The sequence below is a fragment of the Schistocerca nitens genome, chromosome 2, assembly GCF_023898315.1.
Source record: "Schistocerca nitens isolate TAMUIC-IGC-003100 chromosome 2, iqSchNite1.1, whole genome shotgun sequence".
Lineage (NCBI taxonomy): Eukaryota > Metazoa > Arthropoda > Insecta > Orthoptera > Acrididae > Schistocerca > Schistocerca nitens.
The window spans coordinates 129,263,146-129,839,861 of NC_064615.1; the positions used below are offsets into that span (position 1 = coordinate 129,263,146).

At 44.1% G+C, this 576,716-nt stretch overlaps 2 protein-coding genes across 3 annotated transcripts; both read left to right on the forward strand.

The window, feature by feature from the left end:
• The first annotated feature begins 10,691 nt into the window (after positions 1-10,691).
• Positions 10,692-410,555, forward strand: LOC126235823 (mannose-P-dolichol utilization defect 1 protein homolog). Of its 2 annotated transcripts, none has more exons than XM_049944674.1 (6): positions 10,692-10,824; positions 10,918-11,017; positions 11,258-11,323; positions 112,367-112,499; positions 243,937-244,141; positions 405,959-410,555. In XM_049944674.1, exons 2-6 carry the CDS (start codon positions 10,930-10,932, stop codon positions 406,247-406,249), a joined length of 783 nt encoding a protein of 260 aa, XP_049800631.1. In that variant the 5' UTR covers positions 10,692-10,824; positions 10,918-10,929; the 3' UTR covers positions 406,250-410,555. The 2 variants fall into 2 exon arrangements, with proteins under 2 accessions (XP_049800631.1, XP_049800630.1); XM_049944673.1 differs by having other exon boundaries at positions 10,698-10,811.
• A 64,256-nt stretch (positions 410,556-474,811) lies between these two features.
• On the forward strand, positions 474,812-559,430 carry LOC126234872 (uncharacterized). Its single transcript, XM_049943613.1, has 3 exons — positions 474,812-475,063; positions 492,302-492,655; positions 559,254-559,430. Exons 1-3 carry the CDS (start codon positions 474,812-474,814, stop codon positions 559,428-559,430), a joined length of 783 nt encoding a protein of 260 aa, XP_049799570.1.
• Positions 559,431-576,716: the final 17,286 nt, after the last annotated feature.

Consider the following 576,716-nt stretch of genomic DNA (forward strand, 5'->3'; position numbering starts at 1 on the left):
TTTAGAGAAGCCTTTGTTTTTCAATTCTGAAACTGAATATTTGGGGCATCTCATTGATGTCCACAGCGCTATTCCCTTGACTAAGGGTCATTTGGTGATGGTGATTGCCTTCTCCTAAAAACATACAAAAACTATAGGCAGTTCTAGGCAAACTAACCTACTATATCACATCTATTCTGAACGTAGCACAAATCACTGTTCGTTTGCATTACCTCCAGTGTAAAAATGTTCCTTTCCAAAGGACTGGAGAATGCTAACAATCATTTCAAAAGTTGAAAAATGCATTGCTTAGCTGCCCATGCCTAATTCATTTTTATCCACAAAAACCAATAGTGCTTGCAGATGATGCCTCAACACACAGAATGTGGGAAGTCTTATCTCACAAGGTCAGAGATACTGAATATCCCACAGCTTTGGCATCTGAGATGCTGAACAAGGCTCATGTCAACTACAGTCAACTGGGAAAGGAAGCCGTAGCCATCATGAAATTTCATCAATGTCTGGATGTTAGAAATTTTTTATATGATGAATCGTAAGCCACTGACTGCTTGTTTTCATCTAATGGAAAGATGTTCTTGATTGTACATCAAAGAAGCTCCAACATTGGTCACTACTACATTCGCTAGGTCCCTATGGTACAGCATGCAAATGCAGGCACACTTTCTCCCTTACCTATGCGAAAAGATCTGGAATTCAATGCATCAGAAGCTTCTTGTTTTCGAACTGATCAATCTGATACACAAATACTGAAAGCTTTTCCCATTGATTGTTGGCAGACTGTGTGGGCTATTGAGCAGGACAACCACTGTGATTGCATTAACATTACTTTCAGACCTCATAATCTGAAATCAATTTCACACAATAGCCTCTCTCTTCAGAGTGCTGTAATTTTATGGCACACTCCTAATGAAAAAACACAGGTCATGATTCCCACATCACTGCAGCAATAGGATTGAAAGTATTACATAGATGATATTAGGAAATCATTAGAATTAACCAGACAGTGCACCAGCATTATACTTGGCTCAGTCTCGACAAGCACACAGGCAGAAAACAGCCCACCGTCATGCATGTGTGGATAACCAGGCAGCACCATGGCAGGAATTTTTACATTGGCCTCAACCTGACTGTCCTAGACAATACATCCACATTGATTTAGCTGGTCCTTTCTGAACACAGTGTGGCTGATTATTGTTGATGCATACAGTAGATAACCATTTGTCATTCCAATGAATTCAACACCTAGCATTACCACTATAAAAAACATTTGCTTTTGTCTTTTGTTTTGCTGGTCTGCTACAAATAATTGTTTGAGACAATGATCTGCAGTTTTCTTTGTTGAAATTTCAGCAATTCTGCCAACAAAAAGGGATTCGTCATATACAAACAGCACTGTTCTTTCCTCAATCGAACAATGGAGCTGAACATTACATTAGCGGTATTGAGGCTCAGCTGTCTAGGGATTGTGCTTTGCACTTGAGGAAAAATGCTTTGTTACTTTTTCTCACCACCTGTCACATTCTGTATTTCACCAACACAATTATTATGTGGTCATTATCACAGCATTCTGCTTTATCTAGAGTACCTTCAATAGCCTGCTTCAGACGCCAACTTTGCAATGATGAACAAAGTTTTCTATCATGCCTTTAACAAGCCTCATAACTGGGAATCAGCCAATGCCACCCAAATGACTGGCTGAGCTCATTTTGTCATTTGCGGCAAAACAGGCACACACCAATAGCACCAAAACCAAGTAGTTTTTGAGATTACTGTGATCCTGCCACAGATTTACATCTTTCGGAAACATTGGCTGTATCCCAGACTGCTGCCCCCGAGCAGCCCTTGCAGGTATCTGATACACGGGCACTTGGGTTATCAGACGAATCTGCCATAGATGTCAACCTCTGGTCACCTATGCCACCATCTCCACAGCATCCGTCACAGTTCACAGCAACATCACCCATGGTCATCAAGCCTGCACGAGACCATACAGCCTTCGGTGTTCATGCTACACCAACCTTTACCATTGGATGGACCTTCTACCCTCAAGTTTTTGGCAAATGTTGCCAGTGGTTTGCAAGACAAATGTCAGGACCCAGTCTGGTTGACACCATCTGCCATCGCGCCACAGCCAACTCCATAATCAAAGCCACAGCACAGAACTCCTCCACACTGTCGCACGCACTCACATAAGCGATGACTGTACCCTATTTCTGGGGGGAGGAATGTGGTACCAATGGTGTCTTCAACAACAATAGGTGGCACATCGCGTGTTACTCTCATATTCACAGAAGAAACTGTGAAAATGGCTGTTGTGAGCTGCTAAATATAGAGGGCGTCACCATACACCTCCAGGTGGCATTACACACACCACCACAGAATACTGAATTCACATCACCTCACTGCCTGCAATTGTGTTTGGTACATCCTTGTCAGACTACTAACAGATCACAATGAGTGTGCAGACAAAAGTGCAGTGATATCTTATGAACCCACTATGACACCAGTGAGGCTTCACAAACCTAGCTTGAAATTACTGATACTCCAACTGCTTGTGAAAATTGATAACCAGTACTAATGGAACAGAGAGAGACACAAGGATACAAAGTTATGTGTGCTTAATTACGTATTATTGTTAATAACTACATAAAAATCATTCTAAAGTGTTAATTGTGTTCTAGAGTGTTCATTTACCTCGTTACACCAACAGACACAACAGCTGTTTTATTAATTCATGGATTATTTTTAGATTGATATTGGGGATGTCATTGTATGGTTAAAAAGAAGAAAAAGTAAATTCAAATATACGTGCATTTACAGACTTACTTTTCTAGTCAGATAAGAAAGAGCACGCTGTGGCTTTACTGTAGAAACCATCATCGGCATTTACCTGAAGTAATTTAGGGAAAGTATGGAAAACCTAAACCAAGCTGACCACACAGGGATTTCACTGAGGTGACAAAAATCATGAGATAGCAATATGCACACATACACAGATGGCAGTAGTTATCGCATACACACAGTATAAAAGGTCAGTGCAATGACAGAGCTGTCATTCGTGACTTGGTGATTCCTGTGAACAGGTTACCAATGTCATTACCCCTGCAAGAAGGGAACTGACAGACTTTGAACATCAAATGGTTGTTGGAACTAGATGCAGTACATTTTATTTCAGAAATAAATAGAGAATGAAATAGTTTGAAATCCACAGAGTCAAGAGTGTGCCGAGAATACCAAATTTCGCACATCACATCTCACCATGGATAATGCAGTGACCGATGGCCTTCACTTAACAAATGAGAGCAGTGGCGTTTGTGTCTAGTTGTCAGCTGTAACAGATAAGCAATACTGCTTGAAATAACTGTACAAATCAATATGGGACATATGACGAATATACAGGGTGTTTCAAAAATGACCGGTATATTTGAAACGGCAATAAAAACTAAACGAGCAGCGATAGAAATACACCGTTTGTTGCAATATGCTTGGGACAACAGTACATTTTCAGGCGGACAAACTTTCGAAATTACAGTAGTTACAATTTTCAACAACAGATGGCGCTGCAAGTGATGTGAAAGATATAGAAGACAACGCAGTCTGTGGGTGCGCCATTCTGTACGTCGTCTTTCTGCTGTAAGCGTGTGCTGTTCACAACGTGCAAGTGTGCTGTAGACAACATGGTTTATTCCTTAGAACAGAGGATTTTTCTGGTGTTGGAATTCCACCGCCTAGAACACAGTGTTGTTGCAACAAGACGAAGTTTTCAACGGAGGTTTAATGTAACCAAAGGACCGAAAAGCGATACAATAAAGGATCTGTTTGAAAAATTTCAACGGACTGGGAACGTGACGGATGAACGTGCTGGAAAGGTAGGGCGACCACGTACGGCAACCACAGAGGGCAACACGCAGCTAGTGCAGCAGGTGATCCAACAGCGGCCTCGGGTTTCCGTTCGCCGTGTTGCAGCTGCGGTCCAAATGACGCCAACGTCCACGTATCGTCTCATGCGCCAGAGTTTACACCTCTATCCATACAAAATTCAAACGCGGTAACCCCTCAGCGCCGCTACCATTGCTGCAAGAGAGACATTCGCTAACGATATAGTGCACGGGATTGATGACGGCGATATGCATGTGGGCAGCATTTGGTTTACTGACTAAGCTTATTTTTACCTGGACAGCTTCGTCAATAAACAGAACTGGCGCATATGGGGAACCGAAAAGCCCCATGTTGCAGTCCCATCGTCCCTGCATCCTCAAAAAGTACTGGTCTGGGCCGCCATTTCTTCCAAAGGAATCATTGGCCCATTTTTCAGATCCGAAACGATTACTGCATCACGCTATCTGGACATTCTTCATGAATTTGTGGCGGTACAAACTGCCTTAGACGACACTGCGAACACCTCGTGGTTTATGCAAGATGGTGCCCGGCCACATCGCATGGCCGACGTCTTTAATTTCCTGAATGAATATTTCGATGATCGTGTGATTGCTTTGGGCTATCCGAAACACACAGGAGGCGGCGTGGATTGGCCTCCCTATTCGCCAGACATGAACCCCTGTGACTTCTTTCTGTGGGGACACTTGAAAGACCAGGTGTACCGCCAGAATCCAGAAACAATTGAACAGCTGAAGCAGTACATCTCATCTGCATGTGAAGCCATTCCGCCAGACACGTTGTCAAAGGTTTCGGGTAATTTCATTCAGAGACTACGCCATATTATCGCTACGCATGGTGGATATGTGGAAAATATTGTACTATAGAGTTTCCCAGACCGCAGCGCCATCTGTTGTTGAAAATTGCAACTACTGTAATTTCGAAAGTTTGTCTGCCTGAAAATGTACTGTTGTCCCAAGCATATTGCAACAAACGGTGTATTTCTATCGCTGCTCATTTAGTTTTTATTGCCGTTTCAAATATACTAGTCATTTTTGAAACACCCTGTATCTGTTAGAACAGTGTGATGAAATATGGTGTTAATGGGCTATGGCAACAAAAGACCGATGCAAGGGCCCTTGCTAACAGCATATCACTAGCAGAGCCTCTCCTGTGCTCATGATCATATTGGTCAGACCACAGACTGGAAAACTATGGCCTGATCAGACAAATCCCGATTTCAGTTGGTAAAAGCTGATAGTAGGTTTCAAGTGTGGCAGAGAGCCCATGAAGCCATGGACCCAACTTGTCAACAAGGCACTATGCAAGCTGGTGGTGGCTTCATAACAGTGTGGGCTGTTTTTACATGGAATGGACTGCATCCTTTGGTCCATCTGAACTGATCACTGACTAGAAATAATTACGTTTGGTTACTTGGAGACCGTTTACAGCCCTCCATGTTCCCAAACAATGATGGAATTTTTTGGGTGACAATGCACCATCTCAGCAGGCCACAATTGTTCACGATTGGTTTGAAGAACATTGTGGACAATTCAAGTGAATGATTTGGCCAACCAGATTGCCCAAAATGAAACCCATCACATATTTTTGGGACATAATCGAGAGATCAGTTCATGCACAAAATTCGGCAAAACACTTCTGCAATTGCAGATAGCTATAGAGGCAGCCTGGCTTAATATTTCTGTAGGGCATTTCCAGTGACTTTTCATGTCCATGCCATGTTGAGCTGCTGCACTACTTCGGGTATAAGGTGTTCCAACATGGTGATTAGGAGGTATCCCATGATTTTTCTCACTTCAGTGTATGTTGCATTACATTAAAAATGTGGAGTACTATTTATGTAAAGATGACAAGTTCGACAAACCTGGAGGTTCCATTGTCTGATTTTACATTATGTTAAGTCATGTTTCATGGATCCCTGGAGAGGGGTCTCCACGATGTAGAAATAAGTCACAGGTGGACATTTAATCCCAAGTGCAGAACAGTGAAAAGACTTTAAAATACAAAAGGCTACTATAAAGGCTATTGATTATAAAATAAGGCTAAACATTACACTTAAGAGTTTCTGAGAACATATTCTTCAATTGAATAGTAGTAGTTTCCCAATATAACGTTGTTTAATCCAGTCTAAAATTCTGCCATTGTATCGACAAGACATTAATATAGACTGCCAGGTTGTTGAGTATTTATATATCCACATTTCTGATATATTTCTGTACTAATGTTAACCCCATTAATCCCTGTAGAGATTACTTCTGCTCCTACAGTTGTATACTTGCCTTCCATGATTTTTTGAGAAAACAGAAATATACCAGGTGATAATACTAAAATATGTGTGTGTATTGTGAAAATACTGTCACTGGTTATGTTGAATTTACCCCAAAAATGATCCCATACCTCATTATCGGATGGAAACATTTAACGTTAACTAGTTTATTCAGTTTTAAACTGTTCATAACAGTAACCACCCATATGGCAAATGTAGCTGATCTAAGGTGCTCCATCAATTCTAGGCAGTGGATTTTCCAATCAAGGTTGTGTTCTATCTGTACTCCTGATAACTCAACTCTTCCTATTTCTTGTATTTCACGTTTTGAGAAAACTATTTTTATAGCTTGTGGAGTTCTATATGAAGTACTAAGTTGTATGTTGCAAGTCCTGTCAAAATTCGGTGATGATCTAATCAATTTGTTTTGAACAATCTCTCGATGTTTTTGAACATGTCATTAGCTGCCTTTTCACTAAGAGAACTGGTACTCCTTTTTACTCCTATACTTGCAGTCTCTGAAAAACAAGCATGGTTGCCATGCTACTACTAAACAGACAAACCATTTTAATATTGATAATACAATCAGTAGTGGAAGCTCACTTTACAGTTCTTACTGGACTAATGTTTAGTGTGTAACTGTGCATTCTTCTCCCCCCAGTAACTGAATCAGCTATTTCTAAGAGGGATGCCACTGAAGAACAACCTCAGCTGGAGAGCGATATGTTATGTCCAACGTACAGTCATGGACGAGACACCTGATCGGCCACATTCTTATTGGACTACTGTGTACTGTACAACTGAGAAAAACCAAATAGTGTTAGAACACCTGATCCAGAAGAGAGAATACATCGCATTGAGAACTATACTGGCAGCAGTGCCAGAGAAACAGCAAAAAGTAAGAATATGAGTTTACCATCTTCAGAGAGTGTAAGGTCCTAAAGAAATAAATTTTCAATCCAGAAAAGCTTTTTGCACTTGGCTACTGGTTATGAGGGCTCAGGACTGATACTTTCTGTCTACCATACTATTCACCGATGAAGAAAGGTTTACAAGGATTGGCGTGCAGAATTGTCATGACACTTATATGAATGGATGAAAATTCTGTTGCAGTTTTGGAAACAGAACACCAACAACAGTTTAGCATTAATGTAAAAGCTAGCATGACTGGAGACAAATTAATCAGACTTTCTGGGCATAAACTGGAGCGCTATACAATGAATTTTTAATGCAACATTTAAACGTTCTGCTGGTGGATGTTCCCCTACACTTATGTCAGAACATGTGGTTCACGCACGATGGAGACCACTTAATTTTGCTTTGCAACCAATACCAATTTTAAGGCAGCGTTTCTCAATTATTGTATAGGTTTTGGAGCAAGAACATCTTGGCCTGCTTGATCTCCTGATCTCAATCCACCGGATTTTTATTTTTGGGGCCATTTAAAGTACACAGTGTATATAAGACCTATGGCAAACATTGACTTTCTTCAGCAACATGTTCAAAAATGGTTTCAGCAGACAAAGCAGACACCTAGAATATGTAAGCGAGTACAACAATCCATTAGATAGCATTTAGAATCTCATATTGGAGCTAATGGTAGACATTTTGACGATTTAATTTAGCCACCAGAAGACCAACATTTGAAGAGAAAAAGTAATTGTAGAACCAAGCTCAAAGAGAGAGAGAGAGAGAGAGAGAGAGAGAGAGAGAGAGAGAGACGAAGTGGGCATATAACAAAAATACGTCTGCAGCTAAGAAAATAATAATAATAATAAAATCAACCATATGTATATATGAATTTTTTTTACTTCTTTTTGAATCCTCTATCCATTCCCCTCAGGTTGCCCACATATTAGTTAACATATGTAAGGAAAAACAGTTGACCTACAATACAACCTTACGACACACCATCTATAATGCTTCAAATTCTGAGTATCTGTTGTTATGTGATTATAGTTTCCATCCTTGTGACACATGCTCTCGAGGTGTGTCATGATGATTGGTTTTATCAGTTAAATCCTAACTGGGAACATTGTAATTCATTTAGACATTAGACCATATCCATATGCATCTAGAAGAAAAACAACATCCAAAAAGAGAACTTGCAATTATATGAGATGAAGAGAATATCTACTTATGTTTTGAACTCAGTGATGCTTTCATCCAGCAAAAGAAAGAGGATTTAAGATGTGACTTATTCAGGAATTGATCAAGATGGTATTCAGACATACTACCTGGGCTGCCCAAACACTAGTAGACTCTGAAACAATAAATGATAAGCAATCTGAGATCTCTGATAATCTTGACCACTGAGCTTTGATAACACAAACGGAATGAGAGCATTGCTGAAGTACTTAATATTGCAACTCGTCAACAATGACTACCCAAAAAAACTGCACACAATACAAATTCTAAATAACAAATGTTGCAACGTTGACAGAAAAACTACAAGAATTTTTTCTTCAGGTCTTATTTACTTATAGCTTTTTTCCCTCAAAAAAATAGGTTTCCATATCATCAGTATTTGCCATTTCTACAGCTGTGTAACAAGTAACACACAACAAGTGTATTTCTATTACAACTTGTCCTCCATATTGGTTTTGTTGTTTCAATAACAAGTGACAAAAAGATAATGTACACATCAATAATGGTTCTTTACAGTAATACGAATAAGCACTTCATCCAGTATCTAGTACTTTGGAAAAATATCACAGAATATTACTACAGTCTATGTAATTCTATGCTTAGGATCTGATAGGTTCATAACTCTCACCTATAACAATCTTTTAGTTTTCAAACTTTAAGTTACTTATCAGACTTTTTTATCATTGTGTAGCATTTACTGCTGGGTAATTTTTTTTCAGCGCCCTATAATTCCTATTATTGTCATTTTAGCCTTAGTACTGGAGTTTACTAAGGCAATGAAGGTTACTGTCCCCATTAACATTTGGCAAAAAGAGAAATGGGCCAACGTAATCACATATCAAACCTCAAAACAAATAGCAAAATTCCGAACAGATTAATTCATGTCCGATTTCAGTATGTGATCCAAGTTCTGATTCTACGCCACCGTGAAATAAAATCAGGTGTTAGTTATATATTCTGAGGCAACAGTACATAAGCTGTACGCAAACTTAATTAATTGTAACAAATGTGCATATTTTTTACTTTATACTTTGTCTGTGTGTATATTTAAAACATAAAATTCTTAGTTACAGATCAGTTATTCTCGAAACTGTCATTCAAAAGAATGTAACAGATGAACACACCCTTGCTACTCTTATGTCAACTTTTATTACTGCTGTACAGAAGGGATGCAGTCCACAACGTAAATATACTATACACTGGCATAGAAGTGAAAACAAGAAAGCTACCATGCCCTAACTGTGAATTGCAGAGTAGTCACGTAGATGTCCCTATTGCTTGTGTTCCTTGCATGTGGAACAAGAAGCAGTTGTGCATGTCACTGTTGCTTTTCATATGTGGCTGTAACTGTGGTATGATGAACTGTAGTTACAGGCGTTTTGCAATTATCTCTAGTTCTTTTACATTAAAATCATCGAAACTGTAACATAACTTTATTGTGGCTGTAGGGTAACTTATATGGTCCCACTTTGGAACCCTTTTGTAAACTGCTTATCCCTACGTGTGTGTGTAAAGTTCCATTTTAGGCATAGAAATTCACTTTTGTGTCTGGTTTAGTTTTCAAATAAACCTCACATTGGAAAATCTGCTTTGAACTATTTTTACACACACACACACACACACACACACACACACACCTACCTTTCACTGACATTTCAAAATCAGCAATGAGTTTCTTTATTTTTTTTAGTAGTACGTTATTGTTATCGTAGCTGTCTTTCGTCTGCTGGACAGTTGATATTTTGTTATGGTTGTTATTTGTATTTAATATGTTATAGAATGGAGCAGTCGAGTGTTTCGAAAGCCTTTTACGTGATGTCAGCGTAGAAACCACAGAATTTGCAATGCTAAATTGTACCAAATTATCAGCTTTGCTGCAGGCGACGGACATACACATATGTGCTATTAACAAAATTAAAGGACCCCACTGACGATGGCGAAACTTCACTTAAAAGGCAGAATGCTTTTACAATAACATATCCACATGAAATGTGACCACTATGAGCAACCAAATTGAGGTTCTTAAGCGTTTCTGAAACACTGCGGAGCACATAACTACATGCACGTTTTTATGTTATTACAATCTGTATGCAAAATAGGGTCGTTGGCTTTTCATCTTTTCTTCATCACATTCTGTAACTACTTCCAGTGTGCCGCTGTCACAGAATAAGCAAAGAATCCTGCAGCTCAAAATATTAGAATGAAATGACAGGATATATTTCCAGTATCTGGGCTCACAAACTGTGGTTCATGAATGATGACGAACTAATGTTTACGACACAAGTGATGGTTTGTCAACAGCATATCCCCCGCTACATGACACACGTGTTCTATTCTTAGACAAAAGTCATATAAAGGTTGCTATCTCTGACAGGTTTCTCAAGAGATAACGACCAATTGCATGATAATAATTGTACTCGCACTTTTGTGTTACACGTGCGCTACTCCTCCGTTAACGACCACGTCATTCTCAATACGCAAAGTTAACAACTGCGTGTCAGTACATAGTTCAGGTTTGTGACAAGTCAGCGCTGGAGATCTAATCAAAGTATATATGAACTGCTTGCCGCGCAGATAGTCCAGTTGAATTTTGTTTCTGCTTGCAGCTGAGCGTCAGCATGGAAGGCTTAATTAAGAAAATTATTTTCCTTTTCCTGACGCCAGAATGTTTCGACGAGTATTTTGTAAATTTCAATTTTTTTCATGGTAGGTATCATTTTGTTAACATGAAAAGTCCTACAAGACATTTGCATTAATTGTGACTGGACATTGTTTAAACTTAAAGGTTTCTGTACGATTGTATGAAGTGTACGTTGAGATGTAAACCTTAAGTTGTCGTTGCTTACAGATGGTCATATTAGAATCACTTTTTTCGGTATTATGGTTTTGTCAATTTTGTTGTTGTTTCATGATGTGTTATACTGAGTGCATTATTATTGTTTTCAGTACCATGCTTGAAGGCAACAATAAGCAAAGCCCTCGGGTTGGTCATAATCGCCGGATCAGTTATGGGTATGATTATTTTTCTTCATACTTATCGTGTTGTGCTGTTGTTGAATAGTCAGCCGCTTGCCTGGATGAAGTTGTGATACCGGTATCAGGAAACCTTACACTTTACCGTTTGAATACTGTGGGATTAGGCCTACATATTCTTACCGTGTTTTATGTATTACACTGTAATTAACGTGTTTTATTGGAGCTCCTTACGGCTTTGCCACGTATGTGGGACGTGCGAAATGTCATGAAAGTGCCCGTGAAGACCCTCAGTATTACTTGACTGAGAAGTTCATTTTAATATCTACAATTCCATGTATTCTGTGTTTTCTCACATTACAGATGCTTTGTGCATGCAAAGCTGTCCTTATGTTGTTACACTCTGTTGTCATGGTCTGACACTGTTCATACAGTGATGACACCCCACCAGTTCTTTACTGCCAAGCACATAAAATTTTGAAGAAAAGATTTAAACTAGATGTAATCCTGTCAGTGACTGCTTTGAAAGTTTCACAAGATTCACTGCCTTATACAGTTGCTAGTCGATTGCTGAGTTCAAATTAAATATGAAACTTTGTACAGTGGTCATGTTCACTGCAAGTGGTATCATTTTCATAACATGTGTGCTGTGTTGATTTTGGGTGAGGTATGTGCAAAGACCTTGACTGTATTCGCTTACAAACGGAAAGTTTTATTTTCCAGCAGTGGAGATCAGATTGATAGCCTACATGAAATTATTGAGAGTTTTGGAGTCGAAAATACTCTAAACAGTTCATGGCGAAACAGGATATGCGACCAGGGCAATGTATCGTGCACTAAATGTATAGAATTTAGTCGACAGATTTTTCTCATCAGGTTACCTTCCATTACGAATGTAGGTGCACTCAGTGACTGTAATCTAATTTATAAATGATAGAGCACAGCAATCAGTGTAGTGTTTTTTTTTTTTTTTTTTTTTTTTTTTTTTTTTTTTCCAGATTTTATTTGGCAAATCCAGATTTCAGCTAGTGCCTAGCTATTAACAGTGCACTATTTTCTAGTCTCAATGCATATCAGTTCCCTGTGTTGTTCGGGTGTCGTCACAGTTCTTTGAATACTAATGTGACTGTCTGACAGTAGTATTCGAAGAATTGTGACTGACACCCAAACAACAGGGAACTGACATGCATTGAGAATAGACAATAGTGCATTGATAATAGCTAGGCACTAGCTGAAATCTGGATTTGCCAAATGAAACCTGCAAAAAAGGACACTGGTTGCTGTGCTCTTATCATTTATGGAAGAATTTTTCTCTTTTATTATTTAATTAGGGCCTACTTGAAGCAGCAAGGTTCTACAATATGGTCTGTACTTTTACCACAAATCTCTTCTCTGATGGTCACTTACATTCTGTATGAAAGGTAATTTGCTCTTCAGATAATCCTCATACAGAAAATGTATTTTTTTGGTCGTAAAATTGTTTATGCATTAGACCCCCTCAAAATCTTGGTTGTGGTTAGGCTTGAGCTATAATGCAGCCTGAGGTCTAGTTTAGATTGGAAGGTGACAATTTGGTTGTGAGCTGGCAAAGCCAGCAAATGTAAAAGCAGAAAATCTGGGTTGTGGTAACCTACTGACTGCTAGCGAAACCTAATGTTCACATCTGTGCCAAATTGAAAAATGCAAGGGGGATCCAATATGTAACTTTTACCGTCCTTATAGTGAGGTATCAGGTGGCGATGTGTAAATGTATGAATGGCAGAGAACCTTGGTCATTCACTTTTTTTTCTGGTTTAAACTGACTTGCATATTGCATAGAACACACATCCACTGCAATGAGTGCTTTTCTATTGTAATAACTTAGTAAGTGTTCCCATTCCAACCGTGGCTAGTTCTGAGGATAACAGCTTACATATACATCAGTATATATAGGCTACTCTGCAAGCAGCTATAAAGTGTGTAGTAGAGGATAGGCCTGTTTTACTTTGTACCAATATTAGCTATTTCCTTTCATCTTCCAATGACATGTGGAGAATGACAGTAGTAAAGTAATCCAAGAATGACTACAAATGTGCTCCTCTCAATGCCATTATTTCCCTGCCTCATTATGTGCGTTGCCTTTCTCTTCTGAACCCCACCGTCACATATTGAGTGAGGTCCATGTGATATATTTCCAGAATGCTGAAGTAGTGATTTACAATTGGTTCCAGTGTATTAGTAGATGGTATTTAGTTCCCTTAACTAGTGTCATGCATCTTCTCCGAATCCCTGCAACTAATCTAACTGTTCCCTTTACCTTACCGTCTTGTTACACATTTGTTTCATTTTATATCACTCTGGAATATTATTAGTAGGTATTTAGGAAATACGGAAGCATACGATCCCGCCCGTATGCTTTGACCCATGACGTCACAAATATGGCGGAAACCACCATAAGCCACGATTCCAATATGGCCCATATAAAGTCGTTACATACACATTATGAGGACGAAAATACATCGAAAAACACACACACACACGTTCCACAAAAAGCCTAATGACACTAACGGGACAAGTGCAGGAAATAGGGGGTTTTTGGGTGGGGACAAACTAAATATAAACAAATTTAGACACCCACCCCCATACAAAACCACGCAAAATGACGAAAGAAACCGACATCACAAAACTCCCCAAATACCACTAAACACATCATCTGGAATCGGACACTTCCCTTGACCTATATAGCTCAAAAACATCTCCCAATACCGACATTCACAGCCACACATTGAGATCGAACACTTCCCTTGACCTGTTATCCTTACGACATCTCCACATACACTCGTCCCTGGTCCGAGATGCCGGAACTTTAAGTAAGCCTCATTTCTTCATGACATACTGAACACTACACGACTTCATCCAAAAATCCTAATAGTTTAAGAAATTTTATTAGAGACAATGTACTGTCCCCCATCATAGCCGACAACCGAAAACTGTTGACCCTGTCAGTCATATCCATACCTACCAAAGACATAAAAAAAGCAATTTACCAAAATTCACACACGACGCCACACTTGCAAACTAAACCAAAAACATCACCTAACACACCACCAGAGAGCACCACCGATCGCATCAAAACGACACCTACAAGCACGCCACTCTCACAAACTAAATTCCGCACCGTCGTGACGTCACACACCACAACAGCCTTACGTCACGAGTCAAAGCCGACGGGTGGGATCGGACGCTTCGGTCGACCCAGTATTTAAAATGATACTTTGGTCTCTATATATGAGCAGGCTTTATATATTTTTATCAAGCAGAAAATTCAGTTGATGACAATGTTAAAGTTGCGAAGAGGCAAATGTGTTTGAATAAGCCTATTTCTCACAGAAAATGAGGTCTTAAAATGTTGTGGATACATTTTTGTGAAACATCAGGAATTTCTTATAGAGGATTTGCGTAGTCAAATTGTTGAGCACCCCTGTAAAACTCTGCTCTACATTGAACAAACCTGTAGCCTCTCCTCACCGTACTGTTTCACTGAGGAGCTCTGGTTCTATGTAATTCAACAAATGAAGTTATTGTATCACAGGTTTTAAAAATGGTTGAAATTACTTGATAATTATTTTCGCATATCTGTAAGAGATTCCTCCAAGATGTATGTAGTGATTGAATGATTAAAGGTGTCTTACTAAACAAAAAAAGCTCTATTTTTATGTTTAATGTAGTGTAGAACATCACCTTACCCTGCCTCATAGAGAGGACAGTCTGTCAGATCAGATACTCCTGCAATTTTCTTCTGGTCCTTCCAGATGGGTCATGCTTCATGTGCTCTTTTTTTAAAAGGGGGGGGGGGGGGGGGGATCACATTGTAGTTTAGCAATAAATATATGACTTGCCATATCACAAACTTCAGTGGATGGTACCAATTAAGGACATCTCCCTGCATAATACTGACATACATAGACTGTGTCTTGTAAAAATGTCAAGTATAAACATCTGTTTATTCTGTGTACTTTGTGATCCAATGATTGGGGTCAGTGCCATGTATGGGCTCTTTAAAAATGACTGAATGGCACAGAAACCCAAAAAACTCTAACTTACATACCACAGTATGTTTGCATATAGGGCCTAGTTACTGTTCAAAGTAAATTACTTCACATAATATTTTACCAGGTTTTGCAATCTTTTGCCAGACCACTCACTAGTTTATTGGTACTAGAGTGTTAGGTATTAAACCAGTCATTTATATTTGCAAGGGAAACATATCCACTGGTGTCAAGTGAAGTAGGCTAATTTAGTTTGTTGAAAAGTGGTGACTGTGTTGCTCTTTAGAATTCATTACACCACATTAAGATTATCTTGAGCACAATGCTGTAACCACAATTTTTGAACACTTAGACTGTGGTATAAAATGTGTGCCAGAAAGCAAAGTGAAATCTGAGAACACTTGCAAATCATCAAGAATTATTTACAAAATAATTTGTGATGTAAATATAAAATGACTAATTGCACATCATTAAGATTTATTGTGTAAATGATCCATGGAACATGAAACTAACGAAGGAAGAAAAAACACATGCCATATACTTGTCAAGATAAATGTTGGCACTGTGTTTTTTTTCATTCAGACACTGCTAGTACTCAATCTCTTTGAACTCAGTTTAAAAAATATGTAATGAGTTTGTTGCCGAACAGTCTATTTAGATTGTAGTTCTTAATGAAGTGAAGTGGTAAAAGTACAGTTACTGTATGTACTGCTGCCTATCACATCATCCAGGATCTGAAATATCTTCCCTTCCACACACTCCACCAGGCTATTTTTTTATAAACCCTTCCTTCTTTCTTAATATATGTTCACTCCAGTTTCTTTTCCTTCTTTTTATTACATTAATTATGTATCTTTACCCCATCACTTTTCTCAGTACTCCCCATTTTGCATTTTATTCATCCAACCTGTTTTTTCCTTCCTCAATGTCCATGTTTCAGCACCACACAGGAAGACATACTATAAAACATTTTATTAGTCTTTTCTTCAAATCCTTGACTGTATTGCTGCAGATAATTCTTCTGTTCTTAAAATTTGCCATTTTTTGCTGTTGCCTTCCTGAATTTAATTTCTGTGCTGCTCTTCCAGTCAGTTTCTGTCCTCTTTCCAAAGTACCTAAAGCTTTGCACATGTTCTAATATTTTTCCATTCAGCATCATTTCTACCACTTTGCCTTTCTCCTAGAGCCATTACGGTACTTTTGTTTTCATTGTACTGATTTTCATTTCATATATCTTTCCTTTAGCATCAGTCGTATCCCCTACACTGTGTAACTGTGTTTTTCATCTGTTGCTAGAAGGAGCCTCTCGTCTGCTAACATCAACCACCATATTCTTCATCCTCCCCTCTTATCACCTAGTGGCAGTAGTCAATCATGTTTTCTAAGTGTAGCAGCCTTCTGCAACCACATGACTAGTTTGTAGCTTACAATTGAGTTCCTGCCAGAGAGTTCATCGAACCACCTTCAAGCTCGTTCTGTAACACTCCGCTCACGAACAATATGTGGGAAAAACTAACATTTAAATCTTTCTGTGTGGTCTCTGATTTCTCTTATTTTATTACAATGATCATTTCTCTCAATGTAGGTGGCCACCAGCAAAATATTTTCGAATTTGAAGGAGAAAGTTGGTGATTGAAATTTCATGAAAAGATCCTGCCGCAATAAAAAATGCCTTTGTTTTAATGATTGCTACCCCAGTTTGTATATCATATGTCTGACACTCTCTCCCCTATTTCGTGCTAATACAAAACGAGGTGCTCCTCTTGAACGTTTTTCAGTGTCATTCATTAATCCTATCTGATGCGGATCCCATACTGCACAGCTGTACTCTAGATGAGAACAGAGAAGTGTAGTGTAAGCAATCTGTTTAGTAGACCGTTTACATCTTGTAAGTGTTTTGCCAATTAAACACTTTGCTTTCCTCACAACATTATCCATGTGATTGTTCCAGTCCTCCCCTTATTGATTGTTCCAGTCCTCCCCTTATTTCTTTTCCAAGTTCTGTCCAGTTTGTATTTTTCTCCTTGCACTTTCATGCACACTTTTTGATTTAAATTTAATGAGTTTAGAAGTTGTCAGATTTTTCAGCCACTCTTCCATTTCCTAAGGTATGATTGCAAGCTTATTCCAATCCACATGTTTTCTGGGCCTGTAAAACACATATATAGGTATCTTACCTTTTCAGTGCACTTCAGAAATTTTGCAGAAGTCTTACTGCATCTCTTGTGCCTGTGTTCCATCTAAAACCAAATTGGTTTTCAGCCAGATTCTCCTCCATTGCCTTTGCCAGTCTTTTGTTAATGATTCTTTACATAACTTGGGCTGCATGTGAAGTGAAGCCGATTGTCCTGAGCCCACTGCATTTCTTGGTTCCTTGTGTCTTTGGTATTGGATTAATTATTGTTGTCAGGAAGTCCTCCGACCATTGACTATTGTCGTATATTTTGTTACATAACCTGAATATTTCTCATGCTCTGTCTTTGTTCAAACATTCAAATAACTCATCTTGTATTTTATCTGTACATACTGCTTTCCTATTTTTCATTGCAGCTATTGCACTCTTTACTTCTTTAATTATGATTATCAGTTCTTTCTCATCATCATCCACTTTGTTCAAGAATACAAATTCCAGGGTTGTTAACTTTGGTCTGTGTCATACAGATCTTGTAAATAATGTTACCATTCAAGGGGAGCACCCTCATGATATTTGTACACTGAATTTTCATCTTCAATGAAAGTTTCCACAATAGCATTTTCTGCTCAGTTTTGAGCCCATGTTGTAATCTTTACTCTTTTGTACAGTAAATCAAATCTTCCCTTCCCCTCCAGTTCATTAGTTATGTGACACTCCTCTTTTTGTCTTTTTTTCCTAGCCTACTCTGTTTCTCTCCCGAGTTTGTTATTCAGCCTTCAGTAAATCTTTCTTGTCTTGCGTCTTCATTGTTCTTGTTGATGAATTTCATTCTTTTCTCCATCTTTGAAATCATTTTCTTTGTAGCCTGTGATATTTTTTTTTTTTTACCATATACATATTGTTCTACCTTTGTACCCCGTTTTTATGATTCCTTCTTTCAGAATATTCCAATACTGATTGCATTGTCAGCTGGAAGTGACTTGCATTAAATATTATACCAGAGAGGTACAAGTAATCAAATAGTGGGCAAGTAATGTTATAAATTAAATGCTTAGTTGCCACCACATTACGCCAACGGCCTTACTTCCGTGGTAACACCAGTTCCCGTCAATTCACCAGAGTTAAGCGCCATCAAGCTTGGCTAGCACTAGGATGCGTGACCGCCCGGTGTGTCAAATGCTGTTGGCAGATGGGGTGCACTCAGCCTTTGTGAGGCAAATTGAGGAGCTACTTGATTGAGAATTAGCAGCTCTGGTCATGGAAACTGATAACGGCCAGCAGAGTGGTGTGCTGACCTCTTGCCCCTCCAAATCCACTTCCAGTGATACCTTATAGGCTGAGAATGACACGGTGGTCGGTCAGTATCATTGGGTCTTTCGAGACCTGTTCAGACGAAGTTTAGTTCAAGTAGGCACCACATTACAAGAACTTCGGGGGAAAAAAGTGCTCTTTTTAGCGAGTGTTACTTAAACACTATTACAGGTGGCCCTTTTGAGAAGTGAGAGTTCAGAATTGCCAGAATATTGAGGAATAATTTTTTAGTGAAAATTCATCAATGGTTATGCCAAGAACCATATACTCATGAAAGCTAAATTTGCAGATCCCCCAAAGAAATTAATAGTTTTCCAAAAGCAAAAATGTCTGTGACAGTTACTTAGGCAATAATTAGACTTGAATTTTGAACATTTCTTCTTATAATTAAATTTCTTTATGACGTAAGTGTCCCTGTGGTATTACCTGTATCAACTTTCTTAAAACTGGAATACTTTACACAGTTAGATTTATTGAGGTAGTGCACCAACTCTTGGGTATATAGCTTAACAATGCAACGAAAGACATCACCACAACAATACATCCTCATTGCAGATTTGATAACCTTGACTGAAGGGGATCCTGAACGATTGCATATTGAGTGCAAAGAGTTTGTGGAATTATCTGTAACTTGTGTAGGCACATACATACGGAGTCTGAAGTGACAAGGTGACGACCACCAGACCACTTGGTGTGGAGTAACCCACTAAGTGACTTGGGCTACTATGCAAAACTTAAAATCAGTGTGGCAGCACTGGGTATGGAATACAGTTCTAGTGTGTGTATTCATGGGAACATTATTTCTGTTTTGTGATGATTGCGTAGCTGCTACATCATTACCATAGGAAAGAAGATTGTAGTACGTATTACTGTAAAAGGAGGTTGTAGCAATTGATCTCGTGCAAGAGAACTCATTGTGCCACCATATATTATCAGAATTGTGTAAACATTTCGCATAAAATGTGTGTGCAAATTATTTTAGATTAATCCAACAGATTTTAATGAAAATGGCCAGTTATGAAATATGAAGTATTTTTGTCCAGAGACTTAAAGAATGCTTGAGATTCCTCCAAGAATATGTTATAAGAGTACTGTCACTGTTATAGTTATTACTGTATTTTCAGTTGTGTTGAATTACAAACCGGCAAATTGCATCAGACAGATGCTAGAGGGATTAATTACTTGTCATTAGGTGATAAAATTACTAAATCAGTTACAAGTCTACCTCCTGTTCTGCAAAAGCTGTCTGTGTCCAATAGAAGAGATTTGTGTAATTTTCCCATCTCTATGACTACAATCATATAATGCATTTTCTTTGATCGAACCTAAGCTTCAATTTTTCATTGTTTCCTTGTAATACCTTTTGGTAAAGCAGAGAATTACTAATGGTATTCTATCAATGAAAAGTAGATGTATGATGGGATACATTTACATAACCACTCCACAAACAGATGTACAGTGTGTGGTGGAGAGTACATTGTACCATTGTTATTGATCTTCTTTCCTGTTCCATTCATATATTGAGCGAGAGGAAAATGACTGTGTGTCATAATTTCTCTTATATTATATGATGGCGTTGGTGTAATGCTAGCACAGTTTTGTTCAAATAAAGTTTTTTTTGCTCATACCTCTGACTAGTTGGATGTGGCCCACCATGAATTCCTATCCTGTGCCAGTCCCAGCTCATAGCAGCACCTGCACCCATTGTGTTCAATTATGTGTTGTATATGTTCAGCTGTCCATCTCCCTACAGTTTTTACCCTCTACAGCTCCCCTAGCATCACAGGCATAGTTCCCAGATGTCTTATACGTCCTAGCATCCTCACTCTTCTTCGTGTCAATACGTTGTGTTCTTTCCTTCCTTTTTCAGTTCTGTGGAGAACCTTCTCATTCCTTATCTTATAAGTGCACATAATTTTCAACATCTTTGTATAGCACCAAATCTCAGATGCTTGGATTCTCTTATTTTCTTGTTTTTCCACAGCCCATGATTGTGGTTGAAATGGACATTCTTAGTAATTACTTCCTCAAATTGAGGCTGGTGTTTGATGCCAGTAGGCTTCTTTTGGCCTGGAATGTCCTCTTTACCCGTGCTGGCCTGCTTATGATGTCCTCCTTGCTTCGTCTATCATGTTCCCCCCCCCCCCCCCCCTTCTTCCAAGGTAGCAGAATTCCTTCACTTTGTCTACTTTCTGGTCCCTAATTTTGATATTAAGTGTACTGCAAGTAACTTTTTTGCTGCTTCTGCTTGTCTTTTTCTTTCTTTGGTGTACACTCAATTCATGTTCTGTATGCAGCAAACTATTCATTTCGTTCAACGGGTCCTGTAATTCTTCTTCACTTTGATTAAGGATTGCAGTGTCATGGGCAGATCTTATCATTGACATCCTTTCAACCCAGATTTTAACTCCACTTCTAAGATTTTCTTTTATTTCTGTCATTGCTTCATCGTTGTATACATTGAACAACAGTGGTGAAAGACTTCACCCCATCTTATACCTATGTTAATCCGATCACTTTGTTCTTGGTGTTACAATCTTGTTTGCTACATTCTACATTTGCTCAACAGGATTTCGCAAGAACTACATAGTCTTTCTTCCAAGGATTCCCATAAAAGTTCCCCAAGCATTTCTGGTGCTCTTCTTTATAAGTGCTAAACCAACCTTTCATGAGCCTAGTGGTGCCCTCTGAATTCGTTTAGTGTCAGTTGTCATGTCTACTTGTAACTAAAATGATCATTGTATTAATAAGGTACATGACAATAGAAAGATGATTAGAATTGCTGTACTGCAAGTACTTTTTTGTCTTTGAGAAATTATTGTGTTGTGATAATCCTGCATGCTGCAATCAGTACCTCTAAATGTTGTGACAGGGAACCAAAAACCTCCCTGATGTATTGGTTGATCTTCAGATTGCTATGAGTAGAGCTTACCCACGTATTCCAGTGTGGCACTGCAGACTGTCACACTTCGTACATTTTTGCTGTAATGGTCAACAAAACTAATTGCCAGATAGTAATTTTCAACCTGCTTCCTCATATGTATGCAAAAACCACTGTAGGTAATTTTTTTAATGGGACTCACCCAGAAAAGTTGAACGTACAACTTGGCTGGTCAGTAATGGTGTACCTGCCCATTGTGGTGTTTGTGAGCAAAGGAAATACAGTGCCAGGTGCGCTGGTAGACCAATTTGCAGTAAATGGCACTGAACAATTGACACATGTCAATTGACTATGTCCCTTGCACTTCCCCAGCATTGAGCCAACATTATAGATACAGCTGTGTGGTATGATACAGCCATGTGGAAAACATTGCTGTCATCCATTGCTGTGATTGAAATGCGTGGTCCAGTACCCTCTAATTGTTGAATACGGCCCTCTTCTATCCATTGGTTCTGCACACACATCACTCATATCAGATTGCACTCTGTGAGCTGAAATAATATTGTATGATAAATCTACTTACCAGAAAGTGATCATTTTGTCTGAAAAGGAAAGTTTATAATCAGTGTGTTATGCAAAAACCATTTAAAAAATTGAGATTGATAAGTGAGCAACAGATATATGCATTTTAAGAATTACTAGGAGCGGCAGGAAAATAAACAAATGGGCCGGGAAACACATTAGAGTGGAAGACTTTACATATCTGTAATAGAAATGAAATGGAAGGTCATTGAGTGGAGGGGGTGGGGCATGCATCTAGACAAGTGAATGGTTGCTGGACCAGAATAGTTCTTCATCGGTGTTGTGACAATGTGCAGGTTCCACAAGCGAAGCTCCCAAGTAGACATAAAACAAGAGCCATTTACTTGTAACAAACATAAAAGCTTTGATTCACATAAAATCCACTGAACCAGTTAATTGCCTGATAACTTAGCAAAAAGAATCTGAATTCTGAGGAATTCTCTTGCACTTATGATTAAATGACAAGTTTGAAAGTAATGTGTCTGGTGCAAACCACAACTATTGTTGAGTGTGAATAGAACAGTTCTAAGTCCAGATGGACCATAAGAGGCTGGATGTCCGTAATCAAAATCACCAAAGTCAGTAATCTAGTGGGTACCAGATTCTTGCACCATAGTCCACAGAGGCCACTGTTGTTGATACTGAGGTTTGTTGCTGACGGTTGGCTGCCCATTTTGGCTGTGAAGGCATTTGATGTCCACACTGGTGAGGCTGCTGGAACTGGCTTTGTGAGGTAGTGTGGTGGCATTAAATATTGCTTGGGTGGATGGATAGGGCGTGGCCTACTTGCTGACATGTGGCACAGCAGAAGCAAGTAGTACCATGTTTATCACAATTCCTAGTGGTGATATGGGCACCACGTGTAGATGAATAGAGCGCCACTTGTGGTGGCGGCTGCCGGAGTTGCCCTTAGAATTTAAAAAACCTGATGTTGTCATTCAAAAATGTTTGTATGTGGTTCCTGAAGATGCACTGTCTGCTGGTCAGTGTTTCTACATCTCACTGGACTTGCATGTTGTGCCTCAATACAACTTTACCCCTCCCCTCTCCCACCCAGTCCTCTAGAGGAAGAGATGGATGACTGTCTCGACGTGTTGAAGTCTGGAAGAGTTGACAGCATCTGTCGGAGGTGATATTCTGAGTCCTCACTGTTTATATATATTGGGATGTGGACATCTGTTGTTTCAACCACACTGTTGTGGGTGTCAGTGTCGGTTTGACCGGTGGATTTCCACTGCAGAAGGTGCTGCTGCTGTGGCTGTGGATGGTATAGCTTGGAACCAAATGTGGGCTCTCTGGAAGAGAAAGACTGCTGGACTGCAGAAGCAGCTGGGTCCCTGTGAGGGTAAAGCTGATTAATAATGCTAGGAAAGCTTATCCTGCCTAGAGACTCTCAACCACACTGCACCTTGAAGGTGCTAGTGATGTCGATGCAACTGTGGTAGATAGTCTTCATTGCCCACAATTTTTGCAGGGGTTGCCATGTAATCATTGTTCCAGACTTTCCCCTTTTTGTGTAGTTGAACAGTACAATGTCAGAAACAAAGTGTGTGCATTGTCGACAATGTAGTCTTACCGCAGTTTTGCCACTTGAGAGTTGAAGGTTCTAATAGTTCCCTGCCATCCCATTGGAAGCTGGGTGAAATGGGACTGTTTTGTTGAATATTTTGTTTGCACATACTGAATATCACTATGCTAACAAGTATTGGAATTGTATAGATGTAAACCATGGGCCGTTATTGGTGACAATTGTTTTCTGAAGGCCTTCAGTGGCAAAAATTCTGGTCAGTTTTTGGCGTTGTCATAGGGCGCATGCAAGAAATTTAAGGGATTTCTCAGTGTATCCACTAATATGAGCCAATATGACCCCATGAATGGACCCACAGTTGTGATATGGAGCCTGAACCACAGGTGCATTGCTTAATGCCATGGGAAGTATTTCCCTGCGAGAGCTGCTTGGTTTTGCTGGGACTGGCACAACTGGCGAGTGTACGTTTTATGTCTTTATCTGTACCTCTCCAGAAAACGTGTTTGTGGGCCATACTTTGTGTCAGTATTGCACCCCAAAGGACCTGATGAAGCATGTCCAAAACATAGTACTGAAGAACTTTTGGAATGATTGCTCTGGCCTTCCCATTGTTGTGTTTGAGGAGGTGGATCTCTTTAAACATTGAAAGTTCACAGAAACGGTGCCAGTAAGCAACCACATTATTGGCCACACTTGGTGAACATATTGCATCACATTTTGTAGGAGGATATCCTCTTGTAGCATCTTGGCATGGATTGGGAACTGTGTGACAACTGCTGCAGATTCACTGTCCATGTGGAAGCGAACTTCAGTCTCATTGTCAAAGCCCATGTCTTGTCCAACTGGTGTTCAGGAGAATGCATTTGAATTGGCATGCTGTGATTTGGAGTGATACTGAATGTCATAAATATAAAGATAAAATCATAGACCAACGTTGGAGGTACATTGGTATTTTTAGATGTATGCCTGTGTTAGTGTTGAACAGGAACAACAGTGGCTTGTGATCATTTAGTAGGACAAATCACTGACCATAATGAAACATTTTAAGGTGAAAAATAATGGCTATGACCTCTTTTTCAATATACTATAATTTCGCTGTGTTGGTGACAGGACTTGATGCAACAATGATTGAGCATTTCATTCCATGTACTTTATGAAAGGTAGCCAAGCGTTGCGTCCCTTGCCACAATAAGCAGTTTGTTAGGGTCATCAGCTATCAGGTACGTCGGTTGGGGAAGAGCCCGCATAAGATATTAGAATGTTTTTTGTTTTTTTTTTTTTTTTTTTTTTTTTCAAATGTTGGACCAATTCCATTTGATGTTCTTCTGCAATAAGTTGTGCGGAGATCCACATGGGGACGAACTTTGGTAGTAATTAAGTTCCCCAAGAACTGGTGTTAACTGTTCAGCAGCCTATGGCGCCAGCAACTTTTGGATAGTTTTCACATGTGGTATGGGATAGATCCCGGAAGTGCAAAAAAATATGGCCGAAGTATTCGACTTAGTGAATAAGTCCTTGTTGCATGTTAGACTGGTTGTCTTCAAGTCTCGTAAAAGGGCTTCCAGATATTAGGAAAGATCCCTGGCGTTTTTTCTCTTGACGTTGTCATCCAAGCAATTTCGGAACCTGGGGAACTCCCGAGTCAGTCAAATACTATTAAAATACAGTAGGATGTCCTGAACGGCGGATAATTTTACTGAAACCGTTCAAATGGCATCTAGACTCCTCGTCCAACGGGAGTTGTAGTTATGCCTCCTGGAGGTCAATCTTTACAAAGATTGTAATGCCCAACAGTATGGACATAATCTCCTCCACCTTTGCAGGAAGGTATGTGTCATCTACGGTCTATGCTCTCACGGTAGACTTGAAATCCTGCCTGATTTTTCCGCCAAACAGTTGTGGTAGCCCACAAACTGTTAGCAACTGGTGTGAGAACTCCCTTATTCTGTGACCATTGCAGCTACATTCTCGGCCTAGCTCGTAAAGCAAATGTACATTCCGTGCTTGGCAGAATTTGAAAACTGCCAAAGGCCTCACGGGTTACCTAAAGGCCTCACGGGTTACCTAAAAACTTATAGCCTCCTTTATAAATATCAATTTGGCTTCTGAAGATGAATGCGACTGACGACATCAAACATGCCAAGGACAGATGTGAAGCGACCATTGTAACTCTGCGTGATTTCAAGGAGGTATTTGACGGGTTGATTTTGACATGTATTGAAATGAAGCAGCTGAATTTCTCAAGCAGTGCAGTACTGTAATTCTGACAGCTACCTCAAAAATAGATGTCAGCGAGTCATCTATGGATCGGAGAAGTGATCATGGTAAAATGAGCTCTCTGACGTCCCTCAGGCGCCGCGCGGGATTAGCCGAGCGGTCAGAGGCGCTGCAGTCATGGACTGTGCGGCGGAGGTTCGGGTCCTCCCTCGGGCATGGGTGTGTGTGTTTGTCCTTAGGATAATTTAGGTTAAGTAGTGTGTAATCTTAGGGACTGATGACCTTAGCAGTTAAGTCTCATAAAAATAAAAAATAAAATGTCCCTCAGGGCTCTACCTGAGGTCCAATGCTTTCTCATATATCAGTGATGTTTCATCTGCACTGCACTCATGCAACTGTCACTTACATACTGACGGCATCTAGACATATAAGTGCCAACCCTAAGAGCATTGCTGCTGCCATATCAGGTATGAATGATGATCTTCGTTCAGTATCACAATTGGCACAAAACCTGAGTCTTAAACTAAACCCTAAGAAGTTACAAGTCATCCTTATATTTCACCAAAAGTCGATCAGTGGACACTTTTGTGAAGCAATCTTTCAAGTGCTTCTCAGTGGCATCCAATTTTCATAAAAAAAAATTAAAAGACCAACACGGCACAAGTAGTGAAAAACTCCAGACCACTAGAGCTGGCGATGAATGCTTGGATAAGATTTGGCTGTTTGATCTTATCAGTTGTTCCTGTGCTCAGTTATGTTGGATTCAGCCGGATAGGGTGCATGGTTTTCACACGCTCTGCGTACTTGGTCGGTTATTTAGTCACTGGTGTCCTCAGTACTTTTCCCCACATACGAACTACTTATAATCATTCCACAGCCATGTCCAACTCCGTAGCTGAGTGGCCAGTGCGGCTGACTGCCATGCAGGAGGCTTGGGTCTGATAACTGGTATTGCCAAGAATTTACACTGGTACGAGAGCACTCAGCCACGTCAAGCTAACTGAAGAGCTATTCGACCGATTAGTAGCGGTTCCAAGGTCAAGAAACACGACAACGAGCTGGAGAGCGGTGTGCTGACCACGTATCCCTCCATACTGCATCCGATGGTGCCATTAAGAGGGATGACACCAATGTTGCCAACTCATTTTCGACCATGTCCGTACACGAAATGTGAAAAGTCCCTACGTTCTCCCTGAGAGTCCCTACAAACGCAAGAAAATGTAGACTGATCACAAAAAGCTAGTGACTTATTGGGTAGTAACATTAACCCTTTATTAACAGTTTTGTACCCTGAACGGTCACTGTTTTCAAACAAAATATTCACAACGTTATTTGGGAAGCTTGCTGCTGTTAGTGTTCAGGGCAGTTCTAGAACCGACGAAAATTCTGTCGCCAATTGGGTGTCCTCTTCGCACTTGTGGTGCTTGTAGTATGTTGATGCACCCACGATGAAAGCGCAGATGGTTAATTAAATTGCGACACTCGACTTTTGTGCGAATCGCGTTTTGTGTGTTTCAGAAATTCGCTTCTTCCAGCATACAAACTAATATCACACGTCCTCCAACGAGCACGATAACTGCCCTCGGGACCTACAGTTAACCACCCGTTAAACTGTTTCCCTCTTGGCACACTTCATAATTATCTGGTTTCGCTTTTGACTGTCATTGTTCTGTAATTCTCTTTTTCTTTTTCTGTGCTGAAGCTATAATATAAAAAAAAAGATATTAATACTACAGTCTTACGCCCTAAGAACGAAATTTTAGAAGCTTATGTGAAGGCTAAACTAGTGAACTGATGTAAGCGAGCTGTTTATCATTTATTTTCAGCATGTGAACACACAACAAAAACAAAAACAAAATCGCCGCCACGGGAGCTATGGATGGCTGTAAGTGCGGAAATAAAATGATACAGAGATAACAGTAGGTGCGCTGAAAGTTGCCTGATGGGGCCTCTGGTTGTCGGTCGTCGCATGTCGGCCCCAGTCGGAGCACTTCGTTGTTTTCTTCTATTAACGTTTGTTGCTAGCGTCAGGATTTCCGTTTTCTTCTGATCACTGCGTTGTATTCAACAGCTTTAGTGTAATTTGCGTTCTTTACTACAAATAAGTGCCACATTTGAAAGTGGTTGTATCGTAATGCCCATTACATAATCTACGTTATTTCCTTGCGCAGTTTGTACCTTAGGAGGCCGCAGCTTATCAGCGCGATGAGCGCTTAGCAACAAACACGTCAGTATTTCCCCCTCTCACTTACCCTCTTCAGGCAGTGACTAAAATACTTTCCTTCTGTACCTCGTTTCGCCCCTGAGGTAGGACTTTATTGGCCAACTTACAGTACGCAGTGGCGACAGACGTGTACAATCTTTAAAATTCCTGCAGTTTGGCAACTTTCTCTTTTTTAAATTCTTATTTTGTAATTTTTCTAAAATCTCTAGTTTTACAGAGGAATCATAAACCCGCCCCTACGTCCCTAGATCTTGGAAAAACAGCCAGAAGTCCCTATTCATTGGGCCATATCCCTGTGGTTGCCAACTATGGATGATGCGGCACTCTGTTGTCGGGCTCCATTGGCCTGTCTAGGACCACAATGTAGAACTTTACTTCATTCCGCAGCCGGCCGATGTGGCCGAGCGATTCTAGGCGCCTCAGTCTGAAACCGCGCGACCGCTACGGTCGCAGGTTCGAATCCTGCCTCGGGCATGGACGTGTGTGATGTCCTTAGGTTAGTTAGGTTTAAGTAGTTCTAAGTTATAGGGGACTGATGACCTCAGATGTTAAGTTCCATAGTACTCAGACCCATTTGAGCCATTTTTCATTCCGCAGATACCTTTGCGCAACACTAAATCTCTCTCCTCTCCTCTCCTTCTCCATTTGAATCATACGACCATGGAAGCAGTGACCCTGAAACCACTCCGCATTGAAGAGTGGAGTAAACCTTTATCTTTTTTCATAGGCGTAGCTTCTCTCTTTGATTTTTCTCATCCCTTTCTATTTCTGTTTTCTTCTTCGCACCTCATCTGCTAATCACACAACATTATTTCTCACTCTTTCTCTGACCAGTCAACTTAAAAATGGTTCAAATGGCTCTGAGCACTATGGGACTCAACATCTTAGGTCATAAGTCCCCTAGAACTTAGAACTACTTAAACCTAACTAACCTAAGGACATCACACACACCCATGCCCGAGGCAGGATTCGAACCTGCGACCGTAGCAGTCCCGCGGTTCCGGACTGCAGCGCCAGAACCGCACGACCACCGCGGCCGGCTGACCAGTCAACTTCTTCACAGTGATTCCTTCTGCACACTTGTCGTACATTTCTCTTGATGTGACTACTCACATTCGACAAGGACATAGTGAGGAAATTCGTTAAATTTTTAATGAGATGACATTTCTTAAATTACACTTTATTATTATTATTATTATTATTATTGTTGTTGTTGTTGTTGTTGTTTGCGAGTGAACTACTTAGCGTTACACAAAGTACTTACAGATGGTTATTTGTTTCCTTTGTGACTATTTTTTTTTTATGCTCTTCCTGTGGACTCGATTTCTCTCTTCAGACTATGCTGTTCCGCTCTTCTTTTTTGGTTTTGCCTCTTGCTCCACTCGCCGTTTGTGTATTGTGGGCCTGAAGATTTTGCGGTTTTGGACATCGTCTGGTGTAATTCCTGCCAACTTCAGATCAGTTTTGATGTCGCCAGTCCATTTCATCGTGTACGTTTTGGTTTTACTCCAGTTGTCAAAGTATTCGACTCTTTGTTTTATTATTATTATTGTTGTTGTTGTTATTGTTATTATATTGTCATATACCCCGCAAATTGTAATGTTTACTCACTGAGAATGTCTAGATGTAAAAGAGGGCTTGGGGTGATCAGAAGAAAAAGAAAATTCTGACGCTAGCAACAATTGTTGATCTTCGTGGGTAAATTAACACGTAAATAAATGAATACATTTAATTACTCCAGTGTGTGAGACCCATAGGACTAATGAGGGATGCTGGATATATACAAAGAAAGGCAGCAAGAATGGTCATAAGTTTGTTTGACTCACAAAAATGTTGAAAAAAACCAGAATTCGTCGACTCTTGATGATAGACGCAAATTCTCCCGCGAAAGCTTGCTAAAACAGTTTAAAGTACGAGAAGTGAAGACTAGAGATTGCCGGCCGAAGTGGCCGCGCGGTTAAAGGCGCTGCAGTCTGGAACCGCGAGACCGCTACGGTCGCAGGTTCGAATCCTGCCTCGGGCATGGATGTTTGTGATGACCTTAGGTTAGTTAGGTTTAACTAGTTCTAAGTTCTAGGGGACTAATGACCTCAGCAGTTGAGTCCCATAGTGCTCAGAGCCATTTGAACCATTTGACTAGAGATTTTGCATCTATTGCTCCCACAGGGAGGGTGAAAAGAAAATTAGGCTAATTACAGCACGCACAGAGGCATTTAAACATACTCCATAGAATTTTCGGAGCAGCCCAGGGAAGTATGATAGGACCGTTACTGTTTACATTGTAAGTCCCTTAAGACTGTTCGCAGATTATGTGCAAGCCTATAAGAACGTAGGAAAGCCAGAAGACAGAATTTATTTGCTGAATGACCAACAGAGGATTGATGAATGGTGCAGGTTCTGGCAGTTGACCGAGAATGTAAACAAATGTAACATATTGCTCACACAAAGGAAAAGAAATCCACTGCTGTACAAGGACACTATTGATGACAAATTGCTACAGACATTAGCTACTGTAACATATCTAGGAGTAATTATCCAGTGCGACCTTTAGTGGAACGACTATATACAACAAGTATTAGGAAAAGCAGATGCCAGACTGGCATTCGTTGGGTGGAAGGAAGTCGCGTGCAAGGCGCTTGTTCGACCAACTTTGAGTATTGTTCATCTATCTGGGAGCCTTACAAGGTACGACTGATAGAAGTGTTAGAGAAGACCCAACGAAAAACGGATCGTTTCGTCACTAGATCGTTTAGTCTGCACGGGAGCGTTACTGAGATGTTCAACAAACTCCAGTGGCAGACGCTACAAGAGAAGCACTGTGTATCACGGAGACTGAAATTTCGAGAGACCACTTTCCGGGAAGAGTCGAACAACACATTACTTTCTCTGACATACATCTCGCGAAATGACCACGCAAGAAAATTCGAGAAATTAGAGCTAATACAGAGGCTTACCGACAATCATTTTCCCTCGCTCCATTCACGAGTGGAACAAGGCAGGGGGGATCAGTTAGTGGTACCAGAAGTACACTACGCCACACACCGTTAGGTGGCTTGAGTACGATGTAGATGTAGATACCTGACTGGAACGGGAAGAAACCTAATGCGCGGTACAACTTTAAATACCCTCTCACATGCACTTCACAGTGGTTTGTAGGTATGTAGTTGCAGAACTTCGTACATATTGCATCTTCGCAGTGATATTTCAGTTACGATGTTACGACTGTTGAAATTGGGTAGAGTGCTCGGCGTTCAGTATTGACCTCGATACGCTGCAGCGACTGTCACGGTGCTATAGTTGCGCATGACCTTGGTCCCAGAAATCGGTCTTCTACCCACTGGTGCCCGCCGTTCAGGAACGGTGCCACGAATCAGCTGTGTGTGGGGGTGGGGAAGGAAGGGGGGGGGGGGGTAGGAGCACATGTGAAATTTCGAATAAGTAAATTGGCAAGACAATTGACACAATATAAGTTACAGTGGTTCAAAAGAAAACTCCTTTTGCATGCTGCACAGTGAGTTTTTTCATTTATCTTATGCACCTAGAAGCGTTTCCCCTTTAATAACAATATATCTTCAGCGGGTGTCATATCAGCGTCTAATTCATTATTTCTAAGCCAAACGTCTTTCTTTCTGGTGGCAGACTGGTTGGAAGTTAGCACTTTTCCTTTTTGTCACTGTTTCCAACGTATAACAATTTAACTGCGATTTTCGTGTGGCAGAATGCTGCAAATACCCTGGTGTAAGCATCTCATTTCCGGAGCTTCCAGTCTTATTTTTGACGCACTAACGTAGCTTTTTCCCACTGAACTGTAACATATTTATTCTAACTACCAATTTGTGTGTGATAATTACAGGATTCAGTCGCTCAGTTATCATATTAGAACTATCAGACTTACAATTGCAGCAAATTGTTGGTTGCCGCTTATTTGATGTACCCATGACAGCCCCAAACCTACGGGCGCTATATAGCGCTAAAATTACTATTCGTAGAATCATGACAGAACAGAGTGCACTTCGCACCTTCGTCTATCAACTAATTAGCAAAATTGCAACTAAACTGGCTGCTACAGTGGATAATGTTAAAAAAAAAACATTTTTGTGCTGTACAAATGTATTTACCTGTTTTGGTACTAGATGTCACCTTCACAGCAGATAATAATGCATATAAGTTAGTCAAAAATACATCCCTTATAGTTACGGCAACATCAAATACAACGTGTGACGAATTGTCAGTGTAATTGTTTAATTGAATCTCCAGTTGAGTTGGTTTATATAATCGAAATGTGGTAACATGTACACACTTGATCTTAACATCAAATAACCATCATAAGTCGAGTCGTATGATCTATAAGAGAACACTTTTTCGTTAACATACAGTACACGGGCCATAATACAGTCCAAAAATAAAATTACGATATTAACGTAACTTCGATGTGGCCGTATTTGACAGAGATGTATTTTTGACCAGTTGAGGTACATTATCATCTGCTGTGCAGATGGTAACCAATACCTAAACTGGTAGAGAATATACAAAATTGTACAGCTGTTGGCACAAAAAATTATTTTTTTCAGACAGAGGGTTATTACATGCAAAAGAAGGCCACAGTCACAGGATTAGTAGATGAGCTTTGCATGCGTCTAAAGAACACAATGCCGAAGAAAACAATTCGACGGGAAGTGCGCGACAGAACATTCGTCATATTGGTAAACTTCTTGTAGACCAAAGAAGAGGCTTCAGTGGTTTTTGGTCCGGCAGCATCGCTTTTATAGTGTTCTCCACCACAAGGCGCCCTTCAGCGTCCAGAACGCATGGTAAATTCTTAGTACAGCTGTGACCGACGTGGCTGGCTGTTATGATGGGTGATGGAGCTGGGTGGAGCGAGGTCAAAATGTCGGCAGTCCACCTTTCCTGGGCAGTGTAGCAGTAGAGCACCCGGTAGATATCCGACGCGACGTTATAGAAGCAGTATTCCAAAACTATTGATTTATTACCCAATATTACAATAGTCGTGTCTTCACTCTGTGGGCGTCTGCAATAAACTCCCAACGACGAAGGCGTCGCGGTCAGCAGTCGTGCCGACACAAACGATACTGCTAGGCCGCTGATCCAACTAGAAGAGCACACAGCGTGAAACGAGCTGGCTGCAAGCAGTGAAACAGCCCCAGGTCGACTCATACTCTGGCGTGAAGGATTCCGTCATGGACTCCGTGTAGAAAGACAGCTTACAACAGCATATCTGCCCAGAGCGGAGGCGTGTAGCAAGGAATTTTTCTGGCGGTTGAACGGCTGCATCTCCCCGGGCGAGAGCCACAGACCTCTAGGGTGGAAAGCCGGAAGCAGCTGAAGTAGGCTCCCCAAGTGGCCCGCTAGTTAAGAGGGCGGTTAGTACACACCATCAGACTTGACACCAGTGGCAGGGCTGCAGCTAGCAGCGTGATTCTATAGAGGATGGGATGACTGCAGACTCGTGGACCGAAGTAGGTCCCTCCTCGGGACTAGTCGCCTACAGATTTCCGTACATATGATTTAAATGATGAGTATTTATACGGTCTTGGACGTCCTTGTTTTGGTGCAGCATAGGTTTTATCGCGTAAGCCACAAGACATCCGTGGCTCGGATGTGAAGTAACCAGGCCATCTAGACCATGGTGTCTTTATCCTTCTAATGCGTTGATGGTATTTACGCTTCTGGCCCATCAGTTTGCGGACAACATGAGGTAACCAGCTCGAAGCGTCGGCCGCAGTACTCTCTGCATCAGCAGGCAGCCCTGGCGTAACTCTGCCCATCCGTCTGACGTGACATGCTTCCCTTGTTTCTTATGTTAACCGAGGAAGGCGTGTTGAGATACTTAGCTGTGCCAAATAATTTATTTGCTGCGCCACAGTTCTGTCCGTCCTTCCAACTATGGAACATCTTAACTTCTCCAAACTGTAATGCTGTCGGATATCATATCGTTATTTTCTATCCTGTGATCACGCAGAAAGAAAAAGTTACTCTTAACGGTTTATGACAAGTGGCCATATTCATTGACAGGTCGTCTCCAGCAGGGCATTTCTTCTTTCAAGATGCTAATGACCGAGATAGGGGGCGCAGTGGGTACCACACTGGACTCGCATTCGGGAGGACGCCGGTTCAAATCCGCGTCCGACCATCCTGATTTAGGTTTTCCGTGATTTCCCTAAATCGCTTCGGGCAAATGCCGGGATGGTTCCTTTGACAGGGCACGGCCGACTTCCTTCCCCATCCTTCACTAATCCGATGGGACCGATGACCTTGCTGCTTGGTGCCCTCCCCCGAATTAACAAACCAACCAAGATGCTAATGACCTCACCTAAAAAGTTGGAAACGTCAGATATTGGTTTGAAAATTATGTATTAGCGCCTCCCATGGTCTCAACAATAGCTCGATTCTTGCTATGAAGCCGCTGTGGTCTGTATTTGATGAACTGTCAAAATACTGGTAACCAACTCCAGCATATCTCAAGCAATTAAAACAGGAATTATATACTTTGATCTCGAGGAAGGTTCAAACTGTTTTAGATGACGTCGGTAGCTCTACACAATATTAAGTGGATGTTCAGATTATTTTGTGAGGCCGTAAGTTAAATAAGATCATTAGCAACAACTGATTACAGCGGTATTCGGCGCTCATTACCAGCACAACACTTCTAACTTATTTTGCACAAAATTCTGCGCTACAAAGAGCCGGTGGCCATCTCTTTACACCCATCTCTGTTATAGTCGTGCCAATAGACGTTTCGCTCTTATATCTTGGTTGTAGATACACTATAACAGGTAACTGGTCTCAACTGGCTGTTTCTCATTCGCACACGTTCGAATGCTTTTTGTGTCGCGTATTATGGCACCTTACATTTACGCAACATATCACAGGTCATTAAATTACTTGGGTTTTATATTTGTGAAATTACCTTGTATCACATTAACAGATTATGCGTACGAACATTTTCCGAGAAACTTTTTGTAATCGCGAGTATTTGAACTAGGGAGTGAAAGCTTTGTCAACCTGTTAAATAGTATCATAGGGTTTATAAGAAAATAGTGGTAAATGTCATAGACTGCTAGAAAACTTTCCAGTCGCTAAATGATTTCTTTCTTTTACTTACACGCTTCTGTTCGGGTACTTTGGTAAAGTGATATTTTTGGGTAAGCTATGCGTGTTATTACGAATCCTGCAATATTCCACAGTGCAAGCATTAGCAGTTTGTACACGTACACAGTCATTTCTTTCGTCTTCCTGTGATGTAGCCGAATGTCCATGCTACAGTTATATTAAAGAACAGGTCTCTGAAGTTATAAACGAAGTCTCGTTTGGTACAGTATAGTTACACCCGTTTGTATTCATAAGATGTTCTGCAGAGGCTTCCAGTTCGGATTATACTATATTGTAATTTGCGTTTTAATCTGTGTTGCGTATTCTTAGTCAGATCATTAATCTTATCTCCCTACTTAACAATTTTCCAAATAGTGATGCAATATCGAGAAAATAGCGTTCTGTCTGTTTGAGATAACGAAATGAAATCTCACTGCAAAGCTGGGTAATCCCTAGTAATTATGTTGTAGATCAAATTGTAGCTAAAGGAGGATCGTGACAAACACATATCAGCTTCTGTGTGAGTGGCTCGCCGGCCGCGGTGGTCTAGCGGTTCTAGGCGCTCAGTCCGGAACCGCGCGACCGCTTCGGTCGCAGGTTCGAATCCTGCCTCGGGCATGGATGTGTGTGATGTCCTTAGGTTAGTTAGGTTTAAGTAGTTCTAAGTTCTAGGGGACTGATGACCACAGATGTTGAGTCCCATAGTGCTCAGAGCCAGTTGAACCATTTTTTTGTGAGTGGCTCAATCAGCTTCGCGATGAAATGAAATAAACCATTCATATGGAAATACCGTGCTGTGGCACTCTGAGATAAGGGAATAAAATATCACTGTTGAACTGGATGAAATGCTTTAGTCACGAAATGATAATTTTTTTTACGTTGATGACAAGCAGCGTGTGACACGCGTTCCATATCAGCTTTAATATGACTGATTTTTCATGTAGTGACTTGACATGGGTAATTGTACGGAAGAAACATAGCTCAGGTTCCCAGCAAGAGGTGACGCATCATTGTGGAACGATATTTTTAGTAATTAAATAAATATGCTCTCTGAATTCCGTATTATTCCAAACAGTAGTCGCAAATTTTAATTGCTGGCTTTCTCTCAATAAAATTGTTCCGGTGTGTGACCATGACATGATGTGATGAAGTGCCGACGTTTCGGCTACCATTGCAGGAAACCATCAGAATGACAGTCACCGTGATGAAGACTGCATGCAGTAGCAATCTAAACGCGGTAGCTTATCAAATCATGACACAATCACATACCAGTAGAATTCCACTGAATCAGCTTGGTCCGCGAAAACATCATTCTTATACACATACGGGAGTGTAAGCAAAAAAATGCGCAAATGTGTGTGAAATCTTATGGGACTTCACTGCTAAGGTCATCAGTCCCTAAGCTTACACATTACTTAACCTAAATTATCATAACTACAAACACACACACCCATGCCCGAGGGGCCCGCATCTCGTGGTCGTGCGGTAGCGTTCTCGCTTCCCACGCCCGGGTTCCCGGGTTCGATTCCCGGCGGGGTCAAAGATTTTCTCTGCCTCGTGATGGCTGGGTGTTGTGTGTTGTCCTTAGGTTAGTTAGGTTTCAGTAGTTCTAAGTTCTAGGGGACTGATGACCATAGATGTTAAGTCCCATAGTGCTCAGAGCCATTTGAACCATTTTGAACCATGCCCGAGGGAGGACTCGAACATCAGTCCGATATTTATGAAACTTCGTAGAGATGTTCTTCACATAACGTTTGATTATGATATCATACCATTCTGAGCTGGTGTCCATTATCGACATCAATATAACCGCCCTTGTATGCGATGTGACATGAAAGCAGTCTCCGAATGTCGTTTTTATAAATTTCTTGCCATATCTGAAACACAAGATGTGTCACTTCATAAAGATTACCGGCTGTAGGCTGGTATGAAAGTCTTCCCATCGCATCCCAGACATGTTCCATGCGTGACTAATCAGGTAACTAGGTAGGCCAGTCAAGGATCCGTACATCCCTCAAGGAGTCTGTGGGGATTTTCCATTATCCTGCTGGAATATGTCAGCTGCTATCCTTGTCATAAGGGTATGACAAATGGTTTCTACTCTTGCCTCATAATAGCGAGCATTAGCAATCCTACGGCCAAATCCAATAGTAACCCCACATCGTAATTCCAGAGGCTCCACAACGTGCAAGTGGCGTGTTATGAAGTAAACGACGATGGGAACTCGATATCTGAATCCAACTTTCAGTAATCCGTCCACAGCGGATTGTCGTTTCTGCCTGTAACCTCTGTCCACATTTCAGCTGTTGTCATCCGTCTGTTCGTCACAGCCAGTCGAACTGTCCTACGATATCCTCGTGGTACAACCGTTCTGGAAAAGTCCCTACCTACTCTTCTCACCACACTGTTCTTGTGAGTCCACATCGTCATCCCTCGTTCTTCAGACATTGAACTTCAGCCAACTGTGTGTGCGATGTGTGGGTATGATGCTTCCATGTCCTTCATGCCAATGATTCGATCTTTCTCAAAGTCCTAAAGATGGCGATAAGCTGCAAGTACACGTCCTTTGAACCCGCTGTGTTGCGATCACCGTCAGAAAGTTTGAGGGGGTTATGGGTTGCTACATAGTAAAATAAGACGTGAACCATACCTAGTTACATATCGATCGACAGTTACACTTTTTTGTAGTTGCAGTAACTTGCAACCGTTTTAAACAGCTATGTTGATTTACTACATTAACGTGTACAATATGTTGTCAGTGTGTTGATATGAATAACACTAAAACAAACCACCAACTTCTCATTTGATCTATACATTTTTGAATACACGTTCATCCTAGGTGATTCTCGACGTTACTTACTCCGAGGAACACTTTCCGCGGTCCGTCCGTTGGAAGCTCCATAGTTAAGTGACGTAAAGAAGTTTAATGCCGAACTCCAACCGCCGCACCCCGCCCGTGGAGTACCTCAAACAAATAGAAGTTCAACATAAATATTCGTACTAACAAGTATAATACCATATGCTACGCCGGCCGTGGTGGTCTAGCGGTTCTACGCGCGCAGTCCGGAACCGCGCGACTGCTACGGTCGCAGGTTCGAATCCTGCCTCGGGCGTGGATGTTTGTGATGTCCTTAGGTTAGTTAAGTTTAAGTAGTTCTAAGTTCTAGGGGACTGATGACCACACATGTTAAGTCCCATAGTGCTCAGAGCCATTTTGAACGATATGCTAAAGTGCGAATCTTTGACCATTTGAAACATAACATTAATAAACAACACGATTACCCATTTATATATGACGACGAAGGTACAAGAACCTTCGCACCTCTTACTCTTAAGGGGAAAATCCAGAAATTAATTACGCAAAAATTGTTTACCGTCAGAATTTCCAGTAACGTTAAGGCACGCTCAGTAGCCATCGTGTAATTAAATGGCTCTGAGCACTATGGGACTCAACTGCTGAGGTCATTAGTCCCCTAGAACTTAGAACTAGTTAAACCTAACTAACCTAAGGACATCACAAACATCCATGCCCGCGGCAGGATTCGAACCTGCGACCGTTGCGGTCTTGCGGTTCCAGACTGCAGCGCCTTTAACCGCACGGCCACTTCGGCCGGCTTCGTGTAATTATTCGCACTAATAATCAGTAGAAATAGCTCTTTTCTGCACTGAAAATAAGCTCACTTACGGATGAAATTTCAGTCAACATATCCCAAGGATGGAAATCCTGGAGTAGCAATTTTCTAGTGTTGGGTCAAGGTGTTCATGATGTAGAACTTTCCATTTCCGTCAGTGTTTCGTTTTGATTTTCTGGGGCGGCAAAAAAAAAAGTTACCCATAAATCACATTTTACACAGTACCGTTGCCTATGAAATAAGAGAAAGAAATATATAGTACAGAAGTGGATTCTGAGAGTGACTTTAGTTCCTCGTCTGCGTCTCCACTCGGGCTGAATTATCGTTGCGCTCTGTAAGGAAAAACTGCCGTCTCCTGCACGGAGTTCTCACTCGCTTGCAGCTTGACAGCACTACCAGAGATCTCAGAAAATGCAGTACGTTGCTGTATAGACAGCGTCCAAAACAAAAAAAAAAAAAACAAAAAAAAATTACAAACTGGCATGGCACATCGGGCGTACAACAAGGATCAGTAATCACATAGGAACAAGTGAGGGCCATATCTGCAGGCAACCTTTACCGGCCGGTAGTTTGGTCGCGGTGGGCCAGTCGCACGGCCACGATTACCCGATCTTTCCCCAAACGATTTCGGCGGCCGGATGTCTTCGAGATACACGAGCTTTCTCTGAGAGGGCGTACCTTTCAATACAGCGTCGATGTAGACGTTTCTCGATGCATCTAGATAAAACTTTGAGCATCTCGTGTAGTTTGTCCATTTGTAGCATGTGACTAAACAACTGTAAAGCCATTTAGTTCCCCAGGAAGGCCTTTGCGACCACCGATTCCAGTGTGATTGCTGATCCTTGTTGTATGTCCATGTCAGTTTGTAAACGGTTTTTTGAATCATCCTGTAGATGTACGTTTCCCGTGGACTATATAAATCGCTACAGGAGAATATTCCTTTGTATGGTCCACGACTGATTTTCCTACTTATCTCTTTAGACTCGACTGGTGTACGTAATGAAATGCATAGAAAGATACGTGCCAAGAATGATGATGTTTTTTGCGATGACTACACGACAGTAATTCCAGCACTGCTACCACAGTAGTAACAATTTAGCGTCATGTATCTCTCTCTGTCTGCATTATAAATAATCAGTATTACAGAATCATCTGAAGAATACATCGTGGCTCGTAACCGGATATCAGTTTAGGTTATCCAGTAGGTCTCAAAAATGTCCCAAGGTTATCTAGTAGGTCTCAGAAATGTCCCGCGTGTAATGGTGTACAAAAGCAACAGTCTTTGAGCAGCAGGGCGAGCCACTGTCCAGTAACACTAATATACACCGAAAAATGATTCGGTACAGCATAGTTGCGCCTGAAGTGTAGAATGAGGTTTGCGTTCTTTTAAGGCAGTCCTTATGCCATTGGATCAATCCTAGTGATTCTTCTGTTGCTGCAGATGCCCCCCGGAGCACCACATGCGGCTTCTGTTCATGTTGGGTCATATTAATTCCTATCTTCTTCCCCCCTGCGTATGTTATGACAACGTGCCGATTTCCTTCCCAATCCTTCATTGATCCGATCTTGTGCTACATATCTAATCTGTACACGTGCAGAAGCATACGCGACACTGTGTTCCAAAACGCCACGTATAAAATTGAGTTTCTTCTGAGGCTCATACATAAGGTCCTGTCGGTGATAGAAAGGTAAGGTCAATTTCCTTTGGATAACCTTTGACCTAGGGAACATTGGTATATCCAACAGAAGGATCGTCTTAGTGGAGCTGTCCAATAGTACAGGGTCATAGTGTGAATCTTACACAACTCCTCTTGCGTAGGCAAATAGACAATAGGTTGATTTCTTTTGCATTTCGTGTGGTGTGCGCTGGGCCTTAAGGAGCGTATGGAGGCACCATTAGTTCATGGGCGGTTCATTGGAACCCCTCCCCCTCCCCCCTCCAAAAAAAGAAAGGTTTCTCGTACCAAAACCGAGCCGCGGGTTCCAAGGCGACTGTACACAGCAAACTGCTGAAATTTTTACGCTATATTCCTAAGACCCGATCTCGAACAACCTTGAAAGTTTTCGTGATATCTTCGTCCGTTTCCGAGGTACAGAGGTTCAGAGGTTTTGGCGTTATTTTAGTTTCACTTAAGTAAAATATCAAAATTTAACTAACCGATAGAGTTCTTTTCGAATGAGTGACATGTCATGTTGTACCAAGGAAAAGAAGAACCGGCGGAAAAAATGCTACTATCAGACCTCAAAAAGGACGAATATGCTCCTGTTGAAGTGACTGACCGAAAATTCGCCTCATCCTACATTCCTCAGCACTTATAAAAATTTTTGGCATGCGAATATATTCGTACTTTTTTGCTGAAATGCCCGCATCTCGTGGTCGTGCGGTAGCGTTCTCGCTTCCCACGCCCGGGTTCCCGGGTTCGATTCCCGGCGGGGTCAGGGATTTTCTCTGCCTCGTGATGGCTGGGTGTTGTGTGCTGTCCTTAGGTTAGTTAGGTTTAAGTAGTTCTAAGTTCTAGGGGACTTATGACCCCAGCAGTTGAGTCCCATAGTGCTCAGAGCCATTTGAACCATTTTTTTTTTTTTTGCTGAAAAACAAGTAGACAGTGGCAGTGGGAAAGAGACGAGAAAGTAATGAATACCGGAAGATGGTAGACAGTGGTTGTGGCATAGAAAGAGCGAAGGGGACAATGGAAGTGCGAGAGAAAGAGAGGGACGCAGTGGCAGTGGAACACAGTAGGCAGTGAGAGAACTGTGCTTGGAAGTGGTAGAGGAATAAAGAGAAGGAGAAAATGGAGATGGTTGAGGGCCAGTGATGATGATCGACAGAGTCGATGACAATGACAACAGGTAAACAGATGGAGAGATGATGAGAAGAGACTGCAGCAGTTGGAAGGAATGAATGAGATGATAACAGAGAGAGCAAGAGGGAGACAACGACAGTGAAAGGAGACAGTAGTAGTAGTAGTAGTAGTAGTAGTAGTAGGGCAGAACGAGGGAGGCTGTGGGTGGCTGAGAGACCGGAGACAGTGACAGAGTGACACAAAAAGTTATTGACGATGAGTTGGGCTGAATGAGTGAGTGAGAATGGGCAAGTGGGATTGGATGGGTGTGAGCGCAAGGGGTTAGTGAGTGTGAGCGAGTTACAGTTAGAGGAGCTTGTGGGAGCGAGAAGTGAGTCGCATGTTAAAAAGAGCGCCAATATGTTGGCATGCCAAAATTTTTGGAAAAATTTTAAAGGTGCTGAGGAAGGTAGAACGAGGTAGCTGGCACCCCTCTTTTAAACAGTAGCTAATCGCCATTTGTTTTCTAGTAGGAGCATTTTTCCCGCTAGTGGCCTCTTAGTCGACAGAAAGTTAAATTCTAATTTGTTTCCTTTATCCCTCACCGCCATGCCAGCGCCCGTCAAGTGCTATCTCGAAACTTAAACAGCCGTTATCTCTTTTAAGTCTTGTATCCACATTCGTTCTGACAGCCGAAAGCATTTTTCTAAAATGAAATTTCATATTCAAGATGTATAGGCTCCTCACTAGGCAGTGTCATTCAAAAACTGACACTGAAATCTGGATTCGAACTCGATACCAAATCTTTCGCTGGAGGTATTGCGAATACATAGAAAGAAGGATCCTTTATTGTATGATTATATGATAGCTGAACAAACACTGGTAGCAGTTACTTCTGTAAAATATCTGGGAGTATGCGTGCGGAACGATTTGAAGTGGAATGATCATATACAATTAATTGTTGGTAAGGCGGGTACCAGGTTGAGATTCATTGGGAGAGTGCTTAGAAAATGTAGTCCAGCAACAAAGGAGGTGGCTTACAAAACACTCGTTCGACCTATACTTTAGTATTGCTCATCAGTGTGGGATCCGTACCAGATCGGGTTGACGGAGGAGATAGAGAAGATCCAAAGAAGAGCGGCGCGTTTCGTCACAGGGTTATTTGGTAACCGTGATAGCGTTACGGAGATGTTTAATAAACTCAAGTGGCAGACTCTGCAAGAGAGGCGCTCTGCATCGCGGTGTAGCTTGCTCGCCAGGTTTCGAGAGGGTGCGTTTCTGGATGAGGTATCGAGTATATTGCTTCCCCCTACTTATACCTCCCGAGGAGATCACGAATGTAAAATTAGAGAGATTAGAGCGCGCACGGAGGCTTTCAGACAGTCGTTCTTCCCGCGAACCATACGCGACTGGAACAGGAAAGGGAGGTAATGACAGTGGCACGTAAGGTGCCCTCCGCCACACACCGTTGGGTGGCTTGCGGAGTATGAATGTAGATGTAGATGTAGGTGGATTTTTTTTTCGTTTTCGTTCGTTCGTCCACGCGTCATGGAATGACTTGAAAGTACACAAGCTTCGGTCGTTCTCAAGTGGCAGAAATTGAAGAGCAGTCACCACTCACGAAAGGCAAACAAAAAGGCTCCGAATCTTCGGCAAGACATGCATCTGCTACCTGTCTTGAACGTTCAGTCCGGATAATACACCGCTGTTGTGTAAGATATCTTCTTCCGCGTCCGCACATATCAGTCGTTTACTTTCAGGGTCGTATCATAGAAGCCCAGTCGTGAATGATGTCTATCAAGATAAAACTGTCTGGCGCTCTGTGTATGTATAGGTTCCACGTGTACAAGAATTTTATAGATGCATCTGATAGAAACGTGACAGCTCTCTCCAATAACTTCGTTGCTATTGAGGATCTGCTACTGATCCTCCAGAAAATTTGCCAGTTTGTGTATTTCTGAAGATTGAGAGAGGTTAATGTATAGGAAGAACCAGGTCAGACCCCCTAGCCCCAGCTTCGTCGCGAACGTTAGTCATCAGTGATTTCTGTTAAACATCTCTGCATAGATGCCAAGACGATTCCTTCTGAGATTTTAGGTTTCCTTGTCTAGGTGAGCTAGTAGTCCATTTGTTGCGGAGCCCTGCTGGCAAGGATGAAGTTTTTAAGAAAATAAATTGCCAACGTGATACGTATCTGACGAGAGCCGACTGTTTTCGACCTGTCCTTAGTCAGTGCACCACTGAGATAACTGTAGAATTGCTGACCGAACTCAGAACATTGTTAGTTATCTATTAAATTTTTATCAGATTGCACAGTGTCTCAATGACACATTGTAGTACTATATATTAAACACACTACTTACTGAAATAAAAAAAATACAAGATGATAGTAAATGGGACAAAGAAACAAGAGGAAAACAACATTGGCCGGCCGAAGTGGCCGTGCGGTTAAAGGCGCTGCAGTCTGGAACCGCAAGGCCGCTACGGTCGCAGGTTCGAATCCTGCCTCGGGCATGGATATTTGTGATGTCCTTAGGTTAGTTAGGTTTAACTAGTTCTAAGTTCTAGGGGACTAATGACCTCAGCAGTTGAGTCCCATAGTGCTCAGAGCCATTTGAACCATTTGAAAACAACATTGAGAACACCGATGGTGATTATAATAAAACCACAAAATAAGGATTTTGTTAGGAATCTTAATAGCAGGCGAGAAAAGTAGAGGCTGTCGGACGTGTCCTGTTAACGGAAGTCATCCCAAAATTCGCCGGAATTTATTTTGGAAAACCATAGGAAACAGATCAGTATGGATACATCAGCTAAAGTACTTCGTATTTTTACAAGAGCGGCATTTGTATTTCCCTATATATTTCAACGATTGTAATTATAAAAACACAGTCAGGTAGACATAAGTATATATATATATATATATATATATATATATATATATATATATATATAAACTAATTATCTATTCCGTTCATTTTAGTGACCTACAACCCCGTAAAAAGCTGAGTGTTCCTGCAAGAAGTGAAAGGAGTTTGTCAAGAGAAGGTCTTCAGTTTGGCTTGGAAATCCCGTCGTTTGTAAAAACTGCCATGGGGGCTGGAAGGTTGTTCAGATAACTAATGAAGAGGTACTGCATCGATTTCAGGAGATAAATTCAGAGCACAGCTTGACTAAAATAAGAGCTTTGTTGACAAGTCACATCCTGAGGCATCAAGAAGTCTTCAGTGTGATAATGGGGAGAAGTGAGGGGAATAAAAATTGTGGAGGGAGACCAAGGCTTGAATACAGTAAGCAGATTCAAATGGATGGAGTTGTGTGAGACATGAAGAGGCGTGGACAAGATAAACGAGCGTGGAGAGCTGCATCAAATCAGTCTTCAAGCTGAAAACAACAACAACAACAACAAACTCCTGTGATAACTTATTAAAATGTTTAGTGCCAGGTGTTGCCCACATTCTTGAACAGTATTCAAGGTTATCCACTTGTGTTCATCAATTAGATACTACTGTTCCCTTATACAAGTTTCAGTTTACAAGTCTCTCAAGCCGGGACAGTTTTGTATCATGACAGTGTTACGAGTAGAAGGTGTATCAGAAAACCAGCTATGGGCAGCGGGTGGCTCTTTGTTTTTGTGCAGTTTTCCTCTGCCAGTGGCATACATATTACGTTAGTAGTGTGTAATAATCTCGTATGCTAATTCAGGATGCACAAAGGCTTCCCACTCTTCCATTGCTTAACAGAAGCTCTCTTGAAGACGATGATGATCCACCCTAGATTTGTGTCTGTATGTACCCTTCCACCAGTGTGTATTGTCCAGCATCATCATTTGTTAGATGGAACCTAGGTCTAGACGTATCGCGGAAACATGCGCACTTACCATTACAGAATTTCACTATAGATTACAGGTGAGATGGCCCTGGGAAACATACGTAGTTGCCTTTGTGCTTCTAATGTGATGCAGTCCCTGACGAGATGGCTGGTTCGTTACCTCGCTGTTGACGGAACGTTACACTCAAATCTTTCTTTCTTTTGCATGTGTGCTTCTGATTTGGACTTTGACATGCTCTCAAAATTCGATCGTAAATTCCTTGCTTAGAATTTGTGAGCAGTGTTTATTTATAATATGCGTATGGTTCTACATTTCGGCAAAGTTACTTCACATGCGACACACAGTCTAGTGAATTGTTGGCATCTGTGCAGTTTTTCCTTGCTTTATAAGAACTATTGTAGTTTTCCAAAAGCCCAAATAGGCCTGTCAAAAAAAGGCTAAACTCGAAAAATGAATTAAGTGTAAAGTTATAACCCTGGGTTCGGTGTGGGGCGGCGGAGGGGTGAAGTGGACTGCGGTAGTCTTCGTGGGGTTGTGGACCACTGAGGCTCCAACGGGGACGGAGCCTCTCCGTCGTTTCTATGTCCCCGGTTAACATACAATACAAGTGTAAAGTTTCTTTCACAATTTGTCTTACGAAAATGAAATATATTGGAAGTGCCGTGTCTATGTTGTACCTACCGATCTTTCCTCTTTTTGTAAACATTCTGAATTCTTACGAATTTTGTGGCGCTCTAGTTTTCCATGCGTGCTGTACGTACAGCTGTTGCCGCTACTGATGCAGACACACATCGTCAGCGAGCCTGGGTAACACGTACGCCGTAACCAGTGCACGTCTGGTGAGTCACTGCCCTGTGTAAGCAATTATAAAAGGAGCGTGCTTAACCATTGTGTGCAGGCTTCCGTGCTTCCTGAATGCCGCTGCCTCTTCGCAGCTTATGTTGTCTGTGATGTTGTCATGGCATGGATTAAAGTACTGTTAGTCTCATTACCTCTCCATCAAAAACCAATATTGTTCCCTGATCACGTTGAATGCCATTGGCGAGGATTTGAGGATTGTTACCCTATTACTGTCTTCAGGATACTGAAAACTTAGCTATTTTGTACGTTGCTCTAAATACAAATCTTAAGGCAGTTAATTTGTTGTCTTCGTCGGTAAGGTGGCCCTTGAATTGACTACATGAATTGAATCTCTGAACGTAATGATGTTTTTGTCGGTGGAAACGTAATCTTTAGTGGGAACGCTTGTGCGTTTTTTAGTGTGGTGGCGAGCGATTACTGTATAACTAAAGTGATTTCAATCACTCAGTTTTATTATTCACGAGGTCAGGCAAAATTGGAGATCATTATATACTAGAAAAAATATCTTACCTCATATCTCATTTATAATTCTTCACAAAGCTTTTGAAGGATAACATCATCATCTTCAGATGATCCCGTGTACTACCGATGACAAGATCATGTAGAAATTGGTAGCATGTTACTAAAAGGTTATTGTTGTCATATTCTTTCTGAAAAAATGGTTCAAATGGCTCTGAGCACTATGGGACTCAACTGCTGAGGTCATTAGTCCCCTAGAACTTAGAACTAGTTAAACCTAACTAACCTAAGGACATCACAAACATCCATGCCCGAGGCAGGATTCGAACCTGCGACCGTAGCGGTCCTGCGGTTCCAGACTGCAGCGCCTTTAACCGCACGGCCACTTCGGCCGGCTTCTTTCTGAACTTACGAGAACAAAACAATGCTTTTCTGTGCGTCGGGTGGAGAAATTGAAAACTGTATTAGCTGCCAGCTTACATTTGGTATCCAAAACACGCCTTTTCATTTAGTGCAGCGCTAAATGCTCAGAAAGCTTGGGTCATTCACACTACGCTAACATGAAACGGTACCGAAAACTTGAGCACCTATTGGGTGAACTCAAATTGCACCGACAAAATTTCAGAGGTTGTTATGTGATATTTCCTGAGTATTTCGGTGGTCTCCAGTGATTCGTTACTGAGTAACTGCATTTCGTTTGATTTCCTACCTTCTCCCCTCCCCTCCTAACCCCTCCCATTTATTTTTATTCCTGTGTTACACTGAAAATGTAGTATCCTCGTCGCCACTGTAGAGTCTTGTAACGAAGCAAGAAAGGGAGGGAGAGGATGTTGTTATGGGTGGCCGGTATATTTTTATTTTTTCTACAACACCAATGCACACGTGGATTATACGGTTCTTTATTTACATGAAGCTGCTACTTAACTTGAATAGAGTCCATATTCATGGTACAAGCTCGTCAGTAATAGTCCTCTTGCAGACACTCTCGGTAATCAGGCTATTACGAACTTTAGTCCCACTGCTGATCCTGCTATGGGCACTAATCTGGTCGCTATGTACTGTCATAACCTGTTTGAGTCAGTGAGGCCCTCCGGTCGGTGGCAGCGGTCTAAACGCTTGCTGTGGAGAGGGCGTTGGCTGCGTGTTGCTTGTCGGTGTGTCTCTGACCTCTCTCGTGATATGCGCGCTTGATCCAGTGCCTACTTGTCTGCCTTCGCACAACATCTTTGCCGACAGGTGTGCTGGCGACGGCTTATGCCAGCACAGAAAATATGTTCACTACAGTTCATGTGTCGAAGGTACTCTGTGTATCTTGTTTGGAAACAAATCTGGTCGTTGCTGTTTTCAACACCTTACTATTCGCCCATGATTCATTCAGCATTGCTCGTCTCTGCCAGAGATTTGTTTCTCTAACAGTGTTAGTTGTACATTAACAGTGATAAACAGCTGTGTCGACAGGTTAACTGGTGAAGATTTGACCAGCATTCCCCTGATGTATTAGTTCACTGAACGCAGTGGTGGAGCGATACGATGACGCTTTGCTGAGCTGTTTCACGCAACGGCGTGAACACATCAAAGTACTTCTGCACCCTTGCGCCTACGAGAAACCGAAACATTATGTTTACAATCGTTGCATGTTACAAGCTATTTCACTGCTGTGAAGTTACTTCCGGAGGAGCAAAGGTGGTTGTGGATAACAAAACTAATAAATCACCATTACATAGTTAGTCTGTAACGAACTACCGGGGACCACGTGTATCTTACACCAAAATACTCAGAAAGTGTTACTAAACAACGTTAGAAGTTTTTTCAGTATTGTTAAAAGTCCACCCTATAGATTGCCACAACTCAAGGTTAGTCGTATACTGAAAAGGTATTGTCATTGTAGGATATGTGAGAGGCAGCATTGCCGCACTGGACAACTCTACACTGGAGATAGTTCGCTGTCGCCCTCCTCCGTGAATCACTTGGAAATACAAGGGACTTAACAGCGAAGTACGGTGACATGGTCTTCAGCATTCGAAGTAAGCTGCGTTTTTATCACGACCGCAACACTTCAACTATGCAAAAGACGTCGCCAGATAAGCCGTGGAGTGCTGTCGTAAGACTGGAGCTAGATAAACCTGAAGTGGTGACGCAAGGTCTTCAAATGAGAGAGGATTATCTTGAGTGATGATTCACGTGCTTATCACAGACAAATCGGTTGAAACCAGATGCAATATCTGTCTGCAGTCTGCCGGCCGGTGTGGCCGTGCGGTTCTAGGCATTTCAGTCTGGAACCACGTGACCGCTACGGTTGCAGGTTCGGATCCTGCCTCGGGCATGGATGTGTGTGATGTCCTTAGGTTAGTTAGGTTTAAGTAGTTATAGATTCTAGGGGACTGATGACCACAGATGTTAAGTCCCGTAGTGCTCAGAGCCATTTGAACCTTTTTTTGTCTGCAGTCTGCTGTATATCGGCAGATAAAAGATAAGGAATACAGGCTGAAGTGATGTAGAGAACGCCTCCTGCACCAAACCACTGAAACGATCCTCCTCGAACGTCGTCTCGGAGCTTCCGTAGCATCTGGTGAAATCCTGTCGCAAGACATGGTTAAAACAGTCCCTTCCTTTATAACACTATACACTGCCATGAAACCATTGGGCTACCTTTAGAAGTTCCCAAGTCCGATTACTAACGCAATCAATCACTACCCATCGTCACCAACAGGTTTCTCCCATCTCTTCTTCCTTCAGGAAAGGCAGTAGGAGTAATCCACTAAATTACAGGCCCATATCATTAACGTCGATATACAGCAGGGGTTTGGAGCATATGTTGTGTTCGAACATCATGAACTACTTCGAAGAAAACAGCCTATTGACACACAGTCGACATGGATTTAGAAAACAGCGATCTTGTGAAACACAAGTAGCTCTGCTCACATGAAGTGTTGAGTGCTATGGACTGGGATTTCAAGTTGATTCCGTGCTTCTAGGTTTCCAGAAGGCTTTTGACACCGTACCTCACAAACGGCATGTAGTCAAATTGCCTGTTTATGGAACATTGTCTCAGTTATGTGTCTTGATTCGTGAATTTCTGTCAGAGGTCACAGTTTTTAGTAATTTACGGTAAGTTACCGAGTAAAACAGTAGTGATTTCTGGCGTTCTCCAAGGTAGTTTTATAGGTCCTCCGTTGTTCCGTATCTATATAAACGATTCTGGAGACAATCTGATTAGCCGTCTTACGATGTTTGCAGATGATGCTATCGATTATCGTCCAGTAAAGTCATTATAAGATCAAAATAAATTGCAAAACGATTTAGAAAAGATATCTCTATGGTGCGAAAATCGGCAATTGAACCTAAATAATGAAACGTGTGAGGTCATCCTCGTGAGTGCTAGAAGGAATCCGTTAAACTTCGGTTACACGATAAATCAGTCAAACCTGAGGGACGTAAATTCAGCTATAGTCCGATCCACGAACGATAGCGGTTCGCGCATAACGAGGCACGGACGAGGATAGCATTGTTGCTGATTCCAAGCCACAGTTGCGGTACGCGCATGCGCCTGCTTTCTGCTTGAGGAAAGCATATACACTGCAGAATATGTGTCGCTTGCTTATGCAGAATTTATCATTTACCACTACAATCAGTGATGACAACTCTCAACAAATGGAGTCGAAATTCACTAAACAACTCGCTACAATCACATTTAATGCTCGTAGTAGCTACGGCATTCACGGCAGAGCGGGCAGAACACTACTGAACGCTCATTGGCTGTCGGAGAATATGTGACGTAGATGCGCAGAACAATCTTAAACTCGACCGCCATCGTTCGTGACTCCAACTAAAATACCTAAGAATTACAATTACGAGTAACTTAAATGGAAAAGAACACATGGAAAATGTTGTGGGGAAGCCGAACCAAGGACTGCGTTTTATTGGCAGAACACTTACAAGATGCAACAAATCTACTAAAGAGAATACTACCCTAGACTACGCTTGCCCGTTCTCTTTTGGAGTACTGCTGCGCGGTGTGGAATCCTTACAGTACATCGAGAAAGTTTAAAGAAAGGCAGCAAATTTTGTATCATCAAGAAAAAGGGGAGAGAGTGTAACTGACGTGATACAGGATTTGAGGTGGGCATCATTAAAACAAAGGCGTTTTTCGTTGCGGCAGAATCTTGTCAGGAAATTTCAATCATCAACTTTCTCTTCTGAATGCGAAACTATTTTGTTGACGCCGACCAACATAAGAGGAAGCGATCATCATAACAAAATAAGGGAAATCAGAGCTCACACTGAAGGATTCGTTTTTTTCCGCTCGCTGTTACGAGATTGGAATTATAGGGTATTATTGTGAAGGTGGTTCGATGAACCCTTTGCCAGACACATAAGTCTGATTTGCTTAGTATCGACGGTGATGTAAAAAAATTAATTGAAAATTTAAAAAAAACGCGGGAACACAGTCTAAAATCAAAGAGAGTAAGTACACACACGAGAACTCTCCACTTCAAATTTCTATCGCAGCAAAACTCAATTTATACATCATCTAATAACCCTCGCGAAGTCGGCTTCGTTTGGTACACAACGCCTCCAATTAGCTAGTTGCTCAAAAATCTTTTAGGCAGCCTGTTCCTTAACACTCCGTGTATGCTTAACACCTAGAAAACAGGCAATATACGAAGACATTTGACACGCGCACACAAGGGAACACACTTACTAATACTTTCTGAACCTTCCATGCACGAAAACAACCTTGCTGGCCCCCGATTACCAACTTCCAAAATACTCGTCCATATCACCTCCTCCTCAGAGGGCTCAGCTCTCCGCTTGTACCCTATCACTGCCGCCGACCGACTCCTAGAATTCGCAGGCTGCCCTCAGCTCCAGGGTATTATTTTCACATGTCGACATTTCGGTCAATCTGCCTCCAGATCAAAGAGCAGGCAATGTCCTGCTAACGTTCATCGCACTATCGTTAAGTGCTGCTGCCTTCCGGCTCTTTCAGAAGTTTATTCTCCAGAGGGTACTAGAAACGCCAGCCATTCTGTGGAAAACATACTCTCCTTCGGAGACTACCCACTCGGGCGAGGCCACCACACACTAGTTGGATTAGTATAACCCAACCCTTTTATGGAGAATATCCACAGTTCCGCAGTCACTCGGAAACCGGCGCTGTCTCTCACAATAGCGCCGAGCACTCGCCGACGGTCACAGCCCGTAAATGATACGTTACACGGAGAAAGAGTTATGATTTAATGTCAAGTCGACAAGAAGGCCATTACTGAAAGCGTATTGTTGACATCTACTTGTCACCTCGGTTGTATTCTAAAATCACAATGTGTTGCTAGTTCCGTTCGTTGTGCAGTTGTTAATTGTCTGCAGTGCGTGTCTCGCCTGACCTTACAGAAAAAATTTTCATCATAACGTGCAGACTTGAAAAATACTATTGCTGTCCAACGACAAAATAACAAAACACGTGTACGAAGGACTAACTGCACTCAGTATGACATTTAATAAGGAACTGACAAGTAGAGGACTCTTTGAGGAGTGTATAATCGCAGAGTTAGCAGTGCCGACCCTTTATATTTTTCATAGCATCCACGGTATGATCCATCCACGAACTTGACTGCCATACTTTGTAATGTTCAGCAGTTATCTCATCTGAAGACAGTCCTTTCACGATTGTTTGACGAATATTTACAGGTTTTATCCTCTCACCAAATCGAAATACCGGGTGATCAAAAAGTCAGTATAAATTTGAAAACCGAATCATTCACAGAATAATGTAGATACAGAGGTACAAATTGACACACATGCTTGGAATGACATGGGGTTTTATTAGAAAAAGAAATACAAAAGTTCAAAAAATGTCCGCAGATGGCTCTTCATCTGATAAGAATGGCAATAATTAGCATAACAAAGTAAGACAAAGCAAAGATGATGTTCTTTACAGGAAATGCTCAATATGTCCACCATCATTCCTCAACAATAGCTGTAGTCGAGGAATAATGTTGTGAACAGCACTGTAAAGCATGTCCGGAGTTATGGTGAGGCATTAGTGTCGGATGTTGTCTTTCAGCATCCCTAGAGATGTCGGTCGATCACGATACACTTGCGACTTCAGGTAACCCCAAAGCCAATAATCGCACGGACTGAGGTCTGGGGACCTGGGAGGCCAAGCATGACGAAAGTGGCGGCTGAGCACACGATCATCACCAAACGACGCGCGCAAGAGATCTTTCACGCGTCTAGCAATATGGGGTGGAGCGCCATCCTGCATAAACATCGTACGTTCCAGCAGGTATTTATCAGCCAGACTAGGGATGATGCGATTCTGTAACATATCGGCGTACCTCTTACCCGTCACGGTAGCAGTTTTGCTGTCCAGCGCCATCTGTCGGACATTTTGTGAACTTTGTTTTTTTTTGGTTCTAATAAAACCCCATGTCATTCCAAGCATGTGTGCCAAATTTTACCTCTCTCTCTCTCTCTCTCTCTCTCTCTCTACATTATTCCGTGGTTTATTAAGTTTTGAAATTTATACTGACTTTTTGATCACCCGGTAAATCTGGTGCCACTTTCCCAGCCAAACCTGCTCTTGTCCATAGTACGAATGGCCCTCTGTTGCTACACAGTCGCCGGCCGGTGTGGCCGAGCGGTTCTAGACGCTACAGTCTGGAACCGCGCGGCCGCTCCGGTCGCAGGTTCGAATCCTGCCTCGGGCATGGGTGTGTGTGATGTCCTTAGGTTAGTTAGGTTTAAGTAGTTCTAAGTTCTAGGGGACTGATGACCTCAGCAGTAAAGTCCCATAGTGCTCAGAGCCATTTTAACCATTTTTGCTATACAGTCCAGCGTACAAGTTGGAGTGACCACTGCAAGCTCGGATTCCCTGACAATCGGGGTGACGCTCGTCGCCTCGCGTTGTACCATATTTAATAGAGCTGTGTGTGAACTTAGGACACCATGACTGATGCTGATGTAACCCTTCCGGCGACCACTATTGGCTATATGTTAGATGATGATTAGTTTGGATTTAGGAAAGGTAAAGACACCAGAGAGGAAGTTCTTGTGTAGTGATTAGTAATGGATGCAAGATCTAAGCAGAATCAAGACACATAGGATTTGTCGACTTATAGAAAGAGTTCGACAACATGTTCGAAATTCTCAGCAAAATCATTGTCAGCTATGGAACAACAGGAATGGAAGACCAAGGGGTACACGGGTGGGCAAAAATATGTAAACACCAAATCACAACACATTATTATGCCTAGAACGGTGTAGGAAAACTGTTGACATTCAAAACATTTTCCAGTCGTTTCGAAATGGATAAATGCAGATCCTGTATGGTTGTCAAGGTCAATAATATTGAGATGATGTAACTGGTGGCCAGGAGAGTTGCGACAATTCATCCTCTTGTTCGCAGAACTAGTCCTGTCGTGTCGGAAAACACATCACCATTGTTCCATGGGATGGAAAATGGTCACATAATCCTCGGCAGTAATGTTACCTTGCAGAGTAAAAAAATGGCTCTGAGCACTATGGGACTTAACATCTGAGGTCATCAGTCCCCTAGAACTTATAACTACTTAAACCTAACTAACCTAAGGACATCACACACATCCATGCCCGAGGCAGGATTCGAACCTGCGACCGTAGCAGCCGCGCGGTTCCGGACTGAAGCGCCTAGAATCGCTTGTCCACCGCGGCCGGCCACCTTGCAGAGTAACCGTGGGACCCATTGAATACTACGATGTGACTGCCCAAATCAGTTGGAAACGGTGTGAAAGTAGGCTCATCCGACCAAATGATTTTCTTACAATGCTCCATACTCCAGGTTTTGTGGCTTCGGCATCATGTTTTCCGGTAACGGGCATTTGAATCAGTGTTGTGTGATTTTTGAATTCCAGCTCTCCCGACAAATTCCAGGTTATGGGGCTCTTTCGTGTTGTTTTTGAGCTGACACGGTTCGTGCGACATCCAGTTTTCATTACAAAACTGGATTTTGCAGCTGTCGCCTCTTGTTTTTCGTAAGAATCCACGATCACTCAACACGCAATTTTGCCGGCGTTGTGACTTTGCGGATGATGTTTTTCCACTCTCCCTGTGTGCCACAAAATACTTCTGTGCCTTGGTCACAGAAGCGCCCACTATAAACACCAGCAATTTGCCTACGTTCAGATCCGCTTAGCTCCAACATAATGCGCTCACAACTAAACTGAACACAGCCCCGTCCATGACTGACATTGCAACATATTGGGGTCACTGCAGAGGTGCCGTTCTGGTCAAATACGAGGCAACAAGGATGTAAGAAGCAGACACACAGGCAAAAAGATCTTTCCTCGCTAAAGGAAGTCTACTACGCTGAAACACAGGCCACAATTAGAGGGAGATATTTCTGATAATGTACATCTGGAGCATAGAATTGTATGGGAGTGAATCATGGACTATTGGAGAAACGGGAAGGAGCAAGGCTGAAGCTTCAAGTATGCTGTTGCGGAGGTCTGCTGAAAATTAAGTGGACTGATAAAATACGAAGTGAGGTGGTCCTCTGCAGAATCGGCGAGGGAAGAAATAAATGAAAACATGGGCACCGGAAAACAATATTGCGTGTGTTCTACGGGGTTAATTTATTGAGTTAACCAGTGTTCGGTTTACAGGGCATCATCAGGCAAACAATCTTCGTCAAAGAAGTTACAATGTCTGTAGACAATGTTGGAAAAGATGTTCCTCATCCAGAGTGATGCACGAACGCAAAGCAAATGTAATCATCGACAGTGGCGGGGTAATGCTGTTAAAAAGTTGAAAGTTGAACGGTACATAAATACAGAGAGACCAAACCAGGAAAAAATATTAACACTGAACACGGAATTGTTAATTTAACTCATATTATTATAAAGAGTCTACTACAATGAATGGCATAAATGCAAACAGTTGAAAGTACATGACACTAGAAGCAAAACAGCCCTCTGAACATGGGATCTGAATAGCTATGGGTACTTCATCTTCGCTACTGTGAAACACATCTCTTCTACTGAACAAGTGCGTATAGCTCTTAACGTATGCATTTTAGGTCTCATGTTTACTAGACAATTTTTCTTGTTTTGATCCTTACTGCCTAAAATACGGAAAACAAAGAGCTTGCAGTAGAAGAGATTTGTTTCAAAGAGGAAGAAGTGACCATATATCTTCGGGTATGCATTTTGGAGCTCAAGTTTATCAAACTTCCTTGTTTGTAGTATCTTGTAATTACAACTTATGTACAGGGTGATCAAAAAGTCACTATAAATTTGAAAACTTAATAAACCACGGAAAAATGTTGATAGAGAGGTAAAAATTGACACACATGCGTGAAATGACAGGGGGTATTATTAGAACGAAAAAACAAAACAAAGTATTGCTAGACGCGTGAAAGATCTCTTGCGCGCGTCGTTTGGTGATGATCGTGTGCTCAGCCGCCACTTTCGTCATGCTTGGCCTCCCAGGTCCCCAGACCTCAGTCCGTGCGATTATTGGCTTTGGGGTTACCTGAAGTCGCAAGTGTATCGTGATCGACCGACATCTCTAGGGATGCTGAAAGACAACATGCGACGCCAATGCCTCATCATAACCCCGGACATGCTTTACAGTGCTGTTCACAACATGATTCCTCGACTACAGCTATTGTTGAGGAATGATGGTGGACATATTGAGCATTTCCTGTAAAGAACATCTTTGCTTTGTCTTACTTTGTTATGCTAATTATTGCTATTCTGATCAGATGAAGCGCCATCTGTCGAACTTTTTTGAACTTTTGTATTTTTTTTCTAATAAAACCCCATGTCATTCCAAGCATGTGTGTCAATTTGTACCTCTCTATCTACATTATTCCGTAATTTATTCAGTTTTCAAATTTATACTGACATTTTGATCATCCGGTATGTGCGCCATTAATTGTGATACACGTGAAAAGGCACCATTTTTCGTGTTTGGCGTTAATTTTTTCCCTGGTTTGCTCCCTTTATATTTATTCACTGTTCAATTATTAACTTTACAATTGCATTACTACTCCATTGTCAAAGATGAAATTTGCTCTGTGTTTGTGCTCACTCTAGATGAGTAACGTATTTTCCAATATTATTTACAAATACTGTAATTTCTTTGATGACGATAGTCAGTTAAAATCTGATGATGGCCTTGTAAGCCGAAAACTGCTTAACTCAATAAATTAATCCTTTGGAAGATACGCAATACTGTATTCGTCATTTATAACTTGCAAAACCTTGACTGAACCTTCCGTATGCCGAAATAGCGGTTAAAACTTGTTGAAGAAGATAGTCAATATGTAAGTTAATGTACACGGTTGTGTAAGGTTGACTTAAACTTAGTGTGCCGATGACCCTCCTTCGCAGTGGATTCCTGACCTCCGAAAGTATTTCGGCCGAGCTGGCTGACCCAATCAAGTATCTTTCTGATAGCACTAACTCTTGTCCTATCCTCTAAACCATGCAGTTGTTTTCTACATCGGATGCAAGTGAGTTGCAGTCTCGTCGAATGGCATGTGATAATTTATTCCAGCAGTTATGCGCTGTCAACATAACTTTCGCATTTTCTGCAACTTTTTAGTGCGTTTTTCCCCCTTGCTGTAGTCTCGTTTCTTGACGGACAAGCTCTGCCTTGAAATTGCTGACAGCTGACTCCAGAGGGAAGTAACCCAGCAGACAGGCCGCCAGTCTTGGCGGCCAGGGCGAGCAGTCAGCAAGTGGAACGGTGAGCGGCGGCTGTCCCATGTGCCGGAACTTGAGCGGTGGCCTTGTCCGCAAACTGCCTGGGCACATGCGGCAGCTACACAGACACTGGGAAGGCCGTCTTTCTCACTGGACTCGATGAACCAAGCATCATTGGTGTGATACCCTAGTTTTCTCACAGCCACCCCCATCCCCACTCCAGTTTCTCACGTCACACAAACAAGGCATACGCGCTGTATAGGAATGTCCACTGCAGGGTTGTCCGAAAAGAACTGGGATTTCCGAGATGCGTGGTAGCAGCCATACGTAGTTTTTTATGGCTGTGTAACAGGGCTGTCGGTTACAAACAAGCAGGAACAGCGGAATAGGCGACACAGGTCTTCTCCCTTAAAATACATACAAAAACAGTGATTGGTGGGAAGTCGCTCAGAGCGCGCGGCATTTTCCTTGTTGAGGCGTCGTGATCGCGTTCCCCCTAGAACCACCAGATTAAAACTGTGGCTAATGAACTGTAGCGAGCCTGTTTTCTTCGAAAAGTAAACTTACAGGACGACCGGGAAGTACGAGTACTCCAGTTTCATTCTTATGAAGCGCATAACCAGACAGCTATTGCCAGATTTTCCGGGAGAGATTGTTCGTTACTGTATTCTACATACTACAGACATGTAAAATTTGAAGAACAATCACCAGAGCAGTTAGCATTCAGATAACAAATGAAGACAGACAAAACGAGGATAGTGAATTCTTGGAAGACCCGCCCATTGACGAGCTGTATTTTAATCTCACGGGCAACATAAATAAGCAGAACTATTGTTTCTACTTGAACAGAGCCGCAATGCTGTCCACGAAAGACCTCTGCATAGCTGCCAGGTGACGGTTTGGTGTACGGTTTCGCCTTAGAATGTCCTTTTTCTAAAACGAAGTTCCGCCAACGATAACTGTGACCTCGGATCGATATAATGCAAAGCAGCAGTCTTTTCTTTCATGTGCAGTTTTCTATAACTCGAGGACACCTGGTTTCTACAGGTAATGTGCCGTTGTAGACTGCGAAGTTAATGTTAGGGCCATCTCCAGATCTGATGTCGTTCCTAGGCCTTCAAAAAAATGGCTCTGAGCACTATGGGACTTAACATCTATGGTCATCAGTCCCCTAGAACCTAGAACTACTTAAACCTAACTAACCTAAGGACATCACACAACACCCAGTCATCACGAGGCAGAGAAAATCCCTGACCCCGCCGGGAATCGAACCCGGGAACCCGGGCGTGGGAAGCGAGAGGCCTTCAAGATCACCAGATTTAGCCGGTCGGTGCGGCAGAGTCGCAGGTTCGAATCCTGCCTCGGGCATGAATGTGTGTGATGTCCTTAGGTTAGTTAGGTTTAAGTAGTTGTAAGGTCTAGGGGACTGATGACCTCCGATGTTAAGTCCCATAGTGCTCAGAGTCATTTCAACCATTTGAACCATCACCAGATTTGTTCACTTCTCTCTATTTTTAACACGGAGCTATCTTAGGAGTCGGATCCACACGCGCACACTCCCCCCCCCCCCTCCCCCAATTCGAAGAATTTTGACCGTAACTTTACGAAGATATTCTTGTTATATCAACTGAGATGTGGGAGCGAATAATAGTTAACATCAACGGCAGGGTGGTGACATTCGTCGCGGAGCTTCGGTGACAGCTTTCTGTAAATGCACAAAAATGTAAGTTGATACAGATGAGTAGGGAAAAAAATCGTGTAATGCTCCATTACAGCAGTATTGGTGTGCTGCTTGATACAGTCACGCCGGTTCACACTCTAAGCGTAACGTTGCAAATCGATATGAAATGGAACGAGCATGTAAGGACGGTAGTAGGGAAGGCGAATGGTTGACTCAAATTTATCGGGAAAGTGTGATTCATCTGTGAAGGAGTTCGCGTAAAGAACAGTAGTACTACCCATTCTTGAATACTGAAGTAGTGTTTGCGGTCTCCTCCTGGTCGGATTGAAGGAAGGCACCGAAGCAATTCAAAGGCTGTACTGCTAGATTTGTTAGCAGTAAGTTCGACCATCACGTGAGTGGTACAGTGGTACAGAGAGGCTTTGTCAATTCAAGTGGGAATACCGGGATGGAAGACGACGTTCTTTTGCAGAACGAGTCGACTGCCGCTGTCGTAAATTTCACTGAAGGACCACGAAGGTCTTCCTTACATAATTTTAACATCTCAGTTTTATTTTAAGAGTAGGTCCTTCTTGTTCACCTTCAGAAGCATAGGGTAAACAACGAGGGCACAGAGTTGTTACTTCAGTTGTAGTCAGTTATCTAGTCGTAAACGAGTCCGCCTCAGTAGGATAAAGAAGTGGCGGCCGCTTGTGTATATTTTGCATGTCACACTTCAACAAATACCAACTCTGCAGGTTTGTTGATCATAGATGCCATGCTCATTTAAATACGAGTAAATGTCTTTTCACATTACGAAAAAAAAATACATAACCTGCATTATTAACGAAGTAGCTAAAGATATATCGAGAAGCAATAAACATTTAAGCGGATATAGCCAAATCACTTAAGCCTCTTTATTCCTGGATAAAAATTAACAAAAGTCACCATCGTTCTTTGCAACTACTAAATTATTTATTCCATTATGTCTCGTTGTATTCACTTAAAACACCATCAGCAATCTAGAATCAAACATGTTTACAATTTCAGTTTTCGTTCTAGTTCTAAAAACAGTTCGCTTTTTAAACTGTTGATTTCTTCACTTACCGCATTTTCTTCTAATTTACCTATAACCGTTTGCAGCGCATTTAAACAAAGCAGAGGAAAAGGGAGTGACTAAACACTTAAATAGCGTAAAAAAAAGTTGTACATTTAGAACCAAAACCAAAGTTGTAAATATGTTTGATTCCAATCCGCTGGTGATGTTTTAAATGAGTATAAACGAAATGCGTGTAATAGAATAAATACGTATTTTTAGTAGTGGCAGAGGCGCATTTTTAAATAACTTAGAGTAACTGTACAGCCACTAGGGACCATGACCACACAAATGAGGAACCAGTTAACTGCTTTAGCTAAATCCTAACATTTAATTTAGATAGAGGAAAGTGCCCAAAACCAGACTCCGATTTTTTATTAAAAAAATAGAAAATATTAATAGATTAGGTATAAAATCATTCAATATTTACTTTGTGATGTGATGCGCCATTTACATTATACTCTTAGAAAATATAATTAAAAGTGACAATGAAAAAATATGTTCATAAACATTGCACTCAGAAGTTTCAAAAATAGTTGTCAAAATGGGATTCCTTCTAAACAAAATTGGAAAAAGATATTTCGTCGGAGGAAACATGACCTAGTTTCAGAGTAGTTATAATATCCCCCAGGAGGAATATAATTTGTGTTTTAATGTGTGTTTTCTTTCTTGAACGAAAGAGCCCTGCTACAGGCTCTTTCTGACAATTTGCTTTTGCGACGTTCAAGAAAAATTCTAGACCACTTCTGCCCAGCAGTTTCGTCTTTGAAACATTGGTCAGCATTGTCTGTCTCTTCCAACTGTGCGACCATTCTTCACAAGTCATTACGAGTAAGACCAAAGAAACAAGCTTTCATAGCAGGACAGCACTAAACCAGCTCTTCTTCAAGATCTTTAACCAAAATTGTAGGTATGCATTTTGTTTTTGCTGCTTCGTCGTAAGTACCGTACTTAATGTAGTGTAACCTCATAAGTGTTGTTTTAGGAACATTAAACTGTTCACAGGCCTCCTTCCCGTTCATCTTCTTTTCCTGAACTGTGTTAGTCATTTTGCACAGACTGCAAGCTTTCCTGTTACCCTACTTGAATCTGACTTAGAATTCCAAACGATAAGAGTGTGTACTAGAACAGGCAGACGTTAAACATCAAAAAGTAAGGGATACTTTTTAATCAACTGAAGGGGGCCCAGTTTACGAAACTATAACCTATATTTTGTTAGTCAAAACATTTTTAACCAAACATCTAAATGAAACGGTTTGATCACAAACATAACCTTCAACTCTGCTATTCAAGAACAGATTGAAAGGATTACCTGCCAATATCTAGGAGAGATGACGACAAATGTAGCAAATTGTAACACATTTTTCATTGTCAAAACACGTAGCGGCGAACTGATAAGTAACAAGTGAAGCGAGCGAGTTGTTCGACCCGCTAAATAGTAGTGGAAGCCTAAACTACTGTTTGCTCGAGTTCATGAGAATGCAGAGCCAAGAGACCAAAAGTCCGCTTTAGAGTGGCTGGTGGTGGGGGAGAGTCCAGTTTAGAGCACTTTCTTCTAATATATCTGCAGAAAGAGGAGATATTTAGAAAGCCAAGTGGGGATCGGAGAGTAGTATTGGAGGGTATATGATCGGACAGTACGTAGCCTCGAGAAGGTGGTATGCAATCTTAGACACGATGTATTACAGAGCCCTGGATGAACCTGTCGGTTCGAAACCGTTAACGGCGCCATTTAAATAAATAAGTAGCGTTGTAAAAAATGGGTGGTTGCTGTTACCTTAGATGTAAGATTCAACATATATAAACACGCAGGATTCTAGTGTGACTGTGATGTACTACTGCCGTTTTGTTTGCGATCTTCGCCACGTCAAGATAGTTGTCGTGCACGGAATTGAGAAGTGTGCTGTTGAATTATATGGAACTACTATTGGTATCGCCGGGGAACTTGCGGACAGACGGAAAAAGACGATATTGTTGTCACTGGAGGCTTTTGATTAAGTTTAGAGAATGTGCATTTGGGACAGACTGTAAAACTGTTCTATTATACACATTTTAATTTTCGTTAAGGGGCGATACAGACAAGAGAGGATTGAGAAGGTCGCCATTCAAGTCACACAGATAGCCTTTTCCCTCGCTATTTTCGCGAGTGGAATGGAAGAAGCGTGCTTAATGGCAAATTAGTTTTAGCCATGTATTACCTCGGTCCTCGTGGAATATGCTACGGGGATATAGATCTTGACGTTGTTTTCAATATGGCTATAACTTATTGTCGTTGCTAGATTTGATAAGGTATTTACTCCGTCCCTTATCTGTTAAAGAGCGGCTTGTATTTGATAACGATGCAGTTGAATAGGGAAGGAAGAGGTTGTTAATATCTTAAGTTCCCAGAAGTCTGAATACTGCACACAAGTGGCCATTGCATTAGAGAACAGTAGTGGGAAAGATGATACCGTTCTAGTCAACGTTTTCTTGTTAGGTGTTGGGAGATTCAAGATTTCAGAGAGAAGATTGATACACATGCAAACCTTCAGACTCAAAATCACAGTGACGGTACAGGATTCCAAACCAATTATTTTGAGATGATGAACCAGGAACCAGTGGACACAAATGGAATATTTCAGGCGGGTCGATGTCTTGACTGAGCGATGCATGAGAGACTAGTGTCAGTTAACAGTGTCAGTTAACTGTTTATATTTCTGCTTCGAGCGCGGTTGTTACCTTAATAAACGATGTTCAATCATCTATGGTGTGTTCAGGGTGGATGTTTGTCTTAGGTTGCTTCACTATGTCGTTGGCGTATGAAGCCCCAGTAGAAATTGAAGTGGAACTGGTTATTAGGATTGTAGGTGAATGTCTCATTGCACGGCTGGGTGTTTTGGGAGTGTACCCACACACCCCTTTGTAAGTGATCAGGAAAAGCTCGATACATTAGTATGTATCTGTAAAAATTAAAGTGTGTGTGTGTGGGGGGGGGGGGGGGGAGGGGCGTGCGTTCGTTCGTTCGTTCGTTCGTTCGTCACCACCAATGACTGGTTGTAATATCTGATGCTAACCTTGGTTCCCCCGTTTGACATCTTTTGTCCTTTTCGCGTCAATGTATTTTTCAAGGGAAAAAATTCAAGATTGTCCTTTAATATTCTCTAGCTTTATGAATATTCTCGAATGTTGAAGACTATTTTCGAATGTTCTAGAACACAATTTGAAAATGGCACATTCTACATTGATCCGCAATCGTCCTAACAAATGAGTTGTGCAACATAGTAAAGACGCTGAAACAACTCATTGAAAAAGTGTATGGGGAGAAACCACGTAAACAAAGAATAGTTTTGTGAGCGCACAATTTTAGCAACAAAGGTGACGTAGTTCAACAAACAAATCAGCGAATACAGTGTTTGATGCCAGGTAAAGAAAAAATATTTAATTCCATTGTAAATATGGTGAACGAAGACGGAAGTCGGAAACTTCCCAACAGTACCTAAATTCACTGGATTTCCCAGTATGCCCTCTCAAAAAATCTTATAAACATCATTTTGCAGTCTCCACTACCCTCTAAGGTCGTGAATGCTTCGCTGAGAGAACGATTATTGATTCACATTTGCATAAGCACAAATTCCTCATAATTTTAGTCATGGTCATCAAGTGATATGTATTTGGAGGAGGAATAAAATGTTTTACTCGTACTGGTAATTAGCAGCTTGGAAATTTGAAAATAAGACTGTGCATTACCCACAACTGCCCATTGGGTGTCACTTAATTGAGCTTGTTGAGCATTTTTTTTGTGCAGCTCTTCTTTAAAAATACCATACGAAGGTTTTACAATCAGTGATCTTTGTGAGTAAATTACACTTACTAGGAAGGAAGACAAGGTCACGATATACTAACACACTTTTTTGGGATTCTTCAGTTAGCCTCACAGGCACGTCTATTTTCGTCTTAGTTGCTGGACAAGTGAATGAAACCAAGCAGATGTTTCGACCTTGTAAGGAGGAAGAAATCACTGTGGTGATTTCACCGCTTAAGCTAGAGCGACTTGCATGCTTGGCGGCCCTATCAGGCAGCTTGTATCGTGTGATTTGCGCCCACTGTGAAGTCCTCTCTGCCTGACCTTGCTTTCATTGTTATCCTTGTGCAGGTCTGAGACATTTACTGTGCTGCCGTTCAAGGACTTGGTGACGTAAGTGTTTACGTCTTGAGGGAATGAATGAAGAAAAATGTCTTATTGTACAGCAGGGAGCGCTCTCTTACTTAACAGCAAAGAATTGTATGGTGAAAGTAGCGTGTGATTGAAACTCAGTTGTAGCCTTTTAATTTCTATACGCTATGTTGATAACATAAGAACATTGTTTCCATCAAGGTGTGCAGGAGAATATCTATTTGTAAAGTAAGAAGGAAGGAGAGAGCGGAAGCGAAAATGTAAGGGCGGTCGTGAGTCGTGCCTGGACAGCGGTATTACTTGTTCACTTTCATGGAGTACACAAGAAATTCTAGTTTTAGGATAACATATATCCTGCGACAGTTGTTGCAGTTCTGCTGTTTAATTCCTCTAACTTAAATTTGAAACCATTTCAAACAAGATAAGAACGTAGCGTAACGAAAATGTTCCGAAAGAAGTAATTTGTTTTGTGTTGTTTTTTAAAAAAATGTATTCTTGCGGATACGGACTGGTATTACAACCTTTCTTTAACATTCGTCACTTAATATAAATAATTTGAAGAATGAGTTGATAATGGTTAAGCTTTGCAATATCGTTGTATTGTTTTTAAAAAAAATGGCGGAGAGGCCTTCTTTGATAGATATTTATATACACGCACACACCCTCAGTCCGTAAGAGAATAGACCGAAACAGGCAAAGTTCCAGGTTAGAATCCATGTTACACAGTTTTAATCTGCAAGGAAATTTCGTAAGAACGTTTTGTTGACAATACTTATTACCATAGAGTTTTATAACCCATCCTACATGTATTTCGTTGACTTGTCGAAAGCCTTTCGTAGAATAGAAAAAGGGATGTAATTCAGACCTGAATCGGCAAAAGAGTGCCACTGGGTTAAGTAAAAACATCATAGAAGATCTACAGGTTTACAGATAATAAAACGAAAGTTAAAACACAAGTAGAACAACAGATAAAGGAATAAGACAAGGAGACTCATTAAGCCCACTCGTTTCCAACTTTGTAACGGACCATATCACTGATGTAAGGAAAAAATCAGGATATAAAATGGAAAGTATTAAAAATTATGCTGAGGATAGAGTAGTGACAGCAGATAAAGAGGGTAATTTACAAAGCTTACTTCTCAGATTCAGCAAAACAGCTAAGCAGTATAACATGGAAATCACATCAAAAAAATTTAAGAGTTTGGTAAGATCAAAACCATCTGTAAGATGTAATTTAAAAATAGATGGTGCGTGCATTGAACAAGTGATAAGCTTTAATTTTGTATGGACTTAACCATGGAAGTGAAAAAACCAAGTGGCAAAGGCAGTAAGGATAGCCGGATACCTGCGAAATACTGTATGGAGAAACAAATTTATGACAACTAAGAGGAAAGTAAAAATGCGTCATGTTCCGACATGCAGCAGAAACTAGAGCGGAAACGAAAAAGATAAACAAATGTTACAGCCAGTGGAAATTAAAAGCACTAACAAGGGGACCTTCCGTTCTCGGAAATTTAGTTCGGGATGAGACTTCGAAGGTTGGTAGTATACCTCAGTGGTGTCCACTCATGGAAGTCTTAAACCGCACTATCTAGAAAATTCAGAGAGAAAAAAAAGGGTTCTTGAAGTTTTAAGCGTAGCTCATATGTGGCTCATATACGGTCAGAAATACCAATCCAATTTACCGGTCAGTCAGTAGCGTGTTAAAATGTCATACAGCTGATCTGGGTTCGATCCTACCTCCAGGCTTGATTTTATTTTGTTTTCTTAATTGTTTTAAAAATTATAACAACTTTATTTAAAAGTTAATGACCTTAGGTATTAACAGTTAAATCGTAAATAATTTATTTTTTTATAAAATGGCTGTTACAGGCTACTTAAAATGTGAAATACACTCGTCAGTTCTCTCTTTTTTTAAAAAAATTGAGTTACTTCAAATGAATCTTTAATGGAGGTAAATTAAAGCATCGATTACTGTCATTACAGTGTTAATACAAAATTGGGCGATATTATAAGCTGTGGAAAGGTTATAAATATTCGATGAACCGGTGTCTTCGTGGAAAAGCAGAGTATAGCTGTTGCCTTGTTGTATATACAGACAGGCGGACGGTCAGGAAGTGTCAAGGCCCGCACGGAAGTAATCGAGCAATGGGCCTTACCCGCTGCAGTGCCAGGTCATTCCTGACTTTCACAGAGATAGGAGCGTTCTGTACTGTGAAATATTATTGGAATTTTTACAATATTGTGAATTAAAATTCTCTGCCGGTGAAGACATTGCGAAAGTATCAGAAGCTGCAGATTCATCATACAGTGAAGCGTCGAAGGTCATGTTAAAAGATGCGGTTGTTTATTACGAAAGCTTGCATCAGAATCTTCAGCGACAATTTCCCATGAAGCAGTGCTGATGGGTGAAGAAATTTACAGACGTACTAATAGACATGTTGACTGAAAAAATACTTGTGACTGATGATGAACTTCTTCACGAAAATGAAACTGTGAAGGTGAACGTTTGGAAAAGTACGAAGACCACAGCTCATTGGATGAATATGAACAAGAAGAAACGAAGGCAAGAGAAGCAGACCGTCTTTCTTTGGATTACAAAATTAACATTGTTAATACCTCAAAGGCTCACCCCATGCGGAACCCACAAACATTAAAAAAAAAAAAAAAAAAAAAAAAGATGCAGCCGGTTAAGAAAGAAAGAGTATTTATCCCAATTGGAAGAAGAAATAAAAAAAGGATGCAATCAATTTGGTATGTACGCAGCAATCGTTCCGTGATATATAATCGTTTTGTTGAAGTCCAAGAGAATTATCAGTAAGTGACTACACGGAGTTTACAACAGTGGGTTTTAGCAACAACAGTTTACAGATTTTGAATTTAAAGATTTGTTTCAAGAAAAGAAACAGCGACAGTCGAAGAAATCTTGGCTGCTACAGTCACTTTTCGAATCCAGACGTTAAAACTAATAACGAATTTCAACTAAGATTTTCTTATCAGCACTGATCAGACGGGTATTTATTGCAGAGTATTTAAAATTTCATTTTGCTCTCTATTTTTACGATTCTTTGACAAAATACTTCAAATTTTGGTTGTTTATTCTTTCTAGGATGTTAGTATCTGTCCGTACACAAAAGGACTCTGGCCGTCAAAAGAAGCAAAACTAATTTCGTCAAAAGACACATCAGTAAAGCTATGCATACATAATACCGCTCAGTATGCTCTCTGTCTGAAAACATCCTACCTCAAGTGTTTGTTTACGAGAGGCAACCGGTAATTTTCGTCCCAGAGTTCAAAAAACAGTAAAAGAATGAGCAAAATTATAAAAAAAGCTTTGTAATAACGTTTTTCATATTTGGGAAAATTAAAGAGACCTTTGGAGAAAAGAGAACCACTTGTATGAATATCAAGAGCTCAGATGGAAACCCAGTTCTAAGCAAAGAAGGGAAAACAGAAAGGTGGCAGGAGTATATAGAGGGTCTATACAGTGGCATTGTTCTTGAGGACAATATTATGGAAATGGAAGAGGAGGTAGATGAAGATGAAATGGGAGATACGATACTGCATGAAGAGTTTGACAGAGCACTGAAAGACTTAAGTCGAAACAAGGCCCCGGGAGTAGACAACATTCCATTAGAACTACTGACAGCCTTGGGAGAGCCAGGCCTAACAAAACTCTACCATCTGGTGAGTAAGATGTATGAGACAGGCGAAATTCCCTCAGACTTCAAGAAGAATGCAGTAATTCCAATCCCAAAGAAAGCAGGTGTTGACAGATGTGAAAATTACCGAACTATCAGTTTAATAAGTCATAGCTGCAAAATACTAACACGAATGCTTTACAGACGAATGGAAAAACTGGTAGAAGCTGGCCTCGGTAAAGATCAGTTTGGATTCCGTAGAAATGTTGGAACACGTGAGGCAATACTGACCCTACGACTTATCTTAGAAGAAAGATTAAGGAAAGGCAAACCTACGTTTCTAGCATTTGTAGACTTAGAGAAAGCTTTTCACAGTGTTGACTGGAATACTCTGTTTCAAATTCTGAAGGTGGCAGGGGTAAAATACAGGGAGCGAAAGGCTATTTACAATTTGTACAGAAACCAGGTGGCAGTTATAAGAGTTGAGGAGCATGAAAGGGAAGCAGTGGTTGGGAAGGGAGTGAGACAGGGTTGTAGCCTCTCCCCGATGCTATTCAATCTGTATATTGAGCAAGCAGTAAAGGAAACAAAAGAAAAATTCGGAGTAGGTATTAAAATCCATGGAGAAGAAAGAAAAACTTTGAGGTTTGCCGATGACATTGTAATTCTGTCAGAGACAGCAAAGGACTTGGAAGAGCAGTTGAACGGAATGGACAGTATCTTGAAAGGAGTGTATAAGATGAACATCAGCAAAAGCAAAACGAGGATAATGGAATGTAGTCGAATTAAGTCGGGTGATGCTGAGGGAATTAGATTAGGAAATGAGACACTTAAAGTAGTAAAGGAGTTTTGCTATTTGGGGAGCAAAATAACTGATGATGGTCGAAGTAGAGAGGATATAAAATGAAGACTGGCAATGGCAAGGAAAGCGTTTCTAAAGAAGAGAAATTTGTTAACATCGAGTACAGATTTAAGTGTCAGGAAGTCGTTTCTGAAAGTATTTGTATGGAGTGTAGCAATGTATGAAAGTGAAACATGGACGATAAATACACTCCTGGAAATGGAAAAAAGAACACATTGACACCGGTGTGTCAGACCCACCATACTTGCTCCGGACACTGCGAGAGGGCTGTACAAGCAATGATCACACGCACGGCACAGCGGACACACCAGGAACCGCGGTGTTGGCCGTCGAATGGCGCTAGCTGCGCAGCATTTGTGCACCGCCGCCGCCAGTGTCAGCCAGTTTGCCGTGGCATACGGAGCTCCATCGCAGTCTTTAACACTGGTAGCATGCCGCGACAGCGTGGACGTGAACCGTATGTGCAGTTGACGGACTTTGAGCGAGGGCGTATAGTGGGCATGCGGGAGGCCGGGTGGACGTACCGCCGAATTGCTCAACACGTGGTGCGTGAGGTCTCCACAGTACATCGATGTTGTCGCCAGTGGTCGGCGGAAGGTGCACGTGCCCGTCGACCTGGGACCGGACCGCAGCGACGCACGGATGCACGCCAAGACCGTAGGATCCTACGCAGTGCCGTAGGGGACCGCACCGCCACTTCCCAGCAAATTAGGGACACTGTTGCTCCTGGGGTATCGGCGAGGACCATTCGCAACCGTCTCCATGAAGCTGGGCTACGGTCCCGCACACCGTTAGGGCGTCTTCCGCTCACGCCCCAACATCGTGCAGCCCGCCTGCAGTGGTGTCGCGACAGGCGTGAATGGAGGGACGAATGGAGACGTGTCGTCTTCAGCGATGAGAGTCGCTTCTGCCTTGGTGCCAATGATGGTCGTATGCGTGTTTGGCGCCGTGCAGGTGAGCGCCACAATCAGGACTGCATACGACCGAGGCACACAGGGCCAACACCCGGCATCATGGTGTGGGGAGCGATCTCCTACACGGGCCGTACACCACTGGTGATCGTCGAGGGGACACTGAATAGTGCACGGTACATCCAAACCGTCATCGAACCCATCGTTCTACCATTCCTAGACCGGCAAGGGAACTTGCTGTTCCAACAGGACAATGCACGTCCGCATGTATCCCGTGCCACCCAACGTGCTCTAGAAGGTGTAAGGCAACTACCCTGGCCAGCAAGATCTCCGGATCTGTCCCCCATTGAGCATGTTTGGGACTGGATGAAGCGTCGTCTCACGCGGTCTGCACGTCCAGCACGAACGCTGGTCCAACTGAGGGGCCAGGTGGAAATGGCATGGCAAGCCGTTCCACAGGACTACATCCAGCATCTCTACGATCGTCTCCATGGGAGAATAGCAGCCTGCATTGCTGCGAAAGGTGGATATACACTGTACTAGTGCCGACATTGTGCATGCTCTGTTGCCTGTGTCTATGAGCCTGTGGTTCTGTCAGTGTGATCATGTGATGTATCTGACCCCAGGAATGTGTCAATAAAGTTTCCCCTTCCTGGGACAATGAATTCACGGTGTTCTTATTTCAATTTCCAGGAGTGTAGTTTAGACAAGAAGAGAATAGAAGCTTTCGAAATGTGGTGTTACAGAAGAATGCTGAAGATTAGATGGGTAGATCACATAACTAATGAGGAGGTATTGAATAGAATTGGGGAGAAGAGGAGTTTGTGGCACAATTTGACTAGAAGAAGGGATCGGTTGGTAGGACATGTTCTGAGGCATCAAGGGATCACCAATTTGGTACTGGAGGGCAGCGTGGAAGGTAAAAATCGTAGAGGGAGACCAAGAGATGAATACACTAAGCAGATTCAGAAGGATGTAGGCTGCGGTAGGTACTGGGAGATGAAGAAGCTTGCATAGGATAGAGTAGCATGGAGAGCTGCATCAAACCAGTCTCAGGACTGAAGACCACAACAACAACAACAACAACAACATTTGGGAAGCCAACGGCAGAACTGTATACTGACCCTCTCAATCGGTGTTTGAAATCTTATGTGGGTGAAGAACGGCTTCTGTTGTTATTGACTCTTGAGATGGACAAACAAAGCCTGAATTATACGACGAAGTCTTTCAGGATGACGAAAAATCACCAACATGTACAATTAAATTGATTCCCCCGAAATGTAATCCACTTGTCCAACAATGTGACGTCTGTAGTTATAGACAAGTAAAAAATTTGATCAAACCTCTGCAAAATTGTGCTTATCTTATTGAAAATTTGAAAATTAAAGAAAAATAAATTCTCGTGAAGACAGTATAAAAAAAACAATCAATAGACCAACATCAGATGTCATCGCCAACTTTTAAGTAAATGATCCGACATGCCTGGTTGCTTCCAGGCTTTCTGATGAAAGAGACGTTTTCAGGAATGTCAACGAAGTTCATTTTTCAACAGATCTTTTAAAACAACGTTTTTCCTGTAGACAGTCGTCCTTCATTAATTGCACAAGATGGCAAAATATTTTTTTGTTTTCAATGTTTTTATGACATTTATCATTCTGGTGTTTGCATATAAAATACAAAACTGACAAATGAACATGATACTGTAAAAAATTTTTGTGTAATTGGAACTCCACCCAGAGTTGTGTGACAGTGGTGATTAATTTACGTCAATTAAAATGCATTTGAAATTACTCAACTTTTTAAAAAGAAAATATTGATGTGTGTAATTCACATTTTAAGTAGCTGCGACATCCATTACATAAACAAAATAAAATTGTTTATGTTTGAATTGATAATACTTTAGTTCATTAACTTTATTTAACAGTTGTTATAATTTTTAAAACAATTAAAGAACGAAATGAAACCGTACCGGCTGGTAAAATCGGACCCAGATCGGCCACATGACAGCCTAGCGTACTACTCACTGAACAACTTCACTTATCTCTGCCCTACTACTTACGGTCCATATATGAGGTACGTATGAGCTACATTTAAAACTTTAGAGCCCTTTCTCTCGGAATTTTCCGGATAGTGCTTTTTAAAACTTCTGTGAGTGGACGCCTTCGAGGCGAAGTCTCATCCCGAACTGAATTTCCGAGATCGGAAGGTCCCCTTGTAAGACAGATCCAAGGAGTAACCATGTGGGACAAGAGAACAAATGTATCGATAAGGGAACAGTGTAGAATAAAAGATACAAATAAATGGATGAAGACAAGGAAAAGAAATTCGAAGAACCACATGGAAAGGATGGACCACACAAGACTCATTAAAATTTGAAACATGGATGACTGCAAGGGAAACGGCTGCTTAGACCACCATCCAAGACTTGGGACAACAGTTCCAGTTCCACGAAATGTTACAAGAAGAAGAAGAACTTCTTCATCGGCAGGATCGCAATACAACTTGTTGACAATTAATGCCGTGGCGAAATATAATGATACAGCTAGCGTTGCCTGAAGTAGGCGGTGAAGGCACTTACTGCTGGCCCCTTTTCATCTCGATCATGACACAGGGGTCTCAGAGTAACTAATGTGGCATGTACGAGGGCGTGCTGAAAAGTAATGCCTCCGAATTTATGAGAAAACTCGTAAAGATTTTAAATAAAACCTGGTTTATTAACACTTCACGTATTTATTCTTCATATCTACACATTCAGTTCTCAACATACTCACCCTGGCTTCGAACACACTTCGCCCAACTAGAGATCGGTTTGCTGATACCGTCACAGTAGACTGTTCGACTTTGTTGATGAAGAAACAGTCTCACCGCTGCTTGCACTGCTTCATCACCAACACAGTAAAGCTCTCGAAGGTGTTGTTTGGAAAAAGATGAAAATCGGATGGCGCCAAGTCAGGGCTGTATGGAAGATGATCCATGACTGTAAACCCAAGGCATCGGATTGCTGCAGATGTCTCAGCCCTCGTGTGTGGTCTGGCATTGTCATTCTGAAGGAGAGGATACTCCGTGTGTGGACGATGTGGAAAACAAAACAGCTAAAAACGTAAGTCCTAAACCTACACCAAGTTTTAATACAATATAGAGTGACAGTGATTATGATTTATAGACGTAAGTACCAAATTTGTATATCCAAAAATATGACTAACATTATAATAAAATAAAAAAAATGTTATGTAACTTTTGCAGCTGGTCTGAAGATGGCAGTCCAGCAGAAATGGATCGTGCACAATAAATCATCATTAAACTACTGTAGCAGCAATCTGGATTTTATTACGTAATGTTTTTAGTTTACGAAGAAAATTTAGGCTCAACTTACACGCGTGGTGGTAAGAAAACATACAACCTAAAGTAACACGAGTGAGAACACAGAATGTAGCGGTAAATAAACGAGTAACAAGGGGCTCATACCTTTGCGATACTTCATCTACATCTACATGGATACTCAGCAAATCACTTTTAAGTGCCTGGCAGAGGGTTCATCGAACCACCTTCACAGTTTTCTATTATTCCATTCTCGTATAGCGCGCGGAAAGAATGAACACCTATATCTTTCCGTACGAGCTCTGATTTCCCTTATTTTATCGTGGTGATCGTTCCTCCTTATGTAGGTCGGTGTCAACAAAATATTTTCGCATTCGGAGGAGAAAGTTGGTGATTGGAATTTCGTGATAAGATTCCGTCGCAACGAAAAACGCCTTTCTTTTAACGATTTCCAGCCCAAATCCTGTATCATTTCTGTGACACTCTCTCCAATATTTCGCGATAATACAAAACGTGCTGCCTTTCTTTGAACTTTTTCGATGTACTCCGTCAGTCCTATCTGGTAAGGATCTCACACTGCGCAGCAGTATTCTGAAAGAGGACGGACAAGTGTAGTGTAGGCAGTCTCCTTAGTAGGTCTGTTACATTTTCTAAGTGTCCTGCCAATATAGCGCAGTCTTTGGTTAGCCTTCCCCACATTTTCTGTGTCCATTCCAATTTAAGTTATTCGTAATTGTAATACCTAGGTATTTAGTTGAATTTACGGCTTTTAGATTAGACTGATTTATTGTGTAACCGAACCTTTTAGCACTCATGTGGATGACCTCATACTTTTCGTTATTGAGGGTCAACTGCCACTTTTCGCACCATTCAGATTTTTTTTCTAAATCGTTTTGCTCTTTGTTTTGATCTTCTGATGACTTCATTAGTCGATAGACGACAGCGTCATCTGCAAACAACCGAAGACGGCTGCTCAGATTATCTCCCAAATCGTTTATATAGATCAAATGAAATGTAATGTGGCAAGGGCCTACCGTCGGGTAGACCGTTCGCCTGTTGCAGGTCTTTCGATTTGACGCCACTTCGGCGACCTGCGCGTCGATGGGGATGAAATGATGATGATTAGGACAACACAACACCCAGTCCCTGAGCGGAGAAAATCCCCGAGCCATCCGGGAATCGAACCCGGGACCTTAGGATTGACATTCCGTCACGCTGACCACTCAGCTACCGGGGCCGGACATTTATATAGATAAGGAACAGCAAAGGGCCTGTAACACTACCTTGAGGAACGCCAGAAATAACTTCTGTTTTACTCTGTGACTTTTCGTCAGTTACTTCTCAGAAACATTATTACACAAAGAGAAACCTAGAACAATGCACCATCACTAACTACGTATTGTCGAGAACATCGCCTGGTAACGGACAGGCGCTCGTCTCTCGTCGCGGCTGTTAGATGAAACTCCATCTTTCTGTGTCACTGGGAGGATAACGGTCATGAAGCATCTGGTGGAAACACTAGATCTGTGTGATAAAATGTTAGTCACGAACATAAAATACCATGCTACTTCGTGACAAAAAATGTTGAAAAAAAGGAAAATAGAGAAGATTCGAAGTGGAGCTGACGGTTTGGTAATGAGTTCATTTAGTCAGTACATGAGCTTTATGGACATAACCGATACCGTAGTCCTAGCTACGGGGTAGTGTTGGAAAGTAATGCCTGCGATTTTTTTCTGTGATAACTCTTGAAGCTTTTAAATAAAATAAACGTTATTAACATTCTGCATCTTTATTATTCATGCCTGGATATTTGCATCCCCCTGCCGCTAGAGGGCTCCGAATTGTAGCGTGTAACACTGCAGTGTGTAACTTAACTATCGAGTTTCGAATTCGAAGAGTTCGTCCTCACTTGGAACACCTTCTCCATCAGCGTCACAGTGCCACATCACACACGAGCGCTGCGACATCTGCAGCAATCCGATACCTTGCGTTCACGGTCATAGATCATACACTATGAAGACCCGACTTGGCCACGTCCAATTTTCATCTGTTTCCAGAACTTAAAGAACACTTTCGAGGACTCCACTTTGATGAAGCGGTGCAAGCAGAAGTGAGGTTGCGACTTCGTCAACGAAGTCAGACATTTTACAATGAAGGTATCAGCAAATTGATCTCTCGTTGGGAGAAATGTGTTAGTCGCACGAGTACTATGTTGAGAAATAAATATGTAAACATGAAGAATGAAGATTTAGAATGTTAATAACGTTTGTTTTAATTAAAAAGCTTCAAGAGTTTTCACATACAAAATTGTGAGGCATTACTTTTCAACACGCCCTCGTAAAGCAACGCGGTATGCATCACTAAGAGGCTCGTTTCTTTAAAAAAAAATTTTTTTTAATTCTGACAGCATACGTCCGAAGAATACTCAAATAATAAATTACGCCCTCCTGGAGTATATTTCACGAAGAGACCACGACTGTAAAATCATAGAAAATAGAGTCTTATCGATAGTCTAGTTACTCTTCCCACGCACTATAGTAGAAAAAGTGGGATGATGGTGGTACACATTGTATTCTCAATAACGCAACGTAATGCGACCTACGCATAAATGTACCTGTGTCCACCACATTAAGTAAAATAGAAAACATTGAAATCGAAACCGCACCGTTTTGCATAAAATACAATTATCTACCGTAAATCCCATAAGTCAGCCATAGCAGCAGCGTTTTATAAAAGCAGCCCACGAAAATAACGTCATTTTTAAGTCAATAGAACCATAGAACCATAAAGCTGTTTCTGTTCCGGACCAACGAAGTGCAATTGAGAGTGGAGGCATAGAAGACAAAATGAGGAAGCAACGCCGAAGTAGCAAGAGACCAACAGACGGGCTACCGTTATCGTAAAAATGGCGACGACAAGCATTTTTAAACATTCTAGTCCCTAGAATAATAGAAATAAATTCATAATTCTCGTTTGTTGGCAGCTGACTTCGCTGTGAAACCATTTTGGAATCAGTGCTGTTTGCTGTCTTATGTATGCGCAGCAAAGCTTAACGAGGAATTGAGGTCTAACTAGCAGTTCCAGTATTTGGTAAGTGTGTCAGTACATCGGTTCACGTACGAAAAGACGATGGTTATTAAGTATTTTTCCGATGTGCTAAGTAATGAGATTCACGTATCAAACACGGGAACTGCACGTGGCGAAAACTTCAAGGACACTCGTTTTCATTCTGTACGTCGGAGTCTGATAACGAATGGCGCATAGAGTTAGTGTAAGCCTTTTTCTTAAACTAAAGTTTTGGTAGAATTATGCCTTGACCACTATGAAGCCTCGTGTAACACATAGTTCAGTACGGAAGATTACCGCTGCTCTTGGACTAGAATACTGCGAAATCAGTTAAGGAATAAATTGTGAAGATTATGTGAACTTTGTCCGTTTCACAAAGTTATGGTATTAAACTGTACAGCTAAAACTGGTGGACTGCGCTAGTAGATACGGTTTCCTTCGTGATACCGCAATATTGACAGCCAGCGTGGTCCCTGGTGAAAGGAGAGCAATTGATTCGAGGCCTTCTGGAATTAGGTTAGGGCGAAAGGAGTCTAGTACCAAAAAATATGAACGATGTTTCTTCTACGGAGTGCATGTTGCAGAATCACTAAGGAATTTATATGTTTCAAAATCTGTTACTAGAGTATGTTAAAATTAAGTAAGATGGTTTGTATTCCTACTTCATCAAATGTAACGTTAATAATGTTTCCCCTTTGTATTCACTAGGTTATTATACGTAAGTGGCGCTGAAGGTTTGTCGAACTTCATATGCTGAAACTCTTCGACGTATAGAAGAATCCATAAATGGTCATACGCATTCACTTATTAATCCACTGTACTGAAAATTTTGTTTCATCTTCATCAATTCTCGACACCGAAGTAACAAAAAAATTAAGAGGTCTGTTATGATTCCCAGTTTATAGCAAGTCAGTAAAATTATAGATATCTATCAGATTTACCTTCTCTTCCAATGGATATTGAGGATGTATCCTTATGAGGTGTCGCAAGTCGGTTTTGCCTCCTCCCGTTTTTAATCTTTTGGAGCAGGGATTCCCAAACGGTGGAAACTGGAACAGCTGGTGGTACACAAGGTGGTACGCAAGGACGCACGTACTCTTTCTTTTACATTAATTATTTTTAAAGTAAAATTATAGTGAGAAAATCGATTACAGTGAAATATCGGCTTCTAAGAATATGCTCGAATCTCTTCCTGTAGGGTTGATAGACGCTGTAAACGTTATAAAGTTCATAAAGGCAAGTGCTCTAAACTCACGGCTACTGTGTGACGTTGTGGAAAGCAAATGTAAAAGTTGGCTTCTTCGTGCTGAAATAAGATAGCTCCCTCGCGGCTAGATTTTAAATCGAACTGCAGTCCGAGGTTTATTTGTTTCTCAGTGGCAAAAACAATTACATGAAAAATCTGTTCGCTGGTGGTAATTGATTATCAAGATTGTCATTTTTACCTGACATCTTTGATAGGGTTCAGATTTTGAATATGGGCCTAAAGAGGTGAGGCCAAACAGCTTTCTTGTCAGTATAACTAAATATCGTCTTTCGAAATAAAGTGGACTGTTTTTAGTTCACAAGTGCTGATGAGAAACTTTTTCGCATGTCCTACTCATAACATCTTTTTTCGGAGACAAGAACTAGCTCCCATGGAAGATTTAGTTAGAGACATTCAAAAATGGTTCAAATGGCTCTGAGCACTATGCGATTTAACTTCTGAGGTCATCAGTCGCCTAGAACTTAGAACTAATTAAACCTAACTAACCTAACAACATCACACACATCCATTCCCGAGGCAGGATTCGAACCTGCGACCGTAGCGGTCGCTCGATTCCAGTCTGTAGCGCCTAGAACCGCGCGGCCACTTCGGCCGGCAGTTAGAAACATTATTACTAATTTAGAGGTCCATCAAAAGTTTTGAAAGTACTTTCCCGAAGATTACACTAATATGACCGGATAAGAAGTAATCACGAAAGGAGCTTTCATCTGCATGACTAACGACAGTGTAGTGGAATATGCTTAAAAAAAAACCTTTTTTGGAGCCGTTTGTTACTACTTACAAGTGTGAAAGAGTTTTTCTAGTTGTTGGGCATTAAGAATAAATACATAAACAGACTGCGTGTTGAAGACTTGAGTCAAGTTGAGCTAGGTCGAGATAGATTTTGAAGCTCTGATTACAAATAAATCGCAAAATGCTTCGAACTAAAATATGTAAAGATTCTTTCATCAAAATCTAAATTTGAAAACTAATTAATTACTGGTTCTGATTTTTTGGACTCTAAAATTACTATACTGCAGGCTTAGTTTATTACTCTCTTGCACAATTCATTTACGTTATTTGTGCTGTGAAAGTTTAATAAATATTGTACATGTCGTTCCCTGTTACGAAATATTTGTATCCGAATCGACTTCGTTTAATTTCATATCATTTGCCACAAGTAAACACTACATGAGAACAACTCTGTAGAAAGGGCTTCCACGAAACCTTACGGAGGTTCGAGTCCTCCCTCGGGCATGGGTGCGTGTGTTGCCCTTAGCGTAAGTTAGTTTAAGTTAGATTAAGTAGTGTGTAAGCTTAGGGCTCGATGACCTCAGCCGTTTGGTCCCATAGAACTTACCACAAATTTCCACGAAACCGTATTACTTGTGTGTGGCACATTTCTACCATACATAGTAGTTGATCGACACGACGCAAAAACCGTATGGTTGTTATCAGCACTGAGCGAGTTGGCAAAATCATTTCCCCCGTACCTTTCCGTGTGTGACATCGTCCCTCAAACTGCCACGCCCCCCACCCCTCCCCACCCCCCCCACCCCACCCCACACCACCCTGTAGTTTGTTAAAAAGAAGTGAACAGGCTGTAGTGATACGTACAAATTTCCGAATCTGTCGCATGGTACTCAGTGGCAAAAAAATCTGGAAACCCCTTTAGCGCAAATAGAGGATTGTACTTCGTTGTTACCACACTTAGAAAATACTTCCAACCTAGCGATGGTACGATTCTACAACACAACTGATGTCCTAGGACGATAGTGAGAAACTAGCGCATTGACAATGTGGAGATAAACATTTGCACATAAACGCGTACGTGTGATAGACCACGCCACACGGCAACGGGTACGTTATTGTCTCAGCAATACTATACCGCTTCTTATATGCTTCTGGCGAGTTTCCAACCCTTGGCGTTGTTACCAAAATAGCATTGATTGCTTTTTCTCATTTTCTGTAATAAGCCAATATTTCAAAGCAGTGGAAATTTCACGAATACGAATACACATTACTCGTTCGTAAAGAAAAAGTTTGATTTAAAAACAAAACATTTTAGCACTGATGCTATACCAAATTGATTTGACAATTTTTTTATCTGCTTATCATATCAGTAAAAAATTTAAAAAAAAACCTCTTATAACCAGGACCAGAAAATACCGGAAAATAATGGTTAATCGGAACTAAAATACCGGTATCTGGTTTAACCGGTCGGTTTTTACCATTCCTAAATCGGAATGACGTAACCATGTCTGTAATCCAAGCTTCTGGAGTTGCTGATCACCTGAGTTTAGGGCCATTCTTGCTGCCGGAGGTGGGAGCACTGTGTATGAAACTTCATATCCTGTATACCCCCGAATCACTTTAAAATTTATTCATGGATTCTAGCAACTGTACTCTACGCGCGTAAGTAAAATTCCGGTATTTAATTTCCTTCTCTGCGTCCTCGGCCTTGTTAATAACGAGGTTCAGAAGAATTTTAAATTCACCTCTGTGCAAGTACAACTTTACTACAAGATACGATGGATCCTTGTATAAAGTCATTGGCGATTCCTTCAGTCATCTTGCTTCATGTAAGCTAGTGCTCCGTCCAGTCACCTTACTGCCGACGCAAAGCTCAGTTACGATATTCCTTCTTGTTACATAGGTGATGTTGATTAAGCAGATTTCAGCGTAGCACTTTTAGTGAAGCAGCGACAAATAGTTCCAGGTTTGCTGCTTTGTAAGAGCGGGAGTCTTCAGTGATGCCGTTGGAGGTGCATTATGTACAGTGTGAGAGATAAAATGTGATTGTATAGCACGTCGGCGTCCACTGAGTGACGGAAAAAAATAACACATGAAGAAGAACCCCTTCCTTTTTGATTGTTTCACTTACTTTGTCTGTGAAGCAGTACCTTTGTTTTACATAAAAGATTTCGTGTAGGCAATGTCCACGATACTACAGCAATTGCTTATTCTCTGAGCACATTTGATGCTCATCCAGTGGGTGAAAGTAGATTTCAGCATATTGTAAGTTCCTGCATTTATGATCTTCTGATAAGTCTCGAAATGCATTTGCGTGTGTGTTTGACACGGCTTCGGTTATTATTCAAACCAGAACCTGCCGCGCATGCTACATCTACATCGGCACTCATTTCGCGCTAAATCCGTATTAATACACCAAGAGAGTTGACACTGATCTTTTAGTCTGGATAAACTTCATTCACGTCTCCTCCCTGTCATCCAACTCTAGGTTTTCTTTAGTTTCCCTAAATCACGTAAGACTTCCTATAAGAATGCCATATCCAATTTCCTGTCCTAACCTTTCCAAATCCGAACTTTTACCCCATCTCCACAGAAATCGTGATTGATGGAACTTCAAACCCCAATCTTTCTAAGATACATCCTTCCATTGTTTTGGAATGCGTGATGGTCATTGGCTTCGCCTGCTCTTCTGCAGCGTCTCTCTTGCTGCTCCACAACTTTAAAAACAGTTGCAAAATTTTAATTTGTTTCCTGTCGTCTTACAGAAGTCTCTTTTTAATAAAAAGGAATTTTAGTATGTTACATTTGGTGGAATTCTGTTGTCTCTCTTGTTGTTTACTTTATTAGTCCGCGTCATAACGGTCAGCGTTAACACATGCAGGCCCCTCGCTACATTATTCAGTACCATAATCATTTTTTTCTTAATGGGCTATCAGAAACGTGGTCCCCTTAGCATCGTGAGGGATGGGGAATTAATTGCAGGAGAAGTAGCATCTGACGTCTCTGAAGATAAGTAGCCTATGGCATGAGAGTGGAGAACTGTCCACTCGTTACCTCCAGTAATAATAACACTTTTATGCTTCGCAGTGGCGTTTATACTGCGATGTACGTTGTGCGACAACCGAAATTTTATTTTCCGAGCAGCAACTAGAACACGGACCACTGTCTTTCGCCGGCAGTGAACTGCGAGTTCTGCTTTCAGAGCACGCATCTTAGACTGAGTTAAGGCTCAAACTTTTCACTTGTTTCCTTTCATATCCCAAGCTCCACACAGGCCTCTCTGCTAGGCTGTAGCAATAGCACATATGGGGGGAAAGGTTACATCGAATGGTTCGATTTAACAACAGCATCAATCACTTGTTGCATAATGTTCATTGCTGCATGCACGCTGCTAAAGAGTAGACATATGTTACGTTAGTAATATTCCTGAGGCAATGGTCGAATCCACGCCCGTATCCTTTGTCTCCAGGAAACCTCTTGGGAGGAGTGGAGGGTAGCAAGCGTCGAGTTGAAACTTTTGGGTCGGTCCGTTGTTGATGTGCTTGGTAGTGCGATCCGGGTCGGAGTCCAGCAGAGGCACGCGATTTTAAATTTCCGCAGATTGTCGACTTCCAGCTCTGAGTCAGTTACGTGTTCCATAGATCATCTGAAAGAGTGTTTTATTGAAGCGATGTGGAACGTGTCAGTTGACAGGATATGTATACATGATTAGTGTTAATATCCATGAACACAGCGTCATTTTCTTACTACTCATGAAAGTACACTTAAAAACTGTTTTTTTAATTGGGTGCCAGTTTTTAAGAAGAAATTCGTGAATGAAATAGGAGTTGTCCAGGAGAAATGATTTTAAATTAGATTTAAACATTTCCTTGCTACATGTCAGACGTTTTATGTTGTTGGCCAAATGATCAGATATTTTTGCTGCTGCATATTGAATCCCTCCCTGAGCCATTGGCTCCTTTGACATTGGGTAATTTAGGTTTGTACATCACTGTTCTTCTCAAATTGTGGTGTATTATTCATGACAAATTTCGTTAGCGAAAATATGTGTTGTGACGGCGGAGTTAAAATGCCTAGCGCTTTGGAGAGGTATCTACATGACGTCCACTGGTGAACACCCCATCTTACCGATCGCTTTTGTGCAATCAGTTCTTTCGAAGTGATGAGTTACTCCAGAAAATTATTGCGTACGACATTATTGAGTGGAAATATGCAAAATATGTCAGAACGTTGACAAGATTAGCAGCTGTGCGAAAGCAAAAGTAGCAGAACTTGTATGTTTGAGAAGCTCTGTAAGCCGGTTCTTCCTGTTCAAAACGCATTAGGATGCCGATGAAAAACTGGTTCAAATGGCTCAGAGCACTATGGGACTTAACATCTCAGGTCATCAGACCCCTAGAACTTAGAACCACTTAAACCTAGCTAACCTCAGGACATCCACACACATCCATGCCCGAGGCAGGATTCGAACCTGCGACCGTAGCGGTCGCGCGGTTCCAGACTGAAGCTCCTAGAACCGCTCGGCCACACCGGCCGACACGGATGCCGATGAAACAGCGGCTAGTCACCTGGCTAGTCTCCTGAAGAAATATTCCGCCATTCATTTATTTTAAGTAATGAGAATAGGATGTAGTCGTATTGTATACTACACTTATTTATTTAGAGGTGACGGAATTATATTTCGTGCTCTTACTTTTGTTGATGTGGAGTGTTTGATGCATACTACATATGTGCAACTGTATTGTGCCCAGATTAGTCACATCGTTGAATAAAATTATTTTTGAGTGAATAACCCTGTCTCCCTCCTGCAAACAAGCTTCAAGACACTACAACGAGTTCCGGGTATGGCGAAGCACATAACGAGCCATGTGTTATCCGCGAATGGGCATCCCTCCAAAATAACTCACCTTTCATTTTCAAATCACATAACTTCAGCTTAAAAAATTATCTTACGTGGCACTGTGAGGCAGAGCCGCCATTTTATCTTATCTGCGTTCGACAAGAGAATATCTGGAGTACCATATCGTGAGATAATCCTAATTACCGTCAGACACGCGACCATTTTGTCTCGTACTTTTTGTTTAATATTATCTAATTTAAGCGTACACACACGAGAGAGAGAGAGAGAGAGAGAGAGAGATATCGCCCCTCCCCCAACACACACACACACACACACACACACACACACACACACACTGTCTGTCTGTCTGTCTGTCTCTGTGTCGTACCTTGATGTATCTTTGTATGAAACAGTGAAGGTCGCTTATGTATTATAAACATGTTGGTCTCGTCTTTGTAAACAGGTAGGTGGCGTTGTGGTTAAAACGCTTGATTCGTATTGCGAAGAGTGGCAGTGCAAATACCCACCAGACCATCCTATTTTAGGTTTTCCGTGGGTTCCGCAGAGTACTTTAAGCATTTAAGAACGGTTCCTTAAAAAAGGACATGGCTTATTTCCTCCATTATCCTTCCTCAGTCCGAGCCTGTGGTCCGTCTGATGAATTCATTGGCGCCGGGACGATAAATTCTGACCTGCCTAACTTTTTTCGTCTTCCTATGTAAACTTCGTTAGAAGGGATGAGGCATAGTCCCTCCTTCCTCCTACAGAACTGAGGGGGGGGGGGGGGGGAACAACTTTCATTCCATACTCCTAAATAGGCTGTGGGAACGATGATCCTGCACTTTTATCGTAGGCAAAGGCTGTAGAGGCGATTGTTCGCTCTCCTAGTAACTGCTCTGAAGCGTCAAATACGAAAGAAGACTGATGTGCTTGTGCAGTATATTGTTTCTCTTGTTGTAGTTGATGAGAGAATGAAAGGGACGAAGCGAGAGGGTAAAACCAGATGCTGGCACGTAACACACTCAGGTGTCCACCGAGCTTAACTCATAGCGTCCCAAGTAAGGACTTCGTGTTATGGATTCAGCAGCCAGGTCCTCGTCTACTATTCGTGCTGCAGACCCTCACTTTGAAGGTACTATTTTAAAATGGTCGCAGGACAATTTAGAAAATGATGTTGGGTCAGTAGGGACAACGAAATTGAGAGTAAATATAATTCAGAGCGGCAACAGTGTGAAAGTGAAGACAACTTTGTTTTGCCCCTGGTGAATTTCTTGAATGAAGCAAGTGATAAAAGTAATGAAGACAGAAGCGTAGAGATTGAATCTTCAGCTAAAGGTTCTGTTCGAAACAAATACTGTTGTCGACGAAGCCTCTTCTCAAGTGATCTTATGTTCTGGAGCATACCACCATTCGTTTGCCGGCAGTGCGACCACTTGCTCGAGTATGTAATAATCCAGAACCTCTTACTATTTGGAATTCGCTTAAGACTGAAGATATTTTAATTATCACATTGAAATGGACAAATGTAAAAAGAAAGAATGAAAAGGCAGAAAATGATCCACATGTTTGGTATGAAGCTGGTTTACGTGAACAAAAAGCATTTCTCGGTTTACGTTTTGTTCAGATATTTTCAAATCCAGCAGAGAAGATTACAAATTATTTTGTGCCACAGCTGGTACTGGACGTGATATATTTAGATGCGCTATATCCAAAATCCAGTTTGGCTTACTTCTAACACGCTTGAGGTTCGATGACCCTGCAACCCTTCTTGAATGCAAGCAAAACTATCCTTTGGCTCCAGTATCACAAAGTTTAACAAAATTAGTGACAGCTGTCAACGTTGTACAGTACTGGAGAATATGCATGTAACGATGAAATTCTGGTATCATTTCGTGGTAAATGCAGATAAAAAATGTTCATTCGTTACAAACCATGCAAGTATGGGTTAAAGCCATGTTCCTTAGCAATGCTCGCACTCGTTATCTATATAATGCACATATTTACACAGGAAGGGACTCACATGGACAAAATATTAGTACATTAGGAAAAAGGTTCCAAAAACAACGGAGGCTGTGATTAGACTAGCTAAAGCAGCTAAACAGACCAACCACAGTTTTACTGCAGACAACTGATTTCGCTCAATCGTGTTAGCAACAGGTCTCAAATCAAGAGGACTAACGTACTTGAAAACAGGAAGTTGGTTCTGGTTATGCATTCTTGCATGATGTAAGTCTAGTTTCTTTCGTGCCAGAAAGAGCAGGATAGTGATATAATTTCGTCTACGCGCCGTGATTAATATAGAGATGATGATATAAGTAAACCAGAAATAACTGCAAGCAGGAATAACACTAAAAGGGGCGTTGATGCCCTAGATGAGAAATGTGCCAAGTATTCAACTCACGATGTGCCCAAAGATGGCCAGTGGCATTCTTTTTCCTCACACTGCACGTAAGTGGGGTGAATGCGTTTGTCCTTCACAGCTCCTACAAAGTCAGTATTCAAGTCAGGTGCCGGCCGAAGTGGCCGTGCGGTTAAAGGCGCTGCAGTCTGGAACCGCGAGACCGCTACGGTCGCAGGTTCGAATCCTGCCTCGGGCATGGATGTTTGTGATGTCCTTAGGTTAGTTAGGTTTAACTAGTTCTAAGTTCTAGGGGACTAATGACCTCAGCAGTTGAGTCCCATAGTGCTCAGAGCCATTTGAACCATTTTTTTTTTCAAGTCAGGTGCTCTAATTTTGTGAAGAAGCTTGCAGACTCTTTGGTGACACCACAGATGGAAAAGAGAGTCAACAACTCTCTCGGATGTCCCTTGAATTTCGTGCATCCATTCGCCGTATTTTGGGTGTAGCAGAACCAGAGCAGAAGTTGATGTAAATCGAAGAAGCCAGTCTGCCTTGAATGCTGTATAAAAATTTGCAGCGAGTGCAAAGAACTTCCGAAAAGTAGTCTAAAAAGTACTAGTGCTTTTTTATTTTTTGAATGTTTTATGGGAGTTTGCTTTTATTATTACACGTATAATAAACATATAAATATAGCAAAAAGTAAAATTTAGAGTGCAGAGTATTTGAATTTTTGTAACACTAACATTTTCATGTATAGTTACGTTAATTTTGTGCATTTTTCTCTTTAATGCATTTTAAAAAAATGAACTGTGAAATTTATTTTAATATATTTTTTGTGTGGTATTTATGTAACCAATTACATAAAAATTTGAATTGTGTGACTACTATTGCTGAATGCAGTTTTTATGGCTATTTAAATAAAGTGTCTGTCAGAGAGCACCGGAAAGAGTGTGGCAAAATATGACCCGGGAGCCTAAGGGTTAAGATGATTGATGGACCACCATCAAGTATCATATACCCCCACTAATTTAATGCACTAGAAAGATCTTTCGTATCGATGTCAAAACATTACGGCACAATCTGGTGATCAGGTTAGGTTTTATACGTCAGTAACTATTCTGCTCTTTGTGACTCAGTTGTTGTGACGGGAAAGTACATGCTCCATCCCAAGTCGAACAAGCTACTCAGCAAGCAAACGGAAAGATGCAAGTTGGGCATTGCTAGGAGATACAGGGAAATAAATAAATGAATCAGGGAACAGACTGGAGTGGAGGATGTAATTGTGACTGCAATGAAAATGAAGTGGAGGTAGGCGGTACATCAGGCCAGATGAATTGATGGCAAATGGACCAAGGAAGTTCTTCGCCGCATTCCAAGAGGTAGGAAAAGAACGAAACAGTGGCCGAATGGAAAGGTGAATACATAACGTTAAAAACGTGCTGGCTCAACATGTATGTTTGTAGCTGATGGCCACAATAAATGTATAGCCTGCAACCTATATCCGGCCTTTATCCAGTAGTGGATGATAAATAGATGCACGGAGAGCAAATCCACATTGAGGGTGCAAGCCTTCGAATCGCGTGATAGGTAACAGATGCAGGTATTCATTACTGGCATGAATTTGCACTCTGCCGCGGAGTGTGCGCCGATTTGAAACTTCCCGGCGGACTAGAACTATGCGCCGGATTGGACTTAAACCTTGCCTTCCGCATATAAGTGCTTTACCGACCGAGCTATCCAACCATGATTCATGACTCGCGCCCACAACTCTACGTCCGCCAGGCATCTACTACCTTCCAGACTTTAAAATTGTTCTCCTACAGACCTTGCGGCACAAACCCATCAGTACAGCCGGAACATTGTTAACAGAACGAATTTTCACTCTGAAGCGGAGTGCTCACTTGCCTGCAAAAGGCAGATTCGAGTCCCGCTCCAGCACACAGTTTTAATCTCCCACGAAGTCTCACCTCCTGTTTCAGTTTACATGTTACGGTTTTCCGTTCTTAAGAATTATTGTAGGATAAATCGAATACGCAAACTCCTTCATATATCCACAGCAGTTTCCGATATACAATATTATACTGAACACATCTTTATCCATCATAGAATCTGTATATTTTCACATTTAATAACACTGTTAAATATTTGTACGATATGAGTGTTTTGCAGTCCGTGGAGCAGCTAAACTTTTGACCAGTTACTGTTACATTTCTACTCCCAGTATTCGCTTTGACGATTTACAGTTCTGCATTAGCTTTAGATACTAGGCCACTAGAGAATGGGTCCCCCTAATGTTCCGTTTACATTTACATTGCGTTAACGAGTGTTGTGAAGGAGATTGTTTCTTATCAAAATAGTAACTACAAGTTTCAAACGTAAAGGGTGAGCGATGAGCTTGCTGTTTCTTTTTCTTTCTGCAGTTCCAGATACAATAACCACAGAGTATAAGTTCTCGTTAAAGTATCAGATTTGCGAACGTTGTAGAAAGGCATTACGCCTCAGCTTCAACATCTTCTGAGTAACCTTTATCAAAAATTATTCTGCACGCATGACTAATATTATTTCGTCGGTTTCTGACCAAAAGAACCTAAGGCCGTAATGTATATTCTTCGCATTGTAACGTGTGTGATGTTACTTTAAAATCAATGCTCCGCAAAGCAGTAAAGAAGTTTCTTTCCAGCATCTTTTATTGTCGAAAATAAATATGCATCTGGTGCTGTTATTTGATTCGTAGTAACCATTTGACAGTTTTGAGGAACGTGCTTCGACGTGACCTCGTTAATTTGCCTGGTGCTGTTGGCTGGTGGTTCACGTAGTTCTGGAAGGACCTGGCGGATGGCGCTGTAGTCCGCGGCGTGCCGTGCTGCCATCTGGGGGCCATCGGCCAAACAAGAAGTGGGAAGCACAGTTGATAAATGCTACAGCGATCTGTTGAGAACGAAATACATATTTCCAAACCTATGGAAAATAATGCCATAGATACGTTACTTTCGATTATTACGAGAAAAATTCGCTTTCGTAACACCTGTTTATGAAAAGCTGTTGCTCTATACCTTTATAAGAAATGGTGTTTCATGTTGCGGTTAGCATCGCTTCAGACAAAATTTTGAAGTGGCGGTGGCTACATGAGTGTAGCTAGTGAACCACGTACGGGAATTTTAGAAATGTTGGTTTTGGCGTAATAGACGGTGTTTGAATGAAGTCTTCAATTTTCACCAAAAGAAAAGACAGTCATAAATTAATAAATGTTGTTTAAATTAACTAATCGAAAATCCTGGGCGTGGCTAACTTTGAAATGTTGCTTCAAAGTTGTGGCGAAATTTTCAAATAAAAAGACTGAAAATTGTAGAAGTTATGCTGCATGCCATTACGAAAAATAATATTCCGACGAAAACGCATTTGAACTTTTGAAACGTATTATACACACGAACAAATTGAAATCATCTATTTTTAGAAAACTTTACCGTTAATCTGCTTTCCCTGGACTGGTCTGCTGTACTGTTGCCTTTGTGATCGAAATCTTCCGCTAATTATCATAGAACGATTGAAATATCGGTCGCGACAATTCCATGGAACGCACAATTCCAAGGAAGTAACAGTTCTGTTTAGCCCTACTTCAGGTAGGTGCACTTTCTTACCATTCATACTTACTTGAAATTGAAAGACAAACCTGTATACTGTAAAATCTCAAACTGTCAACAGTCAGTGCTGCACACGAAAATCAAGATCAGAAGTGAAAGAATTGTCTTTTTCGTACACGTACTGATGCTTGCTGATGCCAAGCAAAAGTATTTCTGTTTTGAAAGGCTTCCAACTATACCCAGATACAGGGGTATTGAGTTGGCGCAGGTAGGTCGTTTCGGATCATCCGAGACTCTAGAGAAGCAGCTCGCAATTCCATAGAACAATTTTTTTTCATGGGTTAGACTTTATTTGCTCCTATTTCAGAAGTTTCATTTGAATCATCTTTTAAGCCAATAAAAAAAGGATTTGTTGAAAATTCTGCAGTGGTGTTGCCCCTTAATATGTAAGTAACTGTGAGCAGTCAGTTTGATATACGAAAGTCAAATTTTTTTTTTCTATCCTTAGACATATGTTTAATTTACGTTATTTGTTAACTTATTCTCGGTACTCAAAATACGTGCTATTTGGGCAAATAATGTCTTATAAAAAGAAGAACAGATACCTTACAAACAAATTAATGGAGTTGCTTCAGATGTGGCATCTGTTGACATCGATCCGCGATGTGTGTTCTATTAGCTATGCAGTACCTCATCGCCCATTTACATGAGCTGAAGGGGCAATTTTATTGCCTAAAGAGTACAGTTTAGTATCACACCCGAAAATCTACAAGTTTACACTTAAAGAGATCGTGGCACGCGGAAAAGGGAAAAGAAAGAAAGAAAATATTTGAAGAGAATAAATACCAGCAGCCGTAATTTTATTATTTTATTTGACTGCCAGTTTCGGTGTCCCACCGGCACCATCCTCAGCAACCTAAATATAAAGCGATCAGATCGTAGATAGACTACAAATCTGATATGCAACGTCAGTTGTCATCATTTAAAATAAATTAACCATACATATGCTTTAGGAAAAAAGTATAAGAAGAGAGCTCAACGATATCAAGGTGATATGCATGAAATACAAGCATTGGTCACAGAATTTTCATGTACCCCTTAACCATACTAATAAAAACCGTTTAAGATACAATGATAACATAGGATCAGGAAATAAAGTAAAAGTTTTCGTATTGTAGTAACTAGAAGAGCCTTCACTGAAAGAAAACATTAAGTCATGTCGTACAATTAATGGTATCACAAGCTGTGGTCATGCTGTTGTCTGTGGTAAGTTTGATTTTGCCGATTTATAAGGGGCCTGAAGATGGCCCCAATGAGTCACTAAAACTGGTAGTTATAATAATTAATAAAATTACGGTTGTCGTTATTTATTTCCTTTAAGTCTTGGCCAGCCGCAGTCCCATTCCATTTACACAAGATGGAAGTAAGAAAATATTTGTGTGCAGACCATCGCAGTATCGTGGTGGTAGCTTAACGGTTCAACATGGCGGTGGTCGGAACCTCCACGTCAGAAATTTTCCGTAGACTGCCCTAAAGCATACAGACAAAGAAATTACGTTGTTCGTATGCATCTGTCATTCGTGAGTTCGTTCGTATTGCAACAAAGCCTGTACCCTCCACGACTTTTGTAGAAATCATTCTTTCCGGGTAATACCAAAATGCCCCTTCCGAACATACTACTAAACTTTCTGAAAGTTGCCACATAAATGCGAAATAAAAATGGGATCACTATTGACCTTTCGAAGTGACCATACGTCGTATTGGAGAGTGGAGGAACGGGGAGATAGTAATTTTAGTTGCTTCACTTGCTTCTGGGATATTTTGCTTGTTTGTACAAACTGCGGTTTCATGTTTCGGTTGATGGATACACACGTAGGTAGATAATCCATTAAGTATCTTATGTAATACCGTATCGCAAAGTATGTAGTATGTGATATCGGAGTGAATCTAAAGGTTGTGTGTGAACATTTTCCGACATTTCGTGTGATTCCCAAATAATTTTGAACATTGCTTACAGCATTTACTAGCCATACCTTCCATACTTAGCATTCTTAGCAGCTACTATGGTTTAAACCGTTGGTCCATCAGAGTAATTAAACAGATGCAAAGGGAACTGGTGGGAACCGCGAGAAAAGCGCCTAAGCCAGCAAGTGTAAAGATGAAAGGAAATGCCGTAACGCCACTCAAATAAGCTGCTAACTTTCCGGATTCGGAAGTTACTGCGAGCGTCAGTGCAAAATCGTGTGACGAAAGTCTCCCTGCTTGTTGCAAGTATGCAAACGATACTCTTTTAAAAAGACACGTATTATACTAAATTGCCTGCAATGCTGAGGTAATGTATTACGTGGCATATTAATGCGGGGGTGTTGGTCGACTTTCTCATACCCTGTGACAAAATACATCAGAATGCCGTCAGCTCAGTTGCAATGAGCGAGCAAATTAGTAGAGGCGTGTTCTTGAGCTGCGCCGGGACATCAAACTGCCGAATATCGTGGGCAGTCTCACAAGAAACTGCGTGCATACCGTCCCCATTTTATCTCATAATCTCATAGACGTAGTGTATAACGTATGCTTAAAATGGCGGCCCTTTTCAGTAACTCGTGCACGATCTCGTTCTGCCGTGTTCGAAACCACTTTGCAGAGCACGTTGACGCTGTCTCGATTCTTAAGTCAACCGCCCTGCTGTGGTCTCCATTTGGGGATCACGTAGTTTAATCTAGAGAGGCTATAACAGAGAGAAATTAGCCAGTGCTCCTTACAAAACAAATAATCAGCTCAGGTGTCCGCCATTTCTTTGCCGAATTTGACGGTAAATACTGTCGTCTGTTGAGTGTCACAAGTCATGGATTTGACACATTACAGCAGACATACCAGCTTGTTATTTTGTATATGAGTAGTATAATGTAATATGGAGTCAATTAAAGTGTGGTGTGATACAGTATATTAAACCTTTTATACAAAGTATCGAAAGAAATAGGAATCGACCAGGAAAAAAAGTTTCATTTGTATCGTTTTTGAAGCGATTTCAGTGTTTCCTTCTTGGGTATTCATTGTTTAAGTTAAAAGCCTCCAAGCTTTGCGTATTTTTTTCCTTCCCAGCTTATATAGGCATTTTAAATGAGATCATTGTGGATTTAGAAACTACGTCTTAGATCGGAAAAATAAGAAAAAACTTCAGCAATTATGTTTAGAACGCTAAAAAAAAGGGAAGAATAGTAAGTAAAACAGTTTCGCAGTAGCTGATTTTCGTAAATGGCACTTCTAATATGATCGCTACTCGCGTTTCCATGCGATTAGTAATAAAGTTCAAAAGTATTATGATCCAGGATAAGTTAATTGACGTTTCAATTCGATAAATGGAATTCAGATAAAAAAGTTATTTTGTGACAGTGAGAATCGAACAGCCGACAGCACGATTTTTAATGCTGGGTGCTACTCACTGAGCTACACGGGACATTACGACAAACAGGCGAAATGTTTTGTACATACATAATAGTGACCAGAAATTTTCGAGTCAGTTTTTTGCTTCACAAGAGAAGAAAGCTGTAGACATGGCGTGCCATAGACTGAAACAGTTTTCAGAAGTCTTCAAAACAATAATCTAGCTCCAGATTATGCAAACATACGAATGGAGAGAGACCCATGGCAAAAAATGAAGTCGCATCTGATCAGCCAATCGCGTGCGATTTTACCCCCCCCCCCTCCCCCCCCCCCCAACCATCATCTCTCTCTCTCTCTCTCTCTCTCTCTCTCTCTGTGTCTGCGTGTGTGTGTGTGTGTGTGTGTGTGTGTGTGTGTGTGTGTGTGTGTGTGTGTAATGGCTCTCCATTTTAAGCCGCCCGTGTGTGAGAAAATTACAACGTTCACTTCTTCCACAGAATGCCAACGTGTAGCAACGAACGTAAAGTGCACGTGCGTGCTTTGCTCTGAGTACACTAGCTCATGTTCCCGCTCCATGCATCTCTTCTTAACACAAATGTGAAACGTTAATTTTGAAGACAGATCTGGCATTGCAGACATTGGCGTATTTTGCTCTTCGTGATTTTTTTATTGGTAAGTGTTCATTACGGTATAAAACTTTTTTCATGCCAGGGTAATTTACATTGGTACAGTGGACACACATACATAAAGCCTCTTTGGGAATCACATCTGATGCTAACTAGAATTTCAGCAAATATTTTTTAAATTGCAGTTTACAAGAAATGGCTTGACAAAAGATTCTTTGGAAGATCTTGAAGATACCGTTAATCCCCCGAACTTAAGAATCCCCTGTGCTGGACATGGGTGTACCATAGACAAGTACAAGTAGAGGGGATGCAGCCCTAAAATCTCCCAGAAAGAGAAAAAATGAAAGAAAAAAAGTGATCACTCGAGAGTGTATGCTAATTCGGATTCTGTACAGCCAAGAAGGAATGATCTCCTTAGCGATCTCCAAGGGAAAAGCCCGTTAAGAGCATTATAAGAAACTATTCGATGATACAGCTGTCTCAAATATTGTTCGGCGGCTATGAAACACGTCGCACAGAACGTCTGAACGCTGTCAAATGACTGCATCGAGTTACTGGAGTTCTAGTTTTGCTGGTTGTCATTATCTTCCTCAAGATGATTTCTGTTGGTGTGAAGACAATGAAATGGATATCAATTGCTTGAGGAAGTGTTCGAGTCGACGCAGGTGTCTCTTACAATTTGAGCGTTGATGAACAGGTGGTTCGATATTACGGACATCACTGTTTCAAGCAGTTTATACGTGGTAAACCCTTCAGGTTTGAGTTCAAACGACGGGCGATATACTGCTCAGAAATAGGTTATTGTTACCAGATGCAAGTGTACAAGCCTCTCCGGACTGGTGTCAACTGTTGTTCGGAAATATTTAATTAGTAATTACATGCCATAATTTATTTAATATAATGGTGTTTTGAATTATGTATGCATAAAAAAGAATCATTTCCGTTTTAGATATATCAGTGATTGTCAAACTCTGTTTTGACAATTTCTTGATTTGATTTTCTCTGATGAAACATTTGTAAGATATTGATGTCAGAAGGACAGGAACTGTTCGATTCAACAGAATGAATCAGTGCTCCATTTCGACAGACAACTAGACGAAGTTAAAAGAATGTGGAACTCTTGACAACAGACTGATTCGCAAAATCAAATTTTTACTGTCGCTTGGAATGACAACAGCTATGTGGGGCTACTGTGTAGCCTTGAAACCATTGATTGAGCCTCTCTCGCTAGTGGAACGATGGAGTAGGTATGAAAAGAAAGAACTTTGCGTCTCTCAACTTAAACTGATGAGAGTGTAAAATAGATAAGTGAGGAGAGGAAAAGATGTTTTGGAACGTACAATAATACAAAATCAAAATAAGGGCTAAGAAGTGGTACTTCCCTCAGGTCACCAGCGCCATTGACATAGTACTGGTGAAAACTCACGTACTGTTTCGCTTCGTAAACTTTAACATTTCCCTGCTGCACTGCATAATGATGGTTGCCAGGTCATATCTTCTCTGACTTCACCAGTATCTGATCCAAAAAAGGCTCGTCGGAAAAATTTCGCTAAATCCTCAAACATCGTGTTCCCGTTGAGAGGAAACAGAGGAAATGTGCAGTATGTAAGAAAAATGCAAGAATACAATGCTATAAATGTGATTTGTGATTATGCAGGGAATAATTTGAACATGGGCACCAAACATAGATGGTGTGCATCACGATCCACGTTTGGGATTAGCCAAAAATTTGAACTATTTCAAAAAATGTTGCTACAGTACTTGAAAATAGATGTTTTTCCTACCATTTGGATGTAAGTGAATAGTAATAAAAGAAAAAATTTAAAAAATCTGGTTGTTAATGGGTTAATCTGTAGTTACGTCAGTGTATGGGGTCTGATTTTATAGACCCTGCCTTTGAGGTAGCCCCACAGAAAGAAATCTGGAGACGTAAAATTGGGAGGACATGGGGCATTGAATTTTTGAATCGCTTAAGAAATGAATTGTCATTAGATACGTGGCAAGTGACATTGTTCTGCTGCAGCCAGCTATAACATTTACTTGCCACAAGATGCGAAATGAACTGCGTAACAATGTCTTGGTACACAACACACTTCACTGTAGTTTAATAAAAAATATATCACACTATTCACGTATCCATTAAGATGGAACGATGCCTCATCAATGAAGGAAAACGGCCCAGTCGTGCGATTCCATGGATGTCAGCAAATTACCGAAACCATGTACAGAACACTCGACGCTTTTCTTCGTCCGGAACCTTCAATTTTTGCACACTGCGAACATGATAACCACGAAATTTTAACTTCTGACCCGCTTTCTGTGCACTGCTATACAGAATCTGAGATTGGACAAATAGCCTCCTCAAACTTTGTGAAAGCAAACGCAGCATAACATTTCTCGCCATAGCCATTTTAGCGTCCGTCAAAATGGCCGGTTTCTTGGTTCATTTCCGTCTGTAGCTCACCCACGTTCCCGTAATATTTTCCACGAAATGCGCCTACAACGCGTGCGTAGAAATGACTGGCAAAATACTGTTAAACAATGAGAAGTCGTTGCTGCTGGGAAAACGAAATGTTAACCAAGCAGTGACTTGATTAGTGCTGCATACGTCATGTGACTCGTACCTGTTAAATTAGTGTCTTTGATTGTTGGTAATACCTGTGGCGCTCTCCTGCGGTGGCTGATAAAATTAATGCAATGCAGCTCCTGTTTACAAACACTTTCATTTTCATGCGCGCGGCCGGCCGTTGTGGCCGAGCGGTTCTAGGCGCTTCAGTCCGGAACCGCGCTGTTGCTACGGTTGCAAGTTCGAATCCTGTCTCGGGCATGGATGTGTGTGATGTCCTTAGGTTAATTAGGTTTAAGTAATTCTGAGTCTAGGGGAGTGATGACCTCAGATGTTAGGTCCCATAGTGCTCAGAGCCATTTGAACCATTTCTCATGCGTGCGGCTTTTCGGTAGCATTGTAACTAATCAAAGGTATCTGGACGTTCCTGTGTAATGCGCAGTTAACCACTAGATGTCACGAGAGGCGGATTCGCCATTATAAAAGGAGGCGAGGAGTGTTGTGTGGTCATTGACGAAGCAGTGACAGCAGAGTGGGTCTGCCAAGAGAGCTCCGTGGATGCCACCTGAGTAATAAACCAATCAGAGACTTTAATGAAATTTTCACTGTGCAGTGGAATGTGCGCTCATATGAAACTTCTGGCGAATTAAAATTATGTGCCGGACCGAGTCTGCCCTTCTCGGGCAAGTACTGTACCGACTGAGCTAACCAAAATCGGCTCACAACAGAAACTCTCCTCTTGTGCAGGAGAGTTTCTGTGAAGTTTCGAAGGTACGAGACGAGGTACTGGCGGCAGTAAAGCTGTGGGGACTGGTCGTGAGTCAGGGTCGGGTATCTCAGTCGGTAGGGCACTTGCCCGCGAGAGGCAAAGATCCAGAGTTCCTTGTCGCGGTCTGGCACACACATTTGTAATCCTCTAAGAAGTTTAAGAGTCCTTTCAACTATTATAAAGCTGTAAAAGCCGACTGTCGCTGATGTCACTGTGAAGTGGAAACGATAAGGCAGACGTCATGGCCGGCCGGTGTGGCCGAGCGGTTCTAGGCGCTACAGTCTGGAAGCGCGCGACCGCTACGGTCGCAGGTTCGAATCCTGCCTCGGGCATGGATGTGTGTGATGTCCTTAGGTTAGTTAGGTTTAAGTAGTTCTAAGTCTAGGGGACTGATGACCTCAGAAGTTAAGTCCCATAGTGCTCAGAGCGATTTGAACCATTTTGAACCAGGTCATGTACCGACGGGCAGGGACCGTCGAGCATTGCGGAGGGTGGTTGCAAAACATCTCATGAAATCAGCCGAAGAAATCATTCGTGATTCCCAAAGTTCTACCAGTAACACATCTAACACAATACCTGTGCGTAGGGAGTTGGGTCGAGCAGTTCCTCATAAGCCATACATTTCTGGAGTCATTGCTAACCGACAGTTGAGTGGACAATATAAGACTGGAAACGAGTGATTTGGAGTGATAAATCTCACTACACCCTGTGCCAACCTGAGGAAGAAGTCTGGGTGTAGATTTAGCCAATACTTGGAGAACATTACCTGTCGTCATGTGTAGTGCCGACAGTGAAGTGCGGAGGAGGTGGTGTTATGGTAAGAGTGTTTTTCGTGTTTAGTGTGGTTCCATTATTTTTGCTTAAGAAAATGCTTAATGTGGGGCGCTATGAGTAAATTTTGTGGCACAGTGCATCACATACAGCAGAGGAGCAGTTTGGAGACTGTTTGCACTAGCGTGACAATGCACCCTGTCAAGAAGCAGCATCTACGAGGCTATGATTTGTGCTGCCATTCCTCTACAGACGTTCAGACACCGCATTGAAAATGTCCCCAGCAGAGTTCCAGTCCTCATAAAGGACGAGGATGGACGTACTCCACACTGATGTCCACTAATAGGTGTCTGGATGTGTTTAATCCGATGTGTACACGACTGCAGTAAAATGCTTGTCCGCTACCTCTGAGTTGATGGCTTTGGACGAGACTCCCATCAGACTGATTCAAAAAGATTCATCCTGTTTCTCGCGGCTGTATCTTCAACTCGAATGAAGATGAAAATATGGGGCGAATTTTAGCTTACGTTTCTAAACTAAAAGCTAACCTTTACGCCAGTTCTACGTGTCTCGCTGGTGCAGCTTACTCTCTGGTTCAAAAATGGTTCAAATGGCTCTGAGTACTATGGGACTTAACATCTGAGGTCATCAGTCCCCTAGAACTTAGAACTACTTAAACCTAACTAACCTAAGGACATCACACACATCCATGCCCGAGGCAGGATTCGAACCTGCGACCGTAGTGGTCGCGCGGTTCCAGACTGAAGCGCCTAGAACCGCTCGGCCACACCGGCCGGCCACTCTCTGGTTCTCTCGATCATTAAAACAGTGTGCGTCGAGTCGAGATGGCGATAACACACCAATAAAAAACGATTTGCGTTCAGTTTCAGCAGGTGCAATTCGGTTACAACCGCGAGGCGTGATTTTCGTCGGCAATAAGGCAATGCATTTTCTACATGGTAAGATTTTAGGGAATGGGGTTGCACCATTTGCCTCCAAGGACGCCTGATCTCACGATATTAGATTATTTCTTTTATTTTTTTGGAAGGTGAGAGGGGCGGGGGTGTTGCGAAAGGCTTCTATGTGCCTCCCCTTCCGACAGCTTTATGTGAACTGCTACACCTCATAACAACAACAACAACGAAGCAGCAGCTCCGGGCATGTTCGCAGAAGTATGGGCCGAGTTTCACTATCGCTTGGATATTTTCCACGCGTCCGAAGAGGGTAAGTTGAAGATTTGTGAACGGTAAATGCGGACTTTGTGTAGTGTCCTACTGTGGACGCACATTCAAGTGGCCAGTTAATGAGCAGAATACTTTACTAATACAAGAGCCGTAAACTTAACTTTTTATTCTCGTTGCTGTGGCTGTGATAGCACGCGGGGAACTAGTGGAGATTCAAATACACAAAAGCAGCTAAAGTCACTGAGCTGCGTACAACACAAGTGTGACAGGAAAGAGGAGGAGGGGTTAGGATTGGTGAAGGTAGATGGAATTACTTTGGAATTAATGACCCTATTAAAACCTTTAGAGCCGTATAGCTTGGATACAGTGATCCGTGAGTGAAAAGCCACCGAAAGGTAGATTTACAAAACATTTATTAACATCATTTAAGGAACATACGTTGGTACTTAGTTTTCAACAGAATTACTTACATCGTGATTCCAAATCGTGACCTGTTTCACCCAAATAAATATAAACAGTTAACATTACTGATTGGTGGTACTAAGCCACTTGGAAGGTTCTTAACGAAACTAGCAAGATTTCTTTAATTTCTTCTTATCACTAGCCACACACATCTTTAAAAAAGCCGGCCGCGGTGGCCGAGCGGTTCTAGGCGCTACAGTCTGGAACGGCGCGACCGCTACGGTCGCAGGTTCGAATCCTGCCTCGGGCATGGATGTGTGTCATGCCCTTAGGTTAGTTAGGTTTGAGTAGTTCTAAGTTCTCGTGGACTGATGACCTCAGCAGTTAAGTCCCATAGTACTCAGAGCCATTTGAACCATTAAAAAAAACAACGGGCATTGTATGCACGCAGCTAGATACTAAGTATTAACTACAGTGATTGCACAGCCCCAAACACTAGTCCCTTTAAAATGTATAAGTTAACTGAGCAAAATCTACGGACTACAAAACATGGACACTTGTTCCTTCAGGAAAGCATAAGACGTTTAAAGACAGTTTTGTATGATAAATAAAATTTTTATACCAAAATTGTATGAACAAGGACAATAGTCCTTGGAAATTAACTACCTAAAATGTAAATGTCATATTTAGTAAGTTTTTCCAAAATAACCTGTTATCTAATCCTTTTAACGTTGCAAAACATGACCAGTACTGATCCAAGACAACTTACAAACACCGTTTTAGATACGGACTGTAAACGACTTACTATAGATTAATAGCCCAATTTTCCTTAAGCGCTATTACGTAAGTAACAACAATAAAGATAATTTCAATTTCAGATGAACAACCATTTTGAGCAACTCGTCAACTGTTGGTTCTCTTACAATTTAACACTTAAATTGGTAATTTTAGTTTTTGTCATTAAAGAGAAGCCACTGTTTGTTCCTTTTAAAATTTAACTTCGTAAGTTCGAGCTTTACGTATTTGGCACCCACGAAAATAACCAACAACTTTACTCTTGGTAATGATGAAACAAAAGTGCGTGATCACTTACAGTACCTTGAGCCGACAACCATCTTTTCAGCACTTCAACATACGGCATCTCTGCATTGGTCAGTTAGCGACGACACCACGCTTTCATCGTCAACATAGTTGTGAAAATATCCTGTGGTTCAATGTGCTTTCATGCGAAGGATATAGCCTTCTAATATCGGATATTTCATTTTTAAAATAACTATTATGTATTCCTATGCAGTCAGTTGAAATCAGGCGATGCTGAGGGAATTAGATTAGGAAATGAAACATGAAAATTAGCAGATGAGTTTTACTATGTGGGCATCTAAATAACTGATTACAGTTTAAGTAGACACTAGCTATAACAAGAAAAGCATTTCTGAAAAAGAGGATTTTTTTTTTTACATCTGATAAATCAATATAAGTATAGGAAGTCCTTTCTGGAGTTGCGAACATTTGTCTGCAGTGTTGTCTTCTCCGGTAGGGCAACGTGAATGATAATCAGTTCTGACAGTAAGGGAATAGAAGTTAGAGAAAAATGCTGAACGCATGTTTAGTTCGCATAACTAATGAGAAGATACTGAATCGGAGAGGGGAGAAAAGAAATTTATGTCACAACCTGACTTAAAGAAGGACTTGGTTGATAGAATGCATCCTGAGGCATCAAGGAATCGTAAACCTGGTGATGGAGGGGCCGCGCGGGATTAGCCGAGCGGTCCGGGCGCTGCAGTCATGGACTGTGCGGATGGTCCCGGCGGAGGTTCGAGTCCTCCCTCGGGCATGTGTGTGTGTGTGTGTGTGTGTGTGTGTGTGTCCTTAGGATAATTTAGGTTAAGTATTGTGTAAGCTTAGGGATTGATGACCTTAGCAGTTAAGTCCCATAGGATTTCACAATTTTTTTTTTTTTTTTTTTTTTTTTTTTGTGGAGAGTGTGAAGAATAAGAATTGTAGAGGCAGTCCAAGAAATGAATACAGTAAGCATGTTCAAGTGGATGCAGGTTGAGGTAGTTTTTCGGAGACGGAGATGCTTGCACAGCATACACAAGCGTTGACAGCTGCGTCAAATCAGTCGACAGACTACGACAACAACAACATGCATAAGTTCTTTATTCGTGAGAAAAACGTAGGTTTGTGAAATCGGATGAATTACTGTTATCCACTGTATTGGCAACACTGTTACTCAAAACACATCCAACAATGTTTTGCTTCATAGTAATTTCGTCGTCTTCTTTTCAAAGCTCCCCTTTCACTTCTGTAAAATTTTCATATGGACTGGCCCCGGGTGGTTACAAGAATGTAACAAAGTCTTTCAATTACTTCCATCTTATTTCACAAGTACCCACAATATACAAGAAGTATGTATGAACAGGATGCAATAGTCTTTGACACTAGTCTCGTTTTTTGTCACACTGTAGTATCCTTATTCGAACAAACCGAATTTCCTATCCTCCTTTCTTATGAAGAGTTTCCGTGTTCTTTCCACTTCATATCGCTTCATGACGTTGCTCATACAACAGCGTAGAGGTTAGTCATTCATACTGTACTCGTATAGTTGCGTATTTTTACTCCTCGTTGATTGCCTTATATTGCACTATTGTCCATGAAGTGAGGAACCATTAATTACACCAAATTGAAAATGTTCAAATGTGTGTGAATTCCTAAGGGACCAAACTGCTGAGGTCATCGGTCCCTAGACTTACACACTACTTAAACTAACTTATGCTAAGAACAACACACACAGCCGGCCGAAGTGGCCGTGCGGTTAAAGGCGCTGCAGTCTGGAACCGCAAGACCGCTACGGTCGCAGGTTCGAATCCTGCCTCGGGCATGGATGTTTGTGATGTCCTTAGGTTAGTTAGGTTTAACTAGTTCTAAGTTCTAGGGGACTACTGACCTCAGCAGTTGAGTCCCATAGTGCTCAGAGCCATTTGAGCCATTTGAACCATTTGAACAACACACACACTCACTCACTCACTCACTCACTCACTCACCCGTGCCCGAGGGAGGACTCTAACCTCCGACGGGAGAGGTCGCGCAGTCTGTGACATGGCGCCTCAGACCGCGCGGCTCCAAATTGAAATCTCACGGAAATCCTTATGGGTTTCTTATAGTCATCTAGTAATGATGCATTTCCATAGAAGTCATCATTTTTAGCTAACAGTAGACCAATATCGAATATTCTATCTGGATGGATCGCATATGAGGCCCTTAGAATAGCAGAGGCGTATGCCCCAAAGTATGCCTTCCCCCCCCCCCCCCCCCTCCGCCTTGCAACATGTTGTATGAAGTATGCTATTTTATGCCTGCTAAGTGTGAATGGACGATACGCCATGGATTTGAACGAACTCGCCGTTTGACTACAGCGTGACCGGCGGGTCTCCACTTGAATCGCGAGAATAGCAAAGGCGTATCTGCCGGGTCTCTTTCGAGTTCATCTGGCCCGTGTCAAGACCGTTGTAACATGCAGTCCGGTGGCGTATCGCACTCGGCTTAAGATTTATTGAGTGCGTGTAATGTTGTGTTTTGAAAGTAGTGTTGTGTAGTGATGATACCATTCGACAAACCTTTAGTGCATTTAGCGTAGTGATGTACGTTTATTAAACACAATGAGTTTTACAAACGGTGATTCTACGTCACATCACGTAAGTCATCCTGGAAATCGCTGCGTGCAGCAGCATCAGTGGAAAATGAACGTGGCCAAGAAGAAGAGAGATACAGGTAAAGAATACGTGTGAAAACAAACAACATTGTAAAGGCCAAAGAAATAGGGTCTGCCTGCCGGTGTGATTGTTTTGAGAAACTGGGCCTAGATAAAGTGGATGAAATGTTTCAATTATTTTGTGGCATGGGGGATTGCAGCCTACAGAATTGTTATTTAAATAAACTAATGACAAATGTGGACGTAAAAAGATAGCGTGCAAAAGACAGGCTGTCTCGTAGATAACGCACAGTAGATTAGAAAGTGATTCAAGGAAATACGAGCTGCAACGTTTGCGCAGTTGCTTTTCGAAACACAGATGGTTTGAGTGAAAAGCGACTACGTACTGCTCGTGACAAGGTTAAAACGGCTCTGAGCTCTATGGGACTTAACATCTGAGGTCATCAGTCCCCCAGAACTTAGAACTACTTAAACCTAACTAACCTAAGGACATCACACACATCCCTGCCCAAGACAGGATTCGAACCTGCGACCATAGCGGTCGCGCGGTTCCAGACTGAAACACCTAGAACCGCTCGGCCACACCGGCCGGCGTGGCAAGGTTACAAGAAATGGAACCACTGATATACATCATCGTGGGCATCAGGAAAAAACACCTAATTCAGATAAAGACAAAGTAAAGGCAGTTTCCCTGCGTTATCCAGCCACTGCAGCAAAACTAAAAGTCTGCAAAGAAGATACTTAGCCTCTGATTTAAATATATCCTAAAGGGACCAGTCTTATTGTGAATGAATTGTTAAAAAACATGCTGAAGATCGTTCAGTTTCTGAGTCATTTTTGCCGTCACATCGTTTACACAGAATTTAATCTTGGGTTTACTGCTCCTAAGTCTGACACCTGCAAATGTTGTAACAAAACAAAGCAACAACTGGAGACAATGAGACAAGACATCGATTCCGACCAAATAACAGAATAAAAAGAGAAAAGAGCTTGCATGAACGCGGAGCTGTGATGGTACAAATACTTTTAAAACAAATGGCAGATAATTAGGATCTAACAGGTGCTGCTGTTGCCACAGATATGTAACACGCGCTTCCCACAACCAAAATAAATTCTGTAATCCAATTTTGCAAGAGGAAATTATGGACTTATAATTTTGATATCCACAACGTAAAGGACAGATCAACTTCAATGTTTCTTTGGGATGAAAGTACTGGAAAATAAAGTTCTGCTTACATTGTAAGTTGTCTCATGCACTATATTTAAAGTAAAATACCACCAGAAGTGAAGACATTATCTGTTTTCAGCGATAACTGTAATTGGCAGAATAGAAACATGAAAATTCGTCTGACCTGTCTCGGATACATCCATGTAGACCGTTTCTTAATAATGAAACACGTTTTCATGACTCCGGCCACTCTTACCTCCGTATGATCGTGATTTTGGCAATATAGAATTGTATCTTAGGAGAAAAGAAGTGTTTACTGGGAATCAGTATGGTTAGCAAATAAGAATTGGCAGTAGGAAGAAAACCCTTGTGATGTCGTTGTGGTAACGAGAAACCAAATTAGAGATGGAGGAATTTCGCAACAGCACATAACGAAGAGGCAAGATCTGGGCGTCAAGTTTTCAGAGGGAAAGGTTTTTGCTCCCTCAAATGGTTCAAATGGCTCTGAGCACTATGGGACTTAACTTCTGAGGTCATCAGTCGCCTAGAACTTAGGACATCACACACATCCATGCCCGAGGCAGGATTCGAACCTGCGACCGTAACGGTCGCTCGGCTCCAGACTGTAGCGACTAGAACCGCACGGCCACTCCGGCTGGCTTTGTTTTCTCCAGCAACTACAAAATGAAATATGACATAAAACTACGTGCAGCGGAGAATCTGCGTGAGCTACGATCATCATTTCAATCTTTAGACAGACAGTCTACCGAATAAGTGCACTAAACCTGTAGTTATTTTACCAGAAAAACTTGCAGATTTTCGCTCACTTCTTTCGTGCATTCCCGCGAATCATTATCCATATTTTACAAGTATATTTAATGATAAAGAAAACATGTATCACACACCAGAGGGAGAGGAAGAGGCAGAAGTTGATGATGACACTTTACATTCGTGACATACCCTTGGTTCCTCACAGTACAATTAGTTGTTTCCGGTGTACTGCAGGTTATACTTTATGATTAAGTGTTTCTTTATATTCATTAGTTCATTCATTCTATTTTATTGTGTGTACCTTATTATTTGTATTAATGATTAATATTAGATCAATTCTTGAAAAATGTTAACGTTGCAGGAAAACAGTTTCGGCTATCACACGCATAATGTGATATCTTGTGTAAATAACATTGTCTATAAAATTAGCGTTCAGAAACTCTGAATATCTGCCAGAGAGCATTTTACATTCATACTTTATATATTCGCATCTGAAGACTTCTTAATGTCTTTATAGAAGTCTGTTAATAAAGCGCAGTCAACATTTAACAGCGTGGTTCTCCAAAACTAGACTGAGTGATACATTAATCACATTTCTCTCAAAACTAGATACTATTCCAAGCGCCTTATATGTATACTGAGAACACGAGCGATTGCAAGCGCCGCCGTCCCTGACCGAACCCCCCCCCCCGGTTCCCTCCAACCTTAAAACGGCCAATGGCATCAGGCCCTGAGCCACACGGCTAAAACACATCCCTGAAAAGTTGGTTCTTGATAGGCTGCACTACTACGGCTGCTATGACCTCTTTCTTAGATTCAAAACGTTTCTCAGCCACAAATTTCCTTAGATGTGGGAACGGTTGTAACTGAAACAATTTGGGATTTGGTGATTAGGGTAAATGTTTCTTAACTTGGTAATGAAGTTACAATTACGAGTACATCCATTATGGGCCATGTTGTGAGGACTGCGACTGCTAATTAAAATGAAGAAGAAAATATATAATTATGCGCTTGTCACGAACTCTTTACTTCATCCACAACGCAATTCGAAGGTTACACCATCATGAAGTTCAAGGGATCTTTTATGTAACTGTTCTTAGTGAGAAGCATCGCCCATTTTTTTTATTTTTTCAGCGGCATGTCATATGTTCCAGAGGCTAGGTTCGCAACCTAAGTTTTTGTGCATCTCACATGCTGTTACAAGAAATCACTCACGCTTCCGATTAAAAAAAGTTATGTAACAGATGCCTACTATCTGAAAATGATGGTGTAACATTTGAAATACACAATGGATCCGGCCTCCACCAATTACTTAGATTACTGGCATAAATTGATGATACACCTCTCGCTAAAAATAAAAAAACCAGCGCACAAAATCTGTAAAACTGTCTAAACTTGGAGGAGATAATGGATTCTGCATTTGCCTCTGTTCGGCATTCAGCAAGCGCTGCACACGTCTTGCACACTTCGTTGTGATGTGCCGAAGGCGTGAGCTGTTTCATAGACCAGTTGTCGCCGGACCTTGAATATCACATCGTGCACTACTTCGTTATTATGTTTAAGTTTGTTATGACCTTCAAATGTGTCATCGTCGTGGAAAGTGGGGTAAGTTTGAATTTCAACACGTACCACCACAATAGAAACAAAATTTAATTGATATCAACAGTATATGTGAGTCAGATGGAGAAATCTGCACCTACACTGGTAGAAAGCAGGTAAATGAAAGTGTGGCACTACGGACGGTCTGTGAAGTGGAGACGGCGATACAGGCCATCTGCTACAGCGAGGTTCACAGCAGGTGGCGTGACGCAGCCCGTGTTGGCGTTGGTGGCAATGCGAGTGGATGCGACAGTCTGCAGACGACTCACCACGGCTTGCTGGAAAAACGCCTGCAGCACTGCACGCTCGTGACTTACCACTTGGCTGTTTTACATCGCCGTCTGCTTCGGCACTCGAAAACTAATCGATACTGCCACTACCGCCTGCTGATTTTTCGAGGAATTAGCAACTGGCCGTTGGTGATGGTTGTTCGTCACAGTGCGCTGTCATTTGTGCAGTTGGATTACATTATAGTTCACGTGATAGATAACCGGGCCAGTCCATGAAAATTTTAGGTAGTTACACGTGCACAACGTAGATCCTGGATATTTGCTTTCGGAACCAAATCTACCAAGCGTATCATCGGTGCACAGCTTATAGTCGAATTCATAGCTCCACTGTACCTTGCTCCTACTTTTCCGAACTGTACTGTAGATCTGCTGCATACACCGATGGATGCAGTTGTAGTCACAGGACGCCTTACAGCGATTAAAAACCTGTGGTCGTATTAATACCGAGTGGGATTGAAACCCATTTTCATTCAGCTTGATTTGGACTTCTCATATCTACTTTATACGATTGCGAAGAGCGTACCCAGTGTCAGAGTTAGGATAGCGACGTGGTGAGGGGGATGGACGGACCTCATTTTCAGAGAGGCGAAATACACTCCCGGAAAAAATTGTGCATCCTCTTAGAGGTTTCCAATTCACTCAGGATTTATTGTTGCAACATTGTATGTGATTACATTTACTTATCAATAGCACAAGCAATTGTGAGGAACCAGATATCGAGCCATGCTGAAACACCGATATTAGTATGTGATGTAGCCTCCACGGGTGACAGTGCAAGCGCAAACTCTGGCATACAGTCATCGCAATGTTGGCGAATACGTCCTGGAATTCGTTATGCCACGCCTGCTCGAACTTTCACGTAGTTCTGTTAGAGTAGTGGGATAATGAGGCGCACGAGACACTTCGCGTTAAATCGTATCCCATATGTGCTCAATTGGCGAGGGGAAGTCCAGAGATCGTGCTGGTCAGGGAAGTTGTTGCATGTCTTGGAGAGTACATTGAGTTTCACGGGCAATGTGTGGGTGGGCATTGTCCTCTTGGAACAAATCACCTCCTCGCTGCAAAAACGGCAAGAGAGCGGGTGTAACAACATTCTGCACGCGCCGAGCGCTGGTTAGCGTCCCCGCTCCCCCACTCCCAGAAACACCAAAACCGATCGAGAATTGTAGTTTATCGCACCCCAGACCACAAGGTCTGGGCTGGGTCCGTGTGTCTTGGACGAATACACTCCACGAGACAGCAGCGCTCACCGGGTCTGTGTCGTACGCACAAACGACCATCACTTCCGTGCAAACAGAATCTGCTTTCATCGGTGAAGACCACGGCGCGCGATTCCAGCATCCGAGTGATCCTTTGACGACATCAATTGAACTGTGCACGTCGACACTGTGGGATGAATGGAAGACGGGCTAGAGCTGTGCATGCCCGTAGTCCCACTGTTGATAATCGGTTTGCAAAAGTTTGTTTGTGTTGACACGTCTGGGCTCATAAGCCCTCTTATCTGTGCTGAGGTAGCTATACGATCTGCCACTGTAGCCTTTTACAATACGACTATCCTGGCGGGCGTCTGTGCTGCGTGGACGTCCAGAACCTTCTTTGGTGTGAGAACATTAAGGTAATCACTGATGCCAGCATCGTTGCACAAGTGGCGTAGCACGTCCAAATTATGTGGCAGTTGTCCAAAAGACCATCCCGCTACTCGGAAGGCCACAATTTGGCCTCTTCCAGACGCGCTCAGTTGGCTACATGAAGCCTCCGTGGCATAGTTGCCTGCTTGCTTCACACGTTTGTACCGCACTGATCCTTGTGGCTATAAGCGTTCCCTATTAAAGGGTAGAGACAGCTAGCGCTGTGGTAGCTATATCTCTACGCTGTCTGTTGGCGGACTACGCTGAAACCAGTATCAGTACATCTATTACACCCAGGTGGCATATGCCGTCATGGGATCAAAATCGACATCGTCTTTCCAGGTGCACTAATTTTTTCCGGCAGTTGAATAGTGCGATTTTTCGACGAATGGGTCTGGATGCAACTAGTCAGTATCGGTGATAAGTTCTGGCTTTCTTCAAATTGATACTGAAACGATCCGTTTGACTGTGGCGGGGCGGGATTTGAGTTTGCGAAGATTTGTGTTTCAAGGAGAGAAGGAATGAAACGCAGAAGCGCTTCCCTGCCCCTAACTCGATTCGGCACTAGGGAATTGCCACGATAATTTCGTTAACAGTGACACGGTCACTTTCTTCCTCAGCGACATGTAATTGAGCTAATTCTTTGTGACGTTAGCTCGAAAGCTTTCTTTCTTCAGGAATGCTTTATCGGCGTCTAGGGATTGGTTCCACAGTAAAATTTTGCTTCTTAGATCAGTATTGAGTCTATTGTACGAATAAGACAAGCTCATTGAACAATTATTTAGCTTTCTTAACCTTTGTTTACGCTGGTATAACAGGGCAACAGGAGAAGGGTGACTTGATAGGCAGGTGAAGAATATCAATTGAAAACTGGATAGCATTTACCGAACGTCCGCTAGCTGCTTTAAAACAATTTTTGGGAGAATTAATCAGTGCGCGATATTCACAAATTAATGAATATTTCATGGCGATAAAATAACAGAGGTAAAACTTCTATTCATCAGGAGAGGCATTTCTCGATACGATACCAATGTATTAATGCCACAAAAGTAGAATTTTGGCTTTTTAAATTGAAAATTTGCTGAAGGCCGTTTTTCAGTAATGTTCCAGTGCTGGATCTTTTCCCGATAAACAGGTGCTTGCAGTGATTGAAGAGCACTAGTTGACTGGCGATATGACTAGCGAATGTTACAGCCTGATGGCTGCAATTATATTTCTTTTATGAACGATTCGATTTAACTTGTATTTGCTGCATAATATCTGTTTTCCTTTGCACTAGTTTTTGCATAAAATCACAAACTTCAGACTCTGTCCCATATTTCTTCAGGGGAGTCATGTAATGTCTAAAGGCACACTTCATATGCTTTTGCGAGTTATTACAGGACTCAAGGAGTTAAGAACGCGTTTATATCCGTTGTATTTTGGTAAGGACTTGAGTGTAGTCCGCAGCTCGTGGTCGTGCGGTAGCGTTCTCGCTTCCCACGCCCGGGTTCCCGGGTTCGATTCCCGGCGGGGTCAGGGATTTTCTCTGCCTCGTGACGACTGGGTGTTGTGTGATGTCCTTAGGTTAGTTAGGTTTAAGCAGTTCTAAGTTCTAGGGGACTGATGACCATAGATGTTAAGTCCCATAGTGCTCAGAGCCATTTGAAACTTGAGTGTACTAGTGCTCATTTTGGTCGTCGTTGATGACCCATAATCGAACTTATTTGGAGGTCAACATCTCTCGGTTTCCGCTATCGCACTGTCTCTCACTTCGCTGAAATAGTCTCCATCTAATGGCATTTGAGAATATGCAACATTTTCGATAAATGATATATCTAATGCGATGATCTTTAAATGTAAATCGCAGTGAGATATCAGATCTGTTTCTGCCTTGTTGTTTTATTTATTTATTTTTTAATTGACAGACCTAGCTGCTTTCTGAATCCGGCCGTGGTGGCCAAGCGGTTCTAGGCGCTACAGTCTGGAACCGCGCGACTGTTGCTGTCGCAGGTTCGAATCCTGCTTCGGGCATTGATGTGTGTGACGTCGTTAGGTTAGTTAGGTTTAAGTAGTTCTAAGTTCTAGGGGACTGATGACCTCAGATGTTAAGTCCCATAGTGCTCACAGCCATTTGAACCATTTTTTGCTTTCTGAATCGTCCTTGGTTCAAAATTTTCCTCCTGGCACGCAGCTTGATCGTGGAATAACGATGCATAATATGTAACGTTAATACCATCATGGCTTAACTCGATTTGATGATGCTTGAAAAATGCCCTACAGTTATCCCATCACCTTATTTCGAAATAAAATCGAAGTTAGCAAATGCTGAATTTCCAACACAGTTCCGAACATAAAATATTTGCAAACATAGTCAACATTAAAACCTTCTATGTACATATCCGAACTCTATTATTTATGTCTGACATCAATAGCCAATTTGGGACTGTGTGCATATGCAAGTGGTTTTAATTTACATTTACTATAGTGAAGTTCGCCACACACTGACCGAAATCTAGATATGCAATAAACATAATTGGCAACTGATTGCTGTACCCTTTACTACTGCAAAGAATACAATCGCTGGGTACAACTGTTTTCCTGAGGATTCAAACCTGATAGATGTACTGGAGTTTAAAAGTGGAGGACTCGTATCGTAACAGTGCACGCATTAGCTCTTTATGGAACAAATGTAAACGAAGGAGACAGTTACAATTTTTCCGCGTATGTATTGCTTGTAACCACACCGTTTTTTTGTCACAACACATGACAACAATTTGTGGAGTGACTGCTTGTCCACTCGAAACTTTGTGGGGCGGGCAGATGAAGGAACGTTTGAAACAGAAGGAGGTCTTAAATGTTTTTAAATGCCTTTACGAGATGTTTGTGCATTTATGTTTGAGCAATACCACGTTATGTCAGAGTTAAGACCTCACAAGGGAGGGAGGGAGGGGGAGGGAGAGAGAGAGAGAGAGAGAGAGAGAGAGAGAGAGAGAGAGAGAGAGAGAGTCATCCACTTGTTTCGGCTACATTCCCCCCCCATATAAAACGTTTTCTGAAATCTTCAGCTGTGATAATGCTGTGATTTTTCTTTGTTCTACTCGTATTTCTGTCGGCACAACAGCGTCTTCTCAACTCGTTCTTCGTTCACAATAGTAAGGAAAAGGTCAGCTGGTACTGGTTCTGATGAATAGGGAGCTAGCAGCTACTCTTTTATGTTTTGGCTGAAACGTGTTGATAACGAAAAGCAGTGTTGGTCGGGGCATTAGCAGACTTTCACCATACACCCAAAAGTTGTACGTTTGCGTCACTCATATATACGTAATCTGATCAGAACATTCAGATAAAGGGTATGCGCTCTGCAGTACTCAGAAATATCGTCAGTCGTCCAGCAGACTCATGGTAGATAGTATTTATAAACGAAGTATCATCGCCGTTTTGTGATGTCAAAGGGTGGCTAGGTCGAGATTGGCCTTAGAAACAGTCCCCCCTACTTTTTTTTGAAATGTGAAAATCAGTCGTATATCATAGATGATATTGCTTAGCGCATTTTATGTAAATGGTTCTCCCGGAACTGCTGCAGCCTGAGCTACGAATTTTCCTGAAAGGTGACAAAACTTGACGCACTATAATTTGAGCAAGTGTAGGCGTACCACAGCGTGAAACACCAGCTAAGGCAGTGCCGCACATTGTAGGCTTTCTACCGCTCACTACCTCGCCGAGATCACTAACGCACACAGACGAACTCCCCGCCCTCAAGCGAGTCTCGGATCGGAGATAAGCCGGTTCGGATTCTGGTGGCGTTGGCGTAGAGTCCCTGATCATCAGTCTTTGCGCCAATGTCCTGGATTGAACTCCCCACGTGTCCGCAGTGTCTCATGAAGTGAGCGCATTTGCTAATGATCCGGCCGTCGGTCAGAGGCGTTAACTCTGCGGCCCCCGTGGTGCTATGCGAGGAGAAGGCTACGTGCCGGCACCGGATCTCTCCCTTCTCTCATCATCATCATCATCATCATCATCATCATCATCATCATACATCACAAACGTGACACCACACTGCACAATCATCCATTACACTCTACTACACTCCCCATATACACGTAAGAAACAACTCCCTCATATCCGCAAGGAAATCCAGTGTGCGTGGCGGAAGAAATCCTTTTCCTTCTAGGCGGCTGAACCTATCCCTTGGTGTGTCCCAGACAACAATGCTGCACTTTACATAAAATAGTGACAGCTTTGAGTAAAATTCTATAACCAGGAAATTTTTGTGTGCCTTGGCGTTAATACGCACAAATATAAGTAACATTCATGCGGAAGGATAAAACGTCTCCTGATTTAATTGTGCTGTTACCTTCTGGCCAAAGAAGAGTGACATTTCCTTTCAGTATTACTGCAGTGAAACAATTTGTGAACTCTTTATTTTTTGTTGCACAGTACACTTTAGGAAAGTAAAGTACCTAGATGTACCGCTGATGTGTTTCGTGTCTTGTTGCAGTGAAAGTTCCGCAGATCACGAAGATCCTGAACGCTAAGAGCGCGGAGGGAATCAGCTTTGCGAGTGTTTTGCTGGAACTATCCGCCATCACTTCCAGCGCTTCCTACAGCTTCACCCGGGGATTTCCATTCAGGTGAGTACCAAATCATGACAGACACCTGGTCAGTCTGGACACACTGACCAGTTCTGATGAGGTTCTTCTGTGCAGAACTTCATGATTGATCTACCTAATCGGTAAAAAGGGGCGGAGGTATATATAAATAATGACTATGTCCTGACTCAAACTGCTAAGAACAGAAACTTGAAATTGGAAGAGGGTATTGTTCTTATTCTGTAAGCATCGTTTAAGAAGGGATTTTTCGAAATTCCACCCCTAAGGATGTGAAACAGGAGATGAGAGGTTTTTTTGAAAAATGTTGCTATTAAGTCAGTTTTGAAGCTAGACCTACAAAAAGTAGTGCTTGGTTTCTCAATCAGTAGTAAAAAAATACATATTTCAACATTTTGTAAATTTTAACCCCTAAGGGGTGAAATAGGGGATGAAAACTTTTGAGAAAATATTTCGATACATTAAAAAAATTTTAAAGCTAAATCGATGAAAACTGATGTATCACGTCACAGTTAGATATAAAGAAATATGCGTTAATGGATGAAAGTTTGTGTGTAAATATTAACGCAAAAGGTATAATTAACAAAAATCATGGACTCTAGGTACCAGAATCGCTTTTTTGACGGATGTATACGCCACAGAAAAACGAGCTACTATCTATCTCTTGTCATACATCGTTCTGTGTTCCTCGGCTACTGCTGTTCAATGGTAGTAATAATGTGCGGCGAGCTGCTGAACACATCTGTTGTGAGCAGTGCGAATCATCTAGTCAGTACAAGTTTTCCCACAAAGGAAAGGGATTTTGTAAACACTGGACCACCTTAGTTCTATATCATGTTCAACCGAGTCATCGAAAGCTCTGATCTTGGCTGGCGAACGAAACACAATTTTGGTATATTTTTTCTAAATCCTTTCTACCTTTAAAGACACTGGTACGCTCTGAGCATGTGGTAGCAGCCGCGTCCGGAGGTAGCGTAAGCCTCCTGACAGAGATACGTACTCTGTAGGACTAATCGTTTCTGTCAGCTGTCACCCTTGTGGCACTGTACCTTCACGTTATGTTCGAGGGGAACAGCGACAACTTCTGGAGCAAGCGTATAAAAGAGCCGCCATTCATGGTAGGGATCAGTTTCCGGCGACATTTAGCAAACAGCATTCTCACCCGAAGATGGCGGTCATGTGGACGCCTGAAGTACTGTGTCAAGATGATTGTATGTACCGGGTGATTAAAAAAGAAAGATCAGGTTTCACTTGTGTTACATACAAACTATAAAAGATACATGCCACTGCATAGAGGAAGGTTCAAAGTTACGACACAGCTGCGCTGTTGTTTGTTTGTGACAAAATGGCGACTACACCACAAGAGAAATAATTTTTTGTGTTGGAATTTGCGCGAAGTCAATTCATTCTTCAAGTGCAACGTGCATTCTGCAGTCGATTCAGCAAGAAGCCACCTGTGCATAAGCAGATTTATGACTGGATACAAAATTTTTGGAAGTTGGTTGCATATGCGGAGGGAAGAGCACAGGTCGGCCCTGCAAGTCTGATGAAAATGTCGAGCGTATACGAGACGCGGTCATACGGAGATCTCGGAAGTCCACAAGACGGGCAGGTCAGGAACTGAAACTTTTTCGAACAACGGCCCTGCAAGTCTGATGAAAATGTCGAGCGTATACGAGACGCGGTCATACGGAGATCTCGGAAGTCCACAAGACGGGCAGGTCAGGAACGGAAACTTTTTCGAACAACGGTGTGGCTTGTTCTGAACCGACGCCTGCGTATGAAGCCTTACAAGCTGCAATTACTGCAGCAATTGCGTCCCGGCAACCATAACAGAAGGTACGAATTATCCATTTCGATTGTCCAGGATATAGCAGATGACATTTTTTTCCCGAACGACTCACCTTTTCGGACGAATTGACGTTTCATCTATCGGTTGAAGTAAAGGGCATTAACGTAAGAATCAGAGACTCACAAAATCCTGTCTTCGTCGTCGAACATGAAAGACAATAATCGAAACTGAATGTGTTTTGTACCATTTCTGTTTACAAAGTAATGGACCTTTCTTTTTTGCAGAGGAAACTAACTGGAATGTTACATCTCGACATGCTACAAAATTGGTTGTTTCCTCGACTTCACGAGGATTCCAGTTACTTAATTTTTATGCATGACTGCGCCCCGCCTCACTTACGATGTGACGTTATCTTAACAAAACCATCTCATAACGTTGAATTGGAAGAGGTGGACAACCAAGTTCTTGTCCATTGTGCCGGCCGGTGTGGCCGTGCGGTTAAAGGCGCTTCAGTCTGGAACCGCGTGACCGCTACGGTCGCAGGTTCGAATCCTGCCTCGGGCATGGATGTGTGTGATGTCCTTAGGTTAGTTAGGTTTAATTAGTTCTAAGTTCTAGGCGACTGATGACCTCAGAAGTTAAGTCGCATAGTGCTCAGAGCCATTTGAACCATTTGTCCATTGTTTTTGCCCTCCCAGGTCACCAGACCTCGCACCTTGCGAATTTTTCTGTGGGGGTACATGAAAGATACTCTTTTTCACCTATGGCAGCTACTCTTTGATTTGACAAATCGAGTTATTCAAGTTGTCGAATCAGTAAACAGGAACTTGTTGATCAGTGTGTGGTTTGAAATGGATACCATTTAGATTTTCTCGAGCAATGCATAGTGTATGCTATAGTCTGTGCGAGCGTAAGACTTCGAACTTCCCTCTATCCAGTGACACGCGCAATGTGTTTCTATCTTGCACAGCTTGTAATAAACAACTAAAATCTATTCTTTCTTTTTGAGTCACCCTTTATTTAACCCTGACTAAAATTATATGTGCTTTAAGTGTGGAGGAGAGACCGCCGTTGTAATTGAGATGAAAGCAGCCTCGGATTTTCTGAAGACATTTCTTACAAACTGGAATATTCCCTTTGTCAGCTACCTCAGAGGTATGAGGTTTTTATCCTTAAATTCCAGCATAGTGTGGCACTCTGCAAAGCTTTCACTTAGCGGAGTATTCAGAGCATTTATGTAACGCCAGGTAACCTTCTCTTGTCGTTAGGTTACAACTAATTCTGGTAGGCGATAGCACCAAAGGTAAATGTCTTACTGGCAGTAGATGGGGCTGAAACGTGGAGAATTCTCGTGATCGAGAAACAGCTTAAGCATTTTGCAACTGCATCGCTGATTTTCCAAGACGCCCAAGTCTCTGACGTACTTCAAGCACTCTGTCGCGGAGCCGGGTGAATGGACGAAGGCAGTTCCAGCGCCGCCTGGGTGCGGAATTTTATCGCCCCTTCCGAGTTTCGTAGACTGAATTCATCATCTTAGCGCAAACGCACTCATTTCACGGTACCTCCTATGCTTTAGAAACTGCAGATCGCAGTTTCGTTTTTCAGAGCCGAATACTCGTTACAGCTCAACGTGGTGCTACTACCCAGCCAGCGTTTTGTTTTAAATCAGGGTGCTAAAACACACATCAAAAAAAGTTTTGCATCGCCCCAGTTCCCAGAACTCTTGAAGATAGACGTCGACTGTGTGTGTTATATCACAGACCAGTCCCTTTGATTGTACAGAGATGTCACTAAACGCGCCCAAAGATGTAAACAACCATACATGAGCAGCGCCTATGAGACGGAGGGGGTCCGACAGCCGATCAGTTCCAGTCATTCCTCCAGGATGGAGGTACATGGCTCGTGTTGTCTGTAGTTCAACCATGCCTAGACGGTCAATACCGCGGTTCGATCGGGTCCACTTGTTACATTGTACCAGGAAGGGCTCTCAACAAGGGAAGTGTTCAGGCGTCTCGAAGTGAACCAAAGCGATGATGTTCGGACACGGAGAAGATACAGAGAGACAGGAACTGTCGATGACATGTCTCGCTCAGGCCGCCCAAGGGCTACCACTGCATTGGATTACCGCTATCTACGGACTATGGCTCGAGGGAACCCTGACAGCAATACCACCATGTTGAATAATGCTTTTCGTGTAGCCACAGGACGTGTTACGACTCAAAAGTGTGTGCAATAGGCTGCATGATGCGCAACTTCACTTCCGACGTCCATGGGGAGTTCCATCTTTGCAACGACGACACCATGCAGCGCGGTACAGATGGGCCCAATAACATGCCGCATGGACCGCTCAAGATTGGCATCACATTTTCTTCACCGATGAGGGTCACATATGCCTTCAACCAGACAATCGTCGGAGACGTGTTTGGAGGCAAGCCGGTCCGGCTGAACGCCTTAGACACAATGTCCATCGAATGCATCCAGATGGAGGTTCCCTGATGTTTTGGGGTGGCGTTAAGCGGCGCCGACATACACCGGTGGTGGCCATGGAAGGCGCCGTAACGGCTGTACGATACGTGAATGCCATCCTCCGACCGATAGTGCAACCATATCGGCAGCATAGTGGCGAGGCATTAGTCTTCATGGACGATAATTCGCGCCCCCATCGTGCACATCTTGTGAATGACTTCCTTCAGGATAACGACATCGCTCGACTAGAGTAGCCAGCATGTTTTCCAGACGTAACGTTATCGAACATGCCTGGGACAGATAGAAAAGGGCTGTTTATGGACGACGTGACCCACCAACCACTCTGAGGGATCTACGCCGAATCGTCGGTGGGGAGTGGGACAGTCTGGACCAACAGTGCCTTGGTGAACTTATGGGTAGTATGCCGCGACGAATACAGTCATGCATCAATGCAGGAGGACGTGCTGCTGGGTGTTAGAGGTACCGGTATGTACAGCAGTCTGGACCAGCACCTCTGAAGGTCTCGCAGAATGGTGGTACAGCATGCAGTGTGTATGTTTTCATGAGCAATAAAAAGGGCGGAAGTGATGTTTATGTTGATCTCTAATTCAGTTTTCTGTACAGGTTCCGGAACTCTCGGAACCGAGGTGATGCAAAACTTTTTTTGATGTATGTAGTTCACAGGAGAAGATGCATGGAAGGGACTTCGAGGCCAATTAGCTGGGAAGTTAATTGAAAACTTTGCATTTCAGTTACATTTGTACTAACTAGGACAAAATTTTAGCTAGAAGTCGGCGGCTATACATTCGAAGTTATGTTGCAAAAATCTCGTTTGCGGACCCATGTTTACTGGAACTTCTTGCATCTATTATCATATAGTTTCAACCCTGTCGGTCTTCATTATTAATTATGATATACTAGTTATAAGAACAGGTAACGCATCGAGTTTCTCGTGCAGAAACCGCATTTATTTGTCTGGTCTTCGTGAGAATATCGTGTTGTGTCGTATAAGAAGGAGAAACATCTACGAGCACATGGTGGAATTCGACAGCAGCTGGGTCGTGGCAGATGGAGACTGCGGTTGTTGCTCTGGGGTTTTACTGTTTTCGTTGTCCGCCTCCGTAGCTGAGTGGTCACTGCGGCTGACTGCCGTGCGGGGCGTCCAGGTTCGATTCCCGCCGGGTCGGAGACTTTATCGGCTCGGGGACTGGGTATTGTGTTTTTCTCATCATCATTTCATTATCATCGACGCCCAAGTCGCGAAAGAGTCGCCAAATAAAAGAGACTTACACTAGACGGCGAACGACTCCAGATGGGGCCCACTGGTCGTACGCATCGTCATGCATGATCGTAACGGCCCCATGCGACTAGTGCCAGCGAGGGCAGACATTATTCTCTCTGCTATTGCATTCGTCATATAGGATCAGCAGCTGGCGTGATGGCATGCAGTGACATTGGGTACACAATACCATCGTCTCTGATTCTCATTGCCGGTCATTTGGACAACGGACTCTACATTTCTACATAATAAGAACGGCGGCTGTGCCCTATCTCCGAGGTCAGCGTATCGTTATCTGTCAACAAGATCGTGCAAGGCCCCATAGTGCCCGTTCTGTCCTTGGTTACCTCCATAAAGAGAGTGTTCGACTGTTTTCCGGGACACCACGATTTCCATAGCTCTCACCATTGAAAACATCTGCACCATGTTCCCCCCGAAGTCACTTACAAATTAAACCACGTATTCTTTCCACTATACTGTTAACGCTCAATATGTACGACTGTCTTATTTGCTAACCATCATGGTGTTGCAGTTTTAGGGTTCAAATGGCACTGAGCACTATGGGACTTAACTGCTGAGGTCATCAGTCCCCTAGAACTTAGAACTAATTAAACCTAACTAACCTAAGGACATCACACACATCCATGCCCGAGGCAGGATTCGAACCTGCGACCTTAGCGGTCGCGCGGTTCCAGACTGTAGCGCCTAGAACCGCTCGGCCATTCCGGCCGGCTGCAGTTTTAGGGGCCAGTAGTGTAGACTCGCCAGCCTCGTGTGACGAAGATGGCGAGAGCAGATTTTTTTTTCGCAGTGGGAGTATTTCGTGTTGAATAGAGTTTTAAGTCTGATCACTAGTTTCTTCAGGAATAATGAATTCTGAAGTACCGTCTGTATGAAGTTAATATTTAAAGGAAACTGCGGGGAAAAAGAAATTGGTACACCTGGAAGGACAACGTCAATCGTGATCCGATCATGGCGTATGCCATCTGGGGATAGTAGACATACTGATAATGGTTTATGCGTCGTCCGCCAACAGATAGCGTAGTGCCATAGCTACCAGAGCGCCATCTTTGTCCACCCTTTAATTGGGAGTGCTCGCAGTCAGAAGGCTCAGTCTGGTGCAGACGTGTGAAGCGAGCAGGCAACCATGCCACGGAGACCTACTCGTGCTTCATACAGGGCCAAATTGTGCCCTTCTGAGTGGCGGGATGGTCTTTCCAGAGAATTGCTACACCGGTGGGACGTGTTGCGTCAGTTGTGCATCGATGCGGGTATCAGTGAGCACGTAAACATCCTCATATCCGCAGATGAGGTTCCGGACGTCCACGCAGAACATAAGTCCGCCAGGATCGTCGTATTGTAAAGGCAACATTGGCAGATCATACGGCTACCACAGCTGAGATAAGAAGGCTTTTGTGCCCAGACGTGTAACACGAACTGTTGCAAACTCATTGTTACAGTTAGACTATGGGCACGCTCGCCTCTAGCCCGTCTTCCACTCAAGCCATAGCATCGACGTTCACGGCTTGATTGGTGCCGCCAGATGAACACTTGGAAGATGGAATGGCGCGCTGCGGTTTTCAGCAGTGAGAACAGACTGTACGCAAGTTATGGTGATTTGCGTGTACAATGTAGACTCGGTGAACGCTGTCTCGGATAGTGCATTCGTCAAAGACACTCTGTCCCACCACAGGCCTTATGGTCAGGGGTGAGATAAGTTGAGCTCCCGATCACCTTTGGTGTTTCTGGAGGGGACGCTAACCAGCGCTCGGCACGTGCAGGATGTTGTTAGACCCGTTCTTTTGCCGTTCTTGCAACAGGGAGGTGATGTGTTGTTCCAGCAGGACAGTGCTCGTCCTCTTGTGAAACTCGACGTGTTCTGCAAGACGTGCAGCAACTTCCCTGGCTAGAACAATGTCCGGACTTTTCTTCACTGGAGCACGTGTGGGATATACGAGGTGTGGCTAGAAAAAAACCGGACTAGTACTGGTGAAACAATAAAACGAATGCAATAAGGCTGAAAGTCGCGTGGCCTGTCACGTGACTCTCGCTCCGCCTACTGCTCGAGTTTCATCTGCCTCCTGCACTCAGTCTGCCCGTGGCGTCTGTTTTAAGTAGTTGACGTTTTGTCTGTGCGTCGGAAAATGTTGAGTGTACAGAAAGAACAGCGTGTTAACATCAAATTTTGTTTCAAACTAGGAAAATCTGCAAGTGAAACGTTTGTAATGTTACAACAAGTGTACGGCGATGATTGTTTATCGCGAACACAAGTGTTTGAGTGGTTTAAACGATTTAAAGATGGCCGCGAAGACACCAGTGATGACACTCGCACTGGCAGACCATTGTCAGCAAAAACTGATGCAAACATTGAAAAAATCGGTAAACTTGCTCGACAAGATCGCCGTTTAACAATCAGAGCAGTGTCTGAGTTAACAGGAGTTGACAAGGAAAGTGTTAGGCAGATTCTTCATGAAAGTTTCAACATGAACAAAGTGTGTTCAAAAATGGTTCCAAAGTGTCTCACAATTGAACAGAGGGAACGCCGAAGAATGATTTGTTCAGACATGCTGGAAAACATTGAAAGTGATCCCACCTTCTTACAAAATGTTATTACTTGCGATGAATCGTGGTTTTTTACTTACGATCCCGAAACTAAACGCCAATCGATGCATTGGAAAACTGGTTCTCCACGACAAAAAAAAGCACGAATGTCAAAATTGAAATTCAAGGCAATGATGATTGTTTTTTTGACATCAAAGGGATTGTGCATATTGATTGGGTACCAGAGGGACAAACAGTGAATCAGCATTACTACATTAGCGTCCTGGCTACCCTACGTGAGCGAGTACGGAGAAAACGGAACGATTTGTGGAGAAAAAAGTCATGGATCCTTCACCAAGACAATGCCCCAGCTCACAGTGCGTTGTCAGTGAAGACGTTTTTGGCAAAACACAACATTCCCATCTTAGATCATCCACCCTACTCACCTGATTTGGCCCCCTGTGACTTTTTTCTTTTCCCTAAAGTCAAGTCAGCTTTGAAAGGAACTAGATTTGAGACTGTTGAAGCAGTAAAAGAAAAAGCGACGGAAGTAATGTATGGACTTACCGAAAATGATCTGCAGTATTGCTATGAACAGTGGAAAATTCGTATGGAGCGGTGTAGAGACCAAGGAGGAGAGTACATTAAAGGAGATAACATGAAATTGTAAATAATTGTAAATAAATATTTTTTCCAGCATCAGTCCGGTTTTTTTCTAGCCGCACCTCGTATGCTACGAGAAGGGACTCATTCAACTTGTCGACCAACAAGTTTTGGAGAAGTACGTGAGCAGATCGAGCAGCCATGGCGTAACGTATCCCAGGACAGTATTTGTACAATCGACTGGATGCTAGAGTCAGTGCCTGCATTGCCGCCTGTGGGGGTTACACCACGTACTAATATGGGTCGGTTGATTCGGGAGAGGGGACCGAACAGCAGGCCAACGGTCCCAATGGATTACGGAAGGATGAGGAAGGAAGTTGACTGTGTCCTTTAAGGAACCATTCCAGCATTTGCCTAAAGCGATTTATGGAAATCACGGGAAACCTAAATCCTGATGGCCGGACGCGGGTTTGAACCGTCGTCCACCTGAATGCGAGGCTGCTGTGCCATCCACTGCGCCACCTCGCTCGATGCTAGTAAGGGTGTTTCAGCATGGATAGATAGCTACTTCATGGACTGTGCGGCTGGTCCCGGCGGAGGTTCGAGTCCCCCCTCGGGCATGGGTGTGTGTGTTTGTCCTTTAGGTTAATTAGTGTGAACTGATGACCTTAGCAGTTAAGTCCGATAAGATTTCACACACATTTGAACGTTTTTGAACAGATAGCTGGTACCTCAGAACCACTTACGCTGTTGACTTGTGAATGTAATCATTCGGCCGTGTAAAATTCCATGAATGTAGATAGGGACTGTCTATGTAGCATTAACCACATCTCTGCTTGGGTGGATTTAGGCCGAAACTGCACAGCAGAAGCAGAGTTACCGAATAGGGACTCAACAATGCAGACACCAGCCGATCGAGCACAACCTCATCCTTGTGGCAGTGTTTTGGCACGAACCCCTTGCAGCCTTGCGATCGTTAGCCTAATTTCGCAGCCGTGCATTTTTCACCCGCCTGCCATTAGGTAGTCGCGGTCGCGGCAGCACCGCGGCGGCGAGCAGCGGCAGCCGGCACAAAGCTCCTATACGAAATTGTGGGATCCCCGTCAAGCATATCGGATGGTGTGGTAAATTAATTTGAAATTGGTGCGGTGTTGAGATTATCTCGGCGGGGTGGCGGCGATTCATCACAGTTTGGCGGCCGCCCCGCGGGGGGCCCTCCGGCCCTCGCTGGGACTTGCGCGTCTCGCCTGGTCTTCAGAGGCCGCCGGCCGAGGCGCTCTGCACGGTAATTACCACGCCGCCTAGCTGCCCGCTGCCGCCCGCCGCCTGCGTCCACTCCAGCTCAGCCCGCCGTCGCCCGTAATTTTTCGCTTAATTTGCTGATAGAGGCCGCTGCTGAGACGCCCGCTGTTGCGCCGGGCATGCTGCCGCCTCTAGCGACTGTTGTTGTTCTTGTAGTATGTCTACGTCTATTAGTCGAGCCCAGTATTATTGCCCGTGGGAGTGAGATTGCTGCAGTCGGCTTATCGTGAGTAAGCGCGTAATCGGGGTTGATAGTATATGCCTAACTGACCTGAAAGCATTGACAGTGCGGTGCGCTTTGGCTAGTCTCAAGTCACCACGTTTTTCCGACAATGGCCAAGTGCAGTAAAATCATGGTTGGTTAGGCCGGTATTACACTATCAAATTTCTGTGTCAAAGATTTGATCAAAGATGTGATCAAATATTCCGTCAAATACATTTGACAAAGATCTTTGACGTAGCGCTAGAAGGGGTATTACACTGTCGTCATATTTTTCGTCAAAGTTCAAGATGGCTGACAACAACAATTTGTTACTAACCGCAGCAGTTGCACGTACCACAATTGCGCTGTGTGCACCTGCGGAAGAGAAGCGGGGGAAAAAAAAGTAAACATACCTGGGTGAAGCCGTGGGTTTTACGACGACACGATAAAAGCATTCAACAAAACTTGTTACGTGAGCTTATAGTGGAGGACGTCAAGTCGTGCATCAATTACTTAAGAATGGATGAGCATACATTTCTCTATGTGCTCAATGAAGTGTATCATCATATCACAAAGCACAATATTCACTTAAGAACTGCTACATCTGCAGATGACGGGCTCGCTGTAACACTCCGATTCCTTGCTGCAGGAGAGTGTTAGGTTAGGTTAGGTCAGGTCTCCAATCTTCTTAATCTATTTCTGTATTCAGCGTGCCTCACGTTGTAAAGCGCCTCATCAGCTTCATACATCTCTATTAATTTTGTAGTTATCGGCACACACCAATTGTATTTACCGGCAATGTTTATTAAAACATTACAGACGACAGAATGCTGCAGCGATAGCGCTCCGTGTGGTAACATGTCACATTGCAGTGACCAGAAGACAAGCGACTTCTTTGATCAAATCTACAGCGAGGCCCTAGATTTGATCAAATATTGGACGACATTTGACAAAGTTCCCTATTACACCATCAAATATCTTTGACAAAGATATCGGACAAAGTTATTTGACAAATTTGATAGTGTAATACCGGCCTTAGTTCGTAATTACTCAGTAAGCAACTGTACTGTGCACGGCGGAGGGTACATCGTACCAGTATAATCTATTTTCTTTCGTATTCCATTCGCGTGTTGAGTGAGGGAAATGTAACTCTGTATGCCTGTGTAAAGCGCTCTGATTTCTCTTACGTTGTTCTCGTACAATCCTACGCGACGTAAAATTTGGCGCCAATGTCGTACTGTCGTTTTCGAAGACAAATTGTTCAAATGGCTCTGAGCACTATGGGACTTAACTTCTGAGGTCATCAGTCCCCTAGAACTTAGAACTACTTAAACCTAACTAACCTAAGGACATCACACACATCCATGCCCGAGGCAGGATTCGAACCTGCGACCGTAGCGGTCGCGCGATTCCAGACTTTAGCGCCTAGAACCGCTCGGCCACACCGGCCGGCTTCGAAGACAGGTACTCCGGGGTTTCGTGATAACTGCGTCTTCTTTCTTCCAAGAAGTCCCATTCACATTCACCAGGCATTTCTGTTTCACTTTCGTATGTGTGATGAAGACGTTTTGCGATCCTATCGATCTCGTCAAATTGCACCGCTCCTAAATACACTCCTGGAAATGGAAAAAAGAACACATTGACACCAGTGTGTCAGACCCACCATACTTGCTCCGGACACTGCGAGAGGGCTGTACAAGCAATGATCACACGCACGGCACAGCGGACACACCAGGAACCGCGGTGTTGGCCGTCGAATGGCGCTAGCTGCGCAGCATTTGTGCACCGCCGCCGTCAGTGTCAGCCAGTTTGCCGTGGCATACGGAGCTCCATCGCAGTCTTTAACACTGGTAGCATGCCGCGACAGCGTGGACGTGAACCGTATGTGCAGTTGACGGACTTTGTGCGAGGGCGTATAGTGGGCATGCGGGAGGCCGGGTGGACGTACCGCCGAATTGCTCAACACGTGGGGCGTGAGGTCTCCACAGTACATCGATGTTGTCGCCAGTGGTCGGCGGAAGGTGCACGTGCCCGTCGACCTGAGACCGGACCGCAGCGACGCACGGATGCACGCCAAGACCGTAGGATCCTACGCAGTGCCGTAGGGGACCGCACCGCCACTTCCCAGAAAATTAGGGACACTGTTGCTCCTGGGGTATCGGCGAGGACCATTCGCAACCATCTCCATGAAGCTGGGCTACGGTCCCGCACACCGTTAGGCCGTCTTCCGCTCACACCCCAACATCGTGCAGCCCGCCTCCAGTGGTGTCGCGACAGGCGTGAATGGAGGGACGAATGGAGACGTGTCGTCTTCAGCGATGAGAGTCACTTCTGCCTTGCTGCCAATGATGGTCGTATGCGTGTTTGGCGCCGTGCAGGTGAGCGCCACAATCAGGACTGCATACGACCGAGGCACACAGGGCCAACACCCGGCATCATGGTGTGGGGAGCGATCTCCTACACTGGCCGTACACCACTGGTGATCGTCGAGGGGACACTGAATAGTGCACGGTACATCCAAACCGTCATCGAACCCATCGTTCTACCATTCCTAGACCGGCAAGGGAACTTGCTGTTCCAACAGGACAATGCACGTCCGCATGTATCCCGTGCCACCCAACGTGCTCTAGAAGGTGTAAGTCAACTACCCTGGCCAGCAAGATCTCCGGATCTGTCCCCCATTGCGCATGTTTGGGACTGGATGAAGCGTCGTCTCACGCGGTCTGCACGTCCAGCACGAACGCTGGTCCAACTGAGGCGCCAGGTGGAAATGGCATGGCAAGCCGTTCCACAGGACTACATCCAGCATCTCTACGATCGTCTCCATGGGAGAATAGCAGCCTGCATTGCTGCGAAAGGTGGATATACACTGTACTAGTGCCGACATTGTGCATGCTCTGTTGCCTGTGTCTATGTGCCTGTGGTTCTGTCAGTGTGATCATGTGATGTATCTGACCCCAGGAATGTGTCAATAAAGTTTCCCCTTCCTGGGACAATGAATTCACGGTGTTCTTATTTCAATTTCCAGGAGTGTACTTATACTATGTGACGTGCTCAGGATGTTCACCATTCATTTTGTAATTAGGTACTACACGGTTCTTTGCTTTTATTGTAGCTGTTATCTTACATTTATCCACATTCAAAGAGAGCTGCTATTCTTTACTCCATTTCTGCAGTTCCTCAAGGTAGTCCAACGACGATACTTACCTCTACACAACTGCATCGTCAGTGAACTCTCCTATAGTGCTGCTGATCCTATCCGATGCATTGATGTATATGCTATATTAAAAAATTGGAGGTAAAACAAAGAAGTGCAAGCGAATCATCTCCACCCCAAACTGTACGGTTACTGTGTTCTGGGCCCTAAAAGCAGTTTTGTTGGTGGAATTAATGGAACTTGGCACGACCATCACTGCAGCCTCATGCAGTGCGACTCTTCAACGTCTACGTATGTCAGTTTAGAACAACCGACAAGGAATGTTTGTCATCAGACTCGTCCTTCGTGACAGCACACCGTTGCACACTGCAGTTATAATAGAGACGCTCTTGCACCGTTTTCGACGGAAAGTGTTTGATCACCAAAGGACGTGGATCCCTCTGATTTTCACCCCTTCGCTCGCATTAAAAGCTGACTGGGAGGACAGGATTGTGGCACAGACAACGAGCTTCAGATCAGCGTAGAGAATAGGCTGTAAGCACAGGCGGTTGCCTTCTATGAAGAGCGCATTGGAAAGTTGGTACCTCGTTACGACAAATGTCTAAGTCGGAGCGGCAGCTATTAGAGACCTAGCTGGAAGGTATAGCAAAATGTTGCGAATACGTTTTTAATTTTCTCTGTTGTTTCCATTTCGCGTCTGATCGGACATTGGGGCGGGTTGGGGGAGGGAAGAAGAGCCCTTGTACTTTTGTTTCTGTGGAACATCCGCTGTCCAGCATACGTATTGAGTTTTAATAGACGTATATTCTTCGGGCCAGTCTTATATACCTGCGAGGTGATCGTAGCTTGGCCAGTAAACGACGATGTGGTTGGTGGTGGTCGCCGTCGTTGCTGTAGTATTGGTATACAGGAAGTTTCCAATAACTCAGGTGCGGATTATTCGTGGATAGTTCAGCGATTTTCGAAACACTGAAAACGAAGATTGAAATATTCCGTCATATTAATAATTCCGTTTACACAACAGATTTCTCGTTATGGAGACGAAGATGACGAAAATATACGCGAGTGGTTAAATAGCAATGTCTACGAACCGGGATTTGGACAGCTAAGGGACCCCTGCGTGGTTATCATCCACATCGAAGCGCTCAAATGCGTTGATCTGATATTGGAGCATTCAGTGCGAAATTCGTTTCACTGTACCGATGTTTTGACTCTCTGGATAATGAGAATCGTTGTATGTGAATGAGTGAATGAAAAACAGAAGCAGAAAAAAATGAATGATGAATAACCGAAAGTAAAGTGGAAGCAAGTGACACGAAGTGTAATTCTGTAAATAAGTTGTCAGTTTCCAGCGAGTAATGCGAACGTAATGCAGTGGGCTTTCGAATGTAACATGCAGCAAGCTTTGTGATTATAGTTAGTAACAGTTTCCGGTGAAAAATGTTGATTTTACATTATTTGTATTATTCGGTATTCGTGCGCTCTCGGTGGTGGTGATTGGTTTGTGGAGCGCTCAGCGACCTGGTTGTCAGCGCCTGTATAAATTTCCAATCTTTTCACAGCCCACTCCCGCCACTTCGCCGAATGATGATGAAATGATGAGGACAACACAAACGCCCAGTCCCTGGGCGGTAAAAAACCCCTAGCCTCCCGGGAATCAACCGCGGGACCCGTGATTCAGAGGCTAACGCTAACGACTAGACCATGAGATGCGGACTGCCCTCTAGGACCTGCATTAATCCTGTTAATCGGGAGATTGTTGTAGTTATTTATAGTCGTAGTGGTGGTGATGGTGGAGGGAGGGAGGGGGGGGGGAGGGTTCATAGTGATTATGAAAGTGATTGTTTTCGTGGTGTGATGAAAAGGATCATTTTCATAGCGGTATAGGTTAGTGTCGACTTTAGTAGTAGTGGCCTTTTATGTGTTATATGTTAATATGCAGCGGAAAAAGTGTAATGCGAAATAAAGCGAGCCGAAATAGTTTTTTATGTTAAACGAAACGGGGGAAAAACTGTGATTTCGATGTCTCGATATTTTTTACGGAACGATAATTATATTTTCTTCTAAATTTTGCTGCTGTAGATTTACAATATATTCTTCTTTATCAGGAATTAGTTTTTTGCAGGGAATTTTTTCAGCATCAGATTTCGGCAAATTCTTTTTGCCGAGCATCCTTTTATTCATTCCATTCGAATGCGCATCTAAATAGCTGTACATACTTTTCGTAATATTCCACGTTCCTCGTGTGGTGGGGACAGAAACTGCTATCTTTATTTCATTGTCAAATTCGTTGATATTGCTATTTCGATGCTATCTTTTGAACTGTGAACGATATCCAAACTATCGTCTGTCATAAGCGACGCTGTACGCGCATCATTGTCGACTGCAACAAATTCAGCAACTAACAGTACAGGGCAATCTAATAACCTAGAAAATTTCCAATTCTACTGTAATTGCCCAAAAAATTTGAGTGTCTACATTAAAAACGAAACGAAATGATTCCACAAAAAACTGACCTATTTCGACATACTATTCACGAATGTCGACACACTCATCAGCGAATTTGAAAACTGACTGAAGTGTTTTGACGATTGCATTTCGGGCAAACTAAACCTAACGTAACAACAGTGGCAATTATTGTTTACTTCTTTCGCTCTAGCAATAAATAAATAAACTAATAAATCTAGATGACTTAGCGTGTTGTATGTGCGAGAAGCAAAGTCTTTCCGTGCTAAATTATCTTTGTTTCGCGTTAGGCAAACGGTTTCCCGTTGGCACCTTCGAACAGATGCAGAAGTACTGTCACATGGTTGCCGTCGATACAGGAACAACTCAGCATAACGTCTTTGTGATGATCTTTCATTGCTTTCAGTTAACCCATAAGCAAAGTGCTTATGGACTAATTCCTCAGCGGTAAACTTACCCATACTACCGTGTATCACTGTTAATGTAAAACTAAAGGAAGGTAAAGTGGGCAGTACAATGTGAGCGAATGGAACAGATGCTAAAAGAAATAGGGGTAAGAAATCAAAGAAATAAATTGCTCTGTAAAGAATCACTGGAAACAACACCCAGAACAACATCCGAAATTTGGTCAGTGGAGTCCACATTAACACTGTATTTGATCTTTATAATTAGTGTAGTTGCTATATAGGGTTTCCCAAACTTTTAAGGTCAAAATTGCGCAATACGTAGACAAACATCAAATATGTGTTAAGGAAAAAATGGTTCGAAATGAATATTTTAGGCGAATCGATACTGTAAGTCAGCAGTGCATGTGGGCGTACACACGATAGAGATTACAGCAACTTACAGTTTTGGACTGGACGTTATTCAGTAGAGGAACTTCCAGAATTGTGGTTAATTTGTGGTGCAGTGCCCAGAAAGCCGAATGAATGTACAGAGACGAGTTTCGCAACACGCAAATAATTGGAGGGGCGTGAACTGGGTCATTCAGGTGACGCAGACCTTTCCAAGGTTCCCAACAAAAAATTGTCCTCACAGTAAAATTTGTGGGTTAGATGTTAGATTGAGGGAGATAACATCCATCAAGCTGTAAACGCTGCCCCGCTCCTTCCACCCATGGTTCTTTAAAGAATCGAACTCATATGTATAAGACAGCATTAAACTTCTGATCACTTCACGCTTAATGAATAGATAATGACAGCATTTTAAATTTTAAAATTCGGCTAATAATCATATGATACACTGAAAATCAAATTTTTGTTGTCCCTCGAAGCTGTTAGATCGGCAATCTGGAACTGGGCTCGGGTGAAAGTTTTTGCCGTTTGGTAATATAGCTAAGCAGTCGTCTGCTTACCCGAGAGATGCCTACCTCGAAGAACACAAGAGGGCGCTATTGGAGCAGCAGGTGCACACTTCATAATAAAAATGAAATTATTGTATGACGTTATTGGCCGGAGGATCCCATCTGGAGTTGTTCGGCTGCCACATCGGCGATTCGTGCGTCGATGATGATGATGATGATGATGATGATGATGATGATGATGATTATGAGGTGAACACAACACTCAGTCCCCAAGCGGATAAAATCTCAGAACCGCTCGGGAATCGAACCCGACCCCCAAGGCGCAGTCAGCCGCGCTGACCACTCAGCTACGGAGGCAAACTCATTATAATGATATATAGCATTTGCAAGCAGTGCGGCCAAACATATTTGAAGCGATAGTTCAATTCTGTCAGTAGGTTAACCAGCGTCAGTACTGCCGAAGAATCCTACAATTTGTATTCTTCTCGAATGAGGTCTGTTTCAAAATGGCTCTGAGCTCTATGCGACTTAACTTCTGAGCTCATCAGTCGCCTAGAACTTAGAACTAATTAAACCTAACTAACCTAAGGACATCACACACATCCATGCCCGAGGCAGGATTCTAACCTGCGACCTTAGCGGTCGCCCGGTTCCAGACTATAGCGCCTAGAACCGCACGGCCACTCCGGCCGGCGGTCTGTTTCAACAATGATGATGTATTCAGCCGCCGGCTGGAATTATGAAAATCCATGCGCCACGAGCCTGTCAGATGACCAGCAACGAATCTCGTATCAACCACTGGACTGAAATTTTACGAGATAACTAATGAGACCATTTTTGTTGCAAACCGTTTGAATGGTTCACGTTGCATGTTGTTCATTCGTGACGTGCATTAACAGTTGTTGGAAACCGTGCCTCTTGTTTCCCACGGGAATATGCGATTTCAACACGAGTGTTGTATAACATATCATTTCCTGACCGCGCCTGTGTGATCTTCGTGTGGCTGTCGGCTCTGCCAGGGTCTGTATCTGGCGGAAGGGAATTTACGCAGCCTGGCTACTGAGTCTGATTGCCCGAGAGTTGCTATACTCAAACAAATTTGTATAACTGTGTGCTGCTCGCTAAATCGAGGAATCGGCCAACAGACCTTGCAGGAGCAGGTGGTGTAGTGTCCTCTGAGCGGGGGTGGAGGGGGGGGGGGGTAATCCTGCGTATTTTTCCAGTAGAGAATATTTTCAAGAATGGAAAGTGCGTTCCTGTGAATCAGCGTGGAATTACGTTTAGACTTTATCCGGTTTTCAAGGCGAGTGTTGCTTTTATGTCGGGGGCAGCGTTTCTACATCTGATTGCGGAGCCAGTACCTAGATGGACGGTGATGATGTTTCACCAACGACTTGTCGTAAATTTGAGAGTGACGTTTTGTGTGACATTTTTCCCTTATTGAAGTTGCATTGTTATTGTTTTGCTGTTTTGGAAATGGTGAGTGAAAGTTTCTAGGAGCCAGTTGGAGCCGGTGTAAGAACTGGAAGCGGTGTACATATTGTAGTCCTGCGGTCGGATCTTGGAACCTTTTTGAAATAAGTTGGATTCTTACAGGGCTCTGATTATTGACATTTGAGAAGTGGGAAATTTAATCCCCCTCTTGCGGGTCAAAGCGTGGTTAGCTACCCTAATTTAAACTGAGTTGATAGTATAGCACAGCAGAGAACTAATTTTAGTCCGTCAATAAACGTTTCCAATTAAGTCTGTGGGGCAGGACGCTGCGTAATTTGTCTCGCGTCGCAGAGAACATACGAATCAGTTCTTAGTCTCGAATTCGGCTTTGTGCCATGCCACAGAACCACCGAGAGACGACGGAAGGAACTTTTCGCTATACACCCCACTTCTATATTGCTGTCCGTGAGCTGTCGTGCCCCTTATCCTTGGATTGGAGAGGAAGTCATGTTCCACGGCCAGCGCGATCGTCTGGTTTCACATCCGAGCAGTTTTTATCTAGGATCACATAAATTCATTTACTCGTAGGAAGTACATAACTTCTCTTTACTTGTGTCAGACTTCTGTTTCCTTTCATATCGGCCTCCCTTGGCCAACTCTTACTTTTTCGACCCCAACGGTATCGACCCCAATGGTATTAGGTTTCGAGGCCCGAAGGTGTCTTTCATTTTTCTTTTCTGTCTCCAACGAAGAGGGCATCTATGGAGAGGCATTGTGAGGTAGGCGCAGCATCTACAGCGTCCTCGATCGCCGATTTGTTGATGATGATGATGATGATGATGATGATGACTCGTAGGAAGTGAAGACGAAATGGTAGGTAGCATCCTGTCTCACTATGGGAAAAACAACAACGCTGTTTGAGAGAGTTTGGCAAAGCTTTATGCTTCATTGTAACGCATGTCATAGCGATATTGCCAATGGTCGCTTTGAACAGTTGCTTTGAGCTTAGGACGTTGTTGTTAAGCATAACTTGTTGATGTCGATAAGAAATTAAATATTCATTTCTGACCATTTATTCTTTATCTCAAAGGGCTCCAGTTGTATAATTTTTGCTCTGAATGATGGTATACCCAGTGTTGTTCGTATGTCCGTGTAATCTGACATCTCAATCGCGAAAACTGTGGTAAAATAACACGTATGTATTTATTAGTCAGAAACTTAATTCGAGGTATGCGAACAGTGTAACATTATCAGTCGTTTGTTTTTATATGGTGTCTGTCATGTGGTACGAGTCTTGGCTCAGTATTTTTACGTTGTGTAGGGCGTATCACTCCGTGCACCAGTGCGTTCTTGGAACTTCGACCACCAACACCCGAATGTGGGAGCTCGAAACGGAAAACGATAGACCGTTTGACAGGTCCAGTATCACTGCCTAAATATTGCATCTCGAGGTGGTCCGCGTACGGTGGGCTCACAAGATATGTTTGACTGAAATGTGTGTTTAGCGCGCAGTAACTCGGCGAGCGTTATTACGTTACGGGAGCAGCGGCGGAAAATGTTAGTGGCGTGGCGGCCACTTAACGTGGAGTAGGATTACCCGTCGGCTACCGCGGGCCAGCCGGGCCCGGCTGTAAGACGAGCAGGTATCGAATTATGGCTTCGGGCATTTGCATAATAAAAGCGGCGCAGCGGCACCAGGTATCGCCCGGCGTGTGTCGGTGCTAATGGCGACCACGCGCATACGTATTGATCATAAGGAGCCGGCGTGGCGAATGCGGCCAGCTGCTGGTCGTGAGTTAGGGCGCCTGTGGCTGCGAGGCGTGTTCCACTTGCTAGTACACACGTATTCTAAGGCAGGGGCGTGTTAAAGATTGTGTCTCCTATTGAGTGATCGTGACTACAGACGGGCAAATTCGTTCATCATTGAGAACTAGTTCACTGGTGACAGCACCTTTTTAGGACCTGTTTAACTAATTATATACACCGAAGAGCCAAAGATACTGGTACATGTGGCTAATATCGTGTAGGGACTCCGCGAGCATGCAGGAGTGCCGCAACACGATGTGGTATGGAGTCAACCAATGTCTGAAGTAGTGCTGGAGGGAATCGACGCCATGAATCCTGCAGGCCTGTCCACAAATCCATAAGAGTACGAGGGGTTGGAGATCTCTTCTGAACAGCACGTTGCAAGGCATCCCAGATATGCTCAATAATGTTTCATGTCTGGGGAGTTTGGTGGCCAGCGGAAGCGTTTAAACTCAGAAGAGTGTTCCCTGGAGCCACTCTGCAGCAATTCTGGACGTGTGGGGTGTCGCACTGTCCTGCTGGAGTTGTCCCAATTCCGTCGGAATGCACAGTGAACATGAAGAGATGCAGGTGAGCAGAAGAATGCTTGCGTACGTGTCACCTGTCAGAGTCGTATCTAGACGTATCAGGGGTCCCACACCATTATAGAGCCTCCACCAGCTTCAACAGTCCCCTGCTGACATGCAGGATCCATGGATTCATGAGGTTGTCTCCATACCCATACACGTCCATCCGCTCGACACAATTTGAAACGAGGCTCGTCCGACCAGGCAACATGTTTCCAGTCATTAACAGTCCAGTGTCGGTGTTGACGGGCCCAGGCGAGGCGTGAAGCTCTGTGTCGTGCAGTCATCAAGGGTACACGAGTGGGCCTTCCGTTCCGAAAACCCAAATCGATGATGTTTCGTTGAATGATTCACCGCGCTGACACCTGTTTAGGCCCAGCATTGAAATTTGCAGCAATTCGCAGAAAGGTTGCAATTCTGTCAGCCGCGCGGTATTAGCCGACCGGTCTTAGGCGCAGCAGTCATGGACTGTGCGGCTGATCCCGGCGGAGGTTCGAGTCCTCCCTCGGGCATGTATGTGTGTGTGTGTGTGTGTGTGTGTGTGTGTGTGTGTGTGTGTGTTTGTCCTTAGGATAATTTAGGTTAAGTAGTGTGTAAGCTTAGGGACTAATGACCTTAGCAGTTAAGTCCCATAAGATTTCACACACATTTGAACATGTTGAACAATTCTGTCACGTTGAACGATTCTCTCCAGTCGTCGTTCTTGCTGGATCTTTTTCCGGCCGCAGCGATGTCGGAGATGTAATGTTTTACCGGATTCCTGATTTTCATACAACACTTATGAAATGTCCGTACGGGAAGATCCCTACTTCATCGCTATCTCGGAGCCGCTGTGTCCCATCGCTCGTGCGCCGACTATAACACCACGTTCAAACTCATTGAAATCTTGATAACCTGCCATTGTAGCAGCAGTAACCGATCTAACAACTACGCCAGGCATTTGTTGTTTTAGATAGGCATTGCCGACCGCAGCGTTATATTCTGCCTGTTTATATATCTCTGTACCTGAATACGCATGCCTATACCAGTTTCCTTGGCGCTTCAGTGTAATACTAAATGCCTATGTATAATTTTAATTTACACTCGTCTGCAAAACTTAAGGATGAAATAAACTGTCCCTGCCAATTAACATAGTGCGACGAAACTTGTACCATACACCGAATGAAGTGCTGCAGTATAGTACAGAAGTACGCGATTAGAGAAACAAATGACACTTTTATTCAGAGACAGTAAATACACTAAAGTCACTGCAGTTTATTGTGGTTCCCTGGACACTCCAGAAGGCAGGCCTGATTCTTAATAGGGTGTGTGATTAACATAGACAGCAGTGCACACTCTGCAACGTGCTCCCGTGCTGGCCACAAGGTTGGTAAGTTGTTCTTATGGTAGGGTGTACCATGAGCGCCCTCTGTTGCCACAATATAGAATAGCCGGCGGCAGCTGCTCAGCCCACTTGTGCTTGGGGCCACTACACTGTCACACCTTCGATTGTGCCTCATCCTTATAGACACTGTGATAGCTGGACTCTATTTCTTGTTGCATCACTTATAACGAGTCTTCATAAGATTGACGAAATACAAGTTAAGTCTTCAGTTTGTTGAGTTAAATTGTTCGCTAATCATTTCTGCTCCTTGGCACAATACCTACGGCGAAGGTTGCTGCACTGCTCTGTAGCCCACCACTCCTTACCACTGCGTATAAAGTCGTACACAGCACATACACCAAATATACTCTTGTTCCAAGAGCTCTTCCACTTGCGCAGTTTGCTGCAGTCGCGCATCGTCACCCACAAAAATGAAATCAGGGATGCCGTCTTCAACCCCCCCCCCTCCCCTGTCCCCTCTATCCCCCTAGAAAGTTCGCACATGGGGAAGGAACACAGTGTCACAGTAACGTTGATCGATGAGTACACCGTGTTCAAGGATTTGGAGGTCAGTACGCCCATGTAACATTATTCCTGTCATAACATAACATCTGGACACCCAAAACGATCATGTTCGACAATGTTCCTGGTTGCATTAGCATCCCCACCCCCTCGCCCTATGGGGGTACGTCAACAGTCTACTGGAACGAGTCTTCATTCATACCTCAGACAACAGGAGGTAGCTGCTCTTCTGGAGCACATTTTATTAATGTAAATGGAGAGTAACACAGGTCTTTATCTTCTTATCTCTCATTAAAATCTGTTTTATGAAATACATACATTTTTGTTACAGCTGGTGGAAAAAACTAAAGACTTGCTCATATATGTTAACTCGCAGCGCGCTAGCTAGCTTGCGAGAGAGGGAAGTGATCCACGCCCGTATTGAATCCTCGCGGCGGATAACGACAAGTGGTGTGGTACCCGGCCAGTACGAGTGTGGTTTTGGACGGTTTTCCATGCTCGTTTATGCAAATACTGGGCTGGTCCCAAAATTTCCCTGTCATAAAAGGCGATACACAAACACTTAAAATTAGAGAAAACACAGGACAAAGTTCACTGACCACTGTGGCAACAGGCAGTGCATCTAGTCAAAAACTGAAAATAGAAACAATGTATCAAATCGTGTAAAACACTGGACTCCGTACGGCAGCATAAATGACAGGAAAGAGAGAGGTGCAAACCTACAAAACTGTATTCAGGATTATATTCCTGGATGGTTACTTTATCAGCATAGCGTCCGTATTTAACATGTTTCTTTTTCTCACTTTTTCCGTGTCTGTGTGACAGTGTTTTAACTTACTACAGTGACACTTGCTTTCGTCTGTGCCTCGGAGCTTCCATAACGTAGCGCGAAATCGCATTCGTGGCCGCGCTTAGAATCCACACACCATTGGCGATGTGAGCGCACGAGGCAAATTACGCGACCTACTGCTCCACAGAATAATTGTCTGTACTGCTACTCATGTAGAAGCAGTCTGATAAAGGTCGCCACCATAGCTTTGACTGGCGAGACGGGGATAAAATTATGACTACTCCAGTTAAAAGTCCTGTAGCAATCCAGTCACCTCTAGAAATATTTCGAGATCCGACCACTGGACTGGAGTATGTTCATCACTGACAGTTAAATACACTGTCTCCCGTCGGCTACTAGCAACTTCCGTCGGCCATCTCCGTAACAAATAGCAATACATTTAAGTCAACAGCGAAAAAGTCACTCAAAAAACGCCATACTCGGCGTCAATAAACTCTAGCCAAGTCCGCCATTATTATCCAACACCACCTCTGGCTGGGTAATGACACCACACTCTGCACTCATGTCTCCTTCTACCGAACAAGTCCACGCGTCTTAATCTGCAACGCTAGCCAAGAAGAGCAGGAAAGTTTATAAGCAGAATTCAATGCCCGCCTACGGGAACGTACTTGTGAATGCTTTGTAAGCTTTCCGCACAGGAAAAGTAATCTCGTTGATCTCGAAGGATCACTAGTTCCAGTTGAGGGTGTACGACATGCCACCTCCACCCTATGAGGAGGTTGCCGGCGGACTCCACGATTTTGAAAGCTTCAGCCCGGTGCATGAAATTATTTACCGTTTGGTGTTCCAGCGATTGGGACGCCGGAGGGGAATTTAGACATTTTCATTGCTGCTTTCTGCCAGGACTTCCGTAAATTTCTCAGGAACGGGTGTCGGAAATGACCAGTCGTCATGGGAAAATTTCTCGCCCTTGGAATGAACCTAGATCCGACCACTACCAACTTCCAGTTTCCGCTGCGTTTGGAAAGTGGTCCTCCGATCACGACAGGGTACAACACAAGCACAGAGGCTTGTAGTGGTAAAGATATGCGTCATTGTGAACTGCTTCCGAGGACGTTCTCGAAAGTTGGCTTGCCAGCGTTGCGGAAAGTCCTCTCGTTGTGTCTGTGCGTGGGAAGAGGAGCAAACGACGCCTTACCTGGCTTGTGGGAACTCGCCACGGTGGCAGACACGTAATTCCGAGGGTGGTGCTAGGAAGGTGGACTGGGGGAAAACAGATGAGGGATACCGCGCAGGCAATCCGAGACGCGGTCGCGACCGCTGCCCCGACTGCGGAGCGCGCGGAATGTGCCAGGAATGTGGGCCGGGAAAGTGCCCTAAACGACAGGACCTCCTGCGCTTCTCGGGCTCTGACTGCGCTCCCCACCTACGTCACACTGCTGCGCCGTGGTCTCCGTCGCACGACGGCTGTCTGCAACGCCTCGAGACATCTCATTTGTATTTACATCAGCTGAAAGAAGGCGCGCATCTAAACTTGAGTCTTAAATGTTCCTTTCGTCCGTTCCCGAACCTTTCTAAGCGTAGCGTCGCCTCGCGTTTAGTCACACTTGCGATTGCAGCCTGCTCACTCTCACCAGTGTAGGGCACGCGAGACAAGTAGCACGGCGTATTGATCTGCAGATTTAATGGGAGAGGTGTATTGGCGGACCTGGATTAATTCTCTGCCCTGCCACACTGTCCAATCAGTGTAAACATGGGGCGCCAGCCTCATTCTCATCCACGAGACAAAATGGCTCTGAGCACTATGCGACTTAACTTCTGAGGTCATCAGTCGCCTAGAACTTAGAACTAATTAAACCTAACTAACCTAAGGACATCACACACATCCATGCCCGAGGCAGGATTCGAACCTGCGACCGTAGCGGTCACGCGGTTCCAGACTGAAGCGCCTTTAACCGCACGGCCACACCGGCCGGCCATCCACGAGACAGCATTAAATTTCTCACTACTACGATGTCAATAATCAGAACCCTGTGTCAACGCAACTTTAAGAAATGTTTCGAGCACCGATCACTGGACTGGAATATGTTCACCGCTTACAGCTCCTACACAGCTCCCATCCAGCTCATAGCAACTCTTATAGATAATCTCAACGACGACAACGAAACAAGAAAACACTTAAGTCACTAAGGGAAAAAGTCACACAAAAACACCAGTCTCGAATTTTCAGGGAAACAAACATAATTTATTGGCTTCTATTAAACCTCGCCAACTCCGTCTCGTTCACCAAAAGAGCATAATTTCCACCTTCATTTGGGAGGTCAGTTTTTTTCTCGTCATGCTGTTGGTTGTCTTTTCTACTTGTGCACTTGGGAACCGAGTCGGATTCGTGGTTGGCAGTAAGTACGATCAGTCGGTGAATGGGTGTCTTCGCCTGCCTGGATTGTTCTCTGCGGCCGACCAGGCAGGCCCTCATTCAAGCAACTGAAAATTTCCTGTTTGTAATTTCTAGGCGTTACAGTCTGGAGCTGCGCGACCGCTACGGTCGCAGGTTCGAATCCTGCCTCGTGCATGGATGTGTGCGACGTCATTAGGTTAGTTAGGTTTAAGTAGTTCTAAGTTCTAGGCGAAAGAACGAGAGGTTGTACAGAGTTTCAGGGAGAGCATAAGGGAACAATTGACAGGAATGGGGGAAAGAAATACAGTAGAAGAAGAATGGGTAGCTCTGAGGGATGAAGTAGTGAAAGCAGCAGACGATCAAGTAGGTAAAAAGACGAGGACTAATAGAAATCCTTGGGTAACAGAAGAAATATTGAATTTAATTGATGAAAGGAGAAAATATAAAAATGCAGTAAATGAAGCAGGCAAAAAGGAATACAAACGTCTCAAAAATGAGATCGACAGGAAGTGCAAAATGGCTAAGCAGGGATGGCTAGAGGACAAACGTAAGGATGTAGAGGCTTGTCTCACTAGGGGTAAGATAGATACTGCCTACAGGAAAATTAAAGAGACCTTTGGAGAGAAGAGAACCACTTGTATGAATATCAAGAGCTCAGATGGCAACCCAGTTCTAAGCAAAGAAGGGAAGGCAGAAAGGTGGAAGGAGTATATAGAGGGTTTATACAAGGGCGATGTACTTGAGGACAATATTATGGAAATGGAAGAGGATGTAGATGAAGATGAAATGGGAGATACGATACTGCGTGAAGAGTTTGACAGAGCACTGAAAGACCTGAATCGAAACAAGGCCCCGGGAGTAGACAACATTCCATTAGAACTACTGACGGCCTTGGGAGAGCCAGTCCTGACAAAACTCTACCATCTGGTGAGCAAGATGTATGAGACAGGTGAAATACCCTCAGACTTCAAGAAGAATATAATAATTCCAATCCCAAAGAAAGCAGGTGTTGACAGATTTGAAAATTACCGAACTATCAGTTTAATAAGCCATGACTGCAAAATACTAACGCGAATTCTTTACAGACGAATGGAAAAACTGGTAGAAGCGGACCTCGGGGAAGATCAGTTTGGATTCCGTAGAAATGTTGGAACACGTGAGGCAATACTAACCTTACGACTTATCTTAGAAGAAAGATTAAGAAAAGGCAAACCTACGTTTCTAGCATTTGTAGACTTAGAGAAAGCTTTTGACAATGTTGACTGGAATACTCTCTTTCACATTCTGAAGGTGGCAAGGGTAAAATACAGGGAGCGAAAGGCTATTTACAATTTGTACAGAAAGCAGATGGCAGTTATAAGAGTCGAGGGGCATGAAAGGGAAGCAGTGGTTGGGAAAGGAGTGAGACAGGGTTGTAGCCTCTCCCCGATGTTATTCAATCTGTATATTGAGCAAGCAGTAAAGGAAACAAAAGAAAAATTCGGAGTAGATATTAAAATTCATGGAGAAGAAGTAAAAACTTTGAGGTTCGCCGATGACATTGTAATTCTGTCAGAGACAGCAAAGGACTTGGAAGAGCAGTTGAACGGAATGGACAGTGTCTTGAAAGGAGGATATAAGATGAACATCAACAAAAGCAAATCGAGGATAATGGAATGTAGTCAAATTAAATCGGGTGATGCTGAGGGGATTAGATTAGGAAATGAGACACTTAAAGTAGTAAAGGAGTTTTGCTATTTAGGGAGTAAAATAACTGATGATGGTCGAAGTAGAGAGGATATAAAATGTAGATTGGCAATGGCAAGGAAATCGTTTCTGAAGAAGAGAAATTTGTTAACATCGAATATTGATTAAAGTGTCAGGAAGTCGTTTCTGAAAGTATTTGTATGGAGTGTAGCCATGTATGGAAGTGAAACATGGACGATAAATAGTTTGGACAAGAAGAGAATAGAAGCTTTCGAAATGTGGTGCTACAGAAGAATGCTGAAGATAAGGTGGGTAGATCACGTATCTAATGAGGAGGTATTGAATAGGATTGGGGAGGAGAGAAGTTTGTGGCACAACTTGACTAGAAGAAGGGATCGGTTGGTAGGACATGTTTTGAGGCATCAAGGGATCACAAATTTAGCATTGGAGGGCAGCGTGGAGGGTAAAAATCGTAGAGGGAGACCAAGAGATGAATACACTAAGCAGATTCAGAAGGATGTAGGTTGCAGTAGGTGCTGGGAGATGAAGAAGCTTTCACAGGATAGAGTAGCATGGAGAGCTGCATCAAACCAGTCTCAGGACTGAAGACCACAACAACAACAACAACAACAACAACAACAAAGTTCTAGGGGACTGATGACCTCAGATGTTAAGTCCCATAGTGCTCAGAGCCATTTGAACCATTTTTGTAATTTCTAGAATTCCTAGCCATTTTCGTAGTATTCATGGTGCTTTATTCTCAGAAAGCAAGCAGAGATATTTGGAAATTTATGTAAGTAAAAGTGGTAAACGCTTTTCTTAAAATGTGTTTTGGAGAGGGGTGTCATAGCCCCTATGAAATCCCTCTTCGCGCGTTGCATCCGCGCCTGGTGTTATCACATTTGAAGACGTGCCGTTTGTGACATCTGAATGTTGGGTCTAGATGCGGCGTATGGTGCGTGTGTAGCCACAATTGCTCAGAAGTCTTTTACAGTCTGGTGTACGAAAATGACGGCACTTTGCGAATACGCTGACCATAACGTGGGATGACAGTCGATGCAATATGCATAGGTCTGAGCATGTCAGAGGTCAACAATGTCTGGGGTGGAGCTTCAGTATCATAGAGACAATGTTTCCACACGTGTAAACCGCTGCACAGGGCGACCACAAGTGCTTGATGTCCCTTCACCACCGCAGAACCATATGTGGCGACCCAACGGTCTACAGGGAGCCAGAACGCTGTCGATTTGAATGTGGATTTAAGGAACCCGTTATTACCAGGTCTGTACGCTGACATTCTTTCCATATGCGCGGCTGCCAACCACCACTATCACAAGCACTACCTTACAGCGACTGTTGACCACTCGCTAGGGAGTGGAAGGGAGGGGTGCCAGGGGTGGAATCGACTGTTTGAAGCTGTGATGCTGTAGGTTAGGGTCCCATGTCTCCCACCCTGCAGCCATTTACTCTGGCGGGCCCTCGCTTGCAAGCAGAAGAAATTCTCGTAGTCTTCTAGAGTCTTGCAAATAACATTAATCTTCAAAACGGCACCACAGCGTTGCGGTTAAGTTATTTAACTGGTACGCTGAAGGTTGTGGGTTCGAGTCATGATGTCGGGTTCCGTTTAGTTTTTACATCTTTATCGAAAAGCGTGTGATAATTATTTTTATTCCGTACATGGTTTAAATGTAGTTTTTATTTCCAATCCTTTGCCAGTTTGCCATTTTCAAGCTTCAGTAAGCATAAAGTGTGTCGTAGATGAGCTAAAGTGTAAAGCTGGGGTCAATAATAATAGTGTAAGTCGTACGTACACATATTAAGTCGTACGTACACATATCGAATGTCGTGGTGCACATTGACAATATTACTAGTGGACTGAATCGGGCAGATCTCAATTCATGGCGTCCAAGATGACAATTGTAACAATGAGTACAAATATAACTGCTCTTCTACACCGCAAACAAGAGCAAGTGACGTCAGTCATAAATATAAGATGCAGATTCAGGGTGATTCAAAAAGAGGGACACAATTGCAGTTAACTATATTTCCTGCACTATACATTTTACTTGAATTGTGTCAAGTCAGTTTGATCTGAAGTTTCGAATACTACCGCTAGAGCGCTCCAGCACCGCACGCTTCTAGCGTATACTGCCGCATCAATTGTAAGGTGTATACTACGCAATACAATATTTTTTGCATTCGTGAGTTCAGTAAAAGCGATAGCGGTGCAGCGTGCATTTCGGTGTCAGTTTAACGTTGAAACTCCAACGACGAAGAGCACTGATCGTTTGAATAAACAATTTGACGGAACTGGCTTTCTGTGTAAAGGTAAAAGCTGAGGTTGGCCGCGCGTGTCGGTGGAGTATTTGGAGTGCGCTCGGGTGAGCTTTAAATGTAATTTGTTACTCAAATGAATGAAAATTCAGGAGGTTAGATTTTCCAGCAGGACGGAGCCCCATCCCATTGGTATATGAATGCTTGACTTTCCTGAATGAATGTTTACCTCAATGACGGATAACGCATGGGGAGTGAATACTTATCACTTCACTTTTGATGTCCAAGTACTCATAATACCACACCCTACAATTTTTTCGTGCGGGGCTTCGTGAAAGATGCAGTTTACTTATCACCTCTTCCCACAGATATGAATTACCGAATAAAACGTATCAATGCCAGGGTTGCCGGGTATTAGATTTTTTACTCAACTGTTTGGTATTTCAGTGGTTCGGTAGCTTTTTAGAGGTCCATTCATATTGCTAAATTATCATGAGGATAATGGCGGTTCCACGTAGAGAAATGCCTATGTGGAAAGAGTGTTCAGTCACATGTACCATTTATGTTCTGCTGCTAGAAATACAGTGCCGATTTGGGAAAAGGAGAATTATGCATTCGTTGTAATTTGAAGTTTGCAACATACAACGACTTTAACCAAAAAATTGTAGGTGACAAATATTTGTTGAAAGCTGTAATTACCAATAATAAATATAATTTAAATGTTTACTATGTGTTTTACTGTGTTAAACCACAGCTCAGCAAATCCTTTCGCCAGGCAATGTTCGGAAACTTTGCCAGTTTAATCTGCTGGAAACCATTACAGCTGTGGCGAACTCCGGGGAGAGGGGGGGGGGGGGGGGAGAGAAGGGCGTATTGAGTATCTGTAAACTTCCATGTATGCATGCGTGTATAACCAAGTGTAATTTACTGAATTAAATTCAACATATAGTTCAGGAAATATAACCAACTGAAATTGGTAAGTTTTTTTAATCACCCTGTAATTAATAGAAACAACTATTATTGAGGAAAGAAAGAAAATGACCTCTGAAATATCCCACTTCGAGTTGGTTCATTTGGTGGTTATATTTCGGTAAAGGTGATTTCTCATGGCACTACTAGTACATATACCGTAGTGTATCCGTCATTTTCTTGTAAGTTTTTCACTCACGTGTATTTTAACCTGGTAGTACCACTGAAATTTCGTTACAATGAAAGCGCATTAAGTGCCGTACTATGTTATTAAGTTTTCCGAATTGCAAGGTAGTAGCCCTACGCTCTTTGGATCTACATGTAACACACGACTTACAACGGTTGCATTGTATGCAAATACCAAACGAAGCAACAAAAGTGACGAATTTCAGAGGTCATAATTTTTTCTCTCGTCCTAAATAGTTCTGTCTGTAATTACCTCTTTGTCATGTTTTTTTACGCCGCTTGTTCTCGTTAGCGGTTAAGAAAAAAACTATACTTTAACTCGCGTTGCTATCTTCTTGGCGCCATGATAGGGGAATATGATCGAATTTGTTCGCTGGTGATACTGCTTAAGTGTGCCACGACATTCGGTATGTATAAGAATTAATCATTCTTTATTTCTTGTTCACTTTTTTTTCAAATTTATGATGGCTCTTGCTTTAACTTTGTGTGACAATGAGATGCTTTAAAATTACATACCATGGAACAACAGTTGCAGCTAATAAATATATTACTAACAGTAAGTGGTATCTATGTGTGTGTGAATTCCTAAGGGACCAAACTGCTGATGTCATCGGTCGCTAGACTTACACACTACTTAAACTAACTTGACGCTAAGGACTGCACTCACACCTATGCCCGAGTGAGGACTCGAACCTCCGGCGGGAGGGACCGCACGATTAGTGACATGGCGCCTCTAACCCCGCGGCCACTCCGCGCGGCTTGGTATCTATCATGTCCTAACATTGTTAGGAGCCTAGCCCAGTTTTGTCCCGCGCCAGGATAAGTGTGAACAAGGAAAACGGTAGTTCTGTCCGGCGCCCGGATAACTGAACGGGAGAGACGGTCAGCAGTCTGAAAGTTGGTCTGAATTATATGTAAACTGAAGGTGACGGGGGCGGAGAAAGGAAAGGAAAGGAAAGCAAAGCAAAGGAAAGGTAAGGTAAGTAACTGTTCATATCAGCTGCATCGGGACTTAACGCGGAATCAGCGGCGACCAGTGAAAATGTGTGCTGGACCGGCATTCGAATTCGCAATCGCCTTCTTACTAGTCAGTTGCGTTATCCATTGCTCTACCTGGGCACAGTGTTTATCGAAACGCCGCAAATTATCTCGGCACGCCTCACAGCGGATCCACACTCCAGCCGAACACCACCTCTCTGCAGTCTGCCATGCTCGTTACTGAGATTCCCGCTGGAGGTCAGACGTAATGGTTCAAAAATGGTTCAAATGGCTCTGAGCACTATGGGACTCAACTGCTGTGGTCATTAGTCCCCTAGAACTTAAAACTACTTAAACCTAACTATCCTAAGGACATCACACACATCCATGTCCGAGGCAGGATTCGAACCTGCGACCGTAGCAGTCGCACGGTTCCGGATTGCGCGCCTAGAACCGCGAGACCACCGCGGCCGGCTAGACGTAATGGTGCATCCGCACTGAAGAAGGTGGACACTTTACCCATCGAGGCGAATCATTTATATGAACGCATTCATATAGTTCGTCTGAACGCCACAGTACGTTACATGGTACATTCTGAGTTGCCTACCTATCTCCCACCTGTGTACCGTGTAGAATTTATAGATTAGCGAAGAGTCCGAACCGCGGTGCACGTTGCTGAGATGTAAATCAAATTTAAAAAATACAGATTTACCCACACAGGCAGCGATTCGGTAGAATAGGACAAATGATGCGTTGCAGTGCTCACAAAAAGCCGTCGGGAGTTCGAAGGCGAACGCTTTCACGCCATTAGCTATTACGTCTTCATTGTTGTAATTATGCTGACACGCTTTTCTTTACTCTTGTTTCGCAAACTTTAGACTGGTTCATTAAGCGTTGGCTGAAGCACAGAGAGTTTATACGCAGTTGCCAGAAGTACCGGTGTATGAAAAATGGTTCAAATGGCTCTGAGCACTATGGGACTAAACATCTATGGTCATCAGTCCCCTAGAACTTAGAACTACTTAAACCTAACTAACCTAAGGACATCACACAACACCCAGCCATCACGAGGCAGAGAAAATCCCTGACCCCGCCGGGAATCGAACCCGGGAACCCGGGCGTGGGAAGCGAGAACGCTACCGCACGACCACGAGATGCGGGCCCGGTGTATGACACATTGCTTCATCCTGCGAGTAGATGCCATCGTACTAAGGAAAATCAAACTGCATGTAGGGTTGGACAGAGACTCCAAACACAGATGCATATTTCGGTTCACCCATTGTGTCTTCAGGAAAGACGAAGTCACCAAGGGAATGCCACGGAAACATTCCCCAGACCATAACGCTCCTTCGATTGTTGCGGGTTGTTAGCTTTCAGGCGCTTCACTTCGTAAATTCCAATGACCATCTGTCCGATGGAGCATAAAACGTGATTTATGTGAAAAGTCCACCTGTCACCAGTTAATGGACGTCCAGTTGCGGTGTTGGCGTGCAAATTCCAGCCTTGGTAGCCGATGACCAGCAGTCTTCATGGGTGCACGCACCAGGCGTCTGCGGCGGAGGTTCATACGTAGTAACGTTCGCTGAACTGTCGTTGAGGAGTCACTGTTGGCGGCCCCTTGGTTCATCTAGGTATCAGTTGCTCGACAGTTGCACGTCTATTCGCCCACACAAATCTACGTAGCTGTCGTTCACCCCTGTCATCTATGGCTCTGCCTCGGCGCCAGTTTTGTATAGCACCAACGTCCATGCACGGTATACTTTCACCACGGCGGCACGTGAAAAGTTTACAATCTTAGCCGCTTCGGAAATGCTTTCGTCCTTGGCACGAAAGCCAATGATCGTGCCTTTCTGGACGTCAGATAAATCGCTCCATTTGCGCGTTACGACGACTCCACTGTTTACGCCTCCCTCTGGCACACTTTATATACCCTCCTCTGTTAGTGCTTCCATCTGACGTCTGTAAGTGGTTATTGCAGATTGATGATGGTCACGTTAATGTTACTGGATCATGTACCATCTCGACGAAATGACAAGAGACTACTGCCGAAAAAACACGTTCGTGCAGCCAAAACCCAACACGAGCCTTAAAAATGGAAGGAAAAAAGATCTGGTCCAGTGTCCAGTGTAATGTAAAGGCATATCCCGTAAAGGACTCTTGTGAACCTACCAAATTGCTTTGAGGCAGGTACAAAGGGAATTTAAATTTTGATCTCTAACACTGTGTAGGGATTAAAAAGGCTAGAGAGACTGGTTTAATTTTTATTCAAATGTTTTTAATGTAGTGCCGAACAATAACAACGAAACTAATAAGAATTTCTTCATTGCGTATTTCCTGTCGATAGGAACCATCCTGGAATTCTCCTACATTTCTTCCAGATGGGGTGGTACATTAATTTTTGAACCATCCTCTTACAGCACATAAGACAGTTGTACTGGATACTGGCGGATTTGTGCCGACAGTATTTATTCAGGGTGATTTTGGTGAACATTTGTAAACTGCAGGAAACGATTGCTGGGAGGATAAGGAGCAAAATGATCTTGTGGCCACATGGTAGGAAATGCGTCCCAAGGGAGGAACATCCATTTGAAGGTGGAGATAAAGCTCTTTGACATTGTGGGTTTCAATAATTGGAAGCACACATAGGAATACACCAGACAAATGGGAATGTTCTGTCTACACTAGGGTCTTACCTCCACAGCCAAGAGGGTAGCCACCAAAGCAGATCTTCCAGCAGGAGAGACGGGGTTACCTGCAAAAGTGCAGCTATACCTCGCCTGTGAGGCGTTGTGGAAGTTATAACTGGACCCACGAGGCAGTCGTCGGTAATCTTCGCCCACACCTTGAGGTTTAACTGGTGCTGAAGGTTCGCTGTCACCATACCCGGGAGATCCTCCATAGGCCACTCCACTGGTAGGTGTTGTGCAGCTTGACGATTCCGCCCCTGGTAAAGGTGGCCTCATCTGTGAACGGTGAACGGCATGAACGACAGAAATTCCAGCAGCGTGCTGGCTTCAGCGACGAACTAGCGACAAAACCGTCGCTGCGGAGGCCAGACCACACTCGTATGTGGTACGCATAGCGACAGCTGTGGAAAATGTACCAAACGGTCGTCTGACTTAGCGCATGCTGCGGGTTGCCTGCCTGGTGTTGATAATGGGGACACTGTCAGAAATCTTTCATCTTCACCCTTGGAACTCATGTGCGATCATATGTCTAGATGACATTTTTTGTTCCTTATCTTTTCGGGGATAATTTCTTGCAGTTTGTACCCATTTACAAAAATCACCCTCTATAACTGTGTTAACACGACATCCTACGAGGTACATTGAAATTATAGGACCACGGTTCAAAAATTTGTCAACACATATTTTTCGGTTTTTATTAAACTTTAAGTTATTATTTTGGTAGAACGAAATATTTAATTATAGAATGAAGCAAAATGACCACTTTAACCTAAAGTTTGGGAGATCTTGACCCGTGATTATAGGTGTCAGACAAAATGGGGAAAAATAAAAAAAAACACTAAAACATAAGAAAATGAAGGTTTGCAAAAGAGACAAGAAACTGTAGTCACCTAGTTAAGATATAAAATCTGTATAGATCATACAAAGTGATTATGAACAATTTTCACATGTAAAATTGTTTTCATCACCATTTTCAGGGCACGTCTCATCGAACTGGCCAACACACTTGACCCATTTTTGTCCAGCAGTATCATCATAATACAAACCACCGCATTCACCATGGTAGTTATCTTAGTCCTTGAGATTCGCAGACGGGCATGCTACATTCTTCCACGTCGCTTTCATTGGTGTGTGGATGCTTTCTCCCGAAGTTGTCTTCGGTGATTTTCGAATGTGAGAACGACAGATTCTTTTTTTCAAGACACCGTTCTTCCAGACCCTACTTCGTGCAACTGGCATTGGTGATATCCTCAAATGACGACTGAGTAGATGATGGTCCGACGGAGTCGTTCTCCACAGCGATGCCTCCTCCTACTCTAACTTGAGCAGTATGCTGTGGTGTAGTGACCAATCCACATTCAAAGATACCGTCAGACAATACGTCTGCCACATTCAAAGATACCGTCAGCCAATACGTCTGGAGTATATGGCTAGATTCCACATTTTGTAAAGCCACTCGTTAGATTGTCTGTGGTTATTACTTGTCACAGGCTTGTTTGAAAGTGTCGCCGAAATCTTCCTTTGTGATGCCTTTTCCTGTATGATGGCAGACGGAATTTCAGCATGCATCGTAGTAGAGTGTTTCAGGCGTTTTAAATATACGTCAAGAGGCTGACGTTAATGTGCGCTGTGCGGAGGAAGACACAGAATTTCAGTCCATAACTGTGATGCTTTATCCAACACGATGGTATTTTTACAGTGTTGAGCGTCACTGTCCAAAACAAGTAAAATGTCCACCTGAGGTTCGTATTTGTTCATGTGGTCCAGGAGGGAAGAAAATACCTTACCGACCATGTATCCAGATTCGGACATGTGACTCGATGATCTATTTGGCAACTCATTTTCAAAAGAGAGTTTCTATCTAACGCTCTTCAAGATTACAAAAGGTGTAATCGGGTTCACTGTCGCGCAGCTGCAAATCATTACGGTCACTGTAGAAACCTTTTCTGCTGTAGCAGCATGACAAACGCCCTTCTTTCCTCTCGGAGAAATTATCTTTCCCGTTTTGAAAATGAGCTGAAGTCCGGTTTCGTATGCATTGAAAATTCCTCCTGGAACTCCCCATAATAGCGGGCCGGAGTGGCCGTGCGGTTCTAGGCGCTGCAGTCTGGAACCCAGCGACCGCTACGGTCGCAGGTTCGAATCATGCCTCGGGCATGGATGTGCGTGATGTCCTTAGGTTAGTTAGGTTTAATTAGTTCTAAGTTCTAGGCGACTGATGACCTCAGAAGTTAAGTCGCATAGTGCTCAGAGCCATTTTTGAACTCCCCATAATAGAAGCTTATAGCACATTGCTCTGAGATTAGTAAAGAAATTTCCCCACTACTTCTTTGTTGAGTCCCAATGAGCGAGCATAAGATAGTCCCCAAGCTTTCCGCACACTTAAATTTGTATATCTTTCTAGGAAAGAATAAATTCAATCATATCCTGCCATTTATTTCGAACAATTAAATTATGACTAATGTTGTTTCTTTCTACACATCTGAAAGCGAGTTCTCTAACATCAGCCACAGTTAACCCAAGTTCTTTGGCATCCAGCAGTAACAAATATCTCAAGAGTTCGTCCTCTACAGCAGCTGTTAGGGTGGTTCCTTTTCCAATTTGTCGGTTAGACACGTTGCCATTCAGGACTCTTGAACGCGGCGTGTTTGACGGTACCGAGAAGAATCGTTTGTTGGCATTTTGCTGTCTCTCACTTCTTGAATAGCGGCTCACATACCCTCCGACCTCCACTGATAGAACTTTTCTTTATTGTTGTTATTACGATGTTGTATAGACATGCGCAAAATAAGTAAATAGTTTTACACGTTATTTCAAACCAGGGAATCCGAAATTTTGGGAGAAGTTGACATGTCGGGTTCGTCCCATGCGAGAGTATCGAAATCTGACCGAGAGAATAAGAGATGGCACTCTAGTCAGCCAATGAATCAGAGAACTTTCCCTCCAAAGATGGCGAAGATAACAGAATGCTTTCAACAACGCAGCTGTTAGAAACCATTCATCTACCGATACACTGCTACTTTCATTGCTAACCTTATAAATGGAGTGTTGTAGCATATGATGGACTTACCGGTTTATCTTCTGCGGCTTCTTTTCGTTGTTTAAAACTCGCGATGAAAATCAACACATTACACACACGTTAAAACAAGATGTCCCATTACTCAGAAGTGTAGTTCCAATCTGCTCCGCTAAAGTGCATTACCTCCTACATCAGCGTGTTGTTAGAAGTACCGAGATCTCCCACGTGTCGAAATATCCGTAAATTATCTTATATGGTGACTGGGGGTTGATCTATGGCCAGTTGGCAATTAAAACACAACGTGTTGCAGAAAAACGGGCCGATTTGGATATCAGTAACAGGCAGAGAATATATTGTAAAAAAATTTCAATTACGACGCCGAACCCTGTGTATTGCCATTTCACGCAATGTTCATGTTTCGAAAATTATGTCTTTTAGGTGGCCAACTTTGTTACATTGACACTCATACAATCTGAGATGTACTCGTTCAGGGCACATTCAAGCATCTGTACAGGAATGTTTCTAATTTTTGCACGAATGATATCTTTCAGTTCCACGATTATGTGTAGATGTCACTGGTTTACAAAATTAAACTTTGTAAAATTTTCGAGCACCAAAATAGGTTATCCTTATGTATATCGACCTGAACACGAATCTGGCATTGGTTTTTCCACAGCATGCACAGTTTTTGTGTAAATTTTTCTAGTCACCAACTAATTGTATTCGGTTTTTGTGTTGTTTAAACAATATGATTTCTGAAATGCTAATGTATCAACACAATGCTAATGAAATATGTTTTCATATGTATCTAAATTATTTTTGAACGTTTGCTGCGCCTCTTATGTATGACACTACTATCCTGCAGTAATGTCCAACGGAAGTCAGACAGCTATGAACTCACGCTGAGGTTTTGTGGACTGTCTTTTTAGTATTAAGTGATGTCAGTATGGCCTAAGAAGCCGAAAGCCGGTTCATGACGAACTATTAAATAAATGTTATTGGGAACATAATACTGTCTATTCAAATTTTAATATGCGTGTGTGTTCCTCCTAGAACCGACGGAATATTCCGTAAACGTTGACATACATTCAGTATTGCCAGTAATATCATTCCACTTTTAGAGACTAATTAAAACAGCCCTATTTTCTGCCACTACTTGTGGAAGCTGCCACGTGCTTACAAACCACAATGTCGCCCGTACTGCGGCAAGTGAGGACCCGGCATCACGCTACGAAAACAAAGATGTAGCTTCTGCACATCCCATCTGAATAGGAGCCTGAAAAAGACTTGGAAACTAGTTTATGGGAATAAGCCACAAGTTTCTGTATTTATATTCAATACTCAATCAGTGATTCTAGGTATCCACATTGGATAAGTTTAACCCATGTCATCTCTTTACTCTATAAACCATGTGAAACCACCAATACGATGACAAGTACTCTTACAAGTATTTGCAAAAGTACGTGCTGCTTACTATATTGTCAGATGGTGATCTCTCTATTTCACGCATTGTAGACGAAAGAGGCACCAGTCCAGAAAACGTCTCTCTCACCGATGCTCTTTAGGTTGTCGGAAGACTCGCAGGGAGTCGGAACCGCCTTGCAGCCATCGGAAGGTATTCTTTCGCCGGCAGGCCGGCCGACAGGAGGAATTAAGACGAGCGCGCGGCCCTTTTATGCCTGTCCTCCTCCCTCCCTAGCCAGATTGCTGTCTCTCGGGGTGACGCGCGTGGGACAGGCCATCCCATCCCATCCCATCTAGACCGGCCGGTGGGAACCGGCTCCCGGCTGGCAGCCGGGCTGCCCGCGAATTCCAGTAGCCGTTCTCCTAATTTCCCTCGCCGGCGCGGCCAACAGCCTGTTTGGTTTTTTGTGCCCTCCGTGATCTCTTCTCGCGCGCGGTGTCGGCGGCGATGGTTCTGGAAGGGGGCCGGGGACACAGCTGAATGGGATGTTCCTTGGGCGGTCCCCCGCACCGGCGGGGCGACACACACACACACACACACACACACACACACACACACGAGCGGTAGCCCGGAGCGGCGCTATCAGATACAAGTGTCACGTCGGCCGGAATACAGTTCCTCCTCCTTCCTCCCTGCAGCCAGGAGGGGCTGGCTCGCCCGGACCGCGGTGCCACACTGTCTCCGGCGGCGGCCGCATTCCAGCCGCGGCATTCCTCGACGTGCCGGCCACCCTCTGCTCACCTGCGCATACCGTACCGTCCCATTCCATCCAATCCCGCCCCCGGCCTCTGATTCACCAGCCACCACCACCGCCTGCTGCAGCCGCGCGGCCGACTCGGCAGGAATGCCGGCAAACGTATCCAGGGCTGCCGACGAGAAGTTACTGCCACATTTGTCACGGCAATTTCGGACATAGGTGTGCATTTTCTTCGGAAACCTTGTCTTAATCAAGGTACCTCATCAACAATTGCGGTGACAGATGATACATTAGAATCAATGATAAGAAATTATTACCATTAAGAGTAATTTGTTACTTGGCTAAAGAGCCGGCTGCGGTGGCCGAGCGGTTCTAGATACTTCAGTCCGGTACCGCGTGACTGCTACGGTCGCAGATTCGAATCCTGCCTCGGGCATGGTTGTGTGTGATGTCCTTAGGTTAGTTAGGTTTAAGTAGTTCTAAGTTCTAGGGGACTGATGATATCAGATGTTAAGTCCCATAGTGCTCACAAGGGAACCTCCCCATTGCACAACCCCCTTCAGATTTAGTTATAAGTTGGCACAGTGGATAGGCCTTGAAAAACTGAACACAGATCAATCGAGAAAACAGCAAGAAGTTGTGTGGAACTATGAAAAAAAAAATAAGCAAAATATACAAACTGAGTAGTCCATGCGCAAGACATACAACATCAAGGATAGTGTGAGCTCAGGAGCGCCGTGGTCCCGTGGTTAGCGTGAGCAGCTGCGGAACGAGAGGTCCTTGGTTCAAGTCTTCCTTCGAGTGAAAAGTTTAATTTTTTATTTTCAGACAATTATCTGTCCGACCATCCGTCCGTCTTATGCGAGGTAACTGCGCCGTAGTATGGGGACGCTACACCAAAACAAACATCGAAACACTCGACGTCAGTCGACTACAGCGCACGGAAGACAGAGTATTCCTGCTAACGAGGCTCCCTGGCTGGCAGTTGACTGTTCGCTACTTTGGACGAGAGTGTTTTCATCACTTTTTTAGGAGTGATTATCACATCCACAAGAAAACCTAAATCGGGCAAGGTAGAAGAATCTTTTAACCCATTCGCCAAGCGTACAAGTTAGGTGGGTTGACAACATATTGGCCGTGCGGTTAAAGGCGCTGCAGTCTGGAACCGCAAGACCGCTACGGTCGCAGGTTCGAATCCTGCCTCGGGCATGGATGTTTGTGATGTCCTTAGGTTAGTTAGGTTTAACTAGTTCTAAGTTCTAGGGGACTAATAACCTCAGCAGTTGAGTCCCATAGTGCTCAGAGCCATTTGAACCATTTGAACAACATATTCCTGTCATGTGACGCACATGCTGTCACCAGTGTCGTATAGAATATATCAGACGTGTTTTACTGTGGAGGAATCGGTTGACCTATTTCCTTGTGATCAAATGTTTTCGGTTCCCATTGGAGAGGCACGTCCTTTCCTCTACTAATCGCATGGTTTTGCGGTGCGGTCGCAAAACACAGACACTAAATTTATTACAGTGAACAGAGACGTCAATGAACGAACGGACATATCATAACTTTGCGAAAATAAAGAAAGTAAACTTTTCACTCGAGGGAAGACTTGAACCAAGGACCTCTCGTTCCGCAGCTGCTCACGCTAACCACGGGACCACGGCGCTCCTCAACTCACAGTATCCTTGATGTTGCCTATCTTGCGCATGTACTACTCAGTTTGTATATTTTGCTTTTTTTTTCATAGTTCCACACAACTTCTTCCTGTTTTCTCGATTGATCTGTGTTCAGTTTTTTAAGGCCTATCCACTGTGCCAACTTATAACTAAACCTGACGGGCGTGCGATGGGGAGGTTCCCTTGTCAGAGCCATTTGAACCATTTGAACTTGGCTAAGGCCATTGAATGTTCATCCATGATATGCTCATGCAACAGTTAAAAAACAGGATTTTCCAAAAATATTCGTTCGATTTTACAGTACTGTGTCTTCTGCACGAATGAAGACAGATCCTTGGGATAACTTTTAACGTACTTATTTGTTATCATGTTCCGTGCGACCTCAACGTGCGATTAAAAAGTTTCTTTTCGAATGATGTACAGTTCAGAATCTGTATGCCCGTCAGGCAAAATCGCTGTGAGCATTGAGGCAATTATACCACCGATGCACGAGTTTGGTAAAACACTGTGTCCTGCTGTGTGAAGAAGTCCGTAATCGCCTGGTGCACATTCTCGTCCGCCAGAATCGTCGACCCTTCAAGAGCTTTTTTTTAAAAGACTGAAACCGTGATAATCGCATGGGGAGAGGTCAAGACTATAAGGTCCCCCCAGGGTGTCCACAACTCTTTTGTGGATACGTGCGTAGCGAGCACGGGACCCCGAGCTAATGTGGCCCTCCTTCCTTTCCGGGCTGCATACCTTCCTTTTCCGCATCCTTCCCTATACCCCATCTTCGCCCCGCCCTCCCCTCACCACTGGCTCCCTTTCTCCCCCTCTGGGAGTATGGTTTGTGCCTACGTCCGGAGACGGACGCTCGTAAATTTAAAGCATTCTTCGCCTTCTCTGCTTGTATGTCTTCATCCTTCCTTTGTCCTTCTCTTTTCCTTACCTCTTCTCTTTACCCTTTTCTCCGCTGCGGCGTTTGAGACCTCTCTTCCTTCCTTTCCCTTTCTTTGTTTTTCCCTTTCTCTTTCTTCCTCCCTGTGCGTGTCTGAAGGCCGACCCACGCATTTTCGTGCGTAGCCGGTGACGGGGTAACGCGTAATTCCCCGCCCCGGGTAGACAGGTAGGACACGTACGTACCCCCTGGTAACGGCCAGGCCCAGGGAGGGGTGATTACCCGAGCTGATATCTTCCGAAAGTGCCGATTGGTCCCTCCGTCCGTTTGTCGGGAAGTGTGACTTGAGGTGTGAACAATCACCTAAGGCGGGAGTGCCCTCAGAGAGGGCCCCCACAAGGGAGGAGCGCGCCATCGGAGACGCCGGTAATCATGGGGGATTCTTCCGCAATGGTTTCCTCACTTTCCACTATGTCGGCTCACAAGCGTAAGTTAACTGAGTCTCAGCCACAGTCAGTTATTCCATCGTTGCCACAGTTTCTCGGTCTGATGATGGTCACGACTTCTCCACGGTCAACCCTTTCATTATTCAGAAAGGTGTCGACGCAATCGCAGGTCCTGTAAAGTTTTGTTCCAGATTACGGATTGGCACCTTGTTGTTAGAAACAGTCAGTGCCCTCCAGGCACAAAAATTGCTGCGTACTTCACTTCTCCACACCTTCCCTGTCCGGGTGGAACCGCACCGTACTTTAAATTCCTCGCGTGGAGTCGTTTATACACGCTCCCTCGATGGATTGTCTGACGACGAAATTCAGCACTACCTGTCTGACCAGGGCGTAACGGCTGTTCATAGAGTTATGAAAAGGGTTGACACGAACATCATTCCAACCCGCACTGTCTTCTTGACATTTGACGAAGTTCAACTCCCATCCAAAATCAAAGCAGGCTATGAGATAATTTCCGTTCACCCTTATGTCCCAAACCCTACGCGTTGCTATCGGTGTCAGCAGTTCAATCACACCAGCCAGTCCTGTTCCAATCCGGCCAAATGTGTTACGTGTGGCAAGGATGCCCATGAGGGTGCTTGTCCACCTCCCTCCCCTCGCTGCATCAACTGTATGGGTGACCACGCTGCTTCCTCTCGAGATTGCCCCATTTTTAAAGACGAAAAGCTTATCCAGGAAATCAGAGTGAAGGAAAAGGTGTCGACCTTTGCTGCTCGAAAATTATTCGTCAGTCGACAGCCCACCGTGCCTCAGACAGGAAACTACAGCACTGTCCTTGCTTCTCCTCGGCCAACAAAGGAGGCGGCCATGCAGACATGCGACCTCACCTTCAGTGCCACGGTCGTCAGATCGGCCAGCGCCGAGATCGCCCGTTCAACCTCACCACTTTCGCCTGCCCACTCTACGGCTCACCCTTCATCGGGTTCTGCTAAATCTCGAGCCCAAAAGTCAGACACCAAGACTTCGAAAAAAGAGCATACTCGTGAAGATTTTTTATGTACCCCAACTTCACAACCAGTGGTTCCTCCTTCATCTAAACATCATATTTCCAAGAAGGCTAATAAGAAACCCAGTTCATCTCCTTCTCCGCCAAGGCGTGTCTCATCTACAGCACCACCTGGCGGAAATCGCCCTCGGCCGTCTTCTGTGTCGCCGAGGCGCACTGCTGGCGGCTGATTAACCGGCCGATCGAAGGTGGCAGGAGCTGCTCCTGAACAACCTATGGATCGGGATCTTCTGCCTTCGGCTGAATGCCATTCCATGCTGTCGGTCGCAAGCTCTGAGCAGTCATTGAGTTGACGGCAACCTTGATCACGTTCCTCCATTTTCTGTTCACCCTATGTCCATTATCCACTGGAATATCCGCAGCATTCGAGCCAGTCGGGATGAATTGTCGATCCTCTTACGATCCTACTCGCCGGTCATCTTCTGTCTTCAGGAAACAAAGCTGCGTCCCCATGACCACTTTGTTCTCCCCCATTTTCAGTGCATCCGATTTGATCTCCCCTCTGTTGAAGGCACTCCAGCCCAAGGAGGACTCACGATTCTTCTCCATGATACTCTCCATTATCACCCAATCCACTTAAACACCTCCTTCCAAGCTGTCGCCGTCCGTCTTTCCCTTTCTGGATACAGCTTCTCTCTTTGTACTGTATACATTCCATCGTCAACACCAATGGGACGAGCTGATCTCCTTCATCTTCTATTTGCTGGTTGGGGACTTCAATGTCCACCACCCGCTTTGGGGATCTCCACATCCTTTTCCACGTGGCTCACTATTGCTAGACGTCTTCCACCAAGCGGATCTAGTTTGCCTCAACACTGGGGTCCCTACATTTTTGTCTGCCTCCACGACAAATTTCTCTCATTTGTACCTTTCGGTCGGTACTGTTCCGCTAGCTCGGCGCTTCGAATGGTTCGCCCTTGATGATACACACTCGAGTGATCACTTTCCATGTGTCCTTAGACTGCAGCCTCAACTGCCCTATATGCGCCCGCGACGCTGGAAGTTTGCCCAAGCCGATTGGACACTTTTTTCGTCTCTAGCGACATTCGATGTCCGTCACTTTCCTAGCGTCGACGATGAGGTCACACATATTACCGACGTTATTCTTACAGCTGCGGAACGTTCAATACCACGCACCTCCGAATTGCCCCAGCGCCCCCCATTTCCTTGGTGGAACGAGGCATGCCGTGACGCACTACGTGAGCGGCGACGTGCTCTTTGCTTTTTCCGCCACCATCCTACTTTGGCCAACTGTATCCGCTATAAGCAGTTCTGTGCGCGATGCCGTCGCGTTATCCGCGATAGCAAGAAGGCAAGCTGGAAATTCTTTATTAGCTCATTTAACACCTTCACTCCTTCCTCGGAAGTTTGGAGTCGGATTCTACGGTTATCAGGCGCGCCTAGTTTCTCCCCGGTCTCTGGGCTCACTGTCGCGCGTGATACGTTAGTGGACCCCGTCGCAATTTCTAACTCCTTGGGTAAACACTTTGTTGAGATTTCGAGCTCTTCAAATTACCCGCCAGCGTTTCTCCCGAAGAAACGTGCAGCGGAAGTGCAGCCTCTTGCTTTCTTCTCTCAAAATCGCGAAAGCTATAATACTGTTTTCTCCATGCGGGAACTCCAACATGCACTCTATTCTTCTCGCTCCTCCGCCCCAGGACCGGATGGTATCCACATCCAAATGTTGCTTCATTTATCAACCCATAGTCTGCGTTACCTCCTTCGCATTTATAATCGAATTTGGACCGACAGTACTTTTCCCAGACGATGGCGGGAAGCTATCGTCGTTCCTGTTCCGAAACCTGGAAAGGACAAACATCTCCCCTCTAGCTATCGCCCCATTTCTCTCACGAGTAGTGTATGTAAGGTTTTGGAGCGTATGGTGAATTGCCGTTTAGCTTGGTGGCTGGAGTCCCGCAGTCTTTTAACACCTGCCCAATGCGGTTTCCGAAAGCATCGTTCTGCAGTTGACCAACTTGTTTCTCTCTCCACTTATATCATGAACAATTTTCTCCGGAAATGCCAAACAGTAGCAATATTTTTTGATCTGGAGAGAGCATACGATACCTGTTGGAGGACAGGCATCCTCCGCACACTGTTCTCTTAGGGCTTTCAAGGTCGGCTGCCCCTTTTTCTTCGCGAATTTATGACAGAGCGCACATTTAGAGTGCGGGTGAACACTGCTCTCTCCCGTACTTTCTCCCAAGAAAACGGGGTACCCCAGGGCTCCGTGCTAAGTGTTGTACTGTTAGCTGTTGCCATAAATCCAATTATGGATTGTCTCCTTCCTGATGTCTCGGACTCCCTCTTTGTGGACGATTTTGCGATCTACTACAGCTCTCAACGGATCAGCCTTCTTGAACGACCTCTTAAAGGATGTCTCGATCAACTCTACTCTTGGAGCACCGAAACCGGCTTCCGTTTTTCTCCCAGTAAGACCGTTTGTGTTAATTTTTGGCGACGTAAGGAGTTTCTTCCACCCTCCTTACATCTAAGACCTGTCAACCTTCCGTTTTCGGACCTCGCTAAATTCTTGGGTCTTATGTTTGACAGAAAACTGTGCTGGTTCTCCCACGTTTCCTATCTTTCGGCTCGCTGTCTGCGATCGCTCAACACCCTCCGTGTCCTGAATGGTTCCTCCTGGGGAGCGGACCGAGTGGTCCTTCTCCGCCTCTATCGCGCCTTAGTGCGCTCGAAATTGGATTATGGAAGCATAGTCTACTCCTCTGCTCGGCCGTCTATTCTTCGGCGTCTCGACTCTATCCACCACCGTGGATTACGTTTAGTGTCTGGAGCTTTTTACACTAGCCCTGTGGAAAGCCTTTATGCTGAGACTGCTGAACCTCCGCTGTCCAATCGGCGAGCAGTCCTTCTGAGTCGTTATGCTAGCCATCTGTCTTCCATGCCTGCTAATCCAGCCCATGACCTTTTTTTCGGCGCCTCCTTTGATGTAGGGTATGCAGGCCGCTCCACCTCCCTACTACCCCCGGGAGTCCGCTTCCATCAACTGCTCCATTCTCTTTCCTTCCGCTTTCCTAAAACCTTCTTGACAACTTGGTGTACAGCACCGCCTTGGCTCCGTCCCCGGATCTGCCTGCTCCGTGACCTAAGTCAATTTCCCAAGGATGGTACCCCTTCACTTGTTTATCGTCGGGCATTTGCTGCTCTATGTGCATAAATGAAGGAAGCCACATTTATTTACACTGATGACTCGAAAACATCGTTAAGTGTAGGGAGTGCCTATATTGTTGGCGACACCCCAAATCAATTTCGGCTTCCCGACCAGTGTTCGGTTTATACTGCGGAGCTTCACGCTGTTCTCCAGGCTGTCCACTACATCCGCCGTCATCAGCGGATACAGTATGTTATCTGCTCAGATTCTCTCAGCTCTCTCCTCAGTCTCCAAGCTCTTTACCCTGTGCACCCTCTGGTCCACCGGATTCAGAACTGTCTGCGCTTGCTCCACCTGGGGGGCGTCTCGGTGGCGTTCCTCTGGCTCCCGGTACACGTTGGTATCCGTGGAAATGAGGCGGCCGATATTGCAGCCAAGGCTGCAGTCTCTCTTTTCGGCCAGCTATTCAATCGATTCCCTTCGCCGATCTACGGAGCGTTTTATGTCGTGTTGTTCGTTTATGGCACGCACATTGGTCGACACTTCCCCATAATAAATTGCGGGACGTGAAAACTCTTCCTTGTGCTTGGACCTCTTCCTCCCGTACGCGTCGTGGGGAGGAGGTAATTTTAACTAGACTCCGGATAGGGCACTGTCTTTTTAGCCATCGACATCTTTTATGCGGCGATCCTCCCCCACTCTGTCCCCACTGCTCTCAGCTGTGGACGGTAAGACACCTTTTAATTGAGTGCCCCTATTTCACTCCTTTACGCGCCCGTGTACAGCTGTCGCCTGATATATTGTCAATTTTAGCAGATGACACGCGCCCGGCCGATCGCGTTCTGGATTTTTTTGGTGCCAGCGAAATGACGTCAGTCATTTGAAGCCTTTTTTTTGGGGGGGGGGGGGAGGGACAACCAACCCCTTTCTGTAGTGGATTTTTAAGCCTTCCTTCTGCTTTTAGTTTCTCCAATTTTTTGAGTTTCGTTCCCATTGCTGCTGGTTTCCATTTTCGGTTTTTACTGTTTCCTAAGTCACGGACTGGGCGCTAATGACCATAGCAGTTTTGCGCCCTAAAACCAAAACAAAAAAAAGACTATAAGGTGGGTGCTAGAGTGTCCCCCACTCGTCCGTAATGGGTGAAGTTGGGCTCCCAGATAGACCCGTGCCTTGTGTCGAATCGCAAAAATGGTTCAAATGCCTCTGAGCACTATGGGACTTAACATCTATGGTCATCAGTCCCCTAGAACTTAGAACTACTTAAACCTAACTAACCTAAGGACATCACACAACACCCAGTCATCACGAGGCAGAGAAAATCCCTGACCCCGCCGGGAATCAAACCCGGGAACCCGAGCGTGGGAAGCGAGAACGCTACCGCACGACCACGAGCTGCGGACGTCGAATCGCAACCAGCACATAACGCTACTGCGACACATTCTTGAGCACTACTCGAGTGTTTGGACTGCGCACCAAGTCGCATTAAAGGAAGATACCTAAGCAGCTCGGAAACGACTGATAGATTTGCTGCCGGTAGATTCGAATAACAGATAAGTACGAGGCGTGTTTTTTAAGTAAGTACCGTTTTGAAATTTAAAAAAGTCGTCCTAAGATATCTCAATAATTTTGTTTTTACATGAAAGCCTGTACCTCAATCTACGCACTGACGCCATTACAGTCTGATTCTTCCCTGTTTACGTTGTGTACTGAGTGTTTAAGATGCCTCCCATAACCGTGAGTCCTGCCGACTGTGAAGATTTCTTAGTGCTAAAGGCCTAAAAGCGATCGATGTTCATTGTGAGATCTGTGCAGTTTATGGAGAAAACATTATGAGTGATGGAATGCTAAGAAAGTGGGTGAGAGCATTTAAAGATGGCCGCACAGATGTGCATGACGAGCAACGGAGTGCCGGCCGCGGTGGTCTAGCGGTTCAGGCGCTCAGTCCGGAACCGTGCGACTACTACGGTCGCAGGTTCGAATCCTGCCTCGGGCATGGATGTGTGTGATGTCCTTAGGTTAGTTAGGTTTAAGTAGTTCTAAGTTCTAGGGGGCTGATGACCACAGATGTTAAGTCCCATAGTGCTCTGAGCCATTTGAACCATTTGAACAATGGAGTGGGCGTCTTTCGGTTGTTAAAGAAAGTTTGGTGCAGGAAGTGGACAAGACGCTTTACGATTTCCTCCTTGCGGGATGACTTTCCTAATGTTTCTCGTAGTGTTTTGTATGACATTGTGACCGATCACATGAATTACCGAAAATTGTGCGCACGTTGAGTACCGAAAAAGTTGACGGATGTGCACAAAACCAAACGTTTAGACAGTGCATTGATTTTCCTTGAGCGGTACCACAACGACGGTGATGATTTCTTAAGCCAAATTGTTACGGGTGATGAAACATGGGTGGCCTACGTCACACCAGAATGAAAGCAACAGTCCATGGAAGTTGAGCAAGGGCATCGTTTTGCTGCAAGACAATGCCCATCCGTATGTGGCGAATCAGACCAAAGATCTCATCGCATCTTTTCGATGGGAAACTCTAGATGATCCTCCGTACAGCCCCGATCTTGTGCCCAGTGACTACCATCTGTTCCTGCACTTGAAGAAACACCTAGGCGTCAGCGTCTTCAAGACGCTAACGAAGTCAAAACAGTGGTGATGGCAGTGGTTAACAAGTCAGGCGGTAGACTTCTGGGAGGATTGTATTCAAAAACTGGTACAACGTTATGAAAAGTGCCTCAATATTGACGGAAATTATGTAGAAAAGTAGATTAAGGTGCAGGCTTTCACGTAAAAATAAAATTATTGAGATATCTTACCACGTCTTTTTTTAAATTTATTTTTTAATTTTTTAATTTCAAAACGGTAGTTAAAAAACACGTTTCGTATTACATAGATGCTTTGGCAACTCCAACTTCCCTGGAGGGAAGGCGGCGTTCTTCTCGTGGAACTCTATTGAGAAAATATAGAGAGCCGGCGTTTGAAGCTGACAGCAGAACGATTCTACTGCAGATAACACACATTCGGCGTAAGGACCATGAAGGTAAGCTACGAGAAATCAGGACTCGCACTATTTGCGAGTGTAAGGAAATGACTGGTAGTGGTAGCTCCACGCACGAAGCTAGCGGAGCATGTATGCAGCTGGAGGTCGAGAACTTGACACACTATTCCACAACGGTGGTTTCGACAGACATGCTGCCACATACACATGCTTCATTCTCCGATCGATGTCTACCGGTGTTTGTCGTTCAGCAGCCAACAAAATTATGACAGCATGTCGATCCTGTTAGGACGCATTAGGTCATAACGTGGCAATAGTCAACACTTACACATTTACGTCACACACGTCGGAAAGACAAGAGTGCCACACTAATCCCATGCTTACATGCCAACATAACCCGAGACGCGCATTTACTTCGGCGTAGCTCCGTGCCTAAAGTGCGCGACTTGGGCGCGTTGGAGCTCAGGGATTGAGTCTTGCATCTGGCAAGCAGTGTTTTTTTTCCATTGCGTTAGACTGTTATATGTTTATATTGAGGTAAGATTCATTGTTTTATTTACCAGTCTCTGCGTTTCCGCTGGTCAACTGTAAAGTACAGTACAACAAAAACCTACCGCATTGCGTTACAGTAAATAAGTATAAGCTTCAGATTGCATCTCTGCCAGTAAATGACCTAAGTGTTCTTTACTAAATAAAGCCCGTGAACAAAAAAGAAGTGACAGAAGGAAAGAAACACAAAATAATAACAGCTTTTGCTTAGTTACATCGAAGACAACGATTTTGTAACGTACACGCTTACAACAGATCACGTTTACAAAAGCTGTTTGAAAACAGAGCAGCGTAATGGAGTGATGTGTACACTGCCTCCTACCGGCAATGATAGGATCCACAAGCCCAATCGCTGCACGTGCAGCTGGGTACGTCATCTGATGATGTCACACCTGCAACATTTGTCGGCCACTTTTGGGGTATTTCCCGACATTTGCTTGTCGTCAGCGGACACACTTTCCAGTAGTTTTGCATTAAATTCTTAATTTATTTGGCCATGGTATCTGTAAATACTTGCATTCAGCAACTGTCCAAGAAACTTCCAAAATGCGGTTTTTTCTGCGCTACGCGTTTCGTTACTTCAGTTAGAATATAATGATACATGGCTGGGATTAAAAAGAAGCTGTTCCAGAATAAAGTAATTTTAAATCCTGATGATTCTTACTGAAGGTACTAACAGCAAAACCGCTCTTCTCTTATTTTTTTATTTATACTCAGCGTGTATACGTCCCAGGACAGCCGGGAAGTCTGCGGAAAACCCGGGAATTTTTTCATCTGGGAGAAAACCGGGAAAACCCCGGAATTTTTCAGAATTCCGGGAATTTCTCATTGTTTTAGTTTTCAGTTCAATTTTTGTAATTTTGGCTGGTAAGAACTGATATTCTGACAAAGATTATTACTGTATCCCGCCGCTGCAGAACAAGACTGCACCCATAAAACAAAAACGAGACAAAAAAATCAAAATAAGGAAATACGCCATTTACAACAACGAAAAACAGTGCACACACAAACGTCTGCCAACACAAAATGTGTCGAAGGCTTTAGCACGAAGACTATATAATTCTTCATAACAATAAACTGCTTCCGTTGAGGGTGACGTCACAACTGTTCACAACAGGCTCGTTTGAACAGTTGCCAGCTGGCTCGTGCGCAAGCGCGGTTGAGTCGCGTATGAGCGAGCAGCGCTTGCTCCCGCTTCTGGCTACTTGAAGTGTGGCTATTAGCTGTATCAACAGTAGCGACAAACAGCCACATGCTACCCGAAAAAATTTTTCTGGTGCGCCCAAGCTGCCAGATTCGTACATGCGCAGAACAGTCTAAGTTATAGCGGCGACGGGGAGTAGTTTCCACGTGACCATTTTTCGCTTTTAGTGATTTTACTGTTTCCTCTTCGTTTAGAGCTCTCACGTCAAACGAAAACAAAATACAGTTCTGTGGCCGGGAGCTATCAAGTGAATTAAAATACATTCACATAATTACGAAAGGCTGAAATATGTTATTAGTTTCAGTTTTCTGATTTTTACGTTTTTGGCAAGAGCGTTAATCGCCTTTCAGAACAATGACGTTATTTTTGTCGATTTTCTAAAGAAATTAGCTTTGTATTAGTCTTTTCCGCAGGCACAGTTAATTTATTTGAAACGAAGTGTTTCAACTGTTCCTTGAATTTCAAGTTTACGTTTTCATCTTCCGGCACGTATGGTATTATGCCATAATGAAGAACCAAACATGAGATAGTACAGTACTGGTACTCCAAGAAAATTTGCATCCCGAAAGGCACTGTGGAAAGCTTAATAATATCAGGTTGGAGCCTACATGTTTGTGAATCTGGACATACGAATGTGCGCTTTAAGCCTAATTATGTATTTTAGTATGATTTACGAAATTTCGATTTTATCGGTGTACCATCTGATGTCCTGTTTCGTTTATGACGCAATGTAAGATCTCTTGATGCTCTGTAAGATCTCTTAATGCTATATATGTGCGAACATACGGGATTCCTACGTAATAGTAGTTGCGCACGTGCAGTAACACCTGTTTTCTGGTGCTATGTGACAATTGCTGGAACGAATTCTAACAGGTCGCGGGAAAACAATGTGAATAGTGGTTTTAATAGCGTTAATTTCAAAGTACATTTCATTTTACGCAAGATGAATTATGTTACGTGCGAGAATGTCCTTTGAGTTTCTTAAATCACAGAGCGTTTGACTTTCATTTAAAGCTTAACAGTTTGAAGACCAGCCACTTGGAAGAATGTCGAGCCCAGATGACCGGACATTTACTTCAGTATTTAAAATTTTACTGACACATTTGAGTGACGTATCTTGAAGTGTAACAAACGAAAAAAAGACCAATATTATATGTGAAAGCTTAGCTTTCCTGTAGCTACACTGTGTATATTAATTTAAACCATTAACTTTTCCTATTTATATGTTCGCACTTCTTAACAGTGATGTTGCTATTGGCTGGCTACATCAAGTGTCCTATGCTCTGAAGATCTATAATCGGTTGGCGAGATCACGTGAAATGAGCTGTGATTGGCTTACAAAAGCGCATAGCAATATCGATTTCAGTGCTTAGGAAACTAACGTGCTGTGTTCTGTGGAACTCGAATATATATACTTACGTTATGCGAAAATATGCTGCGTACATGTTGCTGCACATCGAATATCTTTCCAAAACGCGTCTTATTTTCTCGGAGGGAGGGGGTGTTCGTTTTCTAAAGTGCCTGGAAGTTCAACGCAGGTGTATAAAACCTTAACCATTGTGAGGATTAATAAGTTTTACAGTTCTAGGGAAAGATTATTGTCACTTAAACACGGAAAAAAGTATATTTTCAGCCGGGAATAAGTATTTTTAACTGGGAAATCCGGGAACTGTTTTTCCTTGTCCGCATATACACCCTATGCTTGGTGATGCTTTAAGCAAAAGAACGATATATTAGGAAAAAAACTATGAGACTAAATTACGAACCAGATCAGCATAAGCAGCATTACAAGTGGATATAAGAACTGTTTAATGGTGACTACTTCGAAAATCCTATGTCGTTTTTGCACTACAAATATCTTCTGTTGGAAAGTTTCCTATTGCGCGGGACAGTAATGTAGGATGGTCACTTTCCCGTTTCTGAAGATACATTACCAATAGAAAAAAACCCACAAACACCTTATTACTGCGCTTTTGTACGTAGATGTCAACTGATAAAGACAAAACACTGTGATAGAATTATGTGTTAGTTAAACATGAAGGAAACATTGTCGGATCGAAACCGGAAAGGAATATTTTTAAAAATGCCGCTTCTATTTTTAATAAAAATCCCCCTGCATAAGTGGCACTGTAAACTTTTGTGGACTTACTGCATGTGTCGTACTAGAGATGCCCATCTTTACTGTAAACCATCAGCTCTGAGAACACTGGTGAAAATTCTGCCTCTCTTGTTGGTGACTGTGAAGTTCGGTCATCGCCTGTTAAATGGCACGTCTGCGAAGCGATAATTTAGTGCGTCCCTTATGACTAACGGCTCTGATTTATTGCATGGAACGCACCGATGAAAACGAATTCAGTCCCTGTCGTAAAAGGCTCGTCTCTTGTTTCCTTCGTGGTTTTGACAGCTAAGTTGGAATGTGACTCATGTGCTCTTAAGCCTACTGCGGTTTAAATACCAGAAGGCGTTAAGTATAGTGCGAGCTATATACCCTTGGCAAAACTCAGCATCTGGCGAGACAGTTTTACACTTGCTAGCTATTAATCACGACGCGCAGCCTTGACGAAGAAATTGCTTCATCATTTCCCATCACTTAAACGTATTCTGAGTCTTATAAGGATATTCTTGAGGGTATTTTTGTTCTGTCGTTGCAACTAAAATAATGTGTTTTTTTCACTAGAAGCCTTTTGTTTTAGTGAGGTAAAGCATCATCAGTGGTCTGTAATTAAGTTATTTACATTTAGATTTGATCACTGATGATGCTTTAACTCAAAGCTAAACGCATCTGGTGAAAAAAACACGCGTTTTTGTACTTGCAACGACAGAACAAAAATACCCTCAATAATTGTAAAGCAACTACGGACAACGTGGTCACACAAATAAAGAACTCATACGATTATGTATACGTGTAAATTTCGAAATCGATAAGCGTTGAGTCGTAAGTGTAGCTGCAAAAGTCACCATTATAAATGTCCACAGATTCGATCTGTCCATGATCTTGGGTAGAATTTTCAGATTTTATATTCAGCAGTGAATGAGTGGAGAAACAGGAAGAATATATTACATTACGTCAGTCGTAGTCCACGCTTCACGCGGAGTTAGGACATAGGAACATGGAAGGATGTGAGAACGTACATTTAAAGGCAGCACAATGAAATGATGTAATATTGTGAAACGGTATAGTATTGCAGTTGTAATATTAATTCTATTATAGCCTATTACAGAAATTTTAGTCTAAGAGTTTATGTGAAGATTCTTCAAAAGAATAGGAGGTGCCCAACAAAAATGTATTTAATAAGGGATAATAAATTAGGACAGAGTTATAGACCACTCAGCGTAACATTAGACGAAAAGAAATTTAACTGAAAGACGAAGCATGGATTCAGAAAAAACTCAGGAAAACGCAGTTTTTTTAAATCACGCTGTGCACGAGAAATAGTAGATGAAGTAGATTCTGTCCTGGACTTCCGAAAAGAGTTAGACACTCCACCATATTGCAGAATCATAAAGAATATACTATGATACGCCCGCATCTCGTGGTCGTGCGGTAGCGTTCTCGCTTCCCACGCCCGGGTTCCCGGGTTCGATTCCCGGCGGGGTCAGGGATTTTCTCTGCCTCGTGATGGCTGGGTGTTGTGTGCTGTCCTTAGGTTAGTTAGGTTTAAGTAGTTCTAAGTTCTAGGGGACTGATGACCATAGATGTTAAGTCCCATAGTGCTCAGAGCCATTTGAACCATACTATGATACAGAGTGTTTAAACAAATATGTGATTGGTTAGAGGAGTTCATTACTCTTAAAATCCATTACGTTGTACTGGACGGCCAGTCATCAGGGATGAATTTAACATAGGGTACAATAATCTACATCTGTACCCCCAAGGGTGTGGTGGAGGGTACCTTTGGCGCATTATCTCCCCCACCCCTCCCCCCCCCCCCCGCCCTCTTCATCACTGTTCCATTCACGAATCGCATGCCTTGGAAGAATAGTTGTCGGCAACACTTAAAACGAGATTTAATTTGTGTGCGTTGATTTTTTTTTGTCGTCGACATTTCGCGAGACGCACGCTCTCCAAATTCCAACAGCAAATTTCTGCGTGATGCACTACCTCTCTCTCATAGCGCCTCCCGTCAGAGTTCGTTAAGCATCTCCGTAATGCTATCTAGCGAGTAAACGATGCCGTAAAGAACCGCTCCGCGGTTCTTGGATCTTCTCCTCCGTGGGTCCAGTACTAATCCTCCTTGGGTCAGTACGAATCCCTGCAGCAAGCGTCGATCCTTTTCAACAACTTCTGCATTTTGCAACAGTTTTGTGGGGGTTGCGACTTCACTACCATACCGAAAAGCGTCATCCGCGAACAGCTTCATGCAGCTGTCGACGTAAACCCCGGCCGGCCGTTGTGACCGAGTGGTTCTAGGCGCTTCAGTCCGGAAACGCGCTGCTGCTACGGTCGCAGGTTCGAATCCTGCTTCGGGCATGGATGTGTGTGATGTCCTTAGGTTAGTTAGGTTTAAGTAGTTCTAAGTTCTAGGGGACTGATGACCTCAAATGTTAAGTCCCATAGTGCTCAGAGCCATTTGAACCATTTTTGACGTTATCCCTCGTACGAGTCGTCGGGCGCATTTAGTCTGGTGTTTCGGCAGATATTTGCAACTTCATTTTCGCGTTGTGTAGATGGAGTCAGCCCTTAATATTGTTCATGACGTCTTTCACGCGACACCCATTGTCGTCTGAAAGCATCGTATTATTTCCCGTTACAAATAAAATAATTTTTAGAGCGAAATTTTACATGGCCATTCAATAAAGCGGTCGAAAAATTAGTATAATGCGATATTCGTATTATCGATATGTGTTACAAGGTATAGTAAAACCCGAAGAAGAACCAGTGCTCTAGCGCTGCTCTGTCTCTTGTGGAGTACATGTTGCGAAAGAGGGAGAAGCGACATTGGTACACGAAGTACGCTCACCAACACGCCGTAGGGTGGCTTGCGCAGTATAGATGCAGAGGTGAAAGAAATCAGAGAAGTTGATGAGACACGCACTCGTATTCCTGAAGTGCACTAACTTTGTGTAAGACGGTATTTCATATTAACTAATCCTTCTAAACACGGAATAAAACGAACTACAAGATCTTACGGATGACTCATTTCTGTCGAGTTACTAAATGGAAGCGGCTGTTTGGAAGCGTCTCGTCGAAAATATCGCCATTTTTTCCCCCCCGAGGTCTTCTGCTAGGTGTTGTTGCTGGCATTTCCCGCAGTGACAGCTGTCTGCATTTCGCGGGCCCGCAGCATTTATTCTCGCCTGGCGGCTATTTTTTAAGCCCCTTCCGTGCTGATTTACGCTGTGCGCGGCGAGAAATCGAGCGGATCGCGCGGCGCCTCCTCCGGCCAGCGCGGGGCGGGCTAGGCCAGACGAGAGCGTCGCGTAGCCCCTGCTCTGGGCCCACCTCGGAGCGCGCTAAGTTACGAGGGGCCATCAGTGCCCCCTGCACCCGCGGCTGTAAACTTGCGGCCAGGCCGAATGGGCCGCGCCGCCCGCCCGCCGCCCATAAAACAGCTGCGCTGCGCCCTGGCCGCCGCCCCGCCACCCGCCACCCGCCACCCGCCGCTCTCTGTCCCGCACGTCACTGCCACGTCGGGCTCGAATCCCGCTCATGCCACATGCGACAAATTAGTAGCACACCGGACACAAAAATCACTCTCTCCCGAGAGATAGGTGTGCAGAATGAAGAGCGAGCAGGCGAGTGCCCACTCCGTCTACCGAGATATTTCGCAAGAAGGAGCTACAGCCTCTTTCACAAGTTACACCCACCCTTCCGCAGCGTCTGATTTGGAACAGTGGCGACGCAGTGTGCTGACTCGCGGAGAGAGTGTTTATATTTCACTAAAAACGGTAACGCAGTACGCAATTCAGAAATTAGTAACTAATACAGTAAAGTGCCAAAGAAACTGGTATAGGCATGCGTATTCAAATACAGAGATAATTAAACAGGCAGAATACGGCGCTGAGGTCGCAAACGTCTATATAAGGCAACAACTGTCTGCCGCAGTTGTTAGATCGGTTACTGCTGCAAGACTTAGGTGAGTTTGAACGTGTTATAGTCGGCGCACGAGCGATGGGATACAGCATCTCCGAGGTAGCGATGAAGTGGGAATTTTCCCGTATGACCCTTTCACGGGTGTACCGCGAATACCAGGTATTAACGACGACTGAAGAGAATCGTTCAACGTGGCGGCAGTGAAACCCTTCCGCAAACTGCTGTATATTTCAGTGCTGGGTTATCAGCAATTGTCAGTGTGCGAACCGTTCAACGAAACATCATCGATATGGGCTTTCGGAGCCGAAGGCCCGCTCGTGCACCCTTGATGACTGCACGACACAAAGCTTTACGCCTCGCCTGGGCCCATCAACACCGACATTGGATTGTTGATGACTGGAAACATGTTGCCTGGTCGGACAAGTCTCGTCTCACATTGTATCGAGCGGGTGTTGTTCAGAAGAGATCCCCACCCCCTCGTACTCTTACGGGCTTATGGACAACCCTGCAGGATTCATGGTGTCAGTTGCCTCCAGTACTACTTCAGACATTAGTCGAATCCGTGCTACGTCGCGCTGCGGCACTTCTGCGTGCTCGCGGAGGCCCTATACAATATTAGTCAGGTGTACCAGTTTCCTTGGCTCTTCAATCTATAACTACGAAAAAACGCACACAGACAGAATCTGCGGTAATCACAGAACGCTTCACTGCACTGCTAAACGGGAAAGTTTTGCTTAGTAATTCTGTAGGACAGTCGTAGCGTTTTTCCGGGAAAGGCCGTTTGCTCCTCCACAAGCACTGCTCGCTTTTCGTTTACTGGCAGATTATATTCGGTTGGTGCACAAGTTGGTGGCGTTTTTTCGTAAGTTTAATAAATACAACCGATACACATAACAGAGACTTTAGTCATCAGTAATATATTCCCTTTTACAACAGTCTGCAACGCTGAGGTAATTTTTCGATTCTGTGACATTAGAAATCACGTGGTTTTGAGGCGAAGAACTTGTCATGTTCGGAGCGCATTTTCATCCGGAAAGAAGTTCCTTCAAGGTTATTCGATAGACAGTGGAAACGGTGATCATCCGAGGGTGCAAAATCGGGTGAATCAGGACGGTGCGGAGTGACTTGTCAACTCATATCGTGGAGTAGAATCATTTGACGCAGTACTCCTGGTCGTATTCCTGGTCGTTGTTCTTGGACTGCGCCTGCAAGACGTCTCAGTTGTTGACCATAAATGTCAGCAGTGATGGTTAAACCTCGGAGAGACAATTCGTAGTACACCACAGCACCGCTGTTCCATCAGACGCATAACATGACCTTTTGTGCATGCGCGCAGGTCCTTGAACGGCGAGTTGCTGCTTTGTTTGGGCTCAGCCTTTCCTTTATTTTACTTATTTTAGCATAAAGACTCCATGGCGTCAGCAGTAACATTACGGGATAGGAATAGTCGGTGTTGTTCATGAGATAATTGATAACGAGCAAGCAGGCTTGGACGTATGGTCACTCGCTGATTTTTGTGACTTTGGCGTAAATCATGCGTAACCATACACCCGATTTTTTTTACCTCCCCCATTGCATGTAAATGTCGCATGGTTGAATGATCATAGTGTATCACATGTGCAAGTTCTCGAGTACAGGGACTTGGGTCATTGTGGTTTAATACGTTTAAACGATCTTCATCAAACCCAGAAGGTCTTCCTGAACGTGAAGAGTCACAAATTTCAAAACGATCCTCCTTAAAACGAGAAAACCATTTTCTTGCCGTGCTCTGTCCAGTGGCATTGTCCCCATACACGGCGCAAGTGTTTCTGGCTGCCTTCGCTGCTGTCACCCCTCTGTTGAATTCAGACAGAAGAATACGTCGGAAGTGTTCCGATTTCTGCACTTGGCACTCCATTTTCCAACGTCCACGGCTCCACTCACTATGTCCAAATGAGATAAAGGGGATATGTAAACTGAAATAGTAACGGTCAGCGGGTCAGTTGAAGTGCAACATGCTACCCGAATGTTCATCTACGAGAATAGCATATGTGCAGCCTTGTACACTCGATTATTGTTATCTTGGGAGAAAGGGGTGACACAGCATATTTACGATGACGATATACCTGAACGGACAATACTTGCTCACCGAGAAGGTCGAAATAAACATTCTGATTCAAGTCCGAGGTAACCTGGACCAATGAACTCAGCTCATGTTATGAAACACTTCCCCTTAAGATCACAGAACCACCTCCGGCGTGAACTACACCCTACAACACTGTGACTTAAACGCGTCATTGGACCATCGGTGCCCTCAACGCCTTGCGTTATTTGATAGGAGGCAAAATTGCAACTCGTCGGACCATTCTACGCGCCTCCAATCAGCTACTGTCCAGTTTGTGCGTTGTTTGGCTTTTTGAAGACAGCTTGTGTGCCGCTGTGAGCCATGGCCTTTTGCGAGGTATCAGACTTCAAATGTCCATTGTATGCAGTTACCACCGGAGTGTTCGCTCGGAAACTAATTGCAATAGATCTGAAAGCAGCAATTCCTGTCTGATTGAAAAGTGACACTTCTGTCCCCGTCAGCTAGGATCTTTTTACGATCACTGTTCTTACGTTGGTAACGCCTTGTAGACACGTTGCACAGTACACATTGGTACACCAATAGACAAATCAACTTAATTTATGGTGTGGTAATAAGCACGCCCAAACTCTATAGCTCATTTCTTTCATTCTGTTACGACTTCACTTCGACCCTCTTACAGCCCTGTTACCATACAACTGTTTGGCACGTACTCACTACTTCACTTCCATGAGCGTGCCGCGATGGATTAGCCGAGCGATCTGGGGCGCTGCAGTCATGGACTGTTCGGCTGATCCCGGCGGAGGTTCTAGTCCTCCCTCGGGCATGGGTGTGTGTGTTTGTCCGTAGGATGATCTAGGTTAAGTAGTGTGTGAGCTTAGGGACTGATGACCTTATCAGTTAAGTCCCATAAGATTTCACACACATATCCATACATACTTCCATGAGCGTCAAAGATTCACATGACTGCCTACTACCAGTTCTACGCCATGTACAGCGCCCCAAAGCAATCTTTCTGCTCTTTTTCTTAGTTACTTTCTCTGGAGAGCTTATAGAAACACAAGTACGATCTGCAGTGTCACAGTGGTTATTATTACACTGAACTCGTTTTCGAAAGGGGATGCCACATTTAGAATGATTGTTACTGTCTGCAGTTGAGTGGACTGCAACCAAAGTTCCTTCGGTACTGCACTGTGTGCTAGTCGGAGTCCCGAACGCTGACTCTTGCCTTTCGAGGGCAATGCGTGCCGTATGAGTATCTTAATTTTTCCGGGATATTTCATTATACTTCACTGCGGAGTGGCAAATTCATTCTGGAAGCGTAATTCGGGCTGTGGTTAAGCTGTTCTCTGAGAAGACTCACAGGAGACTCTTCTGCACTTAGGCATGTCTAAAATGAAGTGGCGGTTCGAGCTTTGACTCCGACCGTGAGTTATCCTCGAAAATGCTGGCTTGTAAAACCATCGTCTACAAATACAAAGCTCTGAGCTCGAGTACTGGTCAGGAAACCAGTCTTAAAGAAAATTGAGCAAGTGTCGTGTATATTAGGTATTCGCCGATTCTGCAAATTACTATATGGTATTCCGTGATTTGACAATGACACGGTGGTCGGTCGACTATCGCGTGGTCTTCGGGGTCTGATCACGGGGTTTACTTTTCCTTATTCCTTGATTGATTGCTCCAGAAGGCCTTTAGCTATTTCTTTTCTCATCTTTGTCCGTAACAAATAATGCTCTGTCGGTAATTTTCGTACATTGAACGGATGTTGAATACGACCATTCCATCCGTTTCCTGTCACAGTTAACATTTAAAAGTGGAATAACTGTGATTAGTTTTGAATCAGTGTTTCACCCTACAGCGGAATGTGGGTTGTTTTGAAACTTCCTGCCAGATCGAGACTCGAACCCTGAATCTTGCCGCCTTTCGCGGCATATCCATGCATGAATCACGACACGCACTCATAGCTTTACTTACGCAAGTATCTTCTTCCTACTTTCCAAACTTCTCAGAAGTTCTAGTGCACGCCTTGACTGACTCACTCTCCTGGAAGAAAGGCTTTTGTGGAAAAGTAGCTTAATCAAAACTCAGGCAATATCTTTTCACCCAGGAGTGGTAGTCGTGCAACGTGTGCGGGAGAGCTGCAGAGACGTTTGCAAAATAGGAGAACGATACTGGCGGAAGTAAGATGGTAGTTATGCTTGGATGGCTTAGTCGGGAGAGTATTGTCCGCAGAAGGCAAGGTTCCGGGTTCGAGTCCCGGTCTGGCAAATCTGCTAGGAAGTTTAAACGCTTAATTTTTTTGTCCATTTCATGGTTCATAACATTGGTGGCTAATATAGTGGTCCGTAATGAATTTTTGTCACCATATTTTATTGCTTTTTCAGGGCATTGAAGTGTTTTTAGTGACCAGTTGCGAAAAGGAAATACGTGGAGAGGTTTAAAACTGACAGTGTGGAATTCCCGCTTCTCAAATTGCACCAAGGAGGACACCATCTCAACGTCACCATCCCGTAGATGGGATACAGGGTTTTAACTGCGCCGAGTCATCAAGATTGAGGTTTCAGTGACTTTCCAAGCCACTTCTGTGGCTTCTCACACAGTTTATGTTACAAGTCCACGGGTGATTGCTTCTCCATGTAAGATGGTTGTCCATCTCCACTAACGTTACTTTCGATAGACTTTGAACTCCACCTTATATTCTTTGCGTTCTACTAGTCTGATTAAATCGCGTCTCATACTTTCACTAATACTTCTGTTCCCTAAAATATCATATTTCTCTTAGCTTAACAACGCCACCGTTATCTTTGGATTTTGTGACAACCCATGTAACGAGACGTATTTGTCTACGGGGAAAATCGTCATGTGCTTGCAATTCGCCCTATAGCCTTTTCTTTGCGATATATGGAGTAGCTGACTATCATTCATAGCTTCCAATGATGTCAAACATGTTATGAAAATTAAAAATGTTTAGTCACAGGAAGACATGTATAGTCAATATAAAAAAAATCAAAACACACAACATTTACCGCATTTCCGGTGCCTAGAAGATTGGGACGTTTATAGTAATGCAATATTGGTTTAATTAGTCATTCCTCGTATGGTGTAGCCGCCTCTTGACTCGGTACATTCTTTCATATCTTCTGAAAAGCTCTCATCATCCGTCAACCAACTGTCAACAGTTTGTTCCTTTATCGTCGGGAAGAGAAAAAAAGTTAGAATGTTCCTGGTCTGGACTGTACCTCTTCAGGTTACTTAAGACTTGCTGGTACCCCGTCTTTGATTCTGCGTGGTGACTGTTAACAGTATCAGATTGTCGGTAGCAGTCTGGGGGTCTTCCATTTTTTCAACACGTTAAAGCCATTTCCTCTTAATTCATAAACATTGGTATTTGCGCGTTTTACTTGCGTTTCGCGTCTTATTTCTTCATACCAGTTCCTAAAAACTTCCATTGCAGCCCAGTGAGAAATATCACATCTGCGCAATGAAGTACTGTGCATACCTTCTTTAACTGGAAGTTTGTTGTCCGTCAAAATACACTTCATCTCCATTCCAGTCCCACAGTTCATTTGTCCAGATTCAACAGGGCGGTTCTTCAGTTGTGACTATTGTACCACACGCTATTTAACAACAGATTCGCGACTGCTTGATTTTCAAAGTATGCTAAATACTTTACTACATTCTCGCAGCTGCTTTTCGATTAGGAGAACCTGAGATACTCTCGTACGAAAAAGGATACTACCAGGCAAAGTTCTGTAGTATGAAGTGTTGCAACAGTACCGATACATATCTGAGTGGAAGAACCAAATAGAAGGAAATGTAACTTGCTCAAGGCGGTGACTCCGAGCGCAACGCGTTGCGCATAAATACGCTGGAAAGACACTTTGTTGTAAGATTACACGATTCCAGAACAATTACCGGAAGCAGGCCATTGCTGAATGTCTGCGAGTATACGTATGCAGCGAGTTAAAGTGAGACGACCACATAATCATAATAGCAAGTAAGGCAGATGTCAGACTGGGATTAATGGGAAGAATCCTCAGAAAGTGTAATCCACCCGCAAAGGAGGTAGTTTATAAAACCGTTGTTCGACCAGTACTTGAATATTGCTCGTCAGTGCGGGTCGGTACCAGATTGTATTGATAGAGGAAATAGAGAAATTCCAAAGAAGAGCAACACTTTCCGTCACAGCTTCATTTAATAAGCACGAAAGCGTCGCAGAGATGCTCAGCCATCTGCAGCGGTGGGCGCTGCAAGAGAATAATTATTCAGTCTGCATCACGGTGTGGTGTACTGTTAAAATTCTGAGTATGTACGTTCGTAGAAGAGTCGACTAATATGTTGCTAACTTCCCACATAAATCTCGCGAAAAGACCTCGAACGTAAAATTAGGAGGATGAGAGCTCACACGGAGACCAACCAACACTCACTCGTTCTTCCCTGGAGCCATTCACGACTAGAACAGAGAAGCGGGGGAGGGGGTGGGGGGTGGGAGGTGATATCACAGTGGTACACAAAATACCTTCCGCCAACACCCCGGACTATAGATGTAGATACTGCTGAGCGAAAGCAGATATAAAGTAACGAGCTGCAAAAATGATCATTCAAATATGTTTACGTGATTGTTGTACGGATCAGCGACATTATAAAGATAACATTATAATAACGCCTTCAGCAACTCGAAGTCTTGATGTCAGCGTTGCAGACTCTCGATCTCGGGACCTCGAGTGCGATTCCCGGCCTGGTCAGGACTGGTTGTGTGTTGTCCTCACCATCATTTTTTCATTATCATCATCGAAGCGCAAGTCGCCAAATGGCGTCAAATAAGAAGACTTGCATCAAGTAGCCGAACTTCCCAGAAGTGGACTCCCTGCCAAATATACCATACGCACATTTCATTTATAAAATAACATAATGCAAGTTCCCTTATATTAATTTGCATACTGAGTGTTGTGTGTGGCCATATACATATTTAACATAGCATGTATTCCCACGTTGAACAGTTGCTTCTTCTAGTTTCTCTGAATTACAATTTTTAGAACTTACTGCCGATATTAGAAAGTTTGTGTAAATTATTGTCCGCCATTTGTTGTTTTCGACGGGCCATTCCCCCAAAATGGTAGTCACATATATACATGTACTTCTTGGGATATCCGCTTTGTTGATTGCGAGTTTTGAGTTATTTTGAAAGTGTGTACAGGACGGTATAATTAATGGTGCGGGTAGCGACCTGTTCAGACGTTCTGGGTGGATTATAGTCCCTCTCTCTCTCTCTCTCTCTCTCTCTCTCTCTCACACACACACACACACACACACACACACACACACACACACCCGCTCGGTCACTTATACATGCACAAGGTAGAGATGGAGAGAATCGTAGCTCAAATGCCGTCGTCACGGCAGCATGGGAAAACACGAGTACAGAGATTTGAGTAATAAATAGCGGCTCGTAGCACGTTATCCCATTAGAAAATTAGGAGTGTTCTGGGGATTGGCCATGCTGAGGCCTGGAGGAAGTGATAACATTTGAACCGTACGTCGCGATTAGAGGATGCGCTGTGATTTACGCACTGTGGAGCCCGGTCGGATGCACAGCGTGTAATTAAGTGCGGCTTCGGGGAACATCCTGAAATATTGGTTTGTTTACATCGTTCGTTGCGCGAGAGGCTGCCTGCGGCCGACGGGACCACACTCGCAAGGAACGCCGATGTCAGGTCGCCGCGTTGGCGGTGTTAAGCATCTTCCATCACCTGACACCCGATCAGCCACCTGCTCTGTGATGCAAAGGCCCAAATAATTGCGATGAATTCTGTTGTATGTTTGTGAGATCTGCATGTATTTAGTTGTTGGCGTAAAGTCGAGCCCACATCCAGCAGTTTACGGCAGCCACAATTTCCATGAATATACTGAACTTTTTTTGAAGTTCTTTTTCCACGGTTGCAGGTACACGGTTTCAGTTTCATATGAGGTTGTTTGAATAATTCCAGTGACAAACGGAACCTCCGTTTAATGTTAGTTTATTATTGTTCATTGACTTGCTCCGCTTCAATATGACCATGGTCAGTGTTGCCGCCAATCGGACACGTGAAATTCCATATCAAGTAGTCAAACCAACGCCTGTTACCATGCTACTGAAGCACTCCGTGGGAGTGGACAGTCTGTTATATGTGCAAGTTACAATCTCCACGACGATTTAGCAAGTTGTTCCATTTTCGCCGGCCGCGGTGGTCTAGCGGTTCTAGGCGCTCAGTCCGGAACCGCGCGACTTCTACGGTCGCAGGTTCGAATCCTGCCTCAGGCATGGATGTGTGTGATGTCCTTAGGTTAGTTAGGTTTAAGTAGTTCTAAGTTCTAGGGGACTGATGACCTCGGTAGTTAAGTCCCATAGTGCTCAGAGCCATTTGAACCATTTTGTTCCATTTTCCGGAGAAATGTGATATTATTAGCAAAATAGTATTCCAGGTTGCTTAGTCCCATGCTGCAAAAATGTAATTACCGATCGCGATACCACTTACACGAAAAATATGTGGGACTTAAATCACTTCTGATATATCGCATGAACAAGTTAAGGAGTCTCGAACCCAATCCTGTGAAGGTGACGGGGGAAGTTTGTGTGGCATATGTGCGTCCTTATCATTGACGTTATGTGTTTGCTGCTTTTCCAAACCGTAAACGAACTGTAGACGTCATATATTCCCGGTCGGGTCGGAAGTCCCCTTCGCTCGGGAACTGATTATCAAAAGAATGGTTAAAATGGCTCTGAGCACTATAGGACTTAACATCGGTCATCAGTCCCCTAGAACTTAGAACTACTTAAAGCTAACTAACCTAAGGACATCACACACATCCATGCCCGAGGCAGGATTCGAACCTGCGACCGTAGCAGTCGCGCGGTTCCGGACTGAAGCGCCTAGAACCGCTCGCCCACCGCAGCCGGCAAGTGGTTATCTGTGCTATCCTAATAATTTTGCCTCATCATTTCATTTCAATCCATATACCACGACCTTCTTTGGAGAGCAGGTTGGTTGCAGATGGTAGTCCTGCCGGCCTCCGTGCCGTGTTCGTAAAGTGGCTCTGTTTGCATCCTGATTTATTTAACAATGTCACATTGCAGCAGATTACTAGATTTCACATTTAGCCAATTCTTGGCGTTCGTCTGGTCATCAATGGCAGTAATGTCTGCACAATTTCTGTATTCCCAAAGCTGCAGGTAGTACACTTACGATACGCTTTCATGACTGAGCGACGTAAGCACTTCACAGAACTCGCCATGACAGATTCACTTTTCTTCCAGGGTGGGCAGCATATAAAACGAAGATACACCCGTATTTCTACGAAAGTAGAAGTGTACACGAAGCTAACGATTGTTGATCTCAGAAATGTAACGTTGTTGCTGCAAATTGCAAATGCTGTGGCGTCGTCCTCAGAAAGAGGTCTGAAGCAAAATCTGATACCTCACAACGGCACCACAAATAAAGACAGTTGTTGCCAGACGCATCACTGAACTGGACACGCCCCCCCCCCCCCAGGTGTTCCCTTACGTAGATTGGTTTCGTGCAATAGAACAGTTGTTCAGAACTTTATATCCAATTATAGACAATTGTAATCTGATCTGAAACGGTCATTCTGCTATGAACGAAATGCTAAGCGTTTCATTTGTCAGCGACAGTAAAAAATACATGTCATATGTGAGGATAGTAATTGTGCCCAAATTTAAATATTTGCCATACTCAAGTTTTAGTGCATTATTAATAATGCGTGTGTGTGTGTGTGTGTGTGTGTGTGTGTTTTTTAGTAGCTGCTCGATCTCCTACTGAAGTAATCTAGACTTTCTACAATATACCACACCTTCCTTGGACGGAAAGCTGACTGTCTTCTCTCATTACAACACGCATGAATTCTTTTCCTTACGAATTATGGCACAAGCCAGGTAGTCACAGTGATTTACGCAAAATGTATTTTTACACTTCACGCAGGAGATGCAGTGAGCAGTAGTGGACGATCCCTGTGTGACAGATTCACTTTTCTTCCGGGGTGGGCAGCATATAAAACGAAGATACAACCGTATTTCTACGAAAGTAGAAGTGTACACGAAGCTAACGATTGTTGATCTCAGAAATGTAACGTTGTTGCTGCAAATTGCAAAAGACTCCTTTACAGTGAGACTCGAACAGCATTGTTTGCTAACTAAAATTGGCACGACGGAGAAACCAGGAAATATTCCCTGAATTCTACCGATTCTTCCGCTCTCGGCAGCTCTGCCCGAAGTGTCACGTTATATTGCGCATGTAATACATGCCTACTTCACACATACGTCAAGTGACCCTTGGCATTTTACGGAGCTTTTTGCCAGATCAACGTTGTTGGTACAAGCCCCCCCCCCCCCCCCCCCCCGCCTCGCCCCCCTCCACACACACACCTGTAGACTTATTATCAACCACTAGTACCTTCATGCTTTATTATACGCTTCATGTTTCAGTAACAACTGTTCTATACGGACACTGATTCCGGAGAAACTGATGAAAGATGGATATCTCTGTAGACCTCTTTGAAGAATAGATACAAGTCTAAACCGGTTGGGCCAATAGAGCATTGCACAAGTAGTGCTGCTATTTAATTACTGCACTGACAGAAATGAAGTGTCCCATGATGAAGAACTACGCCGACTTACCAGACTTCATGGAGATATTCTTAACGTAATGTGTATTAAATGATTCGTTGGGAATGAATGTTGATGACCGTTGTCAGTAAGAGATGTGACCCAAATGGGCTCGAATACACTCTTGCATTCATATTTATCGAAATAATCAGCAACGAGTTGCATAAAATAAATTTAATTTCGTAACCGATTTCAGGCAGTCAGTGCTCTTCTTCATAAGATTACAACTGTCGCATTACTTGCAAGTGCCAACAAAAAGATACATGTAGCATATTGCTGTGGTCATGTGGTTCATAGTGGCTGAAACAGAATGGTAAAAAGAAGTCAAACAACAAGTACAGACAACATGTCAATTCCTGTGTTCGTTGTGGCATGGAAGCAAATATCATGTTAAGGAACATCTTGCCATGCCTGAACAGCGTGCTGTGTTGGATTCTGAAGACTGCCGACGAAGGCTAGTATGCATGAAGCCGTCTTCCCCTCGCATCCTAGATGCTCTCCGTGGGAGTGGGCAGTCCAGTCAAGGTGTTTTTGGTGTGAACTGCATTGTGGGGTCTTGCATTATCCTGCTGCAGTAGGCCATTTGGTACCCTGACCATGAATTGTATTGCAGTCACGACAACATGATTTACCATTCGTGTATCAGCCCGTATTTCAGTTGTCGTCATCTGCGTATTCATGATATTCAATGGGGCAATCGTACGATTTTTCCCTGCTGTAGTCCTTCAGAAGGTACGGAGCCCAATCTGCTTCCCATACTGTTGTCCTGAAACTATTTTGTCTGTAGTCATTCTACAGTAATTGCACTACAGTCATCAGTCTGTGCGATCTGCCAGTATGATGCTCCCACATTCTCCAGTCAACTGACTGGACCTTCCTGAAAGACGGCGATAAGCTGCACTTACGCGTCTTCTGAGCATGCTGTGCTTCGATCTTCATCTGAAAACGGTAGACATACCCGGTAGCCATCGTACTCAACAGCATTCTTCGCATGTAGCAATGTTTTTTTTTCTGTAGTCAAAATAAGTTCGCATAAGGATAAAACTTTAATCAGTATATCGCACAAGCATGGAAATACTGGACTATCAGTTTGAGAGCTTTCGGTCGGTGTTCGTGGAGTAACACTTTCCATTTCGTCACTGTACATTATAAGTCTCCCTATTCTGTCTGTAACTCGCCATATTGGTTACGTACTATGGATACATGTAAAATGGAAAATGCATACTCGCCGTTGGAACTGCAATCCCTGACCTTTACCGTGAGAGACTAGGGAGGCTACACTGTGGACTTGTCACCTAGCAGGTAATATTATTGTGTTCGACAGTGTATTCGTCCTCGCATTGGGCACGCGTTGCAAGGAAGTATGAACGGCCGAAGAAGGGGAATAGTGAGAAGAAGAAAAAACTGCGAAGGTCTGATTGAACTGTTGAGCGGCGCGGCTCGCGCCCGGAATACAGACAGCTCAGAGTAGCGCGGTTTCCGTGCCGCAGCCATTAATATTCGCCGCAGGTTCAACTGCGAGAAATTAGTTTGGTCGGAGGCAAGTGGCAGCCGGCCGGCGGACTTCCTGCTAATGAACACCATTCACTCAGCAGCCCCCTAGCCGCCACCGCCACCGCGGCTCATATCCATTGGGGATTTCGGTCGCGTTTCGCCGGCCACAGGCAAAGCTTCCCTTTTTAATTAAAAAATCCTCCCGGGGCGAGGGCGCCGCCGGAATGTCACCAGCCTCACATCCGGCCGGTAATAGGGACCGGGTTTGGGGGGGGGGGGGGGGTTGGAGAGGGATAGCCGCTACGCGCTACCGGCGGCCGGCGTCGCGGGCGAAAATGACTGCGTCCGTTTGATATAATGCGGCCCGATACACAGCTAATCAGCACGCAGCGCCCGCGCCGTGATTAACTTTTTTAATTGGGTAATTCCGCGACTGGCCGCGGGGCCGCGCTATCAGCGACCGCGGACGCTGCCTGGGTAGCCTCGCCCGGCCCGGCGTGGCTAGCGATGCGCGCTGCGCCGTAACTCACGTTCCCCCGTAAATCTGACGGCGCAGGCCTCCACGATGAAAAAGGAAGGAGCACAAGTGCGTTAGGCGCCTCGCCGATCCTTTTATGTGGACAGCGGTATTTTTTAACGTTTCCAGCCGTAAACATATGGTTCTGGTGCCCTCCTCGTACGAGTTTTAAATCTACAGAATTCCCGAAATGAAAATATTTTGCCGCCGTGGTTTTTTTTTGCGTTTGTGTGTGTTTGTGTGTATGTGGAAAGAGTGCGCACGTTGCTCGCGCGTCGGACGTGTGCAGTTGTGGACGGAAGACTGCGTCGCCGAACGTCACAGGAAAAAGAGAACAGTGAAAGCACACTCATGTCAAGTCTACTCTTCCATACACGTGGAATTTCATCAGCTGCTGTTGCGATACGCTACAGAGCTCTCCTGTTCAGTAACGCCACTATCAGCGACATTTCACAGCAGCAATTACCGCCAAGGGATAATGTCATAAGGCAGTCACGGTATATTTTCGGGCTCAACAACGCAAAGTTAGGAACATAGAGAGGGACCCCAGTTAACCTTTTCTAGAATTTTGTAATGTGGTTTTTGATCACTTAAGCAATTTTACGGGCATACGGCTAGTGCGGTGCCATTGCTAAAGCTAGGTTTCACTCGTCATCTTGTGTAGCTTCACACAAACAAATGTCGGACCATTTCGCTCGTAATTTTATGAGTGTGACTGCAATATATAATCTGTACCCTTGCCAGACCCGCGACGTCCGCTTTACAGCAAAGCAAAGCTCTCTCAGAGTTTGAGCTGGCGTAATGTGTGTCACAGTTGTCGCATCTGTTGACTCTTTTTGACATCTAAGAATGTATTATGCGCGGTGTGGGCAGCAATCAAAGCAGGACTACTTGCAGTGGAAAGTAATCTGCTTGATTTGGTCTTCGAAAGATTTCTGTAGGGTCGAAAATTTTTGTGTTATCGTTTATCAACTGTCTCTGGAATATCCCCATAACTATGGGTTCTTCCTTTTACCGGCGTACAAAAACGTTCGAAGCTCTGAACGAGCAGGCCTATGTATCCGCGAGTACGTCTTCATAGTATGATCCACAATTACGGGTTGTTGTCCAAACGGGAAACGGAAAAAGAATTAGAACTGTATTGTGGCAAGACAGCAAGAAACGTATTCTTATTTTTCAAAATGTGCATTATACTTGCACATTGCATCTACTTAAGTACTTCGCAATCCACTGTCACATAAAAATGGCGGAGATGGTATCGTACCAACGTTACGGATTTTCTTTCCTATTCCATTCGCGTATTTAGCGAGGGGAACGATTGTGTTCAAGCCCTTTGTACATGCCCTAATCTCTGTTATCTTATTGACGTTATCCCTACGGCAGATAGAAGTTGCTGGCAGCATGCTGTTCGCAGTGTCAGATCCTGTAAATTTAGCCAACTGCTGCTTCCCGAGAACTAAGTCATCTTTTTTCGGATATTCTCTCTTAAGATCCCCGAGCAACATCATAATGGCCATGTTACAATCCTAGTAGCGCGTCTCTGAATTCATTCGACTTCTTCGTCTAACCTACTTGATAAGATATCCAAACGCTGGAACAATCCTCCAGAGGTGTTTGCACTAACATCTTGTGTAACATTTCCTGTTCAGGTTGTCCATTTGCCTTTCATAAAACTACTTTTACGCCGTAGTCCCATTTCATATAGCTTTTTAGTATTTCCCTTAAATACTTGCACAATCTGATGTGCTATAATTGTTCACAACTAAACCTGTAATCAGGTACTATACCGTTCTTTCTCATTTTATAGGCATTATCTTCAAGTGTTAGTACAATTCCCGGCGATCGTCCAACAACGATACTTACTGTAGACAACATCATCGTCAGCGAACAATCTAATAGTGCGTCTGATCTGGTCTGATAGATGGTTTTGAAAGCATTTGAGATGCGTGGGACACACCCGATGTTACTTTGGTTTCTGCAGGACACTAGCTGCCCAGTATAACATGTTGGGTTGTATTAGCAAATATTAACGGAGACAATCAATATTCGCAAATCTGCTCCGCATGATCGTGTCTTGATTAGTTGTCGGCGATATGGTACGGTGCCAAACGGCTTTCGGAAATATAGGAAGACTGATTTCATCTATTTATTTGCGTCAACCACAATAAATTCAGCTGGAAAAAACAATAATTCATGTCGGGATACCTCCTAATATCGTATCGAACCTCCTTTTATCCGGCGTAGTGCAGCATCTCGTCGTGGCATGGACTGAACAAGTCGTTGGGAGTCTCCTGCAGAAATACTGAGCCATGTTGCGTCTGTAGATGTCCATAATTGCAGAAGAATTGCCGGTGCAGGATTTTGTTCACGAAATGACCTGTCGATTATGTCCTATAAATGTTCGATGGGATTCATGCCGGCCTATCTGGGTGGACAAATCATTCGCTGGAATTGTCTAGAATATTCTTGAATCCAATCGCGAACTGTTGTGGCCCGATGACATGGCACATTCTCATCCATAAAAATTCCATCGTTGTTTGGGAACGTGAAGTCCATGAATGGCTGCAAATGGTCTCCAGGTAGCCGAACGTAACCATTTTTAATCAATGATCTGTTCGGTTGGAGCAGAAAACTCAGTTTGTTCTACGTAAACACAGCCCACACCACTGTGGAGCCACCAAAAGCTTGCACAGTGCCTTGTCGACAACTTGGGCGCCTTGCTTCGTGGTGTCTGCGCCACACTCAAACCCTACCATAAGCTAGTACCAACTGAAAACGGGACTCTTTTGACGAGGCCACGGTTTACCAGTCCTCTAGGGTCCGACCGATATGGTCACGAGCCCAGGAGGAGCTCTGCAGGCGATTTCGTGTAGTCAGAAAAGGCACTCGCGTCGGTCGTCTGCTGCAGTAGCCCTTGAAGGCCAAATTCCCCCTCGGTGTCCTAACGGATACGTACGTTGTACGTGTCACATTCATTCCTGTTATTTCACGCAATGTTGCTAGTCCGTTAACACTCACTGAGAAATCCGGGCAAACGCCGCTGCTCTCGGTCGTTAAGTAAAGGCCGTCGGCCACTGCAATGTCCGTGGTGAGAGGTAATGCCTGATGTTTGGTATTATCGGCATATTATTGACACTGCGGATCTCGGAATATTGAATTGCCTAATGATTTCCGGAAGGGAATGTCCTGTGCGTCTAGCTTCAACTGCCATTCCACTTTCAAACTCTGTTAATCCCCGTCGTGCGGCCACAGTCACGTCTGAAACCTTTTGTGTGAATCGCCTGAGTACAAATGATAGCTTCACCAGTTCAAAATGGTTCAAATGGCTCTGAGCACTATGGGACTTAACTTCTGAGGTCTTCAGTCCCCTAGAACTTATAACTACTTAAACCTAACTAACCTAAGGACATCACACACATCCATGCCCGAGGCAGGATTCGAACTTGCGACCGTAGCAGTCGCGCGGTTCCGGACTGGGCGCCTAGAACCGCTCGGCCACCGCGGCCGGCGCTCCGCCAGTCCGCTGACCTTCTATACCTTATTATGCTATACCATCGCCATCTGTGTATGTGCATATCTCTGTCCCATGACTTTTGTCACCTCAGTGGATAGGGCTGTTGATCGGTGCCCTACTGCTGTTGGTGGAATGTGCACGAGTTTCGTTACAACAGTTCGTGTGGTCTCAAACACCGCGTTCTAATGCTCCCACAGTGCACACCTAGCCGTAGACTGTAGAAGGTGACGCCTAGGTGTAAGGGCGCGGTGTTGGCGTCCGGGCTAGGCGTAAGGCGTGCTGGTGGCCACGGCCCGGCCACCGCTTGAGGCGGGCGGAGGACGCGCAATTAGCGGCGACGCGCCGCTACACGTGTTGCTGCCAGCCGCGTTATTAATGGCCGGTCCCGGCCCCCGCAGCGGCGCCTAATAACTCCCGATGTAATCACGCTGTCGCGCCCTCGGCCCGTCCCCAAAACTGGACCGGCCGCCACTGGGACTCCGCCGCTTCTTCGCTTTTGGCAACTGTGCCCGTTCATACCGTGCCCGGACAAAGTGGTCTCACGATTTGGGCGCTGTACACCAGGACTCCGCAGTAAAGGTGCTCCGCGAGTAGACCGTGAGCGCAGGCCTGCGAGCAGCGGCTGCTGTATTCCCTCCATCTCAGGGAACAGAGTGGAGACTTGTCCAAACGATGAAATAGATCCTGAAGGAAATGCTGGTAGGAGTTAGACCGTCTTTATGTTTCATGTCGTATAACAGATCAATTACTTCAAGTTGCAGATTAGTGCGATTTGTGTACTGGAAACTTTTTGTTTTCATGCCCAGTTCCGCTACGAACTGGCGCTCCATTTGTAGACACACAAAAAAATTCCACGAGGAATCTCCCTTTTCTACACTTTCTTCAACGATTCTAAAAATACCACATCCAGTTGTGTGCATGCGGTATGTGCACTTCTGTACGGTGCTGAAAACTATGCAACAAACCCTTTACAAAAATTTTGCAAGCTCGCTCTGAACGACGTGTGCCATGAACTGTGTGGGGCCGCGCGGGATTAGCCGAGCGGTCTGGGGCGCTGCAGTCATGGACTGTGCGGCTGATTCCGGCGGAGGTTCGAGTCCTCCCTCGGGCATGGGTGTGTGTGTTTGTCCTTAGGATAATTTACGTTAAGTAGTATATAACCTTAAGGACTGCCCGCATCTCGTGGTCGTGCGGTAGCGTTCTCGCTTCCCACGCCCGGGTTCCCGGGTTCGATTCCCGGCGGGGTCAGGGATTTTCTCTGCCTCGTGATGGCTGGGTGTTGTGTGATGTCCTTAGGTTAGTTAGGTTTAAGTAGTTCTAAGTTCTAGGGGACTGATGACCATAGATGTTAAGTCCCATAGTGCTCAGAGCCATTTGAGCCTTAAGGACTGATGACCTTAGCAGATTTCACACTTTTTTTTTACTGTGTGGGACGCATGATAGTCAAGTTTTATATCGGCACTACGCGAAACTGTACTACTTTAAGTGGACGTAATTATTCAGCTACAGTTACCAAATACGCTTTTATGTAATCATTGCCCGTGAAAGCACTTTGCTAAAAGTAAGGTAATGTGTAGTTCAATCGAACAGCACACCACACTGATTTTTCTTCCACTTCTTTTTCTTCTTCAGAGACCTGTCTTTTAAGTTTTAAAACCTCTGATACAGTCTCAGGTTCCTTCACAGTTTCCGTCTACGTATTCTTTAAAATGTTGGAGACATAGTGCTTGTGTAAGCTGACATTCGGAAAGTACACTACATATTTTATGAACCAATCTTTTTGCGTGAAAATATAACATTCCTCGATCTAGGGATTGACATGTGAAGACATTGTCGGCGTTAGACAATGCCCCCTGGGCCGGCCGCGGTGGTCTCGCGGTTCTAGGCGCTCAGTCCGGAGCCGCGCGACTGCTACGGTCGCAGGTTCGAATCCTGCCTCGGGCATGGATGTGTGTGATGTCCTTAGGTTAGTTAGGTTTAAGTAGTTCTAAGTTCTAGGGGACTGATGACCACAGCTGTTAAGTCCCATAGTGCTCACAGCCATTTGAACCATTTAGCCAATGCCCCCTGGCCATGCTGTTAGATTGCACCGCTGTCCAAACTGACCCACGTGTCTTTCCTTGTGGCCGCTTCCCTCGTGTTGTCGCGACCACGCGATGCGGCGCGTTGCTGTCACTCCCCACCACCACGCCGCAACTGCTCTGCTAACAAGCAAGAGCGTGAGCGCGAATGCTTATGCTCCAAATCAGCGACTTGTTAAGCCACTACATTCTTGTAACGCCAGTCAAACGTAGCGAGCTGACATGCTGTGGATTTTCGAAATATCTACTGTGCTCTAGTCTTCAGTCCGAAGACTGGTGTGATGCAGCTGCCCATGATAATCGTCCAGTGCAAGCCTATTAATTTCTTCATAACTGCTGTAACATGCATCCATAACTACCTGTCACTGTAGACAAGCCTCGGTCTCCGTCTACAGTTTGTAAGGGAAAAAGCCGTAATATCGGGCACCGTTTTTAAATTTAAAATTATCACTACATTATCAGTCATTAAATTACGGAAAATGTGCTATACTACAGTGAAGGAAAAAAGTCGCAACAAAGTAATTTAGAGTAATGAAATTTGGGGAAAACGTTTCTCTAGGTAACACATTTAAGTGATTAACATTGGAAGATTACAGCTTAATATAAGCGCAAGATTATCCATTGCAAATGTTGAATGCAAGCTTGCAAACGTGCGTGCGTTGTGTTGTACACGTGTGGGATGTTAGTTTGTGGGATGGAGTTCCATTCCTCTTACAGTTGGTCGGTCAGCACAGAGACGGTTAATGCTGTTTGCGGATGACGCTGGAATTGTCATCCGATGATGTCGCTTATGTCCTCGATTGGAGACAGATATGGTGATCGAACATGCGAAGGCAACATATCGGCACTGTAGAACGTGTTGCGTCACAAAGGCAGTATGTAGGCGTGTGTTATCCTATTGGAATGCTGTTCATGAGTGGCAGCTCCGTAGGTCGAATCACCAAATTGACGTATAAATTTGCACTCAGGGTGCTTGGGATAATCACGAAAGTGCTCCTGCTGTCGTACGAAATCGCACCCCATACCATAATTCAAGGTGTAGGTCCACTGTGTCTAACACGTAGACTGGTTGGTTTGCAGGTCTCACCTGGCCGCCTCCCAACCAACACAGGGCCGTCACTGGCACCGAGGCAGAACCAGCTTTCATCAGATAACACAACAGACCTCCACTTCGCGCTCCAATGAGCTCTCACGTGACACCACGGAAGTTGAAAAATTGTTCAAATGGCTCTAAGCACTGTGGGACTTAACATCTGAGGTCATTAGCCCCCTAGACTTAGAACTAATTAAACCTAAATAACCTAAGGACATCACACACATCCATGCCCGAGGCAGGATTCGAACCTGCGACCGTAGCAGCAGCGTCCACATGTTTGTTTCAAAAGTAAAGGGTACAGCATAACTGTCGGTTATAGCCTTATTCGCGCCAAATGTTTGTTTCAAAAGTATAGGGTACATCATGACTGTCGATTACTCTGCAGACTTTTCAGCCATAGCAAAACAGTACTCGGCCTTTGTGCTTTCTGATACAGAAGTCACGTTTAAAAACTTTCCAAATATCATCGTCAACAGCTTCACACAGATTGTAACACCTCTTTAGAGGTATCGGCTGACCTGAGTAGGTCGCAGTAATTGCACTCCTCGCCCTCTTCATATTCAAATGATGAGTCTTTCAACACGGTTTCGTCAAAGCTTGAATCGTAGTCTTTCTCACCATGATCCTGCTGCTTCCTGACGGTCTGGTTCTTCCATATGAAGACCTTCCTTTTCGTAGCCCCAGATGATGGTCTCTCAGATGCATCAAATGGATCACCTGGATTAGGTTTTGCCCTTGTCTCTCAAATTCGGGAAAAGTGGCATCTGTAATAAAATTCGCAACTTCTGTTTCTATAAACCAACGCCAAATGTCGGGTACGCGAAATATTGTAGCCTATTACCACCAGCTAATAGGGACCATCCCTACTTCTCTCTAGCCACAATCTAACCCGTAAGTGAACTGTGAACGACGTGTTTTATCAATTAGGTAAGAAAGAGCATGCTTCAAACTGCTGTCTCATATGAAATTCTTTGAAAGTACGTCTTACCTGGCTTGAGAAAAAGACTTTCAACTGCGCACTGGAGAATATGTTTATCTTGACCAAATTGCAGAAATAGCTGTGGAGAATCAAACGCTAGCAGCAGCGGCATCAATTTAACAGTGGCGTTCAGAATGACCTTCGCTACTGGTTCTCAGAGCGAGCTACGGAGTGCAGCACAAAGCGAGGGAGATGTGCAGCTACTCGAAATTAGGCAACCACTCGAAATATGGGACTTCACCCTACCCCCAATACTTAAACTTCCTCCCATTAACGAGTTGACGTTTCCTTGATGCCTCAGAATCTGTCATATTAGTGGGTCTTGCCTTTTAGTCAAGCAGTGCCGCAAATTTCTTTCCTAGCCAGTTCCATTCAGTACTTCATCATTAGTTATTCGATCTACCCGTCTAATGTTCAACTTTCTTTTGTAGTATCACATTTCAAAACTTTGGACTGGTTTTTTGTGTCAACTGTATCTGATCCACGTTTGATTTCTGTACAGGCTCACATTTAAGACATCATCAGAGACTTCCTAACACTTAAATGCATTACAAAATTGTTGAAGCTTTCGTGGCCATCTGCCGACGTATTGCCTGCTGGTTTTCGTCCCGGGATCTTAGGCCGACTTTGTTTAATGATTCTTCTGATGTTTCGCCAGCAGGAGTGGCTAGTGGCTGGCATTGTCATTGTCTAAAAATGGTTCAAATGGCTCTGAGCACTATGGGACTTAACATATGTGGTCATCAGTCCCCTAGAACTTAGAACTACTTAAACCTAACTAACCTAAGGACATCACACACATCCATGCCCAAGGCAGGATTCGAACCTGCGACCGTAGCGGTCACGCGGTTCCACACTGATGCGCCTAGAACCTCACGGCCACTCCGGCCGGCTGTCATTGTCTAAGATCCACGTCGCATTGCTGAGGGCGGAAGCCACAATGCCAGCCACTCGTCCTTTTGAGACTTCAGAAAAACTATTAAACAAAGTAAGTCTAAGATTCCGAGACGAAAACCATCAGGCAATATGTCACTTTATTCTATGATACAGATTCTTACAGAATACAGTATAAATGTGTATTTTTATTTGTTTGGCATGAAACAAAAGTTATTTAACAGTAAAAGACTTCGGTTCGCGGACGGACAAAACACTTGCTTTTAGCAGTTGAGTCGCCACCCTTATTTATTGGTTCATTTTCTTCATTAGAGTAACAAAGTAAGCTCCTATTTTACCGCTTGTGTTAGACTACTGTCTTTGTCCAAATACTGAAATCAAATACTAAAATAACGTTTCGAATTCGGTGATTGGCGTGTCAAAATAAGTGAAATGTATATCGGAATCAGTGAATTTTGTGTCAAAATCTTTTCGTGTCTTTTATTTTTAAAGATAACTAGCGTAAATGTATTTTTGAAGCACGATGACAGAGTAATCGGGACGAAAACAAACCACTATTTCGCTTAAAATGAAGATGGAGGTGCTTAAAATAGTTGATAGAAACCGAGGATCGAAAATCGAAATCAGTAAATAATATGTCGTTGCTAACCATATACTTTATTCTTCAGTTTGTTCTCCCTTTATCCCATACCTGTACGGAGTCGGCAGGTTAGTATCAGATTTGGCATTGTTAAAGTTAGACGGTAGGCCCATGCCCTTCCTGTCGCCACATCTTTATCCCCGGGACGGAAATTGTGTACACCAGCTCGTTGCGCGCAGTGTTACCAACGTGAAATGTGTGCGAACGTTTTGCAAATATTTGCAAATCGTGTAACTGAGGTTGGGTGTGGTCACCAGACCGGTATTCACCAACTCGGATGTGGGAAACCGCCTAAAAACACATCCAGACTGGCCAGCACACTGGCCCTCGTCGTTAATATGCCGGGTGTATTCGATCCGGGGACGGTGCGCCTGCCTGAATCGCGGAAGCGGGCGGGTATTGTTCACTCGAGCAAAAGTGAAAAGTGTGAGAACGGCTAACACGAAGATGCAGAGACTACGTTACTTTTTTGATTCAAACAAGCTAGGTCGCGGAGTGTTCCCTTATCAGTAGCGTTATTGCTGGAAAGAACTGAAGAGAAAAACAAATAGATAGTGAATTTTCTGCAAATCCAGGGTGAAAGGTCATTTCAAGAAAAGGATCGTCCCAGCGTAAAAAGTGTGTACGGGAAGCTAATCAGGTTTTATCCACTGTGACTATCGACAGGCTGCGGTGTCTGCTGACTTTGATTCTTGAACAAGAAGCGAAAAGTGTCTTCAACGCCAGTGAAACACAGTTATTTTCCGCTGATTACTCGATAAAAACTTACTGTTTAATGGGCATTCGTGTTAAGGGAGAACATTTTCAAGAACGGAATTGCGGTATTGGTCTGAAGCAGTTGCGAATGTGCATGAATAAGTTTATTTTATCATTGGAAAATTTTTAAAAACGTGATGTTTTAAAACCGTTGCCAGTCGAACGGCAAACGGAAAAAAAAATCATGGGCAGCAACCGCTATGTTCATCGATTGGATTGTCAGTTTGGACGCCGAATCGCCGTTGAGGGGTGGGACAACCTGGATCAACAGTGCCTTGATCAACTTGTGGATAGTACGCCACGACGTATTCAGGCATGCATCAATGCAAAGAGGACGTGCTACTGGGTGTTAGAGGTACCGGTGTGTACAGCAGTCTGGACCACCACCTTTGAAGGTCTCGCTGTATGGTGATTCAACATGCAGTGTGTGGTTTTCATGAGCAATAAAAGGGCGGAAGTGATGTTTATGTTGATCTCTATTGCAATTTTCTTTACACGTTTGGGAACTCTCGGAACGAGGTGATGCAAAACTTTTTTTGATGTGTGTATTACGTTTGTAATCTAGAAATATACTATGCTTAGAAAGAGGGAAACTGTGTGTCTCGTTGGCTCAGACAATCAAAAGAAGCGGGTACGTGCCAGATTTCAAACCCAAAGGTGTTAGGTTCGATCGCAGTCTTGGTATTTTTTCCCCCGTCACTTATCACTTCTTCCGCTCTGTCAAAACCAAGATCAGACGTGTTCCAGCCGCTTTAAAAAGCGGAAAACAAAAATTTTACCTCTTGTTAGGAAATGATGATTACTTGTAAGTGCTAGTTTAATGTTTGTAGAATGTTTTATGTTGACACAATAACATTTTTTCTTTTTGTATAGAAAATCACGTATTTCATTGCTCTTAATTTATTTTCATTGCTTTCCACATGCAAATCAACAATATTTTAGTTAGTTTAAGCGTTTTCATACCTTTATAACAGGTTCATCCCCTTAGGAAACAAAAGCTACAAAACATAAAGGAAGTTTTACACATAATTTATTATTATGAATTTGGACTTTTTATTTCCATACATTCAAAAGACAGCAGTAGCAAGATTTTTAACAAATGTTTTCTTCTTCTTTTTATTCCTAGTTCCCCTGAAACAAATACGAATACGATAAATTTTGAAAATTTTTGTATCTATGTATCAAAAACTTCTGACGAAATGCGAAATCAGTCAGCTTGCGCCACACCTTATTTGGACTTCCAATGCTTGCTATTCAACCGGAGCACTTCATGGCCTCCGAAACAGCGCGAAACTTCGGCTTAAAGCATTCGCTCCGTTGCCAGTGCTACTTGTGGTGTGTCTAACAGGATGTCCGGCTGCAGTCGCCAAGCCGAAAGGAAGTGATACAATTTATTATGTGGCCATTCGTAAGTCAACTACAGTTTATTATGTGGCCCTCCCTAATTCAACTGCATATCAGAGTATGTGTGCTCTTGTGTGCGTTTGTGCTCTTGTGTACGTTGTAGTTGCGATGGAACAGGTGCCAACATGGTTTACAGTCGGAGTCTATAATGCGCAAGCCACCTTACGTTGAATGGCGGGCAGTACGTCTCGTACTAACAATTTCCTCCCTTTCATGTTCTTTGTGCGTAGTTCGTGCGAGGAACGAATATCGCTAAGCCTCTCGTCGTCGTAGTCGCCATCATTTCGCGAGAGGTATGTGGGAGGAGGCCTGGCGTCGAGGCTCGGTCTCTCTCGCTGTCGCATTCGACAGTAAATGGTACAGCAGTGGTGAGGGAACTTCGACCGACCCTGACGATTTTTCTCCCTCTTTCCTACGATTTTCTTGGGCAGTACAGTCAACCCTCAGCAGACCCACAGGGTACCTAAAATTATTACACTGTTCAGGACTTCTTTAAGGCCACTCGCTTTCTGCAAACTGAACACCGATACGGACAGGTAAAAGAGTAGTTCTACCACCAGCCGAGCGCAGATTACTTATGCAGGCTTTTCATCAAGTATGGGGCTCCATTCTCTTTGGCACCGTAAGTTTTTACCTAAATATAGTACGAGCAACAATGTCATGGTCTTTCATCACAGGAAAAAAGTTCTGCATCTCCTCGATCATATGAATACTATCCACTCCAACATTAAATTCTGAATGGAAGTGAGGAAGACACTCATTCGGTATTTTTATGCTATTACGTTACGCCTTCCTCTGTGGTTTCACTCACACGCCGATAACAAGGACCATAGCCAAATTGTTTTCGACTTAGTTTTCTTACCCACAACTGGGATAGCGATAATCATTGACAAGTTTAATTTGAGGCGGCTGGATTAATGGATGTATTCTCTTCATACACGTTCTCGCGAAAGAGTTCGTGGCCGTGTGAAAAGATCTATTCCTTGGATAGAACAATTGAGTGTTTCTTAAGGAAAGTCGAATCTTCAAGATGGCTCGCAAAACTGGCAGCAGTGTTCCCGGCTGGCTGGCTGCTCTGTTTAGATCAGAGCCGGCCGTCGGCTATCATTACGGCGGCGAGCCGGCGCAGGCGCATAACTAGGGAATTGTTAAGTGGAGTGGAGGGGGACGGCAAAAGTAGCAGCGATGACGACAATTACAGCGGACCATGTTTCATAAAAGCATGATCACCTCCTAAATCCTGCTTAAGCAATACAAATTTCCAGATATTTTCAATTTACGAACTTTACATTCACTCTAAAAGTAAAACAGTTGTTTCGAACAGAATATCAGTGAAAAACTGAGCGGACCGAAATAGTTTTTCCTGTTAAAGAATTTAGTCTTAAATAACACACCTGGAAAAATTACTTTCGAGCTTGTCAAACTATGCTGCAGTACAGAAATTCGATTTCCTTCCAAAATTTACCTTAATAAAGTACTTTTTGCAAATATGGGTTTAGTATATTGTTTTTGGGTAAAAAAATATTTTCTTTTCTGTCCAAACTGAGAATCAAATCGATGGCTATAGCGGTTGCTGCCCATGTTTATTTTATTTTTATTTTTTTTTACTGGCAAAGTTTTTAAAACATCGCGGTTTTAAAAATTTTCCAATGATAAATAAGTGATGACTGGGTGTTGTGTGCTGTCATTAGGTTAGTTAGGTTTAAGTAGTTCTAATTTCTAGGGGACTGATGACCATAGATGTTAAGTCCCATAGTGCTCAGAGCCATTTGAACCAAAATGTTCTCTCTTAACACGAATGTCCATTAAACAGTAAATTTTTACCGAGTAATCAGCGGAAAATAACTGTTTCACTGGCTTTGAAGACACCTTTCGCGTCGCATTGGTCAAGAATCAAATTCATTAGACACCGCAACCAGTGGATAAAATTTGATTAACTTCTCGTACACACTTTTTACGCTGGGACGGTACTTTTCTTAAAATGTTCCTATCACCTTGGGTTTGCAGAAAGTTCTTTCGAGCAATAAAGTTACTGAAAAGAGAACACTCCGAGACCTAGCTTGTTTGTACAAATATCTTGAATAGTTTTTGAGAAAAGGACACATCTACTATTTTTTGAAAATTTTTAAATTCCATAAAAAGTTATATATAATCCAGGAAACTTAACAGTAAATGTGATAATTTCATCTAAAGCACGGAATAAAATTTCACTGCCGTAGCTTCCAAATTGTGGGTCTGCTGACATGAACCCTATCGAGCATTCCTGGAATAGACTGAAAAGGGCTGTTTATGGACGACGTGACCGACCAAACACTCTGAGGGCAGAGTGGGTGGTGGGTCTCGTATCGTACAGCCGTTACGGCGCCTTCCAAGAGCACCAGCGGCGTACATCGTCCCCACATAATACCACCCCAAAACAGCAGGGAACCTCCATCTCGCTGCACTCGCTGGCCAGTGTGTCTAAGGCGTTCAGCCTGACCGGGTTACCTCCAAACACTTCTCCGACGATTGTCTAGTTGTAGGCATATGTGACACTCATCGGTGAAGAGAACGTGATGCCAATCTTGAGCGGTCCATTCGGCATGGTTTTGAGCCCATCTGTACCCCGCAGCATGGTGTCGGGGTTGCAAAGATAGACCTCGCCATGGAAGTCGGAAGTGAAGTTGCGCATCATGCAGCCTATTGCACACAGTTCGAGTCGTAACACGACGTCCTGTGGGTGCACGAAAAGCATTATTCAACATGGTGGCGGCGTTGCTGTTAGGGTTCCTCCGATCCACAATCCGTAGGTAGCGGTCATCCACTGCAGTAGTAGCCCTTGACCGCCTGAGCGAGGCATGTCATCGACAGTTCCTGTCTCTCTGTATCTTCTCCATGTCCGAACAACATCGCTTTGGTGCACTCAGAGACGCCTGGACACTTCCCTTGTTGAGAGTCCTTCCTGGCACAAAGTAACAATGCGGACGCGATCGAACCGCGGTATTGACCGTCTAGGCATGGTTGAACCACAGACAACACTAGCCGTATACCTCCTTCCTGGTGGAATGACTGGAACTGATCAGCTGTCAGACCCCCTCTCTCTAATAGGCGCTGCTCATGCATGGTTGTTTACATCTTTGGGCGGGTTTAGTGACATATCTGAACACTCAAAGGTACTGTGTCCGTGATACAATATCCACAGTCAACGTCTATCTTCAGGAGCGTTGGGAACTGGGGTGATGCAAAACTTTTTTTGATGTGTATATGTAGAGAAAATGTGTCTGAATATCGCAGATGAAGTGTACTGCGACACACGGTGTGGATAGTCTGTTCGCTCGTTTTCGTCAAACATGGGCAGTCTTTTTATTTATTGGTACCCTTTCGCATCCCCTTGGTTGGTAACGCCGCATCCACTTAGCAGCTGTGTTCGTCGCTAGTGATCGCCTGCTCCGTTTTTTTCCGGTCAGCTTGCAACTTTCTCATTGCATTCCTGGGTAGTACCGGATATAACCAAAGGGAGTGCATAACTTAGAAACTGCGAATGACTCGCTGGTTAATCGGATCCATTGGTCAGCTCCCAAGACACCGAAAGCTTCTGGGATTCATCCATGTCCGCGACATTACCGTGGCTCCGTTTCATCCGTTCTTACATAAGAACCCCTACACCACCTGCCTGAAAGGTTCTCAATTTACCATCTATGTATTTACGTACTCGTGCCCTGCTGTCGGCCTATGTGGAGTGGGGACGTTCATTAAAAACACACACTATTTAAAATATGCACCAGATCCACAATTTGAAAGCCACGGCAGCGAAATTTTGTGCCGCACTTTGGATGAAATTATCACATTTACTGTTGAGTTTCTTGTATTATATATATTTATCTTTTTATGAAATTAAAAAATTTTATTTTCAAAAAGTAATAGATGCGCCCTTTTCTCAGAAACTATTCAAGACATTTGTACAAAATTTAGTCTGTTTCATCTCATTGCATATAGTAAGCTCTTCTAATGAGATTTTTTTAAATATATAGAAGAGAATTTTAATATTTGTTAATATCATAATTCTGTAAATATAATATAAAATTCATACAAAATTCCAAGTACTTTGCCCCAAATCTCAGCTTGCACTCAGAATTTCAAAATTTACTGTTGCGGTAACGTTTATTGGGTTTATAAAAATAAGTGTACAAAATTTCATAGCTGTAGCTTTCATACGTTCTGAGAAAAAGGTACATTACAGAAAAAGGTACATTAACTTTAAAAAACGTAATTGTCAGGAAATACAATTTAAAATTCTACCTAACGTTTTTTTCTTATGACACCTCATCAGAAGGCCCAAGATACGTACTCAGAGTACTCTTTCCGTTCAAGGCTTCTCTTTTGGTTTCTTGTTTTCTGCTTTCTTTCCTTTACCAGGTTTTCAGCTGACGTATCAGCTGCAGAGACACGCTGTAAATCTGTTTCTCTCAAGATGTCTCGAGTGAAATATCCTATCTTAAAGCGCGTACTCTCTAATGCGTTCATCCTCCCAACGTCCCCATCATTAAATACAAGGACAGCATCATAAGTTGCAATTGTGACAGCTGTAGCAGGGGGAAGGCGTCGTATTAGGGAATCGTTTCCATTCGAGGGAATTCAGACACTCATTTGGATTGTGGCTTTTGCTATTGAACACACCTTCTTAGATGTTCAGCCTTCTAGATGTATCCCGTGCGAGTTTGCTTGAAGGTAATCCACGGAATCGTTTTCACTGAGAGCTAGTACTGAAGTGTTGTTTCGAAAGGTGGGCGTGGCAGGAAGATCGTGTTACATATTTAATTGTTTTTTTTTTGGCACTTCGAATCCGATTTCATCATTGAAACTTTGGGAATCAATTGCCCATGAGTTCTTCTAATAAATAAAAAATAAATAGAAAATTTACGTTTTCGGCCAGTTTGATGCGAACGACCCCTCGTACCATGTACCGCCAGTCATCAATACCAGCGACCTTTTCCCATGCTTGGAGCGTCCACCACCGCGACGTGCAGTGACCGGAGGTACACTTACGGAACGGTGGCTTCTGTAATCTGGAGCGAGAAGATGGTGTTCACATATAAAACAGAATGAGAGTCCGAAGTCATTGGGGAGAGAGTCTAGTGTCGGTGGAAAAGCGTGAAGGGCGGGGGAAACGGAGGGGAGGGGGAATGAGCTCTTAATCTCTGGCCTTGTAATCATTAGTTTGACTGAACTTAGTTACAATAAGCACAGGAAGTATAAAGATGTGGATTGGAACACGCCAAATAAGAGCGGTATCTCTCTCGATACTTGCGTAACATTTACGATATTATCATTAAAGCTCCATTGTTTTACCTGGAATTACGTGGATATCTTGTTCTTAACTTTTCTTCTCGTTTGGAATTCTTACGGCGTGAGGTCATCTACAGCGGCCGGACCGATAACTCGTTAGAGTGTCTTTATAACTGCACCAGCTGCAACAATTATGTCATCAGTGATTTCATCCTTCCCAAAAAGGAAAAAGCTACTACGAAAATTTACAGCTGGCCTTTTAGCGGTTGTGCCTAGTGTATTATACACTGATATTCAAAATTAAAGCAACAAACAGAAATTTTGCAAGGTTTCAATTATTTCGTCACAAAACACTGTAAACAGGTGATAGTAAAGTAGAAGCAGTGTAGTAAAGGAGAAGCAGTGTAAAGAAAAACAACAACATACATAAAGGCAGATAAAAATGTTCTTGGTTTTTTCCAATTTATCTGATTCGCACAAACATTCCGCCAACCGCTTAATGTGCGCAGTATGTGATGTGACCACCTCCGGCAGCAATACACGGCAGATAACGAAAGGGCATGCTTTGAATGAAGTCATCAATCTCACGTTGAGCTCGCGGTCTCAGGCGCCTTGCCACGGTTCGCGCGGCTTTCCCCGTCGGAGGTTCGAGTCCTCCCTCGGGCATATGTGTGTATATGTGTGTGTTTGTGTGTGTGTGTGTGTGTGTGTGTGTTGTCCGTAATGTAAGTTAGTTTAAGATGGATTAAGTAGTGCGTAAACCTAGGGACCGATGACCTCAGCAATTTGGTCCATACCACAAATTTCCAAATTTCTCATGTTGACGCAATAACTCTCATTCTTCCTGCAGAACTGCTGGCAAATCTTGGAGATTGGCTGGTGGATGCTGACGTGATGCAACCGGTCTCCCTAGTGCATCCCAGACATGCTCTATGGGATTCATATCGGGAGAGCGAGCAGGTCATGCCACAAGTTTCCAAAAAAAAACATGAACCCCTATGGGGTCGACTATTATTGTTCATCAATACAAAGTCTGAGCCCACAGCACCTCGGAACAACGGCACATGATGTCCCAAGATCTCGTCACGTTACCTGACAGCAGTTAAACCTTGCCAATTCACCGGTACAATTCCGTCAAGAGGTATTCGAGTGGTCAACAAAATCCCTGCCCACACTATTAGGAATCCTCCTCGACGTCGGTCTATTTCCACAGTGTTTGGGTCCCGAAATCATGTTCCACGTTCCCTCCAGATGGTAATCCGTCGAGTATCACTCATCTGTGAAAAGAACGTTGTCCCACTATTTGGCCGTCCAGGTGGCATGTTGACGACTCCAATCTAGACGTTCGCTTCTGTGAAGCCTCGTCAGAGGTACACATACAGCAGGTCTCCGACAGTGAAGGCCACTCAGCCGAAGCTTTCTGTATGCCGTTTGCCTCGATACAACACGTCCAGTGGATGCAGCGAGGTCCGATGACAGTTTCTGTGCAGTACTAAGGCAGTACCATCGTGTCCTTACAGCCAAATATCGATGCCCTCTTTCTGATGTCACACGTCGTCGGCCCTGCCTTGGGCTGCGGGATACAGTTTCGGTCTGCATGACCTATCGCCACATCCGAGAAACAACAGAACGATTCACATTAAAGCCATCGGGCCACATCAGTTTTCGACTGCCCTGCTTTCATTCTTCATATCGCCTTCCACCGCAGAGTGTGCAGTAGGCATCTCCTCTGTGCGAGTCGCCTACTGGCTGGTACACTTCACGTGACATCTGGTAGTTAATTCCGAATTACAGAGGGGTGACCGGTTACTTTTGATCGGATAGTGTAATCATACCGTGTGCACTATCGACAAGAGACACTTAATTTTCCTTCCTTTTCTGCGGAGCGAAGAAATTTTCTCGTGACTCGATGGTGCATGATGATCACAGCTAATCCCTGTTGTAGTGGATTTGGGCAGTAAATGCGAATGATTTCAACGGGCAGTATACTAATATCAAAGACTCTGTCACACACTCTGCACTTGTTGGAACAGACTAGTTTGCAGTACTTTCAACCACCAAGAAGAATAGTGTGTTCAAAACTGTGGTACGCGATTGTATAAAATTTTTGTTTCCAAACCATTGGGTCCCATTTAGCAGTGACTAGGAAAAAAAATCCCCCCGCGAAGCAATACGAAAACAATGAAACTTCTACACGTTCTTTGTCAACAGTGTAACGTTCCGAAAGTTTTTTTTTCGCAGACGATTTTTAGTATTGTAAGACTTACTTTATATTTCCTTGCCGTTTGTGATGGCTATATGGTTTATTACAGCTTCTATAAACATGTAACAGTTAAAATTTAAAGATCGTTGCTGCACTACCTCAGATCTTTAAACCTCTCTTAGCCTGTTATTGGAGCTGTATGGGGATGAATATTTCGTAGTCAGCGATGTGTCATAGGTACTGAACCTCTCACTTGTACTGATAGACGAACCTTGTTGTGCTGTTTAAATGAAGCAACATAAAAAGTTGTGCTTAATGCATTTCGTAATTGTATTTTGGTTAACTTATGTTTTTTGTAAGGAAAGGACGAGAAGTTATGCAAAGTGCACCCGAACTCCACCGTTATAATTTAGGAGATTTTCAAGGATATTTTCTGAGTATTTTCGTGCACAGGACTTTCTCTGGTGGATTATTACAAACAATGTAATCGTTAATTGCTCGATTTGTTACATCAATGGTCTTTGTTCCTATGAAATTTTTTTCGCAGTAGTGAAAGCCCACTAATATGTAACCACTGAAATACACAATGCAACACACAGAGTAATACAACAACCCTTAGACGGTTCAAAAGTACTGAACTGTGCTGTGGTTGCCATAGCTGCGGGAAGAGTTGATCATAGCGCTGTTCTGTCGCTCTTCAATCAGTGAACCCATTTATTTAATCGTGTCTGAGCTACATCTGTAATTAATTAATACGCGATATATACTAGATTACAAATACAAGTAAATGATAGTTATTCATTCATATGATCTTCACATATTGTAAGTCGTCACTATTGTCTAAAGCAAGGCTCATATCTCTCTCCAGTGTTCGGCACACTTCACTGCAACGTCGTTGGCCAACCACAGGTCTTGGAAAGTGCATGGGGCCAGCAAAGATGGACAGGTCAGCAGGTGTGTCATGGTTTGTTTTCCTCCACATTGGCAGGGCTCTTCTTCGGCGTATCCCCACTTGATCAGGTTATCCTGTGATCTTCCCATTTGACATCTAAGTCTATTTAGGCTCTTCCAGACTCTCCATTCCAATTGTGATCCAGCAGAAAGTTTTTCTTTAATGTTCCAACTTTTCAGACTGCCTTTATCCAATTTCTGTTTCCACATTGATTCTCTAGTTGTAGACTGACTTTCGGTTAGTGGACGTTCAGCTTTTATGAAGTCTTTCCTAGATTTAAGTCTTGCCTCCGCTGGCTGATGTGCGTACAGGGGATGTCTTCTATCTTCGCACTGCCTGCTTCGTTCGGCCATCGCCAACGTTTGCCGTCTGATCTGTGGGGGTAGGGGGGGGGGCTATTCCAGAACACATATAAAGGAGATCACGGTTTGTAGGCTTCAGGCATCACGTGATTAATCGACATGAGGCATTCAGTGCTGTGTCTAGCTTCTGAGCATGTGTCGATCTTCTCCAGACGGAGCATGCATATTCAGCTGGAGCAAAGCACAATGCCAGGGATGATGCACGTAGAATTTCAGGGTTTGCTCCCCAGTGTGAGTTGGTAAGTTTACGGATTATGCCGTTCCGTGTGTTGACTTTCGCTCTAGTTTTCTCTACGTATTTCTTGTAAGACAATGTTCGATCTAATGTGACTCCAAGATAAACTGGGTTTGGGCAGTGTTGAAGTTTAACTGAGTTCCATTCCAATTGTAATTCCCTGTTTGCTTCCTTGTTGTTTAGATGAAATAAACAAGTCTGCGTCTTTGCTGGATTAGGTCGAAGCTGGTTCCCGTTGTAATATTCAGTTAGTTCTTCTAAGGCATCTGTTAGGTTTCTCTCAATCTGTTTGATTAATCTAGATTGGCATGCAATGGCTACATCATCAGCATAGATAAAGCTTCTTGTCGTCAGTCCAACTGGTTGGTCATTTGTATACAGATTAAAAAGTAGGGGGACAAAACACTACCTTGTGGGAGCCCGTTCTTCTGGTTCCTCCAGCGACTTCTTTGTTCTTGAAATTCCACATAGTATCTTCTGTTGGAGATCAGTGATCTCACAACTTCAGTAAGGTGGTAGTTTCCCGTCATTTTGAAAATTTTTCCCAGGAGGATTTTGTGGTTTATCGTGTCGTAAGCTGCTGATAAGTCGACAAACACCACGCCAGTTTTTTCTCCCTTCTCAAAACCATCCTCTATGTATTGTGTTAGGCAGAGGACCTGGCCAGTGCAAGATTTACCTGGTCTGAATCCTGCTTGTTGTGGAATGATTTGCCTTTCTAGTTGTGGTGCTATTTTATTCAAGATAAGATAGCTTGAAAGGGCAGCACAGCAGCGATATTGGACGATAGTTCTTAGCATCATCTCTTGGTTTACCTGGCTTTGGGATAGCTACTACCTTGGCCTTCAACCATAGCTTAGGTATCGTCTTGTTTGACCAGCAGAGATTATAAGAGTTCTAAAAGCCATTCCTTAGCTATGGGCCCTAGGTTCTCTATAAATTCATTAATGATGTCGTCGGGACCCGCGGCCTTCCTGGGTTTCAAGGAACTGATAGCAGCTTCCAGTTCTATTGAAGTGAAGTATGGCTCAGGTGGTATTTCAGTCACTTGTGGCCTCTTATATGAGGTGGCAGTCTTACTGTTCCTGGTTGGTTTACCATTCAAATGGAGCTGATGTGCGATTTGATTAGCTGTTACGGAAACCTGATCCTTGGGGGCTGCCGGGTCGCTGGACAATCGCTTTATGAGGTTCCAAGCTCTTCTGCTACTGTGCTTCATGTCAAGACTCTCCAACGTATGTTTCCAGGACTCTTGTCTGTCTTTGCTTATAGTTTCAATTAGCTGATCCCCAAGTTTTATGGTTTCTTCACTGAAAGGGTCCATGCTGTACTGCTCCAGGTATTCGTTATATATTTGTTTCATGTCGTTGGAAACTCCAGGAATGTATAGTGTTCTGCAGCCTCTAGGTATGCTGAGTCTTGCTGATCTTTTAACAGCTTGGACGAACTTTCCGTAGTTTTCAGTGTTTGATGGTAAATTTACGATTTCCATGTCTAAGGTGTCCGCAAATATTTTCCAGTTGGCCCTTTTGAAGTTAAAACGTCTTTTAAAGGGTACTTTTTGTGGCAGTATTACTGGTCTAAACTTTAGCATGATTGGTCTGTGTTGGGTCTTTGGGATAGGGTTGAGAACGAATTTGTTGCATGACCCGGACAAGGTTTTAGAAACAAATATGAGGTCTGGGTTATACCCTCTCTTCCATCTTGCACTGTTGAATGACGCAGGCTGTTTCTGATCATGGATGAGATTCAGCTCGTGTTCTTTTGCCCAGCTTTCCAGTAGTTCTCCATCCTCATTTGTGTCTTGATAGCCCCACACTCTATTGTGACAGTTAAAGTCCCCCATTATTAGCTGTGGGTGACAGACATGTTGGCTGAAAGCAAATCTTTCCCCTGGCGGTTTATATATTGATGACACCGTAATACTTCCGATAGTAACAGAAATGATTTCCGTGTTGTTAACGGTGTAAACTTGAATGTTGGATACTTTGATTCCAGGCCGAATAAACAGAGCACTTCCATATTGGTCGTGAGGACACTCCTTCACCAAGGTCATCCCAGGAATATTTGGACGGCGTTGTGATGGCCCTCTATGTGTCTCCTGGAGGCACAGGACGTCGCAGGAATGAAGTTTACATGTGTTGGATATAAGTTCTTCTTTTTCAGATGATATGCCCTCGATGTTGAGAGATATGACTGTCAAACATGGCTCTGAAAAGGGCCTTTCCTTCGTTTTAGATTCTGAATACATGTCGTTTTAGACGTAGCTCAGTGTGTGGAAGGATCTGCCGGTATTTACCGTTGCCCAGGGGACGCCCGACTGTACTTGTACAATCTTCTGGGAGGCTCCTTCCTTGTGAACCCATACACCAGTGGCATATCGGCCAACTCTTCATTAGTAAACGAATCAACACTGCTGAGTACCACTATTAACATACAACTAGCACTTCCGGAAAACAAACTCGAATCAGAACCGAGCAGGTACTGAAGTTTGAGGCAAAAGAGTAAGCAAGCATTGTTGTTGTAAGCGCAAGTACCACGAACTGACTGAATAGCTTAGCTTCGCAGATATTTTCAGTGAAAGACAGATACGGAAATTAAGGGGGGGGGGGGGGGGGGGAGGGGGGAGGTTAATCAAACAAGATGCAGTTGCTCTGTTACGAGCCATTGGAGATCACGTATCGCTTGCACTAAAAGACTCAGAAAATAATTGATTATAACCTCAGAAATTTTGTTGGAGGAGATCGGGTTGACCCTATACAATTTACGCAGCAAATGTGTATTTACATTCCAAATATTAAACAATGGGTAGCGTTGTCCGCTGCTGGGAAATGTGGCACGAATGCTTCGATAACTAGTTTATGAAGTGTTTGGTCGGAACTCTTTCAGTTACATAGGCTTTAATCCCAGAATTATTGTTAGAACTGGATGTGTAATAAGTCTTCACACTATTCAGGAGCTACAGAAGACGGAGAGAAACTAGATTCAAATCATAAACAGAAGATTCAATTTAAAATGGAGAAAATACGAGTAATTACGGCCACGTCAGTGTTTGATCCGAGACGTGATAAAATAAGCACGGTATTTACTTTAATGAAAAAGCGTGGTAGAAAGGAACTGTAAGAGGTGAAACATTACGTTACCGACGTAAAAGTCTTTGGGCAAATTATGTTTAAGTGGAGGAATGAAGTCGATATAGCCTTATGCGAACACACCGGTGTGAATATACCTAATAGAGCCCGCGTTAGCTTTGTTTCGTACGTTGCTTAAGAGGGAAAATGTGATTCATGTCACGCATAACAGAGGACAAATGTGTGAAGAGAGAGGACGTTAGAGCCAGAAACTTTTGACAAAAAAGTTTGTATTCCCCTCCGCATGTGTCCAGGACTGAAGACAAATCAGAATCATCTGTTTATTATGGTTTTGTGTGGCTGTTTTTGTTGCTGAAACATGTCTGTAGTATATTTAATTGCCTAGCTTAGAAAGGAGTTAGTCTTATCCGCAGTGAAAATCGTACAGGAGCTTCTGGTCTCTGTAATCAAAATGTTCCGCGTCGGCAACTTTCTGTTCTTGCACTCATTTGCCTCAGCGCCTTCTGCTCGTCCCAGCAAGAGGAAAAAGAAAGTTTGGCTGCATTCCAACCCCCTGCTGCAGTTCATAAACAGTTTTCCCCCACTCTGCCTCTCCCTCGCGCGCGTGTGGAATTGTTTTATTATCCTAATAGCCTCGTAGCTAATTTTCTGATGCATTAAATGACTGTGATTGGTTTCGTATTTTTACACCTATTGCCATTAATCATCGTATGACGCAGCATGTTGCGGGGAGTTCCATATTTTGGGCGGGCCATTAGCGCGCCGCCGTTCCGACCGGATTATGAAGCGGGCGCAGCTAAAAAAAGAAAAAGAAAGGACGCGAAAAATAAGGTATGAGCTGTTCCAGAACTGCCGTTAGTCACGCTTGCCTTTCGATTCTGCAAAACCATAAGAGAAAGCAAAAAGTCTACTGCTGATGTAGGATCGTCGGGTGAACCTCGGCGCAACGAATTGGCATCCGATGTTGATGGCTTGGACATTACGCATTTCACACGAGGTGTGAAATTTGACATGTGAACTGTCTGTTTTCTCAGTATGTGATAGTGCTTTAACTTTGTAAAATTTCTTCTTAAAGAGATAAGTTCAAACAGATTTGAGCACAATCTATATAAACAATTGCTGGGTCATTCTACATGGCGCGTTACGCACCGAAGATGAGTTCGCCACTGCATAACTGCAACCTAAAAAGTAAATTACAGTTTTTAATACGTGACATACTTGTTAGTAAGGAGTAATTCGCGATTTTTATTTATAGAAAATCGCATGTTTTAGATGGAGCTGGTAAACTCGGGGCCTTTAAAGTTGGCTATCTACAACCCATGCATCTCTGTCCACAGCATTCGTAATGGGCCAGTAGGAATGAGACCAGAGGATCTCGGCGCTCGCCCGAGTCCCTCATCTCGTTATTTCGTTCATCTTCTCTTCTGATACATGCTACAACGATGGCGCTGTGCATCATCTTCCCAAGTATAGGTTCTTCACTGGAACTGGAATCATTCATCTCTGATGGCGAATGTCAGATGTATCAGTGGCCTCATTTTCCATCCTATCTAAATATGCAACTGTCGTTGCTTTGACCTGTGTGCCCTTTTAAGCACACAGATTAATCGCATTTAATATGTTTCATACCGTAGCCAAGTATCATTATTTACCGCAGTATGGCTCATTCACTCTGACCCTAAAACAGGATGCAACCATATGTGGCCGTAGCAAACTTGGGTTCCCAGAACGTGTAGTTCACATTGCAACAAGTACATGGATGTAACAAACGAAGTCCCATGTAATGATGAGCTTGGACATTATAGAAGCATTGCCGAGAAATGTACAGATATTGATCAAATAGAGAATGCTGTATCCCGTAGGGAGCTGCAGTATGATCTATTCAGATGTGAGCGCCGGACGCTTGGAGTGCAATATGTGGAAGTCAGAGAAGTGACACAACAAACTGGGGAAACTGATAACGCCTGTGACATGGAGGTTGCAAGAATCCCTTGTGGCATCAATAGCTTGGATGAGAATGTCGACGTCGACCGCCAGAAACACTGGAAGAAGTACTGGAAGAACAATTTTATCATTTACTGTAAATTACTAAATTTCGATATCAGAAATATGAAACATTTTTCTAGATTACAGGTTAATATGGTGATACGATTGGTTTCGATTGAAACGGATTCAGTACTTGACTGCAGAAAAATTTACGTGATTACACTCAGTAATTTTGTGATCTATAGATGATTGCTAGCACTATGGAAACCAGTCATATCATTTTATAAACTGACAATGTAGATAAATATAAATAATGGTTATATTGAAAATTAAGATAGCTTTTCCACGTTCTTGACCATGTCAAACCTTATAAAAGAGCCGGCCGGGGTGGCCGAGCAGTTCTAGGCGCTACAGTCTGGAACCTCGGACATGGATGTGTGTGATGTCCTTAAGTTAGTTACGTTTAAGTAGTTCTAAGTTCTAGGGGACTGGTGACCTCAGAAGTTAAGTGCCATAGTGCTCAGAGCCATTTGAACCTTATAAAAGACACATCGTCGCTGGTCATCGAGGCTCGGTTCGAAGTGTGGCTCTTCACTGAAGAAAGTTCTGTTCGAGCCAATGAGATTCCAAGCAGAAGACATGTCTGGAGTCGGCCATGGTGGAATACCAACCTGATTCGTGCCCGCCATATGGCCCAATAACCAGGAGTGATGGTTTGGGGTGCCATTTCATTTCATGGCAGGACCCCTTTGGTTGTCATCCGCGGTAGTTCTGTCCGGTGTCCTCTGTATCGCCATGCCTTTGATGATTGCTGATACACCATTCTGTAGGGGTGGTTTTCCATCTAAAGGGCGAGATCGTGCCCTGAACCTCCATCCGCCCTCTTCGACAAGGCGGTTCGTACAATGAGGGTGACCCCTTAGGGCTTGTACGGGAAGTCTTCTGTCGCCATTTTTTTATCAAAGTGTAAGCAGTGATAGAGCCGGGCCCGTGATACCACTCAAAATACTGATGGAAAAGTGTCATAAATAAGACTTCAGTCAGTGTTTGAGCAGTATCCCGATACAGGCAAGTGCGGAAATAATGTAGCTGCCTATGTGCTACGACCAGGATGCTGATGCTGACGGAATTAAACAGCGAGCCAGTTAACGAATGCAGGAGATGCGTGGCCGCGCGTCGCAAGCTGCCTTTTTGTCCCGCCCAGTTACAGCGCCGGGAGCGCTCAATTAACGACTCATTTGGTGAATTCTGCCGGGAAATGGAAATTGCCATCAGAGAAATTAAACTTTTTTCCCTGCCGTGGCGCTCAGTTCGATCACCCCCACCAAATAGCTTGCCGGTCGAGTGAATTTTTGTCCGGTGCAGCGAGGGCTGGCATGTTTTTTAAGCTCACGCTGGGGGGATTTAGGTGGTGGAGGGGGGGAGGGAGAGAATCCATTTTTATACAAAAAAGAGGAATTAATCAGCGTCCGCTCGGCGGAGTAATGAGAGTCGGCGCCCCGGTGACGCTGGCGAGCCGAGCGTAGGAGGAAGTGGCGCCGGTGGTCGCCGAAGGTGTGGGAGCCGACACGTGCACACGTGGGGGCGGGCCGGCCGCGGCAAATTGATGGCCGATCGGCCGCGGCCGCGGCGTGTGGGAACCTGGCGCTGGGCGGCGAGTGGGCGGCGCGGCTGCGCGCTCCGCGGGGGGCGCACCTCCCGGTGGCGCTAGTAATTAAAATTTGTGCCTTCTCATCTCGCGCTCCGCCCGCCTCGCCGCCCATTGTTTCGGCGCCGACTTTTGTGGAAACCGCGCCGACGCCGCCGTCTCCTCGGTGCGCCGGCCTGTGCATCTGCTGCCGCCGCTGCGGAAGGTGCAGCAGATCCGTGTGTGCATATTTGCGCGTTCCTTTAGTGCGCAAGTGTCCGCTGAGTTGCGCAGACTGCCTAAACTTGCTTCCCCGACCTTGGTGCTGCCCAGTGCACGAAACCGAAGGGAAGCCTATTATAAGGATAAACATTAATAAAACCGAAAAGCTGCAGGGATGGATTCCTGACTGGAAATGGAGGAAAAAAGGTCGCTTGAGAATGTGTACGGAAATGCATCGTTGCCACGGTAGATGGCGATGACGAACGAAAAGTTCCACTGGCCACGTGCCATGTCCTCCTCGTGTGTTACAGGCTGTGTGATTGACGCAGCGTACTGTAAACGGCAGAATGGTCCGTTATTCATGTCGGCAACAAGCCGAGATGGTGTGATGGAAACGGTCGAGAGGCAGCACGGCTATACCAAAAGAATACCCTCACAGGCATCAACCACACCACACATCATCTGAAGCCAATTTGAGCGTTTTTGTGATCATGGGTCCATTGAGACAAAAGAACGTGCGGGCAGGCGGCGGACTATGCGTACACCAGATCTGGAGGACAGGATCCTGCAGGATATTGAGACGAATACTAGTACAAGCTCCAGGCAAGTGGCCCGTCAACGTGGTGTAAGCCAAAGTACTATTCTGTGAGCCGGCCGTTGTGGACGAGCGGTTCTAGGCGCTTCAGTCTGGAATCGCGCGACCGCTACGGTCGCAGGTTCGAATCCTGCCTCGGGCATGGATGTGTGTGATGTCCTTAGGTTAGTTAGGTTTAAGTACACTACTGCCCATTAAAATCGCTACACCACCGACAGGAAGAAGATGCTGTGATATGCAAATGATTAGCTTTTCAGAACATTCACACAAGGTTGGCGCCTGTGGCGACACCTGCAACGTGCTGACATGAGGAAAGTTTCCAACCGATTTCTCATACACAAACAGCAGTTGACCGGCGTTGCCTGGTGAAACATTGTTGTGATGCCTCGTGTAAGGAGGAGAAATGCGTACCATCACGTTTCCAACTTTGATAAAGGTCGGATTGTAGCCTCTCGCGACTGCGGTTTATCGTATCTTGACATTGCTGCTCGCGTTGATCGAGATCCAATGACTGTTAGCAGAATATGGAATCGATGGGTTCAGGAGGGTAATACGGAACGCCGTGCTGGATCCCAACGGCCTCGTATCATTAGCAGTCGATATGACAAGCATCCGCATGGCTGTAACGGATCGTGCAGCCACGTCTCGATCCCTTAGTCAACAGATGGGGACGTTTCCAAGACAACAACCATCTGCACGAACAGTTCGACGACGTTTGTAGCAGTATGGACTATCAGCTCGGAGACCATGGCTGCGGTTACCCTTGACGCTGCATCACAGACAGGAGCGCCTGCGATGGTGTACTCACCGACGAACCTGGGTGCACGAATGGCAAAACATCATTTTTTCGGATGAATCCAGGTTATGTTACAGCATCATGGTGGTCGCATCCGTGTTTGGCGACATCGCGCTGAACGCACATTGGAAGCGTGTATTAGTCATTGCCATACTGGCGTATCACCCGGCGTGATGGTATGGGGTGCCATTGGTTACACGTCTCGGTCACCTCTTGTTCACATTGACGGCACTTTGAACAGTGGACGTTACATTTCAGATGTGTTAAGACCCGTGGCTCTACCCTTCATTCGATCCCTGCGAAACCCTACATTTCAGCAGGATAATGCATGACCGCCTGTTGCAGGTCCTGTACGGGCCTTTCTGGATACGGAAAATGTTCGACTGCTGTACTAGCCAGCACATTCTCCAGATCTCTCACCAATTGGAAACGTGTGGTCAATGGTGGCCGAGCAACTGGCTCGTCACAATACACCAGTCACTACTTTTGATGAACTGTGGTATCGTGTTGAAGCTGCATGGGCAGCTGTACCTACCTGTACACGCCATCCAAGTTCTGTTTGACTCAATCGCCAGGCGTATCAAGGCCGTTATTACGGCCAGAGGTGGTTGTTCTGGGTACCGATTTCTCAGGATCTATGCACTCAAATTGCGTGAAAATGTAATCACATGTTAGTTGTAGTATAATATATTTGTCCAATGAATACCCGTTTATCATCTGCATTTTTTCTTGGTGTAGCAATTTTAATGGCCAGTAGTGTAGTTCTAAGTTATAGGGGACTGATGACCTCAGATGTTAAGTCCCATAGTGCTCAGAGCCATTTGAATTATTCAGTGTGTCCTGCGTGACAACTGCTACTATCCCTATACCTGTAAAAAGTGCAAGGATTATCAGCAGCGGATTTCCCTTTATGTGAAGGATTTTGTCGATCAGTTTTGCTCTATACCGTCCCTGTTATGGGATTTGTTACGGCATTCCTCTTGACCGACGAAACAGCCTTTACCAGAACTGGCATCATCATTTGCATAATCATCATCATCATCGCACGTTGTCTGCGCTGATTGTTGTCTCGCAGTCTCAAACACATCGCCCAGAGTTCGACCCGACGTTCCTGCTGGGCGTTCCTCGTCATCTACACCGATACTTACAGACACGTTGACCGCATCTTATCCGTACGTAACCACTGCCTATGTGGTTTTGCTGTCACTTTCACAGAGGTTTTGTGCACACGTCTTTAACACACAGCTTGGTTTTACGGGACAACAGGAGTACATCGACGCGTCGCCGACGGTTAACGAGATACACGGAAGCAGAATGGTCCTTTACATGTAGGAGACCGTTCTTTCTCCTCAGTGACTTAGGCGAATGTGTGCGCTTCTGCAAGATACTAGAGTTTATTAAAATGCAAGTTAGCCAGGAATTACACGCTGCCAACAATTGCAAACTGTCTGATGTCCTTTGCATACCGGCACACCATTTCTGACCTGCAAAGTCTTATGTCAGAGAAAACTGACTCACATAAAGCTGGTTGTTCACCATCATTAACTCCCTGGCTGTCAGTCTCATGGCGAGAGATTACATTAACTGAACACAGGATTGTTTTCTCCGGAGAGCCGATCCGCCCCTATGCAAAGCCAGCCAGTTAGTTTCAAGCGCGGCATACCGAACGATGGCTCATTGCCTTAGGCAAGGAAGGATCGTGTTTCAAATTCCCGTCCGAGAATCCAGCTTTAGATTTTCGGTGAATTTCATAAATCAATGATGATGAATGCTGGGATGATTCCTTTCAAAAATACCCTGCCAATAGACTATTTTCCTATATTAAAAATATGGTTCGGATTATTGTTACTCTGATTGATTATATTATAACATTTAAGGAGGGTAGGACCTGGAGCAGGAGAGGCACCACAGGACATTTTAATTTCCGTTGTCTGTACTTTTACAAATAAATTCATAAAACTTTGTCAGCATGACCAGGAAGGATTCAGGATTCACTCTCATAGCAGGGGAAGTTCAAAAACATAACAAAATAATTTTTTTTACACGTGATATTTCATCATTTTCTTCACTTACTATTGGCTACATTTGCTGCTATAGGTACACTTTTCTTCATAAGTAAGAGAGATTCTTCGATGAATTTTACACATCATACAACCCTTACTTACAGGTGTATGAAACTCTAAAATTTATTTAATTTGTAAAAAATTAATGAGCTGTTACATTTTAAACTTCATGTTTGGAAAAAACTCAAATTTTATAGTTCAGTATCTGAATTTTTACCACAGTTTTAATTTATATGGAAAATTCTAGGGTTTTGCATTAAGGAGTTTGTGTTTAATAAGCATACCAAGTTTGAAATTTGGAAAATTGTGGTAAGTTCCTATGGAACCAAACTTTGAGGTCATCGGTACCTAGGTTTACACACTACTTAATCTAACTTGAACTTACGCTAAGGACAACACAGACGCCCAAGTCCGACGGAGGACTCAAACATCAGACTGGGGGAGCCGCCCGAACCTTTGTAAGGCGCCCTTAGACCGTGCAACTACCCCGCGCGGCTCAAGTTTGAAAGTAATAGGATAATTATTTTGGATGTTACATGTGCCTAAGCACTGAAGTTAGAGTTTTGTGGAAAATGAGCGTTTAAGTTTATGCTTGTATTCGGCATTCCTTTAGAACTGTCCAGCACCATAAGCAGGTTCTTTTTCATTTTCTAAATCAGTTTTCTTCCTGTTCACATACCTATGATGAACTCTTCTTGATTTAATCACCTCCAAAAATGATTTATCTGCTTTCACCACACGCTCTCTGTTTATCGCATACAAAGCTTTGGTGCAGTCCACTCCGGGCTTAATTCCCATTTTCTCTAAAACATATTTCCTGCTTTGCACACCATCATTAAAACACGAAACTGCATCATAAACAATAATAGCAGTTGCATTTCTTCCCACAAAAATGGTTTTTGGCAATCTTACCCATACACATTGGTTAAAACTTTCATTTGGGTTTTGGGTACCGCCATGAAGACATTTCTTCAATAGTTCTCATTTGCAAGGTCTCTGAATATAGGTTTGGTGGCTTCCATTACAGTAGTTGGTAGAGAATTCCTGTGATGATATTCTTCACCAGCAGCAATTGACCTTTGGTTGCCGCATCATGATTCACTTCTTTTCGGGCGGCACAAGTTGTGGATAGGGTTATGGTCTGTGGACATTTTGTGGAAGTATAAGGCCCAAACTGCTTGCTTCATATTTTTCAAGTCCCCTGTGTTCCTTCGTTTTGCCAAACCATAATATGTCTGTAGCTTGTTAATTTCTGCATCCATCAGTCGCCCTCTCCCTTTTATTCCCTTCCTATCAGATAATTTTTTCACTGACAAATCTTGTCTCAGCCTACGAAGTCTAGTGCCAAATTTTTTCTGTACGTGTTCCACACGTTGTCAAGTTCTGCACAATAGTCTCAGCTCCATTTGGAGCACATTTTTGAACCTCAAGGAAAGCTTTGCTATCACCATCACCAGCATCTTGGTACACTTACGACCAAATAACGTGCTTTATAATCTCTCAAGTATATCTGTTTTATACATCAAACTATTCAGGAAGATGTGCGCTACAAAACTGGCAAATTTCTGAAAAATCCAATTTTCTAAATTTTTGTAACACATTTTCTGAAACGAAAATTCGAAAAAAGACATTACTGTGAATTAGCATTATGACAGTAGGATCAGCGTCCGCCCCTGTTAGCTGAGTGGTCAGAGCGACGAAATGTCATGCCTAACGGCTCGGGTTCAATTCCCGGTTGGGTCGGAGATTTTCTCCGCTCAGGGACTGGGTGTTGTGTCATCATCATCATCATCATCATCATCATCATCATCATCATCATCATCATCATCATTTCATCTCCATCGACACGCAAGTCGCCGAAGTGGCATCGACTCAAAAGACTTGCACCAGGCGAACGGTCTACCCGCCGGGAGGCCCTAGCCACACGGCATTTCCATTTCCAGTAGGGGCAGCGAGCTAGCCAGTGACGTCACACATCACATGACTCAAATGTAGCGTTTTCTTGTATATTTTGCATTCGTTGTCGCAGAAATGGTTCAAATGGCTCTAAGCACTATAAGACTTAACATCCGTGGTCATCAGTCCCCTAGACTTAGAACTACTTAAACCTAACTAACCTAAGGACGTCACACACATCCATGCCCGAGGCAGGATTCGAACGTGCGACCGTAGCAGCAGCGCGGTTCCGGACTGAAGCGCCTAGAACCGCTCGGTCACAGCGGCCGGCCGTTGTCGCACATGTGTACTCTGCGTGTCTCCCGCGAAACCTAGAGATAATTTCCAAGTATATGGTTGACGACGTAACCGTGGGCGAGTGGAAATAAAATTTGATAAAAGTGTTACGGCTTTCGTGGCCACTTGTTGACGTATTGCGTGTTGGCTTTCGTCGTGGGAGCTTCGGTCGACGTTGCTTCAATTATTTTTCTGACTTTTCGTTGGGTCTATTGGCAGACTTTGTTAAAGATTCAACCACTAGCGATTGAGTGTGAATCTTTCACACTGTCAGCAACTCAAGCTCGCGGAAACGACGAAAAACTCATTGCACAAAGATCGGCCGAAGATCCCGAGACGAAAGCCAAGAATCAGTACGTCAGAATTTGATAATTTCTAATCTGGTAAGAAACAGCTGACTCCATTTCTTGAATGTACTTATTACGCAGTACTTGTTTCATTTTGGTCTTCTCCAATTCCTATTACTTTTTTGAAACTCAACTTGCCCCTGTTTTTATGAAATTTTAACTATTACCCTGCCTGAGACTTGTAGTCCATGTGTCTATACATGAATGCAGGCATTACTTGAAGAAGCGACCCGGCCGCAGTGGGAAATAACTTGATCACGTGGCTAGGTACATCCACGCTCCGATGGCTTTGCGGGTTGCCGCTATGGCTGGCTATTAACGTCGTTAAATTAATTGATGAGAAGCAGAAAGTAGTAACAGTGCTGAAAGAAAACTTGAGGGAACATCCGAGCGTAGAAGTGTTAAAGTATCTACACCAAAGAAGAAGAAGAGACAAAAATGCACATAATAAGACTTCAAGGCCATCAAGGGGACTGGAAAAATTCGTTCAGCGTATGGGGTTTGGTCTGAAATGGTGCCTGAACGAACGAGCAGACGAGACGACATAGTTTCGAAATCAGCATACCTCGTCAGATTTTTGTGAAAAAGAGGAGCTTGAGAATTAAAACGGCCAGTTACTCAGAGAAATGTGGGTTCACACACTTTAAACTTTAAAGAAGTATTGTCGCAATGATATTGTACGAGAAGTACAACCATTAGCCAGCAGAAAGTGCTGTTCAGTGTTTAATTGTTGTGCTGTGCAGGACACTAGCTTATAGATTTGTAGCGTGTGGTAGCGTTCTATTTACAAGACTACCGGAATGTTCGCTCTTACTACCTCCCCTACAAACTTCCTCGGGCATAAACACGACGATGCTGCGTCGCTGGCCAGGTCTTCAGTTCGCTTGGCCGGATAATACGTATATACTTCTGCCAAATGATCTCACACAAAGTATTGGACTACAGTTTTAGGTGTAAGAGCCCCCGGAAAGATTAATCCGCTTACTCATCTTGCTCTCCAGGTTTACAGCATCGCATCTTCACTGTGATTGGTGGGTGGAGTGGGGGTGGGAGGTCAGTCGCACTGTTTAGACGACTCTGGCACGCCTCCTGCAGCAGGTCCTGGGAAACCGGAGCGGCCTGCTCGCCCTTGAAAGAAGCGCGGTGGGAACAATTAGCGCTCGTTGTTTTCTGCCTCTGCGGGGTTCTTCTCGCGGTCCTTTACCGCCGCCACCGGTTGGGACTCCCCGCCGGCGCCGATTTCGCGGAAACGGTCCTGTGGGCCCCCCTGCGTGGTGTATTCGGCGATTCTCCTTGCCCCCACTGCGGCGGCGAGTACTTTGGCCGGCGGCGAGATGTAGCTGCCCATTGCCCGCGTAACGCTGCTTTCCATCGGCGTTGTTTTTCTCTGACAGACCGTGTCCGTAGAGGACGTGGCTTGCAGAGGCAGCACCAGAGCTGCACTTGCTCTCAGCGCTTATCTCGATGTCAGAAGGGAAATCTCCTGGAATGTTTGAGAATGTGTGTCTGATATACTTTATCATCCAATCATCGGTGAACAGTGTGCTGTTTTTTGTACTTTTGTTTCTAACGTCTCATTTCTTCATACCTCGTCGTAGTATTACCCTATTATTTTATTTATTTATTTATTTTTCGTGCAAGAACAAAATCCACACTTCGTGTTGTCAAACGGGTAACAGCAAATAACCGTGTTTGCAAGGGAAACGCAATTGAACAACTCTACGTCCCGCACAGCGTTACAGTTAACAAATACTTTGAACAGTTTTTTGCCGTAAGTTAAAAATATGGAACTAACTGAGCTGCATAAGCGGTCAGAAATGCAAAAGATGTAATAACGCACATCAATAAACCCGTCTCAGAAATCGCAGAGTACGCCCACTGCAACTACTGCAAATGTCAAAATTTACTTACCCCGATGTTTCTTACAATTTAGGCCTAATTTTACAATAGAAATCTTGTCTGAGCACACATGTGTTTCATACGAGCTCCTGCGTTTATAGAAAGGGCCCATCCGATTTCACAAGACTGTACCCTCTACGCGAATGGAGTTGAATTTTAACTTACACATAGGGTGACGGAGATTTTATTTTGAAAACAACCATTCTATATTATGAGGGTATATCTTTTACAAGATACACATACAGCCTTTAGGACACTTTTTACAATCAAGCTTAAGACCAAGGTTTTCAGTTGCCTTTCTCAAATTTTCGTTGTGCCGTCCATCGGCCAGAGAACAAACGTCCAGATGATAGTCAAATTCTTTTCATAATTTTGCGAACAAGTATGGAGATAATGCATTCAGTGTTGTTGCTATGTAGCATCGCAGTTCCCCTAACATTGCTGGAAGGCCAAGCACATACTCGGAATCTTATAAAGAAAAGTCACATGCCCTGAGACGCGACTCCTTGAAGTCTAGTTGTGCAGTGCGAAATCCGCATGCCAGTAACGGTCGATATATCGTTGGGGCAGCTTATTTTTAAATAAATGCTCGCACGAAGTCTGCTCAAAAAATTCCGGAATTTTCGTAATTTCGCGCCAATGGTGCGTTGGAGCGAAATGTGGTTGGCAGCCCTGCACACGCCTGTGTCTAATGTGTAACTGCTGGAAGCTTCATTCTTGTATGTCTATTAGTTATTGTTCCGTGCAGTATTGAGTACTACGTTGTGTTGCACAGTTAGCGAATTTAGAGATGGCAGAATCAGAGGAGCAACTTGTCTGCTTTAAATTTTGCGCGAAACTCATAAAAAAACTTTACAGAGGCACACAAAATGACACAGGAAACTTACGATGATGAGTGCTCAAGATGTACTCAGTGTTAAGAGTGGTACACAAGGTTTAAAAACGGCCGGACGGAAGTTAAAGATGACCATCGTTCAGGACGCCTACCGACGACGTTCATGTCAGGAACGTCTACGAAATTATGCGTGTCAATCGAAGACTGAAGATTGCAGAAGAATGTAACATTTCACTTGGATCATGTAATGAAATCCTGACACAGCATCTTGGAATGCATCGTGGTGCCGCCAAGTCCGTCCCACAGCTCATGAGTCAAGACCAGAAAAATCGTCGCCTCGCAATCTGTGAAGAGCTTCTGGAGCGTGCAAATGAGAGTGAGATGTTCCTTAAGAGAATCGTCACTCGTGATGAGACGTGGATCTATGGTTATGATGTTGAGACCAACGTCCAGTCTTCACAGTGGGTCAACAGAAGGTTCTCCAAGACAAAAAAAACTCGTCAGGTCGGTCAAACGATAGACGAGATAAAGGAAAATTCGTAGACGACGCTTAACGCGATCCACCTAGTAGGGTACCAAGACTGGTTCCGGAAGTGGAAACTGCGTTGGGAGCGCTGTACCAATTGTGGAGGAAAGTATTTCGAAGGAAACGATGCACAGTTAGTAAAAGGTAAGCATAGAAAAATTTTGTGGACAAAGTTCCGGGGTTTTGTGAACACACCTCGTACATGCAGGTCCATCAGCGATTTGGCTCGTCGTATTGAAAAATGAAATATTCGTCATGGTCTGGTATTGTGGAAACAGCCACATCTCCAACATTCTAGGTACGTGAATCTTGTAACCGCCTTTTTCGGAAAAGGGGCCTTGAACAGTTTCTCGGGATACGGAGCAAATCATATGAAGCTTTTAAGGGTGTCTGCCGTGTTCGGCAATAGAATATGACTGCAATGTTCATCATATTGTTACGTTGTGGCGGTTCAATTTTTCACTTTCTCATCACTGAATACTAAACGTGACGGGAGTGTGTTATAGTCCAGCCCCACACCCAGAATGAATTCACAAACACGTCATGTTGTTGTTTATCACAATCATGAATGACCTGTAGCAATTTAATCTTTTATGTCTGAAACGCAAACATCGCTGCAAAACACGGCAGACAGGCACAAGAGGAACAGTTAGCCCTCGGCTAGCATGATGAGCAGACTTCTGTGCACTACGTGCAAAACTCATTTGAACACACTCTACGCCTTGAACATATATGTTCAATTTTGTCATATTCTGCTGCAAGCTGTCGGGCTTCTCTCAGATCTTTTTACTGTTTGGATTTAGTTGTCACTAAATGTCAAAAACGCTTTTCGGTACTATTTTATTGTGGCCACCTTGTGTCAGCGATAAACTCATTCTCCACGACTATTGTAATGTATTGAAACCGCACAGCACTATGGCGACGGCTCATATTCTAGAATTTTGTCAGGGAGAAAGTTATTTTATTGCTAAGGAAATGAAACGTCACTATGTAGGAAATACTCCTATAAGACAATCGATAAAGTTTGTTGTCATGTAGCATTTAATGATCTTCTCTAATGACGTGTAATGGGACCTCGGTGCCCGTTTCAGTGCGATGTTTAGGATTTGTAAGTGGTCACAGTTAAAATAAAGCTACGAAAATGAACCGCTTTGTATCAATAGTGTGTTCCCCAGTTCCGTGAGAAGACCCATCTGACAGTAAATTGAAGATGTAACATATACGAGTATAGAATATTTTACGGAGGAAATCTGAAAGCATATCTATCGCACAACTCATCTCCTTTTTTTGCCTATATTTGCAGATGATTTACTGGGAGCATTGGACTCTCAACTTTAATCACCGGTCTTAAACGCGGGAATTATATCGTCAAACTCGTGAGTGGTATAAAGTAGCACTAATTTTATTTCCAGGGTGTTTTCAGCTACTTTTCATAATAGTGCTGCCCACTGATAGCGACACACAGGTCTTTTTAATTGATTCTGTCAACTGTTTCCAGGAAACGGAAATATATTTTTACAGTTTCTATCTATGAAGTTCGGTGTACATTTTTCAGATGTTTCACGTATTACCAAACACTGCTGGTAACCACGTAAAAATTTCTTGTAGCGAATTGTAGCAGTGCCGAATACTTCTTTAAGAGACGATTCTGTCAAGCGACTGGTGAAACGATGTGTGAGTAGCAGATCTTTTGTAAATGGTTGTTCTACTTATAAAATACTAGACTGTGACATCGCATCAAATAAAATAGATCGAGACGACAACATAGCATTTAAATTTTTATGAATCTAAATTCGTAAATGATTGGCATCCCTGAATTCCAGTGTGATATCTTCACCCCTCATTGTTTCGTTCTTTCAAGGGAGATCCATTCTGTTATAAAATGATTCTCAGAAAAATTATTGGTCATCATTCAATCGAGGGAGAACTCATTACTGACAGAGCGTTAACTTGGATTGAACAAGAGCACAGATTTACTTAATTTCTCCGGTAATCAAGATATGAGATTGCTGCAGTTAACAACAACAACTACAGCCCACCCACCTCTTTATTTGCGCGGCTCATAGCTGTGTTAACCCAGAATTCGTCAGGACTGCTACGTCTGTTCCAGCCAGGTAATCGGTAATTCTGCTGTCAGGATGCTGGCTCGCATATTCGGTTTGATGGTGACTATAGAGTCATGTGTCCGACTGCTGCCGTGGGAGTAGGTGTTGGTTTATATCTGCCTTTACTTCGTGTGTATGACATGTGGTGTTATTTCCTCGTGGCGTCTGTGCGCGAGGCTAAAGCCGTCGCCTTCGCGCGATTTGCTGCTACCTCCTAAATTTTTTCGTATTTCATGATTGGCTGTTCAAATTTACGACTTCGATGGATGGATTGTGATGGTCATGGGTGCTCTTAAAAACTATGTATGCCATTATTCGTAAGAAGACACGCTTAGGCGTCAGTTACCAGAGAGTTGTAATGTAATTCTAGGGTGAACTGTGGAAAAATGTATGAGAATCTGGCACTGAAACTAAAACGAATTTGAAAAAAAAATCTATCACAGTATCTACATCTACATCGATACTCTACAAACCACATTGAAGTGCCTGGCCGAGGGTTCATCGAACCACCTTCACACCTTCACAATTCTGTATTATTCCGTACGAGCTCTGATTTCCCCTATTTTATTGTGGTGATCGTTCCTCCCTAAGTAGGTCGGTGTCAACAAAATATTTTCGCATTCGGAGGAGAAAGTTGGTGATTGGAATTTCGTGAGAAGATTCCGTCGCAAGGTAAAATGCCTTTCTTTTAATGATATCCAGTCCAAATCCTGTATCATTTCTGTGACACTCTCTCTCATATTTCGCGATAATACAAAACGTGCTGCCTTTCTTTGAACTTTTTCGATATACTCCGTCAGTCCTATCTGATAAGGATCCCACACCTCGCAGCAGTATTCTAAAAGAGTATACAAAGTACTATTCTAAATATGTACTTATATGAAAATTGAGATTACTGTTTCCAGTTTCATGGTACTATGGCACGCGATTTCATTAGATAGATAATGCAATGCACCATTCGTCATTTTAGGTGTCAAACAAACGTGATAGTACCTGGGGATGAATAAGTGCCACGATAACAAATAACTGTGACGTGCTTATCAGACTTGAATCACTGCAAGATCACACACTGAAGTGGTTCCCAGCATTTCTCAGTCGACAGGTGATAACAAACGTTAGGGGTCAAAATGCGAATCAGTATTTTTGCACTTTCTGCAATAGCTTCTCTGAATAAGTGTGGCATTTAATACGAGTCCTATGCGTGACAATCAATGGTCTAATTTTATTTACCCTAGCCAACTGAGAACCTTTCGTTGTTTTAAAACTTGAAAAGGGAACATTTTACTTCTCCGATTTCTCGTTGTGCGCAGTTTGCAACCAAATTTTTGCTTTGTCGGCTGACCCGACTCGAGACTACTCGGTTTACTTCCAACCTTTCGCTGCGTTTTGTAGTGTTGACATTCTGGTTATGCCTGCAAAATAAAAGGGACACCGTCTATACCAGGTGGGCGGTTGGAGAGTAAGCTTAAAGAGTTGGGAGGGAGAGAAGGTGGAATGTTGGTGGTGGAAGACAGGACAGATAGAGCAGCCAGTGGCGCTCCAGTCTCTGCTCCTCTCTGCTGTGCCGTGCTCTTCTTCTCCTTCTCCTCCACTTCTTATCTTCCTTTCTGCACCCCCCCCCCCCCCTCCCCCTCCCCCCCAGCAGTAGCTGCCGGGCACCGGCCCGCGTTATGTATGTGCCGGGATTATTAATGCCGGTAGCGTGCTGTTTGTGAGTTTGGAGATACTTTGCGCTCGCTTTTTGTTTCCCGTATAAACACGTCGACAAATGAGAGGGAAGTCGTTAACCCAGTAATTAAGCACCGTCTTGGCTGCCTGTGGGGGCGAGGCGAGCGCAGCCGAGGGGGAAGGCGAGAGGGGGTCGCGGCGGCAGCACGGGTCGGCGAGGGAAACTTAGACCGGCAAGTTGGCGGCACTGCCGGCTGTGCGCGGGAGCGTGTGTCTTCATTACTCACGTACTAATGCCCTGGCGGGCCATGTTTATTGTGCGTGCCGCCGCTAATGTTAAAACCTCCGTCCGCCGTCCCCGACGCCGCGATTTGAATTGCTGCGCTCCTGAATGAGCAGCTTCCGCTAGGAGTCCGCGCCGGGCGTACAACGAACGCGTCTTCTGCCTCTCCCGCTGAGCAATCACCCGCCGTACTTTCTAATCACCTGGCGCCAGCCCGCCACCCGAGGGGCGCTTTTCTTCTGGTGGCACGCTCTTTCCTTAGGCGCACAGCAGTATGAAAAGAACACGGAACGCCTTGTGTGGTTTACGATGTGCAGTAAAGTGAGGCGTCAGCAGCAGCATTTGTAAGGCGCGAGTCATCGATACGTGAAATATCTGTCTAAAAGAAGCCTCATCGTGATTTGGGAAAAAAGGACCTCTCACTGATACAAATACGTAATTTCCTTAAAAGTCCCTATTTTACGAACCCGTACGTTCAGAATTCGCACAGATTTGCGTACATCTGCAGCTAAACCTTAAGCTGTATGACGGAACTACAGGGTGTTCAGCCGCGCGGAGTGGCCGCGTGGTTTGAGGCGCCATGTCACGGATTGCGCTGCCCCTCCCACCGGAGTTTCAATTCCTTCCTCGGGCATGGGTGTGTGTGTTGTTCTTAGCATAAGTCAGTTTAAGTAGTGTGTAAGTCTAGGGTCGGATGACCTCAGCAGTTTGGACCCTTAGGAATTCACACACATTTGAACAGGGTGTCCATAAATTATCTCTAAAACTTAAGATTTTTAATACCTTTAAAACTATACTAGATATTAACGAATGGTTTTCAACAAGCAATAACTAATAAAGTTTTGTTTCCCCATTCATACACATCAGTGTGTGCACCCTATGTGGCACGGATAATGTCTAGTCAAAATTCCATCACTCTCCACATGTTTCAAGGTCTGCAAGGTGACATGTTGAAATGCATTGGGAATGCGTGCCTTCAAGTCCTATAGGTCTCTAACCTTGGTTTGGTAAAACACAGCGTTTACAAAAAACCCACAGGAAGTGTAGTGGTGTGAGGTCAGAGGGGTCGTGGCAACCATCGCATTGGACCGTATCGTCCACTCCACCTATCCAGAAACCTTTTATCTAGAAATTGACGGACATTTAGGGACTAGTGGATGATACCCCATTAGTTTGCAGGTGTTCCAATTGTGGCTCGGAAAACTCCTGTAACATGTCGAGGTAAAAACGTATAAACCACTGTTGACGCCAGTCTCGATGAAAAAGAATGGACCAGTCATTCAATTGTGCATCAGCATGACCAGACACTGACCTTGCGACTGTCTCTTTCCATTTCACGTGCAGCATAAAGATGCTGTGAACTCCCGTATAAGAACGTTATGACGATTCAGTTTGCCGGATACATGAAACGTTGCCTCATCGGAGAAGCGCAACTAAACCCAAAAAGTCATTGTTTGTGTCAGTCTTGCCTAGCATATCCACTGCAAACTGTTTGTGCTGAGTTTTGTCCTTAGGCTTCAGTGCCGGAAGCAGCTGCACCTTGTAGGAATTTAGCCGTAACCTTTCATGCAAGATATTGTGCACTGTTCATCGTCTCATTTCCAACTCTCTGGCCTCAGTACACACAGATTTTGTCGGACTTCTTGTAAATGCCTGTCGTAACTGGTCCACGTTAGCGTCTGGAGCAGATGGGCGACCGGCCCCCTTTTCATGAGGAACACTACCTGTTTCCGTAAGGACGTATGCCAAGTCCAGTTGGTCGGGAAAGTTATCAGATGTAGAAAACAATTTGTTAGTATCTAGTATAGTTGTAAAGTTATTAAAGTCTTAAGTTGTAAAGATAAATTGTGTACACCCTGTACTTCGTGTACCTCTGGTACTTCCCCTCTTTCATGTTCCAGTAGCGAATGCTACTGGGGAAGAACAGTTGCTAAACCTCCGTAACACTATATTGGTAGCTATGCTAGGAACGTATGCTGACCGAACCATTACATAAATCACACAGGAATGCCCAAGGCCTCTCTTCTAGTATCTGGCACAGGAATTGCATGTATATCTCCGTAATTTTTTCGCGGTTGTCAAACGAACGCTTGGCAAAACGAGATGCTCTTCTTTGGATCTTCTCAAGTTCCTATATCAGTCCTATCTGGTAAGGGTCGGAGACCGACAAGCAGTAGTCAAGTAGCGATCGACTTAAATCGTGCAGTACTAATATTTCATATATTTATGAATATTACTGTTCCGCAGTCATGTAGTAACAGCTGTTTTCTGTGTATTAAATTGCTGTACGTTATATTTGTTTGTGTTAATGGTTAACTGCAAATCCATTTATCAAGCATTGATCTTCTGCATGTGTCCCTCCATTTTCTGCTCACAAAAACATCATCCGAGAAAGACTCATGGAGCTTCCGACATTATCCATCGGGTCATTTATACAGGTAACTGTGAACAGTAACGGTTCTGTAACACCCTCTGGGGGTAAACATGAAGTTACTGTTACGCCTGAAGATTTCTCTCCATTAAGAGTGACATGCAGTATTTTGTATTCCGCGAACCCATCATTCCAGTCATAAGGCATATTCCGTACTCTTGCATTTTGTTCATCAAGCTACCTTCTCGTGGCCGTCGAATGCGAGTTCTTGTAGGATAAACTTCATCCTCAGGAAACTGTCAGGAAAGTAGGAAGCCTGGCTAACATACGAAAACATACGATTAAGTTTGCTGCAGGAGTTTCAGCTTTATCATATCTGCGACGATAATTCGGCCGACAAGGAGACAGCCATCTTCAGGTTGTCAGCCGATAATATCGTGGCAAGAAGTCTTTGTCATGCGGCTGCAATCCCTAAAACTAACTAATGAAATATTCCTTATAGCACGAAGAGCTAAAAAATGTAAAACCGTATAAATGTAAGTAACTTTCCTTACAGTCTTAATTTTTATTATGAACAATATACCTAAAATAAGTCCGTCTTCGTAGCCAGCGCAGGACCCGGATTTGATTTCCGATGCTGCCAATACATACATAGATATTCCTTAAGCCACCGTAAGGTGCGTGACTGAGGGTACCCTGTACAACTACTAGTCATTTTCTTTCCTATTCCATTCACAAAAAGAGCGAGAGAAAAACGCCCATCGCGGGCGGCTTCAGCAGGGGGGAAGGTAATGGGCGAGATTAGCTATAGATGCCAGTTTTGCGGGGATGTTGCGTGGCGGTGAAACCTCAGGAACCAAAGGAGCTGAGCTGTGCTCGTACGAAGTTAAAGGAAAAGAGTGTGAGACCCAGTAAAGCATTCCCTTCCCCATAAGGTAGTTTCTTGATTAGGTGTCATAGCACCCCTCTGCTGCTGGGAAGTGACGTGGTGCTACGCAGGCCTTCAGAGCTGCAACCACCGTCTCTAGTGGGAAATGAGTTACTATTTGAAACGTCGTAGCTGCGCACTTATATAGGTTCACATTCTCGGTAACACGTGAATAGTTAAGGACTTTATGATACCTTTGCATTGACATACGGATTCCCGCCTCGTCTCGGACAAAGCCGTGCGTTCCCCATGCATGTCGGGCAAGGCAGCTAGTGTGAAGTCGCGAGTTCGTGGCGGGGCCGGATTTCCCATGGGCTCCTGGATGGCCGACGTGTAACCTGCATAGAATCAAAGGAATGTGCGGCTTCGTCCACGGTGTTAGTGCAACTATGGACTACTGCAATTAGTAAGGATCTTTCTTCTGCATGTTTCGATGCTGGACTGGTTACACTCTTACATTGCTTCGGCTTTCGCTCTTGACAACCTGCAAACACAGTGCAAATGACACTTGTACTTTAGATTTGACGAGCTAAGTGAAAAATACGTTATTTTCGGACGAGTCAAGCTTCAATCTGCTCTGTAGTAATAGCCGCACTCATTGAAGATACTACCCTGATGACCACAGTCTGGCAGCCTGAATTGTTGAGTGGTATAGCGAACAAAAGGAATCTTTGATGGTTTGTGGCGTCATTGGATTCAACACATACTCTCTAGTAGTATAAGAGAATGGTAGTCATAATGTTTCAGTTATCACTTCGAAAGATTTAATCACATAACTTTATTTTTTCGAACTGATAATCAAAACGTTTTGTCTACCCCTCAGCAAATGACGACCTGAAGAGCTACCGCTGTAACAGAGGCCTGTTTAATGCATCTCGCAGAAACAGCTCCTTATGCCATTTTCCGGCGGGGTTATGCCCAGCCGCAGGTGGAGAGTAGCGTGGTAGTCATCTTCTTATGGTACCACATTTTCACAGACATGCACGTTTCCCAGAAGTTCTTCCAGTTAACACTATTACTGCTCCATAGATTCTTCGTTACGGTCTTCTAGCAACCACTCTTAATTCTTTACACAGTAGCATAGAAATCAGGTGTAAGGTGATGTCCGAGAACATTTCCAGGCGCTCTTTGATAACGTACCGCAATATTTAGTGACTTATTACTGCAATTTCGGCCTTTTACAATCGAAGTCAGAGATGATGTACAGTTCTATATTGCTATACATTTGTGTATTAGTCTTGCACCTAAGTTGTAGTGTAACATTCTTTTCAGTTACTTGGATTTTCGTAGTGTTGAAATTTGTGACAAATGTTAGTGTATACAGAGTGAGTCTTATTAACGTTTAAATCCCCTCGAAGGGATGTAGATGTCGCTGAGACATGTAATTCAGTATGACACTCATGGAGCCGGAAATCTCGGGAGGTACCCCAGAAGTAGAGGACAGTTGTTCAACATGCGACGTCACCAGATGACGTACTTCGCCTCACGTGCAGCGGTGAAGTCTGTCAGTCTATGGCACCTGATAATCCCAACTCAAGTCATGTATTCGGCGTGGAACCGGGCCTGCGTGCGTGACTTCTGCGCGTGGGGCTCGAGGTTCGAGCTTAGCGTATGGCAGGTAGTGTTTCTTTTGCATTGCGTTAGACAGTTACATGTTTACATTAAAGTACTATTCACTGTTTTATTTACCGGCCTCACGGTCTCCTCTGGTTAGCTGGGAAGTACAGTACAAGAAAAACCCACCACATTGCGTCAAAAGTAAATAAGTATAGGCTTTCGAATTGCATCGCTATCAGGAAATGATCTACGTGTTCTTCACTAAATAAAGTCGGTAGACAAAAACGAAGGGGACAAAAGAAAGAAACACAAAATGAGAACAGCTTTTGCTTTGTTACAGTGAGGACAATAATTTTGTAAGTTAGTTTACGGCAAATCACATTTACAAAAGGTGTTCGAAAACAGAGTAGCCTAACGGGGCGATGTGTATCGTTGCCCCTTACTGGTGAGGGTACGATCGACAAGCTCAATCGCTATACGTGCGGCGAAGCACGTCGCATATCCAACACTTGTCATTCTCTTTTGGGGTATTTTCCGACATTGCGGCCCCATTGGTCTTGTATTAAATTACTTGTCTCAGCGTCATGTACTTCGCTTTGGGTGTTTTGATACGTTAATAAGAATCACTCTGTATAATTTTGGCAAGGAAAGCCAGCCACTCAGGGGTAGTGAAGGATGTACGAGGCTGGTTGTGGTGGGTGCTGGTGAGAACACGGAGAGGTCGCGGAGCAGTGCGGCCAATGTAGGAGGTGCCACGGCGGTGAGTGGTGAGTGGCGGGTCCCACCCAGAGCCTGGGGTGTGGCCGGCGGCCGTGTCGCCGCCTGATTTGCGAGCGGCTGCTCGTGATGGCCGCTGCCGCCCTGATTTACGCCGTCTCTCTAATGTGTCACCGCGCCGTCCCGACCCTCGTGTCGACATACGAATCTGTCGCCGCTAATTGTTCCAGTGCTGATGAATTAACTTCACCGTTTGTGGTCACATTTTTCTCAATGAAGAACGAACCCCTTTTGCACCAGAAACCAATTACTCTGACACGTACTCGAACACAGTTGCTACGAATGCAACTATATACCACGACGGTGACTTCTGTGTGTAGGCATTACTACATGTCTTAGGACCAAATTGTCAGCACCACACTGTATTTGTTTTGCGAAGAAGCATATCTTCGTAGGCTTTAATCTGGGTGTTGTGTGTTCATCATCATCATTGACTCCTAAGTCGCCTAAGTGGCGTCAGCTAAAAAGGACTTGCAATACGGCGGCCGAACTTCCCCGCATGGGGCCTCCCGGCCAACAATGCCATACGATCATTTCTTTTTTTTAATTTGGAATTTTCCCATTTACTCCAGCTCATTTACTCATTTGAGGTTGTTATTCCAGTTTCATAATCGACTAAAAGAAAGTAAACCTCCGTTTCAACATTCATTATAATTATGGAAATATTTCTGATTGTAAGTAATACTAGAAAATTTAGTAAGCTCTTCCCTACCCCTCCTCACCATTCCACTCTATGCGTCCCACCCTTACACATTCGCCAGTTTTAAGCGTGACGAAGTTTTGGAAAGACTCTGTAGTCTGGCAGTGTCAGCTGTGAAATAAAAGCCTTTAATTCTGCTACTACTACCATCCATTTTATCAGCCTTTCAGTTCACTACTGCCTCTGCTATACTCGTACGTTTACTTAAGAAAACTCTAGAATGCTCTCAATAGCCGATGAAGTCAACATGTTGTCACGGAGGTAATGGTGCCACGTGCAAATCGTTGGATCTGATGAAGGACCACGTTCCTCCATCCCCTATACAGTAACAACAACAACCCGATCTACATTAAAAGTATTACGTTACTCATTAGGAACGATCAGAAATAACTACAAAAAGAAAATAAATTTATATGACACAGTATAAACAAATAAAAAAGATGTTAATATAAAATTTCGCTTTCTAAGTAATGCAAAGTCGTCGTCTTTTTTATGCTTGTGTTCCGCCTTGGCGCAGGTCGGCGCGGCTATTAAAGGACTTGGCATGTTTAATTCAAGTGCTGTCGTATGCCCTTCCTGTCGGCAGCATTCAGCCTCCATACGCAGGATCATTTAAGTTGTCTACATAGTACACCATAACGATCTTGGCACTTTGTGTTTTGCACGTGACGGTGATAGCAAGATCGAGGACTTCGCACATATTGACACGATAAAGCCCCAGAAAAAATGTAGCTCCTAAAGTTTATAAAAAAAAGTTAGGTTAAGAGATAGTATTTGCATGTTGACAAGATAAGATTTAGATCCGGTCCTAGACTGTAAACCGATTCCCAGTCTTCAAAATGTTGACGAATATTTCGGCTGCATTCATTCTGAACGAACGTTCACAATTGTAATGTGACCCCTTAAAACAAGCGGTCTGGTAGTGAAATTCTGTCGTTTGAGATCAATTATGCACTTGTCTTCAACGGAACCCTCTGTTAGGCCAAAGCACTTTGTCCACTGTGATTAGAGGGTATAGACTGCAATCGGAAGTTCAGAAAATAGCAACCTACTACTGTCATAGCACCTTAATTGACAACTAAACGTTTTTAGCAACATATTTAATTAGATGTGGAAGTCAGTGGGAGGCATGCCAGGTAAATACAGTGGACGTGTCAACAGTTCATTTACAAATAACTGCATTTATCCCAATATCAGCGTATGGTTTGTGGGCAAGTGGCTTCTCCTGAATTTTGTGTTTTTCGGTCAAAAAATCTTCTCACACATTTTTCCAATTACCCAATTGGTGCAGAAAACAGTAATACTTACAGTAACAGTTATTGTTTGAATCTTTACGAGGTGACGTATAAGAATATTCTCTGTTTGAATACTGGCTATAATCTTATCGGCAGACGAAATCGACGTCGCCTGCTTTGGTGGAAAGCTACTGGCGTCTACTCACTGTTTCGATTTGCTACTTCTTCTCCCCGTGGACTCACGTTTCATACACAGCTATAGATCGGCGCCCAAAACACCTTTATTCTTTTTTAAGTGCTCCTGAGAATTTCGTTCTCGTGTTTGATCGTGGTTAGCATTCGACAAATGCGCCACCCATCTAACTCAAAACTTTTTCATAGTTGATATATCGTCTTAATTCTCCGTACTTCCACGATGTTTTCGTCTGTGGTTTTGGTTTAGGAACACCCTTCACAATATAAATCAACTTCGAGAAAAGTGTGAACAAATTTGAATTCAGTCACAAAAGAAGGTGCATCCTGTTCTTAACCTTTCACAGCTTTGGCAGAATTCTTCTTTACAATAAACCATACAAAACAAAGAATTATACGACGACACAGGGTATTCTAGTTTATCCACCCGATAGAAACACAAGCGATACTCCTTTAAAGAGGCTTACAAAGAAAACTATTCCGGAGATCAAACTGACACTGGGTTTTCGGCTTTGCACAAAGTGTACGAGCAGAATAAAGAGCAAAATCTCATTGATGATGTCAAAGCCGTAACTGTGATAGATGAGAACTGTATCGTTGTATGTTATTCAATCTCATTCTCTGATCCAGGTGTCAGCTATTAGGTTGGTGCATAAGTTCACAGTGTTTTTCCATAAGTTTAATAACGACAACAGATTCGCGTAACACAGACTTCAGTCATCAGTAATATAGTCTCCTTCACTATGTACAACTGTCTGCCAACGATGGGGTAAGTTTTGGATCCGGCGACTGTAGAAATCACGTAGTTTTTAGGCGAAGAGCTCGTTGAGCATGTTCGGAACGTATTTTTATCCGGAAAGGAAGTTCCTTGAAGGTTGTTCGATGGAGCGCGGAAAAGCGGAAAATCTGAAGGCGCAGGATCAGGTGAATAAGGCAAGTGCGGAATCACTTCCCAACCCAACCACTGTACAGGGTTCTCTGTCAACCTAGCAGAATGCGGGCGGGCGTTATCGTGGAATGGCGTCACTTTGCGGATTTTTTTTTGTCTTAGTTCTTGGATTGCGTCTGCAAGACGGGTCAGTTGTTGACGGTAAGTTTCAACAGTGACGGTTACACCTCGAGGAAGCAATTCGTAGTACACTACAACGTCGCTGTTTCACCAGATGCGTAACATTATCTGTTGAGAATGCGCGCAGATCTTTGTACGGGGAGTTGCTGGTTTTTTTTTTTTTTTTTTTTTTTTTAGCTCAGCCATTCATTTCTTTGTCTTATGTTAGCTTAAAGATATATTTTTCGTCGCCATTTATCGTCACCAGGAACGATGCATGATAGGAATGGTCGGTGTTTTTCAAGAGCCAGTTGATAAAACGAGCAAGCAGGGATGCTGATTTTTTAAATTTTGGCTTAGAGCATGCGGTACCCATACACTCAATTTTTGAACCTTGCCCATGCATGCAAATGTCGCACGCTGGTGGAATAATTGACGCTTGTCCAACGCAAGACCGTCCGTTTTGAAGCGGTGCTGGAAGTAAGAAAATATGATGGAGGTACAAAGGCAATGGCATAATGTGTACAGAATTCAGCCATCAACTCAGAAAACAATTTGTCGTGTTGGGGATAAATTTGAAGCCGAGGTACTGTGCAGGCTGTGCATAAGGGAAGGTTTGCCCGACCAAATTCTCAAGTCGAGCTTCCAGCGCTGCTGTGTTGGAAATTTTACTCGGTCACCTCATAATCTGTTAAGTGGGATGCACCTGAAAGCGGGGTAAGCCGATCAAGCATACTACGAATTCTGAAGGCTGCAAAATGGAAAGCGTACATCCCAAGATCGCAGCCCCCTGTGAACGAGGACCACCTGGATCGAAGGATGGAGTACTGCGAGTGGTTTGAAGACAGGCTTCGCGAGGGTGAACGGTCTGCAGGGGTGGTTTTCTGGTCTGACGAGGCGCAATTCAAACTGAAGGGTACTGTAGAACGTCAAATCTGCGTTTAGTCGCCTCCTGAAAATCCTCAAGTTCACATGGAAAAACTTGTTGATCTACCGGGTGTTAATGTGTTGTGTTGTCTGTCTTGGCGCCGTTTGATTAGCCCGTTCTCCTTTGAATGTATCATAACTGGTGAGGGGTATCTTCATACGCAGCAAACATCGATTTTACCTGCCATTCGAGAGTTGTTTGGAAATGAAACATCTTACCAGCAACGAGATGGCACTCCTTCTCACTGCCACAGAGATGTCAGAGCCTACTTGCATGAAAATCTACCCGGACGATGGTCAAAGAGGAAGTGTTGAGTCCCCATCAACGTCTCCAGACATTACACCACTTCACTTCTACCTAAGGGGGACCTTGAAAAATGAAGTTTTCAACAGAAGCCAGCTGCATGGAACGAGCTAAGAGAAACTATCGAGGCGTCCTGTGCGACTATCACACTAGCAGCACTGACAACGGTAGTTTGGTCACTGGGGTCGCTTCGGACGCATAAAAAAGCCTACTCCCCTGTGCAAGAATTGTAACGGTATGTGATTTTGTTCCATTAACACTATCAAAGAGGGTCTACGTTTTTCTGGACCGCTCTGTTTTTCGGAAATGTTCCAATTTCTCCACTTGGCACTCCATTTTGTATCGTCCACAGCCCCACTATCTCAAAATGACAATATGTAGATTCAAATAGCAACAGGGAAATACAAATAAAAACAACAGTCGATAAATAAACCCATAGCAAGCGCAATGCTAACATGCAACACAAAAACGTTACGATCTTATGCAACAGCCTAATAGTTACGGAGATGATTTTATCCGTTTGGCTGATTGCTTGTTGAACAAACCTCGGGACTTGCTTGCGGGTGCAGAGGGGTAACGCGAGCCAGGTGGTGATTATTTGGTTGGGAGGGGGGCGGGGGGGGGGTGAGGTGACTGGATACGGGTGTAAATGGACTGCGGGCACGACTGGACGGCAAGTTAATCCGGCGGTGTCAGCCCTGCGATGCTATCTGCGGCGCGGCCTGTCCCGAAGACACGGCGGCTCTTGTGATCACGGGGTCACGGGTTACCGACACGCCGCTAATATCGCCCTCTGCGAATAGCCCGCTTCCCCTCTGCCACCTGATCGGTATCTTCTCATTTGGAAATGCAAGCGTTGCTCTGTACCTGAAACAGCTCTGAGCTTTGTTGTTCCCAGGAATTTGATGGAAGATTTTGCGTACCGTCTGTGCCCGTTTGCAGTTGGTACATCACGGCCACTCGAGAAATACTGCAAACGTAAAACCCTGTCGTGTTAATGCACTTGCGTAGTGTGTCCGTTGCTGCGGCGCTAATGCATTATCTTCTGTCCTTCCTTCTGAAACGTTGTTGTTGCTGTTGTTGTTGTCTTCAGTCCAGAGTCTGGTTTGATACAGCTCTCCATGCTACTCTATCCTGTGCAAGCTTCTCCGTCACCCAGTACCTACTGCAACCTACATCCTTCTGAATTTGCTTATTGTATTTATCTCTTGGTCTCCCTCTACGATTTTTACCCTCTGCGCTCACCTCCAGTACTAAATTGGTGATCCCTTGATGCCTCAGAACATGCCCTACAAACCGATCCCTTCTTCTAGTCAAGTTGTGCCACAAACTCGTCTTCTCCCCAATTCTATTCAATACCTCCTCATTAGTTATATCATCTACCCATCTAATCTTCAGCATTCTTCTGTAGCACCACATTTCGAGAGCTTCTATTCTCTTCTTGTCCAAACTATTTATCGTCCATGTTTCACTTCTGTAGATGGCTACACTCCATACAAATACTTTCAGAAAGGACTTCCTGAAACTTAAATCTATACTCGCTGTTAACAAATTTCTCTTCTTCAGAAACGCTTTCCTTGCCATTACCAGCCTACTTTTTATATCCTCTCTACTTCGACCATCATCAGTTATTTTGCTCCCCAAATATCACAACTCCTTCACTACTTTAAGTGTCTCATTTCCTAATCTAATTCCCTCAGCATCACCCGACTTAATTCGACTACATTCCATTATCCTCGTTTTGCTTTTGTTGATTTTTATCTTATATCCTCCTTTCAAGACACTGTCCATTCCGTTCAACTGCTCTTCCAAGTCCTTTGCTGTTTCTGACAGAATTACAATGTCATCGGTGAATCTCAAAAGTTTTTCTTTCTTCTCCATGGATTTTAATACCTACTCCGAATTTTTCTTTTGTTTCCTTCACTGCTTTCTCAATATACACATTGAATAACATTGGGGAGAGGCTGCAACCCTGTCTCACTCCCTTCCCCACCACTGCTTCCCTTTCATGTCCCTCGACTCATGTAATTGTTATCTGGTTTCTGTACAATTTGTAAATAGTGTTTCGCTCCCTGTATTTTACCCCTGCCACCTTCAGAATTTGAAAGAGAGTATTCCAGTCAACATTGTCAAAAGCTTTCTCTAAGTCTACAAATGCTAGAAACTTAGGTTTGCCTTTTCTTAATCTATCTTCTAAAATAAGTCGTAGGGTCAGTATTGCCTCACGTGTTCCAACATTTCTACGGAATCCAAACTAATCTTCTCCGAGGTCGGCTTCCACCAGTTTTTCCATTCGTCTGTAAAGAATTCGCGTTTGTATTTTGCAGCCGTGACATACTAAACTGATAGTTCGGTAATTTTCACATCTGTCAACACCTGCTTTCTTTAGGATTGGATTATTACATTGTTCTTGAAGTCTGAGGATATTTCGCGTGTCTGATACATCTTGCTCACCAGATGATAGAGGTTTTTCAGGGCTGGCTCTCCCAAGGCAGTTAGTAGTTCTAATGGAATGTTGTCTACTCCCGGGGCCTTGTTTCGACTTCGGCCTTTCAGTGCTCTGTCTAACTCTTCACGCAGTATCATATCTCCCATTTCATCATCTACATCCTCTTCCATTTCCATAATATTGTCTTCAAGTACATCGCACTTGTATAGACCCTCTATATACTACTTTCACCTTTCTGCTTTCCCTTCTTTAGAAATGGGTTTCCATCTGAGCTTTTGATATTCATACAAGTGGTTCTGTTTTCTCCAAAGGTCTCTTTATTTTCCTGTAGGCAGTATCTATCTGACCTGTCGTGAGATATGCCTCTACATCCTTACATTTGTCCTCTATCCATCCCTGCTTTGCCATTTTGCAATTCCTGTCGATCTCATTTTTGAGACATTTGTATTTCTTTTTACCTGCTTCATTTACTGCATTTTTATATTTTCTCCTTTCATGAGTTAAATTCAATATATCTTCTGGCATCCAACATTTTCTACTAGACCTCCTCTTTTTACCTACTTGATCCTCTGCTGCCTTCACTATAACATCCCTCAGAACTACCCATTCTTCTTCTGTTGTATTTCCCCCATTCCTGTCAATCGTTCCATAATGCTGTCCCTGAAACTCTCTACAACCTCTGGTTGTGTGAGTTTATCCAGGTCCCCTCTCCTTAAATTCCCACCTTTTTGCAGTTTCTTCAGTTTTAATCTACAGTTCATAACCAATATATTGTGGTCCGAGTCCACATCTGTCCCTGGAAATGTCTTTCAGTTTAAAACGTGGTTCCTAAATCTGTGTCTTACCATTACATAATCTGTCTGAAACCTTCCAGTATCTGTAGGCCTCTTCCATGTGTACAACCATCTTTCATGATTCTTGAACCACGTGTTAGCTATGATTAAGTTATGCTCTGTGCAAAATTGTACCAGGCGACTTCCTCTTTCATTTCTTACGCCCATTCCACATTCACCTTCTACATCTCCTTCTCTTCCTTTCCCTACTATCGAATTCCAGTCACCCATGACCATTAAATTTTCGTCTCCCTTCCCATTTGAATAATTTCTTTTATCTCATCCTACATTTCATCCATCTCTTCGTCATCTGCGGAGCTAATCGGCATATAATCTTTTACTTTTGTGCTAGGCGTGGGCTTCGTGTCTATCTTGGCCACAATAATACGTTCACTATGCTGTTTGTAGTAGCTTACCCGCACTCCTATTTTTGTATTCGTTACTAAACATACCCCTGCATTACCCCTATTTGATTTTGTATTTGTAACCCTGTATTCACCTGACCAGCACTCTTGTTTCTCCTGCCACCGAACTTCGCTAATTACCACTATATCTAACTTTAACCTATCCATTTCCCTTTTTAAATTTTCTAACTTACATGCCCGATAAAGGAATCTGACATTCCACGCTCCGATCCGCAGAACGCCAGTTTTCTTTCTCCTGATAACGACGTCCTGAGTAGTCCCCGCCCGGAGATCCAACAGGACGCCATAATCACTTAACCATACAGTAAATCTGCATGCCCTCGGGAAAAATTACGGCTGTAGTTTCCCTTCGCTTTCAGCCGTTCGCAGTATCAGCAGAGTAAGCCGTTTTGGTTGATGTTACAAGGCCAGATCAGTTAATCATCCAGACTGTTGCCCCTGCAACTACTGAAAATGCTGCTGCTCCTCCTCAGGAACCACACGTTTGTCTGGCCTCTCAACGAATACCCCTCCGTTGTGGTTGCACCTACGGTACGGCTACCTGTATCGCTGAGACACGCAAGCCTCCCCACCAACGGCAAGGTCCATGGTTCATGGGGGAGGTTCTGAAACATAACAACGAGTAATGAGCCTCGGCAGCGAAAAATCTCTCGTGTCAGTGACATGACTAGATACCTAAAATGTTAATACAACATAAATATCACATTGGAAAAGCCAAATTTGGGAAGGCTCTGAGGACTTAAAAGTGCTTTACTCAAGAAGTAGCTTGCAGGTGTATCTGCATGGCTACCCTTGAGTATTCTCTGGACTCTATATTAAGTAGAACTGGCTGAATCCGTTTAGAAATTTAAAGAAGAAGTACACGAATTATGAAAATTTATTTCGCAAGTATGTAAGAAAACGCCCGTGTTAGCTTGCGAGCTATTAAGTACGTTATTCTGATATGAAATCTCCTGTTTTGGTTAGGGTCGGTAGTCTACTTTTCTTGGAGTGCACCTCTGCCGATATTTATAATCCTGTAGCAAAATACGTAACTGATAGCTGCTGCAAAATATTGGATAATTTTGTGTTTCAACTGGAAGCAGAAATAAAACATACATCAGTGCGTCGACGAAGCCGAGATGTATAAATTGAATTATAGTGAAAATACAGTATTTGGGAATTGACTAGCGAAAGGAGCGACATGATGCAGAAAATTTGAAGATACAGGTGATGTGCAGAATTGGCGTCTAGAAAAATTTTTGTTTTAATAATAGAAGGATACTAATTAATTAACGTTTCGTAAATGTTTTATTGTCTGTGGATTGCTGTAGTAGTATTGTCCAAGTAATATAGCAAGTTTTCCTAACCTTGCCGCATTAAAATGTTCATTGTTTAGAGGATACGTTACTAGGAAAGAGTGAAAATACCATTGCAGGAAAATCGCACGTTGTGATATGTAAAGAACGGCGTAAGAAGCCCAGAAATAAATCTATACCGGCCTAACTTGCTCATATGGCGTAATATCTTTGCGACGATCCGTGATTATTACTAACGCATTCAGAACTGGAATCCCAACTTAACCTGTCATTAAATGTTAACTGTAGCACATCAAATTTTGTTCAAACAGATTCGTTTGGATTTAGTCCACTCTGGGCAATCGCGACACCCACTTTGCTAACAGCAGCATTTTCCCAAATATTCGTGTAGCGTATTAAATTCTCGTTTCCTTCAATCGTTTGCAATTTTCGCCACAACGTGGTTTACTACTTGCTAGTCTTCGAGGAATTCGCTAAAGATCTTTTCTGCGTTACGCCTTTCAATTGACTTCGTGGGCATCGGGCACCACACGTGCTCTTACATCCACCAATTTGTGGATACCAAGCGACGTTGTAGACTCAGCTCTCACCTACCCCCCATTTTTTTATCACGCTAGTACTATTTTTCCGTTAAAACTTGTAGCATTTCATGAGCAAACACACATTTGAATGATTTAAATCTAGAACTATTTCAACAGAGTTCTAAAATGTTACCAGCACTAGGTCGCACTTTGTTGATAGGTAGACTCATTAAATATAAATTGTTCTCACTTCTGTACCATACAAGTTGACACGATGTGAGCTGTATGTTCATATGTTGCGTGTGATTATTTTGGCATGTGACACGACAAGCGAAGATACTAATTGCCGTAGTATAATGTTATTTGTTGACAGTTTAACTTCAAAATGGTTCAAATGGCTCTGAGCAATATGGGACTTAACATCTGTGGTCATCAGTCCCCTAGAACTTAGAACTACTTAAACCTAACTAACCTAAGGACATCACACAACGCCCAGTCATCACGAGGCAGAGGAAATCCCTGACCCCGCCGGGAATCGAACCCGGGAATCCGGGCGTGGGAAGCGAGAACGCTACCGCACGACCACGAGCTGCGGACAATACGGTAATTACTGTTTTGTATTAATAGTAGCTCAGACTTTGGAATTAAACTCGGAACTACATGAAATATAATCACAGTAGCAGATGTGGACGGCTATCAATGTATAATGGAAAGACAACAAAATTTGTGCCGGTCCGAGACTCGAACCCGGAGTTCCCGCTTATCGCTAGTGGTCGCCCAACCATTAACCTATCCGAGCACTACTCATGGCCAGACCCAGACTTCCATATACCCCCGTCCGGTAGCAATTTTCGTTGTCGTCTTTGCATTATACACCTGATGGTTGTCCATATTCGCAACTGCGAATACATTTCATGTATTTCATAACGCCTGTAGTCGCCGCAGTGCCTGTTCCGTCGGACATGCATGCATGTCAGAATGAACATTGCATCGTATTTCTGAACAACAGTGGCACTGCAGTATCGTAAACTCGGAAGTAATGACGAGAAAGGCTGGTCTGGTATTTCTGAGCAAACGCTAGTGTGGTATGAAATCCACTTCATGCGTGGATATGCAAATGATCAGCGTATCAGCGCAACCGCACAAAGTAGGTAAGAGTAACACCACCTACATTTTGTTTGCAAGAAAATATAATGCAGCGAGTTTCTCGTTCAGAAATAGCAATTGACTCTTTCGTGTTTGCGAGAAGATCGTGTTATGCCTCGTTTATAAAGGATAAACGTATACTAACAAGTGTCGGGATTCGACAACGACAGGTTCACAGCCTATCTGGTTTCCATTCTGCGATACTGTCGTTCGCGTAGGGCAGGAAGTCATGCGAATATGTAATCGACGGTTTCAGGACGAACATACCCAGCCCCAAGCAGAATCTCAGCCCCGAGCTATCAGTACCTGAGGGGATAGGCGAAATATCCTTTTGGCCGTGCAGCATCCTGCAACCACGCCACGTACCTTCAGTTAGGAAATGGATTTGCTTATAGCAAGGAAAGTATGCACATAGACAATGCATCGACGGATGGAGCACCGCAGTGTATCAGCACGGTGAGCATAGTACCTTCTTCCCTTAACGCGGCACCAGGAATAAGCGCCCAACCACAACACTGCACGCAGGAGTGCCATCACGTCCTCTTTTCAGACGAGTCCGGGTTCTGCTTACGGAATTACGATTGACGTATCTATGTGTGAATGCTCTGAACATTGCTAGACTGCATTTGCCATCATCATGTTGGCCCAGTACCTGCCGTGACGGCGTGGCGTGCCATTGGGTACACAGCATGATATTACTTCTGGTTTGAATCTGAATAGCGGCCGTTACGTTTCTGAAGTGTTCACGCCGAACGGTGCATCCTAAATTCAGAGTTTCCATGACTATGTCTTTCAACAAAATAACGGAAGGCGGTCTGTTGTCGGTGCTCTCCTACCTACTTGATATAAAGGGCTGTTCGATTGTTTCCCTCGTCAGCACTTTGTCAACGTCTCTCACCCACTGAAAGCATTTGGTGCTGGCCGCGGTGGCCGAGCTGTTCTAGGCACTTCAGTCCGGAACCGCGCGACTGCTATGATGTCCTTCGATTAGTTAGGCTTAAGTAGTTCTAAGTTCTACGGGACTGATGACCTCAGATATTAAGTCCCATAGTGCTCAGAGACTTTTTTTTTTTTTTTTAAAGCATCTGATCATGAGTTGGCGAAATTCAGGCAAGCCGCGCCGCCGCTCGCCACCTACTACCACTGATGAGTTCTGGCATTGAGCTGAAGCACCATGAGTGGCATTTATCTTACAAAACTCGAATTGACTCAATACATACACGGTTCGGGGTACTTGTTGCTGCCAGAGGTAGCAGATGTGTTGTACTTTACTATGCACCCTTCATACCCCCAAATCACTAATAAATTTTATCTTGTAGTCTTCGTACTATATTTTATAGTCACCATAAGTAAAACTTTAATATTTTCTGTCCTTCCTTGTGTTGGAATTCTATTTTCAGCTATATTGAGCGGTACCTAAAAAAACTGAACTTATTTTTTGAACTTATTTATTCTCATTTTGAGCACAAACCTGCAATCCCCTTCAAAGTGCTCTCCACTTACACTAATACGCTCTTCTAATCTTTTATTACAGTTTTGAAAACATTATTTAAATTCATCTTTTATGCTGCTTGACAGCGCCCCCGCCGCTTTTTTTTCTCTTCATCTCTGCAACACAAGTAGAACGCTTTCTTATCATTGTAGAAAACAAAACCAAGTCGCACAGGGCAAGGTCAGATGAGTACGGGGTGGGGGGGGGGGGGTGACCTTGTGGCCAAGAACAATTCTCTTACAGGCAGGGCTGTGTGAGCAGGAGCATTGTTATGTTGGAAAAAAGTCATCCGACTGCCACAAATGAGGCCACATTCGCCACACGCTGCTGCGCAGTCTTTCCAAAACTTCGAAGTAGAAAGCCTGGTTAACTGTGTGGCTCTGCGGAAAAAACTAAATGGATGACTCCTCTCGCATCGAAAAAACAAATCAGTTTTGTTATAATATTTTATTTCACCTGACGAGCTTTCTTTGGGCGAGGCGAACTTTGAAGTATTCCAGAGGCGTGATCGTTGCTTTGATTCAGGATCGTCAGCATAGCAACAAGTACCGTCATCTGTGATTATTTTTGAAGCAGAAGAAGAAGGAGGAAAAAAAAGGTTCGATCTTTTCAGGACTTTTCTTTCAAAGCACAGCATGCTTCCACGCAACCTTGTTTTTATTCAACAGTCCGCAGTCGTCGCATGAATTTGGCTGACACCCTTTTCATTCCCAAATGTTCTATCATAATTCCCTCCACGGAACTCTGTCACTCCCGACCGTTCCACAATTTCTTCAATGGCCCGCCGTCAATCGATGATTACATGAATGGTTTCAACATTTTCATGTGTTTGGGCCGTGGACCAGAACGAGGTTTTAATCAGTTGACGGTTCACCATTTTTGAAACGGTAAAACCACTTAAACACTCGTGTTTTCCCCATAGCACCGTCGTTGTACGCTGTTTTTCACATTCCAGGACTTTCTGTCCCACTTTTTCCAAGCAAAAAGCATACTTTCACCGCCGCACGTTGTTCACGAAAATCAGCCATTGCAAAAACGACAATTAGACAAAACAGTTGTCACTATAAACTCTGTTGAAATTAGCCCTGACGTCCTTCAGTGATGGCACTCTACTTACAAGGGAACCTCCCCATCGGTTGACCTATGACCTTCCAATTAAATGTTTTCGGTTCCCATTGGAGAGGCACGTCCTTTCGTCTACTAATCGCACCGTTTTGCGGTGCGGTCGCAAAACACAGACACTAAACTTATTACAATGAACAGAGACGTCAATAAACGAACGGACAGATCATAACTTTGCGAAAATAAGCTGCTCACGCTAACCACGGGACCACGACGCTCCTGAGTGATGTTGCGTATCTTGCGCATGGACTACTCAATTTGTATATTTTGCTTATTTTTTTCATAGTTCCACACAACTTCTTCCTGTTTCTTGATTGATCTGTGTTCAGTTTTTCAAGGCCTATCCACTGTGCCAACTTATAACTAAATCTGAGGGGGGTGCGATGCGCCGGCCGGTGTGGCCGTGCGGTTAAAGGCGCTTCAGTCTGGAACCGCGTGACCGCTACGGTCGCAGGTTCGAATCCTGCCTCGGGCATGGATGTGTGTGATGTCCTTAGGTTAGTTAGGTTTAATTAGTTCTAAGTTCTAGGCGACTGATGAACTCAGAAGTTGAGTCGCATAGTGCTCAGAGCCATTTGAACCATTTTTGGGGTGCGATGGGGAGGTTCCCTTGTTAGTGACTCTGGAATGTTCGCTCTATGTGCTCCTAGCGGCAAAAGGTGGTACTACAAAAGCTCTGCCCACCAAAAAATTAAATCGTGTTTTTTTTAATTTTTTTTTAACTCGTATTTCAAGCCCTTAGCACTACTGCAAGTAGACTTAGATTTTGGTATCACACTGTAATGGCACCCGGCTGACAGTCTTAGGTAACAAAGTGTTTGGTTGTGTCGCTCAGCGCGTGGGGCGAGGGCCTGTTCCTGGCGCTGCAGACGGCGGCTATCGCGGCGCTGGTGCTGCACTTCGGGCGCTCTGCCGCGCACGGCGCCGCCTTCGCCGCGCTCTACTCCGTCTTCGTCTACAGTCTCACCTCCGGCATCGTGCCGCCGGACTTCCTGTGGAACCTGCAGGCGCTCAACGTGCCCATCATCGTCACCGGAAAGGTAACGGCCGTTGTTAATTTTCATACACTGCGAACGGGGCGCTCTTTTTTAACGTAATCACAAGCATCTACAAGACACCAGTTGGTACTAATAAAACTTTGAATAGCGCAAGAAAACTACACGAGCTGGCAAAATAGGTAGTTGCTGACAACGAACGTGAGGCATTGGAAGGCACACAAATATTTGACACTTCGGGCACATTGATGATTCATATATGCGATAAACTGGTGTGCAAAACTCGAAGCAACTTTCGCAGGATGTGCCACTGCAAAGTAAAATACCTCGATGAAACCTGGACCATACATAGAAGTAACTGATGCAGTATAGTACACAAAATAACTGACAAAAATCAGCACTGAGGAGAACGGAGATAAGACTTTCATTCAAAGGCGATAATTACACTACTGGCCATTAAAATTGCTACACCAAGAAGAAATGCAGATGATAAACGGGTATTCATTGGACGAATATATTATACTAGAGCTGACATTTTCACGCAATTTGGTTGCATACATCCTGAGAAATCAGTACCCAGAACAATCACCTCTGGCCGTAATAACGGCCTTGATACGACTGGGCATTGAGTCAAACAGAGCTTGGTTGGCGTGTACAGGTACAGCTGCCCATGCAGCTTCAACACGATACCACAGTTCATCAAGAGTCGTGACTGGCGTATTGTGACGAGCCAGTTGCTAGGCCGCCATTGACCAGACGCTTTCAATTGGTGAGAGATCTGGAGAACGTGCTGGCTAGTACAGCAGTCGAACATTTTCCGTATCCAGAAAGGCCCGTACAGGACCTGCAACAGGCGGTCATGCATTATCCTGCTGAAATGTAGGGTTTCGCAGGGATCGAATGAAGGGTAGAGCCACGGGTCTTAACACATCTGAAATGTAACGTCCACTGTTCAAAGTGCCGTCAATGTGAACAAGAGGTGACCGAGACGTGTAACCAATAGCACCCCATACCATCCATCACGCCGGGTGATACGCCAGTATGGCGATGACGAATGCACGCTTCCAATGTGCGTTCACCGCGATGTCGCCAAACACGGATGCGACCATCATGATGCTGTAAACAGAACCTGGATTCGTCCGAAAAAGTGACGTTTTGCCATTCGTGCCCCCAGGTTCGTCGTTGAGTACACCATCGCAGTCGCTCCTATCTGTGATGCAGCGTCAAGGGTAACCGCAGCCGTGGTCTCCGAGCTGATAGTCCATGCTGCTGCAAACGTCGTCGAACTGTTCATGCAGATGATTGTTGTCTTGCAAACGTCCCCATCTGTTGACTCAGGGATCGAGACGTGGCTGCACGATCCGTTACAGCCATGCGAATAAGATGGCTGTCATCTCGACTGCTAGTGATACGAGGCCGTTGGGATCCATCACGGCACTCCGTATTACCCTCCTGAACCGACCGATTCCATATTCTGCTAACAGTCATTGGATCTCGACCAACGCGAGCAGCAATGTCAAGATACGATAAACCGCAATCGCGATAGGCTACAATCCGACCTTTATCAAAGTCGGAAACGTGATGGTACGCATTTCTCCTCCTTACACGAGGCATCACAACAACGTTTCACCAGGCAACAACGGTCAACTGCTGTTTATGTATGAGCAATCGTTTGGAAACTTTCCTCATGTCAGCACGTGGTAGGTGTCGCCACCGGCGCCAACCTTGTGTGAATGCTCTGAAAAGCTAATCATTTGCACATCACAACATCTTCTTCCTGTCGGTTGAATTTCGCGTCTGTAGCACGTCATCTTCGTGGTGTAGCAATTTTAATGGCCAGTAGTGTATACTGAAGTATGCGCGATTTATAATAGTTCCAAGGACATTAAAAAAAGACGAAACTTTTTTCTTAATAGTGTGTGTGGTCACCGTGGACGGCAATGCATGCTCTGCAACGTGCTGCCATGCTGGCCACAAGGCTGGTAAGGAGTTCTTGTGGCCGGGTGTTCCATTCCTCCACCATCACGCCTGCAACTGCTGCATGGTCGTTGTGCATGAGAACGTACTGCAGTAAGTCTCCCCAACGCATTCCACACGTGCTCGATGGGGGGAACGGGCAGGCCAGGGCGTTCACCGAATATCTTCTCGTTCCGAGAGCTCCTTCACCTGCGCTGTCTGATGCGGTCCCGCATTGTCATCCATAAAAATGCAGTCAAGGCCGATTACGCCGCTGAAAAAGCGCGCATAGGGAAAACAGTACAGTTCCACAATGTACGCCGGTCAGTGTATCGTGTTCAAAGATTTTGAAGTCAGTACGCCCATACAACATTATGCCTCCCCATTCCAGAACACCTGGACCACCAAAACGGTCATGTTCGATAATGTTCTTGGATGCATTACGTTCAAAAATGTTCAGATGTGTGTGAATTCCTAAGGGAGCAAACTGCGGAGGTCATCGGTCCCTAGACTTACTCACTACTTAAACTAACGCTAAGAACAAAACACACACACACACACACACACACACACACACACACACACACACACACACACATGCCCGAGGGAGGACTCGAACCTTCGGCGGGAGGGGCCATGCAATCCGTGACATGGTGCATTACAAGTTTCCACCTCTTCACATACGAGGGAACGTCTAGACAGGCACTGTGTCATTTTATCTTGCTTAAACACCTTCTTTTTTCTGTTAGAATTATTGTAGTGTTTATAAATCTGTGTGGCCTCAGTGTACAAGCGCCCATGATAATGAGTTCAGTTGCATTCGCTAAACGTTAATCCTACTGAGTTATATACGAGGGTTGGAACTTAAATAGTGGCACCTATTTATTCATAACCGATGCAAAAGAGTTACATGTTTGCACCTGTCACTGTCCTTCAAAGTACTCACCGGCTTTGGGTAGAGCCTGTTGCCAGCGATGTGGAAGGCGTAGTATACCGTTAGCAGAGCCTGTTCTGTTGATGGTGCGAATGGAGCGGTCTGCTGCCTGTCGGATCTCTGGAACAGTCCTGAAGCAAATGCCACAAAGTGGTTCCTTCATCTTCGGAATCAAATCAAAGTCACAAGGACTTAAGTCCGGGGAGTACGGTGGATGGTACAGTACTTTGCAGTCCCATCGACCGAACAGAGCAGCCACAGCTTGCGCTGTATGCGCCCTCGCATTGCGTGCAAAATTATGAGTGGGTTGCGCAGAAAGTATTGCCGCTTCTTTTGCAAAGCTGGTCGCAGGTGATGCTCCAAAAGCGAACAGTAGTACTGTGCACTGACGGTCTGCCGTGGAGGAACGTAATGCGTTAGGATAACACCATCACAGTCGTACACGAGAGCCGCGCGGGATTAGCCGAGCGGTCTTAGGCGCTGCAGTCATAGACTGTGCGGCTGGTCCCGGCGGAGGTTCGAGTCCTCCCTCGGGCATGGGTGTGTATGTTTGTCCTTAGGATAATTTAGGTTAAGTAGTGTGTAAGCTTAGGGACTGATGACCTTAGCAGTTAAGTCCCATAGGATTTCCCACACTTTTTTTTCTCTTTTCTTTTCTTTCTTTCGTATACGAGAGTCACCATACTGGCGCTCTGACACACTTTCGACTTTTGCGGCGACCCATAATGATGCCATCCGTTGAATTGGGGGTTTCAGTTTTGGCTCGTACGATGTGGCCCGTGTCTCATCCAGTGTTAAGATACGGCGTAAGAAAGCCTCTCCTTCGCGCTCATAGCGCTCCAAGTGCGTCTGAGGAGCGTCGTAACGCACCCATTTCTGCATTTCCGTCAAGTCATGCGGAACCAATCGTGATGCAATTTTTTCGCATGCCCAGGCGCTACTTCAGGATGCGAAACACAGTCGTATGCGCTAATCCGGTTTCGTGGGCGAGCTCACGAATCGTATGGCGTCGATCACTGTCCACTAAGGCGGCAACAACATGCAGTTCTTCAGAGACGCTAGGACGACCTGCCCGATGCATGTCTGCACAGTTTGCCGACCTTCGTTGAAGGCTTTAACCCAACGTGCCACCGTTCTGTACGGCAATGCCGATTCCCCGCACGCCTCTTGAAGACCTTGATGACACTGCCGTGCAATACGACCTTTGGCACATTCAATCTTAATCCAACTCCGTTGTTCCTGTTTCTAAAACATAGTGACACCGTTACGTTAGACCGCTCGCTCACAGGTGACCGTGTTCCCCTTGATTGTGCGCACGCCGGTAACGTGGGACGGGCGAGTCCATTTGCTCGGAGGTAAGGTAGGTATGTCAACAACGGGTGTTATCAGCGACAATAGTAGATTCCATTGCATAGTGTCTTCACAGCAGTGTTGCCACTATTTAAGTTCCAACTTACGTGTATGAATCCAAGTCCACTTGTTCAAATGAATATCTTTATTGCGATAGCCCCATTTCGGCAGTTGCTAATGTCAAGCTGTCTGCAAATAATGCTTAGAAATAATGGTAATATTCTATATACTATTTGCAGATAGCTTGACAGTGGCTGTCGCAATAAAGAAATTAAATTGTAGCAGCGGACTTGGATTAGCTTGACAGTGGCAATTGCAACCGAAATAGGGATATCGCAATAAAGAAATTCAATTGCAGCAGTGGACTTCGATTCATAATGTCATTACTATAATTATATCATGCTGCGGGCCCAGAAGAAAATAAATGACTGAATTTTATTTCGTGGTGTCATGTCGGAAAACATTTTCTGCTACGGCCGATTTGTCGATAAATACCAGCCGTCAGTTCCTTTTGTTTACGGCTAAGCTGATGTTGACACTTCTTTTTGTGATAACGATGTCACGATGTCTGCTTGCCCACAGCCACAAGGAATTTTATTTAATCTAGGTGTCGCCATGGATGTAGTTCATCTTTCGCCGTTCTTAAACGTTCTTTATTTTCTTGGTGAGTCTATAGATAGTTTCAGGCTGATGTATGGTCAACATATTCCTGTTGCGATCCATGATCTTGTCAATTATAAAAGGGAGAAAATCTTTCCCGGTTGGCGGCCGTTGTTAGTCACTACTTCTCTCTCTCTCTCTCTCTCTCTCTCTCTCTCTCTCTCTCTCTCTCCCCCTCCCCCCCCCCTCGCCTTCCCCTCTCCGCCGCCGCGAGGTCTAGGCCGCCTAGTCACGGTTCGGGCGGCATGGATGTGTGTGTTGTCGTTAACGTCTAAGTTACTTTTAAGTAGTGCCTAGGGTCCGGTGACCTCAGCAGCTTGGTCCCATAGAACCTTACCACAAATTTCCAAAAAAATTTCTCTCTCCCCTTGGACGGAAGTGCTCGATCCAGTTCCTTCCTGGAGGAACGATTTTTCTTCAAAACCTACTGTACCTGTAAGTGATACACTTAATCCTGTAAATAAACCGGCTCGCAGCTTTTATTAGCTCTGTCCACCAAGGCTTTAATGACACCTGTTGTTTAGTCTTAAGTGATGGGCGGATTCCTTATGCAGGTATCGATCAATGTGTGTGCTGCGTGTGTGTAACTTTGCTGAACAACTAATGGCCCAGAGTGCCGTTCGCCCGTTTGATCACTGAGATATGTTCATAAAATTAAGTTGTTCAGTGCTCTCTTTCTTCGTTGTGAATTCAAAAATGGTTCAAATGGCTCTGAGCACTATGGGACTCAACTGCTGAGGTCATTAGTCCCCTAGAACTTAGAACTAGTTAAACCTAACTAACCTAAGGACATCACAAACATCCATGCCCGAGGGAGAATTCGAACTTGCGACCGTAGCGGTCTTGCGGTTCCAGACTGCAGCGCCTTTAACCGCACGGCCACTTCGGCCGGCGTTATGAATTCAGTTTTCGGATTTATTGTATTGAGATGTACGAAGAAAACATCCATCTCTCCACCGCGTGTCCATATTACGAAGATTATCACCCACATAGCGGTACCAGTTCGCTGATTTTTTATTGGCTGTCTGCAGCACGCGTTATACAAAAATCTCCAGAAGCAAATCGGCAACAGCTGGTGAAGAGGCCTGAGCATGGTCACCACCTCACTTGACTCGTTAAATTCATTGCTCTGCTGGAAACACATTATAGTGAGACAACATTCAAATGAAACTGGAACACCAGCAGAAAGATACAGATGTCGACTTCGTGCCATAGAATGACGATCGAATAGTTTTAAACGATAACTATGGTGCCATTCAGAGATAATGAGGCAGTCGTTATCATGTGAAAAATGATGCTGTCCTCTGTCAAATCGGTGGCTGCACGAGCCCTTGATGCAGTTGCCCTTTTACCTCATATGATGTCTCCCGCAGTCGAAGATGAAACGTCAGGGAATAATTGTACTTATTGACCACGGCCTCTCACCCTGGAAGCTGTAACTGAGATAGATAAAGACATAGTTCCCATAACCGAGTTGTAAGCAAGGTTTTCGTAATGTTACTCTTGCTTATAAGGCTAAAACCGGAACTGGAAGACCCCTCACGGATATTCCCAATTGCTACCCCCCCCCCCCCCTCTCTCTCTTTCCCACTAGTAGTTCGCCTGGTATTTGGCTGAAAATGGGTCAGAACTCGAACTGACTCTTCCTTTTCCTTCAGGGGCTGAAAAAACCGACGCAGCTTTAGGATGGCCGTAAGATTCACAGCCGAAATAGCGTAAGAGGACGTGTCATTGTCCCGAAAAATGTTATAATATTTTATTCGCCAGGCAACTTCAAGAATCACATAGGACTCAGTGCTTCTCAGTCTTTTGTTTCGTGATATCGCAGTATCACATGCGTTTTCCTCTGTAGGAAGAAAGTACTGGATACCCTTTTTGTTAGTGTCTGGTGTACCGCCTCATCTTCGGTGGTGAATACATCGAGCGCCGCACTTTTTCTCTCATCGTAGATCGCCTATCCTCATAACGGTGTAGCTCATTCTCTCATTTCTGTTTGAAGCTTGTGTTCAGTGCTAAATACACAATCACCAGTTCTATGTCATCATGAGCTGGTTAAAGAAGGAAACGTGAGATTTTCATGTTCGTTTGAACAGGCAGTGATTTTTAAACTGCACGAAGTTAATGTGAATTATTCCTATTTTACTGATTTACTGACTAAAGAATATTTAACGTTTCAAATTCTGTGAACAGTCACATACCGAAAAATTTCCAAGGTCCGAACAGGATTGTGCGTATTGTTAGCTGGCTCTGAGCACTAAGGGACTCAACTGCTGTGGTTATCAGTCTATTGTTAGCTAAAGGCATTTGACACCCGCAGGATGACTCAAGGCGCGGCTGGCTCATTGTGTACGTTATTATGTAGAATACGGTTGGAAAAAATAGCCGTCGTCTCTTACTTCGCATTCTGCTATGCCGTAATGTACTAATGCTCACCTGTCAACTTCACGAACGAAATACGATACCTGAATTTGTAATGGGAGAACTTTCACTTCCACTTTACTGCTGTCACTATTGACGTTGAACGCCTTCCGAGGTGCTCTCAAGTCCTGTGGTACGCTTTGGTGCGATTTTAGTAATGGTAATTGACCAAAAAGAAGTAGCCTAGCAGGCGACATAACACGTAGGCGTACTGCGATGTTCCCAGTTCGAAGGCTGTTGGCTGCGTCATCCTCCTCTACTGCCGTGGTTTGTGTGGGGTATGTCAGGCCTGCAGCCCACAGGCTGTCACTATTCCAACAGTGAAACTGCTCAACGGTCGTGTTGGTTGCCTCACTGCACAAACAGCTTAGGCACACTAGTGGCTGTAGCAGGACAGTGGACATTGTCTGGCATACTCGTCACTGTTGTTTCTCGCATTCTCAGCCAGCGATAAACGTGGATGTTGACACTATAATCAGATTAAATTCCAGTTTGTAAGAACTCGATGCCGATGAGAAGGAATAATAAGCACTGTTTCTATTTTCAAAGCTCAGTCCTCGAATTAGAGTTGGACCCTAAATTTGTATCACCGTCTCGTGTACAGTTTGTTTCTTTTTTCGCCGGGCAAATGGCTCGTCAGTTCCTTTACAATATCAACTTTCTTTGCCTCTCATCAGTGTTCAGTCCAGGTACTTCTGCAAAACACTAGAGCAGCTAGCAACATTCGTAGTATGGGATGCGCAATTGGCACCTTTCAAAAAATACTAGAACGAACGAGCCATCAGCGCGGGGACTCAGTTAATCCTTAAATGGAAATACCAATTCGGGACTGCTATCTTTGCCACAGGTTCATTCAGTAAGAGAGAGTAAATGAGACACCCGACATCTACATCCATATTATGCATAACACTGTGAGGAGCATGGGAGACGATATTTACCGTTGTACTACATATATTGAGTTCTACCCCGTTCCATTTCCGTATGGAGCGTGGGAGGCAATGGCTGGTTAAATGGTGCTATGCTCACGGTGATTAGTCTATAATCTTGTTTCACGGTGCCTGCTGGAGCGATACGTAGGAGGCAGTAGTATATTCCTAGAATCCTCACTCAATAGTGAAATTTAAAAATTTTAAAATAAATTTTAGCGAGATAGTTCGCGTCTCCCTTCAAGCGTCTGCCAGTTCATGTTTCTCAGCGTCTCCGTGACACACTCCCGTTGATCAAACAAAGTAGTGACGATACGTATACGATCTACAACTACCCTCCGCAAGCGCCCTTGGTGTATAGCGGAGGGTACTTTATGTACCACTGTCACATTCTTTCCCTTTCCAGTCTCAGTCGCGAATGGTCCAAGAGAAGATCGATTGCTGGTAAGTTTCCGTGGGAACTCGAATCTTTCTAATTTTATCACCGTGGCCTTTCCGCGATACATAAATAGTAGGAAGCAATGTGATGACTGACTCTTATAGGAATGTACGCTCTCGGAATATTAGCAGTAAAACATAATGTGATGCAGAACACACCTGTTCCAGCGTCTGCCAGTGGAGTTGTGATGGACGTCTGTTACGCTTTCTCGCTTGTTCGACGTCCCCTGTTACTCACCCACACTTGAACAGTGTTCTAGGATGGGTCGCAGGAGTGTTTTGGAAGGAATTTCCTGTGTAGCCTGACTGCATTTGCTCAGTATCTTACTAATGAACCGAAGTCTGCGCCCTGTTTCTCCTGCCACTAAACCTATCTGACCATTCCGTTTCATACTTCAAAAAATGTTACACTGAATTATTATTTTTCGACAAAAATGTCGATACGCTAAACGACAAAAATGTAGATACGCTAAACTCGTCATTAACCAACCACCCATTGTGGGAACAGTAAGATGACTGTATTAAGGATGTTCATAAGGACGTTTTTCCAGGCTGTTAGCGGCTTTTAATACAAAGTAAGTGAAACGTTGAGTTCATCAGTGACGTATCACACGTTTGTGTCGTCATAGGAAGAAAACTGCCAATATGTATTCCTGGGAGAAGAGACAGCGTTTATAGCACGCCATCACGACGACCACCACCACCACCACCACCACCACCAGTTCCCTTTGCTGTGTGTCTAAGTGTCAACAGTGGAGATAAAAAAATGCTTCAAATGGCTCTAAGCACTATGGGACTTAACATCTGAAGTCATCAGACCCCTAGACTTCGAACTACTTAAACCTAACTAACCTAAAGACATCACACCTATCCATGCCCGAGGCAGGATTCGAACCTGCGACCGTACCATTTTCTTTACTTCTTCCACATTGTCGTCAGGAATTGACGATGTAGTAGGGGGACGGAGGGGGGGGGGAGGTTAGTGTTCATCAACGTCTTCTTAACGCTCTTTGCAACGTTTACACCCCTCGTAAATTTTTGTCTTACTTAATAGATTCGCCAAAAGCCACAGTCAACATTTGGAATGCGGTGCTGCACTTTTATTACTTTTTTCGAGCAAGATTTGCCACGCGTGATTAGCCGAGCGGTCCAAGGCGCTGCAGTCATAGACTGTGTGGCTGATCCCGGCGGAGGTTCGAGTCCTCCCTCGGGCATGGGTGTGTGTGTGTGTGTCTTTGTCCTTAAGATAATTTAGGTTAAGTAGTGTGTAAGCTTAGGGACTGATGACCTTAGAAGTTAAGTTCTAAAAATGTCCAAATGTGTGTGAAATCTTACGGGACTTAACTGCTAAGGTCATCAGTCCCTAAGCTTACACACTACTTAACCTAAATTATCCTAAGGACAAACATACACACCCATGCCCGAGGGAGAACTCGAATCTCCGCTAGGACCAGCCGCACAGTCCATGACTGCAGCGCCTTAGACCTCTCGGCTAATCTTCCGCGGCAGCAGTTAAGTCCCATAAGATTTCACACACATTTGAACATTTGATTTTTCGAGCAAGATTTAATGCAATTTCTAAACGGGTCGCGCACTCGAAACACGTAAACAATAAACTAAATTCGTGGAGGTATGTTTGTTCTTTGCAACTAAATGAAAGGCATTTTGTTTTTTGCCATACACGTTTCGCTTCTTTAATTTACGAAGCATCTTCAGTAGCCTTTAATACGTATTTGTTTTTTATGTATAATAAATTTATTATAAAATGGTTAACAAATGCGTTACCATGTTACCATTTGCTCATGCTTTTCAGATTAGAAACAACTTCTGTAGCACAAGTTTTCTAAGGCGCTGCAGTCATGGGCTGTGCGGCTTGTCCCTCGGGCATGGGTGTGTGTGTGTATGTCCATAGGATAATTTAGGTTAAGTAGTGTGTAAGCTTAGGGACCGATGACCTTAGCAGTTAAGTCCCATAAAATTTCACACACATTTGAAAATTTTTTTAGCACAAGTTTCGTGAGGTTAAATTATCGTAACATACCTGTAACCACTACATAATACAGACCACTGAAGATGGTTCACAAATAAAAGAGGCGAATCGCGTATGGCAAAAAACAAACTGCCTTTTGCCTTTCATTTAGTTGTAAATACGGAACATACCTCCATGAATTGAGAAGCTACTAACGAACGACAGAAACGGAAAATACGACAATAAACTAAAGGTTAAAAATTAGAAAATTCCAGTTACTTTTTGATCACACATCGTACTTCTACTACTCTACTACTACTACAAGTGTTTTAGTGGTAGATGTCGACCTAAAGTTCATTAAAGCTCAACCTTCCCGTGAGAACAGTAACGTGGAGTGCTCGCCGCTCGGGAAAGGGATCAGCGGCCGCCCGTTGAGCGCCGCGTGATGGACCGTGTCGCAGCGCGGTCCCGCTGGCCCGCTTTGTGAGCCCCGAGTCCCGGCGGAGCGGCGATTCGACGCGCGCGTTAAAACAGCGGCGCGGCCGCGAGTCGCCGCTTTGCCGGAGCCGCGCCTCGGTACGTGGCGTGGCGCTGTGCCATGTGGCTGGACGGCCGCACAGTGTTTTCTCACGGCGCTGGCGGCGGCGGCGGCGGCGGCGGCGGCGTCTGCGGTCGCGCGGCGCAGCTGGCGGGCGGACGGACGGACGGACGGCCGCAGCGCGCATCACGCGAGCCCCGGGCCCGTACACATGGCGCGCCCGCCCCCGCTAATTGCCACCGCCGCGACGCCGGCCTAATTATTCCCCGCTGGCTGCGCCAAATTGCTGTCCCTGGCCATCGGGCAGGATAAATAAGGCACCGCCGCGGCGGTAGCGCCGCTCGCTTTGTCCGCCGCGCTGCGCCGCGCGAGATGTAAACACTCCTTTGTGCTCCTCTCCGAGGGGTCACAGTTCTTTGTTTCTGTGACGTCGACACAGTCGTCCGCAATGTCATCGTGTGCTTGATGAGTACCAACCAGCCTTATCTGTGCGTTGCTCTGTCGTATTCTTCGCCTCTGTAGCTCAGCGATCCATCACAGGGACGACTGTATTTCTGTCCGTGATATGTCCTACCTCTGGGTAAATAAAACTTTATAATTCTATTTGGGACTTGTTAATGTCCCTTTCAGTTATAAAAAATAATATATATACGGAGTCTTTGTCAGCGATGTATATGAGTAGAAGAATGTGTAAGAGTCGCGTCAATGATGCACTACAGTTAAGAGTTTTAATTTCTGTGGGCCTGAGCAGACTCTGGCAACTTTTCTAGTGACAGTGGTCAGTAAAGATCGTACCCGAGTTACCTGTACGTTGGAAACGTTGCATACCTTTCAGGTGTTACCTCATAACTTCACTTTCTTTACGTGTGCGATCAGTGTCTACTATATTGTCCTAAAATCTAAGCCCGCATCTCGTGGTCGTGCGGTAGCGTTCTCGCTTCCCACGCCCGGGTTCCCGGGTTCGATTCCCGGCGGGGTCAGGGATTTTCTCTGCCTCGTGTGGCTGGGTGTTGTGTGATGTCCTTAGGTTAGTTAGGTTTAAGTAGTTCTAAGTTCTAGGGGACTGATGACCATAGATGTTAAGTCCCATAGTGCTCAGAGCCATTTTTCCTAAAATCTAAAGGCGGTGATCCGCCTAGAAACTGAGAGCGGCTGTACTAAAGGGCGGGCAACCTACAGAAACAGAATGAGATTTTCACTCTGCAGCGGAGTGTGCGCTAATATGACACTTCCTGGCAGATTAAAACTGTGTGCCGGACCGAGACTCGAACTCGGGACCTTTGCCTTTCGCGGGCAAGTGCTCTACCAACTGAGCTACCCTAGCACGACTCACGCCCCGTCCTCACAGCTTTACTTCCGCCAGTACCTCGTCTCCTACCTTCCAAACTTTACAGAAGCTCTCCTGCGAACCTTGCAGGACTAGCACTGCTGAAAGAAAGGATATTGCGGAGACATGGCTTAGCCACAGCCCGCGAAAGGCAAAGGTCCCGAGTTCGAGTCTCGGTCCGGCACACAGAGTTAATCTGCCAGGAAGTTTCATATCAGCGCACACTCCGCTGCAGAGTGAAAATCTCATTCTGGAAACATCCCCCAGGCTGTGGCTAAGCCATGTCTCCGCTATATCCTTTCTTTCAGAAGTGCTAGTCCTGCAAGGTTCGCAGGAGAGCTTCTGAAAAGTTCGGAAGGTAGGAGACGAGGTACTGGCGGAAGTAAAGCTGTGAGGGCGGGGCGTGAGTCGTGCTTGGGTAGCTCAGTTGGTAGAGCACTTGCCCGCGAAACGCAAATTTCCCGAGTTCGAGTCTCGGTCCGGCACACAGTTTTAATCTGCCAGGAAGTTTCAACCTACAGAACATTTATGTTCTACATAGTTATTCTCCTGTGTGTTACATGCGAATTATAACAGTATTTATAGCGAAACTGAAACTGTCAGCGTTTAATTCAGGTTTCATTCGAGAATTGATTTGTATAGAGGAACAGAGGGATGTTCTAGTGAAAACAAACAAAACAATACAGATTCATTATATACCGCTGGAAAAAGGAATTTCCTCAACAAAAAGTAAATAAAACAAACCGCTAAGCAAACATTTATCAGACAGCGCATCAATAATTCGTCGAACTTATATAAAACATGTTTCTGTTATTGCTAAACGACTTTCGCACTTTATAGGTGTAATAGGAAACTCTTGCCTTTGATCATGATGAAGAAGGTCCTGTTGAGTAGAAAATAACAACAGTAATTGTATATATTCTATTATGTTTGTGCATATAGACTGTAGTTGCATCAAGAGTAATCGCTTTAGTTACATAAAAGCGCGGAAGTCACGCGATGAACTTATTTTTTATTACGTATAAAATACTTTTTATAATCTGTAAGGACGTAAAGTATACAATGGACTAACAGTATATGATATGAGATATAAATATGTGCAAAACAAACAAACAAAAAAACAGAGATTAGTCGTCGGCTCCCATTTTCTCTCTAACACATTCATTTATGTTTCTTTCAGTATCAACACTATTGGTAATCCTAATATCTACTCCGTCATTTATGTAGTGTATCAAAACAGTCTAACTGTAGTTTTAACAGAACGCAATTCTCGTTACAGTTAAGTATCTTTTCTGGTATATGTGTCCTGCAAATCGATCCCTTCTTCTAGCCAGCTTGTACCACAAATTCATCTTCTCCCCAATTCTATTCAATACCTCCTCATTAGTTACGAGATCTACCCATCTAATATTCAGCATTCTTCTCTAGCACCACACTTCAAAAGCTTCTGCTCTCTTCTTGTCCAAACTGTTATCGTCCATGTCTCACTTCCACACATGACTACACTCCATGCAAATATATTCAGAAGGGACTTCCTGAAGCTTAACTCTATACTCGATGTTAACAAATATCTCTTCTTCAGAAACACTTTTCTTGCCACTGCCAGTCTACGTTTTATGTCTTCCGTACTTCGACCATCATCAGTTATTTTCCTTCCCAAATGGCAAATCTCATCTACTACTTCAAGTGTACATTTCCGAATTTAATTCCTTCAGCATCGCGTGATTTAATTCGACTACATTCCATTATCCTGGTTTTGCTTTTGTTGATGTTCATCTTATATTCTCCTTTCAAGACACTGTCCATTCCGTTCAGCTGCTCTTCCGAGTCTTTTGCTGTCTCTTACATAATTACAGTGTCGTCAGGAAACCTCATTTTTTAAATTTCTTCTCCGTGGACTTTAATTCCTACTTCAACTGCTTCTTTTGTTTCCTTTACTGCTTGTTCAGTGTACAGATTGAATAACGTTCGAAATAGGCTTCAGCTCTTTCTCACTCCCCTCTCAACCACTGCTTCCGTTTCGCGCCCCCTCGACTCTTACAACTGCCATCTGGTTTGTGTACAAATTGTAAATATCCTTTCGCTTCTTGGGTTTTACCGCTGTCACCTTCAGAATTTGAAAGAATGTATTCCAGTCAACTTTGTCAAAAGCTTTCTCTAAAAGTCTACAAATGCTATAAACATAGGTTTATCGTTCCTTAACTTATCTTCTATGAGAAGTCGTAGGTTTAGCGTGTTCCTACATTTCTCCGAAATCCAAACTGATCTTCCTCGAGGTCGTGTTATATCAGATTTTCCGTTCTTCTGTAAAGGATTCATTGTAGTATTTTGCAATGGTGACTTATTAAACTGATAGTTCGGTAATTTTCACATCTGTCAACACCTGCTTTCTTTGGGATTGGAGTGATTATATTCTTCTTGAAGTCTGCGGGTATTTCCCCTGTCTCATACATCTTGCTCACCAGATGGTAGACTTTCTTTATGGCTTGCTCTCCCAAGACTATCAGTAGCTCTAACGGAATGTTGTCTACTCCAGGGGCCTTGTTTCGACTTACGTCTTTCAGTGCTTTGTTAGATTCTTCACGCAGTATCATATCTCCCTCCTCATCTTCATCTACGTCCTCTTCCATTTTCATAATATACCCCTCAAGTATAGACCTTGTATAGACCTCTATATACTCCTTCCACCTTTCTGCTTTCCCTTCTTTGCTTTGGTCTGGTTTTCCACCTGAGCTGTTCATAGTCATACGGGTTGTTCTCTTTTTTCTAAAGATCTCTTAAATTTTCCTGTATGCAGCAACCATCTTACCACTAGTGATATACGCTTTTACATTCTAATATTTGTCACCTGTCGATTCCATTTTTTAGACGTTTGGATTCCCTTTCATCTGCCTCATTTATTGCATTTTTATATTTCCTCTTTTGATCGATTAAATTCAATATCTCTTGAGTTACCCAAGGAATTCCACTAGCCCTCGTCGTTTTAAGTACTGGGTTCTCTGCTGCCTTCACTATCTCTTCTGTCAAAGCTACTCATTCTTCTTCTACTATATTCCTTTCCCCTGTTCTTGACAGTCGTTACCTAACGCTCCCTCTAAAACTTTCTGCAGCCTCTGGTTCTTTCAATTTTTCCATGTTCCATCTCCGTAATTCCCACCTTTTTGCAGTTTCTTCAGTTTTAATCTTCATTTCATAACCAATAAATTATGGTCAGAGTTCACGTCTGCCAGTGCAAATGTCTTACAATTTTAAATCTGGTTCCGAAATCTCTGTCTAACTATTATATAATCAATCTGTAACCTTCCGGTGTCTCCAGGTCTCTTCCAAGTATACAACCTTCTTTCATGATTCTTAAACCGAGTGTTAGCTGTGCTCTGTGCGAAGTTCGACCAGTCGTCTTCCTCTTTCATTGCTTTTCGGCAATCCATATTCACGTACTCCTTTTCCTCTCTTCCTTTTCCTACTGTGGAATTCCAGTCCCCCCATGACTATTAAATTTTCGTCTTCCTTAATTATTTGAATTTTTTTTTTTATCTCATCGAACACTTCCTCAATCTCCTCCTCATCTGCGGAGCTAGTTGACATGTAAACTTGTACTACTGTGGGGGGTGTGGGCTTCGTGTCTATCTTGGCTACAATAATGCTTTCACTATGCTGTTCATAGCAGCTTACCCATCTTCCTATTTCGTTAATCATTATTAAACCTACACCTGCTTGAGCCCTATTTGATTTTGTATTTATAATTCTATATTCACCTGACCAGAAGTCCTGATCCTCCTGTCATCGAACTTCACTTATTCCTGATATATCTAACTTTAACTTATACATTTCCCTTTCTAAATTTTCTAACCTACCTGCCCGATTAAGGAATCTGATATTCCACCCTCCGACCCGTAGAACGCCAATTTTGTTTCTCCTGATAACAACATCCTCCTGAGTAGTCCCCGCCCGGAGATCCGAATGGGGGACTATTTTACCTCCGGAATATTTTACCAAAGAGGATGCCATCATCATTTAATCATACAGTAGAGCTGCATACCCTCGGTAAAAATTTCGGCTGTAGTTTCCCCTCGGTTTCAGCCGTTCGCAGTATCAGCAGAGTAAGGCCGTTTTGGTTGATGTTACAAGGCCAGATCAGTTAATCATCCAGACTGTTGCACCTGCAACTACTGAAAAGGCTGCTGCCCCTCTTCAGGATCCACATGTTTGTCTGGCCTCTCAACAGATACCCCTCCGTTGTGGTTGCACCTACGGTACGGCTATATGTATCGCTGAGACACGCAAGCCTCCCCCACCAGCAGCATGGTCCATTGTTCATGAGGGGAGGGGGAGGTTTAAGTGAGACAACCTGAATCTCTTCAGGCTTGATGTCTTCTCGGACGCGATGTCTTCTTTCAGTAGGATAAGTGTCCGTGTCTCGAGGCCAGAGTCATGCTACAGTTCTTTGAGTAGCATCGTCGTGAACACACGTTGATATCTCAGCCGCCAAATTCATCTGATCTGAACGTGACGTGGAACGCTATCGGGCACCAGCTCCGCGCATAATTTACTGGAATTGCATGACCTGTGCGGAGACATCTGGTGTCACGTACCTCTGGAAATATAACCAAGAATTTGTTGAATCGGTGCCAAGCAGAATCGCTACTGTTTTGCGTTTCGGAGCTGTACCAGAACGCTATTAAGGAGGTGGTCTTAATATTAGGGTTCATCACTGCGTGTATCTTTCATCAGCAAATAAGTGAAATACGTGCTATAAAACGTTTTGAAATTTAGCGTAATGCATACTTTTCTTCTTGAGTCTGCGATTTTAGAAACTCCTCACATTTCATTTAGTTCGTTTGGACAAACAAGCTACAAGAGTAAACACTTTTTTCCCTCCCGTTCTCGTATTCGCGTGGATCTTCATTTCCAACTGTCAAGAAATGGGGACAGTCTTCCTCCATACAGCGCGCACAGGTGTTTGTCAGATGTGTGGTAATTTTTAGCGGTGTTCAGTTGTATTGTAAGACGATTTTTGCGTTGTAAATATGAGATCGTTTTTGAGTTTTGTTTTTCCATTTCACTCTACGGCCTTTCGGGTCCATGTGACAGAAATTTTGTTGTTGTTTGAGAAGTAGAATCGACTAAACACATTTTTCTCAGTGACAGTGGACGGGGGTTGCTTGCCTTGATGAAAAAGTCTGCGACGTAGTTTATACTGGGAGAAAGGCGTATAAACTGGCTGCATTATGAATTCTGTTCTCCTCCAGAGGGTTAGCGGCTAGGCGGACGAGTGAGCCACGCAACTTGTGGTCAGGTTAGTAGTCGCCTGGAGGTAGAGGCTCTGACGGACACAACAGGTGTTGCTCGATGTGTGGTTTCCGGTGGGGACCACTGACGTCTCAAAATCCTGTTGTCGAGGCGATCTTCTCTGTCGGCTGATGGACCACTCGGACACACAAAATAAGCTGTTTCATAGCGTGCGTGCGAACATTCGTGCTATTATTGTTCCCGTCCTCCTCACCCGTCTGTGTTTTCTAGCCATACTGACAGTACTGATATCCGTAAAATATCAGTACAGCAGAGATTTTACGTAGGTAATCAGGAATTCATCTTTTTCGCTGCTACTGTTAGGTACGGCATTAAACTACATTACACTTTAAGAGAACATTTTGATGTTGCGGCAGTGAGCTGACGCATGTTATTTCGAAAGTTAAGCACCGCGGAATATGCACGGAATTCTGTACTTTTTTGTGTTAGTCGTTACTCTATTTCCTTCAGCTGTGGTTTTCTAGTCTGCTCATACGGTATACCGGTTTCGTTTCTCTGTCGACGTCAGATCATAAATATAACATGGCTGACGGGCATAACGTACCGCCAAGAGTATTCCGATACAAATACCAACGTCAGATACTTTGTACAAGTTGAACATAAAAATGAACAATTGCAAGCTGTGACCAGAGAGCGTTCTGTACTTAGGCAAACACGAGCTGTAGCCGATTAGGTTTTTCTGTCGAGTTCGCCTAGAGCCAGTTGAATGTGTTAGTATTACTTCACGGTTGTTATCATTTTGTTTTAACAAATATAATGATGGCAGACGTCCGAAACCGATAATGTTGTGAATTATATAACAAAGTGCAGTCAAGACGGACAATCATTACTAATGCACCAAATATGATCTCTAACTCGAGTATAGAATTTGTCTTCAGTTCACAAGTTTCCTTTAATGTGCTTATAACTAACTGTGTGCATTAAGCTGCGTTCATAAAATAACTTAAGTGACTTGTTTCAGAGATATTCCAAATAATTGTTATTAGTCCCGAAACTACTTATCTGCTTTGCTGTTTAATACAGGCAGACTATCGGTGTATGAACGGACACTGACGAAGGCTGTCGTTCGTTTTACGAAACCTAAATTTGTGCAAAGGGAAGAATGCGCAGGGAAAGGGTAGGTGACTGAAGTTTCACTATCGGCAGAATTTACGCTATGTTGTCGTCAGCATATTTGGCATATTATTTTTTACCTATTTTCTCAGACTCTTACTATATCGTAGACCGTACACCTGACTTGTTTGGGCCGCTAAATTATGTCGTACTTATCATCTAGTACTTTCCTACATATTGTAAAACCACGCTGTCATTGCCAACTAGTTTTCCAACGAAATACGTGCGCTGTTGTGATTTCCTGATAGTACACTCGTAACATTTATTTTCTATGATTTACTGACCTTACTAATATTCAGTATTACAAAAGTGTTTTTAATATCTTCTGTAACCCAGTATTACATAGTATTTTATGTATTTTCATGTTGAGATTAAGACAGCGTACAATAGAGCACGTAAAGCCTTTCGAATATCCAAATTAATGTGTCAGCTCGCCCCATGATACCGTGATGGAGTAGTATTAAGCAGAATAATATCATTTCTGTTGAAGATAGATGTCGAACGATATCTTAGTTGGGAATATAACCTAAATCCATTGTCTAAGGTAAAAAACTGGTAGAAGCGGACCTCGGGGAAGATCAGTTTGGATTCCGTAGAAATGTTGGAACACGTGAGGCAATACTAACCTTACGACTTATCTTAGAAGAAAGATTAAGAAAAGGCAAACCTACGTTTCTAGCATTTGTAGACTTAGAGAAAGCTTTTGACAACGTTAACTGGAATACTCTCTTTCAAATTCTGAAGGTGGCAGGGGTAAAATACAGGGAGCGAAAGGCTATTTACAATTTGTACAGAAAACAGATGGCAGTTATAAGAGTCGAGGGGCATGAAAGGGAAGCAGGGGTTGGGAAAGGAGTGAGACAGGGTTGTAGCCTCTCCCCGATGTTATTCAATCTGTATATTGAGCAAGCAGTAAAGGAAACAAAAGAAAAATTCGGAGTAGGTATTAAAATTCAAGGAGAAGAAGTAAAAACTTTGAGGTTCGCCGATGACATTGTAATTCTGTCAGAGACAGCAAAGGACTTGGAAGAGCAGTTGAACGGAATGGACAGTGTCTTGAAAGGAGGATATAAGATGAACATCAACAAAAGCAAAACGAGGATAATGGAATGTAGTCAAATTAAATCGGATGATGCTGAGGGGATTAGATTAGGAAATGAGACACTTAAAGTAGTAAAGGAGTTTTGCTATTTAGGGAGTAAAATAACTGATGATGGTCGAAGTAGAGAGGATATAAAATGTAGACTGGCAATGGCAAGGAAAGCGTTTCTGAAGAAGAGAAATTTGTTAACATCGAGTATAGATTTAAGTGTCAGGAAGTCGTTTCTGAAAGTATTTGTATGGAGTGTAGCCATGTATGGAAGTGAAACATGGACGATAACCAGTTTGGACAAGAAGAGAATAGAAGCTTTCGAAATGTGGTGCTACAGAAGAATGCTGAAGATAAGGTGGGTAGATCACGTAACTAATGAGGAGGTATTGAATAGGATTGGGGAGAAGAGAAGTTTGTGGCACAACTTGACTAGAAGAAGGGATCGGTTGGTAGGACATGTTTTGAGGCATCAAGGGATCACAAATTTAGCATTGGAGGGCAGTGTGGAGGGTAAAAATCGTAGAGGGAGACCAAGAGATCAATACACTAAGCAGATTCAGAAGGATATAGGTTGCAGTAGGTACTGGGAGGTGAAGAAGCTTGCACAGGATAGAGTAGCATGGAGAGCTGCATCAGACCAGTCTCAGGACTGAAGACCACAACAACAACAAAGGTAAAATATTTGAGATATGTCTGAGAGTACTGTGCTGAAGGTCGTGCTAACACTAATGTGTCTCCCTTGGAATGCTTGAAATATTCATCCGGAAAATTTAAACGTAGTAGCTGGGCTCTTACATGTGTTGTGAATCATATAGCGAGTATGGCTACACACTGATATTTGTCGTAGCTTGCACGTCACGTCACATGCTAGTTGTGCCGAAACACATGGGACATATCCGGAAAAAAAAAATTCTAGGTCTGCAGCGTAAGGCGTATATCAAAAGTATCTACTTTGAAGCGGCCTTTTTACCATGTACGGTACAGTTAACAACCACATTCGACGTCACTTGAATGGCTACGCAGCTATTCAACCAGAAACATGCATAACCACTTTTCTCATTGTTTCAGTACAAATGAGAGTAGAACCAAAACTAGTGCTAGTTGCGGGGCTCGAAAAGCAACCTCCGACTTGCGAAGCAGCGAATCTACACTGTTGTCATAGATGCCGGCCACCTTATCTCCTTAATAACTATCTGAAAGAATGGTCCGAGAAGAAAGAAAAATGCCGGCCACGGTGGCCTAGCGGTTCTAGGCGCTACAGTCTGGAACCGCGCGACCGCTACGGTCGCAGGTTCGAATCCTGCCTCGGGCATGGATGTGTGTGATGTCCTTAGGTTAGTTAGGTTTAAGTAGTTCTAAGTTCTAGGGGACTCATGACCTCAGATGTTAAGTCCCATAGTGTTCAGAGCCATTTGAACCATTTTTGAAAGAAAAATGATGCTGTGTTCGCGGGAAATGGCAGCAGAAGGTAGTTAACTGTGATCTTACTTAAAATGCCTCGGCCTAACAGGACAGTGATTTATTTTTACAATGTCTATTCCTTCAGACAGGTACACATGGAAATTTGTGCCGGATCGGAACTCGACCCCGTCATTTCCCGCTTATCGCCAGCGGTCGCCTTAACCACTCCACCTATCTGCGCGTGCTTCCCGGTTGATCCAACCCTCCATGGGCCGCAAGCAACGTCTACATACCCTATTTCTCGTACATTACGTGATTTGAGGCAGTAAGATCATGTTATTATCGTTGTTCTTGCCCGTCCTGGCTTTACTGATTTATTTTTACAATTTCTTTCTTCCTGAAGGAACAGTTATTATAAAAAGAAACCAATGAAGCCTGGGCAGATAGAAACGGTGATGATAACATTGACCTTAATGTCATGTAGTCACATTTTCCGAGTTGTGGAAATCATATAATGTGCGAAAATTAGGGTATGTAGACGTTGTGTGTGGCATATGGAGATCTGGATCGACTGGAAAGCTCACACGGCGAGTCCTTGCCCAGCACAAATTTTCATGTGTCACGAGTAAGTAGTATGTGCATAGTAGATACAGATGGCGTCAAAAATTTCGTAATTGGACATCTGTTGCTCGTATGTTCGAATTAATTGCATCTTTAAATAACTGAAAGTAAATATTGCCTCTTCTGAAGAATGAAGATATCCGTTGCTTCGAGTTGATGGTGCTGGAGGAGTGGCATAGCGATGGGGTCATGGACTCTTAGTTGCCACCGAATCACTGTTGTATATCTTTGGTGCCTGACGTAGAAACAGTTCCGTTGCGCGCGCGCGCGCGCGCGCGCGCGTGAATACAGTATACGCAAAATAATGACCGCGCAGCTACAGTGCCATTGTTTGAACATTGCGGCTGGCAGCAGTTGAAAACATATCATAGTTACGATTACTATCGACTTGTGCCGACATGTATCGAGTAGAACTAGGGAGCAAAGTGTCACTGCTGGGGAGACGGGCGCTAGCACCTGTTATTTATATTAAATTTGCTGGTTTCATTGTTGTGGTTGTAAGAATTTATGTTTTAAAAACATGACTTTCAGAACAGTATTTTGGAAGCAATGATTACTCATTGTAGTGGCCTTGCGGTTCTAGACGCTACAGTCTGGAACCGAGCGACCGCTACGGTCGCAGGTTCGAATCCTTCCTCGGGCATGGATGTGTGTGATGTCCTTAGGTTAGTTATGTTTAATTAGTTCTAAGTTCTAGGCGACTTATGACCTCAGAAGTTTAGTCGCAATGTGCTCAGAGCCATTTGATTACCCATTGTAAGTTTTATCAGAAGTTTTCAAAAATGGAAACTTACAATTTTTATGGCTGTGGCGAAGGGGTTGGGTGTGGTGGGGGGAGGGGGGGAGAGGCAGAGGTTGTGTCCATTAATTAAAACTTCCGGGCTGAATTGCCTTGGTCCATATATAAAACTTCTTCTCCTTCCTGACGTTTCGTTGCCGGCTGCGGGCAACATCTTCTGAGGTGAGCCGGCGACTGGCTACTAGGCGCTGGTGATCCCACTTATATAGAGCGCTTAGATGGCGCCACCACTAGTCACGTGCTTTCGATTAGAGGTTGTGTTGTTAAAGTGGGTTGGAGTTGGGTTGATTTGGGGGAAAAGGCCAAACAGCGAGCTCATTGGTCTCATCGGATTAGGGAAGGAAGTCGGCCGTGCCCTGTCAAAGGAACCAACCTGGCATTTGCCTGAAGCGATTTAGGGAAATCACGGAAATCCCAAATCAGGATGGCCGGACGCGGGATTGAACCGTCGTCCCCCAGAATGCGAGTCCAGTGTGCTTACCAGTGGTTGAAGCGGTACGATCCGGCACATAAATTTTACAAATGAAGCGCTGTCCACACCTGACGCACTCTCTCGGCGCGCATGAAAGGGTGCAAATTTCAGTGACGGGGTAGAGTTACTGCATTGATGTTGGCTTCAGACAGCCCGTTGCGACTCGTTCTCTGCGGTGTCTACCTTCTTCCGCGTGACTGATGCGCTTTACACAGGAGCAGTGTAAACGACAACACATTACGTAGGTGACATCTTTAACAATCGTGGGTTTTGGAGCTCATTTGTTGCTCGTCAGTGACATGACAAACGTTGCTCCTGGCTCAGACCTTGGTTTTGGTGTTGACGCAGTGCTGTTAAAACGTCAGGTGTGAACCCTGGTCACCCCAAAGTATTTCCTCTGTTGTTTTGTGTCTGTTTGTCACCGACAAAGGTGGGAAGCGGCAGTCCGTGAAATTCACAGCGTGCGCGCCTTTGGATATTTGAACTTGACTGTGTTCCTTCCCCAGCCAGCCCAGAGAGGCGTCCACATCCCTTTTGTGGCGGGCGTAATTCCTACTTGGCGGCAGCAGTAACTGTTTATTAGGAGGTCGGAGTACGAGCCACAGACCGCATCACGCCACATCGTTACGCTGCGACGAAAAGCCCTGTCCCTGCCGTCTGCTGCCAGCGTTTTCCAAACTTGTAATTAAGTCCCGCAGATGTTACTCAGGGGCGCCTGTCGCAGCGTGTTTGGACTTAGGAAGATGCTGTTCGAGTGGCGATGATGATCTCAGAAAGTCTCCCCCCGCACTTCGGAAAGATCGTCTCGAAACGTACAGTCACATGTGATATTTAATAGCTATACGTTTCGGAGTGTTATATTTCCATCAACAAAAATATTCATTTAATATTATTAGTTATAAAAGTTAATTTAATGCGTGTTTTTGTGGCCATATTGTTAAATTATCTGGAATTAGAAATGGAAGCAATATCACTACAGAATTTGAATCTAGCACTGATGTGCTTGCTTTGGATAGCTAAGTAAGATTGTAAATAGTAAACATTTGTGATGGTGACAGGATGTTTTTTAAAATTATACCCACATTACACACTTCAGTTTTTGTTAAATGGCGTTACCGAGACAACGTGCTTAAAAATCAATGATCTTAAAATAGAACGATGCTATCAAGCTAGGCGTTTCACATCCACTGTTGCATTAAGACCAGCTCTACACATTTCCTTGCGTTACAGCCGTCAGCTGTTCTAGGGGACATCAAAAAATAAAATACACATTATATTATGGCAGGCCGAGAAATTTTTATCGGAAGCTGACTACACCTCAAACTGACTCAGATAAATGACACTATTTTTCAACAGTCACAAAGTCTTCGGTACGTTCTGCCAATCGCACAATTCCACGACGACAGAAATCCGTTCCTTGGTCTCACAGCCGTTGGAGAAGCCCCGTGCGGACGTCTTCATCGTTGAAAAATCTCTTTACCGCCAGATGTTCGTTCAGCATACCGAAAAGATGGATATCGTGTGGTACAAGATCTTACATCCTTCCCGATCATCACTACCCACGTCTGTGCGGCCTTGGTCAGATTGTTAATATCGTTTCACTATGGCTAGACGAGGCGTTGCGCATGTGTTCTGTAAGAGTGCCGGAACTGAATATGTGTGCAATATAGACGTTTTGCCCACAATAATCGTACTCTCCTGCGTACTTCATCTTTCGACGAAGTTTCCAGTTGCCGCTCCATTTGAGTTGCACAAGCCGCAGCAGAATTGTTTCTGTAGGAAACGAGGAATATGTACTTTCTCCTGACAGTGCGCCACTCTTTCTCAACTATGCTCTTAGAGTGGTGCGATAAGACATGTGTAACTTACTTTCTAAAGTCCCTGCGTATGCATATGCACATTGATAGAGAGAGGGAGAGAGAGAGAACAAGCTAGTGTTGAGGCATTTGCATACCTTAAGCGATTTGTGGGAGTAATGAAATGCTAATCTGGATGGCAGGGCGGGGACTTGAACGACCACCATCCCGGTACGAGTCCGTGGCCGCCATCTAGCTCACTTAATTGCTCCAGCACAATTTACTTTCAGTTTACTTGACTGCACATTATTTTAGTCATGTTGTAATTTATTTTCAGACATACTTTCGAACTTACTGTACTAAATTCTTCACTCACTCTTGAAGCTAGTTTCCATCATAGGCGGACAGTACAGTGTTATCAGCCAAACCAAAGTCGTGAAAGTGCGTTCTGTTGATACTTCTTCGTTTTTCGTCCCGTAAAGCAGAATTCTTCAACTGATTCAGGCTTTCCGGAGGGGCGGAGATCTAATTGCGCAGCCACGCTACGATTGCATAGGTTCGGGGTTCTGTCCCTAGCGTGTCTTATATTTTTTTTTCTTTCACTTGCCGCTTCTTTTACCTCGGCAACCATTTGTTAATTAATGAAGTGCCTGTTTTCACCGGGTTTGGGGTCCACATTAAACTTCTAACTAGCCAGTTATTGCGGAACGAATTTCAAAGGTCGGAGGATGGAAGAGCATGCCACCTCAACAAAACCATGCTTAGTAGATCACTGATGTGTTCAAACGAATCTTATGGTCGAGTACAACTTTATCTTATAGTTATTTGTCATATTTAGGATGAACAAAAAATATTCACAAGGGAGCCATATTTGTTGACCGCCAAAAGCAATGCTCATATTCCGCGTTTTCCATAAATGTTTCGCAAGTAATGCGACTGTTGTTACAGTAACTTATCGATGACGCTTTGTAACTGGGGATAAGCTGTAATAGAGGATTTTAGACTCTCTCTTTTCTTGCAACATTGCGAAATCAGTTAACAAAAGCAACTGAATGGATTAGTTATTTACTTAAGAGTGTTTAAAAACCGGATAAGAATCAGATATAGAATCCCATGTAGAATCGAGTGATAAATGTGTCGTAAGCTGCTGCTGACGAGGAAAATACCATTCCATTTCAGATACTGGTCAACCAATACTAAATTTTCTGTCTTCGAAATGAACTGTCACAACCACGGTGTTCTTCTCGTGCCCCCTGCCCTCACCGTGCAATAACGTACAGGCGATCGAGAACTGGAAGAAAATATTTCCGAGCAATTCCTCGCTGTGTGCGCCTCCCTAGCTGAGTGGCCAGCGTAGATGGCTGCAGTGCGGATATGTGAGGGTCCGGGTTCAATTCCCAGTACTACATGGAATTTTCCATAGTGGTAGGACTGGAACGGCGTCCACTCAGCCTCGTAATGCTTATTGACGAGCTGCTTGAGTGAAAAGTAGCGGCTCAAAGGTCTACAACGCCGGTAACAAGCTGGAGAGGGGTGCGCTAACCCCACGCTCCCGCATACAAATGACGCCATTGGCTGAGGATGATTCGGCGGTCGACCGGTCCCGATTGGCCCGTCTGTAACCAGGGCGCCGGGGCTTATTTTGTCGTTTCTCTGTCTAGTATTAAACGCTTACAATCACCGGGGATGAAGACTATAACTAGTTGGACCTTGAGCCTTAGCAGTTTTTGGATATTCGAATGAGAAGTGTGATATGAATGGCTACGAAAGTCGTTTTTCATGACTGTTTGGCTCTAAGCACTATGGGACTGAGGTCAGCAGTCCCCTAGACTTAGCACTACTTAAACATAACTAACCTAAGGCCATCACACACATCCATACCCGTGGCAGGATTCGATCCTGCGACCGTAGCAGCAGCGCGTTTGCGGACTGAAGCGCCTAGAACCGCTCGGCCGCAGCGGCCGGCTGACTGTTTGGAATTCTGAAGATGATACGTTGTTTGTTGGCGTTCGTTTCGAGATATTCAGTGACGGTTCTTTAGTGAGTTTGCTGTTGTTTAACTAGCACGAGTGGTTACCATGGTTAAAAGATTCTCCTCCATTGCTGGTGGCGGACTGGAGCAAGCCCATGGCCGGATGTTTTATGCACTTAACCGCTCCAGCATTTGAAGACCTTTCCCTTATCACTACTCAGTGGAGAGTGTACCATTGACTCGTACTAGTGAAACTTCAGAAAAGTCTATAAACGGCCTAGGCCAATATCCCAATACGAACTTAAACAAGCAACACTACAAAAATTATCTGCGAAAGCCTCAGCAGTTTTACCTTTGTACATATTTACGACGAACAGATTCGCATATGGGGACCGACGTTTTGAAATAAATAATCGCACGAATGGCAACTATAATTGACGCACATGAGCGCTCATTCTTTAAAGTGACTTACGAACGCCGGTAGATTGTTTTTTGTAGCCATTTTCCTTTCATAATCTGTCCGAAGGGATTTGGTTATAGCTGGGTCAGAAATTGCTTTGTTGACAAATATTTGATTTTTATTTAATTCGTAAACGATTCACGATTTCGTATAGTTGTGATGATTACTACTATCCAATTTGGCAGCTTCAAACAGAACATATGGTGTTTTCAAGGGAAAGTTAGTTTCTGAAGTACAGACGATATTGTTATGAATTGGTATGTACGAAGGCTGTTCGGAAAAGTAAGGTCCGATCGCTCGCGAAGTGTAAACCATAGTGAAAGTCAAAAATGTTTCATTTGCAACAGTTACCTACACCTTCCAGATACTTCTCTGCATAGTCTCCGCTCCGACTTACACATTTGTCGTTGCGTTGTACCAGCTTTCCAGTAACTTTGTCATAGAAGGCGGCCGCCTGTGCTTCCCGCCCTTTCTCTACGCTGACCTGCAGTTTGTTGTCTGTGGCATAGCCAACGGTTCATGTGAGCAGAGATGAACGTCAGAGGAAGCCAACTCTGGACTGTATGGTGGGTGATCAAACATTTCCCATAAAAAAAACGTTGCAGGGGCGTCCTCATTACCCCTGCAGCGTGCGGCCGAGAATTGTTCTGAAGAAGGAAAGGCATGACAGGTACATTATGTGGGGTTACATGAAATCAGGTGAAACCTTTCAGAGGACACCCATACTTTTCGGGAGACACTGTTGATCCTAGGCATGGTCACTGTGTGGTCACAACTGAAAAGATGGACGTGACGCGATCGACAGGCATACTACGGACATTGCGGAACACATCTGTGCAAAGCTTCATCGTATTTTCACTGTCGTTGCCATATCGCGACCTTTCGGACCTTACTTTCCAAATAGCCCTCGTACTCTACACTGTTCCGATCTGGAGAAACTGGTCCGTTTGTGGACACATTTCGTTTCGTGTAAGAGATTTTGCATATCATCAGATTTATTTGTTCATCAACATTCAGTTTTTGTGTGACTAAGGCTTCGCTGTTGCGTACGGTGACTTTAAAGTGATCTGCTTGTGACGTTGTGCGTTTGATCGGTTGCAAAAACACAGACAAGAAATAGCTCTCTGGTGAATCATGAAGGAAAAAAAAAAAGAAAGAATTAAACGCCGGATTTTAGCATTCCGTTTGAGCGCTACACCGCGACTCACTTCTGCCGGGCACACGCAATAATTTTTCCCCATTTTGAAAAATGCGTTCTGCACAACCCACCACCGTTGTTTGCATCAAGAAGGGATCTGAATGTGTTATGCTGCGCCCTTTATGTTGGGGCTGACGTGAATTTCGAAATACATGCACTACCGCTCTAACTGCTCGCAATCTACGTGGCCTGTAGCTTTGAAGTGTTAGTCCTTTTAGTACGCGCCGCTTTTGTTGATTCTAATAGCATTCCTTCGTGCTGTTCCCGCTACAAGAGGCTTGGTATGCGTCAGTAGTAGCTCTTTGTTATAAAAAATTGCGATTCCAATCGACGGCCTCTGTTCTGTTCCTGAACGTGCTCGAGCTTTTCGTGAAGAAACAAAGCACCGATTCCAGTCGATGTTTTGCCTCTAGTGGAGAGAATTTTCGTGGTAGCTTCATTATTTTCCCCGTTGTTTTTGCACGTCATGACAAGAGTTCTTCAAACTATTACTTGGCCAAATAAGTTACAGCTGAATAGAAATAAAAGTGACAAAGGGCTGGAGGCTGAGAGATTTGACTCCAGATGAAATAAATGTACTCCAGAAGGAGATCTTAGATATTAACAAACATTGGGTCAGTTTCATCATGGTATATGTAGTCGTAGAATAATGTTTTGAAATATGATTTGAACCAAGAATTTTAATTTTTCAGGAGAGTTGATAAGAGGAATGAGTGATTTACAGCAAAACTAAAATAGAAAAGAGGAAAACGACGAAAATTTGTTACGTGAACAAGTTACAATGTAATGGTACGTAGGGACTGGACTACATGATAAATTTCGTTCTGTTTAAGATTCTAAAATACAAATCTTCCCATGAGGAAAACAGACTTTGTTGGTTATTTCAATTATAAGTTTCTGAAAATGAAAGGAGGTGATAGATGACTGTAGTTGGATGCAGGAGTAGATTATTCAAAAATATTCTTTTACTATCACTACGATTGCCTGCCGAAGATGTTGTTGAGTAGCACAATGCTAATATTGGAAGCAGAATTCACTCCTGTTCCAAAGTGGATGATTAATTTGCATTCTCAAGTCTGTAGTTAAAATTTTCGAATGTTAGACCGGACAAACAAGTACAGTAAAGCATATCAGCAAAATATCGATGTGAGCAGGTCAGTGGAAGTCAGTTGTCTCAAATACCCTTCGGTAAGTTCTTTAGTGTAAGCACCGGCTCATCAGTGAAACTAATAGAAAAAATGAAAAAGAATTTATTATTAAGTCGTTTATAAACTCAACGTTTTTTGCACATGGGGCTGTTTACAAAATCTTTGAAAAACTTTTATGCTACATTTGGTTTGTAAGTCGAATTCTACATCTTCGTAGGAACAATGACCCGCGTTTTGACATTTACGTGTGAAGTAATTCGGAGTCCTTGAAACTAAATATATTATACTGAAGAGCACAGTACCGACAGTCGCATAGATGTGGTTTTCAGAAGTGGTTGCTGTAACAGCAGAATGCTTTGGATGGCTTCTTGAGTGTACCAGTACAACACTTTCTTCATTTGTTACTTCAGGACTCTTTTCATTTAATGTTAGTACAAAGGATGATGAAGGAATGAGTCTCGCGATATTCAGAATGCAAGTACTGAGTAACGTATCTACATCTTTATACGTGACGGAACGGAATCATTTAAACTGTAGTCTCGTCAGTTACGTCTCATACTGGGCAACGTCATGTTATGTTACACTTACTAGTATGTTGGGCAGTGAAATGAGCCAGGCCCATGCAGAATTGGCACGTAGATTATCTGGTGTTGGTTTGATTCACCAAGCACCCTCAAATGCTTTCTCATACCCCTTCGCGCTAATATTGTCCTTCTTACATCTCTGCTACATAAACAAACTCACAATCAGATAAAATCAATACACCGAACAAAAAAGTGCACTATTCGCAGACAGATGGCGTACACGACATTCGTCACCACCTTGGGTGTAGGGAGGAAATGGAGACGGAAAGGGAATCCTCCCATAGAAACAGAATTCCACAGAATCGTAGCATCTCTTTCACTTCCGTTTTTCTTCCTCTTCAACGGAGAAGCGGATCTAGACAATACTATACGTACGAAAACTCACTCATCGCAAATTCAATGCATTGTCGTATCTGAACAATCGGTAGCGCAGTGGTAGCACATTGTACTCGCACTCGGGAGGACCGATGTTCAGACCCCCATCTAGCCATGCAGATTGAGGCTGCCAACAGTTTCCGTAGCCCGCTTAAAGCACATGCTAGGCCGATCGTCAGGGATGGACACGGCCGATTCCCTGCCGTAACCGTTGCCTATCCGCGCTGTCGCTAGGTTCCTAATGACCGGGTCGTCGACGGGACGTTAACCCCTAAATCTTTCATTTGAATAGTCGTAGTAGATTTTTGTTTTATTACCATTATTTAAATTTTCTACTTCGACTGTTCGGCTGTACAGCCTGCACATTAGTATTGGAATCATAACAATTCGGTCAAAAATATTGTGTTGTGTTTGCGTGTCATAATTATTGTCATAAATCATCTAACGAATTACGAGACACGCTGCTAGGATCATAACTTATAAATATAGCCCACATGGAAAGCGTAACGGAAACGCTAGCGAAACCCTGTTAAGTGAGTTCAGAGAACCTATATTCTAAGGAGACTATGGCTATTATGCTGTCACCATCGTACATCTTGCGTGGGTATCACGACACTAAGATTAGGGCATTTGGAGAGGCGCATAACACACATTTTTCTTTCGCACTGTATGCGAATTGAATAAGAAAGAGGAGTTTTAATATTGGTACGAAATACACCCCGTCGTGACTGCACAGTGATTTATGGTGTATATATTATGTAGATTGAAGGAACTAGCTGTGGAGATGAAGTAGGGAAATCAGCAGGGAATTACACAGATGAAAAGACAAGACCATGCATGACACAGGAAGTACTAAATATAACTGACGAAAGGAGAAAATGAGATTAACAGAAGTACAAAATGGCTAAGTAGCAGTTGCTAGATTACAAATGGGAGAAGCATGGATAAATATAGATGCTGCCCACAGGAAAGTGAAAAGAGACCTTTGGAAAAAAATAAGAGCTCAGCCACTACTGTGCAGTGAAGGGAAAGCTGGAAAGTGGAAGGAGTTTATACAAGATCTATATGAGGGAAACAAGCTCGAGGACAGAATTATAGAAATGGAAGAAGTAGTAGATGAAGATGAGATGGCAGGTACGACACTGTGGAAGAATGTGACATAGCACTGAAACACACAAATGGAAACAAGGCCTATGGAGCAAACGACATTCCATCAGAATTACTAGGATACGTGGGAGAGCAACCCGCAACAAAATAATTCCACCTTGGGTGCAACATATACGGGACAGGCCAAATATCGTCAGACTGCAGGTATAATGCAGTAATTCCAAAGACGGTAGTTGCTGATATGTGTGAAATTAACGAGATCCGAGCTCTGGAAAGTACTGATAGGGACGTAGATCCATTCCGACTCCAGTGCCGTGGGCAGCTAGATTTCTTGGTTTGGTGTGTGTGTGTGTGTGTGTGTGTGTGTGTGTGTGTGTGTGGAGGGGGGGGGGGAATCCATAGCGCGCACAGACCGATCGAGTTGGTCCCAAATGTTCTCGACTGACTTTAAATCGGAGGTATTTGTTGACTAGGGGAGTTTGGTAAACTCACGCTGGTGCACTTCGAATCATGCACTTACAATGCGAGCTCTCTGTCATGTCACGAAAACATTCCCCGGACCATAACACTCCCTCCTCTGGACTGGATCCTCCAGACGACTTTTGTGTGATGTTTGCTTTCAGACGTTTCACGCCGTACACACCGAAGGCCCTCTGTCCGATGGAGCATGAAACGTTATTCATTTGAAAAGGCCGGCTGTCGCCACTCAGTGGATGTCCAGTTGCCGTATTGGCAAGCAAATTCCAGCCTTTGTCGCCGACAAAGCATGGGTGCGAGAACCAAGTACCTACCGTGGAGGTCCAAACGCTGAAACGTTCGCTGGACGTTCATTGAGGAGACTCTGTTGGTAGCCCCTTGGTTCATTTGGGCGGTCAGTTGCTCAACATTTGCACAGCTTTGCGCCCGTATACGTGTCGTAGCCGTCAGTTAACCCGCTGTTGTAAGACCCGTGGTGCACCACAGGTGTCTTGGCGCTGGTTTTGGATAGTGCCATTTCACCATGCGCGGTATGCTTCAACCACGGCGGTAAGCGAGTGGCTTACAAACGTAAGCATTTAGAAAATACTTCCGCCCTTGGGCCGAAAACCAATGATTATGCCCTTTTGGACGTCAGATAAATCACCCCGTTTTCGCATTACGACAACGTGTACAGTGTTTTCCACAGCCCCCCATCACGCGTTATGTACCCTCCACTGCTAGTACTGCCACCTGCCATTTGGTGTGTAGGAAGCAGAAGGTTTTTCTTCAGTGCCTATAAAACAGGGAGGAAGTTCGAATCTGACATAGGTAATGTAAAAAGTGTGTGTGTTTGTGTGCATGCGTGCGCGCCCGCGCGGTGTTGGTGTTGGGGCGAGTGCCACATTCTGTTCTGGGTAACAGATGACACAAAAACTTTTATCCTTCGTGTAGCACAAGTGTACTTGTGAAAGACGTGGAATGTAATATGAATGATGTAGTTAATAGGTTGGCCATTAAACTTCCAGCACGCGCGTATCATAGAACAGGTCAACGATTAACTGTAACAAAAGGCAGTGCGTGAAGTATCTGACGTGTAATTCTTGCAAAAGCGAAATTGTATTACCCGAATGTAATCAAACAATCAGTGGAGTCGAACATTTTGTATTCTTAGGAGTTAGGGTAGGTGTAAGGCTTTGTTGGAGTTCTCACCTTCAAGATCTTGGCCAGAAACTGAATGCTTCTGTCTTCACTATAAGTTTGATCTGCCCTGTATCTGATACTAAAACACGCAGGCTTGTTTACTCTGCTTACTTGCAGTCTGTTATATCGTATAGTGTTACATTTTGGGTCAACTACGTGCACTCACCAAGTATATTCTTAGTTAAAAAACGGGCTGTGACACTGATCTGCGGTGATATAGCGACTTTTGTGAAGGCGGTTGCTAAGGTTTATTGGAATTATAGTTCCATCATGGGATGTTTTTTGCAATACTCATTTAGTGAACACTAGACGGAAAAACTATACGCATTTGAACAACGCTTCCTTAAGCATTGTACACACGCGTGTTTACTATTGAGCAGGTTTCATTTGCAATAGCCTTCCAACAGAATTACAGAATTGAAGAAAAAAAAAGTGATAAACCCCAGGTATCAAATCCAAGTTGAAAAGATTTCCTTATGACACACTACTTCTATTCTATATAGGTATTCGTCGCTGTGTAGGGAACTTTTCCCTTTAATGTGCTATTTATTATTATACTCTGTTGCTTCGTGTTTGGTTCAGATGGCTCTGAGCACTATGGGACTTAACTTCTAAGGTCATCAGTCCCCTAGAACTTAGAACTACTTAAACCTAACTAACCGAAGGACATCACACACATCCATGCCCGAGGCAGGATTCGAACCTGCGACCGTAGCGGTCACGCGGTTCCAAACTGAAGCGCTTAGAACCGCACGGCCACACCGGCCGGCGCTTCGTGTTTTATTTAATAATTTGTTTATTAATTGGTAATTAGCATTCTGTAAACAGTGTACTAACTCGTTCCATGAGCTAGTAGCATTGGCTCGCGTGGTCCGACGGAACCAAGTAAATAAATAAAACATAAACTATAACTATGAGGACCAAAACAAGATGGTGCAGCCTGTTGATTAAGTGGAGTATAATGCGGCTCGTCGTTTTCGCCAGCAACGGAAATTATGCAGCTATGTCAGGCCAATCGTGGCAGCTAAAGAAGTTACCTGTATTACCGCTGCAGTCGAACACGAATTACCGCACGATACTCCACTTTTTCAGTGGGATGCGCCATTTTATTCTGGTGCTAGCAATATATGAATACCGCAGATATGTAATTTCAAACAAACAAATAAAAATAATTACGTAACTTGTATTTTTCGAGGTTGTAATCCTCCTTCCTTCCTTCCTTCCATCTATCGTCCACATTAAACAATGCTCAGTCCAAGTAATTAATAAGCAAAATCTTTTATGAAGTTTTGAGATGAGCGAAGATTACAATAAACTTTCAAGTTTACTTAGCTTGTCATGTTGAGATGGCTCCAGTTCTTCTTGTCTAGGGGTCTGATTCTTGAAGCTGTAAATCTAACATCAAATCCTCACAGTTGGTTTGAACTACATAAATTGGAAGATTTTTGTTGCAGAATTTTTTACGTAAATATATTTTCCACTGATTTTCTCAGATTTTAGTATATCATCCGGTATTTTGATTTTTCACATTAACAAAGCCGAAATTACATTGTTCGCACGTATTATACAAAAATACGTCCAATCCCATCAGAGGCACGGCTCTAGACGCTTCAGTCTGGAACCGCGCGACCGCTACGGTCACAGGTTCGAATCCTGCCTCGGGCATGGATGAGTGTGATGTCCTTAGGTTAGTTAGGTTTAAGTAGTTCTCAGTTCTAGGGGACTGATGACCTCAGACGTTAAGTCCCATAGTGCTCAGAGCCATTTTCGTATCAGAGGCAAGCTTAAGACTCTCAAAAAAATGGTTCAAATGGCTCTGAGCACTATGTGACTTAACTTCTGAGGTCATCAGTCGCCTAGCACTTAGAACTAATTAAACCTAACTAACCTAAGGACATCACACACATCCATGCCCAAGGCAGGATTCGAACCTGCGACCGTAGCAGTCGCTCGGCTCCAGACTGCAGCGCCTAAAACCGCACGGCCAATCCGGCCGGCTACGACTCTCACATCCTGCGGAGATAACACTATTCCAAAGGGTTTACAATTTTTGTTTAACAAATGAATTCCTACTAGTTTTCGTTACGTTTTTAATTTCTGTTATTATTTTATAAATGAATCCAGAAATAAACATATCTCTGAGCACTATGGGACTTAACTTCTGAGGTCATCAGTCCCTTACTAGTTAGAACTACTTAAACTCGACTAACCTAAGGACATCACACACATCCATGCCCGATGCAGGATTCGAACCTGCAACCGTAGCGGTCGCGCGGTTCCAGACTGTAGCGCCTAGAACCGCTCGGCCACCCCGGCCGGCAAACATAGTAAATAGTACAGGATTACGTAATTAATAAAAGAAATTTTAAGTGTCCAAATAATTCGTTATTTTAAATGTTTCTAAAAAAAATAATTTTAACTGTACATTCAGAACTAGTACTTACCAGTTATAACATCGAAACTAAAATATTTTATAAAGTAATTCCTTTTCATAAATACTGTGTATAAAATTATATGAAAGTTTTCTGAAAAGCAACTGAGATAATATTGACGTGTCCAAAATTCGAAAAATAATACTGGTACCGACAACTGCTGTTGAGGAAAAGTAACGCTAGAGGAGGATGTCCCGTTACAAGGTGATAATTAAAATTTCACTACCTTTCGTATATATTTAGACTGCAGACCATCACCCATAGCAGGATTTGAATTTAGAACCTGCGCTTCACGAAACAGCGATGCTATTTCAAGAACGCGGTGGCGGGCGACAACATATTTAATAGTACCAGCAGTTCTGGAGCACGTCAATACATTGGAGAGGCCCTAGATGGCGAGGTGACTAGACAAGTGTTGCGCATGTAATGTGCAACAACTGGAAAAGGCACTGGGGGGGGGGGGGGGGGGAGAGTAAGTACGCAGATGCCTCCAGCTACAGGTACTGACTGTAGAAACCTGTTCGGGCGAGTGGCCAAATGACAGGTGTCCCTTTCGATAACTGGGCGCTACGCTAAGGGACGAGCGAAATTCTTAAAATTACGTCCAATTCGTTGAAACACAGGCGGAGAGAAGCATTCGTCTCCTCAAAGGGGCTAGCTGCTGTTCCCGAGCGGCAAAAAGAAGCGGAAGAGTGGCAGGAGGTGAGGTAGACGGGATCACTTAATCGGCACCTGTTAGGACCGGGGAAATTGAATTAAATAGCGGAGCGGAGCCCTGTAATCGGCGGCGCAGCCGGCCCCTGACCTGCGGCTAGTCCGCCGCACGCCATCAGCTCTGGCTGCTGGAGTGGGTTGCGCCGCACGCACAGCGGAGCGGGTGAGCCACACGCCACTGCTGCCGCCCCTCATACCGCCAGAGCTGTCTAACTTCAGCGCGGTCAAGTCAACATGACTCCGGCTGTTGTGAGCGTGATCTGGCGGATACATCAGCTCCGTGAGCTAGCGCTTAACGTCGCTGGCTACAGACGCTGAGGTCACGGGTTCGATTCATCGATCTAGGTGGCGCAGTGGTACCAATATCGACACACTCCGCATGTCACTATACGCTGCATGCGAAAGGATATTATGTACTGTGTGGTTATAATTAAAGTGCTGCTACTCAATGGTGGTCCAGTGTGGGCTATAATTATCGTATGGCAGCAAAACTTGGTAGATGCGCTAATGCGTTAATACGGAACCGATATACGCAGGCAAAAAATCATTTGCAGTTTTGGCACCAGTTACAAATCTGGTGGCACTGTACATTGTTTCTATGACGGTATGACATCCACGCTGTCATTTGAAAAGCCGTAGCGGTTCATAATAAAATCAGCATTATGCCTTTCTCACTTGTTTCATCTATTCTGCCCACGTCCCGTTCCTAATCAATTACATACGGAAACATTTCAGTATGTATTTCTTGCTTTCGCAGCGCCAGATTTGCATCTCGTGGCCAAAATTGGAACTAATTTTTTTCCGCCGTAAATTGGTTCCGCATTAACGCATTAGCGTATCTGCTAACTACGATAATTACAGCTCACCCTGAACCTCTGTAACCGCGATTTAATTATAACCACCCGGTGCCACCGTTAGTTGGTTACTACCTGTTCCATTCGCAAATGGGGCTAGGGAAAAACGACTGTCTATATACTTGCGTACGAGCCTTGATTTTTGGTGGTCGCGGTCTGTACCCGAGATGTTTGTTGGTGGCGGTACTAGGGTCATTCTGCAGTCTGTCGCAAGTGCTGTATAGTGCTTTGCGAAAATAACGTCTTCTTCCCTCCAGAGATTCCCATGTAACTTAACGAAGCATTTCCGTGATACTAGCTCCTTGATCGAACGTAACGGGAACAAATCTAGAAGCACGACTCGGAATATACACAGTCTCCTTTATAGGTGAATCAAACTTTCCTTGAATTCTCCTAATAAACCAAAATCGACCACTCGTATTCCCATACAGCCAATTTTACGTGCTCGTTACATTTCATGTCGCCTTGCAACGTTACACCAAAAAATAAAGAAAAGAAAAAGAAACGCAAATGTGTGTAGCAGCACTGCACGAATGCTGTATTGGAATACTACAGGATTGTTTTTACTACTCATCTTCATTTACTTATAATTCCCCACGTTTATAGCAAGCTGTCATTCATCGCACCATACAGAAATATCCTGCAACTGACCTTGAATCATCCTACAGCCATTCAAAGACGTTCTCTACAACGTCGTCAGCAAACAGTCGCTGATTGCCGCCTGCCCTATCCGTCAGATCGATAATGCACATAGGGAACACTAGCGCTCCTATTACATGTTCCAGAATGTGTCATCAACGTTACGTACAACGATTTAGCCTTTTGAGTCGTGATATCGGCCCTGTTCTGTGTGAGAATTTGTTACGAAGACTGTGAGAAGTGTCACCTGATGATGATCATTGAACGAAACTGGTCGTGACAAAATAAATATGCCTTAGTATAGCTGTGATGGTTCTTATTAACATTAACGTGAACCAGCTTTAGAGCAGAAGATGGTCAATTCTATTTCCTGAACGTATTCGTGTGGAGTGTACGCTTGTTCGGGAGTGAAACGTAGACGATTAACAGTTCAGAGTAGAAGGCAGTAGAAAGTTTTGAAATGTGGCGGTACAGAAGAAAACTGAAGATTAGGTGGGTACTTTTAATAAGTAATGAAGAGATACTGTACCGAACTGGGAAAGAAGATGACACAACATGACTAAAAGGAAGGCCTGGCTGACAGGACACATGCTGTGGCATCGAGCAGTAGTCTGTTGGGTACTGGAAGGAACTGGAGAAGGGGGCGGTAAAAATTGTAGCAGGAGACGATGGCTTTGAGAACAGCAAGCAGGTTCAAATGGATGCGGGTTGGAGTAGCAGTGCAGAATTAAAGAGGCTTGCACAAGCTAGGCTAGCGTGGAGATTTGCGTCAAACCACTCTTCGGACTGAAAAGTACGTCGAAGTATGGAAGATCGAAGTTTAACGTCCCGTCGACGAAGAGATCATTAGAGTCAAAGCACAAGCTCGATTACAAAAGAAAACTGACCGTATTTTTTTCAAACGAGCCAACCAGGTTTCTACCAACCATTTAGAGAAAAAATTGAAAACCTAAATTTGAATAACCGGACAGGGATTTGAGCCAGCGTTCGCCCAGATCGAGTCCACTGCCTACACCACGACACTGCCCCGCTCGCTACCTGTGACGAGACGTCCGAAACACTTTGTCTACCATTTTGTTTCGTACAGCTCTGCTTTTGAACACATGAAATTTAGAGACCAGTGTGTTCGGATCCCATGACGGAAAGGGGCGCGTTTTTATGCTTGTACCGTTAACAAGACTTTAAACACAGTGCGTTGAGTAGTGTGATAAATGAGGAGGACCCTCGCGTAGCATATGGCAAGTGGACAAAGTAGCTGCTGCCGTTGCGTTTGTTTTGGTAATTCAATTAAAAAGTCTTCAGTGTGGCAGATGACAGTGGCGGCACGACACAGACTGTCATCAGCGGACCGCCTCCTCGGCTCGTTACCTCGGGTAATTTGGCCGCAGCTCGCTCTGCCCGTGACCCCGGCGCCCACAGGAAACGCCACTCCTGCTGTCGGGCCTCCCCCGTCTCTGATGACTTCAAATGAAACTCACTTTTCTCTTTAAGCAATATAGGGTAACCTTAAATACAGGGTGATCTTAAATGTTTACCCTGATAACAAAACAATGTAACTCTTTATTGGATACAATAAATGAAACATGCATTAAACCACATACGCTTTCCTGGAATTTAAGTTTTGAACCTCATATAAACGTTTAATATAGGTAACACACTTCAACATTTAAATCATTTCAACATGTGCACCCTAGTAACACCCAAAATATAAAGCCGGAATTCAATCTCTTGCCACACATTCTGCAACATCTCTGGTATGATTGTGCCAATGGCATCTCTGGTGGGTTGTTGCAATGTCACAATATCAGGAACTGCTGTTTTGTACCCAGTATCTTCGCCCCCCCCCCCCCCAAAGAAAGAAATCTAGGGGGACGGGGTAATGCCAAGTGATCTCGGGAGCAAGAAACTGGGGCCATCTCTGCCAATTCACTTTCTAGGAAAAATCTCATTAAAAAATCGTGGACTCGTACAGCCCAGCGAGGGGCTGCGCTATCTTGCTGAAAGATGATAGTTCCTTGCATATCTGTAGATGGGAACGGCATAATTCACCAACATATCTAAGCAACCATACTCGCTTACATTTCTTTCAAGGAAGAAAAATGGACCAAGTATTCGATCCTACATTACCCACATCACACATTAATCTTTGGACTGTCCTGTACGACAAGAGGATTGTTTGATTCCCAGATCCGGACATTCTAGCGGTTAACTGAGCCACAAACATGAAACGTAAGTCTCATCAGAACAACACACGCACGCTTCAGGAAAACATTGTCCTCATCCAAATGGTTCTTTGCGAATTTTTCATGTTTTGGGCGATCGTCTGGTTATAATGCTGAACAATTTGGACCTTGTACGCATACAATTTAAGACTTCTGCGAATCACTTTATGCCATGTACTCTTCGGCACTTGAAGCTCCCGCGAAGGTTATCAAATTGATTTCTGCGGCGACGTCATGAATGCTGTTTGAACTGCCTGCAGCAGTCTCCGAAACAGATGGGCTGCCGCTGTTTGACCGTTCCTGAACCGACCCCGTTGCTAAAAATGTTCCCATCTACGTTCTGATTAACTTGACATCAGATACTTCGCCTCCGTAACGGGGCACAAGCTTTAGCTGCACAGTTATTGGTAATTTGGTTTCTGCTAAGTCACACAACAAATTGAGCTTTCTCCTGGTGACGCCATTTTTACGATATAGCTGACATAGCGCTCCTTGCGACGAAAATGTTGAATAAGTCACAGCTGTTTAGAAACTTCATAGGTCTATTAGTAGATCTGTAACAAAAAGCAAACGTTACCATCATAAATATAATTAATATTTAATCTTGAAATCACGGTAAACGTTTGTGGACACCCTGTAGAACCCAGTACTTTGTCCTGGACGGCGAGTGTTCATCGCAGACAAAGGTTTCGTCAACAGCGCCCCAGGGAAATGTTATAGGACCGTCTTGTATCTATATACATAATCGATCTAACGGATAGGGCGAACAGCAATCTGCGACTGTTTGCGAATGACGCTATTGTGTACGGAACAGTGTTGTCTTTAAGTGATGGTACGGAATTCATGATGACTTTGACAAAATTTCTTTGTGTTGTGATGATTGGCAGCTTGGTCTAAATCTGGAAAAATGTAAATTAACGCAGGTGAATAGGAAATACAATCCTGTAACGTTAGAATGCTGGATAGTAGTATGCTGCTTGACGGTCACGTCTATTAAATATCTAGAAGTAATGTTTGCAAAAGTCTAGGAGACTGATGACCTCAGAAGTTAAGTCCCATAGTGCTCAGAGCCATGTGAACCAATGTTTGCAAAACGAAATGAAAATGAACGAGCACGTAAACTCGGCCATAGGGAATTTGGTTTATCGAGAGAATGCTAGGAAAGTGTAGCTATAAGGGAGACCGCGCACAGAACATTTGCGCGATCCATTCTTGAGTTCCGGTCCTGCTACAATATTTGGGATCTCCACGAGGTGGGATTCAAGGAAAACATAGTGGCAGTTCAGAAGCGTGCTGCTAGATTTGTTACCAGTAGGTTCGATGTACAAACCAGAATTACTGAAACGCTCTGTAAGGTCGAATGGAAATCCCTGGAGAGAAGACGACGTTCTTTTCACGAAAACTATTGAGAAAGTTTGCAGAACTGGCATTTTCGATAGACTACAGAACGATTGTACTGTCACCAACATGCACACATTTCGTGTAAGAACCGCGAACACAAGACGTGAGAAATCAACGTTCGTACGGAAGTACTTCGAATAATTATCGAAAAGTGCATAGCAGAGCTCGATGAATACAGGATATCTCCTAGCAAGAGACAGGAAAGAGCAGACTGGCCGACAAGCGCGCCCATCTCAAACTGCTTTGATTGCTGTCTTCAAGTTAGCATTCAAGCACCGTTACGAGATGACAGATGACTGGCGACTACTGCACACCGACTGTTACAACGCCTGCCCTTAAAAAGCATCAGCTTCGACACAGACCAGCCATACTGTAACGATGGTCAGCACAATTGTGAGAATGGCGGTCGACTGTACTGTTGTCTTTGTGGCGTCTACCAAAATGTCCGTCTGTGGGGACAGAGTGGTCAGTGCCATTGTGTACCATTTATTCTCACGTCTATACAGTCTGGTATCTTGTATAAGGTCTGCGACGGAGTGCCCCACTCGTTTAAAGTTGATATTCATCTTTCACACTTCGACTGATAACGGTATGTTAGTGAGTTCCTACAGCAATTAGGCCATCCAGCCGCGAACCTCCATGCCAGTACGAGGAAAATGTAGTGACAAATGAAAATTTCTATGAGACCAGGACTCGAAGAAGCAGCTCTTGCTTATTTTGAGCCGTTGTCTAAACCATTATGCTGTTTAGCACATCTCCAGTCCAGACTTCCATTATCAATCATGTTTCCACCTATGATTTATCAATACTATTATCAGAGGTTGTAGCACAGGAAATGTGGACGTAGCACTACTGAAGGAACAGAGTAGCAGGACAATCATTCTTTAACCTGCTAAACATTATATACATATATCAAATATTCGCCATATTTCGCTATATCCTGTGCGAACCAGGTTGCAATTCTTATGCGGATGCATCATAAGTGACACAAGAACCAACAAGTATATATGTTGCGCAAAATTAACCAATTTTGTTGTTTATGCTCATAGATATATTGGGAAAGAAGAGAAGGAATCTGATTTGGTAAAACATTGAACTGAAACATAACATTAATTATTCAGGAGTCAAATGGGTTATGCAGCATATGAGAAAAAATTTTTACCGATCCACGAACGACTAAATTTACTGCGTGACGACCATTTGGAAACGAAAATATGGCATTTTTTGCTGTTCTGTTAGCAACCTTCGCAACTCTTAGTAACTCCTTTGCAAAACAGTACTAACTGTCATTGGTTAAACATTATTAATGCTACATGAAAGAAAAAGTCTTAATTCGTACAGAAGTGAATGCTTCGTAGGTTAGGACAACTAGGACCTTAAGATTCCTATCCGGCAGGAAATAGGAAATTTTTTGTAAGGTCCTATGGGATCAAACTGCTGCGATCATCGGTCCCTAAGCTTACGCACTACTTAATCTAACTTAAACTAACTCACGTTAAGGACAACACACGCACTCGTGCCCGAGGGAGGACTCGAACCTCCGACGGAGGGAGCCGCGCGGACCGTGACAAGACGCCTCACACCGTGCGGCTATCCGGCTGGTCAGCTGCTGCTGTCCACCCTTTTCGTCTTTTTTTATTTATTGTCAACACCGGCATCATAATGCCAACTTCACTTCTATTTATACGAAGAACAATGTAACAATCTGACACTCTTGATTATGCTTTATGCCATGTTAGGTAGACCAATATCTCACGTCCAAATACGACGAGGGCGTGACGAAAAGTAATGCTTTCGAATTGTTTATGTGTAACCTCTTAAAACGTTTTAAATAAAACAAACGTCATTAACATTGTACATCTTTATTCATCATATCTGCATTTCTCAACATAGTCATCATGGCGACGGATACATTTCTCCCAATGAGAGACCAATTTGTTGATACCATCGCTATGGAATGTTTGACTTCGTTGACGGTGCCACAACCTCACCTCAGATGCACCGCCTCATCACTACCAAAGTGAAGTTCTCGAATGTGTTCTCTAAGTTTCGGAAACAGATGAAAATCGCATGGAGCCAAGTCGGGACTATATGGAGCATGATTGATGACAATGAACGAAAGGCGTCGGATTGTTGGAGTTATCACAGCGCTCGTGTGTGGTTTGCCATTGTTTTACTGAAGGAGAGAGGGCCCCATGTGTGGACGAACCCTTCGCATTCATGCTTCTCACGCACCGACACAACTGCCTTACACGCCGGCATGTTACATGCTACAGTTAGGAGCCCTCAAGCGGCAGCGGGCTGCTAATATGTAGAAGTGAAGAATAAAGTTGTAAAATGTTGATAGCGTTTATTTTATTTAAAAAGCTTTAAGACATTTTACACAAAAAATTTGGAGACATTACTTTTCAGCACGCCCTAGTAAAAAAGTGCTGCGTGTACCTCATTCGGAAGCTGTCCTCGCAGACCTGTCTATAGATTTTGATTTACGTATAAAAATCTTGCAAAATATATGCAAAGCTGCAACGAGACCTATCGCCTACAAAAAAATATATCACGGATTCAGTATTCTGAACATCAAAAAGTCTGTAAGACGCGCTGTACAAGCTGAAATAAACACAAGTCGGAAAAAATGGTATCCTGTGCTCTCAGCTAGTCAAGGACTATATATCTTCTTTGGCCAGTTTATATGGTCTCAGTAAAAGGCGCCATAAAGCCTCCCGCAGACTCGTTATAGTGCCAGTAACATACTTGAAGCAATAGATCACTGTTCTTGAAAGCCAGATGCACTGATGGAACTGGTGTTACACGGTGATGCACCAGTCCGACATATATCAAATTCTGTGGAGAAGTCGGAGGTGCACCAGTACAACATTTATCAAATTCTGTGCAGATGTTCATCAAACAACGAGCGTTATAAGATTAAACTTCCATTCCAGTGCAAACTGTCACCATCAGTGACACCCCCCTCCCGCCCAATGCGCGAATACAGCATTGAATTTGTTGTGGCAAATGTCATCGTGAGGAATATATTTCCATGACTGAAACACGTGCTGTATCAGTTTATGAAGATTGCTGATTGGAGGCTGGTGTGAAAGTAAATATCTTCCCATTGCATTCCACACTTGTTACACAGGTGACATATCAGGGGGCCAGACAGGCCAGTCAGTGATCCGTATTTTTCTCAAAGTATTGATGGTTTGAATTGCGGTATGGTGTCTGGAATAGGCCAGATGGTACTCAGGTCATAAAGGGTGCTGACAGCGGGGTTTACCATTCTTGACACATATTGGCGAGCATTCAGCCCCCTACAAAATTACCATATCCGTCTTAACGTAGAGCCTGTCGAACAATCTTACTATGTTTTCGTCCTTCTAGAAGGATCCATGTCACACTCACGAGTTCACCTCGTCACCATTAGGTCTGTAGTCATTGCACTACAGCCAACTCACTGGAGATCTATCAGTACGTTGCCGGCCGAAGTGGCCGCGCGGTTCTGGCGCTGCAGTCTGGAACCGCGAGACCGCTACGGTCGCAGGTTCGAATCCTGCCTCGGGCATGGATGTTTGTGATATCCTTAGGTTAGTTAGGTTTAACTAGTTCTAAGTTCTAGGGGACTAATGACCTCAGCAGTTGAGTCCCATAGTGCTCAGAGCCATTTTTTTCTATCAGTACGTTGCTCCCCCATTTCCCTCATGGCAATGAATCGGCCTTTCTCAAACTCCGAAAGATTGCGGTAAACTGCGCGTGCACATCTTCTGGGCTTGCTGTGTTGCAGTCTCCAACTGAAACGCTGCATTCACGATGAAGATGACCAGTAGCCATCATGCGCTCACACCGTTCTTCATCAATGAAGATGACTTTCTCTGTACTTAAAATAAGCCCAAATATTGACGAAGTTCTAATAAGTATATCCTCTTGGCAAGACCGGTTCGAGAACATTTTTGTACAGAAGCTTCATAACATTTGGCAGTCTTCCCATCTGCTTCTGGCATGGAACACCACCACTTGCTTGCCACGGGTAGGGTGGTTACTGAAGAACTGATGACCATGTATCAGGCTCTCTGTTTAATTCGGTGGTCCTCACTCACCCAAGTTTTGTTATGTGTGGACTCAATAAGGGGCCTTCAGGCTAACGCTTGGGAGTTTTTCCTGCCACCCCTGGATCTCTGCCATCCATGACCTCGCTGATCTTGGTGATGCTGCTTGTTTGGTAGATTTATTGCGTGTTCCTGGCGACATAGGTATGATCCCAGTTAATGAACTTACGGATTGTCTGGCGGGGTGGCCACACTCCTCCTGTTCTCTGTGATCCCTCCGGGAGCGAATTTGCAGCCTTACATCAGATTCATTTTTGCTAAATCGAGGGCCAACTCTTGAGAGGCTACCCTCTGTCTAATAAACTTCACAGAATCAAGAAGACTCCCACAACGTGGCAGTCTTCCTCCCACCTCTGCTGTCTTCGTATGTGCCATACTATGTTGGCCCATGGTTTTTTATTCTGCAGAGAGCCCACTCCCCCTTTGTAGGCCCATGGTTTTTTATTCTGCAGAGAGCCCACTCCCCCTTTGTAGTTGGTGGCACCCCTCAAGGAGATCCATATTTTGCTGGACTACCCCCACCTTTTGGGCTTTTGCACTAAATATGCCCTGCCATCTTCCTTGTCTTAGGTGTTAGTGGACGACCCTCGCATGGTTACGTCTGTTCTTGGTTTTCTTTGCGAAAGTGGTTTGTCGCCTCAAATTTATGTCCTTGAATTTTCCTCTAGAATTTAAAGCTCTCAGTTGGCGTAGGCGTTGGTTATGAAGGCCTTGGCCTTGCCTTGACACCAGCCTGGTTCTCCCCACCTTTTTCCCTACTTTTTGTCTAGTATGATGTTCAGTTTTGTTTCCCCTTTTCGTGTGTCTTCTTCTCCTGGTGTTGTCCCCATTGGTATGGTATGGGTGTCGGAACAGGTCGGCGGCGGTGCTAGTGCCCCACTGTGCATTGTGTCCCCCCTCCCCCCCCTCCCTCTCCTGTTCTTTCCTCATCCTGCTGCCGTGACGCTCCTTTTCGCCTCTGTATTTGCCCGTTATCTCTCCCCCTTGACTGGACTGGACTGTGCTGTTTGTGTTGTTCCCCCCTTGATTTCTGCCATCTTAAATCATGGGACCGATGATATCGTTGTTTGGCCCCCTCTCCCACCCCCCAATCAACCAACCAACCAACCAATGAACTTACCCTCACCCCCCCACCCCTCATATACTTTCACCATTTTCAGTTTTCGATACTGATTATGATACACCCTATCTACAAATTTTGCGTGTATTACTTGGCTATTAACCCGGCCCTGCTCACGGTTGTGGAAATACTGGCGTGCCAGTTAGGTAGCGTTCTTTCAAAGTGTTCGTGGTGTAACACTTTACATTTCCTCCGTCAGTGTTCAGTTTTCATGGGCTGCGCGACTTTATGCTCAGTTTCTGGTTCCTGCCCTACCTCAGCACGGTGCGTAGAATCGCTGCTACTTTGCTGCCCTTGCTGCGCCCAATAAAACTTCTTCCTCGTCTGATCTGTCGAGATGTCGATGTTTGACAAGTCTATTGTTTTAGGCAATGAATAATTTAACATATTGGCACCAGTTCCACTGATCGTCATAAACATTCCCACCAGTAGGGCTCGAATCCCTGCGCAGCAACTGCCAAGCCGTGATATATGTGTTGAATGTGCCGTGATGGACACCACTATTCCGATGGCGCCGGCATGAGGTTTCATTTTCCCAGCTGGAGTGTTGGGCGACACCCCTGGGCCCTATGGGAGACACCATTGCCTGCAGTGCCCGAGGCGGAAGGACACGTGCGCGGCCGCAGAGACTTGTGCCCAAGTTGAACAGAAGCCAGTTGTCAGACGTAGAAACATCTGACTGCATATGGCCGTGTGGCCACTAGCAGCGCTCCTTTCGAGGAACATTTGAGGCAGTCCTTGTATTAGGATAATTATTTTTATAACATATTGTCTCTGGCGTCTAATTGTGCGTCTAATTGTGCGTAGAATGGTGCGTAAGTTAGTGGCATTTTTCCGTAAGTTTATTAAACAGAGCAGATACGCATAGCAGAGTCTTTAGTCATCAATAACATATTCTGCTTCACTATTTACAACAGTCTGTCAACGCTGGGGTAACTTTTCGATTCCGCGATTATAGAAATCGCGTAGTTTTGAGGTGAAGAACTCGTCGAGCCACATTCGGAGCGCATTTTCATCCGGAAAAGAAGGTCCTTGAAGGTTGTTCGATAGAGTGTACAGGAGGTGAAAATCTGACGACGCAAGATCAGCTGAAAAATATGGATGCGGAATGACTTCCCAACCCAACTCCTGTATAGTCAAGAAGGCTGCTGGCGGGCGTTATAGTGAAGTAGCATCACTTCAAGCAGTCTTCCTGGGCGTTGTTCTTGGATTGCGTCTGCAAGACGTCTCAGAAGTTGACAATAACTGTAAGCAGTGACGGTGAAATCACCCAGAAGCAATTAGTAGTTCAACACACCGTCGCTGTTCCACCAGATGTATAACGTTATCTTTTGTGGATGCGCGCAGGCCTTCGTACGGGGCGTTGCTGCTTTTTTTGGGCTCAAACATTCCTTTCGTTTTCTTATGTTAGGGTAAAGACACCATTTCTCGTCACCATTAACAGTACAGGATAGGAATGGTCAGTGTTGTTCACGACCTAATTGATAAGTAAGCAGACACACATGTTCGGCAACCCGCTGATTTTTGTGAGCCGGCAGGGGTGGCCAAGCGCTTCTAGGCGCTACAGTCTGGAACCGCGCGGCCGCTACGGTCGCAGGTTCGAATTCTGCCTCGGCCATGGATGTGTGTGATGTCCTTAGGTTAGTTAGGTTTAAGTAGTTCGAAGTTCTAGGGGACTGATGACCTCAGAAGTTAAGTCCCATAGTGCTCAGAGCCATTTTTATCTTTTTTTTTATTTTTGTGATTTTAGCTTATAACATGCGGTACCCGTACACTCAATTTTTAAACTTTCCCCATCACATGCAAATGTCGCACAGTGGTGGAATGATCACAGTTCATCACATTTGCCTAGTCCGCCTGCTTAGCTGGGTGGTAACGTGCTCGCCTCCCATGCAAGCGAGACCGGGTTCGATTCCCGGTTGGGTTGGAGATTTTCTCCGCTCAGGGACTGGGTGTTGTGTTGTCCTCATCATCATTTCATCATCACCACCGGCGCGCAAGTCGCCCAATGTGGCGTCGAATGAAATAAGACTTGCACTTGGCGGCCGAACTTCCCCGAGTAGGGGCCTCCAGGCCAACGATGCCATACGCTAATTTCATTTCATTTCATCTCATCGCATTTCCCAATTCTCGAGTACACTGTCGTGGATCATTGTGGATTAATGCGTTTAAACGATCTTCATCAATCGCCGAAGATCTTCCCGAATGCGGAGAGTCACTAATGTCAAAGTGCTACTCCTTAGCCGGCCAGTGTGGCCTAGCTGTTCTAGGCGCTTCAGTCTGGAACCGCGCGACCGCTACGGTCGCAGGTTCGAATCCTGCCTCGGGCATGGATGTGTGTGATGTCCTTCGGTTGGTTAGGTTTAAGTAGTTCTAAGTTCAAGGGGACTGTTGACCTCAGATGTTAAGTCCCACAGTGCTTAATGACAATCTCTAGATAAACCCATGGCAACCGGTGTGCCAATATACAGAAACTCTACTAACTCTACTAACTTACGCACCAACCTAATATTTTGATTAATAAATGTTGTGGAACGTAATCAACCTGCTCCTATCGCCACGCCATCTGGAGCTGGTTGGGTCTTCCGTGCTGCCGCCGTAAAGTAGCGACAGCGCTGCTCGGCCTCCACGTGCAGCCAGGCTGGGTCCGGCACCTGCTCGGCGTCGCGCATTTGTAACCGCGCCCGGGACATCCATTACGCGCCGGCGGGCAATTAGCTACCGTGGGCAGCGCGCTGCGCCACGGCCCGGCCGGCCACGCCGATCCGTCACGGTCGCGGCCGACGAAATCCGAGACGCGGCCGCCGCCTGCCGCGGGCCCGCGCCGCTCCTTGTTTTACTATTAATCGCGTCCCCCTTTACACGCGGACCACGGCAGGCGCGTCCTGCTCGCCCGCTGGCTCGCTTATCTAAGTCGTGACAGCCAACAACGGCCCCTGACAGAGCTGTGGACTGTTCTCCCTCGGTGCTCCTCTGGAAGAGGACGTAGTCCCTGAGGGAGACACTGGGATGAAAGCGTAAACAGAAGCGTCGTTAATGAGATTCTGGGCGCGGCAACGCTGCGCTCAGTATGGAAGGCGCTGGCGGGGACGAAAGTCGGAGGAACACACGTACCGGGTGATCAAAAAGTCAGTATAAATTTGAAAACTTAATAAACCACGGAATAATGTAGATAGAGAGGTACAAACTGACACACATGCTTGGAATGACATGGGGTTTTATTAGAACCAAGAAAAAAAAAGTATTGCTAGACGCGTGAAAGATCTCTTGCGCGTCGTTTGGTGATGATCATGTGCTCAGCCGCCACTTTCGTCATGCTTGGCCTTCCAGGTCCCCAGACCTCAGTCCGTGCGATTATTGGCTTTGGGGTTACCTGAAGTCGAAAGTGTATCGTGATCGACCGACACCTCTAGGGATGCTGAAAAACAACATCCGACGCCAATGCCTCACCATAACTCCGGACATGCTTTACAGTGCTGTTCACAACATTATTCCTCTACTATAACTATTGTTGAGGAATGATGGTGGACATATTGAGCATTTCTTGTAAAGAACATCCTCTTTGCTTTGTCTTACTTTGTTATGCTAGTTATTGTTATTCTGATCATATGAAGCGCCATCTGTCAAACATTTTTTGAACTTTGTATTTTTTTGGTTCTAATGAAACCCCATGTCTTCCCAAGCATGTGTGTCAATTTGTACCTCTCTATCTACATTATTCCGTGATTTATTCAGTTTTCAAATTCATGCTGACTTTTTGATCACCCGGTACTTTGCTGTGCAGGAGAGATACCAAGGCGGTATTAGCGTGGTATGTGCGTAGTATCGAGAACTGTAGCAAGCGGCATGCATTAGGGAGGGTTCCTGCTTATTCTGTGACGTTGTTGTTCAATGTACTGGGTGGTTATAATTAAAGTGTAGCTACTCACAGTGTGGGCTGTAAGTATTTTATGGCAGCGAAACTTGTGAGATATGCTCATGCGTTAATGTGGAACCGAATTACGATGGAGAAACATTAGTTTCAATTTCGGCCGCCAGGTTCAAATCTGGCGCTGCACACCGTCTCATCGACGTCTCCGTGGTTCATGTTGAACAAACTGTGTAAGTGTCGGTTAATAATCAACACCAAGCCTTTCTCACTTGTTTGATATTTTCTGCCCATGTCCCATTCCTAATCCATTACATATGGAGACATTTCGATACGTCTTTCTTGCATACACAGCGCTAGATTTTCACTTGGTGGCCAAAATCGGAACTAATTTTTTCCGTATTAACACGTTAGCATATCTACCAAGTTTCTCTGCCACACGATAATTACAGGCCACCCTGGACCATTGTGAGTACCTGCACTTTAATTATAACCACACGGTACAAACTGGTAAGAGTGGTGGAGCAACAGAAATGTAAAGGGATGAATCTGAGGGCAGTTACACCTGTCTCTTTCTGTTGCCTTAAAATAAATATATTTTAATTAAGTTAAATGGATTCTTCTGTCGCTCCGTGTTCGATCCATTTCGTACTTAAGGCTGAAAAGAACAAAAAGTCCGACTGTTTTATCAATATTTGTTTCGTGCCTTCACGATGCCTTAATAAGCCGAAAACCGGTTTGTGAAGAACTAAATATTACTAGGTCAATTACAGTGAAATTTTCATTCTCTTGCCGGCCGGGTTGGCCGAGCGGTTCTAGGCGCTACAGTCTGGAGCCGCGCGACCGCTACGGTCGCCGGTTCGAATCCTGCCTCGGGCATTGATGTGTGTGATGTCATTAGGTTGGTTAGGTTTAAGTACTTCTAAGTTCTAGGGGACTGATGACCTCAGAAGTTAAGTCCCATAGTGCTCAGAACCATTTGAACCATTTTTTTCATTCTCTTACTTGCTGAATGAAACTTGCTTCTACTACTGGGTCAGGCCTGTAACTTACATGCATTTACAGTTCTTCTTATAATACTAAAATCATAGTCCTGAAATGAATCATAGTTAATAAGCTACGGTATTCCTCTGTGTACATGTCACGCATTCTCACGGACTCATGAAGCGACAGGCTGAAAGACCCTAGCAGGTGAGTACAATGGTCTATACCAGTAGTTGTAAATATGGAAATCTCGAGAATGGGAGAAGGTAGCTGTGGGACTACGGGATTATGAAGTGGGTGTGCGTAATCAGTAACCTCAGTTTCAAATTAATCTATATTGAGATGAACAAGCGCAGTGGGACTTACAAAGCTGAAAGTTAAAGGCACACATGCATTACCACTTGTTAGCAGAATGAAGATCACGTGAAATCTTACCATAATTGTAACTACGAAAAAGCATTGAAAAATACCTTGGGAATGAGTGTCAGGTATAAACAACGAACGACGAAAGGAAGAACGGGTCACAAAACGTTTCGAGGTACAGATCGATCGTTAAGCACGCTAAGATTCGCGAAAACCAACTAATCAGATTTCTGCTGTTTTAATATTCCCAGAACATGGCTTCAATATTAACTCAATAAACTCAGGCATCCTTAATGATCCAAAGTCTTACTCTAAACATGTATAACAGTGATGGAGCTTCTTTTCCCCACACCTCACAACGCAGTTCATCAGGAGTAGGTCTTGTCGCACTCGTTGCCACTCGGAGGTTTGTTTATTCATCCAAAGTTATATCTTTGTCTCCGCGTCACTGGAACTCCTTGTTACATTATCTCTGTCCAATCTAACAAAGAGACAAGTTTCTGGTGCCCAAAGAGTTTCCTGCTTCAGGAATATCGATACTGAAATTGTATTTTTGCTTCAGCAGATACTTCCGTTTGCTGAAGGTGGAGAAAGCACTGAAAGAGAAATGAAAGTTAGTATGGTTAATGTTTGCTGTTATTCGTGCAAGCAACTTAGTCAACTTTCAACAGTTTGTGTTCTTATCGTTCTTAAACACTTATATTTTCTGTAATTATGTTCCCACAGACACAAGGCCGAATGAGGTGACCTTCATAATTTCAATTAATATTCTAGTCGATATTGTCGAAAACGTTTTCTAAATCTACAATTGCTATAAACGTAAATTTACCTTCATTCATTCTGTTTTCTAAGATAAGTCTTAGGAGGAGCATATCATTACAGAAAAGTCACGTTATTAGATAAATTGAAGGAAAAAAGGGAATTTTTAATTGGGGGAGGGTGGGGGGGGGGAGTAGGCGTAGGAATGCAGCACCTTATAAAGCGCTTGATATTACCCGTCACTTCGAAGCACGCCGAGAAGCTCTCGAAAATTTGATAGTCTATTTCTTGAATAAACGTCAGAAATTCCGAAACTGCCGGTATTTATTTACTCCGTAACTCTGTTGGGGAAGTTGCATTAACAATTAATTTAAGTAGACAGTAAACGTGTTTGACAAAAGTAATAAATGTGCGCGCTGCTGTTACTGACCTGACCCGAGAGACAAGGGAGGCACTTAAACGGTGTCTGGTTATCCTGGGATGAGCCGGGCGAAACTCAATACTTCCCGTCCCGTCCCGTCCGTACGCGATTGTCCAATAACGGGTCCCTAATGATGAAACAAGAGACTCGTAGACACTTGGCGCACGAGAAATTACCCTGCCCTGCGTTAGCCTCTCATATCCGGTTACGTCATCTTCTTAATAGATGGCTCTCGGCAGAATCTCGGTTATCGTGTGCGCTCTTTTGCAATCAAATGAAACAATTCCTATTTTATCATAGCCTTCACTACTTGTCTTATGTCAGTTGAAAGCACTGATGGGATAGGTGTTCTCTTACAAATGTTGGTACAGTTGGACCGATGATTTTTGGACCGATGATTTTGTGAACGGTTACAGTTTGTTATCTGTTGTAATGGCGCTTTGGACTAGTACTGTGTGGTATTTGAGTTTTGCAGCTCATGCTAGCGGTTTCCTATGACACTCGGTGTTCTTAATAAATAGTGATCAATTCTGTGATCCGTAATCAACGAAAATTGTAGCTGGCAGGAGGATATTTACAACAGTATTGTCCATTTTGCAGCGACCTCCAGCATCTAGGAGCACTATACAAATACATCGCCACTCATATGAAGATGAACCTGGAAGGTTTGGAAAACTACTGGTCGCAGATACCTGAGTTTATATTCAAAATATATTTATCTTAGGAAATTTTTCTGTTCTTGACAACAGTTTATCAGGACAGCATATAATGCACGGTTTTCCATACCGTGGATAGAACCTACATAGTTTCCCTTATTTGCAAGAAGTGTTCTCCTGCATTCGATCTCTGACAAATGAAGGACTTTCCCTCTGGTTCTGTTAGTGGTTTGCGAGGAAGACAAGAATGCATACGGTGTAACATTCTGTTGAGTTAGATATCTTTCGAGAAATAGTGCAATCTGGACAGTGCCATCGAAATAAAAAATGTTAAACGGAGTTTACAAGGATACATGGACTGGAGGTTTTCGAGCCGCGTTTCTCTCAAATACGATTTCATATTGAACGTTGGGTGTACTCGAATGTGGGTGCCTAAACCTGCTGACTCAGTTGTGAAGAACGAATATTTGTAACAGACAGGGACTCTATTTCTTATCTTGAGCAGTCACCTCGCCTTAGCCATTTGGCCATTTGGCCATCTGTGCCGTCTTCCAGGACTGACCAATACTTTCATTGTCACTAAAGTTTCCTCCTACGCTTCTGAACTCTACAACCAGAGTTTCTCCCACAGAACGTGTGAAAACAGCATCATTGGGGGGAGAGAGGGGAGGTGATTGTAAATTGTCACATCCCCATTACATTCCAGTTAATTGCTTTTCAGAACGGATGTCGTTTTCCGTCCTTGCATCTTAATCGATTTTATCCAACTGCTGCAAGTAGCGTTCAGCATGCACTTTTTTATCCTTTACATCTTAGTATTTACATAAATGCTCTGCAAACCACTGTCAGGTGTACGGCGAAGGGTACTTTGTACAAACATTGTCAGTTTTCATTCCTATTACGTGTACGTATTCAGCGAGGAAAAAAAGTTTAGTGACGGTCTGTTTGCCCTAACCTTTCGTGTCTTGTTCTTGTTATCCGTACTCGAGATATAATGGGTGGCTATAGTTAAATTACAGCTACTTAAAGAGGTCCAATGTGGGCTGTAATTGTCGCATGGCGGCGAAACTTGGTAGATATTGTAATGCATTAATACGGAACCGATTTTAAAATTAGTTCGCGTTTTGGCCACCAGGTGCAAATCTGGCGCTGCGAATGTAAGAAAAACATAAATAATTTTTTTCCATATGTAATGCATTAGGAAAGGGACGTTGGCAGGTTAGGTCAAACAAGTGAGGAAGACATAATGTTGATTTTATTATTAACCGCCGGTTACACGATCTGTTCAGTATGAGCACCGGAGACGTCGACTAGATTCTTTATAGTGCCATATTTGCACGTGGTGGCAAAAATTGCAACCAATTGTTTTCCGGCATAAATTAGCTCCGCATTAACATACCAACCACGTTTCGCTGCCATAAGCTAATTGCAGCCCACTCTGTGTCTCCGTGAGTAGCTGCATTGTAATTACAACCATCCGATAAAATGGTGACAGAATAATGGTCGCACAGTTATCTGCGAACACAAAATGGTTCAAATGGCTCTGAGCACTATGGGACTTAACATCTGAGGTCATCTTTCCCGTAGAACTTAGAACTACTTAAACCTAACTAACTTAAGGACATCACACACATCCATGCCCGAGGCGGGATTCGAACCTACGACCGTAGCGGTCGCGCGGTTTCAGACTGAAGCGCCTAGAAGCGCTCGGCCACACCGGGCGGCTGCGAACACAAATTCTCTAAATTTATCCAACAGGAATTCGCGAAGAACTACGTCGTCTTTCTTAGAAGGACTTCCATTTAAGTTCTGCGGTATTTATGTTACATTTTACTGTGGACTAAACCGACCTGTTACGATCATAGGAGTGCGTCTCGGAATTCGTTATATGTCAAAATATTGGAACAATATTCTACATTCGATCGCACTAGCCTCTTGTATGGTATTTCATTTATAGAGGCACTTTATCACAGTCCTTCCAAGAAATCATTTTCTATTTGTCTTCCCTAATACTGGTTATATGTGATGGTCGGTTCGTAGTATTACCTCTAAATATATAGGGACTTTAGAAAGTGAGTTGCACACGTCGTTTGACGCTAAGATCCTTGTGTAACGAGAGTGTTGTACTGTCAGAAGAGAGTATATGTTCCGGGTTTCCTGCAGAAAGTTTTGCTGCGGTACGGGTAACAGTTACATCACAGCATGCGCTCGAAAAAGCGCGCAACTGGAAACGTTCAACAAAGTTGAAGTACGCAGGACAATACGATTATTGTGGGCAAAACATGTAAACTGCACACGGATTCACCGTGGACGACCAAATACAATGTTGCGTTCAGCCGTAGTGAAATGGTGCCAAAAATTTGACAAACGCTGTACAGACGTGGGTGATCCAGTTTGTGAAGTTACGATCTTACTCCATGCGGTTTCCGTCTCTTCGGCTAGATGAAAGATTTTCCAATGAAGACGACGTTCACACAGCGTTTCTCGAATAGCGCCGTGACCGAGGAGTCCCCACGCACTTACACTGTATGGTTTGTAAGATAATATGCGGTTCTTTTTTAAACATTATCCTGCTTATTGCCCACGTTTAAAGAGAGCTACCATTCGTTCAACGACGACAACAGAATTGCCAGCGTGCGATCTCATAATGCTGCTGATCCGATCTGGTAAATAGTTTGTTTTATGAGATGGATAGGAGAAAACATTGGAAAGGAATCCAAGCAGTCATTTGGTCTTCATAGATGTTGATAAAACATACGAGACACTGTCACTAAAGCTACTGTTCGAGGTGCTGTGGTAAGGGGAATAGCCAAAAATTTATGTGAAAAGTATCAAAAACCTCTACAAGTCGGCAGAATGTGTCATTAAAGCGGGGAAAGAAATTTTTAAGAGAGGCCTTCAGAATAACTGAAGGACTGAAACAAAATTGGTTTCTGTCTCCTGCAATCTTTATAGATTTACATCCAGAAGGCGCTTTATCTATACTATAGAAAATATAGTAAGGGGACTGAGGTAGGTAACCAGTGTGTGTGTACATAGATTTCTACGCTGATGATCAGTTCGTTGTAGCGGACGATGAGGAGGACGTATCTTAAATGCTTAGGAAGTTGTCGTAAGATTATAGAAAGCGGGGTTTGAAAATTAATTTTGAGAAGAGAAATATCCATCTTGCGGAGAGGAGGGAAGTAACTTGAACATTGAGGTCATCATATATTAATGTGTGTAAAGAATTCAAGTATCTGGCTAGTTTCCTATCGCGTGGTGGAAGATGTGACAAAGATATCCAACAAGGCATCAGGCAGAGAAGGGCGGCTTACCAAAAATTCGATTTGTCCTCAAAATGCGTTCGTAGAAATACATCGTGGAACCAATAACAAGCTATGCGAGTGAGTGCTGGGATCTCACAGAAAGAAATAAAACGAGGCGTACAGATTTAGAATGGACCCTTGGGAATAGCATGTAGAATTTGAATTTCCCGAGGAAATAGGAGAAAGGGCGCAGACGCATTGTAGTGTTGCGGGTAGAACGGAAGTAAGCTAGGATGCCAGAATGAGATTTTCACTCTGCACTTGCCCGCGAAAGGCAAAGGTCCCGAGTTCGAGTTTCGGTTCGGCACACAGTTTTAAACTGCCAGGAAGTTTCACCTAGGATGGTTAGGGTATGCAAAAAAAAAAAAAAAAAAAAAAAAAAGGAAGAAGACTGATTGCCCGAGACAGTACTTTCATGGCAACCACGTAAAAGGAGAAGAAGAGGAAGTTCACGGAAGGGGGGGCTAAGGCATATGGAAGAAGCGATGGAGAGAAGAGGATGAAGAAGTGTGGCGAGATTGAGGCGTTTGGCGACAGACGTAAGGGATGCGGCCCTCTTCGCTGGTTATCGGGGCTCAGTTCGAAGCGGGACATATCACTGAAGACAATTGAACTCCAGTCAAAGAGATTCTGGACCGAAGACGGGTCTGGAGGGGCCCCGGGCAGCGTGGGATACCATTGTGACTGTCGCACGCCATATGGTCCGATAACCAAGAGTGTTGGCCTGGGGTGTCATTTCTTTTCATAGCAGGACCCCCTTTGGTTGTCATCCGCGGCGCCCTTATAGCACCGCCGTACGTAGACGATATTCCACGCCCCGTTTTGTTGCTCTTCTTGGCAAGCCGTGCTTGACACATTTTAGCAAGACACTGCTTACCCGCACACGGCAAAAGTTTCTACTGGTTGTCATCATGCTTGCCAAATCTTACCTTGGTCAGCAAGGTCGCCGGATTTTTCCCCTGCTCAGAACATTTGGACCCTCCAACTAGCTCGGGATTTTGACGATCTGACATTCCAGTTGGACAGAATTTGGCTCTATATCCAACAGGAGGACAGCTCAACAACCCTGTCAATCAATGTCAAACCGACCAACATGTTATTGACTTACTGCCTTTTGTTAAAATTTCTGTATGCAACCTGCCATGAAAACCTCTCCTGTTCCATCCTTTCCCTCTCAGAGAAGCAATTGCTCAGTTTGTAAAGACCTTTCTCTTGGATAAATCATCCAGTTTTTCTAAAATTTGTTTGTCTGTACATGTACTTCACATCTACCGATTTCCGACCCATTCGGATGATTCCTTCGTGGTGCGTCTCTTTTTTTTTCCCTTGACGAGTGTATAAAGCCACAAGAAATTCGTGAAGGTTTTATCCAAGATCGTCGCCGCGTCGCAGATTACTTTTCTTGATTGCGAGGAACCAGTTAGAAGTTTAGTTAACACTTGTGGAATGAAGTTGAAACGAAGTTGTACGTCAGCGGCAGCAACTTCAACGTGTAACACGCGGTTCCTTAGTTAATACAGGCTTCCTCATCATGGTGGACTGCGTGGAAGGTCCCTTCCAGCAAATCGCCCTTTGCCGACGTAGGACGTGCTTTGTACGTACGCTGCGGAGAAACACGGCTGACGTGCGCCGGCTGACATGTGAAACAAGCGCTTTTGACGGACTCGTGATTTGAATCTTTACGGCGGCAGGAAGTCCTGCTTAAAGGACTGACCCGTGGGTTAATGATTCGTCATTACAACAGAGGGGCCGGGCAAGCGTTTAAAACAAATGCTGAGAGCAAAAACGAGTCGTGGGAATGTCGGCCAGCCCTTGCACGCACCGCGACCGAACCATTAATTTGCCGCAGTTTGGTTCTCTTTCCACCGCTTAGGATTCTTATTAAAGTAACAAAAATGCAAGGGATGCACGATAGCCCGCTTTAGAGTTACAGGTCAGCATAAATCAGGCAGGTTGATGCGCCAAAGGAAACGTAAATTGCTAAACTGTTTCATATTCTGTTTAGCGCGTCTGCGGTCCCAAACTTTTGCTTGTTTCCTAATTTGCTATCAGTCATTCTAACTATGACATTTAATGCTTCTTTTCTTGCGCCGCACCGAGCGAGGTGGCGCAGTGGTTAGCACACTGGACTCGCATTCGGGAGGACGACGGTTCAATCCCGTCTCCGGCCATCCTGATTTAGGTTTTCCGTGATTTCCCTAAATCGCTTCAGGCAAATGCCGGGATGGTTCCTTTGAAAGGGCACGGCCGATTTCCTTCCCCATCCTTCCCTCAGTCGAGCTTGCGCTCCGTCTCTAATGACCTCGCTGTCGACGGGACGTTAAACTCTAATCTCTTCCTCTTCTTCTTGCGCCGCCCCGCTAGTTTGTGTCCCCCTCCCCCTCCTCCGGTTTTGATGTAACCGTCAGAATTGCAAATACGAACATGGCGGCAGTTGTGTTTCTTGCTGTAGTTAAAAGTTTCATTTCTGGTTAGTGCAGAACATCTTTAGGGAAAGACAGTGACGTACATTTTGCCGATACGCGAAACATTTGTAATTATTCATTAATATCCGACCTAAGTGTACATGATCTATACATAATTCATGTGAACTGTAGCACGTTCTTAAATATGAGCCTTATTACAGGTACGAGTAAAAGTCATATAGGAGTGACATGCATTGTTCCGAAATGTTTATTTATTTACACTCGTGCCTCCATTAGGTTTCAGTTGGCATTTTATCTTCAAACAAATTTCATTATGTTGCTGATAAATGATTCGTTTCCACTGAACTCACTTGCAACTGGAAATTGCCGTCTCTTATGATCTGTGTATATCTCCCACGAGTGCCGTACATAAGGATCTATCTGCTATACCCAACGGTCGGTTACGGCATTCCTTGCCAATAATGTTAACAAAGTATATCCTTCATGCGTAGGCGTAGGCGTCTCATACATCCGAAATGTATCAGAGTGAAAATAAACAAAACTGAGACGTTCCTGCGCATGATCTGCCAGTGTAGTAATCGCATATGTGGATATTAGCACTTATTAAGTACCTGCATAGGGCAGTTCATCAGTTTTGGTGGACTGACGTTGGGGTGACTATGAAGAATACATGAAGCATCAAAACTAACACCTTAATTTTTCAGATTTTTTGTTAATCCTGTCTCCAAACTTTTTGGACTTTGTATATCACTTCAAATGATATAAAACAACAATGGCTTTATGTCTAAGACGGTAACATCTGTGTGGTACGTTCCATGTACGGTAGCGGGGCGCGGATGATAAGGACACTACAGGGTTGGGGGTATGGGCGATATTTACCGTAGCTATTAAGACGTCGCTGTTACTGAATCGTATTTACTAAGGAAATAATATGTTGTCAGCCCAAAAATTTTCGAGGCTGGACTAACAAATAACTGAGGAAGGTTAAGATGGTGGTTTTAATCTTGTAGGTGTCATCAGTATTGTTTCCATGACAGAATTAAGATAATCGGTAATGACTGAGAAAAATACGGGTTGCGTTGTGGATATGCTTATTATGGAGTAGCAGCTTACAATTCTGGCAGCGAAGGATTGTGCTTACAGTTGTATTGCAGTAAGATTATTAAACGGTGATGGCTGGTGATCGCATGCTAATGTGCTACAGCACACTGTAAATATCGCACTAAAATAATGCCATTTCTCATAGAATGCGAACCGGAAATTACGCTAAAATCACGCCATTTCTCTTCGAATGCGTGCTGGTGTGCGAATGAAATGGACAGAAACATGTTTTGTCTTTCCACCATAACTAGAGACAAGGGACGCAGCTGTCCGTTTCTACGGCGCATGCTGTGGTGTGAAGCCATCCATACAGCCACTAAGGGTGCTATGTTGCTCTCAACACCAGGTCAGTACTTTTTTTTAAGTGCGTGTAATGTAGTGTGCAAGTAACACTGCGAATTCTGGAGATCTGCTGAAGATGGACTTCCCTGGAGACGATTTACTAAAGAAATCCTTTTCCAGTAGATCTTTGGGGGACAAAGTGAGAGAGTTAGGTAGACCTACTCCAAATTTAAATCTAACAAGGGGAGGGCGGGGGACGGGGCTCTCCGATACGGCTTAAACTTTGTGAGAGAAACCGGTAGATGTCCTTCCGTGTTGTTAGAATATTTCGCTTGAGTGGGGTGTAGTAAATGGTAAAATGCTCTCTAAAGATTTACGAGTAGAGTATGAAAGATACTTGAGCGATGATTACAGTTACCGATGTGTCGATCCCGTGGCGCAGTGATCAAGTGCACCGACTGGAAATTCTTCGTTTCAGGTTCAGTTCTCACTGATATCATCATTTTTAAAATTTTTTCCGTCCCTCGCAACGCTAAACTATTAATTATAATCCATAATGAGATTTTCACTCTGTATCGGAGTGTGCTCCTGTCAGGAGACCTGTGAAGCTTGGAAGGTAGGAGACGAGGTACGGGCGGAAGTAAAGCTGTGAGGACGGGGCGTGAGTCGTGCTTGGGTAGCTCAGATGGTAGAGCACTTGCCCGCGAAAGGCGAAGGGCCCGAGTTCGAGTCTCGGTCCGGCACACTTTTTAATATGCCAGGAAGTTTTATGAATTATAATATTTTAACATATTTGTTAAGTTCATTCTACGTATGTGAAATTAATATATTCAATTTAGTTACGATTACCACCCTTGTAAGTCGAAAGGGTATATGTGGTGGTAAAAAAGGCAAGTATATGTAAATGTATGAAAAGAATTGCATTTGTGGATGTGATGTTCGCAATGCACTTTTTTACATTCCATGTTTGTTATTGAGGAAAACAGGAAAAAAATACACATAGCTGTAATCATAAACAAAAACAGCACTCTTTACTTTAGTGCATAAGGTAAAGCTGATATCAAAACAATATTAAGTCGCGCCTATCACGACGACATAATGAAACACAATTTATTTTTTCTAATATTGTAGCACACTGGTAAAGTTTTGCACGTGCCACCACTCCTGTTAAATTTATATATATGCTTGGCATCGTTGTATCGTTCAGGTCAGGAAGCGTTTCTTCGCCACTACCGGGGCGCTATTCAACACTGCTGAAATTGACTGCAGCTCGTGCAATATGGCGCACTGTGTCTATCGAGTGCGTGAAGCTGCTTATCGGCGGGGCTCCGGACGGCACCAATGGAGCTCATTTTGCGTCACTCGATTCTGCCCTCGCTAAGCCCAGAGGCGCTCGTCCGCCGGAACACGGCCCTTCCAAAAACGATATTCTTTGTGTGCTAAACTGTAAACTGTTTGGCGTGTCCCGGATTTTGACGAAGGACGCAATTAATAAGCGCCACTCTAAAGGGGGATTCGCAACAAGCCTGCAGTGGAACGGGGCCGGCCGGTCAATAATTTCTCTCGATGAAGTTCCCTGCTCCACCGTTATATGCAGCATTCTTTGGTAGCCTTAGAGAAATAATAATTGCCAACCATTGCAACTTCGTGCTGATATTGTAATTGGTAGATAATTTGACATTTACCTTTTCGGCTGAAGAGAAAAGAACCCTTTATTATTAAACAGATGAAGAACGTGGGAATGCAGTTTCTTTCGGACAAATAAGAGCCCTGTTCCCGATTTTTCGAGGCTGTGTGTGAGTTGCGCGTGGGGACGCATTACTTCAGAAACCGCCCCTGAAAGATGAGAGGTGGACGTTGAATGACGCATTATTAAGGCGAAGTAAACCTGTTCAGTGAAGTGATATAGAAGTTTTTCGCGGTGTATAAAATCTTCTCGGTGGTCTGTCCTCGCCAAATTTGCGGTAAAACTGGGCTTTCGAATATAATCATCATATTCTTTGCCAGGAGATAACTGTCTGCGAAGAGCAAAGGTTGCCTCCTTTCTGGTGGCATTTAAGCTTCTCATTGGCCAGGCGTCATTGCTTGACATTACAACTTCTGTTGGAGGAGCGATGTCGCCTGAGGGCGGGATTCACATATGCAAATGTGGGAAATCGGCGATGAGGCATTTATCCCCGCGACCCCCTCCAGACCACGACTGAGGGGTTGAAAGGGAGACTGAGACCACCTCCAGCTTTAGCTTTCTTTCAAGACGCACCGTTTCAAGCGCTCGTCCCCAGGCACCGGCTGGCAGTGTGACTTCCGTCTCTGTTAAAATTGTTGGTCAGTGCATTTCCACTCGCAAGTGCCGCGTGGAAGATTGATTGTCGGTAAGCCTTTGTATTAGCTCTAATTTCTCGAATTTTGCATCTTGGTCATTTCGCAAGACGTATGTAGCAGGAAATAATATGTTGTTCGTCTCTTCCCGGAAAGTACATTCTCGGAATTTCAATAGTAAGCCTTTCCGTAATGCACGACGTCTCTCTTGTAGCGTCTGCCGTTGGAGTTTGTTGAGCATCTCTGTATCGCTCACGCGCCGACGAAGCGATAAGCGATCCCGTCACGAAACGTGCCGCTGTTCGTAGGAGCTTGTGTATCTCTTCTATCAGTCCTGTGTCGTAAGGGTCCTAGACTGATGGACAGTAATCAAGAATCAGTCCAACAAACGCCTCCTAAGACACTTCTTTCGTAGATGACATACATTTCCTTAAGATTCATCCTATCAATCTCAGTCTGGCGTCTGCTTTCCCTACTATATGTCTTGTGTGTTCATTCCACTTAAGTTCGCTCTGGCTAGTTACTCCTAGTAATTTTACAGTAGATAATGTTTCCAGCAATTTGTCATCAATAGCGTAGTTATCCATTAGTGGATTTCTTTTCTTAAGTATGCGGATGTTCTACATTTACTTACGTTCAGGATCAACTATCAGAGAATGCATCATTCATCAATTTTCTATATGTCATTTTGCAAATCGATACCGTTCTCTGGCATTGTTACTTTCTTACAGACAGCCGGCCGGGGTGGCCGAGCGGTTCTAGGCGCCACAGTCTGGACCCTCGCGACCGCTACGACCGCAGGTTCGAATCCTGCCTCGGGCATTGATGTGTGTGATGTACTTAGGTTAGTTAGGTTTAAGTAGTTCTCAGTTCTAGGGGACTGGGCGCTTTCTATTATAATCCACGGTTCTCAAACGGACGTCCTGTTCATTCGGAAAGTGATCTGCGGACCCCTTGCAACGTTAACTGAAATTTCACATCCTACTAAAAAATGTACCAATTAGAATTACCACTAACAATAAAAAAGCGAAGAAACGTAATGCAATAAGGAATTTATTCTAAAGATATATGACTGCTGCGTAGTGAACGAAATTTCAATTGAAAATACAGTAACTTACAGTAGTGCAATTACAATACAGTCCAGTACAGAAAGTACAGTAACTGAAAATCAAAATCGTTTCTTCGAGGGAAATCCACTTGATCACTTAATAAACAATGTTCTCAAACATTGGATCAATAACGTTAGTTTCATTCCTATTTGGTTTTTCCATAATTGCATTGAACTCTGAAATAAGTTTTGTTCCTACGTTCTTAGGTGTGATACGCTATTAAGACGATTTCACATTAAGGTTTTAATACTGCAAAGAGCAAGCAGAAAAGGTCTGCTCTCACAAGTAAGTGGTAGGGAAAGGCGTCAAATGTTACAATGCCTTTTTAGACAACTCTTCATACTCACAGCGCACACTCAACCAAAAGCTACGAAGTTAATTTTTTTGGAAACGTTTTTCCATGGAGTATCGGAGGATAGTTACAGTAGCTGTTCTTGTTCTGTGCCAGAGAGATTCATACCATGTATGTCCTGGATTTCTACATTAGTGAAAGGATTTTCATTCCAACAAGTACCTTGTTGTGGGACAGGGAAATATTCTCAAAAACTTGGAGCTAATGCTCTGAAGTGTTCTACAAGTGTTTTGCGCACTTCAGCAGAGAATGTGTCACCTGAAGAACCAGTGAAATCCTTGATCACTGGAAATGATGAACAGTAATTGGTTTGTACTCGTACTGCCACAGCTGCAGTTTCTTAATTGTAGCTGTAACTTTACTCTCAACTTGGAAGATAGTAACTTTTTTCCTTGCAGGCTTAAGTTAAGTTCGTTGAGAAAGGCGGAAATATCCACCAAATAGGCCACTTCACACAACCAATCAAAACCACACAATTTCTTTCTTGAAAAAGAATGTTGCTTGCCTAAAAGAAACAAGCGCACTTCATCATGTAGCTAATGCCAATTTCTTTACATAAAATTGTTAAAAGAGGGGAACGTGATTTAATGAAATTATTAAGTTTTGTAACTTCATCCAGAACACATTTTTAAAATCCCAAGGCATTTTTCTTGCAGCTAAAACTTCTCTGTGTGTGAAGCAAGGCGTACACTACTTCTGGTGCTAAAGGTTTCACTCGAGCCTTTAAGCCTGTCATCAAAGCTGCAAAACCATGTGCTCTGTCCGTAGAAGATAGCTACACATTTATCCCACCTCATATCATTGTTTACTTTGAACTCATGAAGTGCAGAAAACACATTTTCTACCGTTTTTCGAAGAATCTCCGTACAGTATAAAAGCTCCCCACAAATTATCTGGTATCATTCAAAACGGATGAAAACCCAACAGATTTGGTTTTCCGTGTATGCCTTTACTGTCATCAGGTTGTAAAGAATAAGGTGAGCTGCCATGAACTGTTCAAATTAATTGTTATTTCGCAATGAAACAAATATTGCCAACTGTATTGTTGGAAACGGGAACTGAGTTTATTTCCTTAGCAGCTGCATCACTTACCATAATTTAACACACAACTTTCGCAGCTGGTAGGATTAAATTTTCCGCAGTTGTGTGGCGTTTCCTAGATTTAGTAGTTAGCAATGACGTATGATATGACGCTGAAGTAGCTTTCGCATTTTTATTAGCAACCACTGCAGACTTTGACATTATTCTTTTATTGACTTTTATATCCCTGAGTTTGTTTGTTTAAAAAAATTAAGATAAAAAGAAAGCACTATGGACTCACCAATGTGTCTCATGTTTCGTCTCCAAATGTCTTCGAAGATTAACAGATTTCATGCTTTCGTTGCCCAGTGCTTCGTAACACAAGACACGCTGAGCCTGCTGGCTGTCATCACTTCATATGTATGTAAATCCATAGCAAAAGCAGTCATCACAATACCTGCGTAGTTTTCTTTTCTTCCCTTCACGTTCACTTGTAGTAGCTTGCGAACATGGAGGCTCATTTTCAGAAGCTTTTTCCGACTTCACGTCACCAGTAGTCTCTTGTTTCATGGCAGACGAGTGCAACCCTCGATTTTTTGCGAATTTTACAAATATCACCACACAAAAAAACGTTGAGCATCTCAGGAAACGAATGACTGATGACAAATCATTGTATTTACATCTGCTGTTTATCCCTCTCCACTCACGTGGCACGTGTCATGCCACGAACACGTGGCAGCTATGAGTGTATCTAAATACGGTTTTCCACCGTAAAAATTTTTCTCTCCTCTGTTATTTGACGGAATGTTGAAGGTGAGGAACGTGACTGACGCCATTCGTTGAAGATGGAGGTGTGTGCGCGGTGACGTCATACTTAAATCTCACTTGAGCTAAATTGACAAAGAAAATACGAGTGATAAGCTTATTATCGTATCTAGCTTCGAAAACACCAGGGGTTAAAAGGTAAAGTGGCGATAAAAACTTGAAAAGGTGAGGTTCAGTTAAACCATGTTTTTCTTATCTAACCACATTACCTTTTTACTGAAAAAAAATGAGTGTTGTTTATGAAACTTTGTTGCTTAACAACACAACAAGTTTCGAGTTTTATCGTTTTTTTAATTATTTAAATTGATCACCCAGGGAAAATTAAAGAAACAGAAAATTTCTGCTTCAAGAATAATAAGACTGCCGTTCAGTATTATTGTTTCTGAGTTGTTCATACCTTTGCTGAAAAGGAACCGGTTAAAAACCAATGTTGTGTGTATATGTCGTTTCGATATTTTTAATCTTTTCACAAATTGATTGAATCCAAGCAACGCTCTTATTTCTCTGTTTCGATGTATTTTCCAAAACAATTTGACGTTGGCCGCACCGAATTTTAATCAAGAGTTACAGTGGCAGACCGAGGAACATATTTTGGGAGAGGTTTCTCATGGGTTTCTTTGGAAACCTCAGAATTTGGAGGGGAGAGGAGGCTTGATGTTTACAAGCGTAGAACGACTGACTTTTTAAAAAGACTAGAATTGGAGTAATGTCGAGAGCTTTCCGCCACATGAAGATGAAAGCATGAAATTCCGAGATAGAAGAAATTTCTCTTAGTTGAAGTAGCCCTATGTAACGGTTGACTGGCTTCAGGGCAGAAATTTACTAAAGTAGAAAAAAATAAAATTTGAAACTGTAGGTATAATTTCTGTTTGCTTTCTTTTTAGTAACTGAAAGAAATATTTCTTGCATAACATCTGTGAATTCCGTTCTATTACAACACATTTCAATCTTTAGGCGTCGCGGAAGCTTTAGCTGGGGCCCGCGAACCCCCAAGGGTCAGCGGTCACTTTGAGAAAAACTGTGCTAGATCGCTTATATGCATTGCAAACAGTTATTGCCTTATCACATCTCCTTGGGGTTCTCCGAAATTACCTTTACATCTTTCTAGCGAGTATCTCAATATCTGCCATTTCGACGTTCGTGGTATGATTGAGAGGAGGGACTGTGTTAACGATCTTCCGTAGTGAAACAGTATCGGAAGAGCGAATTCAGTATTTTGACCATCACTCTGTTATCTTCCTCTCCGGTGCCACTGTGATCAGACTAACGGAATTAAAGAGATGGTTCCAGAATACCACAAGCAAATTTACGCACTAACTGCTCAAGTCTAGAGAGAATGAGACATCATTGTGCTGCAACTAACGTTACAAATTGATTGTAAGAGACCAAGCGAAGAAAAAAAAAGAAAAATCTAGAATATGGTGTGCAACGCTCGACTCGTCCGATATCGATCTTGTTTGTCAGTGTGACTTGGTGTTAACACGGCGTTGTCGATTTGGTTTCCAGTAAATGTCGTGTGACTAGGGCCTCCCGTCGGGTAGACCGTTCGCCGGGTGCAAGTCTTTCGATTTGACGCCACTTCGGCGACTTGCACGCCGATGGGGATGAAATGATGATGATTAAGACAACACAGCACCCAGTCCGTAACTGGAGGAAATCTCCGACCCAGTCGGGAATCGAACATTCTGTCGCGCTGACCACTCAACTACCGGGGGCGGACTGGTTTCCAGTACAGACCGGCAATAGAAAGACGCCAAGGTATGGCGTGCAAAAACGTGTCGGAACTATCCTGTGTGCTCTCACTTATGTGGACTCGAATTGGAGATCTAGTTCAAAATGGCTCTGAGCACTATGGGACTTAACTTCTGAGGTCATCAGTCCCCTAGAACTTAGAACTACTTAAACCTAACTAACCTAAGAACATCACACACATCCATGCCCGAGGCAGGATTCGAACTTGCGACCATAGCGGTCGCGCGGTTCCAGACTGCTCGGCCACTCCGGCCGGCGGAGATCTAGTGTGAAGACGTAGTCAGTCACGTGACAGGGACTAAATGTATTCCTCGAAACATTGTATAGAGGTAGCATTGTGGTGAAGGTACTGGCCTTTTATTTGGTACAGGAATACCGACACTCTAATCTTACGTCCTTCAAACAGGAGACAATCTTGCAACACACGATGGTCAGCGGTAGAATTATTGCTTCGTGAGCTAAACTCAAGGCAGCTAAAATTCTGCTGTCAAAATTTCTTAGCACTAGCTTTGTTTCCCTGTTACGTAGGAAAGATCTCTGTTTGCTTTAATTCTGTGTCTAGCATCGAGTAAAACGAGACAGCTGCTAACTTTACGAGAATGACGTCACTATGAAAGCCGAACTTGGGGAAACTTTCTTAATTACAGTAACATAACACTAAAATTCTCATTTTCACAGTGTACTGCAGGGCTTAAGTGCCCGCTACCAATCTGCTATTTCTGATGACATGTACTGGATAGTTGTACTTGAAGTGCAGCTACTCACGGAAGTCCAGTGTGGTCTGTAATTATCGTCTGACCGCGCAACGTGGTAGGAATGCTAGTGCGTTAATGCAGAACCGATTTATGCTGAAAAAAAAAGTACCAATTTTCCCCTTTTCTGCCCACGTCCCGTTCCTAATCCATTATATATGGATACATTTATATAGGTTTTTCTTCCATTCACAGCCCCGATTTACACCTGGTGGCCAAAATTGGAACTAACTTTATATCCATTGTCAAGCGGTACCGCAGTAACGAATTATAATATCTGCCAAATTTCGCTGCCGTAATGGTAAGACAGATATATCGGAAGCAGATTTATATTGTAAGACATTTCCAGGGGCGATGTGGACTCTGACCACAATTTATTGGTTATGAACCTTAGATTAAAAATTAAGCAACTGCAGAAAGATAGGAATTTAAGGAGTAAAAAAAAAAAAAAAGAGATTGTAGAGAGTTTCAAGGGGAGCATTAGGGAATGATTGACAAGAAAAGGGGAAAGGAATACAGTAGAAGAAGAATGGGTATCTTTCAGAAATGAAATAGTGAAGGCAGCAGAGGATCAAGTAGGTAAAAAGACGAGGGCTAGTGGAAGTCCTTGGGTAACACAAGAGATATTGAATGTAATTGATGAAAGAAGAAAATATAGAAATGTGGCAAATGAAACAGGTGATAGGGAATACAAACGTCTGAAAGTGAGTTTGACAGGAAGTGCAAAATGGCTAACCAGGAATGGTAAGACAGGTGTAAACATTTAGAAGCATATGTCACTAGGAGAAAGATAGGTCCTGCACACAGGAAAAATAAAAAGCCCTGTGGAAAAAAGAGAAGCAGCTGTATGAATATCAACAGATTAAATGGAAAACCAGTCGTAAGCAAAGAAGGGATAGCAGAAAGATTGAAGGAATATATAGAGGGTCCATACAAGGGATATGTACTTGAGGGCAATATTATGGAAGAGGACATAGATGAAGATGAGATGGGAGATACGATACTCCGTGAAGAATTTGACAGAGCACTGAAAGACTTAATTAGAATCAAGGCCCCAGGAGTAGACAACATTCCGTTAGAACTACTGATAGCTTTCGGAGAGCCAGCCATGATAAAACTATTTCATCTGATGTACCAGATGTGCGAAACAGGCGAAATATCCTCATATTTCAAGAAGAATATAATAATTCGAATTCCAAAGAAAATAGGTGTGGAAATTACTGAACTATGAGTTCAATAAGTCACGGCTGCAAGATACCAACAGGAATTCTCTGCAAGAATGGAATAACTGGTAGGAGCCGACCTCGGGGAAGATTCTTTTAGATTCTGGAGAAATGTAGGAACACTGGGGGCAGTACTCACCCTACGACTTCTCATAGAAGATAGGTAAATGAAAGGCAAACATACGTTTATAGCATTTGTAGACTTTTAGAAGCTTTTGACGATTTTGACTGGAATACTCTCTTTAAAATTGAAAGGTGGCAGGGATAAACTACAGGGAGCGAAAGACTATTTACAATTTGTACAGGAACCAAATGGCAGTCACAAGAGTAGATGGACACGGAAGAGAAGCAGTGGTTCAGAACAGCGTGAGACAGGGTTGCAGCCCTTCCTCGACATTAGTCAATCTGTACACTGAGCAAGCACTAAAGGAAACTAAAGAAAAATGTGGAGTATGAAGTTAAAAATCCAAGGAGAAGAAACGAAATCTTAAGGTTTGCCGATGAAATTATAATTCTGTCAGAGACAGCAAAGGACTTGGATGAGCAGTTGAACGGAATGGACAGTGTCTTGAAAGCAGGATATAAGATGAACATCAACAAAAGCAATACGAGGATAATAGAGTTAGTCGAATTAAATCAGGTGATACTGGGGAAATTAGATTAGGAAATAAGAAAATGTAATAGATGAGGTTTGCTATTTGGGCAGCAAAATAACTGATGACGGTCTAAGTAGACAGGATATGAAATGTAGACAGGCAGTGGCAAGAAAAATGTTTGTAAATAAGAGAAATTTTTTAACAGAGACTACAGATTTTGGTGTCATTAAGTCTTTTCTGAAAGTATTATTTTGAGTATAGCCATGTATGGAAGTGAAACGTGGACGACAAACAGTTTAAACATGAAGCAATTGAAGCTCTTGAAATGTGGTAGTAAAGGAGAATGCTGTAGATGAGATAGATAGATCACATAACTAATGAGGAGGTATTGAGTTGAATCGCGGAGAAAAGAAATATATGGCACATAAAAGCACATTCAGAAGGATGTAGGTTGCAGTAATTACTTGGAGATGAAGAATCTTGCAGAGGATAGATTAGCATGGAGAGCTGCATCAAACCATACTTCAGAGTAAAGACCACAACAACGATAATTAAACCGAGCGAGGTGGCGCCGTGGTTAACACACTGGACTCGCATTTGGGAGGACGACGGTTCCAATCCTAGCCTGGCCATTCTGATTTAGGTTTTCCGTGAGTTCCCTAAATCGCTTCAGGCAAATGCTGGGATGGTTCCTTTGAGAGGGTACGACCGATTTCCCTTCCCATCCTCCCCTAGGCTGATGGACCGACGACCTCGCTGTTTGGTCCCTGCCCCCAAATCAACCAACCAACCAACCAAAGATAATTACAGCCCACATTAGACCTCGGTGAGTAGCTGCAATATAATTATAACGACCCGGCATTTCGTCTATATGTGTTAAATAAAACTAGTGTCTACTGACTAACTTCTATGATTTGATATAGGACGTGTCGTCATTAGACGATTCTAAACAACTGCAGAAACACTCGGACGAAATTTCCACGTGGTGTAATAAGTGGCGGCCCTCTTTAAATGAAAAGAAAAGTAAAACAATGCCTGTAACAAAGAGAGAAGTTGAAAGCGTCTGGTTACGAGATCAGAGGTGAACATCATCAGCGCGACAGTGTGTAAGTATTTAGGGGTTATGGTAAGAACCCACACTCCTGGAAATGGAAAAAAGAACACATTGACACCGGTGTGTCAGACCCACCATACTTGCTCCGGACACTGCGAGAGGGCTGTACAAGCAATGATCACACGCACGGCACAGCGGACACACCAGGAACCGCGGTGTTGGCCGTCGAATGGCGCTAGCTGCGCAGCATTTGTGCACCGCCGCCGTCAGTGTCAGCCAGTTTGCCGTGGCATACGGAGCTCCATCGCAGTCTTTAACACTGGTAGCATGCCGCGACAGCGTGGATGTGAACCGTATGTGCAGTTGAAGGACTTTGAGCGAGGGCGTATAGTGGGCATGCGGGAGGCCGGGTGGACGTACCGCCGAATTGCTCAACACGTGGGGCGTGAGGTCTCCACAGTACATCGATGTCGCCAGTGGTCGGCGGAAGGTGCACGTGCCCGTCGACCTGGGACCGGACCGCAGCGACGCACGGATGCACGCCGAGACCGTAGGATCCTACGCAGTGCCGTAGGGGACCGCACCGCCACTTCCCAGCAAATTAGGGACACTGTTGCTCCTGGGGTATCGGCGAGGACCATTCGCAACCGTCTCCATGAAGATGGGCTACGGTCCCGCACACAGTTAGGCAGTCTTCCGCTCACGCCCCAACATCGTGCAGCCCGCCTCCAGTGGTGTCGCGACAGGCGTGAATGGAGGGACGAATGGAGACGTGTCGTCTTCAGCGATGAGAGTCGCGTCTGCCTTGGTGCCAATGATGGTCGTATGCGTGTTTGGCGCCGTGCAGGTGAGCGCCACAATCAGGACTGCATACGACCGAGGCACACAGGGCCAACACCCGGCATCATGGTGTGGGGAGCGATCTCCTACACTGGACGTACACCACTGGTGATCGTCGAGGGGACACTGAATAGTGCACGGTACATCCAAACCGTCATCGAACCCATCGTTCTACCATTCCTAGACCGGCAAGGGAACTTGCTGTTCCAACAGGACAATGCACGTCCGCATGTATCCCGTGCCACCCAACGTGCTCTAGAAGGTGTAAGTCAACTACCCTGGCCAGCAAGATCCCCGGATCTGTCCCCCATTGAGCAAGTTTGGGACTGGATGAAGCGTCGTCTCACGCGGTCTGCACGTCCAGCACGAACGCTGGTCCAACTGAGGCGCCAGGTGGAAATGGCATGGCAAGCCGTTCCACAGGACTACATCCAGCATCTCTACGATCGTCTCCATGGGAGAATAGCAGCCTGCATTGCTGCGAAAGGTGGATATACACTGTACTAGTGCCGACATTGTGCATGCTCTGTTGCCTGTGTCTATGTGCCTGTGGGTCTGTCAGTGTGATCATGTGATGTATCTGACCCCAGGAATGTGTCAATAAAGTTTCCCCTTCCTGGGACAATGATTTCACGGTGTTCTTATTTCAATTTCCAGGAGTGTATATGAAATTAGTATTAATGACGGAAATTGAAGACTAGATTTGTTGGAAGGGTTGTGAGATAGTGAAGTGCATCTGTAGAGAGGTGGCATGCAAGACGTTAGTTGGACTAGTTCTAGAGTACTGTTCTCACATGTGGAGTCATTGTCATGTAGACTAGACAGCAGACCTGGAACTTATTCAGACACTCGGTACTGGCGTTGTAACTTGTTGGTAAGCCATTACGAATCTGCAGTAGAGATTCTGGGGCAGCTTAAATGAAAATGTTTGGTAGAACGACCCAGTTATAGGGAAACCCTGTTTGGTAAATTTAGAAAAGCTGTATTCGAAGAAGAATGTGCAGTCATTGTATTTCCACCACGTTATAAAAATGGCTCTGAGCACTATGGGACTTAACATCTATGGTCATCAGTCCCCTAGAACTTAGAACTACTTAAACCTAACTAACCTAAGGACATCACACAACACCCAGCCATCAGGAGGCAGAGAAAATCCCTGACCCCGCCGGGAATCGAACCCGGGAACCCGGGCATGGGAAGCGAGAACGCTACCGCACGACCACGAGATGCGGGCACCACGTTATATCTCACGTAGAGATTAAGGTAATAAGGTAAGGAAGATAAGACCCGTACAGATGCATATATACAGTAATTTTTCCTATTCTTAATATGCGAATGGAATAGGAAAGAAAATAATGTTGGTATGATGCACTATACATCATTATGTGTAATGTGTAAACAACAGGTCGTGAACAGGCAGCTAAGTCTTGCCAGTACATTATAAAAACCTCAGTTTTCGTGATTACCAAGATTTCTCACTTGCGCGAACGAGAAATATGTAGCTGCAAAGTAAATGAACATAAATTAATACTTTCTACGTTTTCCATGAAGTAATTCCCAAAAATTAATTACCAGGCTTTGGGGGACAATAGGTATATTTAGTGTCACAGATGAATGGCAGATTGGGGCTAGAATACGGCCACATGTGCAGGAGAGAAAACTGGAGAGAAAGGAGGAAGAAGAAGAAGAAGAAGAAGAAGAAGAAGAAAAAAAAATGCTGTAGCGGTGGGGAAAGCGAATTTATGCTTTCAGTTGCCCTGTGTTACGACAATTGGCTGTCCCTGTACATCTAAATGATTACTGTTGTGTTCCGTAAGAGGCAGATCTCGTCAAATACCGACAACAGTTCGCTGCAGTCCTTTCGTGTCTGATCATTCATTATTTCCGTGGTCTGTTTCAGTTCTTGCCTGTGTATCTGCAATGAGAAATGTGAAAGGCACAAATAAGGTAAACATAAATTGATATTTGCAAGGTTTACGTTCAATATCAGCCGCGAAGTCGTTCTCGCTGTCTCTGTTTGTATAATGCGTGATGGGAACTTATGCAGTTGTTGGCTTACAGACATTGCCGTCCTCAAGAATGCATCTGATGTAACAGATACAGTAAATAATAGTGAACGGAAACGTTTTTATATTATTAAACGCCATAACATAAGAGAAGGATTTTAAATTGTAAGACGTTTCCAGGGTCAGATGTGGACTGTGGCCACAGTTTATTGGTTATGAACTGTAGCATAAAACTGAAGAAACTGCAGCAAGGTAGGAATTTAAGGAGGTGGGACCTGGATAAGGAGAAAGAACCAAAGGTTGAAAGGAGATACTGAATTTAATTGTTGAAAGGAGTAAATTTAAAAATATAGCAAATGAAGCAGGCGAAAAGGAATACAAACGTTTAAAAAATGAGATTGACAGGAAGTGCAAAATTGCTAATCAATGGCTAGAGGATAAGGGTAAGGATACAGAAGCATTTTTCACCAGGAGAAAGCTAGGTACCGCCTACTGGAAAATTAAAGAGGCTCAAGAGTGGTTCAAATGTCTCTGAGCACTATGGGGCTTAACTTCTGAGATCATCAGTCCCCTAGAACTTAGAACTACTTAAACCTAACTAACCTAAGGACATCACACACATCCATGCCCGAGGCAGGATTCGAACCTGCGACCGTAGCGATCTCGCGGTTCCAGTCTGTACCGCCTAGAACCGCTCGGCTACCCCGGCCGGCATTAAAGAGGCCTTTGGGGAAAAGAGAAATAGCTGTATGAATATCAAGAGCTCAGATGGTGAACCAATCCTAAGCAAAAAAGGAATAGCTGAAACCGGAAGTAGTATATAGAGGGTGTGTACAGGGGAGATGAACTTGAAAGCAATATTATCGAAAGGGAACCGGACGTAGATGAAGATTAGGTGGGAGATATGACTGTGAAAGGTATCAGACAGAGCTCTGAAAGTTTTAAGTCTAAACGAGCCCCTTTAGGAGATGACAATCTATCGGAACTACTGACAGCCTTAGAAGAGAATGCCATGACAAAATTCTTCCATCTGGTGTACAAGGCGTAGGATACAGGTGAAATACCATCAGAAAACAGTTGCTGACAGGTGTGAAAATTATGAACTATCAGTTTAATAAGTCTTGGATTTTAAAATACTAAAACGAATTCCTTACAGAAGAATGGAAAACCTGATGACGCAGACCTTGTGGAAAATCACTTTAGCCTTTGGAGAAATGTAGGAACATGCGTGGGAAAACTTACCCAACTACTTATCTCAGAAGATACGTTACGGAAAGGTAAGACGTACATTTATAGCATTTGCAGACTTAGAGAAAGCCTTTTGATAGTGTTGACTGGAATACTGCCATTGAAATTCTGGGAGTAGCAGGAGTAAAATAAATGGAACGAAAGGCTATGTACAAAAACCAGACTACAGTTATAAGAGTCGAGGGGCATGAAAAGGAGGCAGTGGTTGAGAAGGGAGTAAGACAGGTTATACCCTATCCCCGATGTTATTCAATATGTACATTGAAAAAGCAGTAAAGGAAACAGAAGGAAAATATGGAGTTCGGACAGACAGCAAAGAACTTGGATTACAATTGAACGGAGTGGACAGAGTTTTGAAAGGAGGATATAGGATCAACATCAACAAAAGCAAAACGTGGATAATGAAATGTAGTTGAATTAAATCAGGCGATGCCACGGGAATTAGGTTATGAAACGAGATATTTAAAGTAATAGGTGAGTTTGCTATTTGGGCAGAAGAATAACTGATGATGGCAGAAGTGGAGAGAATATAAAATGTAGATTGGCAATTGGAAGCAAAGAATTTCTGAAGAAGAGAAATTTTTTTACATCGACTATAGGACGTGTTTTCTGAAGGCATTTGTCTGCAGTGTAGCCATGTATGGAAGTGAAACATGGACGATAAACAGTTTCAATAAAGAGAGAAAAGAAGCTTTTGAAGGCCGTTGCTACAGGAGAATGCTGAATATTAAATGAGTCTATCACATAGGCTAATTAATGAGGCAGTACTGAACAGAATTGGAGCCGGCAGCTTGGTCGAGCGGTACTAGGCGCTTCAGTCCGGCACCACCCCACTGCTACGGTCGCAGGTTCGATTCCTGCCTCGGGCATGGATGTGTGTGATGTCCTTAGGTTAGTTATGTTTAGGTAGTTCTAAGTTCTAGGGGACTGATGATCTCAGATGTTAAGTCCCATAGTGCTCAAAGCCATTTGAACCATTTTTTTTTAACAGAATTGGGGAGACAAGAAATTTATGGCACAACTTGACCAAAAGAAGGGATCGGTTGATAAGATAGGACATGAAGGGATCACCAATTTGGTTTTGGAGGGAAGGGTGCGGGAGGGAGGGAGGGGGCTAAAATTCCTTGAGGGAGACCAAGGTACGAATACATTAAAGACCCCGAAAGGTGTAGGTTGCAATAGTTATTCGAAGATGAAGAGGCTCGCACATGATAGAGTAGAATGGAGAGCTACATCAAATCAGTCTTCGGACTGAAGACCACAACAACAACAACAACAACAACAACAACAACGTAAGAGTTAACATCACGGTACAACGACACAGGCAAAATAAGCTCAGTTAATAATGTTGTTGAGCGCTCATATGCTGCAGTGGACTAGGTTAGCGTTTCTTCCCAATGTACTAGGGGCGTTTGTAAAGTCCGTGCAAAAATAAAAACTACTTTCATGTTTGGGGTAAACCTTTTTTATTTTTCGACACAGTCTCCTTTTAGACTTACACACTTCGTCCAACGCTGTTCTAATTTGTTGATCTCTTCCGAATAATAGGAGTTGTCCAAGTCCGAAAAATAGCTATTAGTTGCTGCAATTACCTCCTCGTTTGAATAAAATCTTTGTCCCGACAGCCATTTATTCAAATTGGGGAACAAATAGTATAGTCCGAGGGAGCCAAGTCTGGAGAATAGGGGGGATGTGAAACGAGTTGGAATCCTATTTCCAATAATTTTGCGACCACAACTGCTGAGGTGTGTGCTTGTGGATTGTTGTGATGGAAAAGGACTTTTTGCGGTCCAATCGCCGGCGTTTGTCTTGCAGCTCGGTTTTCAAACGGTGCAATAACGATGAATAATATGCACCTGTAACAGTTTTACCCTTTCCCAGATAGTCGATGTGGATTATCGCTTGCAAATCCCAAAAGACAGTCGCCATAACCTTTCTAGCCGAAGGAATGGTCTTCGCCTTTTTTGGTGCAGATTCTCCCTTGGTAACCCATAGTTTAGATTGTTGTTTGGTCTCAGGAGTATAGTAATGTATTCATGTTTCATCCTCAGTGACGAAACGACGCTTAAAGTCGTGCGGATTCTTCCTGAACAGCTGCAAACCATCCTTGCAACACTTCACACGATTCCGTTTTTGGTCAAGCGTGAGCAATCGTGGAACCCACCTTGCGGATAGCTTTCTCATGTCCAAATGTTTATGCAAAATATTATGTACCCGTTCATTCGAGATGCCCACAGCACTAGCAATCTCACGCACCTTAACTCTTCTGTCATCCATCACTATATCATAGATTTTATCAATGATTTCTGGAGTCTTAACATCCACAGGGCGTCCAGAACGTTCAGCTTCACTTGTGCCCATATGGCCACTCCGAAAATTTTGAAACCACTTATAAACTGTTCTAATCGAAGGTGCAGTAAGTTCGCGAGGGATGACGTTAGGCCGGCCGAAGTGGCCGTGCGGTTAAAGCCGCTGCAGTCTGGAACCGCAAGACCGCTACGGTTGCAGGTTCGAATCCTGCCTACTGCATGGATGTTTGTGATGTCCTTAGGTTAGTTAGGTTTAACTAGTTCTAAGTGACTAATGACCTCAGCAGTTGAGTCCCATAGTGCTCAGAACCATTTGAACCATTTTTTTTATGACGTTAGGATCGAGGCCCCCGTTGGTAGAGACCTTTGGGTGTTTCCAGATTTCCTTTTCTCCTTTCTCCACGTTCGAGAATGGTCCGTAACAACACGTCACAGCGCTGACCTCCAGCGATAGAGGTACGAACTTTGCATTTCATGAAAGCTTCGAGGAAGAGAACAGCGAACCTCGCGCAATAGCAACTTAAAAGGGCGTGGAATTCCCAAAAGGCCCTCATCGCTCAGTGGCAATTGTGGGATTGATTCCGCCTTTGACAAGTGTGAACTTTGGTAATGAAATTCCAGATTCAGTGGTAAGCTCATGAGTTGGATTATTTTCATTGTTGACTCATGTAGGAAGCGTAGAGAAATGCACAGTTGATAGCGGCTGTGAGTGTGAACGGGTTTAGATTAACGAGTTATCTATGATTGGCCCATGTACGCCCTTCTCCCGTCGCCACGGCCACTGCGCTATCATCACACTTGTCAAGTGCCGATTCAGATCAGATGCTGCCACCTATGTCCTGAGGATACAGCGCCACTGGCAGTGCAAGAACAAGGGGGAAACTCCCGGCCGCCTCGCAACTTTAAATCAATTTGGAGTGATTTAGCGTGGCGTGCAGGTTGCTGGAGCCAGAGGGCAGGGAGGCGAGGTAATTGAGCCGTTGTTTTTGTGCGTGTACACACGGGCCCTCCCTTCCAGGGAAGCGTCGTCGCTGCCGTCCGTTACCTGTTGCGTGCCCTCAAAGGTGCCGCCGCCGGTAGCCGCGTGTGCTGCGACCCTCCCTGGCCGCCGGCGTTCGCTGTAATTGATGGCGCTATTTGCATGTTAATATCGCGCTAATTGGTAGCGCGACCTAAATCAGCCGCGTCACTCTTCTGGCCAAGTTCGCTCGCCTCTTTCTTTTTGTCGCCGCTCTTCTCTGCTCCACTAAATTAACATCTTTTGTTTTGTTTGTTACCAACGTTGGCTTTCGTTGTTGTCGTCCTGGGGAGTACACCTTATCTTGAAAAATTTTCACACATTCTGCCTGACGCTTTTCATGCCATTACGTAAGTGGAGATTTACACGGGGAACACCTCATTACTTTGAAGACTAATCACTTTCCCACTTCTTAACTGACTGACTCTCCTCTTGGCTTGCGTTCTTCAACATATGTTATTCAACATAAATATCGTGGTAGCTTCTTTTTGTATGTTTGTCCTTTCGGTTTCTGTAACGTTATACGTAAGACAGTCTTCCTGCGAACGTACTGTACGCCTCGTCACGTAGTATTAACCTCCAAGATGGTGCACAGACTCATATCACTGTGATCCAATGTTGTTGACTGAGCTCCGTTCATATGCATTTTCATTTCTGTACGGAGTTATAAGTACAAAGTATTCCGTAAACTGCCTAAGTAGGAAATTGCTAGCAGCACTACAGGGACACTGTGGTACATATCGAACAAGTCATATACTTTAGTTCTAAACACACGGATAATATATGTAAAGTCCGTTGATAGGCCTTATCCTGAGGAGTCGTCAGTTCGGTAGTACTGGGAAGTGGGGGGAGGGAGGGATAAAATTGTAGACGAAGACCGAGAGTTGGCCTCAACAAGCAAATTCAAAACAATATAGTTTGTTGTAGTTACGCAGAGATGAAGAGGCTCACACAGGATAGACCAAGTCTACGAATGAAGACAACTACATTGGTGTGCAAAACTTAAGGACGGAAGGAACTTTCGCGTGATGAATCACTGGCAAGTAACATATCTCGATGAAACGTCAGGAGTTACTGAAAGAAATAAGGTATGAAACGAACAGAAATGACACTTTTATTCAGACTTTAATTGTACTGAAGTCACTGCGATTTATGATGCTCCCTTGGACGTTACAAAAGGCGGTACATTGTTTTTACGTTCGTATGGCGAGAGGTGGGAACACGTAATGCACGCACGAACATTATCGGTGATGATCGTTTTCGTGGCCCAGGCGTTATCTCCTGTAGAGGCATAAAGTTGCACGGGCGTACCGACGTCCAGATCTTTGAACACGATACGCTCACCGGTCAACGTAATTGTGACACTGTACTCTTTCGCCATGTGCGTCTTTTCAGGAGGGGCAGACAAGCAGCCCTGTTTTAATTTTTATTGATGAGAATGCGCATCGTACAGTGTAATTGGAGGAGCTCTTGGAACGAGAGGATATCCTGTGAATGGGCTGGCCTGCGCGTTCCCCCGAGTTCTCATCGAGCACGTCGGGGATGCGTTGGGCAGAGGCACTACAGCACGTCCACATGCACCAATGACCATGCAGCAGCTGTCACCCGCGATGGTGGAGGAATGGAAGGCCTTACCACCAGAACTCATTACCAACCATGTGGCAAGCATGGGAGCACATTGCAGAGCATGCATTGCCGTCCGTGGTGATTACACGCCCTATCTAGAGCCATGTCCCACCCTTTGTAATGTCGAGGGCGCATTGTAAATCACGATGCCTTCAATGTAATTATTATCTTTGAGTAAAAGCATATTTGTTCGTCTAATTGCGTATTCTTTTCCTGTTACCTTCGGTACTATCCTGTAGCAGTTCTTTGTCTTTATGGTCCCAAGTTTCGTCGACCTGTTACTTGGTAGTGACACATCAGGCGAAAGTTACTTTCGTCCTTAAGTTTTAAGCACTGGTTTATAATTTTTTTTCGTCAAATATAGAACCATGAATCCCTTCCAGATTTTTACAACTGGCGACCCAACTTGTTTCGTGTTTAGTTCACTAGGGTTCGTCAGGAAAAAGGAGGTGTGGCCCATCCTCCCACTCTCTCCTTCGTTATTAAGGAATGGAGGGAAGAAAATGTATTCTCGGCTGATGTATCAGCATGTCTGATTATGACGCGGCCGATTTAGTTATTTGGAGAAAAGAGTAGTGACTGGTGTTTCAAAGCGAGCGTTTACACTCAGGGGAGTGGGGAACTTATTACGTGCCTCCCTTTCTGCAAGGGCGTTATTTTGTCACCATAGGCAGTGGGGAGGATATTGCAGCGTTGGGTTTGATAGCCTGTGACTTCTAGTACTACGTAGTTGAGTACTTCCTGTGGACGTTTTTTTAGTAAAATTACGCAGAAATGCCGACGGGTCTATTATTTCAGGACCGTTAGCCAAGGTGGAAAATTCTAGCAGGTCGTCCACTGATGCCAGTGACAGCCAGTTGTGAAAATAATAATCAAGAGAATAACATGATCGTTGATTGAAGTAATGCAGTAGCCTGCGAGAATTCATGTTCTGAATTAGGTTATAACTGTTGGAACCTCACAAGTCAAACACATAGGAGGGGAGGGGGGGAGGGGGTGAGAGGGACGACCTTGGAGCAGTGTCAAAGCTATGCACAATGTCTTGCAGATCTGGTAGCAACTGAAGAATGAGCACTTTATATAGTCGACCACTGGTGATGCATATTAGCACTACAAGCACACTGTGTAATTTTGAAATGCAAATAATTCCATTCTTTTTTCATGTACTGTAACCGATGTTTCTTTTCCCATTCATTCTTTGCATGGACGATTGGAGCTGATCGTAGTTTCGATATTAATAGTATAGTTTCTGAATTTTGTGTGTGGCTTCCGCGAGGTACTCTGCATAGTTTGTCTTGTGGCTATCACCGAGTGAGGTGGCGGATTGGTAAAAATGTGGACTCGTATTCCGGAGGACTGCGGTTCAAATCCCCTTCCGGCTATCCTGAATATTATTTTCCTTGATTTCCCGAAATCACTTAATGCAAATACCAGATTGGTTGCTTTCTTTCCAGGGGCTGTCTGCTCAGCTATTTGGTATAACAATAACATTCTCATTCTGCGTAAAGAGACTGTTGATAGTCACTGTGATAGCCTCTTCCTGTATTCCTTGCGGCCTATCTATATCCTGTCTAGTAATGGAGCGATGGACTGGAACAGTGTCACGTAGGCGAAAATTCCTCGACATTCGGAAGAAACGAGGGGACACGTAAGATATAACGTGAAGTCGAGGGGTGACCATTACAGACGGAGTACTCGTGTAAGGGAAGGAAATTGACCGTGCTCGTACAGAGGTACCACTCCGCTGCTAGGCCGCTTTATATTTCTCTTCCAACGACAGACAGTCAACTCGGATTTTATTATTGATGCAGCAGCCACGAAAACCTGCAGACTTCAGTGATTTTGTGTAGTGCGTAGACAAGGCCAGACTGGTGGTTACGGCAACTGATTATTTGCATCAGTTGCAGCCACACAACTTTCAGCTTTCTCAGAGAGGGGGGGGGGGGGGGAGGTGCAAGTTTAATACAAATACTGTGGCGACGGTTTGATATTCTTGAGTTATATTTGCATGTTAACGATACGTGGGATGTGGCAGGAAGTGCATTGGGTACTATTATTATTTGTCAAATTATCGTTTGTGCCGTGTTGCAGACCTTACAGAGACAAAGGCTCTGTGCGGCATCTGCGCTAAGTGGAGTCATTACAACAAAAACATGGCCCTGAGCACTATGGGACTTAACTGCTGAGGTCATCAGCCCCTAGAACTTAGAACTACTTAAACCTAACTAACCTAAGGACATCACACACATCCATGGCCCAGGCAGGATTCGAACCTGCGGTCGCGCAGTTCCAGACTGTAGCGCCTAGAACCACTCGGCCACCTCGGCCGGCTGTCATTACAACAGTTTGCTCAAAACCAGCAACTGTTGAAAGGTAACCATTAGAAATTTAGACTGCAATATACCAAGCAACTGGTAACTACAAAAGTATATAATTATTTATAAGGGGCTTCAGCTGTCTCCTGTCCACTGAAATAGGTCAGGTGTAATATTTAAAGCGTAGCAGTGATCTGTAAAGTGGTTTGCTTCGAGGTAATTTTCCGTATTTCTTGGGAGGAGTGCACGGTGACAAAAGAGAGAAAGTGGTTTTGTAAATCATGTACGTACAGTGGATAACTTTTCAGTTCTTTCGTCAGCGAATGTTATTACCAAGGCTCGTAAAAAGCTGTAGCCTTCAACATAAAAGTGCCTTCTAATTTGCCCTCGTTTATCAGCGTGGCAGATTTTATTTTTTTTCTCCCAAGAGGTGAAATTTCAGTACAGAGAACCACTCTTGTAGAAAACGAGACAGCTGTCTGTGGCCCGGTTTTCTGTTACCGCTCTCGACACTCCCACTTTTCATTAGCTGGTCGGTCCTCGCGCCAAATTGCGTGTTATGTGTGTCGTTAAGCGGCGGCCGTCTGCGGACTGCAGCTAATACGCGGCTTGGCTTCGCGTGCTGCGTGGCCAGTGTTTAATTTCGGCGCGCGGTCACGCCAGCTCTCTCGCTGCGCCGGTGCACGGTAGCTCAAACAAAGCCGGTGCAGCTAGTTAGACTCTCGGCGGGGCCCCGCATCCATTATTCCCTCGGCCTGATGCACTGCCGGCAAATGGGAGCGGCGAGCCGGCGCGTTTCATGGCGCGTTTACCCGACGGCCTCCCGACGGAAGCTTTCTGGAAGCGGCCGACGGGGCGTCTCCCACGCCGGAGCCGAGATGAACTCGGCATAGCTACTGCAGGAGACGCTCTATGCCGACGCGTCGCTTCAGATGTGTTGTCGAAGACATTTAGCTAACAGTGACCAAATAAATTTAATAATTGTTTGTACCTAATGTTTTCAACATGCACCGCTGACCATTAAAATCGCAACACAGCGGGTATCAGTTCTTTTTATTGTACGTATACGGTATAGAATGAAGAATATATGATTAAATTTGTACATAAGTTGAGTGTATATAGGCAGAGAAATATAGTACATTGAGCTGTCATCACTGGCAGCACCAACGGTGTAACATCTCACACTTACGTGCCCTTGCAGATAGATGATGAATTAACAGGAGCAAGACACCCGCTGCATTTGTACACATAGAGACTATGAAACATGTAAGAAAACCTCAAAAAAAACTTCTAGGTCAGGAATACCACTTTAACAGGTCCATTTTCGACAAGAACTTGTATCGATCCAAGAATGATATCGCAGATACTGCATATTGGAACAATAGAAGGCGATATGGTAGAAGATCAAACTAGCAACACACTCCTGACAGTGGAACTAATCGCAATCCAGGAAGCTTTCCCTTTTATTTAGTTTACTACCGAAAGAAACAACATTATTCTATCAAATTCTGTTTGCGTACGACTTCGTTCACACCAGTGAGGAGAGATTGGCTACAGAGTGGTGCGGCAACCCCAGAACGCTGGACAGGAGCAGGAATTACTAGCGAACAAGTTAAAACAGTAAAAAGAAGATTTACTTGTATTTCTCCAATCATACAAAGACACGTTACAAATAGTGCACTAAGAAACAGAGGCGAGCTTATACAGTAGCAACAACGGTGAGGTTGGAGCCGCGTCCCGTCGCGAGGTGGCTCCGAGCGCGAGTGGGCTGTCACTACGCCGGCCATCCTGTATTGTGGCGGCAGGGGGCGCTCGTGGTATCCAGCCGCTGGAGGCGTGGCTCAGCGGGCGTGCTCCATTGGATCCGCCGGACACCGCACGACCGCTATCGGCGTCTCACGGAAAGTTAAAATTCCGTTGCTATGACGCCCTTGAGGTGGTATGATACGTGTCACCACAGATCCCAAATCATCGCTTTCCTTGCTGAAGAACAACGCCAGAAAAAATGAATAACCCCATTGCACACAGAACAGTAGACGTATTGAGAGAAATCCAAAATAGTTAGATCAAGTAAAAATGTGTTCGAACGGAGATCACTTGAGAGGGGAGGGGGGGGGGCAGAGGAAAAGAATTTATACTAGTCTGGCCAAACGACCAAACGAGGTATATACAGGGTGAAAAGTATTTAAACCGACAAACTCTGGGAGGTTGTAGGAGACATCAAATCAAATATTTTTCCCTAATGTCATTTTTTTCCTATGAGGATTATTTAAACCGGTGGAGGCCGTATTACGCTCTTCAGTTGTAGGCAACTGCTCTCCACCCGTGTAGTAGTGCATTGTCTCTGTTTACTAATGGAGCGATACACCTGGAGTGAGTACACTCATGTGGTTGGTGCGTACTACGTAGTACTACGTAACGCACCACAACGGACGAGCTGCAGTTTGAGGAAGCTGTCTTGCAGCATGTGGAGCGGGATCCTTCAATCAGCACTCGTGCGATTGCACGTAACATGGGGATGAATCAGATGAATGTAAGAACAGTGCTTCGGGAGCAATTGTTCCGTCCATTTCACTTACAGCGTGTCCACAACGTGGAACCAGTTGATTATCCACCCAGAGCACAGTTTTCGCAGTGGTACCTGGAACAGTGTGAAATGCATCCTACATTTCCATCCTCTGTGTTGTTTACCGATGAAGCAAAATTCCACAATTCGCATGTTTGGAGTGAGGATAACCCACATGCCACAGTTATTAGCGCTCATCAAGTTTGGTTTTTCGTCGGTGTTGTTGGGGACTGTTTAACTGGGCCGTATCTGCTACCTAGGCCATTAAATGGCAGGCTCTATTACAATTTTCTCGCCAGAGCACTGCCAGAATTGCTGTAAGACGTCCCGCTCCCTAGAAGACAACGCATGTGGTTCCAACATGACGGGGCGCCGGCACATTTTAGTCGTCGTGTGCGTCGATTCGTGGAACGAAGGTTCCCAGAAACGTGGATTGGCAGAGGTGGTCCTGTACCATGCCTGCTCGATCCCCAGATATGTCCCATCTTGGACTTTTTTGTGTGGGGAGAGGTGCGCAACCTTGTTTACGCAACCCCTGTTGCATCAGAAAATGATCTGGTTGCGCGGATAGTAGCAGCAGCAGGAACAGTTGAGGATACTCCTGGGGTTTTTGCCCGTGTCAGACAGAACACGATCCGACGGTGTAACCTTTGTTTGTGTGTCAATGGAGGTATTTTTGAAAATCTACTGTAATTGAAATTCGGTTGTGTTAACGTGTTGTCTCTTGGTCATAAAAAATGGAAAATATTTGTTGGTTTAGTTAATTTGTCGCCAGATAATCTTCCTCTACCGGTTTAAATAATCCTCATAGGAAAAGATGACATTAGGGAAAAATATTTGTTTTGATGTCCCCTACAACCTCCCAGAGTTTGTCGGTTTAAATACTTTTCACCCTGTATAAGGGGCGTTCAAAAAGAAACGAGCCAGAGGCATAATTACAGAAACCAGTACCTGTATGTTAGAAGTATTGACCCTCGCTGTTGATACACTTGTCCCACTGTGACACAAGGCGGTGAATGGCTGTCTCATAAAATTGCCAGGGCTGCGATAAGTTCCGCACGTACAGCTGGACGTCGTTGTCCAAGGTGAATCGTTTGCCCCTATGCTGACGTTCTTCTTTTATCAAGATGACCCCCTTCTGATTCACTTCCTGCAGCACGGGCCAAAGGTGAATGAGCAGCGTTACTCGCAAACCTTGACAATTCTTCGCCAAGTGATCGAATCGAAACGGCCAGACAGTCTCACTCGTGGGGTTATTATGCTCCATGACAATGCAATGCCTCATACGGCCAACACAGCCGCGGCACTCCTGCAGAAATTCAAATGGGAGGTTCTCGGCCACCCTCCATACAATCCGCACCTCTCTATCTGTGATACCGCATTTTTGGTCCCCTTAAAAAGGCTCTGAGAGACAAACAATTCACCTCTGACGACGACGTCCAGCTGTACGTCCGGAACTGGTTAGTATCGCAGCCCCGGGAATTTTATGAGACAGCCATTCACCGCTTTGTATTACAATGGGACAAGTGTCTCAACTGCCAGGGTCAATACTTCTAATATGCAGCTACTGGTTTCTGTAATTATGCCTCCGGCTCGTTTCTTTTTGAACGCCCATTATATGATAGCGGAAGAAACAATATTGACTTAACAAGTTATGAATGTAATAAAGAATGGACAGAATCCTCGAAATCTAGAGGCCGACATTGTGTCAGTGTATCACAAGTAATACCACTGAAACCCTGGTACACGAAGAACTGTTACAGCAGGAAGTTTGTATTCACTATAGCACGACTGAGCATCGGTCATGCATGCTTCAGGCAGTATCTCCACCACATTCATGTTATTAAGCCACTGTCTTATGAATGTGGAATCACCGTAGTCTTTGGATGCGACAGTAGGAAACAACCATCCATAACATTGATGCAGATTCTGCTGGAGTTAAAATGTCCTAACATCTGTGCCGGCTCTCCTGGCGACAAGAGACTAAAGGATACACAAGGAATTCTTTCTCTTCCTGTATTCAGAAATATTATGCATTGAGAGGAATCACTGTTAGAATGAGGTAGAAGAAATTTACAAATTTGAATTTGCCTGTTCATTTACACGAGTTAATACAGTAACTATAACTGACTCATCTAGGACCTATGCAGCATACAGAGGGTGGACCAGAACTACACTGACAAAAAAATCAGAGACTGTTGATAAATGTTTTTTGCAGACTTTTGTACAAGGGATCTGTGGTCCTTACAGAATAATAATGTAATAAGGATTTATTTAGTTTGTTACCACAGTGACTTGCGTTTTTGTGAAAATCCCTTCACAACAGTGATAAAGCCTATAATACGCAATAACCAAAACGCACAACACAAAACAGAGAGTAATGCAACAACTGTCAGACATATTAAAGTTCTGCGATGATTCCGTCATCGCTGGGGGGGGGGGGGGAACAGCTCAGCACAGTCGTTGTCCCGTTCTTCCATTGCATTCATTGAATCCACAACACGAGGTGGATATCGGTCAACTCTTCATCAGTAGAACTATCCTAGTTCAGCTTTCGCTGTTAACGTACGACTGATACTGCAGGAAACCTCAAGCGATAGCATCGAGCAAGACTGAATGCGAACTTTCGGTAGGGACGCGAAACTTAAATACGTTGTAATTTTGGGTTTTCCCAGGATATAAAGCCGCGAGCCCATTAACTGTTCAGTCTACACATGCTGTCTGCGAAAATGTGTTCAAACAGTGCTTTTATTTTAACTAAAGTGATTGTACAGTATTGATCGATCACGGGGCGACCGAAAAGGAAAGCCTTGAGTTTGCTGCTAGCTACCGGTATACATATAATGGGCGATGAAAAATAGGCTAGGATTATTTGCTCCAGGCTTAAGCAACACGCAGAGAAACAGTCAACAAAATGTTTCTGACGATCTTCCTCCGCACTAAAACCCGCTTCCGGCTTTTAGCACACTTTACTGCCATTTTGCAAACAAACTTTACTTGACTTGCAGCAATTGTTTCATTAGAACGCAGCGTACAAAGCATTAGACTCGTCCAGAACCAGCTGGCTTCTCAGGCTTGAAGCAAAGCGCTAGCGCACTACGCATTGCGTTCTGTCGGAAAACACCTTTGCTGGTTGGTACTGCCGAGGAGGTGACGCAATACGTCGGGCACATTACATACTATGCTTCTAGAAAACGCAGCTTTAAAGTGGTCGCTACCGTTGCCAACATCAAATGCCGTGACTCAATAGAACAAGGTTGTTCCCAAACCCCCCCCCCCCCCCCCCCCACACACACACACACACACAGCTCATACCATAGACATTTTCACTGTTCTGCGTTTGAGTGTAATACAAGCTAATTTGAGAAGAAACCAAACGAAATCCAGTAACTCTGTAACGAGCTGTCGGTCCCTTATAAGAAAATACTGAAAAGGCATCCCTGAACCTCTGAAAGTTTGACGGTGGAGTTGTGGTTCTCCCTGTATATTGGTAGTAAAACTCAACAATATAAAAGTTATCTAATTGTATTATGTGTACCCTATTTTAGGGTTTTATCTCTATTTTGCTCTCTTTTGATTAACTGACCAAACTCTTTACCACGTAATGTATAATTCTGAACTTTCATTCTAACTAGTTATATCTCTCCATGTGCTTAAGTAAAAATTCTGTATCTGGCCAAACCGAAACCGACAGAAAGACATGCTAAGAAATAGTAGGAACTAATTAGTAAAAAGTAGTTGTATGTAGGCGGTTGTACTTTTAGAGACTTGTTTCTCCTGTGGTTGTCTGGCACATTGTCTCTGATTTTTCTGGAGATATTTTCAACTTCCTTTTCAAAACGTTTAGCTGATGTCAACCCAAAGAAATCTTGTTCATCAGGTCTTTCATACAACCCCCATCGCCGACGGAATGCCTGAGTTTGTCTTCCGTTTCAAAGAAAATGATTTTTAAATCGAAATTTTACTTGCCAATTCGGTAGAATGCTACGAGATTAGTCTAGTGCGGTATGTATAAGAATAATCAGTACTGCAGCAGCGACTGAGTAGCGCGTGTCTGCATGGCGGTAGCAGTAAGGGCGGGCCAGGGTGCTACTGTCGCTGCTGAAGCGCTCGCTATTCCTCGTGTTTTACTGTCCCTGTTGAAACAGTTACGTAAAACAAACACCTCGCTAGACTAATTTAGGACCTCCCTGTCGAATGGCTACATAAAATTTCACTTTAAAAATCATTTTGTTTGCAACGGGAGACAAACATCGACACTGGACGCCGCATGCAAGACGTGACGAGCACCATTTCTTTGGGCTGGCTCCCGTTATGGGTTGCAAAAGCAAAATTGCAAATATTTGCTGAAACACCAGTGAAAATGCACTTGACGACTGTTAGAAACCCTGAAGAAACTGCCCACTGTCGAGCCTCTTCCCGTACCGTATTCGGATCAGGTTATCGTTATTTAGTTTTTCTCTACCAAACATTTGTATCGTTACAGCCAACCGTGTTCATTCGGACAGGAACAATACAGTAATAGTAATAATAATAATAATAATAATAATAATAATAACAGACATGGAACACTTCTGGAGCAACAAATGGTCAAACCCGGTACAGCATAACAGGCATGCACGGTGGATACAAGCAGAAACAGACACATACAAGATGATACCACAAATTCCTGAAGTGATGATTGTGCAACATGAAGTCACCCAAGCAATTAATTCTACTCACAATTGGAAAGCCCCGGGAAAAGATAAAATAGCAAATTTCTGGCTAAAGAAGTTCACCTCAACACATTCACATCTAACTAAATTGTTTAACAGTTACATTGCAGACCCATACACATTCCCTGATACACTTACACATGGAATAACTTATCTGAAACCTAAAGATCAAGCAGACACAGCGAACCCAGCTAAATATCGCCCCATAACATGCCTACCAACAATATACAAAATATTAACTTCAGTCATTAAACAGAAATTAATGACACATACAACACAGAACAAAATTATAAATGAAGAACAAAAAGGCTGTTGCAAAGGAGCACGAGGATGTAAAGAGCAACTGATAATAGATGCAGAGGTGACATATCAAGCTAAAACTAAACAAAGGTCGCTACACTACGCATACATTGATTACCAAAAAGCTTTTGATAGTGTACCCCACTCATGGTTACTACAAATATTGGAAATATACAAAATAGATCCTAAATTGATACAGTTCCTAAACATAGTAATGAAAAATTGGAAAACCACACTTAATATCCAAACAAATTCAAATAATATCACATCACAGCCAATACAGATTAAGCGTGGAATATACCAAGGAGACTCATTAAGTCCTTTCTGGTTCTGCCTTGCTCTGAACCCACTATCCAACATGCTAAATAATACAAATTATGGATACAATATTACTGGAACATACCCACACAAAATCACACATTTGCTATACATGGATGATCTAAAACTACTGGCAGCAACAAATCAACAACTCAACCAATTACTAAAGATAACAGAAGTATTCAGCAATGATATAAGTATGGCTTTTGGAACAGACAAATGTAAGAAAAATAGCATAGTCAAGGGAAAACACACTAAACAAGAAGATTACATATTGGGTAACCACAGCGACTGCATAGAAGCGATGGAAAAAACGGATGCCTATAAATATCTAGGATACAGACAAAAAATAGGAATAGATAATACAAGTATTAAAGAAGAACTAAAAGAAAAATATAGACAGAGACTAACAAAAATACTGAAAACAGAATTGACAGCAAGAAACAAGACCAAAGCTATAAATACTTATGCCATACCAATATTGACCTACTCATTTGGAGTAGTGAAATGGAGTAACACAGACCTAGAAGCACTCAATACACTTACACGATCACAATGCCATAAATATAGAATACATCACATACATTCAGCAACAGAAAGATTCACATTAAGCAGAAAGGAAGGAGGAAGGGGATTTATCGATATAAAAAACCTACATTATGGACAGGTAGACAATTTAAGAAAATTCTTTATAGAACGAGCAGAAACTAGCAAAATACACAAAGCAATCATTCATATAACTACATCGGCTACACCACTACAATTTCATAACCACCTCTACAACCCTTTAGACCACATAACATCAACAGATACGAAGAAAGTAAATTGGAAAAAAGAAAACACTTCATGGCAAGCACCCGTATCATCTAACACAGCCACACATCGATCAAGACGCATCCAACACATGGCTAAGAAAAGGCAATATATACAGTGAGACAGAAGGATTCATGATTGCAATACAGGATCAAACAATAAACACCAGGTATTACAGCAAGCATATTATTAAAGATCCCAATACCACAACAGATAAATGCAGACTTTGTAAACAACAAACAGAAACAGTAGATCACATCACAAGCGGATGTACAATACTAGCAAATACAGAATACCCCAGAAGACATGACTATGTCGCAAAAATAATACATCAACAGCTTGCCTTACAACATAAACTTTTAAAACAACAAGTTCCTACATACAAGTATGCACCACAAAATGTACTGGAGAATGATGAATACAAATTATACTGGAACAGAACCATTATAACAGATAAAACAACGCCACATAACAAACCTGACATCATACTCACCAATAAAAAGAAGAAATTAACACAACTAATCGAAATATCCATACCCAATACAACAAATATACAAAAGAAAACAGGAGAAAAAATTGAAAAATACATCCAACTGGCTGAGGAAGTCAAAGACATGTGGCATCAGGATAAAGTTGACATCATACCAATTATAGTATCAACTACAGGAGTCATACCACACAATATCCACCAGTACATCAATGCAATACAGCTACATCCAAACACATATATACAACTACAGAAATCCGTAATTATTGATACATGTTCAATTACCCGAAAGTTCCTAAATGCAATATAACACATACCGTACAGTTAATAGGAAGTGACGCTTGATCAAGGTCCGCGTCACTTTCCATTCTCAACCAGACTTAACGTCTGAGAAAGTAAAGAAATAATAATAACCATTGTGGTACATCAGTGCCGAAATATAATGGAGGTATAGTAAGGAATCGTGATGAAATGACCATTTATGTATCGGTACATCCATGCGCTTAATGCAAATATAGTGTACATCATTCAAAGCAGGTCTAGCTTGATATGACTTCTTTACGATATGTGCATGAATGTAGCGATAAGTAAACAATCACTTCATATCCCTTCGCAAATCCTAAGCGTACCTCTTTTATATCTCGTCACGAATATACCACAGTGATTGTCATTATTATTGTTCGTACCGAAGAAACATAATTCTGTCTGGCGACGCAAGTGTTGGCGAAAGGTTAAAGAAAGAGGAAAGAAGAGTGACGACACTAACCAATACGGTCAGCCTCCTAGTTCGATTGAGCTGAGGTCATTGCTCAATGGCTGGCGTTCTCGTACGGCACTGACCAGGATCGTAAAACTTTGAACTTAGATATCTTGAGAACGTTTGCGAAGTGCATCGTACTAGAGCAGTATTCGGTGCATCTGACGAGGAACCCCTTTAATGCAAGGTCGCAGAAGCCCAATGATGCTTACGGAAGTCGACGCCCCACATATTGTCTACCATGCAACCACAGTATTAGCTGCCGATGGCAGCAGGGGGTGCGAGTGGAGGGATCCAGTGGTGAGCTCAGCATGAGGCTACGGAGCATAATTGAAACGCTTAGTCGACGAGTAACTCAAAACAGTGCTGCAGTGCTAATGGTGTTGATAGAAAGCAGAGCAGTGACTACAATAAACAAAGCAAACATTGCATTATATTTACAACAGTTTACATTTCACCAGAAAGGAACCCAAGGAATTTCGCAGAGTGGGAAAGAAGTGCCAAATTAAATATTAGCGTTTCTGCAAGATGAGTCAGTGAAATATATTGTATGTGCTCGACTGAGCAGACCATGTACGTGAGGAGTACAAAGATAACGGTACGTGCTTAACAGGTGTAAATGATACTGGAACAGTTATCGAGCCTTGTAGTTTATCATCCTTGCCGGCCAGGGAACCACAAATCCCGTCTTCATTGAAATGGAGTAAAGGACAGTTGTTGCCCAAGCTGTGGGTACTAAACTTAAGTGCGTGGAAGATCTTTCGCAGCATAATTAAAAAAAAATTGTGAAGAGATTTCGTGTAAGTCCGCAGCAATGTGGCCGTGTAGTGCATAAGAAACTGTGGATACTCAAGGGAGGACAAGGCGCACTTTTTACAAAAACTGGTGTTTGCGCGTTTCAAGAATACTCGATACAATATGCGTGATAGTAACCTACTACGTTATGCACATCAAACTGCACGCGACTTAGATTACAGTGATTTCAAGGGAAGCAGTGGATGGTTGCATAACTTCAAACAATGCTACAGAATTGCAAGCTGTAAGATAACGAAATTACAAACAAAGCACCAACTTGACGATTCACAGCAAACTGCGGAATGGGCCCGAAAACTTTTAGATGAGATAAACAATCTTGTCCCATCGTCCAGTAAGGAATTTTTTTCACCTCCGACTAATCGGGATTTAAAGAGGACAATCATATGAAAGGAACCCTGGAAATCAGAGGTATCGAGAGTTATATCAAGGTCAACTAACATCAGTGCCTTAACACATTCGTATACAATTATTCCGACTGTGAATCTGGGTGGTAAATTGGCTGGAAAGTTATTTATTGTGCTGTAAGAAGTTGGAGGTGGTGTAACCCCTACGATTCTTTCTAGTGTGTGTGATCTTGGAGTTCAGTACGGAATATTTACGTTAGAGCAAGCAAGAGTGGGGAAAAATGGGCGTAAGAGAACTGCAATTATGGTTGTGACAACTGCTTTACCAATAACTGCCGGCCTGAGTGGCCGAGCGGTTCTAGGCGCTACAGTCTGGAACGGCGCGACCGCTACGGTCGCAGGTTCGAATCCTGCCTCGAGCATGGATGTGTGTGATGTCCTTAGGTTAGTTAGGTTTAAGTAGTTCTAAGTTCTAGGGGACTGATGACCTTAGCAGTTAAGTCCCATAGTGCTCAGAGCCATTTACCAATAACTGCTCAAAACAAATAGCGTTTGCTTCATTCCTGGTTTGCGTTTAAAAATCCTACTCCTTTAGAACAAACTGTCTCTCCTGAGAAGTATGTGACATTGCAGCTCATACCACCTAGAACCACAGGACAAATTCTTCCTCTGGATGTTTGTTAATCCGTGCCTATAAAACATAGCGCACTATATGCAGCTACGCCTTAAAAGATAGCCGTTTCACGATAATCTTCACGACAGACTGTTTCGCATTCGATTACGTGGTAACTTATTCCGTCAGTTCTCATCGCCCCGTTACACCAATATGACTATATGCATTCTTTAAGAGTACGTACCTAGATGAACATTGTGCACGGTTTGTAACTACCAAGGAATTCGCCATCGATATTATTGGAGCAAACCATTGTGGTCACTGTGGCAAGCCATTTTTCATTCGCTGTTCATGATGCAAGTAAAAGGTTTGTTTTGAACATTTCTTGAATGTCGACGATGTCCATTTTGTGAAGTGTAATACATCCGTATGGCATACTAAGAGAAACGGAACAAACCTATGGCAATAACATTTGTAGATTTTAAGAAGGCATATGACTGTCTCCACAGACCTTCAGTATTAAAAATTTTAAGAAATCTAGGACTCCATCCAAAAGTAATTAAAATAGTTACAACTTGTTGTGGCGTAGTAAGACAACCACGCCACTTGGAAGTAGCCGAAAGGCACGCGTTAAATCACGCAGGCTAGTAGATAGGTCTGAAACAGGATACGTAATGAATGCTATGAAGAAAAGTACGTAGCTCCTGGAATACTTAACTTTAATCCATCCTTGTGGTACATCGCTCTTGACGATACAAGTGAGACTCTTTAGATACAAGCTATGTAATGCTAATGGCGCCTTGCTCGGTCGTAGCCATTCTTAGCTGAAGGCTATTCTAACTATCGGCTCTGCAAATGAGCGAGGCTTCGTCAGTGTGCATCGCTAGCTACGTCGTCCGTACAACTGGGGCGAGTGCTAGTAAGTCTCTCGAGACCTGCCGTGTGGTGGCGTTCGGTCTGCGATCACTGTCAGTGGCGACACGCGGGTCCGACATGTACTAATGGACCGCGGCCGATTTAAAGCTACCACCTAGCAAGTGTGGTGTCTGGCGGTGACACCACACAACTCACTCTAACCAACACCAAATCAAAAGTGAAGTTTAGAGGAGAAATTTCGGAACCATTCCTCATAAAAACAGGCTTAAGGTGACTGCCTATCACAATTACTGTTCAACTGTGCACTGGAATACATAATGAGAGAATGGTACAAGGACAATCCAAAGATGATTAGAATTGGAAGTGCAAAAGATGATATTAGGTTAAACTGCTTGGGATTCGCTGATGATCTTGCTCTCCTAGCCAACACCGTTCAAGAAGCCAGGCAACAAGTGAAATCACTACAAGAAATAGCAGAGAAAGTAGGCCTTAGAATATCATTTGAAAAAACGGAGATTATGCTAACTGTTCCACCACTTGCAAACAAAATTACAATAGGAGAACAGGAAACCAAAATTGTTGATAAGTTTAAATATTTAGGCGAAATAATAACATACAATTTAAATGAGAAGCCATTATGGCAGAATAGAATAAAAAAACTGAACTACGCAAATTACATTACCAAAACTACGTACAACAAAAAAAGCCTATCTATAGATGCAAAATGAAAACACTATAAAACAGTTACACAACTAGAAATAACGTATGCAGCTGAAACTATCTTCAAAACAATTAATACAGCAGAAATTGACAGAATACTAAAAATAGAATGAAGAATAATAAGGACATGTATAAATAAACAGTATAAAATAAATGGACATTGGAGAATAGCATCAAATGAAACAGTATATAAGAAAATAGAACTACTCATGAGCACGATCAGGAAGAAACGCATCTCATTCTTTGGACATCTGATGAGAACTACAGAAAACAGAATTAGTAAAAATATAATACAAAAATTGTGGAATAGCAAGAGCGACATTAAATGGGTCACAGAAATTAAGGAAGATATAAAAGAACTCCAAATTACAGTAGATGACCTAAATAACAAGACAGAGAAAACCAGAATACTGCAGGACCCGCAAACCAGGCTACAAATGAAAATCAATAAAAGGAGTACAGGAAGAGAGGTCTCAGGTGAAGAAAGAAAGAAAATATCTGAAAGAATGAAGAAATATTGGGCAGACAGAAGAGGAAAACACCTTTCATATAAGAATAGACTCTAATAATTATATTACCTAAATATCACATTAAGTTATTGTTGAGCCAAATTGTATCCCTGTGTAACAACTTGTTTACAACTTTGTATTTTTGACTAGAGTGGTCCAATGAAGACCATAAACTAAATAATAATAATAATAATAAATAATAACACCCGTAGAAGGTCAATCTCTGCACCTCCCGGGCACTCGTTTTATATCGCCAACCCTATGCACTTGGTCAATCATTAGTAGCTAATATTTTTCCAGTCATAATTGTTAACACTAGACTTTCACATGAACCTTACTGTGAAGAATGAACTTGCAACCTCTCACTTAAGGGGCTCCTTGTAAGTACGCGCTACAACGGTGCGAATGAGGAGCATAGTTAGTGACTCGTTGGGTGTGTGCTTCCCTTGCAAGCCATGCGTCACAGGAAGTAAGGAAAACTCGATTAAAATGAAAATCTACGCCGCCCCAGTACGCTGCAAAAGGACAGTGTCGTTGAGAACTTTATTCTGGAGGTAAACGGATTGTGTGCTGGGAGAGGGGGGAGGACTCGCCGGAGCCCTGACTGCTGGTGGTGTCGAGTCGCGGCCGCTGTGCTGTGCCGTGGCTGGCTGCCACTTTGTCGCGGCCCGGCGCGCCCTGCAGCCAGCCATGAAGCAGTAATGGCTGTTGTTTCGCGCCGCCCCGCCACCCCTCTCCCCGCCCCTGTTTGACCCTCGACTCCGGATTTCTACCTCCTTTTTCCGTTCTCTCCTTTTTTTGTGTCGCCCTTCTCCCTGCGCATCGCGCCCTCCCATTTCCTGCTGGAGACCTTCCAGAACTCGAGATGCGTGTTTTAAAGTAATATACAGGTCATCCTCCCCTCCTGGTTTCCCGGTCTCCTGATTTAATGCGCTTTTTACTCCCCTTTCTTTGCCGCGTATTTTAGCTTTATTGCATCTGTTCCATGCGATGTAGCTGCTTGCAGCGAACCCCTCTCTGTCGGGCACAGTTGTCCTACCTTGTCTTCTCATGAGTATAGCCGATTCTGGTCTTAACTTAAGCCCGCAAATATCGCTCACTATAGTTGTTCATGATCACGTCTCAATAGTTTGCACGTAGATCGTTTCCATTACCAGTGATAAATGTAAGTATCTTGACGACAAATCTGAAGAATTATTACTATTAAAGACAGTGAGGTTTTCTGTTTTCCGCCCATTTCAGAAATAAAATATCTACACTACTGGCCATTAAAATTGCTACACTACGAAGATCACGTGCTACAGACGCGAAATTTAACCGACAGGAAGAAGATGCTATGACATGCAAATGATTAGCTTTACAGAGCACTCACACAAGGTGGGCGCCGGTGGCGACACCTACAACGTGCTGACAAAAGGAAAGTTTCCAACCCATTTCTCATACACAAACAGCAGTTGACTGGCGTTGCCTGGTGAAACGTTGTTGTGATGACTCGTGTAAGGAGGAGAAATGCTTACCATTAAGTTTCAGACTTTGATAAAGGCCGGATTGTAGGCTATCGCGATTGCGGTTTATCGTATCGCGAAATTGTTGCTCGCGTTGGTCTAGATCCAATGACTGTTAGCAGAATATGGAATCGGTGGGTTCAGGAGTGTAATACGGAACGCCGTGCCGGATCCCAATGGCCTCGTATCACTAGCAGTCTTGATGACAGGCATCTTATCCGCATGGCTGTAACGGATCGTGCAGCCACGTCTCGATCCCTGAGTCAACAGATGGGGAGGTTTGCAAGACAACAACCATCTGCACGAACAGTTCGACGACGTTTGCAGCAGCATGACTATCAGCTCGGAGACCATGGCTGCGGTTACCCTTGACGCTGCATCACAGACAGGAGCGCCTGCGATGGTGTACCCAACGACGAACCTGGGTACACGAATGGCAAAACGTCATTTTTTCGGATGAACCCAGGTTCTGTTTACAGCATCATGATGGTCGCATCCGTGTTTGGCGACATCGCGGTGACAGCACACTGGAAGCGTGTATTCGTCATCGCCATACTGGCGTATCACCCGGCGTGATGGTATGGGGTGCCATTGGTTACACGTCTCTGTCACCTCTTGTTCGCATTGACGGCATTTTGAACAGTGGAAGTTACATTTCAGATGTGTTACGACCCGTGGCTCTACCCTTCATTCGATGCCTGCGAAACCCTACATTTCAGCAGGATAATGCACGACCACATGTTGCAGATCCTGTACGTGCCTTTCTGGATACAGAAAATGTTCGACTGCTGTACTAGCCAGCACATTCTACAGATCTGTTACCAATTGAAAACGTCTGGTCAATGGTGACCGAGCAACTGGCTCGTCACAATACGCCAGTCAGTACTCTTGATGAACTGTGGTATCGTGTTGAAGCTGCATGGGCTGCTGTACCTGTACACGTCATCCAAGCTCTGTTTCACTCAATGCCCAGGCGTATCAAGGCAGTTATTACGGCCAGAGGTGGTTGTTTTGGGTACTGATTTCTCAGGATCTATGCAGCCAAACTGCGTGAAAATGTAATCACATGTCAGTTCTAGTATAATACATCTGTCCAATGAATACCCGTTTATCATCTGCATTTCTTCTTGGTGTAGCAATTTTAGGACCAGTAGTGTATCTTGATGACAAATCTGAAGAATTATTATTATTAAAGACAGTGAGCTTTTCTGTTTTCCACCCATTTCAGAAAGAAAATATGTGTGTTAGATTTGTGTTATTTAACATGATAAACCATCGTTACGAGGGCTATCCAAATAATAACTTGTTATGGTCCAATGCGGCGGTGGGCGGGGCCACAACGTTCGCACACACAGTACGTGTCCAGCGGTGGTAGCGTGTGGTTCGTGTGCCTGCTGCTTTGCTTTCTGTGACGTGCTAAAATGTGCGCTACAATAAAAAAAAAATCCCGCCACTAGTTTGTTGCGCTCTGTAATTAGATTTTTGTGGGCAAAAAACTGCAAACCAATTGAAATTTGTCAGACACCGACAGAGTTACTCCGGGCGATACAGAACAACCGTTTGGGAAGACGTAGCGCATAAGTTTTTTTTTTTCTTTTTATGACAATGCACGCCCACAGACACCAGTGGTATCCGAGACCTCCTAGTAGTTTTACAATGGAATATGTTTGCCCATCCACCATACAGCCCGGATTTGGCGCTGAGCGACTATCAGCAATGAAGACACGGCTCGTTACACAACTCTTTGATGCTGACGCCGAAATGCATTCCGGTATAAACCAGTGGTTGCAGTCGGAGCCACAAGTTTTTTGGAGACTGTATTGAAAAACTTGTGTCACGGTATGATAATTCCCCGAATTGGAACGGCGATTGTGTAGAAAAACAGTTTTAAAATTTATATAATAAATTTCGGTTTTCCCATATTGTTAATTTTCTATTTCAAAATGTTTATTACTTTCATTTTATTTATTTATCGTATCCAAGACATCACCATTTTACAAAAAAAATTATCTTACAATGCAAGAGAAGCAGTTATAATACAATAATACATGGTTATAAGGTAAATTAACTACAATAATATAGAAAAGTATGTAACATATAATGATAAGCGCTAAGGATGCGAAACAGAGCGATTTTCATATCCCACGTGAAGCCCAATACACTGCAGCTTGAATAGCCTTGTCATTTGCTTCAAATAGGTCTTGAGTCGAACACGGGTTGTTTAGTTTCCTGCAGACCAGTAGGTGTTGTGGGTCTTGCTGTTCTCCACACTCGCAGGGCTCGTCTGCACTGATGTAGCCCCATTTTTCCAAGTTTGCTCTGCATCATGATACGCCTGTTCGTAGTCTATTCAGGGCTTTCCAGGTCGTATATGGGAGTTCAGAGCCAGCTGTGGGTTCTTCCCTGGGGCTATTCCCTGGTCTTCCTGGGTCCACATTGTACCACAGCTCTTCTCGTCGTGCTCTAGGCGATAAGAGTTGCTTCAGTTGTTCGTAGGAAACTCTTCCTTGATTTAAGTCGGCGACGTTGAAGATTGTAACCGAACATTGGATGCCTGGGATCTGTCTCCTGTTTATGTTGCTCGATTTCTGCGGCAGTCCTTCTTCTGATGTCTGGCGGGGCTATGCCCATGAGGTGGTACAGCTGCCTTGTGGGAGTTGGGCGGAGGCATCCTGTCACGATGCGTCCAGTCTCATTCAGTGCTATATTTACTTGTTCAGCGTGGGTGGAATTTTGCCAAACGGGTGCCGAGTACTCCACAGTGGAGAAACATAAAGCCAAAGCTGACGTGCGGAGAACTGTAGGTTGCGCTCCCCATCTGCTATTTGTTAGGTTGCGGATGATGTTGTTCCTGGCACTCACTTTCATCTTTGTGGCCAAACAGTGTTCCTTGTAGGTGAGAGCACGGTCAAGTTTAATCCCAAGATATTTTGGTGTGTCGCAGTGAGATAGATGTTGTCCCTTCCAGCTTATGTTGAGTTTCCTCCTTGCTTCCTTATTACGTAGGTGAAAAGCACAGACCTGGGTTTTGGTGGGTTTGGCTTGAGGTGGTTATTATCATAATAGTCACCCAGCTTTTCAATTGCTAAAGTTAATTTACTTTCTACCTCTTCAAAGGTTTTTCCCTGGGTGGCAACGACTGTATCGTCTGCATAGATGAAGGAGCGAGCGTCCATGCTGATCGGTTGGTCATTGGTATAAATATTATACAGCAATGGGGCGAGGACGCTACCTTGAGGTAGGTCGTATTTCTGGGTCCGCCATCGGCTCTTCTTCGACTGCAGCGCGACAAAATACCGTCTATTCTGCAACAGGCACTGGATGAATTGCGCCAGTCGGTAGTCTTTTGTGGTGTTATATATTTTTGATATTAACTTACTGTGGTTTATGGTGTCGTAAGCTGCTGTAAGGTCGATAAAGGCTGCACCTGTAATTTGTTTCCGCTCGTATCCATCTTCTATGTACTGTGTAAGGTTGAGGATTTGTCCACAGCATGACCTTCCTGGGCGGAATCCTGCTTGCTCTTTAATTATATTCTTGTCTACATGTTCTGAGATGCGGTTAAGGATCATTCTTTCTAAGACTTTATAGAGCTGACAAAGCAGGGAGATAGGCCGAAAATTTTTAGTGTCTGTGGGTTTTTTTCCAGGTTTTGGTATAGCTACTATATTTGCCTTCCGCCAAGTCTTGGGGATTTTCATTTCAAGAACACATTTGTTCATCATATCTAATAACCACCGTCTGGTAACAGGTCCGAACATTTTTATTTGTTCTGGGCGTAGATCATCTAGGCCAGCGGCTTTATTAATTTTCATCATGGAGATGGAATCTTCTAATTCTTTCAGAGTAAAGGGGGTGCCTAGGTGGTCTTTTTCTTGAGTGCCTCTCTGTAGTTTCTTTCTTGGGTGCTTCCTGTTGGTTTTACCATTAAGTAGAAGTTGATTTGCTATTTGATTTGGTGTGACCTTATACAAATTTTGTGTATTAGATGAGGGGTCATTATTGATGTTTTTAAGAAGTTGCCAGGCCTTTCGGCTGTTCTGTTTCATGTCTAGGTTTGTGATTAGATTACACCATTTCATTGTTCTTGAGGCTGATATGGCCTGGAGGAGTTCTTCTCCCGCCATTACTTTCATGATAGCCCTTGGCCGGCCGAAGTGGCCGCGCGGTTCTGGCGCTGCAGTCTGGAACCGCGAGACCGCTACGGTCGCAGGTTCGAATCCTGCCTCGGGCATGGATGTGTGTGATGTCCTTAGGTTAGTTAGGTTTAACTAGTTCTAAGTTCTAGGGGACTAATGACCTCAGCAGTTGAGTCCCATAGTGCTCAGAGCCATTTGAACCATTTGATAGCCCTTGTATTAGGTTTTGTGCTGGAAATGATAAGAAAACAGGAAAAATAGAAAATGTCTGTTGTTCGCAGATGACAAAGCTGTAGAATGCATAGTAGATATAAAACACCTGTATAAATAAGTAATAGCGTCATGTGAGGTATATAAAGGACTGTGTACCTGCCTTATTTCAAGGACTGTATCATGGGCCTTATTTTCAGTATAGCGTAAATGTGCAACAGGTAATGCCTTAACTCTGTGACATGTGTTACTAGCTGTACATGCAAAGTGTAACGCCTAACTACTAGCTTTAAGCTGAAATTCATATGATCTCAAGATGTTATCATGTCGTAATAATCACCAGAAAGAAATAAGTAAAACCCAGTTAAGATAGCACAGAAAGTGCTTAAATATGTTTGGTGAAACAAAACTAATAAAATAATGTCTAGCGTAAAGCGGAATTTGTCTTCAGTTGCTCACTTACAACTTGATCGCTTGTAATATCGAAATGAGGCGATTTACAATACACCAGATAAGAAAGCAGGCAACTCACCAACGATACTACGAATGCGTAACACACCTGCTTTCATTGAAGCTACGTAAGCAATACGAAGACAGTATACGTTATTCGAAGTGGGTCCATTCCAGTGTACTGATAAAGAAATGTTCATTTTATTCCTATCCCATATTAACCTTGATTAGACCTCACTACAAATATATCACCATTATTATGATTATTATTGAATAAAAAAGTACTCGGGTTTCCAACCGCGTCAAGTAATTACACTTGCACGAGCTTTAGGCCAAGCACTCCTTGACCACTGTCAAGTAGCATGCAATCACACCACTTGACAATGGCCAAGGAGTGCTTGGCCTAAAGCTCGTGCAATACAAAGACAGTTGACGCTGTTGAAAACCCGAGATCTTTTTATTCAGTGTTACCGCCGCGGACTCTGCATTCTTATTTTCTTCTTCTTCTTCTTCTTCTTCTTCTTATTATTATTATTATATCTCACTGGAGAAACATGTTTGTTCGCAGCGATACAGGTGTATAGTGAAAGATTAGAATAAAGGAAAAAATACATAATCACTATACTCGAAGGCAGTATTGTCAGGAGAATTAAAAAACTTACTTGTATCCAAATAGTTGAGATTATGCTTCTCACATAATCACTGCAAAGAACAATGAGACGAATTAGAAAATAAATAATTTATGAAGAACGTTCTAAGTGCTGTGCCAGAGAACTGACTGGTTCGAAGTGCCAGTAAAGTAGCTTTTGTTCCAATGCCATTACTGCTGAGGCACTACGTTTTATTTGCGGTAATACACCAGTAATATTTTATCTTTTAGAACTGTTGCCAACAAAAACTATTTTTACAAGAGAATAACAAAATTTAAAAGAAGAAAAAAATAAACAATTTTTTCAGTCTTCAGTGTGGTCCTTATTTCTGGCCGGCGTAGCTTCGTCTACGTTCGCCTTAATGGTTTTAATTTTGACAGACATAATCTTATGATTATGCGTCTTTATTGTTTTAATTTTTAATCTGTGACATGGCCATTGTTTGGCTCTCAAAATAATTTATTTTTTTGTTCTGAAGAAGATTCCATTACTGGAATCGAAACCTAGGTAAACGAGTAAAACTTACCTTGCAACTGAAGGCTGAAAAAATTGTTTATTTTCTATACATATACGGTTGCTGACGCGCTGCATTATGTTGAAGATTTGTAGAAGAAAAAAATCATTCAGTATTAAGTTCTGTTTCTTACACATCTCCGTTCTCGGGACCAGAAGATGCGAAGTTTGCTGCAAGGCTCCCAATGCTGTTGAGGAAGAGATGGGAACATGGTCAAGAGGCATTTCTGTTTTGCAACTGATAAACATGGTTGGTCTTTCAGACGAAGTTCGGCATGGCATATGTCAACCGTGGTGTTTGCTTTTTTGAAGAAACTGACATTTTTTTCCATTCTTATGTTTCTAAGTAAGCACTTTTTATTAACTACTAGCTGAGTACGGCCCTCTCTCTCTGTCCATTTGCTTCTTCTCCCTCTGTCCATCTCCTTCTGTCCCCCCTCTAATCACATCTCCTCCTCCCCCATCTCTCCACCTCCTCCTCTCTCCCTCTAATCATCTCTCTCCTCCCTCCTCCCTCCTCTCTCTGTCCATCTGCTGTTCTTCCACCCCCTGTCCATCTTCACCCTCTGTTCATCTTCTCCTGCCCCCTCTAATCACATCTCTTCCTCCCCTCCCCTTCTCTTTGTTCAGCTCCGCCTCTTATCTCTCTCTGCCAATCTTCTCACCCCTTATACCTGTCCATCTCCTCATCCCGCTCTCCCTGTCGATCGCCTCCTCCTCCCTCTCACTGTTAATCTCCTCCTTCCTCGTCTCTCTCTGTCCATCTCTTCCCTGTCTGGAATTCCACCTCCCCCTCTCTGCCCATTTCCTCCTCCCCCTTCTTTCTGCTCATCTCTTCCTCCTTCCTGTATCTGAGCATCACCACCTCTTTCCTTACTGCGTCCATGTCCTCCTCTGCTCTCTTTCTGTTTATGTTCTCTTTCCCCTCCCTCTCTCCATCTGCTCCTCCCCCTTCCTGTATCCATCTCTTCCTACCCCCTTTTCTCTCCACATTATCCCCTCCACCCCAGTAAGAGGCTGATGGTTCTTACCCCCATAGTATTTATTTCTAAATCATAACTAATATGTGCACCAAGTTTGGTTGAAATCTTTCCAGGGGTTTAGAATGAGCTTATTACTCGTGGCTTTGCACGCATACACACATGTCAAAAATGTTTCACATATATTTAACACATTTCACATATAAAATGGTTCAAATGGCTCTGAGCACTATGGGACTCAACTGCTGAGGTCATTAGTCCCCTAGAACTTAGAACTAGTTAAACCTAACTAACCTAAGGACATCACAAACATCCATGCCCGAGGCAGGATTCGAACCTGCAACCGTAGCGGTCTTGCGGTTCCAGACTGCAGCGCCTTTAACCGCACGGCCACTTCGGCCGGCATTTCACATATATTTTTACACATATTTCGCCTGTATCTCTAGAGAATTTCGCCGTGCAGTTTCATGTTCACGCAGCTCAATGTTTAAGACGTAGTATCTACTGAACTTTGTGTCATACAAAGACAAAACTTTCGAGTTACGTCCAGTAGTATATGTAGCTACTGGCTACGAAACGTTTTTTGAATAGGGTTTGTAGGGAAGAAGTAATAAATTACAACGTCATCCATGATGCGGTTGATCTACACGTAGATCAGTACTTGACGTTATAGCTCTTGAACTATATGTCGAACAATGATATATTTTTGTGATACATTCAGCGGCATGTGTCGATACCGTCTACGAAGTAAGTTGCGAATAGAACGAACCGCAAAGTCGTATTAAATTTCAACGGCATGCGTGATTCTGCAGTTTTTCGCGTATCTTAGTGTTTATGACGCAGTATCTCCTGAAGTATGTGTCGAACAATGTTATAATTTTTCTGGTACGTTCCGTGATGTGTGTTTGCTGCTTGCAAGATGTGTCTCGAATACCGTTAGTAGTAAGGATGCAAAACTTCGATGCTTCATGCGGCAGTTTTACTGCATCAACAGCGACAGTGTAGTAACCGATAAGTTTTTTCCATTTCATCGTTTTGCGGGGGTTGTCCGTGAGAAAAATTTTCGTCAAGGTTTGAAATGATGTATAAAGTTTGTTGTAAGCCACTAAGTACTCTTACTATCAAGTTCTGGATGGATAAAATATGGATTATTGGGCGTCATTGGCTATAGCACCTTTTCACCCCACTTCACCCTTTTGATAGATACGTGGCTCTTATCCCCACTGCAGTTCTTGCCACACAGTAAGTAATGTGTAACACGTTTGGTTGAAATAGGTCCAGTGGTTTACGATACGTGGTACATACATACATATTACATACATAGCCTACATACATCAAAAAAGTTTTGCATCACCCCGGTTCCCAAAACTCCTGAAGATAGACGTTGACTGTGGATGTTGTATCACAGACACAGTCCTTTTGACTGTTCAGAGATGTCACTAAACCCGCCCAGTGATGTAAACAACCATGCAGGAGCAGCGCCTATTAGACGGAGTGGGTCCGACAGCCGATCAGTTCCAGTCATTCCACCAGGAAGGAGGTACACGGTTCGTGTTGTCTGTAGTTCAACCATCCCTAGACGCTCAGTACCGCGGTTGGATCGCATTCGTATTATTACCTAGAAAGGGCTGTCAACAAGGGAAGTGTCCAGTCATTTCCGAGTGAAGGAGATACAGAGAGACAGGAACTGTGGATGACATGCCTCGTTCAGGCCGCCCAAGGGCCACTACTGCAGTGGATGACCCCTACCTATAGATTATAGTTCGGAGGAACCCTGACAGGAGCGCCAGCATGTTGAATAATGCTTTTCGTGCAGCCACAGGACGCCGTGTTACGACTCAAACTGTGCGCAATCGGCTATATGATAAGCAACTTCACTCCCGACGTCCATGGCGAGGTCCAACTTTACAACCACGATAGCATGCAGCTCGGTACAGATGGGCCCAACAACATGCCGAATGGACCGCTCAGGATTGGCATCACGTTCTCTTCAGCGATGAGTGTCACATATGCCTTAAACCAGACAATGGTCGGAGACGTGTTTGGAGGCAACACGGTCAGGCTGAACGCCTTATACACACTGTCCAGCGAGTGCAGCAAGATGGAGGTTCCCCGCTGTTTTCTTTTGGCCTTATGTTAGGGGGACGTACGCCGCTGGAGGTCATGGAAGACGCCTTAACGGCTGTACGATACGTGAATGCCATCCACCTATCGATAGTGGAACCACATCGACAGCAAATTGGCGAGCCATTCCTCTTCATGGACGACAATTCGCGCCCCCATAGTCCACATCTTGTGAATGACTTCCTTCACGATAACGACATCGCTCGACTAGCGTGGCCAGCATGTTCTCCAGAAATGATCCCTGTGGAACAGGTCTGGGATAGATTGAAAAAGGCTGTTTATGGATGACGTGACCCACCAACCACTCTGAGGGATCTACGCCGAATCGCCGTTGACGAGTAGGAAAATCTGGACGAAGAGTGGCTTGATGAACTTGCAGATAGTACGCCACGACGAATAGAGGCCTGCATCAATGCAAAAGGACGTGCAGCTGGTTATTAGAGGTACCGGCGTGTACAGCAGTCTGTTCCACCACCTCTGAAAGTGTCGTTGTATAGTAGTACAACATGCAATGTGTGGTTTTCATGAGCAATAAAAAAAATGCGGAAATGTTATTTTGATCTCTCTTCTAGTTTTCTGTACATGTTCCGGAAATCTCGGAAGCTAGGTGAAGCAAAACTTTTTTTGATGTGTGTACATAGGTACATATATTTTTCTAGTATGTATATATTAGTGATCGATGAGTATGGAACACTTCGATCATACTGCATGTGGACATCTTGCACGCTTGCATTGACAGCACTATATCAGCAGCAAGATTAAAATGAAAGAAGCCAGTTCTGTGCATGGGAATTACATGGAATGGGTTAGTAGCATCAGCTGACACAACCATCTTATGTAAATCTTGCGAAAGAAAAGCCTTGCTTATCTTTGGTTCAAATGGCTCTGAGCAGTATGGGACTTAACTTCTGAGGTCATCAGTCCCCTAGAACTTAGAACTACTTAAACCTAACTAACTTAAGGACATCACACACATCCATGCCCGAGGCAGGATTAGAACCTGCGACCGTAGCGGTCACGCGGCTCTGGACTGTAGCGCCTAGAACCGTTCGGCCACTCCGTCCGGCTGCTTATCTTTCTTTCTTCTACCACACTCCACTTAGTAATAAATGTTTGAAAATTTCCTGCGTGAAGTGGCACTTTATACATGTGTACGGAGATGCAACAGAGTACCGAGAACACGTCCGCAGCTATTGGTCAATTGGTTAGCGTCGCTACTGCTAAATGGCGGGGTACCGGGTTCGATTCCAGGCCGGGTCAGTGATTTACGTTGTTCGCGCATTTGGTATTTGCGTTGTAATCATTTCACATCGACGCGCAAGTCACGAAATGGCGTCAAATGACAAGAACTCTACCAGGCGGCCGTTCGGCCATTAACGCTATAGAATCATTTCAGCAGCACTGAAAATGCTTTTGGTCAAAAAATGGCGCTCTGAACTTTCGACATTTCCACACTTCAGATGGTTTCACGATGTGGTTGGTCTAGGAGTGCGGTTTGTGCTGCCTGTGGTCCAGCAGGGCCACTAGAACCTTGGAGAGAGACGCAGAGCCAGTGGCCCTGGGGGCTCGGGCAGGGTGGTGACAGCGCAGCTCGTCAGCGCAAGACGGATGGCTGCGAGCCGTCCTCCGCGACCTCCCGCCGCCGCCGCCGGCCCTTAAGACAAAGGAATTACACGGCGGCCGTAATGCGCGCCCCGCCACTCGTAAATCCGCCGCCTAATTTAATTTTTCCCCCACCCCACCCCGGCTCGCAGCGCTCCGCCTGTGCCCGTTGTTTATTGCGGCCGTCGGGCCCAGCCGCAGCCGTGGCCGCGCACTCCGTCTACCTGCGCCCACGGAGTAATTGTTGAGGTAGTAATCTTGTTTGTTTATCTCGTTAAAATGCTGGAAATCGATACCGGGTGTTGCGCCGCTCGTTGTTAGCCGTCTGGCGCCACGCCCCTCTGCCGCCTGAGTAATGGCTAAGGAGTGGAGGGCTGGCGTCCGCCTTGTGGCTGCTACGTGTTTATTTACGCCTGTGCGCTACGACGCCGCTCTTCTGAAATGCGAACACCGCGATACCAGTAACATTTTAAGTCCATATCGTATGAAGAAAGCGATTTGGAGACCGTGGATTTGCTCAGGCTTCAAACTCAAATATTTTATCATTGCACGGAGACGAGAGAGAGATCGTGGCATATTGTTACTCATATTATTCCGGTACAGGTTCTCTTATATTATCACGTATTAAATGAGAGAAGTTTGTTAATAACAACGCATTCGTTTACTGTTTGATTTCCTGAGGGTGAGAGGTTTTCGACACCATTAATCAGATACGATGCTGCGTAAGATAACACCACCACTCATATGATAGCCTGTGGATATCAGATATCGGCACCTGTATGCAGTTTTATCTGGAGAGTGGGCATTGCCTATTTGATGTTGCAGAAATGTATCAGACTGCACAGTAATATCCCGTAAACTGAAGTACTCAGGACACTGTTACAGAAACCACGAATAAAGCATACCGGATTTAACATAACACAAATCTCCGAGATTGGGACCGTTTTACTGATGGTCTTTACCTGGTATGGAATTAGGTGCAACATGCTTTTAATATTTTCTGCAGCGAAGCTCTGTACCGAAATTTGGCAGAAAATCGAAATAAACTCTGGCCGTACATAAATTATACCGGTGGCGAAGAGACAACATGTTCACTGTGTGATAGCAGTGGTAATTTCACTGATGACAGCGCGACTAAAGTGGAGTTATAAACACAGTTCCCTAAATTCATTCATATAAGATGCAGTAAATGTTCCAGATTTCGAAGTAAGAACAGCTAAAAATACGAATAATTTTGAAGTAGACACCCTCGTTGTAGCGAAGCAACTTAATAAAAGCAAGTCTCACCAGTTAGCTTTCTTCAGAGTACGCTGATGAAAAAGCTCCACTTTTAGCAATCGTATACAACTACTCTCACGACGAAAGATCAGTGTCTGAAGACTGAAAAATTGCAGAGTTCACACCAGCATTCAAGAAAGGAAACAGAAGTACTCCGCTGAATTATAGACCCGTATCATTGAGATACTCTTGTTATAGAATTTTGGAACATATGAAATGCATTGAAGAAAACTTTCGACTGACACATAACCAGCACGGATACAAAAATAATTGTTCTCGTGAAACTCAAGATTGAACGGTGGATAAATAGTCTGAAAGAGGATGTATGAAACTTCTGCCAAACAAGTCAGTGTGAATTGCAGAATAATATTGTAAATGAGAATAATTGCGAAATACAAAGCTATAAGAGAGAATACACGTGTACAAGAGAATAATGCTATAAAATGCTGCAGTCTTATGGTCGTCAGACACCATCCACGAAGTTCAGTGATCAGATGACTGCCTCTTACCATCACACGACTTCTCATAATCGCGATTTATAGTGATGAAAGTATAAGAGGAAATGACTGGAAAATGTGAGTCGTTTATTGATCTCAGACACGATCTGATGGTGATAAAAATATTGGAACCGTGTACTTGACGATCCACGTAGAAATGCATTCCGACCATTTTGTGTTAAGTATTGGTCAGTTTCGTTCTGTCACTTCGATCAGTATTGGGATAGTTACTTAAACAAATCGGCAACTAGTTTGTTGCCTATCTCTGCTATTCGCAACTGCTGTTTCACGTCTGATGACACCTTCCGTCATACGCAAAAGAAAGAAGAAAGGTGGGCAGGGTGTGGTTCGATCACGCAGTGTGTTTCATATATCTCTTACACTCATCACATACTTCTTCAAATAACGTATATTTTGTACGAGGCCATTTTCCTTTGTATATTAACACAACTATGAATTTCATCGAAGAGATTTTCTACGATAACCTCCAGTAATTCCTATTGCACATTACGCGTTCCAAATCAAACTGCGCAGAATGCTGTTGCAAAATATAACAACGAGGACTGTTTAATGGTGTTTACATTTTATGCACTATGTTTCGACGATCGATCCAGGCGCCTTCTTCGGTGCTGAGAGTTCCACTGTTAGTGTACTCACCGGCTGGGCTTCAACCAGACTGTCCTGGCAGCGCATACACACATCAGCAAAACTTATAGCATTAAAGAAAGCGACTGAGTCGGTCGTCGAAATATCGTGCGTTAAATGGAAATTCGTAAACTCTCGGCATAGCACTCAAGAGCACACAACCATTTTCCTGATTTGGAAAATCCACAGAGAGATGCATTGGTTCTGAGACTATTTCCAGTGACTGAAATTCGGGTCATAGTACGAACTCTTAGACTTTGCGAAGACTTTGAAAGTAGATTTCGATGAAAAAAAGAGTGAAAACATGTTGATGAGGTGATTTGATGATCGAAAAAGGGTGAAAAATACTAATTCCCGTTGCCACAGCTTACAGATGTCAAAGTGGATTTTCTAGTGTTGGCAGAGATCAAACCAAATACACACATCAAAAAAAGTTTTGCATCACCCCGGTTCCCAAAACTCCTGAAGATAGACGTTGACTGTGGATATTGTATCACAGACGGTCCCTTTGACTGTTCATAGATGTCGCTAAACCCGCCCATGGTTGCAAACAACTATGGATGAGCAGCTCCTATTAGATTATGAGGGTCCGACAGCTGATCAGTTCGTCATTCCACCAGGAAGGAGGTACATGGCTCGTGTTGTCTGTAGTTCAACCATGCCTTGACGGTCTATACCGCTGTTAGATAGCATCCACATTGTTACTTTGTGCCAGGAAGGGCTCTCAGTGCAGTCGTCTCGGAGTGAACCAAAGCGTTGTTGTTCGGAAATGAAGGAGATACCGAGAGACAGGAACTGTCGATGCCATGCCTCGCTCAGGCCGTCCAAGGGCTACTACTGCAGTGGATGACCGCTACCTACGGATTATGGCCCAGAGGAACCCAGACAGCAACGCCACCATGTTGAATAATGCTTTTCGTGCTGCCACAGAACGTCGTGTTACGATTCAAACTGCGCAATAGGGTGCATCATGCGCAAATTCACTCCCGACGTCTATGGCGAGGTCCATTATTGCAACCGCGACACCATGCAGCGCGGTACAGATGGGCCCAACAACATACCGAATGGAGCGCTCAGGATTGGCATCACGTTCTCTTCAGCGATGAGTGTCACATATGCCTTGAATCAAACAATCGTCGGAGACCTGTTTGGAGGCAGTCCGATCAGGCTAAACGCCTTAGACACGCTGTCGAGCGAGAGCAGCAAGGTGGTGGTTCCATGCTGTTTTGTGGTGGCATTATGTGGGGCCGACGTACGCCGCTTTTGGTCATGGAAGGCGCCGTAACGGGAGTCAATACGTTAGTGCCTTCCTCCGACTATAGTGCAACCATATCGGCAGCATATTTTATGACAATTAGCGCCCCCATCGTGCACGTCTTGTGACTGAGTGCCTTCAGGATAAAGACATCACTCGACTAGAGTGACCAGCATGTTCTCCAGACATGAACCCTATCGAATAGGCCTGGGATAGATTGAAAAGGGCTGTTTATGGATGACGTGACCCACCAATCGCTCTGAGGGCTCTACGTCGAATCGCCGTTGAAGAGTGAGACAATCTGGACCAACAGTGCCTTGATGAACTTGTGGAAAGTATGCCACAACGGATACAGCCATGCATCAATGCAGAAGGACGTGCTACTGGGTAGTACAGGTACCGGTGTGTACAGCAGATTGGACTACCACCTCTGAAGGTCTCGCTTTATGGTGTTACAACATGCAATGTGTGGTTTTGATGAGCAGTAAAAAGGGCGGAAATGATGTTTATGTTGATCTCTATTCCAATTTTCTGTACATATTTCGGAACTCTCGGAACCGAGGTGATGCAAAACTTTTTTTTGATGTGTGTGTGTATAAAGAAAACAGTTTCATTGATCGTTGTTAATAGAACATCTGTAGAAATTTGCAGTTTTGTGTGTTTGAACGTTAACTAAAATTTAGTTTTTGATGCAATTCTGCATGCTGGTCTGTCCTGTGCAGTCCTCTCCATCTCTCCATTAACTGTACAACTTCCATCCTTTTTAACCTGATTGCTATAGTGAAACTGTGGCCTCCCTGTACAGTTTTTATCCCACTACTTCCATCCACGTTAACTGTTCCTTCATCGCTGAAGGTAAGTATTATGAAACGATCCGTTATTAAATTCAAGTTTTGCTACAAATGTCTTTTCTCTCCGATTCGATTTAGTGCCTCTTCACTAGTTAGCCGATCGACTCATCTGATCATCAGCATTCTTATCTAGTAATACGTTTTAAAAGCTCATATTCTGTTCCTGTCTGAGTTGTTTAAAGTCTACATTTCACTTCTGTTCAATGCTGAACTCATAAAAAATTTAAGAAAAGATTTCCTAAAAATTAAATTTCTTGATCATAAATTCTTTTATGCTACAGGCAGTGTACATTATATACACTAAAGAGCCAAGAAGCTGGTACATCTGCCTATTATCGTGTACTGTACCCGCGAGCACACAGAAGTGTTGCAAGACGACGTGGCATGGACTCGACTAATGTCTCAAGTAGTACTGGAGGGAACTGACACCATGAATTCTGCAGAGCTGTCCATAAATCTGTAAGAGTATGAAGGGGTGGCGATCTCTTCTAAACAGCACGTTGCAAGGCATCCCATATATGTTCCATAATGTTCATGCCTGGGGAGTCGGGTGGCCAGCGGAAGTCTTTAAAACTCAGAATAGTATTCCTGGAGCAATTCTCGACGTGTGTGGTGTCGCATTGTCCTGCTGGAATTGCCCAAGTCCGTCGGAATGCACAGTGGACATGAATGGATGCAAGTGATCAGACAAGATGCTTACGTACGTGTCAGAGTCATATATAGATGTATCATGGGTCCCATATCACTCCAACTGCACACGCTCCACACCATTGCAGAGCCTTCACCAGCTTGCTAACTTGAGCAGTCCCCTGCCGACTTGCAGGGTCCATGGATTCATCAGGTTGTCTCCATATCCATACACGTCCATCCGCTCGATACAATTTGCAACGGGGCTCGTCCGACCAGGCAACATGTTTCGAGTAATTAACAGTCCATTGTCGGTGTTGACGGGCCGAGGCGATGCGTAAAGCTTTGTGCCGTGCAGTCATCAAGCGTACACGAGTGGGCCTTCGGCTCCAAAAGCCCATATCGATGATGTCTCATTGAATGATTCTCACGATGACACTTGTTGATAGGCCAGCACTGAAATCTGCAGCAATTTACGGAAGGGTTACACTTTCGTGACGTTGAACGATTCGCTTTTGTCGTCGTTTGTCCCGTTTTTGCAGGATCTTTTTCCGACCACATCGATGTCGGAGATTTGATGTTTTACCGGATTCCTGATATTTACGGTACACTCGTGAAACTGTCGTACAGGAAAATCCTCACTTCATCTCTACCTAAGAGGTGCTGTGTTCCATCGCCCGTGCGCCGACTATAACACCACGTTCAGACTCACTTATATCTTGATAACCTGCCATTGTAGCAGCAGTAATCGATCTAACAACTGCGCCAGACACTTCTTGTCTTATATAGGCGCTGCCGAACGCAGCGCCGTAGTCTGCCTTTTTATGTATATCTGTATTTGAATACACATGCTGATACCAGTTTCTTTGTCGCTTCAGTGTATAACCGTGTTTTTTTATATTCTGCTATCGTCATTTATGTTGTTATTTTGATGCTCAAACAGCAGAACTCCTGTGCTGTTTGTAGTGTCTCACTGTCCGATATTTCACCAGATTTACTTGATTTAATTGCGTAAACTCCATGACCCTTTTTAAAATTTTGTTTATATTCATCTTATAGCCTATCCAAAATATTATCCAGCTGCTCTTCCAAGACGTCGCGTCTATCAGAATTTCAAAGTCATCGACAAATCTCAAAGTCTTTATTCACCCTGAACTTAATAATTTCCTTTCCAATTGTTACTTTGGTTTTATTGGTTTCTCACTGTAGAGATTGAATAACAAGGGGCTCTCACTCGTTTCTCATTTGTTCCTTTCATGTTCTTAGATTTTTATGAATGGAGCCTGGTATCTGCTTAAGTTCTAGATAATTTTTCGATTCCTATATTTTAACCCTGCTATCTTAAAATTTTCAGCCTGAAGTTTAGTCAAGTGCTAAACTCTTTTTGTAGGTATTGGTGAAGATCTAATTTCGATAATGGACAGTGGTATGAGAAAGTTTGGCAGCCATTATTCTAAATCAGTTTATATCGGGAGTGGCCAAGAATCTGGCTCACAAACAGTTACGGCGCTCAGCCTCGTTGCACGTTTCCTCCCACTGGCACGCCATACTTCGTGAGCGCGAAGAGGGGCCAAATGCGGACGCACCGCATCTAAATGCCATTGCAGTCGCACTGCATTGGCCCATGACTTGAAAACGTCTATCAGGCACACGTTATGTTGGCCGAAATATGGTATCATTTCTGCAGTCTCATTATGGAGAAGGGGAAACTCTTCGTGACGAAAGCAATGTAGATGTCGCGGACAGTTTTAACGCTAAAGGGATATATCTTTAAAACGGGTATTACATTGCGTAACCAGCCTGTTACAACTGCACGTGCGTAGGGGCACTTTCAGCTGAAACAGCAAACTGTCTCGAAAACAGATTGCCATTGTCCTCAGTATACGTAGGAAACTATCCTTATAATTCTTTCAAGGCCACAAGGAGTTCTGCAAACCTGTAGTTGTCTTTCACAGTAGTGAAGTTAGGAAACTGGACTGATTTTTTCCGAATGTGTCTCTTCGACAGTGCGATTTTCTTTCTAAATGGATCCCATCAAATCTGAAAGAAGTTTTTCACCTTGTTATGTCGTAGTGTGGCAGTGTGCACTCAAATAAGCATAAAATGCGTGCTCTGCAATCCATTCCGGACGTTCTAAATTTAGTTCCTGCACTCCTTCCTCCTTCATAAATTCAGCAATAGCAAGCTGTAAATCGAAAAATCCTTTCCAGGCATGCCCCTTGACTTAACCAACGTGCTTTACAGTAGTGTATAAAGTCTCCATATTCTTGATTCAGCCCCATTGAAGACTCTTGCAACAGATAGTGGAATAATGCGTGCTACTTCATAAATTTTATTGTCTTACCATCAATTTCTTCTCGTACTCCATGCCCGCAAATTTAACACAAAGTGCTTCTTGATGTGCAGAATAGTGAATACCGTGTGGTGATTGTTGAAATTTTTTGCTCTTTCATTGTCAACTAAATCTTCAAATCCTTTCTACATGGTATTGTAACGTCGTTTCGTAGCAAATCTGCAGTACCCGTCGTTTATGCGACTGCATAATATATAATATATATTGAGAACTCTCATCCCTCTTCTCTGACATTCCCATTCATTTTTAAAAAGGGGGGGGGGCTGCGTATTTTTGTGCAAACAGCCACTGGACCTTCATATCACGTACAAACAAGGAAGGGTAAACAGCGCTGACGTCACCATTCCGCCGAACTGAAGAGAGTTGTGCCAATCGAAAATTGCTTCACCGCAGTAGGTACAAAATGAATTGTCGTGTTGTTCCGGATACTCCCGAAAAGGACCGAGCAAAGACGAGTCAGGCCGAACCTTGGCCCGCAGGCGGAACAAATATCCTTCGCGGATGAAGTCTGACACACTGTGGCCGGCGCTGGTTTATACGGACGCCCAGATGATTTCGTAGATAAGGGTGTAGCATTCGCTGCAGCATTTATGGTGTAATGTATATGTACATGTGACCTTATCTAGTTCCTCTGTGCTCGGAAATTACTCGCAGTAAGAAACTTCTTGGCAGATTAAAACTGTGTGCCTGACCGAGACTCGAACTCGGGACCTTTGCCTTTCGCGGGCAAGTGCTCTACCAACTGAGCTACGCAAGCACGACTCACGCCCCGTCCTCACAGCTTTACTTCTGCCAGTACGTCGTCTCCTACCTTCCAAACTTTACAGAAGCTCTCCTGCGAACCCTGCAGAACTAGCACTCCTGAAAGAAAGGATATGCGGAGACATGGTTTAGCCACAGCCTGGGGGATGTTTCCAGAATGAGGAGAGCTTCTGTAAAGGTAGGAGACGAGGTACTGGCAGAAGTAAAGCTGTGAGGACGGGGCTTGAGTCGTGCTTGGGTAGGTGAGTTGGTAGAGCACTTGCCCGCGAAAGGCAAATGTCCCGAGTTCGAGTCTCGGTCCGGCACACAGTTCTAATCTGCCAGGAAGTTTCATATCAGCGCACACTCCGCTGCAGAATGAAAATCTCATTGTCATTCTCATTCTACTCGCAGTAAGTTTGGTAACTGTACTTAATGGTCATTTTTGAAGGATCTGGAGTTTGGCGTGTCACTCCACCTGTAGCAGTGGCGGGTATCCTCCGCGTGGAAGGCGATGCGACATCTGCGAGGCCTGCCAAGTGCCCGGTCCCCCGGCACGGCTGTCGCGTGTGGCGGCTGCTGCGGCCGGCGTATTTTTGCCCTCGGTAACCGAGAGCCGTAATTGAAGTCGCAGCCTGCAATTACCGGGCCGGGCGCCACCTGATGCCGTGATTGCCGTCTTCTGGGAAGTCTGCGGCTCGCCCGCCTGTGCGTGGCCGCCGCCCGACACGCATTACGTCGCATTAGGCGGACGCGCGTGTCGGGTCGCAGTAATTGCCGGCTTCGGCGCAGCGCAACGACCATTAGCGTATTTTCGGTCCTGGCGCAATTGCCGTCTAGTTAACCTGCTCGGCTGCAAGGCGCTCCGCCCGTGCCGATAAACGGCTAGCGTCTCGCCGCGCTGCGCCCGCAGGGCATCCCCTGTCTGGAGCCGCGGCCGCCGTATGCCGCGCGTACACTCTCGCCGTGCAGCCTCTAATTACAGTTATCTGCCGGCTGCGAGCGGAATGCAAAAACCGGCGCGTGGCCCTCGGTCAACCCGTTTGCTCCTGTGCCGCTGCGCTGACTGCAGGCGGACTCCACGAATGCACGCGGCCACCGGGCTGCACTTGAGTGCACGTCGTGAACGTCTCATTACTGCATCGCATGTACTCGTGGTGCATACAGACGTTGTCTGTTAACGACTTTATTTCGAAATGAACTTGTCGGCACTCCTGGAGTGCAGTTTCGTGTCATTTGCAGGGCTGCAACGCCACTGATTACATCCGTGTATTTAGTGGTCTGCTCAGACTGCAACTCAGAAACAACTTAATCGTACAGTGGCACGCCACTTGCTGGCGTTCTCTGTTAAGCCGGTAGTTACATGCATGTGTACTGGGCATTCCGGTTCTGGTTACAGTAGATTGGCGGACGCGAACTCCGCAATTGAAAAAAGGTCGACGAAAAGCCCAATAAACACGCTACCTGTCATTCAAAACTTACCTTTAAGGTGCGAGGGACATTTCATAAATAATGCACGGGATGGTATTACTGTGAATTGTTTGATTCAACAACAACGAGCCGGCCGGTGTGGCCGTGCGGTTCTAGGCGCTTCAGTCTGGAACCGCGTGACCGCTACAGTCGCAGGTTCGAATCATGCCTCGGGCATGGATGTGTGTGATGTTCTTAGGTTAGTTAGGTTTAAGTAGTTCTAAGTTCTAGGGGACTGGTGATCGCAGATGTTAATTCCCATAGTGCTCAGAGCCATTTGAACCAACAACAATGAACTTTAGGAAGAAACACGTGTCTTTGTTTTTTTTTTTTCGCTGTGCAATCTAACATAAAATTGACGAGAGGTACAAATGGACCCTGCAGGTGTCTCGGATACTGTGACCAGACCAGTGGTCGTTCACCAAGATCGTAACTATATGCAGAAAAAAAAAGAAACGGCAGAAATTCACAATGCGTTAAGGAAGTTTGTCGCGAGTTAACGGTGGACCTTAGGCAGTTCCATATTGCGTTAACCGTCTTCTTGGTGGTTGTATGAGCACAATACCAAGACCCGGAAGGCCAAAAACGTCAACGGATGAAGGAAGTGCGAAACTTGTGACAGATGCTCTTGAAGAAGATCGCCGTGCGAGTTGTGAGAAATTCTCTGTAGCCACGGGGTTTCCCCCAACATCAGTATTCCTTATTCTGACAAATGATTTGAAAGACAGAAAAATTTCTGCGAAATGGGCCCCTCACTGTTTGAATACTAAAGAGACGCAGAAAAACCTGGACGTTGCAGCCTTACTCAATCAACAATTCGACCATGAAGGTCAAGGGTTCTTGTGTCGAATTGTAGCTATTGATGAAACGTAAGTTAGAGACTTTCAACCGGAGTTCAAGTCACAGTCCAATGACTGGAGAGCTTCAGATTCTCCACGTAAAAGATGTTCGGCCCACTCAGTCAAAGCTCAGGCAGAAGATGATTTTTTTTTGTGATCACCAATGAATCATCATGACAGACAGAGCCCCATGTGGAACTAGTATCACAGCACTGTATTATCGTAACTACATGCAAAACCTGTGCAGAAAAATGCACAAAACCCACCTTAGTTGCTCGAGACTGGGCCACTCATTCTCCACGACAATGCTCGTCCACATACCGCCAGTGTTGTAGCCCAAAAACTGCGCGAATACGAATGGGCCGGCCAGGGTGGCCGAGCGGTTCTAGGCGCTTCAGTCTGGAACCGCGCGACGGCTACGGTCGCAGGTTGGAATCCTGCCTCGGGCGTGGATGTGTGCGATGTCCTTAGGTTAGTTAGGTTTAAGTAGTTCTAAGTTCTAGGGGACTGAAGACCTCAGCTGTTAAGTCCCATAGTGCTCAGAGCCATTAAAGAATGGGAAATGTTGCCGCATCCTAGAAATGTGTCCACCAGACTTCGACCTCTTCCTGAAGTTGAAAAAACCTATGCGTAGACTTCCTTATCTTTCCCTGGAAGAACTCTACTACCGCTACCGGAGCCATTAGACAGATTAACAAAAGTGGTGTCTTGGATGGAATAATACAGCTTCCGAGACCTTGGGATTCTGTCACAGAGAAGCAGGGAGACTACATTCAAGGACTGTAAGGAGATCTTGAAACAAAAATAAAATAAAAGTGTAAGTAAACATAATTAATGTGCATTATTTATGAAATGTCTCTCGTAGAACAGTGCGTACATCTGTTTGAGCGGAAGAGGCCTCTGCACATGCAGAACAACAAATACGTGCCAGAGTTTTCATTCTTGTTTTAATTCTTTGTTTGTATAGGATCACCCTAATATTTACACTTTTGAGTAACTTACGGCCGCTCGGGATTAGCCGAGCGGTCTTGGGCGCTGCAGTCAAGGACTGTGCGGCTGGTCCCGCCGGAGGTTCGATTCCTCCCTCGGGCATGGATGTGTGTTTGCCCTTAGGATAATTTAGGTTAAGTAGTGTGCAAGCTTAGGGACTGATGACCTTAGCAGTTAAGTCCCATAAGATTTCACACACGTTTGAACATTTTTTGAGTAACTTATGAAGAGTAGAAATAGAGTCCTAACTTCGAGTTCTGTTGGCCCTGGTTCCGTACCAAAAACTGACAAGAAAACCGAACAGTGACAAGCATTCATCCAAAATAAAATTCTGGTATGGCAAAATGGTGTAACGGATGGACCGATTGCACTTACTGAGATATGTTTCGTATAAAAATTTAGTTCTGTCGTTAGCTAAAAAAATGTTTTCCGAATTATAGTACATGCATTTGAAGCACGTTATTATATACTTAAGTTTAATTAAATAGCGTTTAGTCTTCTTTATGTCCGTTGTGGTATTTAAGATAATATCTTACTACCTTTTTAACTTTGTAATGAAAATGTAATAGAACTGTTTAGCTTATCATTACTACACTCCTAGCCGGCCGAAGTGGCCGTGCGGTTAAAGGCGCTGCAGTCTGAAACCGCCAGACCGCTACGGTCGCAGGTTCGAATCCTGCCTCGGGCATGGATGTTTGTGATGTCCTTAGGTTAGTTAGGTTTAACTAGTTCTAAGTTCTAGGGGTCTAATGACCTCAGCAGTTGAGTCCCATAGTGCTCAGAGCCATTTGAACCATTTTTGAACTACACTCCTACAATATGGCTTACTGCGTTCTGCGAGACGTCGTCAAAAGAAAATGACAGATGTGCCGATAGTGACGAAGTTAAGATACTGGCAGTATACGGGTAGTTCTGGCCAAGCTTCGAGTTTTAGGTGCTGTTTCAGTCACATGAACTATTTTCAATTATGATGAAAGCTAGCAGGTAACTTGGTGCAAAATACTTAACATTTTCTTTCATTTCTAGTCTAAGCTGTACGAGAGGTTTCGTGAAGAGGAGAATGGCGGCGAGAAACTGGTAGAATTCGCAGCGTCCATAGCTTTTTATAATAAACTACAACTGATTCTGGTAACGAACGCTCCAGTGATCTCTGTCATCATCACTATCGTACACAAGCTTAGCAGACAATGGAAAGGCTAGCATTTACAGTCGTTCCATGTACTATTCATGATACTGCCATCTCTTCCTTTTGCTGACTCTTGATGATAGGTCGAGTAGGCTACACATGGAGGACCTTATGACAGCCGTTTAGTGTTGTCACCAAGAGCGTCATTTTTAGTCAATTGTTCATGTTCATTGAGACTTATTACTGATCTTTTCTATTCATTTGTCTCGTAAATATTGAGATATTGATCTGTAGACTGAAAGTAGCTTATTTAGTTTCTACTAAGAGTCTCATGAAATCCAGCCAAATACATAACATTTTTTAGGAACTTTAATTCAGCTGTTTTGACATTGCGCATGTAATCTGTTTTAGAGCGACCTCGCCACTGTACTTCTGAACTGTCCAATGCAGTAATCCCTGTAATCATCGGACTTCAGTTTTTTGAACGTAGGCGTGCCATAATCATGTTGTTGAGGTTTTATGCGTTGTTGTAACTACTCAGCGTACTATGAAATTAATCTGAACAGCTTGTTCAATTTCGTGTTCTTGTGACACCCGGTTCTCATTCTGGGAGCCACGCGAAATATGAGCCAGTAATATTTCATTTTTTTTGGGGACTCTCTGGTTCCTAATAACTTAAGTATACCTTGTGGCAGTATTTAGATTTATGTCCGTCTTATTCACAGTTAGTTCATTCCTTAAACACCACTGGCTCAATCTCATTTCCCAGCGACTTATTGACTGAAATTTCATACTCTCAGGAGATAGATGTCGTAAGGTTGCCGAGTACCGAGTGCGGTGGCGAAGATGTTGAAGGTACTGATCATGTCTTCGTGTAGACAAAATCTCTGTGCCGTCATCCAGTGTTTTCCCTAAATCACATAAGATGGACGGCGATATAGTTCCTTTCAGCGAGGCCACAGACATTTCCTTCCCGATGTTCGTCTAGTCTAAGCTAGTGCTCTGCCCCAAACCGCTTCGAAGTTAACGGAAATGTAATTTTTAACCTTTCCTGTCCCGTAATAGTGAATATCAGGTAGATAAGCTCAGAAGTTAGGATTACCAGACTGTCCTGAATTCGTGACGCCGTACAAGGAAAGAGAAAGCTAATGAACATCATGATTTATGTACATTCGCTGCAATAGAAATTGCCAATCGTGGATAAAGTGGATAACGGTGAATGAAGCAGCTGATTTGATCACCACGAAGGGGGTGTCTTAACATTTTGTCTGTCAGGAATTACCTCAGCTGAATCTTTAACAATCTGCTGATTGATGGGTCGCCCGCATGTGTAACGTTAATTAGCCACCGAGATCACCAGATCCATTAGATTTTTGCCAGGGTGAGAAATGATGTCCACAAGGAAAAAAATTGAACACTAATAGATGAATCAGGCGGTAGAGTTTTAAACAGTGCTGCCACTATAAAATTACATCAAAATATCCTCGGAAAAGCTTGTGAGGTTCCTTCTCGTTGCTCGCTTTCAAGATAACCACTCCTGTATTTTCGATGGTGGATTGTTTTATAATTACTATTATTTGCTGATCTGTTGGTTGACGTTCTTTTAGCACAATGGATTGAGGTACCAGTATTAGTTTACTATACCCTTGGTCGAAAGGTTTTATTAAATTGTAGTACCGAAATAATGCCAACAAGATAAGAATGGTAGTGGCCGAGCGGTTCTAGGCGCTTCAGTCTGGAACCGCGTGACCGCTACGGTCGCAGGTTCGAATCCTGCCTCGGGCATGGATGTGTGTGATGTCCTTAGGTTAGTCAGGTTTAAATAGTTCTAAGTTGTAGGGGACTGATGGCCAGAGATGTTAAGTCCCATAGTGCTCAGAGCCATTTTTGAAACAATGACTTTCAACAATGCTTCAATCTTGCGTGACATCCTGTACTTTCGAATTAATGTTCAACATCATTCTGACATGCGACATTAAAATTCAGTACACTGCTTGGCTTTCTTCCAAATTCTTCATCCGACCGAATGTTCGCGATCGACCACAATTGAAGAATCAACAAACTACTGCAACGCAGGCCCGCGCGCAAAGACAATCCATCGTAAAACTCATTGTTGAGCCCAGAGATCCTTTACCATGCGCTGTCTCAACTCACAGAGGTTATATCTGTTCTGGTATCGAGCAATATCAAGTAATTAAGTTGCCGTGGTCAGGCTATTACCGTCTCTCGGCCATAGCTAACTGTTACTAGTTTATTTTATTGTATTTCTCAGGCAAGGATCATACAAATAGTTCCACTGCCGGTTTGAACTGCTTAGTCATCATCAGATGATCTGAATTCCTTACTTTGTACCTCTTCTTCTGGCCTGTTCACTGTGCAAATCATCTAATAATAATTTTTTAAGAAGTGTCGTGTATAGGTAAATAGCCATATATTATTATTGTACGCCATGTAGAATGTTAAAGCATATCATTTCTCTGTATTCATGAAGTGTATCAACTCTTGGCAGTATAAGGGAGCTAAAAGCAGCCCTTACTCACGGCAGAAGCGGATTATTCAGTCAGAGATAACATGTAATGGGCAATACGTACTTAGCTTTCGGCCATAGAACACAGAGCTTTGTTTACAGGATGGATGAAGCAGGAAATGAATAGGCATTTAACAAGTCAATTAGAACGTTCACGTCAGAGGAAAATTCACGTCATCCGAGAGGTACAAAAGGACCTACTCTGAATTAGGAGAGAGAATGTAATTAATTACTTCTGTGGTGACTAGGATTGTTAGTTATCGGCAGTATGTTCATGGACAGTCCGGCTGATTTACAGCCGGGAGACGAGTTTAGCGTAAGGCCTGTGGACTTGGACAGATTATGGAGCTTGTGCAGATATCGAATATCCTGTGTTCAACCACAACACATACGAGAAACTGTCGTCCTCTGATGGGCATAAGTAGAAGCGGCGAGAGGTTAGCGTACGCTGCGTAGGTACTGGCTTAGTTTTTGCGCTATGTGCTGTAGTGCTTAATGCTGAAAAAGTAAACTGATCAAATGGCATTAATCGCTGGGAGTCCCCGTTAGGGGAAAATAAGCTGCCGAATTACAAGTCTTTTCAGCTGGCGACACATTTGGCGTCTTGCATGTCGATGTTTAGAAAACGATGGTGAGGACAATGCAATACCCAGTCTCCGATCTCCGAATGGAGAAATCTCCGACTCGGCCGGGAATCGAACTTTGGTCTGCTGCATTGTGGTCAGACTGGCTGAAGACGCAGCTAAGGAGGCGCACTAAGGAGGATGGGGGAGGTGTTTCATACTGCGATTAGTGAGTTCTGAATTTTTTTCATATTGCCCTCCCCAGCTCTCTCTGATTTTCTATTGTATAAAAAAAAATCATGAATTGCACGTACATAGATACATAATTAATACCCACTGAAAAAATTCAGAATCCCGAGTAATTTCTCTTCTTTCTACCTACAGACTTCTTACTAATACTTTTGTCGTGACAACAGGCAGTCACTCCCTTCTACGTTCGTCTGATATCCGACAGCGTGATAGGAACCCCCTGCCTTTCACCAAGTCCATGATGTTAATACTGAGGGGTATCACCTACCGTTCGTCCATCAGACGGAGGACCAAAACAGGTAAAAGCTTCTGCGTCATCAGATGAGTAGAAGGATAATGCGTCTGAGATACGACAAAAGTCGAGAACGGTAATGAAACTGTTTGTGAGAACCGAGACCGATAATTACAATAAAAAAAATCGTTACAAGATTGTTGCTAGACAGTATGCAGATAGTCTGTGTACGTTACAGGTCATATTTTTTTCGGGCTGCTGACTAAAGTAGGACCAATGAGTAAGACGATTGTGACGTTGCAGGTGACAGGAGCGTCGCGGTAGTCGCCGGTATTGAGACGCCAGGTTAGGCTGGGCCCCACAGGTAGTGGCAGGGGTCCGCGGGCGCGAGCTTCCCTGGTGGTGGGCCGGGCGCGGCCCCCCGCGATAGCGTCTGCCCCGGGCCGCTCCTGCTCACCTTGGCCATTGTCATACAAACAGGACGGCCGCCTTATCTGTGGCGTCGCGGCCGTCTCTATTAGTGGCGTCGGGCGGCGGGCGCCTCACCTCGCGCCCCATTCATATCCGCTCGCTGGAACTGCTTAATTAACATTCCCCTCATTGCGTCGTGGACAGGCGCCAGCTGCCGCGCCATCTGCCAGGAACTCGGTTCCGCCTCTAGATTGATTGACGGCTCCCACGTAGTTTGACTTGGCTCTGAGGAGAGCCACCGGATCGTTCACTTCTGTCATTCGTCTGCACACGGTTGCTGTGAATATCACGGCCGGAAAGAAAGTACGCCCTCTAAAAGGTTTCCAACTCGCTCAAGAGTTATTGTTTGCAACAGTCCTTACGGAGTACATGAAATGATTACATTTACAGGTCAGTAGCTCAAGCGATTGTGAGGTACCAGGTATTGACACATGCTGAAACACCCATATCAGTATGTATTGTAGTCTCCATAGGCCGCAACGCAGGCACTGACTCTGGCACTCAATCCATCGTAAAGGTGGCGAATACGTTATTCCACGTCTGCTCGATCTGTTCACGTAATTATGTAAGAGTTGTTGGTTGACAGTCACATGAGTCACATCTTGTGCCATCACATCCTACACATGCTCGGGTGGAGACATGTCCGGAGATCGTGCTGGCCAGGGAAGTCTTGGAGAGATCGTTTGAGTTTAGGGGCAGCGTGTGGGCGAACATTATCTTGTCGGAATAACATATGACTTTCCTGCTGCAAGAACAGCAGAGCAACTGGTCTACCAGCAACATTCTGCTAATACCGAGCGCTGGTTTGCGTCCTCTCCAGGAATACCAAAGGTCAACGAGAGTTATAGGGCCGGCCGGAGTGGCCGTGCGGTTCTAGGCGCTACAGTCTGGAGCCGAGCGACCGCTCCTGTCGCAGCTTCGAATCCTACCTCGGGCATGGATGTGTGTGATGTCCTTAGGTTAGTTAGGTTTAATTAGTTCTAAGTTCTGGGCGAATGATGACCACAGAAGTTAAGTCGCATAGTGCTCAGAGCCATTTTTAGAGTTATAGGTTATCGTACACCAGACCATAAGGCCTATGGTGAGGCCAGTATGTCTTGGTCGAATGCACTGTACGAGACATCGCTCACTGAGTCTACGCCGTACGCGCCCGTGAACATCGCTTGCTTGCAGATATAATGTGCTTTCATAGCTGAAGACCACGGCGTGCCATTCCATCTTCCAAGTGATCCTCTGCCGGCACCAGGTGAGCAGTGCACGTCGACGTTGTGGCGTGAATGGAAGACGAGGTATAAAAGTGCGTGATCATAGTCCTGCTGCTAATAAACAGTTCGCAACAGTTCGTGTTGACATGTCTGGGCTCACAAGCCCTCTTATCTGTGCTCTGGTAGTTGTATTATACCACCTGCCACTGCTGACCTTACAATACGACGATCCTGACGGGCGTCTGTGCTGCGTGGACGTCCAGAACCTTGAGTACGGGTTTGAGAACGTTGACGTGAATACTGATACCAGCATCGTTCCACGACTGACGATGCAGTACGTCCAATCTGTGTGGCAGTTCTCCGGAAGGACGCTCTCGCTACTCGGAAGGGCACAGTTTGACCCCTTCCAGACTCGCTCGGATGGCTGTAGAAAGCATGAGAGCGTCTTAGTGGCATGGATGCCCGCTTGCTTCACACGTTTGCACCACACTGAGCTTTCTGGCTGTGAGCATTTCCTTTGAATAAATGATGACTGACAACCTCAGCTGCCGACAGGTGTTGTTGTTATACCTCGATGTGGACAGCTGAAAATGTGTGCCCCGACCGGGACTCGAACCCGGGACCTCGTGCTTACATGGCAGACGCTCTATCCATCTGAGCCACCGAGGACACAGATGAATAGCGCGACTGCAGGGACTTATCCCTTGCACGCTTCCCGTGAGAGTCACATTCCTAACTGTCCACAATTCTACATATGTATTGTACCTTATAGACATTTCCTTTGAAATGGTAAACACAGATGGCGCTCTGGTAGCTACTCCACTACGCTGTTGGCGGACAACGATGAAACCATTATCAGTACGTCTAATATTCCCCACATGGCATATGCCGTAAACGTATCAAAATCTACGTCATCTTTCCAGGGGTACTAGTTTTTTTTCCCGGCGGTGTGGTTCTGTGGGAGTGAAAGGCCTATTCCGGCCGCGGTGGCCTTGTGGTTCTAGGCGCTTCAGTCCGGAACCGCGAGACTGCTACGGTCGCAGGTTCGAATCCTGCCTCGGGCATGGATGTGTGTGATGTCTTTAGGTTAGTTAGGTTTAAGTAGTTCTAAGTTCTAGGGGACTGATGACCTCAGATGTTAAGTCCCATAGGGCTCAGAGCCATTTGAACCATTTTTGAAAGGCCTATTGAAAATTAAGCTTTCTTTCTTTCGAAGAAATAATCTGAGCTATTAAGATAGCAACGCATCTGAAAGCCCCAACTGAACTCTTTTTCTTTGACAGTTAGCTCTTCATAAATTATTAGGAAATAAAAAAAAATGTATTCAAGATTCATTTATCCTTTAACTGTAAAAGTACTTTCACAAGTGAGATAACGGTGTCAAAAGTGATGGAAACGCAACAGTGGGAAACGAAAGCCAATCCTTCCGTTGTGGTTGGAAGATGGAGGAAATGCTGCGATTCACGTTTCACCACCATCATAGTGTTACAATTAGATGACGAAAATCATGGGATACTTCCTAATATCCTGTCGGACCTCCTTTGGCCAGGCATAGCACTGTATCACGGACTAAGTCGTTGACAGTCCCCTGCAGAAATATTGAGCCATGCTAGGTAAAATGTTCCATGGTATTCGTGTCCGGCGGTCTGGGTGGCCAGATCGTTCGCTTGAATTGTCCAGAATGTTTTTCAAACCAATCACGAACAACTGTGGCCCGATGACATAGCGCATAGTCATCCATAGAAATTTCGTCGTCGTAGGGGAACATGAAGTCCATGAAAGGTTGCAAATGGTCTGCAAATAGCCAAACATAACTATTTCCAGTCAATGATCGGTTCAGTTGGACCGGAGGACGCAGTCCGTTCCATGTAAACGCAGGCCACACCGTTATGGAGCCATCACCAGCTTGCGCTGTGTCTTTTTGACAACTTGGGCGCATGGCTTTTTGCGCCACACTCGAAACCTACAACCTACCATCCAGCTCTCACCAACTGAAAACGGGTCTTATCCGTCCAGGCCACGGTTTTACAGTCGCCTAGGGTCCAGCCGATGTCGCGCTGTTATTAAAGGCACTCACGTCGGTCGTCTGTTGCCATAGCCCATTAACGCCACATTTCGTCGCACTGCGCTAACGGATACTTTCGTCGTACGTCCCACATTGATTGCAGCGTTTTTTTCACGCAGCGTTGCTTGTCTTTTAGCTCTCACAATTCTACGCAAACGCCGCTGCTCTCGGTCGTTAAGTGAAGGCCATCGGCAACTGCGTTGTCCGTGGTGAGAGGTAATGCCTGAAACATAGTATTCTCGCTACACTCTTGACGCTGTGGGTCTCGGAATACTGAATTCCCCAATGAATCCCGAAATAGAAAGTCCTATGCATCTAGCCGCAACAACCATTCCGCGTTCAAAGTCTGTTGATTCTCGTCGTGCGGCCATAGTCACGTCGGAAACTTTTTCACACGAATCACCTGAGTACAAGCGACACCTCCGCGGATGCACTGCTCTTCTGTACCTTGTGCTCGCGACACTCCGCCATCTGTATATTTGCATATCGCCATCCCGTGACTTACGTCACTTCATTGTAAACCGGAATCCCTTTGCTGTGCGATATGGAAAGAGGCTATGAGACAGCGGTTCAGTGTTATTTTACCACTGTTAGTTTGGTTTGCATTTATAATACGAGGGTTGTTCAATAAAGCAAGAGCATAATTTTTTGATAATGTACGTTTACTCTTCCTCATAGTTTTGATGGCCCTTCTCAAAATAGCCTCCATTAGAAGCGACGCATCTATCCCAGTGTTTCTGCCAGTCTACGGAGCCGTGCTTCACGTTATGTAATAGAAATGTTGCATTGTGCTCAATCCGGGCTTTATGCAGGGTGAGGAATGCACTTCACATTGATTTTTGCAAGCTATTCAATAGCAGCGTTTGCGATATGCGGTCGCGCATTATCGGTGCTGTAGCATCCAGCCTGTTTCCCGGATATGTGGTCTTTTGCGCCTGATATGGACTTCCAAAGTTTTCACAACATCACTATACTATTTTTCAGTTATTGGTGTGTGTGTGTGTGTGTGTGTGTGTGTGTGTGTGTGTGTGTGTGTGTGTGTGTGTGTGTGTGTGCGTGTGCAGGGAGAATATGCTGATCAACCATTCGATAAATGTCAAAAACTGAGATACCATAACTCTTCCTGCGGAACCGACCACTTTTGCTCTTTTGGAGATTGATCAAAAGGAGATTTCCACACTGAGCTTTGCTGTTTTTCTCAGGATCAAAATGATGCAGCCAAGTTTCATCAGCAGTGATTGCCGCTGAAAGAATCTCCGGATCTTCCTGTAACATGAACTTACACTGCATGCAGATTTGTGCTCGAATGTCCTTTTGTTCGGGAATCAACAGTCTTGGAACCCACTGCTTACAAACACATCTTAAATGTAAATTGTCTGTCACCAACTTGTGAGTGGCACCCAGTGAAATTTTCAGTATTTCAGAAAGTGTTCGTTAGGTTATTCGTCGATTCTTTCTCACGATGACAGCAGCGGTGTTGATGTTTTCTTTCTTAAGAGCAGTGGTGGGTCCACTTTCCTGTGAAATTGATTGTCTCTCATCTTTGATCAATTTAAACCATCTTCGAGCTGTGCTGTAGGGAAGAGCAGACTCCCGTTTGGCCTCCTGTAACATTGCTTAGGTCTCTGGTGAAGATTTGTTGAGACGAAAAGCACAATTTCATTCTCGCATGTTGTTCATCTTGCGTCACCTCCTTGATGTTGAGGGCGATACTGAACATGTACCAACTTGTCCACCTGTCACTGGCGGGAACCAGGATTGCCATCGACGTGGTTTTACAGAAATTCGTAATATCAAAAAGACATTTTATGAATTCTCGGAACTCGCGTGCAAAGCTAAATACGTTGTGATACTCATTACAGTAGCGCATATAATTTCGGTCGTAACAAGATTCGTCTCATGTCTAAAATCAACTATAAGATAAAGGTGCTGTTGATATGACTGAACACTCGTTCGAAGTATACCGTCCATATAAATAGAAATTCTGCCGCCTCTTTCATAAGGACAAAATCTTAGTCACCACCTTAAAAGAGCAAGCACACCGGTCGCTTTGGAGCGTTCCAAATAATATAGATCGGGTTCCAGGTGGTTTGTGACGCTCCACTGTTGTATGGAATCAGCGCAATAAGATTGATAGACAGGAAGACGTGATTGAATGGTAGAAAGGAGACAAGCCATGACCAAATCTTGATGGAGTTGGCCGACTTGTTGGTGCATCGACAAGAAGTGTCCAACATTTCTACGAGGAACATTCACTGTCATATAACAGAGCGAGACAACATTGGTCGGGGACTTCGCAATAGTAGTGAACAGAACGTCTCTCATTTCGCTTTGATTTGTCTCACTTTGGATTCATTACTACTAAGAGGCTGTCTAAGCAGATAACTTCGATGTTGTGCTGTGTTAATTGCTGTTCGCTGTCGCCAGAGAGAACACGGACTTTCTGACCTGCCGTACATTTCGCGTCACTTCTCACAGGAGCAAAAGCTAATGCACGTCGCGCCAGAGTGTTTCCAGGGAGCTGGAAGCTTCGTCGTCAGCCGCGGCGATTACTTACGCGAGAGAACAATGCGAAATCATTGCCAGGTGTCTGACGAAGAGTCCTGCAAGCCCGCGCCTAATGTGTTTGTGATTACGCTGCCTCTTAGCCACCATTGTGCGTCGGCGCGCCGAGACAATGACCTCTGAAGTCGCTGAGTCGTGCTTCGTTCCGCGACAGCCAGACGCTCAATTGGACCACTCCGTTTCACTGCGGTGCGAGAGATAGACGTGCCCTTTCAAGCTGCTGTACTCCCTCTAGTGTTTTGGGCGCAGTTAGGAAGGTGCATCCACAGTTGCTGTCAATGGGGATCTTGAAATTGTATCATCGAGAGGAAAGTAGTGTCTGAAAGCTTTATTCGTTCTGAATTACCGTCTACCTTCGGGTAAATAAAACTTTACGATCGTTTTTTGGATAATGTCAACGTGATATTCAATAAAAGTAAGTAATTTGTACGGAGACTTTGAAAGCGTCATAGTTGTGTAAAAGACTGTGTACCAGTACTATCAGTTATAAATTGCATTATACATGCATTTTTAACTTTTCGCGGCCTAATGAATAATCCATTAAATTTCGGACAAGCAGCCGTGCAAATATCACTGCTTCAATTGATATTTCGGCCATTCTCAGAGTGAGTCGCAAAACTGAGGACAAGGTGCCAAGCGCGGCCTTAACGATACGTGCTCCACCGCGGCGGTACTGCGCATGGAGGTCACGGTTGCTGGCGGCGGCGAAGAGGTACACTTGAATACGCGCCACCTGTGGCGAAAACGTTCAATTCGCTTATCGACCTGTATTTGGCGGCGGTAACACCTTCAAGGTTTCTCTGCAATTTAATTACACCAAGAGCCATACTCCAAGCTTTATTGAAATTGAAACCGTATTTACATGCCAGTAGCTGCCATCACCCTTAAACATACGCCGACGGGAGTGGCCGAGCGGTTGTAGGCGCTACAGTCTGGATCCGCGCGACCGCTACGGTCGCAGGTTCGAATCATGCCTCGGGCATGGATGTGTGTGATGTCCTTAGGTTAGTTAGATTTAAGTAGTTCTAAGTTCTAGGGGACTGATGACCTCAGAAGTTAAGTCCCATAGTGCTCAGAACGATTTGAACCAACCGTAACATATAGTAGGTGTCCTTAAGACCTTAGTGCACAGGATATACTGTATATCCGATAATAATAATTTGCAACAAGAGCTCACACACGTCAAGAGCACTTTTAAAGCGGATGAATATTCCCGGCAACAAATTGGCAGAGCCTTCATTGTGACTCCTAGAATGCAAGTACGTGATCTGGAAGAAGAAAGTAATACCTTCAGATCTAGAGCTTTTTTGCCTTATGTGTGTGCTCTTTCCTCGTAGATAAGCAATATTCTCGAGAAAGACCGTGTTAAGGTGATCTTTCTGCCCCCTCCGAAGATTGCAGGCTTACTCGGTTCTGTGAAGGATAATTGATTGCTCCGTAATGCGGGTGTGTATCAGATTCCTTGCGGAAATTGTGATGAGTCATACATAGGTCAGGCAAGACGCCCCATACTTTAGAGGTGTGTGGAACACCGAAGATGCACACCTTTACTACAGCCAGACATGTCAGCTGTGGCAGAGCATAACGACGTGAGGATTTTAACATTCAACTCTTCCTTACGGGATTCTGTTTTCAAGGAAGCCATAGAAATTATACTAATCGATAATTTAATAAACAGAGCTAATGATTTTAATTTGGAAACGGCATTGAATTCGGCTCTTGGTGTAATGACATTGCAGAGAGGTCGCCAAGGTGTTACCACCGGGGAATATAATACGATAAGCGAATTAGATATCTGAACGCTTTCGCCACAGTTTGTGCGTTTTCAGGTGTACGAGGGGCGTTTGAAAAGTCCGTGCAAAAATAAAAACTACTTACGTGTTTGGGGTAAGCCTTTTTTGTTTTTTTGACATAGTCTCCTTTTAGACTTATACACTTCGTCCAACGCTGTTCTAATTTGTTGATCCCTTCTAAATAATAGGAATTGTCCAAGTCTGCAGAATAACTATTGGTTGCTGCAATCATCTCCTCGTTTCAATAAAATCTTCGTCCCGCCAGCCATTTATTCAAATTGGGGAAGAAATAGTAGTCCGAGGGAGCCAAGTCTGGAGAATATGGGGGATGTGAAACGAGTTGGAATCCTATTTTCAATAATTTTGCGACCACAACTACTGAGGTGTGTGCTGGTGCATTGTCATGATGAAAAAGGACTTTTTTGCGGTCCAATAGCCGGCGTTTGTCTTGCAGCTCGGTTCTCAAACAGTGCAATAACGATGAATAATATGCTCCTGTAACAGTATTCCCCTTTCCCAGATGGTCGATAAGGATTATACCTTGCGAATCCCAAAAGACAGTCGCCATAACCTTTCTTCGCTTTTTTTGGTGCAGATTCTCCCTTGGTAACCCATAGTTTAGATTGTTGTTTGGTCTCAGGAGTATAGTAATGTATCCATGTTTCATCCACAGTGACGAAACGACCCTTAAAGTCCTGCGGAGTCTTCCTGAACAGCTGCAAACATCCTTGCAACACGATTCCGTTTTTGGTCAAGCGTGAGCAATCGCGGAACCCATCTTTCGGATAGCTTTCTCATGTCCAAATGTTTATGCAAAATATTATGTACCCATTCATTCGAGATGCCCACAGCACTAACAATCTCACGCACCTTAACTCTTCTGTCATCCATCACCATATCATGGATTTCATCAATGATTTCGGGAGTTTAACCTCCACAGGCCGTCCAGAACGTTCAGCATCACTTGCGCCCATATGGCCACTCCGAAAATTTTGAAACCACTTATAAACTGTTCTAATCGAAGGTGCAGAGTCACCGTAATGTTTATCAAGCTTCTCTTTATTCTCCTGGGGCATTTTGCCTTTTATAAAGCAATGTTTAATCACCACACGAAATTCTTTTTCGTCCATTTTTTGCCAATCATTCGACTTCCTTGATTCACACGAATGCAAAACACAAAGAAATAGACCAATATGGATGAAACTGTGTGTGCGCTCTTCTCAAAGATGCTACTAACTAAGCATGACCTCGATACGCGCCGGTGGTGCCATCTCTCGGACTTTGCACAGACTTTTCAAACGCCCCTCTTATCTCTTCGCCGTCGACGAGCATCAGTGTCCCGCATGCGCAGTACCACTGCGGTGGAGCACACAAGGCCGCATTTCACACCTTGTCGTTTTAACTGTGCTGTCTGTCCACATTTTTGTTGCTGTTTTTAAACATTTAATCAAGACAGCATTATATTAGCTTTCATTCTCGCATTAACTTCGAGTTTTAAAGTAACTTTTTTTTTGTTTTTCTTTTGCCATCTACGCTAGAGACGTGAGCATCTGGCTGAAGAGCGGGTTTTTTGTACCACTGCCAGCCCATCGCCCCTGCCCACATGGGGCGAGGGAGGATGAAATAACAAAAAGAGGGGAAAAAAAGTCTTGCGACTCACTCTGAGATAGCCGAACGATATGTCGCCGAAATTTCAGTTGAAGTAGTAGCATTTGCACGGCTGCATGCCCGAAATTTAATGAATTATACAGTTATACATTGACGGCATAATGAAGTGTTGAATCGAACTGGTGAAAAAAGAAACATGTGGCACAACTAGACTAAAAGAAGGTATCTGTTGATATGAAACATCCTGAGACGTCAAGGATTCGTCAGTTGTATTTGATGGAGGGAAGTGCGGGTGATAAAACTCGTTGAGGGAGACCAAGGTTTGACTTTACAGTACGCAAATTAAAATATAGGAAGGTTACAATAGTCAAGCAGAGATGAAGAGGCTTGCACAAGATTATCTGGCGGACAGAGAGAGAGAGAGAGAGAGAGATAGAGGTACACCAGACAGATCTAACACCATTACAACGAAAACTACAACTACAACTGCTACTATTACAAACAAAGGCCGCTTTCAGTGGATGGCAACACGAGCGAGCGATCACTGAGAGGGCAGGCGTATCATTCGCTGCAGCGACAGTAGTACAATTTACTTTTGCAAGAAGACGGTGATATCACTCACAATTTACACTGATGAACCGAAACATTATGAGCACTGCCGACAACGAGTCACAATGCCGCCTGATGGCGTTGCCGGCACACGAGGTCTTAAGGAAACTACATTACCGAAGCACCGACTAATGGTATAGCGACAATACAGGATGCAAGTGGGGAGACTACTCGAAAATAATAAATTATTAGTATAACTGCTTTTGGATGTTTTAACGCGTCTTTGTTGAATTACTTAAGAGCTGTGGAGCACTGCTACAGGAATTTCAAGGTGTTTCAAAAAGTTTCATCCGATTTTACAAGACTTTATCTTCTACGTGAATGAAAATCGAAGTTTGGGCTTTGTTTGGCTTCCGCACAGAACTACAAAGTCTTTATTTTCAAAAGAACCATCCGGTTTTACACATTTTTGACATGTATGCTCATAAAACTTTCGAGTACTTCTTACGATTACGTTTTAGGTTCAGAATTTTGATTTACGTTCCATCAGTGTTCATTGTGCGATTATAGCAAATGAATATTGTACAGCATAAAACACAGACGTCGCCGAAAAACACGCTTGATACACACAGGAGGAGTATAACTCTCGACTGACAAGACGAGTAGATTTAGGTTGACTACGTGCAAAACTGTCGAAAGCGCTCAACTTTTTCGAAAGAACTCAAGTACTCCCCTTTACATAAACCTCCAATGCGGTAATAAAATCTCCTGTGGCATTTAGTCGCATCAGGTGATTAAACTCCCATGAGTTTTCGACTGATTCTCCTCGGCCGTTGTCAAGTGGTAACTGGCTGACGTGTCGCCATGGCCTCGCCGTTATACAGCCGTGTTTCTGGCTGTGACGTCACTGGTGCTCTCTACCTCGCCAAATGTGGTAGTGTTTTCGTCCCGAGTTTACCGCGCCTGCTTCAACCTGTCGATGGTCGGGTCCCGGCTGTGCTGAGCTGCAAACCGCCGTCCTTGTTGATGGTGTTTTCAGATATTTTCAATTCTGCCGCTTCTTTTATGGCGCCATCCCAAAATCCCTTGGCTCTCATAATGAAATTTTGGGAGAGCGTCATAAAAGAAGTGGTAGAAATAAAAATATCTGGAAACACCATCAACAATGAGGGTGGCTGGAAGCTCAGCACGTGACACTGGAGGTCTTTGAGTGCCGGCAGCCGTCTCCAGCGGGGAGCGAGTAACTATTTCAGACGCGTTTAATAATTCGTGACTGTGTATTAAAATGCATGCACGTTCTCTGTAGAAAAGACAAAAATTAAGACCTTTAGTGGGTACGTTTTTAATTAAATGCTGATTTCCCATGGGCCCTGCACGGAGCCGAGCCCTCACGAAGTATGGCGGACAAGCCGACTAGTGTGAAGACACGAGTTCGTTGCACGTCCCTTACATCCCGTTGGCCCCACAGCAACACGGGTATACATCGGCGAGGACATGGCAATCATTTACCGCTTGACAATGGCCGAAAAGAGCTCCATCGAAAGATCATGGGATTTTGACCACCTGTCGCCGATGGAAGCCCGAGATTTTAGTAATTCATAACGCCGGGAGAACATGCATTCATACTGCCAGTGTGTTGAAACGCGAGAGAGCCACCGACGAATGCTTTAAGTTGTAGGCTGTACACTGTGTTACGCTTGACGAAAATCTCACTGTACAGCTGTCGGTAAATTGCAGTAGTTGAAACGAAGAATGGGAAACACCTTTGAATGCTGTGTTATCGTCATCTCGACGCACATTTGATGATTGGTGAGCGGCGAGCTACACCGGGTAACTACTGCTGGCAGCCACATGATTTTGGGCCAAGGTAAACGTGTAGTTCTGGTGTGTAAGTTAAAAAATTTACCCGAAGTTTGTTTCTTCATTATTTTGTAAGGTATAGTCTTTTGAAATCGGAACAATGTTTTAGAAACACGCTATATTTTCATTAATGGTTTATAATTTTAATTAATATTGTGTTTATACTGGTTACTGGTAAGGAGGAAAGTTAGTTATTAGTATTTTATTAATGATCTCATTCTTAAGCAGCCATATCACAGTCATCACAGTCGCTCAAGAAAGTTATAGTTAGTCTTTACTTGTTTAATCAGAATCGGACGATGACTCTCCTTGTCCGCAGTCTCGATGATTCGAAGCGATCTGCAATCCTGTGTAAATAAAATGTCTGGGTTTTCTCGCGTTGCGTAGTTAGTCGGGAACCCTCAGATCAAGCGGAAAGTTTGCGTTGATAGAGTTTAATTATCCGATGAAATAATGGACCTCTTGGATCTAATAACTGCAGGTTCGTTTCCAATTCATCGGAAGTTCCCTTCTGATTACCAACGAAACGACACCTCCGTGCAAATTTCCAATTAGAGAATACATATATAATGAAATTCTTTACAGACCTTTGATGTAAATGCTCAATATATATTCTTTTGATTAGCATACAATATATTTCCAATCTCTTTCTTCCAGTAATCTCGATAGCAAAATTACAATTATTCAATGCGGCTATTCGGCACGGAGAAAATCCTAGAAGTCCCCCCAACACACACCAGAGATAATATTACAAAGAGTGATTATGCGCTCAGGGAATAGTAATAGTACTGTACTACTTTGCGCATCGATTCTGCGAGTAAATAGATGGTCAAGTAGGAAACGTAATTCACTCATAGAATTGTGCAGGGATAATTAGTAGAATATAAAGAGATATTACAGGTTTCTCTGATGCAGTGTTGTGGACAGAACACAGTACTGTGAAAGCATGGACGTCCACGGGAAAGAATTTTTAGGAAAAAGACATATTCCATTGGCAGAGTCATGTTATTTTCACAAAATCTAATTGAATAAACATGTTGAAATACATCGTCGCCCATGAGAAATGCAATGAATAGGAACAAAAAATATCCGCGCGCGGTCGCCATCGTGGAATGGGTGCAGGCAGAAGCTGCAGCCGACGCCATTGCTGACTCCGTCCGCCGTTTCCTTGCTGCTTCCTTCCTCCTTCCTTCCTTCCGCCAGGGCGCCGCCCCCTCAAGTTTCCAATTAATGAGTGTCTTCACCTAATTGCGTATGCCATTAGGAGTCGCGGGCCGGTGTTAATGACGCCCTCTGTCGCGCGCGGCTGTTTCAGCTCATTGCTGGCTGCCAGCTCCCCCCCCCCCCGCCCCCCTCTGTGCTCGCCACTTGTTCATGACTGCCCGCGGCCGACACTTGGCCTGATTTAGTGCTCGCCACTCCCACACAGCTCCCGGGCCTCCTTTAAAGCCGGCGCGATTGTTCGCAATTAAACTCGAAAACCACGCGGCGCACAACTTCTGCGAATTTTGCCGGCTGACGGGGGGGAGCGAATTCCTGTGGAGTTTAGAGCCTCCCGCAGATCTATTATTTATTGATAATAAGACTGTCCTCCGGAACTCTCGTTAAGGGAGGGAACGAATTAATCGTTTACGAGACGTTGGTCAATTATACCTCATCTTTTCACAAATTTCGCCAGAAGGAGTTGCTACGTACTAATTGGACGGCGTAGGTTTGCGTGAACTGTGCATTTCGACAATTGACATAATTAAGGAAAGTCTTAAATCCGGGGATTGTAATTGTCAGCAGCTTCAGGACCTCATTAAACTCTTGCTAATCGCGATTCCTGTGCAATACCTGTCTTTGAGACTCCAGTGATGTAATGTGTTACCTAGTACTCTCGTAAAATAAGTGGACCTTACTGCGGAGTGCAGTGTTTGAGCGTGTCCCTTTATATCTACCCTTCATGAACACACCTCCCCAAAGCAATATGTTCGTCAGAAGGTCATAATAAACGAAGATAATTAAAAAACTGTTTGATTTGTAACCCTAAGATTGAAGGAGATCACATTACGTACGCCCAACCGGTAGTAGGTTAACCTATTAGGCTACAGCAAATAAAGTAAGTAAATCACAGTAAAATACAGTTAAACCCCGCTACAGATTTCATATTATTACAGATACGTAAATTTAACAAATGGTTCAAATGGCTCTTAGCACTATGGGACAACTTCTGAGGTCATCAGTACCCTAGAACTTAGAACTACTTAAACCTACCTAACCTAAGGACATCACACACACCCATGCCCGAGGCAGGTTTCTAACCTGCGACCCTAGCGGTTGCGCGGTTCCAGACTGTAGCGCGTACAGCCGCTCGGCCACCCGGCCGGCTAAATTTAACAGCCATATAATTTAAACAGAATGTAGTAGATTTTCTTTTTTAAAAAAAATCTGCAGGCCATGTTATACCAAGAAAGACGTAAAGGAAACCATGCCCGAAGTAAAACTACCGTGTAATTCTACTCAGCGAACAAAAAAAGGAAGAAACTAGAGCAGGTTTAGGAGCGAGCTACGCCACACATTAGAGAATACCACCAGAAGTGCACAGGGACTTAAATTTTCCAGAATGAATTTTTAATCGCAGGCGTAGCGTGTGCTGATTTGGAACTTCCTAACAGATTAAAACAGTGCTGAAGTGGTATCCGAACCTGAGACATTTGCCTTTCGCAGGCAAATACTCTACCGATTGAGCTATACAAGGACGACTGCCCTCAGAGCTTTATTTACACGAGTACCTATTCTCCTATCTCTGGAAACATACCTGGAAGCCGTGTGTAAGCTATTTCTCCGCTAAATCCTTTCTTCCAGGAGTGCTAGCCCCGCAAGGTAAATAGGAGAACTTGTATGAAATCTGGAATGTAGGAGAGACGCATTAACGATGGTAAAGCTGTGGGTCGTTCTTGTGTAGTTCAGTCGGTAGAGCACTTGTTCGCGAAGATTCGAGTCCCGATCCGACACGCATTTCTAATCTGCTGGAGCTTCAGATCATCACACAGGCCACTGCAAAGTGAAAACACATCCTGGGTACAATGTTCTATTCGTACGGTATTGACTATTTCCGCTAAATTCACTTCCACCTGTACTGTTACGTTGACACTGCGGGGTCTCACACGTTTGACAGATAGGACCTATAATAGTGTCATTAAATAACAAACAACTCTTCCACTAACCCTTTTTTTCTGTGTGACAATGTGATATACAGCACGTTGTGAAATATTATATAACTTCGTGATATTCAAAGTCCAGAACTTTAATTTTTTGTATATCATAACGAAGATGTTCGTGGATTATTCACATATGAAGATAATTACAAATTCCCGGAACCGTAAATGTGAAATTGTAATTTTGGGCGATCTTGACGTAATAAACTGTTACACAGACGTACATTTATCAGTTCACATAATTCCATTGACAAAGTGTCAATTATTAAAACAACTCTCCCACTACCTTTATTTTTCTGATTTCTTTATTTCCCAAACATCTGACTCCGATATATATATATATATGCTTTACGTATATAATCCTTTTAGTTTTGTTTGTTAAATTTCCTAATACTTGGTTTCTCTTGTCCAATCTTACTTTTATAGCTTCTACATTCATTCCATTCGCAAATATCACTAAAAAACAACACAATTTTCAACATCTGAAACGTGCTTTTCATCAACACCCAGTATCATACATTCAGTCACCATTGTGTTTAAAAATAAACTCCAGTTGTCATATTCTTCCAATAGCGTGCGGATGATATCCAGAGTACAAAATTGTTAAGGCTTTCGTGGCCAGAGTTGTCACTCTCTTCAGCAACTCATAGCTGCTGCGTACTAATGTTTGACAGTAACATTATGCTGAAATGAAATAAGAGTTTCTTAATACCATACATTTTATTCATAGGAACTCAATTTTCCTGAACGACCACGCTGTATCATGCTCTGCGGCTGATATCACGTTTCTGTTCGAAATTCTGATCCACAGTTGGAAATACAAAACAGCTAAAACCCACGACTGCCCTGTTTATATTTTCCGAGCTCATCTGTTGAGTGGTTGGTAGATTGTTTCTAGTGTAGGAGTTCAACGGTATGCTCTGAGTGTCGACGCGAGAGACGTTTCCCTTACAATATACTGTTTTTACCTTCAGTCCTCTATGACGTTACTTTTACCAAGATTAAGAATATAGGACAACAGTGGAGGAAAGCTATTTCCGTAAAATTAAGTTCTAAAAGCCTACTGTGAGTCAAACAGTCCGTATAAGTATCCTTCGCCATTCGTTCTTCACAATCGGATATTGAACAGCTGGTTGATGAATGACAGTGGTAAAATGTGCTGGCATGCTTGAGCGGGTTAGTGCGTTAGCACGTGATCGGAACTGAAGGTGATCTAGTTTCAGTGTAAACGAAGATAAACATTTTTTGAAAGCAGTCGTTTCCGGTAGCTTCTTACAGAGTACTTGTCTGTGGTGTTCTGGTTGATTGTCAGCGTAGGTGTAATAACACTAAGTTCATTACATTTGTTGTAACGCTATGATTTTCCGTGTGCGAATGGACGCTCTCGTAATGACATGATAACTCTCGGGCTTATAGGACAGTGAGACAAGGGAATATTTTCACAAAGACAGAGCATAAAAGCATTACCTAACAAACATCTTAAAGGGGGTAATTATCAAATATCGGCGTTATTTAGGGTGTCCATAAAGTTTCGCTATCATTTCAAAACATCATAACTTAGGAACTATTAGAGACAGAGCATCTTGATTCATGTAAAACGTTTAGCAGCTCTCAATGATTTTTTTCTATTACGCCATAACTTCAGCGTGTGTCCCACTTATCGCTCCTAGAACATCTAGACGATGTCTGAGTACTACCAATGTATTGTTTCAGCGTCAGCCGTTTCGATTGCTTCATTGATAAGCGTGACTAACTAGTGTTGTGTACCTGCGATCCTTGGTGCAACGCCACAAGTAGAGATCTGAAGGTGGTAGGTTATATGTAATAGCATGCTTGAGAAGCACACATGCGCAAGCTAAGCTCGCTTACCCAAGCATGCCTGAGTGTGGAGGACAAACTTGTGCAAGCATCACGACTGTACAAGTAGCTTGATACTTGATCGAATTTCGCTTATACATGCTTGTGCAAGCGTTCAAGCGTGTGCATGCTTGAGCGGTTGCACCATAAACAGGGAGCCTTCTGCAAGCATACATCAGCGATTTGATTTAGTTTTTACGTGGTTCTGTTAAGTTGCATTTTGTACATACTGTAATGTCGGACAAATAAAAGAATACAGTACTACATGGAGAAAAAGAAAACTAGCAATACTGTGATACAGTTTCTGAACGAGAGTACCGCGAATAGTGAATAGGAAGGATATTTTCGTTCCTTTATGCCACACATATCTCGTTCTCTCTCTCTGTATCTATCTCTCTTTTAACACGAGCAAAAAGGTTGCCAAAGCCAGCGCATCGTGGTCTGAGCTCGACATTTTTCTGGTAGACTAGCCGGCGCTTGTAGAAGCATGTTTGGGTCGTGTGGAGGCGCGTTGAATTTGTACGTGTTTGGGCAAGCACGCTTGCGAATGCGTGCATATCAGTTATGCAGTTACGTGTGTAGCCACCTAAATGACTTGATATGAGGAGAGCGTGGGGGCTACCCAACTAGCAGAGATTGTGTTATTCAACACTTGTGCACGTTCAAACTCGCAGTGTGGCGGCGCACTACCACGCTGGAACAAGATAGACAGCTGCAGAGACAGCTGCAGTTCTGCGATTTGTGACAGCAGGAACTGTTCGAAAATATCCAGGTAAACATCCTGTTGTGGTTTTTTCTGTGGGGAAAAAAACGGGCCTATTACCCAATCGCGCATTAAGCCACACCAAATTTAAGCTTCGGGCTGTCCCTCAGTACCGTTGTCACAAATGTGGAATGTTCGTACCAGATGACAGATTACGTCTTCTCCTGATCTGTCGTCATTTTGACGCACTCAAAGTAAAAGCTGCAACATAGTAAAAGAAAAAAAGCCATTGAAAGCTGAAAAACGGGAAATGAGTACTTCATTGTTGTTGGGCAAAATGGCGGCCACGCGTACCATCCTCTCTGATATATTTTTGAACGCTCACGAAGAGGTAATGTAACGTTTTAGTGAACATTAAGAAGGCAGTTCGAACACACTTCTCTAGGAACCTTTCTCCGAACATGATATTAATACTTCTATTGGGTCTTCTAGGACAAGGACAGAGCCGGCCGGAGTGGCCGAGCGGTTCTAGGCGCTACAGCCTGGAACCGCGCACCGGTACGGTCGCAGTTCGAATCCTACCTCGGGCATGGATGTGTGTGATGTCTTTAGGTTAGTTAGGTTTAAGTAGTTCTAAGTTCTAGGGGACTGATGACCACATCAGTAAAGTCCCATACTGCTCAGAGCCATTTTTTTGAACAAGGACAGACTGGGAGGGCAAGTTTAAGTGAAGGTACGACAACAAAGTACAGTAATCTTTCTTACGGTACTCAAAGAAGTCAGTGGTAAGAGCCAAGCGATAATTTCAGTGTTTACCAACATCAGTAGTAAGGGAAGCCACAACGGAGTGATAATTAGGAGGTGGGTAATTGCATTGGACGTAGAGAGAATAATATCTAGCATCATCGTGATCAACATAAACTCAACTGCAGATTTGAGAGGCAATTGGCAGTCAGCCCCGTTCTGCTGTGCACGTCGCTTATACTAAAATCGTACCCTTTTATCGTATAGCGTGAACAACGGTAGCGAACGCTCCAAAACAGTCGTTCTGTTGTTGACACACGAGTCGCTGCGCTGGAACTTTTCGTGCGCCACGTGCTCGACCTGGGCTGCCCTGGCTGGAGCCCGCCGTGTCGCAGGTCGCTCCGGAAACAAAAGGCGGCGCGCCGGGTGCGAACGAGCCGCCTTATCTGAAATTAGTCCGGCTCGTGCCCTGGCGTGCCGCTGCGTAGCAATTGGGCCGTCTTACCGAACTCTCTCACAACTAGCGTCGCTTCTCACCTGCTCTCTCTCTCTCTCTCTCTCTCTCTCTCTCTCTCTCTCTCTCTCACTCAGGGTCCGCTTATCCAATACAGTTCGGTTGTACCACATGTTTTTGGCGTGTGATCGAAACCTTAAGAACGTGGTTATTACGAGCGCTCCGTTGTCCGTATGCATCGAGGAAGAAATGAAGTAGTGAGTGATGAGTTTCATGGCCGGCCGCTGTGGCCGAGCGGTTCAGGGCGCTTCAGTCTGGAACCGTACGAGCGCTACGGTCGCAAGGTTCGAATCCTGCCTCGGGCATGGATGTGTGTGATGTCCTTAGGTTAGTTAGGTTTAAGTAGTTCTAAGTTCTAGGGGACTGATGACCTCAGATGTTAAATTCCATAGTGCTCAGAGCCATTTGAGCCATCTGTACCATGAGTTTCCTGTAAACGGAAGGGACGAAAGCTGCGGAGATTATGTGCAGAATTTAGCTGCAATATGGTAATAGACGTCTCAGAAGAAAGAAAGGAAGATTACGGTTTAACTTCCCTTGGACACCAAATCATCCCAACATTTGCATAGAGCTGTTTAGTGAAACCACGGAAAACCCAAATCTGGATGGCCGGACGCGGATTAGAATCGTCGTCCTCCCCAATGCGAGTCCAGTGTGCTAACCACTGCGGCACGTCGCTCAGTAAATGATGTCTGAGAGAACGAAAAATTTACGAGTGGATTATTCTGTCTGCGACGAAGAGCGTTCGGGTAAGCCATTCACATACTTCGAAAAAGGTCAGGAACATGGAGTAAGCTCAGCAAATGATTCGTGAACGTTAGCCACGGTTCAGCATTCGTCATCATACAAGAATCTCTAAACTACCGCTAAGCTTGTAATCGTTAACTACCACTTCAACTAAGATAAACACAAACAAGACTCTATCTATTCAAAATAATGGTTTTGATCCGTTAGGGCAGCTGCCAGACAGACCTTAGTCTAGCTGCAACCTTTTTGGTCCGATGAAGGAACATGTGCGCGTATCCAAGTTTTCGTTGGATGCCGAGGTTCTGGAGGCTGTGCAAGAGCGGATGTGCATGGTGCCGTAAAAACTGCTTCCAGGACAGAATTAGGTTTCGCGATAAAAAGTTTCTTTTAAAACAGTTGCGTTTAAATTTTGACTTTGCCTCTTATTTGCTGAAATAACAATTCAACAACAAAAAGTACATATTACTTTTTAACTTAATTTTGTTCATGAGGCCCGTCTTAACATTTCTCTACGTCTACATTCTACGTCAATTAGACGTTTACAGTAACGGGCAGCAAGTCTTGGTAATCCTGTCTTTCATAGTAGAAGAATGTGCTTTGCTGTAGGTGTGAGAGATTTGGAAATATATTGAGAAACATACACGCCTTGAAAAGTGAACTCCAATCGACCTGCAAGGCTGACAGATTTTCCGTAAACTCATTTAACCCCCTGCTGAGAAATAATGCATGTTGCTACTTTTTCGGTTGCTAGAGCTTTGGTTGGAACGGAAGACGTAAGCGCGTTTTCGACTTCAAGTCCACCGCGTAGAATCTCTGTCGATGATACCTCATAACCTGGTCCCAGACCTAGGTAAAGCCAAAGAAATGATCTTCAAGAGGAATCTTTTCCGCGAATCAGTTTCATTGTGGTTCCTGCAACTCTTGACGTGAATTCATTGTAATTCCTTAAGACGGGGTTTAATACACGACGTACCACAAAGGTGTAGAAGTATCTCGGAGGTGTTTAATACGAATTCCGTCTACTTTTAGCATAATAGCATTCAAACAATTGAACGTTGTATCAGAACAAGAATCCATTGCTCGCGAAGAGCTGCAGTAGAATAGGCATCGGCGTGTATCGTTCACACAGGAGGAATTTACGTTCCGAAACGAATCAGAAACTTTCATTTCGTTTTAAATAGGAATTCTGATCAAAGTGACACATGTACGGTGAAATGAAATGAGCGTGTGGCTAGGGTCTCCCTTCAGATAGCCCGGTGGCGTGGTGCAAGTCTTTTTCGTTGACACCACATCGGAGACGCGTGTCGATGAGTACGGTAATATTATTGTAGTGGAATGTATTTTCGTGCAAATCAAGGTAGTCATACGTAGACAGGCGCAGTTATTCAACTGTAGTTTACGACAGGAGGTAAGTAAGTATTTACTATATTCCTTTAAGCCTGTACAGCAGTGAAATCGTAGATCAGTAAGAGTCACAGTCCTTCCGTACATCCTTTCTTTGTCAGCATGCCGGACGGCGATGTGTGTCGTTCATAAAATTGGATCAGGATGGTCACATGATACATCGCTGCAAACTGAAACAAATTGGCTGAGTAAAATATCCCTTACCCTGCACCAAAGAGTATGAACAGCTGAAGACTGAGGGGACTGGTATTTATTGACAGACATAGCGTGGTTGTTAAGGAGGAAAAGAATGCAGGAACACTTAGCTTCGGAACATTGTTCACAGTGGGCCAAAAATCTTCGTATCTATCGCACGGTTTTACTTAAGGCGCTAGCACGAATGCATTGCTAAATTTAACACTGTACTGTTTTAAATTCTGCAGCAAATATTAATTTTGGAGTAACTGGGAATTCTCGTTACTTCCTCGTGGACAGTAACACCCGAGACCCGCGAAAATAAGAGAAACGTGACGAATATGGTCAGGTGCATCATGTAGCCGAATCGGTTGTTTACTGACTTTCTCACATTGTCTAAGTTTATCGCAATGTTTGGGTGCTATCGGGAAGTGTTGTTGCCGAGATTTTCTTCTCTTTTAAATGAGGAGACGAGTTTTCAGACACATTTTCAGTCATTAATGAGATACAAAATTATGTCTGAGCGAAGTCGACTTACATACACATTATTTTCAGAAAATAAATAAAACGGAGGCAAAAAGTATATTCCTGGTGACTTTAGATGCACATGCATTAGGTCGAGATCTAAGGAATCTTTCTGCGCCTAGCGTTTCGCCTCTCAATGCTGAAGGCAGCATCAGTGACAAGAAAGACTCAGATTGTAGTTTCAAAACCTAAGAAGCTAAGCAAGACGAACGTTTTATACGAACCGGCTTGCCGAGTTTGATTGAGTTGGAAACTATTATCTGAGCCTTTATAGCAGTTGCTGATGAGTACAGGATTATCAAACGAACTGATATGCACAAGAATATGCTTAACACCGCGGGTTAACTGCCATATAATAAAAATACCTTTGCTTGAAATACTGGCCATTAAAGCCTCAGCTGCCAAATTACAGACTGTAGGTAATCTTACAAAGTTCCGCAGAGACCTAGTCAAACAGTTTGGCACTTTTACAACTGATTCGACATATAATGTATATGCTTATTACAGTTCTTATTCGTTGTCAATATCCCTCCGGCCACAAAAAATATTTATCCAAACTAATGTGAAATGGTCTAATTTTTGCTACATTTTCGGTAATAAACAATTCGTATTAGCCCTTTTATAATGTAAGTACATTTTAACACAAAAATAGAACTACGCGCCACGATGACTTATCCGAATGGGACACAAATCGGCAGATGTAATGTACATGTACAGACAAACAAATGATTACATTTTCAGAAAAACTGGATGATACATTGAAGAAAAGGGCTTCACAAACTCAGTAAGTCAATAACGTCTTATTTAAGCAGTTTTGCGGCTCGGTATTGACTCACAGAGTTGCTGGAGGGGTATCATGCCAAATTCTGTCCAGTTGGCGAGTTACATCGTCGAAGTGCCGAGCTGGTTGCAGGGCCTGCCTATAATGCTCCAAACGTTCTCAATTGGGGAGAGATCCGGCAGCCTTGCTCACCAAGGCAGGGTTTGGCAAACACGAAGATAAGCAGTAGAAACGCACGCCGTGAGTGAGCGGGGATTATCTTGCTGAAATGGAAGCCCAAATTGGCTTGTCATAAAGAGCGAAACAAACGGCACGTGGAATATCGTCCGGTGTCCAGTTTTAGATTTTTAGTAGGTTCCCTAAATCGCTTAAGGCAAATGCTGGGACGGTAGGACACGGCTAACTTCCCCAACCCGAACATGAGCTCCGTCTCTGCTGAAGGCGCCATCGACGGACCATTAAACACTACTCTTATTCCTTTTTCATGTGGGTACTGGGCAGGAAAACGTTTGTCGGTACGGTTCTACGAGCCCAAATTTTTCTAATGGAAAAAAAGGAACAGTAATGCAGCAGAAATCGCAGAGAATGCCCCACTGATGTAAATAATCATAGAGAAGTCCGAAAGCTGGCCGTCCTGCCCGCAACGTGAAAGCTCCCCTGAAAGTACTGTTTGGCTGGCCCGGGTTAGATTGCTGGCCAGGCTGATGGATTCATTCTCCACCGAAGCGGTCGGCCACAGGCCACACCTGTCTAGAATTACGGCGATAGCATCGAACACATTCGTTAGGGATAATCCTTTTAACACACAATACTGCCAGCAAAGCGAGGTTGTCAGGGCCACCGGGCTGGCTGCGAGACGAGGATCGGGCCCGTAATCTCGGTAGGCTGCCGTCTCATCGAGCTCCCCTCACAAGCCAAGCTGCCAGCTCCTTGAAAGGAGCCGGACTACAACGCAGTCGCCGAAAACCATTCGAATGCTGTGCAAGTACTCGGGTGGACAAACCTAATTCCCATCTTGAGGCAAAAGGTTTTCAAATTTATATTATCGAACTGTGTACGATTTTGTGAGAGTATACTACGCTACCAACTTCTCCCGATAAGAGCAATTCGGCCAAAAGTGTGAATAGTCTGAGAGTACTGTTCACTGCACTTGGCGGGACACTGGTATTGTCTAGCAATTGTAGCAGTGCGTAGTGGCATGAAGACCTGCTACTTTATTCTTTCTTGGTATTTGGGTAAGAAAGCTTATTTGTTAGGACTGAATGTGGCACAGGCACCGCGTAATTTAAGCGGTTTTAATCAGTCACTGCAGTGTAATTTATTTCGTTAGCCATTAAGTGTATCGCAGAAAAACAAGATCCACCTATACACGACACTGGTGAGACCAGTACTTTTATACGGCTGTGAAACTTGGGCAACATCAGCAACAACAGAAGAAGCAATATGTGCATTTGAAAGGAAGGTACTTCGGAAGATATATGGACCCATCTACAATGCCATGGAAGGTAAATGGGAACGAAGAAAAAAAGAAGAGTTATACCAGCGGTATGGAAAGCCACACATTGGACGAATATTGGCGCAGAAGAGACTCCAATGGTTTGGCCACATCCTACGGGCAGACGGATCCCTTCCAAACAGAGTCCTCCACTCTCAACCCACAGGAAAACGCCCTAGAGGACGCCCAAGAACTCGATGGAAGGATAGGATAACAACGATCCTGAAAGAAGTGGAACCAGCAGCCGTGGAGGAGGACGCCAACGACCGGATGAGATGGACTGCCATCTGCAACAGCTCCCTCCTCTCGTGTAATTGTAATTTTGTTCTTCTTGCTGTAGGCCTTAAAGGCCCGATAAGGCAATAAATGATGATGATGATGATGATGAGCCATTAAGTGTATATGGCCCCGCTGTCTTGTCCACATGGTAGTAGCTGCCTGTCGTGTGGTGGGATCCAACGGTAAGTTTGTCAACTGGTGAACTTTCGAGCAAGAGCACTGACCGCTGCGCAAGTTTATTCAAAAATTACTACTGCCGGACAGCAACTGCATCGAATCCAACGATGGCATCTGAAATAACGGGAATGTGAGCACACAATGCTAATGCTTATTCGGCAGAAGATTTTGATCCTATTCATGTAATTGCAAGAGACGAAACTAGTTCAGATCATCGAGTAATCGTGCAAGCATACACGGTACGCAGTTAACAACTTTTGTACTCTGGCTCTTCTTGTGTCAATGGTCAACACGTAGGAACTTAAATGACAAGTTAGTGTATAAATAGGTAGATCACAATAAAATATTAAGTAGATATCTGCTTGTTTTCCTTAACTGCTTACTCTTAACCGAAGCTCCCTTATCTAAGCCGGAAGGATACCGGAAACCATATAGGTGTAACGAAAGTTTATACGTTCTAAGGTTGAATATTTTCGAAGTCGGATTGTAATATATTTGAATGCATCCACGTAATGGATTTCATTGACTGATTAGTTCATAGTTACAAATACTTGGGTTTTTGTTAAATGCAAAAATCCTCTATACCTAATGTTGTAAAAAGTTAATGACAGCCTCTTTACTTTGAACCACCTGCTTATTTTGCTTCGTCAGCGGAAGGTCAGTGCCCGTGTGGAAGTTTGTACCTTGATGGGCGGAAGCTTGCTGAAGGTTAGGGTATTGAACTTGGCCATATTACTTTACAAATTAGTTAATAGGGAGCAGTTCTGCAAATGATTTCTTCCTCTAGTACTCCGGATATCGCTGTGACATGTGTTTCAGAAAAGCTCTGTAAAAATGTAACATTGTTATGCATAATGCATGAAAGAGAACGAATTGAGCGGGACAATTCGGCCTTTTCATACGGCCAAAAGAAACGGGCGTCGAGAAAAAAGGAAGTATCGTGCGCATACGGGAAAATACCTTAAGGAACGCGGCATTGTGTACGCATTTTTCCGCTGCGTAATGGAGCGCCGGCCATTGCGGCACGTGCGGCAGCTGGGCGCAGCGTGTTGGCCCGAGCGGAGGCAGGTGCGCCGCCGGAAAGCGCCAGGGGGCGACGCAGGCGTCGTGCAACCCGGCTGGGGTCCTGGCACAGTGTGGTGGCCGAAGCTTTCTGGTACTGACTAAGAAACAATTTTTATTGGCTTGTAAGTCAGGGACATCTCTGAAACGGACAGATACAATTTCACGTAAAGTACCTGCGAAGAATCTTGTGTAACCTTAAATACTTCAATTGATTGAACTAAGAAGAAGATAAAAAATGTACTAGAACTGATGGGAATGTAGCAATGTAAGGAATGAAATAAACAGTAAGTGGAAGGAAGCTAACGCGAAATGGCTGCAGGAAAAATGCGAAGTAATGGAGAAAGAAATAGTCGTCGCAAGGACTGATCCAGAATATAGGCAAGTCAAAACAGCCTCCGTCGAAATTAAGAACAGGGGCGGCAACGTTAACCCTACCAATACCAACGAATTCCCCTTAACGCACATTACCGGGAAGGAGGGCGTACTTTATGCCCACCCTAAAAAAAATGTTGAAAAGTCCTTAATTGTTGTTGATTTATACACGCAACATTCTGAAAGTATTGAGTATGACATTCATTGTGGAAAGTGACATCTACTTCTAAGTCTTATAGTTTTTGGTTACATTTAGCTGGAAAATTTAAAACATTTATGGAATCTGGTAGAAAATTGATTAACAATTAATTTTTTTTTCAAAGTTTTAAAATTTAAAGAAACTGATGAGTTTACAATATCTTCAAAAGGTGGGCACAAAAAAATACCTCTCCCTGGTACTGTGAGGTTTGAGAGTGGACGAAGAATTCAACTGCTACACGAAGAGGAAAGAGCGGATACCTCGAAAGAGTACATTGAAGGCCTCTACCAAGGGGAGGATTTGTCTAATGAAGTGATAGAAGAAGAAATTGGTACCCATATGGAAGTCAAAGGTGATGCAGTATCAGAGACAGATTTTCAGGCAGCTTTGGAAGACTTGCGGTCAAATAAGGCGGAAGAGGTAGCTAACATTCCTTCGGAATTTCAGAAATCGTTGGGGGAAGTGACAGCTAATCAATTACCTGGTTTGTAGAACCTTTAGGTCCAGAAACATACCGCCAGACTTCGGGAAAAATATGGAAAAAAATATGCAGACGCTCCAAACGTAGCAAGGGAGACAAATGTGAGAACTGTCGCAGAGTTAGCTTCACGACGAATGTAACACGCAGAGAACTCGAAAAGAAGATTCAGGATCTGTTAGATAACTATCAGTTTGACTTTAGGGAAGGTAAAGGTACCGGAGAGGCAAATCTTGACGCCGCGCTTGGTAATGGAGGCAAGGCTTAAGGACACTCAAGACACCTTCACGGGATTTGTCGACCTTGAAAAGCGTCCGACAGTGTAAAATGGTGAAAGATGTGCGAAATTCGATGTTCAAGCTACAAGGAAAGATGGGTAATACACAATATGTACTAGAAGTAAGAGAGAACAATAAGAATGGAAGACCAGAACGAAGTGCTGGGATTAGAAAGGATATAAGATAAGGACGTAGTCTTTCGCCCTTGCTGGTCAGTCCATATATTGAAGAAGCTAAACAAAAATGGAATGAAGTCTCAATAATGGGATTAAACTTCAAGGTGAAATGATATCAATGATAAGGTTCGCTGATGACGTTGCTATCCTTAGTTTCACTGAGGAAGAATTGCAGGACCTGCTGATCGATTGAATACTTGAATAATTGAGCACTGAAAATGGATTGAGGGTAAACTGAAGAAAGATGAAAGTAATAAGGAGCAACCAAAATTGGGAATCACGAAGTAGACGAAGCGAAATAACTTTGCTATCTTGGAAGCAAGCTAGTACATGATGGGTAAAGTAAGGAGACGACATAAAAAGCAGACTGTCACACGTGAAGGAGACATTCCTGGACAAAGGAAGGTACCAATCGTATCAGACTTAATTTGAGGAAGAAATTTCTGAGATTGCACGTTTGGACCCTATCGTTGTATGGAAGTGAATCGTGGACTGTGAAAAAAAAAAAAAAACCGGAAAAGAAGAGAATCGAAGCGTTTGAGGGATGGTGCTACCGGAGGATACTGAGAAGAAATGAGAAGTTTCTCTGCAGAATCGGCTATGGGAGGAATAGATGAAAACACTGACAAGATAAAAGGACAAACTGTTAGGACATGTGTTAAGACATAAGGGAAAGCTTCCAAGGTAGTTGAGGGTGAAAATTGTAGAGGATGACAGGGATTGGAATATATCAAGCAAATGACTGATGTTGGATGCAAATCCTACTCGGAGATGAAAATTTGGAACAGGAGAAGGTATCGTGGTGCCCAGAAGATAGGTAAAAAAATTAAGGCCTACCCATGGGCACAGTGGTCGAAATCTGCGCATGGCAGTGTCATTGTCTGCTTGTGCGTTGAGGTGATTATTACAGGTGCTAAATAAAGTATAAACACCTACATAATACGAGGTAAGGTCACATTTGGTGTCCAGACCTGCTGAATCCAGCATACCAAAGTTTAATAATGATTAGTAGCTTTTGAACCCTTACTGGAACAGAAACTCTTTTTTTTTTTTTTTTTTTTTTTTTCCTTGAGGTATGGTAAAGGGAAATGATGAGAGCTTAATCATTCTTTAATTCTGTAGCCGCCTGATTAGGTACTGCATCATCTTATAAGGTGCAGTCCTAGACTGGGAATGATACCAACGTCAATATATCGTCAGCAGAAATGGTTCCATAGATCATACGAATTAAACTTTCTTCAGTGTGACTATAAGTCACCTTATACGGTATATGGCGGAGGGTACTTCTGTTAGCACTATATTTTCCTCCTTCCTGTTCCATTCGTCAATGCTGCGTGAGAAGAACTACTGTCTCTAAACCTCCATATAAGCTCTAATTTCTTGTCATGGTCGCTTCCCCAGACGTATGGGATAGGAAGTAATATTTCCCAACTCTTCTTCGAACTCACGTTTCCAGTGCACCACACTTTAATCCACACTGTCTTCTTGGAGTGTTTGCCACGGTCTTGGCTGAGCATTTCGGTCACGCTTTTTCCCTTACTAAATGAATCTGTGTCTTGGCATCTTCTGTGTTTATTTTACTCAGTCCTGCATGGTATCGTTCTCAGACTGGGAAGAAATATTCAATTATCGGTCTAACGAGGTTTTTGTGAGTTACGTCCTTGGTGGGTGGGTGAACTACACACACTTCCTGAGCGTTTACCAGCATGCCCAAACATTTTGTGAGCCTTCATACGAGCCATTTTAATGCAGCATTGTAGAAGTGCTACGCCTACTCTCTCACTTTGCCAGTGGTTCTACGCTGTCGCTAATTTTCAGTGCATGGTAAGCTACCGAAATTTCGCTACACATCACAGTTCAGTCCATTAAAAATCCCCTCCTTGTTCTTCAATACGTGCGAGAAATTCTTAGCGAGGCTAGTCTATTTAGTTTGAGATTTCCAGTTCACAATTTCTGACACAGCGTGCTCTGTCTAGGACAACCTTATGTGACGGTTTCAGTAAGCATAACGGTCCATGGTTTTCAGCAATGTATGTCAACTACGTTGTCAAAAAAATGGCTCTAAGCACTATGGGACTTAACATCTGAGGTCATCAGTCCCCTAGAACTTAGAACAACTTAAACCTAACTAACCTAAGGACATCACAATCTGAGGTCATCAGTCCCCTAGAACTTAGAACAACTTAAACCTAACTAACCTAAGGACATCACACACAGCCATGCCCGAGGCAGGATTCGAACCTGCGACCGTAGCGGTCGCGCGGTTCCAGACTGAAGCGCCTAGAAACGCTCGGCCACTTCGGCCGGCAACTACGTTGTCATTTTGGACACATTGTTTTTAGCATATGTGTGTCGCAACTGAATTGTGGCGCATTATTGACACATCGGAGGAAACGAATTGTCATCAGGATGATTTTTTTTAACTTCAAGATGAAAATGGAGGTTCAAATCATCTGTCATTGTGATTCCTGCATAATACAGGATGTGCATAAAGTCCGGGAACACTTTCAATTATTTATTGCACTAGAACTAAACATTGTACAGATGTCATACATATTGCATTCTGAAGAGAAACTCTGAAAGTTTTTTTTTTTTACAAGCATTCGATATGCGAACCATGAGTGACCCAGCAGAAGTCAATACGGTAATCGAATTCTTGCCATACCCGTCCCAGCATGGCATCGTCGACTGTGGCAGTTGTTCCCGTATTCTCTCCCGGAGGTCTGCTACATCACGTGGTAGAAGCGGTACATACACACGATCTTTAATGTGACCCACAGAAAAAAGTCACACGGATTGAGATCTGGTGATCGGGGAGGCCATTTCATGAAACAGCTCGCTCCGCAACTGAACTCGGCCATGTTTGCGACTATCGCTGACTATCGGCAAATTACCGAACTACGCAGTGGCGGTATGCATAAAAAAACTTTCAGGTGTCTCTTCAAAATGACATATACATGATATCTGTACAATGTTTGGTTCTTGTGCAATAAATAATTGAAAGTGTTCCCGGACTTTATGTACCGGGTGATCAAAAAGTCAGTATAAATTTGAAAACTGAATAAATCACGGAATAAAGTCAGTATAAATTTGAAAACTGAATAAATCACGGAATAATGTAGATAGAGAGGTACAAATTGAGACACATGCTTGGAATGACATGGGGGTTTTATTAGAACAAAAAAAAAAAAAAAATACAAACGTTCAAAAAATGTCCGACAGATGGCGCTTCATCTGATCAGAATAGAAATAATTAGCATAACAAAGTAAGACAAATCAAAGATGATGATCTTTACAGGAAATTCTCAATATGTCCACCATCATTCCTCAACAATAGCTGTAGTCGAGGAATAATGTTGTGAACCGCACTGTAAAGCATGTCCGGAGTTATGGTGAAGCATTGGCATCGGATGTTGTCTTTCAGCATCCCTAGAGATGTCGGTCGATCACGATACACTTGCGACTTCAGGTAACCTCAAAGCCAAAAATCGTACGGACTGATGTCTGGGGACCTGGAAGGCCAAGCATGACGAAAGTGGCGGCTGAGCACACGATCACCACCAAACGCCGCGCACAAGAGGTCTTTCACGCGTCTAGCAATATGGGGTGGTTTTTTTTGTTTTTTTTTTCTTTTCTTTTTATGATAAAACCCCGTGTCATTCCAAGCGTGTGTGTAATTTTTACCTCTCTATCTATATTATTCCGTGGTTTATTAAGTTTTCAAATTTATACTGACTTTTTGATCACCCGATACTCCCTGTATAAGAACGACGAACTCTTGAGCCTTTCCGGACAACGAAGTAGTAGTATTAACGTCAATGTTCTTGACTCAATCCTATTATGAGTCTTAAAATCTTACTAAGATGAATATAAAATATTATTATTTCTGGATTAGTTTTGTTGCTAGAATAGCTTCTTACCCCCCCCCCCCCCCCCTTCCTCAACGGGACGCTGTGAGTAAAGGAGGGCCTTTATGTAACGCAAATAACGACGACTTACGTGACATGGACTTCACAAGTCCTTAGAAAATTACCGGAGTTCTGTCGCACCAGATGTCTACGCACGAGTGACATAGTTCCCATAAATTATGAACCGGTGATTATGAACGTGGAGTGAGCACCCAAAAGCGTTCCAGATGTTTCGTATCAGACGATCTGTGAACTCACATCTTTGTGAGCTCACTATCATGCTTCTGAAACCACTTCAGAATACTTATGGCCTTCTCACACGGACAGTTATGGTGCTGGAAGATACCATCGCCCTCGGGGCATGAAAAAATGCAGGTGCGCCTCAGTAATATTCGCGTGGTCCGCAGTTGTCATGGTGCCTTCGAGTATTGTCAAAGGCCCCATTGAAGGCAAAGTGAATGTCGCTCAGAGCATAATAAAGCACTCAACGGCCTGCGCCCTTGACGCAGTACATGTTTCGAGTAGTCGTTCGTCAGCGTGATGGCCTGTAACAAGAAACGTTATTCTTCCTACCAGGCGAAACATTTCTATTGATCTACGGTCCTGTCTTCTTGATGTCGGGCCGTCTTTTATAGTATTTGGGGGAGTCGCTGGGTTAACAAGGAAACTGCAGGGTTCATCTGTTAAAGAGCTCTATATTCAGCAGTGTACTCCGAATGACTTCAGCCTGCAACAGCACTGAACTACGTCGTCAGATCTGTCACAGATCTCTGCCTGTCCTGCTTTACTGTGCGGGCAAACATCCGATCTCCACGTTCTGTATCGAGGATTGGGCGTCCAGCATATTTTCACCTACTCGTACTCTCGAAAAGCAGACTAGCTTCACCGTTTCCCAGATGTTTGTTCCCAGGCGCCGGTTCATAACAAACTGGCCTTTGTTATAGACGTTTGTGGCAGTTGATTACCTAATTTGCGGCCGGTATTATCACTCGAATGTTTCTTCTTCCTCTCTGTTCCGTTTATACAGTGTGTTCGGAAATTCCCGTTACAAACTTCTAGGACTTGTAGAGCAGAGTGAGTATATAATATTGTCAATAGGAACCCCCGTTCGGGAACGTACCGTTTCCGTTCTACGACGGATTCCGTTCAGATGTTCAACTCATCCACTTCTGCTTGAGGAATTGAATTAGGTGTGACACAGTACAATTATTAGGTAACAAATCGAAAAGAAACATAACGATACATAAATGGATGTTTCATTATGTTTAGCTCAATTATTTGTATTAACACTTAAATATTTTGTTCTGTACATAAAGTATGCTAGTTTCTTTTTGTTTTGGAATAATGTAAGCACGTAATGTTTAAGAATTAATACAAACAAATGTGTTTCCTTTCGAATTTTCACCTAATAATTGTACTGTGTCACGCATAATTCAATTCCTCGAGAATAAGTGTGTAACCTCCCCCTCACTTATCGACCTTAATGTCAGTGAAAAATTAAACCGCGTGTACCTAATGGAAATTTGGGAAAAGCAATCGTCACCGAAGTTAATTTGTCGGTAAAGAGGGAGGAAAGGGTTACATCTAAATGAAAGTAAAAATGCAAATGAAATCGGTGGAAATTAATTTTGAGAAAAGGGTAAAATTAATAGAGAAAGTACATGTGCGGTCGTTAAGTTAACAATTAAGTGGCGTTAATTGGATATTTGAGATCTGGGGAAAATTACGGTCGCCAGTCCTATGGACAACTACTATAATAATTGAAAATGAAAGATTAATGCACATATACACTCCTGGAAATTGAAATAAGAACACCGTGAATTCATTGTCCCAGGAAGGGGAAACTTTATTGACACATTCCTGGGGTCAGATACATCACATGATCACACTGACAGAACCACAGGCACATAGACACAGGCAACAGAGCATGCACAATGTCGGCACTAGTACAGTGTATATCCACCTTTCGCAGCAATGCAGGCTGCTATTCTCCCATGGAGACGATCGTAGAGATGCTGGATGTAGTCCTGTGGAACGGCTTGCCATGCCATTTCCACCTGGCGCCTCAGTTGGACCAGCGTTCGTGCTGGACGTGCAGACCGCGTGAGACGACGCTTCATCCAGTCCCAAACATGCTCAATGGGGGACAGATCCGGAGATCTTGCTGGCCAGGGTAGTTGACTTACACCTTCTAGAGCACGTTGGGTGGCATGGGATACATGCGGACGTGCATTGTCCTGTTGGAACAGCAAGATCCCTTGCCGGTCTAGGAATGGTAGAACGATGGGTTCGATGACGGTTTGGATGTACCGTGCACTATTCAGTGTCCCCTCGACGATCACCAGTGGTGTACGGCCAGTGTAGGAGATCGCTCCCCACACCATGATGCCGGGTGTTGGCCCTGTGTGCCTCGGTCGTATGCAGTCCTGATTGTGGCGCTCACCTGCACGGCGCCAAACACGCATACGACCATCATTGGCACCGAGGCAGAAGCGACTCTCATCGCTGAAGACGACACGTCTCCATTCGTCCCTCCATTCACGCCTGTCGCGACACCACTGGAGGCGGGCTGCACGATGTTGGGGCGTGAGCGGAAGACGGCCTAACGGTGTGCGGGACCGTAGCCCAGCTTCATGGAGACGGTTGCGAATGGTCCTCGCCGATACCCCAGGAGCAACAGTGTCCCTAATTTGCTGGGAAGTGGCGGTGCGGTCCCCTACGGCACTGCATAGGATCCTACGGTCTTGGCGTGCATCCGTGCGTCGCTGCGGTCCGGTCCCAGGTCGACGGGCACGTGCACCTTCCGCCGACCACTGGCGACAACATCGATGTACTGTGGAGACCTCACACCCCACGTGTTGAGCAATTCGGCGGTACGTCCACCCGGCCTCCCGCATGCCCACTATACGCCCTCGCTCAAAGTCCGTCAACTGCACACACGGTTCACGTCCACACTGTCGCGGCATGCTACCAGTGTTAAAGACTGCGATGGAGCTCCGTATGCCACGGCAAACTGGCTGACACTGACGGCGGCGGTGCACAAATGCTGCGCAGCTAGCGCCATTCGACGGCCAACACCGCGGTTCCTGGTGTGTCCGCTGTGCCGTGCGTGTGATCATTGCTTGTACAGTCCTCTCGCAGTGTCCGGAGCAAGTATGGTGGGTCTGACACACCGGTGTCAATGTGTTCTTTTTTCCATTTCCAGGAGTGTAATTAGCACTAAAAGCGTGGCAACTGAAGGTTGACATGTGTTGTGTGAAAACTGAATGTTTGTCAGAAGTAATAAATCTCGCTACACTCTGACTTAATTTAGCAAAAGAATTAATGAAACCGGAAAATTGAAAGTTAATTTAGTGGCTGAAATTAATAGTGAACTTTGTTTCTGAAGCACTACGAAATTCAATAAAATAAGGTTAGTCTTGGGCTACCTCAACAATCATTTCAATAGCTACTTGAATCTACGCAATTTAGAAATAAGAGATTTAACTTTGAACTTGAATGAAATGATTCTGATTAACAATAGTAAAATTTAGTACGTACCAAGCTGAGCTGCAGTCGCAGGTAAGCTAAAATATGGTAACAAAACTCGCACTCTTAGTTTGTGCTTGTGTAATCTAAATATTGTAGCCAGCTATGAATACTTTAACTGAACTTTGAAATTAAAGCAGTGAAATGGAATGATATTACTTTAATGCTGGCGTTTGAATTTCAACGACACTCGGGTTCATTCTGGAAAAGGAAGGGACCCTGCTTGGTAATGCAATTGGGACAATGAGCAACAAAGGTTCATGCTACGTTGCTGTAATTTAGTGAGAAAAATTTAACAGTTCTAAAACTTTACGTGCTTTTAGTCTTCCTTGTTGGTTGATTGAAGGTTGGAAGTCGTCGATCGAAGAGGTGGCGACAGTCACTCATTGTCGGCCGTCGCTGTTGCAGAAGCTGGATGTTGGCGCGCCTTCTTCTCGACACGGTCACCAGGCGAAACGGGCTCTTGATGTGCGCCAGCTAATGCTTCCCGTCCGCGACAACGTGTCAGAAACTATCATAGCAAGTCGAGCACAATTACATGCTGCCAAACCCCGGAAGCGCGGCAACTCGCGGGAGCGTCACACAACACACCTGCTCCACCTCCCTACTCCAGCCAGACTCACTCTGCCCGCGCTCCACGCGGCAGAGTTAACACTACCAAAGATCCTAAACACTTTGGTTCTCCACACGACCTATCGATGTAGTGGTTCGATAGCATAGTTTTCCCTAGGCCAGACCCAGCGTAAAAATAAAAATAATATTTAAAAAACAAACCAATTGTACATCGACATAAATGCATATATACAGGTAGTAAAACAATTACAATATATAAAGACACAGAAATGTCATATCTTCAGGTAACAAATAAAGGAAGAGAATTTATAGTACAATAGATGGAAATAGGAGGATTGCATTTCTGGCGTTACAAGTGGATGATTTAAACATCGGAACTGAAACTGTCGTAGAACGGAAACTGTACGCTTCCGGACATAAATTCCTATTCAGAATATTATGTTCCCACTTCCCTCTACGTCCTAAAAGTTTGTAACGGAAATTTGCGAACACCCTGTACTCTTGCCTTAACTCGTCAGTTAGGCGCATCGTCACCACGCGGCATTCAGTGTCGCGGTGAGTAGTGGTTATGGTGTGTGTGTGTGTGTGTGTGTGTGTGTGTGTGTGTGTGTGTGTGTGTGTGTCAGAGAGAGAGAAAGAGAAAAGACGCCCGTATTTATTTTATTCCCTCTTTGCTCACAGATGCTGCAAGTGATAGCGAACTACCGCAACGGCGGCACGGGCCAGCTGTCATTCGCCACCGGCTGCATGCTGTTCTTCGGCTCACTGGCGCGCATCTTCACCTCCATCCAGGAGACTGGCGACATCATCCTGGTGGTGACCTACATGAGCGCCTTCAGCGTCAACGCCATGATCTTCGGACAGCTGATCTATTACAACAGGAAATCCCCGAAATCCTCGCCGGCGAAGAGCAAGAAGGGCTCCACCAAGGAGCAGCGCTCTTCTGGCAAACAGCGCGCCAAGAAGGAGTAAGCTGTCTCTCGCCAGGAGTACATCCGGTTGACTACAGTCCGCGCTCACTCGACACGTCTCTGCACTCTACTTGAAAGCAAACAGGCTCACTTGCGTACGGGTTGCATTCCTTTTGTCCTACAATCCGTTAACAACCTGCCGCGGTGTATAGAAAGTTATTTTAAAAGAACAGAAGAACTGCCACTAATTTCACAACGGACCTGTACAAGGCTCCAGTACCCAAAAATTTTGCCTTTAGCAAATAATTACAATTCCGTATCTCCACTATGCACAAAGCATTTTCCCATCGTTCGGTTGGAACACAGTCTATGAAGTCACAGTCTCATGATATTGTACCCAGTATAACTATGTTCCAGTGCAAGTCTCCCTTTCCCTACGTATATCTGAAGTCTTCCTTTAACATTGGCCATTTGTATAAGGACACTAAAAATTCCGACAGTTATAAACGTAGAACGTGTGTTGCAATTTTTTTGGGGTTGAAAACGAAGATTCAACGTGGAAATCGAAACCTTGGTTGAAGAGGTAATTTTCTCTTGTTTTATCACGAATCAATTCTCATTCGTTTAGCAGATCCCAACCGAACTCGTTACGTATTTATTACAATACGAGATTTTTGCAACTCTTTGCGAGAGGCATTAAAATCGTCAATAAGATGTTGAATTCTGATTCGTGTTACTCCTAAATTTATATTTTACCGAAAAATTTTCATCTCGAACGAAGGTAGACGTTTTTATGACAGTCAAGCGGCCAGTTCGTGAAATGGCAGAGACGACGGTTTGCAGTACACGCGTTTTTACGCCTGTTGCTTATGCATCACGTTGGGCGCTGGCGCCTGACGTGTCACGTGAGTGCAAGGCACTGTCAGTTCGCAAGACTGGTTTCGTCGACAGACTGTACTTCAACACATTCACTGTACATCAGCAGTATGTTCCACTCTACAGTGCATATCATCATAAGCTCCCAGTATTCGAGGGATGTGGGTGGGTTGATTCATTCAGATTTTATTTATCTATGAGTAACTTCCAAGAGTTTAAGTATTTTTAAATGCATACTTTTTATTGTGGTTATTATGGCATTTTGTTTGTTTAATTGCAGTTTGTGCAAACTGAATTCGTAGGCATTCCATGAGGTACATAATCAATATCACTGTGTTCTGTCACATTGGAAGTAGAAAGCTAGTACAGACCAATAAATCAGTTCAAAGTTAAAGATCCATCTAATTTCGAATAAAACAATGCACCTGTAGACACATTAATAAGAAATTATCTCGTTATCATCTCAACAGTACAACGAAACAATAAAAGAAGAAACAGGAACTTAAGTGGCGCTTTCCATGAGAACTGGTAATTTATTAGATGCTGATCTATTTCATATTACATTATTCCATGTTGCTGCTTTTCAAACCTTTTTTTATCAACGTGGTTTAGTGTTGAGAAAAATTCATTCTGTACGTACTGTAGTACTGCCGGTTCCCATATTGTATCATTTCTTCCCATTTTCCTTCTTGACATTTGGAAGACTAACAGTGGATATACTGCTTGAAGTTCGGCTAACTTCAAATTTTGATTGGTATCAGAACTGTTTTCGCTTTTCTCTTACACAGAATTCCAGGCCTTGGCCTCAGCCATTCGGATGTCTGCTTGAGAATAACTTTTCATTGCTTAGTTAGCAGAAAATACACTGACTGACCAGAAGTCATTTGACGGACCTGGGACAAGAGTTGGTTGTTAAATGCCGGATCCCACACAGTCCATTCATCTCCATAAAGCCCTGGTAAAAATGGGTTCCTGATGAATGTGGATTCAAATCAATGGTGATCTGACAAAGCAGACAGTCGATTGCCCACTATGGCTCTGCAGTGGCGGCATAATATCAGTTCATCAGTGACTTGTGTTCGTCCTGTGTAGTGGTTTGTGTGTTGTCTCTGTAGTATTGAAGACATTTTTGACCTCAAAAACGTAAATTTTTGTGTAATGTTAGATGTGATACGACCCACACATCTTGCATTGATTATCATCCCTTGTTCAAAATTGATGAACTCGCAACATGCTGTCTTCTACACTACACTACTGCTCAAGTAACATGTCTACTCTCATGCCGTACGCCGCAATCAGCTGCAGCTTGTGGATTTCGTATATGGCACATATTCAAATGGGTCAATCCTTCATGGTACTGTTATGTTAGTCATATGTGGAAATATTCTCACTGATGAGTTACAGTCCACATGAAGTTCGAGGGGGAGGGGCGGACATTTCCTTTTGTCACCTGGGCATAACCTAAACAAGGAAGAGAAAGGAAATGTGTTATGTGAGTCATTTCGTAACTATTATGGCTGTATGTAAGATGGGAAATGTAACTTGCACATTTGTTTATTGAAGATATTGCTCCTTGGCACTGACACCTGCCTGACGTGAACTTCAGTTTGCCTTGCCCTTCTTTGTTCTGTCAGCCTCGTAACTACAAACTTTTTTCAGTTTATCTATGCTGTTTATCAAGAACAAATGTCAAACACCTTAACACTTTATATACAGAGCAGACTTGCAACCCCAGTGTTTTGGCATTGCCTGTGTCCATCATCACTCCTTTACATAGTACCCAAACCATTGTGGGAAATGTGACCTTGTTTTGAAGAATCATTTAATTGTTTCTTTTTGTCAGTGTGTCTATGTGGGAAACAGTAGTACCAGAATGTTCATAATGGTTGACCAATTATAGAATTTTTTTCTTCTGCAGTCTCATCTGCATTGTAGGTTGCATTATTTCCCTTGGAATGTTATGCATTCTGTTTGTACTAATTATAGGGGACTTCATTCTAGCATCTCTTTCCTCATGTTTAAAAGCTGAAGTACTATTGTGTTTTGTAATAGATACCCTGTAAGCTTGGCAGTAAGTTTTCTAAAGCAATAAAAACAATATTCTATATCCTGTGATTTTGTAAAGTTGGCGCACTTATAACAATCTGTATGGAAAATTTCTACCTGAATGTACTGTGTTATGAGTAATAAATCAGTTCCTTTTGTACCTAGAAATTATATAATTGTGAAGATTCAGTATTTTCATTTAACACTTCAGTGGGAATTTCATTTAAATATTGTCAATAAGATATTTTAATTTTACTATGCCTATTAGAGACTGCCACTGTATGCAAACTTTATGTGCTTTCTGCCAGGGACCAGCAGTTTATACAACATTCACATCATTGTGGGAATGCTTTGCACTGTGGCAGCATTTAGTAATGTTGTTCTTTCATTACATTAATTTTCTCACAATAAGGAACATTGTTTTGATTCAATTACTATTTAACTTTTTTGGACAAATGAGAAAAATGAGGATAGTGCTTATGTAATAATAATAACTGTACCTAACTGAGTTTATCATCATAGAGCAACATTTCAATTTACTGTGGTGTTTAACCTTACTTCATTTTATAATAATTTGATCATTCCATAAATATAGTCAAATATTTTGTATTTAGTTTTTCATGAAAAAAAATTGTGCACACACATGCAGCATTTTATTCTGAGGGAGTAGCAACAGTTCTTCAGACTAAAATGTTACTTAATCGATTTAAAAATTCTTATAGAATAGCAATGAATTTTTTATCTTTAATTATTCATTTTAGCAGAGAGATGTAAAATAATTTAATTTGTGGCTTGGAAACTGTTTCTTTGTATGTAGTTCACTGTCGTCACTCTTACGGTCAATTGGCTAAAAAGTTAACACAGTGTTTTCAAAACTGAAGGTTGTGATTCATTATATTCATCACTGCTCTGAACTGGTGATTCATATGAAGCCAGAATAATATTATCATTGGGCCCATATACAATTTTAGAGGTCATCCATGCCATAAGCTGAGGATAGTGATAAATTCCATCTTATGTTTCTCAAGCTCCAAAACTGCCATTTTCATGTTGATTTAGTTTTAAGATCACTTCTGTAGCACTTCATTAAATTTGTAGGCATTTCTACTCCAGAAATGGTATCAGTCATTTCAGTTGAGCTTAATTTTCATTTGTTGACAGTACATCACATGATATTTTCACGTTTTTGACCATTTTTGTACTCTCAGAATCCACTGATCAATTATATTCCGTGTACTTTGATTTAAATGTATTTTACAGACAGTAGAAGATACAGAGAATGTGTTGCCTTTATCAGTGCTACTAACTGCCTATCAAATATTTTAAGAAAGATTCTAAATGCACATTCAAAAGCTAGAATATTTATTTTTCTTGTCATGGATTGTGATGAGTCATTTCGCTATAATGTGACTTAATCACAGGTAATAAAAGTTTATTTTGACTTACATTGTCAATGTTTCCCTTCCCTTCCCTGAACTTCCTACCGTGTCTCTCTTCTTCAATTTTGTCTTGTCTGCTAATGACAGATCTATTAATTTTATCTCCTGTGCACAGTACTTAAAATGATACATCATCAGTTTATGTTGCCTTGTCAGACTATAAGTAATTGATTTACAGTACCTTTGAATCTGAATGTGTAAAGAAAATACTAAAAGAAGCATCAACCTCCAGCCTAAAGAACACAACAGTGGTTATCATTGGCAATAACACATCATGCACCGGGGCCAGGGAGTAGTCACCGAATTCGATTCTCCAATACCAGTGTTCTATCAAGGTCCTGTAATTACTATGCTTGCGTGTTCAGAGAGGCCATAGAAATAAAAAAAATCTACAAAAAGAACTGAAATACAAAATAAGAAGGTGTAAAGGTCGACAACTTGAGGGCCTTAGTTTTAAATAAAGCAAACACACCAACACTTCTACTGAATATGCTCCACAGAGCACGCTACCACAACTTCGCTATCTTAGGTTAGCAGGTGGATTACGCCACAACTCGACCATTGCATGGTTACATGTAAACAGTTCAGCAATCTTGGCATGCTAAACAAGTCTGCATTTGAAAATTAACAAACTACGTCTTTATAGTCATTGATTATGTCTCCTGGCATTGGAGATGAAAAATTGGGCACAGAAACATGCCTGAGACCATGGCTCACTGCCTGTACATGTCACCAATGATATAAGTAATTGGCTACTCTTAATATTCTGTGTTCATCTTAGAAAAAAATATGCTGTCACTCTCTCTTCCACTGTATCATATGAGGAATGATATTTGTGTTTACAAGTTTTATAGACGTCATTCTATGGTAACAACTACACAGAACAGCATGAAAAGTAACTGAATAAAAATAATCATTGTTTGAAAATAAAGTATAACTGGATAGATAAAAAAAAATCTATTCATCAAGTGACAGTAGGAGAAAACACATTAAATGATATGGAAATGTACAATCTTTCAGAACCAGTGACCTATTCTTCTGGCAGAAAGGTAAAAGGGAAAGGAAGAGGGATGAAGGAAAAAGACTAGCTAGGGGGAGAGTTACGGAAAAGTTCAGAACTCTGGGTCAGAGGAGACTTAACAGGACAGGATGAGAAGGATCTGAGGTTTTCGGTGACTTCTCTGTAACTCTACCCATTTCTTTAACCTCACTACTCTTTTCCCACTGTCCCTCTTCCTTTCCCTTCAGTTCTTTGGCCAGAAGAAGGAGCTTGTGGATTTTCATATCCTTTACATTTGTTTTCTCCTGCTGCACCTTGGTGAGTAGATTTTTGATCTATCCAATTATATTACAAGAAATAATTGATTAAAGCAGAGATGTATCATTTAGAGTGGCAGAGTTACTAATAGCCTGTCATTATATAGAATGTTAACATCTTTCAAAATTCAAAATAAATTTGTTAGGAGGAAGTATTATAAAACTAACCATTGAATATATTGAAAGGCAAAATCAGTTCATAGTTCAAGAAGAATTGCTGAAATCAGAAGCCATTAGCTATTTATGTAAACCAAGAGACATGACACTACTGAAATTGTACAGAATCTGTTGAATGTAGTTAGTATAAACTTTAACTAATATTCTTTTTATACAATGAGTACTATCAAGGACAGACCCAGAGGAGAGCGAGTGTGTGTGTGTGTGTGTGTGTGTGTGTGTGTGTGTGTGTGTGTGTGTGGAGGGGGGAGGTCATAAAAACAAGAAGTAGAAGCATTTCTGTTTTATATAGATTTATTTCCAAAACTGACAAATTTTGGACAATAACTTGTTAATAATAACTGGAAATTACAAGCTACAATACTACTTTACAGTTACTTGCAGCGGAACCGTCCACTTGGATAGGTTGGCAGCCTGACTGTCTGCAGACAACTTTTCAGCCAGGTAAAGGTACACATTCACAGGGTAACTCCGACACAGTTCTTGAGTCCACAGGTAGAACTGCCAAAACCTTTGGAAATTAAGTAAGGGAAAACAAACAGGGTGAAAAGCCATGTCATTGCAAAAAATATAAATACTGACTTCCCCACATGATGGAAATAACTGAAAGAAAATAAAAAGTATTCCTTTCATTTACACGCTCACATAGCCATACATGCTCACATAACCATACTCTGCAGATCTGCATCACAATCATAGTGGTTAGTAAAATACTGATAATGGTAAGGGCATACCTTGATATTGTATTGTGTAAATTATGATGTAATCAAAATTCTTAGTGTGTTACCATTGTAGTTCTTAAATTAATTACATGATACATTTACTTCTGAAATTTTCGAATGAATACTTTTCAAGTGCCCTGTTTCTTTATCGTGCTATTTTTTGATGTTGTGCTAAAGCAATGTGCTAGGTACTGATGTAAATAAATAATTATTATCATTAACGTCATTGGCATATGTGGCAAGTTAAAAGTGAAGATGAGGGCAAACTCAACACTGTGAATGAGATTACTAGTGAGACATATTAGCAACCAGAAGAAATGTAAAGTTGGAAGAGTTTTGGGAAAATGCAGTGCATCTGTAAGGGCAATGGCATACATGATGCTTAGTACAACAAAAATCTAGAGTACTTTCCCGGTGTCTGGAATCCTTACCAAATTGGAATTACAACATGAATAAAACATATTCAGAATGCAGTACCAGGATCGTAACAGGTCGACACAGCCCTTACGAAAGTGTAACAGGAAAGAAGCGTAAATGAGAATCCTTGGGAAGATGACGTAGTTCTCGCAAAAATTTTACTAGGTAAATGTAGAGAACATGTATTCAAAGAATATTTCCGATATGCTGCCACTATCGTGTTTCTTTTGTAGGGACCATGCGTGTAAGATAAGAGAGATGAGAATGCTTATGGGGGGATATACATATGCATCTACAGCTATACCCTGCAAACCACCTTACAGTGTGTGGTGGAGGGTACTTTGTGTACCACTGTCATTTCCTTGATTTCCTGTTCCAGTGGCGAATGGTGTGCGAGAAGAATAGTTGTCGATATGCTTCTGTGTTAACTGGAATCTCTGTAATTTTAACTTCATGGTCCTCCCACGAGATATATTGGCTGACTCTTATACGAAAGTATGGTATACACATGTTCCCCTCTCTTGGTTCGGTAATGGGACAGAAAAGGGGTAATGTACTCTCCAGCATGCACAGTACTGTGGGTTGTGGAGCATGTACGTGGCGTAGAACAGTGCATATTGTCTTAAACAATGAGCTACCCGTCTGGTCGCTTACTATAAAAATGTTGTTGTTGGGGTCTTCAGTCCAGAGACTGGTTTGATGCAGATCTCACAGGAGAAAAATGTGGACTGGCTACAATACGCGCTAGAATACGACGACCACCCACACCCCCTGCTATTCCCGTGCCCCTCCCCCCCATCCCCCCTCCAAAAATTTCGAGTAGAAGTGTTCGAAGAATTATAGATCAGACTCGATTTGGATGGTAAACGATGATAGCCTTTATGCAGCAGTAATTCATCCTACACTGCTACTAGAATCTGTCATTACGTTAGTAGTGGAAACATTCCACGCCACATGATTTAAGCCTGGCGCCTCCGGCTGTTGTGGTGGAGCCGTATGTTTCCACAGCGGACGAACTGCAGTTTTGGACATTATTCATTTCTGTTCAGGCCAGCGAGGGCGCCGAATCTCTCTCTCGCGTAATTGTGACTCCGCAGCTGCGGAATTGATGGGCGCTGGTGGCGGGCCAGCCGATAGATATATCAGAGTTTTAAATCGGATTTACGGCGGCGCGCGGCATACGTCACGAGGCGAGGGCAGCGGATCCGGCCAGCCCTAATTGGCGCGCGCACTTCATTAGGGAGGCCCGGCCACAACTCAGCCGCGCCGCTAATTGAATTGTGATTTCGCCGCGGACAGGTCTATTTATACTTGTTACGGGCGCGGGCGCGCACTGCCTGCGTGACAAGCGAGCGCGCTCTCTCGCCCGATTGGCAGTCGCTTCGCTTCGGCTCGCCTCGCCCGCCGGACTTCCCCGACAGCCTCGTTTGCGCCCGAACCAATTTGTCCGGACACCTACGCGCCCCACCTAACTCTCCCCGTGTCTTCATCTGGCCGCCGCGCCGCACGCTCCATTTCGCCCCTGAGCTCGGAAGGCGTAAATTAAAGGTAGATCTAACGAAGGAGGGTACTGAATATTAGGAGACAAGGCGTGGACAAAATAATGGGAACACCGTGCTACTGACAACCTACTGGCCATTAAAATTGCTACACCACGAAGATTACGTGCTACAGACGCGAAATTCAACCGACAGGAAGCAAATGCTGTGATGTGCAAATGATTAGCTTTTCAGAGCATTCACATAAGGTTGGCGCCGGTGGCGACACCTACAACGTGCTGACATGAGGAACGTTTCCAACCGATTTCTCATACACAAACAGCAGTTGACCGGCGTTGCCTCGTGAGACGTTGTGATGCCTCGTGTAAGGAGGAGAAATGCGGACCATCACGTTTCCGACTTTGATAAAGGTCGGATTGTAGCCTATCACGATTGCGGTTTATCGTATCGCGACACTGCTGCTCGCGTTGGTCGAGATCCAGTGACTGTTAGCAGAATATGGAATCTGTGGGTTCAGGAGGGTAATACGGAACGCCGTGCTGGATCGCAACGGCCTCGTATCATCAGCAGTCGAGATGACAGGCAAGGCATCTTATCCGCATGGCTCTAACGGATCGTGCAGCCACGTCTCGATCCCTGAGTCAACACATGGGGACGTTTGCAAGACAAAAACCATCTGCACCAACAGTTGGACGACGTTTGCAGCAGCATGGACTATCAGCTGGGAGACCATGTCTGCAGTTACCCTTGACGCTGCATCACAGACAGGAGCGCCTGCGATGGTGTACTCAACGACGAACCTGGGTGCACGAATGGCAAAACGTCATTTTTTCGGACGAATCCAGGTTCTCTTTACAGCATCATCATGATCGCATCCGTGTTTGGCGACATCGCGGCGAACGCACGTTGGAAGCGTGTATTCGTCGCCATACTGGCGTATCACCCGGCGTGATGGTATGGGGTGTCATTGGTTACACGTCTCGGTCACCTCTTGTTCGCATTGACGGCACTTTGAACAGTGGACGTTACATTTCAGATGTGTTACGACCTGTGGCTCTACGCTTCACTCGATCCCTGCGAAACCCTACATTTCAGCAGGATAATGCGCGACCGCATGTTGCAGGTCCTGTACGGGCCTTTCTGGATACATAAAATATTTGACTGCTGCCCTGTCCAGCACATTCTCCAGATCTCTCACGAACTGAAAACGTCTGGTCAATGGAGGCCGAGCAACTGGCTCGTCACAATACGCCAGTCACTACTCTTGATGAACTGTGGTATCGTGTTGAAGCTGCGCCCGCAGTTGTACCTATACACGCCGTCCAAGCTCTGTTTGACTCAACGCCCAGGCGTATCAAGGCCGTTATTACGGCCAGAAGTGGTTGTTCTGGGTACTGATTTCTCAGGATCTATGCACCTAAACTGCGTGAAAATGTAATCAGATGTCAGTTCTAGTATAATGTATTTGTCCAATGAATACCCGTTTATCATCTGCATTTCTTCTTGGTGTAGCAATTTTAATGACCAGTAGTGTATTTTTCCTTGTTGACTCAGCTGATCAACTAATCATTGGAATAATCATTTTTAAAGATGTCCATATATATTAGTACACTCATTTGAAAAGCTAACAGTGATTCAGTGCAAGTTCCATATAGCCATAAGCTAGGAGCTTGTGTGGTGCGGTTCGTACCTTGGACAGATTATTGGTGATTACTGAATACTCACAGTGAAATACAGCTACTGTGCATGCGAAAGGTATGCCAGATGTTTGCAATTCTCTGGGTAATCGGTAGAGACCTCATCATTTCTGGATGATATTCCATCTCCTCTGATTTTCAAGTAGCGCACGTTACACTCTTCAAGAAACAAAATGTTATTGAAAATGAGATAAAATTTGTTAATTTCGCGCCACTGATTTGAGAAATGGAATGAACAAGATTAATGCTGAATGCTGGAAATGTGTTAGAAGCTTCTTACATGTTAGACTCGTAGCCAGCCGGAATGAACGAGGGGTTCTAGGCGCTACAGTCTGAAACAGCGCGACCGCTACGGTCGCAGATTCGAATCCTGTCTCGGGCGTGGATGTGTGTGATGTCCTTAGGTTAGTTAGGTTTAAGTAGTTCTAGGGGACTGATGACCTCAGCAGTTAAGTCCCATAGTGCTCAGAGGCATTTTAACCATTTTTTGTTAGACTCGTGCATCAGCTGAATGTACACTGGGGACAACCAAGAATACTTCAGAATTGGCTGAAAGCGATCCTATTTATAAGAAGGGTGACAGAAGTGGACGTAAAAAATTATAGGGGCATCAGTTTGTTGGACAGTGCCTATGGGATTACAGCAGAATAAACAGTAGTAGTCATAAGGACATAGCAGACGCTATCATTAACGAAGAGCAGATAAACATTAGACGGGGCCACTCTTCAATATATGTCATTTCCGTAGAGAAGCAAGTGACTGAGAAAAGAATTTGGAAACATATTGCTGCCATCGTTTTTCGAAAGGTATTTGACAGTTTGAACAGAGACGTGCTCTGGGAAATTTTTATCAGGAAAGGGCTATCCAGATAATCTAGTAAAAGCGATGAGAAGTCTATAGCAAAATACTTGTCTGTTTGCTGGCACAGGGCAGCAACTAACACCACAAGTAAAAACAAATAAAGGAGTTGGACAAGGCTGCTGTCTCTCCCCAACTCCATGTGAACGAGGTTGTGGTACAATTGGAACAAATTTCCAAATGTGGTATAAAGCTCGAACCAAAGTAAGCATCAAGTAGTACTTTATTTGCACACTATAGTATTGTGCAAGATAATTTACAAAGGGGGCTACACAACAGAAAAGTAGCAGAAGGATATGGACTTGTAATATCTCCACATAAAACAAAAAATCTGTTGAAAAACGCGGTAAGATCCAAAGTTGAGATAAATGGCAAAATACTGGAGCTGGCATCCACCTTTAACTATCTTGAATGTGAAATATCCCCACAAGTAGATTGCGACATTGGAACAAAACTTTACAATTAAAAAAAAGTGTGGAACAATTCATAGAAGTTAGAAACATAAAACTAGAAATGAAACTAACCTGAAGCTCTACAAAACAGTGGCAATAACAGTGGTATTATATGGAAGTGAGACGTGGGTGTTCTCAAAGAAAGACAGAAGGAAAATTACATCAGATGAGATGAAATTTCTCTGGGCAGTCGAGGGCTGCACGCTGATGGACAGAAAGCGAAACAAAGAAATGAGACGAGCTACAGATTTTCGATTAGGAAAGCGAATTTTTTTATAAAATACAAAATCCAGTGATGTGACCATTTAGAAAGAATGAAGCAATATCATCTGCCTAGAATCTCCATGAACTAATTACGATCCCACTGGACAGCGAAGTGTCTGACGTCCGAGGACTAGATGGGTTCCAGAACAGGTTGTGCAGCCTATTCCATGAAGTGCTCGTGGCAACGATGATAATGAAGAAGATGAATTGAAAATCCACCTCTTAATTTGAATATTAGCGCTATGTGCTGAGTTGCAGCCATTACATGTGCACTGACGAACAATGAACGCGCAACACTACAAAGCATCTGTCCAGTATTTACCAAACTTCTTGGAGGTGTTCACCACTTAACGGATATTAAATGTTTAAACTTTCTCTCCCTTCGTAACTGATATCCTTCATCAATATCAGAGTGATATGTGATGTAACGGCCACGAATGCACTCTTACATTCATCGTCTCATGAACACAGAGAGCCTCTGAATGTCATCTCGAAGAATATCTTGCCATGTCTGAAACACATTTTGTGTCAGTTCTTGAAGATCACTGACATGAGTCTGGTTTGAAAATATATGTTTTCCCATCGTGTCCCAGACATGCACTGTGGATGACAAAGTGAAGAGAATGGACAGGCCAGTCAAGGATTTATACGTTCTTCAAGGTGTTTGTGATGTGAGCTCAGTATAGGGTCTTGTGTTATCCTGATAGGATATTACATTTGGTACCCTGATCCTAAAGGATATGTTTTTCGACTCTCTGTCACGTACTGGCGAGCACTCGATATTCCTTTCACGATTATGCAGTAGCTCCTCAGATCTTGATTTCAGGAGATGGACAGATATGGGTCTCGAGAATGGCAGGTTCGTGGGACTTTTCAGCAGATTATCTACGGACACGTGGGCGTCGTATTGACCGTCACAAAGAGAACACAACAGAATTCTCACTGAATTTGCCAGTTCACTCGGGCTGTGCACCATCCAAATCTGTTGTCTGTTGTATGCTGCCGGTAACTGACGCTTGGAAACTCGAGTTGCCAGCCCAGCTTCCAGTAATCAGTACCCGACGGTTCGTGACAGCACTCTGCCCACGCGTCCTGCAGTAATTGCCTTACAGTCAGTCGTGCGTACACTCTGTGGATATGATGCTCATATGTCGCTGATGCCAGTGATACGACATTTTCTCATAGTCTTCAATATGGTAATAAGCTGCACGTGCACGTACCGTGGGTCTGCTGTGCTAAAGCCTTCACCTGAAAAGATCCAATAACGTCACACCCAATAGACGTCATGTACTCACATCGTCTTACTGCTGTAGAATGGTTTTTTCTGTACTGAAAATAAGCTCGTATAAGGATGAAATTCAGACAGTATGTCCGGCAGGAGCGGAAATACTAGGGTAGGATTCGGACAAGGTGACCATGGTATAATATTTTTAATTTACGTCAGTGTAATTATGCATATTTCACTAAATTCGGCCTCCACATTATAGTCGCTGGTAGAGCTCTGAGCAAATCGTAATATTCATATATTCTGCAGGTGTTCGTCGTGAAATGAATGTAATTCTTGCTATACAGAGATCTTCAGTTCGTGAGAATTTTTGTAATAAAGTATCTGTATTTTAACGCTTCTCGAAGCCCTTTCATCAGGAATTTTGTTCGATATACTTCCAGTTGTCAGTCTACTAATAGTAGGAACAAACAAGAATATCACATAAATATGTTGATATTGAAGACCCTACCTGTCGTGTATACGGTGAAGTTACATGTGCTTCGAGGAAAAGTTTAGTTGCACCTTCTATGTACATAAAAATGGCTAATTTCTTGGACTTTGTCTCTAAGTTATGTGGACAGGGCAAGAAACGGGCAACAGACGTTTCCTGTGTTACGTGCTCGTCCAACTTCAATGCGTGGATGGATGGAAAGGGCCATCGTATGCCGCCGGGGCTGCCAGTTATTTTGAGGAAGCCGTCTAACCACAGAACATACCTATACGGTATCCCCTTTAGTTAGCAAGTTACATGTTCCATAAATCATTTGAACCATTCTTCTATCGAAATGATGTGGAATGAGTCAGTTAACAGGTACACATGATACTTGTCTAGTGTTAACATTAATGAAGGTATTATCTTTTTTTTACTCGTACGCATGCCACTATACTTAAGAACTAGTTGCTGTTTTTTTTATTACTACTATAAATTTTTAAATAGAACTTAGTCCATGGAATAGAGGGAGCTGTCCAGGAGAAGCGGTCTTGGGTTAGATTTAAAACTTGCTTTGCTACTTGTCAGACGTTTTATGATTTTTGGGCAAATGATTAGAAATTTTTGTTGCTTTGTATTGAACTCCTTTGTAAGCCACTGGTAGCTTTAATACTGATAATGAAGGCAATTTTTTTATTCTAGCGATGTAGTTGTGGATATCGCTCTTCTTCTGAAACTGTGATACTCGTAGATTATTTAAGAATTTCATTACCGATTATTTTGTACTGCGATGGTGCCGTTAAAATACCCAATTTGGTGGAGAGGATATGACATGACTGAGGTGTCACCATGAAGGAAAAAGAAACAAGAACTGAAGACCTTACTATAAGCTCTGCCACTCGCCCTGTACCTCGTGACAAAGAATTTGATCCTGGAACTCAGGAAAACGTTAGTGTGAGCTCTGATCAATCATCAGCTGAAGATAAAACTCCATCCAGTTCGAGAGATGCATACTTCTCTCCAAGCACATCCTCCTCGGTTCGCAGAATAACACAGCTGTAGCGATGATGTGAAATACTGGCTTAGCGAGAAAGTAACGATAGCATCCACACAGAACTGACAGTAGTCCTTCATTTCATACACTCCTGAAAGGAGAGGGGACTGTTCGAGGTCTGACCCATTGTAAACTGGGTATTTTCACCCATGTATCAGTCGAGCTGATAGTGGGACAGAGGGCATCCCCATTGGGAATATTTTGGGAGAATGTTTCCTGTTGCCTTTCAACAGAAACCTCCCAAGAAACGGGAGACGGTAACTAATTTAATCCTGGAACAATATTTTCCAGTCGAAAATAAAGGAAACACCTCCCGCAAATGAGTAGAGTTAGGCTCGTAAACTGACTTTTTCAATCAAGAACAAGTTTATGAGGCAGACACAAATCGACTGATGTTCGAATGAGGTTATGTAGACCAAGGTCGAAGGTAACTGCCTGACGTCTGCGATCTGTTTCTTTCGACCGCTACTTACCGTTGTCGCCACCTATAGGCAAACGACGGAAGCAAAGTTGTACGCCTTGTAGATAAAATCGTTTCTGTTCCAATTTCTTATACAGCTGCCGTTTCCAAATGTTTTGCGGTAGCAGGAATCCGACTTTGGAATAATTCTTCTAACAATATCAGAAAACTGAATCACATCTCTGTCTTCAAAAGACAGCTAACGATCATCTCGTTAAAAAAATAAAAAATAAAAAAATAAAGAAAAAGAATCTGACGTTGCTTCGTTCCCTAAATCACTTAAGTATCCATCTTTCCCTCTAGATTTATCCCATTTCTGAAAGTCACTTGCCGGAATAATCTACCTGAATTCTCTTTCTCAGAAGTGACTTCAGCATAATGCCTCAGTTTTGTAATCTTATTCAAGATTACTCGTCTCACTAACTCTATTATTTGTTACTTTTATTGATTTTCTTACTTGGCCATCTGCGGACAGCAGAAAGCTTGTAGTTTTTCATAAATGCACTGTATGCAGTGCAACATTCATTTGACAATTCGGCACCTTGTCTCGAAAAGCCCCAAACGACATTACAGCTGTTGTAGATGGCGTAGATGCGTTTCGTCTATTTGGAGTCAACGTTCTTATTACCTGACTATAAAACCATTTCAGTACTGGGCCCAAAATTTTTTCTGTCTTAGAATATAAGAGTATTTCATGTTTCGATGTTTTTTAATGCAGATACAGTTTTCATAATTTGGACTATGTATGTTGTGTGAGACCCTTCTCTCTTTTGTTTGTAAAGATGTCTCATACAGGATAAGACACTTGGCTGCATACAGGCATACTAGTTTTATGACAGGGCTGTATCGATGGATTTTGGTATCACTATTATTATTATTATTATTATTATTACTTTTCTTACTACCAGCTGTTACCGGCCATGTGCTGCTAAGAAAAGGAAAGAAGAGTTAGTTGAACATCCCATCTACATCGAGGTCATTACGAACGAAGATACTGCGCGGGGTACCCACGCGGTCTACGGCGCCTTGTCCAGGTTCGCGCGGCGGCCCTAGTCGGAGGTTAGAGTTCTCGCTCGAGCATGGGTGTGTGTGTGTTGTCCTTAGCGAAGTTAGTTTAAGTTAAAGTAGTGTGTGAGCTTAGGGACCGATGACCTCAGCAGTTTGGTCCCATAAGATATTACCACAAATTTCCAAACAAACAGACGAAGCACAAGCTCGGATTGTGAGAAGGATGGTGAAGGAAATCGGCAGTGACCTTTCAAAGGATCAATCCCGGCATTTGTCTGCAGCGATTTAGGAAAATCACGGAACACCCAAATCTGGACGGCCGGACGCGAGTTTGAATCGTCGTCCTCGTGAATGTGAGTCCAGTGTGCTAACTACTGCGACATCTCTCTCGGTCCAACGCGTTGTTGTGGCTCAGCCTGGTTAAACGGAAAAGAAAGAAAAGAGGAAACACACGTTTCTAATATGTATGGAATTGGATATACGTCCTAATCTTCTCCTGTTCCCTGACTGTTCATCTCGTGCTCCCCCTCTGTTGTCCATCTTCTCCTTCTTCCCCCCTTCTTTGTCCATCACCTCCTCCTCCTCCTTCCTCGTTGCAGTCTGCTCCCCTCTCTCTCCATCTCCTCCTTCTCCCTTTCTCTGTCCATCTTTTCCTCCCCCCCTCTTTTTCCATATCATCCTGCCCCTCCCTCTGTCCATGTTTTCCTTTCCTCTTCCTGTGTCCACTTCCTCACACTCCCCGTTCATCTCCTCTCCCGTCCCCCAACCCCCTCTGTCTGACCTTAAGCCTCGTTAATTGCTATTGCAAATACAGATGCTGTAGTCGTATTCTAATGGTAAGCCGATAAGTCATAAATACAACTTTCCTGCTTGCTAACAGTATTTCACTGCTATGTATTTTAAATATGAATTTATGTATTATATATTCTAAAATATATAGCCCACATGTCTCCGAACCTTTATTAAAGTGAAGTGTAAAAATTTGAAATAAAGTCGTCAAGTAATTTTGAGATTTTTGGTAACAATGTTTCCCCTTTATATATTACATACGCATTACATACACAGGGTGGCCCATTTTAATCCATAAGGGGGAATAAATCGGGATTGAGATGAGATATAGCAAACTGTTTGAGATAAAAGTTTTAGGTGAAAAAGAGGATTACGCATTGCTACTAATAATCATTACCTTCAACGTTATTTTCAAGGTGATTTGGAGGTTAAAGTGATGTTTTTGAATGGGAACCCTAAAATTTGATTCAAGATTTGAAAAAATGGCAAATTTTACTTATTAAAAGATACAATATTCAAGTTCATGGCAAGTTTAATTCAATGTCAAATAAGCAAGTAGCGTATGTTTTTAGTTTTAGTAGGGATTGACTCGGAACAGAGGAGGGATACAGCAAAATGCAGGGTTAGATAGAGATTGGAAGGGGCATAAGGGATTACGTATCATTACCAATGAGCATGATTTTAAGGTAATTAGTTATCGAAGACTGAGTTCGGTTCGTCGGAACCCCTATTTGTGACGTCGGATTAGGAAAGAGCAAACAGAGATTTGAACGTCAAGTTTTAATTAACGTGTTCATTGGAAAACAATACGTCACAGCGTATAAATGTTATTGCGGCATTTGCAAGACTGAACAAAAATAAATAAAACGTAGATCATTGATTCACAAGTTGCTGAATGAGTCCCCTCACCTCTCACTCCTCGGGATGCTCCTTACAATTTGTATCTAACATTGCATTTTTCTGTATCCTCTTCTGTTCCAAGTCAATCCCTACTAGCTCTAAAAACAGATTTGCTTATTTGACCTTCAGTGAGATTGCCATGACCTTGCAAAATGTATCTTGTTACACGTGGAATTTGCCGTTCTTTTCAAATCTTGTATCAAATATTAGGGTTACCATTTTAAAAAAGTCACTTTAACCCCCAAATCACCTTGAGAATCACGCCACGGCCATGACCATTACTAATAACACGTGACCCTCTTTACAACCTATAACTTTTATCTAAAACGTTTTGCTGTATCTCATTTCCATCCCGAGTTACTTCCCATTATGAATTAAAATGGCCCGCCCAGTATATTAGAAATATATAGCCTATGTTCTTCCGAAAGTTTATTACTGTGTAAAAATCTAAAGTAAATTGGTCAAGAACTCTTCAAGATTTTGGGTAATAACGTTTAGCTTCCACATTATATTATATGTTTATTTATGTATAACATCATTTAAAAATAGGTATATAAAAACAAGAGCGTATTCCAACGCAACGGGGTGTCAAAGTTTCAAAGCAACCGGAGGAAAACTTCCGGACATTTTCAGTTCTGAACAAACGAACATTTACATTTTATTTACACACATCAAAGAAAGTTCTGCATCACCTCGGTTCCAAGAGTTCCGGAACCTGTACAGAAAATTTGAGTAGAGATCACATAAACATCATTTCCGCCCTTTTTATTGCTCATGAAAACCACACATTGCATGTTGTACCACCATAAAGCGAGACCTTCAGAGGCGGTGGTCCTGATTACTGTACACACCGATACCTCTAATACCTACTAGCACGTCCTCTTGCATTGATGCATGCCTATATTCGTCGTAGCATACTATCCACAAGTTCATCAAGGCACTGTTGGCCCAGATTGTCCCACTCCTCAACGGCGATTCGACATAGGTCTCTCAGAGTAGTTGGTGGGTCGTGTCGTCCACAAAAAACTCTTTTAAATCTATCCCAGGAATGTTCGATAGGGTTCATGTCTGGAGAACATGCTGGCCTCTCTAGTCTAGCGATGTAGTTAGCCTGAAGGAAGTCATTCACAAGATGTGCTCGATGGGGCCGCGAATTGTCGTCCATGAAGCCTAATGCCTCGTCAGTATGCTGCCGATATAGTTGCACTGTCAGTCGGAGGATGGCATTCACGTATCGTACAGCCGTTACGGTGTCTTCCATGACCACCAGCGGCGCATGTCGGCCCCACATAATGCCACCCCAAAACAGCAGGATAACTCCATCTTGCTGCACTCGCTGGACAGTGTGTCTAAGGCGTTAGCCTGACCGGGTTGCCTCCAAACATTTCTCCGACGATTGTCTGGTTGAAGAAATATGCGACGCTCATCGGTGAAGAGAACGTGATGCCAATCCTGAGCGGTCCCTTCGGCATGTTGTTGGGCCCATCTGTATCGCGCTGGATGGTGTCGTGGTGGCAAAGATGGACCTCGCGATGGACGTCGGGAGTGAAGTTGCGCATCATACAACCTATTGCGAACAGTTTGAGTCGTAACACGACGTCCTGTGGCTGCACGAAAAGTATTATTCAACATGGTGGCGTTGCTGTCAGGGTTCCTCCGAGCCACATTTCGTAGGTAGCGGTCGTCCATTGCAATAGTAGCCCTTGGGCGGCCTGAGCGACGCATGTCATCGACAATTTCTGTCTCTCTGTATCTCCTCCATGTCCGAACAACATCGCTTTGGTTCACTCCGAGACGACTGGAAACTTCCTTGTTGAGAGTCCTTCCTGGGTAACAATGAGGACGCGATCGATCCGCGGTACTGACCGTCTAGGCACAGTTGAACTATAGACAACAAAGGGCCGTGTACCTCCTTCCTGGAGGAATGACTGGAACTGATCGACTGTCGGACCCCCTCCGTCTAATAGGCGCTGCTTATGCATGGTTGTTTACATCTTTGGGCGGGTTTAGTGACATCTCTGACCAGTGAAAGGGACGGTGTCTGTGATACAGTATCCACAGTCAACGTCTATCTTCAGGAGGTCTGGGAACCGAGGTGATGCAAAACTTTTTTTTGATGTGTGTCTATAGATTATTATTATTAGTGTAAGTAGTAGTACTGCTGTCAGTATTAATTCCTAACCAACTGCTAGCGTTGGATACATGCGCCACGCGGGGTTAGTCGAGCGGTGTGAGGCATTGCAGTCATGGACTGTGCGGCTGGTCCCGGCGGAGGTTCGAGTCCTCCCTCGGGCATGGGTGTGTGTGTTTGTCCTTAGGATGATTTAGGTTGAGTAGTGTGTGAGGTTAGAGCTTGATGACCTTAGCAGTTAGTCCCATAAGATTTCACACACGTTTGAACATTTTTTTTTTTAGATACATGCAAATTTTTCTCCTAGTATTTTTGTCAATGTTGGTAATAAAATTTACGGCGTTATTGCCAATTGTTAGGCAAAAAGACTTTTATATGTAAAAATTTTGTCCATTGTGGGAGAGGCCTTAATCTTACATACGTAAGTAAATGAAGCAAATATTTTCACCCCCAAACTCCGTTTATAACTTGTGAGCTGGAGAATAGTTGTGCTTAGAGAGTGTGTCGTGGGAATAAACTGTAGAGTTAGGAGAGAAAAAATTACGTCTTCGTTCGTTTAATTAGCACCAGTACTGCTTCGCCCATTCGAAATTCTCCTGCAGTAGCCGACGGTACAAGGCACTGCCGCAGAGGACAGTAAATTCGGAACGCTGGCGCTAACTGCCGTATTGTACACGTTTTGGTGAGCGAAGACACCGGCGAGCGGTTTCCGAGTCGTTTAGCTGCGGTCGCGGCTGCGGCGTCGCGGCAGCCGGGCTATGTCCGCACGGCTTGCCGAAGCTCGTTACCCGGCGGATATATAAGAGACAATATGGCGCCCACCGCGACGGCGACTTTGCGTTTTAATTGGATACTGCTCCTGGCGAGGCCCAGCAGTAGCCGTTAATACGTGGGCAGCCGAGATTGCGTGGCTGTCGCGCGCCATATGTACGGCGCCGTAGCTTCTGGGAGCGACTCGGTAATGACCGCTGGACCGCGGGCCTGCCTGCCCCTCTCGCTCCCGTACTCACGCAGCAGCCTGCCACGTGCTTCCTAACCGGACTTACGTTCCAGCTTTCCTCCGCAAGCAATTATGTTAGTTTTCTTGTATCTTGAGCAATACGTCAGACAACACAGTTCTCAAATCAATTATGGGATCAGCTACGATATCCTGATGCATACACCAGAATGTACAGCTTGTTAATACAGCAGAGTTACTGGATGACACAGGACCTAAAATTAGCGACGGAGCAAAGCAAAAGCAGGAATGCTGCATCCTGTTTTCAAATTTTCCTTTACATAGGAAACTCAACGAGTATTGCCCTAATTTAATGTCCTAATTTTGTTGATAAAAAAAGTCCTTATCACGATAGTACGACGGGCGTTTAGTAAGTAATACAACACATTTTATTTCTCGGACAGTTTCGGTTGAAAAAGTGCGAATTTGTCGTGGGACATCGTGGAATATTCGCGCTTCAGCCCCTATACAATTGGCCATTAAAATTGCTACATCAGGAAGAAATGCAGATGATAAACGGATATTCATTGGACAAATATATTATATTAGAACTGACATGTGATTACATTTTCACGCAATTTGGATGCACAGATCCTGATAAATCAGTACCGAAAACAACCACCTCTGGCCTTAATAACGGCCTTGATACGCCTGGGCATTGAGTCAAACAGAGCTTGGATGGAGTTACAGGTACTGCTGCGGGCGCAGCTTCAACACGACACCACAGTTCATCAAGAGTAGTGACTGGCGTATTGTGACGAGCCAGTTGCTCGGCCACCATTGACCAGACGTTTTAAGTTGGTGAGGGATCTGGAGAATGTGATGGCCATGGCAGCAGTCGAACATTTTCTGTATCCAGAAAGGCCCGTACAGGACCTGCAACATGCGGTCATGCATTATACTGCTGAAATGTAGCGTTTCGCAGGGATCGAATGAACGGTAGAGCCATGAACGGTAGAGCCACGGGTCGTAACACATCTGAAATATAACGTCCACTGTTCAAAGTGCCGTCAATGTGAACGAGAGGTGACCGAGACGTGTAACCAATGGCACCCCATACCATCACGCCGGGTGATACGCCAGTATGGCGATGACGAATGCACGCTTCCAATGTGCGTTCACCGCGATGTCGCCAAACATGGATGCGATCATCATGATGCTGTAAACAGAACCTGGATTCAACGCAAAAAATGACTTTTTGCCATTCGTGCACCCAGGTTCGTCGCTGAGTACACCACCACAGGTGCTCCTGTCTGCGATGCAGCGTCAAGTTTAACCGCATGCTGCTGCAAACGTCGTCCAACTGTTCGTGCAGACGGTTGTTGTCTTGCAAACGTCCCTATCTGTTGACTCAGGGATCGAGAGGTGGCTGCACGATTCGTTACAGCCATGCGGATAAGATGCCTGTCATCTCGACTGCTAGTGATACGAGGCTGTTGGAATCCAGCACGGCGTTCGGTATTGTCCTCCTGAACCCACCGATTCCATATTGTGCTAACAGTCATTGGATATCGACCAACGCGAGCAGCAATGTCGCAATACGATAAACCGCAATCGCGATAGGCTACAATCCGACCTTTATCAAAGTCGGGAACGTGATGGTACGCATTTCTCCTCCTTACACGGCGCATCACAACAACGTTTCACCAGTCAACGCCGGTCAACTGCTGTCTGTGTATGTGAAATCGATTGGAAACTTGCCTCATGTCAGCACGTTGTAGATGTCGCCACCGGCGCCAACCTTGTGTGAATTCTCTGAAAAGCTAATCATTTGCACATCACAGCATCTTTATCCTGTTGGTTAAATTTCGCGTCTGTAGCACGTCATCTTCGTGGTGTAGCAATTTTAATGGCCAGTAGTGCATGAAGTTCCAATTCATGACGGCGCTGTACTAAGCCATCAAAATGGCATCTGGAATGGAGGAGGTGCGTTCCAAGCAGAGAGCTGTCACTGATTTTCTTGTGGCTTAAAATCAGACCATCGCAGACGTTCATAGGCGCTCGAAGAGTGTCTACGGAGACCTGGCACTGAAAAAAAAGCGTGGTGAGTCGTTGGGCGAGGCGGCGGTCATAATCACAGCCAGACCATGCAAACCTGTCCGATCTCCGTCGTGTGGGCCAGCCGCACACAGCTATGCAATTTTGGAACGTGCGGACACTCTCATTCGAGGTGATCAACGGATCACAATGAAACACCTCGTTGCACAACTGGATGTCTTTGCAGCTAGTGCTGACACACTAGTCCACTAGTTGGGGTACTCGAAGATGTGTGCCCGCTGGATTCCTCACCGTCTAACAGAGTACCATAATGAGGAATGAGGGACCATGTGTGCAGAATTTCTTGCGTGTTACGTGCCTAATCGTGACAATTTTTTGCCGCGCATCATCACGGTGATGAGACGTGGGTTCATTACTTCGAATTGGAAACAAAACGGCAATCATTTGGGTGGCGCCATACCGCCTATCCTGCGAGGAAAAAGTTCTAAATTGCACCCTCAGCCACTAACATAATGGCGACGGGGTTCTGGGAGTCTGATGGGGTTATTCTGTTTGATGTTGTCCCTTGGAGTGCAACGATCACCTCTGAAGTGTATTGTGCTACCCTCAGGAAATTGAAGAAATGACTTCAGCGTGCTCGTCGCCACAAAAATGCAAACGAACTTCTTCTCCTCCACGATAACGCAATGTGCTGGCATAAGCTGGCACCAGCACACCGTGCGGCATAGAGGTTGCGCGAAGATCGACAGAGGCCAAGAACAGACTCGCCGGAAACGCGCTGCCAACGCCCTCTCGGCCGCCAGTATTTAGGTAGCCGCCGATGACCCGAGGGCCAGTTAGTTCGAGTTAGTCGAGTCTGTCACACCGAGTGAGTTGCAGCATGTCATCGAGTCGGAGCCGCAGTCACAGCCTCTAGCTCAGAATGAGCACAAAAGCGTATACAGCGGACTTTGTTCTTCCTCAGCAGTGAGACTAAAGTGGACTAGAACAGACAGCTTGTACCACAGCACATCAAATCTTAAGATAAGTAGATCTTTGTTTATGTTAATAAAGAACCCAGTTCAAAAAATGGTTCAAATGGCTCTGAGCACTGTGGGACTTAACATCTGAGGTCATCAGTCCCCTAGAACTTGTAACTACTCAAATCTAACTAACCTAAGGACATCACACACATCATGCCCGAGGCAGGATTTGAACCTGTGACCGTACCGGTCGCGCGGTTCCAGACTGAAACGCCTAGAACCGCTCGGCCACAATGGCGGGCAACCCAGTTAAAATCTGCGTGTAGTTAGTGTTATAGAAAGAGGATACCGGCCACCAAACAACATCCTCTGCTTGCTCCCATGGTACAGCTCTACAGAGACAACGAGACGACATAAAACGCAAGGCCTCACATGAGTCCGCGAATCCGAGAGGAACTTGCAAAACTCCATCAGAATGTTCTTTCTTATCCACACTACAGTCCTTCAGAATTCCATCTGTTTGACCCAATGAAGGTTACACTGTATGCAGCAAAACTTTGGCTCCGACGTCTACCAGTCAAGTGGTACCATGCGGTCATACAGGCCTCCCTAGTAACGTGGCGTAAGGCCGTTGCATTGAATGGAGGTTGTATTGAGAAATAGGGTTTCATAGCCAAAAGAGTGGGGATAATATGGTGTATTGTAATTCTGAATAAAAACAAACTGCTCTCAGAAAATTTACAATTTGCAGAGTTCTAGTTTCGGTCACCAGAGAACCATCTGCAGATCAATCTTAGTAGAGATTCATTATCTATGTACATGTTACTCTACAGCACAGTCGTCATTAAGGCTATCTCGGGACATGCCTGTAAAAATCCAGGCTGTAACTACATTTTTGGTTATAGCAACAGGGTAACTAAGTGCAATTCCGAACGATGCTTCCAAAGAACTTTGTACTTGACTACAAATTGGCGATATCATCGTTACTTACACGTGGATGATTAAAAAAATTTAAATAGAATTTAATTCTCGCGTCATTGCAAAGATAAATGAAGTAGATGTTAGTGTCAGCGGCGTTGAAAAACAGCTGAAATTGAATGAAGTTACCAGGGCCCGATGAAATCCCTGTGAGATTGTATTGTTCCTTTTAAGCATAATTTCCGTAATCACGAGAACAAGAAACCATGCCCAGTAGGTGGAAGAAATAACAGGTCGCACCAGTCTAGAAGTTATCTACAAAAGTACCATCCAGTATCTTTAACATCAAATTTATTATAGAATATTACATCTGCTGAGCTCAGACATAAAGAGGCAGCTCAGACAGAATAACCTCCTCCATTCCAACCAGCATGGATTTCGGAAAACATCGATCACGCGACACTCAATTTGCACTTTTCTCACATGACATCCTAAAAGCCATTGATCAAGGCACTCAGGCAGACACAGTATATCTTGACTTCCGAAAAGCATTTCAATACCACGACAACGATTATTATTGTAGGTGCGATCTTATATGCTACCGAACGAAACATTTGATTGCACTGAAGATTCTTGGTAGAGAGGCGCAGCATGTTGTTGCAGGGTTGTCGGGATGGCCGAACCCGGGGCTGCAGATGGACAAGCTGAATCTGGGACCCACCACAGTCTTTCGTTAGGAGGCCGAGCAAGTTCAAGAGCGTCAAGGGCCAGTGCAGAGTGATTACAGTGGTATTTGGTGGCATTACTTTATTCTCATAATTTACAGTGCTTCGGAGAGTGCAGCAGAGCGTCGGTGTGCTGCCCGCGCGCTGTCCCGCGAGTCCAGCAGGCCCGGCAACTCCTGGTATGCTGACGCTATGCTGACGGCACTGCTGGTGTCAATAAGGCCGCTCGCCGCTGTAAGCCGTCCGCCGCTCTCCCGGTCACCACCTGCCGAGGCGTAGCGGCTGGCGCCACGATGCTCCTAGTCTCCGGCCCTCACCACCCTCCACCCCGTTTGGCCTGCTCTGTCTGACCATGGGACGAAGGTGGGTGTACTGATCATCCGTGGCCCTCGGCTGCTGCTGCTCCCAGGACAGGACCAGACTCGAACCCGCACCCTCCTGGATGCTGTGCCACAACTTGCCGCTAGTGGTGCTTGCTGGTTGGCAACACCCTCCGCCGGTACTGCTCCAGCGCTGCTGCGCCTCCCACAGCATATGCCTCTCCCGGACCCCGGTACACCATGTGGGAAGCGAACGTGGTCCGTCCTGGATCCACTGCAGACCGCTGTCACTGCCCTCCTTCAGGCAGACCGAGCAATCTCCAAGTACCCAGCTGCTATTCCGTCCCGCCCCGGAGTTGTGTCCCCAGAGGTGGAATACAGCCTGAACAAGTACATAGAAATAAAGTTTAGATTTACATAGAATATTTACAACATTGCTGCCAAACTGGCCCCTATAAGCGTAGACCAGCACAGGTCCGTCCCGACGCTCGACTGACCTGGCACACTCTGTCCCAAGGTAAAAGTACCTCACTATTTAAACTGCCTTTCCCCTCGCTTCTGACGTAGTGTCAAAGAGAGACACAAACTATGGCAGGGATAAATTCCCAAACGTCAGCCCTCTACAAGTCTCGACTTGGCTCTGGCCTAGTTCCTCGCCTCATATCGCAATAACTTCAAGCAACGTTGTTGCTTCACACAAAGCAATTAGTGCGCGCTAGCGAGTGCGATATTTGCATTTCCTGGCCTACTAGCTGTCGACTGTTTCAACACTCTGACAGTGGCCCCAGATTCCATCGTCCAACCGCGTGTTCATTGACTTTTGATAAAATTCCCTCTTTCCTATGACTAAGACTAATACTAGCGCAGCAATATAATCTTGAATGGAGGGTCATAAATAGATGTAAAAGTGACTTCGGATGCGCCCCAGGTAAGTGTTTTGGGACCCTGGCTGTTCATGTTGTATATTAATAATCTTTCAGACAATGTTAGTAGAAATCAGACCATTCACACATAACGGAGTTATCTGTAATGAAGTACAGTCTGAAAGAAGCTGTACAAATATTCAAATTTTCATAGGGTTTCAAAGTGGTGCAAAGACTGCCCTATAGGCTGCAGTAGTTCGTTCTTGTTGTTGTGGTCTTCAGTCCTGAGACTGGTTTGATGCAGCTCTCCATGCTACTCTATCCTGTGCAAGCTTCTTCATCTCCCAATACGTGCTGCAGCCTTCATCCTTCTGAATCTGTTTAGTGTATTCATCTCTTAGTCTCCCTCTACGATTTTTACCCTCCACGCTGCCCTCCAATAGTAAATTGGTGATCCCTTGATGCCTCAGAACATGTCCTACGAACCGATCCCTTCTTCTTGTCAAGTTGTGCCACAAACTCCTCTTCTCCCCAATCCTATTCAATACTTCCTCATTAGTTACGTGATCTACCCATCTAATCTTCAGCATTCTTCTGTAGCACCACACTTCAAAGGCTTCTATTCTCTTCTTGTCCAAACTATTTATCGTCCATGTTTCACTTTCATACATGGCTACACTCCACACAAATACTTTCACAAACGACTTCCTGACATTTAAATCTATACTTGATGTTAACAAATTTTTCTTCTTCAGAAACGTTTTCCTTGCCATTGTCAGTGTACATTTTATGTCCTCTCTACTTCGACCATCATCAGTTACTTTGCTCCCCAAATAGCAAAACTCATTTACTACTTTAAGTGACTCATTTCCTAATCTAATTCCCTCAGCATCGCCCGACTTAATTTGACTACATTCCATTATCCTCGTCTTGCTTTTGTTGATGTTCATCTTATATGCTCCCTTCAAGACACTGTCCATTCCGTTCAACTGCTCTTCCAAGTCCTTTGCTGTCTCTGACAGAATTACAATGTCATCGGCGAACCTCCACGTTTTTATTTCTTCTCCATGGATTTTAATACCTACTCCGAATTTTTCTTTTGTTTCCTTTACTGCCTTCTCAATATACAGATTTAATAACATCGGGGAGAGGCTACAACCCTGTCTCACTCCCTTCCCAACCACTGCTTCCCTTTCAGTAGTTCGTAGGGACATGAAATAAAACGATCAAATAGGCTCAGTCGTATGTAAAGCGGGTGGCAGACTTAGGTTCGCTGATAGAACACTACTCAAATGCCATCCGTCTCAAAAATACATCGACGGAAAAAAAATTAATGTAAGTAATGAAATTTCGGAAATACATTTGTTAAGGTAACATATTTAAGTGATTGACATTGTAAGATTACTGTTTAATGTAAGCGTGAGATAAGCCATTGCATATGTGAAATGCTGGTACATTAATAACTGGTGTAAGCGCGAGTTTGTTCAACGCAAGCATGCAAACGTGCATGTATTGTATTGTACAGTTGTCGGATGTCAGTTTGTGGGATGGAGTTCCTTGCCTGTTGCAATTGGTCGGCCAGTACATGGGCGCTTAGTACTGTTTGTGGATGACTCTGAAGCTGTCGTCCGATGAGGTCCTTTATATGCTCGGCTGGAGACAGATCTGGTGAGCGAGCAGGCCAAGGCAACATGTCGACACTCTGTAGAGCATGTTGGGTTAGAACAGCGGTATGTGGACGAGCGTTATCCTGTTGGAAATACACCCCTTGGAACACTGTACATGGATGATAGCACAACTGGTCGAATTACAAGACTGAGGTACAAGTTTGCAGTCAGCAAGCGCGGGATAATCACGAGAGTGGTCATACTCTCATACGAAATCGCCCTCGGGACCGTAACTGCAGCTGTAGGTCTAGTGTTCCTAGCACACACAGAGATTGGTTGGAGGCTTTCAACTGGCCTCCCTCTAACCAACGCACGACCATCAGTGGCACAGAGGTAGAAACAGCTTTCATCGCGAAACACAACAGACCTCCACTTTGCCCTCCAATCATCTCTTACTTCACATCTTGAAGTCGCAAATGGCGGTAGTTTGGCGTCAGTGAAATGTACGCTACAGGGCTTCTGGTTCGGATATGTCCTTGAAGTAACCGATTTGTAACAGTTCGTTGTGTTACTGTAATACCAACTGCTGACGCCGAATGCGTTGGTCTTCCCTGTCAGTAGTGCCAAATGGCCGTCCGGGTCCCGTCTTCGTGCGACCATATATTCTCGTGAGAACCGCTGCCAGCATTCATATACAATGGCTTGTATTCTTGAGAAGTCTTCCTGCAATAACGCAGAAGGAACATCCAGCTCTTCGTAACTCTATCACACGACGTCGTTCAACGTCAGTGAGGTGTTGACAATATCGTATCTGTCGCCTTAAAAGCATTCTTGACCGACATCAACTCACCACTTCTAATCTCAAAGGTAACTAACGCTCACGACCGTTACAACGTGTGTTTAAAGCAAACCTCATTTGCATCCTCATAGCAGCGCTACGGGCGCCATTCTTATGCGACTGGCGCGAAACTTGAATAGACATCATCTTTCAGATGTACAGTAGAAACACAACTACCAACTACCGTCTATGTCTAAAACTTGCGGTTGAGATTTTATTTGCCGTCAGTGTAGACTGCTTACAGAACACTCGTGGAATCTTTCGTAGAATATTGTTCACGAGGGTGGGGACCAGTACAAACCAGAACTAACAGGGGATAGTAAACGCATATAAAGAATTGCAGCACGAATGGTCACAGGTTTGTTTGACACACGAGAAATGCTGGAAACTCTAACCTGCGAAACACTTTAAGATGGAGGCAAACTATATCCTGAAAGATTCTTTAAGTTTTCCCAGCGTACTGAATATTCCATGAGGTTTCGGGATTGCAACCAAATCATGTTGACTTATTGCTACAATATTTCGTCTGGCAATCGTCGAGCGAGCTTCAGGCGAGTGTCCGCCACGGTGTCGGCTTTATAGCAAGAATTGGCGCGCAAATGCATACGCATTGGCGGCCGTCAAAGTAGCGTCCTCTATCCAAATTTGCACCCTCTGCAAATACTGTCTGGCCTTGGTGGCCGAGCGGTTCTAGGCGCTTGAATCCGGAACCGAGGGACTGCTACGGTCTCAGGTTCGAATCCTGCCTTGGGCATGGATGTGTGTGATGTCCCTAGGTTAGTTAGGTTTACGTAGTTCTAAGTCTATGGGACTGATGACCTCAGATGTTAAGTCCCATAGGGCTCAGAATCATTTGCAAATACTGTTCCATCTATGGCGCGCAAGTGCATGCGTTAAGGTGAAACTGCATTTCCGCCCTCTGTCGGAATGCGCGCTCGCATCGTTAAAAACAAACGACATGTCGCCAGAGGTTTCATTATGAATAAAATGTTTACTCTCAGAAGAATTTAGAGATCGCCACCGTCACGATTTATAACCGCTAATGCTAGACGTATTTCCACAGATTCTTTAAATACTAAATCCCAAAAGACTCAGGTCCAACGTTTTTTTGGGAGAGTAATCCATAGAGAGTCCTGTGGTAATAGAATGTTCAGCTATGGCCGACGTATTAGGGTGAGGAAGGCGGCCGCGCGGGATTAGCCGAGCGGTCTAGGACGTTGCAGTCATGGACTGTGCGGCTGGTCCCGGCGGAGGTTCGAGTCCTCCCTCGGGCATGGGTGTTTGTGTTTGTCCTTATGATAATTTGGGTTAAGTAGTGTGTAAGCTTAGGGACTGATGACCTTAGCAGTTAAGTCCCATAAGATTTCACACACATTTGAACGTTTGAGGAAGGCGAGTGTGGCGCTAATGCTCAACGCGCTTTCCATGTACTGTGCGTATCGCCTGGCCTACGTAAGCTTTGCCACACTGGAATTTAGTGTCTCTCAAGGTGCGAGGTAACCCGAAGAGTTAGTTCCCTTCTCTTACATCCGTAACACTGCCCAGGACGTATTCGCCTTTTTTGTGCTAAGACACGAGGATTTTGCATTCTGGTTTCCAACTTTTACTACACCATAATTTTGACATTAGGTCGTCACAGCTTTGCATTCGATGTAGATTTTTGTTAATTCGGGAGACGAATGACCCGGTATAGGTTTTTTTTTTAATTGTCTTTCGAACCCTGTTGCTTATATCGTAGCAACGGATGAAGCTTCCACAAAACAACACAACGACCATTAATTACGTGTATTTCTCTCCCGTCTTAACAAAATTTGAAAAGTCTGAAACACAGAAGTGGCGAGAGTGAAAACACTCTCAAAAAGTGTTTTTTTGCACGTAAAATCCAAATGAAGCTAGAGCTTGAAAGCGAGTTTTCTTCTTCTTCTTCGCGGATGGATCACTTAGGACCACGCGTAATCAACATTTGTTGGCCTTCCTTTTCGCCCAGCATTCCTTCATAAGCAACGAATGGGCTAGCTTTCGTTGCGTAGACCACGTATGTCGGTTAGTTTTTCTCTCTTCTTCCTCAAAATCCCGTGTGTTTGTGATTTTTCTGATTCCTTTTCTGTCATGTAGATTTGGAGACCCTAATTTTCTCATGTCTTTTTCCGTCTGTTTGTACCAGTTCGGTCTTGTAGTTTTGTTCTTTAAACCGAGGTCCGATACACCGGTGGAATTACTTAAAAGTGACTGTTTTTGCACGTAGAATCAGAACGGTGCATATACAAATGGTGCCATTAGCTGAGAATTAAATTTATCATAAGAATGTATTTTTTTATTTATATGATTTACATTAAACCGTTTGTTCGCATTCAGTTCGTGTAAGAAAGAGTCTTACGTCCTACATTTAGCTCGACTTTAAACCATCGTATCTCGACTACGAGTAAAGCTTACTGGATAAAAACATTCGTTTTTACTTTGTGCATTTTTCTACCTTCTGGTGAAGTTTGAACCGATTCGTGCAAGTTTGAAGCATAAAACTGGCGTGCTTCAAATACATCCCAGAAAAACGTTAAACCATTGCGTCTCGGCAACGGATAAACATTATTGGATAAAAAATTCGTTTTCAATTTCTTCATTTATCTACCTTCGTGCAAAGTTTGAAATGACTCGAACAATTCTAAAGTATTGAAGTGGCACGCTTCAAAGGCCTTATAGAAAAACGTATTTTTAAACCTAAAATTCAAACGAAGCAAAATTTCTTAAAACAGTTAAAAACTTATCTTAGACCGAGATGTGATACACCAGTGGAATTACTTAAAAGTGCCTGTTTTTGCACGTAAAATCAGAACGGTGCATATACAAATAGTGTCATTAGCTGAGGATTAATTTAAGCCAATTTAAAACTTTTCCAAAAGGAATTAATCGATTCGCACAATTTTCCTGGGTGCCAGCTTCGGTTCGTCGTTCAAACCTTCTTTAACGTATTGTAACACAGCCACAGTAAGACAGGCGTTCGAACCGGCTATACAAATGGTCGCTGGTCCGGGCTAAACTAAAAACTTTTCGCACCATGTTCCTGGCTCAAATAGGAACCGAGTACCAAGACACGTTTACAAGTCTTCAGGCAGTATGAGTCAAGGTGTGCAAATTACCCGGACTATATGTACAAGTCTGTGGGTGAATAAGCCGAAACCGAGCGAGGTGGCGCAGTGGTTAGACACTGGACTCGCATTCGGGAGGACGACGGTTCAATCCCGCGTCCGGCCATCCTGATTTAGGTTTTCCGTGATTTCCCTAAATCGCTCCAGGCAAATGCCGGGATGGTTCCTTTCAAAGGGCACGGCCGACTTCCTTCCCCGTCCTTCCCTAATCCGATGAGACCGATGACCTCGCTGTCTGGTCTCCTTCCCCAAACAACCAACCAACCAATAAGCCGAAACTAATAAAACCAACGTAATCCTAGGGTCTTGCGTCTTCAGCCGTAAACTCATTTGTAAAGCAATCACATGTTTCAAGCTGTTTTATACATGGGAGGTCGATTCTTTAAAGAATCGAGAGTGCGGTTACTGATCGTGGTATAATAGGGGATCGTGACGTACTCAACATTTTTATTTATAGATACATCGTGCAAGTATTGAAAAGTTATAGCACTGAAGTGATTACACCTACGCATACAACTTTTCTTCGTCATCGGTAGGCGGATAACATTTGTGGTGGTATCTATCTTCAAAGCGTGAAAAACATAATACTGACTTGCAATTAGTACATATCGTCAGTACCACTTTTGAAACTTTCACTTTGCATGCAAAGAATAACAGTGCTGGAAAAACTCTTACGTTATTTGATTCTCAAACAGCTGAGCAAAACTGAACGTACTCAGACAGTTTTCTCTTTACTTATTCTGATCATCACTAAACTGACAAACAATATTTTTAGCGCAACGCAGCCTGACTTTCAATAGTCCCTACAAAAGAATGGCCCTGACTAACAATAACCTATACCTTTCATGAATCACTTACCCCACAAAAATCTTCGTTGCTCGAATTACTGCAATACAGCGAGCGCCAATACTGCCAGCTAAATAAAAGATTCTAACTCCTGAAGGCATAGTTAGCAAATGAAAGATTTTGATAGAGAACAGACAATGTATTTACCTTAACAGTGTTAAAAAGTCATCATATACACTCCTGGAAATGGAAAAAAGAACACATTGACACCGGTGTGTCAGACCCACCATACTTGCTCCGGACACTGCGAGAGGGCTGTACAAGCAATGATCACACGCACGGCACAGCGGACACACCAGGAACCGTGGTGTTGGCCGTCGAATGGCGCTAGCTGCGCAGCATTTGTGCACCGCCGCCGTCAGTGTCAGCCAGTTTGCTGTGGCATACGGAACTCCATCGCAGTCTTTAACACTGGTAGCATGCCGCGACAGCGTGGACGTGAACCGTATGTGCAGTTGACGGACTTTGAGCGAGGGCGTATAGTGGGCATGCGGGAGGCCGGGTGGACGTACCGCCGAATTGCTCAACACGTGGGGCGTGAGGTCTCCACAGTACATCGATGTTGTCGCCAGTGGTCGGCGGAAGGTGCACGAGCCCGTCGACCTGGGACCGGACCGCAGCGACGCACGGATGCACGCCAAGACCGTAGGATCCTACGCAGTGCCGTAGGGGACCGCACCGCCACTTCCCAGCAAATTAGGGACACTGTTGCTCCTGGGGTATCGGCGAGGACCATTCGCAACCGTCTCCATGAAGCTGGGCTACGGTCCCGCACACCGTTAGGCCGTCTTCCGCTCACGCCCCAACATCGTGCAGCCCGCCTCCAGTGGTGTCGCGACAGGCGTGAATGGAGGGACGAATGGAGACGTGTCGTCTTCAGCGATGAGAGTCGCTTCTGCCTTGGTCCCAATGATGGTCGTATGCGTGTTTGGCGCCGTGCAGGTGAGCGCCACAATCAGGACTGCATACGACCGAGGCACACAGGGCCAACACCCGGCATCATGGTGTGGGGAGCGATCTCCTACACTGGCCGTACACCACTGGTGATCGTCGAGGGGACACTGAATAGTGCACGGTACATCCAACCGTCATCGAACCCATCGTTCTACCATTCCTAGACCGGCACGTCCGCATGTATCCCGTGCCACCCAACGTGCTCTAGAAGGTGTAAGTCAACTACCCTGGCCAGCAAGATCTCCGGATCTGTCCCCCATTGAGCATGTTTGGGACTGGATGAAGCGTCGTCTCACGCGGTCTGCACGTCCAGCACGAACGCTGGTCCAACTGAGGCGCCAGGTGGAAATGGCATGGCAAGCCGTTCCACAGGACTACATCCAGCATCTCTACGATCGTCTCCATGGGAGAATAGCAGCCTGCATTGCTGCGAAAGGTGGATATACACTGTACTAGTGCCGACATTGTGCATGCTCTGTTGCCTGTGTCTATGTGCCTGTGGTTCTGTCAGTGTGATCATGTGATGTATCTGACCCCAGGAATGTGTCAATAAAGTTTCCCCTTCCTGGGACAATGAATTCACGGTGTTCTTATTTCAATTTCCAGGAATATATATATATACATATATATATATATATATATATATATATATATACATATACCATTCATCTTTAGAAATTTCCTTTTTCTGGCGAACACACGTCCATATCGCCCGCTCATAGTAACCTCTGAAAACTCTGTCATCTCTCTCCCTACATCCACCACTGCTGGCGGCTCACCTCGAACTGCCCAACGCTAAGCGCTGTTCACAACCAACTGCCCAACTCTACACTAGAGCACATTCCAACAATGAGTCCAGTCAGCCACAGACTGCACACAGCGCAGTCAGCGATTTTCATACAGAGCACTACGTGGCGTTACCAGCATAAAAACCTAAACAGCCTACTTACACTTTGTTAGATGCACATTTGAATATTGATAACTACAGCGGACAACGCAAGACATTAACATTAAAAAAATGCCAGTCCAGAGAGAAGTTTTAACATAACCATTCCTACTTCGACTTAAAGAATATTAGGAGTGAAGAAAATGCAGTCTTTACGAGATGAAATTTCTGTGTTACCATATAACAATGTACAAGCATTCTGTAGTCGCTTCATAAAATTTTTGACTCGTTGCTCTCGTGCAGCATCCAAAAGGCTCGTAAAAATTTTAATCCGGATTTTTCGAAAATGCTCGATAAACGCGTTGAACAAGAACAGAATTTTACACATCTAAGTGTGTACAGCAAAGGACTTGGAAGAGCAGTTGAACGGAATGGACAGTGTCTTGAAAGGAGGGTATAAGATGAACACCAATAAAAGCAAAACGAGGATAATGGAATGTAGTCGAATTAAGTCGGGTGATGCTGAGGGAATTAGATTGGGAAATGAGACACTTAAAGTAGTAGATGAGTTTTGCTATTTGGGGAGCAAAATAACTGATGATGGTCGAAGTAGAGAGGATATAAAATGTAGACTGGAAATGGCAAGGAAAGTGTTCCTGAAGAAGATTTAAGTGTCAGGAAGTCGTTTCTGAAAGTATTTGTGTGGAGTGTAGCTATGTATGGAAGTGAAACATGGACGATAAATAGTTTGGACAAGAAGAGAATAGAAGCTTTCGAAATGTGGTGCTACAGAAGAATGCTGAAGAGTAGATGGGTGGTCACATAACTAATGAGGAGGTATTGAATAGAATTGGGGAGGAGAGGAGTTTGAGGCACTACTTGAGAAGAAGAAGGGATCGGTTGGTAGGACATGTTGTGAGGCATCAAGGGATCACCAGTTTCGTATTGGAGGGCAGCGTGGAGTGTAAAAATCGTAGAGGGAGACCAATGGATGAATACACTTAGCAGGTTCAGAAGGATGTAGGTTGCAGTAAGTACTGGGAGATGAAGAAGCTTGCACAAGATAGAGTAGCATGGAGAGCGGCATGAAACCAGTCTCAGGACCGAAGACCACAAAAAAAAAAAAAAAGAAAATGTTCAAATGGCTCTGAGCACTATGGGACTTAACATCTGTGGTCATCAGTCCCCTAGAACTTAGAACTACTTAAACCTAACTAGCCTAAGAACATCACAGACATCCATGCCCGAGGCAGGATTCGAACCTGCGACCGTAACAGTCACGCGTTTCCGGACTGAGCGCCTAGAGAAGACCACAACAACAACAATAACAAGTAAGTACTCCAGTAACGCGAAAGACTAGCAAAATCGGCAATCTGTAAGATATGTGCTTCTCTTGTTAGTGGCAGTCTCTCCCAACCACAGACGCCCACGTGTAGCAGCGAAGGGATCAGCAGGTGAGCAAGTCACCATGGCGCGTGGTGCACACGTGAACGAGGAGCCAGCTGGAATCGCACTGAAGATTTATCTCGCAGGGAAAGTACATCTCACCGTAATAAGCAAACACGACGCACCGTGATACATGGCGCGGTACTAACAAACAAGACGCGCTGATCAAAAAATACTTTCGGAAACAATAAATCAGGAAAACGATATTCCGGAATTAGCTGTTCACGTCACGAGCAGTCGCAATTAATTGTTTCTGTGGCCTCCAGTGTTTTGGTTTAATGAGAGGGGCGGAGGAATGGAAATGGGGGTGGGGGGGGGGGGGGGAAGCAGTTACCAGTTGCAGGACGCAGCATCGGCAAGTGTCGAGATTATATAGCGACCGTTCTCGTGCGATGACATTAGTTTGTAATCACACATTTGGTTATGGATGAAAGGATAAATAACTGTCGCGCCGTAAATTACAAAAATGACACTCGTCCTCGAATCAGTAACGAAAGCGGAGAGAGCCATTAAAAACTGAGGATGAGATTGTTTGTTCCGATAGAGCCATCGGTACATTTCCCCCTCGTGGCTGGCGACGGCCGGGGGGAAAACGCCAGGCGACGGAGCACGAGCGAGCGAAAGAGAGAGAGAGAGAGAGGAACGGCCGATTGTCTGCGGTCTCCCTAACGAGCTTATTACTTAGTTGCCTATTCATGAGATCCGCTTACCAGTTTAGCGAGTGAAATGTATCTGTTGGGCGAGTGGAGAAATCACTCACACGGCAATAACCGCAGCCGACGTTTAGAGCCATTGGCCCAATTAGGCGTGCCGGGGCGCTATTTAGGTGCGCCCTCTTCTCGCCCGCGGCCACCACACGCTGCGGCCCCAGGCCCGGCAGCCGTCATCCCAGCTGAGCGAACCCACCCCCGCGCAGGTGAGCCAGCCGGCTCTGCGGCCGCCCGGGTGACGACTCCCGCAATCCGAGACGCCGCCGCCCCCAGCCACGTGTCGCCCTCCACCATAGCCCGGGGCGAGGGCCCCGTGCGTTGCGCGGAGGATCAGTTCCGCCGTTCCGGCCCAGCCTCCCACTGTAGCGGCCGGTCTACGCCCTCTCTCATTTCCCCTCACCCATCACATCTACATCTACATCCATACTCCGCAAGCCACCCGACGGCGTGTGGCGGAGGGTACCTTGAGTACCTCTATCGGTTCTCCCTTCTATTCCAGTCTCGTATTGTTCGTGGAAAGAAAGATTGTCGATATGCCTCTGTGTGGGCTCTAATCTCTCTGATTTTATCATCTTGGCCTCTTCGCGAGATATACGTAGGAGGGAGCAATATGCTGCTTGACTCCTCGGTGAAGGTATGTTCTCGAAACTTTAACAAATGCCCGTACCGAGCTACTGAGCGTCTCTCCTGCAGAGTCTTCCACTGGAGTTTATCTATCATCACCGTAACGCTTTCGCGATTACTAAATGATCCTGTAACGAAGCGCGCTGCTCTCCGTTGGATCTTCTCTATCTCTTCTATCAACCCTATCTGTTACGGATCCCACACTGCTGAGCAGTATTCAAGCAGTGGGCGAAAAAGTGTACTGTGACCTACTTCCTTTGTTTTCGGACTACAGTTCCTTAGGATTCTTCCAATGAATCTCAGTCTGGCATTTGCTTCACCGACGATCAACTTTATATGATCATTCCATTTTAAATCACTCCTAATGCCTATTCTCAGATAATTTATGGAATTAATAGCTTCTAGTTCCTGACCTGCTATACTGTAGCTAAATGGTAAGGGATCTTTCTTTCTGTGTATTCGCAGCACATAACACTTGTCTACATTGAGATTCAATTGCCATTCCCTGCACCATGCGTCAATTCGCTGCAGATCCTCCTGCATTTCAGTAAAATTTTCCATTGTTACAATCTCTCGATATACCACGGTATCATCCGCAAAAAGCCTCAGTGAACTTCCGATGTTATCCACAAGGTCATTAATGTATATTGTTTGTAGCAACGGTCCTACGACACTCCCCTGCGGCACACCCGAAATCACTCTTACTTCGGAAAACTTCTCTCCATTGAGAATGACATGCTGCGTTCTGTTATCTAGGAACTGTTCAATCCAATCACAAAATTGGTCTGATAGTCCATATGTTCTTACTTTGTTCATTAAACGACTGTGGGGAACCGTATCGAACGCCTTGCGGAAGTCAAGAAACACGGCATCTACCTGGGAACCCGTGTCTATGGGCCTCTGAGTCTCGTGGACGAATAGCGCGCGCTGGGTGTCACACGATCGTCTTTTTCGAAACCCATGCTGATTCCTACAGAGTAGATTTCTAGTCTCCAGAAAAGTCATTATACTCGAACATAATACGTGTTCAAAAATTCTACAACTGATCGACGTTAGAGATATAGGTCTATAGTTCTGTACATCTGTTCGACGTCCCTTCTTGAAAACGGGGATGACCTGTGCCCTTTTCCAATCCTTTGGAACGCTACGCTCTTCTAGAGACCTACGGTGCACCGCTGGAAGAAGGGCGGCAAGTTCCTTCGGGTACTCTGTGTAAAATCGAACTGGCATCCCATCAGGTTCAGCGGCCTTTCCTCACAGGGAGTTTCTAGCACAGATAAGCAGAGGTTTTTGATTCTGTGGCCCACGATATCCTCACGCAAAAGTGAAAATTAGCACGCCGGACAAAAAAATTAGTCGTCCCCAGGAGAAATCACATTGAGATCGTGTAACACCACCTAGAACCTTGTACTGAACTATGTTCGACGACGAATAGACTGCACAACTTTTTCATCTATGACACTTCACCTTAAGCCATTCATTGGCGATCAGTTGCTGCAGAGCAGGGACGACCAAGATTTCTGCACGCGGTGGAGCTCCTGCACACGGGCGAATCTCTGTCGCTGAGTGGACACTTCCCCCATTACCATGCCTTTCTGTCTGAAAATGAACAGCAGAAAGAAAGGGCGAAACTACAACGCTTCACACGGCAATACAATCCCGCAAGGAACTTGAACGGATAGCATGTCACTTCGTATCATACACTACTGGCGATTAAAATTCCTACACCAAGAACAAATGCAGATGATAAACGGGTATTCAGTGGACAAATGTACTAGAAATGACATGTGATTACATTTTCACGCAATTTGGGTGCGTAGACCCTGAGAAATAAGTGCCCAGAACAACCACCTCTGGCCGTAATAGCGGCCTTGATACGCCTGGGCATTGAGTCAAACAGAGCTTGGATGGCGCGTACAGGTACAACTGCACATGCAGCTTCAACACGATACCGCAGTTCATCAAGAGTAGTGACTGGCGTATTGTGACGAGCCAGTTGCTCGGCCACCATTGACCAGACATTTTCAGTTGGGGAGAGATCTGGAGAATGTGCTGGCCAGCGCAGCAGTCAAACATTTTCTGTATCCAGAAAGGCCCGTACAGGACCTGCAACACGCGGTCGTGCATTATCCTGCTGAAATGTAGGGTTTCGCAGGGATCGAATGAAGGGTAGAGCCACGGCTCGTAACATATCTGAAATATAACGTCCACTGTTCAAAGTACCGTCAATGCGAACAAGAGGTGACCGAGACGTGTAACCAATGGCACCCCATACCATCACGCCGGGTGAAACGCCAGTATGGCGATGACGAATACACGCTTCCAATGTGCGTTCACCGCGATGTCGCCCAACACGGATGCGACCTTCATGATGCTGTAAACAGAACCTGGATTTATCCGAAAAAGTGACGTTTTGCCATTCGTGCACTGAGGTTCGTCGTTGAGTACACCATCGCAGGCGCTCCTGTCTGTGAAGCAGCGTCAAGGGTAACCGCAGCCGTGGTCTCCGAGCTGATAGTCCATGCTGCTGCAAACGTCGTCGAACTGTTCGTGCAGATGGTTGTTGTCTTGCAAGCGTCCCCATCTTTTGACTCAGGGATCGAGACGTGGCTGCACGATCCGTTACAGCCAAGCGGATAAGATGCCTGTCATCTCTACTGCTACTGATACGAGGCCTTTGGGATCCAGCACGGCGTTCCGTATTACCCTCCTGAACCCACCAATTCCATATTCTGCTAACAGTCATTGGACCTCGACCAACGCGAGCAGCAATGTCGTGATACGATAAACCGCAATCGCGATAGGCTACAATCCGACTTTTATCAAAATCGGAAACGTGATGGTACGCATTTCTCCTCCTTACACGGGGAATCAGAACAACGTTTCACCAGGCAACGCCAGTCAACTGTTGTTTGTGTATGAGAAATGGGTTGGAAACTTTCCTCATGTCAGCTCGTTGTAGATGTCGCCACGGGTGCCAACCTTATGTGAATGCTCTGTAAAGCTAATCATTTGCATATCACAGCATCCTCTTCCTGTCAGCTAAATTTCGTGGCTGTATCACGTCATCTTCGCGGTGTAGCAATTTTAACGGCCAGTAGTATATTTCATGGTTTTCAACAACATAGGTGACAAACAGAACATTTTTTTCATTATTAAAAAATGGTTCAAATGGCTCTGAGCACTATGGGACTTAACATCTGTGGTCATCAATCCCCTAGAACGTAGAACTACTTAAACCAGACTAGCCTAAGGACATCACACACATCCATGCCCGAGGCAGGATTCGAACCTGTGACCGTAGCAGTTGCGTGGTTCCGGACTGAGCGCCTAGAACCGCTAGACCACCGCTGCCGGCTTTTCGTTATTATTTAATTCACTTTAACCCAAAGAAACGACTCACCACTAAGGAGTCAGTAGATGTGGCGTACATGTACAGATAAACAAATGATTAGAATTTCGGAAAAAAATGGATTTTTTCAAGAGAAAGAGCTTCACGAATTGAACAAGTCAGTAACGTCTTGGTTCAAATGGCTCTGAGCACTATGGGACTTAACATCTGAGGTCATCAGTCCCCTACAAATTAGAACTACTTAAATCTAACTAAGCTGAGGACATCACACCCATCCATGCCCAGGGTAGGAATCGAATCTGCGATCGTAGCGGTCGCGCGGTTCCAGACTGTAGCGCCTAGAACCGCTCGGCTACTCCGGCCGGCCCGTCTTGGTCCACCTCTGGCCCTTAAGCAAGCAGCTATTCGGGTCAGAATTGATTGAATGGGGTATTGGATGTTCTCCTGAGGGACATCATGCCAAATTCTGTCCAACTAGCACGTTAAACCGTCAAACTACCTAGCTAGTTGGAGGGCCCTTCATATAATGCTCCAAACGTTGTCACTTGTGGAGAAATCCGGCAAACTTGCTGGCCAAGGGAGGGTCTGAAAAGCAAGAAGAGAAATACTAGAAACTCTCGTAGTGTTCTGGTGGGCATTATCTTGCTGAAATTTAAGCCCAGGATGGCTCACCATGAAGGGCAGCAGGAGGAGGCTTATAATATCGTCGACGTGCCGCTGTTCTGTGACGGTGCAGCGGGTAACAGCCAAAGGTGTCCCGCTGTGAAAGGAAATAGCATCCCGGACCATCATATGTTGTTATCCGGCCATATGGTGGACCACAGTCTGGTTGGTATAGCACCGTAATGTCTGGCTCAGTACGAAGTGGAACTCACCACTGAAGACAGTTCTGCTCCATTATTTGAATGCATGGAGTCTGTATCTTCAAAGAACAGACACCACGCCGAACCCGCAGTTGTGAAACATTGTATGTCAATTGAAGGGGGATCACTGCTATCAGCTGAAACGGTACTTTAAGAGAAAATGTGTACCGGACCGGGACCGGGCTGCGGATAGAGGGCGCTCGGTGGGGGTGTGGATCGGCCGTGAGGCATACTGAGATAGTCCGTGCAGCTGCGATAACGCCGTGTCCCGGATGGCGCAATGTTTACAGCGCCTTCCTAGTAAGCAGGAGATCCCGGGTTCGGATCCTGGTCCGGTACAAAACTTTACTCGTCGCTCCTGATTCCGTTTAATGTCCCGCTGCAGCTGATAGCACTAACCCCCCTTCAATTTATATATAATTCTACTCCAACCAACGAGATTTTAGACCGAAGACGCGTCTGGAGACATCCGTGATGAGTGGTAATGCCTGAAATTTGGTATTCTCGGCACACTCTTGACATCGCGCAATAATGAGTTCCCTAACGATTTCCGAAACGGAATATCCCATGCTTCTAGCTCCAACTACCATACCACGTTCAAAGTCTGTTAATTCCCATCGTGCGGACATAATCATGACGGAAACCTTGCCAGATGTATCACCTCGCCGGCCGCTGTGGCGAGCGGTTCTAGGCTCTTCAGTGCGGAACCGCGCTGCTGCTACGGGCGCAGGTTCGAATCCTGCCTCGGGCATAGATGTGTGTGATGTCCTTAGGTTAGTTAGGTTTAAATAGTTCTAAGTCTAGGGGACTGATGACCTCACATGTTAAGTCCCATAGTGCTCAGAGCCATTTGAACCATTTCTTTGAATCACCTCAGTACAAATTACAGCTCCGCCAATGCACTGCCATTTTATATCTTATGTACGTGGTGCATGTGTGTGCATCTCGCTATCCCATGTGCATGTGTGTGCATCTCGCTATCCCATGACTTTTCTTACCGCAGTGTATACATCCTGGTTCATGTTCACGATAACATGATTGAGTAGGCCCAAGTCATGATATACAAAAAGCCCAGAAACATCATAGAACGACCTTTGGCCTTAATTACATCTTCCGCAGACTCCAGCTTAAACGCCTCATTGGGCTGTCAGTGATCTCTATGCTTTGTGTCATTTGAAGAGAGGCAGCATGGTGTTTGTGCGGGCCGCACTACACACTTCTAGTCAGCTACTGTTCAGTTTCCGTGTTTCTCGGCACACATAAGACGAGCCGAAGTGTGTCTCGCAGTAAGCAGTGGCCTTCTGCGAGGTACCAAACCTTTTTTTATTCTATTTCAGACCGTACCCATTAAGCAATCTCAGTAGCGGAATGTCAATATTGATGATAGGAATGTGAGGACAACACAACACCCAGTCCACGAGAGGAGAAAGTCTCTTATCCGGTGGGGAATCGAAACCGGGCCCCTTAGCTTGGCAGTCCGCCGTGTTGACAGCGCAGCTAGCGAGGCGGACAGGTAATAGATTGAAAACTTGTTGCTCCGGATTTGCATTCACTGTAAACAGCAGTTCTTGTTTGGTTTGAAACTGATTGTCGTTAAAGGCGTCACAGTAGTGTCTAGTCCCTGTTTGTTAGAATATTTCTTTACGACCACTATTCTCGTGCCGTATTACATACCTGCAAATGGTACGTCAGTCCTTGTACACACAATGGACAGTCTACAATGAAATACCACCACATCGGGCAACTTCACACACACAGCGTGGTCTTGGGCAGGACGAAACAGTCACGTCTCCACGTCTACCCATCTCAATCCCCTGATTCCATACAACCGACTGACACGTGCGAAGCCGCCATGACTTACGTCATCAGTAGAGGATCAAAGGAGCATCTGGTACCAGTTCTACAGCATCTATAGTGGTTCACAGTGACCAGTGGCCTGTTATAAGTCATCGATTAATATTTGGCCCATTGAGGTTATTATGGAATAATAAACACAGCAGGTCATGATTTTAATGTTATAGGAATGACAGAAAACGTAGTGTATCAGATCCACGTCGACTGTATACCAATAGGCATTAAGAAATTGAAGCACTCAGAAATACCTCAAGCAACACGAAGGAATTATCAGAATCGGACAAACATTGTGTGGTGTCACCGCCAGACACCACACTTGCTAGATGGTAGCCTTTAAATCGGCCGCGGTCCCTTAGTATACGTCGGACCCGCGTGTCGCTACTGTCAGTGATTGCAGACCGAGCGCCGGCACACGGCAGGTCTAGAGAGACTTCCTAGCACTCGCCCCAGTTGTACAGCTGACTTTGCTAGCGATGATATACTGACAAATACGCCCTCATTTGCCGAGACGATAGTTAGCATAGCCTTCAGCTATGTCATTTGCTACGACCTAGCAAGGCGCCATTACCAGTTTATATTGAGATTGTAATTATGTATCATCAAGAGCGATGTTATCCAATTATGGATTAAAGTTAAGTATTCCAGAAGCTATGTACTATTTTGGATACTATAATTACTTTACCTTGTTCCATACCTCACGCCAGTCTGCGTGAGTTTAAACGCGTGCATTTCGGCCTCCTCTAGCAACACGGTGTTGGCTCTTTTGCCAACACATCACATTGTGCAGTCAAAAGTATCCGTACACCCCCAAAAACATACGTTTTTCATATTAGGCGCATTGTGCTGCCACGTACTGCCAGGTACTCCATATCAGCGACCTCAGTAGTCATTAGACATCGTGAGAGAGCAGAATGGGATGCTCCGCGTAACTCACGGACTTCGAGTGTGGTCAGGTGGTTGGGTGTCACTCGTGTCATACGTCTGTACGCGAAATTTCCCACTCCTGAACATCCCTAGGTCCACTGTTTCCGATGTGATAGTGAAGTGAAAACGTGAAGGGACACGTAGAGCACAAAAGCGTACAAGCCGATCTCGTCTGTTGATTGACAAAGACCGCCGACAGTTGAGGAGGGTCTTTATGTGTAATAGGCAGACATCTACATAGAGATCATCACACAGAAATTGCAAACTGCGTCAGCATCGACAGCAAGCACTATGACAGTTAGGCGGGAGGTGAGGAAACTTGGATTTCATGGTCGTGCGGCTGCTTATAAGCCGATAAGCCATACATCGCGCCGGTAAATGCCAAACGACGCCTCGCTTGGTGTAAGGCGCGTAAACATTGGGCGATTGAACAGTGGAATAACGTTGTGTGGAGTGACGAATTACGGTACACAATGTGGCGATCCGATGGCATGGTATGGGTATGGCGAAGGCCCGCTGCACGTCATCTGCCAGCGTGTGTAGTGCCAACAGTAAAATTCGGAGTCTGTGGTGTTAAGGTGTGTTCGTGTTTTCCATGGAGGGGGTTTGCACCCCTTGTTGTTTTGCGTGGCAGTATCACAGCACAGGCCTACATTGATGTCTTAAGCACCTTCTTGCTTCCCACTGTTGAAGAGCAATTTGGAGATGGTGAATGCATCTTTCAACACGATCGAGCACCTGTTCATAATGCACGGCCTGTGGAGGAGTGGTTACACGACAATAACACCCCTGTAATGGACTGGCCTGCACAGAGTCCTAACCTGAATCCTATAGAAAACCTTTGGGATGTTTTGGTACGCCGACTTCGTGACAGGCCTCACCGACCAACATCGGTACCTCTCCTCAGTGCAGCACTCTGTGAAGAATGGACTGGGATTCCCCAAGAAACCTTCCATCACTTGATTGAACGTATTACTGCGAGAGTGGAAGCTGTCATCAAGGCTAAGGATGGGCCAACACCACACTGAATTCCAGCATTACCGATGGAAGGCGCCACAAAGTTGTAAGTCATTTTCAGTCAGGTCTCCGGATACTTTTGATCACATAGTGTTCAAATGGCTCAAATGGCTCTCAGCACTATGGGACTTAACTTCTGAGGTCATCACTCCCCTAGAACTTAGAACTACTTAAACCTAACTAACCTAAGGACATCACACACATCCGTGCCCGAGGCAGGATTCGAACCTGCGACCGTAGCGGTCGCTCGGTTCCAGACTGAAGCGCCTAGAACCGCTAGGCCATACCGGCCGGCGATCACATAGTGTAAACCGGTAAATGTGTTGTACATGTACAGGCAAACAAATCATTAGAATTTCAGAAATATTGGATGATTTATTAAAGACTAAGAACTTCACAAATTGAGAAAATCGATAATGCGTTGGTTCGCCTCTGGGTGTTATGCAAGCTGTTATTTGGCTTGGCATTGATTGACCGGGTTGTTATACCTCCTCCTGACGGATATCGTGCCAAATTGTGTCGAACTGGCGAGTTAGATCGTCAAAACACCGAGCTGGCGGAAGGGCCCTGCCCTTAGTTCTTCAAACGCTCTAAATTGGGGACGTATCCGGAGACATTGCTGATCAAGGTAGGGTTTGGGAAGGATGAAGACTAGCTAACTGCTTGCCGTCTGTGGGTATACATTATCGAGGAGGCCTTGATATGAAGGGCAGCAAACCAGGGCGCAGGATATTGTGACGTACCGCCGTGCTCTAAGGGTGCCACGGATGACAACCAAAGTGGTGCTGTTATGAAACTAAATGGCATCCCAGAGCATCACTCGTAGTTGTCGGGTGACATGGCTGTAAGATTGGTATCCTACAGTTGTCTGGAGCGTCTCCAGAAACGTATTCGCTGATCATCGGGACTCATTTCGGAGCAGCGCTTGTCGGTGAAGATTCTACTGCAGTCAGTCAGATTACAGGCTGAAGACTTGTCTGGAGACGCCCCAGAGAGCGGTGGGATACCAGTCTGACTGTCGCTCTCCACTTCATAACAGGATCCCTCTGGCTGTCTCCGTGGCAACCTTACGGCACAGCAATGCATCAACTATATTCTACGCCCCTGTTTTGTTGCTCTTCATGGTAAGGCATCCTGGGCGTACATTTCAACAAGACAACGCCCGCCCGCACACGGCGATAATTTTTGCCGCTTGTCTTCGTGCTTGTCAAACCGTACCTTGGCCAGCAAGGTAGCCGTATCTCTCCCCAGTTGAGAACGTTCGGAGCATTGCGGGCAGAGCCTTCCAACCAGCTCGGGATTTTGACGATCTAACGTACCAAATGGACAGAATTTGGAATTATATCTCTCAGGAGGACGTCCAACAGCTCTGTCAGTCAGTGTCAAGGTCAGTAACTGCTTGTAGAAAGGCCAGAGGTGGACCAAGACGTTACTGACTTGGTCAATTTGTAAGGCTCTTTCCCTTATCAATAATCTCAGATTTGTATCCATTTTTTACCGCTATATCTTTTAGTATGCTCTTTTCTTTTTCGATTTCAGCGTTTGCTAACGGCATTTTACTCATTCGGCTAACCATACTGTGAAAGAAAGAGGTTTTGAATCTATTGAAATGCATAGGATCGATGGGTATAATAGCATCAGAGGTTGTAGATTTTCTAAAAATGTCGAAACAAAGCCTGCCATTCATATTTTTCACCGTTATATCGAGAAAATCAATTCTGTCCTGTTTTTTGCTCCTATGTGAACACTATTTTATGGTGGAGGTTATTGAAAATACTTAAAAGTTTATCTAACCCATTATTCCTTTCTTTGTATAATATGATGGTGTCGTCTACGTACCGGAAGTAGTAAAGGATATAGTTATTTAGCTCTGGGTATTGCGTAAAGGCCAAAGTTTCAATATGGTTCAAAAAGATGTTAGATGGTGTCCCTGATCAGCAAAATCCCATGGCTAACCCGTCTTGTTGTTGAAAGATTTCACTATTGAACTGAAAGTAATTGTAAGAGAGAACCAGCTTGAGCAACTGGATGATCTCTTGAATTTCTGTTACTGACATTCGTTTTGACTTGAAGTGCCTACGGGACCTAGTGTTTGATGATTTTATAGTACGACTGCATTGGTTTAATTCATGAATGCATTTGGGTTTTAAGACAAATTCTTTTATGCTTTTTATCGATAATATTGCGGCAGCTATTTGTCGTACCACACATAATACGACCTAGGCTACACATATGTAATTTATGTATTCTGACATAGTTATGGCACATTTTCTTATATTTTAATTTATTTTATTATTTATTTATATTAGTTAATTATTTATAAAAATATTCTTCCACTGGACATATGATTGTATGCAGTACATTTGTTGTATTGAATGGCCTATTACAACTGTGTGGTACCGATTTATGAATAATAGCGTATACATATGTTCATCTATTGTGCTATATTCGAGTAAAAAAGTGAAAACTATTAACAACAGCATGACATAGGCAGAAGCATATTTGCCCTAATGCTACATATAATTTTAACGATATACAATATGTCTTTTTGAGCTACTTACATAGTTAACATGGTTCTGTCAATTGTTAACGTATGTTCTATATTTTTTATAATAGTACATTTGTTCTACTCATTGTACAGGGGCCTGAAGATGGCATCAATGTAATTCTGAATCTGGTAGCACATAAGAAGTTCATAAAATAAATTTCTACAATACATACCGCTGTTGATAAATTATTGCATCAAAATCTACCTATTTCCGTCCCGTGTGTCATTTTTTTGGTCTTAGAGGGTATTTTCAGGTCTCTGTTGTTTTTTAGAAACATAAATCATATTTCGTTTGCAGTTTAAGAAGATGCTCAATTTGTCCCATTTGCAGACAATACAAATGTACAGCACCAGGAAGGATACAAGTAATGGAATTTTACTTATTGCATGTATACGGTATGGTAGGAGGTTGTTGTTCTTGTGGTCTTCAGTCCTGAGACGGGTTTGATGCAGCTCTCCATGCTACTCTATTCTGTGCAAGCTTCTTCATCTCCCAGTACGTACTGCAGCCTACATCCTTCTGAATCTGCTTAGTGTATTCATCTCTTGGTCTCCCTCTACGATTTTTACTCTCCACGCTGCCTTCCAATACTAAATTGGTGATCTCTTGATGCCTCAGAACATGCCCTACCAACCGATCCCTTCTTCTAGTCAAGTTGTGCCACAAACTCCTCTTCTCCCCAATCATATTCAATACCTCCTCATTAGTTATGTGATCTACCCATCTAATCTTCAGCATTCTTCTGTAGCACCACATTTCGAAAGCTTCTATTCTCTTCTTGTCCAAACTATTTATCGTCCATGTTTCACTTCCATACATGGCTACACTCCATACAAATACTTTCAGAAACGACTTCCTAACACTTAAATCTATACTCGATGTTAACAAATTTCTCTTCTTCAGAAACGCTTTCCTTGCCATTGCCAATCTACATTTTATATCCTCTCTACTTCGACCATCATCAGTTATTTTGCTCCCCAAATAGCAAAACTCCTTTACTACTTTAAGTGTCTCATTTCCTAATCTAATTCCCTCAGCATCACCTAACTTAATTCGACTACATTCCATTATCCTCGTTTTGCTTTTGTTGATGTTCATCTTATTTCCTCCCTTCAAGACACTGTACATTCCGTTCAACTGCTCTTCCAAGTCCTTTTCTGTCTTCGACAAAGTTACAATGTCATCGGCGAACCTTAAAGTTTTTATTTCTTCTCCATGGATTTTAATACCTACTTCGAATTTTTCTTTTGTTTCCTTTACTGCTTGCTCAATATACAGATTGAATAACATGGGGGAGAGACAACCCTGTCTCACTCCCTTCCCAACCACTGCTTCCCTTTCGTGTCCCTCGACTCTTATAACTGCCATCTGGTGTAACTGCCATGGTAGGAGGTATACGGTATTAAATTTCTAGGCGATTTGCTGGTACACAGTCTGCGCAATTTAGTACATTAAACTGCAAACTCTGGCAGCAACAATGGCTCTAGCCTTGTTGGCCATCGAGTCGAACTGAGCTACAGCTCTGTGCCGGAGTTCATCAAACGTAGTAGCTAGCTAGTGGTAGCGTACCATTTCCTCGGCAGCTCATGACCACATGTTTTCGGTCCGTGAGAAGTATGGAGAACGTGCTGGTCAGGACAACAGCTGAACACCCTCTCGTATGTCGACGTAGATCAGCACACCACTGGCAAACACCGTCTTGCATTATGTTGTTGAAAGATTACGCCACGGAGACCTCTAAGGTAGTAGAGCACAGCCACCGCCTTTTACACTTCCGGGATGAAAAGACCGCTGTCCAAATTACCGGCAATGCCCACCATAGGCGATCGTAATATGTTCTCAATGGCATCCCGTACGATCATCTCCTTTTCCAACTACTTGTTTTGCATAGTCATTCCACATAAGAAATCTCTGGATAGTTATTCCTAGATATTTTACGGCAGGTACTATTTCCAGCAGTTTCTCATCAGTACTGTGGTTGTACAGTAGTGGCTTTCTTCTCCTATGAGTGCGCAATATGTCACATTTATGATGTTCAGGCTTAACTGCCAGATCCTGCACCATTAATCAATTCTTTGCAGGTCATCTGCAAACTGATACTCTCTTTTGGCGTTGCTACTTTGTCATACACAACCGCATCTTCTACAAACAGTCTTCAAGAGCTTCCGACGTAGATCGTTTATATACTTGTAAACAATAACGCTCCTATCACACTTCCTTTCGGTACTTCGCAAATTACCTTTACGTTGTCGATCGTTAGGAGTGACGTACTGAGTTCTGTTACGGCGTAAAGTCAAGCACCGGCACGCCAGTCGGGAACGATAGAGCAGAGAGGCCTGTGAAGAAGACGTCAGCCAGTTACACGCTGACCGACCCCTCTCCAAGACGACACGCGACAGCAGCGGACACTATGCGAAGAGGACTTAAGCGCCGCGCCCGACTGGGCGCGGCCCACCTCTACAGCAGCATCAAGAATAGGCTCTTCAAGACCAGCGACTTGGGAATTGAATATACTGCAAAACATTTTTTATCGAGATATATCAACAACATCTGTCGGTATCTGAGGTTTCAATTAATTATCGTTTATTCGAGAGAAGCTGCACAGTCATCTTTCGAGAACAGTTACTATCTTCATATATACACTACTGACCATTAAAATTGCTACACCAAGAAGAAATGCAGATGATAAACGGGTATTCATTGCACAAATATATTATACTATAACTACCATGTGATTGCATTTTCACGCAGTTTGGGTGCATAGATCCAGAGAAATCAGTACCCAGAACAACCACCTCTGGCAGTAATAATGGCCTTGATACGCCTGGGCATTGAGTCAAACAGAGCTTGGATGGCGTGTACAGGTACAGCTGTCCATGCAGTTTCAACACGATACCACAGTTCATCAAGAATAGTGGCGTATTGTGATGAGCCAGTTGCTCGGCCACCATTGACCAGACATTTTCATTTGGTGAGAGATCTGGAGAACGTGCTGGCCAGGGCAGCAGTCGAACATTTTCTGTATCCAGAAAGGCCCGTACAGGACCTGCAACATTGCATTATCCTGCTGAAATGTAGGGTTTCGCAGGGATCGAATGAAGGGTAGAGCTACGGATCGTAACACATCTGAAATATAACGTCCACTGTTCAAAGTGCCGTCAATGCGAACAAGAGGTGACCGAGACGTGTAACCAATGGCACCCCATACCATCACGCCGGCTGATACGCCAGTATGGTGATGACGAATACACGCTTCCAATGTGTCGCCAAACACGGATGCGACCATCATGATGCTATAAACAGAACCAGGTTTCATTCGAAAAAAAATGACGTTTTGCCATTCGTGCGCCCAGGTTTGTCGTTGAGCACACCATCGCAGGCGCTCCTGTCTGTGATAAGGCCAAGGGTAACCGCAGTCATGGTCTCCGAGCTGATAGTCCATGCTGCTGGAAACGTCGTCGAACTGTTCGGGGCCGGCCGCGGTGGTCTAGCGGTTCTAGGCGCTTCAGTCTGGAACCGCGAGACCGCTACGGTCGCAGGTTCGAATCCTGCCTCGGGCATGGATGTGTGTGATGTTCTTAGGTTAGTTAGGTTTAAGTAGTTCTAAGTTCTAGGGGACTGATGACCACAGATGTTAAGTCCCATAGTGCTCAGAGCCATTTGAACCATTTTTGAACTGTTCGGGCAGATGGTTGTTGTCTTGCAAACCCCCCCCCCCCCATCTGTTGACTCAGGGATCGAGACGTGGCTGCAGGATCCGTTATAGCCATGTGGATAAGGTGCCTGTCATCTCGACTGCTAGTGATACGAGGCCGTTGGGACCCAGCATTGCGTTCCGTATTACCCTCCTGAACCCACCGATTCCATATTCTGCTAACAGCCATTGGATCTCGACCAACGCGAGCAGCAATGTCGCGATACGAGAAACCGCAATCGCGATAGGCTACAATCCGACCTTTATCAAAGTCGGAAACGTGATGGTACGCATTTCTCCTCCTTACACGGGGCATCACAACAACGTTTCACCAGGCAACGCCGGTCAACTGCTGTTTGTGTATGAGAAATCGGTTGGAAACTAGCCTCATGTCAGCACGTTGTAGGTGTCGACACCGGCGCCAACCTTATGTGTATGCTCTGAAAAACTAGTCATTTGCATATCACAGCATCTTCTTCCTGTCGGTTAAATTTCGCGCCTGTAGCACGTTAACTTCGTCGTGTAGCAGATTTAATGGCCAGTAGTGTAGTTAAATGGCTACCCGGACATTGACCTTCGTCTGTGCGGACGCGCATAGGTTGCCCGAACTCTTACGGGAATCGTCACCTTAGTATGAGCGAGTAATGAGTGGATGGGCAGATATCTATTAGGAAAATTACGTATGTAGATTGTGGACAGTTGGGAATGTGGGTCTCACGGAAAGCGCGCAAGGGATACGTCCTTGGAGTCGCGCTATTCATCTGTGTCCTCGGTGGCTCAGATGGATGCCAGCACGGTAGCTCAGCGTGTTCGGTCAGAGAGCTACTTGGCCTCTGTAATAAAAAAAACTGAGTGGATGGATCAACAAACGAACTTGAACGGACGTCATGTGACGTCCGCAACGACCAAACATAGACATAGGAAAAAAAAGATGGATCGAGCATCTGCCATGTAAGCACGAGATCCTGGGTTCGAGTCCCGGTCGGATCACACATTTTCAGCTGTCCCCATCGAGGTATATCAACAACACCTGTCGGCAGCTGAGGGTTTCACTTAATTATCATTGTTTATTTTGTCTGCCGCCCTTTGCTTGCGACACATCTGTATAAATACACTCCTGGAAATTGAAATAAGAACACCGTGAATTCATTGTCCCAGGAAGAGGAAACTTTATTGACACATTCCTGGGGTCAGATACATCACATGATCACACTGGCAGAACCACAGGCACATAGACACAGGCAACAGAGCATGCACAATGTCGGCACTAGTACAGTGTATATCCACCTTTCGCAGCAATGCAGGCTGCTATTCTCCCATGGAGACGATCGTAGAGATGTAGTCCTGTGGAACGGCTTGCCATGCCATTTCCACCTGGCGCCTCAGTTGGACCAGCGTTCGTGCTGGACGTGCAGACCGCGTGAGACGACGCTTCATCCAGTCCCAAACATGCTCAATGGGGGACAGATCCGGAGATCTTGCTGGCCAGGGTAGTTGACTTACACCTTCTAGAGCACGTTGGGTGGCACGGGATACATGCGGACGTGCATTGTCCTGTTGGAACAGCAAGTTCCCTTGCCGGTCTAGGAATGGTAGAACGATGGGTTCGATGACGGTTTGGATGTACCGTGCACTATTCAGTGTCCCCTCGACGATCACCAGTGGTGTACGGCCAGTGTAGGAGATCGCTCCCCACACCATGATGCCGGGTGTTGGCCCTGTGTGCCTCGGTCGTATGCAGTCCTGATTGTGGCGCTCACCTGCACGGCGCCAAACACGCATACGACCATCATTGGCACCAAGGCAGAAGTGACTCTCATCGCTGAAGACGACACGTCTCCATTCGTCCCTCCATTCACGCCTGTCGCGACACCACTGGAGGCGGGCTGCACGATGTTGGGGCGTGAGCGGAAGACGGCCTAACGGTGTGCGGGACCGTAGCCCAGCTTCATGGAGACGGTTGCGAATGGTCCTCGCCGATACCCCAGGAGCAACAGTGTCCCTAATTTGCTGGGAAGTGGCGGTGCGGTCCCCTACGGCACTGCGTAGGATCCTACGGTCTTGGCGTGCATCCGTGCGTCGCTGCGGTCCGGTCCCAGGTCGACGGGCACGTGCACCTTCCGCCGACCACTGGCGACAACATCGATGTACTGTGGAGACCTCGCGCCCCACGTGTTGAGCAATTCGGCGGTACGTCCACCCGGCCTCCCGCATGCCCACTATACGCCCTCGCTCAAAGTCCGTCAACTGCACATACGGTTCACGTCCACGCTGTCGCGGCATGCTACCAGTGTTAAAGACTGCGATGGAGCTCCGTATGCCACGGCAAACTGGCTGACACTGACGGCGGCGGTGCACAAATGCTGCGCAGCTAGCGCCATTCGACGGCCAACACCGCGGTTCCTGGTGTGTCCGCTGTGCCGTGCGTGTGATCATTGCTTGTACAGCCCTCTCGCAGTGTCCGGAGGAAGTATGGTGGGTCTGACACACCGGTGTCAATGTGTTCTTTTTTCCATTTCCAGGAGTGTACCAAGTATTGCAATCATTTCCTTTTGTAATAAAATTCATTAATTCGATTTGTTTGGATGTTGTTCGACGACTAGGCAGGATTCAACAAGTTCTGCCTGAGAGGAAGTCGTGAATCCAGTCGCAAATCTGCTCCGATACTCGACAAGCTCGTATTTGTTTCACTAAACGGCATTGCGTGTCGCTATCAAATACCTTCCTGAAGGAACCCGGCATCAATCTTAGCGCCGTTGTCTACGGAGCTGTAGATCTCATGGAGAAACACAGCGAGCTGAGTTTCGCAGGATCTCTGTTTGCAGAATCTATGCTGATTTTTGTAGCAGAAATTTTCGTTTTCCAAAAACTTCATAATTTTCGAGCATAAAACATTTTCTGTAATTCTTTAGTCGACTGACGTCAACAATATAGGTCTATAACAGTGTTCATGTGAAATTTCCTGGCAGATTAAAACTGTGTGCCGGACCGAGACTCGAACTCGGGACCTTTGCCTTTGGAGGGCAAGTGCAAGGTTCGCAGGAGTGCTTCTGTAAAGTTTGGAAGGTAGGAGACGAGGTACTGGCAGAAGTAAAGCTGTGGGGACGGGGCGTGAGTCGTGCTTGGGTAGCTCAGATGGTAGAACGCTTGCCCGCGAAAGGCAAAGGTCCCGAGTTCGAGTCTCGGTCCGGCACACAGTTTTAATCTGCCAGGAAGTTTCATATCAGTGCACACTCCGCTGCAGAGTGAAATTCTCATTCTGGAAACATCCCCTAGGCTGTGGCTAAGCCATGTCTCCGCAATATTCTTTCTTTCAGGAGTGCTAGTTTTGCAAGATTCACAGGAGAGCTTCTGTAAAGTTTGGAAGGTGGGAGACGAGGTACTGGCAGAAGTAAAGCTGTGAGGACGGGGCGTGAGTCGTGCTTGGGTAGCTCAGATGGTAGAACACTTGCCCACGAAAGGCAAAGGTCCCGATTTCGAGTCTCGGTTCAAAATGGTTCAAATGGCTCTGAGCACTATGGGACTTAACATCTATGGTCATCAGTCCCCTAGACATCACACAACACCCAGTCATCACGAGGCAGAGAAAATCCCTGACCCCGCCGGGAATCGAACCCGGGAACCCGGGCGCGGGAAGCGAGAAAGCTACCGCACGACCACGAGCTGCGGACCCGGGTCTCGGTCCGGCACACAATTTTAATCTGCCAGGAAGCGCACACTCCGCTGCAGAGTGAAAATCTCATTCAGTGTTCATGTGTCTTGTGGCCCCTTATGAAAGCAGAAATAACCTGCTCTATTTTCCAGTCGCTAGGTACCGTTCGTTGCCCTACGTGGAACTACTGATAGAAGTAGAGCAAGTTCTTTCGGGTAACCTTTGTACAATCTTACAGGTACCTCATCTGTTCCTCATGCATATTGAATAATGCTTTTGAATTTTTCCCATTTAAGATCGCCATCTTCGTTCTCAGTACCGAATATTTGAGGCTGACTGCTCAGATACTCTGCAACTTGTATGCTGTCACTGTTGCTAAGCAAAAATCTTTTACTACTTCTTTTAAAATTCCTTGTAAAAGTCGTGGTCATAGTTGCTGTCACTGCTTTATGAACACTGATACTTTCCTCTCTGTTAACTGAGTCGATAAGTTCAGGTCTGTATGCCGATAGGAGGTCTAAGACGTTATCTTCAAGAGCTGGTTGTCCAATTATCTGCTCAAATTAATTTTTCAAACAAAACATTCAGAATAATGTCACACGAATCCCCGTCTCTGGCATCTCTCAGTCTATAGCTAGCAAGCCGAAGTTACCTGTCATTAGAACGGCATGTTCAGGAAAATTATTGATAATATTCAAATGGCTCTGAGCACTATGGGATTTAACATCTATGGTCATCAGTCCCCTAGAGCTTAGAACAAATTAAACCTAACTAACCTAAGGACAGTACACAACACCCAGTCATCACGAGGCAGAGAACATCCCTGACCCCGCCGGGAATCGAACCCGGGAACCCGGGCGTGGGAATATTGATAATATTCTGCAAGTTTTGATTGAAGCACTCTACCACTACAGCTCCTGACCCAAGGGGACCATAAAAGAATCCGATTACCGTTTTTGACCGTCCTTTGATGCTTGCACTGATCAGCCAGAGCATTAAAACTACCGACCTACTATCGATGTAAACCCGTCCAGCCAATAGCAACGTCACTTGGCGAGGAATGGCTGTTAGTCACACACACACAAACACACACGGTGTATGTAGTATCAGGTTGCGTGGTGTCCCTGTGTCGAATGGGGAAGGCGTGCAATCCTTCTGAGTCTGACCGAGGGCAGACTGTGATTGCCCGGAGGTTCGGTTCAAAAATGGTTCAAATGGCTCTGAGCACTATGGGACTCAACTGCTGTGGTCATAAGTCCCCTAGAACTTAGAACTACTTAAACCTAACTAACCTAAGGACAGCACACAACACCCAGCCATCACGAGGCAGAGAAAATCCCTGACCCCGCCGGGAATCGAACCCGGGAACCCGGGCGTGGGAAGCGAGAACGCTACCGCACGACCACGAGATGCGGGCCCGGAGGTTCGGCACGATCATTTCGGAAACTGCATGACTTGGCGAAAATACATTTTTAATTCCGGAGGTACGCATAAAATATCATCCGAAATTGTGCTAAATGCATTCTTTGATAATTATTTCGAGCATTTAGTTCATGAGCCCACGCGAATAGTAAACGGTTGTGCAAACACTCTTGACCTCTTAGCAAACAAATAATTCTGAGTTAATAACGAGCATCAAAACCGATACAGGGATTAGTGAACACAGGGTTGTCGTAGCGAGATTGAATATTGTAATCCCCAAATCCTCCGAAAATAAGCGAAAAATACACCTATTCAAAAGAGCAGATTAAAATTCACTTTACGCCTTCCTGAGAGACAATCTCCACTCATTCCAAATTAATAATGTAAGTGTAGACCAGATGTGACTTGAATTCAAAGAAATAGTATCGGCAGCAATTGAGAGATTTATACCAAATAAATTAACAGACGACGGAGTTGATCCTCCTCGGTACACAAAACGGGTTAGAACAGTCCTGCAGAAACAATGAAACAAACATGCCAAATTTAAACAGTCGCAAAATCCCCAAGATTGGCGATCTTCTACAGAAGCTCGAAATTTAGCGCGGACTTCAATGCGAGATGCTTATAACAGTTTCCACAACGAAACATTTTCTCGAAACATGGCACAAAATCCAAAGGGATTCTGGTCGTATGTGAAGTACGTTAGCGGCAAGAAACAATCAATGCCTTCTCTGCGCGATAGCAATGGAGATACTATTGAAGACAGTGCTGCCAAAGCAGAGATACTAAACACAGCCTTCCGAAATGCCGTCACAAAAGAAGATGAAGTAAATATTCCTGAATTCTGATCGAGAATTGCTACCAACATGAGTAACGTAGAAGTAAATATCCTCGGAGTAGTGAAGCAACTTAAATCACTTAATAAAAGCAAGTCTTCTGGTCCAGACTGTATACCAATTAGGTTCCTTACGGAGTATGCTGACGCATTAGCTCCATACTTAACAGTCATATACAACCGTTCGCTTGATGAAAGATCCGTACCCAAAGACTGGAAAGTTGCACGGGTCACACCAATATTCAACAAAGGTAGCAGGAATAAGCCTCTCAATTACACGCCTATATCGTTAACGTCGATATGCAGCAGGATTCTGGAACATATATTGTGTTCAATCATTATGAATTACCTCGAAGAAAACTGTCTATTGCCGCCCCTAGTGGTCGAGCGGTTCTAGGCGCTACAGTCTGGAGCCGCGCGACCGCTACGGTCGCAGGTTTCAATCCTGCCTCGGGCATGGATGTGTGTGATGTCCTTAGTTTACTTAGGTTTAAGTTCTCGTGGACTGATGACCTCAGCAGTTAAGTCCGATAGTCCTCAGAGCCATTTGAAACAAAATTGTCTATTGACACACAGTCAACATGGGTTTAGAAAACATCGTTCCTGTGAAACACTACAAGTTCTTTATTCACATGAACTGTTGAGTGCTATTGACAAGGGATTTCAGATCGATTCCGTATTTCTGGATTTCCGGATGGCTTTTGACACTATACCACACAAGCAGCTTGTAGCGAAAATGCGTGCTTATGGAATATAGTGTCAATTATGTGACTGGATTTTTGATTTCCTGTCAGAGAGGTCTCAGTTCGTAGTAATTGACGGGAAGTCATCGAGTAATACATAAGTGATTTCTGGCGTTCCCCAAGGTAGTGTTGCCGGCCGCGGTGGTCTAGCGGTTCTAGGCGCGCAGTCCGGAACCGCGCGACTGCTACGGTCGCAGGTTCGAATCCTGCCTCGGGCATGGATGTGTGTGATGTCCTTAGGTTAGTTAGGTTTAAGTAGTTCTAAGTTCTAGGGGACTGATGACCACAGATGTTAAGTCCCATAGGGCTCAGAACCATTTGAACCATTTTTGAACCAAGGTAGTGTTAGAGGCCCTTTGCTGTTCCTTATTTATGTAAACGATTTGGGAGACAATCTGAGCAGCCGTCTTCGGTTGTTTACAGATGACGCTGTCGTTTATCGACTAATAAAGTCATCAGAAGATCAAAAAAAAATTGCAAAACGATTTAGAAAAGATAACTGAATGGTGCGAAAATTGGCAGTTGACCCTAAACAACGAAAAGTGTGAGGCCGTCCACATGAGTGCTAAAAGGAATTCGTTAAACTTTGGTTATACGATAAATCAGTCTAATCTAAAAGCCGTAAATTCAATTAAATAACTAGGTATTACAATTACGAATAACGTAAATTGGAAGAAACACACAGGAAATGTTGTGGGGAAGTATAACCAAATACTGCGTTTTATTGGTAGGACACTTGGAAAATGTGACAGATCTACTAAGGAGACTGTCTACGCTACGCTTGTCCGTCCTCTTTTAGAATACTGCTCCGCGGTGTGGGACCCTTACCACATAGGACTGACGGAGTACACTGAAAAACTTCAAAGAAGGGTAGCACGTTTTGTATTATCGCGAAATATGGGAGAGTGTGTCACAGATATGATACAGGGTTTGGGCTGGAAATCATTAAAAGAAAGGCGTTTTTCGTTGCGACGGAATCTTCTCACGAAATTCGAATCACCAACTTTCTCCGTCGAAAGCGAAAATATTTTGTGGACACCGACCTACATAGGGAGAAACAATCACCACGATAAAATAAGGGAAATCAGAGCTCGTACATAAAGATGTAGGGGTTCGTTCTTTCCGCGCGCTGTACGATATTGGAATAATAGAGAATTGTGAAGGTGGTTCGATGAACCTTCTACCAGGCACTTAAATGTGATTTGCAGATTATCCATGTAAATTTAAATGTAGACTTGTGGGGTGTCAGAGAAGAGCTGTGGTGTGTGTCTTCAGTACGTGGCGAAACCAAGGTGAAACCACGTCCAGACGTTGTGGTGTTGAGCGGCCATCATTACAGATGTTGGACGTCGTAGGTTGGGCAGACTGGTAAAAACAGGACCGGCTGATAACTGCGGCGGATCTAACTTCCAACTTTAATGCTGGGCGAGTACAAGTGTGTCTGAACACACAGTGCGCCTAACCCTCCTAACGGTGGGCCTCCGCAGCTGACGACCCATGCATGTGCCGATGTTAACACCACGACATCGACAATTGCGAATGAAATGGACACGTGACCCTCGTCACTGGACATTGGCGCAGTAGTAGAGTGTTTCATGGTCTCATGAATCTCGATACTCTCTGCGTCATGCCGATGAGAGGGCGCGAATCCGTCATCTTCCAGGGGAACAGCTCCTTGACACCTATACTGCGGGACGGAGACAGGCTGATAGCGGCTCCATTAAGCTCTGGGGAACATTCACAGGGGCATCAGTGGGTCCACCATGACGGCCAATTAGTATTGTGAATTGGTTGCAGACCACGTATATCGCTTCATGACAATCTTGTTTCCCAACAGCAATGGCATTTTTCAGCAATCCAAAACGCCATGTCACTAGGCCAACAGTGGGTTGGAGTGGTTTGAGGAATACAATGGCGAGCTCCAATTGATGTGCTGGCCTCCCAGCTCTCCAGATCTGAGCCCGATCGAACACATCTGGGATGTGATTGAATATGGCGTCAGAGCTCATCGCCTCCCCTTTTCTCTGGAATTTACTACTATTAGGTGATATGTGCGTGTAGATGGGTTGCCAGCTCCCTCCAGCGACCTACCAAGGCCTCATTTGTTCTATTCCACAAAGCGTCGCCGCTGTTATCCGGGCCAAAGTTGTAAATACGGTTACTAGGTGGGTGGTATTAATGTTATGGCTGATCGGTGTATCTTCACCTGGATTAATACACATTCGGAATCCATGATAACCTTGCTAGATATTATTAGATAACTGGTTCAACTGGCTCTGAGCACTATGGGACGTAACATCTGAGGTCATCAGTCCCCTAGAACTTAGAACTACTTAAACCTAACTAACCTAAGGACATCACACACATCCATGCCCGAGGCAGGATTCGAACCTGCGACAGTAGCGGTCGCGCGGTTCCAGACTGAAGCGCCTAGAGCCGCTCGGCCACACTGGCCGGCTATTATTAGATACTTTGCTGCAATAAATACGCTGCCAATACTGGCGACTATCCTTACGGTAAATATTCCAATCTGAGCTTATGATTTCGTTGCTGTTCACTTCTCGTTTCAACCAGCTTCCAATTCCTATTACTACCTGAGCATAAGAACCTTCAATTAGCGATGGGACCTATCCTTGGATGCTCCTGCAGTTAACCAATATTGTTTTTACCTTTTCTATAACTGATCTGCGAGAACAAGTATTCCGTTAGATTAAACATGCAAAATGTCCAAACCATTATTGAAAGGGGGGAGGGTAATAGATGAACATTCTCTCTATGACGTTTAGACATTTTGCATGATTAACCTTTGGTAGGGATATGAATACGCTCGAGGAATTGGAAATTTGCGTCCATCGCCGAACCGATCCGGAGGTTGTCATCGGTGAACAAGTGGCAATTAGCAGGCAATGGTTTTTTTTAAACATTTTTGACGATTTGCTTGTTAATTACCCTGTCTCCTTTCACGCTTACTTATTTTATATTTATCAGAAAATAGTAATTTATCTTGCTTCTATTAATATTTCCCTTTGTATTAGCACTCCATCTTCAGGCCACGAGTGGCCTACCGGAACCATCCGACCGCCGTGTCATCCTCAGAGGAAGATGCGGATAGGAGGGGCGTGGAATCAGCACACCGCTCTCCCGGTCGTTATGATGGTATTCTTGACCGAAGCCGTTACTATTCGGTCGAGTAGCTCCTCAATTAGCATCACGACGCTGAGTGCACCCCGAAAAATGGCAACAGCGATGGCGGCCTGGATGGTCACCCATCCAAGTGCCGACCACGCCCAACAGCGCTTAACTTCGGTAATTTCACGGGAACCGGTCTATCCACTGCGGCAAGGCCGTTGCCACCCTTTTGTATTAGAAATAAAATAACATTTTTTGATATAATTCTGTCTTGTTTGGTAATTTATTGCATGGTGTTATCAGTATTCCTTTTGGTATGCGTTTGCATCAAACGCTATTGTTTCTGGTGTTCTGAATGTGCGTTATGTATCAGCTGTTTAGCCTTAGCGCCTCTCCGTGCGTATGCGGAAGTAACATATGACGATGTTTATTTACGATTTAGCAGATTCGTGCTGCTTTATCGGTTTTATTACTTTGTATCACTTTGTATTGTACTTTTTACGTAAATATTTTTACATTTTATTCTTGGTCACTTGGTTTAAACGCCGCCTGCTGATGGCTAATATAACAGTGTTTTTACTTTCATCACTTGTTATCACGCCACCTGGCGTGTGCAGCTGTTAATTTTTGGAGGCAATATCTTCTCTGAATTTGTACGGACGTTGTTTTTGTTCACCTGGTGCGAGTAGCTTACAATTGTGACTTTATACCTGTCACAATGTCTGTGTTTAAAATTATTTCACCAACTTTGTTACTTGCTTCTTACCATTTCTACTACCTACATGGTATTGTGTGACATTTCTGTATCACGTCTTGATCCGGATTACTAAGTGGTTATGGTTATTTTGTAAAACATTTGTTGACAAGATCGCTAGTGATGGGCTACAACCGAAACGCGTAATGTAATAAAGAAGTTAACCAACATCTATTGACTGTTATTAGCGATCTAACAGCATTGGTTATAATTTTCGCAAACTGCATTTATAAGAGTCGTAGGAGGAAGGCAGTAGTTGTGAAGCTAATGAGAAAGGTTTATAGCAAATCCTGATGTTATTCAATCTGCAAATTGAGCAAGCTGTGAAGGAAACTCAGGAAGAATTTGGGAGTGGAATTAAACTTCAGGAATAACAAATTAAGAGTTTTGAGGTACGTCTATGACATTATAATACTTCAGAGACGGCAAAGTGTCAGCAACAGCTGTTGGATAGAACTGACAGTCTTGAGGCTGCTTACTATAAGAACACCAGAAGAAGTGAAACAAGTGTAACGGAATGTAGTCGAACTAAAACTGGCGATCCTAAAGGTATTAGAATAGGAAATGAGATACTAAAAGTAATAGATGAGTTTTGCTACTTGGGCAGCAACATAATGGAAGACGGCCGGAGTAGAGAGGATGTGAAACATAAACTGGCAATATCAAGGAAAGCGTTTAAAAAAAAAAGAAAGTTTTTGTTAACATCGAATACAAATTTAAATGAAATTGAGTCTTTAAGAAAATACGGAAATGAAACACGAATCGTAACCAATTTAGACGCCAAGAGAATAGAAGCTTTTTGAACTGTGGTGCTACAGAAAATGATGAAGATTATATGGGTAGGTCGAATAAATAATGAAGAGGTACTGAATGGGACTGGGGAGGAAAGAAATTTATGAAAGAAATGGTTCAAATGGCTCTAAGTACTATGGGACTTAACATCGGAGGTCATCATTCCCCTAGACTTAGAACTACTTAAACCTAACTAAGCTAAGGACATCACACGAGTCCATGCCCGAGGCAGGATTCGAACCTGCGGCCGTAGCAGAAATTTATGACAAAATTTGATTGAAGGAAGGGATCAATTGTTAGGACACTTCCAGAGGCATCAAAGAGCAGTCAGTTTGGTAATGGGGGAAGGTTTGGGGCAGAAAAATTGCAGAGGGAGACCTAGGTGTGAATATAGTAGGTTACAGTAGTTGCACAGATATGAAGAGGATTGCACGGGACAGGCTAGTGCTGAGAGCTGCTTCGGACTATTCTGCGGACTTGAAAACCACAAGAACAAGCTACACGAATGGAGCATCAAATGAGTTTAAGAAATGGTCTTGCAACATTATGAGATGTGTGAAAAACTAGCTTTTCCTAAAACGGAGTGCAAATTACCCAGAATATACCCCTCCAGTGTTCGAGACCCACTTGCAACAACCTTTAAACATACTGTTTTATACCTGGGATTTGATTCTTATTTTGTTGCAGTCTTTCTTGGTAGAGACAGTCTCCATACCTGAGTGGTCAACGCGGCTGACTGCCATACGGAGGAGCCGGGTTGGACCCCCCAGTATTGCTAGGATTTTTCCTTAGTGGAGGGACTGTGCAAGGCGCCAGTGAGGTGAGGCTCTAGTCATTCTGTTATGCCACTGACATGCCCTGAGTATCCCCTCTGAAGGTGCAAATCCTCCACTATGATCCAGGCGTATGTAAAGGAATTGTGTGCACAGAAACGGAAGGAAAGGTTGATCATAGCATGTGGACTGTTGTTGTATGCCCTGATTAAATTTTAATATTTACTAAGAAGTGACGGGGACATTCAGCTACTGCAAAGAAACAAGGGTCACAAATTGCGTACATTTATTATTATAACTTCAGTGATTGCTCAGAACAAACAACGGTCAAATACTCGTGATGGCAGAATGAGTGCATATACATATGTGAGCGTGTGATAATTGTGGATCTTCAGGGGGGAAGTTCTCATAAAATAGGCTGAACAAAAAAGGAATCGTGTTAGCTGAAATTTGGTGATGATTGCATCAGAAGGTCAGTGAGTGAAGAGAAATAGACCCCCAAAGAGCAGAATCAAGGCCAAAAGGTAATCACACAGTGACTGATTGATCAATCTGAACCAATGCACCTATCATCCCGTATGACTTTCGCACGCCGTTTCTGCAGTACTTACATGATTTGTGCAAGACGAGGCGCGGTGAGATAACCGGTGGGATCGGACGTGAGCATGGTGGAGCCCATCTGCTCGTGAATTGCCTTCTGCTCTGCGCCGCTCGACGACCACATCCATCTACTACAGCTCCCGGAGAAGTATTTTCTGTGGCCCCGGCAAAGAAGTAAGTGCTATGGCTCCCAGCAATGAAGAGTCCACTAAGGCTCCCAGCGAGGAAGTCTCTCGTAAGACTCGTAGCGAGGAAATATCTGATACTTTTCTAACCTGGTGCTTCTTGGTGTGAGCTGACATTTTGGCCACTCACAGACTGCGCAATTTACTTTGCCAGTCCGAAACCTCTGTAATGACACATTCCGACGCAGAGACATACACTACCTTAAAAGCTGCGCCAAAGATTAAATTGAGAGGCATGTAGATTATAATCTTTGTAATGTTCACATTGGATGCTCTTTTGTTTCATACTCCAAGGAGCTAAGAGACACTTTCGATTGTTGCCTCGTGGAGGATGGACGTAATTTTTGGTGTGTGCGGAAAGGCAGCCATATTGTTAGTAATTATGGTTTGTGCGACGAGCAGAGCAAGTTTTATTGTCTTGTGAATAAAAAATAGTGAGAAGTATCGAAGTGTTACGAAAATTATTTAAAGCAACGTAGCATTGTATTCCTTGGTTTCCACCGTCTTCGTGAAGTGAACCGATGCCGACTTAGGAAGATACACACGGTCAACAAAGAGAAGAACATCGATGGCGACTAATGAATTAATATTGTGGCAGAAGGACTAATTCTATGTCTAAGGTGAGAACTCTGATTAAATCAACAATGACGTAGAATTCAGAATGTAATTAATCGGAATGGTAAATTATATTACAGGCATATTTCACGCAGCACTCTATTTGTCCGCATTCAAGCCGGTCAATACAATCCGTAAAAAAGCCTTTCAAAAATTCTAAAGTTACAGTTCCATATCCATAATTTTTCCTCTTTTCAAAAAACAAATAAAATTAAATGTTTTTTATTTATTTCGCCACACCTCCTAACAATTTCGTTCTGCAAGGATTGGCGTCGAGCTTTTGGAAGATTCAGAACTTCTCTTTCCAGCAACGTCCGAGTACGACCCCATGGTACATCACCGTTCTCAAACACTCGTAGTTCTGACCTGTCACACACTATTAAACGCCAAAAACTCTCCGTAACTTTTTCTTCTCATTCTTTACATTCAAGGAGTCAGTAGCCCCTCACACTAGCCAGAAGACTCACCTGTGGATGAGCCCAGTGGCTGGTGCACAATATTGTGATTTTATGGCACAGGACGCGCAATTTGCAGGGCGGTCTGTTGTTCACAGAAACCTCTGTATTCGTATTCATCAACTGGCGAGGACAGGGCGAGTTCGCTCAAATCAGCACACAGATGTATTCTTTCCTGAGCGAGGTTAATTTTGTCAAAGACGCACACTGCCCTCTGCCGTGGTGAATGCGACAGTGGGCAGCCGGGCACTGGACTTGGATGGCCGGCGTTGCCTCCCCAGCACACGTTCAGTCAGCCGCCTCCTTCGCTGAAAACAGACCAAATGGAGTTCCAACTGTAACTTCACTTCCTGCTGACTATCAGTGTGGATTCAGCATTCACTTTACGATTTGGAGAAGTTAAATGAGATCCTCTACAATCGTCATCCACTCCCACTGCTAATACTGCTTTTTTCCACGTACACTGGAGACCCAAAGAAACTGAGACATGTAAACAGGCAGAATACTGTGTAAGTAGGCTGTTTAGGTTTTTATGTTGGTAACGCCATGTAACGCTCTACATGAAAATCACTGACTGTGCTGTGTGCAGTCTGTGGCTGGTATGCATTGTTGGAATAGTCACCGTTGTAGTATTGGGCAGTTGGCTGTTAACAGCGCGTAGCGTTGCGCAGTTGGAGGTGAGCCGCCAGCAGTGGTGGATGTGGGGAGAGAGCTGGCGGAATTTTCAGAGCGGATGATCTGGACGTGTGTCCACATTTGCTAACTATGACTAACAGTAGTTAGTGCCTTCAGTAGTTAGAATCTTTTATTTACCTGGCAGTAGTGGCGCTCGCTGTATTGCAGTAGTTCGAGTAACGAAGATTTTTGTGAGGTAAGTGATTCATGAAAGGTATAGGTTATTGTTAGTCAGGGCCATTCTTTTGTACGGATTTTTGAACGTCAGATTGCGTTGTGCTAAAAATATTGTGTGTCACTTTAAGCACAGTCATTTATAATTTTTCTAAGGGGACGTTTCAACTGCGCTGCCGTCGGCAACGCCTATATAAGACAAGTGTCTGGCGCTATTGTTAGACCGTTTACTGCTGCTACAATGGCAGGTTATCAAAATTTGTGAGTTTGAACGTGGTGGTATAGTCTGCGCACGAGCGATGGGTCACAGCATCTCAGAGGCAGCGATGAAATGGGGGATTTGCCGTACGACCATTTCACGAGTGTCCCGTGAATATCAGGAAACCGGTAAAACATCAGATCTCCGACATCGCTCTGGCCGGAAAAAGATCGTGCAAGAACGGGACGAACGACGACTGAAGAGAATCGTTTAACGTGACAGAAGTGCAAACCTTCGGCAAATTGCTGCAGATTTCACTGCTGGGCCATCAACAAGTGTCAGCGTGCGAACCATTCAACGAAAACCATTCAACGAAACATAATCGATATGGGCTTTCGGAACCAAGGGCCCCCTCCTGTACCCTTGATGACCGCACGACGCAAGGCTTTACGCCTCGCATGGGCCCGTCAACACTGACATTGGACTGGGAATATGTTGCCCGGTCGGACGAGTCTCATTTCAAATTGTATGGGGCGGATGGACGTGTACAGGTATGGAGACAATCTCATGAATCCATGAACCCTGCATGTCAGCAGGGGACTGTTCAAGCTGGTGGAGGTTCTGTAATGGTGTGGGGCGTGTGCAGCTGGAGTGATGATTCAAAATGGCTCTGAGCACTACGGGACTTAACTTCTGAGGTCATCAGTCCCCTAGAACTTAGAGCTACTTAAACCTAATTAACCTAAGGACATCACACACATCCATGCCCGAGGCAGCATCCGAACCTGCGACCGTAGCGGTCGCGCGGTTCCAGACTGTAGCACCTAGAACCGCTCGGCCACCCCGACCGGCTGAGTGATATGGGACCCCTGATATGTCTAGATACGACTCTGACAGGTGACACGCACATAAGCATCCTGTCTCATCACCTACATCCATTCATGATTCCAACGGACTTGGCCAATTTCAGCAGGACAATGCGACACCCCACATGTCCAGAATGGCTACAGAGTGACTCCAGGAACACTCTTCTGAGGTTAAACACTTCCCCTGGTCACCAAACCCACCAGAAATGAACATTATTCAGCATAACTGGGATGCCTTGCAACGTGCTGTTCAGTAGAGATCTTCACCCCGTCGTACACTTACGGATTTATGGACAGCCCTGCAGGATTTATGGTGTCAGTTTCTTCCAGCACTACTTTAGACATAACTCGAGTCCATGCCACGTTGTGTTTCACCACTTCTCTATGCTTGCGGTGGCCCTACACGATATTAGGCAGCTGTACCAGTTAATTAGATCTACCTTTTCGACGGATTAACTGTGCTGAATAAAAAGGGAAATGAAACACGAGACTGGCTACAGCCTGACGCAACTCATCATCGTGAGGCCAACTGAGAAGCTACTCGACCGTTAAATATCAGTTCCTAGGTCAGGAAACCAGACATCAGCCTGGAGAGTGGTGCTTTCGCCACATGCCCCTCCATGCCGCATCCGATGACGCCGTTGGTAGAGGACGACACTGCGGTCAGTCGGGCCCAAATCGTCAGTCTAGGGCTAGAACGCGGAACTCTACCTTTACCTTTTTCATTGGTAGAGGACTTTGCACAGCAGTGGGTCCCTACCGGCGAACAACCACCGCTGCGGTGGCTCCTAACAGACCCTCCACAGTTGGGCAGTCTCTGCGGCGGCGCGGCCGGCCGCGACCAGACGGGGCGAGCGACCGATGCCGCGGCATAGTTCGGCCCGCGCTTTCGGCGCCCGGGGGTCCTCTCTCTCTCTCTCTCTCCATAAACGACCGCTGGCGGCGCGTGAAATACGGCCGCCGCCACGCAAATCATATATTAAGCGGGCCCGGCCGGGCAGCGCCGGCGATAAAGTGACTTTAAGAGCGCGCGCCGGCCGGCGGCCGCCCGCGAGCCGCCGCGGGGCCCGCGTTAAGGCGCGCAGATTTACGGCCGGCCACAATGTTGAAGCGGTAATTGGGTGGCGCTCGCGTTGCGCTCTCCACACCTGCAGCACGGCACCACCAACCCCCGCCGCCGTACGGCCTCTGGTCAGCGATCAGAATCTGGCTGACGCATCTCGTCCCTCTCGAACTTGGCACAGCCTGAACTTGAGAGGTGGCATGAGCCCCCTCTCATATTTCTATCTTACGATTCTCCTCTCTAGTTGCATGCGGTGGAGGGTTGCTTCTCCTTAACACGCGTACTTCCCACGCAGCGTCTCTCGTCACCCGGGTGGGCCGGTGACAGGCGGGCTCTGTGGAACTGGAGAGAGTTAAGCCGACGTGTGTGAGGCAGTCGAGTGAATGCTTTTCAGACGCCGACATTGTCAAGAGACACGCCCGCTGGGGTGTGAAGTAGCGGCTGGGCTAGAGGTTCCGTTACTTCAGAGAAACTTTGCGAAAACACTTTCTGGCGGGCTACCAGCGAGGCGTGGGAATGACTTGTGTACCCACGCAGTTGTGGCGGGAAAATTCCCGCACTTTCTGCAAAATCAGCACAGAAATTGGCGCCAAGAATCTCCATTGGTGGAATGGTAGTGCTCCGGCAATGGAGTGGAATTTCCGCCGGTTTTCGAGTTGCTGATTGGAACGTAACCACGGCCACTGTCGTGGGGGCGGGAATGTTCGGTGTTCGGCCTGTACGGGTGCTCTGGGTAGTCGGGAGTCGCCTTTCGGTCGAGGACGTCGGAGCAACCAGCCCTCGCCTGCGGTACGCCAGATCGTGTTCTGGGAGATAAGAAGACTGTTGGTAATGTACGTCCGCAGCACCGGCAGATAGGGATTTTCCTAGGTGATAATCAGAGCTCAGCAGAGCGCGCCTGTTCATCCTTTTCTAACTTTGTTCAGTTTCGAGTAGCAGCAATTACTATTGGGTTAGCTGTGTGTCTCTCTTGAGATTTGAGTGGAAAGGAATTGGCTCCACATACCACTTCGTCTTAAACCTCACGATCTAAGTTAGGGACAACTTCACCTTTACTGTGTTTGTATGAATCTCCAATTTTAGCCAATTTGATGTTTTATATTTCCTGTGTCTCTTTTACTATTCTGCGTTTAATCTTAATAAATCATATTGTTATTTTGGACAGAACTTTCTTTCTGTTAATCAATAGAGCAACCCTATCATTCCTCACTATGCTAATGAAACCTTTGTTTATTTAACTTATTTATCAAATTAAATTATTGCAGGTGCCAAACTCTCTTCTACTCCACTAGCAGGATTGATTAGAGTCAGTTCGCGTATTTGTTTCATCCTTGTGCAACAGCAAAAGTCGGAGTTAGAATAGGGGGGGCTTAGAGCATGATTTACACATGTGGATTCTAGTAGAATTTAGTGATAAATACACTACTAGCCCCGGCACCTCGCATAATATGGCGACCCTTGGCCTCGGATCTTTCCTGTGAATCTCTGATAAACAAACAGGATTCTTAGTAGGAACATTCAATTTTTTTTCTCTCTATTTTTTTTAATGATTAATACCCAAGTTTTTTTTGGTAGTTCCGCGTTTAGTTTTAAGTAGCGGCGCATGACTACAGTTTTTGTTTTCAGTGTATATATTTTGTGTTCATTGTTTTTTTTGTGTTTCGCTGATGTGGTGTCTGTACCGCATCGCACTTTGTCGGATTTGTGTGCGGTTTCTGTACCACATCAAATTGTGTTTGTGATTACAGCGTTGGAACAGCGTTGTTGAAATTTTATGTTTATGTGTAAAAAATATATGGAGTAGATTAATTTTATTGTGCATTTTAGATGAATTTGTTTTTATGAATGATAACGAGAAGTAAGGCACGACTATTATCGGGCGAAGCTAAAACAAAAGAGGATAGCATAATGGATAAGGGGCAGTTTACTGACGGGAATAGGTTCGGAGATGAGATGGGCACATTTTTAGCAGGACAGGACGCCAGGGGCATTGATGAGGAAGGTGATTTGGACGCGATCTCAGAGCAGCGTTGCGGCCGTGATTATGATAGTGAAGTAGAGGATGAAACAGAGACAGGCACACAGGTCGAGACGGTAGCAGAAGTTTATAGTCAAACGAACGAGTGCAGACAGAGGCCAGCTCGGTCACGTCAGAGCTCTAGCGCCCAGGTGTCCAGAGTTACATCGCCCATGTTTGAAGAGGATCAAGAAGATGACGTAAACCCAATACTGAGCTTCCTACGATCAATGAAAGAAGAAGCTGACGAACAGCGTAAGAAGCAGGAAGAAGCTGACGAACAGCGTAAGAGGGAGAAGGAAGAAGAGGAGAAACAACGTAAGAAGGAGAAGGAAGAAGCTGACGAACAGCGTAAGAAGGAGAAGGAAGAAGAGGAGAAACAACGTAAGAAGGAGAAGGAAGAAGCTGACGAACAGCGTAAGAGGGACACTGAGGCAATAATCTCGCATATAGGGGCAATTCGTGGGGAATTATTAACAATAAAGAAAGAATGTGGAGAAGCAAAACAAATGTCAATGGTAGCACAAAAAGTAGCAGGCCTAGCCAAAACTGCAGCAACAGGGGCAATGAAAATCGCAAGAGTAACTCTTAAACTCGCAGGGCGCTTGCGACGTGCGACACAAGTCCACTCGAAATCCCTAGCGGCCTTAAAGACTCAAGGTAATATTGCGGTTACGAACATCACGAAACGAATGAAAGAAGTAGAGAGTCGGATAGCAAAACTAGAGCGAAATGGGCACACGAGCACTGCGCGTTCGGATACCAATGATGGAGCACACAGGATTGTGTCTCCGAGGAAAAGCCCGCCGTGCTCTAGCCCAGTGACAGCGTGCGGAACAAACAATGCACACGCAGAAACAGCGAGTAATAGCTCCAATAATTGCAGCCCACTTAGAAGAGTGAATGCTGAATGCCACTTCCACTGTGATACAGACGTAGCACATCACAGTTATCAGCAAGATAGATCAGGACACTCCGCAGACGTGCAAGTATCGGAAACGTCTGACAACACCAGTGCGAGGATCGGACAGAATTTTGATCACAATCACTTCCTGTCGATACTCAAATTCCAGAAGTTCAAAGATAATGGAGGGTCGATGCATCCGAAGAGCTGGGTGATGCAATTTACTAATTCATTACCGTCGTCATGGCCAACCCAGGCCAAATTAGAATTCATGTGTGGACACATCGAAGGCCAAGCCGCGGAAAAGATGCGGGGCGTGGCAGCGACGTGTCGGACTTATCAGGAATTTGTTGGTGCATTCCTGCGGACCTACTGGTCAAAGGAAACGCAAGACAGGATTAAAGAGGAAATAATATTTTGTCCTGAACTGGAAGTGTCCGGGCATAAGAGCGCAACCAAATTTTTTGATGATTTACTCAAGAAGAATCAGTTTTTAGATAGTCCATACAGCAACGGAGAAATTATTAAATTTTGCTTTTCGAAATTGCCAGTTAGGTATCAACAGACACTTGTCGGGAAGTGTGGATCTGACATAGATGCATTCAAGAGTCTACTGCGCGAACTCGAAGTAGTCTTCGATAAACAAGACGCAAAGGACAGGAAGAAGGCGCAAAATAACAAATACCACGGGCCAGCAAGGGAAGACGACAACAGATCGCATAATCGCACTGGTCAGTTAGGAAACCAGGGTTACCGAGATCAAGGTTACGCTATTCAAGGTTATGGAAACCAGAGACACGGAAACCAGAACGTTAGGGAACAGGGTCAATCCAGACAAGCAATCTGGGACAGGAGGAATGACGAACGGCAAAGCGACCGTAATTGGAGGGAGCGAAATCAAGGACAACAGGAGAACCAGGAGATTGAAATTAGACCTCCAAATCCTAATGCACGTCAGAGGAGGGGGAGTCTAAGAAGGGATTGACGCTAGTCCATAGGACTCCACCACTTCTCTCACATAAAGGAGTTCGTAGAATAGTAGTAGTGTAAGAAATGTACATAGTAGAATAGGCAAAGATATGAACCTTTTTTCGGGGAACAATAATCGTTACATTAATAGATTAAGATTGCTAAAGTATTAACACGCTGCGTTGTCTTGCATAAGAATTTACTGCTGCTATCCTTTTTTTGTTTATGTTTGCGATCTCCAATGTCGATGGAGTAGGAGACACTACCTTTTCATGAGCAATGTTTTTGTCCTTTCCTATCTGGTGTCCATGTTAAGGGATAAGGATGAGTGATGAGACGTCGCACAAACGGGCGCATACAAGAACGTGCTCTTAGAAGCGTTCTGAGAGGTCGTGATACGCTCCATAGCGGCCACAACCAGTTCGTGAGACGTTCATACCAATGCTTGCAGGCACGCGTCAGTGCACTGCACGATTGTGGTATATTGCGCGATTTCGAGGGTGAATATGGGCAGTATAGTTTTTGCAGAGCTGCGCCGTTATCGTTGTCTTGCAAGTCGGGGTGAACCTGTGAGCATTTGACTCTAATGGTGCCCTAGACGAGAGAAATGAGGGCATAAAAGCCTACCATGCTAATGTGCTGGTTGGGGATTTAGCGTGCTGCTCGTTTTTTGTCACAGATGAATCACCAAGGAATTGTACTTGGATATTCGTGACATACCGTGTAGCTGGCGTGTGTTGGGTGTCTGAATCCTCAACAGGAACCAGTCCTGGCTTGGTCATATTACATTGCTTCTGGAAAGGTGTGCTTTGATCGCGAAAACCGCATCACATAGAGAAGGAAGTTGCAACTATAAATTTATTGTCGTGTATAGCCATGGCTAACCCAGTCTCTGGAGTTTCAGTGAGGCGTAATGAAAACTCGGAGGTCATGTCGTACGGCGCGCACATCACTGTCGTCAATAGCGGCGAGCAGCAAGACACCTCAGCGTAACAGGAACTATGTAAGGGTATTGTATAAGGTAAATAAAAAAAAAATAAATAAATAAATAAATAAATAAATAAAATAAAATAAATAAATAAATAAATAAAAGGGAAAGTACGATACTAGGATAAGTTAAACTGTAGGATTTAACAATAACTAGATTAATATTGTGGGGGTTTTCTACCACAAGTGTGGCGCGCGCCTGTTGAGTTGCTATTTTTCAGGTCACCAAACCACAGACCCGAGATGGAGGGACGACGGGCGAGCGAAAGTAGCGTAGTTGCATGTTCTTTATAGCACAGTAAAACTTAGACCTGCATAACAACATAATTTAATTAAAAGACGTAGAATGTAGATCGTTGGGATATGGTAGTTAATTCTTGAAGCATGTCTACTGTCGATCTATATAATTAATAGTAATATTAGTGCGGGCCCGCACATTTAGTTGTTCATCCATTACAAAGCATCAGTTATCACACACCATGTACATACTGAGATCGGTCTCTACACATATATCAAAATAAATTATTTCCATGTCTAGATTAGATGTTATAATGATTGCCATAGATTAATAACTATAAAAGTAAAATAAGAGTGTCTGAAATGACAGACCATCAATGTTTCATTATGTAAATTTATTATAACATAGAAGGTCATGGGAAAAAGTTAGGCATAAGACTTTTGTAAGAATTGTACAGATGACGAGGAACGTGGCAATGCAGAGGCCAGCCAGCGCAAAAACAAGAGGTCTTCGGCTACCTGCTAGAGGGCGAGCGTCCCGTCCTACACGCTGACAGTCACCCGGCTGCCTACCTGAGGGATTACACGGGACCCTCGCCCCGCCACAAGCGAAAGTGGGGCTGGCCGTTGACCCTGACACGCGACAGCCTGCTAGCTCTCCGGACGCGGCAGCCGCTTGGAGGGATTCCCTGCGGCAGACCACGTTGTCGTGAGTACACGAAGAACATCACATATCGTGTCAGAACCTGCGCCTCATGTGCCTCAGGACAGAAAGGGACGCTCTATACTCACCTGTTTGGGTTTTTACAACTCACTAGCATTGGCCGATCTGCATACACAAAGCAGTATCGTGCCACACTAACAAATGTATGGTCTCATGTCTTACTTCTCCTCTCTATTAGAGAGCAGTTTTTAACAATAGTCGCTCCTAGTTCGATCCTGTATGGATGACCTCACACACTTGTGGAGTCACTCCACGTGCCATCATCCCTCGTCGAACTGCAATATTGGGAAACATAAAGTTCTGTCCAGCGAGAGAAGAGACCTAGACTAGTGATGTATCCCAACGAGTAGACCTCAGAGACAATTAATCGACGTGAGGAGAGCCTATCACTGTGTCTTCCTACCATACGGCCGTGATCATATGCGTGGGTCTGACTACAATCTCAACAGCGTACTGCAGACACTCCAGAACTCCCTATTGCTGTTGCCACAACGTAGCAACTACAACCGACGTTTAGCCTTATGTGATGTCAGTACAGTGGAATCAGTGAAGTGCCACGGATATTTCTAACAATGTGATTTAGTGCCTCATTCTCAGCACAGTCGTGAACTTTGTGCAATGTGCACGCACAATTTGATGCCCCATGAACCTTGTTTTTTTTGTTTTTCTTAAATTTCTTTCTCTTATGTTGTTTCTGTAATGTATGTTATACCTTGTATGCGTTTGTGTTTTACACTGTAATTCTTATTACAGATTACTGTATTGTTCTCCACATCATGTTTTTTTTGTATTTTGTGTTTATTGTTGTGTGTATGCTAACAGTGTGCCTGAAGTCCCCATAAACTGAAGCAGATACCACCACTGTCATTGTGAATGGACCATCAGTTCAGGGAACATTTTGTAAAGGTTATTCTTGCTGCAGGGAGACAGAATGAATCGGAGGTTGTAACTAGATTCTGAAAACTCACAAAGAGATTGTTAACTTAAATATTATCATGTGTGAGTGAGGTCAGGTTAGTTTAATGATTAAAATTGTTGTAACATCTTGGGCATTTAATTGCGGAGCACTCCAACTCTGATTGTAAAGAATAAACTGCTCCATATTTGGCTCAGATGCCCGGGCCATGTTTAGAGCGTGAATGTCTGCGTGAATCGGTGTTTGGAAGGGGCTCCCTGGGTATGGATGTGTGATGTGAGTGTTAGTGTTCCATATTAAGAAGGTGAAGTTGGCTACATCATAAATAATCCTCCCTCTATGAGTTGCATTTTTCAGTTGCAATGATCTTTTTTATAGAGTGCGGTATGTGGAGTCACTTTGTAAGATTGTTCTTGGGCGATTGACTCACTACCTTGCTCCTAAGTGAGCCAACCGCTCACCAATTACAATCTAAAATGGCGTAGGGGCAATGAGAGGTGGCATGAGCCCCCTCTCATATTTCTATCTTACGATTCTCCTCTCTAGTTGCATGCGGTGGAGGGTTGCTTTCCTTAACACGCGTACTTCCCACGCAGCGTCTCTCGTCACCCGGGTGGGCCGGTGACAGGCGGGCTCTGTGGAACTGGAGAGAGTTAAGCCGACGTGTGTGAGGCAGTCGAGTGAATGCTTTTCAGACGCCGACATTGTCAAGAGACACGCCCGCTGGGGTGTGAAGTAGCGGCTGGGCTAGAGGTTCCGTTACTTCAGAGAAACTTTGCGAAAACACTTTCTGGCGGGCTACCAGCGAGGCGTGGGAATGACTTGTGTACCCACGCAGTTGTGGCGGGAAAATTCCCGCACTTTCTGCAAAATCAGCACAGAAATTGGCGCCAAGAATCTCCATTGGTGGAATGGTAGTGCTCCGGCAATGGAGTGGAATTTCCGCCGGTTTTCGAGTTGCTGATTGGAACGTAACCACGGCCACTGTCGTGGGGGCGGGAATGTTCGGTGTTCGGCCTGTACGGGTGCTCTGAGTAGTCGGCAGTCGCCTTTCGGTCGAGGACGTCGGAGCAACCAGCCCTCGCCTGCGGTACGCCAGATCGTGTTCTGGGAGATAAGAAGACTGTTGGTAATGTACGTCCGCAGCACCGGCAGATAGGGATTTTCCTAGGTGATAATCAGAGCTCAGCAGAGCGCGCCTGTTCATCCCTTTCTAACTTTGTTCAGTTTCGAGTAGCAGCAATTACTATTGGGTTAGCTGTGTGTCTCTCTTGAGATTTGAGTGGAAAGGAATTGGCTCCACATACCACTTCGTCTTAAACCTCACGATCTAAGTTAGGGACAACTTCACCTTTACTGTGTTTGTATGAATCTCCAATTTTAGCCAATTTGATGTTTTATATTTCCTGTGTCTCTTTTACTATTCTGCGTTTAATCTTAATAAATCATATTGTTATTTTGGACAGAACTTTCTTTCTGTTAATCAATAGAGCAACCCTATCATTCCTCACTATGCTAATGAAACCTTTGTTTATTTAACTTATTTATCAAATTAAATTATTGCAGGTGCCAAACTCTCTTCTACTCCACTAGCAGGGTTGATTAGAGTCAGTTCGCGTATTTGTTTCATCCTTGTGCAACAGCAAAAGTCGGAGTTAGAATAGGGGGGGCTTAGAGCATGATTTACACATGTGGATTCTAGTAGAATTTAGTGATAAATACACTACTAGCCCCGGCACCTCGCAAACTAAAAAGGCATTTCCATTCCTCCCGACAGTTTCGAGGTGAGCTTCAGTGCGATGGTGAAGGGATTCAGTTTTCGTCAGATGCGATGTACTAATGGTGACATTTAACAGCAATATTTCTAAAAAATCAGCAATATTTCCAAGAGATATTGAAAGACGTGCACTTCATTCACCATTCAGTGCTCGTATTTCATATTTCTAATCCCAGCATTCTAGTATTCGGTAATACACTACTGGCCATTAAAATTGCTACACCAAGAAGAAATGCAGATGTTAAAAGGGCATTCATAGGACGAATATATTATACTAGAACTGACATCTGATTACAGTTTCACGCAATTTGGGTGCATAGATTCTGAGATATCAGTACCCTGAACCACCACCTGTGGCCGTAATAACGACCTTGATACACCTGCGCATTGAGTCAAACAGAGCTTGGATGGGGTGTACAGGTACAGCTGACCATGCAGCTTCAACACGATACCACAGTTCATCAAGAGTAGTGACTGGCGTTTTGTGACGTGCCAGTTGCTCGGCCACCATTGAGCAGACGTTTTCAGTTGGTGATACAGCTGAGAATGTGCTGGCCAGGGCAGCAGTCGAACATTTTCTGTATCCACAAAGGTCCGTACAGGACCTGCAACATGCGGTCGTGCATTATCCCGCTAAAATGTAGGGTTTCGCAGGGATAGAATGAAGGGTAGAGCCACGGGTCGTAACACATCTGAAATGTAACGTCTTTGTTAAAAGTGCCGTCAGTGTGAACAAGAGGTGACCGAGACGTGTAACGAATGGCACCCCATACTATCACGCCGGGTGATACGCCAGTATGGCGATGACGAATACACGCTTCTAATGTGCGTTCACCGCGATGTCACCAAACTTCGGATGCGACCATCATAATGCTGTAAACAGAACCTAGATTCATACGAAAAAATGACGTTTTCCCAATCGTGCACCCAGGTTCGTCGTTGAGTACACCATCGCAGGCGCTCCTGTCTGTGATGCAGCGTCAAGGGTAACTGCAGCCTTGGTCTCCCAGCTGATAGTCCATGCTGCTGCAAACGTCGTCGAACTGTTGGTGCAGATGGTTGTTGTCTTGCAAACGTCCCCATGTGTTGACTCAGGGATCGAGACGTGGCTGCACGATCCGTCACAGCCATGCGGATAAGATGCCTATCAACTTGACTGCTAGTGGTACGAGGCGGTTGGGATCCAGCACGGTGTTCCGTATTAACCTCCTGAACCCACCGATTCCTTATTCTGCTAAGAGTCATTGGCTCTCGACGACCGCGAGCAGCAATGTCGCGATACGATAAACCGCAATCGCGATAGGATACAATCGGACCTTCATCAAAGTCGGAAACATGATGGTACGCATTTCTTCTCCTTACACCAGGCATCCAACAACGTTTCACCAGGTAACGCCGGTCAATTGCTGTTTGTGTATGAAAAATCGGTTGGAAACTTTCGTCATGTCAGCACGTTGTAGGTGTCGCCACCGGCGCCAACCTTGTGTGAATGCTCTGTAGAGCTAATCATTTGCATATCACAGCATCTTCTTTCTGTCGGTTAAATTTCGCGTCTGTAGCACATCTTAGTGGTGTAGCAATTTTAATGGCCAGTAGTGTATATATAGTTAAAGTTCACCGGTCATTTGACCATCTTCTTCTGTGCGGATGGACAAGCAGTGCCCAAACTCTTACTGCAGTCGCACTATCATCTGTGTCCTCGGTGGCTCAGATGGAGCCATCACGGTAGCTCAGTGAGTTCGGTCAGAGGGTTGAGGTACCCTCTGTAATAAAACAATTGAGTGAATGGATCAACGACCAACCTGAACGAGTGTCATCGGACGTCCGCCACGAACAAAGTCAACGAATAACTTAGAACAAAATGAGATAAAAAAAAGATGGATATAGCGTGTGCCATGTAAGCAGGAGATCCCGGGTTCGAGTCCCGGTCGGGGCACAGATGTTCAACCGTCCCCGTTGACTTTTATCAACCTCTGTATGCAGCTAGGGGTATTCATTTCATTGTAATTTCATTTTAATTAACCCAATATGAGTCAGACGTTTTATTTTTGTAGATATTCTCACATATCAATGATGAACGGCTTCGTTATTTACATCGGATATCGAACAACAGATAATGGCAAGAGTAAAGCGTAATTGGGTAGTTCACGAGACTACTGCTGCACCGATTAATCATCTCTAGCTTATGAAGATTCTGTAACTTAATTCACGATATACGAGGAGCGTTCAACAAGTAATGCAACGCATTTCTTTTCGCTGCCAGTTTCGGCTGAAAGAATGTGGAATTTATTGTAGGACATGGTGGAATGCTCCCGCTTCAGCGTCTGTAGATTAAAGAAGTTCCGCTTGGTGACGGCGCTATGCGTAGTCTACAAAATGGCATCTGTAACGGACATCTACATCTACATCTACATCTACATGGGTACTCTGCAATTTACACTTTAGTACCTGGCAGAGGATTCATCGAACTATTTTCGTACTACTTCTCTACCATTCCACTCTCGAATTGCGCGTGGGAAAAAGGAACACCTAAATCTTTCCGTTCGAGCTCTGATTTCTATTTTATTATGATGATCATTTCCCCCTACGTAGGTGGGTGTCAACAAAATATTTTCGCATTCGGAAGAGAAAGTTGTTGATTGAAATTTCGTAAATAGATTTCGCCGCAAAGAAGACCGCCTTTGTTTCAGTGACTTCCACCCCAACTCGCGTATCTCACCCCTATTGCGCGATAACAGGAAAAGAGCTGCCTTCTTTGCACTTTTTCGATGTCCTCCGTCAATCTTACCTGGTAAGGATCCCACACCGCGCAGCAATATTCCAGCAGAGGGCGGACAAGTGTAACGTAGGCTGTCTCTTTAGTGTGTTTGTCGCATCTTCTGAGTGTTCTGCCAACAAAGCGCAGTCTTTGTTTCGCCTTCCCCACAATATTATCTATGTGGCCTTTCCAATTTAAGTTGCTCGTAATTGTAATTCCCGGGTATTTAGTCGAATTAACAGCACTTAGATTTGTGCGATTTATCGTATACCCAAAATATACGGAAGTCCGTTGCAACCAGAGAGCTGCCACTTACTTTTGGCGGAAAACCACAACATCGCAGTTATTCATAGGGGCTTGCAGAATGCTTATGGGCACCTGACAGTGAACAAAAGCACGGTGAATCGCCTGGCGAGACGTCTGTCATCATCGCAAGAAAGGTCGCTCAAACGTGATACGATCTCCCGCATGCCCGCCGGCCTCACACAGCTTTGACTCCTCCGAGGAAAATGTTCAGAGCCGCACCCTCAGCCAGTAAAGTGATGGCGACGGTCTTCTGTGACTCTGAAGGGGTTATTATGTTTGATGTCCTCCGTCATGGTGCAACGATGAACTCTGAAGCGTATTGTGCTACTTTCAGGGAACTGAAGAAACGGCTTCAGCGTGTTCGTCATCAAAAATGCAAACGAAATTCTACTTCTTCGTGACAACGCAAGGCCTCACACACGTCTGCGCACACGAGACTAGTTCACAAAACGTCATTGGACTGTTGTTCCTCATCCGCCCTACAGCCCGGATGTCGCACCTCCCGCCTTCCACCTGTTTGGCCCAATGGAGGATGCACTCCGCCGGGAGCAGTACGTGGACAATGGGGAGGTTATTGATGCAGAAAGGCGTGGGCTTCGACGTCGACCAGTAGAGTGCTATCATGCGGGCATACAGGCCCTCACAATAAGGTGGCGTAAGGCCGTCGTATTGAACGGATATTATGTACGAGGGCAGTTCAATAAGTAATGCAACACATTTTTTTTCTCGGCCAATTTTGGTTGAAAAAAACCGGAAATTTCTTGTGGAATATTTTCAAACATTCCCGCTTCGTCTCGTATAGTTTCATTGAATTCCGACGGGTGGCAGCGCTGTACGGAGCTGTTAAAATGGCGTGTGTAACGGATGTGCGTTGCAAACAACGGGCAGTGATCGAGTTTCTTTTGGCGGAAAACCAGGGCATCTCAGATGTTCATAGGCGCTTGCAGAATGTCTACGGTGATCTGGCAGTGGACAAAAGCACGGTGAGTCGTTGGGCAAAGCGTGTGTCATCATCGCCGCGAGGTCAAGCAAGACTGTCTGATCTCCCGCGTGCGGGCCGGCCGTGCACAGCTGTGACTCCTGCAATGGCGGAGCGTGCGAACACACTCGTTCGAGATGATCGACGGATCACCATCAAACAACTCAGTGCTCAACTTGACATCTCTGTTGGTAGTGCTGTCACAATTGTTCACCAGTTGGGATATTCAAAGGTTTGTTCCCGCTGGGTCCCTCGTTGTCTAATCGAACACCATAAAGAGCAAAGGAGAACCATCTGTGCGGAATTGCTTGCTCGTCATGTGGCTGAGGGTGACAATTTCTTGTCAAAGATTGTTACAGGCGATGAAACATGGGTTCATCACTTCGAACCTGAAACAAAACGGCAATCAATGGAGTGGCGCCACACCCACTCCCCTACCAAGAAAAAGTTTAAAGCCATACCCTCAGCCGGTAAAGTCATGGTTACAGTCTTCTGGGACGCTGAAGGGGTTATTCTGTTCGATGTCCTTCCCCATGGTCAAACGATCAACTCTGAAGTGTATTGTGCTACTCTTCAGAAATTGAAGAAACGACTTCAGCGTGTTCGTAGGCACAAAAATCAGAACGAACTTCTTCATGACAACGCAAGACCTCACACAAGTCTTCGCACCCGAGAGGAGCTCACAAAACTTCAGTGGACTGTTCTTCCTCATACACCCTACAGCCCCGATCTCGCGCCGTCGGATTTCCATATGTTTGGCCCAATGAAGGACGCAATCCGTGGGACGCACTACGCGGATGATGAAGAAGTTATTGATGCAGTACGACGTTGGCTCCGACATCGACCAGTGGAATGGTACCGTGCAGGCATACAGGCCCTCATTTCAAGGTGGCGTAAGGCCGTAGCATTGAATGGAGATTACGTTGAAAAATAGTGTTGTGCAGCTAAAAGATTGGGGAATAACCTGGTGTATTTCAATGCTGAATAAAACAACCCCTGTTTCAGAAAAAAAATGTGTTGCATTACTTATTGAACTGCCCTCGTAGAAAAATAGGGTTTTGTAAAAATGGTTCAAATGGCTCTGAGCACTATGGGACTCAACATCTGAGGTCATCAGTGCCCTAGAACTTAGAACTACTTAAACCTAACTAACCTAAGGACATACATCGCAAGAGCCTGCTCAACTGTTTAAGGGAGTTTAGCACAGCAGAGCAACTCATCAATCTGATAAAGATCTGTCTGAACGAAACACGCGCAAAGGTGAAGATGGGAAATCGCGTAACTGAGGAGTTTGAAATTGTGACAGGACTCAGGCAAGGAGATAGGTTGCCCCTATCCTGTTCAACTTTGCCCTCGAGAAGATCGTACGGGAGACCTTCCAAGAGAACGAAGGGATTGAAATCGGAGGAAAGAGACTGGCATACTTAGCCTATGCAGACGACATCTGTTTACTCTCTAGGTCGGAAGACGAGCTGGAGCAAATGACCAAAGCACTAAAGGAGGCTGCCAGCAAATTTGGGCTAAACATAAACGAAGCCGAGACAGAGTACCTCGTTATGACGTGTGGTCATTTTCAGACTGCTGATCATCTACAATCACTGCAGGTTGGGGACCAGTCCTACAAGAGAGTGCAAGAATTCAAATACCTAGGGGCAGTTTTCACTGAGAACTCGTCATGTGAAGTAGAGATCAATGCCAGAATACAAGCAGGAAACCGATTTACCATAGCCTAGCACAACTGATTCGGCCCAGATATCTTTCCAGACAGTTCAGGATTCGACTGTACAAAACCCTGATCCAGCCTGTTGTTCTATATGTCTGTGAGACACGGAGTATCCGGAAACAGACTTCCATAAGCTCCTTGTTTTTGAGAGAAAAGTGCTTCGGAAGATTTTCAGTCCGGTTCTGGATGCAGATACAGGGGAATGGGGGATCAGATACAACTAAGAGCTTGAGGAACTATACTAGCAGCCCAACATAGCAGGAACTGTCAAAGCCTAACGAACGCAGTGGGCCAGCCATGTGGCCCGGATGGAGGGTCACAGATGGCCTCGGAAGCTCCTGGATTTCACACCTACAGGAAAGAGACCGCCAGCGAGACCCAAGAAGCGTTGGAGGGATGGACTCCATGAAGATTTAAACCAAGTGTCAATAGGTGTGAACGGATGGCGGATCGCAGCAATGGACAGAATACAGTGGAGGAGGAAACTTGTAGATGCGTGCGGTCCACTGGGCTTGATCACGTAGTAACCTAAGAACATCACACACATCCATGTCCGACTTAGGATTCGAACCTGCGACCGTAGCAGCAGCGCGGTTCCAGACTGAAGCGCCTAGAACCGCTCGGCCACTCCGGCCGGCAAAGGTTTTGTAGCCAGAAGTGTGGGAATAATATTGTGTACCGGAATTCTGAAGAAAACCAACCCGCTTTCAGAGAGACAATGTGTTGGGTTACTTACTGAACGTCCCTCGTACTATGCCTCGTATTATCACACAGTTTCACCCGTGTCAGTTCTCGTTGTTAAATAAACTGTGGAAAAGTGTGACGATTACGTGATAGACCCTACGCATTCCGTAAAACACATTACAGTACATGGCGTGGGAACTACACTACTGACCATTAAAATTGCTACACCACTAAGATGACGTGCTACAGACGAGAAATTTAACCGACAGGAAGAAGATGCAGTGATATGCAAATGTTTAGCTTTTCAGAGCATTCACACAAGGTTGGCGCCGGTGGCGACACCTACAACATGCTGACATGAGGAAAGTTTCCAACCCATTTCTCATACACAAACAGCAGTTGACCGGCGTGGCCTGGTGAAACGTTGTTGTGATGCCTCGTGTAAGGAGGAGAAATGCGGACCATCACGGTTCCGACTTTGATAAAGGTCGGATTGTAGCCTATCGCGATTGCGGTTTATCGTATCGCGACATTGCTGCTCGCGTTGATCGAGATCAAATTACTGTTAGCAGAATATGGAATCGATGGGTTCAGGAGGGTAATATGGAACGCCGTGCTGGATCCCAACGGCCTCGTATCACTAGCAGCCAAGATGACAGGCATCTTATCCGCTTGGCTGTAACGGATCGTGCAGCCACGCCTCGATCCCTGAGTCAACAGATGTGGACGTTTGCAAGACAACAACCATCTGTACGAACACTTCGACGACGTTTGCAGCAGCATGGACTATCAGCTCGGAGACAATGGCTGCGGTTACCCTTGACACTGCATCACAGACAGGAGCGCCTGCGATGGTGTACTCAACGACGAACCTGGGTGCACGAATAGCAGAACGTCATTTTTTCGGATGAATCCAGGTTATGTTTACAGCATCACGATGGTCGCATCCATGTTTGGCGATATCGCGGTGAACGCACATTGGAAGTGTGCATTCGTCATCGTCATACTGGCGTATCACCCGGCGTGATGGTATGGGGTGCCATTGGTTACACGTCTCGGTCACCTCTTGTTCGCATTGACGGTACTTTAAACAGTGGACGTTACATTTCATATGTGTTACGACCAGTGGCTCTACCCTTCATTCGATCCCTGCGAAACCCTACATTTCAGCCGGATAATGCAAGACCGCATGTTGCAGGTCCTGTACGGGGCGTTTCTGGATACAGAAAATGTTGGACTGTTGCCCTGGCCAGCACATTCTCCACATCTCTCACCAATTGAAAACGTCTGGTCAATGGTGGCCGAGCAACTGTCTCGTCACAATACGCCAGTCACTACTCTTAATGAACTGTGGTATCGTGTTGAAGCTGCATGAGCAGCTGTACCTGTACACGCCATCCAAGCTCTGTTTGACCCAATGCACAGGCGTATCAAGGCCGTTATTACGGCCAGAGGTGGTTGTTCTGGTTAGTAATTTCTCAAGATCTATGCACCCAAATTGCGTGAAAATGTAATCACAAGTCAGTTGTAGTATAATATATTTGTCCAATGAATACCCTTTTATCATCTGCATTTCTTCTTGGTCTAGCAGTTTTAATGGTGAGTAGTGTAGACACAACTTTAGCAATTTCGTCGGACAGTATTGACGGAGTCTGAAGCAGTCTACCGAAAAGCCACCTGTGCACAGGGAGCAGCTATGACTGGTCGTAGTGAAACACAAGGCAACCTCAAGAGCAGCAGCTCGCCGTAGTTGCGCTTGACTCACTGCTTAATGACGTAGGCAGTGGAGACGTCAGACTGCAGGATACGGCTCGCCCGCCTCCTCCTCCGTGTATTATTATTATCATTATCATCATTATTATACCCCGGGACGGTACTCGCATACGCTGAAGAGTGTACTTTGTGCGGTTACGCGGCGACCAAATGGAGTAAATAAACCCTTGCAGGAGGAGGATGCGGCCAGTTCTTTAGAATGACCACGCAATTACGGGGGAAGCCACGCGAGGCGGTTCACGTACGGCTGGGCCAGCACGCACGTAATGAGGAGCAGCGCAGAGCAGGGCAGGGCAGAGAGCGGGGTCCCGGGTTGTGTTTCAGCCGGCGCCGGCCGCGTCGAGGGCCACTGTTCCGGAGGCCGCCGCTGCCGGCACTAGCCGGGCCCTCGAGTTAACAAATAAAGGGCGTCTGAGGTGCAGCCGCAGCCAAAGTGGCGGCCGGCCGCTCCTCACTGTATTGCGGCCGGGGCTTTCGCCAGGGGGGGAATTGAATTAAAGCCATTAAGGGGCGCGCCGGGGCGGTGCGGGCTAGGGAGGTGGTGGGCGGGGGGCCAACAAATCAGTGCGCGCGGGACGCGGGTTGCCCAAGAGCCCTCCGCGGGGGCCCGCGCGCCCGCGGAAGTTTGCGCGCTGCCCGCCGCTAATTGAGGAAACAGCAGATTACTCCATCAGGACACGCGTGTCGCGGCCGGGCCTGTCCGCCCTGCCCTGCCCCTGCCCCGAGGCCCTGCGTGCCCGAGTGCGTGGCAGAGAGTGCCTTCCGGCGTGGCCCTTACCTAGCCCTCGTCTCCCACTGCCGCCTCCTCCACCTCGTTTATTTACTGAGGAACTTTTACCGGCGGTCCCGCGCTTGGCTCTAGTCTTGTGCCCACCTGACTGGAGGAGCGTAAGGTGTGAGCTGCTCCCTGAAAGGATGTGTATCGCGCAATCAACTGTAGCTCGGCAACAGAAAACGCAAAGGCAATGTACTCTATCTAGAAGCACTGATCCTTTAGCATCTACGAGGGGCGTTCAATACGTACACTACTGGCCATTAAAATTGCTACACCAAGAGTAAATGCAGATGATAAACGGGTATTCATTGGACAAATATATTATACTAGAACTGACCCGTGATTACATTTTCACGCAATTTGGGTGCATAGATCCTGAGAAATCAGTACCCACAACAACCACCTCTAGCCGTAATTACGGCCTTGATACGCCATTGCATTGAGTCAAACAGACCTTGGATGACATCTTTCTCTTTCCTCGGCTGATGTGACGCAGTGGTTGCCACAGTGAACTCGCTTTCAGGAGGTCGCCGGTCCATATTTTTTTAGGTTTTCCGTGATTTCCCTAAGTCGCTCCAGGCAAATGCCAGGATGCTTTCTTTGAAAAGCCGGCCGATGTGGCCGAGCGGTTCTAGGCGCTTCAGTCTGGAACCACGCGACCGCTACGGTCCCAGGTTCGAATCCTGCCTCGGGCATGGATGTGTGTGATGTCCTTAGGTTAGTTAAGTTTAAGTATTTCTAACTTATAGGGGACTGATGACCTCAGATGTTAAGTCCTATAGTGCTCAGAGCCATTTGAACCATTTTTTTTCTTTGAAAAGGGGAGCTCCAGTTTCTCATTGTTTCGGAGTCCGAGCTTCTGTCCTCCATCTCCAATGACTGCGCTGTTAATGGTGCATTAAATTCTCAAGTTTTAAGGGTTCCGTACCTCCACTGATAAAAACAGAATACTTACAGGATCACTTTGTTAGTCGTCAGTCCTCGCTTTAGGACCCCTTTTAATACTTCAGCGAAGTAAAAATTTATATTTTGAGAGGTGGCATGAGCCCCCTCTCATATTTCTATCTTACGATTCTCCTCTCTAGTTGCATGCGGTGGAGGGTTGCTTTCCTTAACACGCGTACTTCCCACGCAGCGTCTCTCGTCACCCGGGTGGGCCGGTGACAGGCGGGCTCTGTGGAACTGGAGAGAGTTAAGCCGACGTGTGTGAGGCAGTCGAGTGAATGCTTTTCAGACGCCGACATTGTCAAGAGACACGCCCGCTGGGGTGTGAAGTAGCGGCTGGGCTAGAGGTTCCGTTACTTCAGAGAAACTTTGCGAAAACACTTTCTGGCGGGCTACCAGCGAGGCGTGGGAATGACTTGTGTACCCACGCAGTTGTGGCGGGAAAATTCCCGCACTTTCTGCAAAATCAGCACAGAAATTGGCGCCAAGAATCTCCATTGGTGGAATGGTAGTGCTCCGGCAATGGAGTGGAATTTCCGCCGGTTTTCGAGTTGCTGATTGGAACGTAACCACGGCCACTGTCGTGGGGGCGGGAATGTTCGGTGTTCGGCCTGTACGGGTGCTCTGAGTAGTCGGCAGTCGCCTTTCGGTCGAGGACGTCGGAGCAACCAGCCCTCGCCTGCGGTACGCCAGATCGTGTTCTGGGAGATAAGAAGACTGTTGGTAATGTACGTCCGCAGCACCGGCAGATAGGGATTTTCCTAGGTGATAATCAGAGCTCAGCAGAGCGCGCCTGTTCATCCCTTTCTAACTTTGTTCAGTTTCGAGTAGCAGCAATTACTATTGGGTTAGCTGTGTGTCTCTCTTGAGATTTGAGTGGAAAGGAATTGGCTCCACATACCACTTCGTCTTAAACCTCACGATCTAAGTTAGGGACAACTTCACCTTTACTGTGTTTGTATGAATCTCCAATTTTAGCCAATTTGATGTTTTATATTTCCTGTGTCTCTTTTACTATTCTGCGTTTAATCTTAATAAATCATATTGTTATTTTGGACAGAACTTTCTTTCTGTTAATCAATAGAGCAACCCTATCATTCCTCACTATGCTAATGAAACCTTTGTTTATTTAACTTATTTATCAAATTAAATTATTGCAGGTGCCAAACTCTCTTCTACTCCACTAGCAGGGTTGATTAGAGTCAGTTCGCGTATTTGTTTTATCCTTGTGCAACAGCAAAAGTCGGAGTTAGAATAGGGGGGGCTTAGAGCATGATTTACACATGTGGATTCTAGTAGAATTTAGTGATAAATACACTACTAGCCCCGGCACCTCGCATAATATGGCGACCCTTGGCCTCGGATCTTTCCTGTGAATCTCTGATAAACAAACAGGATTCTTAGTAGGAACATTCAAATTTTTTTCTCTCTATTTTTTTTAATGATTAATACCCAAGTTTTTTTTGGTAGTTCCGCGTTTAGTTTTAAGTAGCGGCGCATGACTACAGTTTTTGTTTTCAGTGTATATATTTTTTGTTCATTGTTTTTTTTGTGTTTCGCTGATGTGGTGTCTGTACCGCATCGCACTTTGTCGGATTTGTGTGCGGTTTCTGTACCACATCAAATTGTGTTTGTGATTACAGCGTTGGAACAGCGTTGTTGAAATTTTATGTTTATGTGTAAAAAATATATGGAGTAGATTAATTTTATTGTGCATTTTAGATGAATTTGTTTTTATGAATGATAACGAGAAGTAAGGCACGACTATTATCGGGCGAAGCTAAAACAAAAGAGGATAGCATAATGGATAAGGGGCAGTTTACTGACGGGAATAGGTTCGGAGATGAGATGGGCACATTTTTAGCAGGACAGGACGCCAGGGGCATTGATGAGGAAGGTGATTTGGACGCGATCTCAGAGCAGCGTTGCGGCCGTGATTATGATAGTGAAGTAGAGGATGAAACAGAGACAGGCACACAGGTCGAGACGGTAGCAGAAGTTTATAGTCAAACGAACGAGTGCAGACAGAGGCCAGCTCGGTCACGTCAGAGCTCTAGCGCCCAGGTGTCCAGAGTTACATCGCCCATGTTTGAAGAGGATCAAGAAGATGACGTAAACCCAATACTGAGCTTCCTACGATCAATGAAAGAAGAAGCTGACGAACAGCGTAAGAAGCAGGAAGAAGCTGACGAACAGCGTAAGAGGGAGAAGGAAGAAGAGGAGAAACAACGTAAAAAGGAGAAGGAAGAAGAGGAGAAACAACGTAAGAAGGAGAAGGAAGAAGAGGAGAAACAACGTAAGAAGGAGAAGGAAGAAGCTGACGAACAGCGTAAGAAGGACACGGAGGCAATAATTTCGCATATAGGGGAAATTCGTGGGGAATTATTAACAATAAAGAAAGAATGTGGAGAAGCAAAACAAATGTCAACGGTAGCACAAAAAGTAGCAGGCCTTGCCAAAACTGCAGCAACAGGGGCAATGAAAGTCGCGGAAGCAACTTCTAAACTCGCAGGGCGCTTGCGACGTACAACACAATCCCACTCAAAATCCCTAGCATTCTTAAAAACTCAAGGTAATATCGCGGTTGCGAACTCCACGAAACGAATGGAAGAAGTAGAGAGTCGGATAGCAAAACTAGAGCAAAACGGGCACACGAGCACTGCGCGTTCGGATACCCATGATGGAGTACACAGAATTGTGTCTCCGAGGAAAAGCCCGCCGTGCTCTAGCCCAGTGACAGAGTGCGGAACTAACAATGCACACGCAGAAACAGCAAGTAATAGCTCCAATAATTATAGCCCACTTAGGAGAGTGAATTCTGAGTGCCACTTCCACTGTGATACAGAGGTTGCACATCACAGTTATCAGCAAGATAGAACAGGACACTCAGCAGACGTGCAAGTATCGGAAACGAGTGACAACACCAGTGCGAGGATCAGACAGGATTTTGATCACAATCACTTCCTGTCGATACTGAAATTCCAGAAGTTCAAAGAAAATGGAGGGTCGATGCATCCGAAGAGCTGGGTGATGCAGTTTACAAATTCATTACCGGCATCATGGCCAACCCAGGCAAAATTAGAATTCATGTGTGGACACATCGAAGGCCAAGCCGCGGAAAAGATGCGGGGTGTGGCAGTGACGTGTCGGACTTATCAGGAATTTGTTGGTGCATTCCTGCGGACCTACTGGTCAAAGGAAACGCAAGATAGGATTAAAGAGGAAATAATATTTTGTCCTGAACTGGAAGTGTCCGGGCATAGGAGCGCAACCAAATTTCTTGATGATTTACTCAAGAAGAATCAATTTTTAGATAGTCCATATAGTAACGGAGAAATCATTAAATTTTGCTTTTCCAAATTGCCAGTTAGGTACCAACAGACACTTGTCGGGAAGTGTGGAGCTGACATAGAAGCATTCAAGATTCTATTGCGCGAACTCGAAGTAGTCTTTGATAAACAAGACGCAAAGGACAGGAAGAAGGGGCAAAGTAACAAATACCACCGGCCAGGAACAGAAGACGACAGCAGATTGCATAATCGCACTGGTCAGTTAGGAAACCAGGGTTACGGAAGTCAAGGTTACGCTATTCAAGGTTATGGAAACCAAAGACACGGAAACCAGAACGTCAGGGAGCAGGGTCAATCTAGACAAGGAATCTGGGATAGAAGGAATAACGAACGGCAAAGCGACCGTAATTGGAGAGAGCGAAACCAAGGACAACGGTGGAACCAGGAGATTGAAACCAGACCCGCAAATCCTAATGCACGTCAGAGGAGGGGGAGCCTAACTAGGGATTGACGCCAGACTAGTGCGAACACAGGCCGCCGGAATTTCGCACGTAATCTCGGACCTGGCCAACTACGGATGATACATTACGAAGATTTATCAGAAATCCTGCTCGAGGAACATAAAGCAACTCCTCGACATGATCGGCAGCCTCTTATCACAGTAGCAATAGCTGAAAAGAGTCTGAATGCGATAATAGATAGTGGAAGCTACATAACAGCAATATCTGAGGCAGCATACAAGAGGTGCTCTCAGGAGATGGACTGGCCTGTCCTATCGGTTAAGAAAACCAAAATAAAAGGGGCATTAGCGGGTAAATGTACGGAGGTCACCCAACAAACAAGACTGGAATTCTCCTGCCAAGGACACAAAATAGAGTCTAACTTCTGGATCGTGCCAAATCTGGCGATCGACATGATAATAGGAACGGACTTCCTAAATGAACATGAAGCGATAGTTGATCTAGGACGAGGTGAAGTGGTTTTGAGGAAAGGGAATCCCGTCCACATTAAGTTCGACGATCAGCTGATCCCAGCTCAACTACCGTCTAACTGTGTTCGGATAAACTATGCGTGTCTGAAAGACAGAAAGGAAGAACAGGACGACGTTGCGGATAGGGGAGAGGACACGGATGAGAATGAAGTCGGAATAATGGGAGAAATAAAGGAGAAAATAGGAGAAAAAGTGGAAGCAATAAAGAATATAAGGGGCGAACACCGCAAAGAACTTCATAAATTACTAGTAGAACATGCGGAGGTCTTCCTTCCCAAGACAGGATCAATAAAGAACTTCCAATATGAATTTCGTGTACGTCCGCACAACCAGTTTCGTGTGCCACCCTATCCAATCCCCTTGGCATATCGACAGAAAGTAGCAGCTGAAATTACGCGAATGCTGAGTGAAGGAATAATAGAACCTACGGCTTCAGCCTATAATAACCCGTTAAGAGTAGTCGAGAAGGCAGATGGTAGTATTCGTTTAGTCTTGGACTCGCGACAAATTAATACCATAATAGAACCCGAAACAGACAGACCGGAACGATTAGAGGAACTCTTACAAAACTTCCATGGAATATCAATCTTCTCATCAGTTGATCTAAAATCGAGTTTCTGGCAGATCGAGCTCCATCCAAATTGCAGACAGTACACAGCCTTTTTAGCATTTGGAAGATGTTACCGGTTTCGTCGTCTACCATTTGGTTTGAACGTTTCATCTGCCGCATTCATTCGGGGGCTGGACGGCATACTAAGCGATAATTTGAAACGTCATGTCACCAGCTATGTGGACGATTTGCTGATCGCGGAGAAATCTTGGGGAGAGCACAATGCGGTCCTCGGTGAACTCCTAGCGACATTCAAGGAATACGGTGTGACTATCAATATCGAAAAATCGAATTTTGGGACGTCCTCTGTGAAATTTCTAGGACATATCATCACGGGTGAGGGCATTGCGCCAAATCCCGAAAAGATCGAAGCGATTGAAAAGTTTCCCATTCCTACGACAAAGAAGCAGTTAAGGGGGTTCTTGGGGATCATAAATTTTTACAACCGCTTTATACATGTCAAAACTCAGAGCAGTCCTCGGTTGCATCAACTTACAGGAAAGAAGATTCCTTGGGAATGGGATGAGGCGGCCGAATCCGAATGGAAAACATTAAAATTCGCATTATTACAAGCACCCATCCTATCACACCCTAATTTAGCTGAAGAGCTTTGCATAGTAACGGACAGTTCATACTCCGGTCTGGGTGTCATGGTGTTCCAAGACTATGTACATGAAGGAAACAGGGTGTGGAAGACAATTGCGTTTGGTAGCAGAGTACTAGCCAAGAGTGAGAGGAATTACTGAGTAACCGAGTTAGAGGCGCTGGCTATTGTATGGGCGTTTGAAAAATTCAGATACCTTCTGTTTGGTCGCCAGACGAAAGTCTACACAGACCACAAGGCACTCGAGTTCTTGATGACTGCAAAGCTTAATCACAGGCGGCTCATTAGGTGGGCATCATATCTACAGCAGTACAACTTTTCGATAGAATATATCCCCGGCAGTCAGAACATTATTGCAGACGCCTTATCACGGTCACCGATCGGATTTGAGCACAACATGGAAGAAGATCTAGAGGAAAATCACTACTGCCTTTACTATATGCAGAAAGTAGCCTTTGAGAATTTTATTACCTGTAGTATGCAGGACATCAAGAAGGAGCAAGACAAGGACCCTGCCCTAGTGTTATTGAAGCAGAAATGGATAGACAGAAGACACGCCACCATCAGGCAGTTCTACCTCTTGCGTAAAGGCATAATTTTCCACCGAAATTATACCAATGACACTGAATGGGGGGTATGCATCCCTGAACACCTAATAAACAAGGTTATATGGCATACTCACCTTAGCTATGGACACTTCGGACCACGCAAGTGCAATCTCAAGCTAAGGACCATGTGTTACTTTCGAAACATGGAGCGTCGAATTCGGAGGGTACTGTCGGTGTGTAAAGACTGCCAAAAGGCGAAGCACACCACTGTGAGCATGCAGGCACCATTATACCCAATCGTACCGACCAAATTAAGACAATTAGCAGCAACAGATTTGATGGGACCTTTGCCAAGAACAAGAAGAGGATATACTTACGTATTAGTGTTTGTTGAACTAACGTCCAAATACGTTACCTTTACGCCACTGAAGAGGGCGACAGGACGAACTGTATCACGAGCCCTCATCCGGGATTTCCTACCACAGGTTGGTCATGTGAGTAGAATCATTTCTGATAACGGGCCACAGTTTAAGTCAAAAACATGGAAGGAGACGTTGCGTCGATGTAAAATTGATCCCATTTTTATATCTTCACACCATCCGAGCTCGAATGCTGCAGAACGGGTTATTAAAGAACTCGGAAACTTGTGCCGGTTGTACTGTAACAAACAGCACACGACATGGGACGTTTTCCTTAAAGACTTCCAGGAGGTGATCAATGAGGCACCCCATGGGATAACAAAATTGGCACCCATTACAGTACTAAAAAACTGGATTCCTAAGGACTTGATAACCAAGGTCGTAAACTTCCCACCAAGGGCGCGAACGCAGCACCAAGCCATAGTGGATTTGGCTCTCAAGAGGATACGGGCTGCAGCAGAGGTCAGGAAGAGACGTGCCGACAGGGGAGCTCGTCTACGACACTTCCAAGTTGGACAAAAGGTGCTCGTTAAGTCTTTCCGACTTTCGAACAAACAAAAAATGAAATGCCAAAAATTCTATTCTGTTTACAACGGCCCGTACCGTATAAGGAGAGCAGCTCACCACAATGCTTATGAATTGGAGACGCTGAAAGGAAAGAAGTCCATAGGACTCCACCACATATCTCACATAAAGGAGTTCGTAGAATAGTAGTAGTGTAAGAAATGTACATAGTAGAATAGGCAAATATATGAACCTTTGTTCGGGGAACAATAATCGTTACATTAATAGATTAAGATTGCTAAAGTATTAACACGCTGCGTTGTCTTGCATAAGAATTTACTGCTGCTATCCTCTTTTTGTTTATGTTTGCGATCTCCAATGTCGATGGAGTAGGAGACACTACCTTTTCATGAGCAATGTTTTTGTCCTTTCCTATCTGGTGTCCATGTTAAGGGATAAGGATGAGTGATGAGACGTCGCACAAACGGGCACATACAAGAACGTGCTCTTAGAAGCGTTCTGAGAGGTCGTGATACGCTCCATAGCGGCCACAACCAGTTCGTGAGACGTTCATACCAATGCTTGCAGGCACGCGTCAGTGCACTGCACGATTGTGGTATATTGCGCGATTTCGAGGGTGAATATGGGCAGTATAGTTTTTGCAGAGCTGCGCCGGTATCGTTGTCTTGCAAGTCGGGGTGAACCTGTGAGCATTTGACTCTAATGGTGCCCTAGACGAGAGAAATGAGGGCATAAAAGCCTACCATGCTAATGTGCTGGTTGGGGATTTAGCGTGCTGCTCGTTTTTGTCACAGATGAATCACCAAGGAATTGTACTTGGATATTCGTGACATACTGTGTAGCTGGCGTGTGTTGGGTGTCTGAATCCTCAACAGGAACCAGTCCTGGCTTGGTCATATTACATTGCTTCTGGAAAGGTGTGCTTTGATCGCGAAAACCGCATCACATAGAGAAGGAAGTTGCAACTATAAATTTATTGTCGTGTATAGCCATGGCTAACCCAGTCTCTGGAGTTTCAGTGAGGCGTAATGAAAACTCGGAGGTCATGTCGTACGGCGCGCACATCACTGTCGTCAATAGCGGCGAGCAGCAAGACACCTCAGCGTAACAGGAACTATGTAAGGGTATTGTATAAGGTAAATAAAAAAAAAATAAATAAATAAATAAATAAATAAATAAAATAAAATAAATAAATAAATAAATAAAAGGGAAAGTACGATACTAGGATAAGTTAAACTGTAGGATTTAACAATAACTAGATTAATATTGTGGGGGTTTTCTACCACAAGTGTGGCGCGCGCCTGTTGAGTTGCTATTTTTCAGGTCACCAAACCACAGACCCGAGATGGAGGGACGACGGGCGAGCGAAAGTAGCGTAGTTGCATGTTCTTTATAGCACAGTAAAACTTAGACCTGCATAACAACATAATTTAATTAAAAGACGTAGAATGTAGATCGTTGGGATATGGTAGTTAATTCTTGAAGCATGTCTACTGTCGATCTATATAATTAATAGTAATATTAGTGCGGGCCCGCACATTTAGTTGTTCATCCATTACAAAGCATCAGTTATCACACACCATGTACATACTGAGATCGGTCTCTACACATATATCAAAATAAATTATTTCCATGTCTAGATTAGATGTTATAATGATTGCCATAGATTAATAACTATAAAAGTAAAATAAGAGTGTCTGAAATGACAGACCATCAATGTTTCATTATGTAAATTTATTATAACATAGAAGGTCATGGGAAAAAGTTAGGCATAAGACTTTTGTAAGAATTGTACAGATGACGAGGAACGTGGCAATGCAGAGGCCAGCCAGCGCAAAAACAAGAGGTCTTCGGCTACCTGCTAGAGGGCGAGCGTCCCGTCCTACACGCTGACAGTCACCCGGCTGCCTACCTGAGGGATTACACGGGACCCTCGCCCCGCCACAAGCGAAAGTGGGGCTGGCCGTTGACCCTGACACGCGACAGCCTGCTAGCTCTCCGGACGCGGCAGCCGCTTGGAGGGATTCCCTGCGGCAGACCACGTTGTCGTGAGTACACGAAGAACATCACATATCGTGTCAGAACCTGCGCCTCATGTGCCTCAGGACAGAAAGGGACGCTCTATACTCACCTGTTTGGGTTTTTACAACTCACTAGCATTGGCCGATCTGCATACACAAAGCAGTATCGTGCCACACTAACAAATGTATGGTCTCATGTCTTACTTCTCCTCTCTATTAGAGAGCAGTTTTTAACAATAGTCGCTCCTAGTTCGATCCTGTATGGATGACCTCACACACTTGTGGAGTCACTCCACGTGCCATCATCCCTCGTCGAACTGCAATATTGGGAAACATAAAGTTCTGTCCAGCGAGAGAAGAGACCTAGACTAGTGATGTATCCCAACGAGTAGACCTCAGAGACAATTAATCGACGTGAGGAGAGCCTATCACTGTGTCTTCCTACCATACGGCCGTGATCATATGCGTGGGTCTGACTACAATCTCAACAGCGTACTGCAGACACTCCAGAACTCCCTATTGCTGTTGCCACAACGTAGCAACTACAACCGACGTTTAGCCTTATGTGATGTCAGTACAGTGGAATCAGTGAAGTGCCACGGATATTTCTAACAATGTGATTTAGTGCCTCATTCTCAGCACAGTCGTGAACTTTGTGCAATGTGCACGCACAATTTGATGCCCCATGAACCTTGTTTTTTTTGTTTTTCTTAAATTTCTTTCTCTTATGTTGTTTCTGTAATGTATGTTATACCTTGTATGCGTTTGTGTTTTACACTGTAATTCTTATTACAGATTACTGTATTGTTCTCCACATCATGTTTTTTTTGTATTTTGTGTTTATTGTTGTGTGTATGCTAACAGTGTGCCTGAAGTCCCCATAAACTGAAGCAGATACCACCACTGTCATTGTGAATGGACCATCAGTTCAGGGAACATTTTGTAAAGGTTATTCTTGCTGCAGGGAGACAGAATGAATCGGAGGTTGTAACTAGATTCTGAAAACTCACAAAGAGATTGTTAACTTAAATATTATCATGTGTGAGTGAGGTCAGGTTAGTTTAATGATTAAAATTGTTGTAACATCTTGGGCATTTAATTGCGGAGCACTCCAACTCTGATTGTAAAGAATAAACTGCTCCATATTTGGCTCAGATGCCCGGGCCATGTTTAGAGCGTGAATGTCTGCGTGAATCGGTGTTTGGAAGGGGCTCCCTGGGTATGGATGTGTGATGTGAGTGTTAGTGTTCCATATTAAGAAGGTGAAGTTGGCTACATCATAAATAATCCTCCCTCTATGAGTTGCATTTTTCAGTTGCAATGATCTTTTTTATAGAGTGCGGTATGTGGAGTCACTTTGTAAGATTGTTCTTGGGCGATTGACTCACTACCTTGCTCCTAAGTGAGCCAACCGCTCACCAATTACAATCTAAAATGGCGTAGGGGCAATGAGAGGTGGCATGAGCCCCCTCTCATATTTCTATCTTACGATTCTCCTCTCTAGTTGCATGCGGTGGAGGGTTGCTTTCCTTAACACGCGTACTTCCCACGCAGCGTCTCTCGTCACCCGGGTGGGCCGGTGACAGGCGGGCTCTGTGGAACTGGAGAGAGTTAAGCCGACGTGTGTGAGGCAGTCGAGTGAATGCTTTTCAGACGCCGACATTGTCAAGAGACACGCCCGCTGGGGTGTGAAGTAGCGGCTGGGCTAGAGGTTCCGTTACTTCAGAGAAACTTTGCGAAAACACTTTCTGGCGGGCTACCAGCGAGGCGTGGGAATGACTTGTGTACCCACGCAGTTGTGGCGGGAAAATTCCCGCACTTTCTGCAAAATCAGCACAGAAATTGGCGCCAAGAATCTCCATTGGTGGAATGGTAGTGCTCCGGCAATGGAGTGGAATTTCCGCCGGTTTTCGAGTTGCTGATTGGAACGTAACCACGGCCACTGTCGTGGGGGCGGGAATGTTCGGTGTTCGGCCTGTACGGGTGCTCTGAGTAGTCGGCAGTCGCCTTTCGGTCGAGGACGTCGGAGCAACCAGCCCTCGCCTGCGGTACGCCAGATCGTGTTCTGGGAGATAAGAAGACTGTTGGTAATGTACGTCCGCAGCACCGGCAGATAGGGATTTTCCTAGGTGATAATCAGAGCTCAGCAGAGCGCGCCTGTTCATCCCTTTCTAACTTTGTTCAGTTTCGAGTAGCAGCAATTACTATTGGGTTAGCTGTGTGTCTCTCTTGAGATTTGAGTGGAAAGGAATTGGCTCCACATACCACTTCGTCTTAAACCTCACGATCTAAGTTAGGGACAACTTCACCTTTACTGTGTTTGTATGAATCTCCAATTTTAGCCAATTTGATGTTTTATATTTCCTGTGTCTCTTTTACTATTCTGCGTTTAATCTTAATAAATCATATTGTTATTTTGGACAGAACTTTCTTTCTGTTAATCAATAGAGCAACCCTATCATTCCTCACTATGCTAATGAAACCTTTGTTTATTTAACTTATTTATCAAATTAAATTATTGCAGGTGCCAAACTCTCTTCTACTCCACTAGCAGGGTTGATTAGAGTCAGTTCGCGTATTTGTTTTATCCTTGTGCAACAGCAAAAGTCGGAGTTAGAATAGGGGGGGCTTAGAGCATGATTTACACATGTGGATTCTAGTAGAATTTAGTGATAAATACACTACTAGCCCCGGCACCTCGCAATTTCTAAGTAGGGTGCAGTCGGAAGGTGTTGTTGTTGTTGTGGTCTTCACTCCTGAGACTGGATTGATGCAGCTCTTCATGCTAGTCTATCCTGTGCAAGCTTCTTCATCTCCCAGTACCAACTGCAGCCTACATCCTTCTGAAACTGCTTAGTGTATTCATCTCTTGGTCTCCCTCTACGGTTTTTACCCTCCACGCTGCTCTCCTGTACCAAATTGGTGATCCCTTGATGCCTCAGAACATGTCCTAGAAACCAATCCCTTCTTCTAGTCAAGTTGTGCCACAAACTCCTCTTCTCCCCAATTCTATTCAATACCTCCTCGTTAGTTATGTGATCTACACATCTAATCTTCAGCATTCTTCTGTGGCACCACATTTCGAAAGCTTCTATTCTCTTCTTGTCTAAACTATTTATCGTCCACGTTTCACTTCCATACATGTCTACACTCCATACAAATACTTTCAGAAACGACTTCCTGACACTTAAATCTATACTCGATGTTAACAAATTTCTCTTCTTCAGAAACGCTTTCCTTGCCATTGCCAATCTACATTTTATATCCTCTCTACTTCGACCATCATCAGTTATTTTGCTCCCCAAATAGCAAAACTCCTTTACTACTTTAAGTGTCTCATTTCCTAATCTAATTCCCTCAGCATCACCAGATTTAATTCGACTGCATTCCACTATCCTCGATTGGCTTTTGTTGATGTTCATCTTATATCCTCCTTTCAAGACATTGTCCATTCCGTTCAACTGCTCTTCCAAGTCCTTGTCCTTTGCTGTCTCTGACAGAATTACAATGTCATCGGCGAACCTCAAAGTTTTTATTTCTTCTCCATGGATTTTAATACCTACTCCGAACTTTTCTTTTGTTTCCTTTACTGCTTGCTCAATATACAGATTGAATAGCATCGGGGAGAGGCTATAACCCTGTCCCACTCGTTTCCCAACCACTGCTTCCCTTTCATGTCCCTCGACTCTTATAACTGCCATCTGGTTTCTGTACAAATTGTAAATAGCCTCTCGCTCCCTGTATTTTACGCCGGCCACCTTCAGAATTTGAAAGAGAGTATTCCAGTCAACATTGTCAAAAGCTTTCTCTAAGTCTACAAATGCTAGAAACGTAGGTTTGCCTTTCCTTAATCTTTCTTCTAAGATAAGTCGTAGGGTCAGTACTGCCTCACGTGTTCCAACATTTCTACCGAATCCAAACTGATCTTCCCCGAGGTCAGCTTCTACCAGTTTTTCCATTCGTCTGTAAAGAATTCGCGTTAGTATTTTGCAGCCGTGACTTATTAAACTGATAGTTTTGTAATTTTCACATCTGTCAACGCCTGGTTTCTTTGGGATTGGAATTACTACATTCTTCTTGAAGTCTGAGGGAATTTCGCCTGTCTCATACATCTTGCTCACCAGATGGTACAGTTTTGTTAGGCCAGGCTCTCCCAAGGTTGTCAGTAGTTCTAATGGAATGTTGTCTACTCCCGGGGCTTTGTTTCGACTTAGATCTTTCAGTGCTCTGTCAAACTCTTCACGCAGTATCATATCTCCTATTTCATCTTCATCTACCTCGTCTTCCATTTCCATAATATTGTCCTCAAGAACATCGCCCCTGTATAGACCCTCTATATACTCCTTCCACCTTTCTGCTTTCCCTTCTTTGCTTAGAACTGGGTTTCCATCTGAGCTCTTGGCATTCATGCAAGTGGTTCTCTTTTCTCCAAAGGTCTCTGTAATTTTCCTGTAGGCAGTATCTATCTTATCCCTCTTTAGATAAGCCTCTACATCGTTACATTTGTCCTCTAGCGATCCCTGCTCAGCCATTTTGCACTTCCTGTCGATCTCATTTTTGAGACGTTTGTATTCCTTTTTGCCTGCTTCACCTGCTTCGGAGGGTACAACCATTTAAATCACATACTTTGACATTAGCAAACCCATTCATCAAAACCTATAGATCAGGGGCGGCCAAAAATTCGGTTCATGAGCCATGCCTTGGCACGAGTGCCAAAGCGCTCAGCCACGCTGCCTACTTCCCAGCAGCACTCATGAGGAGGCGGAAACCACAAACACGGCGCATTTAACTGGCAGTGCAATCACAGTGCGTTCGGTTTGGTTTTATAAAAAATGGCTCTAAGCGCTATGGGACTTAACATATGAGGTTATCAGTCCCCTAGACTTAGAACTACTTGAACCTAACTAACCTAAGGACAGCACACATCGAGCTCGAGGCAGGATTCGAACCTGCGACCGTAGCAACAGCGCGGTTCCGGACTGAAGCGCCTAGAACCGCTCGGTCACAGCGGCCGGCTTTGGTTTCATATTTTTCATTTCGCAACAATATAGGTGACAAACAAAACAAATTCAATATCATTTTGTTACTTATGGCGCGCTGAAGGCATAATTATTATCTGGTACAAACTGTCAGTATACGGAGAGACACAGACAGTTTCACAGACTTTCGCACTTAGGCTGCCATGTGATCGTGTCTTATTTAGTTTCATAATCGAAAAAAGATCTTTCCCACAAATATGTCGATCGAAATATTGCACCACTTTTGCAACCTCGTTATGGAGGTGTGGAAACTCTACCTGAGGAAAACAATGTAGATGTCTTGGGAAATTTTAAAGTAAAAGGATTTGTTTTTAAAACGAGAATTACACTGAATGTCGGTGAGCTACATCTGGACATACACAGGTGCCTTTCAACTGAAACGGTAAATGGTCCCAAAAACAGCTCAAAAACAGATGTAAGATTGGCAGTGCCCTCAAAACATTTAGGATACTATCGTTGTGATTCTTTCAGGGCCACAATGAACTCTTCATGTCTCGTGTTTTCTTTGATGCCATTCAGCTTAGGACACTAGACTATGTCTGTCAGAATGTGTCTCTTCCTTTCTTTTTAAATGCATCCCCGTCAGATAAGAAAGAAGTTGTTTCTCACCTTGCAAAGTCTTACTGTGGGCAGTGTGCAGTCAAGCTCATTCAAAGTGCGAGGTGAGCAATCCATTTCGGATGTATAATTTTCGTTACCACACTCATTTTACCTTCGTAAATGCAAGAATAACGAGTTTTAAATCCAAAAATTGTCCCACGCATGCCTTTCAATTTAATATACGTACTTTGGCTAGGTCAGGGCTACAGGGTGGTTGGGATAACACTGTCCAACCCTGTTTTGCTATGTGTTCAGAAGTCGTCAGACTTGTGTGGGGCCGAGCACTCTTTGTACAGTTCCACCGGAAACTTGTTGCAATTGAAGTGGAACAATACGTGTGACTTAAGAAATTTTACTATTCATACAACCAATTGCTTCACAAGCTGCAGGCCTTCGAATTTAGTACAAAGCGCTTCTTGATGTACAGATCAATGAATCCCGTCTACCTATCATTGCAGTTTTTTGGTCTTTCAATGTCAACTAAATCTTTAAATTCTTCCGGAATGGTATTGTAATATCGTTTCATAGCGAACTGCGGTACCCATCGCTAATGTGGCCGCATAATATACGAGGGTTGCCCAGAAAGTAATGCACTGCAGTTTTTTCTTCAACAGTTCTTTATTGAACATAATGAGAATTACACATACGAAAGAATGAAGCTTTATCTACTTACTCTGTTTTTCCACGTAATCTCCATCCCGTTCTATCGCCTTCCTCCAGCGCGAAACAAGGGCATGTATGCACTATCGGTACCAATCCTCGTCCTGGTGGCGGAGCCAGTGCTTCGCTGAGTGAATCACATCCTCATCGTCCTCAAAAAGTCTTCCACGAGTGGGATTCTTTAAGGCACAAATAAGTGGAATTCCGCGGGGGCTAGGTCAGGGCTACAGGGTGGTTGGGGTAACACTGTCCAACCCTGTTTTGCTATGTGTTCAGAAGTCGTCAGACTTGTGTGGGCCCGAGCATTATCGTGTTGCAGCAAAACATCTCCTGGGTTGCTGTGGCGCCGAAGTCGCCGGAAACGCGTCATGAGTTTTATGAATGTGTTGGGGTGTGCTTCTGAACTAATGGTGCCTCCTCCTGGCATCGCATCAATGAGAATCACACCTTCACAGTCCCAGAACACTGTGATCATGACGTTACCGGCGGAAGCAGTTGCTTCGATTTTTTTCTTCTGTGGGGTGTGGGAATGGTGCCATTCCATCGACTGTCGTTTTGTCTGGGCTCAGAATGGTGAACCCAGGTTTCATCACCTGTCACAATCCGGGACAAGCTTCGAAACGTTGCCACAAATGATGACAAATGTCTCTACTGTGCGATTTGTGATCCACCGTTAGACACCGCGGGATCCATCTTGAACATACTTTTGAATATCCAGGAGTGCGGATAATTGCATCCACACTTCCTTTGCTGATTGATAGATGCAGCGCCAACTGCCGAGTCGTAATGCGTCTGCCCTCGCGATTGACATCAGCTCGCTGCAGCATGTGAGGTGTGACAGCCGTGAATGGTCTCTCCGACCGCTGCAAATCGTGGAGCTCCGCTGAACCGCCTTCTGATAACCTCACCCTCCGTATCCAGCGACTAACTGTACTATTGTCGACAGCAGATGCTCCATAGACTTTGCACAAGCGTTTACGAATATTCCCCACAGTTTCTTTCCTTGCCATGAGAAATTCAATGACGGCACTCTGCTTGTAACGCAAATCTCCTAGAGACGCCATGTTGAAACTGTCCTGTAGCTACGCTATCTGTTGGAAGTGACGGAAAGTTGGTGTGCTCACTCACGAGACTTTAGCTAATACATACGTAACGTTTCGCGTTCGTACCATTGTTTTCGGCTGAGAAAAAAACGCGGTTCATTACTTTCTCTGGAACCCTCATATACAGGGTGTTACGAAAAGGTACGGCCATACTTTCAGGAAACATTCCTCACACACAAATAAAGAAAAGATGTTATATGGACATGTGTCCGGAAACGCTTAATTTCCATTTTAGAGCTCATTTTAGTTTCGTCAGTATGTACTGTACTTCCTCGATTCACCGCCAGTTGGCACAATTGAAGGAAGGTAATGTTGACTTCGGTGCTTGTGTTGACATGCGACTCATTGCTCTAGAGTACTAGCATCAAGCACATCAGTACGTAGCATCAACAGGTTAGTGTTCATCACGAACGTGGTTTTGCAGTCAGTGCAATGTTTACAAATGCGGAGTTGGCAGATGCCCATTTGATGTATGGATTAGCACGGGGCAATAGCCGTGGCGCGGTATGTTTGTATCGAGACAGATATCCAGAACGAAGGTGTCTCGACAGGAAGACGTTCGAAGCAATTGATCGGCGTCTTAGGGAGCACGGAACATTCCAGCCTATGACTCGCGACTGGGGAAGACCTAGAACGACGAGGACACCTGCAATGGACGAGGCAATTCTTCGTGCAGTTGACGATAACCCTAATGTCAGCTTCATAGAAGTTGCTCCTGTTCAAGGTAACGTTGACGACGTCACTGTATGGAGAGTGCTACGGGAGAACCAGTTGTTTCCGTACCATGTACAGCGTGTGCAGGCACTATCAGCAGCTGGTTGGCTTCCACGGGTACACTTCTGCGATTGGTTCATCCAACAATGTGTCAATCCTCATTTCAGTGCAAATGTTCTGTTTACGGCTTCATTCCAACGTGATCAAATTGTAAATTTTCACAATCAACATGTGTGGGCTGACGAGAATTCGCACGCAATTGTGCAATCACGTCATCAACACAGATTTTCTGTGAACGTTTGGACGGGCATTGTTGGTGATGTCTTGATTGGGCCCCATGTTCTTCCACCTACGCTCAATGGAGCACGTTATCATGATTTCATACGGGATACTATACCTGTGCTGCTAGAACATGTGCCTTTACAAGTACGACACGACATGTGGTTCATGCACGATGGAGCTCCTGCACATTACAGTCGAAGTGTTCGTACGCTTCTCAACAACAGATTCGGTGACCGATGGATTGGTAGAGGCGGACCAATTCCATGGCCTCCACGCTCTCCTGACCTCAACCCTCTTGACTTTCATTTATGGGGGCATTTGAAAGCTCTTGTCTACATAACCCAGGTACCGAATGTAGAGACTCTTCGTGCTCGTATTGTGGACGGCTGTGATACAATGCGCCATTCTCCAGGGCTGCATCAGCGCATCAGGGATTCCATGCGACGGAGGGTGGATGCATGTATCCTCGCTAATGGAGCACATTTTGAACATTTCCTGTAACAAAGTGTTTGAAGTCACGCTGGTACGTTCTGTTGCTGTGTGTTTCCATTCCATGATTAATGTGATTTGAAGAGAAGTAATGAACTGAGCTCTAACATGGAAAGTAAGCGTTTCCGGACACATGTCCACATAACATATTTTCTTTCTTTGTGTTGTGAGGAATGTTTCCTGAAAGTTTGGCCGTAGCTTTTTGTAACACCCTGTATTGAGAATTTTCTTCCTTCTCTTCTGTCATTCAGTTATTCCGATTCAGTTTTAAAGACTTCTGACGATAGATCGCCAGATTGCCGCTTTTTGTGCAAACAGCCACTGGACCTGTGGATTTCCTTCATAGCACTATCAAATAGCGAAGGGTAAACGTCGCTATCACCACGATTCTGCCGAACTGAAGACCGAAAAATGCCACACTATAATACTAAACTAAATCTCACGCTGTAATGGGTATTTTCGACGAGGAATGTGCAGAGGCGAGAAAGCCTGAGCCTTGGCCTGCACGCGCTCCACGTGAAATTAGACCCACTGCGGCAGACCGTATCTTAAATATAAGTAATACGTTCGTCGCCGCATCACCCGGATCTGGGTGACGGTTAGGCTTCCGTTGGGGCCCCCGTCATATGTGGTGTTCTTCTTGTTCAAGGTAATAGGATTTTCATTTGGAATTTTCAAAGGAACTGACTGGAATAAACACTGAAATATAACTATAGGATATACAACGCGACCATACAAACAATATACACGTAATACTATAATTTTATTGGTGTATATTTAGGATAACATATTACATTATACTATGTCGCTCGGCGTTTATTAAAACACGCAAAACACATTTGAGGTGATTTTGGGGAAATGGAGCAACAGATCGTAGTTTTTTTTACATTTCTCTTCACTTTTTGGCTTTCGGCAGTTTGTTCAAAAAAAATGGTTCAAATGGCTCTGAGCACTATGGGACTCAACTGCTGTGGTCATAAGTCCCCTAGAACTTAGAACTACTTAAACCTAACTAACCTAAGGACAGCACACAACACCGCGCCATCACGAGGCAGAGAAAATCCCCGACCCCGCCGGGAATCGAACCCGGGAACCCGTCGGCAGTTTGTCTCTTCTTCTGTTAACATAGGGCGCACATCCTTCATACAGGTTTGCTCTGCTGATTCCAATGAATCTCTAAATGGGGGGACACGTTCCTTGTTTTATTTCTATTATAGAGGGCGTATGGTTTGCCCCGGTAATGAGACCTTCCCGAAATTTTCTTATTTCTGCTTTCGTATTTGTGGCTGTCTGGTACACTATGTCACCATTTACTATACTTATTCCTGAAAGCAAATCTAGAGCTAATTTCCGATACAACTTGACACCCTTCCGTATCTTTGTGGGATATGACACCATGTGGTCGCTTCTCAAAACTGGCTCTGAGCATTATGGGACTTAACATCTGAGGTCATCAGTCCCCTAGAACTTAGAACTACTTAAACCTAACTAATCTAAGGACATCACACACATCCGTGCCTGAGGCAGGATTCAAACCTGCGAGCGTTCCGTGGAGCACAGATTGAAAACTAGTATACCACACTTATGCGGTTTCGTTGGTAAGCATTGCCTCGGCCTTAGTCGTCCCTTCCAAAAAACCATTGTGTCGTCGACTACAGTATCTAAGCATGTCTGTGAATATGTTTAGGAGTGGTTAAATTTTTTCAAGTCTGCTACTCACGTCTATCGTTTCGTTATTTGCGAAATGCAAGTTTGATAACCGTAATTCAAAACCATTATGGTACATCCTGCTGCGTGAAGTGGAACTTGTAAATAGGGTCTGTCGACCAATATTTAAGGAGCAGTGTCTGTACTAAACCTATCCAAATCATCAGTCCGATAAAGTTTGTAATTTCTTCAGGTGTGATCGGTTTCCATCTGTTCAGTAGAGGATGTTCAGTCATTTCATGTTGATGTATGTCTGTTAATCCTTGTGACTAAAAGGCTTATCACTTTGTCGTCTGAGATCAGCGAAAGCAGTTCACTTGTGCTAATATCAGACGACAAATCCATCAGAAGTTCACCTTTTCCGGTGAACGGACGTGAGTGTCGACTGTTAGTGATTTCGTTCCGGTGAATATTGTCCAGTGAATCATCAAAAGTTCAGTTCAGCTTATTTGCCTGCAGAAAGTATTTACAACATGTCATCATGATCTTCATCTGCGTATGGTGCCTCCGTATCGGGGTCTGGGCTCGATAACATTCTATTTATCACTTTTCATCTAAATCGCGTTACTTCGTCATCAGTACTCTTCTGACTTTCAGTTATTCTTCTACGTCACTCAAGGAACATTTTGAGGATATGAAGGTCACTGACGTGCGTCTCAGAGTATGCCTCTCGACTCAGTGACTGGTCTAGGATAACTGCAATGAGACGACAGGCAGTTTTCTAGCTGAAGTGCTTATCGCTTTCCCCATATCGGAACTAAACACTTCATTCTTTACAATGAATCGAAAGCTCTGGGGCATTAAATTACCAGCATCGCACGAGCCTAATCCAGTTGCATCCTTCTATTCCCGCTTGTCGCTCCGCTTACGTTGCAGCGCTCTGGAAGTCGGATTTGGGCCCCACGTGAAACTCAACTCAATCGTGCTGGAAGAAGAACGTATTAAGTTCGTACGGAACTCTCAAAGCGCGAGTGTAACTTGCATTTGTCGGCTTTTTTTTTTTTAATGACGATACCATTTTGTGCTAGGCATTTCCAGAATGAGGATGAGGTGATTTTCGAAGTGAGTGGAACGTTGTCTGAGCTGCTGTGTCGCCCGAACAAGACACAGCCAGGGCAAAAGCACCACAGGCGCAAAGATGCGAGATGGTGCCAGTGCCATAGAGACTTGCCCCTTGCGCGAGTTCCATCAGCGCCACGGGAGGCACTGATGATGAAAATATCGACTTTGCCTCGGCCAGTTGTCGGTCTAATACAATCCGCCAATGACCGGACGACAATGGACAGAAGTCTAGCCGGCCGATATGGCCGAGCGGTTCTAGGCTAAGCAGTCTGGAACCGCGCGCCCGCTACGGTCGCAGGTTCGAATCCTGCCTCGGGCATGGATGTGTGTGATGTCCTTAGGTTAGTTAGGTTTAAGTAGTTCTAAGTTCTAGGGGACTGATGACCTCAGCAGTTAAATCCCATAGTGCTCAGAGCCATTTGAACCACTTTGAACAGAAGCCTACTCTTAGAAGTGAACAGACAGTTGTTGTAAACTGCATTTGCTATGTACTGCGAAGTTTAACTACTATTATTTGCACTTAGCCATTGAGGGCCTTTTTTGTGTTGTATTACAGTGTTGCAGACTTCATTATTCGACAAGTCACAAAGATAAGTAAACTTTTTAACTCATTTGTGGGACTTTCTTACTAATTTGTTGGAATGTCATAGAACTTTCGTTCTCCTATCCTGTTGCCTGACCCTGGGGCATGGCTGTGTAATAGTGGCAGGGAGAAATTGTCTTAGCAGTGTACTGCACCAAAAGCCATTTCAGGAACTCACAAACCCAACGTACCGTAACAATAGTGGCCTCCACAGCAGTAGCGACGGGGCCTTTACAAAACTGGCGACGAGGATTTACAAAATGAACAACGATAATACAGACTACTACAAGCAAGATTTCCTTGAAGACATCCATCGTTGGAAAAGAAGTGCCGCATTATAGGGTGAATATGCAGAGACCTAAGTCGAAACAAAGCCCCGGGAGTAGACAACAACCTATTAGAACTAATGACAGCCTTGGGAGAGCAGGCCTAACAAAACTTTACCATCTAGTGAGCGAGATGTATGAGACAGGCGAAATACCCTCAGACTTCAAGAACAATATAATAATTACAATACCAAAGAAATCAGGTGTTGACAGATGTGAAAATTACCGAACTATCAGTTTAATAAGTCACAGCTGCAAAATACTAACGCGAATTCTTCACCGAAGAATGGAAAAACTGGTAGAAGCCGATCTCGGGGAAGATCAGTTTGGATTCCGTAGAAATGATGGAACACGTGATGCAATACTGGCCCTACGACTGATCTTAGAAAATAGATTAAGGAAAGGCAAACCTACGTTTCTAGCATTTATAGACTTAGAGAAAGCTTTTGACAATGTTGAGTGAAATACTCTCTGTCAAATTCTGAAGGTGGCAGGCGTAAAATACAGGGAGCGAAAGGCTATTTACAATTTGTACAGAAACCAGATGGCAGTTATAAGAGTCGAGGGACATGAAAGGGAAGCAGTGGTTGGGAAGGGAGTGAGACAGGGCTGTAGTCTCTCCCTGATGTTATTCAATCTATATATTGAGCAAGGAGTAAAAGAAAAACAAAAGAAAAAGTCGGAGTAGGTATTAAAATCCATGAAGAAGAAATAAAAACTTTGAGGTTCGTCGATGGCATTGTAATTCTGTCAGAGACAGCAAAGGACCTGGAAGAGCAGTTGAACGGAATGGACAGTGCCTTGAAAGAATGATATAAGATGAGCATAAACAAAAGCCAAACGAGGATAGTGGAATGTAGACGAATTAAGTCGGGTGATGCTGAGGGAATTAGATTAGGAAATGAGACACTTAAAGTAGTAAAGGAGTTTTGCTATTTGGGGAGCAAAATAACTGATGATGGTCGAAGTAGAGAGGATATAAAATGTAGATTGGCAATGGCAAGGAAAGCGTTTCTGAAGAAGAGAAATTTGTTAACATCGAGTATAGATTTAAGTGTCAGGAAGTCGTTTCTGAAAGTATTTGTATGGAGTGTAGACATGTATGGAAGTGAAACGTGGACGATAAATAGTTTGGACAGGAAGAGAATAGAAGCTTTCGAAATGTGGTGCTACAGAAGAATGCTGAAGATTAGATGGGTAGATCACATAAGTAATGAGAAGTTATTGAATAGAATTGGAGAGAAGAGAAATTTGTGGCACAACTTGACTAGAAGAAGGGATCGGTTGGTAGGGCATATTCTGAGGCATCAAGGGATCACCAATTTAGCCTTGGAGGGCAGCGTGGAGGGTAAAAATCGTAGAGGGAGACCAAGAGATAAATACACTAAACAGATTCAGAAGTTTGTAGGTTGCAGTAGGTAATGGGAGATGAAGAAGCTTGCACAGGATAGAGTAGCATGGAGAGCTGCGTCAAACCAGTCTCTGGACTGAAGACCACAACAATAACAATTAGAGAACTAACGCCGCCGGCAAGTTTCAGGCTCGCTGCTCGACTTTTCCTAGGGGGCGGTTATAACTGTGCGACTAGTCCTTACACGTGTAGCGGCCACCGCCGCCCCCTCCCTGGCCGCCCCGTCGCCCAGCAACGCGCTAGCGGCGGCTGCTAACCAGTGTCTCGGAGCGCGCGACCCCGCCGCTGCGCCTCGTCAGCGCGCCTCCCCCGGTCTATATCTGTCACCGCCATTAACTCGCGAGGCCGGGACACCCTGCCGTCCCCCTGCGGTTCCAATCAGCGGGCTCAGCCACTCGCCGGCCTCCCCGACAAGTAGTTTTTTACGGCGGCGTTGTTAGTCATTATCGGCACGGGGACAAGTGCCGCCCCCTGCGCGGAGGAAACCACACCGCCACGGGGATTAGGCGCTAATCCCTGCCTGCGCTGTTGCAACGTGGTCGCTTGACAGCGGCGAACCGCTAACGCACTGCGCTGGTCGGGTTTCGTTTAGTGACGCTAGTGGTAATACACTGCTGGACATTAAAATTGCTACACCAAGAAGAAATGCAGATGATAAACGGGTATTCATTGGACGAGGTGTGGCTAGAAAAAAACCGGACTAGTACTGGTGAAACAATAAAACGAATGCAATAAGGCTGAAAGTCGCGTGGCCTGTCACGTGACTCTCGCTCCGCCTACTGCTCGAGTTTCATCTGCCTCCTGCACTCAGTCTGCCCGTGGCGTCTGTTTTAAGTAGTTGACGTTTTGTCTGTGCGTCGGAAAATGTTGAGTGTACAGAAAGAACAGCGTGTTAACATCAAATTTTGTTTCAAACTAGGAAAATCTGCAAGTGAAACGTTTGTAATGTTACAACAAGTGTACGGCGATGATTGTTTATCGCGAACACAAGTGTTTGAGTGGTTTAAACGATTTAAAGATGGCCGCGAAGACACTTGTGATGACACTCGCACTGGCAGACCATTGTCAGCAAAAACTGATGCAAACATTGAAAAAATCGGTAAACTTGTTCGACAGGATCGCCGTTTAACAATCAGAGCAGTGTCTGAGTTAACAGGAGTTGACAAGGAAAGTGTCGAACAAGTTTACCGATTTTTTCAATGTTTGCATCAGTTTTTGCTGACAATGGTCTGCCAGTGCGAGTGTCATCACAAGTGTCTTCGCGGCCATCTTTAAATCGTTTAAACCACTCAAACACTTGTGTTCGCGATAAACAATCATCGCCGTACACTTGTTGTAACATTACAAACGTTTCACTTGCAGATTTTCCTAGTTTGAAACAAAATTTGATGTTAACACGCTGTTCTTTCTGTACACTCAACATTTTCCGACGCACAGACAAAACGTCAACTACTTAAAACAGACGCCACGGGCAGACTGAGTGCAGGAGGCAGATGAAACTCGAGCAGTAGGCGGAGCGAGAGTCACGTGACAGGCCACGCGACTTTCAGCCTTATTGCATTCGTTTTATTGTTTCACCAGTACTAGTCCGGTTTTTTTCTAGCCACACCTCGTAATATACTAGAACTGACATGTGATTACATTTTCACGCAATTTGGGTGCATAGATCCTGACAAATCAGTACCCAGAACAACCACCTCTGGGAGTCAAACAGAGCTTGGTTGGCGTGTAGAGGTACACCTGCCCATGCAGCTTCAACACGATACTACAGTTCATCAAGAGTATTGACTGCCGTATTGTGACGAGCCAGCTCCTCGGCCACCATTGACCAGACGTTTTCAAAGTCCTGGGCAGGGCAGCAGTCGAACATTTTCTGTATCCAGAAAGGCCTGTACAGGACCTGCAACATGCGGTCGTGCATTATCCTGCTGAAATGTAGGGTTTCGCAGGGATCGAATGAATGGTAGAGCCACGGGTCGTAACACATCTGAAATGTAACGTCCACTGTTCAAAGTGCCGTCAGTGCGAACAAGACGTGACCGAGACGTGTAACCAATGGCACCCCATACTATCACGCCGGGTGATACGCCAGTATGGCGATGACGAATACACGCTTCCAATGTGCGTTCACCGCGATGTCGCCAGACACCGATGCAACCATCATGATGCTGTAAACAGAACCTCGATTCATCATAAAAAATGACGTTTTGCCATTCGTGCACCCAGGTTCGTCGTCGAGTACACCATCAGAGGCGCTCCTGTCTGTGATGCAGCGTCAATGGTAACGACAGTCATGGTCTCCGAGCTGATAGTCCATGCTGCTGCAAACGTCGTCGAACTGTTCGTGCAGATGGTTGTTGTCTTGCAAACGTCCCTATCTGTTGACTCAGGCATCGAGACGTGGCTGCACGATCCGTTACAGCCATGCGGATAAGATGCCTGTCATCTCGACTCATAGTGATACGAGGCCGTTGTGATCCAGCGATGCGTTCCGTATTACTCTCCTGAACCCACCGATTCCATATTCTGCTAACAGTCATTAGATCTCGACCAACGCGAGCAGCAATGTCTCGATACGACAAACCGCAATCGCGATAGTCTACAATCCGACCTTTATTAAAGTCGGAAACGTGATGGTACGCATTTCTCCTCCGTACACGAGGCATCACAACAACGTTTCACCAAGCAACGCCGGTCAGCTGCTGTTCGTGTATGAGAAATCGGTTGGGAACTTTCCCCATGTCAGCACGTTGTAGGTGTCGCTACCGGCGCCAAACTTGTGTGAATGCTCTGAAAAGCTAACCATTTACATATCACAGCATCTTCTTCCTGTCGGTTAAATTTCGCGTCCGTAACACGTCATCTTCGTGGTGTAGCAATTTTAATGGCCAGTACTGTATTTCTTGCTATACCTACACCTGCAATGCGCTTTACGATATGTGGCAGACAGTACTTCTGTACCACTGTCATTGCCCCCATCTTTCCTGTCTCTGTCGCAAATGTTTCTTGGGGAGAACGAATGTTAGTAAGCCCCCGTGTGAACTCGAATCTAGTTGATTTTAACTTCATGGTATTTTCTCGAGATATAGTAGCAGGAAAAAGCAATATATTGGTTTACTCTTCTACAAAGTATAAAACACTCTCAGACTTCTCGCCGCGTCAGTTCAGGGTAGAACCTCGAGCTTTCGACGATTACATCATTCGTGTACTTCAAGAGCAACTGAATGTCAAAACTGCTGCTGTGTTGGTCTTATGTAGCCCATAGACGGCTTCTAATTGGTTGGTAATTACATGATGCCGCCGCAGACGGTGTCAACGTGTGCACTGGTGATGTCTCCGCTCTGGCCATAGTGTAAACTTTGCGAGGATTACCTCTCCTTCTCTGCATCGAGAGTTCGCTTTCATGCACCACCAAAATTATGTCCGCTGTCACGGTTGAAGGCCTTCTCACACACTTTTATTTTTACAGCTCCTTCAGTTACAGCATCCCAGTAAGTAGAAGCCTGGGACAAAACTTTTATTTGTGAAGCTGCGCTCAGCAACTGCAGATTTCTCCAGTTCTCGATTTTTAATTTACCGTCGATATTCTGTACCGCGGTCGGAAACAGTGCGGATGGATTGACCGATGTAATTGGTTCCGCACTCACAAGGGATGTTGTAAATCCAAGGGATCCTGAAGCCGAGTCTGTCCTGAACAGGGCCTAGCATCTCCTTTGTCCTCTTACGAGGTCGGAAAATAGTTCTCATACCACCTCTTTCCACCTCTTCCCACGACTCTGCCTACTTTGCTGGACGTAGCGCTGCAGAGAGGAAACAATTCAGTCGGTGGCTCATAACAGTTCAACATTTTCACGTATCCTTTTCTTGGAGAACGCTGACTTCATGGCATGTCACTCATAGCCGTTTTTTCGGAACACATACTTCAGAGCCGGCCCGTGTGGCCGTGCGGTTCTAGGCGCTTCAGTCTGGAACCGCGTGACCGTTACGGTCGCAGGTTCGAATCCTGCCTCGGGCATGGGTGTGTGTGATGTCCTTAGGTTAGTTAGGTTTAAGTAGTTCTAAGTTCTAGGGGACTAATGACCACAGATGTTAAGTCCCATAGTGCTCAGAGCCATTTGAACCACATACTTCAGACGATTAATTTAGGAATCCAATTGGACCGCGTCAGAAACAGTTTCTGCTCTGTGTATCAGTGTACTTAAAACTGATCTCTTCTGGATTGGATGGTGAAAATTCTCGGCGCTAAGATATAAATCATTGTACTTGGCCACTCAGTGTACTGCAAGCCGATGCTCACTGGTTTGTGTCTTAGCGCCCAGAGTTCACCATCCAGTCCAGAAGAGAGCCGTTTTAAATACGATGGTACACAGAGGGAAAATTGTTCTGACGAGGACCACTTGTATCCCGAACCCAATCAAAAGTAGTTCAAATGGCTCTAAGCACTATGGGACTTAACATCTGAGGTCATGAGTCGCCTAGCCTTAGAGCTACTTAAACCTAACTAACCTAAGGACATCACACACATTCATGGCCGAGGTAGGATTCGAACCTGCGACCGTAGCAGCAGCGCCGTTTCGGACTGAAGCGCCTATAACCACTCGGCCATAACGGCCGGCCGAGCTCAATCGTCTGAAGTATTAAAGAGGCTGTAAAATAAGAATTTGTGTGAAGAACTTCAACCGTGGCAGCGGATACAATCTTAGCGACGCATGGATCGAGCTCTCGATGTAGAGAAGAGCCAGAGATATTCGTCGCAACGTTTACGCTACGACCAGAGTGGTGGCCCCCACCAGCGTGGACGTTGAAACAATCTGCGGCGGCATTACGTAATCACCGACTAATCGTAAGCTATCTATGGGGTATATAAAGCCACCGACTAATCGTAAGCTATCTATGGGGTATATAAAGCCACCACAGCAGCAGTTTCTACAGTCAGTTGCTCCTGACGAAGACAATGGAGGTAATCGACGAAATCTAGAGGTTTTATTCTGAAATGACGCGGCAAGAAATCCTAGAGTGTTTTATACAACAATGCCGTCGCGAAAGACTTTGTTCTTAACTCTTCTAGAAATGTACGCTCTCTGAACTTCAACAATAAAGCACACCATGATGCCGAACGCTTCTATTACAGTGTCTGAGCACCTCAGGGTCGCTTTCAATCTTGCTAAATAGCCCCGTAGCGAAACGCGCTGTTTATCTTTGAATTCTCTCTAGATCAGCTATCAGTTCTATCTGGTGCTGATTTCAGTTTGAGGAGCAGTACTAGTCTAATGAAGGTTTTGGAACGTACTCTGTTTGTGGGTGGACTACATTTCCTCTGGAGTCTTCTAATGAACCTCTGTCTGGCCTGTCCTGTCATAGAAACGGCAGAAAAATATGGGACCATGGGGTAGAAAAACAACCGAAACCGCTCAACAGAGGAAAGCCACTAGGCTCAATGAAATTCTGCACAGAGTACGTGAAAGAAGTTACTCCTCTTCTAGCTGCAGTGTGCCGTCGGTCTCTGCAGAAGCGAAACGCTCCTAGTGACTGGAAAAAAGGACAGAAGGACAGATCATTCCTTTCTCTAAGAAGGGTTGGCAAACAGACTATGGTAGAATTTGGGGCCTTGTTCATGCTTGCGTATTATGACATATCAGGAGACCTTAAATCTTCTCTGCTGGAATCAACACAACTTCCGAAAAGAACCATCGTGTGAAGCCCACTTCCCTCCGTTTGCCCACGACACCCAGAAAGCAGTAGATTTCGGTGCCAGGGTTTATGTATTTCATTACTTGCGGGAGGTGTTCGATACAGTTCCACACTGCCGCCTAATGAACGAAATAAGACAATACGGACTATCAGACCAGTGTGTGATTAGCTTAAAGAGTTTCTAGCAAAATAAACGCAACATTTCAGGCTCCACTGAAAGAAGTTTTCAGAAGTAAAAGAAATTTCGGACGTACCGAAAGGGAGTCTTATATAAACATTACTACTCATAATAAATGTAAAAATGACCCAGTGGATACGACAGAAGATGTATGATGCTTATCGTGAACGATTCTGTTATATACAGTGTGAGTCACCTAACGTTACCGCTGGATATATTTCGTAAACCACATCAAATACTGCGAATCGATTCCACAGACCGAACGTGAGGAGAGGGGCTAGTGTAATTGGTTAATACATACCATGCAAAAATGCACGGAAGTACGTTTTTTAACAGAAACCTACGTTTTTTAATGGAACCCCGTTAGTTTTGTTAGCACATCTGAACATATAAACAAATACGTAATCACTGCCGTTTGTTGCATTGTAAAATGTTAATTACATCCGGAGATATTGTAACCTAAAGTTGACGCTTGAGTACCGCTCCTCCGCTGTTCGATCGTGTGTATCGGAGAGGACCGAATTACGTAGGGATCCAAAGGGAACGGTGATGGACCTTAGGTACAGAAGAGACTGGAACAGCACATTACGTCCACATGCTAACACCTTTTTATTGGTCTTTTTCACTGACGCACATGTACATTACCATGAAGGGTGAGGTACACGTAAACAAGTGGTTTCCGTTTTCAATTACGGAGTGGAATAGAGTGTGTCCCGACATGTCAGGCCAATAGATGTTCAATGTGGTGGCCATCATTTTCTGCACACAATTGCAATCTCTGGCGTAATGAATGTCGTACACGGCGCAGTACATCTGGTGTAATGTCGCCGCAGGCTGCCACAATACGTTGTTTCATATCCTCTGGGGTTGTAGGCACATCACGGTACACATTCTCCTTTAACGTACCCCACAGAAAGAAGTCCAGAGGTGTAAGATCAGGAGAACGGGCTGGCCAATTTATGCGTCCTCCACGTCCTATGAAACGCCCGTCGAACATCCTGTCAAGGGTCAGCCTAGTGTTAATTGCAGAATGTGCAGGTGCACCATCATGCTGATACCACAAACGTCGACGCGTTTCCAGTGGGACATTTTCGAGCAACGTTGGCAGATCATTCTGTAGAAACGCGATGTATGTTGCAGCTGTTTCGGCCCCTGCAATGAAGTGAGGACCAATGAGGTGGTCGCCAATGATTCCGGACCATACATTTACAGTCCACGGTCGCTGTCGCTCTACCTGTCTGAGCCAGCGAGGATTGTCCACAGACCAGTAATGCATGTTCCGTAGATTCACTGCCCCGTGGTTTGTGAAACCCGCTTCATCGGTAAACAGGTAGAACTGCAACGCATTCTCTGTTATTGCCCATTGACAGAATTGCACTCGATGATTAAAGGCATCACCATGTAATTGCTGATTTAGCGACACATGAAACGGGTGAAAGCGGTGACGATGCAGTATGCGCATGACACTACTTTGACTCAGTCCACCGGCTCTCGCAATGTCCCGTGTACTCATGTGTGGGTTCATGGCAACAGCAGCTAACACACCAACTGCACCCGCTTCTCCTGTGACGGGCCTGTTACGGACCCGTTTGCGTGCGACGACCATACCTGTTGCATACAGTTGGCGGTAGATGTTTTGCAATGTGCGGCACGTTGGATGCTCTCTATCCGGGTAGCGTTCTGCATACACCCTGCAGGCTTCAGCTGCATTTCGCCGACACTCGCCATAGATGAGTATCATCTCCGCCTTTTCAGAGTTCGAATACATCATGGTCACAGTTCCTACAACACTACACTACCACAGACGTCTGGTAATACGGTGTACTACATTTGGTCTGCGTGCGGAGACGAATGCAGAATAACAATAGCAGCAAGCGCTACATGCGGACACTGCGACAGCTAGACCAAACCACAACAGTGCACTACAGCCACACTCGTAAACACGGTCGTCATCGTAAACATGTCCCTGCAGATGCTGCTCGCCGACCGTGGCCCGTGTTTGTTACAACACGCAATTGAACGTCGGAGGTTTCAAGCGTCAACTTTAGGTTACAATATCTCCGGATGTAATTAACATTTTACAATGCAACAAACGGCACTGATTACGTATTCGTTTATATGTTCAGATGTGCTAACAAAACTAACGTGGTTCCATTTAAAAAAACGTAGGTTTGTGTTAAAAAACATACTTCCGTGCATTTTTGTATGGTTTGTATTAAACAATTACACTAGCCCCTCTCCTCACGTTCGGTCTGTGGAATCGGTTCGTCAGTATTTGATGTGGGTTACGAAATATATCCAGCGGTAACGTTAGGTGACTCACCCTGTAGTGATAGGTTGCAAAGGTAGAAAATTATAACGAAATGCAGGAGCACCGACACGTGGTGCAGGGATCAGTAGTTGACCTGTAACACAAACAAATGTCACCTATTGCACATAAATAGAGAGAAAGACCCATTACTGTATGATCACACGATTGCAGAATAATCACTGGAAGCAGTCACATCCATAAAACATCCAGAAGAGTGCGTACCAGTGGAGGGATGGGATGGAAAAGGCACCATCGATGGACACTGACAGTATGCATCACAGTTGATAGTGTGAACAATTTTTTACTGTAATTTCAACACCAACCATTTATGCGACAGCGTGTTTCCCAATTTCAGCCGGCATAGCTTTCAACATGGATACTTGTATGCACCTGTAGAACCTAGACCGCGTGTGATGGTAATATGACTGTGTTTTTCTTAACACATAGCAGTTTGTAAGACAATTACGCCTCTCTTTCTAAGACTCAGTGGTAGCACTCGCAAGAAAAACTTATGAGACATGTCCACCCATCGTTGATTATTGGTCAGTATTATTCCGTATTGCAAGCAATCAGTTACTGACGAAGTTTTATACTTAGTAGTAGGGGGTGCGTGACAGGTTCGCCTTGAGCATCAGGGTTATAAAGTATGTGTTTGTATTCTGACATGTGTACGGCAGGAATGGATTTCACGTGGAGTGCAGTGATAGCAAAGGGAAAAGTATATCAAGTCATAAGAATGGTACAGATATTCCTATTTCCAGAGCCACAGCCGTACGCAGGATGTATTTCCGATACTTTGCTCATTGTCGAATGTCGTTCAACTGAGACCACAATCATAACATTTAATTGTAGGTACAGCGATCAAATATATATTAGACCTTCTGATGACAAACAGACCCGAACTATTTGAAACAGTTGACGCAGAACAGGGAATCATTGATCATAAAGCGGTTACTGCATCGATGATTTTAGCCGTAAATAGAAATGTTAAAAAAGGTAGGAAGATTTTTCTGTTTAGCAAAAGTGACAAAAGGCAGACTACAGAGTACCTGACGGCTCAACACAAAAGTTTTGTCTCAAGTACAGATAGTGTTGAGGAGCAGTGGACAAAGTTCAAGACCATCGTACAATATGCGTTAGATGAGCATGTGCCAAGCACGATCTTGAGACATGGAAAAGAGCCACCGTGGCACAACAACCGAGTTAAAAAAAATGCTGCGGAAGCAAAAGGAACTTCACAGCAAACATAAACATAGCCAATGCCTTGCAGACAAACAAAAATTACGCGAAGTGAAATGTAGTGTGAGGAGGGCTATGCGAGAGGCGTGAAATGAATTCGAAAGTAAAGCTCTATGTACTGACTTGCCAGAAAATCCTAAGAAATTTTGGTCCTATGTCAAAGCGGTAGGTGGATCAAAACAAAATGTCCAGACACTCTGCGACCAGAATGGTACTGAAACAGAGGATGACAGACTAAAGGCCGAAATACTAAATGTCTTTTTCCAAAGCTGTTTCACAGAGGAAGACTGCACTGTAGTTCCTTCTCTAGATTGTAGCACAGATGACAAAATGGTAGATATCGAAATAGACGACAGAGGGATAGAGAAACAATTAAAATCGCTCAAAAGAGGAAAGGCCGCTGGACCTGATGGGATACCAGTTCGATTTTACACAGAGTACGCGAAGGAACTTGCCCCCCTTCTTGCAGTGGTGTACCGTAGGTCTCTAGAAGAGCGTAGCGTTCCAAAGGATTGGAAAAGGGCGCAGGTCATCCCCGTTTCCAAGAAGGGACGTCGAACAGATGTGCCGAACTATAGACCTTTATCTCTAACGTCGATCAGTTGTAGAATTTTGGAACACGTTTTATGTTCGAGTATAATGACTTTTCTGGAGATTAGAAATCTACTCTGTAGGAATCAGCATGGGTTTCGAAAAAGACGGTCGTGTGAAACCCAGCTCGCGCTATTCGTCCTCGAGACTCAGAAGGCCATAGACACGGGTTCACAGGTAGATACCGTGTTTCTTGACTTCCGCAAGGAGTTCGATACAGTTCCCCACAGTCGTTTAATGAACAAAGTAAGAACATATGTACTATCAGACCAATCGTGTGATTGGATTGAAGAGTTCCTAGATAACAGAACGGAGCATGTAATTCTCAATGGAGAGAAGTCTTCCGAAGTAAGAGTGATTTCAGGTGTGCCGCAGGGGAGTGTCGTAGGACCGTTGCTATTCACAATATACATAAATGACCTTGTGGATGACATCGGAAGTTCACTGAGGCTTTTTGCGGATGATACTGTGGTATATCGAGAGGTTGGAACCATGGAAAATTGTACTGAAATGCAGGAGGATCTGCAGCGAATTGACGCATGGTGCAGGGAATGGCAATTCAATCTCAATGTAGACAAGTGTATTGTGCTGCGGATATATAGAAAGAAAGATCCTTTATCATTTAGCTACAATATAGCAGGTCAGCAACTGGAAGAAGTTAATTCCATAAATTATCTGGGAGAAGGCATTAAGAGTGATTTAAAATGGAATGACCATATAAAATTAATCGTCGGTAAAGCAGATGCCAGACAGATTCATTGGAAGAATCCTAAGGAAATGCAGTCCGAAAACAAAGGAAGTAGGTTACAGTACACTTGTTCGCCCACTGCTTGAATACTGCTCAGCAGTGTGGGATCCATACCAGATAGGGTTGATAGAAGAGATAGAGAAGATCCAACGGAGAGCAGCGCGCTTCGTTACAGGATCATTTAGTAATCGCGAAAGCGTTACGGAGATGATAGATAAACTCCAGTGGAAGACTCTACAGGAGAGACGCTCAGTAGCTCGGTACGGGCTTTTGTTGAAGTTTCGAGAACATACCTTCACCGAAGAGTCAAGCAGTATATTGCTCCCTCCTACGTATATCTCGCGAAGAGACCATGAGGATAAAATCAGAGAGATTAGAGCCCACACAGAAGCATACCGACAATCCTTCTTTCCACGAACAATACGAGACTGGAACAGAAGGGTACTCAAGGTACCCTCCGCCACACACAGTCAGATGGCTTGCGGGGTATGGATGTAGATGTAGATGTAGACCATTTTTCCTAAGATGATGATTCTGTCCATGCATGCTTGGCATGCAGCGCCAGTGGCCTGTGGTGGGAATGATTCATGGATCCCGCTAACGGCAGGAACCATCTTAATGGAAAGGCCTGTTGGAGTGTAGGAATGTAACTGACTCAACTGTGTCATCCTCTTGATGGCCGAATAGTGAACTAATACTTTGTATGTGTTGGGCAGCTTTCGTGATCGCGTGAAAATTTGAGAAGATTCAATATGGACGTGTATTTGTGCTGGACCATTATTCCCTCCCTTGTAAATTGTCCAGTTTACTGCTTCTTCGCATTTCGCGCCTTTATTTTGTTGAGAGAACATCGATTGTGGTGTGTACATCCAGCAGGTGAAAGACAGATGGAAGACACGTTTGCAGTTTCTCTAGACATGAGAAACACCTTAGTTGACTTTGTAAATTATAGGGATGATTTGGAATCTGTTATATCACCGACATCGATATTCACAAGTGGAAATGTCAGTTACCTCTATTTTTTATCGAGTTTTGATGTAAAGGTCTCTGCAGATAGGATAAATTTCTAGTTACTCAGTGGTTTACAGCACGCTCCATCTCGCTAAAGTTTCAGGTTTCCAGTCTATATCTTTGGAATTATGTTGCGTGAGCGATACCACTATGCAAGCGATTTGCTATGTACTTGATATCGTGAAGTACCGCGAAAATGGCGTGATATTCTGGCAAGCCATGCGGAATTACATATGTTGTTGTAATCCCAGAGTCTGGAGATGTGTGTAGAAAACAGGTAAGCAAGCAGGTCCAGATCAGTAACACGTTTGTGCTGAGGGGAACCGAGCCAGTCTTTGCATAACAGTTCTGTGAGTGACTTCAGTCCACTGAGGGCGCTCTGGTCACGCGTCAGGTGTGGATGACCGCCTGACATTGCGGGGAAATATCTTGCGCAGCGAGGAGTATAGTGCATGTGATTATGCTATCTGTCTTTGCAGTATACGATGAGAGTCTGGCGGCCAATAGCTATATGAACGATGTAAAAGGGGCGATTTTTGTCTGGTGTAGGATACAAAATGTATGTTTACTACATCGATACAGTACACAGTGATATAATACAGGGTTGGAAATCGGTTTGACGATCTAATATTCAACCTCCAGCTCACAGTGGCACAGTGGTGTAATTGAGCGAGAGTCTTCCCATGTTTGACGATATGGTGGCCACTTAGCAGGGTTTAATTGTCAGTGCAATATGGTTATCTGTGCAAAATAGTTTTTTTTTTTTTTTTTTTTCTACTGACACCGAGCGAGGTGGCGCAGTGGTTAGCACACTGGACTCGCATTCGGGAGGACGACGGTTCAATCCCGTCTCCAGCCATCCTGATTTAGGTTTTCCGTGATTTCCCTAAATCGTTTCAGGCAAATGCCGGGATGGTTCCTTTGAAAGGGCACGGCCGATTTCCTTCCCCATCCTTCCCTAACCCGAGCTTGCGCTCCGTCTCTAATGACCTCGTTGTCGACGGGACGTTAAACAACACTAAACTAACCTAACTAACTTTGCTACTGACAGTCTGATCTTCAGGAAGAAAAAAAAAAAAAAGGCGGATGGTGCTTCCACACCCGCGGCATCAGTAATTCAGCGGGTAAATTTGCAGCAACATAAAGACTTATGTCTATCCTATCCAGCAGTCCACCACAGGCTGAGTCCTTTTCCCACCATTCCCCCCCCTCCCAGACCACCATCTTGGATTATGTCACAGAAGGGACAGCAGCATCCTGTGGTGGTGGTACTGTGTACTAGGTCATTTGGACTCCAGACCTCATGGTGACGACACTTGATGGCGGTACTGCCTCAAATTGTTTAAATAAACACTGCATGCAAAAATAAAGGCTTACGTCCATCCTATCCAGCACAGGCTGAATCCTTTTCCAACCAATTCCTAGGAAGAGGTTGTGGGTGGATGACTTAGGTTAGTGGCGGTAGACGAATTGACCTTTTTTCCCACCATTTTCTTAGGTTAGTGGACGTAACTGGTGTGTGTTGCATTGTCCTGCCGCTATTTGAACTTCCCACCACTTTCTCAGGGTGGGGAGGTAAGGGGGAAGGGAGGGGGTCTGGTTAGTGGAGGTAGCCCAATTAACCTATCTTACCGCACAAAATTTGAACTTCCTGCCATGACGTCATTGCGATGTTGCCATTTATGTCGCCGCCATCTTGGATCCGTCATCTGGAATGCAATGTGGGTTGTGTTGTAACGGTGCGGTGTAGTAGTGATGGAAACGAAAACACGACAGGACCCGTGGAGTGGCCCGTGGATAACAACACAACAGGAGAGGACGGAGAGGACCAACGGAGGTCCTTACAACAAAAGAAGAACAGACAACAGAGTAACGAACCAAACAAGACAACCACGTCCACTGGAATAGAAACACAAAGTCAATACGCTGTCTGAAACGATATGTCCTGAGACGCAGATGTTAGACTGACTGGCTGAGCTTTTTTTTTTTTCCTTTATTGATTTTCAATTCCCCCCGAAGGGGGGCGGGCTGGCAGCAGCTTAGTACGCTGCTCTACAGCCTACAGACTTTTATGTTAAAGAACAGAAGAAGGAAAGAAACAAGAAAAACAGGCGATAAAATGGTGACGTCAAGTGAAAAATGGCGGAAAAATGCGGAAAGTTAGAACAGAAAGCAAAAGGGGTTGGCAACGTTAATAAAAGACACAGGAATCAGACAAGTAATATAGTACACACACAATTAAAAAAAAACACGGCGACAGTCTGGTTTCTGTTCACAAGAGATAAAAGGCACACCCAGCGACAGTATGATGGCCTTTCGCAACACTTCCCAAAAAACACAACACGGAACACTCACTGTAAAACACGCACTGTAGAACACTCACTGTAGAACACTGCACGAAAGTGGCAGCACAGAGATGATACTCCCTAGCCAAAGGCCAGTGGGGGAGGGGGACCTGGAGGAGGGGGACGAACAAGGAGGGAGGAAGGAAAAAACGAAAAAAAAGGGGGGAACCAAGGAGGGAGAGGACTAATAAAGGGGGAGAAGGGCAGACGCGAGAGGGAATGAGAGGAGGCAGAGGAGGGAAATGTAAAAGGAATCGGGGGAGAGAAGGGGGCAAAGAGAGGGGAGGTGGGGAAGAAAGAGGATGGAATGGGGGAGAGGGAGCCCGGGAAAAGGACAGAGGAAAGGAGGGGGAGTGAGGATCAGAGTTGATAGGAGGGATAAATGGAGGGAGAGAGGGAATCATCCACGAGGGGGAGTTGATGGAAGCCACCTTGGGAAAGGAGATGAAGGTTATAGAGATGGAGGGTAGGGGACACACAACAGTGAAGACGTGGCAGGGGGCGGGGATGGGAGAGGAGAGGAGCAACCAGGGGGTCAGTGGGTTCAAGGCGGCGGGAGGTGTAGAGGATGCGGATATGTTCGAGGAATAGGAGCAGGTGGGGGAAAGGAATCAGATTGTAGAGGATCCGCGTGGGGGACGGCAGACGTATACGGAAGGCGAGGCGGAGTGCATGACGCTCAAGGATCTGGAGGGACTTATAGAATTTGGGGGGGGGGGGACTGGCTGTGCGCGAGGCAGGCGCTTAAGTACGCTATCGGGGGCGCCGCTATTGGCCGCTGGGACCACGTGTCCCCCTGTGGCGCCCTCACACTAAAAGCGGGCCAGGAGGCGCGCGCCGCCACAGCTTACGCGCGATGCTGCAGAGACCTCTAGGGGTCTTCGACGTCCATGACGTCTGGCGCGGATTCAAATTCCGCGGCGCGCGGTACCAGAGGTTGGTACGCCGGTTGCTCCACTACTGACCATATTATACTTTTTCAGATGAAACAGGTCATTCACAGGAATTGCCTAACGTAAGAATTTCAGTTTTGTATATCTGTTTCAGTTGTGTTTTAGTCTGAAGGTTGAATCTATAGATTATCCTATTGATCAGTCACCTCTTCCGTTCCAGCCAATCTATGCCTGATTATAGTCACTGATACCATTTTGAGACTGTGACAAGAATCAGAAAGTGTTACGTTTGCGGAAACTGAAGCAGGTGAAAGACAAAAAAATGGAGGGTGATGTATGGGCTTTAGAAAGCAATGAAACAAGTCAGTAATTACGGTTAAACGTTTATTTCGTTATCAGTTTTGTCCGTTTTTGATGGTTTCCTCTAATGTGTACGTTATTTGTTCGTTTTGGCTCGAGATGGATGTTTAATCTTCAACAAAACCCATTACGTTACGACTGTGCTAGTGAACTCAACCGCAACCGAACGGCCATGGACGATATGCAGACACTCTCTACAAGTTGGGCAAATCACCATTGTTTGATTGTGCTGCGGAACGACAGACAGTTGCCCATCTTGTGTTGACATGTCCTAAAAGTGCCTACAAGGGTCCTTTCGAAGATTTCGTGACAGCGACGTGTCATGTTATAAAATACATAAAAGTCCTCGATACCCATATATAGCTGTCATTTGCGTTATTTTTTGCTGAAGAGCTGTGCTTAAATGTTGGCGTGCAATGGTTTTTAAATCTTTGTATATGTATTGCCATAGGATACATAAATAAGTAAATGTGCTGGTGAACATTAGATTACTTCTCTGGGAGTCAGAAGAGCGTCAGTGTAAACTACGGACTTGACCCCTCCAGCCAAGCACGTTGAGTTCTCACAACTTGACAGTGGCAGCGCCTTTGATGGCGGCAACCCGGGAAGCCACTGGCAGGAACTCGCGGTCCTCGCCGCACATTATGTCTGCTGTCCAGACTAACAGGCCCATTCGCGAGGCAACCTTTTTCAGATGGTAATTTTCCTCGTCAACACGCTCCGACAAAAGGCAAAGGAGGCTCATTCTTCATTTATTAACCCTAGATTACTAAACATTCTTCATTTATTAACCCTAGATAACTAAACACTCGTAAAATTTACGATTGCAGTTGATACCGTCCAGTCCCGTATCTTCAGTGCAGGGTGTAAACGGGGCATTTTGTACTTGTTTTGTATGTGACATACCTTGGAGACCTTATAATTGCAATTAAGTTGTGTAAATTTATGAACTTTGCCGTCCTTTAAAAAAAATATGGTGTAGTAAAATTAACTATAGTTTAGTAAAATTGGAAATTTGTGGTAAGGAGTATGGGACCAGACTGCTGAGGTCATCGGTCCCTAGTCTTACACACTAATTAAACTAACTTAAACTAACTTACGCTAAGGACAACACACAGACACCCATGCTCGAGGGAGGACTAGAGTCTCTGACGGGGAGAGACGCACGAACCGTGACAAGACGCCTGAGACCGCACGGCTGCCCCGCGCGGCATGCTGTTAAAAGAAATCACTCATGCTTCCAAGTAAAGCAGCAAGTAACAAAGTAATATTTTGCCCTCTTTAGAGTTCTAGGGTTAAAATTGAAATTATTGCATTATGTTCATTGTAAGGTACGAAAATTGGGGTTTGGTTTAGAAAAACTCAATGGAATCGGATTGGCACTTCTATCCGATTGCAAAGGAAAAAAATTACGTGTCGTACAAGGCTCACGTAGTCCCTTGTGAGCTTGCTGCAATATCAGACATAACTGATTTTGGAAGCTATTTAACTCAGGAATATGCTTTTCCTTTCTGTTTTACCTTCATTTTTTTTCGTTTCTCTTCGGGGTCGGCATTGTTTCATCGGTCTTGGTAGTGTTAGCGCCATTTGTTGCCGCATATATACTTCTTGACGGCGTCACTGCCCCTGCGAAGGAATCTGAGCACGCTGCGTCTATTGTACATCTCACGTTCATGTCAAACAACATTTTCTAAGTGTTTGCATAGTTTCCAGAATGAGATTTTCATTCTGCAGCGGAGTGTGCGCTGATATGAAACTTCCTGGCAGATTAAAACTGCGTGCCGGACCGAGACTCGAACTCGGGACCTTTGCCTTTCGCCAGCAAGTGCTCTACCATCTGAGCTACCCAAGCACGACTCACGCCCCGTCCTCACAGACGAGGTACTGGCGGAAGTAAAGCTGTGAGGACGGGGCGTGAGTCGTGCTTGGGAAGCTCAGTTGGTAGAGCACTTGCCCGCGAAAGGCAAAGGTCCCGAGTTCGAGTCTCGGTCTGGCACACAATTTTAATCTACCAGGGAGTTTCATATTTGCATGGTGTTTATCTGAGGCGGGACGTGGGTACAAACAAGATATTTACCTAGATGGATGTGGGAAACTGCCTCGGGAAACTACTCTCGGCCATCCAGTATACTGGTGTTAACGTACTGGCACCGTAAGAAGGAGTGAATAACGTGGATTATTTTGAGGTATCTGGGGCTAGCAGATACTTTCACCAGCAGCAATTCATGCGTCTAAGTTCTCAGCTCCACGGTCTCTCGCTACGATTACCACTGTAACAACCAAAATTGATTGATGTATTAACTCTCCTCTGAACAGAGTGATATTTACTTCTTCCTTCTTGAAGAAAGAGATGCACCGACCATCTCCGTGATGAAGAATGTAGTATAATACAATCATAAATAATGTCGCCATTTTATCCGAAGATTGCAGGCTGCGGTGTATCCAGGAAACATTTTCAGGATGAGCAATTTAGAAATGGAAGAACCTGCGGCCTTTCCAGTTGATGTATTGTAAAACTTTTCCGTAAATGTATCCGTATTGTCGCCTGACATACAACCAATACGTTCACATAGAATCAGGGATGGGAAGGGAGAGATAGTTGAAGAGTGAAAAATTTGATATCGGGCGCGGGTATGTTTATATTGCATCTTTGCCCAGCACATCGGGACACTGTCATTATTAAACGTCATTATTAAATGACATATATTTTATGGCTGAACCAAAATCAGATCTGTCACACCGCGCGGCTCACTATTTAATCCAGCAACAATGGTTCATAAAAGAATTACAGCAGCTATATAAACCTGTTGTGCAGTTTTCTGGAAATCTGTTTCTGTATAGGTGAATGAAGTTGTAAAAGAGCTAGTACTCTCCGCCCCGACCCTCACACAGATATTTTTTATTGTTTTGCGGAAAAGTCCTACTCAGAAGAAATATTTATTGTTTTTCGTGGAGAATTTTTTTTTCAAGAAGAGATTTTATTCTTTATTGAAGAAGGGCTACTACTCTTCGTTTTTAGAGAAGAGCATCTATTTTTAATTTTTTCCGTTCATTTCCTCGCAAGAAGAAGTTTTTTAAACTTTCTGGCAGATTAAAACTGTGTGCAGGACCGAGACTCGAACTCCGGACCTTTGCCTTTCGTGGGCTAGTGCTCTACCGTCTGAGCTGCCCAAGCACGACTCGCGACCGCTCCTCATAGCTTAAATTCTCCCAGTACCTCGTCTCCTACCTTCCAAACTTCACAGAAGCTCTTCTGCGAACCTTGGAGCTGTGAGGAAGGGTTGTGAGTCGTGCTTGGGTAGATCCGACCGTAGAGCACTTGTCCGCGAAAGGCAAACGTCCGGCACACAGTTTTAATCTGCCAGGAAGTTTTATATCAGCGCACACTCCGCTGCAGACTGAAAAATCTCATTCTGGAAGATGTTTATTAGCTTTCCAAGAAGAGTTTTATTTTTGTTTCGAAGAAGAGTTTGTTTTATTCATTCTCTTACAGAAACTGGCTAATTGAATAAGTGTCAGACTATAGACCCAAAGGTGTTAGGTTCACTCTTTGGTCGGTCATAGGATTTTCTTTCCGGTACCGCTTTCTCCAGCTTTACTAGTGATTTGTGTGATGGTTTGGGTAACACATTGAACTATAAGTTCCTGTATGACTGTCTGACTAAGTCACTTCAAAGGCTGGAGATAGGCAAGGCGATACAGCCTGCAATAGGGCCATGTCTGGTAAAGCTCTCTGAGTTTTGAAAGCAATTCAGTGGTTGAGGACTACTTGTCTTAACAGTTAATGGAAACAAGACAGAATACGTCATAGTTCGACGTTATGAGAATTACTTAGGAATAGATCAATAAATAATTGAAAACTAGTAAATTACACAAGTATTACGGTTGTGATTAACTAAAGGAAACAGGAAGTAGAAATTGTGAGTTTAGCAGCTCAAGGTGTGATCGCAGTAAAACAGCTAAGCAGCGTCCTCTGGAGTAAATATATGACTCAAAATGTCAAGGATTAATGTATAAAGTAGCAGCTGAAAGTACGAGCAAATAGAGCAGATATACAGGAAATTTAGGACGAAAATGAAAAAAAATTAGAGCAATGGAAATGGAATAGAGGTGCCTTGTTATGAGGTAACTAGAGGCATCGGGTAAGATGTCATGAAATAAGAGAGAAAGAATGGCAACTGAAAATGATGTTATGAAATAAATAGAACCAAACTGGCTCAAGTGGTTCGGGCATATTAATGGAATGACTTTGGACAGATGGCTGAAGAGAATAATCGAGTAGGCACCCACCAGGAAAGAAAGAGTACGGTCTAGGACAGCGTTGGCCTCGGCGTGCAAAACTTCACGTGTGCGCATTGTGCTACCTGCATGTGGACCGAGGCCCTGCTTGTCTCAACACTACTCGGTACGTCTTGGCGTTGCTCCGTCTTTCTCAGTATAGCAATGCGATGCCACACTTTCTTACAGCATTTGATGCGGCTTATTTTGGTTTCCACTACTTTACTCAATTCAGCGGAATCGTGATGTAAGTCCTGTTTATCCTTCGCTATTTGTTCGTGGTACTAACGAAGTTCTCAGGTCCAGTGGCTGTTTACGCAAAAAGAGGCAGTCTAGCCATATATAGCCGCTATCCTTTATAAATGAACGGGAATCATAGACGAGAAAGATGAGAGCTCTCAGTATCTATTTTGTAGTCGCATAGTCGACGGGTACCGCACATTTGCTATGAAACGGTGTTATAATACCATGCAGAAAGCGTTTAACGTTTTAGTTGACGATGAATGAGCTAAAAATTATAGCCAGTGACAGACTGTATGTACAGGATTCATTGTTCTGTATTTTAGGAAGCACTTTGTGTTAAGTATGCAGGTAAGGAACAAGTGATAGAATTGGTAGTGCGAATAATAAATTTGTTGAACTCTCACACATTATTACATCGTCAGTTGCAGCAGTTTTTGATGGAACTGAACGAAGAATAAGGAGACGTTATATACTACTGCAAATAACGTTGGTTAAGTCAAATGACATGCCTGGAATGAGTTTACGATTTAAGATCCGCTGTTGTTGAAATTCTCAGTGAAAAAGAAGAGCAAGAATGAAAATTAGAATATCCATAATCGATTGTAGGCTTTGCATTTTAAATGGAGTTGAGTGCAGATTGTCCTCGGTAAGGCGTTGCAAGGTGGGAAGCGCCTGATTTCTGATTTCATGGGGAAGGTGGTTCCCTTTAAGAAGAAAATCGTATTGCGGACGGGACAGCTCTTGAGACGCAACGCCGTCCATTTCTCTAAGCTCACTGGCGTAAAAGAAAACGCGAGTTTTGAACAATTCATTATGACATTGAAGGAATTCCAGGAACAGTTTTCTAAATGTTTGAAGACACATTGCCAATCTTCCATTTTGTTTCTCAGCTGCTTTCGAGACCGTTTGTCATTTCAGTTGAAAGTACTTCTAGGCATCTACAGATGGAACTGGTCGATCTGCAGTGTAATTCCCGTTTGAAAGACAAATTCCTTTACATTAAAACTGTGTTGGAGTTCTACATTGTGTTCCTTGGGAAGAGTTTCCACATCTCCATAGTGAAGTTGCAAACGTGATATCAATGTTTCGGTCAATATATATGCGTGGAAGGGGTTTTTCGGTTATGACACTAAATAAGTCACGATTATGTGGCAGCCTGAGTGACAAGAATCTGTAAAACTGTCTGCCTCTGTCTGTATGCTGACACTCTTGAGTCCGATGTAAATTTTATTATGACTTCAGCATTCCAAAAACAATTAAATAATAAAAAAATATCATTTCAGTCTTTGATCGCTATTTTTTATTTTCAATTACCGGTTTCAGGCTAGCTGCCCATCTTCAGATTATATATAGCAGTTACAGAGTAATCTGACAGTACTGACAGGTTACTCCGTAGCTGAAATATATGATCTGAAGATGGGCAACTAGCCTGAAACCGGTTATTGAAAATAAAAAAATAGCGATTAAAGACTGAAATGCCATATTTTTATTTAAAGAACGATCGCTGCAATCCCAATACGACAATCATGTCTAGTTTTGATAAAATTAAATAATAGTAAAAATTTGGTTTGTTTGTGTTATGTTTTTGAGAAGTACGAAATGGGAAACAAAGCTGCATGCTGCACGCGGCTGTTCCGCAATTGGCCGCCGCCTTCCCCCTCAGACAGCGTGTCATGGTAGGGGAGAAGTGTGCACTTGGAGGAGAGATTGGCACGCCTGCACGAGTATTGACCACGAGCCGAGTACTTGACCGTCCCTGTGCGATGGGACACCCCTGGCTGCGATGCGTCAAGTTTATGACAAGTGACTTTTTCAATTAATGTGCCTGATCGTGCTCGGATTTCTTCCCATCAGATTGTAAGCAGCAGCTAAACCTTGAATCAAGACCAATTAATTTCAGTTTGTAGTTAATTAGCAGATTTGTGCATCGGTAGAAACCAATCTGAAAATATGTTATTTTCTTTTATTCTGATAAAACTGCTGATTTTGCAGATGAAGTTCAAAGATTCTTTTTATCTCTGCAGCTTGCTTCGATTTAATTGATATTAGCCTCAGATCTCAGTCCCAGCTAACTCACAACTTGTAAAAAAATATCATTTTAACGTCGAAAAATTCACATAACTTAGTAAGTGAACTGCCTAAAATCGTTGCCCTCACATTAAGTAATCTCTTTATGCATCTTGACTGAATAGATAGAGAAATAACTTTCACTTCGTAACACTTTTGTTATCGCCGTATAGTGCACAAATGTTATCTGACAGACATTGACCATTAGACCTCAGAATACAGGCTGTTTCATAATATCATTACATGTATATTTGGATTACATTTCGTCATTTACTTCTGCTCTAATTACAGTTACCATGTTAATTACATAATAAGAACCACAGGGGAATACCAGTCGCCGTCACTATCCCCTCCTTAGCGTTGGCTGTCTCTACGGTTGCAGTAGTCGTCAGCACTGCACCTCTGACGGCAGCGACGAAGCTGCTGCCGTCAGCGTTTTGCTAAGTTCTGGTTCTCATCATGTACACAAGTGAAACACTTGTGTACAACACTATCGCAACAAAAGAACAAGATTACGAACTTTAAATTCATCATCTTATCATGCATTAAGTGTATTATGGTGCCTTCTCATCTCTAAAAGTCCGAGGGATATTGTATTGTGAAGATACAGACACGGTATAAACACAGGCATTGTAACCATCAATGGTGTATCCATTATCTCTCTGTGCAGGAATCACAAAATGTGCGAGCATGAGGTTTGTGACTACGTGACGTATGGGAAGTTTAGATCAGTCCTGGAGGTGTCTTCAGATAGCTGAAATGGTAAAGGCGACCGCTTGCGATAACTGGGAATTCTGTATTGGAGGCCCGGTCCGGAACAAATTTTCATGTGTCTTAAACAGCTGATTTCAATACATAGTCGCAAAATGCGAAACTATTTCGTAATGTTGATGAAGGTGGTTAACAAAAACGAATAAATCATTCAGTCGTATTTCTCCGTAGTAACCCAAAAACAACTGTACATGCCATCATCCCATTGACTGTCAAATTTCTTACATGTCCACTTCACGTCGGCTAGGCGATCCTCAACAATGCTCGGATGACGCCATGAAGAGACGACCGTTGCGTGGCAATAGAACAAGAAGTTCGAATGTTTCGTCTTTCTGGGTAAGTGAAATGACCGAAAAGCTATCGCCTTTTTTTAACTTTAAACGTCGAGGTTGCTAACCAGGTGTCTCTACAGCATCTGACAACGTCTTTCACAGCAGGAGACGAAATGTTAAGAAGGAGAATATGCGTCAGAACACAGCTGAAATCCCAGAAACCAGCTGCCTAAAGGTAACATTACGCACCGTCCGTTATTAGTTATCTGGCACTAACATCTTAAAAGTAGAGATCATTTTTACTATAGTTTAAAATTCTTCTGGGTGCTGTATCGCGTCATTGTGTAAAATACTTTAATTATAAACTTAAAGCCATGCGGGGTAGCCGTGCGGTCTACGCCGCCTTGCCACGGTTCGCGCGGCTCGCCCCGTCGGAGCTTCGAGTCCTCCCTCGGGCATGGATGTGTGTGTTGTCCTTAGCGTAAGGTAGTTTAAGTTAGGTTAAAGTAGTGGGTAAGCCTAGGGGCTGGTAACCTCAGCAGTTTGTTCCCATAGAAACTTAGCACAAATCAATTTTTTATAAACTTAAAACCAACGTTTCGACGGTATTACAATGCTCTTAGAGCAAGACTGGTTTTGGTGGACGAAAGGTGAATGTTTATTGCAGACAATCGGTGTCGATACGTCATATTTTTGGTACTGTATTTGCCGTAGAATACACTCCTGGAAATTGAAATAAGAACACCGTGAATTCATTGTCCCAGGAAGGGGAAACTTTATTGACACATTCCTGGGGTCAGATACATCACATGATCACACTGACAGAACCACAGGCACATAGACACAGGCAACAGAGCATGCACAATTTCGGCACTAGTACAGTGTATATCCACCTTTCGCAGCAGTGCAGGCTGCTATTCTCCCATGGAGACGATCGTAGAGATGCTGGATGTAGTCCTGTGGAACGGCTTGCCATGCCATTTCCACCTGGCGCCTCAGTTGGACCAGCGTTCGTGCTGGACGTGCAGACCGCGTGAGACGACGCTTCATCCAGTCCCAAACATGCTCAATGGGGGACAGATCCGGAGATCTTGCTGGCCAGGGTAGCTGACTTACACCTTCTAGAGCACGTTGGGTGGCACGGGATACATGCGGACGTGCATTGTCCTGTTGGAACAGCAAGTTCCCTTGCCGGTCTAGGAATGGTAGAACGATGGGTTCGATGACGGTTTGGATGTACCGTGCACTATTCAGTGTCCCCTCGACGATCACCAGTGGTGTACGGCCAGTGTAGGAGATCGCTCCCCACACCATGATGCCGGGTGTTGGCCCTGTGTGCCTCGGTCGTATGCAGTCCTGATTGTGGCGCTCACCTGCATTGCGCCAAACACGCATACGACCATCATTGGCACCAAGGCAGAAGCGACTCTCATCGCTGAAGACGACACGTCTCCATTCGTCCCTCCATTCACGCCTGTCGCGACACCACTGGAGGCGGGCTGCACGATGTTGGGGCGTGAGCGGAAGACGGCCTAACGGTGTGCGGGACCGTAGCCCAGCTTCATGGAGACGGTTGCGAATGGTCCTCGCCGATACCCCAGGAGCAACAGTGTCCCTAATTTGCTGGGAAGTGGCGGTGCGGTCCCCTGCGGCACTGCGTAGGATCCTACGGTCTTGGCGTGCATCCGTGCGTCGCTGCGGTCCGGTCCCAGGTCGACGGGCACGTGCACCTTCCGCCGACCACTGGCGACAACATCGATGTACTGTGGAGACCTCACGCCCCACGTGTTGAGCAATTCGGTGGTACGTCCACCTGGCCTCCCAAATGCCCACTATACGCCCTCGCTCAAAGTCCGTCAACTGCACATACGGTTCACGTCCACGCTGTCGCGGCATGCTACCAGTGTTAAAGACTGCGATGGAGCTCCGTATGCCACGGCAAACTGGCTGACACTGACGGCGGCGGTGCACAAGTGCTGCGCAGCTAGCGCCATTCGACGGCCAACACCGCGGTTCCTGGTGTGTCCGCTGTGCCGTGCGTGTGATCATTGCTTGTACAGCCCTCTCGCAGTGTCCGGAGCAAGTATGGTGGGTCTGACACACCGGTGTCAATGTGTTCTTTTTTCCATTTCCAGGAGTGTATAACAGGTAGCCATGTTGGAAGGGGTAGGGCAAGGTATTTGTGGGCTAGCCGGTTTGTCGGTGATAAGCGACAGTCAGCAAATAAATCGTTAGTTTCTGGTGGGAACGTTTCCTTCCTGGCGTGCGCGGAAATCCATTGATAGTGCGTCTATGGCTGTTTTATCTAGGCTGTCGCGACCGTGCCCGGCGCGTCTTCTGCCCGACCCTTTGGAGTAGGATAGCTGGCAACCAGGACACCGGAGTTTTTAGCTGTCCTCTCCACTGATGTTGTCAGGCTGTTAATAATTTCAATCACCTCTCTAATCTCTCGTTGTCGCTTCCACGACTCTTTCGTTAGCACATGGGCTTCCTGGTACAAGATAGGCTGTCCACAGTGACGGTGTGTTCCGCTATCGCCGATTTCTAATGCGGTGCTACTTGCACGTAGCTACTCGTGTGCTAACTGCTCTCCCTGTCTCCCATGTCTGCCAGGTATCCTAATCCAACGGACAGCGAGTGGTCGCTGGCAGAAGCCTCACCACCCACGTAAGTGACAGCCTCCACAAACAGCTGTAGGCGAACCGCAGTGCGTTTCCGCGCACACCAGGAAGAAAACCTGCCCACCAGAAGCCAAGTGCTGATTTGCTGACTGACACTAACCGATGACAAACCGGCTAGTCCACGAATAGCTTCTTTCCTACCCTCCCTCTTCCATCATGACTAGCCTTATTATATTCTAGAGCTTCACAACATGCTTGCTCGCGGAGCAAGCTGTGAGCAGCAAGGCGCGAGCACGGAGCAGCGCGAGCACGCTACCCCCACTACCGGACCAGAGCGGAGAGTGGGGAGAGTCACGTGGGGCACACAACAGCTGCCGCCAGTCGATGTAAATCCGCGGCCACGTGCAGCGATGTCACTCACGAATTATTACTGCGACAAATAAAACAAATAAAGGAGAATGTAGACGTGCCACATAATTTTATTAGCTTAGTGTATGCCTCTACCATCTGTAGACACTAAAACTAAAGATTTCCACGACAATCCTATATTTTCAACACTTTCTTCAACACTACTTAAAATATCACCTCTGGTTGTAGTGTTCTTCATGGCTACTACATCGAGGAGCTCCTCCCTCACCTGAAGATCTCTATTAACACCTCTAATAAATATGGCAAGCTGCGCTGTTCCAGTGATATCAACACTTTCGTCCAGAGCTAGAGAACACGCCATAAAATCTTTACAGATATTTGCAAGCTGGCGCTGGACGTCGTCTGCCATGTCCTGTATGCGATGCATAATGGTCATGTTAGATTATGGCACAATCCGAAACTGTTCAACTGCAACTACCAAACATTCTTTTATTAAATACCCATCAGTTAAGGGGCGCAGGGATTTTGCTAAAAGCAAAGCAATTTTGTAATCCACTCTGAGAGCTGCCTCAGTTGATTTTTCTTCGTCGTCCAGATCTTCTTCGGATAGCTTCCTTTTAAGTTTAATAACTTCCTGTGCACGATCTGGTCAATCACATTTTCCACTTCCGTAGTCTTTCACGTGGTACGACATATAATGTCGCTGCAAATTAAATTTCGTAAAAGAATTCAGCGTTTTGTGACATACTAAACATTTTGCAACACCATCTTTTTCTGAAAACAGATACAATTCTTCCCAATGGGGGTTGAACTGCGAAAGCATGGTTGGGGTTACACAACGGCGACTTCACATGATTCTTAACCAGCGAAGTGACTGTTAAGAGCTGATCGTAGTACTTTAAACGTTACACAGTCGGCGCGAATTCAATAGGCACGCTGCGGCCCTATTCAAACGTGCGCGCGCATTTCCCCTCCCTCCCCTCCCTCCCTATTCCGCGACCTTGCAGCTGCTCGCGAGCACGTGCCTGAGCAGACGCGAGTACTCGCGCTCAAAACCGGCCAGTTGTTAAGCCCTGTTCTAGAGCTAATAAAGTTTCAAAAATATGACTTATTGACATCAATCGTCTGAAATAAAAAAAAGTAACCTTTCCTCTACCAAAACCAGTCTTGCCTTGAGGAAGGCCATTGAAATACGGTCGAAACGTTGGTTTTAAGTTTATGATTAAAGCATTTTACACACTGACGCGGTGCAACACCCAGAAGAGTTTTAATCATCATGATACCAATCTCTGAAGGTTACGTACTGTAGTTACATGGATTATAGTTATTTGTATATTGCATTTGTTGTCTCTAATTAATGAAGTGAATTATTCCATGACCACATGGTAGTGTTGCAGTAGCACTATTGCAGTTTTATACACGGGAATATGATAACGGAAAGCTTAGATAGATACGGGTGAAAGTAAACGCTAGTAGAAGGAAAAACATTGCTGTAAACATGAGGCCGCAGACGAGCCGTATGAGAGACAAATACGGATGCGTGATTACGAGGCACCACTGACTAGGTAACAGAAATGTGTTTTAAATATAAACTTTACGATTAAAAGTGCCCGACTCTAAGTGAAAAGTTACTGTTGGTATCTATTACCAAACGCACAGAACTAAGTGGTTCCAGTAATGTTATGTACGAATTTCTCTTCACTAGTGCCTACTGAGACATGGCAATCTGTTTATGTTTCCAACCATTACTGTCGTAGTGACAGTGTCTGACAAGTGCAAGTAACTGACATATTTTTTTCATTATCTTCATTTGAGCCTGTAAAATGATCTTTTTTTAAATAATATTATGAATATTTGTATATGTGTTTGGAGAGAGAGAGATTGATTTTTGATTGAGATTTTTACTTTAAGTCGTAACTGGTACCCGAATTTTGATTGCTGCCTCCTTGAATGATCAGCTTCTGCACCAGTTGTTGACGTATTGAATTTGGAGGAAGTTATTGTTCTTTAAGGTTTAAAATACGACTCTGTTAGTTACTTGGCCGTATTGCGGATAGCTTTGAGCCCAAGTTTTCGTAGCTTTTCATACCTAAGGGACCACTGTTGTAAGTAAGTAAGATCAAACAGCAATCTGCTTTTCATGAGAAAAGGAGATTGCTTGGCACACAAACTTCCTTCAAACTACACGTCCTGCTACATCAAAATTGGTCAGTGGAGTTCAGCACCATACTATTGTACAAGAACATAATCCAATTACTGTAATTAATAAATTGTGAGAGGTTGTTACTTATGAAATGAAAACCAGGTTAAGGGGCTTGTAATGTTATGTGTGCCTCACAGATTTTTTTCTTTAACTAATTTGTGCCTGATTTTATTCTGAGAAGTTCAGCAATGTATGTAAATACCGAAAATGTAAACGTGATTCAAAAAGTACTTGAAGTGAAGAACAGCTGAACTTTGTACACTTACAATTCTGTCAATTGATAGACGGCGACGACAATGAAGTTCACCTCCTTTTCCAAAAACAAGATATTTCTATTCTTCACTTCCAGAAAATTTGTATACATAAATATTTGGCAACTCTTACACATACTTCACTCGGTTTTATCACTAAAATATCAATTTTCATTAAGTGTAACAATACGTTCTGAGCGACGGCCTAGCAACACGTCCTCCTTCCACAAGATACAGATTAACAGTCTTTTTTTTTAATAAAATCAATTGACTTTTTTTTAGAGTCCATACTCAAAGATTCTCTAATACTATCGTTGCGGGGATTGCGCGTTAAAGAGTTTCTTGCTGTCCAGCTGTTCTTCACTTCAAGTACTTTTTGAATCACGTTTACATTTTCGGTATTTACATACATTGCTGAACTTCTCAGAATAAAATCAGGCACAAATTAGTTAAAGAAAAAGATCTGTGAGGCACACACAACATTACAAGCCCCTTAACCTTGTTTTCGAAGTATCTAGAAATACTTTACGAGGTGCGTAATGCAACACATTTTTTATGGGGCAATTTCCGTTGAAAAATATGCAGAGTTTGTTGTGGGTCATCTTGACATATTCCCGCTTCAGCCCCTACAGTTTCATGAAGTTCGATAACTTGCCGCGCTATACGTACCCTTCAAAATGGCGTCTGTAACCGAGGTTGCGCTCCAAGCAGAGAGCTGTCATTGAGTTTCTTTTGGTAGAAAACCAGAGCGTCGTAGATATTCATAAGCGCTTGCAGATTATCCAACGAGAACTAGCAGAGAACAAAAGCACGGTGAGTCGTTGGGCGAGGCATCTGTCAACATCGCAAGAAGGTCGCTCATACCTATCTGACGTCCCATGTGCCGTTTGGCAGCACCCAGCTGTGACTAATGCAGTGTTGGAACGTGGGGTCACTCTCATTCGAGGTGATTGTTGGATCACAGTCAAACACCTCGGTGCTCAACTGGGCGTCTCTCTCGGTGGTGCTAAGACCGTCGTCCACCAATTGCGGTAATCAATACTGTGTGCCCGCTGGGTCTCTCGCCGCCTAACAGAAGACCATAAAGACAAACGAAGGACCATCTGTGCGAATCTGCTTGCGCCTTACGTGTCTGATGGTGACAATTTTCTATCGTGCATCGTCACAGGTGATGAAACATGACTTCGAACATCACTTTGAACCGGAAACAAAACGGCAATCCATGGAGTCTCACCACACCACTTCTACATCTACATCTACATCCATACTCCGCAAGCCACCTGACGGTGTGTGGCGGAGGGTACCTTGAGTACATCTATCGGAACCCTTCTATTCCAGTCTCGTATTGTTCGTGGAAAGAAGGATAGTCGGTATGCCTCTGTGTGGGCTCTAATTTCTCTGATTTTATCCTCATGGTCTCTTCGCGAGATATACGTAGGAGGGAGCAATATACTGCTTGACTCCTCGGTGAAGGTATGTTCTCGAAACTTCAACAAAAGCCCGTACCGAGCTACTGAGCGTCTCTCCTGCAGAGTCTTCCACTGGAGTTTATCTGTCATCGCCGTAACGCTTTCGCGATTACTAAATGATCCTGTAACGAAGAGCGCTGCTCTCCGTTGGATCGTCTCTATCTCTTCTATCAACCCTATCTGGTACGGATCCCACAGTGCTGAGCAGTATTCAAGCAGTGGGCGAACAAGCGTACTGTAACTGACTTCCTTTGTTTTCGGATTGCATTTCCTTAGAATTCTTCCAATGAATCTCAGTCTGGCATCTGCTTTACCGACGATCAACTTTATATGATAATTCTATTTTAAATCACTCCTAATGCGTACTCCCAGATAATTTATGGAATTCACTGCTTCCAGTTGCTGACCTGCTATATTGTAGCTAAATGATAAAGGATCTTTCTTTCTATATATCCGCAGCACATTACACTTGTCTACATTGAGATTCAATTGCCATTCCCTGCACCATGCGTCAATTCGCTGCAGATCCTTCGGCATTTCAGTACAATTTTCCATTGTTACAACCTGTCGATATACCACAGCATCATCCGCAAAAAGCCTCCGAAGAAAAAGTTCACAGCCTCACCCACAACCGGTAAGGTCATGGTGGCGGTCTTTTCGGACTCTGAAGCGGCTATTCTGTTTGATGTTCTCCCTCATGGTGCAACGATAAAAACTGAAGCGTATTGTAATACTCTCAAGTAACTGAAGAAACGACTTTGGCGTGCTGGTCGCCACAAAACCTCAAACGAACTCCTCCTGCTCCATGATAACGCAAAACCTCGCACAAGTCTGCGCACCTGAGAGGAATTTACAAAACGTCATTGGACTGTTGTTCCTCGACCACCCTACACCCTGTATGTCTCACCTACCGACTTTCATCTGTTGGCTCTAATGAAGGATGCAGTCCATCGGAAGCAGTACGTGGATGATGCGGAGGTTACGGATGCTGCAAGACGCTGTCTCCGACGTCGGTCAGTAGAGTGGTTCCATGCGGGCATACAGCTTCTCCTAGTGAGGTGGCGTAAGGCCGACGCATCGAACGGAGACTATGATGAAAAATAGGATTATCTAGCCAGAATACTGGAGAATAATATGGAGTACCGGAATCCTGAATAAAACCAACCCGTCTTCAGAAAAAAAATTGTGTTGCATTATTTACTGAACGCCCCTCGTATTTCTGTTGCATGAGATTGCGCTGTATTGCCGTAACATACTCTAGCCTACAGTATGTATGAGAATCTTTGTTGCAACATGGTGGGTAAACTTCGTTGATAATTAAAAACATCCACATCTTGTTACGATGATTATTCGTACATTCAACTCTGACTGACAATTAAAAAACAAAAAACCTGATAATTTTTTAAAATATACCATCTGTACTTATAAGTTGACGGTACCTCTCGATATCATTGCCACCCAAATCCAAACCTTTGTCCTATCCTGGTACCAACTTCCTTATCCCTTCATCAAGGAATGGTGCCACATGGTGCTTTAGTCACATGTTGACAACATGCTGGAGCTCATCGTCGCCCGGGAAGTGCTGAGTAGCTAGCCTGGTCTTCATCTTTGGAAAGTCGTTTGGCGCCAAGTCTGGGATATAGGAAGGGTGTTGAGAAATGTCCCAGCCTTCGTTCTATTCGCAATATTGTGTCATACATTGCCCTGGAGGAATCCTTCGGTAATCATCGTGCGCCATTTGTTCCGACTGAAGGTCGGAGTTTCGTAAGAGTCTCACAATAAAAATGTAATATTACAATATTCTCACCCGTTATTGTCATGAAATCTGTTGACACAATTTCTTGGCGACTGCAAAAATCTGTACCACCATTTTACGGTTTGACATCTCTTTGTGAAATTTTTGGGTTAATTCGAAGGACGAGTGTGCAAATGGTTCAAATGGCTCTGAGCACTATGGGACTTAACATCTGAGGTCATCAGTCCCCTAGAACTTAGAACTACTTATACCTAACTAACCTAAGGACATCACACACATCCATGCCCGAGGTAGGATTCGAACCTGCGACCGTAGCGGTCACTCGGTTCCAGACTGAAGCGCGTAGAACCGCTCGGCCACATCGGCCGGAGACGAGTGTGCATTCAGTGTTTGCACTGTAACTTAATTTCACAGGTCAAGCCAGCACCCATGTCTTGTCCCCAATAACAAATTTCGTTCAGAATTTTCTCACCCTCTTCACGGTAGCGCTGAAGGAATGTCAAGGCTGAACCCATTATTTCAGTATTATAAACATCTGTTTGACATTGTGGTACTGACTGTTCTCAGAACGTGTAGTAGCCTAACCTCTGTGTGACAGTGTTAAAGAGGGTTGTCCTTGAAATCTGACACGTATGTGCAAAAAGATCGGAACTTGTGAACCGACGTCTCGCAGGCAAAATTTGGTCAACTTGCTACAAAAGTTCATCAGCCACATCTTAATGTCTTCTTCGGCCACTTTCATCATTCACATGTCTGTGACATCAGCCTTGAATTTGTTGCCCGACTCCGTCACTACACCATCACTCATAATCCCATCCGCATACACAGGACACAATTGACGATGAATCTCGTCGGCATTAACCCCTTCTGCTTGCTCGAACCGAATGACAGAACGTATCTCTCAACTATCGGGAGATACAATAACACAGTGTATTACAAACGTTTGCTGTTTACACACTGACGACGAAACAGAGAGCTGACTGACGAAACGTCACATTCAAAATCTCCTTTTGCAACGACTCTAGCGCTATGAAGCTACAAGCATTTGTTTACTGTGTAGCCAGTCAGTGATTAATTTACAGATAGCTCTTGTATTTGTACGTCCATGATGATGCAACGTTCCAATAAAGCCTTGCATTTTTTATTCTGATTATTCGTTTCTATTCGCCGAAACTATATTTAGAGACAATAAGACTCAGATTCATCGGAAGAATCTTAAGGAAATGTAACTCATCCACGAAAGAAGTGGCTTATAAGGCGCTTGTTCGCTCGATTTTCGAATATTGTTCATCTCTCTGGGATCCCTATCAGGTAGGACTGATAGAGGAGATAGAGAAGATCCAACGAAGAGCGGCGGGTTTCGTCACGGGCTGGCGAGAGAACGTTACGGAGATGCTAAACAAACTCCACTGGCAGACGTTACAAGAGAGGCGTTATACATCACGGAGAGATTTACTATTAAAATTTCGGGACAGCACTTTTGAGGAGAAGTCGGACAACATATTACTTTCCCCCACATACATCTCGTGTATTGACCATGAGGAGAAAATTCGAGAAATTACAGCCAATACAGAGGCTTACCGGCACTCATTCTTCCCACACACTATTCGCGAGTGGAACAAGGTTGGAGGCATCAGATAGTGGTACCGAAAGCACCCTCCAACACGCACCATTAGGTGGCTTGCGGAGTATGATGTAACTGTAGATGTAGATTTCAAGGAAATGTCGTAGGATACTAAGGGCTTCGGGACATTTTTCGTAGCCATTTAGAGAAATAGTGTGCTGGTTTCTCAACCATGGCATAAAAAAAATGCACTTTCTCATCAAAAGTATGAGGACACTTACTAGTGGACATTAATATGGGATGTGTCCATCCTTTGCCTTTATGACGGCTTGAAGATTGCTGGTGACCATTTCAATGAGATGACTGAATGTCTAGAAGAAGAGCCGAAATCGAATAAGGTACGAGGTAGTCACATGGTCTGGACCTTATAACCCATCCCAAAGGTGTTCAGTTGGGTTCAGGTTGGGACTCTGAGCAGACCAGTCCTTTTCAGGAATGTTATTCTCCACAAATCACTGCCGCACTGATGCTGCTTCGTGACAGGGTGCCTTGTCACACGAATACAAACAGTCATCGTCTCCGAACTATATCTCTACTAGACGCAATATACAGTGCCGTAAAATGCGTTCTTATCCTTCCGCACTGAGCGTTTTCTTAAGCGCAATAAAAGGGACTACACAGTAACCACGAAAAAAACACCCATACCGTAACACCTCCGTACTACATTTGAAACGTCCCCTTAGAAAAATTATACAAGACTGTGCTTAAACTGACACACAATATTTTTAGCGCAACGCAATCTGACTTTCAAAAATCCCTACAAAAGAATGGCCCTGACTATAACATTAACCTATGCCTTTCACATTGTTGCCAATAAACATGATGGCAGGTAACGTTTTCCATGCACTCGCCAAACCCAAACCCTTCCACTGGATTCCCACAGGATATTGCGTGATTCATGACTCCAGTCATTCGTTTCCAGTCATCATCTGTTCCTTGGCGTCGCTCTTTCCACTACCTGAAATGTCACTTAGTATTGACTTCAGAAATATGAAAGTTGTGTACAGCTGCTTGACCACTGTACCCCAGTCTTCTTAACTCGCTACCCGCAGTGATTGTGCCAGCTCGACTGCTGGTAGCTCTTTGGAACTCACCAGTCTTTCCTTCTGCTGATTTAATGCGAGATTTTACAACCATCCTCTGCAATGCTCCGTCAGTACATGAGGTCTGCCCGGTAATGCTTTCAAAATGTTCAAATGTGTGTGAATTCCTAAGGGACCAAACTGCTGACGTCATCGCTCCCTAGACTTACGCACCACTTAAACTAACTTATACTAAGAACAAGACACACACCCATGCCCGGGGGATGACTCGAACCTCAGGCGGCATGGGCCCCGCAGTCAGTGACATGGAGCCTCTAACCAGGCGGCCACTCTGCGCGGAGCTAATGGTTTGCCAGATATTGTTCTTCCACATTTATACTTCACAGTAACGTCACCAACAGTCGACGTGGGCTGCTTTAGAAGGATTGAAGTGTCCCTGATGGATTTGTTACTCAAGTGACATCCAACGACTTCTCCACTTTCGAAGTTACTGAGCTCTCCTGACCGACCGATTCTACCATTACTACTGCTCTACTAACAATAAGATACTCCCCGCCTCCTTGTACGAGGTGCATTCAAGTTCTAAGGCCTCCGATTTTTTTTCTGCGGACAGGAAAGAGATAGAAACATGCGCATTGTTTTAAAATGAGGCCGCGTTCATTGTCAATACGTCCCAGAGATGGTAGCACCGTACGGCAGATGGAATTTTACCGCCAGCGGCGAGAATGAGAACTGTTTTAAATACTTAAAATGGCTACGTTTTCCTTACTTGAACAGCGTGCAATCATTCGTTTTCTGAATTTGCGTGGTGTGAAACCAATTGAAATTCATCGACAGTTGAAGGAGACATGTGGTGATGGAGTTATGGATGTGTCGAAAGTGCGTCCATGGGTGCGACAGTTTAATGAAGGCAGAACATCGTGGGACAACAAACCGAAACAACCTCGGGCTCGCACAAGCCGGTCTTACGACATGATCGAGAAAGTGGAGAGAATTGTTTTGAGGGATCGCCGAATGACTGTTGAACAGATCGCCTCCAGAGTTGGCATTTCTGTGGGTTCTGTGCACACAATCCTGCATGATGACCTGAAAATGCGAAAAGTGTCATCCAGGTGGGTGCCACGAAAGTTGACGGACGACCACATGGCTGCCCGTGTGGCATGTTGCCAAGCAATGTTGACGCGCAACGACAGCTTGAATGGGACTTTCTTTTCGTCGGTTGTGACAGTGGATGAGACGTGGATGCCATTTTTCAATCCAGAAACAAAGCGCCAGTCAGCTCAATGGAAGCACACAGATTCACCGCCACCAAAAAAATTTTGGGTAACCGCCAGTGCTGAAAAAATGATGGTGTCCATGTTCTGAGACAGCGATGGCATAATCCTTACCCATTGCGTTCCAAAGGGCACTACGGTAACAGGTGCATCCTACGAAAATGTTTTCAAGAACAAATTCCTTCCTGCACTGCAACAAAAACGTCCGGGAAGGGCTGCGCGTGTGGTGTTTCACCAAGACAACGCACCCCCACATCGAGCTAACGTTACGCAACAGTTTCTTCGTGATAACAACTTTGAAGTGATTCCTCATGCTCCCTACTCACCTGACCTGGCTCCTAGTGACTTTTGGCTTTTTCCAACAATGAATGACACTCTCCGTGGCCGCACATTCACCAGCCGTGCTGCTATTGCCTCAGCGATTTTCGAGTGGTCAAAACAGACTCCTAAAGAAGCCTTCGCCGCTGCCATGGAATCATGGCGTCAGCGTTGTGAAAAATGTGTACGTCTGCAGGGCGATTACGTCGAGAAGTAACGCCAGTTTCATCGATTTCGGGTGAGTAGTTAATTAGAAAAAAATCGGAGGCCTTAGAACTTGAATGCACCTCGTACACTGTCGGCTCCGTCTCTCATGACATCTGGTGGTCATTTCCGCATTAGGGGTTTACGGAGTCTTTTGATTAGCTAGAGTAATTTTTGGAAATTTGAGATAAGGTCTTATGGGATCAAACTGCTGAGGTCATCGGTCCCTAAGCTTACACACTACTTACGCTAAGGACACACACCCATGCCCGAGGGAGGACTTGAACCTCCGACGGGGGGAGCCGCACGAACTGTGGCAAGGTGCCCAAGACCGCGCGGCTACCCCGTGCAGCTTGAGTAATCAAACTAAAAAAAAAAAAAATAGTGAAACAAAATTAGCATATATCACCGACAATTGGTGTACACGATTTTCTGACATTCTTACTTTAAGGTGTCCTTGAAGTGACAAGAAGCGCATCCTGTGCCATTATCAGAAAAAAAGTTAACTAAATCCAAGCCGAGTATCTACGAGGCTTACTCAGAAAGTAGGTCCGATCGGTTGCAAAATGAAAACCACTGTGAAAATCAAAAATGTTTCATTTGAAACAGTCAGCTACACCTTCCAGCTATTTCTCTACATACTCGCCGCCCCGATTTAGACATTTTTCGTAGTGTTGTACCAACTTCCCAATATCCTCGTCACAGAAGCAAACCGGCTGTGCTTCCTGCCATTCTCACCCTCGTCTATAGCTCATTGCCTATGCCAGAGCGTTGTCTTCATGCCTAGCGGTTCATGTGAGCAAATATGAAACTCTGGGAGAGTCAATTGCCTGCTGTATTGTGGGTGATCAAACAATTCCCATCGAAAACGCTGCAGGAGCATCTTTATTCTCCTTCAGAGTGCGACAGAGAATTGTCACGCACAAGGAAACGCATGACAGTTATGTTACATGGGCTGCATAACATCAGGCGAAATCTCCCACCAGGCCCCCATACTTGGCGGGAAAGACTATTTTCTAGGCATCTTTATGCGCTCACTGTGCGCTCAGAACTGAAAAGAGCGACGTAACGCGATCGACGGGCATACTAGAGACACTGTGCGACACACCTGTGTAAAACTTCATCGGATTTTCATTGTGGTTTCCATTTCTCACCCCATTCAATCTTACTTTCCGAATAGCCTTCATATGGTGTTCAAACTTCGAGCAGGCAGTAACAACGCCAAAGAATGCAAGCGAGATTCACATAAGCGAAAGTTTGTAAATTCTCAAGATTTACTCGGATTCCTGCTTGCACCTACATCCGTCCGCTTCCAGTACTGAAATGAGCCAACATCTGTTTCCACAGAAGGATTTTCACAGTCGTTTCACAAACGCAGAAAATGCGCCCGGATGTTCTGTTCCATCGTGTCAGTGTATTAGCACAGGTTAAACTGATGTGAGCCCGTTGAAACATTTATTTTTCAGGATTACCTCAAAGTGGCGGTGTTGTACATTTTACTTTGTCTAGTTCTGAATATTTTTAATTTTTCGTAATAACCCGCTTCCGTAACCTAGATCGCCAATGTACGCCTGTAAAGTCGCATTCCAGTAGGCGGTAGCCGACTCAAATTCCGGTGGTGGAAGAAATTTTCACTGGCAGTATTTACCTATCAGTGAAAGAAGATGTGTTGGCCTAACGCTCCTGATCACCACACTGTGTGCCAATGTCATGGACAAAGTTCCAAACGTCTCGGCAGGGCCTCATGGAGTTAGGGCAGAGCGACGTCTTTGATGGTGATCGATCCAACGGATGTGGACGTTAAGTACCTAGTGCTGCAGGGTATTTACCGGCATCTTACTGACGATACAGTATCTGTAATGAAGTAATGTCTGAAAAAAGCTACAAAAATATTTACTTATGTATTGATAAGGTTTCACGGTAGTGCTATGAGTCACATCTTGCTTTAAATATTCAGAAATGTAAAATTTGGCATTTTACAACACGCAAAGAAATGTCGTGTCCAATGAATACAATATCAGTGAGTCACAACTGAAATCAAGCAACTCATACAAAAACCAGCGTATGTACTTTTTTAGGGATACAAAACACACCTTACGCTCAGTCGCAAGTAAAGTAGATGAGAGACTTAGATTCGATGATTAGAACACTGGAAAACTGCAAAGCACTCATAACACGATGTGTCCTACCTAGAGCATTGCTCAGACGTGTGTAACAAGTACCACCCTTATATTCTCACCATCTCCAGTTTTCAACACATCTACACTACTGGCCATCAAAATTGCTACACCACGAAGATGACGTGCTACAGACGCGAAATTTAACCGACAGGAAGAAGATGCTGTGATATGCAAATGATTAGCTTTTCAGAACATTCACACAAGGTTGGCGCCGGTGGCGACACCTACAACGTGCTGACATGAGGAAAGTTTCCAATCGATTTCTCATACACAAACAGCAGTTGACCGGCGTTGTCTGGTAAAACATTGTTGTGTTGCCTCGTGTAACAAGGAGAAATGCGTACCATCACGTTTCCGACTTCGATAAAGGTCGGACTGTAGCCTATTGCGATTGCGGTTTATCGTATCGCGACATTGCTGCTCACGTTGGTCGAGAACTAATAACAGTTAACAGAATATGGAATCGGTTGGTTCAGGAGGGTAATACGGAACGCCGTACTGGAACCCAATGGCCTCGTATCACTAGCAGTCGAGATGACAGGCATCTTATCCTCATGGCTGTAACTGATCGTGCAGCCACGTCTCGAACCCTGAGTCAACGGATGGGGGACGTTTGCAAGACGAAAACTATCTGCGCGAACACTTCGACGACGTTTGCAGCAGCATGGACTATCAGCTCGGAGACCATGGCTCCGATTACCCTTGACGCTGCATTACAGACAGGAGCGTCTGCGAGGGTGTATTCAACGACGAACCTGGGTGCTCGAATGGGAAAACGTCATTTTTTCAGATGAATCCAGGTTCTGTTTACAGCATCACGATGGTCGCATCCATGTTGGCGAAATCGCGGTGAACGCACATTGGAAGCGTGTATTCGTCATCGCCATACTGGCGTATCACCCGGCGTGATGGTATGGGGTGCCATTGGTTACACGTCTCGGTCCCCTCTTGTTCGCATTGACGGCACTCTGTACAGTGGACGTTACATTTCAGATGTGTTACGACCCGTGGCTCTACCATTCATTCGATCCCTGCGAAACCCTATTTTCCAGCAGGATACAGCACGGCCGCATGTTGCAGGTCCTGTACGAGCCTTTCTGGATACAGAAAATGTTCGACTGCTGCCGTGACCAGCACATTCTCCAGACCTCTCACCAATTGAAAACGTCTGGTCAATGGTGGCCGAGCAGTTGGGTCGTCACAATACGCCAGTCAGTACTCTTGATGAACTGTGGTATCGTGTTGAAGCTGCATGGGCAGCTGTACCTGTACACGCCATACAAGCTCTGTTTGACTCAATGCCCAGGCGTATCAAGGCCGTTATTACGGCCAGAGGTGGTTGTTCTGGGTACTGATTTCTCTGGATCTATGCACCCAAATTGCGTGAAAATGTAATCACATGTCAGTTCTAGTATAATATATTTGTCCAATGAATACCCGTTTATCACCTGCATTTCTTCTTGGTGTAGCAATTTTAATGGCCAGTAGTGTATGATACCTTTCTCGTACTCTCATCCTTGTCGTTACTTCGTTTCTTCTTATAGGCCCATTTACCTGCACTTTTCTTAATGAGTCCCCAACAAATAGCATTTTACAAGTTAAATTCACGCAATTTGCAAAATCCCAAGAAAAGATTGTCTTCCTCCATTAGCCGTTAGTGTATGAAATTGGTACCGAACTCTCTTAGCGTTCTCCTTTTTCATAATGCAGTCACATCCATCCCGCCGATTTTTTCCCGGCGCACGTTTCTTGGTTTTGTCACTTGCATAACTTTCACCACTTTCCTTCCGCCTTTCAGCAACATTTCCCTTTCAACCATCACAGATTCGTACACCTTTTTCGGGCCTAACTACAACATCAGATTCGTTTGTATCAACGCCATGTTTAGGTTAGAAAATAGTAATGTTTCTGAACACTCGAGCAGAACGAGGCAGCCGTGATATGTCCCCTCACCACTGTGGATGTTGCCATAGCTCCTTCTCTTTCTCACGGAATGGATGACGCTCGAACCATTCTTTTTTTCCAGGGTGTTTTGAACAGACATGAGGATGAGCCACAGGTCCAAATAGTTTGTCATATAACGGACAGGTAGCACCGCAAACCAGAAACGTGAAAACATGAATATTTAATATTGTGGGGCATAGGAACTCGATTAGTTATGATATAACGGATGATCAAAAGTCAGTATAAATTTGAAAACTGAATACATCACGGAATAACATAGATAGAGAGGTACAAATTGACACACAGGCTTGGAATGACATGGGGTTTTATTAGAACCAAAAAAATACAAAAGTTCAAAAAATGTCCGACAATGGCGCTTCATCTGATCAGAATAGCAATAATTAGCATAACAAAGTAAGACAAAGCAAAGATGATGTTCTTTACAGGAAATGCTCAATATGTCCACCATCATTCCTCAACAATAGCTGTAGTCGAGGAATAATGTTGTGAACAGCACTGTAAAGCATGACCGGAATTATGGTGAGGCATTGTCGTCGGATGTTGTCGTTCAGCATCCCTAGAGATGTCGGTCGATCACGATACACTTGCGGCTTCAGGTAACCCCAAAGCGAATGATCGAAAGGACTGAGGTCTGGGGACCTGGGAGGCCAAGCATGACGAAAGTGGCGGCTGAGCACACGATTACCAAACGACGCGCGGAAGAGATCTTTCATGCGCGTAGTAATATGGGGTGGCGCGCCATCCTGCATAAACATCGTACGTTCCAGCAGGTGTAGGCTGGGGATGATGCGATTGTGTAACATATCGGCGTACCTCTCACCCGTCACGGTAGCAGTTACAAAACCAGAATCACGCATTTACTCGAAGAAAAAAGGCCCGATAACGGTAGACGTGGTAAATCCAACCCATACCGTGACTTTCTCGTCGTGCAATAGTCTCCACGACAGTTATAGGATTTTCGGTAGCCCAAATTCTGCAGTTGTGGGCGTTGACATACCCTCGGAGCGTGAAATGAGCTTCGTCTGTCCACAACACGTTACTCAACCAATCGTCACCTTCCGCCATCTTTTGAAACGCCCACACCGGAAATGCCCTCCGCTTCACTAATTCGCCAGGTAACAGTTCATGATGCCGATGGATTTTGTACGGATAGCAACGGAGGGTACGCCTCAGTGCCAACCAAACAGTAGTGTATGGAATGCCGGTGCGACATGCGACTGCACGAGCGCTGACTTACCCGTGCATAGACGAACCCGCTACAGTCTCCATTTCTTCCTGAACTGTCTCAGCTTTACGCCTTGTGCTCGGTCGGCCACTACGGGGTCTATCGTCTAAACAACCCGTGGCTTCGAACTTCGAAATCATTCTCGCCACAGCTGCATTTCTCTTCGGACCTTTACCTTTTCGAATCCCCTTCCTATAGCTATAGGATCGTAACGCTGAACTAGCACATTCCCCATTCTGATAATACAGCTTCACTAAAAGCGCCTTTTCAGCTAACGTCAACATGCTGCGACTGCTGGCGCATCTGATTCTCTCTCTCATTACAGCGCCTTTTATACACGATTGTCATGCGCAGTCACCTTTACCCGTTCGAATCCCCTTCCTATGGCGATAGGATCGTAACGCTGAACTAGCACATTCCCCATTCTGATAATACAGCTTCACTAAAAGCGCCTTTTAGGTAACGCCAACATGCTGCGACTGCTGGCGCATCTAATTCTCTCTCTCATTACAGCTCCTTTTATAAAATGGTTCAAATGGCTCTGAGCACTATGAGACTTAACTGCTGAGGTCATCAGTCCCCTAGAACTTAGAACTACTTAAACCTAACTAATCTAAGGACATCACACACATCCATGCCCGAGGCAGGATTCGAACCTGCGACCGTAGCGGTCGCGCGGTTCCAGACTGTAGCGCCTAGAACCGCTCGGCCACACCGGCCGGCCAGCTCCTTTTATACACGATTGTCATGCGCAGTCACTGACGTTTTGCTGTCCAGCGCCATCTGTCGGACATTTTGTGAACTTTGTTTTTTTTTGGTTCTAATAAAACTCCATGTCATTCCAAGCATGTGTGTCAATTTTTACCTCTCTATCTACATTATTCCGTGGTTTATTAAGTTTTCAAAATTATACTGACCTTTTGATCACCCGGTATTTCTGCAACTGTGAAGTACCTGTCACATCACTTGTCAATAAAATGACCACGTTCTTCATGGTGTTGCTTTTTTCTGGTAGTGTATAATGCGAAAGCTTGCTTACAAGTTTTCAAGAACGAACTATAAGTCATGAATCTAGGAATGTACACCAGACCCTTCGTATTACTCAAGTAGGAAACATGGAGATAGTATTAGAGTCGTTTCAGCGGGCACAGAGAAATTCAAGCAATGTCTCTGCGCCCAGTACGCGAATGGATTGGGAGGACTGCGTAAAACGAGGTGCTCGATACACTTGACAGTGGTTTGCAAAGTGCGGGTGTGGATGTGGAAGTCGGCTTCCACGCAGTCTGTGGAGGGAGGCGGGGGCGTCGCCGCCCTGCCGCCCCGCGCCGACTGCGCACTTGCGCGCAGCCCTGGTCGGTGGTGGGGGGTCGCGGCGGCAAGGGGCGTGGTCGCCCGCCAGCCACCTATTCAAAGAGCGTGCCAAAAACTTCCGGCGGGACCCAAGTCTCCTCCACGTTAATTAATGAGTTTATCGGGACGTGGCCCCCCTCTCTGTCGTGGGGCAGGGAGGCGGAGGAGGCGGTCTGGAGGCAGAGGCGGGGGCAAGACGCCGTGCGCCGCCACCGCCGCTGCAGTGCCATTTTAATTTTCGCCCAAGAAACTTTCTAATTACGAACTTTTCTGATTAATCACAGTAATTAATTAGTGCCTGAGGAAAATAAAGTTAGGGAAGGAGGCGGAGCGGGCCGGTGAGCGCGGTGGTGGCTGGCAGCTTGGGGGACGCGAAAGGTGTCGCCCTGCTCGGGGATTCCCCGCGGCGGCAGCAGGCTAATGACGGCGCGAGGGCGGGCGGCTGCTGGGACGCGCCGTTAAAAGCAAGTGCAGACAGCAGAAGTCACAATCACATGTATAGCAGCCAGACTGAATTCTGTGGAAGGTGTCACTGGTTTCAGTTACGCACACGCACAAACTCCGCTAGCCAACTTAGGTGCTGGGCGGAGGGTACTCAGGACACCACTCTCGAATCCCCCCTTTCTTACCTCTACATCTGCATCTATACCGTGCAAACCAGTTTGGTGCTTGGTGTCGTATTAGTTGCAAGGGTTTCTTGCCGTTCCATTCGTGTGTGGAGTGCAGCAGCAATGATTGCTTAAATGCCTCTGTGCGTGCTCTCTGTGCAACCGATATGTAGGGAACTGTACCACATTGCTAGTTAAGCAGTCCGCCTACATCGCTAAATCAGCGTAGCTGACTGTCATGCGAGAGGTGGGGTCCCAGATCAATTCCCAGCCGGGTTGGAGAGATTATCCGCTCACGGCCGGGTGCCGTGTTGTCCTCATCATCATTTCATCGTCATTGACGAGCTAGCCGCCGAAATGGCGTCAGATAATAAGAGTTGCTCTAGCGATCTGAAAAACCCCAGATGAGGTCTCCTGGCTAGTAATGCCATACGATAATTTCATTTCGTTCTTTTATTGCTGATTCTTGAAATGTTGCTCGTAGGTTTTCGTGAAGAATTGACGTCTTGAGCCGTCTGAAAAATGAGGATTTCCAGCATTTCCCTGACGCACTTTCACGAATCAAACAGATCTGTCATGAATAAAATGTTCTCGGGTTTCCAACCGCGTCAATTGCTTAAAACTACACGAGCTTTCCGCCAAGCACTCCTTGGCCATTGTCAAGTGGTATGACTGCCAGTGGGCTGTTGGTGCGCCCTTATATACGCTAGCTGCTGGCTGTGACGTCACTGGTGCCCGTGACATTGCCATATATGGGCATGTTTTGAGTCGGCGTTCGATGTGCCCTCTTCAACCGCGCGATCGCTGGATCCCACGCAGCGTTGAGCTGCAAGCCACCGTCTCTATTCAGGGTGTTTGCGGTGAATGAACTGAGCTACCTACGTAAGGTTTTCAGGAATAACGGCTACAGCGCCCATCAAGTGAAAGTAGTGATTTCTGGGAAATATCAGAATAAGACCACCGACGAAGACCAGGGAAAGAAACTTGCTTTGCAGCCATTCTGTGGCTCTGTGTCGGGCAAGATAAGTCGCCTGTTGAAAAGACACAAGATCAAATCAATCTTCAGGCCTCCAACGAAAATCCGTCCATTACTGAGACCAGTTAAAGACGCAGTAGGTATCAGAATACCTGGAGTCTACGAAATACCTTGTGAAGGTGGCCAGAAGTACATCGGACAAACAGTGCGCACTGTGGAACAATGCAGAAAAGAACATGAGAGGTATTATCGCCTACGCTATCCAGAGAAATCTATGGTAGCTGAGCATGCGTTAGAAAACGGTCACCACATAAAATTTGACGATATCTCTGTCGTGGCTCGCACTAACGGCTCCTGGGACAGTTTAATAAAGGAAGCTATTGAAATAAAAATTACCGCAAACACCCTGAATAGAGACGATGGCTTGCAGCTCAGCGCTGCGTGGGATGCAGCGATCGCGCGGTTGTAGAGGGCACATCGAACGCCGACTCAAAACATGTCCATATACACTCCTGGAAATGGAAAAAAGAACACATTGACACCGGTGTGTCAGACCCACCATACTTGCTCCGGACACTGCGAGAGGACTGTACAAGCAATGATCACACGCACGGCACAGCGGACACACCAGGAACAGCGGTGTTGGCCGTCGAATGGCGCTAGCTGCGCAGCATTTGTGCACCGCCGCCGTCAGTGTCAGCCAGTTTGCCGTGGCATACGGAGCTCCATCGCAGTCTTTAACACTGGTAGCATGCCGCGACAGCGTGAACGTGAACCGTATGTGCAGTTGACGGACTTTGAGCGACGGCGTATAGTGGGCATGCGGGAGGCCGGGTGGACGTGCCGCCGAATTGCTCAACACGTGGGGCGTGAGGTCTCCACAGTACATCGATGTTGTCGCCAGTGGTCGGCGGAAGGTGCACGTGCCCGTCGACCTGGGACCGGACTGCAGCGACGCACGGATTCACGCCAAGACCGTAGGATCCTACGCAGTGCCGTAGGGGACCGCACCGCCACTTCCCAGCAAATTAGGGACACTGTTGCTCCTGGGGTATCGGCGAGGACCATTCGCAACCGTCTCCATGAAGCTGGGCTACGGTCCCGCACACCGTTAGGCCGTCTTCCGCTCACGCCCCAACATCGTGCAGCCCGCCTCCAGTGGTGTCGCGACAGGCGTGAATGGAGGGACGAATGGAGACGTGTCGTCTTCAGCGATGAGAGTCGCTTCTGCCTTGGTGCCGATGATGGTCGTATGCGTGTTTGGCGCCGTGCAGGTGAGCGCCACAATCAGGACTGCATACGACCGAGGCACACAGGGCCAACACCCGGCATCATGGTGTGGGGAGCGATCTCCTACACTGGCCGTACACCACTGGTGATCGTCGAGGGGACACTGAATAGTGCGCGGTACATCCAAACCGTCATCGAACCCATCGTTCTACCATTCCTAGACCGGCAAGGGAACTTGCTGTTCCAACAGGACAATGCACGATCGCATGTATCCCGTGCCACCCAACGTGCTCTAGAAGGTGTAAGTCAACTACCCTGGCCAGCAAGATCTCCGGATCTGTCCCCCATTGAGCATGTTTGGGACTGGATGAAGCGTCGTCTCACGCGGTCTGCACGTCCAGCACGAACGCTGGTCCAACTGAGGCGCCAGGTGGAAATGGCATGGCAAGCCGTTCCACAGGACTACATCCAGCATCTCTACGATCGTCTCCATGGGAGAATAGCAGCCTGCATTGCTGCGAAAGGTGGATATACACTGTACTAGTGCCGACATTGTGCATGCTCTGTTGCCTGTGTCTATGTGCCTGTGGTTCTGTCAGTGTGATCATGTGATGTATCTGACCCCAGGAATGTGTCAATAAAGTTTCCCCTTCCTGGGACAATGAATTCACGGTGTTCTTATTTCAATTTCCAGGAGTGTATGTCAATGTCACGGGCACCAGTGACGTCACAGCCGGCAGCTAGCGTATATAAGGGCGCACCAACAGCTCACTGGCAGTCATACCACTTGACAATGGCCAAGGAGTGCTTGGCCGAAAGCTCGTGTAGTTTTAAGCAATTGACGCGGTTGGACACCCGAGAACACTTTATTCAATGTTATCGCCGCGAGACTCTGCATTCATACAAGATATGTCCTGGTTTGTTGTGCTCTTCTTTGTATGCATTCTGTATGTCCCTATTAAACCTTGTAACTATTCTCAGATTAGCTACACAAATCACAATATTTCTTCTCCGACAACACCGATATACTGCGATGTATCCAAAATAGTCTTAAACATATACCTGAGTACGAATTATTGTAAGAGCACTTTTGATGAGGTTAGTAACTAGTGTAACACAATGTACTTATAACTGGGAAGAAATAATTACAAAATATAGTTATTTGCTACGAAGAAATAAAAACTTTGAGCTTCGCCGATGACATTGTAATTCTGTCAGAGACAGCAAATGACTTGGAAGAGCAGTTGAACGGAATGGACAGTGTCTTGAAAGTAGGACATAAGATGAACAACAACAAAAGCAAAACTAGGGTAATGGAATGTAGTCTAATTAAGTCGGGTGATGCTGATGGAATTAGATTAGGAAATGAGACACTTAAAGTAGTAAAGGAGTTTTGCTATTTGGGGAGCAAAATAACTGATGATGGTCAAAGTAGAGAGAATATAAAATATAGACTGGCAATGGCAAGGAAAGCGTTTCTGAAGAAGAGAAATTTGTTAACATCGAGTATAGATTTAAGTGTCAGGAAGTCGTTTTTGAAAGTATTTGTATGGATTGTAGCCATGTATGGAAGTGAAACATGGACGATAAATAGTTTGGACAAGTATAGAATAGAAGCTTTAGAAATGTGGTGCTACAGAGGAATTCTGAAGATTAGATGGGTAGATCACATAACTAATGAGGAGGTATTGAATAGAATTGGGGAGAAGAGGAGCTTGTGGCACAACTTGACTAGAAGAAGGGATCGGTTGGTAGGACATGTTCTGAGACATCGAGGGATCACCAATTTAGTATTGGAGGGCAGCGTGGAGGCTAAAAATCGTAGAGGGAGACCAAGAGATGAATACACTAAGCAGATTCAGAAGGATGTAGGCTGCAGTACGTACTGGGGTATGAAGAAGCTTGCACAGGATAGAGTAGCACGGAGAGCTGCATCAAACCAGTCTCAGGACTGAAGACCACAACAACAACAACTTCTCTTTTCCCGTCGTCTTGCAGATAGTTCGCAGATAATCTTTGGATCTGTTGTCTAGTGGGGAGGGCTCGTTTCCGTACTAACTGAAGCACTCTTTTAATATCTGAAAGCTTGATAATTAATTTATTCCAGAACTCTGCTTAAAAACTTCATCTTGAAAATACACATCGGAAAAATCAACATCATCTCACTGTATCTTCGCGTGACTTAGCATCTCAAACAGCTGAACATTACAATACATATCGCAATGTATCGGAAAAATGTTTTGACTACTTCTCACGTGATCTGACGTCTGAAATGAATCAGAACAACCGAAGTGATGTCCACGCGCTTTACGTCTACTTATAATTTCGTTGTTCGCGCCAGAACATTCTCGAACAGTACATATCTTTAATTAATTCAAACTCGTATTTCAATAAAAGTTTATATTTTTAGAAGCTATTATCATAAACCTACTGAAGTACAGCTTTTGTTTAAATTAATTTCAAATTTCTCTTCGAAGATTCTGAAAATTGTGTCTTTCTTTCTTTTGAAATTTTCGAATCAAAATGATTTCTAAATTAAACTTACCATACTTTCATCAGTAAATAACTAAATTTTTCGCTGAAGATATATGAGAAATAATTTAATTAACTAGCGTCTGTGTAGAAGTCTCACATAATTTCTATTTTGTGTGTGTTATATTATTCACTATTTGTCTTTAAATAATATTTACAAGGAAACTAATTACATTTTTTTCACACAGTAAACAATAATAAATATTAATCCTAATGAACTTAAATAAAAATGAATGATTTTGGAAGTTTACATGTCTTTCATTATGAATTCATTAGACTGAGTGATGGAACATTAAAGGAACAGTAGTCGCCTATCTGTTTCTATTTTCTCTGTTTCAAAATAAACCACGACATGACAAATCTTTATTGGCATATGTTATATATTTTGTCATACGTGACAGTAATCCAAAAGATAGGCTTCTGTAAATTAAACTCTTACTAAATGAAATGATTACTTTCATATAGTCACCTGTGTCGTGTCATAAATATATGATTTCTTATTGTAAAGCATACTAGTGACTTGGAATCGACTACTTCTTAAAAGGAATTTTGCATCTGCCTAATACATTTTAACTTAAATGGTCTAGGTCCCACGCACTTCATCAGTGTTCTACGGTGGAAAGAACACGTCTGCATTTTCCCGGTACCCTACGAATGAACCGAAGTCTGCCACCTGATTTACCAGCTACTGAACCTGTGCAGTCATTCCGTTTCATATCAGGATAAATTATTATTCCTGGCATTAATGTGAGATGACTGATTTCAGTCGCGCCTTATTAATATTGTTGTAATCGTACACACATTTTTACCTGTTGTAAAGTGCACCATTTTACATTTCTGGACATTTTCAGCATCTTTGCAACACTTCGAAATCTTATCAAGATCTGAATGAATATTTGTGCAGCTTTTTTCAGTTGTCGAATTCCGTGGAGTTGCATGCAGGTCGGCCGACTACCGTTGCAGGAGTAGCAGGTAAGCTGCTGCCCTCTGGGGCGGAGGTGGTGTTTTAGAGTGTTAACAGTCCGGAAGTCGTGAGTTCGTTGGCCTTTGTAACCAACAAGGTTACCTTTCCAGTACGGGAAGGTATGAAAGGGTTCTTAACAGCGTTCCTGTGTGAGGACATAGAAAACTACTAATTTTTTGGTTTTCTCGGTGAGTATAGCGCGCTTGTATGTGCTCGGCGTTAAGAAGCCTCATAGCACAAAGTGCAGCCATTAGCTACCTGCAGTTGGTGACGGATACCAGTGACGGACTTGGCGAGGCTTAATTGAAGCCAATAAATTACATTTGTTTGCGATGAAACTCGAAGTGTGATGTTTTTGTGCGGCTCTTTATCTGTTGACTTCGAACTGCGCTACTATTTTTATTTTTGTGAAGGATAACGGTGGAAACTGCTAAGGAGCCAGATCGTAGCTGTATACAAACTGGTAGCGGTGTATATTTTCCTTCCAGTGATTGAATCTCGAAATTTCTCAGGAAGTTGTTAGATTGCTGCAGGGTATTCATTAATGGCAAAAGAGTAGTGACAGTTTTAACCGTGTCCCCCGGATCACTGCAACGCTGACGACCTTTATACAGACTGAAGTAATACTGTAGCAGCGCAAACGATTAATCCTCATTCGCCATGTCACGTCACCTACATGCGACCTGAGTAAAGAAGGTATTACGAAAAATCTTTTAGCTTAAACGATGTCCATGTCGGACTGATTCAATAGCGAATCGTGGTTTCAGATCACATAAAATCTGTCGTTCCATCGGTGAGAGAGAAAAGCGTACTGAGCTTTCCACAATAACGAAATGGTTCAAATGTCTCTGAGTACTATGGGACTTAACTTCTGAGCTCATCAGTCCCCTAGAACTTAGAACTACTTAAACCTCACTAACCTAAGGACATCACACACATCCATGCCCGATGCAGGATTAGAACCACAATAACACTACTATTTTTGAATGTCTCTCTCTATCTCTCTCGTAATCATCAGAGAAGTGAACAAGAAATATTTCTTTTTGGAAGGAACTGGTTTGACTCAAAATTTTCAAAATTTTCAAAATTATAAGCACCTCACTCTCTATCCACGTTGATAAGTCGGACTTCGTTAAGATCAAACAGGCGGGCTCTATATAATAAATGTAAATGATAATTATCCGCCGGCCGGTGTGTGGCCGAGCGGTTCTAGGCGCGTCAGTATGGAACCGCGCGACCGCTACGGTCGCAGGTTCGAATCCTGCCTCGGGCATGGATGTATGTGATGTCCTTAGGTTAGTTAGGTTTAAGTCGTTCTAAGTTCTAGGGGACTGATGACCTCAGATGTTAAGTCCCATAGTGCTCAGAGCCATTTGAACCATTTCAACCATTTTTGATAATTATCCAAATGAGGTGGCCATAATGACGCTGTGCAAGTCGCGACCAAGCTGGCTAATTCATCTCATAAAAACGAACCGTCTGATCGAGTAGATGAGCTACTAAAAAAATCAACAATTAATTAGCATGCTATAGAATTGAAATAGAGAGATACAATACGTCTGTTTGCTAAAACTTTCCTTATTACTTAACAACATTTACATCGATATTTCGTTCCAGAATTACAAGTAAGAAGTTTTCTGGTCGAACATAGGAAGAACTTAGGTCAAGGAGCCATTGGTAACAGAATTCTAAATCATCGTAACTTTGTTGGGGAAGTACCAGAGCTCCAAGCATTAATAGAAAGCACGGATGCTCAAATCGTTATAGAAACTAAAGCTACCTACAGCCGGAAATAAGTTCACCCGACATTCTTTCGAAGAACCTAACGGTGTTCATTAAGGATAGGCTAAACACCGTTGGCGGTGGCGTGTTTTGTTGCTGTTAGAAGTGGTTTATCTTGCATCGAACTTAAAGTGGACAGTTCCTGCGAGTTAATTTGGGTAGCACTCATTCTTGGCAACTGGAATAAAATAGTAATTGGAGAGTTTTAACTACCTCCCATGTCAGATGATACAACTGCTGAAAAGTTCAAAGAAAATTTAAGCCTAATCTCAAAAACATGCCCCACTCATACAAGTATAGTCGGTAGTGACCTCAAGTTACCCTCGATGTGTTGATGGAAATACATGTTTAAAACCGCGGGTACGCAAAAAATATCAGTCAAAATTGTGCGAAACGCCTTCCCTGATTATTATTTCAAGCAGTTAGTTCATGAGCCCACTCGAATAGTAACGGTTGTGGAAACACACTTGACCTTTTAGCAACAAATAATCCTGAGTTAATAACGAGCATCAAAACAGATACAGGGATTAGTGAACACAGGGCTGTCGCAGCGAGACATAATATTGCAACTCCCAAATCCACCAAAAATAAACGAAAAAAGTATCTATTCAAAAACCAGATAAAAATTCACTTGACATCTTCCTGAGGGTCAATCGGCACTCCTTCTAAATTGAAAATGCAAGTGTACACCAGCTGTGGCTTGAATTCAAAGAAATAATATAGGCAGCAATTGAGAGATTTATACCAAATAAATTAACAAACGACGGAGCTGATCCCCCTTAGTACACGAAACGGGTCAGAATACTGTTGCAGAAACAACGAAGAAGCATGCCAAATCTAAACGAATGCAAAATCCCGGAGATTGGTGATCTCTTACAGAAGCTCGAAATTTAGTGCGGACTTCAATGCGAGATGCTTATAACAGTTTCCTCAACGAAATTTTGTCTCGAAACTTGGCAGAAAATCCAAAAAGATTATGATCGTATGGGAAGTATGCCGGCGGCAAGACACAATGCACGATAGCAATGGAAATACTATCGATGACAGTGCTGCTAAAGCAGAGTTACTAAACATATCCTTCCTAAATTCCTTCACCAAAGAGGACGAAGTAAATATTCCAGAATTATATTCAAGAACATCTGCCAACATGAGTAACTTAGAAGTAAATATCATCGGAGTACTGAAGCAACTTAAATCACATAATAAAAGCGAGGTTCAAATGGCTCTGAGCACTGTGGGACTTAACATCTGAGGTCATCAGTCCCCTAGAAGTTAGAACTACTTAAACCTAACTAACCTAAGGACTCCACACACATCCATGCCCGAGGCAGGATTCGAACCTGCGACCGTAGCGGTCGCGCGGTTCCAGACTGAAGCGTCTAGAACCGCTCGGCCACACTGGCCGGCTAATAAAAGCGAGTCTTATGCTTAAGATTATATACGAGTGACATTCCTTTCAGACTATGCTGGTGCAGTAGCTCAACGTAACAATCATATACAACCGTTCGCTGGACGAAAGATCCGTATCCAAAGACTGGAAAGTTGCACAGGTCACACCAGCATTATAAGAAAGGCAATAGCTGTAGGCCACTAAATTACAGGCCCATATCGTTAACGTCGATATGCGCCAGGATTTCAGAGCATATATTGTGTTCGAGCATTGTGAATTACCTCGAAGAGAACGGACTATTGACACAGAGTCAACACGAATTTAGAAAATATTGTGAAACACAACTAGCTTTTTACTCGCACGAATTGCTGAGTGCTATTGGCAAGGGATTTCAAATTGATTCCGCATTTCTAAATTACCAGAAGACTTTTGACACCTCACAAGCGGCTTGCAATCAAATTTCGTGCATATGGAATATCGTCTCGAGTGAAACATATGTGATATCTGGCGGTCCCCTAGGTAGTGCTATAGTCCCTCTGCTGTTCATTGTCTACAAAAACAATTTAGGAGAAAATCTGACCAGCCGTCTTAGGCTGTTTGGAGATGATGCTGTCCGTTATCGTCTAGTAAAGTCATCAGAAGATCAAAACAAATTGCAAAACGATTTAGAAAAGATCTGTACGGTGCGAAAATTGGAAATTGACTCTACATAATGAAAAGTGTGAGGTAACCACGTAAGTGCTAAAAGGAATCCGTTAAATTTGGGTTCCACGAAAGTCGGTCAAATCTATAGGCCGCAAATTCAACTAAATACCTAGAAATTACAATTACGAACTACTTAAATTGGGAAGAACGCATAGAAAATGTTGTGGGAAAAGCGAACCAAAGACTGCAATTTGCTGGCAGAACACTTAGAAGATGCAGCAAATCTACTAAGGAGACTGCCTACGCTACACTTGTCTGTCCTCTTTTGGAGCACTGCTGGGTGGTGTGGGATCCTTACCATATAGGATTAACGGAATACATCGAGATAGTTCAGAGAAAAGCAGCACGTTTTTTACTGTCGACGAACAGGGAAGAGAGTCTCACAGACATGATACAGGATTTGGGGTGAACATCATTGAACATCACTGAACATCGCTGTGGCGGCATCTTCTCACGAAATTTCGATCACCAACCTTCTCCTCCGAATGCGAAAATATTTTGTTGACGCCAGTCTACATAGGGAGAAAGATCACCAACCTTCTCCTCCGAATGCGAAAATATTTTGCTGACGCCAGTCTACATAGGGAGAAACAATCGTCATAATAAAATAAGGGAGACCAGATCTCGCGCGGGAAGATAAAGGTGTTCGTTTTTTCCGCGCCCTGTTCGAGAACGGAATAACAGAGAATTATATTGAAGGTGGTTCGATGAAGCCTCAGTCAGGCACTGAAGTGTGATTTGCAGACTATCCAGGTAGATGTATGTGTAGATGAAGAAGAGAGAAATGAACTAACAAACTGACAAGATCCTTTTTATAATCGAAAAAAAATCAACGTTATAAGGAGACTATATGAATGTGATACATATGCGTGTTCCTCTTTCGGTAGAAATGTATTGTTTTTCGTTTGACCAAACATCACTTACCCAAGCTGAATTACACAGTTCAGGAATGAAAAAACCACGGCGAGGTTTCAACCAGTAAATGTTTACGAGTAAATCTATGCAGCAATCCGTCGCATAATTTGTCGTTTCTGTTAAATCGTATTTGTTGCACTGTTTGTCACTTAGCTCAACGCTTCCAAAGGGCTAGAAGACGAAATATCAGTTCCGCCGAGTGGTCTACAACACGTGTGAAATATCTTATTATGCTTTTATAAGAAGTAACATGACTTCTATCCAAAACGTCCGTTTTCTAAACAAAATGAGAATTTACATTTTGTGATTTTTGCTTAATCCTGTACTGATACTGAAACAATATCAGGATAGAAAGCTTTATGTATTAGAAAACGTTGTTTATAGAGAAAACTCAAGTAGTCGTGTGGCTAGGGCCTCCTGTCGGGTAGACCGTTCGCCTGGTGCAGGTCTTTCGAGTTGACGCCACTTCGGCGACCTGCGCGTCGATGAGGATGAAATGATGATTAGGACAACACAACACCCAGTCCCTGAGCGGAGAAAATCTCCGACCCAGCCGGGAATCGAACCCGGGCCCTTAGGATTGACAGTCTGTCACGCTGACCACTCAGCTACCGGGGGCGGACAACTCAAGTAGTGAGTTAGTTATTAACATTCAGTCGTCACAAAATCTTAGTCATTCATCGAATTTAAGGTGAGAGGTGAGAACCAATGTAGTAAACAGTTGTGGCATTGTTAGTTGGGTAAGCCCATCCACTACTGTAAGGTCGTATCACATCGGATGGGAAAAATCGGTTTTCAAGTGTTCTGAGGCCGAAAAAAGAGCATAAAGAGAAAAATGACATCGGTTTCTAATTGTCGTGGGACTGGCGCGAGACATGTTCAATATGCTGTCCAGCATTTTCTGCCACAAGTTGAAATCGAGGAACAGCATATACGACAACAGATCGGAATATTCCAGGGGTCACGATCACAGTGCGTTGCGCAATACCTGTCTTGTGTTCAGCTACATTCGTAACTGGAGCACTGAACACAACACATTTCCGATAACCCAACAGCCAGAAGTCACAGGGAGTAAGATCAGGTAATGTGTAAGGCCAGACTATAGGGAAATGACGGCTGATAATTCTAGAATTTCCTGCAGCAGCCGCTTCATTGGCTATGCAACGTGTGGAGGGGCGCCATCTTGCATAACAATGATCCTACCCACATATCCACGCTGTTGACGGGTTGGCATGACGTTGGCACGCAAAAGACTCTCATAGTGTTTGCCAGTGACGGTAAAGGTAACAGGATCCGCAGGAATCATCAGCTCAGCCTAACAATAAACGGTGCTGTCAACCCGCATCACATAGGCACATTTGCAGAGTGAAGTACACTACTGGCCATTAAAATTGCTACACCACGAAGATGACGTGCTACAGACGCGAAATTTAACCGACAGGAAGAAGATGCTGTGACATGCAAATGATTAGCTTTTCAGAGCATTCACACAAGGTTGGCGCCGGTGGCGACACCTACAACGTGCTGATATGAGGAAAGTTTCCAACCGATTTCTCATACATAAACAGCAGTTGACCGGCGTTGCCTGGTGAAACGTTGTTGTGATGCCTCGTGTAAGGAGGACAAATGCGTACCATCACGTTTCCGACTTTGATAAAGGTCGGATTGTGGCCTATCGCGATTGCGGTTTATCGTACCGCGACACTGCTGCTCGGGTTGGTCGAGATTCAATGACTGTTAGCAGAATATGGAATCGGTGGGTTCAGGAGCGTAATACGGAACGCCTTGCTGGATCCCAACGGCCTCATATCACTAGCAGTCGATCATCTTATCCACATGGCTGTAACGGATTGTGCAGCCACGTCTCGATCTCTGAGTCAACAGATTGGGACGTTTACAACACAACAACCATCTGCACGAACAGTTCAACGACGTTTACAGCAGCATGGACTATCAGCTCGGGGACCATGGCTGCGGTTACCATTGACGCTGCATCACAGACAGGAGCGCCTGCGATTGTGTACTCAACGACGAACCTGGGTGCACGAATGGTAAAACGTCATTTTTCGGATGAATCCAGGTTTTGTTTACAGCATCATGTTGGTCGCATTCGTGTTTTGCGACATCGCGGTGAACGCACATTGGAAGTGAGTATTCGTCATCGCCATAGTGGCGTATCACCCGGCGTGATGGTATGGGGTGCGATTGGTTACACGTCTCGGTCACCTCTTGTTCGCATTGACGGCACTTTGAACAGTGGACATTACATTTCAGATGTATTACGACCCGTGGCTCTACCCTTCATTCGATCTCTGCGAAACTAAAAATGTTCAAATGTGTGTGAAATCGTATGGGACTTAACTGCTAAGGTCATCAGTCCCTAAGCTTACACACTACTTAACCTAAATTATCCTAAGGACAAACACACACACCCATGCCCGAGGGAGGACTCGAACCTCCGCCGGGATAAACCGCCCAGTCCCTGACTGCAGCGCCCCAGACCGCTCGGCTAATCCCGCGTGGCTGCGAAACCCTACATTTCAGCAGGATAATGCACGACCGCATGCACGCCTTCCTGGATACAGAAAATGGTCGACTGATACCCTGGCCAGCACATTCTCCAGATCTCTCACCAACTGAAATCGTCTGTTCAATGGTGGCCGAGCAACTGGCTCGTCACAATACGCCAATCACTACTCTTGAAGAACTGTGGTATCATGTCGAAGCTGCATGGGCAGCTGTACCTGTACACGCCATCCAAGCTCTGTTTGACTCAATGCCCGGGCGTATCAAGGCCGTTATTACGGTCAGAGGTGGTTGTTCTGGGTACTGATTCCTCAGGATCTATGCACCGAAATTGCGTGAAAATGTAACCACATGTCAGTTCTCGTATAATATATTTATCCAATGAATACCAGTTTATCATCTGCATTTCTTCTTGGTGTAGTAATTTTAATGGTCAGTAGTGGAGTTCCGGCTGACGTGCTTGCGGATTTTCCATTGTGTATATTCTGCAGCTCTGCGTATTGCATGTCCTTGGAGATGGAAGTGGGCTTCACCTGTTCAGGGAATGTTCCATGGCCATTCATTGTCCACCTCTACGCGGGCAAGAAATTCCACAGATAATTCGTTTTGCTGGCAGGTCAGCAGGAAGAAAATCCTGGACATGAGTAGTTTTGTGTGGTTAACAATGCAGGAGGTTTCGTAGGATTTTAAGAACCGTGCTCCCTGGCATGTACAACGGTTACCCGCGGACTGCGTGGTTGTACACCACCGCTCGGGCCCTCCTGCAGTGCTGTGGCCACATGTTAGATAGCACCTGTCTTTTTGAATTCTGTAATCGTTTTCTAAAGACTCTTAGTAGGCTTGATTTCAATAATTTAGATGCCCGTATCTACCCCATAGATAATAGTCATATTCATATAAGTGATTACTAGCCCACGAACGGTGAAATGGAGCCTCAGGTGACAAGATGAAGTTTAGCTGGTCCGTCTCGACCTTTTAGGGTAATTCCCTTTACATTTATTTATAGTTGCAATCCAGAGACGACTTCATCCTTGTCCATTTATGGTATGCACATGGGCATATTAGTAGCTATCTTTATTACTTTTTAATTCTTCCCTGTGACGAACATGCAGTTGCCCATGTCAAGGGTCCAAAAATTTTCCTATGTGTCTTTTCGGGTCAAGCACGTTAAATCAGATCTTATCTAATTCACAATAGCCTTTAATGTAAGAGGCGATAATTCTCTTTTTCAGCACGTAGTGAAATTGACCTCTGCCGGTCGATAGAGTATAAGGGCGATGAAAGGGAGTTGTACGACCGTTCACGCAATTGCCATATTTTTTACACGTAAACGTAATTTGACCTATGTTGGTCAATTGCTATTACATGGGGATGAAGTGGCGTTGTTCGTTCAGCATGCCGCATAACAGCGCATAAAGCTTCACTCAGAACTGCAGAAGTCTCATCTGTTACACCCCCTTTTTGCGTAATACTAGTGTCGATCGTCAATTAAAGCTCATGGTGTTCACATTTGCCACTTGAAGTAAAAATCTGAAAAGCGATGATTTTTCTGTTATATAGTTACTGAGAAGCCACATCAGCCACTGTAATTTACGACAAGTTAGATAAGTAATTAAAGATAATTGAGGGTCACTGTAGACCATTTTGATAGTTTTCTCTTTAGTGAAACTGAATTTAAACATAGATTATAGATGTGATATGGCATAGGTCATCCTTCGATCCATTGTAGAACTTGGAAACCCATTCAGGGAATATTCGTTCACATTTTTGTTGAACGCAGTTGGTTTTTATCATCCTGTATTAAAACATTTCCTTTTATCAATAGTGCAATTTATAAACAATGTTTTGTGAGTAGAATAAAATTTCCAATGGTAAACTTAACTGCTTTTTCGACGTTATTTTACCAGCTAACTAAAAATAGGAAAGCCTTGAACCCCTTCCACTAAATTTAGTTAGTATTAAGGTTCTTTTACAGGGAGTGCAGTGGAGCTGACGCTGAAATCGTTAAGTATTTGGTTATATCATCGCTAGTCTCACTGAACTCTTCTGAACTCTACATGTCATGTGTGGTCTGGCGTCTCCTTACCAGCAACAGGTCCCAGGTTCAAACTAGTCAATTCCCTAAAAAAACACGCTCAGAGCGTCGTTGCGCGAAAGTGGTAGGGAGAAAACGGCATAGAACAACAGACACCACGCAGAATGTTAGAAGGTTGGTTTCATTACCGCAGTCGAAGCCGATAGTTTCTTATATATTTCTTATATACTCTTAGCAGACGTGCGAGAATGACTTTTTCCGTACCTTTGAGTATCCAGAATTTGTGCGGAGCTACTGGCACTCAATCACCATTCTTTTTAAGAGAGCTTTACCAGCAGCGCACGACCCTTCATGGAGGTAGTAATGTTGGACGTGTCAGACGTAGAATGAGAAACAACCGTGCGACGCCCGCCTGTTGATGTGCGTATTCTAACGCTTACAGCGTTGGTTAAATATTCGTTTTTTTTCTTGCTCCATTATGTTTCGCCCTGAGTCAATAATATGATGATCAAATCTGACGTCATCTGAGCAGTGGTTCTCGTCGACAGCGTTTTGAAACTGGATCTTTAATTATGCACACCGTGTGTAGTGACCCTTATCATTCAATTCGTAATGTGTAGACAGAAATAAATACTCTCAAATAGAAGAACATTTGCATCAGCTGAGGAAAAATACCACTCTTTTGCTTCAGCCAGTAAATGCACTAACTCAGCCTGAAAAACAGTTTTCATATATCTTTTCGCATTTCTAAAACAATTTTACCTGTGGAACGAAAACTGCTTCCTTTCACGTACCTCTCGGTGCGCCAAACGCTGGGCAAGATTTCGATAGTGGAATAAGAAATTTTAACCCAAAATACTAGACTGATGATAAATAGGGCAGTGTATCAGAATTCATCGACAAACAGATGGCGCCACTACTCACCTAATAGAAATACTGCTCTAAGATCTGTAGCCACTGGAGGTTTTATCACTTGGCCGAAACAGTGTGTTACAGAGATTGCGGCAGTAGGCGCGTCAGTGACGAGTGAGACTGAAAATCTTTTACCTATCTGAGAGAACACCTGCTGATCTTCCTAAATTGAGAAGGCATCCATCCGTGTTCTTCACCTAACTGCAGGGAATTCGGTTGCTGAGTCGGTGATATACTTAACAGAACGGCAATGGGGAAAATCTATGTAAGTGAAAAGCCTTCAGTGAAGTTAAACATGGAAGTATACGGTAGACTAAGAGGACTATAAATTGTGGTAGACCTGCTATACAATTACATTTGCCTGCTCACAATTAGGCCAGGTATCACACGTGGCAAACATATCAAGAAGTTCGATGACGACAGTGAAATCGAACACCTGCCCATAGAGTGAGAAGGACAGCTAATGGCGAGAGCTGAACCTCAAAAATGGGAAATGCAAGCCGCGGGAATTGTGATACGTTCGTAGAAATAGGGACGGCACGTTGAAGATTACTTCTTTGCTACTGACGGACTCGCGGTGCTGGATGCGAGTGAGGCATTCGGTGCGCACAGTAGCAGCCATCGTAGTTGCTGCAAGCTTCCGACTGCCAATCATGTTACTCAATCAGTATCTGCTCACAAGGGAACCTCCCCATCGCACCCCCCTCAGATTTGGTTATAAATTGACACAGTGGATAGGTCTTGAAAAACTGAACACAGATCAATCGAGAAAACAGGAAGAAGTTGTGTGGAACTATGAAAAAATAAGCAAAATATACAA

Excerpts from the sequence above, each read along its gene's own strand:
- LOC126235823 (XM_049944673.1), top strand. The coding sequence starts at position 10,713 with ATGATAATAATTGTACTCGCACTTTTGTGTTACACGTGCGCTACTCCT. Across the intron at positions 11,324-112,366 it reads AATCGCCGGATCAGTTATGG|TGAAAGTTCCGCAGATCACG; the intron begins GTATGATTATTT and ends GTCTTGTTGCAG. Across the intron at positions 244,142-405,958 it reads CCATCATCGTCACCGGAAAG|ATGCTGCAAGTGATAGCGAA; the intron begins GTAACGGCCGTT and ends CTTTGCTCACAG.
- LOC126234872 (XM_049943613.1), top strand. The coding sequence starts at position 474,812 with ATGCCGCGGCATAGTTCGGCCCGCGCTTTCGGCGCCCGGGGGTCCTCT. Across the intron at positions 475,064-492,301 it reads CCGGCCACAATGTTGAAGCG|GGAGGTGGTGGGCGGGGGGC; the intron begins GTAATTGGGTGG and ends GGTGCGGGCTAG. Across the intron at positions 492,656-559,253 it reads GCCCACCTGACTGGAGGAGC|TCTGTGGAGGGAGGCGGGGG; the intron begins GTAAGGTGTGAG and ends GCTTCCACGCAG.